At 40.7% G+C, this 576,716-nt stretch overlaps 5 protein-coding genes, 2 long non-coding RNA genes, 1 other non-coding gene and 1 pseudogene across 10 annotated transcripts; 5 read left to right on the top strand and 4 right to left on the bottom strand.

Annotated features, from left to right (window-relative positions):
• Positions 1-9,018, top strand: part of LOC125097269 (proteasome subunit beta type-2-like) — a 19,876-nt pseudogene extending 10,858 nt beyond the window's left edge.
• A 28,023-nt stretch (positions 9,019-37,041) lies between these two features.
• Positions 37,042-37,561, top strand: LOC125099109 (40S ribosomal protein S24-like). The gene has a single exon (XM_047728484.1). The coding sequence runs from the start codon at positions 37,054-37,056 to the stop codon at positions 37,444-37,446; it is 393 nt and encodes a 130-aa protein (XP_047584440.1). The 5' UTR covers positions 37,042-37,053; the 3' UTR covers positions 37,447-37,561.
• A 40,453-nt stretch (positions 37,562-78,014) lies between these two features.
• LOC125097780 (PRELI domain-containing protein 1, mitochondrial) lies at positions 78,015-78,928 on the bottom strand. Its single transcript, XM_047725789.1, has one exon. The coding sequence runs from the start codon at positions 78,768-78,770 to the stop codon at positions 78,111-78,113; it is 660 nt and encodes a 219-aa protein (XP_047581745.1). The 5' UTR covers positions 78,771-78,928; the 3' UTR covers positions 78,015-78,110.
• A 7,518-nt stretch (positions 78,929-86,446) lies between these two features.
• Positions 86,447-87,978, bottom strand: LOC125097779 (kinesin-like protein KIF16B). Its single transcript, XM_047725788.1, is given in 2 exon segments — positions 86,447-87,301; positions 87,304-87,978. Coding segments are annotated over 2 exon segments (1,326 nt in total). The 5' UTR covers positions 87,878-87,978; the 3' UTR covers positions 86,447-86,549.
• Positions 87,979-141,863: 53,885 nt separating this feature from the next.
• On the top strand, positions 141,864-315,253 carry SULF1 (sulfatase 1). Its single transcript, XM_047725787.1, has 22 exons — positions 141,864-142,149; positions 175,664-175,758; positions 235,379-235,451; positions 235,759-235,990; positions 249,032-249,271; positions 259,624-259,775; positions 262,119-262,288; positions 272,267-272,417; positions 273,351-273,526; positions 274,856-274,984; positions 275,256-275,312; positions 276,033-276,162; positions 287,565-287,781; positions 289,976-290,222; positions 292,241-292,337; positions 292,869-292,963; positions 293,509-293,574; positions 294,462-294,634; positions 297,378-297,520; positions 297,615-297,738; positions 299,525-299,558; positions 315,078-315,253. The coding sequence occupies exons 4-22, from the start codon at positions 235,819-235,821 to the stop codon at positions 315,106-315,108; spliced, it is 2,604 nt and encodes an 867-aa protein (XP_047581743.1). The 5' UTR covers positions 141,864-142,149; positions 175,664-175,758; positions 235,379-235,451; positions 235,759-235,818; the 3' UTR covers positions 315,109-315,253.
• On the bottom strand, positions 143,468-144,645 carry LOC125097781 (uncharacterized). Its single transcript, XR_007126615.1, has 2 exons — positions 144,480-144,645; positions 143,468-143,876 (listed from the first exon to the last, which is right to left on the bottom strand). It is a non-coding gene; the product is annotated as an uncharacterized LOC125097781 (long non-coding RNA).
• Positions 315,254-324,334: 9,081 nt separating the features above from the next.
• SLCO5A1 (solute carrier organic anion transporter family member 5A1) lies at positions 324,335-455,982 on the bottom strand. Of its 2 annotated transcripts, XM_047727118.1 has the most exons (10): positions 455,782-455,982; positions 452,748-454,131; positions 403,392-403,524; positions 397,896-398,113; positions 380,193-380,357; positions 352,864-353,062; positions 335,402-335,561; positions 333,168-333,409; positions 330,889-330,953; positions 324,335-328,247 (listed from the first exon to the last, which is right to left on the bottom strand). In XM_047727118.1, exons 2-10 carry the CDS (start codon positions 453,661-453,663, stop codon positions 327,790-327,792), a joined length of 2,556 nt encoding a protein of 851 aa, XP_047583074.1. In that variant the 5' UTR covers positions 453,664-454,131; positions 455,782-455,982; the 3' UTR covers positions 324,335-327,789. The 2 variants fall into 2 exon arrangements, with proteins under 2 accessions (XP_047583074.1, XP_047583075.1); XM_047727119.1 differs by lacking the exon at positions 380,193-380,357.
• On the top strand, positions 353,404-353,507 carry LOC125099581 (small nucleolar RNA U13). Its single transcript, XR_007127289.1, has one exon. It is a non-coding gene; the product is annotated as a small nucleolar RNA U13 (small nucleolar RNA).
• A 5,364-nt stretch (positions 455,983-461,346) lies between the features above and the next one.
• LOC125096731 (uncharacterized) lies at positions 461,347-466,936 on the top strand. Of its 2 annotated transcripts, none has more exons than XR_007126367.1 (3): positions 461,347-461,487; positions 462,097-462,250; positions 466,762-466,936. It is a non-coding gene; the product is annotated as an uncharacterized LOC125096731 (long non-coding RNA). The 2 variants fall into 2 exon arrangements; XR_007126368.1 differs by lacking the exon at positions 466,762-466,936 and adding an exon at positions 463,503-464,171.
• Positions 466,937-576,716: the final 109,780 nt, after the last annotated feature.

Below are 576,716 nucleotides of genomic sequence, written 5' to 3'. Positions count from 1 at the left end.
TTCTTTTTGGAGTTTCATGGTTTCAGGTCTTAATTTAACTATTTAATACATTTTGAGTTAGCTTTTCTGAATGCTATAAGATATGGAACTACTTTCCTTCCTTTACATGTTAATATCCAATTATCCCAGCAACATTTATGGAAGAAATTGTCTTTTGTCTCCTGAGTATTCTTGGATCCCTTATCAAATATTAGTTGACTGTACATACTTGGTTTTATTTCTGGTCTTTTAATTCTGTTTCATTGGTTTCTATGTTGTTGTTGTTGTTAATGTCAATAACATACTATTTTGATGACTATAACTTTATTTTTTTTTTTTTTTAGATTTTATTTATTTGACAGACAGAGATCACAAGTAGGCAGAGAGGCAGGTGAAGTGGGGGGAGGGAAGCACGCTCCCTGCTGAGAAGAGAGCCTAGTGCGGGGCTTGATCCCAGGACCCTGGGATCATGACCTGAGCCAAAGGCAGAGCCTTTAACCCACTGAGCCATCCACGCGCCCCTGATGAATATAACTTTAGAGTATAGCTTAAATCAGAAAGCATGAGGTCTTCCTCTTATGTTCTTCTATCTCAGCATTTCTAATTGGAATCATGCAGTTTTATGTAAATTTTAGGAGTGTTTGTTCTACTACTATAAAAGATGTCATTGGAACCTTGATAGGAATTGCATCAAATCTATAATGGCTTTGGTATTAATGACACTTTAACAATATTAATTATTCTAATCCATGAACAAAGGATACCATTCCAATCATTTGGAAATGGAAAACTTCTTCAATTTCTTTCATCAATGTCTCATAGTTTTCAGAGTAGAGATCTTTCACTTTCTTAATTAAATTTATTCCTAAGTATTTTCTTGTTTTTGATGCTATTGTAAATTGAGTCAATTTATTTCTTTTTCAGAAAATCCATTTTTAGGGTATAGCAATGCTACTGATTATTGCATGTTAATTTTGTATCCTGCAACTTTAGTGAATTCATGGTTAAATCTTACAGGTTTTTGAGTGTAGGGTTTTCTATATATGAAATGATGTCATCTGCAAATTTTGGACAATTTTACCTCTTACTCTTCAATTCTGATGGGTTTTGTTTCTTTTTCTTGCCTGATTGCTCTAGTTAGGACTTCTAGTTCTGTGTTGAATAGTAGTGATGAGAGTGGGCACTCTTGTCTTATTCTTGGTGCTGATACTGCGTGTCCATAGGCCCCCACTATAAATCACATTGTTAGCATAAACAGCCTAGCATAACCCAAGGCCTCAGCTAAACAAAGACACTCTTAATGGGCAAGAGCCTTAGAGGTTATCTTTCAGAAGATGGACAAGAGCTGAACTTTTCTTTGAAATATGCTGGGTTTGGGCAAGTCAGATCTGCTGAGTTAATCCTTTACTGCACACTACTCTAGGCAAAAACTTACTGATTATAGTAAATTCCTCTCTGTCTTCAGCACACATATCCAATTGGTATCTAAGTTCTTATTCTACCTCTGTGTATCCATACATTCATCATCATCCCCAGTACTCCCTTCCCCCACTCCAAGTTAATCTATTACCAAAACTTACTCATTTTTTTGTGTAAAGATCACCCAATGTAATCCTTTTTTCTTCCCCATTTCTACTCCCTCAGTTTTTCATGTCATCATATTTTATATTACCTCTTCTCTATATCTTAGCAATCATCTTCCATATTGCCTTTGAAATAATTTTTATAAAGATAAAATTGGCTCTGTCATTCTGCTACTTAAAGTCTGTGAAGTAAGTATTAATATCTCTACTTTATTCACATTCCTTAGCATAACCCTGAATATGGTTAACCCTGAATATGGCTGCCAATTACCTCTTTAGCCTTGTTACTCATTGCATTCCAAACCAACCAAAACGCTTCTGTGTCTCTATGACTTTGCATATCCTGTTTCCTCTGTCCAAATCTGTTATTCCTTCCACAATCTACTCAAGATCTAGTCAAAAAATTTTTTTTGGATTTTATTTATTTATTTGACAGACAGAGATCACAAGTAGGCAGAGAGTCAGGAAGAGAGAGAGGAGGAAGCCGGCTCTCTGCTGAGGAGAGAGCCCGATGCGGGCTCTATCCCAGTACCCTGCGATCATGACCTGAGCCAAAAGTAGAGGCTTTAAGCCACTGAGCCACCCAGGTGCCCCCTAGTCAACAAATTTCCAAGCTAAATTCCACTCCTGTATATGAATCAACTCAGGCTCCAGTTGCTTTAGGATGACTTACCTGCCTTTAAAGCTAAGTCAGGTATCCTTTCTCTGTACTTTGGAAACAGTCTGCATGTGCCTCAGTCATTTCATATTTTACCTTATCAGGTCATTTATGTACTTCTCCATCTCCCTCACTAGACTGAGAAACCCTCATTGGGCATAACTGTGTTTCAAATAGGCATCCTCCAAACACAATGGATAGCAGTCACAATGCCTGAAAGAGATATATTCCTGAAGACTTGGCATAACTCAAATTTGTTGTAGGAACAAACTTAATCTTAACAAAGGATGGCTTATGTTTTTGTTTCCAGACAGCATGTCAATAGCAAAAACATATTTTATCAACCCCTTAACCTTTGTAGATATATAATATTTTGAGTAATTTTTAATTTGGGAAGATTTATACCATTTCAATTTGCATAAAATGAAAATTTAATATGCATGTCATATCATTTCAAATCTACATAATTTAACTTCACAATAAATGCAGTGTCTAGTACCTCATTCATAATAATGGTTAAAGCTTATTTCCTCCCCAACCAGTCCTCCTCCTGTCATTACATTTTGTTTACTTACTTAATCATTTTCTTATTCATCACTGTAGTCATCATCAGCATTATTTCCTGAGATCTCAAGAAAAATAAAAGATAAATCTTTTCTCTCTTCTCTTCCAAGCTATTACAGTTTAAAAAAATATATATATATATATATATATTTATATGGGGGCGCCTGGGTGGCTCAGTGGGTTAGGCTGCTGCCTTAGGCTCAGGTCATGATCTCAGAGTCCTGGGATCGAGCCCCACGTCAGGCTCTCTGCTCAGCGGGGAGCCTGCTTCCTCCTCTCTCTCTGCCTGCCTCTCTGCCTGCTTGTGATCTCTCTGTCAAATAAATAAATAAAAAATCTTTAAAAAATAAATAAATAAATAAATAAAAAATATATATATATGAATGTGGAAATGCAAACAAAAACATGCAGTATTTCACATTTTTGAGATACAAGTTATTTTTCTCCCATTTATTCTGTGTGGCTTAGTTTAGAATAATCATCAGAGACCATGCTTTTAAATTCCATAATAGGCCTGAGATATCTGATGCAAGATAGCATATGAAATATAATCCATTAGTGTGATCACATGATTAATTAATCTAATCCAGATAAAGCCATATCTAAAAAGAGTATTTAAAGAGACTTTGGATTCCTGCTACTATTTGCATTATTTTTATTAGTTGTTGGGTCTAGAGTTGTTGCAATGTATTGTACAAACATTAGTAATTTAAAATATAATAACAGGCACCTGGGTGGCTCAGTTGGTTAAGTGTCTGACTTCAGCTCAGGTCAAGATCTCCATGCTCAGCAGGGAGTCAGCTTGTCCCTCTCTCTACACCCCTTCCCCAACTCGTACTTTTTCTCTCTCTCAAATGAATAAATAAAATTTTTTTAAAAATAACAAATTTTTATCAAAACCTTAAAAATGTATAGATCTCTTTAACACAAGCATGAAATTTTTCATTTGCGTTATAGCCTCATAAAGAAAAACACAAAGGATTCTGTTTTAGGTTTATTGGCTGTCTGGCAGAACAGCAGTATAAAAATTGGGACAAAGAAAAAAGGTTATTTTTTTTACTCTTTTAGCATATAGATTAGGATTAATTACCATGTAATGAGCTGAAAATTCCTGCCAAAAAGCTGAGGTTTGTGGTTCTATTAATGAGTATTTTCTTTCCACTGGGTGAAGTAAAATTTTTAAAGTGTTAGGGATTTGCACTTGGAAAACATCTCTAAGCTATTTATACAAGCAAGTCAATAGGAAAAGCACATTTTCCATTTATAGTCTTTGTAGTGCATTCATGGATCTGACGTTTTTGGCAGTGTGTTGCTTTTAATGGTAGCTCTGAATTGTAGCCTTGGGCAGACTTCGATGTAGCAGGAGTGAGACCAGCATTCTCCACCATCCAGCCTTGGACTGGCTGTGGCTGAATCTATGTTAAGAGTTCCCATTTACTTTCCAAACTGGGACAAACCACAGAAGAATGCTTTCTTACTCCAAAATGGATTTAGCCTACAACAGGTACCCCAACCGTTGACGAACACTTGTAACAAGATGCACCAAGACACAGTTTCTGAGTTGTCCCAATTAAAATATTTTGGGGCAGTTTGTCACTACTCCCATCTCTAAGAATATTTTTTGAGTAAGAGGAGTCTACACATAAACAGACATCATCAAAACTGAACCATTCTGGTGGCTATGAAAATGCACCTCAACCAGTTCTTCTTTGGAAAGTGTGACGCAAATGACTAGTTTCTGTGTTCTGAACCCATCACTGCACTCACTGCTCCAAGCCAAATACTGGGATCCACCACAGGCCTGTGCCTGGGAGGGATAGTTGGGAAGGCCCGTACTTGAGGGAAGCAGGGCTTCCGAGATGGACAGTTTTGGTCTGGTCAAAACATTTGTAGAACTACCCTGCAGAGGGGACTCTTTATCCAGGGCTTCCTTCCCCACCCCCTTTTTTTTTTTTCTCTCCACAGACCTTGACTTTTACCACCATAAATTTCTTACATGTCCAATTCTATCTGCTTTTATGAGGACTCTCATTCATGCAGCTATTGTCTTCGGTTGTGATATTATCTTGACTTTTTTAGAAAACCCAAAGTAACACTCCCAGTGATCATCAAATCAATTTCTCTCAAGTCCAGGGTAGAAAGCCCAGTACTGATGTAACCTAGGAGTCCCCTAGACTTTTGCTCCAGAATCTGAATTCTGACTCTCATCCTCGAGGTCACCTCATGGTACAAAATGGCTGCTGGAGCTCCAGTTATCATGCCTGCTCCAGGCAGCAGGAAAAAGTAATGGCAAAAGGACCAACATGGTATTCCTTCCAATATTCTAGCACCCACTAAGAACCTTCTTAGAAGTTCCACACAACTGCCCTCTTTATTTCATTGTCTCAAGTATAATCACATAAATCAAATAAACCTAGCAGCAGAAAGAGCTACAAAGCTAAAATGCTATGAACATTGACATCCAGATTAACTTTGGATGTTCTATTGCTAAAGACAAATGAAAGAATGGATATTTGTGGCAACTCTCTGTCTCCTCTATCCTTCTTTTCTCTCCATTTTATGCAGACATTGAAAAACATGATGTCTGGATTTCCAAGAGAAATCTGAGAGAAGGCGTCAGACTATGAGCCTTATTTATCTGTGTCCAGGATAGTAAGAACATGACCCTAAGCTCTCTTTCTTCTTCAGTACTTCATGGGCCTAGACTCAGGATTTCAGGACATAAATGAAAGTCTTTAATCATCCTGACCAGACACAAGTATACATTCTACATGTGTTCAAAATTGTGGTGTAGCAGTTAAAAACAAATGGATATCAGGAAGAATTAAAACCAGATCCCAGCTCTTTTGTTTACTAACGGTATCAACTAATGGTCAGACAATTAAACTTTCTGGTAGTGAATGCTCAATAAATTTAGCTGTTGGCTTGATAATTTTGCATGAAGGACTAAATGCTTTAAAAATGGGGTAGGGCACAAAAGAACTACCCTAAAATCTCTTTGGTTTTAACTTAACTCATCCTAACCTCTATACCCTAAAACACTAAACTTCTTTTAAAAAATTTTTTTAAGTTACAGGTATCTTTCCTGACACCTCTATTTTAAAAAGTCTTTTTTCTAGATCTGTTTTACCAGTCTCTCTCTCTCTCTCTCTCTCTCTCTCTCTCTGTGTGTGTGTGTGTGTGTGTGTGTGTGTGTGTGTGTGTTTCTATGAGTCTTTTTTCTATCTTTTGTTTTTTCCTTCTAACACTCACCCTGATTTCTAGGATGTTCACCAGGTCCCATTTCAAAACTCCACTAAAACCGCCTACATCTTGGATTCCAACTGGCCCTCGCACTGGGTGCCCTAACGTGGTAACCCAGACTCACGCAGCCTCCAGGCCTTCCTGCAATCTACAGATTTAGAACTTCAGGGGCGCCTGGGTGGCTCAGTGGGTTAAAGCCTCTGCCTTCAGCTCAGGTCATGATTCCAGGGTCCTGGGATCAAGCCCCGCATCGGGCTCTCTGCTCGGCAGGTAGCCCGCTTCCTCCTCTCTCTCTGCCTGCCTCGCTGCCTACCTGTGATCTCTATCTGTCAAATTAAAAAAAAAAAAAAAAAAAAGAACTTCAGCAAATGGTGTTTGGTAAGCACCTAGTCCCTGCATATTCTTAACTGTTTCAACACTCTAAGACCAGAATGCATATTTTCAGCCAATTAATTCAGGTGATGTAAACACAACAGTGCTTAGCTAATTTGAACTTAATACTAGATCAGTTAATGAAGAGATCAGAAAATCTCTGCATCTAAGCAGTAAAAGATTCTTGCAAAATCACAAAACCACAAAAGTTAATCTTAATAATCTCTTGTAGATGGAATGTTTACTACATTGTATCCTCTAATGCCATACGATTGTTCAAAATACTACGTTCATTTAGATATCTATGACTAAAACATGTTTTAAGTTTCTTGTCTATAAACACATACTTTATTTTACTCTACTGTTAAACCCTGCTGACAATCACTTACCTCAGCATGACTTTATCAATTTAAAAGGGGTTTTTTTCGTCTTTATCCCTCATAAGGAAATTATAGCAGAAGTAAATAATATAGTATTTTCACTTTTGCCCACCTATGAAGTTGAAATAATGTCTCATCCAGAGCTGGTTCTCTAGAACCCTATACTTCTTATCTTTGTGACCTAGGACAAATTGCTTGATTCGGTCAACTCATTTCATAATGTCTACCTGCTAGGATTGTTGTAAAGATCAGAGACAATGAATTTGAAGCACTAAGCTCAGAACCTCCTATTTAAGGGGCAATCAACAAAAGGGGGCAAGAGTGATAATGATGACAATTGATAATGGTAATGATGGTTATAAGGAGATTGTGGAAATGTAGAAGATGAACGGAATGGGGAAGAACATATTATTTTTCTATAACTATTGTAACAAATTGCCGCAAAGTTGGTGGCCAGAAATTTGTGGGCGTGGTTGATTCCCTTGTTTCATGTTTCACAAGGTTGGAAGATGTTAGCAGGGCTGTGTTCTTTCTGGAGGCTTATAGGAGAATCTGTTTTCTTGCCTTTACAAACTTCTAGAGACTATCTGTATACCTTAGCTCATGGCTTTCTCCCTTCATCTTCAAAGCCAGCAATGGTACCCTTCTGGGGTTTCAAACGTCTCTTTTCTCTTCTTCTATCTCATCTCTCTTACTATTCTACCCTCCTACTACATTTTTAAAGGCCCATGTGATAACATTGGATCCACCCAACAAGCTCTGTATCTTAAAGTCTATAACTTTAATTCCATCTGCAAAGACCCCCAGGCCTTCTAAGGTAATAACTGCAGATTCTAAGGATTAGCGTATAGACATCTTCAGGTGGCATTGTCCTGCCCTCATAGGGGGAAAGTAAAATGTTGACCATAATAGGAATAATTAAATTCAGACACTAGCTTTTGAAGAATATAGACTTTCTTGATGTTTAAAGGGAAATAAAACTTACCTGATAAAGTCAAGTTCGTATAGTGGAAAGAGCACTGATCTTGCTTCCATTTCTATAATCCTGTGTAAGTCATTAAATGGTTTTAGATTTCTGGTTATTCACTTATCAAATAAGAAAGTCAGTTTAATGATATAAACATTGTTTCCAGTTATAAAATTCTATCATTCAGTTAGAATAAATTTAACAGCTAAGCAAGAGCTCCTGAATCTTGCCATGAAACACATGACACTGTCTCATCAAGCTAAAGAGGGATGTAGGATTGCACCTTGTGGCCCATGGCTCATGTAGAGAATTATTGTAAGGATGAAACCCAGGTTTATTTTTTAAGGGATTGGAATCCCATTGGAAGACAAGCATGTGTTTTCAGTTTCTTAGCTTCTAATTCCCCTGCTGCAATCCATCCTCCCTTTGAAAGAGCAGGAAAACCATGGTACATAGCTAAGCCTGAGGATTCAAAAGCCATGATATGCACAAATCCACTATTTCCTAGGTACAGGAATGCATTAACATCTGTAAAAATATAAATACAATTCCTCTTAGGGAATTCCTGAGCATGAAGGTGTCCCTTGTTGTGTCTCACTGGTGAGTCTGAGAAGCCGGCCAGTCCCACACTCCGTCCTCTTGGCCTCTCACCACTAGGGCGTACCTCATCCAGAACCCTGACTAAGGCCTTCTCACCTCCAACCAAGTGCCACTAGCAGTGTTGTCCAGATGAAGGACGATCAAGACAAGATGTTTTTAGAGGATTGACGAAATCTTACTCCCATCTGTTAGAGAGGCTGGGGACACAGTACAGTTTGCAGAATATATTCAGCAAAATGAGCCCACTTTATAAGCTGCAAAATCATTAAGAATGGTCTCCCATAGCAGCACTTAATTTCACACGCTGAAACGTGACTGGCTGTCTTCAGAGTCGGACCCCATATCATGTCAATCTCCTGCTTGCTGGCTATGATGAGCATGAGGGTCCAGCACTCTGTTACAGGGACTGCCTGGCAGTATAGGTCAAGACTCCTTTTACAGCCTGCCCATGGCTGTGATGCCTTCCTGACTTTCAGTATTCTGGACCTATATCACACACCAACTATCTCTTGTGAGAGAGCAGTGGAACTTCTTGGGAAATATCTAGAGGAGCTCCAGAAACGTTTCATCCTGAAACTACCAACCTTCAGTGTCCCACCCACTTGCCAGGGAACTTGTTTTAATAGGCTCCTTTCCTTTCCTATTCTTTTGACGCTCATCCTTGCCAGATGATTAATTCACAATAAAGTTGAATCTCGATAAATTGGAAGAAAAAAAATGTCCCACATAGGGGATGGGTTTTTAGATTTTATCCCTTCAGCAATTTACCATTTTTCTTTTAGTAGCCTTTCCAAAATTAATGTTTTCTGTAGATGGATTTTTGGGTAGGGTTTTGCAACAATAAATGCAGCACAAAGATGTTGGTTTATTAATAACAGTGCAACTGTTATTTTTCAATTAGCTGGATAATTCTTAGTGTTTTTAAAATAAAAATATTTATCATCAACTAACTCAGAATGACTTCTTCTCATTTATGTGCTCTTTGTTATCATGAGAATATAACCCATCTTGAAAAATTGCAAAGTAATAGGAAATAGACTCTCACCATTGTAATCAGACTTTTATCCAAGTGTTCAACACCATTCACTGAACATCTTATTTATACTCTGCCCTGGGCTACGCACTGGAAATACACAGGTAACTAGTACATAGATTTTTATTTCAAGAACCCCAGAGTCAAGTAAAATCCCAAAGACAAGTAAAAATAAGTAATGTAAGAGGTAGCTGTGATCATAATAACATCTACATAATGCTGAGATGGTTCATAAAGAAAGCCAAGGAAATACAGGCTGTGAGGAAAGCCCCAAAAAAGTAGTCAAATATAAGCAGGTTTTTATTTTTGCCAGGTGGATGGAACAAGAAAGAGTATTTCACACAAAATTAACAATATGCACATGAAGCAGAGAAAGAACATGTGTTTAAATGTATGTGTTTAAAAATTCCTTCTTTGTGAAATACCAGTGAATTTACAGACTTCATAATTGGGGAAGGGAATTAGACAAATCTTAATAACACCCAAAGAACACTCCAGAAGAAAAAGGTTAAGACCTGGAACACCTATTCTTTGGTGGTTCCATATTACTTACCCTAGACCTTCCCCCACAGCGGATTTTCATGGTGTGATCTAAGGTTTGCTGGCAAGAAAGAAAATCAAAAGCTCCAAAGTGAAATTCACCATAATGTTGGGTAAATACAGTTCGATATACATACCTAAAGATTGAAGAAGAGCTAGCTTTGCCACAGCCTGTGAAAGCCCCTCTCATATAACAATCACACTTTGGGAGCAGTGGTTATATAAAAGTGTATATTTTTTAAAAAAGCTGTGATGTAAGAAGCTCATGGATTGAGCCCCATTGGAGCCATACAGGTGACTAGACCAATAAGGTCAGCCCCAGTGAGCAGGAACACATCAAACCGTGTAAGATCAAATTTTCACCTGACGTACATAAAGAGAATCAGACCAAATCAGAGATTTGGTCTTCTGACCAAAAGGTTCTGACCAACCTAGAGGTTTGAGTGGTTTCCTAGGATTGCAATGTACTGGAGCATTGAAAAAAATGAAATCAGACAGAGAAGGAAAGTGAAATGTGATGGAATCTCAACAAGGGCTGGACCAAATCCACATGGAGCTCTGGAGCTGTGGCCATGTTGTCATGTGTCAATGTTGTCCCATGGAGTCAAAGAGACCGGACCTTCACTGGGAGGAGTGCAAGGAGTTGACATGAGCCCTCCAGTGAGGCACCTCTTATTGGGCTGGGGCCATTCCCACAGAATGACTTAGGTGACAACCATCAGGCTCCCATGCTCCCCACAGCTGGGAGAATTAAGTGTCAGTCAGGAAGAGCTGATCTGGACAGTACCCTTACAACAGCCACTATAAACAGCTACAAAGACCTGGACCATCGTGAGCAGATGATCCAGTCCTGTCTTATCTGAAAGATGTCAGGGGATAAAATCAAAAATGGTATAATCAGGATAGATTATATAAAATAACGTAAAATAAAATAAAAAATATAAATATAAATAAGATAAAATAAAAACAAAAATAAAATAAAAAATTATTTTATTATTGACAAACATCAGATATATAAGAAGTAATATTCTATGAGATGACCCCCCAATTTGTTTTCTGTAGTTCTAACAATACCTAAAAATTAAAAGAACTTTTGTTATTTTGTTTCCTTATTTTAAAGATTTTATTTATTTATTTATTTATTTAAGAGAGAAAATGAGAGCACACTCAGGTGGAAGTAGGAGCAGAGGGAGAGGGACAAGCAGACTCCACACTAAGTACAGAGTCCGGAGCCCAACGCTATGTCTCAGTCTCAAGACCCTGAGATCATGACCTGAGCCAAAATCAAGAGTTGGATGCTCAACCGACTAAACCTCCCAGCCATCCCAAATTTCTGTAATCTGAAATGATACCTCTTCATTCATGAAAAATTGACTATAAACCATGATTTTTTGTGTGAAATTCTATTTTCATTATTATTTTCTCTGTTCACTGGCCCTATGCCTCCTCTCCACTACCTCTTTTCTTTTTATTTCACTTAAGGCAGCTACACCTTGTCCCTTTTCTATCTCAGTCCAATCATACATTTAGGGCTATAGGATAGGCTTGCAATAACATTTTATAAATCATCGCTCATTTCCCATGTCACTCTTTACTCAAGTGCCTCCTTTTTGAAAAAGCTGAAGGTACGAGCCCTGCACAATGATCATCTCCAAGTGTCTGGTAGAGATTTACACGAGGCCACGTGACACTGGACAAAGAACTAAGCAGGTAGACAAATGGAAATAGTGCTTGTGACTAGAAGGGATGCCATATGGGAAACTCTGATTGGAACTGGATGTCATGAAGCCCGTGGGAAAGTCCTTCCTGAAGTCCCTAGTCACTAGACCAAGTAATTCACCACAAAAATGACCGAGATGATAGAAATTTGAGTAAATAGATGTTGCAAAGTAAGATTAGGTAAATAGGCTTTATAAACTTTTGTAAACTTACAACTACATAGCTCCTTTCATTCTCCTACACTGGAAACCAAGGAACAAATGCATATTCTGTTCTATTTCCTAGCATCTCTACTCCTTCTAAGTTGCCCTGCTTCTTATAGAATGATAATAGCTTCCTGCTCAACTGTGAAAACAAATCTCCAATTCAAAACTGAGAACACACTCCCTTCATATCCAACGTTTAAACACAGAGCATCATTTTATTCAAGCTTATTTTTAAAAACAAACATATGCACAGAAAGGCATTTTGAACTAAATTAATTTATACTGTAAACTCTACAGTATATTTAGCACACTTAATCAACTGAGCTGAATTCATTCTGGAAGGAAAAGATACAGTACCTAGCTCTGATAGTCAACATATGTCAGGACATTTTTTATGATCGTATTTTCATAAAGCCCAAGTATGAATTACTAATCTATTTGCCTTGGAGGGAAATGTATGAATAGTTGAGAATGTTACAAGAGTTGACAGGGCTCTGGTCTAAGCATATACTTATCATATAAAGAACAAGATGGAAATAATTCTACATTGGAAGATCTGTTTTGTGTTAGGTAGTTACACAGATTCCTTCTATGCTTTATGTATCAGTCCTTAATTACCATGCTGGATTCCTGGCAACCAAGCTACTTTGTCTTTTTTATATTATCTAAAACAAGAGTTACACGGTTAACTTTTTCATTTTTTAGCATACTACGTAAGTGTAACTTAACAGAGCTAATCTGACCAGTCCTATTTTTCCTATAATGTTCTATCTTTTTATCAGTATCTTTCTTTCTACTAATCAAGAATCTTTTCAAGTTTAAAATCCATCTTTCTAAGAGCTAAACAATTAATACCATTTTCGTAACACACACACACATACACACACACACACACACACACACTCACTTCCTTAGGTACTTTTATCCAATTTATTTTGTTTTCTAATTGCATCAATATTCAGTAATGCAAAATTTCTCGAGTAACCATGAAAAAGAAGAAACAGATTTAAGAACATTATATCAATTTAGACTAAGAAAGGATATTTATTTCATAGTGTGGTGCCCAACATAACTTTTTTTGTTATAGGATGAATATGGGTAAAATGTATAGTCTCTCTGGAGGGGAAAACTCATAATCTCTCTGAAATTATTTTTTGGCTTAGAGAACTACAGGAAATGACAGCTTTAAAGAGAAGAACAACCTAATGAAATCAGAGTTGCCCTTAGACCCAGGCAAGAGGGGCAAGAGTGCTTCGGAGGCCTCTGAATATCACAAACCCAAGCATAAAATAAAGTTCTCAAACAATTTTTTTAAAGATTTTATTTATTTCTTTGGCAGAGACAGATCACAAGTAGGCAGAGAGGCAGGCAGAGAGAAGAGGAAGCAGGCTCCCTGCTGAGCAGAGAGCCCCATGCAGGGCTCGATCCCAGGATCCTGAGATCATGACCTGAACCAAAGGTAGAGGCTTTAACCCACTGAGCCACCCAGGCGCCCCTAAAATAAAGTTCTTAAAGGGCACATGCTCACCTGTGTCACTTACAAACCAATGCTCAGAGCAACCCATAACCAGCACTATTCAAATGTTTAACAACCAGTTCAAAGGTATAGTGGGAACCTGGTTTGTATAATGTGCTGATTCCCAAGGTATAAAAATACTCCCACCAATGGCAGGTTTCAGACTCCCAAAGTGATGTCACAGACCACAGAATTGGGGAAGTTGCCATGAACGGATTTTCTCAAGCCCCTATGAGCTGGTTCCAGTACACCACTGACTACAACTCTGATGTGTTAGAGAGAGACCTTGATTGGGAGTGTGGGCAAGATTTAAAAGGCCAAAATTTCAGGTGTGAGAAAGGGCAAATTAATTAGCTTGTCAAATCTTTCCTCTCTGATGGCTTGAATCCAATAGATTCTTGCATAAGAAAATTTCAGAATTTGAGTAAAACTAACATAATTTCAAAATATTCCAGTAAAAAAATATAAATTAACGATTTTGCTAAAAGAAAAAAATAAATCTTATGTATTAAGTTTATAAGAACTTATAATTGTGTATGTTTTAATGTGATCACTCATCCAAATATTACTAGCCCATCATCAGAACATTTAAGCAAGCACAAGAATAAAACAGTCATCTTTGATATTTGCCAATTTTAAGTTATATTAATAATGCAACTTCACACATATATTTATTTGTTATATTAAGTCCTATTTGTCAAGATAGAAGGCTAGAATATGTTTTATTTAACAGTTTAATAGTCTGATTTATAGCTTTAAATATTTGGACATTACTAATTAATTTACTGTTACTTAGGAAATTGCTTTTAAGTACTATCACATTCAATATTATATTTGCTATGCAAAAGGACCACAAGTTAATCCTTTCGGAGAAATAATTTTTTTTAATTTCTCACGTATTATGGAAATATGGATGGAATATTTTTATGAACAATATGTTCATATTGTTATGAATATGGAATATTTTTTGAAATTCAGAATTTGTATTTTTAAAGCAAGTCTTCTTTTTCCCCACAATAATTAAGCATGGTTTTTTACTATAAATGCAGCCATTTAAGCTTTTATGTACAGAACATTTTGATATCTGGAAATAGATTAAAGACTTTGAAGACCACAGCAATATTTTCACTTCATTCAAAGATTTTTTGAAAACCCAACTCTACTCTTCTGAAAAAGATTTTTGTTCAAATAATATGGATTTCCTTAATTAAACCTAAGTCATTCACCATTGTGCTATAAAATTTAAAACAAATAATTGAACCTCCCCAAGTCTTAAATACCTTATCTGAACACAGGAATTAAGGATAGCACATATGTATCATACCTACAATATGATTTTCTGTTTTGTGAGAGGACACATTGCAGAACCCAGCACAAGCTGGACCTTCACTAAATGTCGTCTTCCTCTCTCTGGTTACTATTCAATTAGATCCCGATCCATGAAAGACAAAGACTATGCCTCATTCATTTTTAAATCTCTAACTCCAACCTTGGAACCTGATACATTTCCCAGTGTTGGACAACGTCAACACCTTAAACATAAATGTGTTATGTTACATTTGAATTGTGGAACCTGAGACATCAGCCTACCTGTAGGCAGAGTGTTTATCTAAGTGATGGGAAGTGGTTTGAAGCAATCCAGTTATTTAAAAATCCCCATGCCACAACGGCTCATATTCTATCATTAGAATTTAATTACTTTGAGGGGCACCTGGGTGGCTCAGTCTTTTAAGCATTCAGTTCTTGATTTTGGCACAGGTCGTGAACTCAGGGTTGTGAGAACAAGCCCCCCCACCCCAAATCAGGCTCCCTGCTCAGCAAGGAGTCTGCTTCTCTCCCTCTCCCTCTGCCTCCCCCCATCCCTGTCACTCAGGCACTCATGCGTGTTCTTTCTCTCCCTCACTAAAATAAATAAATAAACCTTTTAAGAGAAAGAATTTAATTATTTTGAGATTTCCTTGTTTCGGTCTTCTTTGAATATACAAATAATCCTGAGAACTTAAAAAGAAATTCATTGTCTGTAGGGATATGGGGCAGTACCCTGAGGCTAGTAGGAAACTAAAGCTGAGGTAAAAAAGAGTTTTTCTAACCTTCTGCAAGAACTAGCTCTAGGTAGTTAACAGGATGATTGAAAAGTCTATCATTCAGAATTTTCACGGGCGGTAACAATGACACTTATAAAAAAGAAAACAGACATTACACTTTGGAAGTCTCAGTATTTACCAGCATCTCAAACCAAAACTATTCTTTTGTGCCCTTTATTTTTGTTCCCACGCTGCAACCACTATATGCTGTTCCCTCCTTCCAGAGTCATGAAAAGAGTTCAAGGAACTAACTCTCCATTTTCAGTCATCACTCACTCTCATCCTGGATAGAAATACAAAATCAAACCGGAAGGTGAAAAATACAAAATATAGAATATCCACCAGGATCTGGAAAATCGCAAAAGTGAAGTGGAAAATGATGGAATAAATGAAGTAAGTGCAAAGTTTCTTTGTCTTGGTGAGGAAGAGGTGGGCGGAGTGGAGAGCAAGGAAGTGGCGGAGTGGGAGAGTTATGTCCTTTAGATGCATATGGTACAGAAAAGGGAAAACATGTTTAAGATCGGTTCATTTAAACTCTAAGTGTCCTAGCTTCTTTGTTTTTTAAGTTATTGGAGATGTTATCAGGCTGTTTAAAGCAAAGTCATTAAAGAGAGTCCTTGGTTTACTCTGAACAACAAGCAACAAAGTTTTGGCAAGGAATGAGGTTATTAATGTTGTCTGAAGGGTAAGTGTCTTGAAATGGGACCATGCTGAGTCCTCTGAATGGAGCCACCCTCTAGTATGAAAGCACGGCGTCAGCCCTCTAACTTGTGACTGTTGCGGACACACAGCCCATTTATCAGTTTAGTGTCTGCCGGGGGAACTATTCTCTTTGTTTTGCTTCCCTGTTACAGCCTAGTTTAAAGAAATTATTTCATGCCCCCAGATACAGAAAACTTCTAAAAAATCTCTTTCTGGGGGTGCCTAGGAACAGAAATGTAGAACTTGGTGAGATACTTAGCCTGGATTTCCTTGTTGCCTCATAAAAGCAAAAAATCTAGAAGGGCAGTTAGGAAACTTTCGGAGGTGCTGTTGTAATTACTTAGAGTAAAACATTAGATAAAATTACAAGATTGCGTAGCGCCGTTAGGATTCTCAATGCATTTCCATACACACTGCCCCATTCAATCCTCACTCCACCCTGTGAGGTATCATGAAATGTTTTATTTTGCAAAGAAGACAGAGATTTAAAGAAATGATTTGTCTAAAGCTGCACAACTAATAGGATTCAAACCCAAGTTCTAAGTTCATCGGTCTGTCCTCATGATCCCTCATGAGCAAAACCCAAGTAATCCTGTAACTTGGCAGCTTTGGAGAACTTTGTTTCCCGGCTTTCTTTTCCATTTCAGTTATCTATTTATCTATCTAGAGAGAGAGAGACAGAGAGACAGAGACAGAGAGAGAGTGCTCACACAGGAGATGGCGGGGGAGGCGGAGAGAGAGTCCTAAGCAGGCTACACGAGCAGCATGGGGCTCAATCTCACGGCCCTGAGATTATCAACTGAGCTAAAATCCAGAGTCTAAAGGCTTAACCTCTGGAGCCACCCAGGTGTCCCTTTCTTTTCCTTTTAAAAAGGTCACTTAAGGGGCGCCTGGGTGGCTCAGTGGGTTAAGCCTCTGCCTTGGCTCAGGTTATGATCCCAGGGTCCTGGGATCGAGCCCCACATCAGGCTTTCTGCTCAGCGGGAGCCTGCTTCCTCCTCTCTCTCTGCCTGCTGCTCTGCCTACTTGTGATGTCTGTCTGTCAAATAAATAAAATCTTAAAAAAAAAAAAGTTCACTTAAAAACCTCTATTATTCCATGAGTCATTCATCTTTACACTTCCCTGTTTTCTTGCCTCATGATATCTTCCACTTCAATAGTTGTCACCATGATGAAGGAATTTTCTGGAGAAACTGTAAACTAGTCAACTGAGAAGGGCATGCAGCTGCAAATGCTCTTTTCAGTTTAGTCTTTGATTTTTTTTCATTACTAAATTTATGGAATTAAACAAATGGCTCACTTTTGACCCTCTTAATCGCCTAAGTGGGTCAGGAAACAGTGGTCTGTAGAGAGAAGAAGGTGGCCACGCTTGCATAGGGCAGCCCTGGGTCTCTGTAATTAGTAATGGTGCCCTCCACCCTCAAAACTGTCCTAATTTGAATAGTAAATTACTCTCTTAGGAGCAAGCCAAACAAACCACGTTCTGCATAAGCAGAAGATAAGAGAAGGCAATCTTCCTCCTTTACAAAATCCTCAAAGAACTTGCCTTTACAGGGTTCTGACAACCTCCCGGTAACACGGATACCATTCAATATGCTTGCTTTATTTTGATCAATTATAATCATGAAAGGAGTGAAGGCCTATATTATAGGATGGCATGTGTTCCAAAGGTCCTTTATATTTGACCTTGGGGTTCAGCAACAGTTATTCTCACACTGCTTTTATTTGGCAAGAGTGTCCAGATTGTATCCCACAAAAGTCCAGAGTCCAATAACATGTTCATAGCTGTTCTTTGAAAGCTGTTTCATTATTAAGCCTGGGAAACCCCTAGTTAAACAAGTTTTTTAAATAAATATTTATAAAAGCATTTAATATTCTAAGGCATATTTTGCATCACTGGGGGCTAGAGTGATAGTTGATATGGAATGTTTACTGATGGACTTGATCACTGATGACAGTTTGGAAAACAGTGGTGTAGGCTTAGATTTCGGACAGTATTAAAATGGTTTTAACAGGGCTTGCTATATCACAGTAATTAATTGATATTTTAACTGATCTAAACTTCCCAATCACACATCAGCTTACTGATGAGGCATAACAACAAATTGGGTCGAGGAATAGTATTTTCAACCAAAGCAGGAAATCTGTATGAAATCCATGTAGAAAATCTTAAGAAATCTTACCAGGAGGAGATGCTATCTTCAGTCACCACACAAAGAATTAATTGCTTAGCTTTGTATTTCAAAAGATGTTCCTCACAAATTATTCTACTAACATTAACTGCTGTATGTAGGACAATAATTGGCCGGAAGTATGGAGAGGTGAAATCCCACTGCCTTACTTTCTTTTTTTTTTTTTTTTTAAAGATTTTATTTATTTATTTGACAGAGAGAGATCACAAGTAGATGGAGAGGCAGGCAGAGAGAGAGAGAGGGGGAAGCAGGCACCCTGCTGAGCAGAGAGCCTGATGCGGGACTCGATCCCAGGACCCTGAGATCATGACCTGAGCCGAAGGCAGCGGCTTAATCCACTGAGCCACCCAGGTGCCCATGCCTTACTTTCTAATTCACAAAGGAAACAAGTTCAGAACCAATATAATTCATCTATACATATATACACCTTTGTGTGTATGTGTGTGTGTGACAACATTCTACACCTACTTCTGTTTTGTAGCACTAACCACACTTTTCTAATTGCTTGTTGCTATTTTGTTGTTTCCAACAAGTCTGGAATGGATTATAATTTTTTTCTCTTGGCATTCCCCCAAACCTACAAACAGTGTGTTCCACCAAAGCACATACATTATGTGGCTATGCCAAGAATCTAACAAGCATTTTTAGGGCAAATAAGATTGCTAATTCTTGTTTGTTTCTCTTTTTAAAAATAGTACACTCTACTGTTGAAGATGACATGAATCTTTATTCAGTGTAAAACTAAGTTCTCCTGATTAGATTCTGTTTTTATTAATTTGGTAAAGAAAGCTCGTCTTTCACAAGTGTTTATCACATTGATACCTCACCTATCTGAGGGTCTTTGCTGTCGTATATTTTATAGTGAGGCATTTTGGTGCAATGCTGAATTTCCTGGGTGCCTAGGAAAATTGTGTCTTGTTTCTTACTACAAAGCTAAGAGAACTTTGTTAAGATGGATACCTCTTCAGTTTATGCTAAGTTTTATTTTTCCATAGAGTAATTCAATATATCTTATCCTAAGTGAATTAGAACTCTTCATATTTATATTTTGGATATATTTTCCCTATCTCATTCTTTTTCTTTTTTTTTTTTTAATTTTATTTATCTGACAGAGAGAGATCACAAGTGGGCAGACAGGCAAGCAGAGAGAGAGAGAGAGGAGGAAGCAGGCTCCCTGCAGAGCAGAGAGCCCGATGTGGGACTCGATCCCAGGACCCTGAGATCATGACCTGAGCTGAAGGCAGAGGCTTAACCACTGAGCCACCCAGGTGCCCCTCTCATTCTTTTTCTTATCCAACATCTTATTTCTATTTCCATCAGTTATTAAGTTTAACTAGTCAAATTTTAATCTCCTAATTACTACCACACACTATTTTTAGAATGAGGCTAGACATAAATAGATATATAAATAAATGGGAGAACAGGTAAATATTCTTAAATATTTTCCTTATTAAAACATTTTTCCAGGGGCGCCTGGGTGGCTCAGTGGATTAAGCCACTGCCTTCGGCTCAGGTCATGATCTCAGTGTCTTGGGATCGAGCCCCGCATGGGGCTCTCTGCTCAGCAGGGAGCCTGCTTCCTCCTCTCTCTCTGCCTGCCTCTCTGCCTACTTGTGATCTCTCTCCCTCTGTCAAAAAAATAAATAAAATCTTTAAAAAAAAAAAACATTTTCCCATGCTCTCTCTTCCAGATACATGATAACATCTTTTGAAATTTCCTCTAGAAATTCACAAAAGTATAATGACAAATATAATAAGAAATCTAAATGCTAAACATTTGTGACCATCCCAAATATTTGATCAGGAAAAGAAAAACTTGTTCGTCCAGTGTGTGTTCAGTTTAGCTGGAAGAGGTTATTTTGAGCTTCATTTGGGGGGTTTTGTAATTTTCTTAATTAAGTTTCTGCTTACTTAAGATAATAACAATAGTCACAAGGGGTGCCTGGGTGGCTCAGTGGGTTAAGCCTCTGCCTTCGGCTCAGGTCATGATCCCACATCAGGCTCTCTGCTCTGCAGGGAGTCTGCTTGCCCCTCTCTCTCTGCCTGCCTCTCTGTCTACTTGTGATCTCTCTCTGTCAAATAAATAAATAAAATCTTTTTTAAAAAATAACAACAGTCATGAGAATAGCATTAGGCTTGTGGTGCTTTTTATGTGTCAGTTTCATAGTTGTATCCTTTCACTTAATTCTCCAAATAAGATGATGAGATAGATGCTGTTATTGTCTTTATTTTATATACAAGGAAAATGAGGCCAGGAGAATTTAAGTGACTTTCCCAATGTTACCTGACTTGAAAGTTATGGGGCGAGGATTTGACTCTCTGACCCCAAGGCATATATTCATAATCACCGTAGCAAGTAATATTTTCATACAGATTCCAGTACCTATACCTATACTTTTAAAATAAGGTTTTAAAGAAGGAGTTGTTGGGTTTAATTTTTAAACTATCTCAAAAAAAAAAAAAAAAAAGATTCTGTCTCTTAAAAAAATCAATAAAACCATTTAATATCTATACATTTGAGGGAAATGTTTGTTTTGATCAGCAAGACTCTTTTACTAAACAGAGAAACCGAAGTCAAACTTTTTATTTGCCAATAAAAAAGCAATTAAATTGAAAAAATTATCCTTCCACAAAATATTAAGAAAAAATAACTTGTGAAAACTATATTAATACATTGTTAAACTGGTTGCTAACAAGATTTTTTTTTCATTCAGCTGAGAAAAACTGTATTTTTCCATCAAACACTAATGCTGGCTAGGTTTGAGTTTCTTTCCTTTGGTGAAGGAATTGAATTAATGTGTTTGTGCCCTAGGGTTTGGCAGTAGGCAGATTCAATATCATGTTTACACACTGAGCCCTTCAATTTCATTTTGAAAAGGTGGGGACTGACAGGGTGGATCCAAGGTGCCAAGATCTAGCAAACTCTGCAAATAGAGATAGCCCAGCAAAATCAAATCCATTCATATGAAAACAAAATCCTCTATAATCAAAAGATATTATTTTAAGACCTCAAAGTACTATTTTATCAAAGTGTCTCACACCTATGACCTTCTGCTACAACCCCCAGGGACAGTCGCCTGTGTATAAGAAGTATGGTTTCCCTATTTATTTTTGCATTTGGAATACTGTGTCTGCCAATCTGTGACTTACGTGTTTTAAACTTGGGAAGGAAATGACAGAAATAAAAGTTGTCAGACCATAAAACTTAACAATGCTTTCATTAAATTCTGATGGGACATCAGAATTTATTATGATTATGATTTATTATTTATTATGCAATTACTTTTTTTTTTAATTTTTTTTTTATTTTTTCAGCATAACAGTATTCATTATTTTTGCACCACACCCAGTGCTCCATGCAATCTGTGCCCTCTACAATACCCACCACCTGGTGCCCCCAACCTCCCACCCCCCACCCCTTCAAAATTCTCAAATCGTTTTTCAGAGTCCATAGTCTCTCATGGTTCACCTCCCCTTCCAATTTCCCTCAACTCCCTTCTCCTCTCCATCTCCCCTTGTCCTCCATGCTATTTGTTATGCTCCACAAATAAGTGAAACCATATGATAATTGACTCTCTCTGCTTGACTTATTTCACTCAGCATAATCTCTTCCAGTCCCGTCCATGTTGCTACAAAACTTGGGTATTCATCCTTTCTTTCTTTCTTTCTTTCTTTTTTTTTTTTTTTTTACAGCTTTATAAACATATATTTTTATCCCCAGGGGTACAGGTCTGCGAATCGCCAGGTTTACACACTTCACAACACTCACCATAGCACATACCCTCCCCAATATCCATAACCCCACCCCCTCTCCCAACCCCCTCCCCCCATCAACCCTCAGTTTGTTTTGTGAGATTAAGAGTCACTTATGGTTTGTCTCCCTCCCAATCCCATCTTGTTTCATTTACTCTTCTCCTACCCCCTCAACCCCCCATGTTGCATCTCCTCTCCCTCATATCAGGGAGATCATATGATAGTTGTCTTTCTCCGATTGACTTATTTCACTAAGCATGATACCCTCTAGTTCCATCCACGTCGTCGCAAATGGCAAGATTTCATTTCTTTTGATGGCTGTATTATGCAATTACTTATACTGACATGCTCATCAGTGTTTCTTCTGTGGTACTAGAATTTTGAAATGGGGTGGCAAAGGCGCACATGGGACCAAGGGATGGGTAGAATGTCACCACATTTGACAGTTTTAACCAACATTCTACTCTTGTAACTTACCCATACTTTCTAACTGGGAACATCAAATCTTTACCCTCTGAAAGATCTTAAGAGTTCAGTGTCCAACCCCCTTGTACTTGGAAGGAGACTTCCTACTGATAGCCTAAAGGAGCTGCGCAAAGTCAGTTAGGAAACTGCAGAATCCGGATTAACTCAAAATCCAATCTTCTTTCAGTAGGCTGTCTTTCTCTGCCTCTTTTCCCATTACTGGCTTCTCTTCATCTGTGTATCACCTAACTGAGGCTGGCCTGGATATTCAGTTTCCAAATCATTTCTTCAAAGATGATTAGATAGGTTTGGGTGTCTGTGTTTACTCTGAATCTATGCTCTGCATGTCTTTTTGTACCCAAGTCACACTTGAACTGAGTGCTCTGTACCAATATATGGAACCTAGCGTGCGGAAAACACAAAATATAAATTTTATCCTCCCAAATCAGCATTCCTTCCCAATACTTTTTACTACTAATTTTACTACTATTTCCATAGTCTCTTAAATTTTTATCATGGAGATCTTAAAAAGTGATGCTCTTGGGGAGCCTGGGTGACTCAGTCGGTTAAGTGTTCAACTCTTGATTTTGGCTCAGGTCATTATCTAAGGGTCATGAGATCGAGTCCCTCTTCCTCTGTCCCCCCCCTCCTGAGTTCCATGCTCAGAGTGGAGTCAGCTTGCAATTCTCTCTCTCAGACTTCTTCTACCCCTCTCCCCCAACTCACACCTTCTCTCTATCTCAATAAATACTTTTTTTTTTTAAGTGATGCTTTTTGGAGAATTACAGAATGAGTTAAGTTTTCAAAGAGTAGTAAGAATTTAGTCTTCAAAAAGTTATGTTACAGATAATTGTGTTGCAATAAAATTGAAAATGGTTTCCCACAAAAATGATTCCATAATAAAGTCTTCCCAGATATCTTTCATAATGTCTCTCGGGTACAACCAAAAGGTTGACATCCTTCTTCCATTCTCACAGTCATTAATCTTGACTTTTCATGCCTCGCTCATGACAAGTTAGCTATTCTAACTCTCCTTTGTACCAAAGATACTGGTGAGATACTTATCCTTAAAATCTCTTTCATTTCATCACTTCTTCATTCAAGAACTTCCCTGAGCTACATTTTGCCCATCAGATAAAAGCTAAACTTTCAAGCTTCTAACTTAACAATTGCTTCTTCCTTGCTTTTCCAATTGCTTCTCTCATTTATCTCTAATGTTGACCTCTCTCAGATAGAAATAATTAGAAAGGATGGACTTCTAGGTGGGAATTAGCAGAGAGAGTGAAATTAAGGACAGAAGGAAGACAAAGTGTCCTGCTCAAAAGTGCATATGATATACAGCCTGACAGAGCTGGATTTGAATGTGTGTGTGTGAGAGACAGAGAGAAAGAGAGAGACAGAGAGAGAAACCTCTATAAAATCAGGATAATAGGGCGCCTGGGTGGCTCAGTGGGTTAAGCCGCTGCCTTGGGCTCAGGTCATGATCTCAGGGTCCTGGGATCGAGGCCCGCATAGGGCTCTCTGCTCAGCAGGGAGCCTGCTTCCCTCTCTCTCTCTCTCTCTGCCTGCCTCTCCGTCTACTTGTGATCTCTCTCCGTCAAATAAATAAATAAAATCTTTAAAAAAAAAATCAGGATAATAATAACAGCAACAAAGTTGTTCTGAGCATTTAGATAAATGCTAGGCACATAATAGTCAGGGGTACAGGTCTGTGAATTGCCAGGTTTACACACTTCACAGCACTCACCATAGCACATACCCTCCCCATTGTCCATAACCCAACCCCCCTCTCCCAACCCCCATCCCCCCATTAACCCTCAGTTTGTTTTGTGAGATTAAAGAGTCACTTATGGTTTGTCTCCCTCCCAATCCCATCTTGTTTCATTTACTCTTCTCCTACCCCCTTAGCCCCCCATTAAGTACTTTAAATATAGTTGCTCAATTAATCTTTAAAACAACCTTCTAAATTAACATAAGAAATACTGCTTATTGTTCTCTAGTAGCCACTCTTCCCCTCTTTCACTGAATAAGAACCGCCCTACCCCAAGTATGATCTAGGCATATGGATGTCCAGCTTCAAAACATATTTTCCAGCCTCCCTTACTGCTAGGTCTGGCCATGAGACTAAATTTCGGCCAATGGGCTATTCGAGGAAATACTATGAGCAAATTTCTGGTCACGTCCTTCATAAAGGATGCTCACTATTTCTTCTACTACCAGTCTCCAGTGGGCTGACTCATGACATAGTTATAGTTGATCAAATGAGGACAACATTCATGATGATGGTAAGGCAGCAAGCCCCCAGAAACGTGCTTCCCTGGAATGATCTTGTGGAGCACAGCTCCTATGTAACCTGGACTGCTTGCTACTCTAACCTGCTAAATGACAAAGGAGGAAACATTATCATTTTAAAGTCACTGTGTTTTAGGATGTCTAGGTCTTAGCAGCTTAGCCCATGACTCACTAATAAAAGTACATACTGGGTGGAGGAGTCAAGATGGCGGAGAAGTAGCAGGCTGAGACTACTTCGGGTAGCGGGAGATCAGCTAAATAGCTTATCTAAAGATTGCAAACACCTACAAATCCAACGGGAGATTGAAGAGAAGAAGAACAGCAATTCTAGAAACAGAAAATCAACCACTATCTGAAAGGTAGGACTGGCGGAGAAGTGAATCCAAAGCGACGGGAAGACAGACCGCGGGGGGAGGGGCCGGCTCCCGGCAAGCGGCAGAGCAACGGAGCAAAATCAGGACTTTTAAAAGTCTGTTCTGCTGAGGGACATCGCTCCAGAGGCTTAACTGGGGTGAAGCCCAGGCGGGGTCAGCGCAGCCTCAGGTCCCGCAGGGTCGCAGAAGGATCAGGGGTGTCTGAGTGTCGCAGAGCTTACCGGTATTGGAACGGGGAAGCCGGCTACAGAGACAGAGCCGAGGAGTGACTCTCAGCTCAGGGTTGCCTTGAACCGGTCGCAGGCTCGGTCAGCTCGGAGCACTGCCGGAGGCCAGGGTGATGGGAGTCATTGGGCGCTGTTCTCTGAGGGCGCACTGAGGAGTGGGGCCCCAGGCTCTCGGCTCCTCCGGGCCGGAGACCAGGAGGCCGCCATCTTCATTCCCATCTTCCAGAACTCTACGGAAAGCGCTCAGGGAACAAAGGCTCCCGAAAGCAAACCCGAGCGGATTACTCAGACCCGCCCCAGGTAAGGGCGGTGTAACTCCGCCTCGGGCAAAGACGCTTGAGAATCACTACAACAGGCCACTCCCCCAGAAGATCAACGGGAAACCCAGCCAGGACCAAGTTCACCAACCAAGGAGTGCAGTTTCAATACCAAGGAGAGCGGCGGAATTCCAGAGGAGAAGAAAGCAAAGCACGGAACTCATGGCTTTCTCCCCATGATTTTTTAGCCTTGCAGTTAATTTAATTTCTTTTTTCTTTTTCAATATTTGTTTTCTTTTTCTCTTCTTCTGCTAAATTTTTTTAACTTTTACCGTTTTATTTTTTAACGTTTTTTAAATAGTTTATCTAATATATATATTTTTTTTCCTCTTTTTATATTTTTTCTTTATCGGCTTTCTTTTTTTTTTAATAGTTTCTTTTTTTTTTTCTTTCTGAACCCCTTTTTATCCCCTTTCTCGCCCCTCACAATTTGGGATCTCTTCTGATTTGGCTAAAGCATATTTTCCTGGGGTTGTTGCCACCCTTTTAGTATTTTACTTGCTCCTTCATAAACTCTTATCTGGACAAAATGACAAGGCGGAAAATTTCACAACAAAAAAAAGAACAAGAGGCAGTACCAAAGGCTAGGGACCTAATCAATACAGACATTGGTAATATGTCAGATATAGAGTTCAGAATGACGATTCTCAAGGTTCTAGCTGGGCTTGAAAAAAGCATGGAAGATATTAAAGCAACCCTCTCGGGAGATATAAAAGCCCTTTCTGGAGAAATAAAAGACCTAAAATCTAACCAAGTTGAAATCAAAAAAGCTATTAATGAGGTGCAATCAAAAATGGAGGCTCTCACTGCTAGGATAAATGAGGCAGAAGAAAGAATTAGCGATATAGAAGACCAAATGACAGAGAATAAAGAAGCTGAGCAAAAGAGGGACAAACAGCTACTGGACCACAAGGGGAGAATTCGAGAGATAAGTGACACCATAAGACGAAACAACATTAGAATAATTGGGATTCCAGAAGAAGAGGAAACAGAGAGGGGAGTAGAAGGTATATTGGAGAGAATTATTGGAGAGAATTTCCCCAATATGGCAAAGGGAACAAGCATCAAAATTCAGGAGGTTCAGAGAACCCCCCTCAAAATCAATAAGAATAGGTCCATACCCCGTCATCTAATAGTAAAATTTACAAGTCTTAGTGACAAAGAAAAGATCCTGAAAGCAGCCCGGGAAAAGAAGTCTGTAACGTACAATGGTAAAAATATTAGATTGGCAGCAGACTTATCCACAGAGACCTGGCAGGCCAGAAAGAGCTGGCATGATATATTTAGAGTACTAAATGAGAAAAACATGCAGCCAAGAATACTATATCCAGCTAGGCTATCATTGAAAATAGAAGGAGAGATTAAAAGCTTCCAGGACAAACAAAAACTGAAAGAATTTGCAAATACCAAACCAGCTCTACAGGAAATATTGAAAGGGGTCCTCTAAGCAAAGAGAGACCCTAAAAGTAGTAGATCAGAAAGAAACAGAGACAATATACAATAACAGTCACCTTACAGGCAATACAATGGCACTAAATTCATATCTCTCAATACTTACCCTGAATGTTAATGGGCTAAATGCCCCAATCAAAAGACACAGGGTATCAGAATGGATAAAAAAACAAAACCCATCTATATGTTGCCTACAAGAAACTCATCTTAAACCCGAAGACACCTCCAGGTTTAAAGTGAGGGGGTGGAAAAGAATTTACCATGCTAATGGACATCAGAAGAAAGCAGGAGTGGCAATCCTTATATCAGATCAATTAGATTTTAAGCCAAAGACTATAATAAGAGATGAGGAAGGACACTATATCATACTCAAAGGAACTGTCCAACAAGAAGATCTAACAATTTTAAATATCTATGCCCCTAACGTGAGAGCAGCCAACTATATAAACCAATTAATAACAAAATCAAAGAAATACATCAACAGTAATACAATAATAGTAGGGGACTTTAACACTCCCCTCACTGAAATGGACAGATCATCCAAGCAAAAGATCAACAAGGAAATCAAGGCCTTAAATGACACACTGGACCAGATGGACATCACAGATATATTCAGAACATTTCATCCCAAAGCAACAGAATACACATTCTTCTCTAGTGCACATGGAACATTCTCCAGAATAGATCACATTCTTGGTCCTAAATCAAGTCTCAACCGGTATCAAAAGATTGGGATCATTCCCTGCATATTTTCAGACCACAATGCTCTAAAACTAGAACTCAATAACAAGAGGAAATTTGGAAAAAACCCAAATACATGGAGACTAAACAGCATCCTTCTAAAGAATGAATGGGTCAACCAGGAAATTAAAGAAGAATTGAAAAAATGTATGGAAACAAATGATAATGAAAACACAATGGTTCAGAATCTGTGGGACACAACAAAGGCAGTCCTGAGAGGAAAATACATAGCGGTACAAGCCTTTCTCAAGAAACAAGAAAGGTCTCAGGTACACAACCTAACCCTACACCTAAAGGAGCTGGAGAAAGAACAAGAAAGAAACCCTAAACCCAGCAGGAGAAGAGAAATCATAAAGATTAGAGCAGAAATCAATGAAATAGAAACCAAAAAAAACAATAGAACAAATCAATGAAACTAGGAGCTGGTTCTTTGAAAGAATTAATAAGATTGATAAACCCCTGGCCAGACTTATCAAAAAGAAAAGAGAAAGGACCCAAATAAATAAAATCATGAATGAAAGAGGAGAGATCACAACGAACACCAAAGAAATACAGACAATTATAAGAACATACTATGAGCAACTCTACACCAACAAATTTGACAATCTGGAAGAAATGGATGCATTCCTAGAGACATATAAACTACCACAACTGAACCAGGAAGAAATAGAAAGCCTGAACAGACCCATAACCAGTAAGGAGATTGAAACAGTCATCAAAAATCTCCAAACAAACAAAAACCCAGGGCCAGACGGCTTCCCGGGGGAATTCTACCAAACATTTAAAGAAGAACTAATTCCTATTCTCCTGAAACTGTTCCAAAAAATAGAAATAGAAGGAAAACTTCCAAACTCATTTTATGAGGCCAGCATCACCTTGATCCCAAAACCAGACAAGGATCCCAACAAAAAAGAGAACTACAGACCAATATCCTTGATGAACACAGATGCAAAAATTCTCGCCAAAATACTAGCCAATAGGATTCAACAGTACATTAAAAGGATTACTCACCACGACCAAGTGGGATTTATTCCAGGGCTGCAAGGCTGGTTCAACATCCGCAAATCAATCAATGTGATACAACACATTAATAAAAGAAAGAACAAGAACCATATGATACTCTCCATAGATGCTGAAAAAGCATTTGACAAAGTACAGCATCCCTTCCTGATCAAAACTCTTCAAAGTGTAGGGATAGACAGCACATACCTCAATATTATCAAAGCCATCTATGAAAAACCCACCGCAAATATCATTCTCAATGGAGAAAAACTGAAAGCTTTTCCGCTAAGGTCAGGAACACGGCAGGGATGTCCATTATCACCACTGCTATTCAACATAGTACTAGAAGTCCTAGCCTCAGCAATCAGACAACAAAAGGAAATTAAAGGCATCCAAATCGGCAAAGAAGAAGTCAAACTATCACTCTTTGCAGATGATATGATACTATATGTGGAAAACCCAAAAGAATCCACTCCAAAACTGCTAGAACTTGTACAGGAATTCAGTAAAGTGTCAGGATATAAAATCAATGCACAGAAATCAGTTGCATTTCTCTACACTAACAACAAGACAGAAGAAAGAGAAATTAAGGAGTCCATCCCATTTACAATTGCACCCAAAACTATAAAATACCTAGGAATAAACCTAACCAAAGAGACTAAGAATCTATACTCAGAAAACTATAAAGTACTCATGAAAGAAATTGAGGAAGACACAAAGAAATGGAAAAATGTTCCATGCTCCTGGATTGGAAGAATAAATATAGTGAAAATGTCTATGCTACCTAAAGCAATCTACACATTTAATGCAATTCCTATCAAAGTCCCATCCATTTTTTTCAAAGAAATGGAACAAATAATCCTAAAATTTATATGGAACCAGAAAAGACCTCGAATAGCCAAAGGAATATTGAAAAAGAAAGCCAAAGTTGGTGGCATCACAATTCCGGACTTCAAGCTCTATTACAAAGCTGTCATCATCAAGACAGCATGGTACTGGCACAAAAACAGACATATAGATCAATGGAACAGAATAGAGAGCCCAGAAATGGACCCTCAACTCTATGGTCAACTGATCTTTGACAAAGCAGGAAAGAATGTCCAATGGAACAAAGACAGCCTCTTCAATAAATGGTGTTGGGAAAATTGGACACATGCAGAAAAATGAAATTGGATCATTTCCTTATACCACACACGAAAATAGACTCAAAATGGATGAAGGATCTCAATGTGAGAAAGGAATCCATCAAAATCCTCGAGGAGAACACAGGCAGCAACCTCTTCGACCTCAGGCGCAGCAACATCTTCCTAGGAACATCCCCAAAGGCAAGGGAAGCAAGGGCAAAAATGAACTGTTGGGATTTTATCAAGATCAAAAGCTTTTGCACAGCAAAGGAAACAGTGAACAAAACCAAAAGACAACTGACAGAATGGGAGAAGATATTTGCAAATGACATATCAGATAAAGGGATAGTGTCCAAAATCTATAAAGAACTTAGCAAACTCAACACCCAAAGAACAAAGAATCCAATCAAGAAATGGGCAGAGGACATGAACAGATATTTTTGCAAAGAAGACATCCAGATGGCCAACAGACACATGAAAAAGTGCTCCATATCACTCGGCATCAGGGAAATACAAATCAAAACCACCATGAGATATCACCTCACACCAGTCAGAATGGCTAAAATTAACAAGTCAGGAAATGACAGATGCTGGCGAGGATGCGGAGAAAGGGGAACCCTCCTACACTGTTGGTGGGAATGCAAGCTGGTGCAACCACTCTGGAAAACAGCATGGAGGTTCCTCAAAATGTTGAAAATAGAACTACCCTATGACCCTGCAATTGCACTGCTGGGTATTTACCCTAAAGATACAAACGTAGTGATCCGAAGGGGCACGTGCACCTGAATGTTATAGCAGCAATGTCTACAATAGCCAAACTATGGAAAGAACCTAGATGTCCATCTACAGACGAATGGATAAAGAAGAGGTGGTATATATACACAATGGAATACTATGCAGCCATCAAAAGAAATGAAATCTTGCCATTTGCGACGACGTGGATGGAACTAGAGGGTATCATGCTTAGCGAAATAAGTCAATCAGAGAAAGACAACTATCATATGATCTCCCTGATATGAGGGAGAGGAGATGCGGCATTGGGGGTTGAGGGGGTTAGAGAAGAGTAAATGAAACAAGATGGGATTGGGAGGGAGACAAACCATAAGTGACTCTTAATCTCACAAAACAAACTGAGGGTTGGTGGGGGGAGGGGGTTGGGAGAGGGGGGTGGGGTTATGGATATTGGGGAGGGTATGTGCTATGGTGAGTGCTGTGAAGTGTGTAAACCTGGCGATTCGCAGACCTGTACCCCTGGGGATAAAAATATATGTTTATAAAGCTGTAAAAAAAAAAAAAAAAAAAAAAAAAAACAAAGAAAAAAGAAAGGATGAATACCCAAGTTTTGTAGCAACATGGACAGGACTGGAAGAGATTATGCTGAGTGAAATAAGTCAAGCAGAGAGAGTCAATTATCATATGGTTTCACTTATTTGTGGTGCATAACAAATAGCATGGAGGACAAGGGGAGATGGAGAGGAGAAGGGAGTTGAGGGAAGTTGGAAGGGGAGGTGAACCATGAGAGACTTTGGACTCTGAAAAACGATCTGAGAATTTTGAAGGGGTGGGGGGTGGGAGGTTGGGGGCACCAGGTGGTGGGTATTGTAGAGGGCACGGATTGCATGGAGCACTGGGTGTGGTGCAAAAATAATGAATACTGTTATGCTGAAAAAAAATAAAAAATTAAGTAGGTAGTGTATTTAAAAAAAGTACATACTGTTCTTTATTATTATTTTACAAATAAGAAATCTGAAACCAATACCAAAAAAAAAAAAAAAAAAAAAAAAAAAACTTTGGGAAAGGAAAAGGTAAAGCAGAGTAAATCTGGGTTTCAGAAGAGCACTCCTGAGTCTGTAAGCAGGGAGAATACTGGCTGCGACTTACCCAAACAGGGGAGACTGAGTCCAGCCTGGGTGTTCAGATACTGAGAAGCTACCGCATGAAGTTAGTACATAACAGCTCGGTAGGGAAGAATGGAGAACCACCCCTGAGCTCCCCTCAGTACATTGCTCACTGAGTGGAGTGACAAGCATTTTGACACGTTCATGGTTAGCTTCCAGGTTATTTGGAGGATCTGCTGCTGCCACAGTGAGATTCAGTAGGAGGATTTAACATTACTCTACATCTGGTAGCCAAATTCGGTCCTTACCTATACTTTATTTTTGGCAATTTCTCTTATGTCCCTTGTCTTCCCTCTGCCAACATGAGTCCATCAGTTCTCCAGACCCACCTTTCTCAACCAGCCTGATTTGCTTATAGTCAATCCACCGGCAGGAGATTTAGTCCTTTGGTGCATGCATCAACAAGGACTATAATAGAATTCTAGAAGATTCTCACTCACAGCTGTCTGATACAAAATGGACTTCATTCAGCCCAAGCAGGCCTGCAGGGACTCTGCAGTAACACTGTGTTCTTTAGTTCTATTATCTGGGACAATTAATTGTTATTCTGTGACTTGGTTTCCCTATTTGTAAAATTGAGGAGTTCAATAGATTATATAGATTCACATGGGGACTTTGTGAAGAACAAATGAATTAATTTAAAAACTTAAAACAGTATAAGCACACATGAAGTTCTCAGTAAATTTTAACTACTGCTGTGATTTATTTTTTGGGCCAAAAGCTAAAGAAATACGGGCATATCTTGTATGAAGTGCATAGTCTAATCAGAAGAGAAAGATACATGCACAATTGTATGCAGTAATGTGCTATGAGTTTGAGGAGTCCATAAAAAGCCCAAGGCATTATGCATGGCAAGGCCGGTTTTCTTACAAAGGTCATGAAGGACATCATGGAAGACATGCGTTCCATCCTTCCAAGTAGACATCACTGTGCCCTTGGGGTTTTCTCCCCTGTCTTATCTATACACGTATAGGGATGTATTAAATAGAATACTCAAGTCAGAGTTTATAATACTGGTTTCTACTCCAAATTGTGAAGCAGACTAACAACCGACTTGAAAAAGTCACTCTTTCTGGGTCTGGGTGGCTCAGTTGGTTAAGCATCTACCTTTGCCTCAGGTCATGATCCCAGGGTCCCACAATCGAGCCCCACATTGGGTTCCTTGCTCAGTGGGGAGCCTGCTTTTCCCTCTGTTTGCCACTCCCCCTGCTTGCGCTTTCTCTCTCTGACAAATAAATAAATAAAATATTTTAAAAAAGAAAAAAGTCACTCTTTGAGCTTCTCTTTCCACCAGTAAAATAGAGATAGTAATGACTATTCTGCTAGTTCACAGTTTTCGTGACATCCACATAAAGTAAACATGAAAACAGCTGCTAAGCTGTAAGGTACTATTCCAGTAAAAGATGTTAATTATTACTTTTTAAAGTCCATTATACTTTCTGTTCCAAGGAGTGCCAATGCCAACTGTGCAGCAATGGCTGCTCACAGTGCTGGCTGATAGGAAGCTACAACAGCACCCTACTGGGAGGGGACCCTGATCAAGGGCAATGGCCCCATTGGTACAGGCTGGACACGAGGACCATATGTTGTCTCATATTTACAGAATTTGCTTCATGCAATATCAAGGTCAAGGCAGATAAATGCTTCTGCATGAAAGTAACCTAGAAAGGGAGCATAGAAGGGAGTCACTATAGCATTTAGTAGCTAACGCTGCATGCTTGTGAAAAATAACTGTTCTCGAATTGTGGTTTGCTAGAAGCCAGTCCAAATTTCCAGGACCCAAGTAAATTTTATTGGTTTCAGGAGGCTGAAGCTTTTCAAAATCTTTCACGATGTGGCCAAGTACTGAGCACCCTGGTACTAATGATAAACTAGAGGAACGTAAGACATTCTGTACCAGGGCATTCTTCAGTTGGGGCTTTGTTGTTCCAGTACATGAGTGGCTGTGGAGGGGGGCAACCAGGCAGGAATCAGTACCACAAGACCCAGGCAACAGTCAAGGCTGCAAAAGATAGGGCACATGGATCTCTCCAGAAGGTCGGAAGAAGACAGCGTTATCCCTAATGGTCAGGAAACAGGGATTTGTCAGCAGGCCCAAGCAGTGAGAGTAGGGCCAGGCGTAGGGGGACATGGACCCTGTATGAGGGAGCCAAAGCTCCATCCAGAGTGATGGGAACCTGGAGCTATGGCACACGCTGTTTCACACAGTCCACTCTGCTGACTGTCTGGGCACAAACAGGTATATAGGAGGAAAGAGGAACCTGAGTACTGGGTGAACTTGGGGAGCGTGACCATGACCAACAGAGAGATAGGTTCTAATGGTTAATTTGCAATTCTGAAATTAGAGACAGTGTCATTATATACATAACATATTGCTTGTTTTTAAAAAAAGAAATTGCAGGTGAATTATCTCATCTCTTTTTTTTTCCAGCGGACCATGACTCATAACAAGTCTGCCACTGTAATTAAGCATGAGTTTTTATCGATAAAAGGCCCTTAGGGGGCACATAATGGTACGTAGGAGCAAGTTGAACATAATTATTCACACACCTTGAGACAGGAAAGACACTTTAGGATAGAATCCCCTCAGTTACCACGAGGATCTAGGCGACCTGCTTCTGTGGAGTTCTTCAAATATGGTTACATCTGGTCCACCGCGCAGGCGCGGTCCCATGAGGTGTGGGTTTTCCAGTGTCCTTTCCTGCTCCTAAAATAATATGCATATAATATGCTTTGTTGAAACAATTTGCATAATATCTGTTCCCTCCGTTTTTTTCCCATCCTTCGGGAGACTAGCTACTGAGAAAGAATAAGATAAAGAATTAGAGTGATAGTGTTTGTGCTGCCTGCAAACCCCTGCGCCCCGGAAATAATCTTTTTGTCAATTTTCAAGAGACTCCAGCTGAAAATGGAAACCTCTAGATAACTACCTCCAATTAACACTTCTGCTGTACATATTATCAGAGCATAAGAAATCAAAAGGTGCAAAAGGAAGCATTCCAAAGAATCATGTTTCCTTACAGGAAGGTAGCCATCGGTCCTTGGAAAACGACTGCATATTTATTAAACGCCTGTGAAAACGAAATAGTCCTTTCTATTACGAAAAGTTAAGCATTGAGTCTGGAAATGTTTCCTAATGAAAATGGGCATTCTCATTGTCTCATTCTAGGTTGTATCTGTTTCCTGTTACTACAGTGACAAATTACTACACCCTTAGTAGCTTGAAACAACATAAATTATTATTTATCAGTTCTGTAGGTGAAAGGTCAAGCACCGCTTGCACTGAGCTAAAATCCATGTGTTAGCTGGGCTGCGATCCTTTCTGAAGGCTCTATTGGTGAACCCTTTTGCTTACCTTTTCCAGATTCTGAAGTCTCTATGGCCCCTTCCTCCATCTTCAAAGCCAGCAAGTACGGGTTCAGTTCTGATATGGCACCACTCGGACCTTCTATTGTCACTTCTCCAGACTCTGTTTCCATTTTTCCCTCCATCTTCTGCTTATTGGGCTCACCCAGATAATCCAAGATCATCTCCTTACAAAGCAAGCTAATAAGATAGAGCAAGAAGAGTCAGTGAGGGCTCCAGAGTGACTCAGTCAGTTAACCGACTGACTCTTGATGTCAGCTCAGCTTATGATCTCAGAGTTGTGGGATGGAACCCCCAGTCAGGCTCCATGCTCAGTGGGGAGTCTGCTTGAGATTCTGTCTCTCCCTCTCCCTCTGCCCCTCCCCTCATGCTCCCAATCGTGTTCTCCCTCTCTAAAATAATAAATAAATGCTTTTGAGTAAAAGGGGGAGCTACTGATAATGACACTGAGATGACAATCATAAACCAGGATTAAATTAGGCGACGGGGATACAAGGTCAGCCTACTCACATGTGTGTAGTTTGGACCATCCTGTGTAATAGAAAGACACCAAAGTGCTTTAAATAAAAATGACATGACATAATTTACATTCCAAAAGGTTATTGTTTGCTGGTCTGGAATAAGGAGAAGCAAGAGTGAAAGGAGAACTCAATCTGAGATGGACTTTATCAGTCGAGTGGTGATATTGGCTTTAATTGAAATGGTCACAGTGGAAATGCAAAGAAAGGGAAGGATTTTCTTTATTTTCTTTTTTTGTTTTTGTTTTTGTTTTTTTGGAGAGAGAGGGAGAGCCTGTGCATGTGTGTGCAAATGGGGCGAGAAGTGGAGGGGCAGAGGGAGACAAAGAAAAAGAATCTTAAGCAGACTCCATGCCCAGCCTGAACCCCACGAAGGGCTCAATCTCACCACCCTGAGATCATGACCTGAGCCAAAGCCAAGAGTCAGCCATTTAATGGACTGAGCCACCCAGGCCCCCTGTGGGAAGGATTTTCAACATGATGGATGAGAGAGAAAAGGCAGAGAGATGAAACATAGGTTTGTGGCCTGCATAATGGATGAATGATGGTGTCATAATTACCGGCACCACTGGGGGAGAAAGAGATACAAGTGGGGATGAAATTTAGAGCTCTGCATTGAACATACCATTCTGGATGTTCCCTTTGGAACGTTCAAGTGGAATTACCCACTATTAGTCAGGTATCAGGCCTGTAGCTCAGGAGAGAAGCCCACACTGTGAGATACAGAGCTTGGAAAGCATCAACTTTTTCATGCCATTTAGAGTCCTTACCACCTGAAGTCATCTACAGAGAGGACACAGAAAGGAGAAGAAAGAAGAGAGGAGGAGAAAAAAGGGAAAGGAGAGAAGAGGCGTAGGACCAGGCATCGAGGTATCTCAAACTTTAAAGGTTGATAGAGGTGCAGGAGCCATCAAAAGAAATTGAAAAGAATGTTGGGTCAAGAGAGGGCTTGCTTTGTTTGTTGTGGATTTGTGTCTGTTTTTTAGGATGGGGCATTAGAATGCACACACATGCTGATGGAAATGATTCCATAGAGAGAGCACAGAAGATGACAGAGGAGAGAGGGAAAGAAAGGAACATTTAGAAAGTCAAGAGGGTATGGATCCAGAGCAAAAGAGATCAAATTCTCTCTGTATCTGAGTCAAGTCTGCAAAAGTATCTTTGATTGGGAAGCTCGGGAGCCATCATGAACGACACAGTAACTATCCGGACCAGGAAGTTCATGACCAACCGACTACTTCAGCGCAAACAAATGGTTATTGATGTCCTTCATCCTGGAAAGGCAACAGTACCTAAGACAGAAATTCGGGAAAAACTAGCCAAAATGTACAAGACCACACCAGATGTCATATTTGTATTTGGATTCAGAACCCATTTTGGTGGTGGCAAGACAACTGGCTTTGGCATGATTTATGATTCCTTGGATTATGCAAAGAAAAATGAACCCAAACATAGACTTGCAAGACATGGTCTGTATGAGAAGAAAAAGACCTCAAGAAAACAGCGAAAAGAACGCAAGAACAGAATGAAGAAAGTCAGGGGGACTGCGAAAGCCAATGTTGGTGCTGGCAAAAAGTGAGCTGGAGATTGGACAACAGAAGGAGTAAAGATGCTGCAGTGGCTTTATCTGCGGTGATTGTGCAGATTTTTCATGAGAGGATTAATAAACTAAGAATGTTAATGTGAAAAAAAAAGTATCTTTGATTGTCCTAATGCAGGAATAGAAATGTTAGACCCTTTCCTTATGCTACCACTTTCTTTAACTGCCAAATCTTTTTTAACATGAAATATGACTTTAAACCTAATATTGCATGACTTAACAATATATGTGCTGGCCTTTAAAGGAGAATTTTTCTATTTTCACTCATTTTTATTATTTAGACCCAACCCTAAATGAAAGTAGTTTCAGTCATCATCAATTTTATTTGGACACCGGAGGAAGTATTTTACATATATTGCATCATTGAATGCTTAATATTAACAGAACAAAACAGGCATATGTATTCTGTTCTTAGCAGATCAATGGAAATGCTGCCAAAAAAAAAAAAAAATTAACTCAGATGTTTCTCTTCCACTATTTGATTCATCCACATGTAACCAATCCCCTCGACCTTCAGCTTCTTCATGAGGAAAAAGAACATGGAGGAAAAGAAACTGTGGGCTGCCCTACCTTTTCCCTTTCTCTATGTCATTTTCAGCGTAAGTGACTAGCTAATACACAAGGGGTGTCTTAGTTTGCTGGGGCTGCAAAGTTCCATAGACTGGGTGGCTTCAGCAATAGATAACTAGGGCGGCAGAATTCTAAGACCAAGACACCATCCAAAATGATGTCTTCTCAGCCCTTTCTCCTTTCTCCTTGGCTAGTTGGTGGCTGTTTTCTCCATATGTCTTCAGATGGTCTTTCATATGTGTGTGTGTCTGTGTCCATATTTTCTCTTCTTACATGGTTATTAAATTAGGGCCCACACTAATGACCTCATTTTACCTAATTTACTAATGACCAATCTCCAGTACTGGGGGGCAGGAGTTCAACATATGAATTTGGTGGGTAGGGGGTGGCAGTATACCAACTCAGTCCACAGTATTAAGAAAGGATATGATAGTGTTCTCTGATTGTCCTTGCTTCTTAGAATAGCATTGGCTTCTTTCTGCATCAAAGCAAGCTCTGGTTCTATCAGGAAGCATGGCTTCTTGAAGCTGTCATCCTCTCCACTTATGCAACAGGACACACTTACTTGTCTTCTTTCTGAGTCTCGTTGAGTCTCTGTCTTGCACACTGTGGGCACACTGGAGTTCTGTGTTCCTGGAGCACTGAAAAGGCTGTAGAGAATGGGGTGGCCATGAATAGCAGACACCTTGCATGTATCTCCTCCATTCATACACGCTCTGTTGTTCTTTTAAAAATACAAATCATGGAGAATTTCAAGATGGCAACCACAGAGCGCCAAGCCAAGTGCTTCTAAGCATGAAGTCGCAAGTAATTGCACAGGTTCCATGCCCATGAAGTTGGCCTTGAAAACAGATGTGGACACCAAAGGAAAGTGTGGACATGTGGTACAGTGAAGGCTCCTCTGCTTAGCCTCACCCCTGAATTGGCTCAAGACAAGGTATGCTTAGAAACCTTTTCTCATCTTTCTTAGGGTTGCCATGTGGTTTCAGCGAAAATACCAGACACACCTGATAAAAATGTGTAGACTGAAATGCAGCCATAAAATGTACAGATCAAAAATACACAGTCTACAAACTATGTTCCTAGCAGCCCACATTAGAGTTTCTGCATAAAATACTAAATATTACATATTATGTAAATATCTTATATGCTTATAAATGCTAACTAAAATAAAACAATACGCTGATGGTGCTGAACGTATGTCATGTTATAATAAAGTGCTCTTAATTTTTTAAATGGGCATTTCCACATCTCGTCTTTATTTCATCAGCAGAAAGTACATACAGACTGTCAGCTTCTAAGCTGGACACCTGGGTGCCCTAACCTTTTCCTGTCTGACCCTGCTGTTCCATTTCAGCAATTTCAAAGTATGTGTCAGCCACTAATGATTCGTCAATCCAGCCCCATCTGTGTTGTGGTTACTGAAATTCTTCCCAGGGTCTGGCAATCTATTATGTGATATTCCTGATTTCTAGTGTTGTTGGAACCTGGCATCTCTTTCTGTGCTTCCAAGATTATTCAATGGGAGCGGCAGGAAGGGTCAATCAGCTGGTTGTCTTCAGAGCCAATAAATCCACCTGCTATATTGTCACTTAAAAACAAAGAGCCTTGAGTTTTCTGGGATCAAAAAAAGCACAAGCTGTATACCACCTGATAATATTGGTTTGGAACACACAGACACACAGACACACACACACACACATGCACACACACACACACACAGTAGATGATACTCATGTGGGAGACACTCGCTCAAGAATACAACCAGGATTATACTCAGTTCACCACCCTCACTCACCCGCCACTACTGTGTAGTGAATTCTGTTGTAGGAGCTAGAATCCCTGTTCTTATGGGACAAGACAGAAATGAATAAAAATGTAACATGTCAAGAGTTGGAAGTTAAACAAGGTGGGGGCGCGTGGGTAGCTCCGTCAGTTAAGCGCCTGCCTTCCTCTCAGGAAATGATCCCAGGGTCCTGAAATCGAGCTCCATGTCTGGCTCCCTGCTCAGTGGGAGCCTGCTTCTCCCTCTCCCTACCACTCTCCCTGCTTGTATATTCTCTCTCTCTCTCTCTCTCTCTCTCTCTCTCTGTGTCAAATAAATAAAATCTTTCAAAAAAAATTTAAAAGGTTTTTGTGCCTGGCTGGCGTAGTTGGTAGAGCATGGAATTTTTGATATCAGGATCATGAGTTCAAGCTCCACAATGGGCAGAGAACTTACTTAAAAAAAAACTAAACATCTTTGGGGGTTACAGGAAGAGGGCATGGGAAGTGGGGTGCTATTTTAGGTGGAGTCACTATAAACGTCCTTTCTGACAAGGTGACATTTGAGAAGAGACCAGAAAGAGGCAGCCACACAGATATCTGGGGGAAGGAGTTCAGAAGGAGCAAGAGCAAAGACCTTGAGGTAAGTTCATCATTTGTTTGATCAAGGAAGCTAGTGTCCCTGGAAGACAGTAGGAGGAGAAGATATTTGAGATTTCTTTTCATTGTAAGATGAGAATCCATTGGCATGTTTGCAACAAGGAGTGGTGTGCTCTATCTACTCGGGAGGAAGAGATGTACAAGGCCAAAGGATGAGGCAGGGAGGCCCCTGGAAGGGAAAAGTAATAGTGCAGGAGAAAGATGGCGGCCGCTCGAACCAGAGCAGCAGCAGTGGCGACAGGGAGGGGTGCTCAGATTTGGGAAGAATCTGATAGCTTTTCTAATGAATTAGATGTGAGGTATGAGTGGAAGAAAACTATCCAAGTTTTTAGCTCAAAGAGCTGAAGAACAATCACCAACTGTAATTTCACACTTTTTCTTCCTTTCTCAGAGGAGTACATTGTAATGTAAGCATTTGATATGATGATAATGGACAACCTGTAATTTATTCTAATTTAGAAAATAAAATAACATTTTTAAATTTGGGTTTTCTTGACTATTAAATAATAAATTACATGTAGCACACCTCAAAATTGGTAGTTGTAATCCCCGTGTACGCTTAGATGTTTCTGCACATCCTTTATTTGGAGACCTAAAGAATAAACGAGTGCTCCATGTTTCCCAGTCGGAAGCTTATTTTAGGCTACTGTCTGAACTGGAAACTACTTTGGAGAACACTGAGTATTTCTTTGTAAAGAGGCATTAATCAGATAATGGCTTATAAACAGACTAATCAAATAATTCATCATCCGGAGATATGTTTAAGTGTGAAAGGGAGTAATAATAATTATGCTGTAAAATGAACATAAAAAAGGATGTTTGGCTAGAGGATATGATAAGGATAGACACAGGAACTAACAGGGTGATATAGGTTCCAAAAGGCTGATCTACTGCATAGAGCTGAGATGTGTGACACACCAGCCTTGACTTTGGCCATTTTGCATTAGGAGCTGGTCTACCTTAATGGTGGGGTGTGTCAATGGTGGGGTGTGTCAAGAGTTTCTAGGCAGGGTGTGTCAAGAGTTTCTAGGCAGAGGCGGTTTTGAAGACGGGATGTAGGAGAGCCATGTGGTTTGGTTCAGTACAGTGTGGAGTACAGAAATCAGAAATTGGAATATCAGAATCTGGTCAAGAAATCTAAGCTTGGAACAAGGCTGTCATCCCAGCATTAGTCAGGGGACCAGAGTGTGTACAGTCCCAACCAGTGTATACCCAAATGTCACAGTCCCACAAAGAGCTGTCATGCATCCTAAGACAGTTCAGTTGTCCCAATCCTCAACTAGTTATGGGGCGGGGTGGGGGCCGGTGCTGCTGAGATTCTTTGTGCTCTAAGTCCCATAGCTAAATGAGCCTTGAGAAAGTAGGAGGCTCAAAAAGGAATAATGCCTGAAAGACACAATCTACATCATTTTAAACAAATAGGAAAAAAAAAACAAGATATAGGATACATACTATAAAACACATCAAAGGGGGCACCTAGGTGGTTCAGTTGTTCAGCGTCTGCCTTCAGTTCAGGTCATGATCCCAGACTCCAGGAATCAAGCCCCCGCCCTGGGCTCCCTGCTCAGGAGGAAGCCTGCTTCTCCCTCTCCCACTCCCCCTGCTTGTGTTCCCTCTCTCACTGTGTCTCTCTCTGTCAAATAAATAAATAAAATCATTTTTTAAAGTAAATAAATAAAATAAAATGTAAATAAAATACATCAAAGGCTATTGTCAGAAGGCAGTCAAAATTGGTATTATGAAATATTTTTAAACAAAAGATAGTGGAGGAAAAATAACACCCATTTACTTGTCAATCAGTTTTGCTGAATATATCAAAATACACTTGGCAATATTTGCTTCACATATTTTGTTTTTAAGGAGTAAAACATTACGGGGGCACCTGGGTGGTTCAGCCTGTTATGTATCTGCCTTTGGCTCAGGTCATGATCCCAGGGTGTTGGGATCGAGCCCCATATCGGATTCTCTGCTCAGCCAGGAGCCTGCTTCTACTTCTACCTCTCTCTAACTCTGCTAGTCCCCCTGCTTGTGTTCTCTCATGTGCTATCTCTCTGTCTCTCTCAAATAAATAAGATCTTAAAAAAAAAAAAAGAAGTAAAACATTACAGAATGCAACTAAATTCAGCTGTTGACCCTCTCCTAACCCATCACATTTTTTTTCTCCCTTCCCAGATGTCGCCACTATCCAGAATTGGATGCTTCCCATTCCCATGCACATTTTTTATGTTTTTTGCTAAATATGGATTATGCATTAAAATATCCTACTGTTATGAATGTTTTAAAATTCTATTTAAATGGTGTCATACTATTTGTAGAACTCCGCAACTTGTTTTTTTCTTACCACATAATTTTCAGTTATATCCATTTTGATAATGTAACTCTAATTTATTATTTCAGAACCTAAAATTTCAAAACTACACATACACACACACACACACGAAAAATCATAGATAGAGGATAGTCAGATTTAGAAAAAAACTGTTGTTCTGTTATTAGATATTTAGATCATTTCCAATTATTCGCTATTACAAGAACTGTAGCAATGAAAACACTTTCACATTTCTCTCTATGCCCACTTAAGAGTTATTCTTCAGCTGTGGCTCCCAAGAGGGCAGGATAACCCCGTAGGAAACAGTCTGGCATTTTGTGGGGGGAGATTTTGTTTTGTCACAATGATTGAATAACACTTCTAACATTTCCTCCATCGAAGCCGAGGGAACACAAAGAATTTTCCTTTAACCTACAGTAAGACGTTCATGTAAATTAACGTACACTGATGTCCAAGGAATATACCTTCTATGAAAATTGAAGATTGTATTTTATTTACAACTTCATTAATAGTTGCCTGCCATTTTGAAAAATCCCATCTTCAACAGTAACATCACCTTTGAGATGCCAAAACAAGAGTCTGCATTTTTCTTCTTTTTTTTTTCATTTTATTTAAATTCAATTAACTGACATATAGTACATCATTAGTTTTTGGTGTCATGTTCAATGATTCATTAGTTGTGTATAATGCCCAGTGCTCATCGCAAATGGTGACTTTCACAGAAATCTTGCTTATCCTTCATATTATCTTCCTGAAGTTTGTCAGGTCCCATTCGCCTGATATAAGCAAGCACATTTGCTCGTTATTTCTTCTAATTCATCATACACAAGCATGTACCTATTGAGAAACATGATTCATGATGTTGCTTTATTTCTCCTTTATATTTATGTAATGACATTTTACTGATTTCTGCTTGATATCGAAAGGGAGGCTATGTTGGGAATGCCACAAAATACTTGTTATAAAAAGGGACCATTGGATCTGATAGGCAAAGAGCTGCTACCATAGCGAATGTTCCTTACAGTGACTACCACGTACATCCTTAAATTTACTGTATTTTACCAAGTTTCCTTCTAGTTTGTAATCCCACCAGCTGTGGTTGAGAACTTTAATTGTTCCACATACGTGCCCACTCCTGAATTGTCACTTCTTAAAAATGACTATCTAATGGGTATGACATAAAATATGATTGTTGTTTAATTTCCATTTCCTGATACTAGTGAGGCTGAGAATCAGTTTCACATGTTTGTGGGCCTCTCTGAGTTCTTCTAAGAATTTCTGGTTCACATCATTCACCCACTTTTCTGCAATTGTTTTTATATATTCCAGACCTAACCATTTTTTCATTATATGCTTTGCTAATGTCCACCACTCCCTGAATGTCTTTTCACTTTGACTTTGATGTCTTTTATTCTATGGAAGTTTTTCATTTTAATGAAAACATATTCATCAAAATGTGTGTGTGTGTGTGTGTGTGTGTGTGTGTGTGTATACACACATATATATAGCTTATGCTTTTTGTGCCTTTTAAAAAGTCTTTTCCTATTTCAAGTTTAAAATTCTATGGAAAGTATTAACATTTTGCTTTTTATAAGCATGCCTTTAACTCACTGGGGTTTATTTTTGTGATTTAGAGGAGATAGGAATCTAATTTTTTCCAATGAAATAACTTTTTTTTTCCCCCCGGCATTATGTGTTGAATCATTCATCCTTACCTCATTTGAAATACCTCCTCTGTCCAGTGTTCCTGAATCTTCTCCTGTTAATTAGTTGATTTTTCTGGTCCAGGAAAAGAAATCACTATCTTAATTAGTTCAGCTTTATAACAAGTATCAATATTTAGTAGGACAAATTCCCCTACTATTTCTAACTACTATTCCTCTACTATTATCCACTTTCAAAACTGTCTAGGTTACTCTTAATCCTTAGTTTTTCCACATGACTTTTAAGGTCAGCTGCTCATATTCCATGAAAAATGTACAGGAATTTTTATTGAACATGAAATGAAATTGCATGAAATTGATGTGTAAATCTAGAGAAAAGTGATGTCTTCACAATAAAATGTCATTTCTCATGTGCATTTACATCTCTTGTTTTTTAATCAAGACTTTGTTTATATTGTGTGAGATTCTGTTACTTGCCTTCCCAACAAACTGCTTTATTTCTTCCTTAATAATAAAATACTAATATTTTTAGAGATGGCAACCAGCCTCTGGCGTTGAACACAGAGTAGGCATTTCATAAATGGCAACTGCTTCCTATCATTACCCCATGGCCCATCATTTAGTAACCAAAGCAAAATAAAGTTCTATGCAGGGGTCCATGAAACTATGGCCCACAGGCCAGATCTGTCCCACTTCCTAATTTTGTAAAGAAACATTTACTGAAACATGCTATGCTCATTTATTTACACATCTATATTTTCTTTCACACTACAGTGGCATAGTTGACTAGTTGCAACGGAGTCTGACTATACGACCATGGAAGCTTACCTACCTGGTCTTCTACAGAAAATGTTTGCCTACCCCCTAGTTTAGACTCTATTCTTAGCCAGCTATGGGCTTAAATGATTCTATTCTACTTTCCAGATGCTTACTGTTCCATTCTTTTTGCCATTGAAAATGTCCATGGGGCTCAGAGATAGGTGAATGCCTCTGGAAAGATTTTTAAATTCCTGATAAAGGCAATGACTATGAAAAAAGACCTTGCTGTCACCAGCTCCTCCGCCTTTTTTCCTGGCTCAAGCATGCGCTGACGGCCGGAGCTTGGAGAGCAATGATGCGATTGTGAGGTAACTACTATGGGGACAGTGGAAGAAGGCAGGCAAGAAGCTGAGGATGGCAGGCAGAGCCAACTATGGAATTTGCAGGAACTAATACAAAAATAAAAATACAGGACCACTTGTTCAAAATACAGGCAGAAAAAAAAAAAGTTCTGTTAAAGGTAATTAAAATATAAAGCTTTTTCCTTTCTTCCATGGTTGCCTCCTTAATCTGCCATGGTGACCCTTATTTGCTATTTAATGGTGTTCTCAGTAAAGAAAAACTAAAATCACAAATTACGAGCATGAATTTTCTCATGTTCTTTATACTTATATATAAATATATACAAGTAACAAATATCTATAAATTCTCATATTCTTTATATTTTTAAGAAGATTTTACTTGTCAGAGAAAGAGAAATCGCAAGCAGGGGGAGCGCCAGACAGAAGGAGAAACAGGCTTCCCACTGAGCAAGGAGCCCAATGTGGGGCTCGAAACCAAGACCTTCAGATCATGACCTGAGCCAAAGGCAGACACTTAACGGACTGAGCCACCCAGGCATCCCTGTTTATATTTATATAAATATCTTTATAATGGACAACGCCAGTTTTAAATACAGACATAAGAGCATTTGACTCATGTACAGAATCCCCAAAACACACAATTTATATTTCACACTTACACATGTTTTTGTATTTCATTCCTACCAGAAGAGTGGAAAGGCTGCGCCAGACTAACTCAACAGTTTGTTTGTTTTTTTCATGTCTTGATTTGCACACATTCTACCAATACACTCTACCTTGGACTTACTGATAAGTAAGGACTGAAAGGAAAAGATATAATGGGATGCCTTATCTTTCTCTTTCCTTATATTTCATCATTTTTAGTATAAACAAACTGGCCCAGTAGAGGGAAGTGACAAAAGTAAGAAAGGATGTAATAGGGTTCCTTAGTTGTTCATGTTTCTTAAAAAGTCATTGCCTCCTCTCTGTACTTGAAGCAAGTTCTGATTAGAATGGAAAATGTTGCCATTCTTTCTGGGCTGTCCTTGGGCCAACTTAGTCATAGATGTAATATGCCTAACTAGGATTTCGAGTCTCTCTGAACTCGCACACACTGTGGGTCAACCAGAGTCCCATACTCGTGGGCTATCACCAAGGCTATATGTAAATGAGATGACAAGGAATGACAGACGTGTTTATTTCACATATCTCCTCTGCTCACACATGTGTCCCATTGTCCTGTTGGATGTCATTCACTAAACACAATTTCCAAGATAAAATTACCAAGACTTTCAGAAGAGCAACACAGAACACTGACCCAGGCGTAGAGCCCTTCCACATGTGGAGCCTCGTGTGATCTTACAGATCAGACTCCCATGAAGCCGGCCCTGACGAGGCTCCTAGAGGAGCCAGCCCAATGAACCTAGCTCCTTGCTCACCTGGTCGAGCTGCCAAATCAAACCAGCTTGAGGCATTTTCTTAACTAAACAATAAGTGTTCTTAGATTGAAGTCTGTTTTTCATCTTCTGACAGGTGAAACCACTCCATGTCTTTCATCTCTCCCAGGCACTTTAGAATGTTTATCACGATTGTCATATATAACCTCTTCAGTTATATTTTCTAATTATTCATTACTGTGGTATCTTCACACAATTGATTTTTGTATGTTGTTATTTTATTCAGAATCTTTGTTGACTTCTCTTACTAGTTCTTAGATTCTCTTGGGTTTTAGCCACAAAACGTAGCATATAAATATTAAAAGTGTTGCTTGGCTTTTGTCCATCTCGATGCCTTTTTTTCCAATCTGGCTACAGCTAGCTTGTACCTCCAGCACAATGATGAGCAAGGCTCCTGCTCTTGTTCCAGACTTCAAAGGAATTCTCTGTTCATCATTAAGTACACTATTTGCTATAGAATTTTGATGAATTCTTTCTATCAAGTAAAAGAAATTCACTGCTATTTTTATTTTTTGTTGGGAATTTTTATAATGAAAGAAAGCAGTTTTATCAGATGATTTTTTTGCACCTATTGGAATAGCCAAATGTTTTGTCCTTTAATACTTAATGTCAAGAATTATATTAAAAATGATTAATTTTAAGTGTTCTTTATATTCCAGAGCTAAACCCAATTTGACCATGATGCATTATAATGTTATATACACATGTTTGCATAAACACTCATACACAAATATACATGTGAATTTAATATAAACATCTATTTCATAAATGTTCTTAGATCATAATTTACCTTTCTTATACTGTTCTTATCTGGTTTTATTGTCAAAGTTATATTAGCCTCAAGAAACTGGATGGGAAACTTTCCCTCTTTGCTTATTCTCCTGATTTACTCAGTAATGCATATATTTAACAAATATTTGTTTAGGACATCCTAGAAAATACAAGAATTGTCTGTTCCTTAAATGTTTGAGAGAATGGACCTATAAATGACCTGTATCTTGAGTGAGCTTTTTTATTGAGAGTTGTTTTTTGTTTTTGTTATATTTTTAACTGCTGACACAATATCTTTACTGGTTTATTTCTTCTAGCTTCAATATTAGTAAGTTATATTTTTCCTGGAAATTTTCCATTTCACTTAATTTTTTAACTGTCCTTCACAACTTTATCATATCAATGATTATATTTCAAGTTTAAGTTTTTATTATATTTTTATAAGTATTTTTAAAGTATTTATTATATTTTAGGTTTATAAATATATATCTGCACTAGATTATAAACTCCTTCAGGCCAAGCATTATTTCTACTCTTCTGTATATTCCTGGAATCTAGTAACAGCAGGTGTTTATTACTATATGTTGAGTGAGCAGAAGAATGAATGAATGAATGTTAAAAGAACACTTTCTGGATCTCCATTTCATACACTGTTTTGTGTACTTGTCTATTTCTATTATTTACTATCTTTTATTACAATGTAAAAATTAATGCATCTAATTTGAGTAGCCGATTTAGGAAGGTTTTGCTGCATTTAAAGAATAATTCAAACTCATTTAAAGCAACCATGTTATTACTTTATGTAACAGTTAATATTTCTAATAACTTAACTCAATACTCTAAAACCAAATTTTACTGCAACATGTTCAGAAAGTGTTTTTTTTTTTCTTCCATGAAAATTGAACCTTTCTAACCAAGTAACAGTTGCTAAGGGATTTGGAATGGAGATTAGCATAGATTTGGGTAGCACAAATGATCCTTTGTGCATGGTAAACAGTCTACTTTTCATTTAAAAAATTAATATCCGTGTCTGTGATGCTCACTAAGACTAGTTTGAAAATATGCTAAATATAATCCTCTTCTCTTTAATTTCCATGAGAGCAACACCACTTGATTTGATTATGTAATGTCAAAAAATTCAAGTTTACTGTCTAAATGCATAAGCGCCTCTATGTCCCAATGCTGACAGTCTGAGGCAAAATTAAACTTCTATCTCATTAAGGAGGTTCTGAAAATACACTCAGGGGCAGGCAGTCAGAGGAATCTTAACGGAGAAACATTTTAATTTTGTTGCCTCAGAATTTTGGAAATTATTCAGATTTTTTTCGTTTTTTAAATAGACTCCCACGCATGCTACCAATTTCCTTCACTTTAGATCCTGTCACCTCTTCCAAGGGACGCAGCTTCACTATCCTTATTCTCACTGGCTAAAAATCTACTGAACGGACTCCAGGCCCAGCTGCAGCAGGACTGAGTTCAACCTTGCTGCTTCCATCCCAGGACGTCAAACAAAGAAGCCCACTTTGGGACAAAGTCACCTGTGGCGCACAGCCCATGACTTCTCTCTCGGACAACATTCCTAGCGTTCACTGTATACCTCTGGCTTTTCCTCGTGTTCAGATTTCCAAACTCATCCCAAATCTTCAGATAAACAATTCAATTTTAGAATTAGTCCCTGAAGAATGCTTTACCATAGCCAAAAAGGACAATTGTATGAGCCATGAAAATTTTCATGCCAACCAAGAGATATTCCAGGGGTGCCTGGGTAGCTCAGTGGGTTAAAGACTCTGCCTTCGGATCAGGTCCTGATCCCAGGGTCCTGGGACTGAGCCCCACATCAGCTTCTCTGCTCCGAGGGGAGCCTGCTTCCTCCTCTCTCTCTCTCTCTCTGCCTGCCTCTCTGCCTACTTGTGATCTCCCAAATAAATAAACAAAATCTTAAAAAAAAAAAAAAAACCTATTCCAAGAGGCAGAATAGGAACTAAGAACTCACAGGAAAATCACTAGTCAAGATGAATCGTTAGGCAGTGGCCAATGCATCCCTTGAATACATCTGTGAGTGAGACGACTAAACTCAAATGTTCATATACTGTATCTTTGAAAATGTTGTGATTCTCAAATTCAACATTATTTATGGAGAAGCTGCTGTGTGGTCACTATTATAGTGGTTCTTGGGAGGCACAAAAGAATCATGCCTCTGTGGATTCATAATCCTTTGAGAGTGATGCATCATCCCCTATAATTATATTAAAAATTATCTGAATTACTTTGAATTCCAAAATGTATCTTTGTATCAGAATAGCAATCAAACACATATGCCTCTATGTTTTTCACGATTTTGTCATTTTCTTTATATGGTATAATGCTGGTAGTAAATACAAATTTAAAAGCATTTAACTCATACACAGAATCACTAAAATTATATAATTTGTATTTTGTAGCTCTATAAACATGCATTTTGCTTGTACTACAATGGTGGAAATGTGATACAAAACTAACTCAGTCAAGATGCCTGGGTGGCTCACTCAGGTCTGCCTTTGGCTCAGGTCATGATCCCAGGGTCCTAGATCGAGTCCCACATTAAGCTCTTTGCTCAGTGGGAGCCTGCTTCTCCCTCTGCCTGCTTGTGTTCTCTTTTTCTCTGTCAAACAAATAAAATTTAAAAAAAAACTCAATCGTCTTTATTTCACTTATTTGATTTAAACACATTCTACTAACACTATCTTTGGCTAACTGATGAATAAGGAAGTTCTAAAAAGTCAAAGCTTTGTCCTATATTTCCTTTTTCTTCCATGTAAGAGAAAGTCTAAGTGTAATTGAAATGACTGATACTAGGGAAGTGACATAAGTAAGAAAGGATATGACAGGGTCCCTTGGTCATCCGTAGTGCTCAAAAAAATCATTGTTTTCTGTGGTTCAAAGCAAGTGCTGGTTTGAATGAAAAGTGTAGTTTCTCTGGGCTATAATCCCTACCACCACCATTTAAGTCATAGTGTAATATGCATAACTTACACTCACTTGGAGTCCCACTGAACTCTCGTGCAACATGGGTTCACTGTAATTCAAAGCTAATCGGGCACCCCAGAGGCCATACATGAATGACATACTCCATTGTCCCATCAAATTTCACATTAGAGCAGATTCCAAGACAAAAGTAGTATACATTTTAAGATGGTGACAGCAAAGCTTTAAACCAAACATTGAGTCCTTCTGAGCACAGGTCCATGAAGCCACCATGCACATTGGACTCATCTGAGGAGCTCTAATAAGTATTGATGCCTAGGGGCACCTGGGTGGCTCAACCAGTTGGGTGGTAGACTCTTGGTTTGGCTCAGGTCATGAGCTTGGATTGAGCCCCTGCATCAGGCTCTGTGCTCATCAGGGAATCTGCTTCAGGATTCTCTCTCTCCCTTTGCCCTCCCCATGCTCATATGCCATCTCTCTCTCTCTCTCTCTCTCTCTCAAATAAATAAATCTTTAAAAAAAAAAAAAGTGTTCATGCCTGGGTGTTGCCTTCAGAGGTTGTAATTTATTTGTAGCCTTGACCTGAGTATTAGAATGTTTACAAATCCTCTAAGAAATTCTATGTGCAAGCAAGGTTAAGAACCACTGCGATTTAAAGGTTTTTGCATTATTGTTCAAGGTGAATGGAAAAAGTACTACTATTCAAAGAAGTATATATGGGGACCATGGGTTACCACTTCTCACTATACTTTTAGAAGGATTACTTCTATTTTTATTATTAAAAACCATTCTGTGTCCCTTACCACGTTGAGAATGTTTCTCAGAAGTTTTGTTTCAATGACAAGTAGTTCCTATTTAGAGGTGATACTGATGGCACTTACCCAACTTCTAAATGGTAAATAAAGCAACACTGTTTGTAATAAGTAAATATATAAATAAAAATAAAATGGAGGAAGACAGGAAGGAGGAGGAGAAAAGACAAGAAGAAGAAGAAGAGGAGGGAGGAGAAGAAATAGCAGAAGGCAAACAAACAAAGAGAAAACAATTGAAATGCCCAAAATAAGGAAATGATTAAATGAACTATGATACCTTCATGTAATTGATTACCATGCAACCATGTAAAAAAATGACATAGATCTAGACATGCTACCTAGGGAAGAAAATATTTTCAGAGCTATATAACTTATAGGAGTTCATTTATATAAAATATAAGTGGATAAGTTATCCATATACAGCTCTGTGTGTATGTGTAGGTTGAGAAAAAAGTTCTGGAAGGATATCAATTAAAGAGATAACAGTTTTCAGCTCTGGGTGGTGGAATCTGTGTAATTTCACTGCTTTATCCATTTCTATGTAATTCAACTGTGTTACACTCATGTGTTAGCAAAGAATAAGAAAAGAAAAGATATTGGAAATACAAAAAGAAAAGTCATTAAACTCAAATTCCAAGAACATCGTATGCATTCACACTTTTGTTTTCCACACGTGATGAAAACCAGCACTTCAGTTGTTTATGCTTTGCTTTCTCCCTCTGAAAACTGTGAATGCTCCTTCTTACTTCTCAGACATCAGTGAAAGTTTCTATATGGTTCAGAGACTATGAATTCAAGCTATCATTTTTACAAATACTTAGTATACATTGTAACTTTAAAATAGCGTAATTATGGGGCGCCTGGGTGGCTCAGTGGGTTAAGCCGCTGCCTTCGGCTCAGGTCATGATCTCAGGGTCCTGGGATCGAGTCCCGCATCGGGCTCTCTGCTCAGCAGGGAGCCTGCTTCCCTCTCTCTCTCTCTCTCTGCCTGCCTTTCTGTCTACTTGTGATCTCTCTCTGTCAAATAAATAAATAAAATCTTTAAAAAAAAATCTCTTAAAAAAATAAAATAAATAAAATAAAATAAAATAGCGTAATTATATGTGAAATATTACGAACAGAAAGTAATATGGGTTTCCTGATTTTGTTCTCTCTGACAAAAATCAAAGTCATCCCTCTTAGGCCAAGGCCACCATCAAAGACCTTATGATTTACATTGAAAGAAGCAGAGGTAGGGAGTGATATTCTAGGATATTTAACAAGGAACAGTCTCACTCAAGTCCTTGTTATTGTTCCCAAAGATGTCCTTATTCTTTCAGGGAAAGATAAATGGTTGCAATTGTCCCTATTAGGATGGAGGATAATCAAAAGGAAAGCACTTCCTCACTAATTCCCATCTCCATAGAAACCATTCGCTCCTCTCCTCAAGCCTCTTGTCTACAGGCATCAGTCCACAGTTTCTGATATTAGGCAGTTTGAGCCCAGAGCCTGCGTTCTCTCACATTGTGATACCTTGAAGGGTGAGTTGAAAGAACGCAAAGACTCGTGCCAAATTTTTAAAGACCCCACTGCATCAAATTTAAATCCCTTCCTGTATTTTTTTCAAGTTTCTAAGAAACTGTCCCAAACACAAGTTAAACAGACCCACGTAAAATGTGCTTGTTATCAGAGCACCTTAATCCTGCAGATCCCTTTCTGTGATTTACGCTCAAATGGTGCATTGATAAGAATTTCCTCTCTCCCTTAACTCTTTTTTAAATATGTATATCCTCAGAAAAGTGAGACAGGGCTGTGGGAATTTCTACCTGCTGTGTGAATAAGTCGCTTTAATGTGGAAGTGATAAATGAATATTATTCAAGTCCCCACGTCCCTTTGTTCCCATTCAGATCACAGGTTGGGGGATGTTCTAGTAAATAGCCTAAGGTTGACTGGAAATAATTTAACTCAGTGGCTAATTGGATTTAATAATTACACCAGAGCCTTAAGTGCATTGAAGTCCGTTGACCTGAAAAAGAATGATCAAACTAGAATTCTGGGCTTAGTTGGGTTGATAGAATTTTAGAGCTAGAATTTTAGAGATAATTTTAAGTCAGGATTCTAACCCTTGCTTGGGTCAGCCGAAGAACTTAAAAAATAAACAAACAAACCAGACCCTTCCCCTACCCACTGAGTCAGAATCCCCAGGAGTGGGGCTCCCCAAATTTGCATTTTTGTGGCTATGCCAAATTATTTCTATGATCAACTAAATTTGGAAACTGCTTTTCTAGTATCACCTGTCATTCTCCCCCTTGTCTATTTTACAGTTAATAATATTGGTACACCATGTCTAGCTCAAAGATTCCAAACTCAGTGCCTTTAAGATGCGGATGTTGGAGAGGGTGGACCTTTTTTTTTTTTTTTTTTCCAAGAGAAACTGGACATCTAGGTTTTTAGATGGAATTTTCTAATTTTCTAAATGCTGTAAGAAAAACAAAACAGATGTTTGAACTGAATCATGGCCTTTAGCTACCAGTTTGTCACTTCCTTATAAAAATTTAAAAAAAAAAAAAGTGACTCCTCAGACTTCATGCAAATGGGAATGCAACACTGGGAGAGAATAATTGAGGTTTTTTTGGATCCCAATCCAAAACTCTTTCCTCTATCCTGTGCTCCCATTTCTTCAAGTGATAGCAACTTGTAAAAGTCAGAGGCAGGATGACCTTTACATTTCCTCCCAACATGAAATTCTATGATTTTATCCTAGGCAACAGCTAGAGGTCTTTTTTTGTAGCAATTTTATATCCTTCTTTTAAGAGACTCTCTGGGCACTTAAAAAAGCCTAGTTTGCACACTGGTTAAAATAAAAGCTAATGGCTTAATGAATACACATTGGACAATTCCTCTAATGATGTCCTCGGCTCCAGACCTACAATCAGAAGCTGACTGCTTGGTAACTTTGTTTTCATTATACCTGTCCCGAAAATTAGCGAATTTTCAAAGTTCAGATTAACAGCCTTGAAAATGGGCTCCAGGGAATATTCACAATAACTCTAGGGGAAAAGCTTAGCCGAGGACCCTTGAACCGCTTCAGCTCAGCAGCCCTCACTCGTCTGCTTCTGCTGGATATAACCTTTGGCGACCAGCTCCTGTCCCACCAGCCCCAGAAGCAATCTTTCCTCCAGCCCCCTCCGCTTCCCTGAGCGACAGTAAACCCAACAGACAACCATCCTTGGCTGCAAAGTGCCTGAGTCCCGAGGTACTTAGAAGACTCCCAGTGCTACAACTGTCTTCCTCCAAAGGCATGAAATTCCACACTTCGCTTTCTCACACGCCTTGATATGCTATCCCTTAGAAATGCATTTTGCTTAAATGGATGACCTCTTTTCAAATGAGAACCACCCCCTGGGAGGGCTGTACCCTAGGGTAGATTTGTTTAGCAGTTGGCTATAGTTGAGAGCTACTGAAAAGCCACCGGGTTGGAATGCAGAGGAAAGAGAACTCAGGGGTCCCGCTCACTTCAGAGGGTCACAGACCAGTGGAGACCTGGTGGGGAGAGCAAACAATGAAAAGATCTCCCCACTCCGCTATGGAGGAAAAGATAAGAAAAAGAACTGGAAACCAAACGGAATCTTGCCTCAAAACTTGGGGATATCTGGGGAAGGCGTGAGGAATTCAGGCCTGGCTGGCCTGAATTGTTGTCAGCCATGCTGAGGAAACTTCAAAGGCCTCAAATCTTGTTTTTTTCTCACCATACCTACCTCTTTTCCTTCCCTCCCAACAGTTTTTTTTTTCCCCATATCTTGAATTAGTAATTACTTTTTAGTCATTTATGTTGAAATTTTATGACAACTGACCAGGATTGGTTTTTAATTCATACAAAGACAAGTTATGATTTTTCTGTTAAGACCCAAACCAAGAAAAAAAAAGTCCTTATATTGATTACACAGGCACATTTCATTCATTTTTTAATTAGTTAATGATTTTTTCCTTTGGAATATCTCTGCATTATTGATATGCACTAGAAGAAAAAAAGTTCACCATTTTTTTGCTTTAAATTCAACAAATGTTGCAATTATAGTTGTTAAAAGTAGCTGACTTTAGAGAGCTTCTTCTTGCCTGGGATGCCCACTGAGCTCAGAACGACTCTGGAGCAATGTGTTCCAAGTGTCTGTAAACTTTTCTGTTTGTTTTTTTTTTTAACTTAAAAACTATGGGTTTGTCAGATACAATAAAAATGAATTCAGCAATAGTAATAACTTCCTTCCTTTCTTTCCTTCCTTCCTACCTTCATTCCTTCCTTCCAACCTTTCTCTCTCTTTCTTCTGTTCAAAAACAACTTGTTGAATGCCAAAGAATTACTCTGGCCTCTTGGGTTGCAAAGATGAATAAAATACAATACCTGTGTTTAAGGAAATACCATATATGTTTGCAAAATTCACTAGGTCATTCGTTCATTCCAGAATGAGGACTCAACAAATTGCTACATTGGAGGAGAGGAGAGAGTGATGAGCTCACTCTCCAAGGAAGTAGTCTGGAAGGTCTGCAGAGAATGCACAGGAGCCGTGCTAAATGACAAGAGGGGTTGCTTAAGTACAAAAGAAAGGGACATTTTAAGCAGGAAGAATTGGCCTTGCAAAGGCAAAGTGTGATCAGGGAAATGTGTGTCGATTCCATGTGACCGGCAGTTGGACAGAGACAATGGAAAGGTGGATTGAAATAGTAGTCATAGCCTCAGAAAGAGATTGGAGCATAAGCGCAGTATGACATGCTAATAGATTTGGACTTAATTCTGGAGAAAATGGAGATTTGTTGACAAATGTTAGGTGAGACCAAAATTGTATCTTAACAACATTCTTTCTAGATCCTTGGGGTGGAGGAGGGGGTGCAGATAAACAAAAGGTGATGTTTTCACCCGTCTATTTTCATCCACTAAAGAACCGAAGGAAGGCAAGATTTCCTGATCTTCTCTGTACAGAAGTAGATTTAGGCTGAAAAACGTTCAGTTACCTGCCCAAGGGCAAGTGGTAGACTGAGGACTCCTAACAGATCTGTTTCTCATCCCAGTGAGAATTCGTTGGCCCCTGCTGTCTTCTTCTCTACGTGGTAACAATAGCTACGAGTTAGAGGACACTAGCAGTTGGCCCCGCGCGTTGTTCTACGCACATTCCCTTCATTGTCTCTTCTAAATCACAATGCAACCTATGAAGTCTAGATGACTGCATAGTATAAATAAGGAACTGAGGTCTGGAGAGAGTAAACAAGTGCACAAGGACACATTTGTCACAAAGCTGAGACTCCAAACAGCTCAATCCGAATCTGGAGACCAGCTCTCAGTTACTATGCTATTGTTCTTCCCAATATTTCAGAAGAAAAACAAAACCAGACCATGTCTACCATGCAAGAGGCATTTACAGAGGTTGGATAAATGTTGAATGAAAGCTTGAGTCGTGTAGCCAATTAGGGGCAGAGCTAGACCGAGAGAGAAACCAGGTCTCTGCACCAACATTCTTCCCACAGCCACACTTGACAGCAATCTACTTGGGACCTAATTTAGACAGAAGAAGTTGTCAAGCCCACATGGAGAAAAGTTACAGAATGTCTGATGTTGGCTTGAAATCTCTGGCCTCCAAGATAAATCTTTCAAAACCTCATCTCCTTTCCGGTATGCTGCCAGCCCAGTGGGGTGGCTGAGGCAGGAACAGACCCTTAACAATGACCTAATAATCAGAACTTGAGAAGTTCAGCCGTAGCCTCAAAAAGATAGAGGAGACAGAAATCGAGATTTGTGAGGTTAAAATACAGAGCCTTAACCAATTTTTAAATTTTTAATTTATACACAATAATTTACCCACAATAATGGGCAATGAAAAACACTTCCCAAAGAGAGCTCTCACTTCATACCATACTTCAAACATTACCTAAAACATAAGTTCTCATCAAAACGTCTAGGAAAATGTGATTACACCAGAAAGAAAATGAAGGTATATACTAAGGAGACATTTGTCTTCTGGAATTTAACTACAAAATAATTAAATTCAATGGAGTGTGTAATTATACAAAAACGAAACCTAATCTCCCTAGAAATTTCCCTCCCACTACCTCAGGGGAATGAGCCAGATCCTGGGTTTTTTCTTGTTTGCATTTTCTGTATTAATCTTGTCATGATTTGTAGAACAGAATCCCAGTATACATTTCAGATGGGTTTCACATCTTCTGGAGTCTCACACAGGGCAAGAGTCTGTTTTGCCATTCTCCATGGTGCTTTCGGGTCCCTCCTGGCAAGCAGATGTGTCCGAAGGCACAGTGGCCCTTGGCTGTGGCCCATCTGTGTGCCCGAGACTGTGGCTCTTTGTGGAACAGAAGCCTTTCTCATTACAGGTGCAGAGCTGAGATGAATGACTTTTTTTTTAACTACAAAATTCAGGTATATCTCTTCATGGGCTAAACTCTGACAGAATATGTCTTCTGAAAAGTACATTTTGAGGTAACCTCATTTTATTAACATTTAGTGGCTTATTAAAACTGTAAGGAGATAAGAAGGGAATGCATTTTTCAGATTCCAGTCGGACTTTTTTAAAACTGTTAACTATGTGATTCACAAAAATGTAAAACTTCTTTTCACAGTATAACTTGACCAGCCTCTTCCTTTGAGAGAGCATCTTGGTCAGTATATGGTATCTGAAAATCGCTAACGATGTTCCTGGATCCGGTGACTATGAGTCAGTTTATCGTTCAGAATTTAATAGGTTCTTTTTTCTTCAGCTAAGTTTTCAGTCTTCATGTGAGGATGCTTAGAACCACCAGGAAATAAGCATTTCCTTTCAAGCCATCCTTGGTTATGTGACGGCAGCAGGTTTAAAAAGCAGAGACCTATTCTCTTTTCTCTGCCAGTTTCTCTCCTTATCCCTTTTCCGTGCCCTTTAAGGGGGCTTTGCGGGAAAGGAAGTCTGAATTACACCCTTAGCTGCAGCAAGAGAAAATCTCAGACTCCATTACTCTTGCCTGGCGTCCACATGTATGTCTTCTGTAAGATTAAAGGATTAGTGAGAGAGTAAAAGAGGCATCATAATAAATTGTTGTTTCTATCTTCCTGGTTCTCTTGCTGAAAGCATGACTGCAATTTTGGGATTCTAGAAGGCTCTTTAATGTCAGGTCCTCACAGTTCCTTCCCCTCCCCTCCAGAACTTGCCACTGCTGTCACTGCCCTTTAGGACCCCCGCTTGGCCATGAGGAGCCTGAATCAGAGGTTATAAATTTGGAAAAGCCTGACAGACTTCCCATCTTCTCTCTTTTGCTAAGATAAAGCACAACTTGGAGCAAGACTAGAGTCCCCAGGCTAGCTGCTTCCAGGGTTTATCAGTTCCAGAAGAAACTGATTTTTTTTTCTCTCAAGTCCTTTGATATATACTCTATGGGGAGAATTGGGAGTTCTCTGCAGTGAGTTTTCACATGACTGTTTTAAACCCAATACCAACATTATTGACCTAGAGCATTTGCCAATATGCTACTACTGTCAAATGCCCAAATCAAATCACTGTCTCTCTCCAGGAATCCCGTGGAGTTTACAGATGAATTCAATTGCAGAATTGGGATCTTTACTGTGATCCTCTTCAGGGCCAGCGGTAAAAAAGAGCAGAGGGCTTTGGGGATAGACTGTGGGAGTAGGAACAATAGGTCTTAATGAAGTTTTGCTTTGTTTTGTTTTGTTTTTTGAATGACTCCCTTTTACTTTGAGGCGGGAGGGTTTCACGAGAGATAAGGGAGAAAAGATTCCTTGTTCTGTTTGTGTACAAGCACGTGGATTTAATGATTGCGGGTCAAAATATATCACAAAAGCCTGGTCTTTGAGGAAAGGGCTGAATTTGCATCTAAAGAGGGTAGCTGAGGGATGGAGAGGTGGCCCAACTGTATCACGTTACTTGGTTTTCTGTCTTTGTTTGACCCTTTCCCTCTTCTGAAGAGAAGACACACCAACCGTCCTCACAGGCTGGGAGTGTGGACTGTTCTTTGAGCTGGCCACAAGAAAAGAAGCCTGGCTTGTTTTCTTCTTTCTTTTTTCACTTTTCTTTTATATATATGTAATCAGTATATATCAAAATATATTCAATATATTATTGAAAATATATATCATATATATAACATATATTATACATAAATACACATATAAGTATATATATAAATAAAATATATAAATATTATGTATATATATGTAGTGAAAATAAGTGAAGTTTCAAGTATACAGTAGTGGCTGCACAGATTATCAACTGACTTTTTTCTGACTACAGAACGTCTGTGGGCTCCAAGCAATTTCATTTTCAGTGACCCACTGAATTCTCCCTGCATTACAACGTCTACATTTACCAGACCCAAACAGAGAACTCCTTATGCTGGTTTACGGTTTTCATACCTATAAATGTATCTATTAACTATTTTCCATGCATAAGCGACTCTGGCCAGAAACAAATTTTTCATATAGAGTCTGATGAAGCTAAACTTTAAATTTAAGCGATTATAAGCTAGATGACTAAAATCAGTCATAAAATAACTTGAAAATATTTCAATCCTGCACATACTAATTTCTTCTACACGTAAAAATTTTGCATCTCAATGTTTTCAGTCTTTAACGACTCCGTTTTATTTTCTTTTTTCATAATTACATTTATAAATGGTAAAACTTAGAAAATGAGCATCTGATTCATTTCACCTTGAAAAAAATCAGTTGTAGATTAATAAGAAGGATCACATAATCTCCATAATATAGCATATGATATCACGCAATAACTGTATCTTTGTTTTTTTCACTTGTTTGATTGAAACCACTAAGAACAGGAATTTTGTATGGGTGACTTAAGCCTCACATGTTTGGTTTAACTTTTAAATTTTTGCTGATTTTGATTAAACTGAAGAGAGAAATATAGAGAAGACACTGATTTTAGGAACTGAGAGTGTGCCTTACAGATCATGACATCTGGTTGCCATCACAGTGAAGCTACTATTGTCCCTCACAGAGCCCCATGGGATGTCTACCTACTTCTCTCCCTTTTTCCTCCACGCATTCTTGCCTTCCCCTCTCTAAGCTTCTGCTCATATCAAAAGACAGAAATAAAACACTTTCCAAGTCCTGTGCATCCCTTATGCTGCTGTATGAGTTAGCCTGTACACACCATCCTATTTAACTTCCAAAACAATCCTCTGAGGTATGAGTCTTTACCTTACAAGTGAAGAAAATGAGGTATGCTGACTTGACTAAGGTCACAAATCAAGTAAGTGCCAGAATGACAAGTTTTTAAAAATGCTATGAAGTGTTGTTGTTAATGTATATAGAGTAAATGGTAGAAATGCCATGGGAGTGGCCCATTCTGCCAGGTGGAAGAAGAAGGGAGTGAGGTGTTAGTAGAGACTTCAGAGAAGAGATGCCTGGAGCTAAGCTGTAAAGATGAGGAAAAACCCAGAGTTTTCTGATTCCAAAGTCAAAGCTCTTCACACATTCACTTTCATTATCTCCTCTTCCTCTTTGTCTGTCCAAATAGACAAAACCTGCCCGTCAAAACCAAGTTCAGATTCCACTACTTTCATAAAAACTTGCTGATCGGGACGCCTGGGTGGCTCAGTTGGTTAAGCAGCTGCCTTCGGCTCAGGTCATGATCCCAGCGTCCTGGGATCAAGTCCCACATCGGGGTCCTTGCTCATCAGGGAGCCTGCTTCTCCCTCTGCCTCTGCCTGCCATTCTGTCTGCCTGTGCTTGCTCTCTCTCCCTCTCTCTCTCTGACAAATAAATTAATTAATTAATTAATTAATTAAATAAATAAATAGGAAAAAAAAAAACTTGCTGATCAGGGTGCCTGGGTGGCCCAGTTGGTTAAGCATCCAACACTTGGTTTTGGCTCAGGTCATGGTCTCAGGGCCCTGGGATGGAGCCCCATGTCGGGCTCCATGCTTAGCCAGGAGTCGGCTTATTCCTCTCCTTCAGCTCCTAGCCCTGCTCGCTCTCTCTCTTTTAGCTCTAAAATAAATAAATAAACAAATCTTAAAAAAAAAAAAAAGACTTGTTGACCACCTTCATTCTCTGAAATCCTTGAACAATTATTTATTAGACAATTTAATTGGTGACTAAGAATATGTTGCCTAATGAGATCCCTTCGTCATTGAAATGTTTGTGTTATAAATTCTTTATGTGTTTGTCCTTATTAAGGCTTATCTCATCAAGTATACAGCTAATTTTCTTTATCAGACTTTTTACTGTTTTTCTTCTAGTGCCTTGAAAATTACCTCAAAATCATTACGTGCTTAATAGGTCTTTCATATAATTTTAAGACATGTTCTATGGCCTTAATTAAAACTGAGTTACTGAAGTTCTAACCATGTACTTCACACTGCTATACAAGTATGGTAAAAAAAAAATTAAAATTAAAAATATGAAGGAAGAAGAGGCAGGCAATCTAACTTTTATCTATTTATTTGTTTGAAGGTTTTTTTAAATTTTTTTATCTATTTTCTTTTTTTAAGTAAACTTTACCCCCAACATGGGGCTCAAACGCAAAGAGAGCAAAGTCGCATGCTCTACCAACTGAGCCAAACAGGTGCCCCAGTATTTTATTTGATTGCTTTTAATTTTTTAATTTGAGCAGAGTTGACACACAACATTACCTTACTTTCAGGTGTACAACATAGTGATTCAACAAGTTTTTACATTATATTATGCTCACTGCCAATGTAGCTACCATCTGTCACCATACAGCACTCCCATAATTGACTATCTCACACTGACTATATTCCTTATGCTATGTCTTTTATTACCTTGATCTATTCATTCCAAAACTGGAAGCCTATATCTCCCACTTTCCTTCAACCATTTTTCTCTGCCACGCACTCCCCCTTCCCTCTGACAGTTATCAATTTGTTCTCTGTAGTTGTGGGTCTGGTTCTGCTTAAATTTTAAAATCTTTTAAATAAACAAAATCTTATACAGTGATCCAATTAAGCAAATATAAAGGCCCATCCACTTGGTAAAAAGTTCTTTCAGAAGTCAGCGTGTGTCTTCCTTCCCATCCTTTCCTTGTTTTACCAGGATTGTACCCTAGAGCTTCGATCTGTAATCCTTTATTGCAAAGGCATATTTGTCTCCACGGCAGTTTCCCTCTATCAGACACCACTGTCCTGGAAGAACAGATTGTGACCTATTCATTTTTATGTTACCAACATCCACACAGGGCCTGACAGGTATATAGTAGGTGCTTATATTGTTGAGTGAGTAATGGAGGAATGGGCACATCCGTTTAAATATAATCCCAGAACTGAGCTGCTCTATGAAGGAGCTCCACTGAGAGCTGTGGGGGCTCCTGGAAAGTCATCTGGGACAGGAGAGAAGATTCAATTTAGAATGAAGCTTGAATTTAGTCATGAAAGATCAGTAGGAGTTTAACAACTAGGTATGGAGGAGAAGACATTCTAAGAAGAAAGCCCATGTGCAAAGGCATAGAATATGGGAGAGTCAATACAGTCAGGAAATGTGAGTCAGAGTGGCCCCTGGAGCTCTTCAGGAAAGATCCGCCCCACCCCCCACAGAGACCTTGGTACTTGGACACAAACAATAAGTTTTCCTTCCCAGAAAGAGTGATAGGATTTCAACAGATTGTAGCTCTTCTGAAATAATTTATTGCAAGATCTCTGCCCCCTTTTCAGAAATAACCTGCTTATCTATTAGAGGAAGTATCAACTATCTATAGATGCCCTGCATAAAAGTCCCTCTTAATTTATAAAGTATGTTCTTATTTATGTTTTTTAATAAAGATCTTATTTATTTATATGATAGAGAAAGAAAGAAAACAAACCAGGAGAGTGGCAGAGGGAGAAGGAGAAGCAGGTCCCCACTGAGCGGGCAGCCCGATGACATGGGGCTCCATCCCAGGACTCTAGGACCATGACCTTAGCTGAAGGAAACACTTAACTGACTGAGACATCCAAGTGCCCCATCTTATTTATGTTTTATTTAAAAAATAAAAATAAAAAAATAAAGCCTAAAAATAGCCCAAACAAGTTTTTAAAAAGTTGAAGAGTTTAGAATACCTGATTTCCAAGATTTACTATATAACTACAATAATCAAGACAATATAGTAATGGCAAAATGAGCAAACAAAAGAAATATAAATTAATGGAACAAAATGGAATATCAATACAAAGCCACATGTATATGGTCAATTGAGGTTTTAACAAAAGCCATGATAATTCACTGAAGAAAATCTTGCCATGCCAACAAATAGTGCTAGAATCACTAGACACACACATTAAAAACAAACAAACTGGGGGTGCCTGAGTGGCTCAGTGGGTTAAACCTCTGCCTTCGGCTCAGGTCATGATCCCAGCGTCCTGGGATTGAGCCCCGCATCGGGCTCTCTGCTCTGCGGAGAGCCTGCTTCCTCCTCTCTCTGCCTGCCTCCCTGCCTGCTTGTGATCTCTCTCTCTGTCAAATAAATAAATAAAATCTTTAAAAATATATATATATTATTAAAAAAACAAACAAACTGGGGCACCCACCTGATTCAGTCAGTGTAGCGTGCGGCTCCTGACTATGAGATTGTGAGTTTGAGTCCCGTGTTGGGAGTAGAGATGACTTAAAAACAAAATCCTTAAAAAAAGAAAAAACAGGGGCGCCTGGGTGGCTCAGTGGGTTAAAGCCTCTGCCTTCGGCTCAGGTCATGATCCCAGAGTCCTGGGATCAAGCCCCACATCGGGCTCTCTGCTCAGTGGGGAGCCTGCTTCCTCCTCTCTCTCTCTGCCTGCCTCTCTGCCTACTTGTGATCTCTGTCTGTCAAATAAATAAATAAAAATCTTAAAAAAAAAAACACAATTTTACCTATCATCACATGCAATAATTAATTCAAAATTAATCATGGACCTAACAGTTAAACCTAAAAACTATAATATTTCTACAGAAAGACATAGGAGAACATAATTTTGACTAAGTGAGATAGGACATGAAAAGCATAACTCACAAAATCATGAAAGAAAAAAACTGACAAATTAGAGCTCATCAAAATGGATAACTTCTGTCCACTAAAATACACTGTTAAGAAAATGAAAAGACAGTCAATTCAGAGACTGAATAAAATATTTGCAACACATCTACATAACAAAGGATGTGTGCTCAGAAAAAGGAACTCTCAAAACCTAAAAGAAGAAAACAAACAACCCAGTTACTAAATAAATAAACAAGGTATGAATTGAAAATATGAAATATTTTGAAAATATGCAAATGGAAACAAAACAAGCGAAAATGCTTGACATTATTAATTTAGATAAATGCAAATCAAAGTGACAATGAGATACTATTAAAAACCTATTGTAATGGCTAGATTTTTTTTTAACTCTCTTATTTTTTAACTCTCATTATCAAGCGCTGATAAGGAAACAGAACAGTTTCTGGTGAAAATGTGAAATGGTTATAGTCACTTTGGAAAAGCTCGGGAGTTTCTTTTAACGTTAAACATGTACTCACTATACAACTCAACAATCTCATTTCCTTTTTTTTATAATTTTTTAAATGATTTTTATTTATTTATTTGACAGAGAGAGAGATCACAAGTAGGCAGAGAGACAGGCAGAGAGAAAGAGAGAAGCAGTCTCCCTGCCGAACAGAGAGCCCAATGCAGGGCTCGATCCCAGGACCCCAAGACCATGACCGGAGCTAAAGGCAGAGGCTTAACCCACTGAGTCACCCAGGTACCCCAACAATCTCATTTCTTGATATTTACCCAAGAGAGAGAAAAACATATGTCCAGATAAAGATCCGCATACAAATGTTTATAGCAGCTTTATTCAGAACTTCCAAAAACTGAGAACAATCCAAATGTGCATCAACCAGTGAAGGAATAAGCAAACTGTTAGACATCCATACAGTGGAGTACTACTCAGCAATGAAAAGGAGCAGAATACTGATACATGCGACATGAACAAATCTCAGAAGCATTATGCTAAGTGAAAGAAGGCAGACACAAAGACTTTATATTGTATGATTCCATTGATATGGCATTCTGGAAAAGGCAGTACAGAAGGGACAGAAATCAAATTTGTGGTTGCCAGGAATGGAGGTAGGGTGAAGAAAATCACTAAAGGGGGTTGAAGGAGATTTTTAGAGTCATGGAATTTTCTATATCTTGCTTATGAGGCTGGTTATACAGCTGTACATGTTTGGCAGAACTCATCAAACTACATTTAAAACAGGTGAACTGTACTATATGTAAATTGTATCTTACATAAAACATGTGACAGAAATCAATCTTAGCATCCCAAAATAAGATGAAAATGTAGAAATTAAACTGTACTATATTTGAATACTTAATTGCTGTCCTGATGAAAATACAAAAGGGATCTGAGACCCTTCCTTCATTCTAGTCCCTTGGTCATGTTGGACTAACAATGACCTCCTGTTTTTCCCCATCATCTCTGAGCCCAAAACAGCTCAAATGACTGAACACAGCACTTCAAGCAGAGGGCGTGGTTTTACATACACAAACTCTAAAAGAACATAATGACAACCCCATATCTTTGATTCAGCCCCCGAATCTTCTGGATGCATATTCTAGAGTTTTATTTACAGTATATGGACTTAAGACTGTGAAACATGTAGGGGCGCCTGGATGGCTCAGTCGGTTAAGCATCTGCCTTCTGCTCAGATCATGATCCCAGGATCCAGAATCCCAAGAATCGAGCCCCACATTGAGCTCCCTGCTCAACGGGGAACCTGCTTCTCCCTCTCCCTCTGCTGCTCCCCACTGCTGGTGCTCTCTTGCTCTGTCAAATAAATAAATAAAATCTTTTTTAAAAAAGACCGTGAAATATGTAGTATACACACAAAATTGCAATTCCGGACATTGGAGTGTTACCAGACTAAATCATTACTACTTGTGTGTGTTTCCAGTGGGACTGCCTTTTTGTCCCCATGATTGTCATTTATTATCGGCACCACTTGTCTATACTCTGTTAGCAAAGCAAAAGTGTCATTACCAGAAATCTACTTGCAGCCATGCCAATCAAATCACATCATCACCACATTGTCAAGTGTCCTTTGTTCATTAAAAACGTGTGATCAGGGGCGCCTGGGTGGCTCAGTGGGTTAAAGCCTCTGCCTTCGGCTCAGGTCATGATCTCAGAGTCCTGGGATCGAGCCCCACATCGGACTCTCTGCTCAGCAGGGAGCCTGCTTCCTCCTCTCTCTCTGCCTGCCTCTCTGCCTACTTGTGATCTCTGTCTGTCAAATAAATAAATAAAATCTTAAAAAAAATTAAAAAAAAAAAAAACGTGTGATCAAAAAGTGAAAATCATTAAACAATTCTGTTAAGACAGTGCCCCTCTTTAGGTGCCTCCGGTGTTTAGATTCTAGAATATATCATGTTTTTAAACATTTTATTTATTTGCGAGAAGGAGACAGAGAGATAGAGATAGCGAGAGAGCACATGTGGGGAGGAGAGGGAGAAGCAGGCCTCCCGCTGAGCAGGGAGCCCGATGTGGAGCTTGATCCCAGGACGCAGGGATCATGATCTGAGCCAAAGACAGATGCTTCACTGACTGAGCCACCCAGGCGCCCCTGCAATAAATCATTTTGTACCATGAATAGCATGATGAGAGTGAATCAGAATGTCCAAAAAGAGTATGTGGAGAAGCAAGAGCAGCAGCCCCAGCACAAAATCCTCAGAAGCATCCATAAATGCAGGTCTGCAAAAGCCCAAAAATGAATGATAGGAGAGGCGATTAAAAAAGCCAGATCTGGTCACTAAAGCCAGTGGAATAGAGATTCAAGAGCTCATTGGTCCACTGTGTCAAAATCTATCAGTAAAGATTGGAAAGTGTCCTATTAAATTTGGCAATGTCATGGTCAAGGTAATATGCACTGAAGCCATAATTTGTTGCATGATAGAATCAGAAGCAGGATTTCTGGTTAAAAAAAAAAAAGAGAGAGAGAGAGAGAAAAGAAAGAAAGAAAAAAAAGGGGGGGGTGGAATTGAAGATGGTTCTTGAAAGAAATATGCCTAGAAAGGAGAAGAAGGAAGATTAGACTTTAGCTTGAGTGAATGCAGAAAAGAGAGTCTATTTTTAGGTGGTTAAGACTTGAGCAAGATGACAGACTTGGAGTAAAGTGCTTAAGTAGGGAGTGAGAGGTTAAGGACAGAAAGCAGGAGGCTAGGTCCTTGGAGGAGAGAGATGAATTATTAGTATTGGATCCAAAGCAGAGGTTCTATGTTTTCATATGTATTCCCTCCATCCTCATTAGATTTTAAACTCCTTTATCTCAGATTCTTACATAAACTATATTTTTGCAGTTCCTCAGAACTTAACCGTAGTAGAAATATAATGAACAAATGGTGAGTCATTAAACAAATCCTCCTTACCTAACCAAGATGGTAACATCTTCTTTCTTTTGGCTCAAAGTCAACAAGTTTAAAATGAATTCAAGCCTTAATGACCTTTATTTCTATCATCTTTTATAATGTTGGTTATAAATACTATCCATTTGGACTTGATGTTCACTTTAATGATAAGCTAAAATCAAACATGGATTAGTGCACACAAAGTCTTATCTTCCAGTGAAGCCTTCAAATGGGCCATGTATGGGGAGGATGTTTTATTTATTATGGAAATTTACATACTTGCTTGGATTTCCACAGGTCTTGATAAAAACCAAGACTGTTTTCTAAAACTTGAAGCAACAATAAAACATGCCTGAAATAAGAACAGTGTTTGGAAAATTAATAGCTCAAAGGGTTATTTATTATGAGTGCTTCATTTTAGAGCAACATGTTGAAGAGTAGCACATCTGTGCCCCCTCAACCCAGAGCTGCTTCTGACTGCATGTTGTAATCTGTAGGGAGCCTTCTAGCCATTGTGGTCTGTGCCTGCACTGGCTTCATTTCATTGAAACTTCACTTTTTCATTTTTTAAACAGGGCTCTCCCAAAGCAGATGGATCTTCTTCCCATTAAACTTCTCCTACTCTATTTTCTTCTTAGAAAAATATCACGAATCATCAAAATAATGAAAATAAATCTTCTGACAAGAAATAATAAGTGTTGGTGAGGATGTGGAGAAAAAACCCTTGTGTACTCTGGGTGGGAATGTACACTTGTATAGCCATCATAACAAACAGTATGGCGGTTCCTCAAAGAATTAAAAATAGAACTACCATTGGATTCAGTAATTCCACTTCTGGGTATTTAAGGAAAATGAAAACACTAAAACTCAAAAAGATATCTGCACCCCTATGTTCATTGCAACCTTATTTATGATAGCCAAGATATGGAAACAACCTAAATGTTCATCAATGGATGAATGGATTTTTAAAAAGTATAGATTAAGAAATTGCATACATGTATATAATATTTATTTAATTATTCACTCCTTCATTTGTGGAATAGAATATTATTCAGCCATAAAACAGAATGAAATCTTAAAAGAAAATGAAATTTTGCTCTTTGCCACAACATGAATGGACATGGGAGACATTTTATTAAGCGAAATAAATCAGACAGAGAAAGACAAATATGGTATGATCTCACTTATATGTGGAATCTAAAGCAGAGTTAAACAAAACAAAAGAACTGAGCATTGGAGGAATGTTTCCGTACTGTGATGTTGAGACCAACAATGAGATATCTAAGAATATGTAAAAAGAATATGAGAAAAGACATGCAAAGAATAAAAAGTGTTGAGGCTTTTGAGTAAAACAGTTCAAAATAAAATTTTAAACAGACATTTTAAAACATAGAAGAAAAAGTGAGGGACAAAGGGCCATAAAAGGGCACACTAATATGAATCACAACACTTAACTAAAAATGTGTGCAGTGAAACTAATTTGAGTTCCAGCACAAAGAGTTTAACCAAGTGGGTTGTAGCCAATCTTTGCTCTTCTGTGGGCCTGCACTGATCATTTTGGCCAGATTATGAATAAGGTGGGTGATGGGTCTCGTGCTAGTTGAAGCCCAAAGTTCCCTTATGCAAGGATTGGCTCTCCTTCCATCCACTCTTCTCCCTGATTCAGCTGCTTTTCTCCAGCTCTCAGTTTAGCCACCAGTTACACTTGTTCTGCAATCCCTATACTGCCACATAGTTGCACTTGAATGTTTGCTGGATTGATTAGTTAATGATTAAGTATAACAGTCTCTTCAGCCTCCCATTTCCTTGCAATGACCCAAATTAGACACACTAGCCTTTAAAAGATAAGTGCCTCTTATCCTTGTAACAAGAAGAGAAGTGATGTTTGCTCCGTCATGGTCCCTATTCCCTAATTACTAAAACTTCACTTGTTAGCCAATACCCAGTAACTCTTCTCAGCCAGAAACTTCTTTTTAAAGATTTTTTTCTTTTAATTTTTAAAAAATCTCTACACCAAACGTGGGGTTCAAACTCACAACTCCAAGATCTAGAATCACATGCTCCATGGACTGAGCCAGCCAGGCTCCCCAGAGACTTTCTTCTTCTTGATCCTGGATTTGAGGCTGAGCCGCTGAAACTCATCGTCAAGTTAAGACTGACAATGATCACCTGGGTAAAGAAGTTACTCATTTTCTTCTTCACTCCAGAGACTTTTTTTTTTTTTTAACCCTGTGCTTTGGACTGCTCCAAACCAAGTTTAGAGATTCCTGTCTAACGCCTCCCTAGCACCTGGACCTAGTACCATATGGCAGATGAGTTTACAACAATGGCTGCAACAGTACTTACCAGTCTGTGTGCTTTTCTTAATGACATGATTCTGATTCTTCTCCCAGGGGGAGTCTATGTTCCCTCCCCCTTGAATCTGTGATTATGGTGGAAGTGATGTCATGTGCACCTTCTGGGGCTGGATCACAAAGGCAATAAAGCTTCTGCTGGGGTCTCCTGGGTGTGGCTTGCTCTTGGAAGCCATACTATGTATGAGACTGTCCAGAGTGGTCCCATATAGAGGTCAGGGAGAATGTTCTAGTGGACAGCCCCAAGTGAAGTCACCAAGTGGACAGGTCATTTCTAGATATTTAAGTGAAGCCACTACCAGCTGATTACAGGCTCTAATGTTGGAGTCATCCAGACTTTGACAAGCCATTCCCACTGTGGCCTCTGCAAATTCCTCATCCTCACAATCCATGAACATAATAAAATGATTGTTTTATGCTACTAAGTCTTAGGAGCATTTATAATGTAGCAATAGCTACTAGAACAATGATTCATCTAAAAGATGTTATTGGGTTCCTAATATCTGTTAAATGTGCATTTTCAGTCCCTCCCCAGGACTCCTGGTCTTTTCCTATGGCAATGTGAAAGACTTTTTCTGGTCTTCAGATGACTTGCAGCTGCCTCTTCCACTTCTATAAGACTGTTTGACTTCCATCTTCAGGAAGTCTCTCCCTTAGCCCAGTTCTCTCTGTGTTATGTGTTTTTGTCTGAAACACAATAGCTGTGTGGTTACTAAGGCTAGAATGTCCTTTGGAGACATTAAGACTCTTCGCCTATTATTATAAATCAGTTCTAAGTCAATGTCTAAGCCAAAGCTTCCCGGTTACCACTTGGTTCAGATGGGGAACCTCCCAAGAGTTTATTTGTCCAGTATGTTGCCTCTGCAGCAGATCCCATCTCACTGACCTTTCTGGCTACATTTGGGGCACAAATACCACCACATTAGAGAATGACTTTGGAGGGTCATTAGGACACATACATCAACTATCACATTGCCCAGCACACTGCAGGACTCAATGTATAATAATATTTTGATCTCTTCCTCTCTCATTCAGAAGATCTTAAATTCCCACAGGATGTCCCAGCATATTCTTGTTTATAATGGGAGAAATATTCTAAGGTCAAAGTCCATTTTCAAAACCAAAATGATTATCATGCTCTGTGATTAGTCTTCCGTCTGAATTTTTTTTAACCTGACAAAATGTTTATCAAAATTTTAAATATTGTGTTTTCAGCAGCATGACAATTTCACAAATAAAATTCTTCTGCAGTGTTGATGCAAATTTTAGAGAAATTTTCATACAGTTCATCTTAACTTCTTCAGTTGATTTTAATTTACTGCTATTTCTCCTGTAGAAGTCCAGAGGTTTATAGACATGTTCCCAGAGCCCTGAAGGAAATATTGTTGTTGTGTTGTTGTAAAATGGGTCATGTCTATTTAAATATAATTTTTAAACAATGGTTTCAAATCTATGTTCACTGACTCTTGACAGGGCCAAGTTAAGGGAGTTCTTGAATCTGTATAGATCCATCATATTTTTAGACTGAATAAATGATATCCAGCACACAGCTTTTCTTTTATCCATCACATGTATATAGATACTATTATAATTATTAAAGTGCTACTGAAAATTCATTCCTATTAGTTTTAGCAAAATTTATCTTTTCAAGCAATGGTTAATGGAAGCATAATAACTATGATAGAGGAAAACAGAAAATACTTTCCATGTGAAAAGGGTCCTTCTGCTCAAGAAAGATCAAGTGTCATTTCTACTCATCTCCTGATTCTATTGTTGAAGATGATGGATTCAGGTGACCACCCTGGGGAACTGAGGGATATTTCAGAATTATAGCTTCTCATATGAAGATTACTTAACCATACATAATATTCGTAATTTTCACCAAGGGAAAACAAGGGTTATTTCATAACAGAGGCCACATTATAATGCCAGGATCCAGCCGGAGTGTGAGCACGTACATGCGTGTGTGTTTCATAGAGGGCGATGGCTGTGGTTTTGTACAGATCTCTGATGTAACAATACATAATGTGATGGAAAATGGCTGGCAAATTAGTCTGTAAAGACCCCATCCCAACCCTGAATTGATTAAGATATCTTCATAGAAAATATTCATTTCGAAAAAAAAAAAAGGATTACTGTTTGAATAAGCCCTTGTTTCAGATAGGTTTTATTTTCCCACACTTACATGACAAAGAATAACTTAGCTAATCTCTTTCTATGGTATTTCTGGCTTATTTCTTAAACAGAAGGATTCCTGTTTTGAGAAAATTCATAAATGTCCACTTTTCTTTCAAAAACCTGGGTGACCTCTAATATGATTTCAATTTTACAGGAGGTGGGGGGAGGAATGGCCAATGGGAATCACGTAAAAGTTATTGGTTCACTGCCATTATAATGAAAACCATGTGTATGGGGAAATTTACAGCCATAAATCTCTCAGTGCACATAACTTCTAATTAAAACCTCATAACAATCTTTTCCAAATAATGAACACAATTTTGAGATCGAGTTTAATTTCATTATTTCAGAAATGGACCTGAGATCTGAGTGTCTGGGAACGTGTTGCTCCAGGACAGTGACGAGGATACCAGGAGAAAACATCATAGTCCCTGTATCTCAAGAAAAAAAAAAATGCATTAGGAGGGAGGCTGATGGCTTTAAAAAAAAAAAAAAAAAAAAAAGCCAGCATTTATTGCACAGAATTAACATCCAGTGGGTTTCAGATATATGATTTGGTTAGGAAGTACTGACTTTAGATAACTAGTCTCTCCAGGAAGTGTGTCATCCTCTAGACAGAATTCATACTATATTGCATAAAAATTATCTGAGCTATGCCGAGAACACAGTTCATACTATACACTGTTTTGTTGATCGAAGGGATGGAGTGTGTGCACTGTTGAACCCTGACAGCTACTTTGCCTCTTGGCAACTCCTTCTGGCCAATCCAAATAGTGTTAACAAATTCCAGAGAGGACAAGTGTCTTTCCAGAGGAAGACAGATTGCATAGAGGGCATACAATAAAGTCTCAACGATTCCAGTGTAAGCCAAATTTCAAAAACATTCCATGAACAATGAAGAAAATATTTCCTTTCGGTTAGAATCGTAAAGGGAGAACAGTAATTTGGCCCTTAAAAGGGTATGTTAACTGCCTTCTTTATTGACGATGGTTTCTTATCTCAGTTGGACAATATTGATAATGGTAACAAACATGTTTAATCTATTAGTTTAAATGGAGCACTTATTCTGCCCAAAGGAGCCCTCTTTGAACTCCTTTTCCTTCTCCCGAAAGTCATGGTTAATCAACACGCATAAATCACTGTTAAAATACAGTAAATCTAACGGGTGTATTACTTGCCTCTTAACATCAAGTTAGTTCATCAGCTATGAATATACTCGGATAGTTGATAGAAATGACAAACAGTACATTTACTGAAGCAAAACAACATTTAAACACAGGTAATACAGGTGATAAACTTCCAGCACTGGTTCAGCGAGACCACATATGCAACCGCCTCTGCGCCAATGCAAATAGAGTTTTATTGAATGCACCTGATTTTAAGCCCCTTCCAGTATTCCCTTTTAATAGCTTCATAAGGACCAGTTACAATCCAGCCGGCTTGTGCACACGTGCTTAAAATTCAGAAGCTACATCAGACAAGTTTATCAACGTACAGAAACTCATCAGAAGCAGCCTAACATGGATTTAATGTTTGAAGGGGGGAACTATTTTTAAATTAACCTGGCCCTTTGTTGTAAATTATTTTCACAATCTGCTTAGAACATCTAAGGCCCGGCCTATCAAAGGGTTCCCAAGACGCTTAATGCAGTCCTGGCCTTTTTTGTGAAAGAGCTCAAGCTGCTGGCTGCAACAAGGACTCTGGGATTACGACTACAGGAGGGTACCCAAGAGTGATCATTCTTCGCAGACATCTGCAGCCATTGAGAGGCGACCTGCTCTGAGGGCCGGGAAGCAGGCCATTATGGTCTGGCCCTCTGTGTCCTCTCTCAGCTGCAAGCACACACAAGTGCCAGGTGCAGAAGCCTTCCTCAAGAGGAGACTATAGACCAGGGTAATGGTCACGGCGATTACGAACTGATAATTATTCCCTCCCTGTTTCCTTGTTTCAACCAATCGGTTGCTCCACCGATTATTTTCTCTTTATTGCTGAAAATGGTATCCTATGGCTCGGGGCTGATTATATCTTTCTTTCTGGCAAGACTTTTATTTCAAAATTATGTAGCACGTAGTCTGATTGGACCGATTAGCCACAAATCTTAAGAAATCACCCTATTGAATATTTCACAGTGGAAAGTTGGAGGATTAATGCAAAATATTATACCCTTTTTTATTCCAACTATAGCTCCATATGTGGTCCACCTGACTTTTTTTTCTTTTTCTTTCTTTCTTTTTTTTTTTTTTTTTTAGTCTGTACTGGTTGAGCAGGCTCTCAGGTTATCTTTATCTGCATTTCACTGAAATAGACAGAAGAAGTTGTATTTTATTTCTGCCATACCTACTAAAACATACCACTCTGCTCGCATTCACAAATGTGGCACAAATTTTATCCAATATGATAAAATAAGCATTCTTATGGTCGTGTACTCTATGGCCAAACACTAATTAAAAACAGGATGGAGCTTTTATTTCCCCCATTAGAGATATGAGAGCCAAAGCGTTTCAGGAGAACAATGGTTTTCAGTGCTGTGCAACATAGTTGATAAAGACTGTCGGAACACAAGTTTCAAATAAAGATTGTACAAGTAAAGCGGGGCGAGGTCCTCTCAGTGATGCTACCTTCAGTGGCTATCTGCCAAAACTGAGTGCTGGGAAAGAAAGAAATTTGGAATGCGGTGTTTAAAAATTGAATAACTGGAATAATGGTAAAATGGGCACAGTGTGCTCACACAAGTGAATATATTCTTTCATCCAGAATCTCAAAACCACCAGTTTGCCAAGTTTTCATTAGTATAAGAACATTTCAAGTTCTATAGATAATTTCAACCAACATCAGTGACATCTTAAGAAGAGATTTAACATTTCTGGAAATTTTGAAGCCACGAGAGGAAAAATGGCTTTCCATCTTTTTGTTCTTTTCCTCAAAGGGGGAAGTAAAAAAGAGAGAGAGAGAAAGAAACCTAGTTTGGGAATATTAAGATCATGAAATAGTGAAACATGTTTCCAAGATCTAAAAAAACTCTACTACCTTATGAATATTACCTATATTATATAGAAATGAGTTTGCTCACCAAATTATTATATGTATATTAAATTTTAAAATAAAGTTCATCAGGCAGTGTAAAAGTTACTATTTGTATTCCCATTTTTCAGAAAGCAAATAAATAGAAGCTCATGCTTTTGAACTTCATGGAATCCAACACTTCTTTCTTAACATTTTCTAGAATATGAGAAGCAAACTAAGACCATGAAGAAAAATAATATTTTTAAAAGTGCTCTACTATGTCAAATGGATTCAGAAAGCACCCCCCCCCCCAAGGAAGTGGATTTGAGAAGAAAAGAGAAAAAACTTCATTGACCATTACTTTTGCTCTATGAAATATTATCTAGTACTCTCCCTTGGAATTGCATGTTCCAAATGACATTAGCTTCTTTTTCTCCTGGGGTCTGGAAATGTTTCCATAGGTTAGAAGTTGGTCTCACCATTTCGCTGAGGGAAATAAATAAAACAAACAGAATTCTGTGGCCAGCTTGAACATAAACACCAAGTCACAAACGTCAGGTACAGATCTAGCACTCACAGTCCTTCAGAGCTAGCTGTCCCCAGCTCTTCAATCCCTTGGGGTTCAATCTTGGCTAAGACTGGCTAGTAAATTTTCCATACAACACCAGATTGTTAGGGATTCCACTAGGATTTATATGTGAGTTGTAAAAATATTTATTATTGAGCCTAATATATATATTGAGCTTAATATATATATTGAACCTAATCTAGATAGATAGATATAGATATAGATAGCTAGTGTCTAATTCATATAATGTATCTACTGTGATTCAGATACTTGGATGTTTTCACACACCTATTAATCTAAGGTAGAGAGTGATTAAAAAATTTACCAAAGACAATTTTTCCTTCCAGTTTTTCAAATTAAAAACACAGTACATTTTGGAAATATGATATATATCACTGGGCCAGAAGTAGCAACTTCCAGGTTTTTTAAATATTTCCTCATTTTCTTCTGCCCTGGTCATTTTCAGCAAACAAAGCAATATGGTTTTTAAATTCTGATTTCTACGAGAATATATAAGATTGCCATATTTCTGGTGTAGATCCAAGATCATAGGGTACATAAGTCCATTGAATTCTCCCAGCTTCTTCTCTGCAGAGCAATGTGAGTGTCACCTCTAGGCAGAAATTCTTTGGCTCTGACCTCTAGGCCTCAGCTCCAGTGTCGATATCCATTGCGTTAGAATATTTAATAATCCAAAACCATTAATCATTTTATGAAAGTGGCTTCCTAATGTAAGCCTTTTGGGCAATTTCCACCACCCCCCCTCAATTTTTTACCCCTTTATTATCTCACTGTGAACCGATCTGGAGATAATAACATTGAATTCACTTGAGGGTTATTTAAAACAGCGCAAAAGTCACCCAAGTGCACCCAAGTGCCTGGCCTGAAACTCTGTTATTGGACAAACGGAAGCACACCATGCCAACTAGATCTTATGCTCAACATCATCTGCTAGGAGCAAATTGGGCTCCTTTTGCTACCCAGAGTTCTACTTCCTCGTAATCGGTAATGAGCCTTAACTACTTTTTGAAAGCAGTATCTGCCAATTGGCACATTATGACACATGGTTTTGTTTCTTGCTATTGTCAGGGGGATGCCGGGGTGGGGGATGCTAAACATTTTAAAGTATGGAAAAACTTCACAGGGAAGCTCGCTTTTCCCTTATTTGTTGTGAATGCGTTCACTGGTTAAGAAAGCTAATGATAGGGGCGCCTGGGTGGCTCAGTGGGTTAAGCCGCTGCCTTCGGCTCAGGTCATGATCTCAGGGTCCTGGGATCGAGTCCCACATCGGGCTCTCTGCTCAGCGAGAAGCCTGCTTCCCTCTCTCTCTCTCTCTGCCTTCCTCTCCGTCTACTTGTGATCTCTCTCTGTCAAATAAATAAATAAAATCTTTAAAAAAAAAAAAAAAAGAAAGCTAATGATACGGAAAGAATTCCCAGAACTTTTGGGGAAAATTCCACATATATAGGAGTTAAAAAGATTCCTTTATAGGACTCGAGTACAGTCCAAAAACAAACATTGTGGCTGTGGACTTGACTTAGCTAGTCTTTAAAGCAACAGTGTGAAGCATTAAGTCTTCAGTGTAACCCGTCTTCACCTCTTTGCTACGTGTGACTTGTAGTTTTCTCAGTCATGATGATGTCACTGTGTACTTTCATGATAAATTTTCAAACCAAGATGCATAATTTTCAAACCCAGACTACCTTCACTCCACCCTAGAAGTATCTATACAGTATCTTGCTTATGAAAAACAAATAATTATTTTGGTTCCTTTTTTTTTTTTTTAAGATTTTATTTATTTATTTGACAGAGAGATCAAAAGCAGGCAGAGAGGCAGGCAGAGAGAGAGGAGGAAGCAGGCTCCCTGCTGAGCAGAGAGCCCGATTCGGGGCTCGATCCCAGGACTCTGAGATCATGACCTGAGCCGAAGGCAGCGGCTTAACCCACTGAGCCACCCAGGCGCCCCTTTGGTTCCTTTTTTTTTTTTTTTTTTTTTTTTTTTTTTTAAGGGCTGGAAGTTGACTTTAATAATAAAGTACAAGGGGGACAGGCAGAGGGACTTGAGCCGGGTGGTCAGGTGTCCTACCACACCGGGCCTGGGCTAGCTACACGAAGTGCTGCTGCTGCTGCTGCTGCTTGGTGGCTGCCTTGCTGGCAAGGTCCTTGGCCTTCTCTGTAGCTGCCAGTGCCGTCTCCTTTGCCTTCTCCTTGGCTTCCTTGGCTGTCTCAACGAGGGTTTTGGAAGGGGCCTCACCCTGCAGCTTGGCCAAGATGTACTCAAAGCCCTTCATAGTCTTGGTCACATTGCTTTTGAACCGGGCAAGACCAAACTCCTGGACAGCTCTGGAGACACCAAATAAGCTAGAGGAGACCCAGGCTTCCCGGCGGATTTCGGTCCAGCCGCTGTTATCAGAGTTCACACAGTAAACACATCGTTCCTCCACCACCATCAGCCGGGCGTGGTTGATGTTCCAGGTGAAGGTGGTCATGGTCTGGTTCTGCGGGTCCACAACAGAATCCTCCAGGATGTACACCGAGTGAGCGACATTGGCAGGAAACAGTCGCTCGGCCCAGCGGGGCATCCTGTTGGTCTTGGTCAGGAGACGCCGGGACAGGAGTTTCTGGTCAGGGGTCACCTCCCGGTGCACTATGTCTTCCGTCAAGACATGTTTGCTATAGGGATTCGGGTACCGCTGCCAGAAGGCAGCGAACACTTGGTCCCAGGAACTCCGGAGCACGCTCTGGCCCAGGAAATACTTCACCATCGTCCCGGCCGGGGCGGGCTCAGCACCCGCGCAGCATCAGGGGTGCGAAGCCCGGGGTGGGGCACGCGGAGACCGGACCGGGGCTCGGCACACGCCCGCCAGGTTCGCAGCTCAGTCACCACCACGCCTTGCCCAAGGAGCCGCCGCCGCCATGAGGAGTTGTCGAGCCGCGCGCAACTTCCGGCGCCTGGTTCCTTTTTTTATGTTAACTTGGGTTCCTAGGGTTTTACATTTTTCTCTAGAAAGTCAATGAGTTCTTCAGATGCCCAAGATTTTCACTTTCCTGAAAAAAGATGCATGAATGATGTACCGATTTTATAAAAATTTCAGTTTTATCCTGTACTTCTTAATGATCACAGTTAGAATAAATTTACAACTTGAGATTTTGGTGTTGTGAACAACTACACCACTGTCTGGCCAGCACTCAACTTCTAGAACCACTCCTTCCCCAGCTCCAACCGCGTGGGCCCAAGAAAGAGCAGTGGTGATTTTTTTAGGCCTCTGTCACCCACCCTCAAACACAGGACTACAGCTGATTGGTCCAGAGATGGGCACCTGACTCAAAAGGACCAGACAGATTCCTTCTTCAGGCCTTTCCAACTGAATCCAGTGTAGGGAATTGGCCTTTCTCCCGCGGAAACGACACAATGAGAAACTCAGTTGTTTTTCATGATCATGTTCCCTGTCCCATGGTACGGAGGGAGGAGGAGGAGATGAAACTAACAGCAGCAGCAGTCATGTCCCCAGAGCCAGCTCTTCCAATGCCCCAATCATGTCTTTACTCTTCTTGTGATTTAGCTCTTCACTCCTTCCCTTCAGTTAATGCATCTGCCCATCTCAGCTACTGCAATTAATACCCTTGTGCTAAAACCTAAGGAATATAGATTTTGAAAATAAGAGATCTATGATTAAATTGGAAGCCGAAACTTCTTGACATTGGTGTTTATTTTCATTTACTCCTTTGCACAATAACAAAGGAAAAGGCTGTGAACAAATCAGAATCTCCAAGGTGTCCAGCCCATTTTGCCCTTGCCTCCAAAATCCTGTATTGCCCATAGTGAGAATCAATAAGGCAGCAATTATCTGGTATTTTCTATTTTCCCAGCACCGGCAGGGATATAAGAGGAAAAACAAAAAATGTGCCAGTTGATTACATCTGCCTTATATTACTCACTTAGTAAGGAGTTACTGCCTTCCTAATTTCACTAGAGTCACAAGGGTAGTAAATTTAAAATTAGGCCAAGATTTAAATACAGGAATTATTTCAGAGTCTAGTTTTTGTGTATTTTTAACCACCGACTATGAGTTATTCTTTTCTTTTTTTTTTAATTTTTTATTTTTTTATTAACATATAATGTATTATTAGCCCCAGCGGTACAGGTCTGTGAATTGCCAGGTTTACACACTTCACAGCACTCACTATAGCACATACCCTCCCCAATGTCCATAACCCAACCACCCTCTCCCTAGAGTTATTCTTTTTTAATAAAGAATATATCTTTCAAAGTACTCATGAAAGAAATTGAGGAAGACACAAAGAAATGGAAAAATGTTCCATGCTCATGGACTGGAAGAACAAATATTGCGAAAGTCTACGCTACCTAAAGCAATCTACACATTTAATGCACTCCCTATCAAAATACCATCCTTTTTTTTTTTTTTTTCAAAGAAATGGGAGAAATAATCCTAAAATTTATATGGAACCAGAAAAGACCTCGAATAGCAAGAATAATGTTGAAAAAGAAAGCCAAAGTTGGTGGCATCACAATTCCAGACTTCAAGCTCTATTACAAAGCTGTCATCATCAAGATAGTATGGTACTGGTTTCAAAAACAGACACATAGACCAATGGAACAGAATAGGGAGCCCAGAAATGGATCCTCAACTCTATGGTCAACTACTCTTCAACAAAGCAGGAATGAATGTCCAATGGAAAAAAGACAGCCTCTTCAACAAATGGTGTTGGGAAAATTGGACAGCCACATGCAGAAAAATGAAAATGAACCATTTCCTTATACCATACACAAAAATAGACTCAAAATGGATAAAGGACCTCAATGTGAGAAAGGAATCCATCAAAATCCTTAAGGAGAACACAGGCAGCAACTTCTTCAACCTCAGCCGCAGCAACTTCTTCCTAGGAACATCACCAAAGGCAAGGGAAGCAAGGGCAAACGTGAACTATTGGGACTTCATCAAGATCAAAAGCTTTTGCCCAGCAAAGGAAACAGTTAACAAAACCAAAAGACAACTGACAGAATGGGAGAAGATATTTGTAAATGACACATCAGACAAAGGGCTATTAACCAAAATCTATAAAGAGCTTAGCAAACTCAACATCCAAAGAACAAATAATCCAATCAAGAAATGGGCAGAAGACATGAACAGACATTTCTGCAAAGACGACATCCAGATGGCCAACAGACACATGAAAAATTGCTCCACATCACTCGGCATCAGGGAAATACAGATCAAAACCACAATGAGATACCACCTCACACCAGTCAGAATGGCTAAAATTAACAAGTCAGGAAATGACAGATGCTGGTAAGGATGTGGAGAAAGGGGAACCCTCCTACACTGTTGGTGGGAATGCAAGCTGGTGCAGCCATTCTGGAAAACAGCATGGAGCTTCCTCAAAAAGTTGAAAATAGAGCTACCCTATGACCCAGCAATCACACTACTGGGTGTTTACCCTAAAGATACAAATGTAGTGATCCAAAGGGCCACGTGCACCCGAATGTTTATAGTAGCAATGTCCACAATAGCCAAACTATGGAAAGAACCTAGATATCCATCAACAGATGAATGGATAAAGAAGAGGTGGTGTATATATACAATGGAATACTATGCAGTCATCAAAAGAAATGAAATCTTTCCATTTGTGATGACGTGGATGGAACTAGAGGGTATTATGCTTAGCGAAATAAGTCAATCAGAGAAAGACAACTATCATATGATCTCCCTGATATGAGGAAGTGGAGATGCAACGTGAGGGGTTTAGGGGGTAGGAAAAGAATAAATGAAACAAGATGGGATTGGGAAGGAGAGAAACCATAAGAGACTCTTAATCTCACAAAACAAACCGAGGGTTGTCAGGGGGTGGGGGGTAGGGAGAGAGTGATGGGGTTATGGACATTGGGAAGGGTATGGTTATGGTGCATGCTGTGAAGTGTGTAAACCTGGTGATTGACAGACCTGTACCCCTGGGGCTAATAATACATTATATGTTTATAAAAAACTAAAAAAAATAAATATTCAAAAAAACCTCAAGTTATAAAACAAAAAGAATATATCTTTCCCCTCCACCTCAATATTTATTTTGACAAAAACCCAACCTAAAGAAAAACTGAAAGAATGGGACAATGAAAAATCCATATACTCTTTATCTAGATTCACCAATTGTGGTTCATTTGATCATTCTTGTGGTAATTAAGTAGGTAGGTGGACAGATAGATGCCAAGCCATTTGAAAGTAACTTCCAGCTATCATGACACTTCACCCCTAAATAATTCAGTGTGTATCTCTGAAGAATCTAAGCTGAACAGAGTTCCTCCACCTGTTTCACCTTTCTTAGCATTAATATTTTTGAAAGGTCCAGAGCAGTTGTCTTATAAAGTGTCCTACAATCTGGATTTGTCTGATCATTTCCTCATGGTTAGACTGAGATTAAACATTTTTGTCAATAATAGAGCATCCCATCAGGAGGCATATAAATCCATCTGTTTGATAGTGATGCTGCTAAATTTGACCACTTGGTTAATACAGTTTCTATCCGCTCTCCCATTTAAAGGTGCACTTATTTCTTTGTAATTGTTTAATAACTTAACCATCAATTATTAATCTTTGCCTCAATCAACTATTACACTGATGATTAAAGAATAATTTCCTAGTTGCTTTCCACATTTTATTAGGGTATTTCTGCAAGAAGAGCTTTCTGTCATTGACTCTTCACTTGTTTTTTTAATATCATGATAAAGTCGTGGCTTAATTTTTATTGAGTGTGTTATGACCCCTTACTACTATTATTCATTTTGATCCTTGAATTGTTCCAAATGCAGACAGTGGAAGCCCCCAGTAAGCTAGCTTCTGTGTCCTTCTGACATGTTCCCATTACTCATTGAGCATTTGCTTTCTTTGTTAGAATAAAATGTTCTAGGCTCATCTTGTACTTCCCTATTCCACACCTGAAGTCAGCCATTTTTCCTTGGAGCCTTGGACCTTCTACTAGGTAATGGTATTACAGACTGAGATATGGATGCTGGAGATGCTCGTTACTTCTAGAGTGGTGTTATTTTAGGCTCTCTCAATGGACTGAGCTGCGAGCTGAATTTTTAAAAATGACTTGATCCTTATGCCTCCAATTCAAATCTCATACCATGGATTTTTGCTCTTTCATGGTATATTTCTATATCCTCCCAGAACCCTAATTACCAGTGATATCAACATTATTTAAACATTTGTTCTATTCTGCAATACATATAAAATCAGTTAACATCAATGCCATCAACAAATCCTCCAAGTTCAAGTTTTCCTTACAGTTCTTGTCTCAGTATGTGCTATTGACAGTACAGAACCAAAAGACTGGTATCCTGGATGGTCACAGGCTCATTTTGAGATATAATTGAGTTCACGTGTCTGTCACGGTCCTTTCACATCGTGGCCCCCTCATTTCTGAATTCTGAACTGTTGTCTATCTTTATTTTAGCTCAGTTATGTTTCTAAGTAACTTTTTTTTTTAATTTTATTTTTTATAAACATATATTTTTATCCCCAGGGGTACAGGTCTGCGAATCGCCAGGTTTACACACTTCACAGCACTCACCATAGCACATACCCTCCCCAATATCCATAACCCCACCCCCCCCCTCTCCCAACCCCCCTCCCCCCATCAACCCTCAGTTTGTTTTGTGAGATTAAGAGTCATCTAAGTAACTTTTTCAGGGTGATGTATATTTTCTGAGATCTTGCCGTATCTCTGAATTCTTTCTGCTGTCTTTATACATGAGTGGAAATTTGTTTCGCTTTATCCATTTATTAAGTTTATTCCAAATATGTTATAAATCTGATGCTATTACTGGAACTTTATTTAAAAGTGGAATTTTAGGGCGCCTGGGTGGCTCAGTGGTTAAAGCCTCTGCCTTCGGCTCAGGTCATGATCTCAGGGTCCTGGGATCGAGTCCCGCATCGGGCTCTCTGCTCAGCAGGGAGCCTGCCTCCTCCTCCTGTCTCTCTCTGTCTGCCTCTCTGCCTACTTGTGATCTGTCAAATAAAAAAAAAAAAAAAAGAAAAAAAAAAGTGGAATTTTAGGGGCACCTGGGTGGCTCAGTGGGTTAAGCCTCTGCCTTCGGCTCAGGTCATGATCTCAGGATCCTGGGATCGAGCCCCGAATCGGGCTCTCTGCTCAGCAGGGAGCCTGCTTCCTCCTCTCTCTCTCTGCCTGCCTCTCTGCCACTTGTGATCTCTGTCAAATAAATAAAATCTTAAAAATAAATAAATAAATAAATAAATAAAGTGGACTTTTGTCCTGTTGTTTTTCTGATTATAATAATAGATTTGGTATCTTTGTTTTGAACAAGGCCACATTATTAAAATCATCTTATAGTTCAAATGGTTTTAATTGATTTTTGTGGCTTTTCTGAAAGATAAATATATTATTTGAAAATACAGAAGCTCTTCTACTTAAATGGTGTAGGTAAGTGAATCAAAAAGTGTTTACTCACCCCAATATTTGTTAGTACAAAATGACAGCATATGAATAATTGTTAACAACATCCAATGTGATGTGGTGTACTTTTGCTCAGGTGCATTAAAATCAGTGAACATACATAGCACTAAGTTTATTTTTTAAATTAATTTATTTATTTTGAGAGTGAGAACATGAGCAGGAGAGGCAGAGGGAGAGGAAATCTCAATCAAACTCCCCACTGAGTGCAAAGCCCAACACAGTGCTCCATGCGGGACTCGATCCCATGACCCTGAGATCACAACCTGAGCCAAAACCAAGAGTCAGATGTTTAACCACTGCAACACCCAGGTACCCCTAAGTACACATTATACCTGCAGAAACAAAATTAAATGCAAGTGCTAGTCATAAACCTTGAACATAAAATAAAATTAGACTAAGTAAATTATTTAGTAGCAATTGCCAATGTCAGTAAATTAGACAACTGATAAACTACCACAGTTAGGGAGAAGGATACCAGAGCAAAAGCAAGCTCAATAATTTTTTTTTAAGATTTATTCATTTATTTGAAAGAGAGAGAGAGAGAACACACATGGACGTGGGCAGCAGGAAGGGCAGAGAGAAATGGAGAGAGAAAATCTCAAGCAGACTTCTCACTGAGCATAGAGCCCAATGTGGGGCTTGATCTCAGGACCCTGAGATCATAACCTGAGCCAAATCAAGAGCAAGACACTTAACTGAATGAGCCACCCAGGCATTCCACATGTTATTTTAAAACATGTAACTGCATTCATATGCATTCCTATATGTAAACATATATGCATACACAAAGTCTCTACATCAATTATTCTAAACGGTTCAACAACTAAAGGTGAAAAAAAAATCATTCTTAAGACTTCCAACAAGAACCCAACACACACATTATACAGGTACATAACATTTACATAATCCTATCACATATAAAGTTCTACATAACAAAGGCTCAACAAAGCAGATTTATCTTCTTCCTCACTTAAAAAGAAAAAATTCTAAATGAAATTCTTAGTGAATAGAGAAAATCATTCTTCTTACACTTCTTCTTTCCTCAAACTTAATGAAATTTGTGAGAAAATCAGCATGATGGAAGTCTGATGAAAGCAGAGACCTGGTCTAAGGGATCTCATATGCCCAGTATCTAGGACCCTGCCTGGAGCATAGTAGGCACGTGGTAATTACTTTGTAGAATAGATGCACAGAAACAGGGCTCCAAAGAGAAAGGATGAGTCTCAACCACCACACATTTTAGATATGCAGGGCAGGTAAGTAATGCAACAGTTTTAAGTGAAGCCTGTTTGGCTTACTTATATTGAAATATAAATTATTTGCCCAGCTGAGATATTACTGACATATAACATATCTAAGTTTAAGGTGTACAATGTGATAATTTGATACCCATATATGTTGCAAAACAATTATAATTAATAAGGTTAGTTAACACCTCCATTCCCTACATTCAAGTTCTATTCTCTTAACAACCTCTGTTTCCTCTACTTCCATGTGTTCACCTTTTATAGATTCTAACATACAAGTGAGATCATACAGTATTTGCCTTTCTCTGACTTAACTGACTTAGTGTAATGTCTCCAAAATCCATCCACATTGCTGTAAAAGGCAGGATCTCCTTCCTTTTAATGGCCGAATATTCCACACAACATACCACATCTTCTTTATCCATTCAGTTATCCATAAGTGAATTCTCAGATTCATACCATGTCTTGGTTACTGCAAATAACACTGCAATGAAGATGGGAGTGCAGATATCTCTTCAAGATAATTATTTTATTTCCTTCATATACACACACATACACACACACAGAGAGAGAGAGAGAAGTGGAGAGAAGTGTGATTTCTGGATCATATAGTAGTTCTATTATTTTTTGAGAAACCTCCATACTGTTTTCCAGAGTGGCTGTATCAGTTGGCATTCCCACCAGCAGTGAACAAAGGTTTCTTTTTCTCCACATCCTCCCCAACACTGGTTATCTCTTGTCTTTTTGATGACAGCCATTCTGACAGGTGTGAGGTGATACCTCATTGTGGTTCTGACTTGCGTTTCACTGAGATAGGTGATGTTGAGCATCTTTGCATGTGCTTGTTGGCCATTTGTATGTCTTTTTCAAAATATTTTGGGTTTCATTCCACTTATTTGTCCATTCCTTGGTCAATTCTTGAACTCTTGCTTCATTCTGCTGAAGTTTTTCCTCCATACTTAAGGCTGTGGGGGAGTCTAAGAGGGCAATCTGATTCCCTTGAGCAAGCAGCGTTTTCAGTCTGGCTATTTCGGCACGCAGCTCACGGATGAGCTTGACGTTGGCGTCCTCATTAATAGTAGGCATGTTGATGATGTTTTTGGCTCTATTTGCATAGCGAAGAGTACTTGGGATTTCTCCGTAATTGACATCAGCAGGTGAAATGGTGGCGATCATGATGGTTTTAGAGTTCCCACCAAGGCTATCTTTCAACAACCAAGTCGAAACAGAATCCCTGTAAGGGACAAAAACTTGCTTCTTCTTCACGAGAGGGTTTGCCGCGTCCTGAGATAAGTCAGCTAAGGCAGAAATGACATTTCCCAGAGTCACGAGGGATTTGTTAATATTCCCCCCTTCCTTCAGTCTGACCCCAGGAGCACCAGTGGCGTCTGCGCGCTCACTTCCAGCAAGATCAACTAGGTGGATCTTACTCACGGTTTCATAGGGCATTTCAGAATCAAATTTTGCCTGAGTGAACTTGATGGTGAAGATGGCATGAGATCTGCTACTGACATCATTCATCCCAGTCGCTGCTGTGGTTCGATTGATATTTCCACATCCATTAGTTCTTCGACATCACCGTAATTCTGTACTAAATGTTTGGATAAATCCTCAACATACAGTCCTTCTTTTGGATGCTCTCGGACTCTTAGATTGAAGGTTTTGGATGACTTCCGCCTAAGTAGATCTCTCACACATTCATTATAAATTTCCAAGTAACTGACTTCCTTTGGAAAAGACGCTTCATCCCATCTGGTGGTTTCATTTATCTGACTGAAGAGCCCTTCACAGATCCAAGGTATTAAGCCAGAATCACCAGAATTTCCCATCATAGTGTATGACTTTCCCGATCCAGTTTGCCCATATGCAAAGACACAAGCATTATAACCTTCAAATGCAGACTTCACGACATCTGTGCCGAGGGTTTTGAAAATCATCTCCTGTGAGACATAATTTGGACTTTTCAGATCAGCAGAATAAAAAGAGAAGTCATAGGTGAAGGTCTTGGTCCATTCTCTTCCTGAGTCCCCAGTCCCTCCTTCTGGTATCTTTTTTAAGTTTGTGATTGTCGTTTTGCTTTTCTCCATTTGAATAATGAATTTGGCTTCCAAGTCCTTTTCCCTGCGATTCATGGTACCAGACCCTCACGGCCACCTTGACTGATGCCATAGCTCATCCCGGCCTGGCCCACACGGGCTCCCACCTGCCCAACGCCCCGCGGCCACCCGAGACTCTTGCGACTCTGCCCTCAGCTCCCGCCCCACAAGCTCAATAATTTACCCAACATTACAGTATATTCTTTCTTTTTTATGTTGATTGATTGATTGATTGATTGATTTGAGAGAGAGAAAATGAAAGAGAGAGAGCATGAGAGTGGAAAGGTCAAGTGGAGAAACAGACTACCCACAGAGCAGAGAGCCCGATGTGGGGCTCAATCCCAGGACCCTGGGATCATGACCTGAACCGAAGGCAGAGGCTTTAACCCACTGAGCTACCCAGGTGCCCCTTACAGTGTGTTTTTAAATGATTTAAATTTATTTATTAATTTTTATTAATTTGTTAATTTAATAAATTAATTAAATTTATTAATTAAATACAATTAGTGCATTTTAATTTGATCTGTGAGCTTCTCTGTACTGTGTCTGCTGGGATCATTTGTCCAGCTAATATATTTGGAAGTTTTGTTGCCCAAAGGTTATTTCCCATGTGACAGCAAAATTAAGGACAAATATATTAATTCCTACAATTTTTTAAATGTTTTATTTCTTTGTCAGAGAGATAGAGCACAAACAGAGGGGAGCAGCAGGCAGAGGGAGAAGTAGGCTCCTTGCTGAGCAGGGACACCCCCCCCATACAAGATTCCATCCCTTGGGATCATGACCTGAGCCGAAGGCCAACACTTAACCAATTGAGCAATCCAGGCTTCCCAATTCCTACAATTATTTGAAATCATTTAAAAGGCAAAATCTCCACTAAGTTGTATTTCAAAAATCTAATCATTCCCTTTATAAGATAAACAAATTACCATAGCAAATTAAAAGTAAATGCTTGGCCAAACATAAATCAAGAAAATATCTATCAAATGTCCACATTTGTAACATGGATATACTAACAAGTTGACTTGAAGAGTTCCCCAGTTCTCAAATACTGCATTGTGTGTCCCAAAACTGAGGGGAAAGGAATGGAGTTGCACAGAATGTGTCAGGGATCACAAGTCATCTGTTACCCAAACTAGCCAGGTAGTGGCCAGTAGCATCCAACTCTTTCCAATGGAAGGAACGCCTGCCTTCAAAATGTCATCTCTTCTGCACTGGAAAAACACATAAGCATGATCCAACTGAATGTCGAAATAACTTGGAAATGTAAGAATTGATTAATGTCAGAAAACTTAATCACATTATAAATCATCTGTCAAAACAAATAATAAATAGGCGCACCTGGGTGGTGTAGTCCACTGAGCGACCAACTCTTTATTTTGGCTCAGGTCGTGAGATCAAGCCCCAAGCCAGGGTCCACGGTCAACTTGGAATCTGCTTGAGATTCTTTCTCACTCTCCCTCTGCCCTTCCCACTTGTGCTCTCTCTCTCTCAATAAAATAAATAAACAAATAAATCCTTAAAACATAGATTAACTAGATGAAAAGTTTAATAGAAACAACAAAAAGTTACTTGCTAAAAGTATAGCACATGTACCTGATTTAAAAAAAAAAAAAAAACTCTTTAAAGATGTAAGATCAAAACTTCTGCCAAGTGTATCGCATAGAACTTTTCTCATCGTTCCAGGATTAGCGACGATCATAGTCTCCGATGAAAATACACAACATCAAGTACCCACATCTGAATGTGCACCATCGTAGCTGGGTCCAGTCAAGCCCCCCGCCACAGCCTTTACTAAGTGGAGAAATCAAACGCACAACACTACCTTGCCCTACCCACACTACTTGGTCTAGAGAAAGAACTAGGACACAGAGAAGAATCCTGTGGGTCGTCAGCCTTACAGAGTTGCAGGGTTCATGAAATGAGATTGTCTTTCCCCAGAGGGAAGCAGGGCACTGAGGGGAACCACCAGTACAGACTGAAGAGCCTCTAAAAAGGGAGGCTGGTATCTCCTGCTGCCTGGATGCTCCGTAAGCCATAGAACCAGACCTTTGGTCTGCTTCCCATCTTGACATTTTTGGAAACAAGAGGTTTGCTGGACAACTCACTGCTGCCCAGCAAGAAAAAATTGTGTAGGGTGTCTGGGAAGGATACCATCCAACGACCGGCCTCCTTTGTGCTTTGGGTGTTAGTGCTCTTAGTGGGTGCCCCGGCTCCATAAAGGGGAGCACAGGTGGAGAGATGCCACACCTTAGCAGGGTGTGCTCTCTAGCAATAGAGAGACCTGACTCAGCCATACTGAGGCTTTGGAATTCTCCCGACCGTGGACAGAGTACCCTGCTCAGAGCCAGTGCTCTATATTTCTGAAATAATAAATGATGAAACTATCAAATCTCTTTTTGATATATTTTAATAGGATTTATATTTCAAGATGTATTTTAATTTTAATTTCATATTTCTCCTCCTGCTTTTTCTCACTTTTTGAGACCAAAGACCAGGTTCTAACCTATTATTGTATTCCTGATAAGCATCTTAATTAGTGCTTTGGACAGAGATATTAAAGAAGTGTTTCTGAAGGGGTAAATAGATGAATAAATTAATGTTGTATCAAATAGCCAATACACTGACCTGAATCAGCTTCTACTAATCACTGGCTCCATGTTCCAAGCTCAGAACTTGGTACTGCAATTACTGCTTTTGACTTTATCTAATAATCTTAGTATAAAATACTGCTATTTCCAAGTGGTAATAATGCTCACCTAAAAACTTCCTCGGTCCCATATTTCCATTAAGATACTGCCTTATCTCTCACTATCCTTGCACTGGAATTTTTTTTCCCCCTTTTAACATTTATTTATTTATTTTAGAGAGAAAGAGAACATGAGCTGGGGGAGGGGCAGAGGGAGAGAATCTCAAGCAGACTCCACCCTGATCATGGAGCCCTCGTAGGGACTTGATCTCACCACCCAGAGATCATGACCTGAGCCAAAACCAAGAGTTGGATGCTTAACCAACTGCACCATCCTGGAGCCCCTTGTACTTGAGATTTCTTAAAGAAGCGCAGTCTATGCTTAGATGAAGTGGTGATATTTACTGTGAGATTAAAAAAAAAAAAAAAAAGCACACAAACGGAAAAATAAGTGTAATGGGAGCATAGGGTCCAGGGATCAGATCATCAGCTCATTATGAGCAATGCTGGGTTCGAGATACGTGTGAGACATCCAAGTGGCAATGCCAAGTGCAGTGTCTTGTGTGGTCAGCTTATTCACTCCTTCACTTATTCTTCTTGCTAGGCCCACAGATGTGGGCCCACCCCTAGCCAATCCCCATTTCCACCTGTACTTTTACCTAATAGACGTCAAATACATGTTTGCAGAATCAGATAAATCCATTCAACATTTGTCTTATCACCCCCTTTTCTGATAGCTCATGATTTTCTTCCCTTTGTTATTTTCTCCTTTCTTTCCTTATTTTTCCCCTTTCCTCCTGCTACAACATATATTTATTTGAGCACCTATTATGTGCCAGAGACCATGCTGAGCCCCAAGAAGATAGTTTTTAGCATAAAAAGGTAATTTCCCTCTCAGAATTTACAATCCAGGGTAGAAAATTGTGCTGATATAAATAAACCCATGAATAGGGCACCTGGGTGGCTCAGTCAACCGACTGAGCATCTGCCTTCAGCTCAGGTCGTGATCCCAAAGTCCTGGGATTGCGTCCCAGATTGGGCTCCCTGTTTAGGGGGAGCCTGCTTCTCCCTCACCCTCTGTCTGCCACTCCCCCTGCTTGAGCTCTCTTTCTCTTTGTCAAATGAATAAATAAAATCTTTTAAATAAATAAATAAGCCCATGAATAAAATTAGTAGTGAGCAATGCTTGTGTGTTCTGTGGAGCAAAAAGCCCATGGCATGTTGTATGGAGTGTAACTGCTGCAGCCTAGCCTGGGTCAGGGTGGAAAGGGGAAGTTCCCTAAAGACAGCAGCTGAGAACTGGAGGAATACTGATATGAACTCAGGTCATACGGGCAAGAGCCTGGAGGGGTCTGGGCAAAGGACGAGTGTTTGCAGGGGGACCACATGGACTTCAAGGTTCTGAAATGTGGGTGGCTGGCTGAGAACAGAGGGTAAGAGAAGCCTCCTGCAAAATGAGCTTAACTTTTTGGCCTTTTCTTCTTTTTCTCTTTTGGTTTTTTGTTTTCTTGCATATTCTTTTGCCTTTGTTATTTTATTTTATTTTTATTTTGAAATAGCCTAGATATTAGATAACCAAGATAAGATCCATGCATTTAATTGCCTTCCCGACATCTAGATGTCTACTCTAAGTGCAGGATTTGGAAAACATTCGAACTTGGAAACAAGTTCAAGGGGATTTATATTCTTAAAAGCTGAAATAACATTTTAAAATATTTAAATTATACCTTGAAAAGGGAGAATTTAAGAGTACCCAGTACATATTGAGTGAGGATGTGTGACACATTAATGCAAGGAAATGTTAAAACCTGCTTATGTCTGTCTCTCTCTTTTGATTTACTGCCCACCTGTATGCTTGGTTAGTTCCCATGGACCGTTTAATGATTAGGCAGGTATTCATTGTTTTGAGTCATGGCATATATTGTTCAATGTATACCCATAATGGACTACTGAATAAATACAAAAGCTGTAAAGAACACATGTTCAAAAATAGAACACTAATGAAGACCATAAAAATAACAAAAATTCTGCACAATCACCACAATATGTGCAATGCATTCATCTAATCAAATTTGTTACACCATATTACCCCTGGTACTTTAGAACTAGAATTAAAAAGAGTAAATGTGGTGATTAGTATATCTAAATTGACTTTACATTTATTACAAATAAAAATGATAAATATACACAATGTATTATTTGTGGATAAGTGCTTGCAAATACCAGAGTCATATATATTAACCTTTTTAAAGCTTTTGAAAGTGTTTTAAAGGCACCTGGATGGCTCAGATGGTTAAGCAACAGCCTGGGGCATGGGTCATGATCCCGGGGTCCTGGGATGGAGTCCTGGATCCCACTCCCTGCTCAACAGGGAGAATGCTTCTCCCTCTATCTATGCCCCTCCCCCTGTTAATTTTCTCTCTCTCTCTCTCTCTCTCTGTCTCTATTTCTCTCAAATAAATAGATAAAATCTCTTTTTAAGTGTTTTAAATGTACAAAAATGATAATTTTAGGGGCACTTGAGTGGCTCAGTCGGTTGAATGGCCAACTCTTGATTTGGACACCAGTGTTTTCTGTGTCCTGAGATTGAGCACAGGGCAATGGGCTCTACATTCAGGGCTTACAATTCTCTGTCTCCCTTTTCCTCTGTGTCACCCCACAACCCCACTCACATTCTCTCTCTCAAAAAAAATTTTTTTTTTAATTTCTATACTTTATTTTTAAAGACTGTATTTCTTTATTTGACAGAGAGAGATCACAAGTAGGCAGAGAGGCAGGCAGAGAGAGAGGGGGAAGCAGGCTCCCTGCTGAGCAGAGAGCCCAATGCGGGGCTCGATCCCAGGACCCTGAGATCATGACCTGAACTGAAGACAGAGGCTTAACCCACTGAGCCACCCAGGTGCCCCTCTATAAATTTTTTAATGTATGAAAATAAATCAATTGATAATTAAACTTTACAACAGAAATTTCAAAAATGTCTTCAGGAGTTTTTCGTCAATTCTGAATGCTAGAATACGTCGATTATATTCCAGTGTACTTTTTAATATGTGTTAAATCACTAAGTTTAAATTTTTATCATATTATGTTTGTTGATACCTCATTTTTCCTTCATACTTCAATTAAATTAAACAGCATAGGTCTCTTGATAAGTGGAGAAATTTTGAAACTCATCTCTACCTATTTAATATTATTTAATATTATATTAAATAAACTTCATAAATATAATTATTAATTATATTCATAATTATATAATATAATTAATAATATAATTAATAATATAATTATCAATTATATTCATAAATATAATATATTAATATTATGACATGATTTTTTATCTAAAGTAATTTCTTTATAAATCAGTTCCTAAATGATTATAAAAATTATAGAAATGATTATAAAAATCATAAGGGAGGTCTGTGAGATTATATATTCCAGTAAAAAAAAAAGTTGAGGAACCTTTCTAACACATTGTAATTATTTTCCAAAGAGTTCAAATACACACGGTAGATATATCACTGAAAAAAAAGCACACCTGTTGGACACATAACATTTTCCTTTTGTTTCTTAGCACAATTTGTTTTATCTTGTATAACATTTTACATTTAAAGTTTTAATATATGCATGTATATACAGTGAAAATGAATTTTCAAGTCTTCCCAATGAACTGCATAGTCCCCTGAGTAAATGAGACTAAACTCTTTGATTTTTTTTCAACTCTTCAATTTTTTTAAGGGAAGAAGCATCCAAAAGATCGTCAAAAACCTAAAACAATAACCATCAAATGAATTTCTGCTCCAAGTATTCAAGCCAGCATTTAGAATTTCATGTTTTTCAAAATGTGTATAATTTTAATTAAGTCTTAAACCACTTTAGATGAAAGTATGCAAAGAAAACTATTTTCCAACTACAAAATCACAGGGATTTAGCTTGGCTCCCTGAGGTCTGTACAAATCACTTAATCCCTTTTCTTCAGTTTCTGATTGGGAGTTAGATCCCTACCATATAGACGCAGGATGACCAAATACTCTAACATCTATAACGAGCTTTGAAGTTTGGTAATACAGAGGTCCTGGTTGGGGAGCAGCACTACTGTTTTCATTGTGTTTCATTACTTTCCTGACCCAGGGTCTCTGTTGATGTGAGACCACAACAAAGGATTCATAGTGTGTGTGCCTCAAACTCCCACATTAACCTCTGCTCATGTTTACACACAAAACATCTACTTACTGGTAAATTGGTATGAGGTATTATTATTTGGTATTTTTCAAGTTTTCCATTTTCCAGGCTTAAGTTACCTTCAGAGTCACCAAAATTATTTCATGAATACTACTTGGTCAGAGATGTTCTTAATGTACACACTCTACATTGGATAACAATAGCTATTTCACAAATATAATTTAGACCTAAAAAGACAGTGTGTTTTACAGACTGTCAGATGAAGAAGTCATCAAAAGAGGCTGATATTTAAAAACATGTATGTATGTATGATGAGATCAAATACTGCCAAATCAATGTGACTTTCTGAAATCCCAGTAAAAGGGAGAGCAGAAACACTAATTCATTGACATCCATTAGAAGTACCTTAATAAAATATGACATATTTCTCTTCTCCTTTCTTTATCAATTTCCTTTTCAGAATGATATGAAGGTTTATATTCCAAACTGGAGCCAAAAATCACATATTACTACTGTTGAGGTTTTAAAGAATTTTGCCAGACTTTCCATAGAACTCATGCAGTGCTTTCATTGGCAAAAATAATAAATAAATAAATAGGTAGATAGATATATAGATAGTAAACTTCATAAAATGAGTTTGTCACACAAATAAAGCCTCATTTAAAATATTAATCTATTTAAACTAACACTACTTTATTTTCCTACATTACATTTATTCTGAAAATTTTAAACTAACAATAATTAAAATAGTTTTTAGTTTGAATACGATACAATACATTAATATGAATGATATAGAATGCATTCTATATAAAGAAAAAAATAAATCCAGTCACAGAAGTGTAATCTTATTAGGAAACTACACATGTATTCAAGTGGTATAGTTTGAAATAGGTTTGTAGCTCCTCCTTTGTGCATATTAGGTATTCATTATTTGCTAAAGGCCTAATATATGAATGAATGAATAAATGAACAAATGAACTAATTGCCATCAGAGATTATGTAATTTTTGATATAAAAATGATAATAAATACTGATTCTTCAAGAGTAGTTTCAGAAAAGACAAGACCATTAGACGCACTGTCTGGTGAGTAATAAGGATATGGTGAACAATGGAGAAAGTGAGGGATACCTGTGTGGCTCAGTCAGTTAAGTGTCTGCCTTCAGCTCAGGTCATGATCCTGGGGTCCTGGGATCAAGTCCCACATCAGGCTCCTTGCTCAGCAGGGAGTCTGCTTATCCCTCTGCTTGCCACTCCTCCTGCTTGTGCCCTCTGACAAGTAAATAAAATATTTTTTTTTTTAATGGAGAAAGTGTGACTGTTTACTGAGCACCTACTGTGAGCCTACCCCAGAGTAAAACTGCAGATTTCCATGAGTCTTTTTCTGCCTCTATCTCCCATTTTTGTTCTTTTATGTCTCTTTTTTTTTTTTTTCTTTTTCCCGCACTGATGAAAATAAAATCCCTTTCCCAGATTCCGGGGCTGATCTTCATGAATCTAAGGTAGTTCATGTGTATGGAATTACCAAGTAACCAGTAGTGGGTGGAGGGTAGACATATGATTCTAGCCTGGTTAGACTAACAAAAAGGATTTACACACAGTGATCAGGAAAGTTTTTTTCTTCCTCTCTCTGAATGTAAATGAAAAGGAAGCCTGTTTTTGCCTGTGCTCCCAGCAGCTCTGAAGTCTCCAAGGAAAGCCAGCCTGAGGTTGAAGGAATAAACACTGGTAAAAAGCGTGATCAAGAGAATAGTAAGAGGAGTAGCAGTAGAGTCCTGACACACAGAGATTGGTGTCCACCTAATCTCAGGAATTCTTGATGTGAAGGATAATACCTTCCCTATTTGTAACCTAGCCCGAATAGGGGTTTTCTCTTATTTTAAGCAAAAAGCATCCTAACTAAAAGAATAATAACACTACTAATTACAATAATAATTTCAAGGGTTTAACATTTGTGAAAGAAATCAGCAATGTTGGTCATTACATTTGAGAACCTCAAATTCATTACCATTCATGTGTCCCTTATCATTCACAACTGATAATAAATACAATTTACCATCAATTTGTTAAACACTTAGTATATGCAGTGCACTTTCTAATCACTAAGTTAATGCTTATAAAACGAGAATAACTGTCTGAGGGCAAAATACAAATAGAGACTTTCCAAAATTAGCAAGTGGTGAGAACAAAACACAAAATACTCCCTATAAATACTATGCTGTCTATGCCTCAAATACAGACCCAGAACTATTTGGCAGTCTGGGTAGACCTAAGGTTTCAGACATTTAGCAAAACCAACAAAAACTATGGTTTAAATGGCTAGAGATTGTGAGGACCATTGTTCTTCAATTTCCCTTGATTGTGGCCATCTGAAACACACCATTGGTCAGGCCCTTGGGCAATAAATTCCTCCAAAGGAAGATATGGAAAAACAAGCAAAACACACACCAAAAAAAGAATAAATTTTATACCTGACCTCAAGGCACACTTTCATTGTGAGCTAGGATTCATATTCCAATTCAATGAAAATACAACTTCACAAATACTCATTGTCTACCAACAAGCATCGACTTGAAATTGATTTAAAAAAAAACAAAAACCAACATAGGAGTATACAGAAAATGTCTAGTCACACAATTGTCCATAGAATGTATCTAAAAAAGATATATGAACTATTCACATTTTGCTTCCATGAATTGAAATGCTTAATTTATCTTGTTCAGCTTTATGAGAGAACAAATTGTTCTTTAAAGAAAATTTTAAAAGATTAAAGCTGAACATAGAAAAAAAGACCTTTCTTCCAAATCTCCACTCACTTCCATTTTATTCCTGTCATTCTATCTTATCTTGATGCCCTGGAAACTGTAATTACCAAGTAAACTAGCTCACATTCACCCCACATAATGTAGAAAGGAAAATGAGAAACACACACTCACACAAAAAGATACCAAATCAATGAAGAAAATGTGACACCGTACTTTCTTCAAATAGTCATGAGGACATAGCAGATATTTTTTTTAAATATTTTATTTATTTATTTGACAGAGAGAGATCACAAGTAGGTAGATTAGGCAGGCAGAGAGAGGGAGGAGAAAGCAGGCTCCCTGCCAAGCAGAGAGCCTGATGCGGGACTCAATCCCAGGACCCTGAGATCATGACCTGAGCTGAAGTCAGAGGCTCAACCCACTTAGCCATCCAGGCGCCCCCATAGCAGATATTTTATAGTTTTATAAATCTCTTTCTCCACTACTCATCCCGTGTTCTTTTTCCATAAAATATATGTTAAGTGATTCATCAGTGTGTCTTTCTTTATTTATTGATTTACTTGCCGTGTTACTCACCAAGAAAATGTAGAAGACAACCCATGATTTTAAAGTTCAGCAAGCAGGGAAAACAAGTGCATGTAAAATATAAGTATTTATTCCAGTGAATACAATTCCTCCAAACAATCGGTCTTCTATCTTCTTCTACCAGAATAGGATGCTCAGCTAGGAAGGGCTCAACTTTGATTATTTGCAACTGACAGACTGTGCATTCATTAATGACAGTAGCCTCACTAGCCTTCACAAGGAGGAAGCCAGAGTCTTAAGTCTAGAGACTTAAGATAGTATAGATCCCTGCTAGGAGCCCTGAGGTAACTGGAAGAGAGGTTAGGACCCACAGAGCTGGTCATTTTGTGCACCAGACTATTGAAAATGTCTTCTACGGGGAACCCTTATGAGGAATATTCATTTGGGACACAAATATCTGACTCTTCAAACTTTCTTTTCACTAGTCTTCCAATTGTGTGCCCCCCACCCAAGTCCCTGGTCATCTGATCAAATCATTAATCACTACCCAAGAATCATTGAGTTTCAAACCAAAAGCAAAATCCTCTTCCAGATAAGTGGAGAAGCAGAAGAAACTCTCTGTTTTTTACTTGGAGAATTTTGCTTCCCCAATATCCCTCAGAGCCATTAGGTACTCTAATATATAATACATGGGATACGATATGTCATACATGGTATGAAATATCATATAATATAAACATAATGTTTCCACAGTCTTTTCCTCGCTAGTGCCAGCACACCATGACCTACTCATCAGCTGACCTTAGAGAATGCCGCATGAGGAATGACATGGGCTGAAAGATGGCAAAAGAGGGGATGCCCGGGCACTGTGAGCCACCTGTTCTTAGCATCTGTGTCCTGAGGACCAGCATTAGCCACCTGATGATGGGATGCTACCATGCAGACCCTCGTAACAGCAAGTTCACAATGTATTTTCTACCCCAATCAAAAGACTTCATACACTTTTCTGTCACTTTTAACCAGATGATTCATATGAGTACCTAAAAATGACTGGACTTCAGATAACTCACGTAGCTTTGCAGACTATGTAGTCAGAACTTAGTATTGCACTAAAATTAATAGTTTTTCACATAATAAGATAATCTAAAGTTTAGTCTACTAGTTGTAATTGCCTTTATTTAATTATAATATCACCATCAAATACATTATCCTTCTAAGATAGTTCTCAGATCTAGATTTTTTATTGTTTATCTAAACAGATTATTTTCTGTCATATATTACACCTTCATTTAAATTTAGTTGAAAGAAAAAGAGGGAAAGAAAGAAAGAAAGAAAGAAAGAAAGAAAGAAAGAAAGAAAGAAAGAAAGAGAGGGAAAGAAAAGGAAGGGAGGGAGGGAATGAAGGAAGGAGGGAGAGAGAGAAAGAGAGAGCAAGAGAAAGAGGGGGGGCAGGAGGGAGGAAAGGAAAGGAAAGGAAGGGAAGGGAAGGGAAGGGAAGGGAAGGGAAGGGAAAGAAAGGAAAGGAAAGGAAAGAGGAACGGAGAGAGAGAGGAAGGAAGGAATGAAGAAAGAAATTTGTGTATTTCTATTCCAGCCATTGCATTCTCCTTTTTACCATTTTTGTATTCTGATCAGACGCTATTAAGCGCCTTCCAAGAGTTGTTTTTTGTATTAAGTATTCTTATCAATATTGATTTGATTTTGGCAATTCAGCTGCTTAACCAGCACAGTGAGATTGTGTGAAATAGCACTTTATCTTTCATGGAGTACTTCACAGGCATGATCTCAGTTTAGATTCACAATAGATTTAGGAGGCAAGGTAAGCAGAGAAGGTATTCATTCTTTCTTTCATTCACTAATTTTATTTCTTGACTTCTTTTATTAGTGGACTTTTTCAAGCAATTTTAGGTTTACAGAAAAAGTAAGCAAATAGTTCACAGTCCTCACCAAAGCCTCACTCTTTCATGTACAGTGTCCCCTATTACTAACATCTTGCATTAATGTGGTAAACTTGTTATAATTAATGAATCAATATTAATAGATTATTATTTGCTTTTGTGTCTCAGTCTGCTTGGGTTGCCATGCATAGACTCTGTGGCTTAAACAAAAGAAATAAATTATCTCCCAATCTGAAAGGTGGAAGTCTGAGATCAGGATTTTAGCATGGTCAGTTCCTAGTAAAGTTCTCTTCCAGGCTGCAGATGGATGACTTCTCACTGTGTCCTCATGTGGTAGAGAGAAAGAAAGAGAGCTCTCAGAGTTCTCTGGTGTCTCTTCTTCTAGGGGCACTAATCCTATCACATTAAAGTCCCACCTTTATGGCCTCATTTAACCTTAATTATTTCCTTATAAACCCTATCTCCAAACACAGTCAGATTGGGCATTAACACTTTAACCTAAAATTTTGGACATGGACTTTCAGTCCATAACATCAAGTAACCATCATTACAGAATCCTACAGAATAGTTTCATCACCAGAAAAGTCCTCTGTGCTCTGCCTTTGCATCCCTTCCCCTCTACTAACCCTTGGAAACCACTGATATTACTGCCTCCATAGTTTTTCTTTTCCAGTATGTCCTATAGTTGGAATCATACAATATGCAGCCTTCTCAGACTTCTTTCATTTAGAAATATATATTCAAGCTTCCTCCATGTCTTTTGGTGGCTTGGTCGCTCATTTCTTTTCAGCATGGAATAATATGGCATTGCTTGGGTGTTATCTTGTGGTTGACCAGGAGTCCTAGAAAGATGAACTTGTTATACAGAGGAGTAATACGGTTGGGTTCGTGATCATGCAAAAAATAAGACTGTCAAAACTGAAGTAACAGAGGGGGCCATTTAAGCCTTAGGGATGGTGAGGGGGAGTACACTTTTAAAATAAGTATGAGATAAAATTGATAATACTTCAGTCTATTGAATGTAAAGGTAAAGAAGAATGAACATTTGAACCTGTATTCAAGCTTTTAAGTTGGAATGACTAATCTGGAGATTAGTGATCTGGAGAGCCAGAGATCTGGAAAATATCCTACAAAGAGACTATTCCAGAATATTCTAGATGGAAGATATAGCCAATCTAGAGATTACATTTAGGGATTTATCACCATGTAGGTAGCAATTGAAATAATAAATCAGAAATGAGGCCCATTTCACAGATTAGAAAACTTAATTCATAAATAATTAGCTCATAAAATTATTAATTATAATTATAGTACATAATATGTTATAATTTATAAATATAATTTATATTATATAAATTATGCATATAATTTATAGAGTTATTTGCCTAAAGCCTTTTAACTAGTAAGCACTCTGATCTTCTGGATCCTAGACCACTTTCTCTCTTCCCTTCTTTACACTAGTTAACTGACCCTAGCAATGATAATAAGCAAAGACCATCAAACTTAGTGATGCAATCTTTTGTATTATGGATCAGAATTTTTTTTCTCCTCTATCTCAGTCTTTAGGGTTCAGATAGAGCAGAGCCTCTGTCCTGGCTTCAGAGTAGAGCACATATCCCAGACGTGACTAATTAGAATATTCCATTTCTCTGGACATGATGATTGATTCAGGGATTGATTGCCATATGTCCCAAATTATCCCAATCAGAATAAATAGCTGGAAATGTTGGCAAAGAGGCTTTCTCCTGAGATTGCTAAGGTTTTAAGACATGAGCCAAGTGTTGCTGATGGCCTTTTCTGCCACCACTGGGAAAAGTCCAAGATTAGAACGAATATGCACATCAAAAAAGAAGAAAAAAGTGGAGGAAAGTTTCTACAGCCTGCAATCCACAAAGCCAATTTAACCTCTGGACTTCACAGTTATGAAAAGATAAAAATATTAACGTCAGTTAATATTTCATGCTAATGTCAGTTTGCATTGCTTCTGTCACTTGCAACTAAAAGAATGCAGGCTAATATATTAATGTTGACTTTCATATATATGTAGAATTGATTTAAAAATTTAATTTGAACTGGACCATTGAAGATCTTCTGTGAACCCAAAAATATGTGAGTTACTAATTTTTAAGCACTTGATGTTAATGAGTGAGTACTATAATTATGATGTCAAGGAGATTATGATCTCCTTGGATTATTATGATCTCAAGAAGAGATCCACATAGAAGTCTGAACCTAAATGAGCTATTCCTAAACTTCTGGGCCCCTTATTCAGGCCTAGTTCATAATAAAAGAGAAAACAGAGGAAAATAAAAATACCTCTATAGAAAATATACATTTAAAATTTGATTAACTCTCTCCATTTTATTTTCATGCTTTTATTTTGGCAAGTCATGACTAGGAACCTCAAAATCTAAGTAACATAAAGCAAAAAAATGGGGAAATAAAAATTCTATATCATTAAATATTACTTACAGATTATTTAAAAATTCAAACACACTAATGGCTCTCAGTTTTCCATTTACTCTTAAGTTTATCAAAATGCAAATGGGGCTGAATTGTTGATACATCATATTGTATGATTTATTTATTTATATATAGAAATAATTCAGGATATTTGAAATTGTAATAGAAGGCCTGATATAGCTATTTCTCATGACAGCAAAATTACTCCAGGTTATAGAAATGTCTTTTCAATTTGCAGTGTAAGGTAATTTTAACATTATAAAAATAGAATTTAATTGAATTTGGGTAGAATTATTTCCAATAAATGTAGAGGTGGTTTCAAGATTTGGGGGAAAGGGGACAAAGCAAGTATTTCTTCCAAGATGTTTTCCTTCCAGCCCTAACAGTGACAACACGAGTCTGCCCTCTGCAAATTGTGTCATCTGGTCCTCACCAGAAGCAGCCCCTTACTATGTGGCTGCCATTGGTCCAAGACAGGGCTGGCCTCCTCCCTTTCACACCAATTTTCTGGTTTGAGTGCACGTGCTCTGAGGCGTATAAACCTCTTTACCTCCCTTATTAAGACATTGACATAAGTGTCCCTGGAGGAGTGAAGAAAGACTTCAAAATTGAAATGAACCACCCTCGGGGTTTAATGTTCTTGTCGTGTAGGGTTTCTTCTTTTCTTTCTTGTGTTCTTTTCTCCTTTCTTTTTATTTTGATAAAGACTATAACAGCAGGGAATATACAGACCCTGAAATCGCTAGAAAATGAAATGTTTCCGCAGCACTGAGACGCATTTAGTGCTAAGACAGAAATTTAGGTCCTTCTATTGTTCTTTTGTAAGAAGGAGTTTAAAAAAAAAAAAAACAAAAAAAACACAGATGAAATAGAAATAATTTCAGAGTGATGGGAGAGCCCCATGCTTCGGGACACGCTGCTCTCTTATCATTTTCAGGGTGTTTGGTGATAAAAGAAAGTGAAGAAAAAGGGAAAATTCCCTAATCAGAGTTCCAACAGCCAAATGGATCAACCAGAGAAAATGAAGGTCGGTCTTTTACTCATTAAAGTGACTTTTCAAAAGGGGAGATTTCAGAATCAGCAACACGGAGTGCCTGTTGCTAAATTCATTGTTGAATGTTCTTGCAACTTCTTGTTTTATGTACTCTTCTCTATTTTCTTTTTCTGTGGCATAGCTGCATAATATGCACATACATGTACATACATATAGGTACATGCCCATAACTGTGTCTTTCTTTTTACTTTGATGTCTAAATTTAGATTGCTGGTATTTCATTGTTCTGGAAAATCACATTCAAAAGAAATTTAGAGGTTTTTTTAATTCAAAAAAAAAATGCGATGAATAGTTCAATGTACATATATTTTTAATCCAAAAAATAAGAAAGAATAAACTATACTTTTTATACATGTGTTCTTTTTATTCTTAAAAAGTTATTTCATTTTTTCAGATGATAGCAGTATTATGTGACTATTGTAAACAAGTGAAATTAATATAATATAATATAATATAATATAATACAATATAAATATATAGAAATGTATACACTCCCACCTCCCACCATCTTACCCCACTGAGTTATCCATGCAATGCCTTTGGATAAACCCTTTCATGCTGCTAAATTCATTGATCCTAGATGGGCATATATATGGAGATTCAATGGTGATTTTAATGAAAAATATTCATTACATTTTTTGTTAATTTCTCTTTTCATTTTGAAGATAGAAATGAATGTAAGATTTAAGTTACATATTTTTAAACTTTTTAAATATAAAATTGCAAAGATCTACAAAAGCAGACATGTTAGTGCAATGAACACCCATGAACCCATCAATTATACTGAAGCAAATTTAAACATCATATGACTTCATCCACAGATATTTAAGATGTAACTCTAGATGATGATTTTTTAACATGAACATAATATTTCTAAACAATCTAAAAAAATATGCAGTTTCCAAATTTCCAATTTTCTTAAAACATATTTTTCTTATTCATTAGTTTCTTTGTTTGAACTGGGATCCAAATAAGGCCTGATTATTGCAATAGGTAAATATGTTCCTTATGTCTTCCTTAATCTATATGAGACCTTTCTCTCTCTCTCTCCCTCTCTTTCTCTGCAGTTAATGGGGTGGGGGGTGGAGAGGCAGGTTGTTAGTCTTACAGAGTTTCTCACAATCTGTATTTTTTGTCAAGGATAACTCATAGGTAAGATTGTGTATTTCCCCCAAGAGGCACACATCTGGGGATCTCTTTTTATGATATTAGCAGCCATTAATGACTATTGCCCACTTCCATTGATCCATTAATGGTTACTAAATTGTTACAGTCTGATGATATCATTTCTTCTTGATTTATGAACTGAAATATTTCTATAGAAAAAGAAAAAGCCTCTCATCAATAACTTGGTCCCTCAGAGGAATAAATTGTACAGGAAAGAGAGGACAAAATGTTAACACTTATCCTTTATTTACCTTCTTTCAAAATAATAAGTAAGATCTCTATAGCCTCCAGAGATGACCAATGATTTCTAAATATCAATATGAATTTATGGATTCAAGCATATCTGGTATGTCTTAGTCCATCCTGTGCTTACTGTCCTTCATGATGTTTAAACTGACACATCTCTTGCCACATCATAGCTCTTTGGACCCAACTCTAGTAGTCTTTGATAACTATCTTACCCTCAAATGACAAGATACATCAGGTTTGGATTATGCATTACCTACCACAGATCAGGAATTACCCATTTTGCCAAGAATCCCTGGTTCCCTTCATGAGAAATGGTAGTTAAAATGACATATTTCTAGGGAATAGATTACTACCTGTGCATTACTGGGTCAAATGACCTGTATGTCTTTATTTTTAATGGATAATCAGAACACCATTAAAAATAGTAATAGTTATTCATTGCCACTATTTTGTCACTGCCCCAAGCTTTCTTCTAGCCTAGTGTAATACATCTAAGAAATATAATTTTGCACATGAATAATCTTATATATGGAAAACCCTAAACACTTTACCAAAAACTGTATGATTCTGATGTCAATTCTATTGTGTTTTTTTCCACATCACCAAGCAATTTACTCAATTCTGACACTATCTGGAGATAGCATCAGATCGTATAATTTATGATCTACAAGATGCCCCACTTCAGAGACCAAAAACTAATTGACTTTAGACCAAACTGGCTCACTTCTTGGATTCAATTAACTTGGTAGAATCACTCGCTGAATTCAGAGAAACATTTTACTTACTAGATTATGTTATAAAAAGAAAAAATGAACAAGTTGTCAGATGGAGGAGAAACATAGAGCAAGGTATGTGGGAAGGGGCCCAGAACTTCCCTGCTTTCTGAGCATACCAAACTCCCCAAATCTCCATGTATTCACCAACTCAGAGACTCTCTGTACCCTGCCGTATTGGGTTTTAATGGAGTCTTCCATGCATGGGCATGATTGATTAAATCATTGGCCTTTGGCAATTGATTCAACCTCCAGCCACTCTCCCCTCTCTGGAGACAGAGGGAAGGAAAAACTGAAAGTTCTAACTCTGCAGTTACATAGTTGGTTCCCCTGGCAATCTGCCCCCTTGCTGAGAAACTTCAATAAGTCACCTCATTAACATTAACTCAGGTGTGGTTGAAATGGGTTTGTTATGAATATCAAAACACACCTTTACTTCTCTCATAACTTCAGATATTCCAAAGATTTTAGGAGCTCTGTGACAGGCAAGAAGATAAAGGCCAAATATGTATTTCTTACTATAAATAAAAATATCATAACTGTTAAAACTAATAAATGAATTCAGGAGAGTTGTAAGATGCAAAATCAATATACAAAAGCCAGTTATATTTTTGTACATTAATGAAAAACTCTCATAAAGAGAAATTAAGAAAATATCATTTACAATAGCATCAAAAACAATAAAATACCTAGGAATAAATTTAACCATGGAGATGAAAACTGTGTACACTGAAAAGTATAAAATTTAATTAAAGAAATTGAAGAAGGCACAAATAAATGGAAAGATGTTCCATGTTCACAGGTTAATATTACAACAATGTTAATACTATACAAAACGATCTATAGATTCAATGTAATGTATTCCAATTGAATTCCAATGTCATTTTTCACAGAAATAGAAAAAAAAAATCCTAAAATGTTTACAGAACCACAAAAGATTCCAAATGCCCAAAGCAATTTTGAGAAAGGAGAACAAAGCTGGAAACATCACACTTCCTGATTTCAAAGCTATAGTAAACAGAACAATATGGTTTTGGCATAAAAACATACACATATTTCAATGGGACAGAACAGAGAGCCCAGAAATAAATCCATGCATGTATGGTCAAATCATTTTTGACACAGGAGCCAAGGATATACAATAAAGGGTAAAGGATCATCTCTTCAATAAATGGTATTGAGAAAACTGGATATCGATGTGAAAATAATGAAACTGGACCCCTTTTTTACACCACACATAAAAGTCAACTCAAAATAGATTAAAGAGGGGTTCCTAGGTGACTCAGTCAGTTAAGTATCCAACTCTTGATTTCAACGCAGGTCATGATCTCAGGGTCATGAGATCAAGCCCTGCATTGGGGTCTATGCTCAACAGAGAGTCTGTTTGAGATTATTTCCCACTGTCCCTTCCTCTGCTTGGGAGTACATGCGCACACTTGCTCCCTCTCTCTCTGTTTAAAATAAATAAATAAACTTTTAAAAAACAGTTAAAACTAGAACAACCATATAATCCAGCAATGCCACTTCTGAGCATATATCCAAAGGAAACAAAATCACTCTCTCAAAGAGGTATCTGTACTTTCATGTTCAACACAACATTATTTATAATAGCCAAATTACAGAAACAACTTGTGTCCATCAGCAGATAAATGAATAAAGAAAACATGGTATATATACACACAAGGGAATATTATTCAGTTTTTAAAAGGAAGGAAGTCCTGCTACTTGCAACAACATAGATGAAACTGAAGGACATTATGCTAAGCAATATAAGCCAGACAAAGACAATTACTGCATTGTATCACTTACATGTAGAATCTTTTAAAAAAAACAAAAAACAAAAAAATGATCTCATAAAAACAGAGAGTAGAATGGTGGTTAGAATTTTTTAGTTAGAATTTTTAGTTAGAATTTTTTCCTTGTAATGAGAAATTTGACATCTACTCTCAGCAAAATTCCAAACATACAATATAGTCTTATTAACTATAATCACCATGCTGTATACTACATCCTCAGAACATACTTAAAATTGGAATTTTTTTCTTTTTACCCCCCCATCTGGCAACCCCCAATCTATTCTCTGTATCTACAAGTTCAGATTTTGTAGATTCCACATATGAGGGATATCATGTAGCATTTGTCTTTCTCAGATAATACTCTATTCTATAATAGAAATTTGTTAAAATATTAAAACTTCAGTGTTACCACACACACAGAAAGATATATATGTGAGGTGACAAATGTGTTAACTAACTGGATGATGGGAGCCCTTTCGCAATGTATACATATATCAAGTCATCACATCGTGTACTTTATTATAATTTTTATTTGTCAATTATATATCAATAAAGCTGAAAAATAAAGTAGAATGCAGTTCTTTGGGCAGGAAAAAAAAAAGGAAAAATTTCTTCAAACTTCTAAAGAAAAAAGTTTCCTAACTAGAATACCACCCCCAGCCAAACTCAGATCAAGACAGAGAACTAATAAAGACAAATGAGGTCTCAAAAATTTTGCCTTGTTTGTACCCTTTCTCTGAAATCTACTGGAGGATACACTCCAAAAAAATGAGGGTATAAACTAAGAAAAAGGAAGAAATGGAATATAGGAAAAAGAAAACCCCACACTGAAGAGAGGGGCAAGAATCCCAAGAGGGATACTCAGGATGGAAGCTCTGACTTGCACACAAGTCAAGCAGGCCTATATTCAGCTCAGAAGGTTCTGGCAGGGATCTCCTCAAGAAGATAAAAATGAGAAAACTGTTGATCAGCTCAAAGATCTTAGAACAAGCTTCAAACTCTCATGCCTTTCCTGTGTCACTGAGTTGTCTAGATATTCAGGTTATTAATTTCATGTATCATGAAATTTGGACAAATGATGACAAATTTAGATAAATTTGATGTAAAATTATTGACAAGGACCAAAAAAAAAAAAAAATGAAGCAAATAAGAACAAGATTATTATCTGCAGAGAAAACAAAAAATGCTGACAGGAAAAGTAAGAATTACTTAGTACATGGTTCATCTGTGATTAGCATTTACCTTGATATCACCACGATACTATGAACACCAAATATTGATGTAGTCAAAATTGTGATCCCACCAGGTTGGGAGGATGAAGCAATGTGAAAAATATATGAGCGTGGGGACAGCATAGGTCGATAAAGGAGAGCTACATCTTCATCTTCTATAGGGAGAGGCAGATAACACCTAAGCTGAAAGTCAGAACTAGCAAGAAAATCATGGAATTTAGAGATTCCATGGTTTAAAATTGATTTAAATTTTATGATTTAAAATTATTTAAAATGATTTAAAATTTAAGCGATTAAAATTTAAAATTGATTTTAAATTTTAAAATCGGCTAAAAGAAAGGGAAGAGAAATCTGGGAAGAAAATCTGGGGGAGGACAGAGAATATTGCTAACTCATAACTCACAACTATCTAGGTCTTTAAACTAAGTGTATACACCATAGTGATAAAAGAAAAAGAAAAGAAATATCGCTTTTATGAAAATGGGCTTAGTAAACTGCATTTTAAAATTGGGATTTCCCAAATGAGATAAAGAACACTTCTTCAGAGCTTATTTCCATTATTTATTTCATCATGAAATCTTATCATTGATGGAGGATCTCCTACTTTCATTAAAGGAAGATTTTCTTCATTAAAGAAAATTTATTAAAGAATTAGTACAATTCACCCATTTATTTATTCAATCAATATCTATTTAGGGGTTCCTAGGTGGCTCAGTTGTTAAGCATCTGCCTTCAGCCAAGGTCATGATCCCAGAGTCCTGGGATAGAGCCCTGCACTGGGATCCTTGCTCAGCAGGGAGCCTGCTTCCCCTCTCCCACTGCCCTGTTTGTGTTCCCTCTCTTGCTGTCTCTTTCTTTCTGTCAATTAAATAAATAAAATCTTTAAAAATAAGTAAATAGATAAATAAATAAATAGATATCTATTGAGGCATATTTGTCTTAAAGTTCTTCACAATACCTCAGGGGAACACTAAACTTAAAATCTTTGGCGTCTATAGAAAAAGAACATAGAAAATGCTATTACAGTAGGACATAGTTTGACCTGCCTGCGAACATCTCAGAAAGCTTCACTGGGATATTTTATCTAAGTCTGAAGGAGAGAGGAGATAGGGTTTTATTTAAATTAAATGTAAATTTAAATCTACAAGATATGTAGATTTGTATCGTAATTCGGTATACTGTGTGTTACAGAGTGCGTCTTTGTTTGGATCACTCTAACAAGTGTTTAGGAAATGTGAACATGAATAAGGATAAGGTCGTTACACTCACGAGGTACAAAATGTAAGGAGGAGTAAGGTAAGCACTGACATAAAAATTCAGAGTCATCGCAGCTGAGGAATCTGGAGTTTGGAGAAAGAGAAAGTGATTTTTAGATGGTGAGACCTGCTTCGATGAATGTCTGTCCTGCTGAATTATAGGAGAAGGACACTTGTTTTACCCATGTACTCAGTGTTTCATTCATTCAACTGGAATTATTGAGCACAAACTAGACTGACACTGGTTAGGCATTTGGTACACAAGATGAACCCATGAGTGAGGGAACAGATCACAAAACAAGTTCAGACAAATGAGAAGAGCCCGGAAGGTGGGTTTATAAGAGGGAACAGGGTGAGGAAGGGGCAGGAGGAGAGGAGAGGTAGAACAGGAAAGTGAGTCATAAAAATGAAGGAAGAAAGGGTAGGCCGTTTGATAATCCTACCCTTCTTGACTTATTTTTCCCAATGCCCTCTATCTCTAAATTATTCACTGTCTGCTTTTAGGCATCTTTAAAGCATTTTGTGTTTTTTTGTTTGTTTGTTTGTTTTTGTGTTTCCCCCCCCCAGTGGGCAGCAAAGCAAGGTTTATAGAGCAATAGCAAAGCGATAGGACAAAACTCCCAAGGAGGGAAGGGACCCAAGGAGGTTGCCTAAGGCCTTTTTTTTTTTTTAATATTTTTATTTCTTTATTTGACAGAGAGAGAGAGACAGAGAGGGAACACAAAATGAGGGGTGGGGAAGGGAGGGAGAAGTAGGCTTCCCGCCGAGCAGGGAGCCCAACACAGGGCTGGATCCCAAAACCCCAGGATCATGACCTGAGCTGAAGGCAGATAGTTAACCAACTGAGTCACCCAGGTGCCCCTCTTTAAAGTGTTTTTAAAGAACAATTCAAATTCTTAAACTGAAGCCCTGCAGAAGTAAGATTTTACAACTGGAGCATTTGCTGTTCTGTGTGGTGTTAGATGGATTAGTTCACTGTGCCCTAGAGTGGAGAAGAAACCCTTCCCAGCCCCCAGGACTGTGAATCATTGGGTGCTATTCTGCCACTCCTCTGCTGGTGCCTTCATTCCCTCAAAGGATGGAAATGGACAGTTCAATGTTTCAAGGTTCATCTATTTTGTAACATATCTCAGCACCCTGTTCCTTTCTATGGCCAAATAATATTCCGTTGTGTGGATATACTACATATTGTCTATCCATTCATCTGTAGATGGACATTTAGGCTGCTTTTAGCTTTTTGTTGTTGTGAACAGTGCTCCGAATGTTCATGTGCAAGCTTCCCTAGAGCTAGAAATCAGATAGATGATGCCAGGGACTGGGGGAAGGGGTGGGGAGTGACGCCTGAATGCACCCAGGCTTTCCTTTTGGGGTGACAAAATTTTTCTAAGATTGACAATGGGATTGCGTAACATTATGAATACACTTCATGCCACTGAATTGTGCACATAGTCAATGTTACATTAAGTGTAATTTACAATGAAAAATGAAGGAGCAGCTCACTTCTTCATCTCTATCAGAAGTGCCATTTCCCTTCTCACTTCTACCACCTGTCACTTGCCCGGCAACTTCCTCCTCCCCACCATTATGAAAGTAAAGCTTGGGCTCCAATCAGCACTGGAGCTGTGTTTAAAACCACAGGCAGAAAATGTGCAAACCAACAAACTCGACAGCAGGGCTTACCTGGCCTGGATAGTCCACAGAAAATCACCTTGGAAAACCCACTCAATCCCATTTCCACATCTGTTCTTGTTCATCTTTCTTCACTTTGCTGAAATCTTCCACAATTTCTGTTAAAACTGTTCTTCAGGGTGCCTGGGTGACTCAGCCGGCTAAACGTCTCCCTCTTGATTTCACCCAGGTTATGGGATTAAGCCCCGCCACAGGCTTCCTCCTCAGCAGGAGTCTGCTTCTCTGCCCTCCCTCTGCCCTTTCCCCCACTCATGCTCTCTCTCTCTCTTCCTCTCTCAAATAAATAAGTAAATCTTTAAAAAAAAAAAAAAAAGAAAGAAAGAAAGAAAAGAAAAGAACTATTCCTCAAATACAGGTAACTGTAATCTTGTTCCAGCTCATTCTCTACCTTTGACATCAGGCACACACACATCCCACACTTGAAGCCCTTCATGCTTCCTTCCTCCATGCTTTGGGAATAGGAAATTATCTACGCAGCTCTGTGAGCTACGACACGCACAGATCTTCATCCAGGGGAGAAGCTAGGCAGAAAGTCCAGCAGCAAGATTCTTAAGGCTGAGTGATTTCACACATGTTGTCAGCAGAAGAAGACAGAGATCCGCTTTCCTAGGTTATCAGGAGTTAATAGTACATCAGACGTGGCAACTAGGTGTGGATCTCCTCCCCACCTTACCCTCACCTCTAGTTTCCTTGAGAAAAATGACAGTAAAACCTTACCTTTCTGTTAGCTCTGTGTTTCTCAATGTTTGCTCTTATCTGCTGATTGGATGAAACTTATTTTGTTTCTGAGGATGTGTGATTTTTTGTTTTTTGTGTTTTGTTATTTAACCGTCATGAGTAAGACTTCTCACTGTGCCTAATAATTAGAACAAAGCTAGTAAAAAGAATTATAAAGGACAGGTGCCTGGGTGGTTCAGTGGGTTAAGCCTCTGCCTTCAGCTCAGGTCATGATCCCAGGGTCCTGGGATCAACCCCTGCATCAGGCTCTCTGCTCAGCAGGGAGCCTGCTTCCTCTTCTCTCTCTCTGCCTGCCTCTCTGCCTATTTGGAAATTCATATTGATGAATAGGTAGATGATTTATAGTTATCTGCTACACACATATAGATAAAATCAGGTAAAAATGAATATCAAGGGTACATTTACAAGACACATGATATATTCTAAAACAGAAGTGGATAGCCCCAACATTAGGTTTTATTAGGCATTTGTGTGTCTGCAAGGGAAAGGAGAGGTGACCATTGCTTTATAAACTCACAAATTACTTAGGTTGGTCCTTTTGGTAAAAAATTCTGTCATTAGGAATTACAATAAAGTATGTAGAAAATTTTTAAGTTGAGTGAAGCACAAATGTAAATGGTCAGAATCCTCAAACAAGGTATAATTCCAAATATCACTAGGGAAAACCTAAGAACACTTGGTACAGTTTGGTTTAGCTATCCCTTCCCGCCCTTTTTAAAATTTTTAACTTTTTATTAACATATAATGTATTATTAGCCCCAGGGGTACAAGTCTATGAATTTCCAGGTTCACATAGTTCACAGCACTCACCATAGCACATACCCTCCCCAGTGTTCATAACCCAACCACCCTTTCCCTACCCCCCTCCCCTCAGCAACCCTCTGTTTGTTTTGTGAGATTAAAAGTCTCTCATAGTTTCTCTCCCTCCCAATCCCATCTTGTTTCATTTTTCCATCCCTACCCCCTAAACTCCTCATGTTGCCTCTCAAATTCTTTATATCAGGGATCATATGATAATTGTCTTTCTCTGATTGACTTATTTCGCTAAGCATAATACCCTCTAGTTCCATCTATGTCATTGCAAAAGGCAAGGTTTCATTTCTTTTGATGGCTGCATAGTATTCCATTGTATATATATACTACCTCTTCTTTATCCATTCATCTGTTGATGGATATCTAGGTTCTTTCCATAGTTTGGCTATTGTAGACATTGCTACTATAAACATTTGGGTGCACGTGCCCCTTCGGATCACTACGTTTGTTATCTTTAGGGTAAATACCAAGTAGTGCAATTGCTGGGTCATAGGGTAGCTCTATTTTCAACTTTTTGAGGAAGCTCCATGCTGTTTTCCACAATGGCTGCACCAGCTTGCATTCCCACCAACAGTGTAGGAGGGTTCCCCTTTCTCTGCATCCTCACCAACATCTGTCATTCCCTGACTTGTTAATTTTAGCCATTCTGACTGGTGTGAGGTGGTATCTCATTGTGGTTTTGATTTGTATTTCCCTAATGCCGAGAGATGTGGAGCACTTTTTCATGTGTCTATTTGCCATTTGGATGTCTTCTTTGCAGAAATGTCTGTTCATGTCCTCTGCCCATTTCTTGATTGGATTCTTTGTTCTTTGGGTGTTGAGTTTGATAAGCTCTTTATACATTTTGGACACTAGCCCTTTATCTGATATGTCTTTTACAAATATCTTCTCCCATTCTGTCAGTTGTCTTTTGGTTTTGTTAACTGTTTCCTTTGCTGGGCAAAAGCTTTTGATCTTGATGAAGTCCCAATAGTTCATGTTTGCCCTTGCTTCCCTTGCCTTTGGTGATGTTTCCTAGGAAGAAGTTGCTGCAGTTGAGGTCGAAGAGGTTGCTGCCTGTGTTCTCCTCAAGGATTTTGATGGATTCCTTTCTCACATTGAGGTCCTTTATCCATTTTGAGTCTATTTTTGTGTATGGTGTAAGGAAATGGTCCAGTTACATTTTTCTGCATGTGGCTGTCCAATTTTCCCAACACCATTTGTTGAAGAGGCTGTCTTTTTTCCATTGGACATTCATTCCTGCTTTGTCGAAGATTAGTTGACTATAGAGTGGAGGGTCTATTTCTGGGCTTTCTATTTTGTTCCATTGGTCTATGTGTCTGTTTTTGTGCCAGTACCATACTGTCTTGATGATGACACTTTGTAATAGAGATTGAAGTCTGGAATTGTGATGCCACCAACTTTGGCTTTCTTTTTCAACATTATTCTTGCTATTCGAGGTCTTTTCTGGTTCCATATAAATTTTAGGATTATTTGTTCCATTTCTTTGAAAAAAAAAAATGGATGGTATTTTGATAGGGATTGCATTAAATGTGTAGGTTGCTTTAGGTAGCATAGACATTTTCATAATATTTGTTCTTCTAATCCATGAGCATGGAACATTTTTCCATTTCTTTGTGTCTTCCTCAATTTCTTTCATGAATACTTCATAGTTTTCTGAGTATAGATTCTTTGCCTCTTTGGTTAGGTTTATTCCTAGGTATCTTATGGTTTTGGGTGAAATTGTAAATGGGATAGACTCCTTAATTTCTCTTTCTTCTGTCTTATTGTTGGTGTATAGAAATGCAACTGATTTCTGTGCATTGATTTTTATATCCTGACCCTTTACTGAATTCCTGTACAAGTTCTAGCAGATTTGGAGTAGATTCTTTTGGGTTTTCCACATAAAGTATCATATTATCTGCAAAGAGTGATAGTTTGACTTCTTTGCCGATTTAATTTCTTTTTGTTGTCTGATTGCTGAGGCTAGGACTTCTACTACTATGTTGAATGGCTGTGATGATAATGGACATCCCTGCTGTGTTCCAGACCTTAGCAGAAAAGCTCTTAGTTTTTCTCCATTGAGAATGATATTTGCAGTGGGTTTTTCATAGATGGCTTTGATGATATTGAGGTCTGTACCCTCTATCCCTACACTTTGAAGAGTTGTGATCAAGAATGGATGCTGTACTTTGTCACATGCTTTTTCAGCATCTATTGAGAGTATAATATGGTTCTTGTTCTTTCTTTTATTAATGTATTGTATCACATTGATTGATTTATGGATGTTGAACCAACATTGCAGCCCAGGAATAAATCCCACTTGGTTGTGGTGAATAATCCATTTAATGTACTGTTGGATCCTATTGGCTAGTATTTTGGTGAGAATTTTCACATCTGTGTTCACCAAGGATACGGGTCTGTAATTCTCTTCTTTGATGGAATCTTTGGTTTTGGGATCAAGGTAATGGTAGCCTCATAAAATGAGTTTGGAAGTTTTTCTTCCATTTCTATTTTTTTGGAACAGTTTCAGGAGAATATGAATTAATTCTTTAAATGTTTGGTAAATTCCCCTGGGAAGCTGTCTGGCCCTGGGCTCTTGTTTGTTGGGAGATTTTTGATGACTGTTTCAATCTCCTTACTGGTTATGGGTCTTTCAGGTTTTCTCTTTCTTCTTGGTTCAGTTGTGGTAGTTTATACATCTCTGGAAATGCATCCATTTCTTCCAGATTGTCAAATTTGCTGGCATATAGTTGCTCGTAATATGTTCTTATAATTCTTTGTATTTCTTTGGTGTTGGTTGTGATCTCTCCCTTTCATTCATGATTTTATTTATTTGGGTCCTTTCTCTTTTCTTTTTGATAAGCCTGGCCAGGGGTTTATCAATCTTATTAATTCTTCCAAAAAACCAGCTCCTAGTTTTGTTGATTTGTTCTATTGTTTTTTTGGTTTCTATTTCACTGATTTCTGTTCTGATCTTTATTATTTCTCTTCTCCTACTGGGTTTAGGCTTTCTTTGCTGTTCTTTCTCCAGCTCCTTTAAGTTAGGGTTAGGTTGTCTATTTGAGACCTTTCTTGTTTCTTGAGAAAGGCTTGTATCGCTATATACTTTCCTCTCAGGACTGCCTTTGCCGTGTCCCACAGATTTGGAACAGTTGTGTTTTCATTATCATTTGTTTCCATGAATTTTTTCAATTCTTCTTTAACTTCCTGCTTGACCTATTCATTCTTTAGTAGGATGCTCTTTAGGCTCCATGTATTTGGGTTCTTTCCAAATTTCCTCTTGTGATTGAGTTTTAGCTTCAGAGCATTGTGGTCTGAAAAATATGCAGGGAATGATCTCAGTCTTTTGGTACTGGTTGAGACATGATTTGTGACCCAGGATGTGATCTATTCTGGAGAATGTTCCATGTGCACTAGAGAAGAATGTGTATTCTCTTGCTTTGGGATGAAATGTTCTGGATATATTTGTGAGGTCCATCTTGTCCAGTGTGTCATTCAAGACCTTTATTTCCTTGTTGATCTTTTGCTTGGATGATCTGTCCATTTCAGTGAGTGGGGTGTTAAAATCCCCTATTATTATTGTATTATTGTTGATGTATGTTTCTGATTTTGTTATTAATTGGTTTATATAGTTGGCTGCTCCCATTTTAGGGGCATAGATATCTAAAATTTTTAGATCTTCTTGTTGGACAGATCCTTTGAGTATGATATAGTGTCCTTCCTCATCTCTTACTATAATCTTTGGCTTAAAATCTAAATAGTCTGATATAAGAATTGCTACCTCAGCTTTCTTTAATGTCCATTAGCATGGTAAATTGTTTTCCACCCCCTCACTTTAAATCTGGAGGTGTCTTTGGGTCTAAAATGAGTTTCTTATAGACAGCACATTGATGGGTTTTGTTTTTTTATCCATTCGGATACCCTGTGTCTTTTGATTGGGGCATTTAGCCCATTTACATTCAGGGTAACTATGGAAAGATATGAATTTAGTGCCATTGTATTGCCAGTAAGGTGACTGTTACTGTATATTGTCTCTATTCCTTTCTGATCTACTACTTTTCAGCTTTCCCTTTGCTTAGAGAACACCTTTCAATATTTCCTGCAGGGCTGGTTTGGTGTTTACAAATTCTTTCAGTTTGTGTTTGTCCTGGAAGCTTTTTATTTCTCCTTCTAATTCAATGACAGCCTAGCTGGATATAGTATTCTTGGCTGCATGTTTTTCTCATTTAGTGCTCTGAATATATCATGCTAGTTCTTTCTGGCCTGCCAGGTCTCTGTGAATAAGTCTGCTGACAATCTAATATTTTACCATTGTATGTTACAGACTTCTTGTCCCAGGCTGCTTTCAGGATTTTCTCTTTATCGCTAAGACTTGCAAATTTTACCATTAGATGATGGGGTGTGGATCTATTCTTATTGATTTTGAGGGGGCTTCTCTGTGTCTCCTGGATTTTAATGCTTGTTCCCTTTGCCATATTAGGGAAATTCTCTATAATAATTCTCTCCAATATACCTTCTGCCCCCCTCTCTCTTTCTTCTTCTGGAATCCCAATTATTCTAATATTGTTTCATCTTATGATATCGCTTATCTTTCAAATTCTCCCCTTGTGGTGCAGTAGCTGTTTGTTTCTTTTTTGCTCAGCTTCTTTATTCTCCATCATTTGGTCTTCTATATCACTAATTCTCTCTTCTGCCTCATTTATCCTATCAGTAAGAGCCTCCATTTTTTATTGCACCTCATTAATAGCTTTTTTTATTTCACCTTGGTTAGATTTTAGTTCTTTTATTTCTCCAGAAAGGGCTTTTATTTCTCCAGACAGTGTTCCCCTAATATCTTCTATGCCTTTTTCAAGCCCAGCTAGCACCTTGAGAATCGTCATTCTGAACTCTAGATCTGACATATTACCAATGTCCATACTGATTATGTCTCTAGCCTTCGGTATTACCTCTTGTTCTTTTTTTTTTTTTTTTTTGTGGTGAGTCTTTCCACCTTGTCATTTTATCCAGATAAGAATATATGAACAAGAGAATAAAATACTAAAAGGGTGGCAAATACCCCAGAAAAATGTGCTTTAACCAAATCAAAAGAGACCCCAAATCATGGGAAGAAGAGAGGGGGTAAAAAGAAGTTAAAAAAAATGTTTAAAAAAAAAAATATATATATATAGGGACGCCTGGGTGGCTCAGTCAGTTAAATGGCTACCTTCGACTCAGGTCATGATCCCAGTGTCCTGGGATTGAGTCCCACATCAGGCTCCTCGCTCGGCAGGGAGCCTGCTTCTCTCTCTGCCTCTGCTGCCACTCTGCCTGCCTGTACTCTCTCTCTCTCTCTCTGACAAATAAATAAATAAATAAAATCTTAAATATATATATATATTTAAGATTTTATATATATATGTATATTATATATATGTATATATACAGATATATATTACATACATCTGTATATATAATATATATACATATATGTATATTATATATACATATTATATATACACATAATATACATATATGTGTGTATGTGTATATATAATATGTATATATAATATACATATATATATACATATATGTATATATATTAGATTGGTGAATAGAACAGAGCCACCCACTTGATTTTGGGTGTATTTTGGTCTCTTAGAAGACCCTACCTCCCAAATTTTTAAAGAAAGAAAAACTTATTTATATATACAAAAATAAGGGTAAACATGATGAAGTGAAGGAATATGACTGTAATGATGAAAATTTTAAAAATAATCCTAGAAAAGGAGTTGATAAGGTAAGTTGGTTGGGGAAAAAGAAAGTGGAGAGAATTTACTCAGGCTGGAGACTAGAACAAAGTCCTGTGCTACATTTAGGGTATATTTTGATCTATTAGAAGAAGTTGTATCCCAAAATTTTTAGAAGAAAGAAAAACCCTTTGTGTATATAAAAAATAAAGTTAGATACAATGAAGGATAAAATATGACTATAATAATGAAGGTTCAATGGAACTAGAGGGTATTATGCTTAGTGAAATAAGTCAATCAGAGAAAGACAATTATCATATGATCTCCCTGATATTAGGAAGTAGAGATGCAATGTGGGGGGCTTGGGGGGTAGGAAAAGAATAAATGAAACAAGATGGGATCGGGACAGAGACAAAACATAAGAAACTCTTAATCTCACAAAACAAACAGAGGGTTGCCAGGGGGAGGGGGTTAGGGAGAGGGTGGTGGGGTTATGGACATTGGGGAAGGTATATGCTATGGTGAGTGCTGTGAAGTGTGTAAACATAGCAATTCACAGACCTGTACCCCTGGGGCAAATAATACATTCTATGTTAATAAAAAAATTAAAGAATTTAAAAAATAATGAGGGTTCAAAAAGATTTTTTTAAAGAAAGGTATTCTTAAGTAAAACTAGAAAAGAAGAAGAAAAGAAAAATAAATAAAATTTTAAAAATTTAATTAACTTTGCAAGACTAAATAATCATGGGGAGAAAGCCATAAATTCCATGCTTTGCTTACCCCTCCTCTGGAATTCTGCTGTTCTCCTTGATCAATGAGCTTGGTCTTGGCTGGATGTTCTTGCTGATCTTGTGGGGGAGGGGTCTGTTGTAGTGAGTCTCAGGTGTCTTTGGCTGAGGTGAAATTGCACCACCTTTGCCAGGGGCTGGTCTAAGTAATCTGCTCGGGTTTGCTCTCGGGAGCTTTTGTTCCCAGAATGCTTTCCATAGAGCTCTGGAGGATGGGAATGAAAATGGCAACCCCCCAATCTCTGGCCTTGGGGAGCTGAGAACTCGGGACCCCACTCCTCAGTGCACCCTCAGAGAAAAGCGCTCAATCATTCCCATCTCCCTGGTCTCTGGCTGCACTCCAAGCTCACCCAGCCTGTGACAGAGCGTTTCTGTCTCTGGCATACAGCCCCATTTGGAGTCTCCAAACCCAGCATATTCCTGCCTCAAGAGAAGGAAGGTGAGTTTCCTCAGATCTCCACTTTGGGTGTGCCTGCTCAAAAAGCAGTGGTCTAACTGTGCCACAGATCACAGTTTAAGGTAACCCCGAGCTGAGAGCTCACTCCTCAGCTCCGTCTCTGTAGCTGGCTTCCCCACTCTAATATCTGCAAGCTCTGCAACACTCAAACACCCCCGATCCTTCTGTGACACCGAGGGACCTGAGACCAAGCTGTCCCCACGAGGGCTCGACCCCCGCTTAGCCTCTGGAGCAATGTCCCTCAGTGGAGCAGACTTTTAAATGTTCTGATTTTGTGCTCCATTGCTCCACCACTTGCCGGGAGCCAGCGCTCCCCTCGTGGCTTCGGATTCATTTCTCCACACGTCCTACCTTTCAGAAAGTGGTCAATTTTCTGTTTCGAGAATTGCTTTTCTTCTTCTCTTCAATCTCCTGTTGGATTTGTAGGTGTTTGGAATGGTATAATATCTAAGTGAACTCTTGCAACCTGATGTCATGTCATCTCCACCATCTTGACCTCCCTCCCCTCCCCCCCATTTTGAACTCAGGATCCTGAGATCAAGACCTGAGCTGAGATCAAGAGTGAGACGCTAAACCTACTGAGCCACACAGGTGCCCCTCCCTGTAATTTTTAGAGTGAAAGTTTTGATTTGCCACCTCCTACCCTATTACAAAATTCAGTTGTTGATACTCTTTCCTTGTCTCTATTCCCTCTGAAATGACTTTTTTTGGTTCTTACAGAAGACAGCAAAGATATATTCTTAACTGACGTTGACTTACAGACGATTTTAGACAAGCTTGTTTTTAATCATAGAAAGCTCCTTAGAAACTTACCTAGTTGAGGGGTGCCTGGGTGGCTCAGTGGGTTAAGCCTCTGCCTCTGGCTCAGGTCATGATCTCAGGGTCCCTCATTGGGCTCTCCACTCAGCGGGGAGCTTGCTTCCTCCTCTCTCTCTGTCTGCCTCTCTGCCTACTTGTGCTCTCTTTCTTTCTCTGTCAAATAAATAAAATATTTAAAAAAAAAAAAAGAAAAAGAAACTCACCTAGTTGAATGAGTCACCATTTTGCTCTCTGCATCTTTTTTCAAACAGAATTTTTTAAATTATGACTTTATTGAAATATAATCCACATACTATACACTTCACCCACTTTCATCACCCACAAAGGAAACCTTATACCCATTAGCAGTCACCCCCACCCCTCCTTCCCCAGCTCCTGGCAACCAGTAATCTCCTTTCTATCTCTATGGTTTTCAGAGTTTCAGATATTTTTTTTTTTAATGGAATAATGCAATATGTGGTCTTTTGGGACTGGCTTATTCCACTTGGCATAATGTTTTCAGGGTTCAATATATTGCAGCACATGTCAGTACTCCATTCCTTTTTGGAGCCAATTAATACTGCCCTGTATGGATATACCACATTTTATTTGTTCATTTATTGGTTGATGGACATTTGGATCATTTCCACCTTGGGCTCTTATGCATAATGCTGCTCTGAACATTTTTATACAAGTTTCTGTACAGACATATGTTTTCATTTCTCTTTGATTCATATATAAATGTTAACTTAATATAGAGTGGATTTAATTCTGAATTACCTGGGTAGATAGATACTCTAAGTGCATGAGTAGTTAATAAAACATATTCTCCCTACTTTCCTTCTTCCCTTGTCTTCCATCACCCAACTATTGTTTTCATGGGTTATGATTTTTAACAACCTACAAATGGAACATTTGTAAATTAAGAATGTATTCTTTGTACGTTTTTAATTGCACTTAAATAAAAATACGAACTCATTCCATTTCTAAGTAAAATCCCACCAGCACTTGGGTGGCTTAGTTGATGAAGCATGGGAATCTGGATTTCAGCTCAGGTCATGATCTCAGGGTCCTGGGATCGAGCATCCCATTGGGCTCCATGCTTAGCAGGGAGTCTGCTTGAGATTCTTTCTCCCTCTGCCTCTGCCCACCCCTCCAAAAATAAATAAATACACCTTCAATAAAATCACATAAATTCTTCCCCAAAGTTCAACAGAAGTGAAAAGTTCTTCATCTAAAACCAGATGGGTAAATACTTTTTTCATTCAAGTACAAACTCCAATCAGTTGTTAGTGGCTCCTGGAATATTACATTAAGAAGGATTCTGAAGCCTTGATCACATTCAAAAGAAAATCACAGTGATCTTATGAACTTTTGTTGGTGTAGGAATGTAGCACCTAAGACATTTATTTGTCTTTTCTGAGTGTTTAAAATATTATCCCATTAAATTAAAGGCAGTAGAATGCATTTTTATAGATGTTCCTTCTAAACAGTTTTTCCATAGGTATGACCATTTGTATTTTTACTTAAAAAGACAAGATTCAGGATGCCTGGGTGGCTCAGTCGGTTAAGCCACTGCCTTCAGCTCCAGTCACAATCTCAGGGATCTAGGATCAAGTCCCACATCGGGCTCCTTGCTCAGCAGGGAGCCTACTTCCCTCTCTGCCTCTGCCTGACACTTTGCCTCTCCCCCTTCTTGTGCTCCCTCTCTCTGACAAATAAATAAGTAAAATCTTAAAAAAAAAAAAAAAAAGACAAGATTCTATTGGTGCTTTACGTGGAGCATACTATAGTTAATAAGGAAGAAAAAGAAAATCAAGAGTTGGAAATAAATATATTAGATAAGAATGCCTTCAGTATAATACTTGAATAACTTCTATGGTGAAAAGAGTAACAACAACCAATTTAGAGGAAAATCTCTTTGGGCAAAGCTTGGTAGCCAAAGGAAGTTTAAAAACTAGTATAGTGGCCATATTTTCCAAGCCTAAATTGGAACATAAAATCCCATCAATGATTTTTTTTTTAGGAATGACTAAATTTATTGATTTAAGATATTTTGCAAAGATAGTAAATAGATATTAAAATTAAATAGCATTCAAGGATGTTTTAAGTGAATCACCTTTGTGTTCAATGTGATATTAAAAAGATATACAAATACAGTGTATTGGGGAATGGACCTGGAAAATACAGGACTGATTATTTAAATAGCAGAAAAAGAATTATACAGCTGCTGCTCTCTGATTTCTCTAAAGAAAAGTCCTTACATCCCATCCTGCCAAACCCATCACCTCCCTGACATTCATTACCTCCTTTAGCTTCTGACTGAAACCTGTACATAGGAGATCAACTGCTTTGGTCAGCTAGAAACATACATTTCTCTCCAGAATGAGCTAGTATTCTTAAAAGCAAACTGTCACTCTGGTTCTGGGAGCTCAGTTTCTAGACACTTCCTAGGTTAGCAGTAATTTCAGGGTCATTCACGTTCAATTCTAGATTCTCACCCTTTTAGACTCCTGAAATCTCCCCTTCTGATTATTTGCTTACTCACCAGGGCTGGCTTCATTTTAGTTTTAGTTTTATTTTCTCTGGTGACCGGTCAATCTGTTATATTCTTGAGCAGTCTAGGAATTCTTCAGTAGAGTACGAATTTCTCCAAATTCCAGGTCTATTGTCCTTGCTTATGACCTTTAGCCCCAGTTTAAGATTTTTCTGTAGTTGTCTGAAGTTAGCTTCAGGACACTTTGTCAAGCTCAAGCCTACAAAGTCTTTTTAATGTAGCATCACTTGTCAGACTTACTCCGGATTATTGTTTTTTTCTCTTTTGGCCACAATAAATATAAAAAGGAGTGCCAGTATATTAATAAGGTTGAAGCTCAGGTAAATCAATTACCTTTACTTTAATGCCCATCAATAACCCTTTCATTTTATCATGTTTTCTTGCCACTTTCTACCCTGTTAGATATTTGTGCTTGAAGGTTAAATCAAGCTTGCCCATTCCTCAATTTTTTTTCTTCCTATTCTTTGATCCTATATTGAAATCATAATGCTGGATTTGTGACGTCACTCTCAATTGTTTCCAGATGGTTTCTCAGGCTGATCAAAAAGAAGGTGAAGCCAATATATGTTAGTTAAAAAGAAGATCTTCAAACAGGGAGATGGTTCAGAAAAAAAAAAAAAAGTATAATAATAATGTTGAGAATACAAAACAACTATAGGTAAATTGTCTTTTCTCTCTGTCTTAAAGTCTTTGATCAATTGTGCCAATGTATGAAAATTTGAACTCTAAAGAGGCTGGGCAGCTTTCTAAACCCAAACATCAAAAGCTTTGCTTCCATTAGAAAAATTTAAGCCCATGATACTTTGAATGGATTTGAAATTCTCTAAAATAAGCTCTAATAATAACCTTTACAAACAGAAAGGAAAAGAACAGTAGGTTATGTGGCTTCGTGCTACCATTTTCTCTGGTACATTAGTTTTCCAAAGATGGCATTTTGGCTTGTACCAAATAAAAGGGCAAAGGTTACCAAATGCAAGCCTGAGGAAGCTAGAAGAGAGAACAGCTATTACAATGGAGGGGAAAATCTAAGCTGTCAGCTCTGAATGGATAGAAGTAGCATGTGTGAAATTGACAACCAGCAACAGCATGACACCTCAAGAAGGACTAGGAAATTAATTCTTCCAGCATTCCTATTTACTGTATGAGAGCTGTAGCGCTGTAGAGGTTGGTTCAAGATTCATGGAGAGAAATGTTCTAGTCTTTGAAAACTTGAATAATATCCAGTTGTTGTTTAGAAAGCAATTTAACAAATAAAATATCATAGTGAGAATGGTAGAAAATGATACAGAGAAAAACATAAACAAAGAATAAAAATTACCCATCATCCAACCTCCAGAGAGGCAATGTTAACAACTGGGTACGTTTGTCTCCTCTAACACATGTTGAAACCAACTTGCATATATAATTTTGATTTCTCCCTTTTTTATTTAGTATTTTGTTACACTTTCCCACATCAGGAAAATATCTTCATAAACATTGTTGCTAATATTTATAGAACATTCTGTCATTGTTGCTAATATTTATAGAATATTCTGTCAATATAGAACATTCTGTCATATGAATATACAAACCTTATTTACCTTACCATGATTAATTCAACTATTATCTCTTGCCCCATTCTAATAGATATTCCACTGAACAACTAGAGTGATCTTTAAAACACTCACAGTGTATCTCACTACTTTCCTTTTTTTAAACAATTCAATAACTTACCAGGCTCTTTGGGGCTTTATGCCCTTGCTGCTCCATCAGGATCATCTGGGAACGTAGAAATACCAAATCTCTCTACCTCCTCCGAGACCTACTGAATCAGAATCTGCATTTGCACAAGATCCCCTAGGCACGTTAGGGTTGAAAAGTGTTGGTCTTCATGATCTGGCCCTCTAGCTGCTGCACCAGCCTCACAGGCCCAGCCTCTTCAGGGCTTACTGGAATTCCACAGCAGACATGTACCCTCAGTGCCTCACTTACTGCCCCTTTCCCCAACAGAGCCTTCACAGGTGTTAGGAATGAAATGTTTGTGTCCCCCAAATTCATGTGTTGAAATTCTAACTTCCTATGTGATGATATTTGGAGATGGGGCCTTCAGGAGATAATTAGGTATAGGTTAAGTTTTTGAGATTATAACCCTCATGACAGGATTAGCACCCTTATAAGAAGAGGATACCAGAGCTCTCTTGCTTTGCCTGCTCATGCTCTCTTTCCCTCTCCCAAGGGAGGACACAGAGAGAAGGTGGCCACCTGGAAACCAGGAAGAGAGATCTCATCAGAACTTGACCATATTGGCACTGTGCTCAAACTACCAGTCCCCAAAACCATGAGAAAATAAATTTCTGTTATTTAGTCTCCTCGGTGTACAGTATTTTGTTGTGGTGGCCTGAGCAGACTAAAATAGCAGGTCTGTGCCCTGTACTCTTTGCCCAGAAAGATCTTCTCTGACTTTTTTTTTTAAGACTTTATTTATTTATTTGACAAAGAGAAAGAGATCACAAGGAGGCAGAGAGGCAGGCAGGGTGGGGGGGTAAGCAGGCTCCCTGATAAGCAGAGAACCCAATGTGGGGCTCCATGCCAGGACCCTGAGATCATGACCTGAGACAAAGGCAGAGGCTTAACCCACTGAGCCACCCAGGTGCCCCTCCTCTGACTCTTTACCAAATGAAATTTCACTTTTCTTTCAGGTCCTAGTTTGAGGTGCAAGTGGGGAAGATTCTAGTATCCTGACAATATAAAGAACTCTTAAAATTCAACAACAAAAAAAATCAAACAACCCTATTAGAAATGGGCAAAGGACATGAATAGACATTTCTCCAAAGAAGATATCTAATTGTCCAACACAAATATGAAAAGATGCCCAATGTCATTAGTTATTCCAGAAATGCAAATGAAAACCACAGTGATAGCCCTTCACACCCACTAGAGTAGCTAGGATCAAAAAACAAAACAAAACAGAAAGAAATAACAAGTATTGGTGAGGATATAGAAAAACTGGAACCCTCACACACTGCAGGTAAGAATATCAAGTGGTGCAGCTGCTACAGAATACAGTCTGGTAGTTCTTTAATAAGTTACACATAGGAGTAGCATCCAACCCAGCAATTCCACTCCTAGGTATACACCAAGAGACATAGGTACAAAAACTTGTATACAGATATTCAGAGCAGCATTATGCATAACAGCCAAAGTGGGAAGCCACACAAGAGTCTACCAATTTATTGAATGGACAAATGAAATATGATATATCCATAAAATATTAATTGGCCCTAAGAAGGAATAAGGTATTAATATGTACTGCATCATGGACGAATCTTGAAAACATTATGCTAAGTAAAATAAGCCAGGAAAGACCACATAGTGATTCCAAGGACATAAAATATCCAGAATAGGCAAATTCATTGAGACAGAAAGCAGAGTAGTCATTGCAAGGGGTTGTGCTGACGGCTGGAATGGAAAGTGACTGCTTCTGATTTCTGCTTCACAAAGTCGGGATTACTTTTTGGGGTGAAAAAATGTAACACATTCATAACAGGCAACACATTCATAACAGGCAACTATGATGATGATAGTGGCCTGTTATCAATGTAGCTACTACCACTAAGTTGCACAATTTAGAATAGTGAAAATGGTGAATTTTGTTATGTCTATTACACCAAAATGAAAAACATTTTAGAGAAGAGGGGGGGAAAGTAGAAATGGAAAATTAAAAAAAATAAAAAATAAATTAAAAAGAACAGGCTGGGAGACGAATGGAGACAGATTAAGACAAAGAAACCAAGATAAAAGATGATTCTAGGGGCACCTGTGTGACTCAGTCTGTTAAGTGTCTCCCTTCAGCTCAGATCATGATCCTGGAGTTCCAGGATCTAGTCCCACATTAGGCTTTCCTCTCAGCAGGGAGTCTGCTTCTCCCTCTGATCCTCCCCCCGCACCTTGCTTGTGCTCTCTCTCTCTCTCAAAAATAAAATAAAACTTAAAAAAAAAGACAATTCTAAAAATATTACTTATTTCCCATCCATCCCAACCCAAACATCCTCATTTTTTTAAACAATTCTTCATAGTTGATGCTACTGGTAATCATATCTTCTTAAAACTGCTCTGGATTTTCCCAGATCAAAAAGAAGTGCTTTTCCCACACTTCACCACTGGGCACAGACCTCTTGTTTCGGTCCTTCTTTTCTTGGAAGCTGGCAATTATCTAGCTTGTGTTTGTAGTCTTCACTCTTCTGACCTCAGAGATGGGTGTTTCCAACTCTCCCACCATCCATACTCTCAACATATTCATAACTTCTCTCTGAAAATATCCCTCATCTTCCACTTTTGTCTCAGATTCTGTTGGCCAGTCATCGGAGCATAGGGAATCCTGAACCTGGGGGACAGGAGTGAGCGGCAAAGTCACCTGGTTGGCCAACGCAACTCTGAAAGATGGCAGTCATCTTATACTCAGCATTTCCCTTCATTCAGCCTCTCCTGTGAGTTAATAAATGTCTTGGTCTTTCCTTCAAAAGGCCCCTGTATCCACATGCATGCTTCCAACCCCATTGCCAACCCCTAGATTTAGGTTTTCAACACCTCCTGTTCACGGCCTGTAGAGGCTTCCAGGCAGGTCTCCATGGATCCCCCCTGAGTCGTGTGGCTAGGTAGGTAGCATGCCTAAAACCACATCAGGCTTGCCGAGAAAGGATTTAGGAGATCATCGAGTCAGTTGAGAGAAAATGTGAGAGCCAGCATGAACCTCTACATCCTGTCTAGCTTTTGCTGATTCCCAGACTATTAAGAGACAGGGAAAGAAGCACTGAAAGATGAATTTAAAGATAACCATGCCCCTGCCTCCCGTAACAGATGGTCAGCAGGGCCAGTCTCATGCTTGAAGGGACCAAATGGTAGAGTTTCATAGAATCCCATGACCAGGAGCTCACGCACGACCCTATGTGCCATTTGAAAAGCTCCACGGTCCAGGTATTATCCCTCCTCCTCCCACACGTGTGTCTGTAAAGTCAAAACAAAGGAATAAGGGATTTGACTCAAAGGGAAGGTTCCTGGGACTATTTCTGGGGGACTTGGTACCTGTACTTTGATAGTAATTGGCTGTCTAGTGGAGGGTCCTTGAGGGCCACAGGGGTAGCAGAAGACTTTTTTTTTTTTTAAGATTTTATGTATTTATTTGACACAGAGAGAGAGAGAGAGAGAACATGCAAGCCTGGGGAGCAGCAGGCAAAGGGAGAAGCAGACTCCCCACTCAGCAGGGAGCCCCATACAGGACTCAATCCTAGGACCCTGGGATCATGACCTGAGCTGAAGACAGAAGCTTAACCTAATTACCCACCCAAGCATCCTACAGAAGACTTTAAAGTGTACCCCAAAGCCTTGAAACAGTCTCATTTCATGAACAGCAAAACCAAATCCCAGGCATGTGCAGTAACCCACCCAACGTAACTCAAACTACAGGTAGCAGAGCCGAAATAGAAGTGCGATTGCTTACTTCCCGTACTAGTGCTCACTTTCCTTTTCATTATGCCTGACATCAATCTCTCCTGAATAGCATAGTCCTCCTAGCAGGGGAACATTTGAAAGATATCAAAACAGTAACATTGGGGCACCTGGGTGGTTCAGATGGTTGGGCATCTGCCTTTGGCTCAGGACCTGATCTCCAGGTCCTGGAATCAAGCCCCACATCAGGATCCCAGCTCACAAAGGAGCCTGCTTCTCCCTCTCTCCCTGCCTCTCCCCCTGCTCCTGCTCTCTCTCTCTCTCTCTCTCTGTCTCAAATGAATAAATAGAGTCGTTAAAAAAAAAAAAAAGTAACATCATTCTCAGTGATCTTCCTTCAGAGAAATCCATCCCTCCCAATCCCAGGAATGAGCTAACAGTCAAGGGGCTGTCACATTTTTAATATCAAGACCCTCAGGGGGGCGCCTGGATGGCTCAGTGGGTTAAAGCCTCTGTCTTCGGCTCAGGTCATGATCCCAGGGTCCTGGGATCGAGCCCCACATCAGGCTCTCTGCTCAGCGGGGAGCCTGCTTCCGCCTCTCTCTCTCTGCCTGCCTCTCTGCCTACTTGTGATCTCTGTCTGTCAAATGAATAAATAAAATTTAAAAAAAAAAATATCAAGACCCTCAGAGAGCCCGCAGGCAGTAGGTATTATGGATATTCATTGCCATGCACAATAGAGAGTGGGGAAATGTTAGATATGTCCTGAGCTTACTGGCTTTTTTTTTTTTTTAAGATTTTATTTATTTATTTGAGAGAAAGAGAGAGCAGGAGCAGGAGGAGAGGCAGAGGGAAAGAAAGAAGCAGACTCCCCTCTGAGCGCAGAACTAGACTCGGGATTCAATCCCAGGACCCTGAGATCATGGCCTGGGCCAAAGGCAGATGCTCAACCCACTGAGTCACCCAGGTGCCCCCAAGCTTACTGTGTTAATAAAGGAGGCAGCAATGCCCACAGATCTTTATGTTGCTGCCTCATTAAGTACGATGACAGAGGTATGAATGAAGTGAGTAAGTAATGAAGAAAAAGCCATGATTATCTCTGTCTATGAGGTCAGAAAATATTCTCAGAAGGGGTACCTGAGCAGGACTTTGCAGGGTAAAAGTTCTATAGGACAACAGGAGAGGGTATGTTCCGGATATTTGCCTGTATTTTAACGTTGAGACCTCACTCCCAGCTCTTGCAGTCATGCTCATTGGAGAACAGTGTTTGCCTGCTCTCATGACAAGCTCCTGTTCAGAAACTTTGTTTCAGTCCATGCAAAAATTCCTGGTCCCCTTAGTCCTTATCTGCTATTTCCAGGAAAGTATTTAATATCAGGCCAGAATGAAGAAAGCCTCTGGCTTGGCAACCATCTACTAATTAGGTGAACACACACCTTCCAGATTCTGCAATGATTTTCTGCTTTCCTGGCCTGAAGTGTTTTTTTCTCTCTGATCATCAAGAACCCCCAAATAGGATCCAAGCTTCTATACTACAACTGCATTCCGTCCCGCCTAGCTTAGACCACTAAATCGCCGTGACACTTGACCTCTTGCCAATCCACTTGAATTCTGAACCTTCTCCAATTAGTGAGACTTCCAATTATGATCTCTCTCTCTCTCTGACTCTCTGTTTCCCTTTTCCCTGCCAGCTCCTGCCTCGTGAACCTACTTCATAAGCCTTCCTCCCATCTTGATTCTTACTTTTGCCATACATCCTTTTCCTTGACTTGCATAAGGCTCTGTTCTGCATTGGGCGTCCACAGAGCGACTGAAAATCACATTTTTTATGGTATCTCCAAATTGGACTACACTTACAGACCCAGAAATCCTCCAAAAGAATGGGGGGGGGAAGGTTGTCGTGCAACTTAAATGTGTGTCCTATTTCTAGCCTCTTGCTCGCTTTTGTGTACTAGGAATTACGACTTTTGATAAGTCTTATAGTCATTGTATGAGTGGCACAATTGTGGCACCTTTTATATTTGTGGGTGACAGGTATGAAGTTTCCAATGTCAGTATTTATCACGCTTAGTGTATACCACGTGGACGTATGAAGACACTGTCCTCTCATTCTTTCCTCATATGCTGGAAACATCCCTTCCACTTTACATTCCTCTTCACAATATCAACACCAACAGGGGTTTGCAGAATTTGGTCCCCAAAAGCCAAAGCAGAGGTGAGGGAGAAAGAAAGAAGGAAAGATGGGAGAAAGTATTTTTTCCTAATGATACAATGTTATAAATGTGGTTAACGTTGGGACAAGTATCAGAAGCCTAATTCATGTGTCGTGTAACTAAATTACGCGGTACTGTGGAATGTCGCTCCCTAGTTTAGCGAAAGGTCAGTTCTAGGCACAGTTTAGGAATAGGCAGAGATTTTATCTGATGTCTTTCCTGCCACCCCTCCCACATCAGCCTCCCTGCAGCACCCTCCCATGCAAACTCCAATATCCTGACCGTGAGTTGGCAAATTTCTTCTCTGAAGATTAAAGGACAGGAGGTTTTTATTTTTAAAACTACACCTATTAAACTAGATAAGCCTCCATCAGAGGAATTTCAGATATGAGAGAGGTCAACAGGGAGAACAGTTTCTGTTAGGATCGGTTCCTCTACATTTGCACTTCATAATTCTCGGGTTAAAAAACCTAAAATTCCAAGGTTTTGCAGTGATTCTCAGGGCTATTCAAGGTAGGAGATTTGCAGTGCATGGTACTGGGCAAGGGGAGGTATCAGGTCAATTTTAGACACCAAATGTCGTTAGGCTGAAGATTCTCCAAAGAATCATCTTCCCCTCTCTTGAAAGACTGGGCTTCTATTTTTAGTTTGATATTATACTGAGTTCATTTTAATAGACTCAAACAGTACAGATAGAGCCCTGATGAGTTTTTAAATTTTTTTCCAGATTCATTGCCTGCCTTGCGGCCATGGTAGACTTTATATTTAGTGTCTGATATTTATGATTATGATAATACCATAAATATCAGATAACAGTAGCATTTAAAGCAACAATAAAACACTTTAAGTAGTCCCTTTTAAAGACTACTGCTTTCCAGAGTAACAAAATGCAAATGCTTGGTTGACACTTCTGTTCTAAAAGATGATCAGGAGACAGGGATTTGGAACCCTACCCTTTGTTAGCTCTGAGTGTGACCTGTGGAACTTCCTCCCAGTGAATGCTTTGTAGGGGGCATTTCTCTAAAAACAAATTACCCCTGAATTAAGGTCTTACAAATTTATTTAACTTCTGGATTACCATTTCAAAAAAGTATGCTAAATTTATTCAAGTGACTCTAGAAAATATTTTATTAATGACTTCAGAGTCAAATGCTGAAATATACAGTGCCATCCCCATTGAAGTTCTTTGAAAATCAAGGTCTGGTATATTTTCTCTTAGAAAAACTTAATTTTTTTTTTTTTGTCAATAAAAGAGTCTATGATAAATGAAGTATTTCACTTAGGAGATTTTTAAAACAAATAAGCAAGTTTAGTCAATTTCCTGGGTGACTTAGACAGCCAGGTAATCAAAGTAAAGGATCCCAAATTATACCAAGTTTTCCTTTTTAACATCTTAACAAACCACTTAAAAAACATTTCTGGGGGGAAAAAAAATGAAAACCTTAGGTAGTCTTTTCGAAAAATGCTGGAACCCTTTAACATTTACCCTTTGGCTACTTTTGAATCTAATTTCTAATCCCATAATTGAGTTCACAGTGATTTAAACTATTTTCAAACATCTTTTGGGGATTAGAACTCACTTCTGGTTCATATCAGAAAAATCAGAAGTATCAGAAAATCATGTGTGTTGTTATCCTGAGAAAGTAGTACATACCAATTAAAATTCCCCTGGGATTAATTAAAAGAATTGGAAAAAAATGGTATTTAATAACTGCCATGGGGATTATGTATCATATATATATATATGTATATATATGTATATATACATATATATATATATTTTTTTTTTAAGATCAAATGTATATGGTTATTAGGCCCTGCAAAAGATACAGAGGCTTAGAACCATGAAAGCTGACCAACAATCAGCTATTGGGAACATAGTTGTAAACAGGTGGATGGAATGGCCTCAGCACTATTTAACACAACCTGAGCACTTTCAGGGCCCTAAGTACTCCTGCATCCTCAAGTTGGAGAAGTGGGGCAATGAGACCCCTTCCCAGTAAATCTAAGAACATTCATTGCAGGAAGATTCGTCTTCATGGTTCACTTGTGTCTCTCATTCCAGAGCAAAAATGGGGAGTTCTTTCTATAATGTACAGAAAACCTCTCCTTGTGGAAGGCATCCTTAGACTTCATGGACACACAGAGAGATGTGAGGTTGAGGAGACTCTAGCAAAGTACTAGGACACGTCTGATGGAGCACTTACCACCTTAAAATGCTCATTATTAAATACGGGCGCCTAGGTGGCTTAGTCATTGAGCGTCTGCCTTCAGCTCAGGTCACAGTTCAGGAGTCCTAGAATTTGGCCCTGCATCGGGCTCCCTGCTCAGAAGTAGGTCTGCTTCTCCCTCTCCCACTCCCCCTGGCTGTGTTCCCTCTCTCATTGTGTCTCTCTCTGTCAAATAAATAAATTAAATCTTTTTTAAAAAAAATTCTCATAAATAGCAAATAGAGAGTTAAAACAAGAACAACTTCATTAGTGATATAAATTCTGAAGGTGGGAGTTCGAATCCCAGGAATCTGCTTCCTGCTAGATGTTTGACCTTCAACAGAGCAGTATATATTTCTAAACTAAGGTCTTCTTGTCTGTAAAATATGGATAATAGTAGCTACTTTACTGCAGTCTTGTGATGGTTAATGAAATTAGTCTGGACGACTATGTTAAAAAGCCTCCCTAACAGTGAGTGTTCTAACACTATTAGCTATTATTATTTTTATGATGTTAAGAATTTAGAAGAAATAAGAGTCTTGTTGAGAGGATAGTTTGGGGGTGACAGGGAAGGCAAGACTAAAGAACGTTATCTTTAAATTAAAAGATGTGTCTCTGCTTGCAAGGTTTTGCCTTTCCAGGAGAAAACTAAATGAATTTTTTTTAAGATTACTTATTTATTTATTTGACCGCGAGAGAGAGAAAGAGAGAGAGAGCACGAGTGGGGAGAGGGGCAGAAGTAGAGGGAAAAGCCAGCTCCCCACTGAGAAGGGAGCCCAATGCAAGACTCAATCCCAGGACCCTGAGGTCATGACCTAATCCGAAGTCAGACGCTTAACCAATTGAGCCACCCAGGCACCCCTGAATGAATTTTTTAAATAAAATACACACACAAAAAAAAAAAAAATCCTCTCAGAGAATAGATTTTTTTAATTAATTGCATTTGTCTTCAAAATAAATAAGAACTGCGGTAATAAACGTCTAAAACGTTAGAGGTAATTAAACCATTAATTAGAAATCTGCATGGACGTGGAGAAGAAATAAAAAACTTCAACTTTAGGGCATACATACATTCAAAATCAAAGCTTTCATTCCATTAAAGCCGAAAGAGCTATTTAGCCTGAAAGAGAGTTAACACTGATATCGAGGTGTCCTGTTTTTTTTTTTTTTAAGAAATTTGTTGGAAGATGCTTAACAAAACTGCCTCTAAAAATCAAGTGCAAAAATATTGTGACTGCACTCTTGACAGTTTTCCTAGGAAACTTAGCTGATGTGAAAGAAATCGTGGTTGTCAAAATAATAAGCAAACCACATTTTCCAGCCATCAAGAGAAAAAGCAGCAGAGTTTTCTATTTTATACAGTTGTGTTGCTTGCATATCCTAGTGTGTGATGGCTAAGAAAGATTAGCATAAGTCTAGGTTAATAACGTCGATTTGTTGACTGTCTTGCTAAAATAACATGAAAAAATCCAAGCTTTTATTTAGCCGGCAGAAATTACATCGGCCCGTTGAGTAAGCAACTGACAAGGGCTGCTCATTAAAAGAACTATATATTCATGGAAATGAACATTTTTTTTATTAACATCTGCAAGCCCTGGTTTCTTGGTAAAGACTATAATAGTAATGAGTGTGCAGCTGTTTTCCATCTGTTCCTCAAAAACTTTTACCCGAGTACTTACTTCCCAGTAGTGTTAAGTGAATACTAGAACTGTACTACTTCCAAGGAAAAAAGAAAGTATGGCAAGGGACTATATTCTGCTTTTGAACAACTATGGACTCAGCAGTTCGGCTATGTAGTCAGAAGTAAGGGCCTTCAAGCTAACTAACTACCTAATCTCCTCAGACAAGCTGAGCGCTGCTGTTCAAGAGGCTGCACTTGTCAATTCTAGCAAGACAAGCAACCCACTAGCGTTAGAAATAGAGTGGAGGATCTATTATGTAAACACGCTGTGCCAAGTTCTAGAAAGAAAGGATGCAAAGATGAGTATGACACTTTTTGTCCCCAAAGAGTTGGTGATTTTAAAATGGATTAAGCTTGGGGGCCTGAAAGAAGGAAACACTCCCGTGGTTTTTTGTGGTGGTGGTGGTGGTGGTTTTGGTAATCACATTTTTTAACAAAATTACTTTTGAGCTATGTATCCCTTTTTCTATTGTCTTCTGTGACTACTGTTTTGCCCGTTCTTTTTTTTCTTCTTTTAACTTATTTAAGACTTAGCTTTACATTTTAAATTTTCAGGTAGATGCCAGGAAAACAGTGAACTCTGCTTTCCCAATATATCTTCATTAATTTCCCAGGCATTAGGCAAATAATAGGGACACATTCCTCCCCTATGTCCCAACTGTTGGATGGCCCTAATACGGAAAATTTTCAGTTCAGGGTCTGGTGTCCATTTCTTTCAAAACTAATATAACATTAATCTCACTGAGATTTTTTTTTTTAAGATTTATTTGACAGAGAGAGATCACAGGTAGGCAGAGAGGCAGACACAGAGAGAGGGGGAAGTAGGCTCCCCACTGAGCAGACAGCCCGATGCGGGGCTCGATCCCAAGACCCTGAGATCATGACCTGAGCCTAAGGCAGAGGCTTAACCCACTGAGCCAGCCAGGGTGCCCCTCACTGAGATATTCTTTTTTTTTTTTTTTTTTAAAGATTTTTATTTATTTGACAGAGAGAAATCACAAGTAAGCAGAGAGGCAGGCAGAGAGAGAGGAGGAAGCAGGCTCCCTGCTGAGCAGAAAGCCCGATGTGGGGCTCGAACCCAGGACCTGGGATCATGACCTGAGCCGAAGGCAGCGGCTTAACCCACTGAGCCACCCAGGCGCCCCCCCTCACTGAGATATTCTTAAACTTCTGATCCTGTATATTGAAAAAATATATATATGTGGATGTAAGAAAGGGAGATGACGTGTCTCCTGGATCTAGCTGACTTTTTACAATAAAGCATGGCCACAAGGAAAATCTTATTATCCAATAATTATTAAGTAAAGCTGTGTTGCATTTATGATTACATTTACCTGATATTGCCAAGCCACTCTGGTGGCTTACAGAAGAAATACTGCATGACCAAAGGTATTTTGTGCATCTGAATTACAGCAACTTCCCAAATTATATAATGTAACACTAATAAAACATAATTACTCCAGTTTAAGAGAATCTTTGCAGTTCTTAATGTTGTTCCTAATAAAAGTGCATGTTGCCATTAAGAGAAAAATCTGCAAGCTAATAGATTGAATCCTGGAGTTCATTCCCCATTCCAGCGATGACTTAGACATTAGCCTGATCCTCCCTGAGCTTCACTATTCCCATCTCTTTTAAAATAAGAGGATTAGGTTTTGTCTATTATTCCTCCCCAAAGCAAAATTCTGTGGTTTCTCTCAACACAAGTGATGCTCATCCCTGCTTCTAGTTTTCTACCTTCTTTCACACTATTTACCTTAACTGGGGAATGTATATATTACAAATAAAAGATGATTATTTGACTTATTAGGTTTAGGACACACTCCATCTCAAATATCCTCAACCCTTACTTCCAGACTTTTATTGCTGAAATTCTCATTTTCCTCTCACTTGATATCCATACTTCCTAATATTCTGCTTCCTAAACTTATTTATCTGTTCAAACGAGGACTAATACCCAATACCCAAACACTGGTTTCTACAAATATGGGTTTAAAATAGATTTTAGGAAAAAAAAATTTTTTGCATGTGATTTGCATTTTCTCTTCAATCCAGTACCTTTTATTAAATTATCCCATTTGAGGGGCGCCTGGGTGGCTCAGTGGGTTAAAGCCTCTGTCTTCGGCTCAGGTCATGATCCCAGGGTCCTGGGATCGAGCCCTGCATCGGGCTCTCTGCTCAGCAGGGAGCCTGCTTCCTCCTCTCTCTCTCTCTGCCTGCCTCTCTGCCTACTTGTGATCTCTGTCTGTCAAATAAATTAAAAATAAAATATTTTTTAAATAAATAAATAAATAAATAAATAAATTATCCCATTTGAGAGTCATTGTTTTGTCCTAAATGGTTTAGCACCTCATTTCACCCTCCCAAAATTATTTACAGTGTAGCTACAAACCCCCTTTCATCATACTTAGGCTTATGCTTCCTGGAGAGAACTTTGCTTCGGTGATCAAACCATGTGTCTGGTAGGAAAGCTACCACTGGTTCCAGTGTCACCTCCCATCTAGCTGGGCACTCATTGAAAACATGAGCAAGTCTGATGCTTGTTGCATCGCATGTGAGGTGACTTCATTGAACAAGCCATAAATTCTTCTCTCTTGGGACACCTGGGTGGCTCAGTTGGTTGGACGACTGCCTTCGGCTCAGGTCATGATCCTGGAGTCCCGGGATCGAGTCCCGCGTCGGGCTCCCAGCTCCACGGGGAGTCTGCTTCTCTCTCTGACCTTCTCCTAGCTCATGCTCTCTCTCACTGTCTCTCTCTCAAATAAATAAATAAAATCTTTAAAAAAAAAAATTCTTCTCTCTTTCTGAGAATAGTTGAGCTCGATGTGAATCGAGGCAGTGAAGTTTAGTTGAAGAAGAATAAGTAGACGTCTGAAGCTGGGTAGCTCTGAGTAATTTAGAAGTGCAAGATGTTCCAAATTATAAGATTTATTGTGCATCTATAGAGACTTTATATGATATGAATAGTAATGGGCTAATCCTTACACATATTGCTAGCATTGCGGGATTTCAGACGACATTTGTCAATTGCTTTAAAGGAACAAGCCTGAGGTAATGTTACCACCAAAAGAAAGGGGCTTCACAGATTCCCATATCCCATCAGATTACACTGGTGATCAGAACTTTTTGCTTTTAACACTAGGGTTATGGAGGGCCTGAGAAGCCAACCTCAGAAACCATATTAAGCATAAAACATGTCACCAGCATTGGGGAATCTTATTCCTTCGGTCATCATTCATACACCAAAACAGGTGCTGGAAAGAAGGCGGTCGCAGAGGTAACCTGAAACGGAGAAATCTAATGCTACCATTTTGACTTACCCTTACAAAGATTACACATGGCTGTTGAAGAAGATGAGCTTCTTAGCTGGCTTAGAAGTAAGGGATGGTTTGCCTCACAATAACACTGAATTCGAGTTGAGTTACATCCAAAGAAGTAAAATGAGCACATATGAGGAGAGCTTATGGCTTTATGAGTTCTCACAATTTCAAGCACTTGCTGAAGGCCCTGCCCTCCCCCACTCTCTTATCAGATTCCCCTGGGGACTTCAGGGGCATCGCCTATCCCAGCCCAGTGGCATGGAGCAACCTGGGGCAGCCAGGATCTGCGGTCCCGGTGACCTCTCTTCCCACCAAGTTTCTGAAGGAGCCGGCCCCCTCGGCCTCACTGATCATTTATTTATTGTGCTTATGTGGGGATTCTTGGCCAGCTGGCGGCACAAGGAGGGGGGTGGGGGGGGCGGGGGAGAACCACGGTGTCTTAAGTGTGTTAAATCTTCATATTAGCCCCCTGGCTTGGTAAACCTTTATGTTGGTTTTGTTTTCTTTTTTTCAAGCATGACAAACAAGTGGTTTTTCTTTTTCACTTTAATGATTCTTTAAACAAAAAAGGGTATTTTAGGGCTTTCTCTGAGGCTGATAGGTGTTTCTGTTTAATGAGGTTTTTATTATACTGTATTGGCTTCCCTGAAAAGAAATTACAAGCAGCAAACAGCTGATAATAGAACAAGTCTGGAAGAAACAATAACCAAGAGGGGGGAAAATTAGTGTGGCGGTAGGTGCACACTTTGTAGCTCGGGGACCAAATGCCCCTCCCACCCTCCCTTGGCCACCATTGCCCCGGTAATAAAGGATGTGGGCGCTCATGTGCGGGTCCTGTGTGCCCGAGAGATATGGACATAGATCTAGACCCAGCTAAACTGCCCTCTGTGGAGGAAGAAGGGTGGTGAGCTCAGTCTAGACAAAGATGAGTGTGGCTCAGAGTGCGGGTTTACAAGGGCTGGCCGGTTACCATGGAAACTAATTGGAGCTAATAAGTAAAGGGACATTTTAACTGTGGGAACAGAATAGGAGAGGTTCTTTTTCAATATCACCGTTACCTACAATTAATCTTTCGTTTTAGGAGTGTCCTTACTTAATTCTTATGATGGAGCCATTCCCTCCGCGCACGACCTCACCCTGAGCCACATGACGTTCAAATGCCGAATGTCATCTTTCAGAATGTGCCGTGTTTTAGGTTTAGATCTCTCAAGACAGAATCAATTTCACTTTTTTTTTTTCCCCTAAAAAATAAACTGTTTGCAGATGGCAAGGAGAAAGGAAGAGAGGTAATGGAAAATTCTTAACTTCTAAACGGACACTCTGCTGAGCAGTGAAACCGTGGCTACAGGGAGAGGGAAAGCTGGGACCTTACCCTGCAGCACCAGCTTGAGGTTTTTGTTTGAGTTGATTTTCCTTAACAAAAGCATTTCAGAACATCAGCAACAACAACAAAAAAGAAATGTGTCACTGTGGACTCCTTTTACAATACTTTTGAAAGGTAATGTTTGCGGACACCGCACAGAGCAAAAATGAAGTTCATGGCAAATGAGGAGGATCTATTGCTCAACTTATATATATATTTTTTAAATTTTAACACAAGTTTTAAGCAGTATAAATAGCTGAAGTTATCAATAAAAGGAAAATGGTAACCGGGATTTAATGAAAAGATTTACAATCAAGAATAGAATAAAAATGTTTGTGTTAAAAAGTACTTTCAACAATATATGTCAGAGCCAGGATCACTTGGGAAAAGTCTTATGGAAGGTATGTTACAAGTACAGGGTTGATAAAACACGATTCAACACCTTTATAGTTTCTGAGGTTTTACTTTTGTAACTCAATTTATAGTTTAAGAGAATGCAAACCACCTTAATAATGTCTCGAGGGCCTTCAAAATCTATGCAGTTGAGGTAGTCCAGATTTTCAGACATGAGTCTGGTTGGATTGACAAAAAAAAAAAAAATTAATGAAAAAATTGCCTCACAATAATTGGCACTATTAAAATTTTTATGGTGCCCAAGGGAAGTTTCAGCCCTGTCGTGCCACTTGCCATTGTTGAAGCTTTCTGTGTTGATTATGTATCTGGATTTAGCTGATTAGGAGTAATGGTTTAGTACATAGAGTATATATTGTGAAACACACACCTCATAATCACTTCTGGGAAGAAATTAAGCAAATGAATCAGAACTCCAACCTTTAATCCTTTTTTTCCCCCCTTTTCTTCCCTGCAGCCCAGTTGTAGGGGGAAAAAAAAAAATCACTGTCTGAAAATTATAGTTCTTAATTCTGTACTTCAAAAAATTGCACCAGGAGTAATTTTCAAGTATCTTAATATAATAACACATAAAAATGCCTTAGAAAACAAGCTGGTCAAGTCAATTATGCTACTTATCGAAATAATTCTCTTTGTGATACTGGTGCTCCAAATGTGAGCTATCGATTTGCAATCTAGATTTTAACACTTTGAGCAAATTTTAAGTTTTCTTGGTTTTTACGCCTGCACTCCCCATCCCAGTTCAAAGAAATTCAGAAGATGTAATATTTAAAATGTTGGCTCAGCACAGACACTGTCAGGGAGTTGATAATATTTCAAATTCCTGTTTTCCTTTTCAGATTATCGAAATTCCTTAGACGTCTGATGGCATTTTTGGTGAAGTGATGAGATTTGTAGCAATTAATTTTTTTCCAGATATCTCCTTAAAGCATTGTAACAAGTATAGCCATTTTCTGGTTCAGACTGCTATCAACGTAATTAGTTCTGTAAAAACAGTTCAGAGAACTCAAAAAAAAAGGAAAGAAAGAAATGCACGTAAGAAGGAGGTATCGAAATGACCAAAAATTGAAAACATTTCAAAGCAAAATTGTTAATGAGCTGTTTGAGCTATATGGACATTATAAGTGCAATTAACTAGAAGCCAATAAAAATAATCAATGACAGAGTGCAGCCCTCTGGTACCCAGGGCTTTTACAAAGAGATGTCTGTGAAAGCAGCAAGTGATTAAAAAAGCCACCTTTATCTATGGGAGTGTGTGCTATTTTACATGAGTAGAAACTAAAATGATTTTCATTGACCATTTCTGAAGTTCAGCCTGTGGCCAAGAGCGAAAAGCTGTATGTGGAAATAGACAAGTTTCTGCTCTCCCCCCGTCCCTGGAATGTTGGAGGCAGCCATGATCTAATCAAAGGAAGGTAGGAGTTTAGATCTCAAACTGTAGATGTCACATTTCAGTGCAAACTACTCCTACATTAACACGTTATCAGTATGTCAGGATGAATCTTTTATCTCCTGGGGGTGGTGATGGTGTATGTGTATGTGGGGGTGGGGGGAGCGGAGGTGCCTCGCTGGGAAGATTGCCTTCACCAGGTTGGCAGGGAAAGATTTTTGGTGTTTCCGTGCATCCCTCAGAGGGTCCCAGTGGTCCCCGGGGAGTACAAGGAGTTGTGAAAAGTAACGCACAACTGGCCACCAGAATAATTCATTCCCTCCACCTTCTGTTTAGCACCTCCCACTCCTCCTCTCTTTGGAGCCGTCCTTTCTCTCTGAAATCTCAGGTTACTTGACTGGGAGTTCTCAGACCTCCAGTTTCAGTCCTGCCCTCAGCCTCCAGTCGGTGAGAGACACCCAGCCCCAGCAATTGGATTGGGCAGCCTGTCTTGACACACCACTGTGCTGAGTGCTTGAGGACGTGCTGCACCAGATGGTTGGGGTTAGTGTGTGTCATCACATTCGAGTGGGGATTAGGAGCAGGAAGGCTGCCTTGCTGGAGCTGTGTGGTCTTCTCCAAGGGAGAGTTGCGGGCAAGGAAACTACTTTGCTTTTGGGAGAAGAGGAGGAATTCATTTTCTGCAGCCACAAGAAAGGCAGTTTTTTCAGGTAAAGTAAAAGACATTGAATGCTTCTCTCTCTCTCTCTCTCTCTCTTTCTCTCTCTCTCTCTCTCAACATAGTTTTGAATGGAATGCTAGCACAGCACACTTGTCAAAGCCCGTTGTGGCTACCCTATCAATGCTGCTATTGTACGGCGGACAGATAACAGTGAACATAGCTTGGTGCTTGGCTGTCTTTATAGAACTAACACTCTTCCTGCCTTGCTCTTGAAGGTGTAGCTAAGAAAATGTCTTTTGGAGCAGTGTTTGTACGCTTGAATAGCCTCGTTGCCTCCCCCAGACAGGAGCTGTAAATTGTTCCGGGAAGGACGGATCGGGCCAAGAGAGCATTTATTTCAGCCTTCCAAATTAAAATGTACTTTCAAACTGTTGCATTTTACCGCTCTGTTTGTAAAGATCCTTTCGGGAGTCTATTTCTGAGTTTGCTGGCAGAGACGGAAATGCTTTCTTAACCGATTTTTAAAAGGTACATTGTGTCTGATTTATGACGGACTCAAGGGTTTCTAGCAAAATTTGGAGGTTGGAAACTCCTGAAGAGAAGAGGCTGCCCTTTGAGCAGCTGAGAGTGGCTTTAAAGTAAAAATGCTTAGAGCTAGAGGAAAAGCAGAAAAGGAGGAAGTAGGAAAATGCCCTTTAACAGAGTTTAGCCTCCTGCAGCTGCAGGGGAGCAGATGGAGTAATTCATTTGCAGATCTGTTTGTGAAAGTTTTACAAGTCATTGAAAACTAAAGTAGCATCTCTGTAATGGATCGTTAAAGTCACTACGTTTATGGGTTTTAAACAGGCTATCTGAAGTGTTAATTAAATGGAAATAGATTTTCTGGCTGGGTTATAAACAAACATTTAAAAGAAAAGGTTTTAATTATAAATTAGTCATTGGAAATTAATGGTCATCTGGTCCCTGAGCAACATAAAATGAGTTTTCATCACATATGTGAGTAGCTGGTAAGATAACCCATCTGCTAAAAGCACCCACCCAAATTAAATCGACCTGAAATGTACCAATGGGACATATATACTACATTTAACATGTGATGTGAAGAAGGCCTCTCAAGCCGATGCCTTGTTTTTACAGGGATCAAAAAGTAAAATCTTCACTTTTCCAAATTTTTGGTGGAGCTAGGTGAGTCAATGAATCCCTTCTTTTGCCCCCTGACAGACTTGCCCTCCTACACCCACGTTCATATACCCGCGGTGCTCAAGATTTCTTGCTCTTACTGGACTCTCACATTTGGTAGAGAAACCCAACACTGTCCTTACCCTTTGCAGGTGAGAAATTCGATGAATAAAACTGTATAGCAGCTATTCTGAAATAGGAGCTGTTTAATAGGCTGAACAACAGGATTTATGGCTAGAGCTTTGTGATTTTTCTATTCAACGGCATAAAGATGCCTGTAAAATTATGTTTCCACTTGTAGTATGCATTTTTTTTTCTTGCATCCTGCCAGTTGATATTTTTTTCATCATGTCTTTAAAAAGTTACGATTGAAACAATATTTCAGCATGGTGCTCAGTTGCGATTCAATTCACGGTGTTCTCTGGTTCTGGTCTCAAAGCCTTCAATGAGAAAGTCTCCTCATAAATAAGCAGGCAGTTATAATGACCGAGTATTATCCGATTCCTAATATTACATAACCGAAATAGGACTAAGTTCATAAACTGAAGTCTTCTGGAATTCCAGTCATTCCATTATGGCTCTACAATGGAACCGGGGCTTAAAAAAAGAAAGACAGAAAGGCAAACTCGTATCTCGTATCTCGGGTGCCCTTAGGATTAGGACTCCAAGCTCAGCAGGTAACAGGTATGGGGCTGACCACCCATGGCACGTTTCACTAGCACGGAAGTATTTTCTAAGAAAGTAAAGTTTCTCCTTGCAGGACGGAGGTGTGGTGTGGGCAGCTAACAAAGGCAAGTTCCGTTTAGCCGTGGGAGCCCCACAGCAGATGTCATTCTTGTTCCAGACTGACCACCAGGCTCCCTGCCCAGGATTTTGACAATCTGGGAGCATTCCACACCTCCCACCCCCGCAAAAGTCCATCGCATGCAGGATCAGGCAGGATGGAGACAAAACAAGAAGAGTTGAGAAATAATAAATTCACACCTTGAGAAGGCAGAACGGTGTGTTATCCCGCCCCCCACCACCACCGCCGCCCCCGCCCCGGCCAGGCTAAAGTAACACGAAGTTAACTTAGCCCAACTAAAAGGCTCTGCTTAAAAGGCGGTGCCCACAGGGCAATCCCAGTTGCTTGTCAAAATCGAAATCTACGGTTCCAGATGGTAAACATTCAGAGACATATTTATGGTGACTTCTACATACCTCCGTTTGACATTTGGTTTCTTCCTGAGAGCACTTGTGCTGGTAACACACATGAAGTTCCCATCAGTATCACAACAGCTGGAAAAGTGTTTGAGCACTAAGGTTGACCCTCCCAGGGAAGGGAAAAATAACCGGGAGGGCAGATCTCCATTTGCACTGTGGATGGGTCCTGCTATCTAGGCATGCAGTAAGCTAGCTCAGAGGCTAACAGTCTGAAAAGCTCTATCCAGTTAAGTTGCAAAATCCACTTTTAGGGCGGAGTGGAAAACAAAAATACAGGAATTCAAATACTCACTGACCTGCTAGCTTATGAGTGGGAATCTTCATCAAATAATTAAAAGGGCTCTTCTCTCTTTCCTTCTAAGAAAATTTATGTGACTTCAGGCAGATTGTTGTGGTCCTTTCCATTGTGATAGTCAATAGTAGAGACAAGTGTCAAGGGTGACACTTTGCATTTTCTTTCCTGACTGTATATCCATGCAGGAACGCACTGGGGCTTGGGGGTCTTTTGTATTTTAGATTCAAAATGGTTTACTCTTGACAAATCCATAAAGCAAGGTTCGGGATACTCAGCACTGAGCTTTCACCAACCATTGCCCTGTGGATGAGGCCAACCAGTGGGTCAGGTCAGGACATCTGGTTCTTTTTTTCCCCTGTACAATATTTTTGTGTAGAGAGCGCAGAGTACATTTCAGGAGATTAAAATGTTTAAGGCGCTGACTCTAAATAGATTATTATTTTTATCATCATTATTGACTTTGAGGGAAAAGAAGCTCATGTATGAAATTAATTCTATGGCCATATGGTAAATTTACCTTTCCTTTAGGTTAGATCCTTGGGCAGGAGTGGGGGAGGCATTTGAAAGGAGATATTTTTGGGAAAAGTTTGTCCTGAAATATGTTTCCTATTTAAAGTATTTTCAATTCTATCTCAGTATGCTGAGAAGGAGGGGAATTAGCCTGTTAGCTTCCCCCCTCCCTCTCTAATATCCCCCTCACCCCCATAGCTAATCTGTCGTCAAATTCTGTGAGTCCTTCCTTTAGAACATCTCTCACATCTGGCCTGCAGCCACCACTCCAGAATGATCGTGTCACACGTGGACCATTACAACAGCCTCCTTGCAGGTCTATTTCCCTCTTCTGTCCATCCCTGCAAACTGAGCTTCCTAGAAGTCTGCTTCAGTCAAAGCATTTCTGAGCTGAGAAGTCCTCCTACGTGGGCCTCATTACCCACAGAATGCACTTCACATGACATGCTGGCCATCCATTATTTGGTCCTAACTTTCCGACCATGTCTTCCACTAAATCAATGCAGCAGCCCAAGTCTCCTGTTCCCTGTAGCCCAGGTGGCCTGTTGGGCTCCTAACCCCTCCTGGTCTCTTCTCTTAACCCAACCACTCTAGTTTTCTAGCTTGTCTTCAAAATGAGAATCTGTCCTCATGGGCACCCTTCCTTCAGGTTCAACGTTTATAATACTGTGTGTGAAACATTCATCACCTCTCTAAACTCATCCTTCTCACGCTTAAGTCCCATCTCCTCCGAGAAGCCTCCCCTGACTACCACATCTCACGGTGATGTTTTCCTTCCCTCGAACCTGACCATTAGTGATCCATGGGTTGCACTCAGCACATTCACCTTCTTCTTATCTTGTTTTCTACTTTGCCATCTTCTCCCCTGACTCATCAGGTAGGGTGAAGTCTCCTAAGACAGGAACTGGTTTGGTCCACTTCCGTTTCCCATGGGAGATACTAATAAGTGTGTGTTGACTAGGTCACAGAGACTTTCAAACGTGCAAGGCACTTTTCTCTTTGGTTACCCCCACTTTAGAGCTATTTGCCAGCTCTAATAACTATCTCCACACATGAGAGAAAAGAAAAAAAAACAAAAGATAAGACCTGATTGGTTGTATTTTGTGGTAGCTTAGAAAAAGTTCCATTTAAACAGAATGTGGAATTATTGCCCCAAATTAAGTTTGAGTATTATAATGACAGATCTCCATCTATTTCAGCTTTCTGTAACTATCACAGAAATTAAGTCTACTAGCTGCCCCTTATGGTATAAAATTTCAACCATGATTTTGGAAGCAAGAGAGTACGGTCTTTGGGTTTAGATAGCCTTGTGCTCTAACCCAGGGACCACCTCTCAGTAGCTGAGTGGCCTTGGACAGGTGACTTACCGTTCAGCACCCCGACAGAAACAGAGACACTTACCTTGAGGACATTGTGAAGAAAACACATAAAGAAACTAGCTTGACGCATGTGCAATAAATGGGAGAGAAAGATGGTTGGTAGGTACAGATAGAGACCCAGGATGCATGACTGTGTTCATCTCAGTTATATGTCATCAATTTCATGTATTTATGGTGTGTCTTTCCTTTTCTGTCACCAAAGGCAGGGGGAAGGGGAAGGGAACTCAAGAGAGTGAGATTGGTGGATGTGGGGAGAGCTGCAGAAGGCAGGAAAAGGGAGGGAGAGGGAGGACAGAGGGAGAGGGAGATGGAGGGGGTGGCCGCTTTTGGCCTTAGGAGTTTGGAGCCACTGAGTTAATGGATCTGTGGGGACAATGGTGACAGTTGAATACACTTCACAGGGAGGAGCAGAGTCCTGGGTCCTGCATTAAAGGAAAATAAAGAACAGGCACTGGGCTGCAGCGCTGGGGGGAAACAAAGGGTCGGAGCAGTGGACCCCAGCGGGGAGCTGAATTCAGGGAAGGGTCATGTGCTCCTCTTCCTTCCTTTGGGCCCACTATTTAGAAAGAAATAATAACTTGGCAAAACATTGTAGGAGTCAGGTCAAGCTTCCAGAAGTAATTGGTAAAGCAAGATACCATTTAGACAAAACATGGGGCTTGGACCTTTGCTGTCCTTCACCTCCAAACCAGATTCCACGAAAAAGATGAAAGCAATCAGCCTGAGCTCTGTTCTGTTCCCAAACTCTGCACCCACCATCACACTGAATCTTCTCCCTGTGCCCTTGCCCCAGAAGGGCAGCTGACTGAGAAATTAGCTCACGTAGCACTGTAGGCAACCTCACAAACATGTCTGTGGACGCTGGTCATTCAATTGCAGTTTTCAAGCTCTTGGGACAGATCAAAGGATATTCTTTCCAATCCTGATCATCTGGTCTGCACCTGCCCCAGGCCAGGGAGAGGAAAAAACACTGGAACTCCTCTAAGATAAAGGGCAAGGCAGTATTTCTGGAGATCCTTCCTTCTCCCGGCAAACACATTCTAGAGAACCTTCATTAACAGTTATGGTACCTCACCCCCCCTTAGTGGCAGCAACCGACTTGCATTCTCTTTGTCCTCAAAATATGTGATTCTTGTCCTACTCCACGATCATCTGCTAAACCTCATTAATTAAAAATAAATAAATAAAATGTGGGTCTCTACTTCACCTTCAAAAGGTAAAACTTTTCCTTATACTCTGATTTTCTTTTTAACCATAGAGCTACAAATCTGTGAGACACTACTTCTACATTTTTTGAAAATGTGAATCCAAGGGACTCTGACATGCTACCATTTACCTAGTGGGGGAGATGGATATTAAAATGTTATGCTGAATAAATGAACAGACACACCATGTTTCTGGATTTAAAAAAAAAAAAAGCTCATTGTAAAAGGTAAAGTGTCCCCAAATTAATCTCCACATTTTGAGTAATGCTAATGCCATTTTCACACAAGGTGAGATAGGACTGGTGGTGGGAGCAGAGTTGGGGAACTGGCAAGGGCCCAGGGCACTCTTGCTTGGATGTAAAATGAGGATTCTAAAGTTCATCTGGGTAGTAAATACAGGAACAAGCCACGACATTTTTGTAAGAAAAGAGGGCCATAGTAAGACAGGGACGTGTTTTATCACACATCCCAGCATGTTATAAAACCGCAATAATGGGGCGCCTGGGTGGCTCAGTGGGTTAAGCCGCTGCCTTCGGCTCAGGTCATGATCTCAGGGTCCTGGGATCGAGCCCCGCATCGGGCTCTCTGCTCAGCAAGGAGCCTGCTTCCTCCTCTATCTCTGCCTGCCTCTCTGCCTGCTTGTGATCTCTGTCTGTCAAATAAATAAACAAAAATCTTTAAAAAAAAAAACCGCAATAATTGAATTTTTCTGTTCTTAAGCCATTGGCTCTGACGTAGATTTTTATTGACCTTCACGTATTTCTGTTTCTGTTGTGTTCTCCTCAGTTTTTATTCATTTATTTATTTGGGGTTTGGGGGGGGGGTTTGTTTGTTTTGCTGGCCTCCACAAATTGCTCTTCCTAGATACTAGTTCTGCTGCCACAACTAATGGAAACCTGGCACTAGTATGACTTTGCATTAGTTTTCCCATCTGCCTATAGAGCTAATACTCTATGAACCTTTTCACTTCATAAAAACCCTAAAGTCAGTTTGTCTCAAGAACTGAGGAGAATCCCGTGGAATCCATTCACTTGACAAAAGAAGCCCAAAACATACCAGCCTAAGAGTTGTCCCACTTTTCTGAGCAATAATAGAACGCTCCTAATGAACCAAATAGAAATCTGAGTTGCGGAGAGCTTTGTCTGTTGTCCAATTTCGTGGTGTGTTGTTATGGCTCAGGCATGTTGTGGAAACACCTGCTATATTAATTTAAAATAAAACTGAAAGTCAGACTCTTATAAGATATTAGCAATGCCCAAGTCGTGGTGAGAAAAGATTAACTGCATGCCGAGTGTGCATTTATTAAATTAATTTAGAAGTGTGCACCTGTGAGTATTATCTTCAAACTCGTATCACTAATATGGCTTAGCACCCAAGTCACCTTTCTATAATACAACATGTCCTCTGAATAGACTTCCTGCCAGTTTAAAGCCTCCCCCTTAACCTTCACCTGCCCATAATCAATCTTCCCCTGAATAGAAGCTTCGAGTAAACAGATGTGCTTGGCATTGCATCCAGATATCCTCGAAACTTCAACTTTCAGCTTTCATGTATAAGAAGTGCATTCCGGCAAAGAGGCCCCTGCAAGGCGTGTGCTTCTTTTTCCCTCTTGAGAGCTTCATGCTGCTAAGAAAAAGAAAACTGTTCTGAATGTAACCGATGAATAAAAGCATAAATGATGTAATATTTGTTATTTGAGACACCTGGAGGCTTCACATGTGTTGTCACCATCGTTTTCATATATGATATCTATATTTAGTAAAAGAGATATGGGAGATATACTCAATACCGAAGAGATTAAATGACATTTTAGCAGTTGAGCTGATGCCCTAAGGAATAGCCATTATGTGCCTTCTATATAGAATTGGAGCCAAAAGGAAAAAGCTTAAGAAAGCTCCATCGATTGGTTAATCCGTTTATTCCTTATGTATTTGAGAGCTTCCTGTGTATTTCTATCCCAGTGTGGAGAGGAATACAAAATTATACACGACACCATCCGTGCTCTGAAGGAATATCTAGCTTAGCTGCGAGGAGAAGACAGACACACAGACAATTGTTTAGTAGTATGCAAAGAATGTGGTGGCTAAGTATCAATTATTTGTCCTAATTAAATATAAAGGACATCCACAGAGCCCCCTATTGGAGGAACGGGAACCTGGGCTGGCCAAGACTTGGTCATCTCCATCTTTACAAACTTTGTGCAGACAATTTATTTACCCTCGTTCATTCAGCTTCCTTCTCTATAAAATGGAGATATGGTTACCAAAAAGAGTTGTTATAAAGGTTAAATGGCATAGTAAAAGTAAGGTGCTTAACACAGGACATAGATCACAGTAAGCGCTCCCACAGCTGTATCTTTTTCCAAGGTGTCAGAAAGCTCCACTTGAGTGAGGACTTGAACTTGAGCCAGGCTTGTCAATTTCACATTAAGACACAGTGCTTTTGAATCAGCACATTTGCATAGATGCACTTTGGAAATACAGTGAAGGCAGGCATTAGGCAAAGACGAGAAGGAAGAAAGGGAGAAAAGAGGAGCAATAGAAGAAAAGAAGAGCTAGGAAGGAGGAGAAAGAGTGTGGTCCACTGATGCCTCTACTCTGCACCCTTTTCTGTCTTAAGCATGTCATGTGAGAGCTACAGTAGGCTAGATTCTAGAGTGTTCTTTTTTTTTTTTTTTTGCTAGTTAATGTTTTGCTTGGTTTTTTTTTTTTTTGATTCTAGAGTGTTCTGACACAACAAACAGACAGGTTACACTTTAGAGTTAAACAGATGTTTTAGGCAGTTTAAGCAGTAGGTTTTCGGGGATGAAAGGAGATTGAGAGAGGAGAGAGAGAACAAGACAGTTGGAATGGTACCAAAAGTTCAAAAAAAGTAAGACTGCCCAGTCCCAATGACAATGTTGAGAATGAGGAAAGGATGAGTGTAAGAAGTGTTATAAAGAAATAAATAACAGTATCAACAACTTGATCATTGATCAAATAGAGGACAAAAGAAAGACAAGTGACAAAAATGACGCTGATGTATCAGACCCAGTGAACAGAGATGGTGACACCGCCTAAGGAAAATGGGGTGCTGGAAGTAACATTTCATTTTGTAGCATCAAAAATTTCCAACGTGAAAATGGTCATTATGGAACAAATGTTTATCTGGTATCTGTAAATTAATAAGTATGCCTGGGATAATTTTATAATACAAATATAGCAAATATATGTGTGTATCGAAATCCTCAATAATATAAACATGAAATCGAATTTTCTGATCATCGATGATAATAAGATAGAATGCATAATTATCAATTTTTAAAAGATTTTATTTATTTATTTATTTAAGAGGGAGAGAGAGACTGAGCATGAGAAGGGGGAGCGGCAGAGGGAGAAGCAGGCTCCCCACTAAGCAGGGATCCCGATGTGGGACTTACTCCCAGGACCCTGAGATTATGACCTGAGCTGAACTCAGACACTTAATTGAATGAGCCACCCAGGAACCCCTTAACTGTTTTCTTGTTTAATGACATTTTCCCTAGATAAAAAAGATCTCTCAGATTAAGAAAATGGCTGGCCGAATAACTACCTTAGTGTTTTTGAACTCTGGGGGAAATAATGAATTTCCAACTCAGCATAATAAATTACCTCTGCAGAATACCTATAGTTCTCTTCTTTTTACCAAGAAAATGCTGGTAGAGAGGGACATATCATTTAAAGAGTCTCGCAGCAAAACAAAATGAAATATTTAAGTTGCTTCTGTTCATAAAACTTCAGATTCTACCTTAGAAGAGTTGAGTTGGACATCATTTTTGCAGAACGTATGAATGATTTGTTTTACAAATGATATAGACACTCCCTTCTGTATTCACTCTAAAGAGAAATCATTCTTAATTTTAAGGTTTGGGAAAGGTTTCCCCACCCCCACTATTCTTTCTATCCCCTCTCATTTTGCCCTTTTATTTTCTTTGTTTCAGCCACATTTCATGTTAAGATCCTCTTCAAAATAGGAGAGTCATGCTTTAGTCACTTCCTTATACGATATCAATGAATAGTTTTCAGAATTAGGTGTAATTTTATTACAAGCAGATTGTATTTGCCATTTCAACCCCTGGCCCTTGATGTTGGGGGCAGCACGACTGAAAGGATGCACTACTTGAGTCAGCAAGATTTGGAATTAAAATGTAGTCTTATTACTAGAAATTGGTGGAAATAGCATTGACCTGTGGAGACCTGACAGCATTTTGGTTCCTCAAAAGAGACTTGGGTGCTATTCAAGTTTTTAATGAAGACTTTGGCCTGTTTCATTTTACTCAACTGAGTTTTCTGAACCATGTTCCCTGGTTCCTATGGGAGAAATGCCAGCCAAAGGAACAGCACCTGTAATCCATTTCTCATTCAGGGCTGCCATGCATGATGGTCTAATTGGCATGAACCAGTTTACATTTGAAAGCTATTAATAGCTAATGGTTTAATTGGTACTCCGTGAGACATCCAGTTTAATGAACCAAGGGGAAAAGATGTAATACACAAGTGCCGCAGTTAGATCAATAAACATGGTCTGAAGCAAACACAAAAGTTGGGCTTTGCTTCCAAGCTTAAGACCAGGTCAGATCTCTTCACCTCGTACCCCCCTTAGGTCAAGGGGCTAGCGTGCTTGCATGGAGATTGGGGTATGGAACATGAGCTGATATTCTTAAATTTCTTAATTTCAGACCATCTAAATTCTGATTAATTCAGGATTCTACTCCTCCATGTTCAACTTCTGGACCTGCCTCAGTGGGACAAAGATGTCTTGAGTAGAAGTGTGGTCATTAGGGAAAAAGAAACAAAACAAAAACAAAGATTAAGAGGCGAGAAAGAGGAAAGAATATTAATGTAGTCAAAATGTGTTCTGTTAGAGTCACTTTTTTGACACCAAGATAAAGACAAAAAAAAAAAAAAAAACAAAAAAAACAAAAAACAAAACAGACCAAAAACCCGGAAAGAAAATATGCTATCATTTGATATTTAGCATTTGTTATTTTCATTAGCCATTTTGCTCCAAAAATAATTATCCATTGTTGATCTACCCCTCTGATCAACCATTATAGTAGTCTCGGAAGTGGAATTGGAAATGTTCCTACAATCGCTTCTGCCACTGTCATACGCCCTATGGGAGCTTAGAATATCCCATGGACTGCCTCACTGGCTTCAGGTAAATCATATTTCATGGTGGGCAAGTAATAAGTTTAAATGTTACTAGCAATAAAATAAAATTCGCCGAATGATGCAGTAGTATCACGGTTAGTGGGGGTACAGTGGAACAAGCATAGAAAACCTGGATTCTAGAACTTGGCTACCATTGTATTGTGATGCACAACACTTCAGCTAAACCTTCAGGAGCATGCCACCCACCACCTCTTTGCCTTCATTTTGCTTCCACACCCCACCTCACAACCCCTACTCCCCCCAACCTGGATTACATTATTCTTTACTGGCAAATTCTGCTCTTCCCTTAAGACAAGCCTGAATAAAGAAAACTTTCTCCTTGAAACTAAAAAGCATGGTGGTGGGGGAAAGAGGAAGGACTTGAATCCAGTTTTGCATCACCTCATGCTAAATTGAACTCTGTTCTTTATCTTTTTCCTATTCCCACTCATCTTACACACCACTGTTAAGCTGACCTTCCTTTAGCTCTCTTTCTCCATTGTCCTGCTGTTACACTAAAACAGTCATCTCTCCATTTTCTACAGCATCCAGTCTAAAAAAAATTTCAGCATTAAGGGACCTGCATAATCTTCTCCACTATGAACCACCCCACTTTATGTCTACGCTTTCTGCTCTTCACTAAAGCTGGAGCAGCAGCTCTAGAATTCACCCCCACTTACTTCTACTACTAAGCATTTGCTCATACTGTTTTCTGGGTGGGGGCCGTCCTCCCAACATGCTTCTGAGTGTCCAAATTTCACCCCCATTCCCTCCATGGAACTTTCTTTTCTGAACTATTCCAGTAATAGAACTATTCCTTCTCATAAGTGCTCACCATTAAAATCTTGTCATATAATTGTTGCTCTTAGTTAGGTATGATTTTCATTAATTATTATTCTTCATATATTTTTAAGGACAATTGGGGTAGAAAATGGCATTTTGGTTATTGAGAAATTTTAGCAAACTAATCAGCTACAAACCCACAGCTATACCAGGCAATTCTTTGGATAATGTGGAAGACACTACCTTATGTGCTGGTTCTCTGGCTTAATTTTTTTTTTTTTCCATCTTCTGCCCACATCACTTTCCAGGGCTGCATTTTGAGCCAGCTGGATTCCATCCAGAAACAGATTCAAATAGACAATAGGCCAACTAGAATTCCCATCTTCCCTGATTAGATGTGAAATATACAAGCTGGGTGTCATTCACATGACAGCCACTCAGAATTCTATGTTATCAATTAATTTCTGTTGAGAGCTGAACTGAAGAGTTTGTGACAATTCTGTTTCCAAGGACCTGTAAAATTATGGCTAGACAAGAATTTCAGAGATAGTGACAGATATGTAGACTTGTGCCATCTGAAAGAATGTATTCACTACCTGCTGCATGACATAAAATAAAATGCCCTATAAACTCCATAGCGAGTCATCCTGCCCCCCCCCTTTTTATTTTGTAGTAGGATTTGACTGTAAAAATTCTTTGGCTAGGACTTGAATTCTCAGTTGTATGACAATTAGCCAGTCAGATGACAGGCTTTAAATTACTCAAAAGAAAAAGGAAGTTAACACACATTCTGTCAAAGCTACTGGATATTTTTTTTAAGGGTTTTGTTTTATTTTATTTTGACAGAGAGAGAGAGAGATCACAAGGAGGCGGAGAGGCAGACAGAGGGGGAGGGGGAAGCAGGCTCCCTGCCAAGCAGAGAGCCTGATCCAGGGTCTCGATCCCAGGACCTTGAGATCATGACCTGAGCCAAGGCAGAGGCTTAACCCACTGAGCCACCCAGGCATCCCTGGATCTTTTTTCTGGTAGCTGTTAAAAATACTTTAGAATAGGGATAGATTTTCCAGGAAGGATATATAAATTACTATAGAAACATGGAATGGGAGAGGTATACCTTAGAGATCATCGAAGTAAAATCTGGGAAACTGAGGCCTGGAGACTATTCAGAGACCCACCTAAAATCACAAAACTCATTCTTACCAGAGAAACTTCTACAGGCTAGGCTTCACCGAGAAATGCAAGTCAGAGAAATTCTACGAGGACCAAAGGGAGTTCATGTGTCCGTTGTACATTAAGACCTAACAGAATGTGAAGGTAGGAGTCCAGCTCTGTTTGTGACCATGGACCATCTAGCTGAGTGCCAGGATGAATAATCAGGTACTGTAGAGAATCCTTGAGACAGGAACAAATACCGGAAAAGGCATTTATTGTTCAGGTATACTCCTTGCAGAAAATCCATTCTCACATAAATACCCAGGCACTGTTGCTACAGATGAAAGTTATGTAGCTTTAATATAGAGAACCTTCTTTGTGGAGGCATGTTCTAACCTAAGTGGAAAGGATCCTACCGAGATGATGATGACAATAGTATTCATTATTCCTTCAAAACATTGGAGGAAAAGGTTACTTGAACTAAATCGTTGGAATTTGCAATATTTGGGTAAGCACCGCAGAAAACTGAATCTGAGAGAGGACAAGCCCGACTCCAAAGAGGTAGTGTGTGGAATAATCAACATCAGAATTCATGTGTTCTAACTTCTATTTCATTGCTCTGTGCTTCAAGAGATTCAAAATACATCACATTTTCTCAATATTAGGGAAAACTTGTTGCATTAGAACCATTGAGCTGGGGACGCCTGGGTGGCTCAGTTGGTTAAGCAGCTGCCTTCGGCTCAGGTCATGATCCCAGCGTCCTGGGATCGAGTCCCGCATCAGGCTCCTTGCTCGGCAGGGAGCCTGCTTCTCCCTCTGCCTCTGCCTGCCACTCTGTCTGCCTGTGCTTGCTCTCTCTCTCTCTGACAAATAAATAAACAAAATCTTTAATTAAAAAAAAAAAAGAACCGTTGAGCTGTTCCTCAGAAACATCACCTCATTGAGAAATAAATATTTGAAATTCTTACTCAGGTACTGGAATTTTCCCAAGAGAAGTTTAAGAGCAATATTCTTCATAGCTTAATAAATTACATGAGTGTATATACCGTTATATATCTGTATAATTTATGTTTAAAACTGATTTATTTACAAGGGAAGTAAAATCAATCATTATTGGATTATAAATGTATTTCTTAGTCATTAATTTAAATTTTTTCATGTTGTATTATAAAGAATAACAATTTAATAATTAAAAATAAAAGATTAATTTAGAATACTTAAGTGTGGTTTTGACTTTTTGAAAAACAGTTCTGTTTCTGAAACGTGCTTTAGATTTCCTTTTTTTGTTGTTGTTGTAAGTATCTAAAGGAACCCATTATGATTTTTAGGGCAGTGAAAGAAATATGTGTACGGAAAAGCAGTATTTTTACAAATATTTTTAAGTTATTGGTCATATTTCACTCCACTGGAGAATGTGATCTCAAATCTGGTTGGAATTATAAAGAAATCAAACTTACCAGTATTACAACTTCTGATGAAAGGGAGAATTCTGCTGAGACTGTAAAGATAATGTGGCAGAATAATTACCTGTTTGTCACCGAGCTAAAGCTTATGACAGCGAACGTCGAAAAGGGTTTCTGTGAAAATGGTTTCTTTGGTTCATGAGAATACTTAGTTCATACTATCTTCGATTAAGCCTGCACATTGAACACTTCTGTAACACACGCTTTCCTTTTTCCTATTTGTATTTCAAGCTGTTGTCTATGATGAAAATAAAGCAGGTCACATTCACTACTTAAAGGGAGGACCCAAAAAAGTAAAGCTGAGCTCTAACTAAACTCCTTACAGCGCTCTAGTTCTTCTGCCTTCTTGAACATGCTCTCATAATCTCCACCAAGAAACACCAACCCAGAATGGCAAAGAGTTAAAGTAAAAAAAAGGGGGGGGGGGCATAAAGATTCAAGTCCTTGCAGGAGGAATATAACTCAATAGATTTGTCACCAAGTGTGAGAGCAGCTTTGATGCTTCTCTAACTCACCACAGAGACTCGAAAGTTCACTCTCACCTCCAGCTGGTTGCAGACATACGCAATGCACTTTCTCAGTCTGTCCTCCACCACAACTTGTAAGTCCTCTGAAGTTCTGTGTCATTGGATTTCTCCCAGTTTAGGAGATACACATCCTTTGATTTTATATAGCAATTTATGCTTTCCACAGTGCTGTCCAACACTGAGCTGATCTTGACAACCATGTGGAGCACATCACATGACTAAGCATGGGTGCTCCTTTTAAAGAATTAGAAACAGAGCAACGTGCTTAGGCAATATACACTGAGAAACACGTAGGGGTATAAGACCATGATGTATGTAACTTACTCTCAAGTTCAAGGGGGAAAAAAAAATATATATATATATACATATATATATATGTAAATACATATATATTTCAGTGAGCAGGGGAAGAGAGAGCAAGTGAGCAACTGAGAAAGGAATTGGGGCAAATTGTTAACAACAGAGGAACCCGAGTAAATTATTCTTGCAACTTTTCTATGAGTTAGCTCAACTCCCCAAACCCTAGTGGGGTTTTTTGGTAATTATTCTCAAATACAATCTTTTTTAGGGAGACACAGGGGTTAAATAATTCACATACACAAGTTGAGCTGATCGGAGGTGCCATGAAGAACTAGAATCCAGGTCCTCTGTTTCTCCACACTTCCTCCAAACTTAACATTTATTTCTGTATACACTGAAAAGCAATTAACACTTCAAGTACTTATAAACCACAATCACATCTTTCTCCAATCAGTCACCAATAATCAGTACCCTCGCCCAGGAAAATTCATTATTTAACTGAAACTTATCTATTATATCACCCACCACAAATCACTTTTACAATCCTACTTTATCTGATCCTCATGACTCCTTGAAAGAGGTAGGTAACACAGGCAAAATGGAACCCATTTTACAGATTAAGAAACAGGCTACGAACGGAGTATATCATTATTCATAGCCACTAAGTGGCAGTCATATTCTATACATAGATAATCAAGTCCTAAAATTACAGAACCAGTACTCTTTCCAATACCTCCTCCTGATGTTCCAATGCCTTTTTATACACTGAATGATTATATCTAAATCTTCTTGGGCTCATGTTGTATTTAGCAATAGAAAAAAAGAACATTCTTGTAAAGAACAAAATGACTGAGAAAGATGCTTATGCTTTATTTACTGATATTACATTTAATGACAGTTAAGATTTATTAAGTACCTACCTGCCATGTACAAGTAAGTGCTTTATATACGTCATCTAATTTAAATTTTTTCAACAATTCTATGACCTGGAGTCCCCATCAGGCAAATAAGGAAACAGGATCTGAGAACTTGACTCATGTGACCGATGTGGTTGACCTACAAGGACCAACTCAGCACCTGGACCTCTCCACATGCCCTGTCATTAATCAAATCATCCTTATTCCACATTTCTATTTTTTTCTTTAAGCTTGGTTGATAGTTTAATCAATTCCTGTACCATATGTCCGGTAATTTTTAAATTCTGTGAGTGACAGCATATTCTCCAAGAATACAATTTGTATGGAAAAGCATATGGATGAAAAAGCAGGACCACATTTTACATCAACAGCGGCCCCCTCACACTTGTAGCATTCAATAAATGTTTGCTAGGTGAACTAATGATGTTCAGAGTTTTCTAAAAAGCTTTTAAGATGTCGTGATCTAAATACTTAAACACAAAACCTAAAAATTAAATAGTTTCAAGTCACCAAACCTCAGGTCTATAGCAAAACACACATTTTCAAAGCCAGAAAAAAGAAATAATTTAAAAATATTTTTCACATTTTTTTAAAAAGACTTTTCCTTGGAAGATTGAACTACTCTGTAATTAATTGGACAGATCTGGCTTTAGACTAGTCTGGATAACCTCTTAAATGATCCCGTCTTGTCTATATGACAAAAAGAGATGCTCAGTCTTACTGCTAATTGGACTTTGTGATTTTTCTCTTTGCTCTGAATAATTGGGATAAAAAGTGAAGACAGCTGACATTCTAAGGTACTCTCACATGGGGCTGCGGGGTGGCTCAGTAGGTTAGGCGTCTGCCTTCGGCTCAGGTAATGATCCCACAGTCCTATGGCAGAGCCCCGCATTGGCTCCCAGCTCAGCGGCAGTCTGCTTTCCCCTCTCCACCTGCCTGATGCTCCCCTTGCTTGTGTTCTCTTTCTCTCTCTCTCATATAAATAAATAAAAATAAAATAAATAAGGTGCCCTCACTGGCACACTGAGCAATAATGTAGTAAGGGACCAGTCAGGAAAGAGGTGAGGTCAGGATAAGTGGTAGGATATACAATATACATTTTTCCCTCTCTTCTTCCAAACCACACTTTCAGCCCTCCTTTTTGTGGTTTCTTCCCACTCCAAAGTTTTCAATAATACTCATCTGTATACATTTTTCCTCAAATAAGAATGGTTAGGTGAGCTGAGAAGTGAGACCACATTCACTTTCTTCCTTCCTCCATAAGTAATATGACCCCCATCCTGGCCCCTTCATACGGGCACAGCACACAACCTTAAGTGCACAACTTAACCTTTCTGTAATGTAAGGAAATTTCAGGGTAAAAACTGCATTCATAGAAGTCAGTCACATATCAGGTCTCAGGTTACTCAGCTTGGCACTGGTTTAAAGCATAAAGCAGTTCCTTTTAGAAAAGCCCATTATCACTCCCTTTGCTGTCCATCATCCTTGCCTCAGGCTCTGGCTCTTAGCCTCTCATTCTTCTTACTAATGCACCTGCCAGCCCCAGACCAGGGTACTTGCAGATTCTGCAGAAGGAGGCTTTTTCCTGTCTTGGTCTCCACATATCCTCCACCATCCCTTCCAGAGGGCATGTCCTGCTGTTGGCTGTGTCCAGGTCTCTGTCCCACATAGCTCCTGCTTTCTCTTCACCCTCTCAGCCCAATCTGCTCTCCTGTGCTTTGCACCAGCTACTCTCTCTCTGGCATATATGACTTTGTATGTGCAGTTTATTCCTCCCCTGTCCCCTGTCCCCTGGAGGGGACAATCTGAATTTGGCACATACTGAATTTTCTGGATGTTCATGTTTTCTACGTCTCTTTAACCCATTGTTTTCTAGCAAAAGCTTTGTTGGGTTTTTTAACACAAACCCCAACACCCTGAGTTTACCTGATCCCCTGAAAAACTGTGCCCCAGGCTGAAGTCACAACAGTAACACTCATGTTACTGCTAGTGATTATCAATTACTGCCTTTTTATTTTTTTAAAAAAACATTTTATTTATTTGACAGACAGAATACGAGAGAGAGAGGAAGGGAAGCAGGCTCCCTACTGAGCAGAGAGCCTGATACGGGGCTCGATCCCAGGACCTTGGGATCATGACCTGAGCTGAAGGCAGAGGCTTTAACCCACTGAGCCACCCAGGCGCCCCAATTACTGCCTTTTTAAAGAGATCCCTGTTGTTTTCCTTTATATAATTAAATATTCATATTTAAACATAGAAACCGGCGATTCACAGATCTGTACCCCTGGGGCTAATAATATATTATATATTAATAAAAAATTAAAAATTAAAAAAAAAAAACACAAAAACCTGGGCAGCTGCTGATAGGATTACCCTTGGCTAATGCTTACTGAAAAAAGGAATATATTTTTTACTCAGCTAGCGCAAATAATACCAAACTCATGCCCTAAAAGACCCTCAGAAAAGGGAGGAAAAACCGAGGGATACTGAGTACTTAGCTCATGATAGACACTGCTATTCACATTAAAGCTTTATTAGTCATTCTAGTTATAAGTAAAAGAACTAGATGAGAACACTACACACCTGTAGAGCAAGGAATTGGACCCAAGTCAGTTTGTCTCCCCAAATCAATGCTGTCTCTCCCAAAGAAAGTTCTATATAAATGCTGAACAGTAAAACCCCATCACTAATTATGTGAAAGCAGTTTACATTTTCCTGCAATTTACACCTTTTTTTTTTTCCCAGACGAATTAAATCTCCAACACTGGTAAAGTGCTTCTTCCCACAATTTACTAGGTTTTTTGGTAAAAAGCTAAATGAAGTTTGGCTGTGAAGCTGGTGAGGAAGAGAAGACTGAGCTTCCAATAAAAACTTGTTAACTGGTGTGCAACACTGTGCCCATTAAGGGTGGAAACTTCCTACAGAATACAGACTGGTCTGTACATTGTATGTTAAGGGCCGGCCTGAGGGCTCATCTCTCAGACCTGTCTGGTGGGCTTAAGCCCAAGCCACCCTCGAAAGAGGGGGAAACAACTCCTACCTCCCCCCGCCCCAGGGAAAACACTATTGGTGATTTCGAATCTAGGACATCACAATGCCCATGCTGCTCCATGTTTTCTGTAAGGCATTAACACTGTTCCAAATAAGCAAGACATACACATACTTACTTAATGTGTTTTCCTTTGATTTACATGCCCTTGCTTCTTAAATCATTTCCAGAAATCCTTAGGAAATGTGAAATAAATGTGTTATCTTTTCCTCCAACGGAATGTCAGATCACTTCTTGAAAGATCCTTTCCAAATGCTTTAGTTCAAACCAATTTTAACAAACTTGAATATATACACCATAATTAGGAAGCCAATTTATTCAGTTAATTTGCATCAGTCTAAATAATTTTTCCTGACAGAAGACTTCCGTTCTAAGTACCAAGTACTTTTTAATCCTAGTCAGGTTATTGCTAAGGATAAATGATTTCACATTTCTCATAAAGATGCCGGTCATTAAGAATATTAACGCAAATTCCTTCCCCTTGAATAGAAATGAGCTGTTATGTTAGCCATGTTGCTGCGTCAGCTTTTCTATTGTCGAATACAACAAATGATGAGAAAATCAATTTACTCTTTAGAATTAGTCAAGTGAGGAATCCTTTGAAGTGGGGGTGCAAAGTTTTGCCTGGGTTCTATAATCACATAAAAGTGGGTACTGTATATACGTTGGTAAAATGTTGTGAAATTTAATGAGGACTATTTGCTGCCATCGACCTTCCAGACAGAATCTATCTCTGAAATAGAATTCCCCACTCCTAAAATAGAGGTCTGATGAGCAGCAGATGTGGTTTAAATGAACCCTTGTTCAACTGAACTAAGAATATATTTTGATCTGTATGAGGCACAGGCCAGAAAAAGGGGTGTTGGGGGTGGGGGGGGGATTATATCACAGCCTTGGCCTTGGGCTTGGTGGTGGAGTTTGAATATATTTATTTGCCCCATAAAGTTTCTCTTGTAAGGCCGAATGCAAATGAGCTTTTAGTGAATAGTTTCTAATAGTCAGAGGATGCCATACATGCTCTGCTTACGAAACAATTTACAGTTTTACTTTGTCGTCTCAGAATGTGTGGAGGAAGGAAATTCAATGGGCAGGCATAACCTTTAGAGTGATCTGTGCCCTGACAATGATTTGCAAGTTCCACAACTTTTTGTCTCTCCACCCATAAAGGGAAGATTAGATCGTTGTTCAAGAATGACAAGCATTTAATATTTGGAAATGACTAAATAATGAAGGGCCTGGAGTCTATAGAAATGCTGAGGAGAAAAGAAGATTAATTTCCAGCCCAAATCTAGTACAAACATGACCTTCCTATTGTAAATCTCATGAATAGGAAAAGAAATTACATCTAAAGCTTTGTTTCTAGGGCTCAGAATTTGGAAATATATTAATACTGGAATGCTTCCGATGGGGGGGGGGAGATCTATTTATTATAATCTCTTGTCCGTGGAGATGAGAAAAATTCTTTCTCCTACATTTTACAGAAAGAATGCAGTTGGTGAAGATTTAAATGACAGGAATGGAAGGGTCATCTTTTCATTCTTTTGCCTTCAGGCAGGGCTCAACCTAAGTCATCTCAGGAAAGAGAACAGTGCTGTTGCTCCCAAAAATCTCCAGGTGAGAAGGATAAAAATTAAAACAGGCAGATGGGAAAGCTCTAAGGCCTTGAAATTAATAAAGGTCAGTTCTGGCTGACATTCATTTCAGTTAAAAATCGTTCCTATTTGCAAATAGCCTGACACTTAGCAACACTCCAAAGGAAGTGATGTTTGGCACCAGTTCTCTGAAAATTCCATTTAGTATTAGTATTCATGTCTGGTCATTGTTTTGTTCACCTCCTCTTCACCCTGACGGTGAGGAAAGTCCTGACTGAAGATTCTAGAATGACCAAACACAGGACATCCCTGCACACATCGGATCAACAGCAGATTGTTAGTCTCATATACTCACAGCCCAGGGGAGGAAGACACAACACACCCATAGAGCCACACAGAGGTTGCACTGAGGAACAAGAAAATGCTGTGGGGGGTGGGCTTTGTAGTAACAAGAGGATGAGGTGTACCTTGATTCCCAGGGTGGGATACAGTTGGCTTGATTCAGTGACTGTGTGGTCTGGCAGGGAAGTGAAACTTATTAGGCTGAAGACCAGGTGGAGTGCAGCTGGTCCAGCTGCAAGGAAGCTAGCCAGGTGGGAAGCCTTTCCCACTCGGGAGGGAAGGGAGTTCGCTTTCCCTTGGCTATATTTGGCCCCTCTCAGAGTAATATCTATGCCACACTTAGTGTGTCTCATGTGAGGAGAGTTGCTTCTGACTAGATTAATAAATATGAAGACATAAACAGTTTCCTAGCGAGAGTATTCTCATGCCAAGCCTATATAATTAGCTAGATGATTCATGCAGAAGTATCCTTTGCTACTCACTTTGATTTGAATGAAAAGAGGAAGAGAGCTCGAAATCATCCAGACAAATTACATATTTAATTCCTCACTTGATTTCGATTTGTCACAAGGTGAATATTAACTAACTTGAGACTTAGAGCCAAAAGGCTGAAAATGGTCTAGCTCATGGAAGTGAAGGGGTTTCTGTCTTCCATTTGTCATGAAGAATTCTGTCAGGAAATGCGGTCAAGTCAAAACTCTCTCTCCCTTTCCCTGCCAGTTAACAAGTGAAAAAATAAAGGATATGGGGAGACCAATCGTTTCAGGTGGAGCTTGGAATCTGATGTTAATGCTGGGCCTGTTTATAATATTTTGGGCAAGGCATTTAATCCCTCTGGCCCCCAAGTTCTGTACTTTCTCATGAGGAAGTCAAACTAGGCCAAGAGTTTTAATATACTTCTTTAGTGGCAAAACCCTCATTTCAAACAAAATTATAAAAGAGGAATGAAGTTTTTTGTTTGAGTCCAATGAGTGGACCCCAAGCCCAATTGACCTGGCCTCTACCTCACATTTCCTTCTTTCCAGTTCTTCCCCAAAGATTCCTAAAACACTTCCTCGAGAGCCTAGGGTTCCTTAGAACCCAGTTTGAAAACCAGCAAATGAGCTATTATCTCAAGTTCCTGTCAGCTTTCAGCAGAATGGAAAAATCGTAGGCTGGGTGGTCAGATAGATGTGGGTTCAAATCCTCGACCTGTCGTTTCCTTCGCTGTGTTACCAGTTTCTCCATCTGAAAAGTGAAGATAAAAATCTGTTTTAGGACAAATGCTACATTAAGAATGCATGTAAAGCATCCAGCCAGTGCCTGGAGCCTCACAGAGCCTCATGAATGGTAGCTATTATAAATATTATGGCTCTGACCTGAGCAGGACCAAGCGAGGAGAGATCTTATCCATGAACTACTAAATTGCAATGAGACCTCTGTCATTCCTGCAGCCAAAACCCCACGAACTTGAGGCTAACATTTCTCTTTCGAACCTGAATTGGTTCTTATTGTTCCGAATTAGTGGAGGCGGGGACATTCTTCTAATTGACTGAACATTTTGTATGTATTGGCGAGCATGTACTGTGTAGACACACCCCAGTTCTCTTAAATGACACCAAGGTCGATGCAACCACCACAGATGGAATTTAAAGCACGTTGCTTTCACCAAAGAATAACAGGAGAAATGTCATTAAGAACACTTTAGTACGAAGCCACAAGAAATGCGGTACCTGACAGCTCATGGTCTGTGTTTCACCCCGTATCATAAAACAATTCACCAGAGAGCGTTGTTCGTTCGTGGACCTGCTGTTGTGATAGCCTGCTTTCTTTCGGTAGTGGAGGAGTTCCCCCATAAAATGCATCCCAGAAGTCTGATTTCTGAAAAATCTCACCTTTGGGGAATTTCCCTGGCATTCTACTACGTTAGCTCCACTTTATAGGTCCTCTAAATGTACAGTAGCGGAGACTCAAGTACAAGCCAACCATCCTGTTACCCTCACGAACTTACATCCGAGAGGAAGCTGATTCAAGTAAAGTTTGGACGCTCCCCTCCCTGTTTTATGAAGCTTTCCTTTTCTTTTTAAAATTTATGAACATTTCCAAACATATGCAAAAGTGCAGGATATCACACACCCCCATAAGCCTAAGGTCCAACTCCACGATCAGTACTCCACCACTAGGTGGCAGTTCACCTGAGCCTGGGGAGTTAAGCCGGGCCCCTTCCACTCCAAGGGTCCCCTTGCACTCCAAGAATGGCGGCCCAGGTAAGATTAGGTCTAACCGCCTCTCCCCCTGCCCCCGCAGTTAAATCCAGTCCACACCCATTAAGCTCCCTGTGCGGTAGGCCATCCTGGAGAGCCACATAGCGCCCCCAACCTAGGAAGGCACATAGCACAGTAGGAATGATAGCAGAGAAGCTGAACACAGCAGAGAGAAAAGGGGGAACTTTGGGAAGGACTTTGTGGAAAGTTGGGATTTAACTGAGCTTTGAAGGAAACGGGAGTGCAGACGTTCCAGACTGAGGAGGAGGATGTAAGGCTAGGAAGCGAAGGAGCTGAAAGGCCATCTTTACAGTATGATTCATATTATTTTTTAACTCATTTTTTAAAAAAGATTTTATTTAGTTATTTGAGATAGAGAGAGAGAGAGATCACAAGTAGGCAGAGAAGCAGGCAGAGAGAGAGGAAGGGAAGCAGGCTCCCTGCCAAGCAAGGAGCCTGATGCATGGATCATCCCAGGACCCTGAGATCATGACCTCAGCCGAAGGCAGAGGCCTTAACCCACTGCACCCCTGATCCATGTTCTAATGTGCTGGGGTAGGTGAGGCCGAGGAAGGTCTGGGAAGTTGCTAATGGGTGTGGAGACACGTGGAAGTTTTTAATCCCAGGATGAGACAGTTCCTTAGGAGTTGGGGAAGTTGGGGAGCTGTGCCCGGAACCGGGCAGAGTAACAACCATCTGAGCTGAGGAGGTAGCAAAGCTGGGGAGAGAGGGAAGCAGGAAGGACTGATGCTGAGAGGGAATCAGAACTTTCTCACCCCGAGCTCTGGAGAGGGGAGGTGAAGCCCGGAGGTCGGGGTGGGGGGCGGGGGAAGAACCCTCTGGCTCGGTCTCTCGCTCCCACAGAGAAAAGCGTGAGCCCCGTGGAGACCACAACTCGAGGATGAAAACGGGAGCTTCAGCCCGGGCTCTGGGAGCTCCCTGCAAACACCATCGCCGGGAAAACACGAGCCCGGGAATGAAGAGAAGCGTCCGAAGCACCTGGTCGGAGTCTCCGAAACACCAGTGTTTACTAAGCACTTGGGCTCCGGACCGCCCTCCTTTCCAAACCCCACATCTTCCAGGCACTCCATCCCGCCACAGGCGGCTACTGTGCCGGCACGCGGGGAGTGGGGAGCCGGAACCGCACGCCGGGCAGCCCGGGCCGCCCGCCCTCCGAGGAGCCGGCCCCCGCGGCCGGCCGGCCAGCTGCAGCTCGCTGTTTGTTTGCCGCGGTTTGCATACACATATTGGGTTGCCCTTTTCTTTCCTTTCTTTATTTTTTTTTTCTTTTTTTTTCCAGTCAGTTCAGCAGTGTCCCGAAATTCACCCCCAGTGTAACTTCTGCCTCTGCTCCTCCTCTTCTTGGAACTGCCTTTTGTTTGTCTGGCAGCCTTGGTTCTATGGGGGTGTGTGATGATAATAATACGCGGGCTTATATAACCCTCTTCATCTCGCAAGCACTTCGCAGACAGTCCCTAATGAATCTTCGGTCCGCTGTCAGGCCGGGTGGCTGGAGCGGGCCGAGAGCAAACCCCCAGCCCGGGCGCGCGGAGGCCAGAGGGGAGGGCGGTGCGGGTCAGAGGCCAGGCCTCCCTGGCTCTCCGCGCCTCGGAGGTCAGGGCAGATAAGGAACAATGACTCTCGGCCTGGGGAGGAGGAAGGAAGTCCCGCTGCCACCTTATCTCTGCTCCTGTGTACGCTCCGGGCTCCCAGAGCTTGTTCTCTAGAGAAGACTTGGAAGGCGGCTTTTGTAAGTATGATGCTCTGCTTTTGCTTTAAAAAGGAAGGAAACAAACTTTCCTTACTGCCTTTGTCCAGGTCACAGTATCTGTTGGTTAAAAGCATTTCCCTAGCTCGGATTCTTAGGTGATGGAAAGTGTGTTTCTGGCCCAAGTCCTCCGCCCATTTAGGTCCCTCCTAAAAGTGATAGGACGGGAAAGAGGCTGGGGTGGGTATTCATTTAACAAAAGAACCCCCAGGCCAGGGGCTGCAGTTGGGCCACTGTGACCTGATCCCGGTTGTGTCTGACTGGTCTACACACATCTCCTCACCCTAGAGAGGAATCCTGGTTATTCACCTGGCGTGTCAGGCAACCAGAAAGGATGGCAGGACTTTAATCTTAAGTTTTTCTGCTTTCCGTGCTTGCCGTTTCAGACAAATTGAATTGCTGGAAGTTTCTTTTCACACTATGAAAGAAATCCCATCTTTCCGTGGAGGCTTGAAACTTGCACAGGCCTGTGTAAACTCTACAAAACCCTGTTAACAGCAGTGGACGTGTGATTTGTAACTATGTTTTTCACTGCCGCTGAAGGGTCTAAATATTAAAGGAACATAGACACTAACTTCTCAAGCCCTGGCAAAAACCAAAGCTCTGTCATTCGACTGCGGTCTTTGTAAAGAATGCTGAACGCAGGGTCATTTTCTCAGGGGAGATGCTCATTGCATTGAGAAATTGTCTTTCAACAAAATGAATTTAAAACCCGAGACTAACACTAAGATACAATCTCTGAACTTATTTCAGTTCTATTTTGGGTCGTTGTACAATTTGTATTTATAAAACAATCATAAGTTGGTGCACAGTGGCATATAGAAAACTACTGGGTGTCTTTGCTCAGGTAAGAAAACTAAGAAATACAGATTGACAAGACCTCTCACTTTTAGTGCTAGAAGCACTCTGATGAGTGCCCTGAGCTTGACCGTCTTTATCTTTAGATAAGCAGATCTGAAAACCACATATAATGGGTATGTATAAATGTGTTTATACGTACAAAGTATGTGTGTGTTTATACATACAAATGTATGTAAGAGTTTAGGATAATTAAATATATATTTACACATACACATACTCTTACATTTCTTATATCTATCTGGTACTCAGAATTTTGCATGATATTATATCCAAAATGGGCCAAGTGGAAAGATTTCATATCAAAGTTCAGAATGCTGTAGAGCTATTTATTTGGCAAACATAGGAAACGTTACAAAATTATGTCTATTTTAAAGAATCCCTTTAAATGACATTTCCACTTAGAATTCTCTGAGGATTCCAAGAAATTCTAAGGCATAATTAAAGTTGAAAATGAGACTGGATTGTAGTTGCTTTTACCCCTGAATTTAAAAGTGATCTGTCAACACTAAATTCTATATGCTAGCTAATTTAATTACAAAGATCAGCCACATAATCTCAACATTAGCTTCAAAGGCATACTCAGTCATAGTAGAAGGAATACAAACCATGATGGGGTCCAGATTTGAGGCTTGCTTTTGCCATTACCTGGTTATATGACCAGCAACAAGATCTTTAAGATTTGCAGCCTCAGGTTTCCCATTTATGAGATATGACCAATACCACTTACCCCAAAGACAGGATTGTTGAAAAGACTGAAAGGAGATAATAATATATGTGAACTACCTAGCATGGTGTCTGAAAATGGCGGTCTGTTTTAGGGCTTTTCCATTTCCATTTTCATCTTTGATTCAATTCATTCATTTATTGAGCATCTACTATGTATTATATGCTACACTAAGGAACAATGCTGCAAAGGTGAATGAGATTAATATCCTGCCTGGAAGAGTTTATAATCTAAGGGGACAGTTGGAAATAACAGATAATTTTCTTAACAGTGCACTACCTGCAAAAACAGAAGAGATTAAGATGATTAAGTGACAGAATTGAAACCAGAGTGATTAGTTCTGCCTTATGTCAGTCAAAGGAACTTGCGCAAAGATGACAGTGATCGCGTGAGTCTTATTAAAGGATCAGCAAGAGATGTGGAAGGACCTTACAGAAGAGGAGAGCTGGAGAGAAGAAAGTGTGAGAAAGCCTGGGGTTGAAAGCTGATTTCAGTTGGTGCTAGACTGTTGAACAGACAAGGGGCTGGAGATTTTGTCAGGGACCCAATCATGAATATTCTGGTGCCTCATGTTGAGGTGTTTAGACCTATTACTCTAATAAAATTCAAACTCATGCGTGGATCAGCTCGTGATCTTCAAAAGGTCTGTTTTATAGGTTCATATCGATTAAAAAAAATGGGCAAAAATGTAAACCAACTGCATCATTAAGACAGTATTGGATTTAATAGATGATGTATTTGTTTGTAGCAAAGCCATCCCAACGATGGAAGCATGGAGGCCCCAGCTCCTTAACTTACCACACTGACACTGTCAGGATCACTCTTTAATTAATGGGAATCAATTTGCATGGATTGAAGAAGGCAGAGAGCAGCTATGATTTTTGTTTTAGGAAGGTTTTACATAGAACATCTAGCATTCAGTACAGAGTGGGGGGTGGGCAAGGCCAAGGGGGTTGGCAATGCTATAAACTAGGAGAGCGGTTCAAAGACTACTGTAGTGTACGGGGAAAAATTCCTAAGCAATGTAGGTGGACAAGTAGGACACAGATTCCAGAAATATTTAGAAGGTAGGACATTCTCCACTTGGGGGCTGAATGAGGGAATGAAAGGAAAAGGAAAGGTCTGTATTAGTTTTGGGCTCAAGGGGAATGCCACAAAAACAGAAGGAGATACAACTTTGTAACAAAAAATTGGGTTATGGGGGGTTGAAGTGTCAGTAAGAAGGTAGACTGCAACACTGAGTAAAAAAAATCAAAAAAGTGTTTTAGAAAGTATAAAATTACCCCATTTTGGGGGGGGATTTTAAGCTCACCCTATTATGCTTGATGCCCCCAAGAAATGTCAATATCTGGGCTTACTAGGCTCTGAGCTTTCATCTTGCATCCCTGCTGTTGAGCGGATTGTTTTTCCATTAACTTTTCAACAGGAAGGCCATGTCTAGGGCAGCCTTGCCAATAGCCATGCATACCCTTAAAAAGACTAATTTGTACTTCCTCTGAGCCTTCAGCAATTAGGAGAGACTAGGAAAAAAGATCTGAGGGCTAGTAGAATACTTATTGAGGAAGAACACTTATTCACAAAGAATATTTAGTCATAAAGAAGCAGCTCTTCCTTACCAGACTTTTCCATTCATTGCCCACGAATTAGGGGATGCACTTGGAGACTGGAGAAAAGGAGGTCATTTCTAAGACATTTCTAAGCAAATCCCATTGCTTAGCCTACAACCATCTCCTCCTTCCGTGTGATGGGCAAGTTCTTCCCCTGTGCTTGAACCGGGCATCATTGGAAGGTTGGGGGGTAGGTAGCATTTGTAAATTTTTTAAAGATGACAACTGGAAGAATTTTAACAGAATGAGTAGAAAACAATCTGATTAGCAGACAGGAAGCTGTGACTTTTTAAATCTCTGAGGTCTGATTACTTGATAACCTTAGTTTTCTTACACCTTTCACCCTTTCTGCACTCGGTACTTAATCCCCATGTCAAAGCCTCCACTGGATTTCCTGCATTTCAGAGAACCTTCCCCACCTGAACACTTCAGAGCAAATACCATTTATTATGAAAGGGGCTTAGCCCTGGACTTCATGACTCGTCTCACAAAGTCATATAATATTTCTTTCTGGTAGGCAAACTGTATCAACATATTTTAAAACAGATTCAAGAAGCTATTTCCACTTGTAAATAGAAAGAAGTCTCTCGCTCATCAGAAAGATAATATTTGGTTATAAGCTGAATTCTATCCGGCTTCTGATGGTTCACTTCAAAATTCCCCACACTTCAGAAATTATTTTGGGCTTTTGAAATCATGAAAAAGGTTTCTATTTTTACCAAAATGTTTCCGCCAAAAAGAAAAAAAAAGAAGAAGAAAAAAGAAAAGTTCCAAAAAGGAACGGTTACTATATCTGTTCTACAAAATAATCACCATATATATATTTTAGAAGATGGCCTGGCATCATGGGAAAGTTTATTATTTAAAGAAGAAGCGAGATCTATTTGGGAGAATTCCCATTAGTACAATAGAAAGTATGAAGAATATACTGAGCTTCCATATATGGTGTGGGCCATTCCGCATGTAGGTTACTCAAGCCATTTAAAGTCTTGGCTCCATAAGCGAGTGCTACACTCTGCAGAGTCTTTCTGGGTTTGCTGACATAATGATTTACTCCTGGCTGGGTGAGCTGCCTGAGCCACTGTGCTCTCCTGCACAGTGTTTGAAGAGTGGGACAGGGTGCAGCTGTGCGGGCCCCCAGACACCTGAGTCCAGAAGATTGCTGAATTGTGCTCCGTTTCTGTGCTGTTCGGAAAGCTGGACACTCCCCAACTCTCTCTTGGGTTTGGCTTCCTGTTCACATGTTTTCTGGTCTCATGTCATTGTGCATGAAGTAATAGTCCCCCATGCGAGCACCATGCACAATGGCAAGATTTGTGTGGTTCAGTGCAAGTTTTCTAATGAGGACATTTTGGACCTTCCAACAACTCCTTAGGGAAGGCAGTTTGGAACTGTTCTTACTTTCCAAGGCAGAAAGCAAGCACAGACAGAATGCACTTCTGCAACAAGACCAAGAGTCACTTTTAGGAGAAATTAAAGGGCAACTGCTCAAGAAAACTACGCACTTACCCTACACATCTCTCTCCATGTGTATGTGTATACAGTGTAGAAAAATGCCTCAAACTCACAGTTTGAAAACATCAGTTACTGTTTCAGCATTTCACTATGAATGGTGCTAGTGTTTTCCACTGAGGACTGTTATTTTAATGACATTTCTCTGCAGCAAAATCGGATGAGTTTATGAAGTTTGAGAGCCAGGAAATGCAGCTCAGTTTCTGAACAACTGAAAGCCATGAGAGTCAAGTTCAATCACCTACTAGCTTTATAGCATGGATTCGTAAGTGCTAAGTACAGAAGCACTCATACAAGAGAAGCCAAACCAAACTTTTAAAGTACGGCTGTTAAACTATCAAACTCAGCTTCCCAGTATATTATCAGCAGGTGAAATTCTGGCGCATAGCCGCATTTATTTGTGGGATGTTAATGTCAAATTAATAGGCATAATTGCCAATGTTTTATAGAATTTTAGAGCAGAAAGGGATTTTGGATGTCTCCCAATCTTATCTGTGTATTTTACAAACAGAGAAACTAAGATTCATGTGAGCGCTTGCTTTCTTGCTCTCTCTTTCTCTCCCCCCACCCCCAACACGTGTTTGCACAAGACACATCTGAGTCTTGGGCTGAGTCGTTGCTTACAGAAAATATCGTAAATCTGGCTTAAGAAAAAGAAAGGGCAAGATGACCCAGAGCCAGACCAGTGTGTGGCCCAGCTTCAGCGCCGTGTGGACCCAGTTTATCCTTGATTCAGGAACCATTTAAGGTCTTAGATTAGGTGTTTTTGACCAAAACTTGAATAAACTCCAAAACAAATCCGGATCAAGAGGACTCAGATCAGGACGATGAAGGGATCCTCCATCAGTGCATCGTACTTATCGGCGACCACAGTGTGATTAGAGTGTGAGACGGAGACGAAGCCCCAGGTATAACCCTCATGCTTTAGCAATCCTAAAACCTGGTTGAGAGATGAGCCCTTCACCCATGTAGGCAGCAGTGACAACAGAGTGGACGGTATAACTGCTACATTGCATGGCATGGATTTTTAAGTGATGGAGTGCTGGTGAGAGAAATGAGAATGGACATTGTTAGGAAATGTCAGGATTTCAGCCCATCCCAGAGGGGTGCTTAGAATTTGAATAGGTGGAGGGAATAAGGGCGGATTTTTCTAGATAAAGAACAGCAGAAATGAAAGTGTAAAGAAAGTCTTACAGGGGGTGGTGGGGAAGGGGGGGAACCCTGGGGAAGCCAGGCTGGTGGGTACTCTCCTATGCATTTCCCAACCTTATCAATGGACCCTGGAGCCCCCAGTCTCTCCTTATATTACTATCTGCTAAAAGGTTAATGAAATACGTACCCTGAAAAACATGTGTTAATTATTTGAATTATATTTGTATAACTATACATCTGCAATAGTAACATTGTATTTATAGCTTTGAAAATCCAAGAGAAATTGTTGATTAAATATGAACAAAACCATAAACCAATAATACTCTCTTTAATGTTAATTTTCTTTGCCAGATGATGCCGTTTTGCTGAAACTAAAGAATGAATATTTTAACCGTGTTCATTCATGAAATTGTAAAAAAAAATAGAGACATTTTAATAAAAAGTTTCTATTGCACATTTATACTATGCCTATTTATAATGAATTGTTCAAAGAGGGGCACCTGAAGGAGGACAGGATCCAGGCAGAACCTCTGTTGGGGTCCAGGTTATGGAGCAGAGAGCCGTGCTGGCTAAGCCGTCCTATCACCTTGCTGTAATCTGGCCAATACGAGTCTATCAAGCACTGCCGGAAGCATTTCCCTCTTATGGGTACATACTTAGCCAGGGATTCGGGCTGCCGACGTTCTCCTTCTAATAGCCTACAGCAACTAAATTGTTACATTATTCTCCCACACATTAACATTTTAATGATGACAAATCAGAGCCCTCATTTATAAAATTTATGAAAACTCTGCTCTCATTCCATGAAAATACCTTTTGATTGCAAATTACCACTGCAAGGGCAGTGCTATCTTTGTTATAAGCTAAGAAAAATAAATAAATAAATAAAAACCCAAGGAATAACGATGGCCAGTGTTTATTGTGTGCTTTCCATGGGCCACAAATTTTGGGCCTTCTAAATTTTTTACATGGATGTTAGTGTGTCATCTTCACATCAACCCTATGATCTTCAGTCCCCATTTTTCAGAGAACTCTGAGCCATAGAGAAATTCAGTAATTCGCTCAAGTTCACTAGGAAAGTGAATGCTGTAGCCTGGAATTCAGGCATCAAATTCCAGGGTCTGCTACCCCCAGCAGGATATTCAGAATGATCGCAAAAAGGGCGTTCTTTGGCCTTAGGCTATGCCAACATGACCACAGCCAGAAACTTAGAGCTTCATGCTCCCGTGTAAACATTCACTTCAGGAGATCACAAGGTGTCCTGCGTCGTTGTAACAAACACATTTCCCTGTCCTCCAGGAACATGTTTAAAAAGTGGACATCTGTGTGATGCTTATAGTAATTTGTAATATTATCAGAGACATGGGAACAAAGAATGGAAAAGTTGTCTGAGAGCTAAGCACCTCCCAGGATGGGAGGCACAGGGGAGCAGCCAAAAGGAACCGGGTTGGGCGTGCCCGATGACAGAGGGTGGCATAGATGGGTGGAGGAGCTGAACCTCTGTCAGGAATGGAAAGAGACATGATAAGGGTGGTGTGGGAGGAAGGGTCCTGCAGTGACAGGCCAGCCCCACGGAAGCCTGGCTCTGGCAGTCTTGCTATAAGAACGAAGCTTCCAGAACAGAGAAAAAGGACTTGGTGCTGCCCACGTTTAGCCTGAATCTGCAGGGCCAGTTCAGATCTGGAAAACATTCCAGGTCTGTTGTATCAAGGGAAATAATCTATACCTACTACCTCTGAGATTCCCCTCCGTGCGTACGAATAGACAATCGTTTTCACTAGTGAAGAGGTAAGGAAGCTCCAAATGCAATGTTCTAATATTTACATGGGCAAGAGAAGCACTTTTTAAAGGTCAAGGAAATTTGGGGTGTTAAAGTGTGTTATTGTTTTAAAAAGTGTGTTATTCTTTTATACTTCTGATAGCTTATATTTCCTTAAAAGATATATATATATGTATATATATACATATATATATATATATATAGCTTCTATTTCCTCTTCTATACTATATACCATATGATATATACATGTTAAAATGTGCTATTTGTGGCAGCAAGATTGCATCATCAGATGCTGCATTAATCTGGGTGTTTCCTCTTATTCGAAGTATCTAAGTTGATTTTAGTTATTTATATTTTTCAACTGCCATAAATGCAGAATAGAAACAAACTCAACCACTTGTAAAAGCTTACTTTGAGGCTCATCAAATAATAGCTTAGAGCAGGTTTAGGAGATTTTATGAATCAGCACGTTCTCCTTCCAAACTGGTCTCATAACCTGAAATTCTATGTCACTCCGCTTTTAAACTTGGAATGCTTAGTAAACTTTTAAAAAATTCTTTATTAGTTTTAGGAAATCCAGTCAAAGAATAATATGAAATGAATCTAGGGGAAAGTCTTTCCCTTGATGAAGAGAGAGATGAATGGAGCCTCCTACAAGAGCCCTGAATTACCCACCGTATTTCAAAGTCTCTCGCAAGTGATTGTAAGAAAAGCAGTGTGGATATAATTTAGAGACTATTATTCCTAATGATGTTCCCCTTTGAAGTTTGTGAAAGGGCGCCATCTGAGAGATGAGAGAAGCCACTGGTAAAATGCAACTGAGGGCACATTTGCTCTCCTCCATTGTAGGTGCTGACGGCCACCCACCACCCTCTGAAGAAGGCGATATTGGCGGATGACATGCAGGTTCTCCAAGACAGAATAATTGCAGAAAATCTTCAAAGGTACTCGTATCAAACATTTAGCTCTTGCTTAATTAAACCAAGGTGCTAATTAAACCCCATGAGCACCCCATGTCATTTGAAGAGAGACTGTTCCATGGATGGGGAATTGTAAGAAACTGAGAACGGCACCTTCCTGTAGCCTTTTCATCCTTCCTGGCTGAGAGAGCTAAAAGGAGCCTTAACTGTGGTAAAGCCGTTGCATGAAATTAGTCTTCAGGAATGGCAAAAGGAACACCTGAGTAATGAGTATCTAAAGAATCAGGGGTGCCCAGCTGGCTCTGTGGGTGGAGCCTGTGACTCTTGATTGTGGGGTTGTGGGTTTGAGCCCCACATTGGATGTAAAGATTACAAGAAGGAAGGAAGGAAGGAAGGAAGACAGACAAAGAATCAGGACTTTATTAACATGTTATGAGCTGTTCGGGAAGCTTAGGGGAATTAGAGCCACAGTGAATGGCAGGCCAACTCCACCCAGCCCATCCACAGTCTCTGGCAAAAACTACAGATGTTACCAGTCCTGTTCATAGCTTTGCCTTCACAGTTTCTTGCCTTGGCTAAGTAAATATTAGTGCCAGGGTGTTGTGGCGCCAGAAAGAGTTACAGAGACCCACCTAAGCAATACGACCTTAGTTGCAAAAACATTCTTAGGGGTGTTGATTCGCCCCTAAGTTTAGTTGTAAACGTAGGGGAGTTTATTGCCCCATGTGTCTCTTCCCAAAGGTCAACACTGAAATTTGTTCCCTTCTACCCCAACCAAATGAATGCAATGGAAACTATTGAATTCCTGTTGGTTTCAAATTGCAGCTCTTCAAAATCATTACCTTTCGCTTGCTTTTCATTCTAAGCCTTGTGTTGGCCCAGGTTGTCTTGGAAAGAGTCCTCTAATCACCAAAAAGTTTATGAACCTCACACAAACAAAAAAAATACGAAGTCTTCAACAGGTCTGGCCTGAATTTCAGGTTTGTGTTTTGAGGATTGATTTATTCGGCTTCTCTTTCTAATACTTAATGGGATTGAGCATTTTGTGTCCACACCACAAATGGCAAGTTTAGCAGGGAAATATTTGGAAGTGTACAGAAGTCTGGGATTAGTTCCTTGACAGAAAATCGTGAGTGTTGCCAATTTTTTTTCTGTAATTCTCAGTGCTTTGTGTGCAGATGATCTGGGGTCTCACCAGGAATGTATTAGAAGCTGGTTATCCACAAGATAAATCAAAAATAAGAGAAAACAAGTGTAAGTTTAGGTCTCCTTCCTTCAGAACTCCAAACAGGAGAGAAAATATTCTAAAACAGAAACTAAAAAAGGTATCTGTTTAGAAATGAGATAAACAGAATTGTGACTTCTTGAGAATTCTTCATCTTCTTGAGTCAGTTCTCAATTTAATGGGTAATTTTACTTTAAGCATTATATCCTTTTCATTTTTCAGCATATTCTTATTATGTGAAGACAGAAATGTGTTTGATATTGGTTCAAGTTAGAATCACCTGCTCACATGTAACACACAAAACACTTACTTCTTAAAAATCTGTAGGCCCCCTCCGAGAGATGTCTCCAGTCTGCTTTTTCTGTCTTTGGACTGGAAAATTGAGATTCAAAGTCCCACCAAGTGCCAGCTTCAAACTCTCCACCCTTCCTCATCCATCATTTGAGCTGGATTAGATAGGCAGCTGAGTCACTTTTCACCACCACATCTGTGTTCACAGATCCACAGTCCTCCCATCTGGTAAATTTTGTAGAGGGAAATGAATCCTTTCTCTGTGTGCTCAGACAGTCAGGTTTATAAAATAAGGACTATGTTAATGAGCCTTAGAGCTTCAAAATGCTGCCTTGTGCAATTTTGATTGCCTCTCTGCTCCTGTCATCTGAATATAAAGCTCATTCATTTAATATTTTTCCAGCTTTAAAAACTGCTTGCTTGCCATTCACTGAACTTGGCATCACCTCCAAAATACATAACAAGAGAAATAGAACCAGGAGATGTTATAAGCACAACTCAGAAGCTGCCTAAGCATCTCCTGACTGTCCGATCGCCAGAAGATTCTCTCTCGGTCCAAGGAAAGATAGATGGTGTGCACATACAATAAGACAACAAAAGGACAATTAAATTTCACAGCTTGGGGGAGATCGTGAGGGTTCTTGTCAAAAATGTTCACACCTGGGGAACAGACTGTTATTTTTTGTAGAGCCTGGTTTTCAGCTTGAAATACACCTGCCAAAATCTGAATGGCCACTATTGTACGTTCTGGACTCAAAAACTGCACTGTCAGACAAGGTTTGGGGCACACAGATGGGATAAGTTAGAACAGCAGCTATGTTGTTTGTAAGGAAATTAAGACCTTTCCTAGCCCTCTTGATGCCTACACAGGATGGGAAATTTTATCATAAGCATGTCTTGGCTGTGCCTCCCTGGCACTTGATTATTTTTTTATATTACCAATAATTTAAGTGATACTCAATACCTTAATTTACATTTAAGAGGTTTTTTTTTTAATTGTCCATGGACTGTAATAGTAAACTACATCTTTTCAAGGGACCACCTCCAGACTTAGACACTGAAAACTGCTCAAATGATCTTTGTCTGGGTATCCACCAAGCATTTAAACTTGCTGTGGAATATAAAGAGCTGAATTTGGGGGTGCTAAGAAGCTAACTCTTTCCCTTGTGATCATTCTTGCCCTTAACATTTCTCATTGCACATCCTAGTGTCAGTTAAAATAATGCATGTGCTGTAAAACAATGTAATAGCGATCCAATATGATTTTTGTGTATGTGTGGCAAAGCACACACACACTTAACTCCAGCCCCTTAAGTTTTTTGTATATGAATATATGCCCTGAGGAATCATAGAAAATTGCCACTATTTGAGTATTCTTGACTTACAAAATTAGCAGTTTCATAAGGTACCACTTAATATCTTCTGTAATTGGAAACTCGGAGAATATACAATTTTATTCTGATTCTTTTCACTATTGTATCGAAACGATCTACATTTCCTGCAGTGTCTTCATAGTTCATTAGTTTGAATTGGGGCATCATTCTCTATTACACGGATGTGGGGCTAACGTCTTCTCCTGCATCGTCCTTTCATCCCTCCGAAACTAAATACTTTCCCCTGTGAGTCATCATGCAAATCTAAGTGATAAAGCAAGAGCTAGTGTGCGCGTGGGTACCAACGTGCACACAGGCATACCCGCCGTTAAATGGAGCTGTTTAGACAGTAGCTCCTCGACACCAACAAATTTGTGCTGAAAGAAAACATCAACTTTAAGAGGGTGAGAAACACTGCACCCATCAGCCTGTGCCACCTTTCGCTAGCTTTTCTCTATTTCCATCTGACTCAGTGAGACCTGTCCCAGCAGATGGTCCTCTCAGTACGCTCTGGCTGCCAAGAGAATAGAGCTTTGTCTGATATGGCCAGGAAACAAACTCCGGGGATATTAACCAACCAGAGGAAAACTCTTTGCTCTTGCCATAATGATACATTCAGGCAGGAAGTTAAGAGGAAAATAGCTTCTCCCCTGGGGATGAGGAGTGCAGAGGGGGAGGGAGAGGAGCAGTTTAATTATGATGAGGGTGGGGGCGGGGAGATGGGGACAGTCACAAGTGGAGATAAAAAAAAAAAAGAATGGGATGATGTCATTCTTTACTGGGACAGTCACTGAAATGAAATCAGGTCACACACAATGGTCTTGTTCTGTGCCTGCAACCATAAGTGTTACAAGAGATTACTTTGTGGCGATGCTTGTTAGGAAGTGTCTAAGGGCCCTGCTCACATTAAGACATCTTCAGGATGGATGAGAAAGGTAGAATCATTCCATCCAGTGCCAAAATGACCCGCACAGATTACACAACATTTGTTTTAAGATCACTTAGCCACAGTTTAGGAGAGAAGAAGTCTGGATTCTTATAACAGTGAATTTTAAGAAGCAGAATGCAACTCTACAGCTTGGTTTCAGACCAGATGTTTTAAACTGATGCCCTTTCTCATAGGATAATTTTGAATGGCATTTTAAAGTTAAGGCGGAATATATTTCTCAGTAAAAAAATTGCATTTTCTGAAAAGAAATACTGCCTTGTTCTATGTTAGGGCATTTTTAGGCCTGATTAACTCTGCTTACATAGGAAGTATTTCATTTGTGTCGATGTTGAATCCCTAGAGCCACTGGTGGCAGATATATTCAAATTTAGATTCTTTCTCTCAGTGATGTCCTAATTTGACCTCATTCATCTCTTCAGGTTCACAAGAGGGCATCACAATTACCAGTGAAGGTTAGATTTTTTTAAGAAGTCATCCCTGGAATAATTAGGTGATAGGGTCAAATCCTGATATTAAGATTCTGTTGTAATTGTATTATAGGGCTTAAAACAAATAAGTCATTGACTAAGGCTTTTTTTTTTTTTTTAGGACATTTTTGCTGTGCAGGTATTTACAATAATAGAACTAGAACACTGTAGGCTTTTTACATTCATATCTGCAGGGCACAGAATTTACAAAATTTAGTGTTCAATGTTGGTAAACCACTGGTCTTGAGGTGCATGTGTATTTTCAGGGACAAAGTCCTTCTCTCTTTTGTAGACTTTACAAAAGTGTACAAGCAAAATTAGATTGCAGTAAGAATTCATATTTGCTTTTTGATTTTACTTTCAAATTACTAGGGAATCTTGCGTGGTCATCACGGGTATAGGGGACATGGAGATATATATATCTATAAATATATGACAAATGTCCTTGAAAGTTGCTGCGGACTGTGGCTAGTACAGGGCAAAGAGGCACGTTTTGAAGGAATCCTTTTGCGGGGGCAGATTCTAACACAAATTTCAGTGGTTTCTGCTGCCTTTATTTTTAAATGAAAGGTGATGAGGCTACAGGAGCTTTGAGAGAGGATAATTATTTAAAAATAAAAAGTAACCAAAATATTTCCAAACAAGTGATCAGCATCATGAGAAACCCTCAGGTTCTCAAGACAGTGTTTAATTTTCTTTTCCGTTTATTTTCTAGCAGGCTTTAAAGAGATCTAAGTCCATTAACCAGAGCCATTTGATAATAGCATGTAAAAGGCAGGTGTTACTTTAAGCAAATCCATTCTTAACAAAGCAGGTAAATCAAGCATGGCTTCTTACAATGGGATTCACCATAAAATTAATTTAAAAATTACTTACTTTTATAGTTTTACCAAAAAAAATGATACGTTCTCTGTGTTGAAATGTATTTATGTAGTACATAAAGTAAGAATGCCCCAGCAGATTAAATCTATTCTCTAATATTCAAAGGAGCCAGGACGCCTGGGTGGCTCAGTTGGTTAAGCATCTGCCTTCAGCTCAGATCAGAATCGAGTCCTGCATCAGGTTCCTTGCTCAGCGGGGAGCCTGCTTCTCCTTCTGCCTGCTGCTCCCTCCGCTTGTGCTCTCTCTCTCTCTCTCTTTATCTCTGACAAATAAATAACTAAAATCTTTAAAACAAATATTCATGGGAGGGCTAGCCAGATTAGCCAGACATGATGTTGCTCAGTAATGCACAGTGGCCACAGGGGAGGGACTAGCAACCATTCAGAGCTATCAGTTTCCCGTGCTGTAAGGGATGTCGATATACTGAGTATCTCTGATGATGATAAGTTTGCCAGAATATTGCTAGTCACAAAATTCTGCTGTTCAAAGAACATTGCGCTAAGAGTTGGTGCCAACTTTAGGCATTTTGTCGACTGTGTAACTTTCTACAAAATGAGAATATACTTGTCCCACTTCTGTCACTAGGCTGTTGTAAACATAAGATAAAGACTGGGAAAGTCTGGGGAGCAGCAGACGTATGGAACCCTTCAAGCCCAATCCCGTGCTCCTGCTGTAATATTAAAAGGCTAAGGTATGGCACGGCAATCATCAATTCCCGTTATACTGTTCTATTCCCAGCACCTTTCTTCTCTCTCATTATTCTTTTAGTTCTATGTCTCTGCCAGTAAACTAATCCCAATGTGTATTTTTGATGGTTGGCAATAATTCAAAAATGCTCGGCGAAGAAGGAAGGCTATAGAATCACTTGGATTCTAACTATGCATTCAGTGCACTTTTCAGAAAAGCTTCTGAATGAAATATCTTTAATGGTGGAGGCATTAAAAATAGGAGTGGAATAAAGCAGCTTGTATTACACACACTTATAGTTGTTGGAATTCAACTAGGGATTGACTCCCGATAATCTTTACGATTAGGGGGGAAAAAGATGTGTAAGATTAACTTCCCGGGGATGGATGCTAGTGCTTTTCATATCTTGCTGATTGGCTCCCATCGAGCACTAAAGTGGATCGAGAAATTGCCATCATCTGCATTCCCTCAGAGAGAGGCCAGAGACAAAAGTGACATCCCTCTGCTCTCTGTCATAAGACTGCCTTTCTCTTAGGTAAATACTTCATTTTCTGGTTGCTTTTTCCACCAGGAGTTTCTTTTATTTTTATTATTTTTTTAAAGATTTTATTTATTTATTTGACACACACACACAGAGAACACAAGCAGGGGAACTGACAGGCCGAGGGAGAGGGAGAAGCAGCGAGCAGGGAGCCTGACATGGGACTCGACCCCAGGACCATGGGATCATGACATAAGCCGAAGACAGACGTTTAGCTGACTGAGCCACCCAGGCACCCCAGGAATTTCTTTTAAATGACTGATACAATATCAGCTTAGTATTCTGCACGTACTGAAATGTCCCTTCTGAGTGCAGGGATAGGAATGTAATTTACGTTTCACATTTGGAAGTCCATCTTAGTGTGAAGAACTTTCTCTCTGGTTGTAGAAATATTAAGATGGAGTTTGTATGGTAGGACTGGGGTATATGTGTATGAGGCGTTGTTCCAGTGACAGCCAACTACTAAACACAACAGATGATGATTCTATCAAAACGTTGGGTTTTTTTTTCCCTCTCGGACTCATGTAGGCAGTAAGAACATGTATGTACCCATTAATAACTAGGCTGAGATATTGGCCTTCATGGATGTCTGAAAACATACACAGTCTTGTGTTGAAGGAATGTAAAAAGAGGCTTTCCTGCCTTGGAGAGCCTTGGGGAATTCAAAGTTATCACCAGCCAAGGTGATCCTTTCCCTCTCGGTTTCTAATTTACAGTGATACATGGAAGAATCATAGCATACTGGTTAGGAGCACAGATTTGGGAGACAGACTGCCTGGGTTTGAATGGTTTGTCATATCTTGGTTAACCGTGTAACTTCATTTCTTTGTGTCTTAATGTCCTCATCTGAAATATGGGGGTCAGTAATAATACTTTGTCTTGCTGTTCAAAGGATTAGATGTTTCCATATGTATAAAGGGCTCAGGACAATGCCTAGCACTTAATATAGTGCTTTATGCATGTTAAGAATTATTATTATTTGTGGCAATGTTAAAAATCTAGAAAAGGACCGGGTAGACAATAAGTTCCCATGGTATTCGTTTGCCCATAATTCCACACACTTACATACACACACACACACACACACACACACACACACTTACACTACAGAGAGAGCAGTCACCAGCCCCAGCACTGCCCTGTGGGAACTGGTGTCAGACAGGAGTAGGGCGAGGGCCTCACAAATAATAGCAATCATAACACCTTCTGTGTACACACTTGTGATGTACATCTGTGCACTTCCAACAGTTGTGGAAACCCAAATAACGTGATACGTGGAGAAGTACTTTGGAAGTATATTATCAGTATAGTGATAAAATCAGCTTTTAACTTCCCAATTTCTCTTTAGATCTGCTGAGACCTGGGTTCAGTTTTTTCCCTCATCCAGCTGTGATTTAGCAGATCCTAACCGGTAAAATCTGATAGTCACTAAAAGACAAAGATCCTCCCTGTAGAGACCCGGATGACTCAGCAGGCCCAGATTCTGTCTGACCCCAAAGAGCTGGATATTTATTCGGTAGTCTATATTCTGAGACCCACAGAAGTGTAAAATGGGTTTGTCTCAGGGAAACTTTTTTAAATCCTTTGTTGATAAATAACATACACTTGATGGAGTTTTTTGGGGTTTTTGTTGTTGTTGTTGTTTGCTTTTTGTTTTTTTTGTTTTTTTACAACTCTCAGTTTAAATGTTTTAAACTGAGATGTTTAAATGTCTAATGTTTAAATGTTTTAAATGTTTAAAGATGTTTAAATGTTTTAAAGAGTTTTACAACTCTTCAGTTTAAATGAAATCATTTCAGAGCTCCAGGCTGACAGCTGTGAGGCACCTGTTTTTCTAATTGTACCATTATTAGGATGCCCTTGTTGAAAGGAGAGGAAAAAATGTCTATGTCTTCAGGGAATGATAAAAGAGGTTTCTTGAAGAGAGCGCTCCTAAGTATTGGCAATTTTTCACCCAGTGGAGTGCACTAATTCTGCCTATATTTAATACTTCTGAAAATGACATTTCATATATAAAATTCAAAACTCTACGTATCCAGTGTTGCCACAGGATCTTAAAATAGAAACTTGGGGTTTGGTTTTCCACTTCTCTTTCTTTATGGTTAGGTATGTAGTTGTGCCCGGAGCTGGCATGTCCCTACTGTACCAGAAAAACTATAGAAAAAGTGAGTGTTGTTCTCCCCATCGTCCCCCTCAGCAACTCATGGTACGGTATTTACTGAACAACAGAGCCATGGCCATCCCACCCTGTGAAGAATCAAGTACAAACCTTTCAGGCCATCCAAGGACCGCCAGTATGATAGATGATACAGTGAAAAGAGAGTAAAGATTTTCCACCATTTACTAGTTGTGGAATCGGGCAAGGTGCATGGCCTTTTGGTAAAATATAGGTAAGAGCATTTACCTCATAATATTGCTGTGAGGGGTTCAGAGAGAAGGTGTGTGCAAAGCAGAGGCGAGCCGATAGCATGCATCCAGGAACATTCATCTCTCTCCTCAACTTGTCTTAGCACAGAACTTTCCTCCTCCTCTTCCTTCCCTCTCATGTGGCCCTATCTAACTTCCCAGCCTGTGCCTGCGAAGATCCCCATGTCCCCGACACTCCGAGCCAGACTGCTCATGCTCCGTTACACACCCTTCCTGGGTAGAGCTCTGGAAAGTCCTAGAGCCAGAATATTCCTTTACCACTTTTTAGCAAAAGCTATACTTTAATTATGGTTCACATTTCTTTGTCTCGTTTGTACCACACTGTCATTTACATTCCTGTGCCTCACGTTAGGCCGTGTGCTTTTTGAAACGAGTATCGTCCTTTCATTTCTTTCTACATTTGGCACAGTACTTGAGAGTAGTTAAGTGCACAAGAAATGCTTGTTTTTAATTTAAAAAACAAAGTTGCAACTTATGCTTTAAAAATATTGAACTTTGAAAAATAAATAAGATAAAATAAAATAAAAATAAATAAATAAAATAAAATAAAATAAAAATAAATAAGATAAAATAAAATAAAATAAAAATAAAAATATTGAACTTTGTGAACTGCCAGAAAGAGACATCCATGCTTCAGAGGTCCCTAGTGGCAAATTTTATTTTGTTTTGTTTTATTTTATTTTATTTTATTTTTAAAGATCTCCTTTGTTTATTTGAGACAGAGAGAGAGAGAAAGAGAGCAGGAGCAGGGGGATGGGCAGGGGGAGAAGCAGGCTCCCCGCTGAGCATGAAGCTCCGAAGCAGGGCTCAACCCAGAAGCAGGGCTCCATCTCAGGACCCAACTCAGGGCTCCATCCTGAGACTCCGGGATCATGACCTGACCGACAGAGCCACCCAGGCGCTCCCCAGTTACAAATTTTAAAACTCACGTAATCTTTCTTCTCTCTGCCTAAGTATTTGAATGTTTAAAAGCGCTATTGTGCAAAAAGACCCAGAATTAAATACCAAGGAGGAGCCCATGGCCTGGCATCTGGCTTGTAGAGTTGGCTGAGAGATACCCAGTGCCTACAGAGCTGTTAGAAAAGATAAGGATCCTATGGAACAAGGAATGAATGATCCCCAAAGCTCTTCGCTAGATATCAATGTCTCTTAAAAGTAGCTTGTTACGAGAGATCACTCTGCAAGGCCATAATGCTCTGGACACGGGAGCTGCAGAGACAACAGCAAGCCTCATGGTGTGACCATTCAGGACCAAGAAATAGCAGGATGGAGGCAGCAAGAAAGCCCCCTTGGTGGCTGGGGGCCTGAAATGAGGTAATTCGGTATGAACAAAGCCTTTGTGAGACCCATGAGACAAAAAGCAGAGCCACCACACCTCAGGGCGTTCTGTCATCCCCAGTGGCTGGACCAGAGGACAGCCTACCCATGTGCTTGGTGTGGGCAGGGCTTCCTGGCCAACTTTCAGTACGTCAGCCAGAGGCACAAAAAGAGACCAAAAGGATTCCAACAGACGCTAACATCTGAAAGACGAGTGGGAATACATGCCCCTAGTGAGTTTTCTAGGAAGGGCGTCAAGACTATATTTTTGTTGTTGTCTATAAAGATAATAAGAGGGTGGTGGTATAAGGGAAAGTTTCAGGAAAGCTGAGCTTTGTCCCAGCTGTATATTTAAGTGGCTGTGTGACCTTGGGCAAGCTACTTAACCCTTCTGGCCCTCCATTGTCTTACCTGTAATATAAGTGTTCATTTACTTCCAGCTCAAAGATCGCACAACCAGATTCTACCAGTTATGCCTACTATGTCCTCCCAAGAATCGAATCGCTCCTCAGATGAGGATTATACTTCTCACCTGAGTTTGGTCAGAAAAAAATGCAATGAGAATAAAGAATGAAAACATAAGTGATTTTCATTTTATTTTCCCTTACTCAAACTGACTCAAGATTTTCTCAACAACTGAAATGAAATGTTTTTGTTGAAATAGATATTTATAAATATGGGCAGATTCCTAGTTACAAATGGATAATGTTAAAAATGATCACTTATAAACTAGATTACCAGTGGTTCAATCTATATTATCTAGTAATATTATTATTGATGTTATTATATTTTTACAGGTCCATTAAGGGTCAGATACACTTAGTGGGCCTGCTTAGAAATCTAAGCTTGATGTTTAAAGTTTTGGTGGGAGGGGCACCTGGGTAGCTCAGTAGGTTAAGCATCTGCCTTTGGCTCAGGTCATGATCCCAGGGTCCTGGGATGGAGCACCACGTTGGGCTTTCTGCTGAGTGGGGAGCCTGCTTCTTCCTCTACCTGCTGCTCCCCCTACTTGTGCTCTCTCTCCCTCTCTCTGTCAAATAAATAAAATCTTTAAAATATATAACGTTTTGGTGGGAAACAAAGCACTTCATGAGACAGTCTGTAAAGCCAAAAACCAATCTTCACGTCCATGCTTCTCATCCCCTCACCTACTTCCCCAGCCCTTGTAAGAAAACTTGGGGTTCCTCCTTCGTCCTAAGCCAATGCTGATGATCTACTCAGGTCTGAAATTCTAATAAGAAATAAATTGCAGAACCAGAAAGTAGGGGTTTTAGGAGAGATGAAAAGAATTTTGGTTGGAAAAGGAAGTGGGGGTTTACCTCAAGGCACTAAAAAGGCAGGGGAGAGATGCAGCAAAATGAACATAAGTTTCATTGGACCCAAGGGCCTTAAATAGCAAGTATGGGGTAACTTAATTGTAAAACATGAATGAAAAGTAAGAGGAAACATGTCTCATATATAAGAAACCAGTGGACAACAAGGAAGGAATAAGAAAGAGTTTCTGTTTCCTCGTTCTGAATTTTCATCATCTGCTTCTGCCTCCTTCTACTCCTCCTCACCACGGTCATCCTGTGATTTTTTCTTTTCTTTCTATGACCAGTGTTTCTCCCTGTTAGGAGTCACGTTTTCTGTTTTGTTTTGTTTTGTTTTCACATATCCAGTAATAATTGACTGGCTGCTGGATATTGTGAATATTATGTGCCTCCATGGTAAAACCCCACCTCCTTTCCCAAGCAAAATTCTTGACACTCCCTCGGTAAGACAGGAAGCTGGGAGTGGGAGGGTGTTGATGATGGCTCCAAGTGGATGTGCAGAAAGAAGGAGAAATTAATGCACACACTGATCAAGGAAAGTGACATATTTTATTTCAGTTTGTCATAGGCTTACATTTGTGTGTGTTCTGGTATAGCAGTCATCGCGTTGTATTTGTCATGCTCGCAGTTGGTTGAGCTTTTTGGAATCTGAGGGCTTACATTTTTTTAAGCACTTTTGGAATTTTTTTTCAGTCATTATTTCTTCACATATTTTCCCATTACCACTCTCCCTCCTAGGACTCCAATTACATGCATGTTAGACTACTTGATATTAAAATTGTTCCACAGGCCCTGGGGAGTACATTCACTTTTGAAAAGCCTTTCCTTTCAGATATTGTACTTTTCAGCTCTAGAAATTCCAATGGGTTCTTTTTAATCGTTTCCATGTAGCTCGTCATTATGTTCACGTTTTCCTTCAAATCCTTGAGCATACTTGGAATAGCTGTTTAAATTCCTCATCTGCTCATTCATTCATCTCTGTCATTTCTGAGTCTTTGTCTCTCTTTTTCATTAAAGTATAATTAACATAACATTATATTAGTTTTGGATGTATAATGTAATGATCGTAAATTGTATATATTTTAAAATGATCACCATAGTAAGTCCAGTTAATATCCGTCACCAATCTATATTTTTTCTTGTGATTTCTTTTTTCTTTCTTTCTATAACCAGTGTTTCTCCACGTTTTCTGGTTTTTCACATATCCAGTAATAATTGACTGGCTGCTGGATATTGTGAATATTACGTTGTTGAATGCCCGATTTGGGTGTCTTCTTTTAATGAACACTGGATTTTGTTCAGGCAAGACAATTAACTTAGTTGAGGATCAGCTAGGAATCCTTTAAAGTTTGTTTGTAAGTTGCTTTAGGTTAAATCTAGGGTGATCTACACTCTAGGGCTAGTGAGCCCTACTCTTAGGTCTTGAGCTTTCTCAGGTCTCTACTGGGTGCCCCATGTGTGTTCAGTGAGTTCTTCCCACCATGGCTGGTCTGAATTTAAGTATTCCATCCATATGTATTCTAAGTTGTTAATCTTACAGCTCCCCAGTAGTTATTTTACCTGGTGGTTATCCTTTACCCAGCTTTGTGGATTCTCACCCCACACATCTGTAGCTTAGTACTCAGTCAACCACTCAGGAGAACCCATACAGATTTCTAGAGCTGTTTCTCTTTGCTCCTCCCTCCTCTCATATTCTATCCCACAAATTCCACTTCCCTCCCCAAATTACACTCTCTTGTCAGCTCTGCTTGGGTATCCCTCTTGGTGCCACTTCCAGAAAGTGTCTAGTGTGACATACCTCCCTTACGTTCCCTCTCTCAGGGATCACAGCTTATTGTCCAGCATCTGAGATAGTTGTTCCATATACACTGTCCAGTTTTCTGACTATTTATAGCAAGAGGACTAGTCTAATACCAGTTACTCCATCTTGATTAGAAATAGGAGACCCACCACATTTGTAGTCAAACCTTGTTTCTTTTTCTTTTCTCCCCACTAATCACTAAGACCTTTCAAGGCAATGACAAGATCTCATTCATCTCTGTATTCCTAATGCCTAACATAGAGTTTAGCACATAGCAGGCATAATAAATATTGTTGAATGAAAGAATGAATGACAATTGTTACACTGATCGACGATATTTAAGGTATCTATATTCAGTTGAGACATTGATGTAAATATCTAAGCACTTTTTTAATATGTGCTTTTTTAAGCAATAGAGAAAAATCTATTCAACAGCTGACTTCACATTAGCCAGAGATCAATGCTAGGGTAGACAAATTCTATGTTAAGCTTACTTAACATTCCTAATAGCTGTAACATGCCAGTGTCCAGAAACAGAGATCACATGTTTTCAAGTACCTACAGAACAGTAAGGACAAATTATAGTAGAATCAAAAGTAATAGTGGCTGTTTTTAACATTCAGTCCATGAAGTTGGCAAATGCAATATTTACCTTCAGGGATTTCTACCTGTAAGCATATGCCAGGATTATAGATGTCCAGACTGTAGTTCCATTAACCTTCATCTTTTGAGGGACTGTGATGGCTTTTTATTTAAATTACAAAATGCATTGAGTTGGTCTTTCAGAAGTCTATCTAGCTTTCTTTCTATGATCAAAAAGTCGACTTTTAAACTGAGAATGATAGTCAAACTTTTGTGAACTACACAAATTGAGTGGGAAAGGAGTCCTGCATTTTCATGTTAAAGGTTTCTCTCTGCAGTCTTAATACAGTATCTATACAAATTTCATAGAAGAAACATCTATATTTGGAGGACTGTAAGATTTGTGGAAATACCTTCAAAATCTCTGATGCTTAAAAAATCTCTGGATATGGGTACATTTCCTATAATTAGAATATCTCTACTTAATTGTTTAAAGGGTTCCTAAAATTCAGATGTTTTCTTGTCCTACACACACACATGCAGACACACACACACACTCAAACCACACGCCTGATAAATTATTCCTTCTCCATAGATCAAATCGGGGTTCACACAATACTTTCATTATTAAAAGCATGGTCTTTTAATACTCACTCTCATTTGATCCACAGGGTTCTTAAAATTTCCTTTTGTTTCTTTTGACTCTATTTCTGGTTTCCTTCAATGGGAGGCAGCAGTTCTTTAAGTTAAGGGACTGAGCTGTGAATGAGATGTCAGCTCCTTTGGCTCATTCTCCCAGGTACCTTTGGCAAGTCACCTCTTCATCTCTGTTCTTTGATGACATACCCTGCCAGACGGAAAAATAATTTGGTCTCCACATGAGTGTGAAGGACCCCTGAAATTCTAATATAGGTTAACAAAACAAAAACATTTTTTTTTATAATTTCAAAATCATGATTGTACTTGTTTAAAGCCTGAGTGAGATGACCTTTGAGAGCAATGATTTGAGTTTGTGGTTCCAGAACTATTCAAAACTACAGGTTTTATTTCACTTTGTTTTTCTCCAATGCTTACTCCCTCTGTTTCTATTTCCCAGTTAAGAATTTAAAGTAAACCTCGGCCAAAGCCTCAGGTTCCGCCTGGTTTGGGGTTGAAGCCACATGAAGCCACTGAATTTTGCATAGTTTCCATTTGAAAAGATATATCAGCTTGGGTTCTCTTTCAGTGTGAGTCCGGTTTACATAAAATTTGGCCAAGCTTTAGATGAACCTGCCCTGAATTGTGATTTCATATCAGACCCTAAAATGAGGTCACTTACCGAGTTCCATCTTTTAAAAAGCTTATATGTGGGCGCCTGGGTGGCTCAGTGGGTTAAGCCGCTGCCTTCGGCTCAGGTCATGATCTCAGGGTCCTGGGATCGAGGCCCGCATCAGGCTCTCTGCTCAGCAGGGAGCCTGCTTCCCTCTCTCTCTCTCTCTGCCTGCCTCTCTGTCTACTTGTGATCTCTCTCTGTCAAATAAATAAATAATAAAAATCTTTTAAAAAATAAATAAATAAATAAAAAATAAAAAGCTTATATGTAATGTCCCCAGAGGGTGCGTAATAGTTAACTAGTGGCTGAGGTGCAGTAGCACCTTGTTTTAGTATAATGTGGGGGAGAATTTCTCAGAGACTTGGAACTCCTCCTAATTGAGAAACCAAACAGACCCAGTAATAGAGGCTCTAGTGTCAGGAATAACATTTTGAGAAAATTTCTTTTGAAGTCTAACAAAAAGGTTTCCAAGTACATAGCTCAGAGACACCAGGTTAATTCACCTTTTCTTTGTTCCATCCTTTATCTTCTGCTTTCATTAATTCAACAAATCCTCATTGAGCACCTGTCACATGATGACTAAGCCCTGTTCTAGGTATTCAAGATGTATTTGTGCATAAAATATTTACAGATCCTAACTTTTGTGGTTCTTACATTCTAGAAGCAGAAGACAGAAAATAAAACTAAATATACCATATGAATAAAATATATATAGTACATTCGAAAGTGATATGTACTATGAATAAGAGAAGTAAAGCAGAATTAGAAAATGGGGTGGGTTGCCGTGTTGAAGAGGTTTCACAAGGAAATCACGGAGATGGTAAGATTTTAACAAAGACTTGAAAGCAATGAGGAAAGAGTGACCAGGTATCTTGAGGAAGAGCTTTCCAGAAAGAGAGAACTTTTAGAGCAGAAGCCCCAAGATACCTACATATTAGAGGAACCACAGTGACACCATTTTGACAAATATGAAGTGAGCAAACACAACAGTGTTGGAAAATTAGGTCAAACAAGTAATAGTAGGTGAGCACATGACCTGTAGGCATAAGAAGGACTTTGTCTATTTCTCCAGATGAAAAAGAAGCCATCACAGGGTTTCGTACAAAGGAGGAAATTCTGATTTATATTGGCAAAGGCTCTCTCTATGGTATCGTGGAGGGCAGACTGTAGATAGCCAAAGGTAAGAAAAGAAGCATTATTACAAGGCTACTGAAAGACATACGCATGGCAAAAGCAGTGGAAGTAGCAAAAAGTGATCAGATGCTAGCTAATTTGGAAGATAGAGCCAACGGTATTGCCTCACTGATTGAAAGTGTATGGGGGCTGAGGGAGAAAAGAACCAAAGATGCTTTGAATGTTTTGGCCCAAGCAACTGGAAAGATAGAGTCACCATCAATTGAGCTTGGAAAGGTTGCAGTAGGAAGCATTCTAGGAAGGAAGATCAAGAGTTCAGTTTTGGGAAGCAAGTTTGAGATGTCTTTTAGACCTCTAAGGAGAGGAGTTATCATTGCATTGGCAGTTGGATTTATTTGAAGACTGTGTAGAGATTTGCATTTGGAAGTCATAAGCATGATGTCAACAAGGATGTGAGTATACACAGAGAAAAGAAGTGAAGACTAGCCTCTTGGTTACTCCGATATTAAGAGGTCAAAGAGAAGAGGCAAAGTCAACACAAGATACTGAGAAGGAACCCAGCAAAGTAGGGGGAATCCGAGGGGGCGAGGGAGATCCTGGTCTCCTGGAAGCTGAATGTTTCAGGAAGGAAAGAATGATCAACTACATCTGGCAGGTCCAGTATGATAAGGATTGAGAACAGACCATTGAATTTATCTCCTTAGAAGTTACTGGTTTTGTGCATGAGAGCAACTTTGGTTGAAATAGGGGGAGAGAAAGCAGATCGAAGAGAGAATGAAGGAGAGAGACTCAGATAGCAATATAGCAACTCTTCCAAGGAGCCTGTTGCCAGGGGAGCAGAGAAAAGGGGTGGTAGCTGGTGAGAGAAGTAAGGTCATGAATGTTTTTTACAAGATGGAAGAAATGACAGCATGTTTACACCCTGGTGGGAATGATGTAACTGTGGGAGGAAAAATGATCTGAGCAAGAGAGGGGAGCATTGCTGGAGCTCTGATTTTTTGAATAGGTGTGAAGAAATAGAACCTAGTACAGAGGTGGAAGAATTGGCTCCATACTGAAAGAACGTGGCGAATTCATAGGCTCAAGTAGATGAGAAGGCAGAACATAGGGGAGTAGATGCTGGTGGGTGAGCAGACAGAGATTGATGGGGGAACCCTGTGGAAGATCTCTTCCAATTGCTCTTGTGTCTTCAGTGAAGGATGAACTGAGGTCATTGACTCAGAACGAGGGTGAAGAAGAGTGCTGTGTGAGTAGGGAGGAAAGGATGAGAAACAGACCTCTCAGGGAATGGAAGAGTAGCTGGACTGAGGAAATCAAGTGTGGTTGCCTGGCAGGATTTGGGGCCTCCTTGAGGTTCATGGCAGGGGTAAAGCATGAGTCCCTGCGGGGTGACGTCTTTCTCCAGGCATGGGGCAGTGGTATAGGCAGGGAGTTGGATTTAACTAGGGCTGTGGTGTCCTAGACAAAGGTGGTGGACAGGCGGGGGATGTAGGGATTCCAGCATATACCAAAGGACTAATTACAATGACTTTAACTGATAAGGAGGGGAATGAGGACGCCAAAGGAGTGAGGGCAGGCAAGAGCGGTAGGATCAAAGCACGGAAGAGCTCTGCCATGTCAAGGACTTGCTGGGATTGGCCAGCTGGAGGACTGAGTAATGGCAGAGGGCAAGATGCAGGAAACAGAGATGACAGGACAAGAGGCAATTTCCAGTACTGTTCAGGGGTATGGATTGACTAGCTGGCCTTGGGAATAACTAGAGTGAAAGAGAGGTGACCAGAAAGTAATAAGCAATGGTGCTGGGGAGCTCACATCTGTGAACCTGGAAATCTCCAAGAATTAAGGCAGGCATAATGGAGAGATTGAGAATAAAGAAAAAGCTAAAATCACTTTGAAATGCAGAGGAATGTTCTGGGGTCAGTTGATAACTATGGAAGTAGTAGGCTATGTAATCTAATAACATGACTAATTTTTTTTAATAAGGTGAGAAATAAAAAAGCATATGGATTTAAGGAGGAAAGTAGAAGGAGAAAAAGATGGAGGGAGGGAGGATGGGAGGAAGGAAATAAGAGAAAGAAAGAAGGCAGGCAGGCAAGAAGACAGGATAGAGGGCATTAAGAAAGAGTTGAGCATAACACTGGATCAGTGGATTTACCCAAATTTATATTCAACTTTCTAGAACTATAGTACTCAAGGATAACATATTTATATACAAACCTGGATAAATCATTACATTTCATATGAAGTAACATTTTGCCAAAATGAGATTTTTCCCCCATATCCCCACCAGAAGCTATCAGATGCACAACAACTTGCTGCTTCTTATTTTACAGTGAAATAAATTCAAGAAAGTCCTTAGAGGTGTCAACAACAACCCAGAAGAAAGAATCCAATTTAAGCATAGATGGACTAGGCTTGCTTTATGGCAATGATAAACCAAGTATCTTCTCTGGGAAAAAGAACCAGAATATCGGAAGGATGGTGGATAGTGCTTTATATGTAGAATGGTGGCTCTATTACCCCCTTTTTATGGCTTTGCATCTTCTCCTTACTGCGACAAAAGATCATTCTGATGTGAATATATCTTAATGATACCTATACAGGCTTTATGGCTGCAAAAGTAATTCATGGTATTTGTCCTAGTGACGGCTCAGAGGATATGATCAGATTTTAATACTTTCATAGTTAAGCCATATTCCATCCTTGATCCCATAAGAACATTTGGGAAAAAGAAAAATTCCTGGAAGTCAGGAACAGCACCTTGGTCAGATTCTGTACGGTGTGAGCCCACAGATACTCAGAAAGTGCTCGATGGGACTAAGTTACTTGACTGTTAATCCTGTTGTAAATTCAGTTTTGTGGTGGAAAGGAATCCTATTTTCCTTGGAATGAAATTGAGGATGGCCAGGTAAAATTTCCCTGGTATAATTCCCCCCTTTCATGTTTGTGAGTCATGTCTTTTGCCTTGATGAGCAGTAACAAGGATGACACCAGGTGACTTGTTTGAAAACTCAGGAATCCAGAAAAAAACTTTCTTTGTTCCTTTTTAAGGAAATTGGGTAGGGAGAATGAAATAGTCCAATGGGAAAAAAACCATTAAGTCAAAGGGTTTTTGATAAATTAGGATCTTGTTTATACTTTACCATAAATGATAATAATGTTATAAATTACTATATGCTTTCCAGGCAGCCGATACTTTGTGAAGTGGATTTTGTGGACTTTATCTGAAAGGGCAAAGCTCAGGCATCCTTTCAACAAATGTCAACGCATGCCTTGCACGTGCAGGATATTAGTCTCGGGACTGAGGCTCTAATGTGGGATGTGACCCACAGACTCTGCTCTCAGAGAGCTTATATTCTTTTCTTTTCTTCTTATCTATCTTTTTAACTTAAAATAATTATTTAGGGGTGCCTGGGTGGCTCAGTCGTTAAGCATCTGCCTTCGGCTTAGGTCATGATCCCAGGGTCCTAGGGTAAGCCCTGCATCAGGGTCCCTGCTCAGCAGGAAGCCTGCTTCTCCCTCTTCCACTCCCCCTGCTTGTGTTCCCTCTCTGGCTGTCTCTCTGTCAAATAAATAAATAAATAAAATCTTTAAAAAATTTATTTAAACTCAATTACCAGAGCGCTTACATTCTAAAATGACCACACATGTGAGCTGAAGTAACACTCACTGAAGCTTTCTGTCAGCATGATTGCTAGAAACAGTCTTTATAGGGGTAGCAACAGTCTTTAGCACTGACTCCAGTCTGAGGTAGAGGTCGGAAAGGACCCAGCGCTCAGCAGAGAGGACAGAAGACATCATTCCAGATGCTCCAAGACAGAGGGTGTATTTCTTCAAGCTCTTCCGTGATAATTCACACTCTACTGTTCATTAGAATGTATTTCAGAAAAATGTGGTCAGAAGTTAACAATGTAAATTCACTAGAACCTCCCCAGAACTGTAAAGTTTGTAAGTACAAATTGCTGTATGACCAAATGACAGGCTTCTGTCCACTCTTGCCAGCTTAAGGATGCTTAGGACGATGGCAGAAAGTACTTCCCTGTAACCTTCTCGCCAGCCAGCAACAAAATCCCTTTCCTTGTGGGGCCATATTAGAAGTGCAATTAATATCCAAGCAGAGAAACACTGAAAAAAATTTAAAAATTTTTAAAAATATCCAGAGAGCTCTCCTGGATACTCTCAACATAAACCACATCTTCAAAGGCTATTCTTCAGTGCAAAGGAGAATTTAAGTTTCTTGACTTTTATTCCCCAAGATCAACCTATCTTTTTTTAGTTTTATTTTATTAGTTCTATTAAAATGATTGATTTTTATTATTAGCCAATTTTTTTTTAAATGCTATTTCAGGGGCATCTGGGTGGCTCAGTCTGTAAAGCATCCAACTCTTGATTTTAGCTCAGGCTGTGATCTCAGGGTTGTGAGATCAAGCCCCACGTTGGGCTCCAAGCTCGGCGGGGAGTCTGCTGGAGATTCTCTCTCTCCCTCTACCCCTACCCCCCGCTCACACACACCCACACTCACTCTTTCTCTATCTAAATAAATAAAATCTTCTTTAAAAAATTAAAAAACACTTCTGTTTCAAAATACTCATTTCCTGAAGTTTATAGTGAGAGGCTACTTTAGTTCCACTCAAATTAGAGAATTTGCTTCATGAGAAAGAGAGCTATAATAATAATGATACTAGTAATGTTTTCTTGCATCTGAAAGCTAGAACTAATCCAAAAGTAATTTAGACACTTCAGCAATAAAAATAATAAAATGTCAGTGTGCATGATTCTCATCTGGCTTCAGCTGGTAATTTGTTGACATTCTGGAGAACTCCCCTCCAGTTTGCTGACAACCTTCTGCCTCCCCGGGGCTGACATCACAGGCAGACAGAGATTATGAGCACTCTTCTTTCTTTTTAAAGATTTTATTTATTTATTTGATAGAGCACAAGCCGGCAGAGTGGCAGGCAGAGGGAGATACAAAAGCAGGCTCCCTGCCGAGCAAGGAGCCCGATGCGGGTATTGATCCCAGGACCTAACTTGATCCCAGGAGCCTGGGATCATGACCTGAGCCGAAGACAATCACTTAACCAACAGAGCCACCCAGGCATCCTGATTATGAGCACCCTTTAGGACAGACCCTGCGAATGCAGAAGTAACTTGTATTCAGAGCCTCGTTTCTAACAGTTTGTGACCATATTCTCAATCTGTACATTGTCAATGCCCAGAAAAGATGAAAAGAGAAAATAACAGGGGGAAAAACCCTCTAGCTAGCAGATTGTCACATAGAAGGCCTTGTAGTAGAAGCCAAAATAATACAAACACCTTACAATAGCCATGTCATTGGGGGCAAGTGAAAAGACAAGGCAAATGACCAGTAGAGCAAGAGGAAAGAGCCAGAGGTCAGAAAGGACAAAGGGTTCAGCAGAGGGGACGAAAGACTTCATTCCAGATGCTCCAAGATGGAATGGCTGGTGTCAGTGGGGGATTCCTGGGCAGCTTAGGGGCTCAGTAAGCACAGAGTTTTGGTGTACTGAAAATACCAGTTACGCAAAAAACTGGATTGCAGGTGTCTTGAAAGGATGTATTTTACCACACGTTCCTAAGTAAGTAGAGAATAGTCAGAAGGATAGATAGATAGATTAAATGAGAAACAAACAACCATTGTCCACACAGATGTGAAGGTTTAAAAATGAATGAGATTCTCATCCTGTTGGTTCCCACCCACATAGCACGTCCACACATCTGCGTTTCCTTCCCTTAAAATTGCGGGAAAAACGCAGGATGAAAAATGTTGCTTGAATAGCAGAATCTGTGTGTGTTTCTCTGGGGTGGGCAGAGAGAGATGAGGATGAGGGAAATGAGAAAAAGGGAATTTCTAAATAGTTTGATTTAACACCCTCCCCCTTCTAGTATAATGAGGTAAACTAAAGGGAGGCTAGTTTTGCTTATTTCAGCGAAATAATGTAAATGAGTAAAGCCAAGTAATAAAAATGTGGTATACCGAGCCAGTTTTCTGCTTTCCAGGAACTCTTTTATGTCCAACTGCTTGGTCTTTATCTTCCTCTAATCCTTTTCAGTCTTCTTGCCCTTTGCCCCCACATGACCCTTGGCACATTGCCTCCTAACCTTAAAAATGAGGAGTTTAGAGTTTCAGGGAGATTTTGATGAAACCACCTGCTGTTCAAGTCTGCTCTGCACCCCCTCGCTGCACTGAATTCAAATAGAATGGCTGAGTGCATAAATATGCTAATATTCTGAACCACACTAAATCCCCAGCTCAACAATCCCTGTAAGATAGGACAGTTGTGATTGGCTGGAGTTTACAATTCACCATGACACAAATAAACATGGGAATTAAAGATCTCACAAACAGAAGTGGATTCTGATTTCTCCCATCATACAGAAAAACACAGTGGAAAAAGACCAAATTCTCAATAGATTGGTCAATTTAGTATTGGGCTTTGAAACTGAGGCAACTCTTGATTTTTTTTTTTCTAACAATACTTGGCTTTCCTTAATTTTATCCTGGTAAACTCGACTGGAACCCTGGAAAGCTTCCCTTCTAAAGCTTTCTTTTAAAAATCCAACTTTCAAAAATAAATAAATAAAATAAAATAAAAATAAAAATCCAACTTTCAGATCTATCACTCTTAGAAGACAGTGTTATATCCACGTACCCTGAGACGGGGTGTCTTTTAGGTCCGGGAGTGGGGAGGGAATAAGACAACATGGCCTGGTCTTTGAGTGACCAGTATTAGTGGTGGCAGCAGAAGAGGCCAGGGAGGAAGCCCGGGCAGAACAGTCCGGGCAGAACAGTCGACGAGCCACAGTGGCTCTCTCCAATCATCCTTCCTTATTTGTTTCAGGTTCCAGATTCAATTTGGAAAACATCTTAACTGACTGAATGAATTCATGGATCATGGAAAATGAAGAAACTATGACATGGTTAAAATATTTAGGTTGTAAAAATAAATTGGTGATAAAAATGGTAATATGGGGAACTTTCTATGTGTCAGCTGTTCTCCAAAAAACTTCACATATATTGGGTTATTTAACCTTCACAATATCCATGAGGTGTGTTCTACAGCATTAGTTTATTACTGGGGAAACTGAGGTCCAGAAAGCCTAACTTGTACAAGTTCTAAGAGCTAGCACACTAGCTCCATATTGAAGCCCAATTTGTCAGAGTCCCCAAAGCCATGCTTATTATAAGCCACTGTGCTAGGTCTAAAAGTGTGCTTATATATATGAAATGGAGAAAGAAATGAGTATCTTCTGAAAAAATCGTTAGAAAATGCCTTTTTGTCATTGGTATAGCTACTAAACTTTAGGACCCTTCTACTCTATATTCTCATAAATGATTAGCAGTTAGCACCATCACTCTTGGGATCAATCTTTTAGAAGCCTCTTGTATAGTTATCTATCATTGCATTAAAAATGACTCTAAATCTAAGTGGCTCAAAACAATAGTGAATGTCTATTATCTCGTACAGTTTCTGTGGGTCGGTAATTTGGAGCGGTTTACCTGGGAAGTTCTGGTTCAGGTCGGTCATGACATTGCAGTGCAAGACCTTGACCAGGCCTGCAGTCATCTGAGGGACTGACTGGGGTTGGAGGGTCCTCTTCCAAGATGGCTCACTCGCACGGCTGGCACACTGGTCCTGGCTGTTAATGAGAAGCTTCCATTCCTTGCCATGGGGTCCTCACCCAGGAGCTACTCCAGTGTCCTCACAACATGGCAGCCACTCTCTCCAGAGCAGGTGATCCAAGACATCGAGACAGAGCAGCAATGATTGATAGGGCCTAGCCTCAGAAGTGACACCATCATTTCCACCATATACCATAGGTTACATGGGTCTGCCCTATTAAGTGTGGGAGGGAATGATATGAAGATGTAAATATCAGGAGCTGAGAATTGTGGGACTGTTTTGGGGGTTGGTTACTATGCATTATCAGTTCATTAACAGTACTGTCTGGTGACTTGGGTTCATTTTTCTACTTCAGAGAAAGACCAAAAGAGAGATGAAATAAGGGCAATAGATACATTTAAACAGTTTATGATTGCAGCAGGCAATCTGTTTTTCCATCCATCCCAGGAGAGCTAGAGTTTGAGGAGTTTTACTGGACTCTCAACCCCATTCATTTTGCCCTACTGCTGACACCAAGTGCAGGAGTTGTGTCTCAGGATAAGGCTCATCTAGACACTCAAACATCAAGCACTTTGAGCAGACAGAAAAAGCAGGCAAGTCTAGGACTTACTCTCCATACACATTCATATTATTTGACACATATTTACTGGCTACCTGCGGGGGGTCAGAACCATAGTCTATATGGAATCTGAGACATAATGGACCATTGGGAAGGCTTAGTCTGCTACTCTTAGAGACTCATTGCTAAAATGAATCTTAGAGACAGTTAAATATAACTACCACCTTTTACTGCAAATGAGAAAATTAAAATCTCCAGAAAACTAAAATTTGGTTACTATTACATGGCTATGCCTATTCTGCCTTAATTTCTTATTGATGAAATCACATGGCCTAATGCCTAAAACTCTTTTTAGATGTTCTCTATAGATTTCATTGTTTGTCTCCTACTCACGTAATCATCTGGACCCTTTGAATGGATTTTACCTCTTTCTAGAGTTCAGCTGAGTCATAGGTTGCTTATGGACAGCTGTTCTGGTTCCTTTGTCTTAGAAAAAGAAAAATCTAGCTAAACCTCAATAGTGGCATTAACCCAATTCTAAATTAATACCTTCTATCCCCTTGGACCAACATATCAGATTAGACAATTGTATTTTCCAAAGAGGTTGAAGTCGTCGGTATCCTACCTAAGTAGGTGCTCAGAAGGAGTGGAACAAAGTGAGAAAAGGACAAGGCATTTGTTGAGGGTCTCCTGGGTGCCAGGCAGAATGTGGGCACTTTAACACTTTTACCAGTTCTGGAATCCCCACAAGAACGGTATGAGGCGATCAGCACGATTGTTATCCCATTTTGCAGAAGAGAAAACTGACAAGGGAATGCACATGCCCAAGAACACTCAGGACTCAAGAGAGAGATTTGAAAAATTAAATCCAGGTCTTCCTGAGCTTGTGTTCTTACCCACCAAGCTGCCCAAATACCACTCAAAACTGACTTTCTCAATGACAGGCCTAGCTTGTGTCTGTGCTGTCTCCTCAGGTTGTCCCATGGGGACTTGTGTTGATCTTTAAAAAGCTATTTTATCTTTCTATGTGTGTAAATGAAGAGATTCCAAATATATTAGTACCTCCTTAATAACAGTATTCCGTTTTAACTTCCCTTGCCCCACCAATAGTGCACTCTGCCCATAGTGAGCTCAGAACACAGGTTTTGTCCTCATGACAAATGTTTGCCCAAGCCACCACCCGCCTCTCCTCCCTTTCCATCCCAACCCATTGAACGTTGGCTCCTACTGATGGGGGAAAAAAAAAATGATTTCTCATTTTTTTAGTATCCTGTTATTTACCCCCAACACTTGTTCATATTATATTCTCCAAAAAAGCCCTTCTTAGTCAATATGTGTGTTTGCCTCAGAGTTGTGATTACAGTAATTAATATGGAAGCTGAAAAGTCCATTGCACTGGGACTAAGAGAGATCCCTATGGAGACCCTACATCTCAATGTCATCTTAGAAGTATTTTTTACTCTGGAATCAATTTTTAAATGGAGACACATTTTATAATCCATGCCTTTTCTCTCTTTCTCTCTAATTACCAAGAAGACCTTTTCTTTTGTTTCTGCTGCATGGTGGTTCCGCAGCTCAGTGTCACCGCAAGAAAAAGAGGCAGTTCTAAACTGATTAAACACACCACCACTTCTCTACGGAGGGAACGCTTTGCTATCAAGCACAGGAATTCACATCCTTAATGGCAGTGGCACTCTTTAGCTAAAGATTTGAGAACCACTTGCCAGCAAATAACCTACGACAGGATAATTTCTAGCTTGCCGGCCTTCCAAGGCAAACAAGTTAGGGGTTAGGAAGCAAGAGTATTTGCAAAGTCACTCTTGCTCAGGAACACTGAGAAACAAGCCTTTAGACAAAGTATTGTATCCATTCTGATTACAGAATTGTTCTTCATATAACCTCAAACTTTATATCTTTTTATTAAAAAGCATTTTTTTTTTTGCCTCAGGGTCTTTTAAGGAAACAAGTCACTCTGTCTTAAAATAATTGTTTCAAAATAGACACATGAGAAAGCTTTAAGCTTCATTGAACCTTAAAAGAATTTTCAATATTTAGGGGGGGAAAAACCACAACATTCATTTCTTTGAGAAAAGGAAAAACGGACAGCCATATGAATAGAATAGATTCATTATCATTGTGAAAAACAGGTCACTAGCTCCTTTTTTTTCCCCCAAAACAACAACAAATACTTTGTTGCTATTAATAACTGTTAGAAAAGCCTGCTCATAAACAGAAAGAAGCTTGTGCTTTGGCTACCCTCGGAAAAAGAGAGTACATTGTGTGATCTTTAAATGCATTCTACAGTAGGAAAATGAAAAAAAAAATACGCAAGAAGAAAGGGGGTGACTAGATAGCATAGATTTACTACTGATTTGAATATTTGTGAGTACAACCAAGATTTAGATATGGAAACGGACTAATCTGGATGTACTAATACTAAGAAAATCACAGATTAGAATCCCGACTGGTCAAGTGATTAAGAATACTCATCTGGCTCCTACTGTTTCTACCACAGTCTTCTCTATGCTTGGTTTGGTGCAGAAGCTGCTGAAAAACCTGGTCACTGATACCCGTAATCCCACTGAGTTCAAGGTTGTTGCAGGCTGTGGAGAGTGATGAAACCTAACTTGGGCGATTTGTTCAAAAACCAAACCGATTTGAAAAGAATGTGGTTCTTTTCACCCCCAGTCTGGTGCTAGTATGATGTTAAAAATCAAAGGCTGGTGGTGAATAGCTTAAAACTCCAAAATCAAAGTTAAAAGGCAAAAAAAAGACCAGAAGAAAATATTCGCAAGGTTGGTTGTGAAGTTGGCTATTTTTCCCCGCTTACGAGAGTTTTATGCTCAGCAGTTATGATGACGGGAAAAATGATGACATGGAATGGGAATGAGAAGGAAGCTATTGATGGGTTAGGAAAATCTTCTATTAATAACTTTAGTGAGAGTTGCGTGATCAAAGTTCATCCTGAGGCTGAGTATACTTGATAATGTACGTTTCCCATTATCGAACACAGGTTTGCTTACTTCCAGTTCTTACAGGAAGTAGCTCCTAATTAAATAGGCAATCTCCAAGGACCAGATGAAAATTGAAAAATTCAGGAAACATTTACAAATGATTTGTTTAAATGTCTGTAATACAATATTACATCTTTAGAGCCAAATGGCTCTTTGAGAAACTCCTTGATTAAGAGATACTCAATAGCTATTTTCACTAAATCATGCACGGTCAACTTCTGGGTGACTTACTATTAATTTGGCTTTTATGGGAATTAGTTATATGCCGTAAGAAACAAGAATCTAGTGGACTTGACGATGCCAATTCTGAAGAAGAGGAATATATTTCTAGAAGCATCACCAGTCACTTAGGTTTTCTAATACATGGAAACAATCGCCAGAAAAACAGGAATATTACATTCCTTTTGCTCATATCTATTTTATGACCGATTCAAACTTCAACCTTGGTGAGCTCGGCTTGGTCTTCCATCTGTCATGAACTGCATTTCCTCGACAAATGAGTGAATTAAAAGGATTTTATTTCACTACTCTTTTGAGACTTAAGAGAAATGAGACAGGATAACAGTAGCCAAAGGCAGTTTGACAAGGTTGGCAAGATTACAGACTTCACAGGCCTATGAAATGAATGTGTTATATTGATACAATTGATGTCATACATATTTAAAAGGAACCGTATTTTTAAATTGTCCTAAACACAAAGTCACCATTCATAATTAATTAAGACTTAAGTGAAAAATTTTTAAATAATTCAGATAGAAATGGGCTGATTGGAAGTGAAATAATAGTAGACTTCGTAAGGATCATTTTAAACAAAAGCAAGCTGTTTTTTAAATTAAGGTTTGACCTATACATATATGTGATATATAATATATGACAACATACATATGTATTATTATATGTCCTATGTATCCATTAAAAGCTTTGGGCTGAAATAAGAAAAAAAAAATCACCCCAAACTGCATTAGGTAACAAGGGAATGATTGGTCTTACAAATAATACTTTCAGGTTATACTGCTCGCTGCAATGAGGGCTTATCCTGGAACTCACTTAGTATCACCTGCTGTGTTTCTTCACCCCTTCTCTTGGCTCTGCCTGCTATAGAGAGCACTATGTTTAGGCATGTTTATGCTCTCATGTTTGCAATGTGGCTGCTAGAGCGCCAGCATCTCATCCTCACAGTATTAAGTCAATGGATGACAGAGCACTGGCTTCCTCCAAGTTCTAACAACAAAACCTCTGAAGGAAGTCTCATGATTCTGAATGATCTGGCTTCTGTCAATGGTCAATCTTCAAAACGATCCCTCTTGCTGAGGAGAAGGGAAAAAGAATGCCCCCCAGACAAAGCATTCTACGGGGGAGGTGAGGGAAGTATGAATATCCCTGGAAGTTCAAGGCATATACCAAAGGGAGAGAAATGACTCCTCCAGGGCCAAAAATCAGAGTCACTGCCAAAAATAGGGAACAATTCCTGGATCAGAAAAAGGCAAACACCACAATACATGAAGTAAGGCTCTAGCCTTATGTATCTATTCATTTAAAATCCATGAACCTGGCTTAGCTAGGACGAAGGTTCCAACTAAATAGAGCCAATTGGAAAAACACATGCAACCTATCAGTGAAGAACACAATCGCCCTTGTCCAAGAAGAACCCGTGAGAGCCCTGTACCCTCTGGCTCACACCTCACTCCTCTTGATGGGGAAAACCACTTCATTCATAGAAACCTCCATCAATTTGATTCCATCATGATTTTTTATAGTATTTATGCCCAGGTGTTTTATATATATATATATATATATATATATATATATATATATAAAATCTCCCTAGACCTCCTGGTTTTCTGGCTGGCACTGCACTCATTTTCTGTTTGGTTTTAAGACTATATCTTGGGGCACCTGGGTGGCTCAGTGAGTTAAAGCCGCTGCCTTCGGCTCAGGTCATGATCCCAGGGTCCTGGGATCGAGCCCCACATCGGGCTCTCTGCTCAGCGGGGAGCCTGCTTCCCTTCCTTTCTCTCTGCCTGCCTCTCTGCCTACTTGTGATCTGTCTGTCAAATAAATAAATAAAATCTTAAAAAAAAAAAAAAAAGACTATATCCAACTGGCCATGTGGGTGGCAAGGAAGGCTCCCACATAAATTTGTCCTGTAGCTCATAAAGAAGGCATCATCTAGGACTTATTCAAACAGTGTTCAGAGGATCAGAAAGGAAATGTTTCTACCTTTCATCAGACATGCTACAGAAACTCATTTTGTTTATACTTTATATAAACTCCATGATCCTGAGTATCATTCGCAATTAATTAAATTAAAAATAGCTGATGTCCTACCATTAATACATCAAAGGACATTCCAACTCTCTTTGCAGTCTGCTCTTCATGTTTATTAATAGCCGTGATAAGCAGGACACCCTGCTACTAAGTACATTTGGCCAAGGAAAGTGACAGGATAATAATATAATTAGATATTATTAATATTATTATTATTATGTTATAATGATATAATCCATTAGCCACATTCTCCAGGCTAAAGAGGTTGCATTTTAAGGTAATCCTTTGACAAACATAAAATTACTGAGGTTGAAGCCCCGGAGTGCGGGTGCTTGAGGATATGTCCTTTTTCTAGGGATGTTTGGAAGTTGATGCACTAGTGTTCACTAGTTCCTATTCATTTAGAGCAGGGTGGCGGAGGCATTTTCCAATTTTTATACCAGCGTCTCAGAAGAATCAACCACAGACGCAAGACATAGAGTGGTAACTGCCAGGAAGTCTGGTGAGATGGTAGAAAACCTACTCAACATGGCCCTCCCAGGGAGGCATCATGCTGTCCTAGTTCATGGTAACCCAGGTTAACCTTGCAGTGACAGGTCATGTGACCTCGGAAAAGCCATCTGACCTCTCCTCCTCAGTTCCTCAGCTGAGAATGAGGAAAATAGGGTCCTACTTCCTTTGTTGTGTAGGGAGTTCCTGTACTGTTCCTGGTGCATACTGTGGGCTCAATAAATGTGAGTTTTTATTATCAGCCTCTCTGACCTGTATTGTGCACCTCCTTAAGAGCACCTGTGCCCTTGGGAGAGAACGAAGCTCCGAGTTGAGCCTTTCCAGGCATTCTCTCAGTTTCTGTCTGCAGGTGGAAAGAGATCAGTTAGCAAACCAGGTAGGAATACCTGGATTTCTGGGCATTCCTGACAGCTCGTGGTACACAGTGGGGCTCCTTAGAGGTTTGTTGGGTGACTGTTGGTACCCTAGCTGAAAACTGTTTCTCATCCCCTAAGGTAGCTTGGAAGTTTCATCCATTTCTTCTTAATAACCTCCTCATGTCCTATGAATGGATTTCTGCTGCCAGAAACTATCATTAAATATGCATAATTCTGTTAAAAGATGTTCTTGATCCGCCTCTGGTCTCCAAGAGCACATTATATTAAATAGATAGAAATGTCTCAGCTCTGCTCTCAGCACGGGGATGGGCATCTTAGGAGTACTTCAGGAATGTGAACGATTCAAGAAGACTCTCCCTCATGACTAAGCCATTCCCTGATATTATAGTTCCATGCTTCCCATTTTTACCACAAAGGACAGGGTGGCCTGCAGAAATGCTTAATACCCTGCCAGAATGTCAGGGACATCAAGGCAAATTCGGTACCTTTGAAATGAGAATCCTTTACCTGTAGTGCTTTGGGCAATATAAGACAGCAACTTTGACTCTCAGCTTCTCGCTTCCTGTGCTCATTTTCAGATTCCTCTGAGGCTATGTCATCCCAGAACTCTTATTTCATTCCAGATGCATGGAATTAAAATATTATACAACCCTAGAGAACGATTTTGGGGGGAGAAGCAATCAGCCTGCTTTTGTTTTGTTTTGCCTGTTTATGAGCTTGTTGGCTTGCCTTGACTTTTTTGAGCCATTGAGTTCTTTTGTTTCAGTCCTGCGTCTCCTCCCCCAGTCTGCTGCGCAACGCCACAGAAGCTAAACCCTAAACGCCATGGCCATTTGCCTGCCATCCATGACTAGAAATTTGGTTGGAGATTTCTAGGTTAAGTTTGCCAGTGCACAAGGGCCAGAAACCCTTTCTAGACTACGTCAATATTCAGGAGTCCACCCCACAGAGTCAGAAAGTTCAGTGAGTTTTGAAAGCACTTGTCTAGAAGGTGAGGGAGGGAGGTTTAGTGTTGGTTTCTGCAGAGCAAGGCTTGGAAACAAAGTCCTGAGCAACAACAGGGCAATGAGAGAAAACAGAAAATCCTGTCAGGTCTGAACCTTCCCACACTCCAGTCTTCTTTCTTTTTGCAAGCTTTCATTTATTTCATTATATTATATAGTATATATTATATATTTATATATTATATATTATATATTATATATTATATATTATATATTATAAACACAGTGAGGTTTATAAAACATTATATATTATAAACACAGTGAGGTAAGTCAGGATCGAGCCCTGCAGCTGGATACCTGTCGGTGTCCGGGTCTGGCTTTGAAGAGCACGGGGCACATCTGTCGGGGAATTTTCCCCACGCTGCAAGGCTGAGGGGCCGCTTCTGAATCCAAATACCTGAGCCTCTGTACTCAGAAAGGCCAACTTGGGAGCTACAAAACAGCTTTCAAATAACTGGGAATAAAGTCAGACGGTCACAACTTTCATTCCCTGTTTGTTTGGTTTGTTTGTTTTTTTTTTAACCTACTGAATGAAAATGACCTCTTGGACACATTGAGGCTCATTGAAAAAGGAAAGGCTTTTAAAGATGAAAAATCACATGTTAGTCGACAGAGGCATTTAAATGTCCTAACTTTTCTCATATACTATGACATGCAAATATGAAAACATTTTGCCCTAAGCAATTACTAACTGGATGTTTAGATATGGCTGAAAAGACCAGAGTGTAACGTAGCCTATATATTTTTTAAAATATTTTACATCTGGGTTCCGGAAATACCCATAAGGGAATAAGTGCATTTCCATGTCGACATCCGTTCTTTTATTCCACAAACATTTCCCAAGCCCCTATGCTGTGCCAGATTCCAGTGGGATCTAGAGGGGGAAATGATAGTTCAAAGGTGGAGATAATGCACAAGATATTACTAGAGTCCAGAGGAGGAACACAGAATTTCTGGCGATGGAAAATAAGTTCGAGTGGCAGGGGGAGATTAAGAAAAGCTTTTCTGATGTCTGTATTTCTCAGCAAATAAAAAAGGGGCTGCCATTTTTGTGGGAGTGGAGTTGGTTGGGCAAATAATACATTGGACAATCTGCAAGTGCTTGAATCTAGAAGGTGTTTTTAATACTAGGGCCGTGACTAGGAAAGCATTAATTTTGAGGGGAGAAGAGACATGGTTAGGCAGGCTAGCATCTAAGAAGATTGTTATGGTGCCTGAGTGAATTGAAAATGAATTTAAGAGGAAGCAGACAGGAGACAGAAAGACCATTAGAAGCTGTTATAATGATCTGGAAAAGAGATGAAGGTATGATCGATGGTAGTGAAGAAAGAAATAGAGAAAAGGAAACAGAATGATAAACATTTAGATGTCAAAAGTAGCACGAAAAGTAATTGATCAGATCTGATAGGTGGGGAAGATGCCACAATAGAAGGAGAAAAGAGATACAACCTCCAGATCCTTCTGTCATTCTTGGAATGATTGCTGTACCGCCAATAGAGACAGTGATAAGAAATAGAGACAGTGGAAAGTCCCTAAGCCACTTTTCCCCCTGACACAATGACACGGATGATTTTCTGCAGATAGAGACCAAGATATTAGAGTGCCTCATTTGTATAAGACATTTTCGTGTTTATCAAGCAGTGCCCCAATTTTAAATCATGTGATAGTAAAAACAGTCTGGAAGACAGGCAAGGATGTTACTTGGTAGAGATGAGGAACCACTGATTCGGAAAGGGTGTCGACTTCAAAATCACACAAGTTAGTGGGAGAGCAGATACTCGAGTTCAGAACTTCTTTCCAAACCCATCGCCCCCTCCTACCCCAGAAGCAGGTGCTGTCTCTTTGCCAGAGGAAAGGCACAAGCTGTTTCTCTCGAGGTGATGGCGTTTCTTGACTTCTTGCCCACATTTCCATGCCTGGTCCCATGCAGAGCCAACCACAGTGAGGAGTGTGTACATTCTTTTTTTTCCCCCCAGTTGCTATGTAACAGACATATAGCATTGTATCAGCTTTAGGTGTACAATATAATAATTTGATATTTGATAATAATTTGATAGGTGTACAATATAATAATTTGATATTTGTGTATACTACAGAATGCTCACCACAGTGAACACCCATCACCACACATAGTTACACGTTTCTCTCTTTGGGGGCCCCTGGAAGCTCAGTCTGTTGAGCGTTGAACTCTTAGTTTCAGTTCAGCTCATGATCTCGGGGTCATGGGATCAAACCCCGTATCAGGCTCTGTGCTCTGTAGATAGTCTGCTTAAAGATTCTGTCCCTCTGCCCCTCCCACCACTGGTGCTCTCTCTCTCTCAAATAAATATAAATAAATCTTTAAACCAAAACAGTTTTTTTTCTCGGGATGAGAACTCTCAAACGTACAATATGGTATTATTAACTAGAGCCACCATCCTATGCATTAAGTCCCCATGATTTATTTATTCTATAAGTGGAAGTTTGTTCCTTTTGACCTTCTTCACCCATTTCTCCCACCATTATGCATCTCCCCTCTGGCAACCACCAATTTATTATCTGTATTTGTGAGCTTGTTTTATTTTTTCAGGGGAGGGAGTGTTTTGTCTGTTTTGTTTTGCTTTTTTAGATTCCACACATAAGTGAGGATATAATAGTATTTGTCTTTCTGTCTGACTTATTTCACTTAGCATAATGCCCTCAAGTTCCATCCATGTTGTCACAAATGGCAAGATTTCGTTCTTTTTTGTGTCTGAATAGTATGTCATTGTGTATGCCATTGTGTGTGTGTGTATCTATCTATCCATCCATCTATCTATATATATATATATACATATATATATATGTATATATATATATATATATAACATTTTCTTTATCCATTCATCCATTAATGAACACTTAGGTTGTTTTCATATCTTGGCTATTATCAATAATGCTGCAATAAACATGGGGATGCATATGTCTTTTCAAATTAGTGTTTCCAGGTTTTTTAAATAAATATCCAGAAGTGGAGTTGCTGGGTCACATGGTAGTTCTATTTATAATTTTTTAAGGAACTTCCATGCTGTTTTCCATAGTGGCTGCACCAGTCTACATTCCCAGCAATGGTGCACAATGGTTCCCTTTTCTTCACATCCTCACCAACACTTACTTCTTGTCTTTCTGATACTAGCAATTCTGACTGGTGTGAGGTGATATCTCATTGTGGTTTTGATTTGCATTTCCTTGATTATTAATGTTACTGAGCATCTTTTCGTGGGTGTGTTGACCATCAGTATGTCTTCTTTTTTTTTTTTTTATAAACATATAATGTATTATTAGCCCCAGGGGTACAGGTCTGTGAATCACCAGGTTTACACACTTCACAGCACTCACCATATCACATACCGTCCCCAATGTCCATAACCCCCCACCCTCTTCCTACCCCCCTCCCCCCATTTTGTGACAGTAAGAGTCTCTTATGCTTTGTCTCCCTCCCGATCCCATCTTGTTTCATTTATTCTTTTCCTATCCCCAAACCCCCCACGTTGCATCTCCACTTCCTCATATCAGGGAGATCACATGATAGTTGTCTTTCTCTGATTGACTTATTTCGCTGAGCATAATACCGTCTAGTTCCATTCACGTCATTGCAAATGGCAAGATTTTATTTCTTTTGATGGCTGCATAGTATTCCATTGTATATATATACCACATCTTCTTTATCCATTCATCTGTTGATGGACATCTAGGTTCTTTCCATAGTTTGGCTATTGTGGACATTGCTGCTATAAACATTCGGATGCACGTGCCCCTTTGGATCACTACATTTGTGTCTTTAGGTAAAAACCCAGTAGTGCAATTGCTGGGTCGTAGGGTAGCTCTATTTTCAACTTTTTGAGGAAGCTCCATGCTGTTTTCCAGAGTGGCTGCACCAGCTTGCATTCCCACCAACAGTGTAGGAGGGTTCCCCTTTCTCCGCATGGTATGTCTTCTTCTTTTTTTTTTTTAAAGATTTTATTTATTTGACAGAGAGAGAGAGATCACAAGTAGGTAGAAAAGCAGGAAGAGAGAGAGAGGGAGAAGCAGGCTTCCTGCTGAGCAGAGAGCCCGATGCGGGGCTCGATCCCAGAACCCTGAGATCATGACCTGAGCTGAAGGCAGAGGCTTAACCCACTGAGCCACCCAGGTGCCCCGGTATGTCTTCTTTTCAAAAATGTCTACTCAGATCCTCTGCCAATTTTTTAATTGAATTATGTGTTGTTTTCCTATTGACTTGTATGAGTTCCTTATATTTTTTTGGATATTAGCCCCTTATCAGATATATGATTTGCAAACATTTTCTCCCATTCAGTAGGTTGACTTCTCATTTTATTGGTGATTTCCTTAGGAGTGTACATTCCTGCTGTAGGAAGCCATTTGAGAGCTCCTCTCTAGAAACATATTTGTTATGCCTTCTTTCTCCTTTTGCCAGTTACGACCCAAATGAAAGACCAATCATAAGTTCCTGGGGGAAACTCTTTGTAACTCTTTGTCACAGGACCTGTCACATAGGTGATGGCAAACATTTCATTAATGAAATCAGTAGAGGCTTATTAATACCTCCTTTAGGATCACTCTAAACTAATCTGAATGAACCTGGACTAAAAAAACAATCCACCATTCAATACAAATCTATAACATAAAAAGCTCATACCCTTTCCTTTATGGTACAGCTAAATGATTCCTAAAAAGGAGAATTCAGGAAGAGATGAGGGAATAAACAGAATAGAAGTGTGTGTTTTGGGAAAGGGAGACAGAGAATGGTGGGTCAGGGGTGGGAAGGACAGGACAAGATTTACAGGGAAGATAGGATGATATCTCCAGGTCCATCTGTAATTTCCCACCAAACTCAATCCAATGTCAATAGAAACGGCATCTACATTTTACAGAAATATGATGGTAAAGCATATTAACTTGAAGTGGCTGCCATTTGTGAGACCAGAGCAGACCCCAAATAGCCTCAACCTAGGTAAGGACGACTTGACATTTCCTCTGAGGACACAATGCCAGGTACACTTGCCCAGTGTTGTCAGGGCAGTGTGAAAGATCACTGAACTTTATCTGTGTCTTTACTCAGAAAAACAGGCAGTGGAACTAAGGAAAATGCATTCACTTTTTCATACCATTTGTTTACCTTAACGTTATTTGAGAATTCGCTATTATATACTAACCTTAGAAGTATGGAGATAAGGCGATTTAGCTCTGAAAAGAGAATTATAGGACACTTTTCAATCAGATGAATGAGTAGAAGGAAGAGAAAGTAAAAAGAAAAGATAATCACTCAACATTTTTGAAGTAAAAATAGAGATCCTTGAACATGTATTTGAAACCCCAGATGTCTTATTTAATCAGGGTGTCACGATATCCCAAAGTTCTCAAGGGGGAAAGAACCTATGAAAAAAGTTCTTCCTTCCAAATATTTTTTGGGGAGGAGAGCAAGCCATTTTGATAAAACATGTGAATCCTGTGAGTAGTTGCATGTATGGCTCAATAGAGATGTTTGATTTCCAGAGCAGAGGATACAAGACTTACTTTTTAAAAAAAGAAGAAGAAGAAGAAAGATGGAAATGTTTGGAAGATTAAAGTTGGATCCACCAACTTGTAGATCACTGAAAACATTCACTTTTTCATTCTTCTTGAGTTACTTACATTTCTTGAGTTACTGCTCTCAAACCTAGGGAGTTCCACACACTCTAAAGAATGTTGGAAAGAGTTTCGCAAATTTTAAGTATGTGGGTGTGGTGGGTCAGAAGACATTTCTTCGTCACACAAATGCAGCTCATCATTTCAGCAAGTCCCTTAACCTGAGACAGAATTGATTTAGGCAAAAATACTTATGGAACTAGAAGGAAACTGGCTAAAGTTAGTTTTGCATCGGATACAATGTAAGCTCAAATGTGATCACGATGGAGTAGGAAGGTACAAGGTGCGGGTTTCCTTCTGCACTTTGAGAAAGAGCAGTTTGGAGTGAACCATTGAGCCTCTCGATTCTGGGTCCTCCTGTGAAAAAATACGGATAACAGCAGTGCCACCAGGAGCTACTGGAAGATTCGAATTAGAAAACGTATGTGAAATCTTCGTACAGTATAGTTTCATACAAATGGTGCTATCAATCACTCAAGGCCTCAGTTTCCTCAACTTTAAAAGAAGTCATGGGGTGCCTGGGTGGCTCAGTGGGTTAAAGCCTCTGCCTTCGGTTTAGGTCATGATCCCAGAGTCCTGGGATCAAGCCCCGCATCGGGCTCTCTGCTTGGCAGGGAGCCTGCGTCCCTTCCTCTCTCTCTGCCTGCTTCTCTGCCTACTTGTGATCTCTGTCTATCAAATAAATAAATAAAATCTTTAAAAAAAAAAAAAAAGAAGAAGAAGAAGTCACACAAGATGATTTCTAAAGTTGGGTCTCTGGGTGGCTCAGTCAGTTAAGCATCTGACTCTTGGTTTTGGTTCAGGTCATGATTTCAGGTCCCATCTGGCTCCACACTGGGCACGGGGTCTGCTAAAGATTCTCCCTCTCCCTCTTCCCCTACCCCATCTCTCTTCAAGGGAAAAAAAAAAAATGATTTCTGAAGTCTACTCCTGATTGATGAGTCTATGAGCTTGAGTTTATGACTTCTATGATTTTGTGGTTTTATGAGGTGGAGATTTAATTGATTATGTAATTCGTTTTACATATCGAATCAAATTACTTTCTTTTTAAAATTACTCTAAGAAACACTACTAAATACAGTATATACTTACAAGTATAGAAATTAAGCCTTTTTTTTTAATCTTCTGTTTTTAATATCTGTACATAACATTTTGGGGCAGAGAGCCACATCGATATTAAAATCCTGATAATCCAGTTTGTCTTTCTAGATCACAACATCCTAGCGGTCATTCTGCATTGGCAATGGATCACAAATCTATAATGGGGTGTCAAGGTGTTTACCTCATCGACCTCAGGATGACTGGGAGGTCTGGAACCATGAGAGCCCCTCTGAGCCATGAGCAGACTTGTGCACTATTCATAACCAGTATTACTATTTTCTTTGTGTGCCGTGACACGAAACAGTTTGGGGAAACATAAGCTAGACTAATTGAATTTACCAAATAATTTCCATTTCATGGTAGTTAAACATAAATCAAATTGAATAAGGTCTTTTGGTTTGTGGATTCATACTTTTTTCCCTTCTCAACTTTGCTAGTTATCAGTGATAACTTTGAATTAGCCTTTAGTAATTGTTATAGAATCAGTCTCACCATCCAAGTATAGATGTCATTTGCTACTAATCTGAGTTTACAAAATCCTAATTTGAGGTGTAATTGACACATAATTGACACCAGTTTTTTTTTTAAGTTTAAAAATTTTCTTTTAATACACAGGGACCTTTAGTTTTAGGAGTTTGAATTTTTCAGGAAAGCCTTGAAAACAAAATAAAGGCAGAATTCCTATTTTCAACTAAAAACAAAAGTCTTATTTGCAGGAGTAAAGATGGAAAAGGGAAAAGATCTGTAGGTGAAGAGAGATAATTAAGTTTTTCTTATAAATAAATATACCCAACATTCCTGCAGAGGAGTTGCTTTTGTTATCATCAAGTTTTGCACAGTCTGGTCTGGAAATACAGCCTAAGTATGTACCCAGGCGCGAAGGATACAGGCTGCATTACGTTGGACTGGATGAACTTCCTTGAACGGGTCACCAGCCACATCTACCTAACTGCAGAAATAACGCTAGCTCCTTTTATGTAAGAAAAAAATTTTTAAGACTTTATTTATTCATGAGAGAGAGAGGGAGAGAGCACAAGCAAGGGAAGGGCAGAGGAAAAGGGAGAAGCAGGCTCCCCACTGAGCAGGGAGCCCAATGCGGGACTTGATCCCAGGACCCTGAGTTCATGACCTGAACTGAAGGCAGATGCTTAACTGACTGAGCCACCCAGGCGCCCCTATGTAAAGAAAAACTCTTTTAAGATTTCAATTATCAGTGTTTCAATGTGATGGAATAGTTAATTGATTACAGAAATCTCCTTCTTAAAATTCACTATTCTCAATGGATTCATTTTCAAAATATGTGACTTAGTTTCCTTCAGTTTTAAGAAAGTATTCATACTAGAAAAAAAAAAAGAAAAGAAGATTCAGATGTAGTACTGGTATGTTGTCCACATAAAAAAACTTAATTTTTTTTTTTTTAAGAAGCTAAAGAGCAATTTGTACCACAATAAAATCCACTTGAATCCTGGGAAATTACCAAAAGATAGAGGAATCTATTTCTGTTTTTCATTTTCATAGCTAATGAGAGATTTCTAACATTCTTTAATTGACCCAGAAACCTTACACTGCCTTAAATATTAGTTTGGAGCTTAATGCCTGCTGAGAGAATATCATGTTCTCACTTGCCCCTATGGATTTCATAGCACTTACCATACTTTGTAATTACACATTTATTTGTGTAGTTCTTTGTGTCTTTAAATCGCTCATTAACCACAGGTTGTTGGGTTGTTGTTGTTGTTTTTTTTTTTAATCTATTCTGAATATAAACCAGATTCGTCTGGTTTGATTTAAAAGGCCATGTTTTCCTAACATTTCAAATCTAGGATGGTGATAGAATGAGAAAAACAATAGTGTTAGTTCGATGTCATTGGGAATTTGACTACACATAGTAGAAATCAAAGTAGTGCCTTAGCTACAAAAGGTTTTATTCCCTCAAGTAAAAGAAATTCAGAGTCAGGCTGGCAGGGCTGGGACAGTGGTCACTGGGGACCCAGGCCTCTATTCTCTCTCTGCTCCACTGTGGAGCATTCCATTAGCGAGAATCCTTGTGTCCAAGGATGACCAGTGAAGCGCCAGCCATGTTATGTGACAGATGGCCACTCCCACTCTTGTACGGAATCTTCTAGAAGACTCACACAACCCTTTCATTATGTCTCATTGGAAAAGATTCAGTCATGTGGGCACAGAGAACTGCAAGGGAAGCTAAGTGATGTCACCTAAAGCCAGGCATGTTGCCACTCAAATAAAATAAGGATCTTGTTATGAAAGAAAAAGCTCATGAATGATAAGATAGACAATGAGAAGTCCTTGCCAAATAAGTTAGGACTATTTACATCAGTCAAAAGTGAAAATGTATTTTTTTCCCTTTCAACACACAGTAACAGAATTTATAGGAGGTTGAGCATGGAGGAAACCAGGTCATTGCCATCAGAGACAAAATAAAGCAACGTTGTACCTTGTCATCATTCTACGGAATGTTTTTTTGGCTTCTTCCTTTATCCCCGGAGTCAGGCAAAGCAATGACTCAAGGCGAGGTGAACTTCCAGGAATAACTGTCCCACCCTGCTGTCCTCTCTCCCATGACTCCTACCTGGAAAACTACAGTTTTCCAGCAGCCATCTCCCGAGAAGGTGCTCACTCCCTACCACACAATCTTTTCTTATTTCATCAAGTTTCATGTCAACTACAAAAACATTTTCAGCAGTATAATCAATCCAGCTTCCTCCCATGTGTTTGTGAAAAGAGTGCTAAAATGTTAAAATGAACATATCTTTTAAGACTCACCTCAAGTTAATAATCCTTAAGGGGTGCCTGGGTGGCTCAGTTGGTCAAGCATCTGCCTTCGGCTCAGGTCATGATCTTGGGGTCCTGGGATCAAGTCCCGCATCGTCGGTCTCCCGCTCAGCGGGGAGGCTGCTTCTCCCTCTCTCTTTGCCTTCCCCCTTGCTTGTGCTCTCTCTCACTCTCAAATAAATAAATAAAATCTTGAAAAAAAAAATTCAATCCAAGTTATCTCATAGACATATTTTTACCAAAAAGTTGTTTTTCCCATATGTTTAAGCCTATGATTCTATTATGAATGTTCTGATCAACATAATAGTATTGCTAAAATTACTAGAAAGCAACACTAACACATTAGCTCACTCTATTCCTATTACTAGGGATGTTCTTACTTCTTTGTATTTTCATAGGTCAGTGGGTTTGTGCAGAACAATAAACAAAACTTAATACAAACACCCATTTGTCTGAGTTGTAGAAAAAAGTAGCAACAAGGAGTTTACAACTCATACAAATACATTTTTTTCCTTGCCTGTTTGCACATTACCTTGGTCCTTCTATTTTTAACATATTTGTCCGTGGATAATCAAGTTGGAAATCATTCACAAAATAACAAGGGAAAGAGAAAAAGAATTGATGTATTAGGGGAAAAAGCCACCAGCTGCGGAATCCAAAGCCTGAGTGTGGGATGAGTTTCAGCTTGAGCCTTATGAACCTCCTGTGGGGGGTAGCATTGCATTAGAGAAGAAGTAGCAATCCTGGCTCTTCCTTCCTATTGAGTTCTGGAGAAAGAACAAATTTGATGGTTTATGACAGTCTTTCCTGAACTGGGGTAGTGTGAACATAGGAGTTATTTTATTCCTGAAAGAACAAATGTATCTTCTAATGGGATTTGAGATATAAGAAGACACCTAAACATATGAAAAATCTTATTCCCAGTTCAATTATTATCAACATAAGGTCAGGCTTTCAGAGAATAACTGCATTTAGCTGAGAGATATTTATCTGTGAACCAGCTTGGAAACATTTGACTTTCACCTATATTGATGGGCAAATAATGGCTTTTAAGGGTTTGTTTTCATCCAAAAAGGTGATCTTCAGACTCCACTGTGATGTTCAAGGTAGCATAAACCCAAAGTGAATAGCATGCACATTCTAAGGAGTTCTGGAACCTTTTGAAGTGTTCTTTCCTACCTGTCTTTCCTACCTTTAGAAAGAGGGCAGGTGCCCACATTCTGGAACAGAATTATACCTAGCATTGTACGGAACTATCGATTTGATAGGGCTCCTTTCTCATTCATCCATTATCTCCAGTAAGGCATAACTAAGTCTCTTAATCAGCAGCTCTACAAAAGATTGCTGAGTATAATGTGGATGGCAATTAAAATAAATGATGGGGGGGCCTTGGTGGCTCAGTTGGTTGAGCTTCCAATGATTGGTTTTGGCTCAGGTCGTGATCTCATGGGTTATGGGATTGAGCCCTACATCGGGCTCCTCACTCAGCACAGAATCTGCTTGATATTCTCTCCCTCTGCCTCTCCCCCCTCATGCTCATGCTTTCTCTCTCTCTTTCTCTCAAATAAATAAATAAATCTTTTTAAAGAGTAAAATGAAATGGAATTGATCAAGAAGTGGCAGGTAGTTGTAATGCTTAGCCAACTATCTAGAAAAGAATTCTTGTTAAATATGGAAAATGGCAAAGCAGGGGTTCTCCTGTGGAACTTTATCCAAAGTCTGTTCTTCCCTAACTTCATTTATCCCACACTCTCAACCAAACAGACAAAAAAAAAGAGGAATCTAATAACTCCATGAAGGACCTACATCCAAACATTTGTCACAGCACCAATGCGCGAAATCCAATATACTGCCCTTGAGAGAGACGCCCATGTACTTTATTTACTCTTACTTTAAACGCAGATCAAACAAGGTCCAACAAGCCATCTTTCTGGCAGATGAGAGGAAAGAAAGTGGAGTTATGAGAGGCAGATACAGTCAGTAACTAGAAGTGATATGTGCAAAGGAGGCAAAAACCATACTGTGAAAAGCATCCATAAGGAATTCCAAGCAGTATCAGTCCTGTGTCATTTACGTATTGGTCAAACAGCTTTTCACATCCTCATATCCCTTAGGGAAAGTCTGAATTGTTAACACTGATGATCCAGAGCCATAAAAACAAAACAAAAGAGTGATCTCATTCCCGGTATTCTTTGAAAATATAATTAATTTTTGAAAGTGTCTGAGGTAGATTAACTCATAATCCCCAATTATCACCATCCATACCCCACCAGAGAAGTGACGAGAGTTCAACGTCCCTGCCCACTGTGTGGGACTTGTCCAGAGAACAGAACTTGTCCCCACCTAGCCTGGGCACCCTCATGTGGCTTGCATTGGCCAAGGGCGCATAAGCAGGTGTGCAGACACCAAGTCTGAGCAGATGCTTTGAGTGGCATTCCAAATTTCTACCAGCTCTCTGGCTCCTGGTGTGGGTCATGAGAATGGTGCATCTCACCCAGGAGCTGCTGCCTCAGCCTGAGTCCTGAAAAGAAAACTCAAGAAAGCCACACCGTAGAGCAGGGCTGAGACACTACCCTCTGCACTCGCCATGTAACTAACATGGGGAGAAATAGCCTGTTTTCCATGATAAGCCCCTGAGTTTTAGGAGTTCTTCTGGCAAAGACAGTATGCCTTAGAATGGTTCCATTGTGTTTGTTTGTTTTAAGTTTCTGCCTCGAAATAAAGTAAGGTATCATGAACATTCACGTATTTGGAGACCCGCCCTACCCCCACTGTGATAGATAATTGAGTTATTATTGTGAACAGTCTCAATCAAAATTACACTAGAGGAAACAGTCACCAGCAGCCACGAGCAGTATATGAACCAGACTGTGCTTCCTCCACCCAGCGAGCCAGGAAGCCGGGCCTCAGGGAGGGTTCCTGTGGCCTCCTTGGGGCTGGAGCACAAGGCTCGCTGGGCGTGTGGGATCTCAGTGGGTGGAATTTCCAGAGACTGGAGATATTGAGGATGATGTCATGAGAGTGTGGATTAAGGACAGCTGGCAGCCACCTGCCCTTCCTTTTAGAAAATTTCAGGGATGGAGGGGTGATGGGGGGTGTGGATCTCTTGGATCACAGGCACAAAAGCAGAAAGTCAAGTCCGATCTTCTTTCTGTCTCTGGAAAACATAGCACTCCAAGACTCACGCACCGCCTGAGAATGACCAACGGCGTGACTGTGCACAAATTATTTCACCTTCTGCCTCGGCACCCAGGATTAATTAATCATTGCAAGTTGTCTCACAACTACACAATACTAAATACAAATAGAGGAGACCCTCAAATTCACGGAGTTGGGACTCGTGGTCCTGAATATTCATGTTCAGCCACGCCAGTCCACTGTCTCACCCAGCAACGGCTCTTTGTTTTACTGAGCGCTGAGGGGTCCCCTTCTGTTTGTAAGGTGAAAGGGGGCCTGTACATAGTATGTGGCCGCAATGCTGATGCCCCGTTGTGTTCTCCTAGGATAGATACTGTACGTCTCAGTGGCAGGTGCCTGGAAACACGAGCATTTTTTTGCCCCAAAAAAGTCTCCCCGTTAATTTCACCAGTTCAAAATTCTTCAGGTACCTGGAAACACACCCATTTTTTGGCCCCAAAAAACTCTCCCCGTTAATTTCACCAGTTCAAAATTCTTCAGGCGTAAAAGATCTTTTAAAGTGAAAAGACACTTCAGAAAAAAAAAATCCACACACAGAACAGTTAACAAAGACTAGTGTGGGGTAGCTCCATTTCTGTCCCTCACTGAGCCACCTTGGAGAGATTCCTTAACTAGCCTGAATCTCAGTTTCCTTATTAAAAAAATAATAATAATATAATATTTAATATAACATAATATGTTATATTATATTATATAATAATAATAATGAGTAGGAGTTGTACCTACTTCATAGAGATGTGGTGGGGATAAAATGAAGCAAGGACTATGAAAGGTCTAATACACGGTCACTGTTCCACCGATATTAGTGAAAATTGTTACTTCTTGATAAAAGGGAAAGACTGATCCACTAGCAGGAAATGGAAGAAATTTGGAGACTTGGAGAGCAAAAGGAAAGAAGAAAGTGAAGAAATGGTCAGGGCTGGGCATGGGAGATCATGGGTCAGCAGTGTTTGAGGAATGAAGAAGCAGCAGATAATCACATGAACGGGGGAGGGGAGGAGGGAAGAAGGAGAAAAGGCCCCTAATTCAAGATGCACCACTTCTCAGTCATGCTCTGGTCCCCACAGCTGTGCATGTAGGGACGGAATATTCTTCCTGAAGTCAGACAATTGGAGGACTCAAACTCCAAAATTCTTGCCCCTTCTTGGCTGGGACTAGAATCCTTCTGAGTTTCCTTCTGAATCTCCTTGAGAAGTGCTGCTGTGAGAATGAAGCACTCAATGTTGTTTGGAAATTTGCTCCCTTGCCCTTGGCTCTGCTCTCCTGGTTAGTTCTGTCCTATCTTCCCAGTTCCCTTTTGTCGGGAGAATTCAGCTTAGGGTCCCCAGAACACCTGAGGTACCGTGCACATTACAGTGGGTGGGTCTACTTTGGGGTCATGGTGTAATTCAGAGTTCATTACTTTGCTGCATCTCTACCTGTCAGCCAGTACCTCAAAAAAGAGGAGATAGGTGGGGTGAGAGGCAAAGAGCTCTTTGGCAAAGAGCTGGACAGAATTGGAAAACTGGTTTGGGGTTGGGGGAGGTTCATTAAAACAAAAGCAAATAACTCACTCTGCCTCCTTAATAGCTAGTAATAACTATATAAAGATCTAAAATAAAATGGAGTGGTCATAAGCCTATCTTGGTATATAAAAATTGTTTAATAAACATAACAAACTTCAACATTGTGCCGTGTTACTGTCAGACTCCAGTAGTTCCCATATGCCAAGGATTTGTGGGACCTACCTTCTTCAGTTGAATAGGAATGTATAGAAAGGGACATCAGAAGGTGATTCAGGGGCGCCTGGGTGGCTCAGTTGGTTAAGCAGCTGCCTTCGGCTCAGGTCATGATCCCAGCGTCCTGGGATCGAGTCCCACATCGGGCTCCTTGCTTGGCGGGGAGCCTGCTTCTCCCTCTGCCTCTGCCTGCCATTCTGTCCGCCTGTGCTCGCTCTCTCTCCCTCTCTCTCTGACAAATTTAAAAAAAAAGAAGGTCATTCAAAAGCCACTTCTGGTAATTTGCTGAGGGAAGTTTCATTCTCTCCAGTGGAAAACTCTTTCTGTTGTCCACGCCTACTGAAGTCTGAATGTGTAGAACGTTTGCCTTCTCCAAAACTCCACAAAAGGCGATCTTACAAAAAAGTCCTATGGTGGGGTGGGTGGAGGGGAGCCTGGATGGCTCAGTTGATGGAGTGTCCAGCTCTGGGTTTCAGCTCAGGTCATGATCTCAGGGTTATGGGATCAAGCCCTGAGTTGGACTCTGCGCTGGGGCGGAGTCTGCTTGAGATTCTCCCCCTCTTCCTTCCAATTCTTCTCCCTCTTTATTCCCATCTATAATTAATTAATTAACTAATTACTTAATTACTTATTTTTTTGAAGAGTCCTATCAGCTATGAAATAATTGGCCATATCAGTAGCCCTGGCTGGTGAATGCTCAGCTGCCTTAGCCCATGCAAAACCTGAAGAGGACTTGAAAGACCTTCCCCAAACTTGGCTCCATGCACCTCTCTTTTTGCAAGTTGTAATGGGGTTGATTGCTTTACCCTGGACCAGTACTATCCATATCAGCATCACTAGGAACTTCTCAAAAATGCAATTTTATAGACCCCATCCCTGAATTGGGAATGCTGGAGCAATAAGCTTAGAAGCTGCCCTAAACCACACAGATGTTCTAGCGAGTTCTGTGTTACCCAGATGGGCATGTTTTCATTGATGCTCTAGGGAGGTTTTATTCATTAGTTAGAAGTTAATCTAGGTAAGCTTTAAGATCCCTTTGTCTTCGTCCATCTGAGCTGCTTTAACAAAAATAACATACTCTGGGGGGTTTAAATGACAAACGTTTATTTTTCAGAATTCTGGAAGCTAAAAGTTCACGATCAGGGTGCTTGGCAGATTTGGTGTCTGGTGAGAGCCTGCATTCTGGTTCACAGATAGTCATCTTCTCTGTCCTCACATGGAAGGGGGTGGGAGAACTCTCTGGGATTCCTTTTATGAGGATACCAAGCCCATGTGAGGGTTCTCTTATGACCTAAATAATTCCCAAAGGCCCCACCTCCTGATATCACCACATTAGGGGCTAGGATTTCAACATACGAATTTGAAGGGAGTACAAAAACATTCAGTCTATAACCTTCAAACTAAGAGATTTTTACGTGTCCTCTAGATTTTGTCCTGCACATTAACTCCGTTTAGCACTGCTGCTAACCTCCTCTCTCATATACGATCAGGTGTATGAAGCAGTGTTCCAATGAGGAATAGCACATTTTCTGTGTGTCAGGGTGTTGGGTTTTGCTAATTTCATAAACCAGTTCATGACATTTACATGTTTCATTTTATGTCCTTTGCAAGGATCTAGAGCTGTATGCAGAAGATCCTGAAATGGCTCAGTTGGTTGGGCAACTGCCTTTGGCTCAGGTCATGATCCTGGAGTCCCAGGATCGAGTCCCACATGAGGCTCCCTGCTCAGCACGGAGTCTGCTTCTCCCTCTGACCTTCCCCCTCTCATATTCGTTTTCTCTCTCTCTCTCTCTCATTCTCTGCCTCCCAAATACATAAATAAAATCTTTAAAAAAAATCTAATTCTTTATATTTTCATCCTTGATTGAAACTAAATACAGTTGACCCTTGAACAACACAGGAGTTGGAGCTGATGTCCTCCTGCATAGTCAAAAATCTGAGTATAACTTTTGACTCCTCAAAAGCTTAACTACCAATAGCCTACTGTTGACCAGAAGTCTTACTGATAATGTAGTCGATTAACACATATGTTTTAGGTTATATGTATTATACACTGTATTCTTGCAATAAAGTAGGCTAAAGAAAAGAAAATGGTATTAAGAAAATCATAAGGAAAAGAAAATACATTTATGGTGCTGTATTTATTTTTTTTAAATCCATGTATAAGTGGACCCATGAGGTTCATACCCATGTTGTCCAGGAGTCAACTGCACAATTAGAAAATAGAAAATGGATCAGGAAAAAACAAGTAAAATCCCCAGAGAGCCTTGAGTTCTGGAGGTGTTGTTAAACCATGGGCATTTACTCAGAAATTGTAAGAATCCAGTTCTACAAATGATGATCGCTAATATTTTTAAGTTGTCTAATGCTGTTCTAGGACCCATTTTGATCATGTTTCACCATGGTGAGCCAGAAGAATGATGTATTAGAGATTCACAACTTTGCAAAGAATTTTCTAAATAATCCAAGCTCCTCACTATGCATAGTTGCAAATATTTGCTGTGCTTTGCCTATCTGTCCATCAGTGAAAACTATTTTCTAGTTTCTCTTCCACTTTCATTTTAAATTTTATGTTATTTTATTTACATGCAATTAAGTAACATATAGTGTATTATTAGTTTCAGAGGTAGAGTTCAGTGATTCATTAGTTGTGTATAACACCCACTGCTCATCACATCACGTGCCCTTAATGCCCATCTCCCAGTGACCCCATACCCCCCTCCCCTCCAACAACCCTCAGTTCTTTTCCTATGATTAGGAGTCTCTTTTGGTTTGGCTCCCACTTTTATTTCACCTTGTTTTATTTTTCCTTCCCTTCCCCTCTGCTCCTCTGTCCTGTTTCTTAATTTCTATATTCTCCTCCACTTGCATATGCCAATTTTATATATAAGTATAAACCCCATTCAGTTAGCAGGGACCATTCTTTATTTTTTCTCTTAATTAATAAGTAAACACTGTCTACCTTTGCATGCAGAATGTTTTGAGTAAGCTTACACATATCATTGAAAATTGCTTTCTTTTTGAAGACTCAGATATGAAAATCAACCCAATCCTGTTGCATTATAATCTCTAATATCACATCAGGTTTTAATAAGCCTCCTTTTCGCAGCACACATGTGCTTAAAACTTCTTGGAAACCCAATCAGTAGAGAGAAGGGATTACTTTAGATTACTCTGAAATATGCATTGTTTGAAATGGCCTCTGGTGACCAGCTTTCATGAATGGCTGATTTTACTTGTGGGGCACATCATCTGGTTTAATTATATCAGCTTCTTTGTGTGACAAGTACTGTTCTTGTGTGTGCTGAGAAATGAAGGTTTAAAACAAAGTAGACTAGTTAGTGAGAAAGTAAATTCTGGAAGCAGCACTCCATCGAGTGTTTGTGATCTAGATGAAATCTAGGACTGGTCAAACTGTAAACATCTATTTATAGAGAACCTCTAGTGAAAATAACATAAATTTGCCTCAAACATCCACAGACAGAGATCTTAATTTTGGCCTTAGCAGGACAGTTACCTTACAAATATGACAAATAATAGTTTCAGATGATAATATGACTCAAAATTTTCATTCTAGAAATTCTTCAGCTTAAAAACATCATAAAGTTTACTCTTGTGTAACAAGAGAGCCAAACATGGGTTTTTATTAGCTACGATTTTTCTCAGCTTCTGTCCAGACAATAAGCTAAGACAGAAGGCCTATTTTAAGTTTCATGTTCCTACAGGGCTTTTGGTGCAAGCAGCATCATTTGAATCGGTAAATGTTAGTGAATTTATGGTCTTACAGTTCTCCCGCTGTGTCTCTTCATGTGCTGATCAATCTGAAGACCTTGATAAATATCTCTAGGTCCAGATAATGAGTTGAGGGTAGGTAGATGAATCTGAGTGGACAAGAATGCCATGTATCTGATGGACGTCAACAAGGGCAGACAATGTGCATTTATTATATGCTTTATGCATGCATTATGCTAAGGTTACTAAATTAATTTGCCAAGATAGACCTATTAGTTACTCAGTGTGTTCCCCTGTAATAGTATTTTCCATGATCGCAGGCCTGAGTTTCACTTGAAACTTAAGTGCAGTTGCTCTTTTTACTTGATAAATACACAGCTATGCTTGTTAGCGTTCGGAGGTAAGCGTACAACTAAAGGACAATCTAAGGCTCAGGTAAGGATTTAGGTACATATAAAGCACTTGTTGAAGATGATTTTGTCATTAAAAAACTTGGAATAAGGAATAACATGGAGGACACGGGGAAATGGAGAGGAGAAGTGAGTTGGGGGAAATCAGAGGGGGAGACAAACCATGAGAGACTGTGGAGTCTGAGAAACAAACGGAGGGTTTTGGAAGGGAGGGGGTGGGGAGCTGGGTGAGCCTGGTGGTGGGTATTATGGAGGGCACATATGGCATGGAGCACTGGGTGTGGTGCATAAACAATGAATTTTGGAACACTGAAAAAAAATAAAATTTTTAGAAAAAAAGAAAGAAAAATAAATAAAATGTACAAAAGAAGATATTTTGCAGATTAAAATATATTTGTTAATTTTAAAAAAAGACTTGGAATTATATCTTTAGCCAGTAATACAAAGAAAACTCAAAATAGTATTTCCCAGCACAAATTGTGAAGGAGCGCTTTTGAAATATCAATACATGAACTAATATGAATTTGTAGATTCATTGAAAATGTCTCTGAGCAAAGGAGTTGACTTAAATATGAATGTCTGGTTTTTAAGAGGTTGTCCTGTAAGTAATATATTTGGTGCATGGGGGAAGAGGGCTGAGGGGGAGGGAGAGTCACTCTCCAATTTGCCCCTAAGTCTTTAGGAACTAGCATTGTTTTGAAATGCACATTCATCTTTCACACTCTGTTTCGAAGACTCCCTTTCTTGGTCATCACTCTGTGTGAGGCCAGCAGAATCCCTCAGAAGGAACTTGTAACTCTAATCTGCTGTAGTGAAACTCTTAGCAAATGTTAACGAGCATTATATTTGTGGTGATCTTGATGGCATAGAAAGTAGGCCAGTGGAACTCTTTTGACTGTGGCTTAATTAATATTGTAAAGTCAGGTGTTCCTCTTTCCTCACACAGATTTTTTTTTTAAGATTTTATTTATTTATTTGATAAACAGAGATTACAAGTAGAGAGGCAGACAGAGAGAGAGGAGGAAGCAGGTTCCCCACTGAGCAGAGAGCCCGATGGGCTCGATCCCAGGACCCCGAGACCATGACCTGAGCCAAAGGCAGAGGCTTTAACCCACTGAGCCACACAGGCGCCCCTCGCACAGATTTTTTTAAAGATTTTACTTATTTATTTGTCAGAGAGAGAGAGCACACAAGCAGAGGGAGCAGCAGGCAGAGGGAGAAGCAGGCTAAGTAAGTAAGGAGGACCCCAATGCAGGACTTGATCCCAGGATCCTGGGATCATGACCTGAGCCAAAGGCAGACACTTCATCGACTGAGCCACCCAGGCATCCCTCCTCACATAGATTTTTTTTTTTTTAAAGATTTTATTTATTTATTTGACAGAGAGAGATCACAAGCAGACAGAGAGGCAGGCAGAGAGAGAGAGAGAGAGAGAGAGAGGGAAGCAGACTCCCTGCCAAGCAGAGAGCCCGATGCGGGACTCGATCCCAGGACCCTGAGATCATGACCTGAGCCGAAGGCAGCGGCTTAACCCACTGAGCCACCCAGGCGCCCCTCCTCACATAGATTTTAACTACAAGAAAATATTTGGAGAAACACTTTTGAATATAAATATAGCATCTAATTTTTTTTTTTTTAAGTATTTTCTTCAAGGGCACCTGGGTGGCTCAGTCTCTTAAGCGTCTGCCTTCAGCTCAGGTCATGATCCTGGGGTCCTGGGATCAAGCCCCACACTGGGCTCCCTGCTCAGCGGGGAGCCTGCTTCTCCCTCTCCCTCTCCCCGTCCCCTGCTTGTGCTCTCTCTGTCAAATAAACAAGTAAATAATATCTTTAAAATATATATTTTTGGGGGGACACCTGGTGGCACAGTCGGTTAAGCATTTGCCTTTGGTTCAGGTCATGATCCCAGAGTCCTGGGATCGAATCCTGAATCAGGCTCCTTGCTCAGAGGGGAGCCTGCTTCTCCTTCTGTCTCCTGCTCTCCCTGCTCGTGTGCTCTCTCTCTCTCTCCCTCTGACAAATAAATAAATATTTTCTTCAACTAAATGTATTGCAAGAATTGTGGAACTTTAAATTCATATTGTAGCAGATTCTGTACATCAGGGAAAGAAACTAAAATGAAACATGTTCCCCCCAGGAATCTATAAATCTGTTAAAAGTACATTTTTAGCATCTAGGAATGGTTGAACTTTAAGTTACCCAGACTATGTTTCTTCATTACTTGAAATACATGTCCAAATGTATTTATATACATATTTTCAGTACTTGAGTGTACACACCTGTGTGTGTATCTGGAGAGAGAAAACAAAGTAAATAAATAAGGTGCTGATGAAACCTGACGCTTCTGGCATAGACAGTAGTGCTCAGTAAACACTTCCTCTGCTCCCCGAGATTTTCAGCCATCTTGCAACTGGACAGAGTTGTGTGACAATGACAGCCAATGAAATGTTAGATATGATCCGGGTCACTTCCATGTTGGAGGCTCGAAAAACTTTATTGCAAGATTCTCCAAGTTTGTTTGGTTTTTTTTTTTCTTCCTCTCTTGGTCCACTGTTCTCACTGCCCCCCAAGCAATTAGTGACATTATTAGACCCTTCAGTCATTTCACAGTGTCTGCTTCAAGAACATCAGATCCTTGGAGCACCTGAGTGGCTTCAGTGGGTTGGGCCTCTGCCTTCGGCTCAGGTCATGATCTCAGGGTCCTGGAATCCAGCCCCACATCAAGGCCCACATTGGGCTTTCTGCTCAGCGAGGAGCCTGCTTACCGCTCCCTCTGCCTGCCTGTCTGCCTGCTTATGATCTCTCTCTCTCTGTCAAATAAATAAATAATCTTAAAAAAAAAAAAAAGAATATCAGATCCTTTTGGTTCCTTTCATAATTTTTAGACCACTTTGTTTTCCTTCATTTTGCTAATTCCTACTTGAAAGAAGCTGGACAAATCTTCGTCTTGGACTTCCGGCATTCTCGAAAATGCCCTTGGTGTAAAAATCACTTTTGTGTGATTTTAGTTCCTATCTCTGTGGGGCTGGTCTCCAAAGTACATTTCTTGCTATCGCCTCTCACTTCGTGCTTACCACTGCTCCTCCTATCTATCCTCTTCCTCCCTGAGAAGACAGAGGGCAAATGTAGAAATCCTGCATTTATTTATCTCTATCTTTATAATGCAACAGGCCATTGGGGGAAAAAACATCCAATATAGACACGAATGAATTAAAAACAAAATCTGTTCCTCTCCCTCACCAAACCCCGGGACAACCAATGCTAACAATTTGGTGAATAGATAAATTTTCAAGATTCCTTTCAATTTCAGGATTCATGTGTTGGCAGGAGAAACAGTAGAAAGGGAGAAAGGGAAGGAAAGCAAATATTGTTGGAGGAGGAGTTCTTCATTTAGCCCGGTATTTCCCCAAAGGTGCTCTAGGTCAGAGATGAACGCTTTCAGCTGTCTCTAGTTGTTGGAAGAGATTTATTATTACAGGGGTAAAAAATGTTACTGCACCAGAAGGAGACTGTTGTCTATCTCCTCTGCTTGGAGTTGTAATAAATTAGATCAGGAAATAGGCTTTCTGGGGATTAATGGTAGATGAACTTTGCCAGCTATGGGGTTTTTAAAAGAAGAAATTAGCTCCTTCTTGGTTTCCGTATATTATAAAGAAGATAGCATGTCCTGAAGACTTCTCCTAAAGAAAAAAAGTAATGTATGGGAAACTTGAAAGCCAAAGGTAAGGGAAAGGGGCCATGTAAACAGACCCTCAGAAGTGAGTATGTAGACTGGCCGTTGGCAAAGGGGGCCGGATGTTGGTACCAGCTTCTTGCTGGTATAATCCTATTTTACTTCACTCCTTGGATACACCAAGTGTGTTCTGGCTAAATTCAGCTTTGAAGAATTGTATAACGCTGGCCTAATCTCTCCTGCTGATTTGATTGCTTATGGTGTCCCTTTTTTTTTCTCTGCCTTAACTATGGGGTGGCATTGCTTTGTACTAGAAATAATTGCTTTGCCCCATCCCTGAGAGGTTTATTTCTGTGCTAAGTGGGTTGTTCTGATCCTGTCTCTAACATACTTTGTAGCGTGGGCATGCATTTGTAAAATTCTATGTCATCCTCAGATTAAAAAGAAAACAAACCAACAAATCACAAGGTGTCATCACTCATCAACAACCTCTTTGTACACTAGGCATTTATTTATTTATTTATTTGTTTGTTTTAAGATTTTATTTATTTATTTGACAGACAGAGATCACAAGTAGGCAGAGAGGCAGGCAGAGAGAGAGGAGGAAGCAGGCTCCCTACTGAGCAGAGACCCCGATGCGGGGTTCGATCCCAGGACCCTGGGATCATGACCTGAGCCAAAGGCAGAGGCTTAACCCACTGAGCCACGCAGGTGCCCCTATACTAGGCATTTAGAACTTAGGACAGTTTCAGGGCTTTAAGGGACAAAACAATGAATATGTTTGTGAATGGGGCCAGATCTGCAGCCTTAGAAGTAAAATTCTGGGCTTAACTATGGTGCTGGGTATATGCTAGGTCAGCAATTCTCAAAGCTTTGGGGCTCAAGATCCTTTTATATTATTAAAATTTATTGAAGATCCTCAAGAGCTTTTTATAATGTAGCTTATATCGACTGATAATTAGAAATTACAACAGAGCAGGGAGCCTGGGTAGCTCAAATGGTCAAGCGTCTGACTTCAGCTCAGGTCATGGTATTGGGCTGCTGGGACTGAGTCCTGCTTGGGGTTCCCTGCTCAATGGGGCATCTGCTTGTCCTTCTGCCTTTCTCCCCATTTGTATTCTCTCTCTCTCTCAAATAAATAAAATCTTTTTTTTAAGATTTTATTTATTTATTTGACAGAGAAAGAGAGATGGTGATAACAGGAGCACAAGCAGGGGAGTGGGAGAGGGAGAAGCAGGCTTTCCGGTGAGAAGGGAGCCTGATGTGAGGCTCGGTCCCAGGACCCTGGGATCATGACCTGAGCTGAAGGCAGACGCTTAACTGACTGAGCCATCCAGGCGCCTCAACACTATTTTACATTTTTACACATATTTATCTGAAGAGAAGAGAGCTGGATTCTTATATCTACTTCTGGATTTCATGTGTTGAAATATATTGTTTTGGTTGAAATAAAGTAATAAAATGCAGCCTCACATGGATAAGTAGTTGGAAAAGGAAAAGTATTTTAATGGCTTTTTCAGACACTTGTAGATCTCCTTTGATACTATGCCAAAACTTGACAAGTGGTGACTTCTTAAAGATTAGTTGTCATAAGTAATCTGAAACCCCATCAATGAGCTTTCATACTCCGTTACATTAAAATCCAATGGTCATCTTGCACTTTGAAGCTTTTTTGCTGATGTGTGATTCCGTAGCATTTTACTTGGTCATTTGAGAAATATTGGTTCACTGAATTATGCAAACATGCTAAATTTGACACATTTCATTTATTAATACCAAAAAATAACATTTGTTAATATCAACGTCAATGTCATTGAAAGGTTTTACATATTGAGAAGCTGTCAAGTTCATGGCAGCAGATCCAAGTTTTCCTAAATTCTGAGTTTAGCTTGGAAGCTAGATTTCTATCATTGGCAACAAATACAACAAATATTGTCAGCTGTTTTCCTTGAAATGACAGTCTCATTTCATTTATTCCTTAAGAGATGTCTGCCAGATACCCAAGTCCAAGTAATCCGTTCAAGTACAAATAGTGTTCCATGAGCCAAAAGCAGTGTCCCGAGGAACCTGTCACTCAGTCACACAAGTGCTGTTCCTCGACTATCCTCACACCTCCAGAGGCAACAAAGCTCTACATGTATCTCCGGGCTCATAAAACAAAATTAAAAAGAAAAGATGTGTGTTCAAGGGTCAGAATTTAATACAATTAGTCATTTTACGGTTTCACCTTGAAAGAAACTGGCTTTTTTTCTTTAACTGTATGTGACGCTCCCTTTATTCAGACAAAAACGATTTTACCTACCAGTCCACAAAGTGAAAAAAGGGAATGTGTCAGTATTCTTATCAAAACAGTGTTGACCTTGTGGACTCTCCCTAGAAAGAATCTCAGGGACTCCCCCAAAGTCCTAGGGGACACCTTGAGAACCACTGCAGTCGACAAAGCGTCTAGCTGCTAAGGCAACAAGGGTCTTGATTTCATGTGGGGTGTTGCTCACTGAGCATGTGTGAGCTAGACTTTTCCATCCCGTTGGCTTGAAGTCTCCCTGGCCTGTTGTTGTTGTTGTTGTTTTTCCTTTTATATGTGACTTGAAACTTTTAATGTCACATTTATAGTTTGGCATGACTGCCCTAAACAAAGCCCTACAAACTTTCCATATCAACTGGCTATAGCTACCATTGGTGTTTTCATTTTAGGGCTTGAAGAAAAGGCGACTTGTATTGTGATCCTGATTCATCAATACAACACCATTCCTCGAGCTCACTTGCCGCGTGTGAGAAAAGCCCCCTTTACCATTTCTCTCTTTTTTTCTGCTCTTTCTCAGGACAAATTGTTAGTCTCTAAGGACACTTGTTGTCCACCACAAAGTATCTGATTTAAACATTGCATCTTTGTCTCCTTAGTCAAGTTCTGTATTTGTCTGTCAATTTTTTTCTCCTTCTTCTTTACTTCTTTCCCTTCTGGAGCTGGAAACCAGGCAGTGAGAGGATGACAAGTTTTAAAAGGTCATTTTTTGAATAAGGAATTGTCTGCGGGCAGGTTTTCCAGAGTGGTGTGTTTTGTGTTTTAGTGAAGGGAGATGAGGTAAAGATAGCATGTTCCTGCTGGTCAGACCTGTCTGAAAGTCCAGGTTTCTGCACTACTTAATTTCTCCTCGTTTACATATGTACTCCCTGAATCGATAATAAACTATGGCAAAAAAAAAAAAAAAAAATCTGTAGGCTTCTTCTGAACCTTTAACTCTCCAAGGAAAGTCACATAGGAAAAAAGAAAAGTGTATCCACTTGGCTCTCCCCTTTCTTCATTAGGAAATCCTTTTCAATGTAGTTCAGTGTCGTTTACTCAAGGTACCATTAAGGCTAATTTTCTTTTTCCTAAAGGAAGAGACAAAGTAAATAAGATAAAATAAATAAGCAGTAATGTTGGTCGGGTTCCAGGGAATGTTATCAGCATCTTAATTGTGAAGACTTTTCAGTTTCGTGTGGGGTTGATTATTTAAACTCCCAGTGCTGCTGTTTGCACGACGCCGGGAGTCTGCCTGAACTTTCCTGGTCGCTACTGTCAGCAGAGGCTGGGTTATGACTAGAGTGGATCCAAGAGACTCCTGCTCGCTCTCTATTCACCCACCCTTGCAGGCTTTGAGAGGGGAGCAGACTCTTGCTACTTAGAGGACCGAGCTTCTAAGAAATTTCTGCACGTCACTGTTTAGCCTGATGCTGCTTTGCGGGAGACAGCCATTGTTTGACTTCCTTCTTTCCTTCTCCTGTCTTTCTTGCTCGTATCAGTTTTCTCACGATTTGAAACAAATGCACAGAAACCAGTCAGTGCAGAACAATTGCTGGCTTTCAGTGTTCACCACGTACACCAATCACTGAAATAACCCTGAGTTCTTACCAAAAAAAAAAAAAATCCTTGTGTATTGACTTTCTCAGAGCCACAAGATCCATGGGAGGTGGTGGGTTTGAAGTTCTGCCTTCCAAAAGCACTAGATTTTTGTTTAAAATCTATTTCCTATAGAGTGCATCTCCCTTCCTCTCCCTCTCCCTCTCTCTCTCTCTCAAAGTAATTACAGGCTGCAGAGTGAAAAGCATTAGAACTGTTTACAAAACAGCTCATAAAGTTTAAAATAATAGGGGTGTGTGTGTTTGTGTAAAACAAAATAATGTGTGTGGCTGGGGGTAAATAGTCCACAGGCTTTCTTCTTTCTTCTCCCACTGCCCCGCGTCACCCTCCAGAATTTAAGGCATGGAAATGAGCGGTGGAGTCCCTTTTCTTCTTCTGCCTGGCGATTCGCTACGCTTGTTTATCTGATGTCAGTTTATTGTTGCAATTCAAAATACAGACCCTCAGGTGTGTGGGGACAGAGTGGCTGACGAACCGGGCCACTATCTAATTAATTTTAGGGCGGCCTAAATTCCCATGCAGACATTCCCCTGTGACATCCAAAAGAAAGATTTTTTTTTTTTTTTTTTTAATGAGCCTTTTGCTATCAGAGGTCCAAGAGAAATGCTTTCAGCAGGTTAGTGCTCTAAAGTGAAAGGGGCATTCTTCCAATCCTTTCAGAAGTCTCGTCTTGGGCAGTTTTGCAAAGATTTCGCAGCACTCCCCTCCAGATCTGATTTATTTATTTATTTTAATGTGGAAGGGAAGACTGTACCCTCCGGCTTCAGAGCAATCAATCATTTTGCTTTGCAGGTTTAGATGTGCTGCGGCAAAACCCGTCTGCCGGCGGTGCAGCGCCAGGGCTCTGTGATAGCGAGGCTAGTGCTGACAGTTGAAGGAGGGCTCGGTCCCCTTAGGCGCTGGCACACTGAGGACACGGGCTGGACAGAGGGACAAGCCTCGCCCGGAGGAAGCACCCCTTCCCCTGGCGATTGATGGAGGACAGTTAGGAGCTTTTCAGGGGCTGGCAAGGTTGCCCTCCCAGTCACCTACTATGAAGTCTTTGTCAGCAGAAAGAACTCTCCTGGGTAGTGAGTGACATAATGCAGATGACAAATGACAGTCTTGCAGTTGATTCTGCTTCATAAGTACTCAGTGTCTATGCAGGTGAGTCAGCACGCCCTTAGCACACCCTCCTCGTGCCAGCCGCTCCCCAGATACAAACACTCCCCAAACCCCCCCTGGTTTTGCAGGTGCTGCGGGCACCGCCTGGTCCAGCCTGAGTTTTCTTGGGGATGTTTCAAGGACTGTCAGAGTGTGAGCAGGGATGGGACCCATGTCACCACTTTAAGGAGCTGATTATGAAATGAAGATATATTTTGAGTCATTTGTTAGCAGCTGTGAATAGTTTTCTCCTGTTCCTCCCTTTTGGAGTATGGATTTTGTGTATATATATACACATATATATGTATATGTATATGTGTGTATATGTGTATGTATATGTATACATGTATGTATATTTATACGTATATGTATGTATGTGTATATGTGTGTGCATATGTATATATGCATATATGTGTATGTGTATATGTGTGCATGTATATGCGTATGTATATGGGTGTATATGCGTGTGTATGTGTATGTATGTGTGTATATATGTGTGTGTATGTATATGTGTATGTTTATGTATATGTGCATATATGTGTATGTATATGTGTATGCTATTTCGAGAGACTACTTCACACCAAAATCTATATCAAAACCCTTGACTGACATCTCCACCTTGACTGACATCTCCTTTGTTTCTTCTCCCCCTCTAGGACCCCATCTGCAGAAGTTCTGAAAACCTCTGAGTACAGAAATTGATTATTCAGCCAGGATACCTAATTCAAGGTATTAGCTTTTGTCAGAAGACTTTTATATTTGAGCCCTGTGTTGGAAATTCTGTTTTGGCAATGCATTTTGAAATAGGAAAAGTTGGAAGGAGAAGAAAGGACAAAAGTGAATTTGCAAAATATTCAAGTGCTTACAAACCTCCCCAGCGCCTGGGAGGGTTTTGCCACGTCTGACTCATGTGCAGCCCTCTCTCTAACAGTTCATGTACCAGCTCTCACTTTGTTGTAGCCCTTTCTCTGCAACTGTGTTTGGGGTTTGGATGTCATTTTCATCTCTCCCTCTCGCTTTTGCTCTGACTGCCCAGACCTGCAGAAACCAGGAGGCTGAGACATTCTGTCGGTTTCGTGACATTGGACCAAACACAATGAAGTATACTTGCTGGGCTCTGGTTCTTGCTGTTCTGGGCACAGAGCTGCTGGGGAGCCTCTGTTCAACCGTCAGATCCCAGAGGTTCAGAGGACGGATACAGCAGGAGCGAAAGAACATCCGACCCAACATTATTCTTGTGCTCACTGATGATCAAGACGTGGAGCTGGGTGAGACACTGGGTTTTGCACTTGTTAGTCTTTTTTGTGCAAATGATGTGCTGACCTTTTGCCTGATTTCAGTAACACTGAGTGAACATTGCGGGGGGCGGGGGGTTGGTCCTTGACTGGAGGGTCTTAACCAGCAACCTGAGTTTATAAAATGAACTTGTATTGATTATAAGGCTTTGGGTTTTTGTTTCAACATGACTTCTCTGGTCTTAAGTGTTCGAAACTGGGGAGGGTCCTAGAGTAAACGGAGAGAGAGAAAAAGAGCAAGCACGGGTACTATAGAAGTCAAGGATTCGATTATGCACCTTGGGTTTTCTTGATCAAGAAGTGTCATATATTTGGGCAAAATTGTTTCCAAGAGCATGAGCTTATGGCTGTAATTCTATGCCATGTATGCGAACACAGATACTATTACTCTCTTCTGTTATTATTATTAAAGTGAATGATATGTTCAGAGCTTGTGATAATTGCTAGGTAATTAAAAGCTACAGTATTCTATGTGTCTCCTGGTGGTAATTCACTACTACCACCCTGGAGATGAGGCTTTTCTGAAGAATTAGCTATCGTGGGTTCATTCCAGAACGCTTGGAGAGCCTGCCAAATTCTGGCCGTTCCAGCAGAGCTGCTGAACCATCTGATTCCGTTTCTTATCTTCTCACTTTCTTTAATGGCCCAGCTCTATGGTCTTGTCTGTAAATCTAGGTATGACCTTTCACAGGACTTTAGGATGCATAAGAGGCTCGTCCTTACAGATTGTCACCAGCACCCATTTTCAGCCCTAGAACTGAACTTGGACTTAGTGCTAGCAGAGCAACTGGGCTTTCTTACAGAGCTCTGCAGGCCAGGGTTGTTGAGGAGCAACCCCCCCCCCCATACTGGAACATGGTCTCCATGGAGGAGGATTTCAATTTCCAGTTTGATACCAAGTCATGGAATCCCAACGGAGTTAACCCCTTGGGTTATGCTGGAAGCTTGTGCAGTAAAACCCAGCAGCAGGTAATGATTGTTGAAGTTGCTTTGCAGAGTCTGCTGTCTCTCACTTCACTTTTTAAAGAAGAGTATTGGGGCTCCTGTGTGGCTCAGTGGGTTCAAGCCTCTGCCTTCGGCTCAGGTCATGATCCCAGGGTCCTGGGATCGAACCCCGCATCGGGCTCTCTGCTCAGCAGGGAGCCTGCTTCCTCCTCTCTCTCTGCCTGCCTCTCTGCCTACTTGTGATCTCTGTCTGTCAATAAATAAATGAAATCTTTTAAAAATAAATAAATAAATAAAAATAAAGAAGAGTATTGATTTTATGGCAACATGCCCAGGTGAAGCCTCGGAGGTATGACTTTAGTATGAGTGTGGCTTGTACTTTAAGTTTTCGTTTACCTATAGAGCAAGTAAAATGAGGTGAACGCATTTGATTTCACCTTCCTTAACAGCCCTCAAATCCATCCCTTTCATTACAGCCAAGATCTCCAGACCATTCTCTTTTCTCTAGTGCTTCCCTAACTGATTAGTCAGTCCCCTGACCTACCGGTCTCCCGTAGTCTTGGTGCCTCTTGCCTATTCTTCACTCCATGATTGGAGTTATCATGCCAGTATCTGATCAGGTCTGTTCTGCTTAAAACTCGCCATGGTTTCCCATTGGCAAGAGGATTAAGCAACTCTCCTCCATAGCAAATGAGCTCTGGACCATCTGGCTGCTGCCCATTTTTATGAGGCTCTTCCTTTTCCCCCACTTTTGCTCAGTGCTTCATGGAAATAACTCATGCTTCCTTGAAGGTATCTGGTGGTTTCATCTCCCTCACCTACATTTCATTACTTTGTACGTCTTGTCTCCTCTGTCTTTCCCCTCCCTCTCTCTCCACCTGGAGAAGCCCTACCTATTCATGATCCAATTCAAATGCCTTGCCCTCGGGGGTCTTTCTTCACCAAAACCATTCTCCCCTCCAGCAGGGTAGATGGAACTTTCCTTTGTACCACTTTGGACATGCCTCCAGCGTGGCCCTTAATCCATCATGTGTTTCCATACTTGTCTCTTCCACTAGCCTGCGAGCAAGGTAGTGTTTTACTGGGACCATGCAGGAAATATAGTAAGTGCTGAATAGATTCCAAGTGGACCGATGGGGGCCTGAGAATGCTAAAAAAAAATTCTCAGAAGTGAATACAGGTATCTGTCGTAGTCTACCTCTTCAATATACAGTCCTCGTCTTTAAAATAAATTAAGGACTCATTTGACAATTTTTTTAACAGATTTCAAAATTTCAGCCTTTAGTTTCACCCTATAATTAGTTAATTTATCCAGCAAACATTTCCTGAGCAAATATTTCACTAAGTGGAAGCATGTGGATATAATAGACACAACTCGTAGCCCAGGTTATATCAACCCAGTTGTTTCCTATGTATTTGTCTCTACCTCCTTCTTGATTTTCTTTTTTTTTTTAAGATTTTTTATTTATTTATTTGACAGACAGAGATCACAAGTAGGCAGAGAGGCAAGCAGAGAGAGAGAGAGGAGGAAGCAGGCTTCCCGCTGAGCAGAGAGCCCAATGCGGCGCTCGATCCCAGGACCCTGGGATCACGACCTGAGCCGAAGGCAAAGGCTTTAACCCACTGAGCCACCCAGGCGCCCCTCCTTCTTGATTTTCTAGCCAGATACAATGCTAAGCATTCATTCATTTACTCTTCCCAATAACTCTGTGAAGTAGCTGCTCTTACTCTCTTTAATTAGCACATAAGTAAAATGAGGCTTAGAGAAGTCATGTAGGCTGTGATGAACTAGTCGATGGTGAAAGTAGGACCAAGTAATGTAGGACTAACATTTAACCATGATGCTTTCCATCAGTCCTTCAACAAATATTTATTGAGGACTTCCTAAAAGCAAGCCGTAAATGCATAGTGATATTCTAGGTTCTGAAAGAGAGATAACAGAAGGTCTTATTAGGTCTTACTATCTTAATAGGTCTTATTAGCTCATTGGCAGAACATAATGATGAACCACAGTGAACCGTGGGGTAGACTTTAGAAAGACCTCCTTTCTCTACCTTAACAACTATGCTCTTGGTAGTGGACACTGCCTGATGGAGACTTTCACCTAGACTTCTCTAATGTTCTCATAATCCTTCTTGAGCCAAACTGCTCTAGACTTGACTTGGGTTTTTTTGTTTCTTTATTTTGGCCATCCTTAGACCATTTTTAAGTGTGCAGGTAGTAGTATTAAGTACATTCACATTGTTTTGCAACCGTTTTCCAGAACTCTCCACCTTACAAAATTAAAATTCTGTATTCATTAAACAATAACTCTATGCCCTGGTAACCATCATTCTACTGGACAAATTCATAGAGATGAATTTGACTGCTGTAGGTACATCATATAAGTGGAATTAAACCACTTATGACAAAGACAAAGTATTTGTCTTTTTGTGACTGACTTGTTTCACTTAGCCTAATACCAGTCCTCAAGGCTCATTGCTGCTATAGCCTGTATCAGAATTTCCTTCTTTTAAAGGCTGGATAATAGCCATTGTATGTATATACCACATTTTGTTTATCCATTCATCTGTTAATAGAAGCTTGGGTTTCTTCTACTTTTTGATTATTGGAAATCTATGTAAATAATGCTACTATGACCATAGGTATTTAAATACTTCCTTAAGTACCTGTTTTCGATGCTTTGGAATAAATACCCAGAAATGGATCATTTAATAACTCGATTTCAACTTTTTGAGGAGCCTCCATCCCGTTTACCATAACAACCACACCATTTTACACTCCCCCCAACAGTGCACAAGGGCCCCAATTTCTCCACATCCTTGCCAACATGTGTTATTTTCTGGCGTTTTGTTTCTTGTTTTTGTAATACCCATCCTAATGGGTATGAGCTGGTATCTCATTGTGGTTTTCAGATGACTGGGTTTTGCTTTGTTTTTGTTTTATTTTATTTTATTTTTACTTACATGTTGCTATGCTTGCCAGATGCTTACATAGAATAGAATCACAAAACTATTTGCACCTGTCATACTGCAGGCAATTTTGGCTACTATACCTCAAGAAAGATATAACCGACTTAGGAAAGGCTTAGAAGAACAATGACAAAAATTGTAATAGAATGCTTTTCTTTGGGGGAAAGAAGGAAACTATTCTACTTCTTTGTCTGGGAAGACAAAGGCTGAGAAGGCTTATAATGGGAGTTTATGAAATCAAGCTCGGAAAGAAAGCTCTTACTCAGTAGGAATGGGGGCCACTCCCTCAACTTTGTCTGAGGACAAACAAAATAAACTAGTACTTTGTGAAGGGAGTAAGACACATAAGGAATTCATTAATAAAAGTGCTAGAACCTTGTATGTTATCTTTTTCCAAAGAACACTCGTTCTCATTACGCTTGTTTTCATCCCACCCAAGTTGGGTGGATAGGACAAAGATCATTATCCCAGGAGAAAAGTTAATCTGTGAAAAGATGACATGACTTAACCACTGGTCCCCTAATGTCTGGATTTACTTTTTGCACAATTTATGCAGTAACTTAGGTCGTGTCTGTACCTGTAAGTAGTTCAGGTTTTTAGACTATATTAATAGGTGAAAGATTTACACTTTCTTTTAAGCTAGAAAAACACACATGGACATGATCAACATGAAGTTGGGATGATGGTTTCTTCTGGAGAAGGAGGAGTAACCAAGAATATCAGTGATAATTCCACGTTTTGCCTTAAAACTTGAAAACAATAACTGAAGCAATTATCATCAAATATTAAACTTTTTTAAAAGCTTAAGTTTAAGAGCTTGACATTTAAAAATATTAAAGCTAGGAACGCCTTGCTGCATCCCAAAGGTTTTGAAGAGTTGTGTTTTCATTTTCATTTGTTTCCATGAATTTTTTAAATTCTTTAATTTCCTTGTTGAGCCATTCATTCTTTAGTAGGATGCTCTTTAGCCTCCATGTATTTGAGTTCTTTCCAAATTTTCTCTTGCAATTGAGTTCAAATTTCAAAGCACTGTGGTCTGAAAATTTGCAGGGAATGATCCCAATCTTTTGATACTGGTTGAGACCTGATTTTTGACCTAGTATGTGATATATGTGTGTGTACATATATGTGTGTGTACACACACACGCACAATGGAATATTACTCAACCCTCAAAAAATGAAATCTTACCATTTCCAATGACGTGGATGGAACTAGAGAGTATTATGCTAAAAAAGAAATAAGTTAATCAGAGAAATTATCATATGATATCACTCATATGTAGAATTTAAGGAACAAAACAGAAGATCATAGAGGAAGAGAGGGAAAGATAAAACAAGACAAAATCAGAGAGGGAGAGAAACCACAAGAGACTCTTCATCATAGAAAACAAACTGAGGGTTGCTGGAGGGGATGGGGTGGGGGGATGGGGAACTGGGTGATAGACATTAAGGAGGGCATGGGATGAAATGAGCACTGGGTATTATATGTAAGACTGATGAATCACTGCCCTCTACGTCTGAAACTAATAATACATTATATGTTAATTAATTGAATTTAAATTTTTAAAAAGAAAAAAAAAGGAGAGAAAGATCCAGTAAAAATAAATAAATAAATAAACCTTTTTAAAGAGAAAGAAATAAAAAATAAAAATATTAAAGCTTAGAGACACATTATTCTAGTATTTTCCTGCACTTAGGTATTTTATAAATCAAAAAGAACAAAATCAAAATGCTCGTGGAACTCGGTGGACTTCCTAAGACTAGAGTCAAAGAAATTAAACTCTAAATCTTTCCAAAAGTATCCCTTGGTGCCCCTCTGACCTCAGTGAACTGTGGAGCTGATCTGACTCAATGTGGCATTTATTAAATTCTTAGGAAACTGAGTTGATGCCAACGTCTCAGTAATGCTGGCCCATTGCTTCTTTCAGATCACATGTGGATTTAAGAACTCACAAATACGTGAAAATACTGTCTTTAAATCAGAGGTCACAATTGGGATCTATAGTCCTGAGCTAGCCCACAGATGTGTTTTGCTTGACCAGTGTATTGTTTTTAATTAAGACATTTTAAAAATCAGATGATTTCTTGTTAAAAAAAAAATTTCAGATTATGACTTTTCTTGAAAAATCCAGAAACAGGAGAGCAGAGCTCGCATTCCCATGAGACAGCAATCAGGTATATGCTTGAAGAGTAATCAAACTGCCCCACTAGGTGGAGCTTGTCCTCAGGTCATCATGGTCCCCACCACTCTCCATTGCTCCCCAAGATTTCGGCCAAGGAGCCATTTACCATCTGCCCATACTGCTGTTTTTCTCATGGTCGGGGAAATCTCTATACACCCACATCTCTACCAAATGTCAAAAACAGAAAAGATGAAAGTTCCCTGATTTTTCTTACACCTGGCTGTCTTCACTTGCCTACCTCTCTATCCAACCCTGTAGACATTTTCAGTCCATTTCCCTGAGAAACTAGTCTCCTCTTTTGCTCTTTGGGGGAAAAAAAGTAATGAGTCTTAGTTACCTGGAGACATTCCAGATGGACTTATTATCGCTTTTTGGTCCCTTCTTCCCCAGTCTCGTTTCTTCCCTTGGGCTTTTGCTGAAATTTCTAGGTTTTTTTTCCACCCACCCCATGGTTTTGGTAAAAAACGTGTACTCTTCTATCATGTTACTTTTTTCTTATGCTTTCAGAATTAAAATATTCAACAGATCAATATAGCTATTTTTAATATTGGCAATATCACCGTTTAGGGTTTCATATTTTACTGTAAAGATAACTATTGGTGTGAGAAGTTAGCAATAGAATATAGAGGACTTAGTACAGACCATTTACATACTTAAAGCATTAACTGTAGCTCATAATAAAATGATGACATCTAGAAACAACCCCACACAATTAATAAAAGTTGTGCTTGTTTGTCATTATTGTTCATCAAACTATGAACCATTGCAGGGACGCCTGGGTGGCTCAGTCAGTTAAGGGGCTGCCTTTGGCTCAGGTCATGGTCCCAGGGTCTTGGGATCGAGTTCTTATTGGGCTCGTTGCCCGGCAGGGAGGAGTCCTGTATTGGGCTCCTTGCTTCTCCCTCTGCCTCTGCCTGCCACTCTGCCTGCTTGTGATCTCTCTCTCTCTGATAAATAAAGAAATAAAATCTTAAACAAACAAACAAACAAACAAAACCATGAACCACTGCAGTCTGCAAGGAGGTGTGTCTCTCTAGAAAGCCAGGTGCATTTGAACCCCACATGCCTGGAATTCCCTTAAGAGATGATAATGGCAATACTTATTATTGAATTTCTGGTTTTGTGAGTTTTTCCAGACCATGATAAACAGACTTGATGAAAACGTCAATCTTTCATAGTACAAACCATTGAATAACCAAACACTAAGACACTGGAATCAAGAAAGATGAAGTTTTGTTGTAAAGTTTGACATGTAAAGGGAATTCAAGCTCTCTGTAATTTTGGAAAAGTCATTCAGAGAAGTTGGACATTTTCTCTCTGCTGACCTTTTTCACACAGATGATGTGAGAATAAATGAGTCGGAGTATGTAGAATGATTTAAATTCCTGGCCCTGGTCCCAACCAGTCCCAATAAGCTATCCCCATACTCCATCCAAAGTACTGTTCCTCGAGCCTTGATTCTTTAAAAAAATTCCACTGAAATTGCAAACGTGCTAGAACTTGCAGGATTCCTGAAAAGTGCCATCTCTCCCCTCCCAGTCACTGCTGACCCAGCAGTAGCTTCCTTTCTAGCTGATTGCTGTTACAGCACCCCTACCCCTGCAGGGGCACTGCAGACACCCCCGGTCCCCACCTGGAACTCTGGCACTGGGACAGCTTTTCTTGGCAGATCTAGGACTCAGCTGTGGCCTGGATCTTCTCTGTCCTCAAGCCAGACCAGTCAGCAGTGCCCCCACACCAGCTACTGGACCCAATGACAGTCACCTCATAGCAACCTTGTCGGGCTTCCACCTCCAAGAACAATTTTAAATGATTATGAAGTCAGGCTTCTTGCGCAAGGGGAGTGTGTGTGTGGCGTGGGAGAGAACTGATATTTTTAACTATAAGCCAGCATTAACATGTTAAGTCTTAAAACATAGAAATGATAGCTGACCTCTGTCTTAGTCGTGAACAGACAACCACAAAATGGATGGATGGTTTTATGGCTTATTTCTCACAGTTCTGAAGGCTGGGAAGTACAAGATCAAGGTGCCAGCCAATTCAGTATCTGGTGTGAGCCCGCTTTCTGGCTTACAGATGGCTGTCTTATTAGGTATCCTCACATGGCAGAAGGGACAAGGGAGCCTAGTGGGGTCTCCTAGATGAGGGTGTTAATCTCATTCATGAGGGCCCACCTTCATGATCTAATCCCGACTCCCAAAGGTCCCACCTCCTGATACCACCATCCTGGTCATTAGGTTTCAACATATGCATTTTGTGGGGGACACGAATATTCAGTCTGTGGCAACCTGTTTAGTCTCATCCCCACTTTCAGAACTCAGATGTAGATTACAGACAGGGGAATTGAAAAGTCAGGAGAAAATTAACACGGTGAGTTAAGGCATATGCAGAGTCTAGCCCCAGCCCCCTGATAATACGTGTTTGCGTAAAGCGCTCTAACAGCGAGCGTTGTCCTGCCATTTGCTCCTGAACGGCCCTGTGAACTAGTTGGAGAATGATTCTTAGCTCCATTTTACAGATGAGACATTTGGACCAAAAGAGAGTAGGTGACTTGCTCAGCCTGATCTGTGGCCAAATCCAGATGTTTCCCCACAAGCTCAAGTTCAGAGCTCTTAGCTGTCTCTTTCTTACCCTCCTAAGTCCTGCCTTGTGAATCATTTTTATTTTTTTAAGATTTTATTTATTTGACAGAGAGATCACAAGCAGGCAGAGAGGCAGGCAGAGAGAGAAGGGGAAGCAGGCTCTCCGCTGAGCAGAGAGCCCGATGTGGGGCTTGATCCCAGGACCCCGAGACCACGACCAGAGCCAAAGGCAGAGGCTTAACCCACTGAGCCACCCAGGTGCCCCCCTGCCCTGTGAATCTTGTTAGAGTTTTCGGCCTTAAGCGTCTTCTCATTCCTACAAAATAATAGTTCTAATAACTGAGAATCAGCACGATTGGCGTTGTAGGCCCCAAAGGCCTGAAATTCAGGGAGGTGAGTAGCTGCAGCTTAAAACAAAACTGAGCCCTTCCAACAGCGAGGCAGGACATCGTCCCATTCATTCATCCCTACAGCTGTACCTGCGGAATGACGAGTTTTATCACAGAGTAGCTTTCGGGAGAGTTTCCCAAGGAAACTGAGGGTCTCCACAGTGCGGTCTCAGTGGTGAGAGAGGCCGTGCAAGACAATGTTACTGCCCAACATCAATCATCACACAGTGGTGAAAAAGAAGTTTCCTCGTGCTTTCCTTCCCAGTGCCCACTCACTCAGAGGAAAGAGCGTTCCTGTGTTCCATCCTCTGCAGAGAACCCAGCAAGATCAGAGGCAGCATTTCACGCCAGGACAGACATGTGGGCAGCCCACTCAGCCCTCACTGGGCCTAAGCTCCTGAGATCACTTCAGCCCCTGGGGGCAGGGTGGGCGGGAGGCGGGCATTCGTGTGCGTCAGTGTCTCCCCTAAGAGGCCAGATGAAGCAGAAAATATCAGGCTGTGGAAAGTGAGACGTATCTTGACTCTGAGCAGACACCTCTGTTTCTCGGTCTTGACAACGTCAGTGTCACAGCCCGTACTCAGCCGAGATGGAGCTTCAGAGCGCGGTGTCTGGAGCGGATCGCCTGTCTTTGCTTCCGGGCTTTGCTCCCTAGGGTATGTGTGTCCCTCGAATGTTATTTAGCGCTTCTGCCCCTCAGTTTCAACATCTGTGGTATTTATATGGGAATAATAGGTAAGAGCACCTGCTACGAAGGCTCACCGTCAGGACTGAACAAGTAGATGGGTATGAAGGCCTCTGAAGAGAACCTGGCTGACAGGAAGTCCGAGTTGGGATGTTTCCGGTTCCTGTCTGCAGAACCTTACAGCCTCGGGATGGGCTGAGCCGCTGAGGGGCACCTGCCGAAGTCTCTCCCAGCTCTAGGCTTCCCTGCTTCTGTGTCCAACCTGGACTACTTCTGTGAGCGCGAGTGTGGTCCGTGGGCAGGGAGCAGCGGCCTCGCCAGGGCCTCACCAGAGGGGTTGTTAGACGTGCAAATTCTCCATCCAGTGCCTCCAGAAGTCTTCCAAAATCAGCATCTCAGGGCGGGCCCAGAATCCTGATGGAACATACGCTCCAAGTGATGTTTAAAGTTGGAAGAACATTGTGTCAGAATCTTCTCTTTACTGAGAAAATTCAGGCCAGATACCCACTTTTATGAATCGTAATTGCAGGGCTGCAGTGGTTACGGTGACTCTGGGGACCAGATGGCCTCAACAAGCCCTTTGACTTGGGGACTGATTGGAATTTGGACAGCTCGTTTAGGACCTCAACATAATCTGCCTAGTTCATTAAAGGAGTGACATTTGGAATGGGAGGGGAGCCCTTGCTGGGGTAAATCCAGATTATGAATTGGGCTAAGTTTTAGTACCAGTTTATATATTATTTACCTTAGATCCAATTCCCACCTACCATCCTATATGTGCAGTCTGAATGAGTCTGTAAACAGAAGATTGCTGGTGATTCAGGGGCATTGAGGATGGTTTCTGGTGCTTTTTTTAAATATGAGTGGAGCTAAAGCTCATAAAGGAAACTGAGAGCCCATTCTTTGTAATAAAGAGAGCAGTAGGCAGTGAAAATCCATCAGTAGTTTTTACTGAGTTTTCCCAAAATTCCAGATACTACACTAAATAAGCACTGCAGAGAGGTAAAGAGGCGAGAGGAATAAGTGAAGAGATGTGACCTGCTACCTTGAGCTCTCTCCCCACTCCCATGTCTCCATCCATCTACTTGTTTCCATCTGCAGGACGTTTCCCCCATCTGATCAATAAATATAAAACACATTTCTGAAATGGACTTCCTTGATCTTCTACAAGACAACTGTGTTTTTAGCTAATTCTTAAGCAACAGTGAAACCATTACTTTCCCAGTTTTCTTCCTATGCTGAAAGCATTGAGGTATGAGTCAACTCATTACCTTCTGATGCATGACAACGTCTCTGGGATCTGTTTCTTCGAACCTCCCTCCATTTTGGAGGCACAATCCAGTTCAGGTTTGCATCACCTCATTGCCGGATGGCTTTAGCGACCTCTCGGCTGTAACCTTGATGGACCAGCGTATTTCCTCTTCAGTGCACATACCTCCATCCCCCTTTGCCACAACAACTCCCCTTGAAGGTGTTTTCCATGCCGTGTCATTCATGCCTTTGACAGAGAAACAATTCTGCCCTCGTTTTGGCTCTTCTATCAAGACCAAGTATCTCTGCCCAGCCTCAAAGCCATTCGCTAACTCTACCTCCTATGTTTCATCAAGAGAATTCCCCATATTCCTTTTCATCCTAGGAATTCAATGTGCCGTACTCATCCCTCAACATCCTCCCACCTCCAGAGCACACACACTGTCCTCCCCACACTGCCACGAAAAACACTTCGCCCATCTTGTGTTTTTCTTCCTGCTCCCCTTCCATTTGTCCTCGTCTCTTGTTTCAGAACTCCCATCAGCCTTCCCCTTCGGTCCTCTCTAACCTTATTTGCACCACTACTGCTATCTCCATGCTCTTACGTGGCTTTGCAAATATCCCCAAGTGATTTCTATACGTCAGTTCTCATCTAGGTAGTTTACTGCTAAAGACCGAGGCAGCAGAGAATTTTCCATTTCTTTTGTTAATGCTACACTTGGGGGAGCAGCCCAGAGATGAAGTGGGCACTAGCTCCACGTTATTCACCAATTACAAAAATGTTGCTTGATCCCCCAAAGACAACCAGGGGGGGGAAAGCAGTTAGGAATCCTCCTCACTAAAGCCTGTTTTAGGGAGCTCTAATGAGACCCAATTAGAAACCTTCCTCCTGTTTTCATATGTTTCATGTGAACAGTAAGAGCTAATACGTGAAAAAATCAGGCTCACTGTGGCTTTTTGGACCATTGCACACTACTCTTCTGCTCTGAATGCTTGCCTGGTTTGCATTACGATTTCCTTCCTTGCTGGAAAACTACATAGACTTTCTCCCTTTCTTTGGAAGAAGTGGGACCTGTTGGAAATGTGAGGCTCCAGGATTCAAATGCAATAGGCTTGGCTGTGGCGCTCTGTAGTGCATTTCTTGACAAGTCCTGAAAAGACTATTGAATTCTAGCCTGTGCTTTTTTTTCTGCAGTATTTGGATGTGTTTCAGCGGCAGTATTTGGCTGGATAGAGTAATCGAAGTCGTTTTTTTTCTCCCCCAGCAATCTTAAGTTACAATTTCATCCTTTGCAGTCAAAGTGGAATATTTTACTCTATGCAAATACTTTGGAGTGCAATAGAATCATTGCTCTTTCATAAGCAAACAATCTCCCTTTTAATATTACATGTAAACAGGTGAAAGTATAAACTGGCAATGTTATCCGGATGGAAAAACTGGTAGGTATTTGGTGACTTCGCTAGAGGATACCAAGTTACAATGAAGATTTTTTTTTTTTTTTTTAAATTAAAGACAGGCATTTTGGAGGACCTTTTACTTAACAGGGGAAAAAAATGGTTTTCCTCTTTACTTTCCTACGATTAAAACATTGTAACTAGTAACCTCCTCAAGGTCACAAGCTTTGTGCCTATGTGGTGGGTTGGGGTTTTGATGCCCTGTGTAACAGGCTCTTGTTCTCTGGTAATCTTCAAAAGGCTGCTGGCCTTTGAATTTGTTCCATATCTAAAATTCTAGCTTTAATTATCAGATTAGCCTGCATTTTTTTTTCTTTGTGAGTAAGGCGAGGAGAAGCTGAAATGTGTTTTATTATTCTGCAAAATGCTTGAGATGGTCGGATCCCAAATGTTTAATTCTGTTCTGGAAATGGGAGCTGTCAAATTATCGACTCCTTCAAACCGATGGAGGGAAATTAATAAATCAGGGGAACAGAGTCACTGAGTGACATGACATCAATGGGTGTTCATGCGGTGTGCTCTGCTAAACAATGCTGGAATTGTGCCTTCCAGGGTCCCTGCAAGTCATGAACAAAACAAGAAAGATTATGGAGCATGGGGGAGCCACCTTCACCAACGCTTTTGTGACCACCCCCATGTGCTGCCCCTCCCGGTCCTCCATGCTCACCGGAAAGTATGTGCACAACCACAACGTCTACACCAACAATGAGAACTGCTCCTCACCTTCATGGCAGGCAATGCATGAACCTCGGACTTTTGCTGTATATCTTAACAACACCGGCTACAGAACAGGTAAACGTGGACTTGTTAGCCAAAGAACCTCTGCTGGTACTTCTTAGATACAGGAAAATGCCTCGTGTCATGAAATATATAAAGTTCCAACAATTGGAAGTAGTGTAGGTTTTTGGTTTTGTTTTTTGTTTTTTGTTTTTTCCCTCTGTCAGGAGCCTCCCCATCCATTTTTTTTTTCTCTGAAGAATGTACCAATGTGAGATCCCTTAGAAAAAAAGTGATGCTCAGGGGGGCACATTATGAAAATGTTATATTCATCAGAGCACACAATGGTTGGAATTTTCTAAGAGGATCTGCAACAGAACAGTTTTCACCCCCATTTACCTGCTTACCTCAAACTCCCAGATCTCAAGGGATAATGGTTCAGTTTGAGGCTTGGCTTAGGTGTCAGTAAATTCCTGCTGATTGTTTCAGTGAGAAATCAACAAAGGTTTTGAAACTGTTTAGCATCTACTTCAAGATCTGGGACACAATAGGTGATCATAATGATTTTTTGAATTAATAAATAACTAAATGAAGAAACCAGTGGGGTATACCTTATTGATTCATTTACTCATTCATTCCTAAAATCGAGAGAATTTGGAGTTTCTTTAGCCAATTTGTGGTTATTTTTAGGTCCCATGTGTTCATGCCCATCTTCCATGAAGGGAAGGCATCCTCAGTCCTGTGCAGGGCAAGGAGAGGTTTTTGGTTAGTTGGTCTTTTGAAAATTGGGGGTCTCTTTCAGGAGAAGTCATAAATGTCATGCCAGTCTTTCTAAGAAAGAAACAAGCTCCTTCTGGTAAGGTTAACCCCCAAAACCTTTGAATAAAACCTGAGAGAATTCTCAGCATGTCGATATTCTCTTGGGTTTTCTGAACGCTTCCTTTTGAAAGGCAACAAGGATGTTTATAGAAGAGTGGGAGAACAAAACTAGTTTTTTTTTTCAGAGCCACCTAGATTTATAAGATTTAAAGATATCATCATTAAATCTCGTTGGAAATGATTTTTAGGTCTACAGATTCTCTATTCTGAAGATGAAGAAGTAAAGGGTTTCAAACAAATGCATTCTCTTAAATACCTTTAAACAATGAAATGAATCTTTCCCACTGGACTTGAAAAATATGAGGCCATTTGCTTCTTTTGCAGAGCATTCTGTGGGCACTTAATCCTTGTTATTTATGGATAAAAATATTGATTTTGACTATGATAGTGTTGTCATTCACAAGCATCTCAAAATCTCCTCCCATGACTCTCAAGGGTGTTTGCTTATGCTTTGGAAAGAAACTAGGTTACTCAGAGTACCTTATCCTAAGTGTGTTTTCTCACGTAAGTGATTTAAATTTATGGCACCTTTCATCTGAGAGCTCTAAGGCACTTTGCAAATCCATCAAACATCCCTGTAGGGTTCAGAGACAGCAAATGTACTTGGCTTTGTTTCATAACTGAGGTGGGGATTTCAAATACCGTGTGACCAACGCAGAAGCAAAATCAGAAACGTTCCCCTAAAGCCTGGTTCCTGATTGTAACCACAAAATTGTGTTTTGTTCGTGAGAAGCATCATGTGAAATTGATGCCTTTCAAACTCCCAGGCCCCCTATCATTTAAAACCTAGAAGCAGATACATAGCTTGAAGGATGGGGACTCTCCCCATATCCAGAGTGATATGGACGAAGTCTGTCATAAGAAATAGAGATGCAGGATGACACAGGGAACCTGCCAGGACTTAGAGTGGCCCACTAGGTTTTGTTAACTTGTTTCAAGGCAAATCAAGAAAAAGCAAGAAGATAAATGAGTTCTGAAGAAACTGTGTACAGCAATGGGACCCTAGTTGACAATATTGTACTGTGCACTTGAAATTTGCTAAGAGGGTTGGTGTTGTCACCATATAAGAAATGAAAAGGGAACATAGTAGAGGTATGAGGTGATGGATATGTTGGTTGGCTTGGCAGTGGTGAATATCTCACGATGTTTAAGTATTTCGGGCCATCAGGTTGTACACCTTAAATATATTACAACTTTTTAGGATTTTGTTTATTTATTTGAGAGACAGACAGAGAGAGAGAGCACTCGCAAACGCAGGGTGAGAGAGGGACAAGTAGACTCCACACTGAGCGTGGAGCCCCACCCAGGGCTTGATCCTGCGACCCTGAGATCATGATCTGAGCAGAAACCAAGAGTCAGGTGCTTAACAGACTGAGTCACCAAGGGGCCCCAAATATATTACAATTTTCGATTGTCAGTAATACCTCAAAGAAACTAAGGAGAAAAAAGTAAGAGGGAAAAGAAGGAAATTAGTATTTGTTGCTGACCTACCATGCAGCAGGCACTTTCACGGAATTGTCTCACTGAATTCTTCTGGCTTTGTCTGTGTTACCAAAGATGAAAAGACTCAAGAGTTGTCTAGGGTCACAGGTTAACCAGTCTTGGGTTGGATTCAGCACATCTGACTCCAGAGTCTTTCCTTTTCCATCATCTTATTTCTTTATGTACGTTTCTGTCATGGCTCAAACCAGAGTTTCTTCAGGGACACGTAAAACACACCAGGATACAACACAGTAAGGACCCTGGAAAATGGAAATGAAGAGACATACCAGTAAAAGTCAAGGCAAAGCTAGACGTACAAAGTTCCCACTGTGGAGTTGTGGGGGGAGGGTGCCTATGTGGAACTAAGCTTCCAGATGGCAAAAGCAAAAATCAAAATGCCATCCACTGCAAAGTTTACCAGGTCACTAAGATAAAATAAATTGGTTTCTTCTAAGAAGCATAGCATATTCTGGTACTTGTTTCAATTAGAATATGCTGTATCTACCCTACCAAGGGATCATAAGACATAAGATAAAACAGAGAGAATTTAGTTCGAGTCCCTTATTTTCAGGTGAGCAAATTTAAGCCAAGATCAAAAGTGACACATCTGATTTTCTAATGCAGGGAGCAGGTGTCAGGACCTTGGTCTTCAGGGTTCTTGCCAGTGTGCTACCCTGCCCTATATGGGTGGGGTCTCAAATGACACTGCACACCATAAGGCTGTCCCAGTGACAATTGTCAGGTTCTTTGTGAAGCCCAGTTGTCTTCTCTCGGAGTAGAAGACTTGCTCCTGGAAACCTAGTCTGATTCTGAGGCCAACCTTCTTTCTGCCCAGGGGTCAGGACACTTAGGTAATAATTGGATTTATAGTGAGTCATTGTAGAGAGGAAAAGGAATTCTTTAAAGGAAACAAGGACTTTTCTGAATAGTTAGAAATAGAAAAAGGATGATCTTCACAGAAGAAAATTAATGTTGATGTGCCCCTTAATGAATCAGACAAAAGTACAAATTGGAAAACGAAAATGGCAGTGATAGAGATCTATACAATTTAAATTTATCTTTGATAGGAAAATAATGAAGAATCTCAGGTGATTAGGAAACAAAGATGCCTTCTTAACAACAGTTTATTGATCTAGCCAGGGATAGAGACCCATTCAAAAATACACAAATAAGAACATCAGGATGACAGGCATTTTAAGAAGTCAAGAGAATGAGTGAAGGGGTATTAAACAAACATAATCATTTATAATCTACTAACCTAGAGGGGGAAAAGCTGATATATAAAGATTTTATTGTTTTTCTAATAATGAATACATTATCTGGAATGTTTAGCTGAGAACCCAAGAAAAATAATGTAAGAAATTGAAATATGTATCATACATAAATATTCATCGAGAGAAAAGCACAACGCAGTAATCAGTTTTATGAAGAATAACTCCAAGAAGACAAATTACTAAGAGACAGATTTTGGGAGGCATCCAGAATACATGGATTTCAATGGATTGAATTGATCCAATATTATACTTACCATCATATGACATGATTTTTCTTTCTCAGAACTGAGGCATATTTTTGGACTGGCTATAGCCTGAATTTTTTCTAACTTTACTCATGGAAAATATGACTCTCCAACAGCTTAAATGTTCAAAAGGGGAAAATACAGCAACATGTCTATTGTATTTTATGTTCGGACAAGTGAAGTGGGAATGATACTGGATTATCTATCATAAAAATGAATATCCTACCTGACTGTCCACTCAAAAAAAAAAAAAAAAAAAACTTAGTGTGAATTTCTTGTGAGACTTGAATGTAAAACCTGGCATTAGTTTTAAGGTAAAAGTAACAATCCACATTTGCGAGATAACAACAAATGTCAGAAAAATCCCTGAATCAAGACTGAGGAGAGCTAGAGCCACATCGCATCTCTGCCTTTAATTTGTTTAGAGAACTTGCATAGGCTAGTTTTCCAACTCATATATGTAATACAGAGATTAAATTAGGATGATTCCTAGTGTTTTTTCCTGTCCAAAATTATACTGTAGTTTTATTATAATCCCTATAATTTTTATATTGATTCATTTAAAGATTGTAGTGTTCAAGTTACAGTCAGAACACATGATACATAAAATCACATGTGAATTAAATTTTAGTTTAATCACATGTGAATTAAATTTAAATTTAAATTTAAAAATTAAATTTAAATATTTGGGGCCCCTTGGTGACTCAGTCTGTTAAGCACCTGACTTATTTAATCATTTGGGGAGAAGGGGCTATATTTAATGAAGAACTGCAGTAAATTCTTTTGAAAAAAATCCCTTTGTAACAAAATAATTCGGACAAAGGAAGTTTCTGATTTCATGTCTTTTTAGTTTATGAAATTTATTTATGTTACTTGCAGCATATATATTTTATTTGTTGTCCAATGTGGGATTTTTTAAAAATGTAGAGATGACCTAAAGTAAGACACACAAATATTCTAATTTTAGTGAATAATGGCATTACAGATTTTTGATAGTAACATGAGGTCGAGCAAACATTTTTTTGAACTACTTATGCCTGGAATTACACTAAATGCTGGGATATAAAAAGATATAAAGTAAGATCCCTGTCTTCATTAGACTTACAGTCCAGTTGGGGAATTACAGTTTTAACTTGGTTCAAAATCATGTATGTTGTTAGTTTGTCAGTTACTACCAATAAAATCCTGTGACCCCAAGCCTATCAATGACATGGAGTAAAAGCTCAATTAGTGTATCGTTTGTTATATTACATAAGATTTAACTTCTCCACAGCATCAGAAGATTTTGTGTAGTTCCTATTGCTGACTGAAAGGTCTTTGCTTCAAAAAAGTTGAAGGGGAATTTTTAAAGTATTATGTAACAGATAGTCCTGGACAGAAGTAGCATGACATAAAGTCAACACTAATTATAATCAGTTTTTTGTGATCTTTCACCCTGTCACCTGACCCCCCTACCACCTTCTCAAATAGCCGTGAAGGGAAGTGTTTAATGGTGTCTCAGAGAAGAACACGATACAGGACGGGTAGATGGTGTGTTCGGGATATACTCCCATAGTAGTAAATTGACTGAATTGCCAATGCCAAAGGATAAGAAAAACTTCATACTATACGTAATGCAATAGCATTATGGGCAAGAAAACAAAATTCACCTTAGGGAGGGAGAAAGAGATTTAATACATCTGGAGGAAAATAATTAGAAGCCCAGATAATCAATTGCAGAGCGCTGCCAGGAAGCGTAATGTTGCAAGAGGCCAGGGGTGATTACAAATGAGTCTCAGTGTTACGAGGCAACAAGAAAAGCCAGAGTAACTTGAAGCCCAGGGCACCAGGGGTGCCGCGTGGTGACGCATGAGGTCCTGGTCTCTCTTGGAACGAGTGTGATGGGTGAGGGCACATCTGGAATCCTGAGTACATATTTTACACTCCATTAGCTCAAAGACAGCGAAAACCTGGAGGGAGTTCTGAAGCCGGTAACAGGGACTATAAAGAGACTTGAAGGGATAGTTTATAAGGGGAGGATTAAGGGAGGGGCGATAGCTGTGGCAATGGGTAGAAAGCAGCGGTAACTAACCCAACGAGGACAACCATGAGGGAAGGGCAGGAATGACCTGTCATGGCTGCCCCCAGTGGAAAAGACAACAGAGAACAAAATGAATGAAGCCAGAAAAAAAATCTACAAACTAATGAAGCAGGAAAATGTAAGCCACATGGGAATCTGTTGCCACAAAATAAGTCTGATTGGGCAGGAAAAAGATGTAGAAATATTTTCAAGCACACAAGTGCAGAACTCAGACAAGATTTCCTCATAGCACAGGGTGGTAAAGGACTTCGAGTCAGGACTCAGGGTTGGGAGGACCATAGTAATGGAGCTGCTAATAAGAATATGAGCAGAGGTGGCATTTAATATGCCCTTGTTAGGTGCCAGGCACTGTTTGAAGCGCTTTACATATGTTTTAATTCACCGGATTCTCACGACAACCCTACCGCTGTTCTTACTATGATCCTCATGGTCTTACAGATGGGAGAACTGGAGGTGAAGAGAGGCCAAGTGACTTGCCTGTGGACAGACAGCTGACGAATAGCATGGCCAGGATTTAAACCCAGGCAGGCCAGCTCCAGGGTTTATACTCTAAACCCCTGTACTCTTCTACGTCTTTTAAGATGAAAGGAGAGAAAAGGGGGAGGCGCTGGGGGGACCCTGGAGATGAGGAGCAGGCCAGAGGACAGAGACGGGCTTGAGCTTATTGAGTGAAAAGTGCCTGGAAATAGTCCCCTCTGAGGTCATGTTGGTGGGGTGTGGCCCTCGTCTGCTCCCTCTGACTAGAAGTCATTATTGCCTTTCGTCAGAAAGGAAAATCATCTCGTGGTTCTCTGTGAAAAGGTGGTTGGTCTCTGCAGACGAGAAACCTTCATTAGAATTCCTCTGCACGTAGTCAGCTCAGAGGGAAATCCTGAGTCCTATCTGACCTGAGATCCTGTATGCTTTGTCCCACACCCCTCGATCGGCTCCGGGGCCTGGCTGGGTAACCAGGCAGTGGGCATTAAGCCAACTGACTGCTTGATGGATATACTCATTTGCAGACTCAACATGTAAGCATTCATTCAACAAATAAACACTGCTATGTTTCTCGATTTGAGTTAGCTCTTCAAAGAAAATTAATCAGAAATGGCAGCTTCAGCCACTTTTGATTCCAGTGAAAACATCAGTCTAGAACTTGTGGAATCCCCAGAATACACAGAGGCCCATGAACCCCAGTGCGAGAAACAAAAGCTATGAAGTCCCCTATGCTATGTGAAAGGATGAGGAGCAGGGAGAGTACAGAGATGAGGCAAAGACAGTGTTCGCCCTCAAAGCCCTACAGGCTAAGGGGGATTACCTTACATACGAGCATGACTGTAGCACATGGAGGGAAGCGAAGATGGCCTTCTAGCCACAGAGACAAATCGCTGTGGGGATTGGGCAAAGACTGGGATTAGAATGTCACCTGGTCTAGCCCTGATACATGGCGGGGAGATGAGGGCACTAGCACCAGCAAAGGCAGAGAGGTGAAAACCAGAGCTAACAGAGAAAATGCCTTCTTCAGAGAGAGGGACAGATAACCAAGAAATGTGGGCTGGGGTTGGAAATGGAAAGAAAGGGATTTTGTATGGGGCACCTGAGTGGCTCAGTGGTTAAAGCCTCTGCCTTCGGCTCAGGTCATGATCCCAGGGTCCCGGGATCGAGCCCCGCATCGGGCTCTCTACTCGGTGGGGAGCCTGCTTCCTCCTCTCTCTCTGCCTGCCTCTCTGCCTACTTGTGATCTCTGTCTGTCAAATAAATAAGTAAAATCTTTAAAAAAAAAAAAAAAAGAAAGAAAGAAAAGAAAGAAAGAAAGGGATTTTGTCCTTGCATGGCATGCTATCAAATGAAACTTGATTCTATCAAGTGAAACTTGAGGAGGGGGGGGGGTCCATCCACGATTGAGACAATGGGTGATGTCCCCAGAGTCGGTCTTCAGGAAGGTGGTATTAAGAGTAGAAAGGTCCAGAAGGCTGGCTAGGGGAGCTGGCAGGAGACTGAGAGTATTCATGAGGGGTGTCAAGTCATTGGAGAAAGAGGGGCAGGTTCAAGAGCTATTATCCACATAGAACCTTCAGGTGGTGGCTTCTGCGTAGCAACAGGACCAAAGGAGCAGGTGAACCGGGGAAGGCCCTGGGGTGCCGTGTCTGGTCAACCAGGAAGACGATTATAACTCTCAGAGAAGAAAAGGGTATCTGAGGAGAGAAGTAAACTAGGAAGGGAAAAGAATTCATTCCATTCTGGACGATTCTATGAAGAGTAAGGAAAACATTCAGCTGCGGGTATCCTACAGGTAGCTGTGTATCAGGATGAAAGCGAGCTAGCTAGCCCATCAACACACAGATATGACGTGCCGTGGGCGAGACTGAGATTCAGAAAGGCGTGCTTGAAAAGCAATACCAGTAAACTGCCTGATTCAGGGATCTGTTTTCATCTTCCCAGGCTCGTCATCCAGGAACTACCTTACTTCATGTGTGTAAGTGGAGGCGCCTGAAGCCTGCTTAGTGAAGATGCACAGTGACTTTGACACGGAAGGCATCTAGCTAGCTAGAGTTTCTCCCTAAAACGAAAGATGGCGGCCTTGATTAAAAATCAGAAAAATTAAAGCTTGCCTGCATGTGTATATTACATATGCACGTATGCGCAGGTCTAAGCGTGTGTGTACACAACACACACACACACCCCTCTATATCCATATATAAAAATTTCTCTACTCCTTCTTACTTAAGGGGAAGGCTATGTTTATGGCTACTACAGTGACCAAACATGTAGGTTACCCAGAACAGGGCTTGTTTATGCCTGCCTTCCTGGTGGAATTACAACTATTCGGAATAGTACCCTCCTTGTCTTACGGACTGATTGGGTCCTGCAGTTTTGAGGGCTGGTTGGTTCTTAAAGAACCCTTTCAGAACAGCGTATGGGCTATAACAGTCTCTGCTTTCCCCACAAATGGAAATGTGTGTGTGTTTACACCAAACCTTATAAAACCGGTCACAGCTGCTTGGAAGTAGGCTTTATCTCAGGATCATTCATGTAAACATGAGAATACTTTAACAATGGATCCCAGTTTGGTTTTTCTGTAATTGCCGAGTTCGAGCTACACTGCTGCGGTATTAGAGTAATTTTTGAATGTCATCTTGAAATAGAAATGTGGATTTTAAGTACTAAGGCAAGGGTAAAGGAGAAATACTTCTTAAACGTATGCAGTGTATTTTCTCTGTAAGAATCCTAAATGTTGACACATTACCTATAATCGAAGTAGCTAATGACTTTTCAGCAAGGTGATTTGGTCAGACCTTACCCACAACCTTGGGTATACTCCAGAATGCTTTCCTGCACTTGTGAAGCTCTCTTGTCTAACCTGAATTTACGTTCCGTGGTGATAACGTGGTGTACGCAGTGTGATTAGAGTAAGTGAACATATTTAAAAAAAAAAAAAAAAAAGAAAGAAAGAAAGAAAAGAAAGGAAAAAAAGTAATGATACCCTCTTTCATTTTTGGCTCCCCTTCTGATAGTTATAAGGCATTTGACTTCAAGATCTAACACATTTTGTTCCCAAAACCCCAACCTGCCCTACTTATTCTCTCCTCTTTGCCCCTCTCCTTTCATCAACTGTGGCAGAGGACCACATCCAAATCCAAAGTTTCCCTCTAACAGGATCGTAAGTTCTGTTGCCCAGTGGCCTTCCTTGGGAGTGACATGCCAAAGTTAGAAATGTGAAGTCCACCCAGGGGCCTCCTCAATGAGCAGTAGAGTGTCAGTGTCCCACATACTTGTGTGCGACTATGATTCTATGAAAGTTAGTCATCTGTGCAGTAATTCTGTGTCAGCAGAATCCTTCATTATCAAGAATAGATATACACGTTCATAAAAGACACATAATGTGAACACCAATGCCATAAAATGTGTATGGCATAGAAACCCTCACCACGTGCCTAAGAAATGGAGTTTACCGTGGTTCCTTGACTTGGAAAATTTGTACTCTGGATATGCAAACCCAAAGACAAGCTTTTCTATACTGTTTTCATAATTTTTAACTCACAAATAGTAAGTTAGAAAACTTAATTTTCTCACCAAGACTGAATTTTCAGTCCCCCAGTATTTGCCCAGAGACAGCACTCCACATTGCCACTGGCTACTTCTCTGACTGTTACATCAACTTAACAAAAGGATACATTCTGCTTTCATCCCAGCAGACCCACAAGAAATGGATGCACCCTGAGTACCATGATCATTATGGTGATTTTATTGCACTATAATCTGTGTATGTGGGTGCTATGCTTTTTTATTCAAAAGGGAAATGTACGTCTGTCACTTTGCCAAAGAATCAGAGTATTACACTATTATTTCGGCATTCACTGTTAGCAAGGTTTACTTTGGTTTTACTCCCCTTTTTCAAATCCTAATTTCATACTTATGCATTTATGCATTTATTTGTGATTAATCATTTCATATGAGAAAATAATCCTTTTTTTTCCCCCTTTGCAGCCTTTTTTGGAAAATACCTCAATGAATATAATGGCAGCTACATCCCTCCTGGGTGGCGAGAATGGCTTGGATTAATCAAGAATTCTCGTTTCTATAATTACACTGTTTGTCGCAATGGCATCAAAGAAAAGCATGGATTTGATTATGCAAAGGTAATTTTCAGGCACTTTTACACTGCATCAATTTACTTTGTGCATAATGGGGAAAAGCCATTTTCAGTGAGTTAACTTATCCGCGAGATTGGCTTTCTATGTTCTCACAATGTTAGAATGAGAAATTTTAAGGTAATTTTAAACTCCAGGCAAGAAAAAGACTTTCAAGGAACACTGACTTTGAATAGTGATTCTTTTTTCCCTCATTAGGATGAAAGGCAATCAGCCTTTGATGAAGTATCATCAAGAAAATCATAGACGCCTCCACCTCGGTCTCGTGATATTGTTTTATTTTTCTGCTCCCTAGAGGATTTGTCCACATAATCCAGTGTTCTTCTTGTACCATTTTGCTTTTCACTGGCGTGAAAGTGCATTTCATCTGTGGCTTCAGGTTTAGAGCAGACAAGCACAATAATCGAAGGTCAGGAAACCACATTCTTTGCTTTTCCTCCTGTCTGACCAAGCATTGATATGTGACAAGGACACCTGCCCCATGGCAGCCAGAGTCCACAGCATTCTCTGGGGCCATCAACCCTCAGATTTCCAAATCTGTTCACAGAAACTGAAATCGACACGTCCCTCCGTGTCTCTGACAAATGCATCCCAGATTAGACTTTTTAAAATTCACAAAGGTTTTGTGATTGCCAACCAAAAATAAAACAATTTTCAGACGACAAGAGTGAAGGGGAAAATATCTTCGAATTTAGCCCACTAATTAGCCTAAAATATCCTCTTCTCTTCTAGCCATGCCCAGCTCTTCCTCACTTTTCTAAAAGAAGCCGGCAATCTGCTCTATGTAGCGTAGATCACTACGAAAGAGCCATTGGTGGAAATCGGAGAGAAGGAGCTTGATTTAATTTTGGCACAGTGCTGGCTTTATGCTTGGCCTGATTTGAGCTGGAGGAACTTGGTAGGAGATAAGGTGTAAGTCTGGCTCTTCCGTCCCCTTCAGAAAACAATGAATGCAAATGAATTCACAAACATTGCTAATAAGATTCCAGACTCATCAAAGTGGAGAGCTGGCGGGGACCTTGGAGGCAGATTTGAGCAATGTCCTACAAAGTGCGCTAATTGTCACTGCCATCATTTTTTATCTGTAGGGATGCTTTCATGCTCCTTGTTCAAGCTATTAACCTTTCTTTCCCTGTTGTCCTAAGGAGAGCAAAGTAATCAAGATTCCCTCCAAAGACTAAAATTAGCGTAACTTGCCCATTATCACAGCTGATTAAGTGTCAAAGACAACTGTGTCCAAAAAGAATATATGGCTTTTTTTTTTTAGTGAGAAAAAGGAATGAAACAGACACTCCCATGGAAGAAGGTGATGGCCTGTGGAGTTGTCCTCACAATGACATGTGACACAGATTTCCTCCCTTGGGCATGGCTTTGGCAGCTGTGCTGGTCCTTGAATCTACATGTGATTAGTCATGCCTGGGAGCCTCTGACACTGTGAATGCTGTCTGGGCACTTTCTGAATAAACTTTGTAGTGGAGCTCCAGGCCAGCAGTACCCACTTAGAGGAAGCAGGTGGTTTAAGTTTTCATCGTTCCTTTTCATTCCATTTCTTCCTTCCCCCTTACGGAGTTGCATCAGTCCCTCGGATGGCAGCTCAAGTCATTTTATTAGCCGGTCAGGCTCAAATCCCAGCAGCTGTATCATTTTAGTTGTGCAATTAACAGTATAGTCTGCAGGAAATCAAATGCTCCCCATATTTACTGGTTCAAGTGAATTAATTGATAAAATACTGCAGCTTTTCCCTGTGCACCCAGATTTGAGCTCTGGCTTTCATTTAGCAATTACTGTATAATTCCCACAGGTGCATTTTGAATTTAAAGAAAAGACCTTTCCTTTTGTTTGTGCATGTGCACGCGTGCACGTGTGTGTGGGGGTGGGCGTGTTCTGCAACTGTGACTTTGTAGTGGGCGTGGGTGTTTCCTGCCCTTGAAGTAATTAAATTTTTTGTCAAAGAATTACATCAATGAAATCTGAGAATGAAATATGTATCCGGTGTTTCATGGGCTCTAGTGTTTGGATTGCCAGATCTGATCATTATCTTGGGCAAACAGGACTGACTGGACTCTTTTTCTTTCCTAATTGCTAAGTCGTGCCCTTACTTAAAATAAAATTTTTGCGTGTTACTAAGCTAGTCACCCTAGAAAGTAACTGGCAACTGATTTCGTCCCTTTGGGAAGATGTTTTGCCGCTTTGGGAAGTTATCACCTTCCTTCCCGCTTCAGGCCTCATGCCTTCATTGAGTGAGACGCTTCTGAAGAAAGCAGTATGCAAATGCCGTCTGATGAATGTCACCTTTTGTAATTTTTGTTTTGTGTCAAATGTATGTTTCAGGACTACTTCACAGACTTAATCACTAACGAGAGCATTAATTACTTCAAAATGTCTAAGAGAATGTATCCCCATAGGCCCATTATGATGGTGATCAGCCACGCTGCGCCCCACGGCCCCGAGGACTCGGCCCCACAGTTTTCAAAACTGTACCCCAATGCTTCCCAACACATGTGAGTAATAACATCAGTTCTGGGACCTGCTGAACACGGGCCTTTTCTTTGCTCCCCACCCCCCACCTCCCATCTCTCCCTCACCCCATTTCCTTCCTTGCCCCGTCTCCCGAGGCAGGAACATCAACCAGTTCCTGCCAAGAGACCACGGGGCAGGCTGGCCACGGGGCCCAGCATAAGGACCAGGTCTCATGGCATGATTAGGAGTCACAGTATGTCCAATCTTTGTTAAGTAGCTAAATGGAAAGGAAGAGAAGCACTTACGGTGAATGGGGGAAATTGGTATCAGGCGTTCCCTTACGTTGTCTTAAATAATATCCCTGAGCATGATCTCATAAAAATAACCATCCAAGGGTATGCTCCTTGTAGCGGCAGAGTGGCGCCCCCTGGTCTCTGGTGGTAGAAACACGGGTCTGTCTTCCAGGAGAATACGGGGGTCGGCTTTGCTGCAGATGTGCAATTAGGACTCCTGCAGAAAGCAGCTTGCGCCGGCTTGCCCGAGAGGCCTTCTCAGGTCACGGCTTTAAAATAACCTGATGTTTCCTTTTGAGAAGCAGGAGCTCTGGTAAGGAGGGGAGGGGAGGCCCAGAAGAGGGGTTGGGGTGCGGAGGGAGCGAGGCAGAGAGCCCTGTTAGGCTGGTAACTCCCCCTAGCCAAGAATGAAAAAGTCCGGATGCTTTGGCAGCAAAGAACATGATTTTGTTTTTTACTCCCTTGACCCGCTTCCTTCCCGTCCGTTGCAATAACGTGCAGCCTTCCCGACAGAGCGCTTGGCTCTGTGTCTACGGAAGGATCCGCCATCAGGAAAGTAGGGACCAGGGAACTGGTATGTTTCCTTCAACACTCAACCTCCAAAATTGGTTCTTGCTCTGTTTATGCTGAAGTAGCATCTCTTCTCACCCATACTGATTTCCCAGCCGCAATCCTAGACAGAAAGAAAATTGAGTAAATGTATTTTTGGAAAGAGGGACATACCGAAGGCACTGTTATTGCTGGTCATTATATATCCCTGAAGAATCTTCCCTTATATGCTTATTTTTTTTTTATCTTATAACTAGTAAACTCATGGCTTTGGGCCAGTGGTATTCAGGTCGTCTCTGCCATATCAAGTGATTTAGAAAGAAGGAAGGAGGTCAGAGCTAACTGAGGACAGGAACTAACAGTAGATATAAAACCAGGACAGACCCCCTGCTGAACATGCCCAGTCAGGATGGAAGGATGGAAGCATCTCAACATGAACTATTGTCAACAAAGAAAGCAGGTTCCCCCAGCGCCTGGGGAATGCGGTCTGGGTGAGCCGCTGTGTTTCGGAAAAAATGCTGTAGATGGATATACAAACCTCTAGAAGGTCTACCTACATATAACCATGCAACAAAATTCATGAGCAAAGCCCACAATGGCGAGGGGCTCTCCATTCCAGATCACTTACAGATGGGCAACCTGCCGGTTCAGTGAAAGAGAAAGGTCTTTGTAGTTTTCTTCCCAGCGGGACCCACCTTTCTCTTTCCTTTTCGAATCAGAAAATCACTCTGTGTCGGTTTTCTTGTTACACTGTCAGATGCTCAGCCTAAGGAGGTTTGCTACAACTGTAACCCTTACCGGTGTTTTCGTGAGGTTGAGGAGAAGGCATTGACAAAATGTGGTGTTTTATGGCTCCTTAGAAGTCAGCCTGCTTTGAAGCTTCTGGGCAAGGTCTTGAGCCTACAGAAAAATCAGCCGCAGGTCAAGAGGTTCTGAGAGCCAATGGCATGCACAGACAATTGTAGGAGGAGAGGAATCTGCAGACTTCCCTGGGCCTTCATCATCACTGAACCACAGCATCTCCAAGCCCAGCAATTACAAATTCTATTTGATTCCACAAATATTTATGAGTGGTGCTCTCCAGTACAGCTGGGGTATAGGCACAAGGAAGACACAGTTGCTCACAACCAGAAACCAGGGAGCAAAGACAGGCATGGGCCCCCTGGGGCCAAATCCAGCTTGCCGCCAGCTTTTGTTAATAAAACTTTATTGACATACAGCCACATTCATTCGTTTTTGTCTTATCTGTGGCTGCTTTCACAATTCAACTGCAGAGTAGTTGTAGCAAATACATTATGGTCTTCAATGCCCCCAGTATTTGCTCTCTGACCCTTTACAGGATGAGTTTGCCCCAGCCTCTACCTTGGGGGGAGGATGGGCAAGTGTCCAAACAGCCATAGCACCAGTCAGAACAGAAGGCATAAGTACTAGGACAGGCCTTCAAGGGGCTATGGAAGTTTGGAGGAAGAGGCGTTCTTAACATGGAAAAGTCATGGACCAGCAGACGTTCAGAGCAGGTCTCAAAGGATGAGTACGATTTCTGCAGCTGATCCTACAGACTGGCTAGATGATTTCAGTTAGAAAATGCAGCGTGGACAAGTGGCTGCCACGTTATGTGAGACGATCTAAGATGTGACCTAGGAAAATGGAGCACAAGGAAAGCAAGAAGGGATAAAGCCAGAAAGGGAAACTAGCAGAATTTTGAGGACCTGACTGAATTTGTACGTGACCGTAAGCAGAGTCACCGGAGGTCATTTGGTGGGGTAGTGACAGAATAAGTGACTCAGTCATTTTCTCATGAAAATTGTTTCAGTTATTTCTTTTGAGTTCACGTGAACTACCTGGGTGGCTTACTAGTGACTATAAAAAAAATCTTCACTTGACAGAATGAAAGTATGTAGGCCTTTGAGACAAACAAACATGGGTTCCTTTTTCATGTCTTCCCACTACTAAACCTGTGGGCATTCTTTTTTTAACCTCTAGGAAACTCCATCATCTCATCTGTTAAATGGGGATAATACTAGCACTTTGACATAATATCATGAACAAAAACTGAGACAGGAAGCACAGGTCAAGTCCCCCCATAGGGCCTGGGACACAGAAGCCACTTCATGGACGCTGATCCTTATTGATCCTTTCCATTGAGATGAACCACATAAAGCTGCTCTTTCTTGAGGCCATCTTTCCTGACCCACAAAAAGTGAGATTTCATTTGGTTCAACTTCACGTTCAGGGGAAGCAGCTGAAGAAATGACAAGTTGATAGGTGTCCACTGTGATGTGACAAAGCTCTTGACAAGCTAAGACTCACACTGGGACGAGCCTCTCGCACCCGGCCGCTCTAAACACCCAGGCAGGATAAGCACCCATCTGGGCTGTGTTATCTTTTCCAGCTGCAAAATGGTGCTGCGAGCAAGTGCCAGTGAGGAGAACACCCTCAGCCCTAGAAAATGAAAATCCATGCAGTTGGCTAGGTGACTCAGCCTCTGTTTGCTGCTAAGCCTCGGGCTTTGGTGCCCCTGGCATGGAGAGAGCCGCTGCGGCTCCCTCAGGCCTTCAAAGGCCTGGGTTAGCCGAGTCTTTGTTGCCCAGGCCTCCCTGGCTGCCGCTCAGCGGAGGAGGGGGCCGGCGAGAGTCCGTGTGCGGCTCTTGTCACCGTGAGTGACTGCACAGGTCCACAGTTCAGTCTGTAGACAAAAGGAGTGAGACAGATGAAGACAGGCAGCTAATTGTGGAGCATGGAGCCCCTGAATGGCGGGTTTCCTTAGCAAAAACGTTCGCCACACACTCGAGCATGCTTTGCAGACATGTTTGGCAAGCCCTCTGCAAACAGGAGAAGCTGTAGACACTCCCCTGTTGGGAGAAGCAAGTAATGTGAACACGTTCCCTGCGGTGGCCTTCCCTGGTGGTCACGCGGTATCCAGGTGCCTTTCGTGTGGCCTCAGGCAGTCATCATCTGGCCCTCTCCAACCGGAGTGAATGCATCGTGTTTCCACGGTACTTTCCACTCCCAACAAAGGAAGGAAGCCGGGCCAACACTGGCTTGCTGGTTTTACACTTCAAGGCTGAAGGTTTTGCCAACCAACTAAGAACGAGGACAGACATGGACCCCTCGTGACAGGAGGCACTGTTTAATCAGAAACGATTCAGCTGTTCTAGGCCTCGGTGATACCTGAGGAAGTCTCCGTCATAACATCACACATGATAATCCTTATCCTAAAGCTCTTCCCTGTGGCGAAGACCCTACTGTCCTTTTCGGTAAATTACCTCCCAGGATCCTCCTAGGACTGCTAGACCCTCACTCTTTCTGTGACACAGCTTTTCTCTCCTGGCCGCCATGACATGATAATGTGCAGCAGTGACAGGAAAGGAGACTCCATTTACCTACCCTATGATTCTGGGGGAAGCTGAGAGACTCCCTCAGAACTTTCCTACCAACCATCCCCCTATCAACTGAAACTTTTTTATTATTCCATTTCACACCAGTTCTTTCCCCTGTCCCTGGAAATGTGTCTGATTGTGCGTATGAACACACAAACGCCGGTTCAAGAGAAATCTAAACTCTTGGTAGAACGATCCAGCTCCTCTAACTTGCAAGAATTGGTCTAAAAGCGCAGTTTGGGGGATGACAAAGTGTGCTAAAGGGACAACAACCTCTGCGTAAGCCTCAGAACAAAGTTTTTAAAACACCTCTGTTGTCCGAAATGGGAAAGAAATGTTTTCCCTTAGAGGAATTTGCACATCCTCACTTCATTGCTTCCACAGATCCGTAAAAGAAAATGCTTTTGAAGACGAGAGAATTTTAAATTCTCCGTAAGAATCTTTAGTCTGGGCAGAACTCATCACTCCCTCCCTGTGTTCCCACTTTGTTCTTCTCTTTGTCATTGACTGCATATCCCATGGCACTGGCTGTTTACCCAGACCCTTGAAGTCAAACTGCACACCTCCAGGGGGCAGCATTCACACAAGATACAGTTTGAATGAGGCCCTGGAGTTAGGCAAGATAGCTCTTTCCAGAAGGCAGGGCCAAGTGTTACCTCTCTGATTCTGGTGTCTGGGGAACATGGCTCCTTCCCCATCCCTTGCCAGATATTTTTTTGTTTAGCAGATGAATAAGCGTGTTAATCCCAGGTGACATTAAAACATATTTTGATAGCATAAAAATATTTAAGCAGTGGGTTTTATGAATTAAAGAAATTAGAAATCATTGAATGCCATAACTTTTTAGGTTAAAAAATGAAGGCCCAAACTCTATTTCAAAAAAATAAAAGACCCAAATGGCTCTGCCCAAGTCACGTAAGTAGACAGGGACAAAGCTGGAGCTATTCTCTTGGCCCCAGGTGATCTTTGTACTTCCCCTGCTTTGCTCAGCACTCGTCACAGTTACAGTTAATATTAGAAGTGGCTCCTATGTGTGGGTTTGCACAATTCTGTTGGAGTCTGCAGCATCTTAGAAGACTTGTTAAATTAGTTTCCTGCGGTATCTATAATCAAGATCATTTGATATTATTCTGCGTGCGTTCAAATGTTACCTACCTAAAGACATTTGAACTCAGGTGGGGAATATCTCTACAAAGTCAATTAAATAAGTTCAATTTGAGTGAAAGCTGAGATGGTGTGGCCTGGGAGATTAAGTATAGAATTTCCAATTTAATGCTTTGAGTGAGTGTCTTAAATCTATATAACTAGCTTATTCTGGGAATTGAAACCTATTTCATTTCTCACAGAATGACGGACCCACTACCAGTGCTCTTTAAGAGTTAGATCATTAGAGTTTTTGTTGTTGTCCGAGACTAAATAACAAATGAAGAAAACACACGTGCGGATATGAAATGCTAGAAATGTCTTTCTTTTCACTGGGTAAAGGCCATCAGCAGGAAAAATGAACTGCTAAGTTCTTTGCAATTCCCGGAATATGGATTTCATACACAACACATGCATTTCTTAAAACCATTTCTCGTCTAGTGAGAATTATTCTCCCCAAATACCCACCTATCAAAAAGAAAGGTGACATTACTGATTTTCAGGATTCGTGTTCTCGCTATGCCAATAAGCAGCAGAGGAGAGGGAATCAAAGCCCAGAGAGAATCGGCGTGGACGGCAAAGGTTGAAGTCACAAATGTGAGGTCAAAGGATCTAGTGCAGAGTAATAAATTCAAACACGAAGAAAAAGCGATGTGCAGAGAAGCCTCACAGGGGGAAGGTTAACATTTTTAACTATGAGAATAGTCTAGGTTTGGGGGAGAGTGTAAGGCCTGGAATGCAGAATTACTGGTTAAAATCCTTCTTGGAACAGACAAGAAGGAGCCTTACCAGGTCAGGCACATGCGACTGTGACCCCCAAAGTGGATTTTGTTTTCCTTAAAGCAACAGAAACTTAAAAACGACAACTTAGTCATCTCTCCTCTCAGTTTTTAAGCAAAGAGCCAGTGTTATGTCTTTTCGCTGATGCATCCAGTTTGCCTTGGAGGGTCCGACTTTATCTTGTATTGTCAGCAAAAGCAGATACTGGGCAGCTGGTGGGAGGTACTTGAATGGGGAGCAGAAAAGGCTAATGGATGAAGGCTAAGGATTTTAGGACTTAGTTTTGGCAGAAAGGAATGCATGTATCATCAGATCTTTGAATGACAGGGATTTTGAGGTGCTCCTTGGGGACTCTGGTGCAGGACTCTGGTTGTTGTGACATCATGGGAGGAACTCCAGCCCCGGGAAGGAATTTCTCATTTGTGAAATGGGAATAAAGTGTCCTGCCTGCTCCTCAGGGTTGCCACAGCAACCAAAAGAGCTATTAAATGATGAGATCTTTCCCAGCTACCCATGAGAACGAGTGTGATGTGGTCCCAGGATGTGTTCTCTGGAGTCACTGAAATCTCCTTAAACCCTCACAAAGCTCTGAAGTCGTTATGCCCATTACACAGATGGAGAAACAGAGTCTTAGAGGGGAAAAAAAAAAAAGTTGCCAAGATCACGTGGTTGTAAGTAACAGAGCTGGGATGAGATTTCAGGTCTGATCCCCAAACATTCTGGAACAATCGGAACTGTGATTTTTCACTTTTCCCCAAAACAGTTACCTGCTCCTTTCAGTGGCTGCTCTTCCAGCTGAGGGCTCCAGGCCCCGTTTGAGTCATTGTGAGTCAGTTCTTAGGGAAGCAAGCCTTAATTATCACTGGAGGACAGAAGGCTGCATCTTCCAGGAATTTGGAAGACCCCAGCAGGAGGCAACCACAGGTCTTTGGCAAAAGATCACTTTTCAGCAACATTGTCAATTCCAGCGACCCCCGACCTTCCACCTGCAGGTCCCCGGAACAGCTGCTGTTCAGTGGGTGGGAAGCAGGGGCGGGCTGTCTTCCTTTAAAAGGCAAATGCATCCCCCCCCCCCACTCCTTACCCCCTGCTGAGATCCCACCTGGGATTTCAGCTCCAGAGCTGGGGGTCAGCTCCCACTTGGAGAAATTAAAGGGGGAGGGGGAGAAAAAGGCAATTGGGGGTAGGGAAGGACATCTTTGACAACAGACCTGAACTCTCCTTTTTAATATAAGCCAGATTTAACATATGTCATTGTGTAAATCCGGGAGTCCAATTGGAGGCTTGTAATTTGCTGCGACCTTCCCCATTCCTCAAAGTGAGATGGAGTTGTGCCAAGCACATCAAGGTAGCTGGTAGAAGATATAATTTGCCTGCTGCGAGTCTTCGTTTCGGTTCCCTATTGTTAATTTTTATTTGTGTTGAGGTTTTGTGGCTTTAAAAAAGTCAACTCTGTTTATTTCAAAATTAAGGCAAACCAACATCAAAGGCAGTAAGAGGAAGATGTTTAGGTATTATAAAGAAACGTGTGATCTTTTATAGCCCTATTCTTTTTCGAGACACGTATCAGTAAATGGTTAGGGAACCTTTCACGACCCACTTGCTCTATTTTTCTGACCTCTAGCCACCCCTGAGGGTGAAAATCCCTCTCAGATGGGGCTTAAAAGCCCCCTCTGTCATCCTGCTCAGCCTCTCCATCTAATCCTGTTTGTACCACGACATGCTGCGTGAAGAATAAGAAACAGGGTTTACATCCTTTCCTACTGCATGAGCCCCTGAGATTGAAGAGGCTGATTCCACCCGTGTTCACTTTTAGATATCAGGAACCCTTTCAGGCCAAAAACACGGGACAAGTGGTTCATGAGTCATTTCCCGGGTAAACATAAGAAAATTTATGTTGAAAGTTTCTCTTAAAAAAAATAGCAGGTGATACCTGGAGACCTTGTTTGGTTTTTAATGCAACAGGATTTTTCCACCCAGACACTTACATAGAATGTTTATTGGCTCATGTAGGAAATGCATGTGCCTCTGTACTAGCACTTTTAAGTGATATAGAGATAGATAGATAGATAATAAATAGGTGATAGATGGATAGAGAGATGATTGATAATGATTAGATAGATAGAGATAGACAAATAGATCTGTTGTTCCTCAAAAGAGCTTTTTAAGAAAGGTACTATTATCCCCATTTACAGATGAGCAAAGTGAACCACACTTGCTTTTCCTACTCTGCAAATCTGCCCCTTTAAAAAGGAGTTGACTTACACTACTGAGCACAATTTATACAATTTTAGAGATAGTGTCTTCTGTGCTCACTGTTATGCTGGTATTTGTGCTGTTGTACTTCTGCTAGTTAACTAGCATCCAAGAAGCTCAGTGGTACCAAAACAGCATTTAAAAAAAAAAAAAAGATTTTATTTATTTATTTGAGAGAGAGAGACAGAGAGGGAGAACAGAGAGGGAGAGTAAGAGGCAGAAGCAGACTCCCCACTGAGCAAAAAGCCTGATGTGGGACTCGATCCCAGGACCCCAAGATCATGACCTGAGCCAAAGGCAGACACTTAACTGACTGAGCCACCCAGACACCCCAAAACAGCATTTTCAACTATCAAAAGTGAGATTTTGAAAATGTATAACAACAGGCAGCATTTATATTGTTCAGCATGCATAGGAGTAGCCCAGTAAACAATTGTGTAGCTCAGAAATTCCAGGTTCACCCCAAGGGAAATTTGCGCTAGAGCAAACCAGCAGAGTTCACGGTAAATGCTCCTGAATTCACTCGGCTCACAGTGATTATTTCTCTAGGGTTTTTCGGTTTGGGGTTTGGGTTTTTTTTTTTTTTTTTGAGATTTTATTTATTTATTTTAAATTTATTTTTATTTTAGAGAGAGAGCAAGAAGGGAGAGGAGCAGTGGGGGGAGGGTACGGGAGGGGGAAAGAATCCCAAACAAAAGGACACTGAGACCATGACCTGAGCCTAAATCAAGAGTTGGATGCTTAACTGACTGAGCCACCCAGGCGCCCCTATTTCTCCAGTTTTGTAATATAAAAGATGGCACAGGAGGATGAGGTAGCAGCATCTAATAGTCAAGGGATTTGGGTTAGATCTCAAAAAGAAGGCAACATATTTTGTGGGTCTCCAATAAAATGTATGAGACACCACTTGGATTTCTGCAATAAATTAAATATAGGCTTGAACCCGCATGTTCGAGAGGAATAAGACCCACCTCCCTGTAGTTGACAAAAATTGTGTCTGCACGTGTATTGAATTGTCTATAAAAAGAATGGCTTTATGGATAAGCATGTATATGGCAGAAATAGATTGGCTTTAATTCCAGCACAGCCCATTAAATTAATGGTATCTATATATAAGGTTAGGAATGAGAAAAACTCATAGACTACATATGTAAGTAATCAATATAATAGCCCAGTAAAATCAAGAGGGAAAAAATACATTATTCCACATCTTTGTGACTATATCTAATAGCCTAATTAACTACAACATTTATAGAGTTAACATCACCATGAAAACATCCCCTTGTGTGTTATAGAATTTTATCTTTAGATCTTACATGATCATCCTGATGTCTTTTTACACATTTTATTCAATGAATCAAATGAACTTGCACTAATTACCTTTTTAGCTGCCCATCTAGGTTTTATAAATTTGAATCCATATGCCTTTTGGGGATGTGTGATATTTGGTGTAGTGAAGTTTTGAGCTCTTCTTATAAATATAGAAGACCCGTGGGAGACAAAAATAGCAATGTCTAAATTACCTTTCCTAAATGATTATTTCACAACCTTCAACTTGAGATTTTTCTCTACCTGACTAAAATTATACATAATAAGAATCCTTTCTGGGTATTTTCAGAACCCCTAGTTATAACTATGCACCAAACATGGATAAGCACTGGATTATGCAGTACACGGGACCCATGCTGCCCATCCATATGGAATTTACAAACATTCTACATCGCAAAAGGCTTCAGACTTTGATGTCGGTGGATGATTCTGTGGAAAGGGTAAGTACACAAACTTGCCTCAGTGACAGGTTTTGGTCCAGCTTCCTTGGTGTAGATCCATTCTTCCTAATTCCATCTTCGTCTCGTAGGTGTTTTCAAGAGAGGGAGAGAGCCTGTGTGCGTGAATATGTGTACGTGTGTGTTGAGTGACTTTATCTTCCCTCCCGTATCTTGACCCCTTCTACTAGCTCTCCAGGCTTGGTTCTTTGGAGCCAGCAGCAAAGAAAGGACAAAATCAAAACACCTTAAGTCAAGAGCTACACTCAAAAATACCTTCAAGAATTAGGCAAATAATGTAAATACCTAAAGCTGGTCTTGTATAAAGTGATAGGGCATGGCCGGGACTATGCAGCACTTTAAATGCCCACATCTGTAACAAGAAGCAACTACTCAGCTCCAGCTTATTTTTCCTGCGTAGGAAAATAGATCCAGTATCATGAGTTCTTTTGACTTTTCAAAGGAAACCAGAAATACAAACATTTTATTTGAAATTTCCTGAATTTAAAAAAATAACAGAAGCCAAACAAAACATGCCCAGAGGCTGGATTTAGTTGGCTCAAGCTCCAAAGCAGCCTCTCCGTAATCCTTGAGAAAGAGTGATGATAAAATTTGCTTTAACAGTGGATTTTCGAAGTAAAACCTGTAAGTTAGGTGGCAGGGACTGGTTTGTAGAGTTTGTTGTTTGGTTTTTGTTGTTATTTTTTTTTAATAGGTGCACAAAAGCTTGAAGAACAATGTGCCAGATTCAAAAAAGTTACATTACTCTATTATTAGACATTTTCCAGGATTGTAAGCAACTGGAACATGTAGTCATCATGTTTCTCAGCCTTGTTGAAGTGACACTTGCCTTTAACAAATAATGGGGAAGACTTTCGGGGAAAATCACGACAACACTCTTGTCATCTTGCCCATCTTGTCTCCGTTGTATTTCAGCTGTATAATATGCTCGTGGAGACAGGGGAGCTGGAGAACACTTACATCATTTACACCGCTGACCACGGTTACCATATCGGCCAGTTTGGACTGGTCAAGGGGAAATCCATGCCATACGACTTTGATATCCGTGTGCCTTTCTTTATTCGTGGTCCAAGTGTAGAACCAGGATCCATGTACGTATTTCTCTGCTTGCAACATTTGGCTATCATGGCTTATGTGTATCTGAGATGATTCGATTATCAATCTCAGGGTCTGGTTTCTTTTCATCCAAAACAGAAAAGGGGGTAGGTAGGGGGAGGTTGGTAATTTAGAAAATGAAAATCTTAGTTTTTTTCCCCATGCAAAATGTTAAATTAACTGAAGTATGCTATTTAAAGAGAAAGGAAAATTAACTATTAATGACTAATTCTGCCAAATGGACCAAAGTCCACATCTCACGGCCTGTGCTCACAGACATAGAATGGGATCGTTAGGGACATATCTGTACTTTCTTTGAATCAGACATACACTGTCTTTAAAAACAGAAACAAAAACTGAAACAGTGCCTGCTTCTAGTTGTTTTTTTTTAATTATTACTAAAGAAAAATTTTTAAAGAAAATAAAATTTTTAAAAAGCATGATTTTCTTTTAGAAGAAAAAAGGGTCTGAAAGACTAGCGTTCTATTTCTGCTACTTGGGAAAAGTAGACAAGTATTATTTGGGAAAAATTAGACATGTCACTGCCTCCCTCTGCATCTCTCTTTTCCTGTTACAAAATGGGTTTTATATTCCCTGCCATCTATATCACAATGTTCAGTGTAAAACAAGATTGCATACATGAAACAAGTTATGGAAAGAGTTAAAGAAAAGAATCCAAGTGGAATTTCAAATCCAGAATGGTCCTTAAGGAGCATCCAGCCAGGACTACTACTTCTTTTTCTTCTCCTTCTCCTTCTTCTTCTTCTTCTTTTAAGATTTTACTAATTTGTTTGAAGGGGGGCATGCCAGCATGAAGAAAGAGGAGGGCAGAGGGTCAAGCAGACTCCCCACTGAGGGAGGAGCCCCATGCGGAGCTCAATCCCAGGACCCTGAGGTCACAACCTGAGCTAAAGGCAGACGCTTAACCTACTGAGCCACCCAGGCACTCCCCAGCCTAGACTCCTGATCTAACACAGAAGAAGCTTGGCACAGCACCAGTGCCTCTCTCAGAGTCCCTGATTCTGGAAGTGGCTGCATTGGGGCTCAGAACCCGGATATTCTGAATCTCCTCCATGTGCCTCCTCTGCCACTACATCTGGGAGAAGACGATGGTAGTAAAAGGATTCTTTGAAAGTTATTGTATCTCTTCAGGTCATTGGAAACACTTTGAGAATTGTCTGATCTAGGTGAAACAGTTTTATGTGTGAAAGACTAAGGTAGGGGGAAGAAGGTTGTAGGCCAAGAAGTATCGGTGTGGAGAAAGTGGCCCTCCATGCCACCCACACAGACATTAGTTCCGGGAGTGACCACTTGTCCCTTTGCAGAGTCCCACAGATCGTTCTCAACATTGACCTGGCCCCGACGATCTTGGACATCGCTGGGCTCGACACTCCTTCCGATGTGGACGGCAAGTCCGTCCTCAAACTTCTGGATCTGGAAAAGCCAGGTAACAGGTGTGTCCATTCGCTTTCCCTCAGTCAGCCCCAAGCGCCTCAGCCCCCCCAGAGCCAGCCGGCCACTGAAAGGAGTGAAGGCCAAGTATGTCTTGCCCATGAGAATCACCCTAAGCTGAGAATGTCTTGGCTGTTTGTGAACAGCATACTGATGGAGGGGCAGTCGCGGTCTGCGGGAAGTGAGAGATGTTTCTTTAAATAAACTGTGAGCACAGATGCATGTGGAAAAACGTCCAGATACCAACAGTAAATATTATTATTTTGCTTTCAGGTTTCGAACAAACAAGAAAGCCAGAATTTGGCGTGATACGTTCCTCGTGGAAAGAGGGTAATTACTGGTTCCTGGGGTGCTTCTGGGAACCAGGCCTAGTGGGCAGCTCTCCCTGCTGAGTATTTTTCCCCCTTATTCCAGTTTACTAAGCATGCAGATTTCGTAAGCTTGGTCACAAGATTGAATGGTTTGCTACTCATTCTCCACTGGCTAGCACAGTAATGATTGTTGCATCAGAATTGTAAAGCATAAGTTCTCATACAACGGGACCAAAGCGTTGACTGTTGCATTTTTCGACCTCGGTTCTGAATCGGACCAGTCCATTCCTTCCTTCCCAAGTCTTGCCTCACCCTCTCCTTTCTCCTTCCTTTCCTTAAGTGCCTTTCCTAGTTTTAAGTACACATATGAGACTGTCATTTCCAGAGTCCCTTCTGGGTTTCCCCTTTTGATTCATAATCCTCATTGTCTCTCTTTTTTTTTCTGTACATATATTGAGAGAAAAGCATTCATATGAATCTAAAGCTAGACACTTATGCCCAAAATTTTGAAATTAATGTTTTAGGGAGATAACAATTCTTCCTAGTACCTGGCTTATAATTTTCACAAAGGAGTCAGCAAATGTTGAGCTCCTATGGACAAGGTCTTATCAATTATTTCACGCCATTTGAAGAACATGGAGGAGTCATGCTGCAGGGGAGAAAAAGAGAAAAGGAAAATACACTGGGTGGGTAAATCAGATCATTTCTCACATCAGAAACTTCTTCTTTTCTGTCAAAGGAAGTTTTTACGTAAGAAAGAAGAATCCAGCAAGAATATCCAACAGTCAAATCACTTGCCCAAATATGAGAGAGTCAAAGAATTGTGCCAGCAGGCCAGGTACCAGACAGCCTGTGAACAGCCTGGGCAGGTGAGTGACACAGCTTGTCTTCACCATAGGTCACATGCTTCTTCATTTCTAATTTTAACAATTTCAACATATAAAATAATGTACATTTATATATAAATACGTTTTTCATAGTGGTCATGCAGCGCTCGCTGTGACAGCTCTCCTCTGACTGAGAATTCTCTAACTGGTCTAAACTGGGCCTCCTCATCACTGCTTGGGCTCCCTTCAGTGAAAAAAAGATGGTGCCCTCAGAGAGAACTAGATATCCACCCAACTAGCCAACACCAGTTCAATATATCACACATGTGAAATGGGTAGTCTGGTTAGAAAGATCAGCAACTTGGTTCCACCTGAGGAGTAGCCATCACCCTTTGGAGTCCTGATAACTGGTTATCAAGAAGGGTCAAGAAACTACTTAGTCAAGATCCAGGGGAAGATGCTAAGCCCCTGGGCACTGAACCACCCAAGAGACATGATCGGGTCTTCCCATCCTGTACTAAAGTCAGATGTCATCGAACCCACAGAGGAGGAGAGAATCATGACCAAGACTGGGAAGTGAAAAGGGAAGCCATATTGTGTTTGTTTATTATTTCTACTTCTGCTCACAAAATTTCTGACATCAACTATTTCCTTAGAATGAATTATTTTTATTAATGGAAATATTATTACAAATGGGGTGCCTGGGTATCTCAGTGGGTTGAGTGTCCAATTCCTGATTCTGGGGGAGGTCATGATCTTGGGGTTGTGAGATCGTGTCAGACTTCACACTCAATAGGGAGTTTGCTTGAGTTTCTCTCTCGTCCTCCTGCCCCTACCCACCCCTCTATCAAGTAAATAAACAAATCTTTAAAAAAAAATTACTATAGAATTAAGGACTACCCAGAACACCAACTATTATCAATAAGAACTAAAGAAATACCATATGATGAATTAACACAGGCCTGTTTCTAAGGAAAGTGAGAACATATGAATGCTAACTATTTAAAACACTCTTGATTGACATCTACACTAGCTAAAAGAAGTACTGTATCATGATGAGAGAGGAATTACCTAAGTCATTGAGACAAAATTGAAGGAAAGTGAAAAATAATAGTTATTACATTTGTCTTACATAAAGCACTATACATGGAGTTTAGTATGTATTAGCTCAGTTTAATCCTCATATCCGTCCAATGAGGTAGGCATTGTTGTTCCCATTTATAAATGGGCAGCTGGTGAGTGCAGAGCTGGGATCGAAATGAGTTGTAGGATTCAAAAACTCGGGCCACTTGCCGCCTTCCAAGGTCAGTTACATTAACGAGGCAAAGAGAAGTTCACATCTGTTCTGAGTCTTTTCTTCTCTTTAACTTATCTGACCTCTAGATAGCCACACAATTAGCCAATACCAGTTCAGGATACCAGGTACACGAAATGGATACACAGTCATTATTAAAATGACCTCATAAATGTAGGGCATCACAGTTGTACTGGTGATATGGTATCTAGCTTACTGAAGAGACATTCACAATAAACAACTTGAGCCTCATACTTTCTGCATTTCCTCATGACTTTTTGTCCTCGGGGATTCCTTTGAAATAGAAAAAGGTGGGGAGGGAGGTTGATGAAGGAAGGGATAAAACCAGGCCTTCATGGCGTTCTCGTAAGTCTTAATTTTCAAGTGTTTAGTGGAGAAGCTTAGACTTATTCATTATATTTTAATATGATGTCTTCAGATCCTTCTCAAGGAAGCGCTAAGTGTTATTATGACTAAAACCTCAGAATTGTTTTGTAGCTCTAAAATGATTTTTATGAGCCAGCCTCAATAGACTAATTTGCTTTTATTCAGGAGTTGGAAATGTTTGGTGTTAAATATATTTCACACGAATTGGTGATTCTGTTACTATTTTAGCCTTCCAAGTGGCAAGCATTACACCCTTTTGAGAATAAGGTACACTGCCTACCTTTCAGTATACAATTTTGCAAACCTCTCTCATATGGCTTGCCCTGGAATTTTAATACATGTCCTAAAGGGCAAATGTAGTCTCAACTAGATTACGGTATGTTGGCACAAACTCTTCCCTCTTGTGAAATGCTAACTGTGTTAAGAATGTCACTTCATTTTTTCACAGTTTTCTAAACTTGTTTTGCCCGCCATGAAATGCTTTAATGCCTGGTTCCCTGAGATTCTCCTCTGCTGCTTTATTTCAATGTGAATCAGTCTGAATTTAGATTATATCACATGAATATATGTAAATGTCCGCAATAATTTCTTTTAGAAGTGCCTGAATTATTAGAACAGAGAATTACACTCTATCCCGGATGGCGATTTCTTTCTTTCTATAGGTGATGCTCAAATTATAGCTTAAAAATCTGAGAACTTCTGGAAATTTTTGAGCCTCTTCAAGTCAGTTACGGAAACTGTGGGTCAAACCTGATAGCTCGGTTGTATTCTACAGAATCTTTATGTTTTGGGACATGTGCGTTTTCTATCTGGTTACTTTGAAGATTATCTTTTTAGTTACAGTATCAGTGACTTTTAAAAAGGAAAAGTCCAGAAGAATGAGATTGTTTTGCTCTGGATCAAGGCATCAGTTAAGGCTAGAATGAACTCTAATCTAATCTCTTCTCTTGACACTGCACACCTGGCCGGTGGCCTGCGTCTCTTCCTCTGACCAAGGTTAACCAGCTCCATTCAAAGACAACACAATCTTCTCTTTGGTTTGACTCTGTACGGATAGAGAGGAAAAACCCACAATACCAACCCCATTCTCTTCACTTCAACCCCCAAAGAAACAGTGTATTTCACCCATGCAACCATACCCCCCTGCTTGGTCCCCTAAGGACTGCTTGGCAAGGTCAATGTGGATGCACAAAGGAGGTAAATGAAGGAAAGAAAATAGGACATCACAAAGTTTGGGTTAGAATATTGGCATCCGCTACTTTTTACCTGTGTATTTGGGGACTGGATTAAGAGTCTTGGGTTTTCTATCCCTAAAGTTAAGAAAATTACTCTCAGTCTCATAAGGATTCTGTGATATCATATATGTAAAGTGCTAGATGAGTTACAAGGCTACGTGGGAATGTTGGGCATTATTTCTGTTCTGGACCATCTTACCTGCTTTTTCATTCCTGTGAAGCCAACAGGGAATTCAAATGGGCTGGAATCCCAGACATTTGGCAATACTTCTTCCACTTTGTGAACAGAGCAAGCAGCAGGGACTAATTAAGACGGCATGGACATATGTGTTTGCATTACTTCTGTGTTCCTGAATTAATATGAGGCTGAGTATGAATTCCCGCCACTCTCTCAGCTGGCATCACACCCCCAAGCACATTATGTACAGATTTATGTATGACACACACTACACACACACACACACACACACACACACACACACACGTGCAGATCTCAGCTTCTATCTGAAAAGACTTTGGCTCAACAAAGAACTCACATCAGTGATGCTCAATTCTGGCCGCACCTAGAATCACCTGGGCAGCTTTGGAAAATATCGATGTAAGGGCGCCAGGGTGGCTCAGTCAGTTAAGCGTCCAACTCTTGGTTTTGGCTCAGGTCATGATCTCAGGGTTGTGAGATTGAGCCCAGCCTTGGGCTCCACACTGGGCAGTGGGGGTAGGAGGGTTGGGCGGGGGTTGCTGGTTAAGATTCTCCCCCTCTCCCTGTGCCCCTCTCGAAAGAAAGAAAGAAGGAAAAGAAATATCAATGTATATATAGCCTCCCCCCAAAACCGATCAGATTAATGGGACAGAGGTGAGGTCAAGGTATCTGTATTTGTTAACATAGTTAAGAACCAGAGGTCTAGAGTCAGAGAATATTGAAGTTGGAAGGAGTCTTAGAAATCTCCTAGTTGAAAGGTATCCTTTTTCTAATAAGGACATTTAGATCCAGAAATCTTAAGCCACAAACTCAAAGTCAGAACCTGCAACTCTTCACTCTCAGCTTCATCCTTTCTTCCCCAGAACATGCTGCCTCTTCAAAAATGTAAGAGTAGATTTTCTCTTTGAAATTATAGATGGCATTTGCCTGGTGGAAGCCACACGAGCTTAGGACCCACTTAGAGCATCTAGGGAAGTGGTTCCCAAGCCCTGCACATTAGAATCACAGAAGCAGCTTTACAAATGCTGATGTTCAAGCTTCACTCCAGACAAAGGAACACAGAACCTCTGGGGATGAGACCCAGACACCCCGTGATTGTTTTCCAGCTCCTGGGTGATTTCTTTGAGCGGCCAGGACTGAGAATCATTCATGCCAGGAAAAAGTTATTCTATGTTTCTCCTTCTAGGTATAGAGATTGACTCCTTAAATAGGAGTTACATAAAAGAGAAATTCCCGAGGCCTTCAGTTTTTGAGTACATTTCATCTATTCTCTGTTGTTTGAAAAAAGCTTGTTTTTCTCTTTGATAAAGAAAATTACATGTCCTTTGTGAGTTGTTAAATTCCAGCAACCTGGCAATTTCATTTGCCTTTCTACTATTGTGTCAATATGAAATCAAAGATTTGTTGACCATTACGGAAGAACCCCAGATCAAGCAAGCGGGTACTACTTGGGAAATTAGAATGTGGCTTGTTGAATGTCCTGGTTTAGCTCCAGGATTTATGTTCTCATCCCAAAATTATCCCTCTGACCACAGATCCTCAACCTTTTGTGACCAGCTGCAGAGGAAGAATAAAAGGCAGTTACCAGTAAGATCGGGCAAGTTTGCCAGGAACTGACAGCCTGTTTCCAGAAACTCACTGAGCCCTGGCTAAAATTTCAGCATGGCTCACAGACCCTTGCCCACGGCCCTCCTTATTCCAGAGGGACGGCCCCAAGGACCAAGCCCCAGTGCCACCCTCTGGCTGAACGCTTGTCTGCATGGAGCTCAGCACCGCCCACCCGGCCGCAAAACCTTGTCTCCTCCCCTCTTCAACCTGCACTGAAGGACATTTCTGAATAGTTATGCCTCTCGATGTTTTGAATTCTGTGCATTTTTTAAAACACAAACCACAGGCTTAAATGTCAAACCATACTTAACGATGCCCCAAACGAGTCAGAAAAAAGACAAACATAAGGCCATTTTACTTATAAACTAACTAATGCGGCCACACCCGATTTAATTTACACTCTTGCTTCCCACTACTCCAGAACACAGCCCGCTCTGGGCAGGATCCCCTTCTCCCTGCTTGTAAACAGAGCATTCTCGTCAGCGGCAGCTGTAAGCTGTTGCCTCTGCTTCCCAAATGCTATTCCCTCCACCAAGGCTGTTGAGAAGCCTCACATTCTACCACTCTTTTTTTATTGGGGTCCTAATCAATTGGGATTGCATCCTGGGTCCACTGCTTTTTTGCTATGTGACCAGGGGCAAGTTACTCAATTTAACTCTGCCTCAGTTTCTTCATTTGAAGATGGGCATAATAATAAGTACCTGCCTCAGAGGGTCGCAGTAAAGGTTATAAGAGATAAGTGTATTAAACATCTAAACCAGTACCTGACACATAATAAGCACTCGACAAATACGGGCTATCACTTGATGGCCAAGGTCAGTGTACCAGTTGTGCTTTCCCCAGACTGTAAGAACAACACTCCTTTCGACCTTTCATTATTGAGTTTTACAAAGGATTATCCAGATGAAAATCTGAAGGAAGAAATATTTTCTCCTGCTTCTCTTTCCTTTCCATTTCTTCTCCCCTCTCCCGTCTCACCCTATTTCAAAGAAGACAGGAAATAAATCTTAGCACAAGTAACTCTACTTAGACTGGTAAGAAAATCTGACAATGGCTCCGGCTAAGTAGCAATATGAACGAGGATGTTTATATGGTACTTTTATAGTCCCAGTGTTAAGATGAAAATCTAAATGCATGTCCACAGGCAGGTAACTGTGTTTTACGATATTGGTACCGGCCTGAAGGTTAATCAGGTTATCCCAAAATTACTGTATGGTTGTTTTATTTTGGAGAACATGATTTGACCTGCATTATGACCAAATCCACATAATAAGACATATAATGATGACAAATAATCCACGTGTGTTTGTGTGTATGTGTGTGTAAAATTAAGCTTTCATTGCAGTGTACTTTTGAAAAAGCTGTAGTCAAATTTTTTTGTTTCTTGTTCATGAATAAGTAGGCATAAATAAGAATATAGAACATTCTTAATCAATCTGAAAAATATCTGCAATTAAAAATGTAGAAACTAAAAAAAAAAAAATGTAGAAACTATAATGATTATCTGGTAGGTACTTCAGGAAAGGGAAGTAACCAGAGCTCTATCTTCAACTAATATTATGCTAGGCACTTTACACAGAACATTTTATACCTGAAAATTATTCTGTAGAAGAGATCTTATGCTCATTTTAAGTATAAGGAGACTAAAGCTCAGATGGGAAAGTCACTTGCCCGAAGTCACAGAGCTGGAGGTGTGACAAGTCTGAGTTCAAACCAAGATCTGTGTGATTCAAACCCACAGTCTCCCCACTAAATAGTAATTATTGTATTATATACAATTTGCAAGCATGAAACATGAACTTGCGCAAGGATTGGATAACCGTTGTTAAAGGTCAATTATAATAGTATTGCTCTGGATTTATATAGTGCATCGTTTTCTCAGAACTCAAAAATATTCAACGACTTATTCTCATGGCATATCCTTGAGGCCAGGAGAAGCAAGTATTATTTTACTAGATGTGGAATCTGGAAGAACAAAAAGATTCTGTAATTTGCTTAAGGCCGTAGAGTTAGCAGGAAAACAAAATGAAAATGGAGGTCTTCACATCCCAAACCCAATACTTACCTTCATATCCCTAATCCAATACTTGCCTCCATTAAAAATGACTACCTCTCATTAAGTTTGCATAAGACCAGGTTAAGTAATAAACTTAACTTGTGTGTGCAGAGGGAGATAGTCTATGAAATAATAACAATAATAATAACAATAACTGCCTTTGTTGGGTGTCTACCGAGTACTGAGTTCTTCCTGCTCCTGAATGAGTTCTAATACTCACGAAGCTTGATGGTAGAGCTGACTTGCTCAAGGACACATAGTGATGTGAGAAAGCTGATAGTTGAAATCAGACTTTTCTAGGTTTGAAAGTCCAGACTTCTGCCACCGAGCCACATCGACATGGATATGAAATGCCATTCTCAAGTCCCAGGAGGAATATGGGTGATATTCACCACTACAAAATCCTACTCCATCAAATGAGTTATGGTAGCACTGTAGGTTATAGTGGTGATTATGTGGATAAATTTATATAAAGTGCTCTAGACCAGTACCTGGCATCAAGAGTTCCACAGGTGATGATAATGATGTTGAAGGGAATTGATTGAAGGGCATTTGTCTCATTTCCAGTAAGTTTGATTCCACCAAACAAGCTACACACATGAATCCTTGTATCAAAAGGGCCAGCCATCTCTTCTTCATCACATGTTATTTACATATAAGTGTAGACAGTCAATCAAGGCCACCAAGACACGATTACTAAACAGAGTGGTTTGATGCTGAGCTAACGTCAGAGAACAATTCAGGAGTGTGACACATGGTCCTTGCCTTTAATTTGAAATTCCAGTGTGGTTGGAAAGGCTAAAATGAAATCCTAATATAAACTTACAAAATTATTTCAATAGTGTAATTGAGCCCCTCTCTTGCCGAATGCATGCAGAAATCACTGTGGAATGAATGTACATGAAGTGATTGGTACAGACGGAGTCAGAGATGCAGGAGAAAAACCGAGAGGATGTCCCACGAAGTGGCAGAGGAATTTACGGAAGGGGAGAGTGGTTCAGGGAAGATGGACAGTGGATCTGGCAGTTCACTGATTCACTGATAAACTTCCAGAGAGTAGATAAGAGGGAGCAAGTACGCTATCTGTACCTCAGCGCAGGTGCGTGTTCAACAAAGCACATCCGGGAGGCTGAGCCGCGTCCCCTGGGAGGTTGCCTCCTCTGAGTCCCCGCTCCCATCTGGTTGCTGCAGCTCTAAGGCAATGCCAAGTCATTGCCTCTCTTTCTTTTGAGCATTTAAGGGGATTGTGGCATGAGTTTCAGAGCAATTCCCTGAGATTTTTAAAGCCGCTCGCTAATGACTCTATTAATAGGGTCTACAGCTTGTTCAAAGGGCCCACGGTAGAGAAAATCATTGGCATTTTTCTCTGTAGCTCTTGTTTTATACAAGAATGTGTATAGGTGTATACATGTGAGTATATATGTGGGTATATGTGTGTGTACATATGCATCCATATACGTATGCCTATAGTATATGCGGATATATGCATGTATGTACGTATACATTAATATATGTTGCATATAATATATGTGGGTATATGCATGTATGTATGTATGCATCCATATACATATACCTATAGTATAAGCGGGTATATGCGTGTGTATGTACGCATCCATATATACATGCATATTTGATTTGTGAGATATATGATCCGTACCCGGGATGGTGCCAGATCTCAGGTTTGGTTAAATTCATCTCTTCAGAAAAGAAACACCCCCCCTCCCTTCACCTCTGCCCTGTAGGACATTAGCGAGGAATTTGGCTAATGGGGAAAAGCAGTTTGGATTCCAGATAGACCAAATCATTAAAAATTCTGCCTAGACTTTCTGTTCTAGAGGAATCTACTTGTACCCTCAGCTCTTCAGGTCACACAAAAAAAGTAGAATTTTTTAATGCATCGTGACTATAAAACTAGGAGGGTTTTCACTGTAGTTATGTGTTTTAAAATTCAATGTTTATACTGAAATTGAAAAAAATTCGAGCCACAAAAGACACAAGACCATTATTTTTCAAGAATAAAGTTAACCATATTTTTCTGTCTGGTAGAAAATAGAGCATTTCTTAAGCCTTTACGAGGCTGAATTGTGGATCCCCCGGCCACTGTTTCTGCTAGCATATGCATCAAGTAGCAAACTCTTAGCTTTGGGATGCTTGAGTTAGAGATTACCCAGATTGATGGACAAGTCCTCAACCATCTGGATTTAAGACAAATACAGATCTAGAATGACACTCAAGCACCACCGATTCCCAATTTTTCTGGAGCTTTAAAAAGCTTACGGATTATTCTGCTGACACTTCCTGTCAGCAGAAATTCTATTCTATTCTATAGGGTATATAGAATGATACACAGAATGATAGTTTCTGAGAACTATTTTTTTTTCCTGAGAACTATTTTTGAAAATTTCACGGTACCTCCTCCCAGCTCATGGGATGTGTCTAGAAGGGCTACAAACCCAGGCTTGAAAACCACTGGTCTCCACGTTGAATGACAGAACCCTGCCACAGGCCACACACAGCTTTGTGCTCAACCTTTATAAACACTAAGTTCCCTCACTTGTCAGCTAACTGTGGAGAAAAAGTAAGGAAAACTGGTTACTCTTACAGAAAGCACATAGTCCTGCCTGTAGAGACAAGTCGGTAGTATTCCTCTGTTGCAGCTGGAGTCGTCTTCTGATCCAATTACATCAGTACCTTTCTAGACACAATTTCCTTTGCATACCCAGGCCGCAACATGCATATGCCCCTCTCAAAGACTCATCCTTCTAAGCTGCTTAGACCCACAAATACCTCTTTTGCCCCTGCCATGGGTCCCAGCTGCAGAAAGTTCCAGGGACCAGATGCAAATTGAAGTTATTTGTTCTTAACCCCAACTGCACATTGGATTCACCAGGAGAGCTTTGGAAACTCCCAGTGCCCAGCCATGTGTGAGAACCACTGAGCTCACATAACTCCCCGGTGCCTAATCAACTTGACTTGGCTTTTTTTTGTCAGTTAAATCATCTCTAACTTAGTGGGTCCTCGACTATTCTTGTCTGTGTTGCCTTTTCATGGCTTTGTGAATAGAGTTAGTCACCTTGTCTCTTGAGCCTGCTTCTCTGGATGGAGGGGATAGACATTGAGGAGGATATACTGGTCAAGCCACAAAGAAGATTGTCATCTGATGTCACTGGAAATGACCAAAATCAGTAGCACCAAGAGGGTGTGGGGGTAAAGCAAGATCACAGCCCAAGCCCTATAAACCAGGGATTTGGGAACTCTGAGGTAGAGACAGAAGGCGGCTCTGATAATTCAACACTTACAGAGGGCACCTGGCTCCAGTAAGAGAAAGTAAGCCAAGACTGTACCTCGCTCCACGGTGAGTGGTTGAACCCCATTTTGTACACAAGGGTCGTTTGCTCACCAGGACCTCTGGGACCTTTGACTAAACTTTACCTTGCATTAGGTCACTTGGAGATTAAAATATAATCCAAAGTATGGTACAGGTTCCAAGCCGGGATGGGGGGAGGGCGCATCTGAGATCCACGGTGGTGCAGGGAAAACCATCTTTTACTGGATGATTTTTTTATTTACTGAAAATATTTAACTCATGCAACAAATGCATAATTTGACAGGTACTGTTGCTTTGGCCACTGATTAGAAATGTATCCACTTAAGGAAAGGTATCAGTAATTGTATACAGGTGATACTCTTCTCTGGAACAAAAACCAGAGACAGAAGTTGGCTCACACTACGTGCTAGCATGGTCAACTTCAATTCAGGGTCAGTGTTCTTCCCAAACTACCATTTGAGGGAGCGAGTGGGGGGGAAAGAAAAAGAAAGGGGAAGGTTATTCAGTCTTTAAGTAAGATATGGAGGAGCTCATGAAATGCCCCCAAGGTGAAATGCTCTTCTTTCGGCCAGATGGCTATTCAAGAAGCATGGGCGGGAGGTGAATGGGACCTGAAGCCCGATGCTGGGTCCTGTTGATCTAGAGTTGAGTCCGCAGTGTCTGCAGTGGGCTTGGTAGAAGGCTCAAAGAAGAAAACCCTGGGCCAGCTCCCCCATGCCCATCTCTTGGGAAGGTGAACGATGTGTCCTCCCGAGCAGCTTGCTCTGCCGGGCGTGCAGGGTCTGTAGAAGGCTAAGAAGAGGCCCAGAGAAGACCTGACACTCTGGCTCATGCCGTGTGAAAGCTGGTCTGCTTGCTCCACGTAGACTCTGATTAAACTCATCTCTGTCTTCCACGGTTCGAGGCAGAAACTCGGGGGCCCGAGAACAAAGCCGCCATGTGTGTTTCTCCAGAGAAAGAGGGGTCTGGCGAAAACAGCCCTGACAGCTGGGTTCTGTGGCTTGGCGAATTAAGGGCTTTTACATGTTTCATTCAAGACTCTGTTTAGTCTGGATACCGGGGATTTATATATCAATTTTTGGCTCTAGTGTCACGGAGGTGGTTCTGATTTCCAGTGATTTCGTTGTCATCCGCAGTTGCCTACAGTGAGAGAAAAAGCTAAGAGAACCGGGGTTAGGGGGGTCTGGACTGAATGGCAGGCTCAGTTAGAAGCTTGCCTTTCTTGCTTGGCTCTCCTTAAGGGGGTTTCTCATGCTGCCCCAAACCTAAGGCAGCCGTCCTTAATCAGAAACACCTGGAGCGGGATGGGTAACCTGCTTTCACATTGGCTTTTGCAGAAGTGGCAGTGCATTGAGGACACATCTGGCAAGCTTCGAATTCACAAGTGTAAAGGATCCGGGGACCTGCTCACGGTCCAGCACAGCACGCGGAACCTCTACGCTCGCGGCTTCCCGGACAAGGACAAAGAATGCAGCTGCGGAGAGCCCGGCTATCGTGGAGGCAGAAGCCAGAGAAAGAATCAAAGGCAGTTCCTGAGAAACCAGGGGACCCCCAGTAAGCTTTGCGCGGGGGGCCTCTCAGGGGAAGGCAGAATGCTCTGCCGATGGACAACAGGGAGACAAGAAAGGCTTGCTCCGTCTACGTTTGAGATCTTATCCATGCAGAGGTTTAGCGCCAAAAGCAAAGAATTGTTCTGTTTAGAAGAGCGAAGCTAAGTTGAAATCTGGGGTTTGTGGACATTTTAACTTAAGCATAGAATGAAAATATATTCAGTAAAAGTACTAGACACAAACTATACACACACCTAAAAGAGCTAAAAAGGGGTAACAGGTGTGGGGAGGAGCAGAGGGTATAGTTTAGGTCAGTTTTAGTTTACATGAATACTAATGTCCTGATTTGTCTGCTTGAGCTGCTCTTTAAAAAAAAAGGAGGAAAATAAAAATTCGAGGTTTCATTGCTTATAGATTTAATAAGAAAAATATACTTTTTTAAAGGTACATCTGTTGTAGGAGAGTATTTTTTTTTTTTAGTTCTGGTTGACTGGCAGGGTCAAACTAGTCAAATTCAGCATGAAAAGCACTGCCTAGCATTTTCTTTATAAAAATTCTATCAGGCAACTATGAAATTCCTGTGATTATACAGATGTGAAAACCCAGTCTGGCACCTTCCCTAAAAGAATGAGAGTCTAGTACCATCTAGTGGCAGGTTAGGAAAAGTGACTCATTTCTGTGGCAATTCTTTTCTATACTGATTTGGAAATGAGTAAAATACATTTTCTGTGTTGTTGTTTTAAGTAGGCTGTACACACAACGTGGGGTTTGAACTCACGACCCCAAGATCAAGAGTCGTGTGCTCTACCACTGAGACAGCCAGGTGTACCCTCATTGTAAATTAGGAAATCAATCACTAGAACAATAAAGGCTCTTAGCGCTGGCTTTTTTATCCTAGACCTCACAGATGGATTTTAAGGGATCGTGAGCCTTCTAACATTTTATCCAAAATGATAAGTCTATTCTGTATATATGTGCACATTTTTCTGGATGTCCCTAACTTTCAACACATTCTTAAACGAATCCCTAACCCAAAGGCTAAGAATGATTGATTTAAGAGATTTTTCCTCCCTAAGAGAAAATGCCAGGTTTAATCATTTACACAAAGATATCAAACGGAAAGCCGGAAGGGGCAGCCTCCCCAGCAGTGACCACGAACACTGATTTTGTCCGACATTGAACACAAATGGAGATGCCTGGGGCCGTGCTTTCAAACCATGTAGAACCTCACCTATTTGAGGGCAGGAGTTGCTCATGAGCACACTCAGTGCCCTGCTAACTGTCACAGAGGCGTTTCCTCCTCTGGGAACTGCCATAATGGCGGGATCCTGTGGCAAGTGCCATTCTGAGTCCATGGCCTGGGTGTTCTCTTCTTCCTATTTTAGCAGCAGGCTGGAGAAAGAGGGCCGCATGAGTATGTCCCCTCAGAGCCAAAGTGCATCTGGTAAGGAGGGGCCAAGGTTTATGCATTAAAGCCCGTGTCTAGCACACTATGAGCCTTGACCACGTCTACAGACCAGAAACCATGCTGGCCTCCCCCTGGCATTGCCCTCCATCTGCCAGGTATTAGAAGTCAGCTGCCTGATAAAGGCATTTGCAAAATTTAATTTTTCTCTATTTTTTTGTACAAATAGAAGGTGTCAAGAACATGTACCCTTTTGTAAAAGCAGCCCAGCGTTGTAGAAAGACTGTGGCCTTTAGAATCTGGTAGATTAGAGCCTTGGCTCCCACAGCTGTTGGCTCCATAACCTTGCAAAATGTAAGCAGCATTCAGAGCTTCAGTTTTCCCGTCCGCAAGAATCATCACACCAAATTTATGAGTCTGTTCTGGCAATCTAATAAGTTTTTTCTTAATATAAGGATTTATTATAATAATACAGGTCTTCCAAGATTGTGGATTAGAGATAAATATGAACTGAATAATATATAGCAAAGGCCCAGTCAATGAGAGTCAGTATTATGATTAATACCATAATTGGGAATATAGATTTATGCAAACAAACTGCCTTAGCAGTTCACGTTGAAAACGCAGTACGGAAGTTCACAGCTTGCTGTGAGTGGAAAGGAACTTAGATGCACCCCCCCCTCCACTGGAGGGACGAAGGGCTAAGGCCAGGGGAGTGTGCCATCCATCCACTGCTATGCAGCGCCCAAGCCCAGACAAGAGCCCATGTTAATGCGTATTTCCTTATTTCCAGAGTACAAGCCCAGATTTGTCCATACCCGGCAAACACGTTCCTTATCCGTCGAATTTGAAGGCGAAATATATGACATAAACCTGGAAGAAGAGGAATTGCAAGTGTTGCGACCCAGAAACATTGCCAAGCGCCACGATGAAGGCCACAGGGGGCCCAGAGGTCCCCAGGCTGCCGGCGACAGGGACGCAATGCTGGCAGACAGAGACAATGCCCTGGGCCTGCCCACCACCGTCCGAGTGACTCACAAGTAGGAATGCTTTAGGTGTTCTCGGGGGCTGAGTTCCCAGTCATCCTCCCCTCTCCATTATCACTGTCTTGCTTCTTTTTTATTATTATTATTAAAGATTTTTATTTATTTGACAGAAAGAGAAATCACAAATAGGCAGAGAGGTAGGCAGAGAGAGAGAGAGAGGGGGGAAGCAGGCTCCCCACTGAGCAGAGACCCCAATGTGGGACTCGATCCCAGGACCCTGAGACCATGACCTGAGTCGAAGGCAGAGGCTTAACCCACTGAGCCACCCAGGCACCCCACTCTTTTGCTTCTTCATAAAAAGTGATATTGCTTGGCTCTACAGGGTCCAGAGGTTGGCCCACAGAACAACTGGAGTTTAAGAAGCAAGGGGGTGTCCAAACAGTCATACATTTGGACACATGCTTTGGGTTCACATCTTAGTTCTATCACATCTTAATTTAGTAGGCATGGAGCTCTGCCCTTGAACAGTTACCTTTATGGGAGTCTAAGAAACAGATGGAAACCAAGACTGGCACTGTAGAGGCTCAGAGGAGCGTTACACTCATACCCCAAAGGAGGACTGAGAGTCCAAGAGAAGCTTCTGGAGAGGTGGGATGTGGTGGGAATGGAGGTAAGATGCAGAAACACCTAATTAACCAGGGAAGATCCCAGAGGGCAGGGAGGGCCTCAGGAATCATAGAGACAGGGAAGGAGACGATTATCCCACAGCTGTAATGCACCACCTCGGTTCTCCATTTCTTTCCAGAATCGTTACTCTCATGAGAGAGAAAAATTTTCTTTCTGAATTTAGTAGCCAGGGTTTTTTTCTTTCTCATTCTATCACTTTGGGGAGGCCCGGTATTACGAGCTCTGGCAGGATTTTTATCTTTGGGACTGGTCTTCCCGTGCCTGTGCAGTTGACCTTGAACAAGACAGGGATTGGGGACACAGACCCTCCCCCTATTCCACAGTTGAAAATCCACTTATAACTTTTGACTCCCCAGAAACTTAACTGCTAGTGGCTTAAGGTTGACCAGAAGCCTTAACAATGATATAAACAGTCAATTAACACTTATTTCATATGTATCATATACTATATTCTTACCATTGTATAAGTTAGAGAAAACAGTGTTGTTAAGAAAATCATAAGGAAGAGGGAGGAGAAAATATGTTTATAGCTCTGGACTGTGTTCATAAAAAAAAAAAACAAAAAAACTACTTATAAGTGAACCTGTGCTGTTCCAGCCTGTGTCATTCCAAGGTCAACTATAGTTGTTTAGAATTACATGCTAGGAGATTCAGACCAGGATTTGTTTCTCTTTCAGTACCGATCAACCCCTTATCCCAATATTTCTCTGCCATAGGGGTATTTCTTTGCTTCAAACTGAATGAGGTACTTGAGGCAGGGTCTTTGTAACAAAATGAATAGGATAATAACCCCTTCTAACTCTGCATTTCTTCAGTCAGACAACTTGCTTCCATTATAACTGTGGAAACCTCCAAGTTTCCTACATAGTTGACAAGGTTTTCAAATCCGGAGTTTTCTGGTGGTGGCTGTTCTTGCAGACATGAATACTGAACGTTGCTATAAAAGGGGACCTCGGGGGGCGCCTGGGTGGCTCAGTGGGTTAAGCCGCTGCCTTCGGCTCAGGTCATGATCCCAGGTCCTGGGTTCGAGCCCCGCATCGGGCTTTCTGCTCAGCAGGGAGCCTGCTTCCTCCTCTCTGTCTGCCTCTCTGTTTACTTGTGATTTCTCTCTGTCAAATAAATAAATAAAATCTTTAAAAAAAAAAAAAAAGGGGGATCTCAGTAAGAGTCTCTCTCTGACACCATCCTTTCCCCACCCGGGTGTCCAGGAGACATTCCCACGTATCCTTGTCTATGGCTCAGCTTCAAACTATTGCTTGCCTCCAAATTAAGAGTTTAGAAGACAATGTTGTTCCCTTTGCTATTTCTAATGGGTTTTTTTTTTTTTAAATGCAGATTAGCTTATAAACCTATTTCTAATGTTCTGGGTTGGTTTGTTTTTGCAGGTGCTTTATTCTCCCAAATGATACAATTCACTGTGAGAGAGAACTGTATCAATCAGCCAGAGCTTGGAAGGACCACAAGGCGTACATTGATAAAGAGGTTAGCCATGGCTGTGTGATTGGAAGGTGTAGTCCAAAGGCAAACCCGGCTCGCCAGCTCCATGGCGGCCGATGGGGCTCAATGTGTGTCCATTTCATTTATTTTATTTATTATTTTTTTTTTACAATGACAACTACGTGAAAAATAGCATAGCAAAGTATTTATCTTTCCCTGGGGATATAGTGATCATCCTGTCTGAAAACAAAATAGGGTGTGAGGAAACCGTGGGGGTTGGCTCGAGGACCTGTTGAAATCTCTTCGAGGAAATGATCCAGTCGTAAGCAAGGCACCTGCTCACGTTTGTCTCAGTGGGAACATCAGCGGGAGGACCCGAAGATCATCTGGTCGTGATCATCATGACCAGTGGGAACATCGTGGTAGACATACTCTGTGCCCAGTTTGTTTCTAAGTTAATTACCATCTCAGGGGATAGCCGGAATTATGGAACACAAAAAACGAGGTGAAAAGAGGGGCACTCGGCGCAGGAAATCCTGATCTTCAGATGTCATTGTTCAAATACGTGTCTTCCAGATTGAAGCCTTGCAAGACAAAATTAAGAATTTAAGAGAAGTGAGAGGACACCTAAAAAGGAGAAAACCAGAGGAATGTGCCTGTGGTAAACAGAGGTGAGTGCAGCCCCCTGGCAGTCTTGCTTCCAAACTTGTGTTTCCACAAGCTCCAGGGATAAGAACTGGGCTTTTTTCTCTCTTATGCCAATAGAAAGCTTAATAAATTGAATTTGTTACCATATACTATAATGACCTAAACTCCTTAGGTTAAATGAAATATGTCATAAATCTAAGCCGAAGGTTAAAAAAGCCCTATTAAGCTAAGATCGTTAAAGTAACCACTTTCTTTCACTTCTGCTTTTTGTTGTTGTTGTTGTTGTTGTTTTCTTTTTTTTAAGGGACCCCTGGGTGGCTCAGTTGATTGAGCAACTGTCTTCAGCTCCAGTCATGATCCCAGGGTCTCAGGATCAAGCCCCATGCTGGGCTCCTTGCTCAGCAGGGAGCCTGCCTCTCTCTCTCTGCCCCTCCCTCCTGCTCAGCTTTCCCTCTCTCTCTCTCTTTCAAGTAAATAAGTAAATAAAATCTTTAAAAATAAAATAAAATGAACTGTCTGATCGAATGTGAGACTACGAAGACTCACTCTTCAATCTTCTTGCCCGTAGCTACTATAATAAAGAGAAAGGTGTAAAAAAGCACGAGAAGGTGAAGAGTCATCTCCACCCATTCAAGTAAGTGAGTCTCTGTTTTCCGCATTTGCTGGGAGTGGAGGACTGTCCACTGGGCACTTCTGAAACATAGTCGGGGCCCCTATGTTCCATGTAGTCCTGCTTGCTAGCAAGCAGATTTAATCAGGAGGGCCCAGAGCCCAAGAAGTTGAAAACAAAGCCCGTACCTTGCCAAGAGACCACAGGGATGCTTTTGGAATCCTTTGAGGGGGAACCACAAGGAGTTCTATTCTAATTCTGAGTGTGTTTTCCATCCGTCTGTGGGGTGGTACCTGGATTTTATTCTATGCACTGCTTTCTCTGGACAGTGATTGGGAAATGGAACCATCTTGAACAGGATGGTGCGTTCCACAGAGTGGTCTGCAGTTGTGCTGAATTCTGAAAGTTGGGAGAGATACACATTTTTTTAAATAACAGTAAAATTTGCACGTGAAGGGGATTTAGGATTGAGCCTCAACAAAAGTTGAGTGCTTTATGGAAAAAAAAAAAAAAAGGCAAAATAATAGCAAAAGGAAATTCTTTCCAAGCCATCTAATCCCACTAGCCATGGACTTTATGGCCAATGAGTCCCGAGTCCCCACGGAGTTAAGCCATTTGTCCAAATGCTGTGGCCAGCCGGGTCCATGGATTCACGCTGACATTCCTTTCCACCAGTGTTATGTAAATAAGAAAGAAAATGTTGATCCTTTCAAGCTCAGTAAAATTCTAAGAGAGTTGTCACTTACGAGTTTGTCTTCACTCTTGCCTATTATAGTTCGAGGTCCTCTGTGAAAAAGAAAAGTCATCCATTATTGTGTGTCTGCCTCTTTGTGTGAGGTTCATAAGGACGATAATATTTTTAGTCAGGAAAGTGCTTTCTGATCCCAAACGCATCCCTTCTACTGCAACAGGGAAGCTGCTCAGGAAGTAGACAGCAAACTGCAGCTTTTCAAGGAGAACCGCAGGAGGAAGAAAGAGAGGAAGGAGAAGAAACGCCAGAGGAAGGGGGAGGAATGCAGCCTGCCTGGCCTCACCTGCTTTACCCACGACAACAACCACTGGCAGACGGCCCCATTCTGGAACTGTAAGTGTTGCATGGTTTTGGTTTCAGGTTTTTTTGGTTTTTGGTTTTTAGAAATATATTCCCCAGTTTTGTGGCACCTGGGCGGCTTCATTGGTTAAGTTTTGACTCTTGGTTTGGGCTCAGGTCATGATCTCAGGGTCGTGAGATCCAGCCCCACTTGGAGCTCCTTGCTCAGCATGGAGTCTGCTCATGACTCTCCCTCTCCCTCTGCCCCTCCCCCCCACTCACGCTCTCTAAAAAAATACATAAAATCTTTAAAAAAGTCATTCTTGGGGGCTCCTGGGTGGCTCAGTGGGTTAAAGCCTCTGCCTTCGGCTCAGATCATGGTCCCAGAGCCCTGGGATCAAGCCCCGAGTTGGGCTCTCTGCTCAGCGGGGAGCCTGCTTCCCCCTCTCTCTCTGCCTGCCTCTCTGCCTACTTGTGGTCTCTGTCTGTCAAATAAATAAATAAATAAAATCTTTAAAAAAAAAAAAATAGAAATAGTGCCCTCAATTTTTGTGACACATCATCTGATTGAAGGCTTACCATCCCAGGAAGTAGCTAACACTGCAGACCTTCTCCTTGAAAAGAGCCCAGGAGACCACCTGAATCAATGTTTCTCAAAGTAGGATTTGGAGACCCCAGGAACCCCAGATGACTCTTGTGGATTTCGGTCCTATCTCTGAGGATTTTTGTTTTATCTTTCCATTTTGATGCTTTTTTATTTCAGTGTCTAAGTTTGCATTTTCATTTCCAGCCACATTGAGGCCAAGTGAAGTCTTAGACTCATAGCATTTAATGTTTAATCTCGTTCCCTAAACTGGGGCGTGAGGATCTCTGAGGGTCATCCAGGTTGCAGGGGTCCGTCCTCCACCAAGATCCAGGCTGGGGCACCAGAGGCACAGCAGCCTGAAAAATCGTTTCTTGTGGGGCGAGGATGAATAGATGGAGCAATGGGGACATTTAGGGCAGGGAAACTGCTTTGTGTGACACTAGACTAGTGGGTACACGGCGTTATACATTTGTCAAAGCCCATAGAACACACAACACCAAGAGCGAACCCTAATGCAGACTATGGACCTTGGGTGATGACATGTCAATGTCGGTTCATCAGTTGTCACAGATGCGCCACTGTCGTGAGGGATGTTGCCGGTGGGGAAGGTTGGACATCATGGGGATGGGGTTCTCTCCAGAAATTTTCTGTGCCTTCTGCTCAGTTTTGTTGTGAACCTTTTTATGCCCTAAAAAGTCTATTAAAATAAAATTGGGGAAAAAAATCATTTCTCATTCGTTGTTTAAAACCTCTTTTTCAGCTTGAGGGGATAGTGTGTTTAATATTGGATGCTGGAGGGGGGGGTGGAGGGAGGTGCCTGAGTGGCTCAATTGGTTAAGCATCTGCCTTCAGTTCAGGTTGTGATCCCAGAGTCCTGGGATAGAGCCCCAGGTCGGGCTCTCTGCTCAGCAGGAAGTCTGCTTCTCCCTCTCTCTTTCTCAAATAAATAGAATTAAAAAAAAAAAAAGATACTAGATGGGGGTTAAGTAGTATGTAGTCGTAGGAGTATCCCCTCTAGGGACACCTGCATGGCTCAGTCAGTTAAGCATCTGCCTTTAACTCAGGTCATGATCCCAGTGTCATGGGATCGAGTCCCTCATCGGTCTCCTTGCTCATCAAGGAGTCTGCTTCTCCCTCTGACCCTCCCCCTTCTCATGCTCACTCTCGCCCTCAAATAAATAAATAAATCTTAAAAAAAAAAGATTAAATGAGTTAATACATGCAAAATACATAATGGACAGTGAATGCTCATTAAGTGTACCTATCCCAATTGTTTTAAAAAAAATATTTGCTGGACGGCAGATTTTTAAAATGCAATTATCATTGTAAGAAAGGTCAACAAATTTGGAAACTGCCTTTCTATAAAAGAAGACCAGGTAGTTTGTTTTGTTTTGTTTTAATTTGACATCTGTTTTGTATACTTTCCACCAGTTAACCAGTGAACCTCTGCGTGGTATGAAACGTGTTCATAGTCATAGCCCGTTTCATGTTAAAAATTGTTGGGGCACCTGGGTGGTGCAGTTAGTTAAGCACGCCACTCTTGGTTTCAGCTCAGGTCGTGATCTCGGGTCGTGAGACTGAACCCCGAATTGGGGTCTGCACTGAGCTGGGAGTCTGCTTGAGATTCTCTCTCTCTCCCTCTACCCCTCCACCCATGCATGCGTGAGTGCATGCTCTCTCTCTCTCAAATAAATAAATCTTAAAAAAAAAAAAAGTTGTCTACAATGATCAAAATAATCCCCTTTCTGCCTACCATTTGTGAGTGTGACCATGACGCAGAGAACAAGCAAGGGCACAACGTCCTTCTCTGTACTATGTAATTATTTTTTTCCTTTTTTAAGAGAAGATCTTAAATAACCAGTAAAAGATCAAAATAACCCCATTCTCCACTCTCTCACCCTTATTTCAGAAACCACTGCCTAATGGTGGAGGGCAAATGAACGTGCCGAAAACTTCACGTTGGCCTGAAGTCTGTATTCATGATCATAGATGGCCACTGCTTTCCCCATTTTCCACCTGTTCCCACGGCAAATTGTTTAGGGAGGGGGAAAGTATAATTTTTTTTTAACATCCAACCACATAGTAGTTACAAGACAGAAAAGGTGCCCCTTGCAGTATAAAGATAAGGAAATGTTAGAATGACTAGCCTGCCTCCATTTTCATTGTTGTTTTTTCATTCTTTTCATTTCACTGTTCTGTGTTTACCAACAGTGGGATCGTTCTGCGCCTGCACGAGTTCTAACAACAACACCTACTGGTGTTTGCGGACTGTCAACGAGACGCATAATTTTCTTTTCTGTGAGTTCGCCACTGGCTTTTTGGAGTATTTTGATATGAATACAGATCCTTATCAGGTAAGTCAGTATGTTTTCATGGGATGACAGCTGTTGACAGTAAACTAGCCAGAACCTGAGCTTACCCCTCCCGTCCTGGCCTCTTCGTCCGCAGCTCACCAACACCGTGCACACGGTGGAGCGGGGTATTTTGAATCAGCTGCACGTACAACTCATGGAGCTCAGGAGCTGTCAAGGGTACAAGCAGTGCAACCCAAGACCGAAGGGCCCGGAAGTTGGTAAGCGGGGAATAAGGGTTTTTTTTTTTTTTTTCCTGTATTTTCTGGGAAATTCTTTGTGTTGTTGGGTTTTCTGCCTGTGAAGTGTCTCCAGGCATAGATGCAGAGAGTTTGGGATACTTATATGGGAGGCTTGCCAGGCAATTCCAAATATAATGTGTTCTCTAAGTTTACCTCTGAGAGCATTAATGAAACAGCTAATGCGCCCAAAGATTGGGTGAGCGTTTCATTCTAGTTTCTCACACACATCGGTTCACCTAGTGAATCCTCCTGAATGAAGCATCCGCTGGGGCAGGTAGGATGAAAGCCTGGGAGATTTATCTGTTCTTGCTGTCAACAGACATAATACAGACTCAAGGCAAACTGGGATATCCTCAATTTTTTAGGTGAATTTGGACGGAAACACCCAGTGCCCTGTTTCTGCTTATCCCACAGCTGGGAGCTGCCCCAGGGGAATCCCTGCCTGGAACACGGGGAATTAGATTTCTTTTCCCAGGATTTTCCCTCTGAAACTAGAGATACTTGAGTAATGCACTCTCTGGGGCTCTAACAGCGTTGGAGGGCCCATACGGAATCAGCCAGATGTCCCCTCTCTGGGCTGCTGTGTTAAACTTACTTATCGCTTTGTTTCATAGAGCTGCAGATCTTTTCAGTCTGTCCCTGCCCTTTCCTAGTTGATGGTAATACTGATTTCCTCTTAATTCTGGTAGAACTAAAAATTCCAGCGGTCCACAGAAGGAAGGAGAAGGAGCTGGCATTGGCAAGGACATGCGTGTCAGTAGAGCCCGCCAACCCCGAAAGGGCAAAGTGCAGGGTGCCCAGGCAGGGGGAACACTTTGCAGGAACCCCTTGTATGCAACAGCCAGTCCTGGGTCATGTGACCGGAAAGCGGGGAGTGCCCATCCCCAGAGGATCAATGTCCACAACCGGTCATTTCCACCATTGTAGGGTCCTGAGGCTTTCAAGCTTTGAAGGTCCCTTAGGAAATTATAAATCCTGTGAGGGGGTCACCTCATAGCCATCAGCCAATCCTTCTTCATTAACACCTTACTCAGATGAATGTCCAGCAAAAAAGTCCAATCCTGATTTGCAAAAGAGGTCTTTTGGTCACAACCCCACTGAGCTCAAATCTTTCCAGATATCCTTACTTCTCTGTTTGAGCTTTTCCTTACACCATAGCCCTCCATACACCAAGAAGAGGAGAGGGGGGAAAAAAGCCCAGTAAGGCCTAGAAATTAAAGCAGTTATTAGAAACATTAGAAATATGACACCCAGACATTTCTCCCCCAAAAGACCTAGCTCTCTTACAGGTGGTGACGTAACTGCCAGAGAAGTCTGACAGTCCCTTGATGGGATGACACACCCGGGAGGGGGGAGCCCATGATTGCTGTTCGGCCCAAAGTAGTCCTCTCTACCTTCTAGACAATTCCTCAGGGAGATGACCATTGGCCCTTTTTTTTTTTCCCCAAGTGTTTTGTCTCAAAATAACCAGCATTGTACTGAGACTGGAAGGACTTCTCTTCCTGCTCTTAAATGGGCTCTCCTCCCTTCCCATTTCACTCATGTCTCAAATGAACTCCTCTGCATTTTTATCTCAGACCTTTTTATTTATAACTTCATTTTGAACCCGTCTACTAGAAAAGTCCTGTGGGACTCCAGCCCTGTCTGCATTTAACACAATCTGTTTCTCTCTAGGATTTAGATGTTGTGCATGGAAAACTACGTAGTGAATGGTATTATGAGTTATAAAGCTAACGTAAATTACTCTTGTATTTTCCTATGTCAGGAAATAAAGATGGAGGAAGCTATGACCTGCACAGGTATTCACCCTTTTTTATTCTCCCCCGCAGCTTCTTTTCCCAATAATTGCATGATCCAGCCATTTCAACTAATTTCTGTTTCTAGCCGTGTTGCACAGAGCATAGTGTGGGGTGCGTGCACGTGCTAATAACATTCGGCACCAGATTGTGTCATTGGTTGCAGATCTGTCATTTTGCTTTTAATCAGCTGACTGTCACCGCGGGGTGTCTCTCAGAGCATTGCCTCCATATGCATTTACTCATTAGATGATGCTTTTAAGCATGGAATGATGTGAAAGGGGGAAAAAAAAAACCAGAATGATCTTTGGGAACTCTGGGGAGAAGTTGGGAGAATGATTTCCCTTGTGGGGCTCACATGTGGATTTGCTGGAGAGGCTTCATGGAAACTAGTTTGAGATTTTTATGAAATATGTCAAAGACCCAGAAGGAGTGATGGGAATTTCTAGAGCATTCTGAAGCTGAAGTTGGAGGAAATAGAAAGAGCTTCCTTGCTAAGAAGCCTTAATTAACTTGGGTGGTGAAAAGCATCAGTGTTACCATCAGAAGGCTCTGCTGGTGGTGAGTGAGGAGAAGGCACTAGGGTCGGGGACCGAGAGGTCTCCGCATTAGCACAGAGACAGTACCGCCTGACGCACCCAAACTTCATAAATGGGCCTCAGCCCAGCCATCTTGTTCCCTCTGACCCCCACACCCATCCTTCTTATCTCATCATGTTCTGGAGGGGGCTCCCACACACCTGGCACCATCAGCTCTTGATAATTTTCCACTCTGAGCGTAGACCTCAGGTGGGTTTGTCAGAAACGTGCCGTGTGGGGCAGGAGGGGACTGACCTTACCACCTCTAGGATGGGGAAACTGAGGCACGGTGAATCTGTCAAAGGAACTTGAACCTCCTTGGACCCATGCCAGGGCACCCTATCTGCCCCACCGCCTACCCTCCAGCCTCCCGAGCTACAGTCTCAGATTCCCCTTTTTCCAGGGTAGCTCACTGGCCTCACCAGAAACTAAACAACAGGGAAAGATGGGGGGGGTGAGGGGAAGGGAGATGTAAACAACTAACAAAACAAAGGAAGTTGGGCTTTCAAGGATCCTTAATAACCGTATGTATCTCTTCTTTTTCTCTTCTCTCCTGTCTTCTTTCCTTTCCTGGCTCTGTACACCCCCCGACCCCCCCAGCACCCCCAGCACACATAGGACAGAGCAAAAAAGCCCGCTCTTAAGCTGGTCTCAGCCAAGATACGGGCTGACGAGGTAATAGCCCGCACCCCGGCACTCTTCCGCCTGCTTCCCAAGGGCCACCTTAAGACATTTCCAAAGTGTGACATTTTAAACGGACCTACCACTAAATATTGACTTTACAGTTATTTGACGATGCCCTCAATTTTACAGCGAAAGGATTTTCAGTAGAGCTTTCTTTGACTCCTTGTCATGAAGGAGATAAAAAGATATGAGCAGGCGATTGCAGACACAGGCCGGGTCAGAGCTGACTCAGAGAGCTCTTCTCCATCTAGTCAACCCCAGACAACTTTGAGGGGAGGGATGTGGAAATGAGCTCCAGTCATAATTAAGTGGCCAACATCTGAGACTCCTCCCTCACCTTTCCCTGCTGCCACCACTAAGTCCATCATCTCTCAGGTCCTTTGTCACAGCCGTGGTGACTCATTGTTGATGGGGTCACCTGTCTGAGAAGGTGGCTGTGTGTGCAAGGTGACAGAGTGTTACCTATCGCCTCGCCACCGCCCCACGCCGAAATTCCCTACCAAAGGACAAATCTAAGGAAACTCTGTAACTCAGAATGCCTGGCATTTTTGGATCCCACCGTTCTGTAAGGCAGGGGGCGAGCTGGATGTCAGCAGATAGCCACGTTGCAGGCGGGAGGGAAATCATGAATCAGGGTTCCTGAGAGAGCGTCTGCCGGTCACACCTGGGGACTCTCTGGATACCCAAAAGCAGTGTCTGATGCGACCTCTCCTGCTTGCGGTGTCCTGATGGACTGAAAGGGAACAGATGCCAAACAAGCCACCTCCTGTGTGGAACTGCCGAAAATCCTGTCTCCAGATGGTGTCTGCGGGTATGCCGCCCTCCGGTGACGGCACTCCTGACAGGCTTCTTCAGAAGCCAGGACTCTTCAAGAAGATTCTGATTTTTTTTTTTAAGAAAACTAATTAAATGCATTTTTTAATCATAAAATCTCATTATAAAAGACTTGGAGAAAACCGGTTAACTACCAAACCTGAAGAATATGAAATTTGAGAATTCAGCAGACCAGTATTTCAGAAACATTCACCTTGCACAAGATTGACTACATAATAGTTTTAACTGCCTTCAATTTTGTGGATTTTGAAAATTTCATCTTTAGATTCATTTCAAAATGGCCTTTTGAAAAGCAAGTCTGTTCCTTGTTCAGCTTCATTATTTATTTTATTTCTTGATGGCTGTAGCACGTGCCTGGGGCTAGGCCCCCCGAGAGGCTGGCTGACTCTCCCTGGGTCATTTTTCCTGTTAGGACAAGCACAGAGTAAGGGCACCGCTCAGAAAGTAGCCCCCATGACTCAGGAGATCATTTTTGGCTCAAGTTGAAAGCAGTCATTTCTGTGTTGCAAAATAGAATGGGAGCAACAGGTTGAGGAGGTGTTTATTTTTCCCATTGCTTAGGAAAGCTAATGCCACTGCCTTTTGATGTCCCGGAAATACTCCTGGCAGGTACGGTGGGCACCCACAGCTGTGTGGGGCAGCCCCGGGCAGGGGGCGGTTCTGGGCGGCCTCATGTTGGTGGGGCTACTCCCTGACCCCCAGGGTGCCGCCCTTTGGAGACCAGCAGGCCACACGGCGCTTCACTCTCCACAGCCAGGCTTCTACACACCTCGCTGTTGCGTGTTTTGACTCATCTGCCCTGGAGCAGCTGCTATCGCCTTGCAGATGGATGTAGATGAGCGAGCTGGGTGTTAGGGCCTGGTTAGCATGGAGGAGCCAGTCTGCCTTGGGTTCAAGTCCTGCCTTGCTTAGTAAGAAGATGAGAATGGAGCCTGGCATGTATCAGCCCCAGGAACGATGAGTGTTATTAGTAAGGTGTATATGCTATATGAAACATTAACACAAAGGAGACAGTACTTGAAAGGGAATAGTGACATCAAAATTCCGAAGAATGCTCCTGTGTCTTATAAGAGATAGTCACACAAATAGAGATAGTCATCACCATCACTGCCATCTCGTTCATCACTCTTTGGTAATCCAGAGTTCTCTCTTTTCTGAACTGCATGGACTTCTTGAAGGACAGAACCCAACCTCCACTACCCTGCTCTGTGTTGCTTTAATGAAGTTTTACCTGGTTCTCTTCTCTCTGTCACATTTCAGGACTCCATTTTCCTTTTTCTCTCCATATTTCTTTCCAGTTCTACTGAAAAATAATTGGCATGTGTCACGTCTAAGTGCATTTTATTTGTAAGCTGCCTTGCTAACCCCGTTGGACTTTTCTGTTTAAGAGGCTTGACCAAGAGTTGGATCAAGGTCAAGGTTTGGGGTTAAAGGAACCAGCCTCCTCAGGTAACAGAGGGCTGAGGGTCAGAGTTGTTAGGACGTGGGTCAGAGGCAGGGCTGCTGTGTGGGACGCAGGCACTGAAATCTAGCCAAAGTTCTGCTAGACAGGCCATGCCCACTGGTGGGTTAATTTTTCTTCACACAACAGTGGCCACCCTGGTCAGGATCAGGGGCAGGGACAAGTCAGGATCATCTAAGCTCCCAAAGAATTCTCAGAATTTGGTCTTACTTTTCCACTAGTGATTCTACTCCCAGTGCCTTGTTTCTTATATCATAGAAGAAGAAACGAAAATATTGCAGGATTCGAAGACCCTTCCTCCAAACGGAGGAGCGAAATTTACCTGTAATTGGCTTCAAAATTGAGAGAAAGGTGGGGGAATTAATCCTCTCTCATCATTCAATAGTTAAAGAAGGAAAGAATCTACATGGCCACCTCTATGCATGCCACTGCTTTCTAGGAGAACATAGTCAAGTATTATGATTACAACATAGAAAACAAAGCGCTCTGACAGGAAAAACATGACACTATAAGAGCCATGTGGGGCCCCTAACCCAACCCCAGGGAATCCTGGGAAGCTTCCCAGGGAGGCAGCATTTAGGGCTGCATGTGGAAGGCAAGGCTGGCATGATCTAGAATAGGATATTGAAGAAAGAAAACCATTCCAAGTAGAAGGGAGTGTTTTTTCAAAGTCAAGATTCATTTGGGGGGATTGTGGTCAATTCAAAGTTAGGATAAGGAAAGGATGTGAGGGGTGAGCAGAAGACGTAAACAGAGCTGTTTCATGAAGAGTGCGGTATGTAGTGTCACCACAGAATTTGTCTTCCAAACAGCGATGTTTTGACCATAGAGGGAGTACTAAAAATAATTAAAATGATCTAAATGTGATATGTGTCTTTGCTGACCAATGACTTCACCAGTGGATGTATCAAATAATTGTATTGAAAAATGATTTTCTAAACTAAAATTCCAAAAATTCTGGACAAATGCTTAACGGAAGAGGATGCCAGTCCAACACACATAAACAGGGACCCTCCCGGACAATCTAGACAATTTGGTTACCCTGGTTGCATACTGCATCCCAGGATTGGATCTTTATCCTGAATGCAATAGGGAGATATTCAAGAGTGTTATAACCTATAAGAAATAATAGGATAGGGGGCACCTGGGTGACTCAGTGGGTTGAAGCCTCTTCCTTCGGCTCGGGTCATGATCCCAGGGCCCTGGGATCAAGGCCCACATCGGGCTCTCTGCTCAGCAGGGAGCCTGTTCCCCCCTGCAACCCCTGCCTGCCTCTCTGCCTACTTGTGATCTCTGTCAAATAAATAAAAATAAAATCTTAAAAGAAAAAAAAAAAGAAAGAAAGATATGATAGTATTTGGGTCAATCAGATTAGGTAACATACATAGTTGCAAGGACAGTTCTGTGGGTCAGCTTAGTCCCAAGGTCTGGCTCCATTGTTTTCTAATTTGGGGACAATTTCTAGCTGTGTTACCTAACTTACCTTGTTCCCACACTCTCCTAAGTTCTTTACATACGTTAAATCACTTAACTGTCACAATAATTTTATGAAGGCAGCACTGTTACTGCCATTTTATTGATGAGAAAATTGAGTCAGAGAGACACCAAGTAACTTTCCCAAGATTATATAGCTGATAAATGATAGAGTACCTACCCAAGGAGTCTGGAACTAGCATGTGCTTTTAATCTCCATACCATGCTGTTTTGCTCAAACAATTTATTTAACCTTTTAACTTCGTTTTCTCATCTGTAAAGAGGTGATCATACACAGATACATAACACATAAGGATTACATGAACTGATATCTGTAAAGGGCTTAGCCCTGAATGTACATTATTCATTTTTAATTATTTATTTATTTTTTTATTAACATATGTATTAGTTGTTTCAGGGGTACAGGTCTGTGATTCATCAGTCTTACACAATTCATTCTATGAACAATGTTTGATAATAAAGTTGAATAGTGAGAGAAATAGCAAAGAGCCCCAGAATTTTGAAGGACATTTACCATCCCATTAATGGGTAATGAAATTAGAGGCTTTTTAAAATAATGAAATGTTAAGAAAGAAGGAAAATTATGTGCATTTGCCCCAATAGGCAGGTATGTGCTTTTAATCAGCCATTGACTATGCAAAGTTATTCATCTATAGATAAATCACATAACTTACAATTTGTAGTTCTATACTGCCTTAGTGGAACGTTCATAGTCTTGTATCTGTAAAATAAATAGGTGTTCTTGCAATTCATCAATAAAATTAGTGCCCTAGAAATCTTCTATGCATAACAAATAAAAAGGTACATATGATTGATTGGCTTTTAGTTATGTGCAGGACACTGAATTCAGAGTCTCTGGAATTTCTAAACCCAAAGTGAATTCCATTTCAGCCTAAAATGTGCTGTGTTTCAAGCAGCACGAATGTCACACACAAGGCACACTGCTTTGGTCCCAAATATGGAAACTCCGTGCCTTCAGAAAAATATTCAAAGAGAACACAAAAAAACAGTGAAGGGCTTTGGAGAAAGGAATGGATATGTTAGCGCAGATACTCTGCTTGTGCTCTCTCAATTTTGGAAAATCAAATGAATGCCTTCAGAACTGAAACCTGGGAGGGGACTAGCCGTATCAGCGAAAACATCCCTCTAGTTAGCAACCATCAACAGAATTCCAGTGCTTATGAATTTCTGGTTGACCTAGTACTTGCCCTTGAAATTATGGACATCTATCCTGGTGAAAGTCAAAGTGAACTTCTGAACACAAGTCACCAGGACCATCTAGAGGTGGGTGCGTAATGGAGGGGTTCCCACCATGCTGAGGAAACCCGATGGGGGGAATAAGAGGGTCACGAAATTGTAGAGGGAGTTGATGCTCAAATTTCATTTTGAAGGCTGAGAGCCAACTCAGATGATGAGGCAGGGAAGCAAATTCTAGGAATAAATGCCAGGGCTGAGAAGGGAGAGAGCCTGGTGTTTTCAGGAAACTACATTGTTTTGTCGAGGCTATGGCAGAGGCCACGTGAGGAGCAGGAACAGAGCAGGCTGAAGAAGTCGGTAGGCGTCAGGCAGTCTCTGTAGAAACTACTCTTTCTGCTTCCTAGGACACCAGGAGTCCTTGTGGATTATACCACTGCTCCAAAAGAGGGACAACTCTACCCTTATGTGATCTCTGCTACCCATGCGTAGACAGGGACATAATTATTGGTCATGTTTTTAAAGATGTATTTATTTTTTTCAAAGAGAGGGAGCAGGGGGAGAGACAGAGGGAAAGAGAGAATCTCAAGTGGACTCCCTGCTCAGCGCAGAGCCTGACTCGAGGCTTGATCTCATGACTCTGAGATCACAACCTGAGCCCAAAGCAAGAGCCGGAAGCTTAACTGGCTTAGCTCCCTTAGAGCCCCGCATTATGTGGTCATGCTCTTAAAAGTAAGTGCCATCCAGGAAGAAATGAGACTCAGTATGAGACCTGCATGTGCTTTTGCATTTCTCTTAGGGGTTTTACAACCTTTCTATTTCCCAGATTGGATGAGAATTACCTGGAACTTGAAATCATTTACATTTATTCAAAAATTCACTTTTCAGAACAAGCCTACTCATATGCTTACTCCCCGATAAAGAACTTCAGAATGGCCCGAGAAAGAGGGTTCCTTTTGTGAGATGAGGACTGGCAGAAACCAGGACGGAAATGTGGACAATTTAGTTCTAATATCTAAAAGGATTTTGACTAATATTTTGATACAATGTTACAGAAAACTTGCAAGAACACTTCCAAGAAATTTTACCCCATTTGTCTTACTGTTTTTTCTTGTTCTCTGGCTCTTTCTCCACATACACTACATATACTTCTTTTTTTTTTTCCCTGAATCATTTATAATTTGCAGATATCATGTATCTTTTTATATAAGAGCTTTAGTATGCATTTCCCAAGAACAAAAACATTCTTACATAACTGTTGTACATTTATCAAAATCAGGCAATTTAACGCTGATACAAGTCTATTTTCTGGTCCACAGTCCATATTCAAATGTTACCAATTGTCTCAGTAATGTCATATTTATGGTTTGGGGAGGATTTTGTTTTTCTGGTCGGGGATCCAATCCAGAATCACACACTGTAGTAAAGTGTCATGTCTTTTAAGTCTCTTTCCATCTGGAATAGTTCCTCAACTTTTCATTGCCATTCATGACATTTTCGTTGTTGTTGTTAACATATAATATATTATTTGTTTCAGGGGGACAGGTCTGTGAATCATCAGTCTTACACAATTCACAGCACTCACCATAGCACATACCCTCCCCAATGTCCATCACCCAGCTGCCGTATCCTTCCTTCCCCTCCCCCCAGCAATGCATTGATGACATTCTTAAGTGTACAGGCCAGTTATTCTGTAAAATGTCCCTCAATTGGGGTTTTTCTGATGTTTCTTTGTGATTGGACTAAAATTGTGCATTTCTGGCAGGAATACCACAAACATAGAAGTGTACACTCCGGATATCTTTTTTTTTTTTAAGATTGATTTATTTATTTGAGAGAGTGGGGGCAGGAGAAGGAACAGAAGGAAAGAGAGAGAGAGAATCTCAAGCAGACTCCCCACCAAGTGTGGAGCCAGACGTGGGGCTCAGCCTCACAACCCTGAGATCATGACCTGAGCCAAAATCAAGACTAGGATGCCCAACCCACTGAGCCACTCAGGCTCTCCCCAGGATATCTTATAAGGAAATCCATGACATCTGTTGGGTGGTCTTACCTTTGATTACTTGGTTCAGGTGTGGTTTGCTCAGTTAATCTACTATAAAATCATATTTTTTCCTTCTTTAATTAATAATTTATTCACTAGCTTTGGATGATTTTATCATTCTTAATCATTTTGATGACTGCAAAATGATGATTTTTGTTGCTACATATAAATATATATACATATACATACAAATAATGATGATTATTGTTGCTACATTTCTTAAGTGGTACTCTACCACAAAGAAGAAATTGCCCTTTTCTCATATATATGTAGACATGTATGTATAGCAATAAGGATTCATAGACCCTTATTTCATCCCACGGATATCCCTTTGCTACCATTCTTTATTTTGATCAAACTATCCCAGTTTTGGCCAACGGTGTCCCTTCAGATGTCCCTTCAGAACTTTTGGGGTGTCCCCATTATCTTTTGAGCACTCCCTTGCTTTGGGGCCTGTGTTGCAGGTTCCCTTTGTAGTTTCACTCCCCTACAACTGGAATCAGCCGTTTCTCCAAAGAACCCCAGTTCCTTTTAAGTGCGGACTGGCATTTGGACCCAAGATCTGGGTTTGAGGTGCGTAAAATTGCTATGGAGGCATCTTTGTATGTAGACCCTTTGGGTAGACAGAGCTAAAATACACACGCACGGATATTGACAGCCATTCCTAGATATATTACAAACCATATGTTCATAATGATACCTCTAATTCTAACTCAAAGGATCAAGGTTCATTCTAGTCTTCCTAGTTTCTATACAGTAACTTCATTTTCCAGCTTTGAGAAGTCTAGTTCCCATTATCCTCAAAGGATTAACTCATCTGTTAAATGCTACAGCACACAGAAAGCAATTTTAGAATTGCTAGATCCCGCAACAGTAAACACAACCCTGCTAACTAGAGTTCAGTATATTTTTCAGGTCTTTCTGTCTTCAGAAGGAGCAAAAATAGCACTGTGTTTGAAATTACTGGGGCTAGCTCCCTGCTACCTCCCCCTTTATTGTGGTTATGTTACTCATTTGAAATAGACCAAAGTTTGTTTATTTCTGTCTGTATTTCCATTTTTGGTTCTGTTTTTTCCTCATCACTGCTAGTGTAATTTTCTTTCTCAGTGTGTAATACTTTAACATAGTTCCAAAAGTCAGAAGAGCCAAAAGCATATAGAGAGAAATGTTAGTCCTTCCCACCACCTCTTCCCACACGTGCGCTGTAGGTAACCAGACTCCTCAGTTTTTCCTTTACCTTCTTGTGTTTTTGTTGCGGTAGTAAGCAGATGGTGATACCTGATTTCTCTTATTTTCTTACACCGAGGATAGCATACAATATAAACAGGATTGCACTTGGTTTCTTTCTCACTTAAAATATTTTCATTTTAAAATCTATCCTCTCCCTCAGTTCATAGAGATCTTCCCATTCTCTTTTCACTTCTTCATAGTAATCTACTGTGTGGCTGTTCCATAATTTATTCAGCCACTCTTTTATGTATGAGCATTTTGGTTCTTCTCATATTTTGCAATTCCAAATGGTGCTGCAGTAAAGAGCCTTGCGCAAATATGTTTCATGTTCTTGAGGTTATCTTCAGAATAAATTCTTAGTTGGAGGATTACTGGGTCAAAGTTAAATGCCTATATGGACCTATTAAATACTGCCAGATTTCCCTCCATGTGGTTTGTACCATTTTGCATTCCCACCATCACTGTATGACTATCTGCTTTCAACAGCTGTCCAGGTTCTAAATTTTTTTTCCAATTGAATGAGAAAGAAAGGGTATCTCAGTATGGTTTGAATTTGTATTGCTCTTCTTATGAGTAAAGTTGAACATGTTTTTGAAAGTTTAAAGGCCACGTTACTTACTTTTGTAGATTATCTGGTTATGTCGTATGCCCACTTTTTTATCTGGTTTTTGAAAGAATTATCAGGAAGAACTTGTATCTCTATGATGCTGAGTCTTCTATCCAGGAACGAAGGCTATATTTCCACCTGGTTAAGTAAATTTCCAGGTCTTCCAGGAGCTTTCTGAACAATCTTCTCATAGGTTTTGCACAATTCTTGGTACGTTTATTCATAAGTATTTTATCTTCTCTGTTATTCTTGTGAATAGGGTTTTCCTCCATAATTAAACCCTCTTTGGGGTTCTCATTCGTGTATATGAGGGCTACTGATTTCTGTATATTAATTTTATATCTTGCTACTTTAAAAAGTATTTCTATTTTTCAGTTAATTTTGTCATTGATTCCCTTGGGTTTTCCAGATATACTTGTCATACATTTGTGAATAGAAATAGATTTGCTTCTTTTTTTTTTTGTTTAAGATTTTATTTATTTATTTGACAGAATGAAAGAGAGGGAGAGCATGAGAGGAGAGAGGGTCAGGGGGAGAAGCGGACTCCCTGCTAAGCAGGGATCCTGATGTTGGGACTCCATCCTGGAGCTCCAGGATCATGACCTGAGCTGAAGGTAGTCGCTTAACCAAATGAGCTACCCAGGCGCCCCAGCTTTGCTTCTTTTCCAGTTTGTTGGTTCTGACTGATCCCTCCTGTCGACTTGAATGAACTAATACTTCTAGTATAGTGTTATCTTGTTGCTGATCTTAGTGAAAATGCTTCTCAGATTTCCCTGTTAAGTGAGAAGGCATGTTTCAGAACTAAGTTGTATACATCTTTACATGTTAAGGAACTAACCATTGAATTTTTTTTTTTTTAGTGTTTTTATTACTAATGAATGTTGAATTTGTCAAAGGCCTTTTTCAGCATCTATGGAGATGCTCAAATAATTTTTCAATCTTCCAATATGATATATTATATTCTAATATGATATATTTTATTCCAAAGTTATTCTATTCTAGTCTGTTCTATTCTATTCTATAGATCTTCAAATATGATATATTATATTAATGGATTTGCTAAGAATGAGCCAACCTTTCATTCCTAGAATACATTCCATTAAGTCATTGTGTGTTATTTTCTAAATTTAATATTGAGTTCTCTCCAGTAATATTTTACTTAGGATTTTTGTATTATATTAATAAATAATACCAGTCTGTAATTTTCTTTTTGTTTGCACTAGTGTTACCTTTTTAGGTATCATATTAGTTTTCTATTGCTGCTGTAACAAATCACCTCACTGTCTTAAGCAACACATATTTATTCTTTCATTTTTAGCAGTCAGAAGTCCAAAATGGGTGTAACTGGTCTAAAATCATGGGGTAAGCAGGTCTGTGTTCCTTCCAAGAGCTCTAGAAAAGGATCCCTTTCTTTGTCTTTTCCAGCTTCTGGAGGCTCCCTACATTCCTTGTCCAGGGCTCTCCCCGACATCTCCAGAGTTCATAGTGTAGGTCTTCAGATCTCAATCTGTATGTGTCTGTGTGGGCATGTGCAAGCACGTGTCTAAGACCCAGGCTTCCGAGCTCGCATCTTCTCACTCCCCTGCCTCTTTCCCTACTAAGGACCTTCGTGGTTACATTGGCCCCATCTAAATCCTTCAAAATTATCTCCCCCATATCAACATAATTGAAATCACATCTGAAAAGTACCTTGTGCCATGGAAGGTAATAGATCTACAGTCTCTAAGATCAGGATGTGGCTATCTTTCTTCCTACCACAACTAAAAATGTTATAGTTGCTTTATAAAAAGAGTTTGGAAACTTTCTTTCATTTTTCTATGCTTTGAAACAGTTTATCTAGTGTTCAGATTCTCTTCTCCTTGAAGTCTTGGTAAAATTCTCCTGTGAAACCATAGGGACCTGGTGCATCTTCGTAGTTTCTTAATAACCTTTCTTTTCCTTCTTTGGAAATTGCTTTATCTAAACTTTCAATTTCTATTGAGTCAATTTCAATAAACTACTTTTCTGGGCAATTATCTCTCTTATCTAGGTTTTCTAATTCATTTGCTTTGAGGTCTACAAAATGGCCTCTTGTGTTTTAAGTTCTGCATATCTCAATGATTATTTCTCCCTTGCCATTTTTTTTTTTTTGTCATTCAACAAATTTATTAAATACCTACTAACTGGTTTACAATTCCATTTTTTTAAATCTTTTTAATTAACATATAATGTATTATTAGCCCCAGGGGTACAGGTCTGTGAATCGCCAGGTTTACACACTTCACAGCACTCACCATAGTACACACACCATCCCCAATGTCCATAACCCCACCAACCTCTCCCTCCCCCCTCCCCCTGGCAACCCTCAGTTTGTTTTGTGAGATTAAGAGTCTCTTATGGTTTGTCTCCCTCCCAATCCCATCCTTTTTCATTTATTCTTTTCCTACCCCCAAACCACCCAACGTTGCATCTCCCCTTCCTCATATCGGAGAGATCATATGATAGTTGTCTTTCTCCAATTGACTTATTTTGCTAAGCATAATACCCTCTAATCCCATCCACGTCGTCGCAAATTCCCTTGCCATTTCTTATTTCGTGTATATGAACTTTCTCCCTTTTTTCTCAAATAGCTGAACTAGTGATTGTCTGTTTTGATACTTTTGTAAAGAACCAGAATTTTGATTTACTAGTTAGGTATGTCATTCTTCTGTTCTCTACCTCATTAATTTTTGCTTTCACCTTTCTCATTTCCTTCCTGGTGCTTTCTTTTGATTTACATTGTTCTTTCTGCAGAAAGAAAGAAAGAACATCTTCTTTCTTTTTGAGTTTGGTGTTTAATTCATTTGTTTTTCATGATAAAAGTGTTTAAGGCTAAGAATGCTTTAAACGATGCATAAATATAATGCCTTATGCATCATAGGTTCTAATAAACAGCGTTTTCATTATCATTTTTTAAAATTCTGCACTTTTAGGTTTCTATTTCCTTCCAGATGACCTCAGCTTCCAGGTCAAAGGGCTTTCTTGTTGTTTTAATGTTATTAATTTCTAGTTTTATTGTATTGTGTCAGAGTGTTTGTGATATTTCGGTTTTATGCAATTTACCGATTCTTTTTTTGTGACCGAACACATAATCAAGTAATGTGACTTTCTATGTGTGTTTGAGAAGGTGTGTCTTCTACCCTTGAAATATACTATTGGACACATTTAAATGAGAACTACCTGACTGATTATATACCCAGGTCTTCTAGATTCATACTTACTTTTAGTCCACTTGACATGTCTTAGATTGAGTATCACTTATTATTATGTTTCCACATATTTCACTTTGCATCTTTTACAGGTAGTTTCTTCTTTGTAAAGATGGTTGTCTTCCCCTCCCGCTTTGGAACTTTGTAGGATTTGCATTTTTGTCCTATTGGTTGCCTTTGAACTTAAACGTTTTTAATGTCCCTAGTCCCTGTTTCTTATTTAACCTTTTATTATCTCATTGGTCAGTTTTCAATGGAGTTCTTTGACTCCCAACTATTATTTCAACTCAATGAGCTTCTCTTTCAACTTCTCTATCTTTCCTCCCATTTCTAGTTACATTATTTTTACTTTGTCATATAAAATGTATACATTATCTCTTGAACCTTCTCCTATCTTTATCAGACTCCTAAATCTGATAAGTACATTAAACGCTCACTATCAATCCTTTTGCTCCAGTGATTTCTTGGTTGGATAAAGACTGTTCAAGAAGAGCTGATGTGGACAGTTCTCTGCATCCTTACATTTTAATTTTTAGGCCTGTTTTTCTGTAGCCTTGATACTTGAAGAAGGGCTTAGATCCTTGGTTTGTACTTTAATTTCTGATTTAAGATGGTTTTCATATCCTGGGGTGCTTGACTGAAAATATTTAATTTACTTGGCAGTGTTGTATTGTGATTTTCTTCACTTTATGGTTTATTTCGTAAGGGGATTTGGCATTTTCATAAGATGATAGATTTTGTTGTTCTTATTTTCTATTTTCTTTTATAACAATTTTGTATAGATTTAAGCTGTTTTTCTTAATTTCATAGATTTCAAGTATTTACAAGATTTCTACTTTAAGAGGATTCTTTCTAGTGGGTGTATCCAAGATACTTTCTTTCTACTATTTTGTTTTATTATTATTTGGGGATGATGATAGGGGAGGTGGTGTGTTTCCAATTTCTTTCTCTTTTTTCCTCACAGGATCTGACGTTTCCCCTCCTTTGCTGTCCTTTTCCCTTATCACCCAGTTTCCAAAGGATGTTGCTTCTTGCTTTGTGTCCTTTCCTCCCTGCCTTTCCGACTGCCACCTCGATTCATACCCACTTCTGAGTCTCTTCTTCGTTGTCGCCACTGCGGTTTACCAGGATTCTTACAGTCTTTTCTACATCAGGTCGACATTCTTTCCAGTGATGGCTTCAACTCAGCTCTTGGCTGCTACCTCATTTCCTGCTTCTCTCGTCTGTCCTGTTTTCCCAAGGCTCGTGCCCAAAGTGTGACAGACAGCTCTGTCGAGACTCAGTTTTAACTTTCTATTTTTTAACTTACAGGTGATTTGAAGATTACATCATTTTCTATCTTCTTGTTTACCGAGAGTGTGGGTTTTGTGTAGTTTTATGTATTCTTCCTGTTGGTCCGTATTGCTTGTGGGTAGTTGATCACATTAATCTAGGCTGCCTCTTTCTAAATGGTACTTAGACATAACAAAAGAAAAGATGCTATTTTCCACAGGACTGGAGCCACCTTGGTGTTGTAGAAAGATCTGAGAGAGAGAAAGCTGGTGTGTTCTTTGTACACTGTGGAAACCATTCAAAGATTGACTTATCTAGAGCATAGAACTTTTAGGGCAAAAACAAAATCAGAGAGGCAGAGTCAAGCATCGGATTTGAAGAGTTCGATTGCGGTCACGTTTGTTTTTATACGCAGCCCAGGGAGCATAAAAATGTCTGACTAAGCATCGCCTGTTCATTAAAACCCTTTCAGATTCATCATTCACCCAGTGACCCGGTAGGTAGTAAAGTTTCCATCACACAACTATTCCCGCATCTGACAGATGAGGGGTCGAAACTCAGAGAGCCTCACTCACATGACGTCCTGGTCGCAAAGTTGACTTGAGGAGAGCCAGGAGTAGGACAGCAGCCCCCTGACTGATGATGCCATGCATTTCCAGCACCAGCTTCGCCTCATCACAGAACTTTGCCCTTGTTTGAACCTCTTTGCAATTCTGTGTTACTGTTCAGTCGCTTCTGTAACCTAAGTCCACTCCCTGACAACAAATGACTAGGGGAAAATAGTCTTTAGCGTTGTATTTCAAATTGATTTGCCCTGTTAAAAACAATGTAAGTTGCTTGTCGAATGAGTAGGAAATACTTTCTCCACTAATCTACCTCCGTCTCTCTTTTCACAGAGGACAGTTATGGGATGGATGGGAAGGTTAATCTGCCCAGCCTCGCAGCCGATGTCAACTGGCAAGGTCTGGAGGATTTATACAGTGTGAACGAAAGTGTCTATGAGTACAGACAAAACTATACACTTAGTCTGGTTGACTGGACTAATTACTTGAAGGATGTAGATAGAGTATTTGCACTGCTGAACGGCCACCATGAGCAAAATACAACAAATAAGACTAGGACTGCTCAAAGCGATGCGTTCCCGGCTGGATCTGCTGAACTCTCGGTGCCAGGGGAGGGGGCTTCCGCGGAGTCCGACGAAGACCCGAGTCCTAGCGTTGGGGAAGCGCCTCATTGGACCCTGCCCGCTGACCTTCCAACCCTGCATTGGAACCAACCAACATTCAGACCAGACACGAAACTTGAATGGAATAACGACATTCCAGAAGCGAGTCATTTGAATTCTGAACACTGGAGAAATCATAAAACTGAAACGTGGACGGAGCACGAAGAGGGAAATCATCCTGAAACCGACTTCAGCGGCAATGGCCTCCCGGAGCTGGTCCTCCCGCCCGGCCCCCGTCTGCTGCCCGGGAGCTGGCCGCCGCGCGAACTGCCCCGGGCTGGCGGTCCAGGCGAAGACGGTTTTTGAAGGTCAGCAGCATCTTTCGGGGCCCGTTGATGTGGATGCCATTCATCAGACGATCGATGCGTCTGCCAGGCAGCGACCCGCTAACCCCCGTGGCGAGAAGCGAATGTTGAACAAGGCGAAGAATGGCAAGACCGGAGCTTACAGAGTCTAGAAAGCGGTGCCTCCTTTCCACTCTCCTCCAATTAGCGGACATTGTGACCTTACCCTAAACACAGTATTTTTGTAACTTTTTATTAGGAAACTAACAACGATGATCAGGACAGCCAACATTGTACGCTACCCCAGGCACACAGGCGCAGAAGTCAGCGCCCGCGCGAGCAGGAGGCCCGCGGGGACTCGGCGTTGTGATTCACCATGTGTCAAGAATAGAAAGAAAGGTTGACTTGTGTGTGTGCGTTTGTCTGTTTGGGGAGGACTCAAACAGTGGTGTCTTTTGAAAGTGATAGGGATATGTCTATACAAATATTATCCAATCAAGATGGCTAGAATTGTACCTTTCTGAGTTTCTAAAACTCGACGCCCTCCATGAATTTGTCAGCACACTTTCCACTGCCTGCATAATGTGGTTTTGATTCCGTTTTTAACCACTGGACCTTTTCAGTGCCATCATGTTCAATGATTTTGCACTTTGAGATCAGAATGCCATGTCTGTTTGGTTAGTCTTTTTTTTTTTTCCCTTCCCATAGGCATTTTCATAGTCTCACTGGCTTTCAGTGTGACCACTGGAAAGCAGACCCCAGGAATGACACCCAGTACGGATGACATATTGTTCAGTGTACGCTTTTGCCAGAAAACATTGCATGCGTTTTCCTTGACTTGCTAAAATTGATTAGCAGAAAGGCATGGCTAACGATGTTGGCAGTAAAAATAAATCAACAAAACCAAGATTGCCTGCTCTCTCTGTGCCTAGCCTCAAAGTGTTCATCATACGCTTCAGATTGCTGAATTTTTATTATTTTATTAACAGGATAAAAGGACAGACGACTTTTTTTTTTCCTTTCTATCTTTGTTTTCTTGACCTGGCAAGTCAGGTCAAGTGTAGAGAAAATATGCTTAGTCTTGAATTTATATAAGAAATCTTTTTCAATAAAACAAACTCATGAATGTTTCATCTTTTAAACACACCATATGTGTTATATGATTATTTTTAAGGACTTCACCAAGTTCTGATTTTTTTAAAGGCATAATTCAAGACTGCTTTTGAAATTCTGTATTCTTGAAAATATTCTTGTTATGTATTAGATTTTTAAATACCAGCAAAAGGATTACCTCATTGAGAGTTACCAGTACCCTAGCCAACTTCCCAAGAAGGTTTTTTTTTTAGCTTAACAGTGATTTTTTTCTATTTTTAGATCATTCAAATGCATAGGTAAATTATGTTTTCTTTAAGTGTTTAAGGTAAACTCTTTTAAAGAAAATTTAATATGTTATAGTTGAACCTTTGACAACTTTAAGTCTTTATCATAGACTTTGTACATATGTTAAAATTAACTAGCTCTTTATCAGATGTGTGTGTCACCAGCTGAATGACAGAAGAAACATATTTATGGTCATGAATGATGTACTTTGTAAAAAGGTTTCAAGTTATTAGGAAGCATACTGTGTTTTTTAATCTTGTGTAATATTCTGTGACACTTTTATAGAACAACTCTGGCTTCGGGAAAGTCTAGAAGCAATATTTCTTGAAATAAAAGGTGTTTAAACTTTACCTGTTTCAGAGAAATGAGCTTATTACCAAGTTTTTGTGTGACACCCATTCTTTGTAGGTAAAATTGAGTCCTGATCTCAATGGACATGGTTGAATATTGGCCACATTTGTAAAACTGCCCCAAAGTCCATGTGTTCTAGAACATGCTCCAATTAACAATTTCAGTGTGGATTTGCCTCCTCACTTCGGGGAGACAATGGCAGAGGCAGCACAAACTGGCTCCCCATAACGCCCCCCTTGGTTACATAGACCCAGAGTTTGGTTGAATGGTCTCCGGTCACCATGTTGACATCTTTAATGATCTTTGAACAAGGAATCCCACCTTTCCTCATTTTACCAGACCAACAAACTATATACCTGGCTCTGGGCAACACAGATAGAGTTTCCCAAAAGCAAGAGGACAGATCCACTGAAGGAAGGCTCAGTTCACTAGGGACAGGACCATAGACTTTGATCAAGACCCAACCACCCTCCAATACTTCAGGTTTTTCCCAACTGACAAATGCCATATACTTCTTTCTGCTCCAGATTTCCTGAGGAGCTGCTTTTTCTGCAGGTCCAAGGGCTGACAATCTGTGAAATGTCCAGAGACCAGAAGGTTAATAGGAAAGGGAGAAGAAACTAAAGCAAAGGACTTCTTTGAGATCTGTTAACCCAGTCCTGAGATAACTGAGGAAACCATCTGTATTAGTTTGTGAGGGCTGCCATGACAAAATAGCATAGGGGGGCTTAAACAACAGACATCTATTTGCTCACTGTTCTGGAGGCTGAAAGTCTAAGACCAAAAGGCTTTGGTTTCTCCTGAGGCCTCTCTTCTTGGCTTTCAGATGGCCACCTTCTGTGTCCTCACATGCCTTTTCTCTGTGCGTGTGCAGCCCCGGCCTCTGTTCTTACAAAGGAAGAACACAAAAAATGCCAGTCATATCAGATGGCGGCCCACCCATATGACCTCATTTAACTGTAATTACCTCTTTAAAGGCCCTCTCTTCAAATACAGTCACGCTGGGGGCATAGGGATTCAACACCTGAATTTTGAAGGGCATAATTCAGTCCATAACACCACAGATTCATCAAGAGAAGAGTTTGAGATAGTAGTGTTGACCAAAGGCACGTCGTTTTGCCTCCCTCCTTGATCCTTTCCCACAAAAAGTGACTAAGCCAATGCTGCTATCCTGGAGAAAATTCCGTTTTAGTTCAATTCAGTAACTATTTATGCAGTACCTACTATGTGCAAGGGCATGAAAGAGACATTCAGATTTTGAAGAGTGCTTCGAAATTCGCTAGCTGACTGACCTTGTTTGATTTCTGAGGAGCTGATGCCCAGAGGGTTAAGCTGATTCCCCAACAGCCCATTTCCTACAGATTTAAGAGGAAGAGGTTTACAGAGGCAGGGCCCGCCCCTCTCCACTTTCTCCATTTACACACACACACACAAACACACACACACACACACACCCCAGATCAGGGAAGGGAGAAGCCATAGTGAAACTCCATGTAGGAAAGAGTAGTGGAAAGAACAATGGACATGAATTCTAAATTTTACTACCTATGAGCTGGGGAAAGTCGCATAACCTCTCCTTGACTGTAAAATAAGAGATGTGAAATGAGGATGGCAATTACATCACCTCTGGGCTTTCTTTTCCTAGAACATGCCCAGGGAAGACATTGCTCATGCATGAGGACACCCCCGCATGAAGCCAGAGCACTTGTACCCTTAGAATCCTGCCCAACACAGCCGGCTACACCATCGAGTCGGTAGTGAAGTGTGAGACACAAACCTACTGACCATATCCAAAATAGGTAATATCTGAGGCTCCTCCCAGCCTTCTTTAGAAAAATAAAATAACCCTCTCTATGGGGTTTTTGGTTAAGAGAGAAGGAATGAAGCTGTAACACTCCTACCCCATGCCAAATGTCCCTAAACACTTTGCCCTTCTGAAAAGAGATTTTTAAATGCCTGTTGTTCAGAACTTGCTTTAGAGCTACCCTGATCTCAGATATAAGAAGGTCTTCAAAGTCCCCCAGTTCATCTAATTCTGCTTGATATTTTCAAATTTTATTTGCTTGATATTTCAAAATCTAGTTGGAAACTATTTTCAAACTTTTCAAAATTTATTTTAGCAGAAAACAAAGACCTTAGAGTAAATAATACCTCCATGTGGTCCACCACCCTGGTTCATTTAAGCCCTCATGGTCTCTCCTTGAAGCTGCTGAGAAAGCCCCTTCCCCTCCCCCTCCAACTCCACCCCACCCTGCACTTGCTGTCTCTCACCACCTGCCTCAGATCTCAGCCTCCTGCTCAGAAATGTTCGGTGATTTTTGACACACACACTCTTCCCTCGGGAAGCTATAGCCTTCCATCCACCCATCCGCTCCCCCTCCACCTCGCCTGTCACGACCAGCTTCCCCCAAATTAGCTCCACCTTCCCAGTTCTGAATTCCCCACTTTAACCGGTAAAAATCTTATCCACTCTTCAATTCCCATATTTTGTTTTCCCTTTTATCCTAGCAAACTTTATCTTCTCTTTCCTCAACGCCCCCACCCCTTGGACACACAGTATCTCGACCATTTTTTGCTTTACTTTTCCCCAAGTAAGAGAACACGGATATTGTACCAACTCTGAGGCCGATGGAGTAAAAATGACCAGCCACATTCATGACCTTGCCGTTTGCCCCTAAGAAACCTGCCTGAGGCAACTGTTGTTCATACTGGTCTAATTGACTCACCTTCCTCCAAGTTGTGTCGTTGATACTGAGGACTTCACCAGCACAGTACCTAGGTCCTCAGAGCGAGCCCACTATGGTGTAAAATAAGCAGAGAAAATAACTTTCAAAAAGCAGATACTTCCTGTTGAGACTAGGGAGTCCCTGCTCCCCGATGTCAGGGAAAGCACTGCAGAGGGTTGGGAGACAAAGGGAGCTACAAATGTTGAGGTCTTTTGTGCTGAGCATTGCCTCACTTTTCTGATAGCAAATGCATTTAAGTGGTGGACAAAGGTATCTACCCTCTATTCTGAATTTCTAGCCCCTACACCAGTGTGCCTCCCAGGACCCAGGAATTCCGAATCTGTGTCTTCTACCCCCGGTCCTCTTCCTCATTATCCAAACTCCAGCCCCAACGGCACAGGTGACCCAGAGCCAGAGTAGAACCAATCCAATTACTAATGGGTTTCAGCAGAAGAGGACATGTCATTGCCACCCTAAAATGAAGATGGTCACAAAAATCCCCATACAACTCAAGCCCAAGAACTGGAAGGGATGAGAGGTTAGTAAAGCATGTAATTTCCATAATAACCATTAGGTGTCACTCTAGTGCAACTCATGACAGGCTTCCTTCCAGCCAGGATCCGCCCCTGGCAAAGCTGCCATTTGATTGATTTCTGAAGTAGCAGCAGTACATTTAGACAAGAACGCAGCTAGAACAACTTGATCCATGGCAAGCTTGCTCTTTCTTTGGTACCTAGGATCTTGGCCATTTACCTAGGATCTCAGCCATTCCAGAAAACCAAAGAAGGGTTTTAGCTTTCTACTGATGTATATTGGTATTATGAGTTGGAACTGCATCAGACTTTGACGTTTAAATACAAAAGTCAACACCAAATATCGATCTCCTTGCTTTCCAATGACTTTGCACAATTAAAAATGGGGTTTTTGTTCCCCGCCCCTCCCCCCCCACCGGCCCCTATGCCAAAGCTACAGAGGCTGTCTTCACTCAGCTGGCAAATTTTTAAAAGAAGAAAAGAACTGGATGCTTTTTAACAGCTCTTAAGATGCTGAGGTTGTACCAAGTCTGGAGCTAATGCAAGATGAGTGGCCACATTCATAACCTTTCCTCTCTCCTCATTTCTTAAAAAGAAACTGTCTGGTGTGTCTCTTTCAGAAAGCCCAATATCTGGAATGATTCTGCTGTTCCCTTGAATGTGTGAGATATTTAAGAGAGTCGAGTGAAATCTCAAAATTGCCTTAATGGCACACATTGAGGAAGAGAAGAACGTAGACTGGGGAAGAGGGTACTATCTTCCCTTTGCATAAATGGCCTCCACAATGAATGCACAAGGCCACGGAGGAAAATGTTTATCCAGAAACCAGCACAGACACACACGTCCCCCCCAGACACTCCTGTATCTTGGGCCACTGTGACCCTTTAGTTGAGCGGAGCAGGAGGGGTGACTGAGTGAGAAATGGAAATCAATTGCCCTGCTTTACACCTATGGAGGGCTCCAGGCAAGGTTCTAAAAATAACAACTTTGTGCTCCAGTCCCTGACTCATGCTGTTATTTCCAGAGCTCCTCTCCCTCCCTCCTCCTCTCACCCAAAAAGTTTTGGATGCCTTAGAAAACTCTGCTGTCCAACAGGAGAGAGCTCAGAGACAAACTAATTTCGATCCAACACACTTTATTCTTTTTTTTTTTTTACTTTTTTTTCTTAATTTTCAGTGGTCAAGTATTCAAGATGTTGTAAACCAAGGTTTATTAGTACATTGACAAGAGATTTCATTAAATACAAGGAAATTATACATCTTTTAAATTACCCCTAAGCAATCTCCAAATAAATATTCATTGTAAAAATCACAAAGTCAAATTCCTTTATGCAACAACTCAAAACGGCCTTTCATCACCAACACACTTTCACACAAAACACGCACACTGAACACACACTCCACCAGGATCCTAATGCCAGTTTATTTGACACAGTATTACATCTCCTTTAACTGAAAAGTTAGAGGCGGATCTGCCTATTAAGTGCTTCTAAATTAACATTTGGGGTTTGGGGTAGAGGTATGTATTTTAAGAAAAATGCCCACTATAAAGTTTTATCGATTATTCTTATTTTTCATTTCTAAATACAAAGTTTAAACTGTTCACCCCCTTTGGTTTAACATGTCCCTGCAATTACTTTAGTTTTGGATAGTTTTTCCTCTGATTTTAACATGGAATAGAATACCAGAAAAAGACAACACCGTCCAAACCCCAATTCTTAAAAACACCTCACAAGGGTGTCCGTTTTTTGGGAAAAGAAATAAGAAAAGATTATGTGAAATCATTTTCCCCTCTCTCTGAAATTATTTGTAGCATCTGATTATTCTTGCTAAAAGAAATACGAAAAGCGCTGAGTTTTCCATAAAAAAAGGTATGCCCCCTTAGTCTTCATGTTTGCAGCGTCAAGTTCATTGACTAACTGTAGTAATGAGAATAACGAGTGTTTGTTTTCTGGGACGTTCTCTAGATTTCCAAAAGCAAAGCACATGCGGTCCCTTACCAGGGAGACTGTAAATTCAGTGGTGCATTTTTGTGGTGAGCATGCATCATTAAATACTTGTAGCACCGAGGCTTTTTTTTTTATGTTGCAAAAGCCATACCCAAGGAGGGTTTTCATCCTATTTGACCTTTCTTAGGCTGAGTAAAAATGAAGTGCTTGAAAGGACCTGTTCAAACATATACAGATCTGTTTCCAATGTAGCAAGAAGCCTGAGACAGACACAGCCAGCAGCAACCTGGAAGATGAAGAAAGGAGAGAAAACAGAAAAGATAAAGTGCACAAGGCTACCACCTTCTCCTGTCCGCCACGGCACGCCATTCCACACCAGGAAACAGGAACTACAAATAACGTGCAGAGGCTACGTACTGGTCTGGAGAACAGAACTAGCAAACCTGCAGTCTAGGCAATTCTGGGATTATACAGTATTTTGATATCCATCTGCTACTTAGAATACTCCATATGCCCCTCTAATGCAATAGTTAGACTCATGTTTCTGTGACATAGAGGATGTCTGAAGTCCACACACACTTAAAGTATAATAGGCTAAAAAAAAAAAAAAAAAAAAAGTATAATAGGCTACCCGCCTAGACTTGGGATCTCCTACCGCTCCTGGGCATACTACAGAATTTCCATGAATGCTTCAGGTCCATTCAAAAACCATGCAGCTGCTCTTTGGTTGATGCAAAACAGGCTCCAAAAAGAAATTTTCTGGCTCCAAGTCCACCAAAGAATGCAAGCTAGAATTGCAGACTGAGGAAGAATCTTCTTTGTAGTTCGTGAAAATGCAGGATGGCCATTATGACTTCCTCCTTCTCTGATGGCTGCGTTTCCAAGTACATGCTCCCATCTGTGACCACAACTACTAATAGTGACAATCTATGTTCATTTAACATGTAACACTTTGCTTCTGTTCATTTAAAACTTTTATTTAGGAAACTTAAAACCCATATTCACTAAAAATTAATGGAAATGTTAACAATGTGAAAGAGGAAGAAACAAACAGGAAAGCATACACTTCAAATCCCCAGAGCTCAGATTCAATAAATCTGAACCGTATTTCCTCATGATTCATTCCAGAAATTCTACCGAGACCCAATGCTAACATCAAAATTGGTTTGTTCTATATTAAATATGAACTATAAATACTTGAGGTATGTTATGACAATGTTGAATATAACACTTAGCTAAATAAGTGTAAATTTACCTTGAAAATCTAAACATTAAATTTTGATGTTTCCTACAAATTTTTTTTCTATTCTACACAAAGGAATAATAATTTCTCTACTCCTCAGGAACAGTAACACATCAAAAAATGAAATGCATTACCTCACTAACTTATAGTCACACTTGCCTTTGTTAACCAAAACCACTGTAGGCATTTGATAGTGTGAGAAGCAAGCCATGGCGATAGAAACCTGCTTCTGAACACTAACTTGGCCACTCTGTACAATCCTAAACAAATATCTTTGCCTCTCTGAGCCTGTTTTCATGATCTGTTTAAGAAAAAAAATAAAAATAAAAATAGTTATCTTGCAAAGTTATTAACAGTATTAAAATAAATGATGTAGGGGCGCCTGGGTGGCTCAGTGGATTAAGCCGCTGCCTTCGGCTCAGGTCATGATCTCAGGGTCTTGGGATCGAGTCCCGCATCGGGCTCTCTGCTCAGCAGGGTACCTGGTTCCCTCTCTCTCTCTCTGCCTGCCTCTCCATCTACTTGTGATCTCTCTCTGTCAAATAAATAAATAAAAATCTTTAAAAAAAAAATAAATAAATGATGTATATTAAATACTTAACAAAATTCTCTGAAATACTCAACACTCCACAAAAGCTAATTTGTTTCTTCTCTGCTCCTCCTTTCTCCTCCGACCTTAGTTCTGAATGACTTTTGAAAGTTTTCAAGAATTAAACCTATCTAAAAGAGGACTTCATACTAATGAAGATAACAAAAATGTGCTTCAACCACCCACCCTCCCCCTGGGAGTTTCTAAATTAATAGGCTAGACTCAAGGATATTATATATGCCTATGAAGCCAAATAATACATTAATCTACAGGGCTAAAAAAAGAACAAGATGACCTTTTTCCAAAACAAGTATTTAGAAGCCTAAGTTCATGGAAAATGGGAGTTAAATTTAAAATAGGAGTTGTGACTGTAAAGTTACCAACATGTGAGAACCTCATATCTACAGTTAAATGGTGCCATTTATAAGATAGTCACTTTAGTTGACTATGCAATATTCCAAGGATGCCACCAGGACCCAAAGCAGTTGGGGGACAATTCTTGATCGGTACGTATTCTAAAACTTCAGTCTTCTGTGATTTTTACTACTTATTCTACATTAACCAACAACACATGAATGATACACCCTCTATTTATAAGTATCACATACTTGAGGAAGTACAATATTAACAATTGTGGTATACAATTTAGGCTAATTTCTTTGAGTTTTGGCCAGTCGACCTGAAGAATTTCACAGAGCAGCAGATGGTAATTGGCTGAAATAGTGCCTGATAGAGAATTGGTCACTGGTTGCTGAACTGGATGGATGACTGTTCAGTGTAGAGAAAGGGGACTGTCTAATTATACGTGAAGAATCTGTCACTTCCTACCCTGGAGTTCTGAGAGCAGCTCCTTTTCAAAATACACTACCAGCGGGCGCCTGGGTGGCTCAGTGGGTTAAAACCTCTGTCTTCAGCTCAGGTCATGATTCCAGGGTCCTGGGATCAAGCCCCACATCGGGCTCTCTGCTCAGCAGGGAGCCTGCTTCCACCTCTCTCTCTGTCTGCCTCTCTGCCTACTTGTGATCTCTGTCTGTCAAATAAATAAATAAAATCTTAAAAAAAAAATACACTACCAGGAAGAGACAGATCCTAAGAGTGTTGGAACAGAACAATCTTAGCTTTAAAAAAAAAAAAAAAAGGTGCTAATTCCATCCAAATTCTCTCGATGCAATTCTTTTGCAAATACCACCTCTCCCCAACCTGTTTATCTTCAGCTCTAACACAAAAGGAAACTTTCTAACAGACCTAAAAGATCAAAGATCTTTTAGAGAGTAAAGGGGAACCCTGAGGCACCAGAGTAGACACTAAGTGAATCAACAATGTTCTCTGTATATACCATGTGGAGACAAGTTGGACAGACACCAGTGTAATTACAGGCAACAGCAGACTTACGACTCAGCCAAATGAGACCATTTCGAGGGCAGTCCTTGTCACCTGAGACCACTGGCTCCACCCCTTCCAGACATTATTCGGTCTAATAGTAATAACCCTCGCCACAAACCACATGCCACCAAAAGAACCATTTGACAACACCGTTCTTAGGTGGAGAGGAAAATGACCTTGAACCCAGGAATGTTCATGCAACTCCACCAGCTCCTCCAAGGATGAAGGGCAGAAAGCTTGAATCACGGGACAGTTCTGTCACTCACTTCCCCTCTACGGAAGAGTGTAAGCCAGCCAAGGAAATCAGTTCCTAAATTAGCCCCTACATAATCATAGCCTCCTTGGCAGAAACTGTTCACAATTATACTGGTATTTGGACCTTCGGCGTCCCTCCGACATCCGGGTTGTCAGGATTCTTTTTCTGAGCAACCAAGACCCCATGAGTTAACTTGCTGTCAGTCCAGAGTGCTGTCAGGAAGCATCTACCTTAAGAATCATGTAGAAAGCATTCTGTGTGGCACCTAAGTCAAAGCGATGTGCTGGGAGGAACTCAAAAGGATGATGGATAATGAGCACAAAGTGCATTTAGGAACAGAGAAATCCTCTCGAAGAATCACTTCGGGACGGTTAACAGGAGGAAAGAATCAAAGAGAGATGTAAAATCGTTCTAGCTCTGATAAAGGGAATTCAGTATGACAGAGAGTTGATTTTAAGTAATTTTCAGTCCTGACTTAGGATCAGACTCTCACAGCTCACAGATCCGCCTCCTCCTGTATTCAGAGTGATTTTCTTATCACAGGTATGAGCTTTCCTGATTTAATTACTCAACTTCAGGGGGCAACCACAGCAATTTTCTGTACACAAGAAAGAAAATGATTTGCTAGGGTTTCTAGGCGTATAACTAAAACGATCAGATGGGACTCGGTCTTACCTCTGTGGAATTTCTTTTTCCAACTATTCTGAGTGTCAAGGTTACGATTCTTAGCTACCCTTGTGCGGGCCCACAAGAGCTAAAAGAATTTCTGCTTTCATCTTTGAAATGAATGAATGAATGAATGAATGAATTTCATCTTTGGATGAGAAAGCCATCAGTTTCTCTCCTTATGATGCATCTTAAGTCAGGTTCCAGCCATACTGTTTAGCACATTAGTTTTAAAGCCTCTGGCAGGAGAATACCGGGGTTTACACTCAAGCTATCAGATTGACGATTCAGCAGACTCTTTACCTTATGATGGGGCAGACAGACTAAAAAAGAAAGTGTCTTATGAAATAAAGTAGCTGTTCCTTTTATCACACTATGCATATGATTCCTTTGAAGCATTTGAAAAATTCTACCTGATTTATAATTCTGCTATGGCTTAAAATGCTAATAACAGTACTTTAGGAAAGGTTTATTGTCCTCTTTTCAAAAATGTATCTGCTTTAGTCTCTTAAAAGAAAAAGTAACATGCTGCACTTACATTTTCCCAATCAAAATTGCATAGTTGAGGCAAATCCGTTTGTGCTTTGTAGCGGAACTCACAGTAGGTGTTCATATTTAAAAACTGATTTGTAAATGCAAAGTCATGGTCAAGCTCACCTTTGTCTGGAGTGTATGCTAATGATATGTACTACCAATACACTTCCCAAGATTTCATTAACCAGGCGCCTCTCAGCCTTATGCCACCCTGGAGCACGAGCATGAAATTCACATAGCAGAAATGGTAACAAATCTGTCTGAACTCCTCCTTCTTGGAGAGAAGGGGGTAAAGGCTCTCAGTCTAGTTGAGGTATCCAGCCCTCACTCAATAGTGGCTGTGTATACTGAGTTTTGTTGGTTTGAGGATTGCATCTTTAGAGGTTAAAAAAAGAAAGAAAGAAAAGAAGGCACGGGTGTTTCTCAAGTTGCCATATTCAACTCAACCAACAAAACTAAAGTCTTCCGTTTTCAAGCTTCAGGAGGGAGGCTACATGGCAGTAGGGCTCTCTTCCAGCCCCGGGTCTGGGGAGGAGCTTATTGCTTCCGGGAAGGGCCCCGGATAGGTCTGTGCTGTGTACTGGATCCCTTTCTGCAGACCAGTCTCTTCACGGAAATCCCCCTGGCTGCTGAAAGCCGGGCACGATCTAGTCCGGGCATACTTATCGGCCTTGTCGGTGTGACCCACCACCTCGCTCACAGTGCTCAAAGGGAATTCTCTCCACTGTCGCCTCTGCAGCTCATCCTCCTTGTACTTAATGGAGTACCAGGCCAGGAAAATGAAAATAAAGCCGACAAATTTGAGGCCAGCCGCCAAACCGAAATAGACAAAACGGAACGATGTCACGTTGTACTCCCAGCAAGAGCCTTGCACTCCACATTCCTGTTGCCAGAGCATGCACGTGGTGTCGATGACGGCGCCAAAGTAAATTGGCGTAGGAATGTATGCTAGAGCGGGAGAGAAGAAGACAAGAACGTTATTTAGCCCATCTTATCAGAGAAAACAGATCTGTAGATGAGCAAGGTGCTTGTTTGCTCTCGGACCTGTTGAGGACAGTGGTTTTCTTGTATTAAGTGCCTGTTTTAACTATGGCACATCTTATTATACTATAATATTATAATATCTTATTATAATATAATAAGATATAATAAGATATCTTATTATAAGATATAGAATTATAATATAATACCTATATCATAATATAGGTATTATAAAAACGTTCACGGAATTATAAATACTTTAAATCTTCCAATTTGCCACTCAGTTAGAATACGTTATTGTTCTATGTTATATGTAAAAATGTCGATTGCTAAAAAATTCAATCAGGCGATCCTTTTAAACTTAAAAATCAGATTTTGTCATTAAATACTCAAGAGGCTATACTAAGACCCTTTATGAACCACTAAAATGCAGTACACTTAGTTCTTACGGGGTTGGGTTCTAGTCCTCGGGTGCGGGAAGAGTACGAGGAAAACACTGTCCCCTATAAGCCAGAAACCACATCAAATGGCAAACTGTATAAAGATATTTGGGGCATGGAAATAACTAAGGCATAAAATTCATCTTTGAAGCTTAGGAAACGTCTGTGATGAATAGTAGCTTCGTTGTTTGGGCAATGAGATAGACATTTCTTCACTCCCATAAGAAAGAAAGTCTACCCAAGTAGACTTCCTTCACCATATGTTACTCCCTTTGCTGAAATGTGCTCCATCCCCAAATTGTTCACCTTACAATCATCTAACCCTCCTTTAAACTCCTCACTCACTCAGATGCCACTGTATTCCCACTGCATTTTGTATACACCTTCATTGCACCAACTATCACTTAGCAATGAAAGTGTTTGCAGATTTGTCTCCCATAATTTCCTAGATGGCAGAGGCCAAGTCTTTTATTCCTTGCGTCCCGAGGACCCCTCAGGACAGCCCATGGATCCTCGATTAGTTTATACAAGGAAGTGATCAGAAGGAGCAGGGGAGAAAAGGGGGAAGAAAAGAGAAAAGTGAGGAAGGAAGGGAAGTCGGTGGACTAAGTGATGTATTTTTAAATATATTGTATTCATTTCAAATGACGTATGTTCATTACAATTAAAATATAACATTACTAAAATACTTAAAATTCCCTTTTTGTTTGGAATTTTGGGGAATGGAAATTGGTTTGTTGGCCCAACTATAGCTTTTTCATAATCAATAGAACTTAAGTCAAGTCTGACTTAAATAGATGACTGAAATGTCCTCCTTTCACTTATTCCTGACACTGCGACAACCCTCTATTGACTTACCTTTACCTCCAATTCCATATGAAACTACCCCAGCTCCATGACATCAAAGACAAGCAGAGCAAAAAGGAGGACCTATTTTTTTCTTTTCCTATTCAACTACCTCTTCGCTAAACAAATTTCCTTCTTTGAAAACAACTTTTAGTTTTCAACAGGAAGTATAAGGCAAGCTTCTTAAGTAAATCAAAGCATGCCAGAATTTCCTTTCGCCAGCTGGCTTTGAAAAATGGGACCTTCAGAGTTTTATCGGTACCAAAAAAATAAGCCACCCACTCAATGCAACCAGAAACCTCTGAGGGTGACCGGAGAAAACTCCCTACTCCCAGACTGGGCCACCAACCACAGCGTAATGATAAATTGAGAATTCCAGAGAAGATTAATGTTTCAGAGGGTCAAATGATACCATTTTAAAGTGTTTCGCCCTTCAAAATGGAAATTAAAAATTTAAATCAAAAAACCTATTTCTTTTTCTTTCATTTTTTTTTTTTTTTTTGTCTTGTGGACAATGATACTGATTACTGGGAGAAACAACAGCTGAAGAAAATGACAGACTGCCACTAGTCAAAGAAAAAATATGCTTGATGATGGGGAAGTCAATAAAAAATACGTTGAAATTGATCAAGGCAATGGACTACTTCACAAGATATTTCCCATGCATTGTCCCAAAACACGACAGAGTGAGACAGTGTTTGTCAAAATCAGAATGATGTTCTTCACGCCTTAATGAATTCTGCCATATACAGACCGTGCTAATGACCTTCTCTTGTTAATAAGTAAAGGGGACTCCTGATGTATCAATTTGGGGATATTTCTTTTTTCTTTTCAGAATTTTTAATTTCTTTTCTCAGAAAACTCAATAGGTATCCTTTTTGCCTGGCCCAATAAAATTCTTATAAAGAAGTAAGAAATTAAAATCTTTGCAAATAATACGAGTGCCAATTTCCATCACTTTCATGTGAAAAAAGTCATAAAGGGACAAAAATGCCAGGATCATAATAAGCCTACTATAATAGCTTGGTTCAATATTTCTTATGGTACCAAAAACGCTCTAGGGCATTTAGCCCACATTTATGCTTATGGTGAAAAAGAAACTGTTCTAAAGTCCGTTGTATTCTGTTTCCTCAAACGACAGGACTGGGTAGCTTCTAGTTCAAATCAGAAAATAAGAAAGTTGTGCCCTCGCCGCTAACCCATAAAGTCCTAGCTACTACTAAGGGTAACAAATGATCGACTTGCCATTTTTTAAAAGACCATGAGAATTTGCCATCTGTAAAGAGGAACTAAGAGGCCCATGCGGAAATTCAGGAACATACCAAGTGTTCGCAGTAAAACAAACTGCATTCCCAGCGCGAAAGGTCTCTCCTCATCTTCTACTGACCTATGGTGAAGGGAAAGAAAGAAATGTTTTATAACATTGGCCTCAAGAAAACAAACATCAAATCAAGCCTGCTTAGTACAGAGCCAGAGAGCAAGAGTGGCTGTGCCAAAATATTTATTTCCTAGAATTTATTAACAACAGCCAAACAAGACTGCTGAGGTAGCTAAATCAGTGAATGAGTTCTCCTCATTGAAGACTCAAAGAAGTCCTGATTAACTCTGTTTCTGGGTAAATATTGGTGGAGGGCCAAAGGTTCATGGTTGAAGGGGCAAAATCAGCTCTGAGCTTCTAAAATCAGTTCTGTGAGGGATGCCTGGGTGGTTCAGTGGGTTAAGCCTCTGCCTTTGGCTCAGGTCATGATCTCAGGGTCCTGGAATCGAGCCCTGCATCAGGTTCTCTGCTCAGTGGGGAGCCTGCTCCCCCCGCCCCGCCTCTCTTCTGACTGCCTCTCTGCCTCCTTGTTACCTCTGTCTGTCAAATAAATAAATGAAATATTTTTTAAAATAAATAATAAATAAATAAATAAAATCAGTTCCGTCAAAAAATAGATATGATAATTTATCCTAACTACTGCATTCTTTTTTTTTTTCTATTTGCCTACACTTTCCAGAGGGCAGGTGTGTCGACTGAAAGTTATTCCTGTAATTTCTCAAGGGAAAGTACAGAGGAAAGAACTTAAAGAAAGAAGTAGAGTCCCAAGAAAGGATGCAAAACAAGTCAAACGTTAGAAAAAGAGTGAATCCCTCCCACCACCTCATGTTTTTCTTCTTTTCCCAAAACATATGCTCCAAGTAATTCCTATATGGCAGGAAGACTGGAGTCTATTGATCTGTAATTAGCAAAGATTAAAGGGCTCTTTTTCTGAAGTTTTGGGTTAGAAGCCAGCTGGTGATTTGCCATGACATGGGCAGCCCTGATCTGGGTTATTTAATATCTCTTGCAAAATTAAAGTTTCAAGAATGAGATTATTAAGGATTCATTTTTTAAAATGATGAAGTGCCTGATCTTTTCTGTGCTATACACGTTGAGTTCTAGGTAAAGCATGTCCACTTCCCCAGGACCCACGCACCTGCCATCTTCTCCCCATCTTCCTTATCTTTTCCTAGCAATTTGCCCCATGCTGCACACACCATTGTGACTCTGTAAGTATCCGTTGTCGGAGGAATTGAGAGATTCAACCAACGGGTCTTCCCACCCGGTGCTGTTATCATACATCTAACTCAGTATCCCATAAAGAAAGGAAGCCAAAATGTGCAGAAGCAGCAGCAAACAGCCCAACTGTCCTGCTAAGAATGACATCCCAGCAAGTATGACCACCAGGTGCCCAGCACTGGGGGGTGCTGAGAAGCCAGGGAAGAGGTAAAGGGAGAATGAGGACTGATTCCCTTTCCTCCTCACTTTGTTGCACTGCCTCCACTGGTCCCCTGAAGCTGCTTCTGGGGGCATGTGTTTCCGTCACCATGCTGTCCCCTTCCCTCCTTTGCCCACTGCAGCTTTTACGGCAAATGCCAACACACTGATCTGAATGGGTCAGTGTCAACATTTTTAACAGGACTTCCATTAAAGCAACGCCTGTGTTCTCTTATAAGCAAAAAACCATAAACGGGATACCTAATAAAACACAGCATGAACAGCTGGAAAATGACATCTCCCAGTCTGTCCTTTCCTTGTTTCAACTCCAAAACTTTATATGATCGTAAAATTCATGAAATCTGCATTTTGAACTGCAGGCCCAGCATGAAACGTCCACTGATCCTGGGGGCACTACCTACCTACCAGGTTGGAGATAATACTCGTCACTGTATGTGAGACTTAGAGACTTCACCAAATGACTTCCTGCCCCATCTGGAGTCAGGGTCCTTGTGGCTAACATGGTGACAGCTTTCAGCCCCTGAACTTGAACCATTTAGGGCACAGACTTCAGGAGCCAAAGGCACCCCAAAGAAGTTTCACTAAACTGCAAACCTAGAACCCATCTGAATAAAGAACGTTCTGGGGTATGAAACGTTACAACCTTCCATTCCCTTCCTGATCTGGGAAAACACTTCTCTTAATAAATTCAACAGGCAAAGGTCTGCGTGCTTCCCCATACACTCTAACTCTGCTTTCCTCTCCACCTTACCACACCAGTCCCAGCTTGGAACAGTGTTCTCTGGCCATTCTCAGTGTACACCCCTGCCCCCCGCCACCAGGCAAGCAGAGTGCTGTTCTCACCTGAGTGTCACTATGATGGCTGACGGTTGGGCGCATGCTGTGATGAAGGTGACAATGAAGAGAAAAATTAAGAATGGGATAAGGGTATTGCAGGCTCGTTTGCACTTCCCGGACACAGCATAGCCGTTCTCGTTGAGATAGGTTTTGACAATAACCACACGGAGCTGACCGCGCTGTCCCACCGTGGGTGGAGTGATCACTTGCCGGCTTTGGACACAGGTGCATTCTGTGTAATTCCTTATCTAAGGGATAGCAAAGATGGGTTGTGAGCCAACCTAAAGCATAGGAAAATTAGGACGAAGTCAAATGCTCTAAAATAGCTCTAGTATTTAAGGATGGGTAATGTTTGCTGAGCGAAATAAGTCAAACAGAGAGAGACAATTATCATACGGCCTCACTCATATGTGGAACATGAGAAACACAACAGAGGCTCATAGGAGAAGGGAGGGAAAGCTGAATGGGAAGAAATCAGAGAGGGAGACAATCCATGAGAGACTCTTAACTCTAGGAAGCAAACCGAGGGTTGCTGGAAGGGAGGTAGGTAGGGGCAGATGGGGTAATTGGGAGGTGGGCAAGTGATATGATGAGCACTGGGTATCACACCCAACTGCTGGGTCACTGAACTCTGTATCAGAAACTAATGATGTACTATATGTTGGCTAACTGAATTTAAATTTTAAAAAATATGCATAATATTTAACTGAAAATACAGCCTCCTTGCTAACAGTAATGATCTAAAGTGTGCATCCAACAGTGTCTGCGGGCCAAATCGTTTAAACCTAACTTTTATAAGGAGCTTTCAGCACTCTGTTCCACAGCGTTCACATTCCATATGCTCATTTTGGTCACAACTATATCCTGCTCCCACTGCTGTGCAATTCTTGGGCTGTCTGATTAAAGAAGCCCCTCGAAAACAGGAACCAAGCTTTCTGTTTACTTGTGCCCACCAGAGCCCCTGGCATCAGCCTGGACACAGCATAGGACCTAACATAAATATTTGTTAAATAAATGCAGAGAACACGTGATGCAGCCGTTGATGACTCCAAGGCCAAGACCAGGGAACATATCATTGACTGTTTCGTTTGAAATAAGCTAATTCAAGGACCTAAAAAGGTATTTCAAATAAAAGCAACCAATGAATCTTTCTGCCTCTTACATTGTTTTTACTGAACGGACATCAGGCTTGAACTCCCTGTCACTGTGAGCTCTCAGCCACTTAGAGAAGCAGTAGCAACAAATATGAGAATGGGATCCGTTTGGCCATCTGTGCTTCAGGGACTGCTGGCCTCTTTTTAAGAATGAGGACTGTGCCTTAGAGGACTCCCTCGCTCACTCCCAAGAAAGGACTTAGCCACTGAGAACAGATCTTGTTGTCTCTTCCAACTTGGCACTCACCAATTATATAATGGGGAGCCAGCAACAGGATTTCTCCATTTATCAGTATAGCTTAAAACTCAGAAATCAAATATGACAAACCCAAAACATACCGTCAATGGTCTAATCCCTTAACACCTACACAATACAAGCCAATGCACCTTAACTTTTTAATTAAAGCAGCCTCCTACAATCTGTCCTTATGCAAAGAATGAAATCAGGCTCAGTAAAGAACTGAGTAGAATATGAAAACCTCCCACAATATTACAGCTTATTTATAATTCACAGGGAAGGGAATTCTCAAAATAGCCTATTCTTGAACTGACAGAAATATCTTTACTCTGAAAGTGAAAGAAAGAAAGAGAGAGAAAGAGAAAGAAAGAAAGAGAGAGAGAAAGAAAGAAAGAAAAAGAAAGTTTGAACTCATATTCTATGAAAAATGGCCATTGCCCATCTTCGCAGACTCTGATCAAAGAAGGTGCTCGCCTATTCTCTTCTGCCAGCACCAAATGTGGTCATCTTGACCTTCAAATGCATCACAAGGGCCCTGGCAGAGTAAGAAATGAGAGGCCTAGCATTCAACCTTCTCACGTTTCACTGAGTTGGCACAGAATGTGAAGTGGGAGAGGGCTGATGTGGAAATAAGTCACTGCACCCACATGCTCCCTTCGTCCCTGAAGAAAATGATAGCATTGCATAATTTTCTTTCCTCTGGCTTTTTGTCAAGATGTATTTTGTAGGTTATTTGAAATTTCTTGAAAAGAGGAATGGAAGCCACGTGTTAGCCTGTGAATCCTAACATGTCCTTGTCACAGGATGTTGGATCAACAACAGTACAGGAACTTGAGAAAAATACTCACCCCAGTACTAAGATTACCACTGTTAACACAGCCAGCCAGACAAGGGTTAAAGTATGTAATTCCATCTGATCCGCAGACTGGCTCGTACTCGTGTATCTTACAACCACAATTAACATTGCAGCTTCCTGTCAGGTTCCTGTGAGGCATGGTGAGAGAAGGTCTAGAGAGGAAAAAGCAGGTCATGAGCAACATTTACTAAAATAAAACTCTAAAGAAAGTTCTCGACATTCGACGTTACGTAGTTTGTCCATTTTAGAGAAGCTAGTCCCATTAAATCAAAGCTGTGGTATTGTCAAGTAACCACCTTGGATAATTATCATTTAGTATCATTTTAAACAAAGCACCAAAAAAAGTTTCAATCTTCTGGTACCATAAAATTAAGACTTCTGTATCAAATTACGTATCATGCGTCAATTCTGTCTTCCATCTTGGTGCCACAGATCTGGGCTCAGCTGTTCTAACCCCTGTATAACTACTCGCTTATTGTAGACATTAAGCTTTCTGTCTGAACAAACCCAGGCCTCGATTTCTTTAACTATAAAAGAGAGGAAACACTTTCCTTTGCCAGATCAATAACACCATTAGGAGGGCACCAGCAAAATCCATCCATCACAGTTGTCGACACAGGTTCCTCTGACCAAAAACTTGAATTGTTCTGGAAGAAATTATCAAAGAAAGACATGGGACTCTAGAAATTGAGTCATAAGTGATTTTCAAAGAAGAACGGGAATCACATCACTAGTTTTGATTCAAACAACCAGAGAGGAATGAATGATTCAGTCCTTACTTCAGAATGCCCAGATGTGGGTTCCCAGTCAAAGTGGTAGGTTTTGTTTTCTCATAGGATCATGATGTCTGATACAAAGAAATGATACAATATGAAAAGTTCCAATACAATCGATCTAGGCAACAAATATAAAGGACAGGGGGAGCAAGTAAGGATATAGGGCTGGGGAGAGAAGTAGAAGAAAATGCTGTGGAAGAGCAGACACAGGCAGGGACCCAGGAGGGACCCATGGAAGAATGAAAGGGGTTCTCCAGTGACCTCTTTCCTTGGCTTCTATGACCACTATTTTTGTCACTGATGAAATACTGTTCCCAAAACCACATGAGTAATAGCAGATCCATCATCCGTCCACCATCCAACAATATTCTAGAATGTCTCTTACATACCAGAACTTATCTTTAATGCCTGTGTTGAGTAACCACTCCTCGTCCCAACTCTGTGTGTTAGTCTACACACATAAAGCATTATTTGTTCAAAGGTGTCTCTCCTGTGTTCTCTTTTACACGTTGATAACTGAGTCCTCAAATTTTAATTAAAGGAAAAAATTCATAGCTGTATTCAAACCTTATCAAGAGGGTCACCTGGATGACTCAGTTGGTTAAGTGTCTGCCTTTGGCTCAGGTCATGATCCCAGGGTCCTGGGACTGAGTCCCACATAGGGCTCTCTGCTCACAGAGAGCCTGCTTCCTGCAATCCTTCTCCCTCTGCTCCCCTGCTCCTGCTCTCTCTCTCTCTATCATAAATAAATAAATAAATAAATAAATAAATAAATAAATAAAATCTTTTTAAAAACTTATGAAGAAAGGCTTCTAAGGAGGCAAAGTGAAATAACCTGTTCTTCATTCATGTGACTCTCAGAAGAAATTTTGTCATAAAACTTTGATGATTATGCCCACAAACTCTTGGATTCATATTATTTTGTTCTATGTTTTTAAAAATATGTGATTCTAGGCCAGTAATTCTCCACAGAGGCAATCTTGTTCCCTAGGGGACATTTTGGTTGTCACAACTAAGGGAGTGCTACTCACTGGGTAGGGGCCACAGATGCTTCTAGACGTGCTCCAATACACAGAACCACCCCACACCACCCCCACATACAACAACCCTGATGACTACATTTGTGCCCTCATGCACAATTTAAACCCCCACACAACCCCCGCACGACTCCCATTGCCCGAGTCTTAGTGGTCTTGAGGATGAGGTGAGAAAGCCTATTCCAGACCTACTACTATATCCCACAAATGACTAAATGGAGGTCCAGAGAGGCCAAATGATTTATTTTAATGCTGATTAGTGCTGTCTTAACAGGTACCATATAAAAAGTGTTCTGTGTCCATTACTGTTCTCTTTGCTAGTTCTTCAAGAGCCACATTGCAAGCCATGACCAAATAAAAGGGGTTTTATATGTCTGCGTGCTTCGTCACTAAAAATGACAGGCTCCAAATCCATACACTATAGTTCTTACTATTGCTATTAAGAAGTTATAAGGAATTTCTTATTAAGAGCATGATTCATATTCATTTATGACCTCCACAAGCTCCCAAACACCTCTCTTTCATGGGTTGTCCACTCAGAAAGGAATCTAGGAGAATATAAACAGATGCTCAAAACCCACTGATGACAGGAAGCAAAAGCTTTCCTGAGTTCCAGAAACAGAGCCAGTCCCAGGTCACGTTGGGTATGTTTGCTTTTCTCATGAGAACATGATGTCTGAAACAAAGAAACGATCCAGTAAGGCTCTAAGAAAATCAAAACAGGCAACAAACATAAATAGCAGTGAAAAGAAGTGGGCATTCATGAGAAAGTCATTAGGGGAAAAGGCCAGAGTGGCACCAAAAAAGGAAAGATACCAACATGGTTAAGATGCTACATGGTGCAGATTTTACAAAAGAAATACATTTTAAAGAGTAATAATGTCTTGTTTGACTATGACTCACTTTCCAGAAAACAGGCTGGGTTATAATAAGGGTATAAGTGTGTAAACATGAATAACACTAAGCAACCGTTCATTAGCCTGAAGGGAACCCACCATGGGAGGACAAATGCACAAGGGCCGTGGGACACCACACCTCCACTGTGCAAAGGGACTGTGCATCACGTTTCCAATAACTAAAGCATTTCTGACAAGTTAGCTTTACAAGTAAAAGGCTCCTGGCAGCTCAGAGGCAAGGTAAGTGTTCATTTCCAAGTGAAGAAAAAGGCCTCAAGGGGACGCCTAGGTGGCTCAGTTAGTTAGATGTCTGCCTTCAGCTCAGGCCATGATCCCAGGACCCTGGGATCAAGTCCCGCATCAGGCTCCCTGCTCAGGCAGGATTCTGCTTCTCCTGCTGCCTGCCGCTGCCCCTGCTTGTGCGTCCTCTCTCCCTCTTTGACAAATAAATAAATAAAATCTCAAAAGAGAGTGAGAGAGAGAGAGAAAATAGAAAAAGGCTTCACTAACAAGTGGACCAACAACCACCCACAGAGTCCAAGATGCAAGCCTGTGAGAGTCACACATGAGATCTTACCTAGAATTGCAGAATTACAGAACTAGACAGATGGGAGCAGTCTCTGAGACCATCGAGTACCACTTGCTGGTTTTAAAGAAACTATGAGAGATGTAATGACATGCCCGCCATCATTAAGACTTCAAGAAAACCAGCCACAGGGAGACCAAGTGAACAAAAAAGGGAAAATGAGCAAGTTTGTCGCCCAGTCTTTATCAAATCAATTGCTTGAGGATCAACGTTTATTTAAAGTAATATAGTAATATATAAAAATCAAACATATCATGGTTTAACATAAGTCATAACGTCTACCATGGGGCCATTACAGCTGGGTAAGTAAGGACACAGTTGCTCTCAAATTTATCTCTCTGTCTCTGTCTCAATCCCTCTCTTTCTCACTAGTGTGAGCACAAGCGCGCGCGCGCGCACACACACACACACACACACACACACACACACACAAAGTATGTCAAATCACTCCACCAAAAGACCTAAAGATTACTTGGACCTCCCCATCTGACATATTTCTACAGGTCACTGCAAATCAAAGAGGAGCCCTCTAACCATCTTTCTGCCTCCCCTTAAGTGTCTCCCTATTAAGAAACTTGACAAGTGGGCATCCATGCATCTTATGCTCAAGTCACATGGATTAGAAGAATATGATTCATGTAGCAAATACTCTTTTATCACAATATACTAATCACCAAGAAAAACTTGATATCTTTCTCATAATATCTTAATTGCTATCAATTTATCTCAACCTTCAAGAAGATTTCAATTAGAATGTTTCCTTTTGATTCCACTTAATTTTTGGCTTCATATTAAAATGCTTCCCTGGCTATATATAGCTGTTCAATTTCAGGTTTATAATTATTATTATTATCATCATAATCAAAGTTATCATTTAAAACTAACATTTACATAGCCCTATTTTTACTCCAGGAATTGTGTACCAAGATCTCTATATAAATTATCTCATTTATTCCTCATGAGAATTAAAATTATTATGACTGTGCCTTCATCTTTTAGATGAGGAAATTGAATACTGGAGAGGATAGATACTGTCAAAGTTCAGTTCAAAGTTCAAAGCTAGAAAGAGCCAAAAACAGATTGAATCATATACATATAACCTGCAGCTTTTTGTTCATTTATTGTGTTTTTCCTTTTCTTTCTTCTCTTTTTTTGGCGGGGGGGATGGTGCCTGGAGGGGAGAGGGAGAGAGAGAATCTCTAGAAGGCTCCACACCCAGCAGAGTCTGATGCAGGGCTCGATCTCACAACCCTGAGATCATGGCCTGAGCCATATCAAGAGGCAGACGCTTAACCCACTAAGCCACCCAGTGCCCCTTCCTGCAGTTGGAATTAGGAAGTATGTTTGGCTTCACCTGTGTGTCTGTATTTCACACAAGCATGTCAGAATCATCTCAGAGCTGTAAGAGTCAGGATTTACTGTGAACACTGTGACTTAAGTAAGACTTTATATAAACACATTGCATAATGTGAATTCCTTGCTCTTTACCTTTTCTTCAAGTAATTTTTTTTTAAAAATGGAGTTAAATCTGTTTTCCATGTACAGAATTGTTCAACAGTACCGAGTCTTGATAAATCATTTAATAATGCTAGCTTTATTATCTTTCATTTATCAAGTGTCATCTCTTTGAACTTAAAACTAAGATCTATTATATCATCTTCTGGTTGAAATTACTTCAGACTTGAATGATTGGGCCAGAACTTTTCCAAGGATGATTTCTTGAGCTGTGAAATGACAAGGAAGCATTTTCTCAGTTTCCTGTGTTTGGCAGTAACTGTTGGATGGAGAGATCCACCAAGTTCAACCAAGTCCAAAATCTCAGAGGTAGGGACTTTTCCCTGAAGTTACTTCTCTCAATATAGTTTTATTGAGCCAAAATGCTAAGACTACAGAAATTCAATAGAGCCTGCTAATTCAGACCTTTGTTGCAACTTTTCCAAAATGCATTTCATCCTCTTTGTCATCACTCCTGCTCCTGTAATATGGTGTATGTAGGTAGTACTCTACTACCAGCTCTCCAGATACCTAACATGTCTGGCCAATCACTTCTAAATTCTCTAACAAAACCATTCATCTCCTGTGTCTGTGTCAAACTGTGTCTCACAGACAGTTTAACCCACTGAAGTTTTCTCCTGTTATTTAAAGCTTTGGGTGCCACTCAAGACCTCTTATTTATTATAGAATATTTAGAATATAGAATTCTAATATATGTATTCAAAATAAGAATTAGAATTAAAAAAATAGAATGTATTTAGAATATAGGCTGTTTAGAATATAGAATATAGAACTATTATAGAATATATATTATATATAATAATATATTTATTATTATAGACATTATTAATTTTAAAAGAAATTCCTGAAAAGTAGAGGACAGTTTACAAGAGATGTTAAGTAGGTGTGTCTCTGGATTATCCTAGCTACTTTTATTAGTAAGTTTATAGTTCATTTATATATATATAGAGAGAGAGAGAATATATACACACTCACACACATACATACATACATATATACATAAATTTATCTGACATACTTCTACAGTTCACTGTAAACCAAAGAGGAGCCCCTTAACCATCTTTCTGCCTCCCCTTAAGTGTCTCCCTATTGAGAAACATGACAAGCAGGCATCCATGCATCTTATGCTCAAGTGGGTGCTGGGAATGTAACTGAGTTGGGAATGGGCCAGGATATTAACCAGAGTGCCTAAGATCTTTCATTATGAAAAATCATCAAATTCTCAAATCTGAATTTCTTTCTTTTAATTTTATTTTATTGTGATTAGAACACTGACCATGAGCTCTACCCTCTTGCAAATTTTAAGTGTACAATACAGTGGTGTACAGCCGATTCCCTAGGGCTTATTCCTCTTAATCGACTGAAACTTGATGTCCATTGCCTGGTAACTGCCCGTGTTCCACTTCCCCAAGCGACTGTTCTGCCTTAACTATTTTAGATGCCTCATAGAATCAGAATCCTTCTTCATCTGTCATTCTGTGATTGGCTTATTTCACGTAGCATGATGTCCTCAGGGTTCATCCATTTTGCCACGTATTACAAAATTCTTTCTTTTTTAAGCCTGAATCGTATTCCATTGGATGTATACACCACATTCTCTTTATCCATTCACCCATCGATGGACGCTTAGGTTGTTTCTACATCTTGGTTGTCAAATCTGAATTTTCTAGGGGAACCACTAACAACATGTCAGGTTCGTTCCACAAAAAGGCTGTGATTCCATTTTGGCACAACAGGAAAATTTCATTTTTCTAAAACATCTCAACCCCACAGCTGGTATTCAGGTGCCTCTTGAGCATTTGATACTAATTGAAAGATGGATCATCATGAAGATTTACCCTGCTGGTGAACCCGGAGCTTCTCATACAAGCTTTAATAAATGGAGGCGGCCTATACACTGTGCTTGCTTCTTTGCGTTGCTTTTCCTTCTCTCAGAACATTTGAATAATGAAAAGCACTGCATTCGGGATCAGAGAAACCTGGCTTCAAATTCTAGTTCTCCCATTTTCTGACTGTGTGACTTAACAAGTTATTTAATCCTTCTGAGTTTCTTTCTCTTATTCCAAATGAGAAAAAAAAAAATACCATTTTAAATAGTTATTTATTGGGCCCCTGGGTGGCTCGGTTGGTTAAGCAACTTCTTCGGCTCAGGCTATGATCCTGGAGTCCGAGGATCAAGTCCCGTATCAGGCTCGAGTCTGCTTCTCCATCTGACCCTCCCCCCACCATGCTCTCTCTCATTCTCTCTCTCTCTCTCAAACAAATAAAATCTTTAAATCCTTATTTATCAATTGCTTATTATGTATGGATTTTATCCTTTCTCTATTTCTGAGAGATTGGTACTGTTATTAACCCATCTTCATGATGAGGGAATAGAGGCAGACAGGGTAAGGAATGAACCAACCACTTTATTCAGTCCCCGCGGCAGTTCAATAAGATCATATCTGTCAGTATTTTCACCTTAAAAATGTGGAAACCAAGCACAGAAAATTAACGAATGCGCCCATCCTCACACAGCTGGGTTTCATTCAGCCCTCCTCCTTATTAACTGAGGACTGTGGGCCAATCACTTCATCTCTAAGCCCAGTTTCTTTAATTAAAACATGGATAATCATGCACACAGTAATGTTGTAAGCATTATATTAAAAAGATACACATAAACAGGTGCCAATTACCACACCTGAGCCAAACAGATGCCTAACAAAGACTCCCCTTTTCACTGCCACTCCCTCCATCTCTCTCTTTGTTGGCTTTAAAGGAGAAAAAAAAAAATCCCATATGAAGCCTCAAAATCATACAGAACAGAAAACAGTTTTTACTTAATAGGCCAACTCATACTAATGAGCAGGTTGTACACTGCATAAAAGGACCCAGCCATAGGAACAAGTAGAGACTGAAATGTAGCCCACACCCTCCTTGGGTCCCCTTATTCCTCACACAAACAGAACTGCTACTCTAAAAGTGTCAAGCCTGTTCACCTACACCATCTACCAAGTGTTTATACTAATTCAATTTTACTATACTATCAGTATTAGTATACTATCTTCCTAGAAGTATTTGGGAACCCAGAGGAATTTTCCAAGGAAATTGGGTTTTTATTTTGCTGATTTATAAACTTTGCTTGAAGTCAGGCTACAAATACTGGAATGAGTGGATCCTTGAAGCAGCCTTCAGAACACCTACTCAAGTTTTTCTTCATTAAATACAATTAAATGAGAAGAAGTATACCATAAATCATGGATTTAGATGTGGATGTAGACGTTTATTCTCATCAAGTTCTTACAAGTTTAGCATCACTAGATGAATAACATCCCTGCATAGAGGGAGATGACAGACATTCATTCATCTTTTAAAGAAGAAAAGGGAGTTTAAAGAAGAAAAGCATCGTATGATCTAGAAGAAAAGGGAGAAGAGACAAGAAACTAACGTTTTTGGGGCACCTGGGTGGCTCAGTAGGTTAAGCCTCTGCCTTCAGCTCAGATAATGATCTCAGGGTCCTGGGATAGAGCCCCACACCAGGCTCTCTGCTCAGCAGGGAGCCTGTTTCCCACTCCCCCTCTGCCTGCCTCTCCGCCTACTTGTGCTCTATCTCTCTCTCTGTCAAATAAATAAATAAAATCTTAAATTAAAAAAAAAACTAACATTTTCAGCACATACTATGTGCTGGATACTGCACTAGGAAATATCAGAAAACCTCCTTAATACAATCCTCAAAACCAAAACTACAAACATTTGTCTGGAATACTGGAATGCTTCAAACTGGAAATTGAGGATGGAGAAAAGAGACGCTGACTTCTCATTTTTTACCCTTCGAAGTATTTTAACTTTTCAACTACATATGTTTTACTTTAATTATGCTTGCAACCCAGTGGCACTGACATTATCACCAATTTAATAATGAGGAAGCCAATACTCAACAATATATGGCAGTTTTCTTGCAAGGCCACGCAGCTAGAAAATTGATGGCTCTGGTCCTTTTCTTTGAAAACAAACCTACCTTTGACCAAAGAGTTTGTGGGGGGCGGGAGTGGAGATGAGGTCAAGAAGTTCTTTACTGGTGCCTCTGTTTTCTCACTAACACAGAATCTGGGATGCCCAAGAAGAAAATCAAGACTAAGATAGAACACTTCAAGAAAAGAATTTTTAAAAGTGCAGCCATCCTGGGGCATAGGAAAGGAAGCTGAGTAGGGCCAAGAAATGGATTGCTCAGCAAAGATGAGGGCCTGCTAAGATTGGAACTCATAAATTTGTAATGGCGCCAATCAGCACAATTATATAATTTTTGCCCATGGTGCTGGAGAGCCCAGAGTCAGTTGATTCAGGATTGGCAAGACAGATACGGTGCGAAGCAAGGGCTCCAAAGTCTTGAGGGGACTTGCAGTTTAAAAGCAGGTAAGACAGTGAGTTTGCCTTCCCTCCCTGCTGAGAATGCATTGAAAATTAAAGCAAGAAAGATTAAAAGGAATAAAACTAGCAATGAGGAATGAAAAGTGACACCAAATTTCACGAAAATAGCAAGTGGATAGGCATAAATTTATGTGATGAGCAGATCCCCCGCCTTGGAGGAGAGCCAGCCTGCCCCAGAACCCTCCACAAGGCTGCAGAAAGTTCTGAGCTTAAAGTCACCAGATGTGGCAGAAGCCAAAGGTAAGGATGAAGCTGAGGCTTGAGGGAGAGAAAACTGTATTGTTGGGCCCTTCCTTTCTCATATTCACTCACCTCCACCAGAGCCCAACATTCTCCACAAAGCTCTTCTCTGAAGATATCGAAAGAAATTTAAAAAGCTAAAATTCCCTAATTTTTGTAGGGGGGCTGAGGGTGGGGCACATAACCTGAAGGGTGACAGACTGAGTCTTGTTGACCTGTAAAGTCCAGAATAAACAAACAGAAAAAACTCACCCTTAACATTAAATGGCAAAATGTGAGGCATAAAAACAAAGTTAAGAGAAAAATCTAATTATATATACAGATCTGAGAAGATAATTACTCCTTAAAAGGACAGAAAATGTTATGAAAAGGGCATACTCAGAATATAAGAAAGAAAAAAGTTCTCGAAATAAAGAAAATTTACATAAAGAATAGACGACAGAGTATGGTAGAATCTCTCATAGCGAAGGACAGAGGAAACATGAGAGAGCAAACCACAATTCCAGGCAACAAGGCTGTAAGTCCCAGTGTTGGATTAGCAGGAGTCCTGGTGAGTGCACAGAAAATGGAGAGAATAAAGCTATAGCAGAAGAAAACTTCTCTGGGGTAAAGAAGACAGACGTGTTAGCATAAGATGGCTCAGAGGGTGCCTAGCGTAATGAACAAAGTCCTGGGCCAAAACATTCATTTGTTCATTCCTTCCCTCATGCAACAAAGGTCCTGCATTGCTTCAGATGGTGAGGCTGCAACTATTATGGAGGCCACTATAGTAATTGTTCTCGAGGAGCTCATAGTTTAGAAACAGGAGGCATGAGCAGAGCAAATAATTAAATGAGGGAATTTCAGCTAGTAGTAAGTGCTATAAGGAGACTAAGGAGGAATGATGGGATAAAGAATGAGGGGAGAGGGCACCTGGGTGGCTCAGTCGGTTAAGTGTCTGTCCTCCGGTCAGGGTCCTAAGATCAAGTCCCACATTGGGCTCCCTGCTCAGTGGGGAGTCTGCTTCCTCCTCTGCCCCTCTCCCCAACTTGTGCACCTTCTCTCCCACTAAATCAATCAATCAATCAATCAATCAATAAAATCTTAAAGGGAAACAAAAAAAAGAATGAGAGGAGAGTGGGCTCCCTTAGATTGGGCAGGGAGGGGTAGCCTCTCTGAAAAAGTGACACTGGAAGGGCCCAGCCAAGAATCAGAATGAGAAGCATTCCTTATGAAGTTTCAGAATACCCTGAATAAAATATTTCCTAAAAACTTTCAAATAAAGTTGGCCACAGACAAATGAGAGCTAGGACTGGAGTTAAATTTCTTATCTGCAACATTAGATGCTAAAAGACAAAGCAATGGCTTCGAAGTTCCCAGAAAAGCAATTTTTAACCTATAATTTTATACCCACTCAAACCATCACTAAATGTGAGAGAAGACTAAAGACACTAATACACTGACGGGCTCAGAAAGTTTTACTCCCACATACTCTTTCCTCCAACAGCATCTGGGTATTTTTCTTCAGCAAAACAAGGAGTCGACAAATAAACAAACAAATAGCGGATACAATTGAGATCTATGAAAGGAAATCCCAGGATATAATTTATGTCCAGAGAGCAATTAGTCCAATTGAAGCAAGATCATGGAAAAAGAAAAATTCAATAAAACAAAGGATATGTTGAAAACTTAAAAAAAAAAAAATACATGAGCATGGGAAAGGCCAGTAATCAGGGAAAGAAAGGGTCTTTAGAACTCAAGGACAGACAACACAAGAAAGAGGGTGGTCCAAATATGATACAACTTTAAGCAGATTCCCATCCCCACCCTAGATAGTAGATGACTACTCTTTCCTCAACCTCTTTATTTTCTGAAGAAAATGAACCAAAGTCTATGGACTTAAGAGCCTCATACATAAAGGAGACCTTTGGTGAGGTACTAGAATGGTAGCAGGGGAATTAAGTAAAAGTCTGCAGAGTGAACAGAAGGACCCAGGCACTTTCCCATCACCACCCCACACTCCCAGCTCTAGAATGACAGCAGGTAGGCTTACAACCCTGAACCCACCCCAACAAAGCTGCAGCCAGAGACAGGAGAATCCTGTTCCTGAGGAGCCAAAGCAACCCAGAGCTAAGACCTTGGGTTCTGACACCCAGCACCCCAGCAAAAATGCCACCTCCTGCCCTCCTGTTACCTGACAGTGAGATTCACCAAATGGCAAGCTCTGCTATCAGACACAGAGCACCTACCCAGCTTTTTAAATGCGTGTTCTTCCATACTAAGAGAAAGCTAAGGGTCACCAGAAATGTAAGGGAAACTTCCAACATAATTGAGGCAGCAAAGTAAATAGACAGCAGGTATTCAAAGGACATAGACAATCCAGGAAGGAAAAGAAACGCTCAATCATGTTGGAGAAGTAACAGAACATATTCCACCCCTAAAGCAAGAAACAATCAAAAATCAGGAAAGAAACTTGGAAGCTCAAAGTACAATATCCAAAATAAAGATTTAGCAGAAGACTGAAAAAATAAAGCATAAGAAACCTTTCCAAAAAGTAGGACAAAAGAATGAGATAAAATAGGTGATAAAGAATAAGTAGAGGACCAAAGAAGGAGAGAGAAGAGAAAAAGTGGTGAGAAAAGAGTAACAGAATTTAAATTTTAAAAAAAGAAAGAAAGAAAAGAAACTGAACTGAAGGACACAGTTTCCAGACAATAAAGACAAGTGCTCAGGAGGGAGTAGAAAAAAAACCCATTCCAAAGTATATCATGGTGAAATTCAGAAATACCAGGAGTAAATTGGAAGCTCCTAGAAGGGAAAAATAGGGCACATATGAAAGACTGACAAAAACAAAGGCCAGATTTCCCATAATAGCATGAAAAATCAGATGATAAGGGAATAATAACCTCAAAATTCTGAGTGAAAATGATTCATCCAATCAAAAATTCTTTACCTAGCCAACTTGACAATCAAATATAATAGGTTTTTGGTTTTTGTTTTTTTTTTAGCTATTTCATGAAAAACCTTCAAAAACAAAAAAGTGACAGCCTACCTAGCCTTCCTGTAGCTCCTGGAGGAATGTGTTCTCACGAAATGAGGAGGGAGCCAAAAAACAGACATCCACAGAGCCCAAGGAACAAAGGATCAATACAGACAGAAGCCAATGGGATTCCCAGGGTTATAGCTGAGCAGCAGGCCCAGAGATCCTTGTGTCCAGACTGGAGCATGGGCACTAGGGCTCTAATTTAGATGACTCCAAGGGGTGGGAAGTGGAATCAGGAGTTCATCAGACAGGTGAAAAATCACAGCAGGGTATTTTGAGCCCTCAGAGAGTATGGGGAGACAGACACACATTCAGAGAAAACAAAGATAATGAAAATAAGACAATTACAAATTCCAGGAAAATCAATGCTCTACAAAAGAGGAAAGCTCATCATGACACACCACTTGTGCCTCAGCAGTTAATAATACTGTCATAATCAAACATGAGAAATATCAAAGGAGGATTTGACCACAGTATATGAAGGGAAAACAGCACTCCTCATTTACTAAGATAGGAAGTCATAAATAATGTCCCAATTTGGTTAATTTATACATTGTGTCTAAAAAATATAGAGGTGAATACCGGAAGAGACAGCTAAAAAGAATTTTAAAATTACTGCCCTAGGAAGCAGGGTTAGTCAGGAGACTCTTGATTTTTTTGCTTCTAACTTCTTAATTCTATTTATTTTCCAGTTGTAATAAAAATAATTCAATAGAAGTAGAAATTATTCTTGATTTATTAGTGATGACTGATAACAAGAGCTAACTTTCAGGGAGCACTTGCTGTGGGCCAGGCTTCGAGCTGAGCTTTACACATGTTATCCATACTATCCTTGCCTGTAGCCTTGAAAGTGAGTCCCATTGCTAGAGACTAAATATTTAGGTCCCTGCAACATTCATAGGTTGAAAACGAACTTCCAGTGTGATGGTATTTGGAGGTTGGGGCTTTGGGAAGTATTTAGATCATGAGGGTGCAGCCTTCATGAATGGGATTGGTACCCTTATAAGAGAGACTCTAGAGAGATGCCTCACCCCTTCCACCACGTGAGGACACAGAAAAAATGACAGCTACTTATGAACCAGAAAGTGGAGCCTCCCAAGACACCAAATCTACAGGTACCTTGATCCTAAACTACAGAACTGTGAGTAATAAGCTTCTGTTGTTTCCAAGCCACCCAGTCGACACTATTCTATTTCAGTAGCCCAATGGGACGAAGACACTATTATCATCACCCTATTTCACAGATGAGGATACTGAGGCTTACAGTTAAGCAACTGGCCAAGCAGAGTGAAGATACAAATTCAGATTTAACTCAGGAACCGGGACTCCTATTCTATACCACCCTTAAATTTTTAAACACTTTATTTCCTATTCCATTCTAATAGGCACTAAAAGAAGCTATGTGTCGGGGCGCCTGGGTGGCTCGGTGGGTTAAGCCTCTGCCTTCGGCTCAGGTCATGATCTCAGGGTCCTGGGATCGAGCCCTGCATTGGGCTCTCTGCTCAGCAGGGAGCCCGCTTCCCCCTCTCTCTCTGCCTGCCTCTCTGCCTACTTGTGATCTCTGCCTGTCAAATAAATAAATAAAATCTTAAAAAAAAAAAGAAGCTATGTGTCAGTAAATGCATTACCCATACACATATCTCCTGATGAAAAAAAGATTCTTGAGACAAGTGAACATATTCTGTCATCTACATAAGCTCTGATTGGTAGTTCCTCTTTTTCCCCCCTTTCCTAATGCTCTAGGTTAACTAAGTGAAATTAAAGCTTTTCTTATTCAAATTTCAAATGGAACATTTTAGCAGACAAAACTCCACTAAAAATCAAAAGGAAATGGGGTTTGTTGGCAGCAAGCACCAAAATCTAGGCACTAGAGTTCTGTCCAATGAGCAGATCCTAACAAACCCAAATGGAAATAAAAGTTACAGTTTTCATAACTCCCCAAGAAAAATTTTGCACCCTTTTTTAGAAAGGGTATAGGAAATCGATCCTCAGATCCACCGCTGGTGAAGGGGCAAATTGATAAAACACCTGGGGAGTAAATTTGGTAATATTCATTGCAATCTCATTTCTGGGAATTTATCCTACAAACACATGGCACACAGAAGAAGTGATTATGCATGAAGTTATTTATTGCAGCATGATTTTTAATGACAAATGATAGGAAGCTGCCTTTCAAATGGGGACTGGTTAAATTACAAAACAGAACTAAATGGAATATTACATGGCAATTAAAAGGAGTGTTTAAAGCAATGTCCATAACAGCCAAACAATGGAAAGAGCCCAGATGTCCATCAACAGATGAATGGATAAAGAAGATGTATGATGACTAACGTAACATAAAAAATAAATAAATAAATAAAAATAAATTGCTCACAAAATTTAAAAAAAGAAGATAGGGTGTATATATATATATATACAATGGGATATTACTCAGCCATCAAAAAATGAATTCTTACCATTTGCAATGACATGGATGGAACTAGAAAATATTATACTAAGCAAAACAATTCAATCAGAGAAAGACAATTATCATACAGTTTCACTCCTATGTGGAATTTAAGAAACAAAACAGGATCACAGGGGAAGGAAGGGAAAAATAAAACAAGACAAAATCAGAGAGGGAGACAAACCACGAGAGGCTCTTAATCATAGGAAACAAACTGAGGGGGGCGCCTGGGTGGCTCAGAGGGTTAAAGTCTCTGCCTTCAGCTCAGGTCATGATCCCAGGGTCCTGGGATCGAGCCCCGCATTGGGCTCTCTCCTTGGTGGGGAGCCTGCTTCCTCCTCTCTCTCTCTGCCTGCCTCTCTGCCTACTTGTGATCTCTCTCTGTCGAATAAATAAATAAAATCTTAAAAAAAAAAAAAAAAGGAAACAAACTGAGGGTTGCCGGAGGGGAGGGGGGTGGGGGATGGGGTATCTGGGTGATAGACATTAAGGAAGGCATGTGATGTAATGAGCACTGGGTGTTATACGAAACTGATGAATACTGAACTCTACCTCTGAAACTAATATTATACTATATGTTAATTAATTGTATTTAAGTAAAATAATTTTAAAAAAATAAAAAAGGAGTGTTTAGGGCACTTGGTGGCTCAGTTGGTTGAATGACTGCCTTCAGCTCAGGTCATGATCCCAGAGTTCCAGGACTGAGTCCCACATTAAGCACCCTGCTCATCAGGGAGTTTTCTTCTCCCTTTGACCTGAACCTCCCCCTTCCCATGCTCCCTCTCTCACTTTCTCAAATAAATAAATAAAATCTTTTTTTTTTTTTTTAAGAGTGCTTAAAGGTATGGACTCTGAATTGTTTGGGGTTAAGTCTGGATTAAGTCTTATGTAACATGAAGCACAGCCACCTTAGGTCACAAAATCCTCAGTTTTCAAGGATTTTGTCAACTGTTTAGCACAGCCATTATTAAAAATTAAATTATGTAAACTTACAATTAAATAAATGTTACAAACAAAGATAGTAAATAATCAATTCATCACCTCCTAGCTTTTTTTACCATACTGTTATCTATGTCTTGACTAGGTTATTTAGGTCTAACGACCTGTATGAGAGAAATATCATATAATGGTATGTGACTGGGCATCTCCTAGTGTAGTGTTCATCATCTTCACATTGTTAGCTTGAAATCAGCCATGGTGGGGATATTTACACCTCTGAAATTGTCAAATGCTACAGATGGGAACTTTTTTCTTAGCCATGTGTTACATATTATCAGCATACCACCGATATGTGTGTTTTTTTTTTAAATAAAGATTATATTTATTTATTTGACAGACAGAGATCACAAGTAGACAGAGAGGCAGGCGGGGGTGGGGTGGGGGGAGGGGGAGCAGGCTCTCTGCTGAGCAGAGAGCCCGATGCGGGGCCCAAACCCTGGACCCTGAAATCATAACCTGAGCCAAAGGCAGAGGCTTTAACCCACTGAGCCACCCAGGCGTCCCTGGTATGTGTGTTCTGTACCTCAATTTTGCCATCTGTAAAATCAAGATAATGATAGAACCTTCCTGATAGGGTTGTTGTGAGGATTAATGAGTTAATATATGTAAAGCATTAGAAGAGTGTCAATATAAGGGTTAACTATACATTGTATTATTATTGTTGTTGTTGTTGTTATTGTTACTGGCACAGAAAGATGTCCGAGCTATGTTGTTATATTTTTTTATGCTGGGAAAAGTGTGTATGAGTTACCTTTTGGATATTAAATAGGGAAAATTTTATTTTATTTTTTTTTTATTTTTTTTTAAATAGGGAAAATTTTAAATACATAGTCATAGGTTCTTATAGAAAGAAGCCTTGGCGGAAGGCACAAGAAATGAATCCAAGTGGTTACCTGGTTTGTCCTTGATTGGAGAAATGAGTTTGAGGACTTTAGTAAGAGCACGATTTTTCAGTGTACATTGTATTTTCATTGACTTTTATGTTCTTCAACTATGCAAATGTATCGTCTATTTAAAATGTTGCCTTTTAAAAAAAAAAAAAAAGAACAAGTTTGGGGCGCCTGGGTGACTCAGTGGGCTAAAGCCTCTGCCTTCGGCTCAGGTCATGATCCCAGGGTCCTGGGATGGAGCCCCACATTGGGATCTCTGCTCTGTGGGGAGCCTGCTTCCTCCTCTCTCTCTCTGCCTGCCTCTCTGCCTACTTGTGATCTCTGTCAAATAAATAAAATCTTTAAAAAAAAAAAGAACAATTTTCATTGACCCAATAAGTATTTCCTCCTCATCTGCTTAACCAAAAAAAAAACCATGGGAAATACTCTGTGAGTCTCGAAAGGGGACATGGACAAAGGAGAGACCATGGTCCCTGCCCTCCACGCGCGCATGCTCCACCTGGGGGTGATGACATGTGCACAGGAGACCCCCCCCACCGGCAGAGGGGAACACTCATCTGACCCTGGGGTACAAACACTACAGGGCTTTACACTACTTTCACAATTAGAATGACATGAAATGGCTCTTGAAGCTACTTACCCTGTTGTATACGGGATGTTTATGCCTCCTAGATTAATACTTTCACACCCAACAATAAATAGGGTTGAAAAACACAGTAAAGACACACCACTGCAGATCATGGCAAGTTTAGCAGATTCTCTTGCACCAAGTTTCAATTTCTTTATAATGTAGCCTCCCAGGACAATGCCAACACCAGCACTGGGGACAATAATTACACCTAGAGAGAAGAAGGGAAGGACAGGATTAAGTGAAGTCCCATATGCTATAATTTGATTTCTAATTACTCTGTTTCTACTTACTTATTAGTATTAAAGTACAAAATAAAAAATACTGTAATCAACAAATCTTCAATGTGTATGATTTTATAGTATAATTTCTTTTCAAAGGACTCATAGCCAAAAAGTAAAATAACTTTTACAAAGCAATAAAATAAAGACAAGCCACCCACTAAGAAAGTGAACAGAACTTGAATGGGCCCCTTACTGGAGAGGAAATCCAGCTGGCCAATAAACACCAGAAGATGTTCACTCTCTTTGCTAAGAGGGAAATACAGATTAAAACATAGTAAAATACTAAGCGTGATGATTGGGTGTTCAAGCGTTTGTGTGATATGTGCCACCCTTTAAACCTTGTTACGACCTCGGCACATTACGCATCTGACGTGAACTTAAAAAAAAAAAAAAACATAGTAAAATACTACTCTATACCATCTGTGTTCATAAAAATTTAGAAGTCCGATATTACCACATGCTGGCGAAGATACCAAGCAATGGACATTCTCCACGGCCGGTGGGATGTAAATCGTGAGACCTACTTTGAGAAACAGTTTGCCCTTTATCTGGTAGAGTTGAAGATATACATATCCTGTGACAGGTAATTCTACTTCTGGATCTATACCTTGAAGAAGCCCAAGCACATGGGGACCAAAAGAAGTGTACAAGAGGGGCGCCTGGGTGGCTCAGTGGGTTAAGCCTCTGCCTTCGGCTCAGGTCATGATCTCAGGGTCCTGGGATCGAGCCCCGCATCGGGCTCTCTGCTCAGCAGTGAGCCTGCTTCCTCCTCTCTCTGCCTGCCTCTCTGCCTACTTGTGATCTCTCTCTCTCTGTCAAATAAATAAATAAAATCTTTAAAAAAAAAAAAAAAGAAGTGTACAAGATATTTGAAGCCTCATAATAGCCAAAAACTGGAAATAAACCAAAAATTCATCACTAGATATATTGCCTGTTGGAAGTTCATGTAGCAAAATTCCACTACACAGCAATAAACAGAAGGGAATATAATAACATACAACCATGAGCATGGATCATACAAATACAATGTTCAATGAAAGAAGCAAAACAGAACAGAAGACGTGATGGCATTTGTAAAAAGTTCAAGTGCAGGTACCACTAAATGATCTGTTTAGGAATGCATATCCAGGCAGTGCAACTATGAAGGAAACCCAGGAAGTTAAGTGTCATAAACCCAAGATAGTAGGGGAATAGGTGGGGTCAGGAAAGGATATAGGGAGCTCCTTGACTACTGAAAACACTCCATGCCATGACCTGGATAACAGTTACACAAATGTTCACTTCATGATTACTCATTAGTTCTGAATTTTGATTAATGTATTTTTGTGTGCATTGTATTTCACAGTTTTAAAAAACTAAAAAAGCCTGCCCCAAGAACCTTATAATCTAAAACAGAAACATACAAATTAGAGTACAATAAAACAATTATACAAAAGACAGGGAGAATACGGGGATAAAAAGCATTCTGAGCCTTACCTGGGAGAAATCAAGGAGGGCTTCACAGAAGTAGCAGTATTTGTACTGAACGAAGTATGAAGAGAAAAATAAGGTGAAGACTGAAATGATACAACTACATCACTAGAGATCTTGGCAAGAGCAATGTTAAGGATAGATATTGTGAAGAAAGAACCCGGATTCCAATAGGTTGAGATGAGGATTTAGAGATTAGAATTCAGACTCTTTCTAGAACTTAGGCTATAAGAGGAAAAATGGGTATGGGTCTAGAGTAAGAGTGGTCAAGGTAGAGTTGGAGCTTGGGGAGTTCATTTGTTAAGACAGGAGGGGACTAAGTGTATTTATATGGGGACAAAAATAGACTAAAAAGGAATGGGAGCTTGAATGTGGAGAGAAAAGGTTATCTAATACCAATGCAAGATCCTTGAGGAGTCAAGAGAATATGGAATTAACAGCACAGATAATCAGATTAGCACTGGATGGGGAGAGAGAGAGAGAGACCCCTTCATTCAGGCTGGGAACAGGAGAGGGGAGAATATGGTGGGGCATAAGTCAGCAAGTGGGTGGTAGCTCCTCAAATTAGAGTTTTTCTGTTTCATTTTTTCCCCATTATTTTGCAAACATCATGTAATACATGTTGTAAGAGAACACTGGAAAAGCACAGAGAAGTATGAAGGAACAAAAATCCACTGCTTTCATTCTGGCCTATTTCACTCCAGTCTTTTTTCCGTGCTTCTTTCCTTCGAGATTTGATAACATGCAGGGCACCTGGGTGGCTCAGTAGGTTAAGCCTCTGCCTTCGGCTGGCATCATCGTCTCAGGGTCCTGGGAGCAAGCCCCACCTCAGGGTCTCTGCTCATTGGGGAGCCTGCTTCCTCCTCTCTCTCTGCCTGCCTCTCTGCCTACTTGTGATCTCTGTCTGTCCAATAAATAAATAAAATCTTAAAAAAAAAAAAGAATTGATAACATGCTATAAATTCTTTTTTTATATAGCTTTGGTTTTTATTTCTGGGTGGTTTTTTTTTTCTGTATAATTGAAAACAAAACTAACTCTTAGAGGAAAGGGATATGGAGAACTTTAAATATAGCCAAGGGTTAGAATAATCATCATAGGAAAGCAAAGTGAGTGCTAAATAAGAATATGTAATAGGCTTTGCAAATGGAGAGTCCACTGGGTCCAGATGATACTAGATTTCAGAAGTCCGCAGCTGCCCAGGGAGCATGGTTGAATGGTTCACTTCAGCATGTTCAGCAACCCACGTAAAGGAGCAGAGAAGGATTAGATTAATCTAAAATCTGAGCTTTGCCTGGCAATGAGTGTTCATTTTATAATCCTCACCAGAGTCCTGATTTTATAAAATCAGTAATGGCCTTTTTACAGATGAGGAAATTGATAGCTCAGAAAAGTGACTGGTCCAGCAGTGCACACAAGGGAGAGTGAGTCTAAGGGAAACCGAGATCTCGGATTCCCAGCCCAGCACTCTGTCCACATCGCCACAGATGTCTCCTGGAACCAACAGGTCCCTGGAATCTTTTAGGTAAATTGACCAGAGCTCTGGGCTCAAATGAGCTGGTTAATAAAGTATCATCATCATTAAGGAAAAGTACACATGTTATCTATATGAATAAATAGGCAAAGTTTTCCTCTAAGGTGAAAGTGATACATCTATGAAATTCTTATTTCAACTGAAAAACTTATACAGTTCTAGACCCCTACAGTAACAAACAAAACAAATCTCCGTGCTCATAGCTCAAGTCTTCATTTAAAAGCAATATAATTTACTTGACTATGCATCCTAATTGGTATTCAACTCTTAAAAACAGGAAAATTCGGGGTGCCTGGGTGGCTCAGTGGGTTAAAGCCTCTTCCTTCGGCTCAGGTCATGATCCCAAGGTCCTGGGATCGAGCCCCACATCGGGCTCTCTGCTCACTGGGGAGTCCGCTTCCTCCTCTCTTGTCTCTCTTTCTGCCTACTTGTGATCTCTGTCAAATAAATAAATAAAATCTTAAAAAAAAAAAAAACAGGGAATTTGTCATCAGTAAATATGAGGTTATATCAAACAGAGTGAAGATCCCCTTAAAATTTTCTCCTAATGTCCCCTGCCATCTAAATCTCACTGCACCACCCAAGCAGAATTTCTGACCATTCAGATCTCCAGCTTAAGTAAGAGACCCAAATGTTCCATTGTTAGAATATTAGGCATATGGGATGGTGCTGGGGAAGGGCACAGGGGACAGAGTAGAGCCTTCTCACTCTCCCTTCTGAAAGCCCCCAGCTCTGGGGAAGCCAGACTGTACAGAGCATGGAGGGGCTAGAAGTTGGTTTCCCGGCCCACAATCACGCTGTTCTCTAGCTCTCCCCAGTTCCCCACCCCCTTGGGGGGAGAGGGAAATACAGGCATCCCCTGCTTTTCCAAGTTCACATCACACCACTTCGCATTTATGGAAGACCTAAGTACCTGCGTTTGCTAACTAAAAGAAACCCAAAGAGGATTTTCATTTTTATGGGGGGGGGGGGGGCACAAAGGTGAGCACTGAAAATAGTACTCAGCATTTGCTTCGCAGAAAGGGTTACAGAGCCAGTGAGAGTGGCCCCGCCAAGCTCCTTCCCTGGCAACTACCCTCAGTGTCTTAGCATCAGGCCCCGCAGCTCTGAACTTGATTTAGTCTGCACATCGTTAGGAAGATGTTCCAGAGGTATCCGGAACACCTAAAAGAGGTTGTTTCTTGAGTCTGGGAATGCTCAAAAATTTTTTCCATATAAATTAACTGTAATTGCGTCTCCACTTTATGCCATTTCAGCTTAGGAAAGGTTTCACTGGAACACTCGACTCAGATAGCAAGGGAAACCTGTAAATATCTAAGATGGGCTCTCCCAGCAGAAGCTGCCCGCCTGCCACTCACCACGTCTGAGTTCAAACTCGCCTCAGTGGCTTGTGCACACCCCTTCCCTCAGTCCCCAGAAAACACCCGCTCCTAATGCCTCCACTCCTCTGAGCTTCTGCTCCCTCTCCAGCCCCTTTCCCAGCCCAGGCAGGATGGTTCCGCAGTCCCTGAGATTCTATTCCTCGCGCCCTCTAGTGGCCAAGACATGAATGGGACCCGCGGCGTACAAAGGATGGGTGGGAAAGAAGCATCAGGGACTTGAGTACGAGGGGAGAGGGAGAAGGGCTGAATGCGGAAAGACAGAAATACCTGGACCAAGCCCAGGGGCCCAGCCTAAGGTACAGTTGGTAGAGGATAGAAGCCAAAGCAGTTACAGATGTCTAAGAGACAAATGCAGGTGAGATTGCAGGCCACGTGGACAAATTACCTGAGTTCAAATCTCAGCTCTGGCCACCTACAAACTGTGTGTCCTTGGACAAATTTCTGAATATTCCCAGGCCTTGGATTTTCTCCTCTTTAAAACATGGGTAAGAATAGTATCTTCCTGGAGTGTCTGGGTGGCTCAGTCAGTTAAGCATCTGCCTTCAGTTCCAGTCATGACCCCAGGGTCCTGGGATCCAGCCGCACATCAGGCTCCCTGCTCAGCGGAGAGTCTGCTTCTCCCTCTCCCTCTGCCCTTCATTCTTGCTTGCCCAGTCTCTCCAGTGCTTGCTGTCTTTCAAATAAATAAATAAAATCTTTAAAAATAGTATCTTCCTCACAGGTTGTCAGGTGTAAATGCGTTAAGACATATGAAGTGCTTAAAACAGAGGCACCTGCCTGGCTCAGTCAGAGGAACTATGACTCTTGATTTTGGGGATCATGAGTTCAAGCCCCATTTTGGGTATAGAAATTACTTTAAATAATAATAAATAAATAAATAACTTAAAAAAAATGAAATGCTTAAAACAGTGTCTGACCCCTGGTATACACTTAATAAATGTTGGTGATCAGCATCATTGGAAGTATGAACATCATTATTATCTGTCTAATATGAATGAGCTTAACATTTGCACAAATAAATATATTGGAATTAGGCAAAATTTCTATATGCTATTTTATCTATAGGAGTGAATTTAAACTACTCCTAATGGTCCAACTAAACCTCTACGTGTTCTTTTTATATAGACCTTTACTTGATATTTAGCTACAATGTGTTTAAGCACATAAACCTCTGTTAGCTGTTTAGTTACTGTGTGTATATATCTGAATCTAAAGAACTCAGGGATGCATGGATTAACTGCTCACAAAGCAGAGGATCCTGCTTTACTTCCAAAAAGGTCTGTGAACAACCTACTGGTTTCCAGTTGGAATTTATATTGGATAAATATTTTTCCAACTGGATCCAATTTATCTAGTTGGATAAATATCTACTTATTTATCCAAGCAAATGGACATGTTAATTGTCCTACTTCCTTTCTTTCTCTTCTATCAAACACTATTCCATAACATTCAGTTTTGAAGTTTTTACTCTGAATTGCAATACGGCTTGCCCTTATAATGTATAGTTTGTGAAGCCAAAAAGTCTTTACGAAAAATGATATTCACTGAGTTATCAAATATTAAAGCTACTGTAGGAATTTTTCCTCTTTACTGTAGTTTTTGTCAATACATAGAAATGATCTGTATTGAAAATAGACATATAGGGGTGGGCGCCTGGGTAGTTCAGTCATTAAGCCTCTGCCTTCGGCTCAGGGCATGATCCCAGGGTCCTGGGATGGAGCCCCACATCAGGCTCCCTGCTCTGCAGGAAGCCCACTTCTCCCTCTCTCACTCCCCTTGCTTGTGTTCCCTCTCTCGTTGTGTCTCTCTCTGTCAAATAAATAAATAAAATCTTTTTTAAAAAATAGACATATAAAATATACCTCTGCTTAATGCATGATTTGGGACACCAAAAAAACTTGAAAAAGGGCAGGATGAGATTAGGTGATCCGCTCATCATCAACAATGTTCTAGGCTCAGGGAAGGGAACTTCTATTGTGCAACTATCGCTATTGTTAAGAACAATAATTTACTTTCACGGTACCCAGGGCTGACCCCTGTCATAGGCCTGCCACTGTCTGTTGTGTTTACCTCTTTCTTTCCTGCTTGACTGTAAAGTTTTTGTGCATGGTGGGGACTATATTTTTATTATCTTCATACCTTTCTAGCACTTACTAGGACCTGGAAATGTATGGATGAAAGAGCAAACTTTGTTATTTAGAATTTATTATATAAAATTATATAACTAATGTTAAAATTTGTATTAAAATTATATAAATTATATAAAATTATATTTTAAAAATTATATAAAAACTTCAAATGACAGTCTTCAATTATTCCTAAACTAGGTTATATCTGGGCGCCTGGGTGGCTCAGTGGGTTAAGCCTCTGCCTTCGGCTCAGGTCATGATCTCAGGGTCCTGGGATCGAGGCCCGCATCGGGCTCTCTGCTCAGCGGGGAGCCTGCTTCCCTCTCTCTCTCTCTGCCTGCCTCTCTGTCTACTTGTGATCTCTCTCTGTCAAATAAATAAATAAAATCTTTTAAAAAATAATAATAACTAGGTTATATATTATTTTACAAAGAGGAAATCTAAAATCTAACTTGGGACCAAAATAAGTTGCTAATATCAGTTTAAAACTGGCAGGCACTAAATGACGTCTGGAAAATTTCACTGTTATCAAAATTCTGAATTGAACATTATTAGCAAAAGTTTAACTCCCAGGCCACTAACGGTGACAAAGCACATAATGTCAGCAGCCCTCTGAGAACTCTTCTCTCTGTGAAATCACTGTGAAGTCACAATGGTGCAGAATGTGGTGAACTAAGAACTCAAAATCTTAGATGTCCTCAATGCTCTGTTCTCTCAGTTCACTGATCCCTTTTATGTATTTCACATCCAAAGTTCTCTTTACTTAAATTGAAAAAGAAACGGCTCATAAACGTAAGACTATGAATCAGTCAGTAAAAATATAATTGTAAGCTATTATGACTTGGAGGTTCTCCGGCTACCTTGGGGAAAGGCAGCTGGGCACGGGGGAGGGGAAGAGAAAGCAGCATGGATATCCAGAAAAGAAGGAAGTCCAGTCGGGTTCATTTTCATTCATTCATTTTCTCTTTCTCCCTCTCTCCCTCTCTTTTTACACACACACACACACACACACACACACACACAGGTATAGACTATATGCCACACACTGACATAAAGTATGCCATCTCATTCTCAGAATTGCATGTATTTCAAATTGCTTTGAAACAGAACTGTCTCACAATCAAAAGTATCTTACTCTTATGTCATAATCTAATTAAAAGCATTTTCCTTTCATAATAACTCAAAATCACGGAGCATCTCACAATTAATGGTGTCTTGGATTGGAAGGAATGCAGCTTCTTCCCACATCACAGAAATATCTAATGAGTGATAGAGCAGGGAAACAAACTCAAATTCATTTAGCTTTTCCAAAGACTATGCTTGTAATTGTATACAAAATAAAGGTTTTTCCAATCACCCAGGGTAGATTATTTTACCCTTTTAAGCTTCTATTTTTCCTTGCAAACATTTTCTTATGGGAAATAAATATCAAGGAATAAAAGAACAAAAGGGGACTAAAAGAAGAGAATATTTTAAAAGTGCAAACCTTTAAAATGATAGCAAATTTTAAATGCCCTGAGAATATAAGCAGACATTTTCACAAACTATACATAAGTCCACAAAGTTTCACAAAAGCACAATACATCTCTCTCTCTTTAGTATCTCAATGCCACTCTTGTGAAAAATGTCAGAAATCTCTTCACAAACCATGATTAGGTGTATCATTATATATATTATATACATATTATATATATTATCATTATATATTATATTATTACATATATTATAATGAATATATATCATTATATATTATAACGATATATATATATATATATATATATATATATATATATTACAGTTCAGTGGCTGTTTTAAGGCAGAGAACAGTTTTTCATTAAATCCATAATATTTCATAGCCTAACATCTAGTCAAATTAAAAAGTAGGGGTACCATGCCCCGTTTGGCTGGATTAGGAAAAGCTGCCCACGTGTATGAAACTGAACAGCCACCAGTTCCTCAAGAGAAGCCTATGGGCCGGAAGGAAGAAGTTCTTTTAAGAATTCTCCGGAGGCACTATGGTGAGTGCTGTGAAGTGTGTAAACCTGGCGATTCACAGACCTGTACCCCTGGGGATTAAAATACATTATATGTTTATTAAAAAAAATTAAATTAAAAAAAATTTAAATTAAAAAAAAAAAAAAAGAAAAAGAATTCTCCGGAGGCAGATAAGCTGGCAGTGTAGCTAGCCTTACACGAGGCTGCTGCTGACAGCCTGTCTTGTGTTTTGCCCATCTGTAGCTTCAATTATGGGACAAGGTGCCAGAAGCAGACCTCTCCGACCACAGCTTCCTCTTCAAGTACCTGGTGACAGCCACAGTGTGGCTCAGATGGGACCACCTGCAGTCAACCAATAGAGAATGTTCTGAAATTTCTAGCCCAGCCTTGCTGGAATTACCAATAAAGGCTTTCCATGGGATACATGCTTCCAAAGGCCTCCGCTTCCATGACTTCCCCATGGAGACACCAATATAAAGTCGTATTTAATTCCCACTAAGGCGAAGAGGGTTCATTCACCCAGAATAACACTTTCTTCAATTCTGCCAACACAGGGACACTGTGTATGGTAACTGGAGGGAAATACAAGATTCCCAATCTCGGGGATTCAAGGTCTCGAGAGCACTGACCGAAGGAAAGGTAGAAAAAAGGTACATTCAGGAGCGAAAACAACCACACTTTTCATTTCAGGTTTTTGCAAAGCTCTGGCTACAATCATACATAAAAGCCAATGCCAAGCGGCATCATGAAAGGGATTCGAAAATCAAATCAAATTAATATTTCATCTTTTATGGCTTAGAAACCTAAGTGTTTTCTGCATCTAGGCAATAAAACCACAGAGGGCAAAAACAACTTGAAATGATGAAATGCAAAAATCAGATGTTTACTTCCATTTTTCACCGGCTCTGGGCAACTTAACGGCAAAATAGCGAAAGTTTGAACCAAATTACTGCAAAAGAGGAAAAAGCCTCTTGCAGAGGAAATTTCACAGGAGAATAATAAAGTCTTGGTGACTTTTTCAGTTATCAAAATAAGCCTCAAGCAAAGACCCTGGTGTTGAGTTACTGCACTTCGTTTCCGTTCACAGAGGCAAAGCCTACAGATGTGGGCTGGTGCCAAACGCAAAGCCTCTTCAGAGGCCCTGTGGGCAAGATCCATTTTCTGTCAGCAGTTTTCAACTTCTCTCCTTTCCATTGTTGTCCAAACCCAGCAGCTCTCGGAGTTTTCCCATCGAGGATGGTTGACCGTCATTTCACCCACTAATAGCTGAGCCACAAAAGCCTGACAAAGCTATCCCTCCCCTGGGAGAAGCAAGAAGATTTTTAAAAACTCTATTTATATGACATTTTGAGACAAACTTCTAAACACCTAACCGTACTTGTTAGAACGCCCTTACCCCCAGGGGGCCGAGTGGAGATTTGCTCCTTAGAAACTGTTTTAATCTTACCAATTTCTTGAGGAGGACCAGAACAGCCATTTGATAAACACAGTCAACTCACTAATCTGAATATTCTGTTCCTCTTTTTTTTTTAATGTACAGCTTCCTTGAGCTATAATTAACATACCATGCAATTCATCTATTTAAGTGTACAATTCAATAATTTGGGATATACAACCAATCTCACAATCATTGTGAGAACATTTTCATCACCCCCCAAAAGAAATTCTGTATGCATTAGCTATCACATCCATTTCCTCCCTCAGCCCTAGACAATCACTAGTCTACTTTCAGTCTCCATGGATTTGCCTATCCTAGCCATTTCATATAAATGGAATCATACAATACTTCTGTCTGGCTTCTGTCACTTAGCCTAATGTTTTCAAGGTTCACCCGTATTATAGCATGTATCAGTACTTCATTCCTATTTATGGCCAAATAATCCATTGCACTGATATATCACATTTGATTTACCCATTCATTAATCGATGGTCATTTGGGTTGTTCCTATTTTGGGCTATTATAAATAATATTGCTATGAATATTCATGTTCAAGTTTTAATGCAAACATATGTTTCATTTCTCCTGGATATATGCCTAGAAATGGAATTTCTAAATCATATGGTGACGCTAGCTTGAGGAAGTGCCAAACTGTTTTCCAAAGTGGGTACACCATTTGACATTTCTACCAGCAGTTTGTGAGAATGTCAATTTCTCCCAATCTTCAATTGTTAATATCACAGATAATATTGAGAATAGTCATCTGAGTGGGTTTAAAGCTATATCTCATTGTGCTTTCGACTTGCCTTTCTCTGATAACTAATGAGGTAGAGCATCTTTTCATGTGACCATTTGTATATCTTTTTTGGAGAAATGTCTATTCAGATCCTTTGCCCAATTTTCAATTAGTTTATTTTTCTTTTATTATTGAGTTCTATGAATTCTTTTTTTTTTTTTTAAGATTTTGTTTATTTGACAGACAGAGATCACAAGTAGGCAGAGAGGCAGGCAGAGAGAGAGGGAAGCAGGCTCCCTGCCAAGCAGAGAGCCCAATGTGGGGCTCAATCCCAGGACCCTGAGATCATGACCTAGGCTGAAGGCAGAGGCTTTAACCCACTGAGCCACTCAGGCGCCCCGAGTTGTATGAATTCTTTATATATTCTAGATATCGGTCCGTTATCAGATATATATTTTGCAAATATTTCCCCCATTTTGTGGATCATTTTTTACTTTTTTGATAGTGTCCTTGGATGTACAGAAGTTTTAAATTTTGATGAAATCCAGTTTACCTATTTTTTCCTTTGGTTGTATTGTCTAATCCAAGGTTACAAAGATTTATGCCTATGTTTATTTCTAAGAGTATTATAATTTTATCTTCTACCTTAAGGCCTTTGATCCATTTTGAGTTTATTTTTTATATATGGTGTGAGGTAGGGGTCCAACCTCATTCTTCTGCATGTGACCAGTTATCCCAGCATCATTTTTTGAAAAGACTCTTCTTTCCTCATTGAATGGTCTTGGCATCATTGTCAAAAAATCAGTTGATCATAGATGTATGGGTTTGCTTCTGGACTCTCAAATCTATTCAACTGATATTTATGTTTGCTTTAACTCAGTACCATACTGTCTTGGTTATTATTGCTTTTTATTGAGTTTTGGAATCAAGAAGTCTAGGTCCTCCAACCTGTCTTTATCAAGATTGTTTTGGCTATTCTGTGTTGTTTGCATTTCAGGGGTGCCTGGGTGGCTCAGAGGGTTAAGCCTCTGCCTTCAGCTCAGGTCATGATCTCAGGGTCCTGGGAACGAGCCCCACATCGGGCTCTCTGCTCAGCAGGGAGCCTGTTTCCCCCCTCTCTCTCTGCCTGCCTCTCTGCCTACTTGTGATCTCTCTCTCTGTGTCAAATAAATAAATAAAATCTTTTAAAAAAAAAAGAGGGAAGAAAAACAATCAGTATAATATATTCTGTACTTTTCACTGAAAGATGTTTTGTTTCAAAAGACATGCATAATTCCACCAGGTAATAATACCCACAAAATAAGTTTTATAAATAGAAACATACTCTCATAATCTAATGGTCTGAGCAGCTTTGGAGGACACAAAACCTACTGTCTATTAGAACTCAGCCTCCAGAAATCCATAAATAAATCAACTTCTTTAAAGGAGGCATTGGGTAGAAAGCACAGAAAACAAACAGATGACATGGTTCTCATGTGCCTTCCTAATGTAACGACAAGCACCACCAACTGATCCATCTTTAAATCTCTCAGCAAAACACCAATAGTCTCTTTCCCTTATTGTTCAGACCTTATCTACTCTTAGTTTTGAATAATAAAATCACACACTTGCAAATAAAATTTCTTTTAGGAAGACACTAATGTATCTTGAAAAGCCAAAAGAGGGGCCCCTGGGTAGCTCTATTGGTTAAGCATCCAACTCTTGGTTCCGACTCGGGTCATGATCTCAAGGTCATGAGATCAAGCCCTGACGCCAGTTCCAGGCTCACTCAGTACAGAGTCTGCCTAAGATTCTTGCCCTCTCCTTCTCCCTCTGCCCCTCCCTCCACTCACACTCTCTCTCTCAAATAAATAAATAAACTCTTCTAAAAGAAAAAAGAAAAAAAGCTAAAAGAATAAGAAAATGCAATAAATATTTTAAGTTTCACCCCAAATGACATGTGAACCAACAAAAGAAAAAATGACAGTGTAGCAACAGTCAATGCAACGTACCTCCCAACTAATTGCTATGGACCCCTCTCACAGTGAGGGTCACTCCACTATCAGATCCAGATATTACACTGGGAGGTGGGGGGGTTTCACCAGGATCAAAAGTAGCCCTTTATCTTTTCATATTTTTATTTTCACCAAGATGAAGGCTATGCAAGGTACCTGCCTAATAAAGTAAATTTTTACTCAAAGCTGGAAAGGAGTACCCAACATCTTAGACAACTGGGCTAGAAATGAAAGCAACCACTATAAGATGTGGAAGTGAACAGAATAAAAAAGAAGACAATTTAACAGCTTTAACTCAAGTTTCAACCTGTTATAGCAAAAAAGAACTTTGTGTTTCAATATTTACTTATATGTTTTAGCAACTAATGTGTTTATTAACATTTTCAAAATTATTCCTATATTATATGAAATTAATTGTTTGGGTTTCCTATTTGTTTATCATAGAATCACAGAATTTGTGAGCTATGACAGAGATTCCTACTTATTCCTCCATGACTACCTTTTCTTCTTCTAGAAACACTAGTAGTCCCCTATTGGTGGCAAGTTTTATTTATTTATCTATTTTTATAAAAGACCAGATCATAAATATTTTCCACTCTATGGGTCAGACAGTGCCTGTGACAATTAATGTTGGGGTGCTAAAGTAGTCACAGTCTTGTATAAACAAATAAGCACTGCTATGTTTCAATAAAATGTTATTCACAAGCAAACAAACAAAAAAACAGCAGGCTGCATGTGACCCAAGACTTTTATTCTAAAGTAATAGCATGGGCTATGGCTATCTGGAATACAGACTACATTTCCCAGACTCCCTTGCCACTGGATATGGCCATGTGATAAGTTCTGGCCACTGTGAGGAAAACAAAAGTAGTACCTTTCTTCCCCTCTCCTATCACCCTGCTGTTATGAATATAGAGTTGATAGCTAGAGCTCTCCTTTGGACCAGGAGGACAAGAATCCAGATGGAGCAGAAATTGGAAACGGTCTCAGTGACTGCAGTCACTGCACCAACCCTGAGCTGCCTATGTCCAGATTTTTGTGTGAGAGTGAAATAAAAATCTATTTTGCTTAAACTTCTGTTATTTTGAGTCTCTGATATTCTCTGAAAAGTTTAATCCTAACTTAATACAGGAGCTCAGAGATCATCTCTTTCTTCAACTCCCTCATTTTATGGATGACAAAAGAGAGAGAAAGAGAGAAAGAAGAGAAGATACATGATTTGGGTCAATGGCTTGTTAATGCCGAAGCAACGCCTAAGCTTGTTTGATTCTAAATCCAATGCCTTTTCTAAATTTATATGAGGCTAACACTCCCATAAATTCACATTTAAATTACAGAGGCTTGGGCACCTGGGTGGCTCTGTCAGTTAAGCATCTGCCTTCAGCTCAGGTCATGATCCCAGGGTCCTGGGATGAAATCCCACAATGGGCTCCTTGCTTAGCAGAGAACCTGCTTCTCCCTCTGCCTGCCACTCCCGGGCTTGTGCTCGCGCTCTCTCTCTCTCTCTCTCTCTGACAAATAATTTTTTTTTAAAAAGTAGTTCCCATATTTTCTAATTACCTATTGCTCTAAAAATTCCTCTACCAGAGACTCAAAGGTCTCTATAATATGAAACCATTAATACTATTTCTTCTATTTTATTTCCACTATTAACTATATTATTTCCTTTTATTCATCTCCATATGCATCATAATGCCCATCAGAGTAGTTTACTAAATGGTAGGCACTCAGAACTACTCAGTGACTTCACAGTGACTACTCTCCCCAGGTCATGATCCTAAGACAGGCTGGGAGCATATACCATGAAGCAAAATCCTCCCCAGGCAGATATTTTATCTGAACACAAAATTTCCACTGGCACCTTTTTCTGAGATTCTTGGAAATCCAATCTAAAGACAAACAAGATTTATCTTTTTTACTAGTTGTCAGCACTAAAAATGCACTTGATGCTTCTGTGGTACTTGGGAAAACTTGTAAAGTTGTCTTTCTTTAATATTTTAAACATTCTCCCGAATATTCTTCAATTAACATGCAGAATGTTTTGCTTAGCAAAGTTAAGGCTGATGACTCTGTTCAATATATACACTGAATGTCAATTTTTGTGTGTGTGTGTGTGGTGTGTGTGTGTCTGTGTGTGTGTGTGTGTGTGTAAAATCTTGTAACTATAACCACCAACACATTGATTACATGAGTAACTATATCGGAGAGCAAGGCTGCAGTAGGAACAAAGAACTTGTAATGTCATACAGATGTTCTATTGGAAAATCTATGGATATTTATTTATATAGCTGTCCTACTCTACCTACTTCATTACTGGATAATTCCACCAAGCTCAATTGCATTTCCACAAGAGGTTTATTTATATAGAATATATTTCAAACAAATTGAAGGAAGATGTTACAAAACAATACTAAACTACTCAATATAAAACGATAATACATAAATTATTCCTTGCATAGGTAAGAGAAACATGCACCTATAATGTTTCTAAATATCCACTTTAGTCAAAACACCAACACAGGGGCGCCTGGGTGGCTCAGTGGGTTAAGCCGCTGCCTTCGGCTCAGGTCATGATCTCAGGGTCCTGGGATCGAGTCCCGCATCGGGCTCTCTGCTCAGCAGGGAGCCTGCTTCCCTCTCTCTCTCTCTCTCTGCCTGCCTCTCCGTCTACTTGTGATCTCTCTCTGTCAAATAAATAAATAAAATCTTAAAAAAAAAAAAAAAAAAAAAAAAAAAAAAAAAAAAAAAAAAAAAAACACCAACACAAATTACACTCATCTTTATTGTAAATAGAGATATAAAAAAATGTTCAATACAATGACTTGAAAACATTAATTCTTGGTAACAAACCCAAATAACCCCATGTTTTACCTTCTAACCAATGAACAGATGCCACAAGGGGAAGCTGAGCCTAAGAGTGAAGTAAATTTTCTATGGAACATCATGAGATGGTTCAGGTTACTAAAGGACATTACTTCAACTTTTAATAATGTTTAAGCTCCCATTTTACTGTTTAGTTGAAAAAGGCAAGGTATTTCCTTATCTGTGTGGTAATAACCATATCCTGGCCATCCTCAAGGGCTAAGATCTTCTATCACTCTGGGTGTGATTTTTATGACAGACAGCATCTCTGAGGAAATGAGAAATGGTGGTATGAGCTGGGAGTCAGAATGGTTCATCTCTAGCCCCAGGATGTCACTACCTGTGGGCCAAGAATCCTTCAGTTAGAGTTTCTACCTCTACTTATCTATCTATAAAACTGGAATAATATTATACTCTGTGCCCTCTCTTCCTCATCTCTTTCCATAATAGTCCTGATTCTTCTGTCCTATTATAGAGGATGGAATATTTGATGAGGAGAGAGAGGAAAGCCAAGGTCATTCCATTAATATTGATGTTGTTCTTTACACTTAAGTATTTTTTAAAATTTTTACTTAAGCATAGTTGACACACAATGAGACATTAGTTTTAAGTGTACAACTTAGTGTTTTGGAAAGTTTATACACTCTGCTACGTTTACCACAAGTGTGGCTACCATCTGCCCGTTACAATGCTATTACAATATCATTAACTGAATTCCTTAGGCTGTGCCTTTTATATAATAAGTAATTTTTGAACTTTTTAAAACTTCAACAGCCTTACAAAATGGATATGATTATATCATTTCACAACTAGTAAAACTGAGGCCAAAGAAAGTACCTAACTCACGCAAAGTTACACAGCTAATAAGTGGCAGAGGCAGATCTTGAACCCAGACCCTCTAACTCCAAAATCCATATCCTTTCCCTTATAACAATTGGCCCACTACAAAGCATTTGGGGATGACCTCACTTTAGCAAGGTATGGACCTGCCAAAATGGGATCATGCCTGGTAAAAAGTTCCTGAGTTCTCAAAAGGAGAATAATTTATCTTCAAGCTACCTTACTCCTTGATAGTCCTCCCCCCAAAAAGCAAAAAGTGTATCAATTCAACCTCAGTTCCATCACACACAACAAAGGAGAAAAAGAAAAATATAATATTATATGATTTTAACTTTAACTGCTAGGAAATACATCTTACAACACTTTACATATACCAAAGCAAAACAGTAAAACATTGACGAACTTGAATGTCTAGAAAAAGAAGTTGTTTACAAAAATCAGAGGATTTTACAGGGTTTGCTAGGGGGGGTGGATGCAGAGAGATGGTGGGATGTTTGCTAGTTGATCTTTGAAGAAAGGTTGTCCAATTCAATCCTTCACTCAAGAAAAGGACTGAGGGCCAGAGAAATTAATATTTACAGTCATTCATTCATCAAATCTATTGGGTGTAGCAGCAGAAAGGCACTTACATCTGCTCCAGACATTTCACTCTCTCCCATGGGTTTTCAGTCCTTTTCAAAAGCTCCCTAATCTTTCCCTACTTTTGTACATAAATAAATCCTGCTCTGTGAATGAAATATATTATTTTTGATGGCTAAGGCTCTCAAGGGGCTTCTGGGCCATTCTGAACATCAGTGATCATCAAGGGGCAATGAATGTAGACACAAAAATGTGGAGAAAACTGGACTGAATGTCCTCTGAGCCTAGAAAAGCCCTTGTAAGTGATGTCTGTCCTCATTTTTCTCCGTGTATAAACACACAGGTGGGTATGCATGGGAAACAAATCCCAGACATAAGGACCAGTAATCATCAAAAATAAGTGAAATAAACAGTTCATTTAATTGAGAGATTTGGTCATCTGACATTTCCCTGCACTGTGTTCAAATATATGACATTAAAACACTTAAAATGTCTTTTCCCTCAGTAAGAGTTGTGAAAAATAGACATATTTGAGGTTGAACAATAAGTGGAGACTAAATCACAGATATCAAGATTTACTGCTAGCTCAACACTGACTCAGCTGAAATCAGTTTCCTGTTCCATGTGTTACACTTGGAAAGCAACTGTACTTTAAGAATTACATTGTGTCTCTAAGCTTCCCTCCGTTCAGATGAAATAATCCCTTAGCCGATCACTTTAGTATCAAATCTCTTGCCTTCTCTTTCATCTTCCAGCTATCTGTTATTTTTTGTTAAGATTTTATTTATTTATTTATTTATTTATCAGAGAAAGAGAGAAGTTGAGAGAGAGAGACACAAGCTGGGGGAGCAGCAGGCAGAGGGAGAAGCAGGCTTCCTGTGAGCAAGGAGCCTGATGTGGGACTCAATCCCAGAAGCGTGGGATCATGACCTGAGCTGGAGGCAGACACTTAACCGACTGAGCCACCCAGGCGTCTCTTCCAGTTACCTGTTAGTTACCCTTCGTACCTCTATTTTTACTCTTTGAATCCATTGCCCCCAGATAACCTCTGCTATTAATGTTTCCTCCTGCCCTAAGTCCTGCCTTCACTCTTGTGCCTTAGATATCCCTCCTGAGAGTATGTCATAAATGGAGTATTCAGTTATCCCTACTGGCTAATTCCCAAACACTGCACCAAGCACACAATCTACATTTCTTCACTTAATCCTCACAATCTCTAACACTCACAGGACTTAATGAACTTGTCCGGGGACATGGGCAGCCTAATAGGGTCACTACACTGCAAGATCCTTGAGGGCAGAATACCTCTGTGTTCTCCTCATGGCTTTTCTAGACCTTGCACAGTGCCAAGCCCATAGCAGAAGCTTTATAAATATTTGTGGATGGATGGATGGATGGATGGATGGATGAAAAGGATAAGCAAGAATTTCAACAAGATCTGTCTCCCTCTAAAACTGATCCTCTTAATCACTATACTATATGTCTTACCCAATGCATTAAAAAGTTGGAAGAGGGGGACGCCTGGGTGGCTCAGTGGGTTAAAGCCTCTGCCTTCGGCTCAGGTCATGATCTCAGGGTCCTGGGATCAGGCCCTGCATCGGGCTCTCTGCTCAGCAAGGGGCCTGCTTCCTCCTCTCTCCCTGCCTCTCTGACTACTTGTAATCTCTATCAAATGAATAAATAAAATCTTTTTTTAAAGAAGTTGGAAGAGAGAGAATTTGTACAATAAAAATTCTAAAATGTGAGCAGCTTCTCTGAGGGCCAGCTCAGTCTCTGTATTATGGACCTGTATTATGGCCTGCTGGGTGTACAGCTTACAAAAACTGTTCGATCCACCTGTTTCATCCACTGCAAACTGCACAAAGTAGTATTGCAGCAAGAGCAGCCAACAATGCACCGAAGGGCCCCTTTGTATCGCTGCATCCAGCGAAGAGGGGAAACCCGACAAAAGCCCTGCTTTCACCCTCATAGCAAAGACGCACACTGAAGGAAACACTCCAATTTCATTTGGAGTCCCAAAAGCTACATGGATTTTTCAAAGAACTTTCAGCAAAATTCTCTCTTTAGATCATTGTAGCAACCTGAGGGAAAATTCTAAGCCTTTTGGGGGGAAGCGGGGATGGGGGGGCGGGGGGTGCGGTGATGAAGACTGACAAATTCACTAGCTCTCTGTTTCCCTCTCCTGTCTAGAATCGGCTTCTCCGCCGGGATAAAGGCTAACTGAAAGATGGACAATTACATTAAATCGTCAAAAAAAAAATAAGTATATGGGACGAATGGGTTATTAGTATGAAATTACTTATATAGATCATGATACGTGTCATTATAGCAAAAAAATGGGAAAAAAAACCAATGTCCTCAAATAAGGGACCAAATAGACTATGATACTTCCATACAGTGGGATTCATGCCGCTACACTACAGGATACCTACGCCGGGGGAAGAAAGGGGAGATACTCATACAAAATACTGATGTATGTATTGTGTATATTGCATTATTTAATTAATTACCTAATTTTATTTATTTATTTATTTATTTTCAAAGATTTTATTTATTTATCTGAAAGAGAGAGAGAGACACAGCACAAGGTTGGGGGGGGGGCAGACGGAGAGGGAGAGGGACAAGCAGACTTCCGCCGAGCGTGGAGCCAGACACAGGGCTGGATTCTACAATCCAGAGATCACAACCTCACAGCTGGAGCCAACGTCAGACACTTAACAGACTGAGCCACCCTCTCACCTCCACATGCTTACCTACCTATTGAAAAAGAAGCAAGAAGTATGAGCTAAGAAAATGTTGCCTATGGAAGGAGAGAGAGAACCGGATGGAAGCAGGTCCTCTTTGAATGTTCTTTGTTTTAGGATTCTGACTTTCAAATCATAAAAATGCATTACACGATTTTTTTAATTAACTGAAAAATATAAAAATAAAATAATCCCTAAAAACTGAAAACAAATTAAAGCAAATAAATTCCACTGCTTGTCTGGTGGCTGGCATAACCAGAGAAGAATCATTTCAAATAACTTTAGGTCACAGGATTTAGCATAGCCACACGAGAAAGCCTGCAGACAAAAGAACCACTTAGTCTAAAAGTGCATTTCATATTTCATGGTTGGTAATAATACTGATACTTGGTTTGAAACTCTAATACACATACTCATACATACACACTTGGATAAATTATTTTATAGTCATTAGGAAAAAAAATTTACAGAATTAGAGCAAAGAGATACAGTATAATATCAAAGAAGTTAATTAATAACCTGCAATCTTAAGTTTGAAGCAAAAATATCAGTATAACCTCATAATCTGTTTTTCTCTTTTTATTTAAAAAAAAAAAAAAAAAGGTCTAGCATCCATGACAACCTTGTAGCCATGAGAGACCCTACTATCTGGATGGTGATCTCCAAACACCATTTTCCTCTGAAAGGAAACACAGTTGCTTGCAGAAATGACTGATCCCAAGTCTAGGGCAGGAAACATAAGATAAGTGAGTCATCTTTTGTCCTGTGGGAAACCAAAGACTACCAAGGTGGGTGCCAAAGGACACAGGTGCTGACTTGAAAGGGCTCCCAGTGACCAGACAGTGGACAACTGCAGCATCAAACAGAATAATGACTGCTAAAGAGGAAAGCACATCAAACATAAGTAGCCACGAGTTCGTGGTAATATATCTTTAAATTTATTGGTGACTCTATAGATTTCATAGAATATAAATTTTTATTCTGAAAATTAGTAAACAAAGGCAAAGAATTAAAAGAAATAATGGGCATTTGGAGAACTGGCCAAACAGAGGCTGATCACTTGGTGAGTTGATTTAGAGCAACTGAGAGAGAGATTCAGCGAGAGAGACAGAGGTCCATGATGCATTGTGATATGAACATCCTTTCCAGCACCTTCTGCCTTTCTCTAGCTCCAGAAAGTTGACGCTATTTTACTCTTATGATCAAGACTAAAAAAGTCCCTCCTTATAATTTCATTTGAACATGTTACTTTTTTTAACAGGTGGAACGTAACAAAACGCCTTTGAGTTACCACTCTAAATTAGACTAATACAAAATCTGTTTTAAATCAGAAAACCTAACGAAACTATTTAACATGAATTCAAATTTAACACTGTTTCACAACAGATACATTTTTATTGAGCATCTACCAGATACCAATTTCTTTAAAATAGAATTATCTCATTTCTTTTTTTTTTTTTTTTTTTTTTTTTTTTTCAGAAGCCCTGGGATATGATCACTTACACTTCACAGATGAGAAACAGAGTGGTGAAATGACTTGGCTAAAATCACACATTTAGTTAAATGACAGATCTGGGATTGAAAGAGAGGTCCGTCTGTGGGTTACATCAGGACGCCCACAGAAAGAAAAACAGATCATGCTGACGCCAGACATGGCCAAAGTTCGTGGTGATGTAACATTACCAAAAATATCATAGAAAATTAATTGGTTAATAACTCATCCTCTTCTAAGAAAATAATACAACTCTATGGGGAATGTAAGAATAAGTTTATTTGGTGCATGTGGCTTTAGATTAAAAAATGACATAATCTAAGATTTTAGAAAAGGAAGAAATCATAGAGTTCCTTCTAGTCCAAATTATTGTTTTCTAGGGAGCCTGGATGGCTCAGTCGGTTAAGTGTCTGCCTTCGGCTCAGATCATGACCCCAGGGTTCTGGAATCAAGTCCATATCGGGCTTCCTGCTCAGCAGGGAGTCTGCTTCTCCCCCTACCCCTCCCCTCTGCTTGTGATTTCTCTTTCCTCGGGGGGCGGGAGGGATATATATATATATGTTTGGGCTCTTTGCTCAGCAGGAAACTTGATTCTCCCTCTGCCTCTCCCCCTGCTCCTGCTCTCACTCTCTTTCTCTCTCAGATAAATAAAATCTTGAAAAATATATTTTAAAATATAAAAAGTATTACAAAAGTACTTTGTAACACCCACTGAGACTCCGCTTTGAGCTCTGCTTCCTGGGTATTCCCAATACCTGTCAGTGGTCCCGGATATAAGAGAGGACATGGGTCCTGCCATGCCCTTCAGAGATGGTGTGTGACTGGAAGTACATTTTCCCTTGAGTGCTGTTGTCATAGAGTACTCATGTGTCAGCATTGTCACTCTGGGCCTCTGAGCCTTCTTAAGCAATTAAACCCCGTTTAACCATCACCATCAGTGCACTGGCTTAGAACCTGCCACAAGGTAGGCACTCAAACATGCCTTAAATTAGCTAGCTAATCAACAAATACAAAGAATCTGAGTATCTTGACTTAATGTCCACTATAACCTTCTACAAAAGTTCTAATTAGCACCAAAGGAAAACACATGTAATTTAGTGTAATAAATACCTTTCTGCCCAAAAGACAAAGAACCTATAATTGTCACTCTTAGGTCCTAATAGCCTCTATTTATCTCAAGATTGTTTAAAAGTATAGAAGTGAGAAGATGCTAGCAGCTGCTGCAGGATGTTGGTTTGTAAGGACCTTCCTCTCCTCTCCCGAAGCACATCATGTTCAGTGCCCGCCCAGGCCTTGTGGAGTCCAAGGTCACTGCCTGACCTTGGAAGTGGGCAGTGATGCCAAGTGTAGCCATACTTAATATGGTCTATTTGCACTTAAAAGTTTAATGTTAATGTTTTAAAAAATCTATGTATACATTTACAAAATTAGTACAAAAATGTATTTTTAAAAACTATTCTTATAAAATTAAAGAACTGGTATAGAAAAGCAGAAGAATGGAGCAAATCAAAGCATGTGCATGTCTCTCTGGCTTCCAAGTATGCAGTGACTCCCAGAGGCTGCAGTCTGAGTTCAGGGGTACTGCTTTGAACCTCATTAAAAACAACCCCCAAATCAGCAGCTGAAGACAGATGGCAAATATTTGGTTAATTAGACAACATTAAAAATGATAGTCATTTTTTAAAATCACACCCCAACCTAATCCCCTTACCAAAGAAATAAGTATTTTGATTATTCTCCAATGAAAAGCAAAATAGAATTCTCCAAGACAAACTCCAAAGACAAACTATCGTCCAACCCTTTATAATTCCGCACACACAAGGGCAGGACCCCAAGAAAGCAAAGGTGATGTTGAAAGATGCTGGTGCTCTGAAAATGAGTGTTCTTGACCATGGTTCAGTGGTGTGTGTGTGTGTGTGTGTGTGTGTATGATGGAGGTTGAAACTTAGAATACTGTTTCTCTGAAATAGTAAAAAAAAAAAAAAATTTAACTGCCTGGAAATGATAAAATAGCACAGACCTATAATAATATTTCAATAAAAATCACATATGGATTTTTATATACTCCAAGATACTAGCCTCCAGGCTCTAACTATTTGCATGTACCTAGACTTTTGTTTCCTCATCTGGAAAATGGGCATAATCAAGAACACCTACTGCATAGCCATTGGTTCATGGATTAAGTCATGTCCATATGAAAGAGCATGGGTAGGGTCTTCTACTTAGTAAACACTCAGTAAAGTCAGCAGCTATTTTGTTATCACCATTATTATCATAGAGGTTTCATTCTCAGACCTGTTCAAGCACCATGACTTCAAATGTAAGCGGCTACCAGCAATATCTTCAATAATTCCCTTTCCTATAATATATGATCAAGCTGTGTTTTTCAATTTATATTGTGCCCATTTGAAGTTAGGGAAGATTCAAAACAAATCACTACTCACTACTTCACTGGATCCTCACAACGACACTGACACATAAAGACAGGGGAGCTATTGTCCTCATGACACAAGTAAGCTTCAGTTTTAGCTGAAGTGTAAGACGTAAAAGGACTTGCCAAAAGTCACACAGCTAGTAATCAGCAGTGGCAGGATTCAAGGCTGTTCGGCCTCCTCCTTCAGGGCTCTTGATATCATTTCAGCCTTTTCCAAAACATCAACCTTCAAATAGTTCATTTCGGTCAACAAATGTGACCCTAAGTGGGTTAGCAGAAATACCACAAATGGGAAGGTGTAACGTGAACTTGGATTTACGGTTACATAGATACAAACATGGGCAGATCTGTAAACAACTTATGGTTCTGGTTTGAGTCTAACACACACACACATGCACACACAAACACACACACACACAGGGCACAGCTCTGTGAGAGCTGGTGCTCAAGGCTATGGGAGAGAAAGTGAGCAAAGGCCTGTGTTCTGATACGTTTGGAGCTTCCTCCCTATCATATGACACAGTACAAGCAAATGGCTATGGAGGGTCAAAGTATTTATTCAAACAATCCTTTTAAATTTAAAAAAAAGAACTTTAACTCAAAAATTTTGTCAGATGAGAAATTTAAACTATGTTAAAATTCTAGGGCACCTGGGTGGCTCAGTAGGTTAACTGTCTGACTCTTAATTTCTTTTCGGCTCAGGTCATGATCTCAGGATCATGGGATCCTGGGATCCAGCCAGTGTCAGCAGGGAGTCTGCTTGTCTCCCTCTCCCTTTGCCCCTCCCCCTGCTTGTGCTCACTCTCTTAAATAAATAAATCTTTTTAAAAAAAACTTTGTTAAAATCCTTGTTCAGATAAATTTCTTAATTTTCCAAGTCACTTACATGCATAGAAAGAGAACCAAAGACTCAATCAAACTAAGTAAGTCCTTTAAAAACACAAATCTCTGCTCACGGGGTAAGAAGGATTCAATTAATAAAAATTTAAAAAATCAAGGCGAACTTTCAAAGAGATTATCATCCTTGTTCATTTTACTGTAATATGACAGGCAACCTTCTACTCTTAATCAATCTGAATATATTTGACGATTATTATTTATCTATTTGGAAAGAAAGGAAAAGGTATGAGCTGGAAATAAAAAAGCATTTTATCAGAACACAGGAGACTATCAAACATAGTATAAAAATTGCACTGACAGGGCACCTAGGTGGCTCAGTTGGTTAAGCCACTGTCTTCAGCTCAGGTCATGATCCTAGAGTCCTGGGATCGAGTCCCACATCAGGCTCCCTGCAGAGCAGGGAGCCTGCTTCTCTCTCTCCCTCTGCCTCTCCCCATGCTTATGCTCTCTCTCTCTCTCCATCAAATAAATAAATAAAATCTTTTTTTAAAAAAATTGCACTGACAATGTTAAAAAAAAAAAAAAAAAACTACAATGACAAAACCAGAATGGAATTGGCACTGTGTGATGCTGTTTTTTTTTTAATCCTGATGTTGGAACATAGAATGAACAAATTCCATGAGCTAGTTTTATTCAAACCTGTATCCCCCTGAGCCAAGGGGGCCATATTCAGTGACGACTGCCTTGACCACACCACTGTGGAACTCTGTGGCCAAACACCCCAGTCCAGCTGAACATTTTGCTCTATTTTTCCACAAGGAGTCTATGTCTAGCTGCTGCCTCTACCATAATTAAATGATGGCCTTAGTCAATATGATTCAATATGCATCAAGTCCTACCTAGCTCAGTTCTGTACCACAGCCTCAGTACTGTTGCTTAGTCCAAATGGCGCCTTTGGGTGTGGCGGGGGGCGGAAGGGGGCGGGGGGCGATGGGATGATCCAGACAGCTCTGCTCCCTAGTCTGGCTGGAACAGGGACACACAGGATGGAACAACAGTGTTTCTTGATGTGTGTCCTGAAGAAAATCTCTCCTGAGGAGAGATGCCATTCAAAAGCTGGATTTCACAGTCAAGTCAATTTGGGAAAGACAGTACCTTGAGCCTGTGTCTGGGAACTTCACAATGCACACTGGCATGGTAAGGGTTGTGAAGAGTCCTACAGCAAACACCTCTGTAACATTTCAACTCAGCAAGTCCCAGATTTATCTGACTATGACTCTTCTTGACAATAACACTTACTAATACTGAAACTTAGTTAGGGAAATGCTTGAGACTACTCTACATTTACCAGCTGTGTGTCTTCATATCTAGCTACACGACAACTCTTGGTTTCCCTGACCAAGAATAGTCACTCAAACAAAGGGTTAGTGTAAGAATTAAACTAGAAATGTGTCGTTCAGATTTTCTGGCAACCAAACTGTTAAGTAATTTGTAAATTTCACCTTAATATAAGGAAAACATATATTTTTGAAAAACAAATAGAGAAAAACATATATTTGGGTGACCATTACAATGATCCAAAGCAGTATACTCTTTATGAAAATATTTGCGATCATGGGCCCACAACCCCAATGTATGTCTTTTTATGTGCAGAGTGAATTGAGAGAACAAAATGATTACTCAAATATTTCAACTCAACTTCTCTTTTTATAATAATAATATAACTTTGCCTGTTAATTTTCAGATAATTCAAGCTTCCTAAATTTGAATGTGAATGTAGAAGATAAAGTAGGAGCCAGAGTCATCAGAAAAGTTATCATCAATCTCCACTTAACTATTTAAGTAATATTTTATTAATAAATTAAGCCTTGGGCAGATACAGGCATTTGACCATCTTTGAAACCACTAAGGATATATCCAAAATATAATGATATAATGCACTGGAAATTCCCCCAATATCTGAGAATTAAGGGTCCCGCATTTCAAAACACCCAATTTACTATGAAAAAAGATTTGAGTACTACATACAATGGGTACCCGTATCATAGTCTCCAAAAATCATTTTCCCAGACATAAAACACTTTCTAAAACAAAATTCATAGATTTCCTTTATAAGGTCAAGCGTCTTCTCTAATTCAATCAAAAATCTGTTTACATTCATGAAAGGGAAATCCTGATACCATGCACCTGATCTATAGTTCAGATTATCCATTTAAAAATTTGTAAATCTTTTTTAACTTAACTCACGCCGCCCATAAAAAGATGTATTCAGATCTAAATTTGAATGCCATTGCCTATTTCCTTCTTCTTAACTGAGTACCATAAAAACATAATTATGCAAAGTTCTTCCTTTCCAAAAGACAGTTGGTAAAAATGTCACACAGTAAAACAATCCAAGTCAACAAGAAAACATTCAAAGACCTTCTCCTCCTAAAATGGGGGCCGGGGAGGGGTGAGGGGAAGCAGGTAGCTGTTAATGAATTTATTTAACACTTTGATGTTAGAAGGAACTTTCTCTTCACTCATTGCATTTTAGTTTAGTGGTCAAAAATGATCATGTTTTCAAGGAGCTCTAACGGCAGTGCCTTACCAGTGTAGATGCTGGCATTGGAAGCTGGGATACCAAACTGTGACTCGATGAACTTGGGAATGAAGGTAATGAAAGCAGTTACAATGGCACTCTCAGCTGTGTATGACAAACTCACAAAAAGGAATGTCATGTTGCTTAAGATCCTGACAGCTGCTCTTGGTAGGTCTACAAAATGACAAAAATGACAAATGAATGTTATAAATAAGGGATGGAAAATAAAATAAAATTGAATTGTTTTTGAAATGAACTGGAAATAGCCATTCAGCAATATTCAAGACTATTGAACAGAGAATAAAACCAGAACAACCTGATGACTGATTAGAAATCATCCCCTTTATTAAACAGATTTGGGGTTGTTAAAAATTTTTTAACTAGGAGGAGGAAATTTTAAAAAGTAGTAAAAAAAACATATCCATACACAAATAACCTTACAAAAATAATCCAATCTATGATTCCTGTTCTAAAAACTGCTTAAGATAAATTATTCACATTTTTTATTGATTAAAACAATGTTATTCTTTGTTAAAACCCAAGAGTCTACTAAATGGGCAAAGAACTTGCAGTACAGTCCTACATCATAGTTCCCACGTCGTTCAACTAGCATTTCTCTAGGAAAATGCACTTCTGAAGTGTCATACCCCTGACCCCGCATTGAAGACAGCCACAGCAGGGGAACTGGTACATGATTCTGATCATTTGATCTTCCAGCCTCAGTACGAGACAGGAAATGATGCAGCTAAAAGGGCTTAAGGGTCAGGTCACCAGCTCAGATACTCCCAGGGACTTTGGACTGGGGAAGGAAGAGAATGCTCTCCAAAAGGAGGAGACCCCAGAGGTGGGGGCTCAGGACCGTCCCAGCTACCTCTCAAGGAACAGAGAATAGTCTCATCCTCAAGTCTTTGCATTTATTTTACAGAACTTGCCATATAGATAGGTTTCAAGATGTATGCCTAGGTATCTTTTTTTTAGCATTATTTACAATGGCAAAAATTTAAGGAAAAAGACTAGATGTCCATCACTGGAAGATGTTTAAATAAATTATGGCACAGCCCCATAATGAAATACTATGCAGTAGCTAAAAACAATACAGAGCTCTATGTGCTGGCATAAAAGGAACTCTAAGAAATATTTTTATAAATGAACAAAGCAAGCTGCTGCAGAAATATACATATACATGAGTATGTAAATATATATACATATACATATATGTAATATCAAAGTAAAAATCAAACCAAAACAACATATTTATATGTGGTTGAATATATACTTCCCAATATATACAACACCAAGAAATTCTGTAAGTGGAAATAAGATTGGGAAAGAGGAATAAAAGAAGATTCTTGTGCATTTTTACATGTTTATAATGTGAATTAACTCACATTGATGAAGTTTTGGAATATAGGTGAAGTTCAGTGGGATGAAGTCCAGAACCAATGACCAAGAAAGGATTCTTGAGATGTCTTTGGTGCAAAATGGTGGTTTATTAAAGCACGGGGACAGGACCCGTGGGCAGAAAGAGCTGCTGTCCCAGGATTGTGAGGGGTGGCTGATTATATACTATGGGGCTGGGGGAGATAAGGAAAAGGGAGAGTTTGAAAGAACTTTCATGTATTAAAGAAGACACACAGGATACCAGAGGCTTTGCTATTTCTCAGGTTAAGGTTGTTTTTCCTTTTAGTAAGGCATTCACAGTAAGACAGTTGGGAGCTCCCTGGAGGAATGTCACACTCCTGCTATCACATGTCCTTGCCAATGAGCTTTATGGGTTTAAAAGAAATTCAACTTTATTTACATTTCTCTCTGCCTCAGCCTCCCTCAGTTTTATGGAGGGGAAGGTGATGTTAGTTCTTCAGGAACAGAGTTGTCTCTGGAAGTTAGGCTATTGGTAAGAAAGCTTCTTCCTTATAAATCACTAGGACATTTATAAACTGAGGGAGTCTCGGGTCTTGCAGGATTGTGATCTCTACAGGTTAACTGTTTTTCCTTTAGGGCAGCCAGGAGTGCCTGAGGAATGTCACATATATCCCACGGTTGGGGGTGTGGTTCGCGGGGTATCGGCTTCCACTTTACCCTCAGCTTGCCTTCTGTTCCCTCATCAACATTTATGTGATCTTTACATATCTTGGAATGTATCACGGAAAAAGATAAGCTGCATTATTTCTGTACAGTCATCGCAGTTATCAAAATGGTTACTCTCTAGGGTGTCTGCGTGGCTCAGTCAATCAAGCATTCCCCTCTTGATTTTTGACTTAGGTCATGACCTAGGGATCGTGAGATTGAGCCCCACGTTGAGCTCCAGGCTCAGCGGGGACTCTGCTTAAGATTCTCCTTCTCCCAGGGCGCCTGGGTGGCTCAGTGGGTTAAAGCCTATGCCTTTGGCTCAGGTCATGATCTCAGGGTCCTGGGATCTGGCCCCATGTAGGGCTCTCTGCTTGGTGGGGAGCCTGCTTCCCCCTCTCTCTCTGCCTGCCTCTCTGCCTACTTGTGATTTCTGTCTGTAAAATAAATAAATAAAATCCTTTAAAAAAAATTTTTTTAAGATTCTCCTTCTCCCTCTCCCTTTGCCCCTCCCCCTGCTTGAGTGTGTACTCTTTCTCTCCCTCTCTAAAATAAATAAATCTTAAAAAAAAAAGAACAGCTATCACCTTATGCTACAACATAGTAAAATCAATTTATAAAAATTAAGCAAAACTTGTTACTAAAGCTATAATTTATAGCCTATTCACCAGAATTTAAAACTTAGGAAGTCAAGACTATTTGCTAATCATTTTAAAATGTAAATAAACGTTAATGTTCTATATCTTAATTTAATCATTAAAGCTTAAATGAACATTTAAAATAAAAATTAAGATTCATACTTCATTTTTTAACATGGAAAAACAAACCAGAAAAAAAATATATAATTCAAGTACTTCATAAAATTACCCAATATTCTCTTGTAAATATGCAAATCAGAAGGTCATATCTAAGATTTAAAAATGAGAGCAGTGCCTGGCTGGCTCAGTAGGTAGAGCATGGAACTCTTAATCTTACAGTCAAGAGTTCAAGCTCCACAGTGTGGAGCCTACTTAAAAAATAATAAAATAAAATATTAAATAAATAAATAAATAAGATTTAAAAATTAGAAAATTAGAAGATTTTTTATCAACATTTGGAGACTCAAATTAAGTCTATTTGGTATATTAAATCTAAATATTGTTGAATCTAAAACATCTGGTGAAATTACACAACAAATTTTTTTAATCCAAGAAGATAACATATGTATCAAATAAACGTTTTAAAAGATACTAGTTATGGGGCACCTGGATAGCTCAGTCAGAAGAGTGGAAAGGCATGTAACTTTTGACCTCAGGGTCATGAGTTCCAGTCCCAAATTGGGTAGAGATTACTTAAATAAATAAACTTAAAAAAAAAAAAATACTTGTTACAGAAAACTGATTTTTCTCTTATACCAATTTCGTGTGCTAAAATAGGCCTCTAATTTCAATGCTAACTAAAAATATATGTCATATTTGTTCTTCTCTTTCATAAATAAATAAAACCCAAAAAAACCCCTGGTGTTATTTAAGAAGAATTTAGCAAAAGTTGAAATTCAACTTTAAGTTAGCTTCCTCCTTTCTTCCACCTTCCTCCTTCCCTTTGTTGGAGCTAAATCTTCAGCATACATGCCCTGCAGGAACAAAGGGCCAGATACACAGACTTGGGTCTTTAGCTGGTGGGGCTGGGAGTTTGTTTAAATACAAGAAGAGTGGGACGCCTGGGTGGCTCTGTTGATTAAGCCGCTGCCTTTGGCTCAGGTCATGATCCCAGGGTCCTGGGATCGAGTCCTGCATCGGGCTCCTGGCTCAGTGGGGAGCCTGCTTCTCTCTCTGCCTCTGCCTGCTTGTGTTCTCCCGTGCACTCGCTCTCTCTCTCTCTCTCTCTCTCTGACAAATAAATAAGTAAATAAAATCTTAAAAAAAAAAAAGACTTTATTTTTTAAATAAATAAATAAATAAATACAAGAAGAGTGAGTAAGTAAGTCCATTAAGGTTAATGGCAGTCAGTCTTCTAATGGCCAGAGAAGGGAGTTTACAAACATGGACAAGGGATAGTTAGATATCAGATTGGAACTGAAGGTAATGGTATATGAAGTCATGGGATAGATGGACAGATAGACCAATGGGTAGACAGAAGATGATTGATAGATATAATGATAGACAATAGATAGATAAAGATGACAGATGATAGATACATGTGTGTGAATATGTGTACACACACATATTTCCTTATTCTGTCTACTACATGGCTTAGAAGTTGTAACACCCTAGGAGCAAAGAGTACACCTAACACCCAGTGTGTGGTTTCTAAGGGCCATTTTCCACTCAACGGAGAGCTCCTTGGAGAAATGTCTAACTTCAGAGCTGAGACAGAAAATACAAGACGAGCCTGGAAAATCTTGTTTAATAAGAAAGTAAAGTGCTCAGAGAATGACAGGGACATGTCAGAAGGACACCAAAGAGAGTTCGAAGGATCCCAAATATGAAGCAATTTAAGGTCAATGGATGCTAAAAGTGGTAAGTGAAAGTTTAACAGAAACAAGATACAGTCAATCTTCATTATTTACAGATCTAGTATTTTCAAATTTGCCCACTCACTACAATTTATGTGTAACCCCCAAATCAAAACTCTCGGGGGTGGCCATTCAAGGACATGCACCAGGTGGCAAAAAAAATTTGAGTTGTAGGACACACACTTTCTTGGCAAAGACTGCATGAGGCCTCTCCCTCTGTCTTCCTGGGTCAGCTCTCATGCTGCAAGCAAGTGTCCTTTTCATAAGATATTATCAAATTTTTAGCATTTTTGTGTTTCTGGTGATTTCCCTGTTTCAAATGCCCCCAGACATAGTGCTGAAATGCTGTCTAGCATTCCTAAGAGGCTGTGATGTGCCATGTAGAGAAAATGCATGTGTTAGATACACTCCCTTCAGGCATGAGTCATACTGCTGTTGGTGGTGGATTCAATGTTAATGAATCAACAATATATGTTGAGTAAGGTATCTTTGAAGAGAAACATACATGAAACAAGGTTATGTATTGATTGGTTGATGATTATATTGTGTCAGGAATCCAGTCCTGTGTTTCTCCTAGAGCAATGCCTCCGTGTTCCCCAACTCAATGTTCACATGACTTTATAGAACACAACTACCACGAATGAGAATCAACGGGACTTGGATAGCTTCAAAGTACTTCCCCACAGAATACCTACAAATTACTTATTGATTTAGAACTGCAAAATATTTATTAACTTTAGAGTACAGAAACCTGGTAGATACAATCTTCTCTAAGAGATAAAAGTTCACAGGGACGGTAGCGTTACATAGCTTCTGGTACAAGGCACTGGAGCAGAGCATGGCTTCAGTGGTATGCCCACCAAGGGCATCCATCAGGAGGTGACATTATCAAACCCAAACTGAGGGACATTCTATAATGTTATCAGCTTATACTTTTTAAAAAGATCAAGGTCATAAAAATAAGGAAATAATGAGAAACTAATTCGGATTGAAGAAGACTAAAATACACCCCAAAGAAACACAATATGTGATCTGTGAATTGAATTTGGACATAAAGGGCATTGTTGAAATCACTGATGAAGTTTGAATAGGGCTTGTGGTCTAGGTGGTAGCACTGGATCAATGTTAATTTCCGGGTTTTGATGGCTGCCCTGTGGTCACGTAGGACAATGTCCTTGTACTTATGAAACACACATTGAAGAAGACAGGGCAGTAGAGCACCACATCTGCAACTTCTCAGATGGGTCAGAAACGTTAACAACTGGAGAACTGAGTACAGGACACACATAGCTCTGTGTACTCTTTTTGTGGCTTTTATGTAAATTCAAAATAATTTCAAAAACACAAGAAAACTCACACACAAAAAAAATCTAAGCTGAATCCATACATTTGCAGTCCAATACCTAATGTTTATGCTGCAGAATATATTTTAGATAAATTTCTTCATGCCATTTATAACTGTCATTGTAAAATCAAAAATACAGGAAAAAGCTTCATGAAGGAGAGCTAAAATAATGGTACTAACGTCATTTTTTTCTCATTTAATGCTATGAAATCTTACAAATTCAATGAAAAGGGCAAATTGACATTAAAACCAGAAATGCCTTAAACATTAGTAAAGTGGGAATAGAATTCAATGCAAAGTACCAAAATTCAATAGAATGTAATATAAGAGATAGGCTACACATAGAAATCACTTTTAAAAGAGGTATTACTTAAGGAGTGCACTTGTGATGAGCAAGTTGTGTGTTGTACATATGTGTTGTATGTAAGTGGTGTACGTAAGTGTTGTATGTAAGTGTTGCATCACTGGGTTGTACACGTGAAACTAATAATGCACTGTATGTTGGCTAGCTGGAATGTAAAAGCTTTAAAAAGAAAAAAGTGTTGCTGTCACTGGCAGATCCCTTACTCTTTCCCACGTGCACAACTATGGCAGGGCTGGTGACCCAAAACAGCCAGCACTGCCACCAGACCAGATGGTGAGTTGCCCACACATCATAGCGGGGCTACGGTACAATAAATTTGATGTCATCCCCCTGCCTCCTCCACTTGGCCTTGCAAACCTTGAGTCAAAGTTTCAGAAAATCTGAGATGTGCGGTATGACTAGCTTCCCATGGAAGCTGATTAAGGACAGTCTCAGCAAGGGCAGAGACCAGAGTTTCTCATTCTCCAAAGCCTTGTAGCTGACAGCCTAAGAGGAGGCAGCAGGTATGGGTATGGGGTTAAGTTTCTGCCCATCAGGTAAGCGTGCTCCAGTATATGTGAGTGTTTTATGCTCATTCTTAAAAAAACTCTACAACTTGAAGGATCTATTTAGAATAAAGTTTCTGTTTGGAAGAGTAAAGCTTTAAGTAAGGCTGGGTCTCATAGAACCTGAAAGGCGGCAGTCATCTTTGAGAATAGGGCAAAGGGAGAAGCACATTGGTAATACATTTAGTCTGGCATATAATGGATCCCCTTCTGAAGAAAGGTCTGCGTGGTCCTGTCACACTGAAAGTCTCCTTTTCAGTGGCTCCTTATGCCGACGTAGTAAGGTTTAGAGCATATGACCTGATACCTCGAAACGAGCTGATTATAGCAGGAAAGGAGGCTGGACTCAAAGGTGCTTCCAGAAGGCAGCCCTGCAGCCCTAAGAGGCCTGGGACACCATGCTGAACACAGACTGGCCAAGCCCTTTACTTTGTGCCCTATACCATTGGCACCTGCCACACAGTGAATTAGGCTGTGCGTATGAAGATCTGAGTGAGAACATAAGTAAGGAAAAGGAACTGAGCATTGGCCTGAAGTTGAATAGCCAGAGTGGCTATGGGTCCAAAGCAAGGAATGCATTCCCAAAGCTGCTGGGGGCCCCGCAAGAGAGCCTTATGCTAGAACCCCAGTATCTCAGGGGGCTTCAACTTGCTTCTGTCCTTTACAAACTGAAAGGTCCTGTTATGCTTTTTTGTTGTCTTAAACTACTGAAACAGACTTTTTTACATAATGAAAAAGATATGCCAACAGACCGAATGAGCAAGAAAATGGGAAAGCCCAGCTGCCCAGAACTTGGCCTCACTCAGAAGGCTTTCCAGGCAGGGTTGCTGTCCACCCTTTCAGTTCTGAAGTCCTGTGATTCCCACCAGAAGCTCCCTGCATGGCCATGATCTTTCTTCTCTCTACTATTTACTATATTCCCCTGCAAGTCTGCTCAGCAAATGTCAAGCTCATCCATTGATTCTGTAAGAGACAGCTCCTTCAGACAGACAGGTGCTTCTCCTCTGTGCTCCCACAGCATGCTGTTCATACTGCTACTCATCAAGCCTTCAATAGCTTCATGTGTTTACCTGTTTGTTTCTTTCAAGAGAGTGTAAATGCTATGAAAGCAGGACTTGGTAAATCTGTGTAACTTCAGCTCCCAGCATACATCTGGCATTTTGCAGGCACTCAAAAAATATATCTGGGGGCACCTGGGTGGCTCAGTGGGTTAAGCCTCTGCCTTCAGGTCAGGTCATGATCTCAGGGTCCTGGGATCGAGCCCCACATTGGGCTTTCTGCTCAGTAGGGAGCCTGCTTCCCCCCCCTCTCTCTCTCTGCCTGCCTCTCTGCCTACTTGTGATCTCTCTCTGTGTCAAATAAATAAAAATATTTAAAAATATTTTAAAAATCTTTAAATATATATATATATCTGGAATGTGTTTATTAACATTCATTATAACATCAAAGCAACAATTCGTACTAAAACAATATCCATATACATGTGAGAAAATGAAATCTATTCCAAAGATGCCTAATTTCCTCCTGGGTAGTTAATTATTTATTAAGAAAGTGTAAGTCATAAGATAAAGGGCAGTGCATATAGTGGTGGGCTTAACAAGACCACAGAAAAATGTGAAGGACCAAATAGATAATCCTTTTTAAAATATGGCTTTCTGGAGCTAAAGAATCCTAAAAAGATTTAGATCAGATTATAAACCAAAAATTCCATTAAAGAAATAATAAAATACTAACCAGAGAAGGAGGAAATACACAATATTTCCAGCATATCTGGGGAAAAGAGGTGTTTGGAATGCTTGAATTTTTCAGATAACTGGGCAATTGCCTCTTAAAGCAACAAAACTTTAAGCATTTTGTTTGTATTAACTGGTATTACTAGAAAATCCATAGCATAATTTGACATTCTCTTCAAGATTCAAAGTCACAATTATGAATGATAATATATATCTATGGATTTTTTAGTATATTTTTAAGCCTTCTATTTATTTTCTGATCTTTTTTTTTAAGATTTTATTTATTTATTTGACAGAGAGAGATCACAAGTAGGCAGAGAGGCAGGCAGAGAGAGAGAGGGGGAAGCAGGCTCCCTGCTGAACAGAGAGCCCAATGCAGGGCTCGATCCCAGGACCCTGAGATCATGACCTGACCCGAAGACAGAGGCTTAACCCACTGAGCCATCCAGGTGCCCCTATTTTCTGATCTTTTTTGGCTGCAGGGACATTCCTTCTCTGTGATGTGTTGTGGTGTTTTTTTTTTTTTTTTTGCCTGCTGACATTCTACTTCTACACCAGCTTTTTTCTGTTATGTTCTTTTAAAGGGCCTCTATGAAGTAGACATAGATTTCAATTTTGTTCTTTTGGACATCAATTTTTTTAATTTAAATTGGGGGTGGGATGAGGAGTGGTGGTTTTATTATTATAAAAAATAGATGAATTATTCTTACTATTGAGTTGTTGACTAAATTTTATTACCTGGAAACTAACATTATTTCCAGATATATATGATAAAAATTAAATGCCAAATAAGGGGGTGCCTAGGTGGCTCAGTGGGTTAAAGTCTCTGCCTTCAGCTCAGGTCATGATCTCAGGGTCCTGGGATCAAGCCCCGCCTTGGGCTCTCTGCTCAGCAGGGAGCCTGCTTTCTCCTCTCTCTCTGCCTGCCTCTCTGCCTACTTGTGATCTCTGTCTGGCAAATAAATAAATAAAATCTTAAAAAAAAGTGCCAAATAAACATACTGACCGCTCTTAATACCTTTCATAATTTTTCTGATGTAGAAATTTTTGAACATAATATTTCTTCTTGTGGAAAAAAAAGATTTATCTGAAGATTATAGCCTATTCAGTTTATTTTCCTTATGTCTAAACTCAAGCAAAGTAGATATCTTTTCCCAAAAATAATTTGTTGAGGTCAAATATACACAACATAAAATTATTTTAAGATGAACAATTCAGGGGCATTCAGTACCTTCACAATGGTGTGCAATCACAATGGTGCACAACATCTATCTAGTTTCAAAACATACTTTCTGTTATAAAAATAATGTAAGCTTCTGTGTTCAGAAATGCTGTTGGAATGCACTTTTATTTTATTCTTTACATCCTTATGTACTTTCTAAATTTTCTACAACAAACACTTATTATTTTTATATTCTAAAAAAAAAAACCCGAAACACTCTGTAATTTTTAAAAGAATACAACAATATGTCATCTTCCAAGATAAGTCTCCCTGATTCAGTCAGCTAACGTAGGAATTCCTTCCTCCTCTTCCTTCAATCTTCCTTAGAATGTACATACCTCCATTTAAAGACATATTTTATTATGTCAGTTTTCCTTTCTACCTCCCAGTTCTTTGTCCCATAGGTGTTGCTCAATAAAGATATTTGTGAAAGAGAAAAACAAAGAAAGAGAGACATTTTCTTAAGATAGATACTGTCAGCCATCTATGAATAATTAGAAGGATTTGGGAGGGTAATTGGGAGGGGGGCACAGTCGGTTGAGCATCAGACTCTTGGTTTCTCTTCAGGTCATGATCTCAGGGTCGTGAGATCAAGCTCACATCTGGCTCCACACTTAGCATGGAGTCTGCTTAAGGACTCTCTGTCTCCCTTTCCCTCTACCCTCCTCCCTCTCTCATATAAATAAATAAATAAAGCTTTGAGGGTTAAAAAAAAAAAGGAAGGACTTGGGGAGAACAGTCTAATCCTTTCCCAAACATCTTAGATGACACAGATTTCCTAAATGAAAGTAAAATTTGAGGAAAGTATCAACTGAAGAAGCAGATCTAGACAGCTTAAACAGACTAAGTCAAACAAGACATAGAATTCACCCTAAGCACAAACAAAGTGACCAAGAGTAAAAATGGGAACACCAGAGTGGGGGGTCATTGTTATACAAAAGGTTGGGATTATAAAATAATAAGATATGTGCCAAAATACAGAGTGCTTTTCAAAGTACATGGGCGGGACCCAAAGCCTCAGCCTCGAGAGCTCCAAAAGGTCCCCGGAAGGTGGGGAGAAGGAACGTGGCATAAAGAAAGGTGGAGAAAACACTATATGATAATAGTAGTGGAGTCAGGCCAGGTGAGTGTATGCTTTGGCTGTAACATATAAGCTTTTATATTAATCATACTTTTTCATTTTTCAGTATTTTATAATGTTTTGACTCTTAAAAATCTTGCTGGCTGGGAAGAGACTAGACTACCAAGTTTTAGAGATAGCTTGGGTCAGCTGGGAGCTCATCTTTTACACATGGACTATCTGGTCCTGAGTATATAGTCCCAACCACCTCCTTACTGTGCTCTTACCCACCCACCAGTGTTGTCCCCATCCTACATCACCCAGGGCCAGGTACCACACAACCAGACCACCCCCACAGCCCACAGCCCACTGAAATGACACAGACAAGCCAGGTGTAAACTGTTGACTCTGCCCTGCCTTTTCTTTCCTATGGAAACCCCCACGGGGGTCTGGCCTTGGCTTTACCCTCACTCTTGTCTTTTGTTTCCTGATCAAAACCTGGTGTTTCCCTTGCAGCCCTGTGTGCCCCCTTTTCTTGGGAAATGCAGTAATAAATCCTCCTTTCATGTCATGATTCCATCATGATTCCATCACCCCCATAAATTAAAATGCTGTGGGTATAAATTACAGAGCCACTTCTTTTAACTCCTCTACATAAAACTCCTTGATTCCCTTCTTCTGGAACTACTTTCTAAAAGCATTTCATTTGTACTTCCACCCCTAATATTTTTTATCTTATTTGTACACAGCCCAAGTGTCCCCATTATCTGCTCATTCCCTTTGAAACTAATGACCACCCCCTGTACTCCCTACTTACAATTCTCCATAAAAGTGTTGCAATTTTCCTCTCCCCTCCAGGACACACTGGCAAATGGCCTTCCCTGCTTGCCAATAAAAGAACAAAAGGAGCCAGATGGTCTTGCACACCACAGTCACCTCTGCCCCTGCACATGAAGCCCCTGAGCCACTTACCTACAGGCAGGGGACAGAAACAGCAGCTGTCGAGGCCCCAAATACATCAGTTATAGTTGCTGGCCAAGTGCTATTTGCTTGCTGAAATCTAGCATGAGTGAATATTTTCATATATAACTTCCTAAGTAGATACTACTCTGATGAGTTGATGAGTAACCTCACAGTTTGCACTGAATATAAAGAAAATGCTTTCTTTTTCAGGAATTCTCTGCCAGGCATGGTAGCATTTCCCTCCTAAGCTGGAGGTCCAAATCTAAAGGTTCAGCTTCCCACAAGTAACATATGCACAACAAAATCAGTGTAATAGGAGAATGAAACAAAGAACCAGAGCCAGAGGAGATGTAAACACAGCACAACGTCAAAACCAGAAAAAAAGAATGAAGCACGTCTATAAGAATCCTTGCTGGGCTTCAGATTTGGCTCAGGTTCCTGGCCACCAAAGCAAAAAGTTGTATAATCATCATTAGCAGAAACAATCAAATTGCTTTTCCTCTCTATATTACAGAGCAACGGTTCTCACAGTGTGGTCCCTGACCTACCAGCATCAGTATCACCTGAGAAGCTGTTAAAGGTGCAATTACCAAAATAAATAAATAAATAAATAAAATTAAATGAATTTAAATTTAAATTTAAATTTAAAAAGGACACCTGGGGACTCCTGGGTGGCTCAGTGGGTTAAAGCCTCTGCCTTCGGCTCAGGTCATGATCCCAGGGTCCTGGGATCAAGCCCCACATCAGGCTCTCTGCTCAGTGGTGAGCCTGCTTCCTCCTCTCTCTCTCTCTGCCTGCCTCTCTGCCTACTTGTGATCTCTGTCTGTCAAAAAAATAAATTAATTAATTTTAAAAAAAAAAAGGGCATCTGGGTGGCTCAGTCAGTTAAACATCCAACTCTTGATTTCATCCTGGGCCTGGAGCCTGCTTAGGATTCTCTCTTGGCCTCTGTTCCTCCCCCTGTCCTCTCTAAAATTTAATTAATTAATTAATTTTTAAAATGCAAATACTCAGGCCACTCAAGGCCTTCTGACTTGAACACTGTGGGCCAGGACCCAGTGCTCTGGGTTTTGAGAAGCCCTTGTGGTGCTTCCTAGGTAGCCGAAGTTTGAGAACCACTGTTCTCACAAAATAGGGTTTTATATAAAGGGCAGTGAGCATGCTCCTATGGCAAATACGGGGAGTTCAAGCAAGAGGTCAACAAAAGCTGCAAACATAAAACTAAACTGTAGTTCAGCAAGGGAGCAAAGGCAATGTGCAGTGGAACTAAGACAGCACGGACCAAGCACCTGGCCTTGGCGATCCTTCTTTGCTGAGTCAAGGATTGACCCCAACACATTCCACACTATACCAGTTTTAAAATACCCAGCAAAGGGCCCCATGCAATAGTTCAGGATATTCCCGGGCAACTCAAATTTGGAATTTATTCCTTCTGTCCTTCTCAGCTAGCTCTTTCTGCATTACCTGAGGTTGAAATCCTGAAACCACCTTTGATACCTACCTCCCCATTATCCCATCAGTGGCCATATCCTACAGACACAACCTTTCCTTCCTCAATAATTCATGCATCAAATATTGACTATCTATAAGGTGGTATAAATTCATCAGGGAACACGGTGGACATGGGACACTTGCCTCCATGGGGTCTACTTTCTCACTGTGGAGACAACAATAAGATAAAGAAAATATATGGTATGTTAGATAACAATATACTAAGGAGAAAAATAGAGAAGGGCAGGAGATATGGTACTTTGGAGAGGGGACCCTGGGTGGTTCAGTGTCTGCCTTCAGCTCAGGTTATGATCCCAGGGTCCTGGGATCGAGCCCCCTGTTGGGCTCCCTGTTTAGCGGGGAGTCTGCTTCTCCCTCTCCCTCTGCCCTTCCCCCTGCTCGTATTCTCTCTCTCTCTGTCTCTCTGAAATCAATAAAATCTTAAAAAAAAAAAAAAAGCTTTGGAGGAAGTTGGAGATTTTTTAATAGGGCAGCCAAGCAAGGCCTCCCTGAGAAGGGACTCTGAGTAATATCCTGCAGGAAGTGAGGGGATCTGGGGAACCGCATTCCCAGCAGAGGAATAGCAAATGCCAAGGCCATGAGGTGAGAGTACGCCTGCAGGTTTGAGGACCAGCAATAAGCCCAATGTGGCTGAAGTGGAATAAACAGAAGGAGCTGCAAGAGGGAGATGGGGTTGAACAGATAAGCAGGGACCAGATGCTACCCCTAGGAGGTCATACAGGAAAGAGACTTTTCTCTGAGTGAGACAAGAGACCATAAAAGCTGTGAGCAGAGGAGTGGCATTTTAATAGGATCCTTCTGGCTGCAGAGTTGAAAACAACCCAGAGGGACACCGATAGAAGTAGGGAGCCTAGTTTCACAGACTACTGTCCTCTCCTTGTGGGCCAGTCAAAACCATCATTGCCTCTCAATGGGACTCTGCACAGCTTTCTACCTGGGCCCCCTCCTCCCTTCCTAGCCCCTCTCCAAAAGGAGTGTGACCAAATGCCTGCTCAAACCTCCCCACTGCCTTCTAGGCACAGAGTCAGTTAAAAGCTCCTAGAACTCAAGCTCTCTATGCACAATGTGGCCCTGCTTTAACTGTCCAACCTCATCTCCTAGGCCTCTCCACACCAACCACAATACACCTGCTCAGCGTTCTCAAATACATCTACACAGCCTGACCTTGCCTTTGCTCTCTACCTGGAACTGTCCCTCCTCCACCTACTGAAACTTTCCAAGTCTGCCAAGGTTCTCCACAAATCCCACCTCCTCCATGAAACCTCTTTTGACCCCTAAACTCGATGTGCCCCTGACTGCCATTGAACGTCACACTGTTGCATCTGTCCTTGTTTATGGTCTTTCCATCTGTGCTCGTCCTGTCTCCCTCCATGGACTACAAGCTCCCTGAGGGCAAACCATGGCTCACCCATCTTCATCTCCACCAGAGTATAAAGTAGCTCTTCTACAGAGTGACCAGTCATCAAATTAAATGATGACAACACAAACACAATCCAAAATTCCATAACTTCAAGTGGCCTATTTAAATCAGTTCATCCTCTCTGAGTAACTATTTTGTTCAGTTAGGATTATAAACATATTGCAGTCTAACACAGACAAAAGTCTAGCAGAGAAAAATCTGTTACATTTTATGCTAACTAGTCACGCTAAGCAGCTAAAAGATTAAAAGTGGACACAAAAATAAAATGTTTCTTATGATTAACTGCCACCAAAAGTTTTCTATTTAGGAAGATACCCAGCTAAATTTGTAAGACTTTAAAATGCTGGACCTCAAACCTCAGGAAAATTGATCCAGTTAAATATTTTAAAGGTTTATTTTTATTGGTAAGATTTGATGCAATCAATGCTAATCTCTTTATGGAAAGGTGATTCAGACCCACTAAAAATTCTACTTTCTCCTTTGTGGTGTTTTAAAACAGTCTTATTCCTGCATAATTTATAATAAGAATCTAGAAACACTGAGTCAGATTTTCCCAATGTCTATCATTAAAATGTGGAGGCAGAGAGTGGATTTGCATGGCCCAAATCATTTTTTCAAGGAAGTATGACTTATTAACTTAGATATTCTGCCACCTCCTCTCTGAAGAAGCTAATTTCAAATATGAAATAAAGACTTAGAAGAGCCCTCCTCCAGAAAGCAGGACAAGGGAAAAAAGGATCTGAGAATCAAACTCAGCTTTAATTCAAAATGAAATCTTAGGAACCATTCTTTAATTCAAGGCCTTACTGGTGAATCTCAATTTTGTAATAAAAAGTTATGTCAACAGTTGAATAACTCCCAGAGATTTAATTTATCCTTTTGAAAACCAGATTAAATACTAGACTGTCATTTCCTATAGGTGATAGGTATTATATATTCTGGAGGAAATCAATAAGTATAAGATAAATAAGAATTAATTTTAAATATTCTAACTGAATATTGTTTCTACATCATCAACATCATTTGAATCATTTCCAACAAAACATTTGCACTATATACTCCGATTAAAACAGGATTCCTTTCTAACAGGAGAAAGTGGTTCTTGAAATTCCAGACTAGATTCAATTAGAGAATTCAGTGCAAGTGAAAGTAAAAAATGAACCAGCTCTGTGTCCTAATCAGGAGATTTAGAGGCAGAAGTGAGATCAGTCATCACAATGAAGGCATAGGATGAAAAAGTTGAGAATATATCAGAAACACTGACAGGAAAATCAGAAAGGAAACCAACTACCAATCACTGCTAAAAGATTCCTCTTATTCTTTCCTTTAAAAGAAAACATCCTAATCTATTATAATGAGCATTAAAAAAAAGATGGAGAAGAGAAATCCCTAGCAGTACAAGATGATATACAATAAAATAGTATGTAGATTCAATTTGGAAAAGCAATCTTAAAATTCCATGATGGCTTTTGAACCCACGTGCCTAAGTGTGCTTCCTACCACAAGTAGGTCCTGAGTCAAAGATTCAAGTCAACACAGTTTATCAGGGAGTCTCAGCAAACACTGCTTAGGGCGTGCGATACAGGGAATGTAGAAATAGACCTCAGAACTGTCTCATCCATCAAGTGGGGAAGCTGGGGTGTTCATCAGCCAGTGGTTAAGACTGTTGTATGTTAGGGTGAGAGAGTGTTAATTCCTTGGCACTTGATGGCAGCCTCAAGCAGAAGCCAAGAGGTTTCCCAGCCCAGAAAGAAAACTGGACAAAACTGGACCTTCAGGCAAGGAAGACCTACAGACCCTCAGGCAGGTACCAGTGGTCAGCAGCCCTTCACCCCAAGACAGTAAGATCTCAGAGGTAGACAGGGCATCCATAATACATTAGTAACTTCCTTCTAGGCCTGAAAGATTCCTCTTTGGCTTCAGTGTTTATATAGTCAAAGTGAGATGATAATGTGCCTAGGTAAATTTTACTTAAAACAACCCTGACTGATGTAAGCAGTTGATAAATATTATGCTTCAGAATTTCAAAAAAAAAAAAATCAATTCAGGGAATTTAGGAAATAGGCTGAAATTAATGGGAGCATAGCATTATAGGTTTCTTGCATTAGACAGACTTACTGTCACTCAACAGATATATTGAACACAGAACAAATATTGCCTGGTTATAATTGAATTGCTTAGGTTTGAGATTGCCTAACCTAGTTTTAATAAAGTCCTTGTTTTTTGTTTGTTTGTTTTTCATTTTATTTTACTTTATTTCTTTTCAGTGTTCCAGAATTCATTGTTTATGAGACAAATAAAAATGAAAAAGTAGACAAGTACACATTACTGAAACTTTCTAGATGTTTAGAGGCCCATTCCTTGGCTACTCTTCTCTGTGGCCACTGACAAGCCTTGGGCAGAGCCACTGCTGGATGAGACTGCTGTCTAGTGGTAGGCTTTTTATTTAGGCAAGGATCTGGCCACACTACCAAACCCACCATGCCCCTGAAACAAATCATTCATCACCGAAGGCAGTATTTTAGAAATCAGACATCTCTCATTACAGTAAGTGATGTACATAAAAATCTGTATCTTTAGGGTCTCAATCAGTACTTCTCAAACAATCTGTAATGAAGAACCATTTTTAAATTAAGATTTCCAGGTTATCATGTACTGATATTTTTGTAAAATATATTAAAAGTGAATTGTAAGAAAACGAGTTTTTTTAAATACACAAAATGGAAGTCCAGTTTTTATTATTAATATTATTATTATTAGATTCAGTAGGCATAAAATTACTGTAAATTTCTTGAAAAGATTCTCAACGCTTACTCAAATTCTCAGTACTTATCCTGTCATACACAGGTCAGTAACATTTGGTGGGGTAGCACTGACCGGGGTCCACACTTTGAGTAGCTCTGATCTAAAATACTGTGCACAAGAAAAAATAAAAACAAAACAAAATAAAATACTGTGCACGTATTCACTCAAAAGATATACGTTACCTCTGACATTCTTTCCAAATCCCATAGAAGAAACTTTTTTGTCCACTTGTTCACTATTGTTTGATTTCTCCTTCATAACGTCATCGTCACTAACAACATCAGCAGAAAATTTTTTCTTTTTCTTTTTCTTGTGTCGAGGAGGAAGCTTTTTTGGAAAAGTAAACATTGGGAATATCACAAGAAACATTGCAATGGCGCAAAGGAGGAATCCACTCCACCTAAAAAATCGGGAAACGTGAGCAGCATTTATGGCTTTTGCATTAGGTATGAGAACAAATTTGCAAAGTAGAAGCTCATGGTAATAAAATTCTCCAGGGAAAACTTTTGTAAAGCAAAGCAATGGTAAAGCAGTAGGACGTTGGACAAACTAAGAAAACATAGGACTCCTCCCTATGTTATAAATGAGATACCCGCCCGAAAATTATACCAGTACCATAGTGAACATTGTAATTAGCCACCTGACTAGAATTTTACCGAAATGTGTTAGCTCTGCTGTAATGTGCATTTCATAATAAATCAAAAAATAAACAACTCATAACCATACAACAGAAAAATAATATAGACCCTATAGCATGCTTTGCAGACCAAAATAAACATATTTTTCTTAGAAGCAAACAATTCATATCTCATGTGAAATGTATTTTAAATTGTTAATGGCATTCAAATATTTTTCTGCAAGCACTTAAGAATATTTTGACCCTCTTAGCTAGCTAGTCCTTACAACACTTAACCATGAGGGCCACCAAAGATGTTTATATTTGATTGTTGCCTTCCAGAACTTACAACCTACTTGTAAGGGAGCTAAAAATACAAGAAACAATCCAAGAACCACAAGCATGTATACAATTAAGTGTCAAATCATGTGGTACAGACTGTGAATGCTATAAAAGTTCAGGTAAAGGAAAAGTGTGTCAGAAAACTTCCTGGGAGAAGCAGACCGTGAGCTCTGCTGAACTGAGAGTCTGTCTTTGAACCCATCTGTGGTTGCCAAGCTGCAGAGACTAAGAAGCAAATACAGAGAGTAGTACTCAAATTCTAGTCCTGCGTTAGAGCCATGTGTTAAGGCCTTGGGCTTCTTGCCTGTCTAATTCCTCAAGGGCAATCTCTCAGTCCCCTTTCAATCCTCTCTTAGCAAGGAGAGGCCCCTGATCCCACAGAACAGCATTGCCACTTTCTTCCTAGGACTCCTCAGCTCTCATCTCTGTCCTTCAAGCTTGCAAGTTCTTGATGCTCAGACTCTGTCCTCTGTCTCAGCACATTCCCATCAGTTGTAACCTGAACGCAAGCAGCATTCTAAGCATCAATGTCAAATTCAACCCATTAGGAATACAGATCAATTGCAAAGTGAAAATTCCTTTTTTAAAAAATAGTGATCCTATTAAAGTACCATTATCAGCTGTTAAAGGTCACAGTTTCACTGACAGAATAATTTCATGAACCAGTCATTAATAATCCAGTGTGCTATTTTCAAAGATACTTAGAGTTATATCAAATAAAGATTTTTAAACAACTGGAGGAAAAGGGCTTTATTTTGAGATTGCTAGGGGCAGACTGCTAGCAATTTTAATTATTCAGTATTATAACCAAGAACCCAGTGACTGAATAAATAAACTGAATGAGATAGATTTTAAAAAAAAAAAATTCTTTAAATGTCTGCAGAGAACATAGCTATGACCATATCTCGCCCCTGTAGTACTTGGCTGCTTATGGGGCCTTTACTAATAAACTACCCCTGCTAGTCTACCACCTTTGAATCCCTTTTTATAATTCTGCATTCAAGGCCCTTGGACTCTTTCAGTTCCCAAAGCAGAACAGGACAAACAGCACAATATAGGGGACAGTTCTTGAGCTGTGGCTTCAGACAAATGTGGGGTTTTTTTGTCTTGTCTTCATGACTTACTGGCTGTAAGATCCTGGGGAAATTATTATTTCACTTTCCCAAACCAATCTTCTCATCAGAAAGGGGAATAATGTGAACTGCTTTTTGGAGTCATCAAAATTAATAAGACAATGTATATAACAGACCTCAACAAATACCTGCCCCCAAATCAACAATCACTTCATGGTAGCTAGTTTTGGGTTTGTTTTTTTGTGGATCTGTACTCAGCCCCACCCCCGCACCTCCACTCAGAGCCATTGACTTAAAATTAGATGCAAACATTAAAGATACACTTATATAGGCCAGAATAAGAGTAAATAACAGAAGGAGGGGAGGAATTATAGAAAATAAACAAAAATAATATAAAAATAGTATAAAAGTTTGGGGGTTTTTCAAAGCCGAGCAAACTGGCCCACACTCTTCAATGGTCTTCAGCAGCATTGACAATGATAACAATGATGAGGCCAAAAAGACCGTGAGAGAAGCTGAGGAAGACAGGAAGAGCCTGGGTGGCTCAATGGGTTAAGTGTCTGCCTTCTGCCTAGGTCCTGGTCCTAGGGTCCCGGGATCAAGTCCTGAGTCAGGCTAGGCTCCCCACTCAGCAGGGAGTCTACTTCTCCCTCTGCCTCACCCCTCCCCACTCTTGTGCGTGCACTGTCTCTCTCAAATAAATAAATAAAAATCTTAAAAAAAAAAAAGAAAGAAAGAAAGAAAAGAAAGTGTGAATTATATGTTAGGAAAAGACCCGTCAGTAAGAGCTAAAATTGAAAAACCAGGGTCCCTAAGTCCCTTTTCCAAACCACCCCTCAGATTCTAAGCACAAAGTAGGGCCAGTTAAGTATACTGACTAAGAGCTTCGCCTGTACTTGGTTTCTTATCCCAGCTCTCACTGCCTCTGAGGCTTTGGGCAAGTTATTCAAATCACAGGGCATCAATTTCCTCATCTGTAAAATGGAACATTATTGAGTACATATCGTTGTTATATATGCAGGCTTAAGCATATGAAGCTGAAATAAAAATGTTTGTGAAGGGACGCCTGGGTGGCTCAGTTGGTTAAGCAGCTGCCTTCGGCTCAGGTCATGATCCCAGCATCCTGGGATCGAGTCCCACATCGGGCTCCTTGCTTGGCAGCGAGCCTGCTTCTCCCTCTGCCTCTGCCTGCCACTCTGTCTGCCTGTACTCACTCTCGCTTCTCTCTCTATGACAAATAAATAAATAAAATCTTTAAAAAAAAAAAAATGTTTGTGAAGCTCTTAGTAGAATGCTTGACACATAGTAAGTACCCAATAAACGTTAGCATTATTCATTCTTTCCTTCAATCTTTCAGCACATGTTTATGAAAAAATCCATCATTACTGCTAGGCATTGGATTAAATAGCATTGCATCAAATAACTCTGTGTTTGGTCAAGGTAGAAGTCTGTTACAAACAGACCTGCTCAATAAATAAAATTCAATTTTTAATATTAGAACATTAAAATAAATACAAGTTCCTGAACATGGATTAAATTCAAAGGACTTAATAATAGCTAGCACATACTAGGTAGCAAGAACTATTTAAAGCCCCACCTATATAGACTCATTTATTCCTCACAACAACCCTATGAAGTAGATACTGTAATTACTTCCATTTTATGGATTCTTTTCAAACCAACAACTGAGGCACAGAGAAGTTAAGTAACTTACCTCAGGGTCACACAGCTATTAGGTGGCAGACAGAGACTTAAACCCTGGACGGTATGGTTTTGGGGTCTGTACTCTTAACGCTACTTTGTTACCAATTAGATCGATGTCTAGAAAATTTTTAAAAGTCAGCATAAAATACTTGTAAGCCTAAAGCTCCTTTCTCCTTCCTTCTCCCTGCCCCCAATCTGGTCCTCCTCCCCTTTCTCCCTCCCTCTAGATGTTCCCTTATTGCCATGTTCTTTTCATGGACTCCTATATAGAACACAAAATGTACACCGAATGTTCATATACATACTGTCTTTTCTATTGTCTTGTCTAATCTCCTTTTTGAGAATTAAAAAAAATCCTTACTCTGATTTATTTCAGAACTGCAAAGAAAACAGTAGTTGAGGCCAAAAATTTCACTATTAGTCAAGAACTTAAAACTCCTGTGTTATTCCCCTAACGCTGACAAGGGAACTTCCTTCTGTACGATTGGAAAATTCTACAAGCCCAGGTTCATCTAGATCTCAGCACATCCATCCTCAAAGAGCATGACTTATAAAAATAAGGAGCATTATGTAATTTAATTAATATTTCTTAACTGCTTTGAAAACAGAGAGCCTTAAGCATTATTCCCACGTATTTCTGAGTTATAAGGCTATTTTATAATGAAATGCAGAGATAACACAAGTGCTCTAAGAAACTCCTTTGAGGGTGATCAGTTGACACCAATTTCTACTACTGAACTATTCTCTTTGCTATAAGACGAACATGTCTTATCAATGTATACCTATCACTAATCCGTGTTAAATGAATTCAGGAAGCCAATACTTGTCGGTTAGCGCTTGCTATCATGAAGAAATAATTCACGTTCAAGTCGAGGATTATGAGGAACTGAAACACAGCCCTGGCTATGAGGATAAATAACATAACATCCAAAGTTGGAGTTCTCATTCTAAGTCCCCAAAATTACTTGTTTAGCAAGACAATTAAGGGCTAGCAAGTGAGAGAACAGCTAAATCTCCAGCACTCTGTTGGAAAAACAATTACCAAGTGAAAAGATTCACTAAGAGTGTGACAGTGGGAAAGGGCGGGGGGGGGGGGGGGGGGGGGGGGGGGGTGTTTGCTGGAGCTTTGGGCCTTCGGAGAGGGCTGACAAAGTAGAAATGCAGATATAATAAGGAAGTGGGAGAAAATATTTTTTTAAAGGCACAGAAAAGATAACGAAAGCTAGGACTCAAGTTCACAGGAAAGCCCCAACACAGCCACCTTCTACTCCTGCACTCTGCTATTTATAGGAAAAAGTGCCTCAACCCTAAAGAAGGCTGGTTAAGCTGATGTTCCCAAGCCCTTGGCATTAGTTTTTCCGTTGCTGCTATAACAAACTACCCCACATTTAGTGGCTTCAAACGACACAAATGTGTTATCTTCCAGCGCTGGAGGTCAGAAGTCTCATGTGGGTTGGCAAGACCGCATTCCTTCTAGCCTATTTTTCTAGGGCTTCCTAGATCCTAGAGTCCCAAGTGTGTTTCTTGGTTCATGATACCTCCCCCCATATACAAAGAATGTCGCTTCAACCTCAGCTTCAATCACCGTATCTATTTCTTACTCTGACCCTCCTATCTCCCTGTTTCCCTAATAGGGACTCTTGTGATTATACAGGGCCCATTCCCCTCTGACATCAGGAAAACCTTCCTATCTCGAGATCCCTAGCTTAATCACATCTGCAAAGTCTCCTTTGCCATGTAAGCCAACACATTCATAGGTTCTGGGATTAGGACAGATAGATACCTCTGGAAGATTACTATTCTGCCCTCCACTCCCTTCTAGGCGACTTTTAGCTGGTTTTCATATTCCCATGGGGGAAATTTTTATTTTAACTATAGGGATACTATGACTTGAACTATCATTAATAACAAATGAAATGAAAAATTTAGTAAACAATTCTTACCAGTTTCCAATGAAACGAGGGTCATTCTGGTCAAGGTTAACGGGATTTCTGGGATCGACATAAAAACCAATAAGAAGTCCACCTAGTAAATATCCCAAGGCAGGACCAAGTGCTCCCATGACGTACATGATGGCTGAGAAGACAGAAGGGGAAGCATGAAATGCAGAAATGTTACTTAAGTCTCAAGAGTTGTCTAATTTCAGTCATACCACATACGTATGTCACAGTTAAACCCAGGTAACAGCATCCAAAACCAGAGCACTTCAGCGATGTGTTTATATTTATATTTGGGTTTCAAATCATGCCCTTTATTTAGCTGCTACCTGTTGTCCTTTTAGAACGTCAGAATTATCTTTGGACAGCTTTTCAGTTGCTTTTGGTTTTGTTTTTTAATGTAAGTGCTCAGACCCTACCCCAGACCCACGAAATTTGAATTTTTGAAATTTGAATAAATTTGAATAAATTTGAATTTTTGAAAGTGCCAGTCAATGCGCAGTCACTGGATAACCCAGAGAAGATAAAAGGCCATCTCAAAATTGAAAAATCAATAATTTGGCTCAGTGGGTGAAAGCCTCTCCCTTCGCCTCAGGTCATGATCTCAGGGTCCTGGGATCCAGCTGGCGGGCTCTCTGTTCAGCTGGGAGCCTGCTTCCCTTCCTCTCTCTGTACCTGCCTCTCTGCCTGCTTGTGATCTCTGTCAAATAAATAAAATCTTTAAAAAAAAAAAAAAGGTCATCTCAAGATAAGAAAAAGAGAAAAAGTAGATGTAACCTGTCACAGTTGGAAGATTCCAACAGCATGAAGGAACTCAAGGCCAGATTCTGCCATGAAGCTGGATTTAACTGAGTTGGCAAAGATGCTTAAGCACCTCAAATCATGAATATTTTTCAAATCACCACTTCAGTATCAAAGAAGAGCTTACAATGCATTTGGTGTATTGCTAATTGAGGAATCTTACTTAAAGATTAATAGATCTCCTTAAATGGCATCAATGAAAAGATCCGAATAGTTAGCACCAACCCACAGCTGAATTAGAAAATAATTTTTTTATGACCAAAGCAGGAGAGGAAGGGGTTGGTTGTGTCAGTAGATCAGAAAGTGTCATTCTACTGAAAAAAAAAAAAAAAAATGGGCCATCCAAAATGGGCATATGGCAAAAAATAACAATAAATTCACTGTCATTCCTTTATACTGTTTTCACTGCTGTGATTTCAAATGAAAGAATAATTTTGTCAAATTTTAAATTTTGAGGTAGGATATGAAATTCCTTGGAAGTCAGAGAAAAATCTGGAGTGTGGCTAACACTCCAAACTTACTTTTTTTTCCCCCTGTTAAAACTTACTTATTTGGAGAGAACTCTATAAACACTGTTAAGATGTTCCTGTGTTTAAGGCAGGCTGAACTCCCGTGTAACTTCTCATTTCTACTGCCATCATGCATTTAAACCACTGAACAAGTAACTGGTTTGCCATACCCTTTACAGTACTATATTTACCAAAAAGCAAAGTGAACTAGTCAGAATAGCTTCACCTTAATTTATCTTCTGCACCTCAATAAACTTTGAATAAACTTGTACCTCTTGTTACTTATAACTACAGACAGTAATTTAACACCTGCTCTCACTTTTCACACTATTTCAAAAGAGAAAGCACAGTGTTTATTTATCTTACAGAATCATCTGCTTGTGACAATAAGACATTAGGTGCTTCGACTTCTCCATCTGTGTTCGGAAATGGAGAATGGAAGGAAGCAGGGCCACAAGTAATCAGTATTCTTTCAGAAGCACGATTTCTGGCGTTCTTTTGGCAGCGTGCTCTCAATAAAATAAAAAGAGAATTTTGATAAACATCACGTTAACCTCTCTGTTTGTAGCCTGAAACAGAACTCAAGAAGAAAAAGTGCTTTTTCAGTCCCAGGTTTTCCATATGCATATGGAGATAAAATTTATGTTTACACCTCCAGGCAAACCAGCACCATTTACAACTTAAAACTGTAATGAGGCCAAAATGTGACATGAATCATCTTCCCAAAATACTTCTTCTGGCATGAAAGAGACTGTCTTACAAACACAGACAGGGAAAAGGGTATTTCCGCCATACTGTTTATGCCTGGGGCACTTGGGTGCAGCATCTTGAAACGCCGCCGAGCAGCAATGTGCGGGATGGGTGCTGGCAAGACCTCGCGATGACACAGTGCATGGAAAACCAATTAAGTAACATTCACCTGAAAACCTTAACTACTTTGTAAAGTACAGAGAAAGCTTTCTAAAATGCAGCTACATGATCAGAAGAAAAGTATTTGTAATGTGTAGCACAAACTGAGGCCAACTGAGTCATTCTCATAAATAAGTATATACATAGATCTATATAATTGTACTGTGTGTTATACTATATAGTGTGTCCTAACTATACTACATATGCTATATCTGTGAATCGGCAAATATGGAACACTACAGAGAGAGATAGAGAATAACTTGTTGACATAGTCCCATCTCTAAATAAATCATTCTGGCCACTGAGCTAACATTTATTAATTGATTAACCAATGGCACTCATTCAGAGCTTATTAGAGGAGCAAATTATTCATGCAGATTCGTATCACTCACTCTCCCCACTCTCCCAGGCCGAAATTCCCAATCTCTCTCTCTCTCTCTCTCTCTCTTTCACACTCACACACACATACACGCACTGCCTAAAGAAAGTCTAAACTCCTCCATCTGGAGTTCAAGCGTAGGCCAGGTTGGCCTCCTGCTTCCACTTCAATCTTAAAACCTACTGCCTGCACTCAGGGCTCCACACAGACTAACTCTCAAACAGGCCTGGACAGAGCCACCTCCTTTTCCTTGAGGACCCACAGTGCCCCCAGGTCTTCCTGTATGTCTGTGAATGCTGCCCCTTCTTCAAGGCCCAACCAAGTCCAGCACTGCCCATCCTACCCTGAGTGGTCTCTGTCTCCTCAGAATCCCTGATCATCTACTCCAGTGGCCTCCACCCCTTTTCATCATGCATCCCTATCAGAAAAAGGTTTTAAATATTTACCCACAGTGTCCTTTTCTATATGAATCATGTGTATTTACCACCAGCCTCATTCTCACAGCTCACACCTAATATATCAGTAAACCCTGCTGCTTCTACCATCAAATCATATCCAATATGCAGCTCCTTCTCCATGACTCTATCTTGACCCAAGCCACCAAGGTTGCTCATCTGGAAGACTGCTCCAGGCTTTCCAACCCATATCCCTGCTTCTGCCCTTCCTTCCCTACAACCCATTTTCTAACAGGGCAGCTCTAACAATCCTCTAGAAACTTGAGCCACGTTATGTCACTTCTTGGCTCACACCTTCCAGTGGCTTCCCACCTCACGCACAATAAAAGCCCAAATCCTTTTATGTGGCTACAAGGACCTGCCCTCAGACTGGCCTCACCCACTATCATCTCTCTGCTCCTCCTCCTATCCTTTTCCTTGTTCACTCAGCTCCAGTCAAACTGACCTTCTCCCTCTTCTTCACCCTGCCAGGCACCTTCCCACCTGAGGGTGTTAGCACTTGCTCGGTGTGGGTGTGAGCGTGTAAAGCTCTCCCCTCGGGTAGCCTCATGGTGCACTCCCTTACTTCCTCCAGGTAGTTATTCAAACTGTCCCTTCTCACTGCAGCCTTGTTGGCCATCCTACCTAAAAATTTGAAACTTTGCCCCCAACTCTTCCCACTCTTTCTCTGCTTTCTTTTTCTCCTTAGTGCATGTTGGCACCCAACACACTCTACATTTCCTTTGTTCCTCTTGTGTACCGTCTGTCCTCCTCAACAAGAACGTAAGCTCCAGGAGGACAGGGATCTTGCCAGTGGTGTTCACTGACAAAGTAGTGTAGGAGGCACTCGACCTGGTTTGCTCCCGTTATCATTACCTTCATCACTCCCAGTCAGTCTGTGAACATGCTGCCATTAGTAACAACAGACGTCAGTGACAAAGGTCGTCTTCAGTGTGTATCAGCTCTGGAGATATTAAATAATCACTATCAAGTGATAGTTTCATGTTTTTTTTTGACTATGTGCCATCAGATCTGAGTACAACTGTCACTGGTTTTCTCTCATGATGAGTAGCTTATACTGGGAGCCCAGGCTATGCAAAGCACTAGCAACAGAAACAGAACTAGAAGTTCCAACTTTCAAGAGCAGTCAAATTTCAGTCATATTACGTATATATGTCACAGATAAACCCAGTGAGCAGCGTCCAAAAACAAAGAACTTTAGAGATTGTGTCTGTGTTTATATTTGGGATTCAAACTGTGCCCTTTATTTAGCTGTGACTGTTGTCTTTTAGAACATCAGATAAATCTGGAGAATTTTCTCTTGTGCCCCAAAGGACTGTCCTACATCCCCCCTGGATTGTACACAATTCAGCTTCATACCCCTTTCAGAGAACCCTAGACCTTTCCATTCATTTGAAACTGAGTGTGCCCTGCTCTTCACTTCTACTTCTTTCTTCAAATGTTTATATCTTACCTTTTGAAGTAGCTCTTTACCTTCGACAGCAGGAGCCATTTTGTATACAGGTCTATGCAGTGGTTGAATCCCAGACTACAAACTCCCGGGTTTGAATCCCTGCTTCCATCACACATATAAAGTGCTTAGCATATAACAAACATGAAGAAATATTAAGTGGCGTTTTTATATGTTGAATGCTCACCTATTCATTCTCTAACAAGTATTATTAAATATTAACTTTATATAGGCCAAATACATGCATTATTTAACAGAAGACATACTTATCTTTATATTACCTTAATAAATTATCTTTTCTGGAGTCACTATTTTTGATCCAGAAATTAGTTTTGATAGAGGCCTGGGCAGATGGGAGTGGGAAAGAATATCCAGACCTTTTTTCTTCACACAAAGGCCAGTATAGACTCCTCCCAAAGCTAAGAATGTGCCTGTGGCTATTATTCCTTTTTTTTTTTTTTAAGATTTTATTTATTTATTTGACAGAGAGAGAGATCACAAGTAGACAGAGAGGCAGGCAGAGAGAGAGAGAGAGAGAGGGAAGCAGGTTCCCTGCTGAGCAGAGAGCCCGACGCGGGACTCGATCCCAGGATCCTGAGATCATGACCTGAGCCGAAGGCAGCAGCTTAACCCACTGAGCCACCCAGGCGCCCCTTATTCCTTTTTTTTAACCTTCAGGTTTTTTGCTAGTGATTACAAAATACAGTATGAATTATTTGTAGAGAAAACTCTCAAGAGCACAAAAACTAAAAAAAAAAATCACCAACAATCCTTACCATCCAGATAATGATGGTAATAATAGTAATAAATATTTTTTACTATTCATACACTGTGTAAGTTTTTTAAGTAGGTGGAATTATACAGTAATTATTGTTCTGTATTATGTTTCCCCATAATACCTCAAACATTTCTTCTGTCAATAAATTTTTCTGGAACATTTGTTATGGCTAAGTGATGTGTCATCATATGGCTATGACGTACTTCCTTTAATAATACCTTACTGGTACCAGCTGTCCTATCACCAATATCTGATCGGGCCTATTCTTCTGAAGATTACATCAACCCTTTGTTATTACACATGATGCACGGAACTAGACTCCAACCGGAGGATTATAACCTCCCACCCCAAACCAACCCTGGCTGGGTGAGCTTTTGTAGAGCTAAGAAGTCACTATTAAATGAAGGGGGCTGGGACGCCTGGGTGGCTCAGTTGGTTGGACGACTGCCTTCGGCTCAGGTCATGATCCCGGAGTCCCGGGATCGAGTCCCGCATCGGGCTCCCAGCTCCATGGGGAGTCTGCTTCTCCCTCTGACCTTCTCCTAGCTCATGCTCTCTCTCACTGTCTCTCTCTCAAATAAATAAATAAAATCTTTAAAAAAAAAAAAATGAAGGGGGCTGAGGGGCATGTGGGTGGTTCAGTCAGGTAAGTGACTGCCTTCGGCTCAGGTCATGATCCCAGGGTCCTGGGATGGAGCCCTCATTGGGCTCAGCAGGGAGTCTGCTCCTTTCACTCTGTCCTCCCCCCCACACCATACATACTCTCCCAGATAAATAAGTGAAATCTTTAAAAAATTAAAAATAAATAAATGAAGAGGGCCTACATGGCCCCTTCACCAGGACGGGGCCAGTTCTTGGCCTTCACCTTGGACATCGTGGCTGGTTTGACAAAGAAACAACCTCTGAGGAAGGCTGACCCACCAACAACTTTGTCACTGTCTCTACACCTGCTTCCAGCATCTAAATCTCCACCTTCCTTTCCCCAAGTCATTTTACCTTTAGACTTTCCATTTCAATTTTCTTCTTAAATTATTTTTCACCCTGTTTTGTGATCATTTATGCTTCTTTACATTAAAGCACACTAACTTCTATTTTTAATCCCATTTACCTTCACATTTTTAACTTTTCTCCTGTAGATTTAACCTTTATTCTAATCTAATACCTCTTTTTACTTTTATATCACGAACTCTTTTAGTCACTGCTCTCTTACTTTACTTTGTAATGCATTTTATCTTTTTAAAAATTACTTTTCAGGGGTGCCTGGGTGGCTCAGTCCTTAAGTATCTGCCTTCGGCTCAGGTCATGATCCCAGGGTCCTGGGATTGAGCCCCACCTTGGGCTCTCTGCTCCTCGGGAAGCCTGTTTCTCCTTCCCCCACTCCCTCTGCTTGTATTCCCTCTCTCGCTGTGTCTCTCTCTGTCAGATAAATAAATAAAATCTTTTAAAAGAATTAAAAATAAATAAATAAATAAATAAATAAAAATAAAAACCCTTTTCATAAGAATTTCGATCTAAAATTAACTATCAAGTTTTCTTTCAAATTATTTGTTACCTACTATTTCTCATAACTTAAGTAAGTTTGCTTACATTTTTAGCCCTAATTATATTATGTTAATTTTTTGAAGATTTTATTTATTTCAGAGAGAGAGAGTGAGAGAAGAGAGCAAACATGCACATGCACGTTCACATCCACTAGCAGGGGGAGGGGCAGAGGGAGTGGGAGAAACAGACTCCAGAGTGAGTAGGAAGCCCTGCTCAGGGCACAAACCCAAGGACCCTGGGATCATGACCTGAGGCGAAGGCAGACACTTACCTGACTGAGCTACCCAGGGGCCCCTAGGCTAATATTTATTTTTATAAACTCTCTTGATTTTAAACTTTGAATCTTTGTTATACTCCTGAATTTTTTGTAATTTTTCATATTCAGGGCTTTCTCTTTCCTTTCATATCCTTTGGACAACAGCTTCTTTTAACAGTCTTTATCTTAGTCTTCTCTTATATTTTGCTTGTTTTGTGATCGGTTTTGGTCCCAGCTCACTAGAAGCTGTGCCTGGCCCCGTAGCTCAGCCAGGCCCACCTCCTCCGCCATCTCTGCTGTCCTGCTCAGCTGCCCTGAGTGGCTTTTCCAGTCAGTTAAGGATGGTAGTTTGAGAAACTGAGGGTTAATTCTCCCCTGGGCTCAAGGCTCACATTGCACATAGCATATCTGATCAGCCGGATGCCTTGACGGCTGTCTCACATGAACCAATCATGAGAAAATGTGAGTTCTAAACCCCCGTCTCTGATGAGTAAGCACTGACTCTAAAACAAGCCAGGCCCACAGAGTGAAACAAACATGCCAGAGAGTTTTTCCTCATCCCAGCTGCAGCTTGGCCTGGGGAAGGTCCTAGAGGTTGACCTTCCCAATAGCTACCTGAGAGAGGAAGCATAACAGCACCCTGCAGAGCTCGCCTGCACCTGCTTCACCCCTTCTTGAAGCTGATACCTCCACTTCTGGCATAGTTAAAAGACACTCCTCTCCCCTTATCACAAAACCGCAACTTGACTCCACTGGTATTATCTCAAATAGGGTTGTTCTGTGGTTCAGCTGCAACCAGGGGGACAGCTCTCTGAACTCTACCGAGTCCATGTTGAGTAACTCAACCTGCTCCTGAACCATAACAAATGATTCCAGAGCTCCTAATAGGGACCAGCCTGCCACGAGCCTTGCTGAACTTGGGAAACCAGGGGCCCAATCAAAATCAGCCAAGAGCTTCATGTCACAGATCACTGGAGTCACCTCCTTCCTTGCCTCAACCCCAAATGGTGACTAGGGCTCCACATTCCCAGATCAGAGGTCACTCATTCATCCCAGGTGCTGTGTGACACCAGGCCCTGGGACAAGGAGGGCGCCTTGCAAAGATCCATAAAATGGATGCATAGTCGTCTAGAAGAGGAACAGGTGAAACCAACTATGATTCAAAACTCCATGAAGAAGTGCAACAAGCACAGCGATACGCCATGGACCATGGGAGAGGAATGACTCATAATAACTAGCTGAGGAGGTAGGACAGAGAAGCCTTCATGGAAAAGATGACTTCTGACATAAGCCTGCAAAAGTAGGGAATAGGGGCGCCTGGGTGGCTCAGTGGGTTAAGCCTCTGCCTTCGGTTCAGGTCATGATCTCGGGGTCCTGGGATTGAGCCCCGTATCGGGCTCTCTGCTTGGTAGGGAGCCTGCTTCCCCCGCTCTCTCTGCCTGCCTCTCTGCCTACTTGTAATCTCTCTCTGTCTGTCAAATAAATAAATAAATCTTTTAAAAAAAAAAAGTGTGGAATAAAGGGCACTAGAGGCTAAAGGGCCCATGTGGGCAAAAGTGTGCAAGTTTGGAAGAGCATGGCCTGTTCAGGGAACTGCAAGTGCCCCAGAGAAGAGTGACCACCACTGACTCTACCCTCGTCCGGTCCAGGGGTCTAGGGACCCAGCCTTGTGGAGGCTGCCCAGTTGTTCCTCTCTGAGAACAGTGAGGATGGACGGCAGCATTGCACCAGCCTCTCCTACCATTCAGTGGCATTTAGAAATGCTTTTGTTGTTGTTTTTCACATGGCACTAGAGGTACAAGTCACTTCCACTGTGCGATCGAGGGTAGGCCCTGACACTGAGAATAGGAAGTCAGAGCACTGGTACTTGGGCTCACCTGAGCACTTGATTGCCTCCCCCCACTCTCCTTTCCTCCCTCTCTCCTTCTGTATCAGTCCCTGGAATGTAGTCAGAAGTCCCAAACTACCATGTTACTGCCAAAGGCCTCTCCTTCCACCTCATTCCTGCTCTCCCTAGCTCCTGGGAGAATAATTCTTTCTCTTCATTTATGGGCAGAATTCAATTGGATGGACATTTTTTTCTTTCTATCTGTTCAGTTTCTATGTTCAATTTCTATGCCCCTTTCTCTTGGCAAAAGCAATTCCATTTTCTTTTCGGGACACCCACCCTTCACTGCACAGCCTCAATGGCCTGTCATCCATGGGCCCTGCCCTCCATGATTCATTGGCAGACATGTGGCCAAACTAGGCCAATCGGATGTTCTTCTCCCACATACCATTTGGCTCACTCCCTTACATCTTCAGATCTATATTCAAATATCATTCTTTTTTTTTTTAAGATTTTTTATTCATTTATTTGACAGACAGAAATCAGAAGTAGGCAGAGAGGCAGGCAGAGAGAGAGGAGGAAGCAGTCTCCCCGCTGAGCAGAGAGTCTGATGCGGGGCTCGATCCCAGGACCCTGGGATCATGACCTGAGCCGAAGGCAGAGGCTTTAACCCACTGAGCCTCCCAGGTGCCCCTCAAATATCATTCTTCAGAGAAGCCATAGCTCAGCACATATCTAAACAGGGCACCCCCTCCACCTCCCTCACCCCATCACTCTTTGTCACATTACCCTGCTGGGGTTTTCATTATGGCAAATACCACCAAATATCAACAATTACATTTGTTTGTTTGCTGATTCGCTGTCTCTCCCACTGGAATGTCAGTTCCATGAGAACAAGAGCCTTTTTTTCCACTAATGCCTTATCAATGCCTGAACAGTGCTGACCATAAACACTAATGAATCTTCTTGAACAGAGAAGGGAGGAAGGCATGGACTTCCAATTTGAGTGAAGTAACAAAAAGCAATCGAACGAAGTGGATTCGTCCTTGCCACATGACCTTGAAGAATCATCCATTGGTTCCTGTTCCCTAGACCCCTGGTACTGTGCTATGCTTCCAAGCCATTCCTACCCACCTTCCCCATAATGTCCTTGGTTTGACAGAGCTGCCTTCTGTCATTTACAGCCACAGAGCCCTGATTCTTGTTTGTAAAACACTTCCAGGCCTGACCCTTACTTCTGCCAGGCTTTCCAAGTTTAACACCCGCCCCAGCTGGGTTTCCCCAGTTCTCAGAGCCTTATTGCAATTGGCCTGGATTTGCTGTGCCCTCATTTGAACTTGGTGTCTAATTAATCAGTCTCAGCTCCATGTTGCTCCCCACTTCCTACTTTTCACCACTTGCTGTCCACCACTTCCCCCACATGCCCTCTAGCACAGGACCCACTCTCTCAGCTGCCTTACATGGCTAGTAAATGTTTATGAGAACTGATGATGACAGGGTTTTGGGTTACAAGCACAATTTAGGCTCAGTCCCAAGATCTGAGATTCACCCAGGATGGTCCCATGGAGAAACATATTGCATGTGTGCCCATTAAACCCAGTCTAGGACATAGTGATAGGAAGTCACCCTTTTGAATACAGTTTGGTGGCACAGCTGCTACAGATAAGAGAGGACATGAAAAGCAATCCACACTTTACTGTGGTATCACAGCAATGACACCAACTCCCATTCAACTTACACAATGTCTTGAAAATTAGCCCAAGTACTTCACAGCACCAGAGCACCCTATTTAAAGAGAGCATTCTCTCGCTGGTTCCTTCCACTCACAAGCACAGGCAGATAAGAGACCTCTGCTCTCGGGTATTTGGAACAGCAACTTTTTTTTTTCTTTTAAGTGATTCAGTTATTTTGACTCAGGCCTGATAGTCAAAAACAGGTGCCACAGCAGTCAGGGAATAGTCTATCACTTTGCTAGAATATCCAGAGAGCATCTTAGGTCACAAATGAGAAGGGAAATGGCTTCAGGTATGGTTTTTCCTCACTACCCTAGCAACCAATAGTTGGTTTAAATTCCCTGTCTTCCTTTAGAAATATTTTCAAAGTAGTTCATTTCTAAAAGGAAACGCACAAGAACATATAGAAGCAGGTGTTTACACTGAATTAATACCTGGGGCATGGGAGGGGGATTCATGAGCTATAGCTTTAAAACATCAAATTAGCCACCTGTGAGTGTCCACCATCTATCAATTCAATCCAGTCCTTAGAAAGGACCACAAGGACAGCTGCCTTGAAAAGCCAATTTTTTTAAGTTATAGTTTGGGGCAAAAAAAAAAAATTTATTATAAGTTAAGAATGGATTCCCTTACAACACAAGCAGATAATGTATACCAGAACAGTCAAAATATATATTCACGAACCCATGAGAAACTAATTTGACTAATTACCAAAGAAATAGAAGGTCCAAACAATGAAAGGCCATTCTACTAGAATAAACTAGCAAAGAGTACATTGTAAGAGGACTCAGTGCAGATATGAATCCGTGAATTCGCTCTTCTCACCCATTGCTGGTACAGAGTAACAACTAGTAGAAGCTTCTTGATAGCAATTCACCATATACTTCACAATGACATCTATCACTGCATATAGAAAAATAGAAATAACATTAAAAATAGTAACTAATTGGGGCACCTGGGTGGCTCAGTTGGTTAAGCCTCTGCTTCTTGATTTCAAGTGATCTCAGGGTTGTGAGATTGAGCCCCAAGTCAGGCTCTGTGCTGAGCATGGAGCCTCCTTAAGATTCTGTCTCTTCCTCTCCCTCTGCCCCTCCCCATCTCTCTCTCTAAAAAAATAAAAATAGTAACTAAGTACATTTTGATTCACAACCCAACTATTAATTTTAATGTTTACAGAGAGTTTTTATACCTTGAAGAAGTATGTATTTTTAAAGTTTAACTGAAAATGAAGAGTACAAAATTCTGTGGACAGTGTGATCGTGTCAAAAAACATACCCTTTATTTTTTAAAGATTATTTATTTAGTTATGTGAGAGAGAGAGAGTGAGTGAGAGAGAATACGAGCGAGATAAGGCACAGAAGGAGAAGCAGACTTCCTGCTCAGCCACCCAGGCGCCCCAAAAAACATACACTAAAAAAAAGACTGTCTACAGAAAAGCTACTAGAACCAATAAGTGGATTTAACAAACAATGTTGCATGATACAAAATCAATATTTTAAAATTTGTATTTCTATATGCAAGTAACAGAAATAAATACCATTTATAATAAAATCATAAAATGTAAAATACTTAGAAATAAATCTGACAAAATACAGGAAACACCTATACGCTTAAAATTACAAAACACTGCTAAAAGAAATTAAAGACAATCTAAATTAATGGAGAGATAAGCTTCGTTTGTGGGTCAAAGACCCAATATTGTTATGATATCAATTCTTCCGGGGAACCTGGGTGGCTCAGCTGGTTAAGTGACTGCCCTCGGCTTAGGTCATGGTTCTGGTGTCCCAGAATCCAGTCCCACATTGGGTTCCCTCCTGTCTGCTTCTCCCTCTGACTCTCCCGCCCTCACGCTCTCTCTCACTCTCTCATTCTCTCTCTGAAATAAATAAAAAAATAAAATCTTTTTTAAAAAAAGATATCAATTCTTCCAAAATGGATTGATAAATTCAACCCAATTCCAGTCAAAATGCCTGCAGACTTTTTTCTAGAATTAACAAACTGATTCTAAAACTCAAAGAACATATGGAAATGCAAACTAGATTAGTCAAACTAATTGTGAAAAAGAGCAAAGTTAGAATTCTACTAAAACTACCCAATTTCAAGAATTATAAAGATACTGTAATCAAGGGGTACCTAAGTGGCTCAGTCGTTAAGCGTCTGCCTTCAGCTCAGGTCATGATCCCAGGATCCAGGGATCAAGCCCTGCATTCAGCTCCCTGCTCCTTGGGAAGCCTACTCCCACTCCCCCTGCTTGTATTCCCTCTCTCACGCTCTCTGTCTAATAAATAAATAAAATCTTAAAAAAAAAAAAATACTGTAATCAAGACAACGTAGTACTGACTTAAAGATAGATAAGTAGATAAGTGAAATAAAGGAAGTCCAAAAACTAATTAGTTGATTAATTAATTGATTAATTTAGTAAAAATAAAAAGGAAAATCCAGAAACAAACCCACACAGGTATAAGGACAAGTGACTTATGACAAAGGTACAAAGATAATTCAGGGCAAAAAGTAATCTTTTCAGCAAATGGTGCTGAAATCCATTAGATACCCACGTAGAAATTAACTCAAAATGAAGCATAGACCTAAATGTAAAACCTAAACCTATAAAATTCCTATGGGGAACACAACTGAGAAAAATATTCTTCAACGGAGAGTTTACCAAGGAAGATATATGAATAGCAAATAAGCCCATGAAACATGGTTAGCATCATGAGTCACTGGGGAAGTGCAAATTAAAACCACAAGGAGATACCACTAAAACCCCTGTTCAGATGGTTAAAGTTACAAAGACAAATTATACCAGGTATTGGTAGGGTTGTAAAGCAGCTAGAACTCCCCTACACTGCTGATGTGGAAAGCACTGTGACAGTGTCTGAAGGAGATAAACGTATGCCTATCATACAACCATTTCACTCCAAGTACTTTCACAGGAGACATGGGAGTATATGTCCATACAAAGGGTTATGTACAAATATTCCTAGCGGCTTTATTTGTCATAGCAAAAAAAAAGACAAAAAACCTGGAGACAACCAAAATGTCCATCAAGAGGTGAATGTTAGAGAGAGAAAGTTGAGTGGATGAACAAATCGTGGTATAGTAGTACAAGGAATGCTATTTAGCATCACGAAGGAACAAACTATGGTCACATGCTAAAACAAGGATAAAGCTCAAAACAGTTAGGCCAAGTAAGAAAAGGCAAACATAAAACAGTATATACTGTGTGGTTCCATTTATAAAATTCCAAAAACTGCAAACTAATCAAAAACAATTAAAAAAGCAGTTGCGGTGACCTGGGGGTGGGAGGAGTCTCCGGAGAAGGGAGAGGTTACAAAGAGGCTCAAGGAAGATTTGGCAATGTTGGATATGTTCATAGTCTTGATTGTGATGATAATTTCTGGGTGTGTGTGTCTGTCAAACCTTATCAAATCATATACTTTAATTATGTGCAGGTTGTTTTCTGTCCATTTTACCTCAAGGTAAAAAAAAAGGACAATTGTTCTTAAAGTAGGTTCTGGGAACGTGTGGGTGGCTCTGTCAGTTAAGCATCTGCCTTCAGTTCAGGTCATAATCTCAGCACCCCAGGACCCAGTCCTGCATCTGGCTCCTTGCCTGCCGCTCGCCCTACTTGTGCTGGCTCTCTCTCTCTCTCTCTCTCTTTTTCTCTCTGACAAGTAAATAAATAAAATCTTTAAAAAAAAAAGTGGGTTCTGGTGATGGTTGCATAATACTGTAAAATTACTAAAAATCATTGAATTATACATTTTAAGTGGGTGAATTTTATGGCATGTTAATTATGCATCAAAGATCCACAAAAAAGACTAGACTGCAACATACCCTGTATTGAAAGTTGTTAACTTGGGGTAGTGAAATTACAATGGGTTTTTGGGTGTTTTCCTTATAACTTTCCAAAAGCGCTGTCAGCAAAAAAAAAAAAAAAAAAAAAAAAAAAAAAAAAATTAATGTATCTTCTGGAATTAGTACTCTTATCTCTTTCAGCTACTAATATTCAACCATCAAGTATATCATCTTTTTGTCAATTTAAGATGAATATATTTTTAAAACTTGGAGGAAGTCTTGCCAGAGTAAGGGGCTCGTTTTATTTGTTCTTATATCTACAGTACTTCCTGCGGAGGCAGCAAACACATCGTGGGCTCCCAGCAAACTTCCAGTGAGTGAGGACACAGTACTTGTACAGCAGTACTCCAATTTTTCTTAAGGTTGTTCTGCCCAAGTTGTTAAGCGTCTGTCTGCCTTCGGCTCAGGTCATGATCTCAGGGTCCTGGGATCGAGTTCCATATCGGGCTCCCTGCTCAGCGGGTAGTCTGCTTCTCCCTCTGCCCCCTCAACACTTGTTCTCCCAATATCTCTCTCTCTCTCACTCTTTCTCAAATAAGTAAATAAAATTGTTAAAAAAAAAAAAGATTGGTCTGCCCAATATTCCATGATGACTCTTCCCAGCCTAAATCTAAATTAGGGGTAGACAAACAGCTTGCCAAACTCCATAAAATTGTATTGAAACACAGCGACATGCCTTCGTGGACATATTTGTGTGACTACTTACATCACAGCACCAGAGCTGAGTAGTTTCACAGCACCAGAGCTGAGTAGTTGCTACAAAGACAGAATGGTCCTCAGACTAAAATATTTACCAAAGCAAGTCCTTTATGTAAGAACAAGTTTGCCAACCCTTGTAATAAATAATGACAGTTATTTACTGCATATTTACTGTTTCAAGTATCAGCTAAATGTTTGCACACATTGTTTTTTTAATTTTCACCTCTTTTATTTTAGGTAGTTATAATTACATAAGTTATGGCTAGAACTCACAGAGTTATGGCTGGGTTTTGTTTAAATGAATATCTGGAAAAGCCACTATTTCATAAATGTTTTATTTCTAACAACTTAGGTAGATTAAAAATGTTTAAGGTAGAAGTAAGAAACATTTGTATAAAAAATTCATTTGTGAAGTTAATTTTTCCAGAATCAGCAGTTTTTCAAAGATTCCATTTATAAGAGTGTATCTCCAAGTAATATTTCAGTTGAACTATAATCCACTGTGAAGTAAAATGACATCATAATTATTGTTTATTGACAATCTTCTGCAAACTACACTAGGTACTCTATAACTTTTGTAAATCTTGTTTGCTATTCAACACTAACAGCTTTCTGGGGAAAGAATATTGCCATTCCCAATTTACAGATGAGAAAGCTGAGTCCCTGAGAAGTTAAGAAGATCAGCCATTAGTAGTAAGTGGTAGAGCCAAAATTAGAATTTGGCTCTATGTAAAACCAAAGCCTATCCTTTTTCCATTTATGGACACGTGTCTCTGAAAAAAATTAATCCCTTAAGAACTGAAAATCCCGGGCGCCTGGGTGGCTCAGTGGGTTAAAGCCTCTGCCTTCGGCTCAGGTCATGGTCTCAGGGTCCTGGGATCGAGCCCCACATCGGGCTCTCTGCTCAGCGGAGAACCTGCTTCCTCCTCTCTCTCTGCTTGCCTCTCTGACTACTTGTAATCTCTGTCTATCAAATAAATAAATAAAATCTTAAAAAAAAAAAAAAAAGAACTGAAAATCCCAAAGTATTTTTGGAACTGTTGGTAGCAGGAGTCTTAAAAGCATTCTAAAGGAATGAGAAGTTCACTAGTTAAATTTCCATCTCTAGTCTCATTGGCTAATTGGCTGCCATAAGGATGGCAGAGAAATGTACATTATATGAAAAATACATTCCAAATATGTTGTATGACATTTACTTCAATAATTACAGTGAAGACTCAGAAGACGGTACCAGCTGTTAAGAGCAGATTGAATTTACCTCCTGGGAAGAGTAAATCTCTGCCAGGAAGCACTTTCCAGGTAAACAGACATAGGTATGACAGGCCTCCAGGTGGCTTTCCAGGCACTTGAAGAAGCAGGATTCCCACAGGAAAACCTAAAGTAATGCTCAGGCACAGGTGGAAAATGTCATGGGCAAATATTCTTCTAGTCACTGGTATCACCATGGCCATCGATTGGATTTTACAGGCATTCAAGTGGTATAAATGTTTTAGGACGCCTTTAATATTATCTCCCTTTCCCCTCATCAATACACAGGAATTAGTTCTAGTCGGTAAGACCGCTTCCACTAAGGCTCATTGCAAAGCTTATTCCTATATTTGAAGAAGTGTTAGCAGTCAAAGGCTACAGCCACTGACAGCAGAACTATTACTAAAAGGTAACCCTGAGCATTTATTACATGTGAGATACTGTGTTAAAAGCCTTTATACGTATCTTGTACTTCATATTCACAGCAATCTTATGAGGTAGCTACTAGTGTTGCCCTAATTTAGGGCATTTTCCTTTGTAGTCACCTCACTGATGAAATAATACAATCAATTCATCTGGATTAAAAATAGATAATCCCTGCTCTTTGTTATCTAACAATCACTGAAATAATCTATAAATACAAGCAGATTTACCAAGTTAATATGCTTAAACATTTTATGTGTCTTCTATCACACAATATTTAGAGTAGTAGAATAAATTCTCATTTGGAAAGCTAGTCCATAGTCTACTTTTATAGGAAAGAAATACGGCAGGGGCATCTGGGTGGTTCAGTCTATTAAATGCCCTATTCTTAACTTCAGCTCAGGTCATGATCTCAGGGTCACGAGATCAAGCCTCGCCTTCAGCTCTGAGCTGAGCATGGAGACTGTTTAAGATTCTTTCTCCATCTTCTTCTACCCCTCTCCCCCCACCCAACTCCCCACTCACTCTCGCTCTCTAAGAAAGAAAAAAAAAGGGAAGAAGGGAGAAAGGGAGGGAGGGAGGATGGAAGGAAGGAAGGAAGGAAGGAAGGTAGAAAATGACTGACCTAATATCAGGTGTTTTGTTTTAAAATAAACAGTATTGCTCAATGTCCTGGGGGCGATTATGATTCAACTCAATATTTGAGAATATAAGAATATAAGAGCACTAGGTTTAGGAACAGATGTTTGTGTAGGTCTCAACTGGGGACTGGCTCCATGAACTTAGACAAGATAGCTAATCGTGCTAGACATACTTCCTCATCTATAAATAGGGGATCATAATTTATCTACTTCTGAGAGTTATTGAGGGGATAAATGAGATAATGCACATAAAACCCTTAACACTTACTAAGTGCTCTGTCAATGTCAGCTATAACAATTATCATTATTACTTCTATTATTATATCTAACTTCATAGTTAAAATTATGATTCTGAGACAACACAGGATTTTAAAGTATCTTCAGAGCCACCAAAGGACGACGATGTTCTACTATTATTTTAGTGTTAAGTGTATTTTATTGTTTCCAAAGCCTTCCCATATAGAATTCACAAATCTAGTAATCAGATCATCAGAATATTCAATTACTCGAACACCTTACTCCCTAATCATTAATCAATAGTTACTAGGTGAAAAAAAAATAGTTACTAGGTGAAATTATATTGTATGAAATAACTGGTGCTAAAATTATGAGTGATAAAAGGGCCATGCCCCTTCCTTCAAGAGTATATGTGGAACTCTTTCTTGATGAACAAAACAAGAAAAGATAATTGCCAACATAAGACATTCTAGGACAATGCTAAATTGTGGTTCCAACAAGGATGATGAGAGAAATGGAAGAAGAAAACTAATACTTTTAAGTGCCTCCTCTGTGCTTTTTAAGCACAATAGCTAATTTTTCCCAAGAAAATACCTGAAAGATTAATTTATTTATTTATTTTAAAGATTTTATTTATTTATTTGACAGAGATCACAAGCAGGCAGAGAGGCAGGCAGAGAGAGAGGAGAGAGGAGGAAGCAGGCTCCCCGCCCAGCAGAGAGCCCCACGTGGGCCTCGATCCCAGGACCCTGGGATCATGACCTGAGCTGAAGGCAGAGGCTTTAACCCACTGAGCCACCCAGGCGCCCCTGAAAGATTAATTTAATTAGTTCCCACTTCACAGAAGGATTCTGACCTTGGGAATGTTAAGGAATATAACCAAGCCATGAAACTAGTAAAGAGAAGATTCAAGCCCAAGTCTGTCTGACTCTAGAATCCAAAACTTTACCCTCTAGCACGTGGCCTCCCATGTCATTTAAATGAGGCAAAAAATTAAATCTTACTCAAAACCCAACAAATATCAAAATCAAACCATTTTTTTAAAAATCAAATTGTCGGGGCACCTGGGTGGCTCAGTGGGTTAAGCCTCTGCCTTCGGCTCCGGTCGTGATCCCAGGGTCCTGGGATCGAGCCCCACATTGGGCTCTCTGCTCGGCAGGGAGCCTGCTTCCCTTCCTCTCTCTCTGCCTGCCTCTCTGCCTGCTTGTGATCTCTCTCTGTCAAATAAATAAATAAAAATCTTTAAAAAAAAAATCAAATTGTCATTAGTGTTCTCCCAGAAAAAAATATTTATACATCAGCCAAATAATACCTAAGAAATCTCAACAGTAAGTCCTAATCTCTAACAAGAAAATCCTGAATTGTCATTAGAGCAATTGTAATTTTCAGAGCAAAGTTACCTTAGAGATGCTTTCATGAATTTACTATGTTAAATTTTTAAATTTACTCTCACACTTTGTCAAGCTCTCAAGGACATTTCTAGAGTAATCTCATCACTTACAGAGCCTAAATCCTGAGACCTGACTAGAGATAATATAGCTATTATGCAATATTTAATAGTTCAAAATGAGAAGTTAATATACTTCTAAAAATACCAAAGAAACTAGTATATAAAAATGCCAACTGTGATCATTAAAAATTGCTTTGAGTTCTGTCTAATTCTCTCATACTCTTTTTAAAACTTCTGCATTTTTTACCAGGGATGGTCTGAATAAATAACATCATTTGATATGTGGCAACTCTTTTTTATATTTTAGTCCATTCTCAATGATACTCATTTATCACAATCTTTTAAACCCTATTAACCCATCCAATCTGTCGACTTTCAACTACCTTCAGGAAATTCCAATGATAGGTAAATATGGTGAAGGAAAAAACAGATACTTCCTAAAAGCATTTTTTAAAAATAAGATTTCTAAGTTGTACCTAGTTAGCTTCAGTGCTTAAAGTACATTTAATTAATATTATATACCAAGTTTTCATAAGTATCATGCATCTTTGCCGCTTAACTAATGGAGTTTTGGCAATGCTATTGATTAGTAAGGGAATTCAGAGACAATCGATTACTGATTCCCCTCAAGACAGTAAACTTTTCACAATTTAGCAAATGTACACACATGCATGCAAAACAAAGAAATGGAGAGCTAAGCCACATATCTGGCCATCTGGAATCTCTCGAAGAATCAACTTACCCAGAAGTATCTAGATAATTGAGGAAAAACGATGTTTATGTCAAATATGTGGGGAAAGTTAAGAATCCATTTCCTTGACTGTATATGATTTTGGAAATAAGAGTAAACATTCGTTTAAAAATGTTAGTGGAGGTGCGCCTGGGTGGCTCAGTGGGTTAAAGCCTCTGCCTTTCGCTCAGGTCATGATCTCAGGGTCCTGGGATCGAGTCCCACATTGGGCTCTCTGCTCAGCAGGGAGACTGCTTCCCCCCCATCTCTCTGCCTGCCTCTCTGCCTGCTTGTGATCTCTGTCAAATAAATAAATGAATTCTTTAAAAATAAAAATGTTAGTAGAGGGGTGCCTGGATGGCTTGGTAAGGTAACTATACGACCCATGACTTTGGCTCAGGTGGTGATCTCATCCTCATGAGACTGAACCCCACTTCAGGCTCTAAGCTCAGTGGAGAATCTGCATGAGATTCTCTCTCTCTCTCCCTCTCTGCTACCCTCGTTCTCATGTGCTCTTGCTCTCTCTCTCTAAAATATATAAATCTTGGGGCGCCTGGGTGGCTCAGTGGGTTAAAGCCTCTGCCTTCGGCTCGGGTCATGATCCCAGGGTCCTGGGATCGAGCCCCGCATTGGGCTCTCTGCTCAGCAGGGAGCCTGCTTCCTCCTCTCCTCTGCCTGCTTCTCTGCCTACTTGTGATCTCCGTCTGTCAAATAAACAAATAAAATCTTAAAATAAGGGGCGCCTGGGTGGCTCAGTGGGTTAAAGCCTCTGCCTACGGCTCAGGTCATGATTTCAGGGTCCTGGGATCGAGCCCCGCTCGGGCTCTCTGCTCTGCGAGGAGCCTGCTTCCCTCTCTCTCTGCCTGCCTCTCTGCCTACTTGTGATCTCTCTCTGTCAAATAAATAAATAAAATCTTAAAAAAAAAAAATCTTAAAATAAGTAAATAAATAAATAAATAAATAAATCTTTAAATTGTTAGCAGACTGGGGAGAGTCTGACTGGCTCAGTTGGTAGAACATGCAAATCCTAATCTCAGGGTAGTGAGTTCAAGCCCCACATCAATTGCAGAGCTTTAAAAATGTTAGTAGATCAAATTGGCAAAGCTGCCTCCATGGGAGGACGCATGGGAACTCCTTCATGACCCAGGGCTGAGCAGTTCTCCACTACAGACATGCCCTCATCTCTTCCCTACTAATATGGCCAACACCCACAAACAACACCCAAAGAATGAAATCGAAGAGCCTTATGTCATTTCAGTTTATGGCATCTAGCACTAGACACATCCACCTCTTCTATGAAAAGGAACTAATATTATCCTTTTAATTTCTAATACAATGCTGGGGTGCCTGGGTGGCTCAGTGAGTTAAAGCCTCTGCCTTCAGCTCAGGTCATGATCCCAGGGTCCTGGGATAGAGCTCAGCAGGGAGCCTGCTTCCCTCTCTCTCTCTGCCTGCCTCTCTGCCTCCTTGTGATCTCTCTCTCTCTGTCAAATAAATAAATAAAATCTTTTAAAAAAAAATTAAAAAAAAATTTTTTTAAAAGGAATCAAATTTCAGACCTATACATGCCCTAAACTGACTTATCATTTCCCCCACTGGAAGTTGCTATGATTAGTTTTATGTGTCAATTTAACTAGGCTAAGGGATGCCCAGAGAGCTGATAAAACATTATTTCTGGGTGTGTCTGTGGTGAAGGCGTTTTCACAATATTAACATTTGAGTCAGTAGACCGAGTAAATAGGTCTACCTCCACTGGAAGGGCAGGCATCATCCAATCCTATGAGGGCAAAAATAGAATGAAAAGGTGCAGGGAGGACAAAGTCTCTCTCTCTCTCTCTCTTCTTAAGCTGGACTATCTTTCCCTACCCTTACACATCAGAACTCCTGGATCTTAGGTCTAAGGCTTCAGGAGTTACACCAGCAGCCCCCAACATGCCAGGCTCTGAGACTTGAACTACATTATACCACGGCTTGCCTGGCTTCTAGCTTGCAGACAGCAGACTGCGGGACTTCTCGGCCCCCATAATCCTGTGCGCTAATTCCTATAATAAATCTATCCACCTGCCTACTAGGTACCTAGCTACCTACCTGTCTGTCTATCTATCTATCCCCTAATGGTTCTGTTTCTCTGAGGAGCACTAACACAGATTTGCTTTAAATCTCTCTTCCTTTGTCTCATGGTTACTGTGATTGAATCATATCCAGTCACTGACCTGAAAGCTTCTATTAACTTCACAGACAGCCCTCGTCATCGGCTTCTGCATCTGCTTATGCACCACCATAATTATTCAAGAGTGTCCGTGTCAGGTAATAACATCAGCTCAGGCCCACAATCCCTCAGCCAAACCCTTCAGGCTAGGTGCAATGTGGAATTAAGAATTTTTCCATGTTTCAAAAGTAAAAAGGTGAGCAATGCTATCTGTCAGGTAACGCCTCCCTGCAGAGTCCAGAATGGTGCTCCAAAATCAAACACACTGATGTTCTGGCAACAAAATGAATGAATAAGTGCAATTTATTTTTTTTTTAAGATTTTGTTTATTTATTTAACAGAGAGAGAGAGAGAGAGAGATCACAAGTAGGCAGAGAGGCAAGCAGAGGGGGAGGGGGAAGCAGGCTCCCTGCTGAACAGAGAGCCTGATGTGGGGCTCGATTCCAGGACCCCAAGATCATGACCTGAGCCAAAGGCAGAGGCTTAACCCACTGAGCCACCCAGGTGCCCTGAAAAAGTGTAATATAAAAACTGGTCCCTTGGGGCGCCTGGGTGGCTCAGTGGGTTAAAGCCTCTGCCTTCGGTCTCAGGTCATGATCCTGGGACCTTGGGACTGAGTCTCACATGGGGCTCTCTGCTCAGCAGGGAGCCTGCTTCCTCCTCTCTCTGCCTGCCTCTCTGCCTGCTTGTGATCTCTCTGTCAAATAAATAAATAAAATCTTCAAAAAAATAATAATAAAGTAAAATAAATTAAAAAAAATAAAAACTGGTCCCTGCTCGGGGACTTTTGCTTTTGCCATGAAATGGGTTGCAAAACTAACTTTTGGATTTCAATGTGTGTAACAGAATGAAGTAATGGTAGAGTAGTAGCAGCAATAGAATATGTTTGCAACTGTTGTTCAAAGAACTGGCGTATGAGAACAGACGTGAGGTAACAACTACACTTCCTCTCACCTAATCTCCCCAACAACTTCTATTATCTATTATCCGAACTATTATCAAGAGGGTGCTTTACACAAACTGATTCTCCTAAACCCTATATTAAGGCCAATAGAGTTATTAGCCCTTTATTTGACTGGCCTTTTCTCTTTGAACATTACTTCTACCTCTCTTTGATTATAGGATTTTAATATCAATAGAGGTGTACAAAGAAAGTCCAGAGGTAGTTTTTTTTTTTTTAATCACATAATTTCAAATCATTTCAGTGCCTTCAGAAAGCCACAGGACAAACCCTTAGGTTATTCACTAGTTCTGCTCCTTTGACCAGAATTACATGGTTAACCATCATCCCTTTAAGGCAGCTTCGCTTCCTTCAGTGAATTTCTGTATGCTCATCTCATAATTCTGAAATTTGTGTTTATTCTGACTACCCTACAAGGAAACACTTGATTTAAAAAATAATAATAATAGAAGGTTATGAAAGGGCTCCGAGTGTTCCTATTTAATTGGACAGTAATTTGCTGAGTCCAAAACTAGCATACAGGAATCTGTGCAAAACTCATTACCTGTCCTCAGCCATAGTCACCCCAAGCAGCTTAAATGATCCAGTCTTCCTCTCTGTTCACTCCATATTTACCCTAGTAATTTGGATTAGTTCTCATCCAGACCCCATCAGCTCAGCCTGAGAACTTCTGGCCTACATTACATCTTACGGGACCATCATAAAATGAGACTCCAAGAGTCAGAAACCTTGTAATATCTAAGACCAGAGTGACAGTGCTGATAATCCCTTATACCTCCGGCGAGCAGTTCATCTAATAAGCCTGGTATAAACTGATTACACATGTAATTATCATTTTTAATATTCATTTAGCTCAAACAATGAATCAGATACTACAACAATATAATGGATGATCATTTTATTCTTTAAATAAGATGCTTCTCTACCTTGCTTCTTAATTACAGAACAAGGAAGGCATTCTAACAAAAATCACAGTCTTTGTATAATCTAAAATTTACTCCTCATAAATATGAAAGTCTTGCTGTAGCAAGTGGCTTAGTTTGGGCTCCCCCAGAGGCAGACCTTAAAACAAGGATTTGAGTGCAAGTAGTTTAGTATGATTCTGGAATATATACATACAGTTTAGGGATCACATGCCGAGTGCTGACCCATCTAAATATTCTGAAATATTCTCAAATCTATGTATTTATTTGCACACATATAATAAGCTATTTCAGTTCTCTGTGTGTGTCCATCCCCCCAGAAATATGTTTTTTCAGCAGTAGAAATTGTTATGGGAAATAACACTGCCTCTTGCCCAATGGGCCTTAGGCACCATATAGCACAATCACCCTATCTGCACGGTTGTTGGCTTCTCTTCTGTCCATTTATTTTGCATTCTGTCCACAATTTTGACTCTTACTGTCCAAAAAAGAGTATGCAAGAACAAGTACTGGACAAGTGACCCCCCCAAAAAAAAATTCTAGAAGGAGAATCAGCCTAGATGTTATAAGGCAAGTAAGTTTCTCTCTCTCTATTTTAAGTTTTATGTCTCTTGAGGGTCATCAAGTAAATAGTCAAGGACAATGAGAGTGAAGTCAGCGGGCATGCAGGATGGGTGAAGGATGCCCTTTGATATTCTCAGGGTGTCACAGACATAACTGCGGCTCAGGAAGACTCATCAATGACTAGGAGAGTGGAACCAGAGAGAACTAAGGCCCAAGGCAGTCATGACTTTAGGGAATTTGAAGGGAACAGAAAGCCTTTGCCAAAACTGCCATTATATGACAGTGTGTTCTGTTCAGATGTCACTATCATTAAAAAAAAAAAAAAAAAAAAAAAAAAGGAAAAGAAAAAGAAAAAGAAAAAGAGCACAGGGCTGGATTTTCCTGCTCTGCAGGCCATCAAATGGTCCAGAGCTGAGGCTCCCTATCCCTGCTCCTCAACTCCCACTCCCCAGAGATTCTCCAATCACACCCATTTGCTCTTTCATTCCTTGCTTTCTGGGTCTCCATCACCACCGACCCCCTGGGAAGTTCAGGGGTGTTTAAGGGTAAGTTTCAAAGAGGCGGAAATTAGAGGTGAAGACATGCATTATCCAGCCAGCATTATCACTCTGTAGAAAGGGAGAAATGGAATTTCAAAATCTCTTGCAAAACCAGGACAGCAGCAGTCACAGTAAACTGAGAAGGTGCTATCAATCCAATACACGAACGCACTGAGTGAGGGGCATGTTAGCTCAGGCTGCCGTAACAGAATGCCACGGACTGGCCAACTTAAACAACACACATGCATTTTCCCACAGTTCTGTGGACTAGAAGTCCAAGATCAAGGTGCTAGCAGGACTGGATTCTGGTAAGACCTCTGTCTCTGGCCTTTTACTGTGTCTTCACGTGGCCTTTCCTCTATGCCCACGTGGGGAGAGAGAGAAACCTCTGGTGTCGCTTCCTCTTATAAGCTCACCAGTCCTATTGGATTAGGGCTTTACTCTTTTGACCTCCCTTAGCCCTAATTATATCCACTAAGGGCCTATCTCCAGATATAATCACATTGGAGGTTAGAGCTTCAACATAATGGGGAGGTGGGCAGCAGACCCAATTTAGTTCATAACAGAAAGTAACAGCTTTTTTTTTTTTTAATTTATTTTCAGCGTAAAAGTATTCATTGTTTTTGCACCACACCCAGTGCTCCATGCAATCCGTGCCCTCTCCAATACCCACCACCTGGTTCCCCCAACCTCCCACCCCCCACCCCTTCAAAACCCTCAGATTGTTTTTTCAGAGTCCATAGTCTCTCATGGTTCACCTCCCCTTCCAATTTCCCTCAACTCCCTTCTCCTCTCCATCTCCCCTTGTCCTCCATGCTATTTGTTATGCTCCACAAATAAGTGAAACCATGTGATACTTGACTCTCTCTGCTTGACTTATTTCACTCAGCATAATCTCTTCCAGTCCCTACATGTTGCTACAAAGGTTGGGTATTCATCCTTTCTGATGGAGGCATAATACTCTATAGCGTATATGGACCACATCTTCCTTATCCATTCGGAAAGTGACAGCTTTAATTTTTTTGTTGTTGTTTTTTTGTTTTTTTAAGATTTTATTTATTTATTTGTCAGAGATCAAGACAGCACAAGTAATGAGAGCAACAGGCAGAGGGAGAGGGAGATGCAGGCTCCCCATTAAGCATGGAGCCTTATACAGGGCTCTATGACAGGACCCCGGGATCATGACCTGAGTTGAAGGCAGATGTAACGACTAAGCCACCCAGAAATCCCCAGTGAGAGCTTTTTAAAAATCATTATATTACTAAGTTATGGTCACTAAAAATTGTACTTTGTTCATTTGGAGAAAAATAAACATTCATGATAAATATTCGGTATGTTTAAAAAAAAATACCTGAGATGGAGGTACCTGTGTGACTCAGTTGGCTGTGTCTACCTTTGGCTCAGGTCATGATCCCAGGGTCCTGGGATCGAGTCCTGCATCAGGCCCCCTGCTCAGTGGGGAGGCTGCTTCTCCCTCTCCCTCTGCCCCCTCCTTCTAGTGTTCACTTACTTTCTCTTGCTCTCTCTCTCTCACTCACTGTCTTTCTCTCAAATAAATAAATAAAATCTTAAAAAAAAAAAAATACCTGAAATGTAATTTTTCCCTCCTTGTAAACCTGCAGTGCTACTCTGTGGTTTCATCGCTTGACACACAGCACTTCCGTGGGGCCAGATACTGTGTCGGGTACTTCAGATCATGCTGATGACTGAAAAGTAGTAACTCCCCTCCAGGAGCTCGCCGTTCAGTGTAATAGCATCTAGGTCATAAACAACAGGGGAATTTGCTCCCTGTCCCTGAGATTTTACCAGCTGGACTTCACTGCATTTAAAAAAATCCTACACTCAACAGTGTAATGGCTTTCTCTAATAACTGAATTACAAAAGGCTTGCTTTGGGAAATATCCAAGCAAATATTGATCGGACCATTAAGAGAGGCTCAGACTCTCAGGATAAACAGTATAAACAGTAAAAATCAAAAACAAAGTTAATGAAGAAACGAAGCTGAAATTCTGTCTTTTCTTTCAAAAAAAAAAAGAAGCTTTTTATTCCAGCATCTATTTTTATCAAATATTAAAGATATATGAATTCATCAATCAATATCCCATATATTACCCATCTTCTGCAGAACACTGGGTGTTAGAAATGTAGGCACCCTCGGAAACATTTCAATTTAGTTGGAGAGAGGAGATAAGCACATGAAATGCTAAAAGACACAAAGATTAATACCATTTTCAATACAAGAAATTCACAAGCCAGTGTGTGATTCACGGACAAATGAACCGAGCAAAACTACCGCAACTTACAAAGGCAAAAATGTGAACATTTTGGGTAAAGACGTATTTAAGCAAGATCTTCCAGGATGAGTAGAATTTGGACACAAAGAGGGCAGGAGGGCAAAGGTACTCATATACAGAAATATGAAAGGAAACGACCATAAATAGGGGAAAGAAAAGAATAGATTTGGAGAGAACGAGTGAATGTGGAGATCCTTCAATGTCAGCCAAAGAAATTGGATTTTATCTTTAATCATGGAAGTGTTTGAGCAAAGGAATGATAATAAGAAAAGCGGAATTTTAAGACATTACTCTGGCATCACCATGTAAAAATTCAAAGAAACCAATGGAAAAGAAAACCCGATAATCCAGGTATGAAGCAATAAAGAACTAAAGTAGGTTGGGGCAATGAACAGTGGTGTGAGAAATTTAGGAGAAAGAATTTCTAAGACTTGGTAAATTATAAGAGACTAAGAGGTTCACTGGTCTCGACAACATGCGGCCAAGAAAAGGAAAGAATCACTAACAAAATTTAAAGGTCAAGGAGGAAAGCTGGCTTCAGCGCAGAAGGAAATTCAAAGGAAACAGGCTCAAAAAATGCTGAGGCAGAAACAGCAATCATAGGATTTGGTGTGGATACTGCCATATATTTTCTTGGAAAATAGTCACGTAAATATGTTATTTTTAAGTAGCTTTTTTCCCTAATTATAAAGCAATCAAGTTCAGGGGCAAACAAATTCGGAACCAAAAACAGAACCAAGAAAATGAAAAAGCACTCCAATTCCTGCTACCCAGAGATGACTACTTTAACACTGTGTCAATCCTTTCAGTATTTTTTCTATGTCAGTACTAATGAGGGGAAAGGGAGAGAAGGGTGCAGGGAGAATGACTAAGATTTGTTGACTGCCTAGTAACATTCCACACACATAGTCTAAGCTCTTGGTATGCCTTAACAGTTGAATATCCTTCACAACAGTATACATTCTTCACAACAGTTGTATGAGATAGATACTATATTATCGCTTCCTACAGATGAAGAAACTAGAGCCCAGAGAGCTTAAGAAACCTGTCCAAAGTAAACAGTTGGGCTCTGAACCCAGGCAATGCAGCCTGACCTGGGATCTTAACCATCATGTATATCGCCCCATTATATATGTTTATATAAGGTATATCAAGTTGAACACATATAATGGAACCTGTATTCATTCATTCATTCTTTAGCCAAGTCTGTAAGCTTTGCTGTTCATAAGAACACCAGAATTCCTTAGGAAAAGTCCATTAAAGGAGTGGTTGCTAACTGACATATGCTCTTTAAATTATTTTCCAAAAGAGGGGTGCCTGGGTGGCTCAGTCAGTTAAGCATTTGTTTTGGGCTCCTGTTATGATCCTGGAGTCCCGGGATCTGGGATTGAGCCCCCTTTTGGACTCCCTGCTCAGTGGGGAGTCTGCTTCTCCCTCTCCCTCTGCCTCTCCCCCTGCCCATGCTCTTTCTTACTCACTTTCAAATAAATAAATAAAATCTGAAAGAAGGAAGGAAGGAAAGGGAAGGGAAGAAAGGAAGAAGGAGGAGGAGGAAGGGAAGGAAGGAAGGAAGGAAGGAAGGAAGGAAAGAAAGTCATTTCTTGTTGAGACCAGTGTTTCCCAAAATGACTTGGTAACATTTCTGCCTGTGACTCTCATCAGCATCCTCCCCTGCTCTCAGATGGCTCTCCCCTTCTTTTGCTCCTTCTACTCCCAAAAGACCAGCTTCAAACACCCCAATACCTTATGGCCTCGGACCATTGGACCTGCTGTAGCCTTTGCCTGGAAGCCTCATCTCCCCAGTGAGATCTTCCCTGACACCAGTCTCCTACAGTGTCCTTCCTGGTGCTCTTTGCCTTCAAAGCCCTTATCCCTGACCAAAACGACATGATGTACCATAGACCTCTGACACCAGGACTCTGTGTCTCACTGTAACCCCAGCACCTGAAACACTGTGTGAGGAGAGAGGGCCGGCAGTACATAGTTCCTGAACGGATAAACTAGTGAACCAACTAACAAAGCCTATGAAACTGGTTCTAACAAATACAGGAAATTGTTGCCAGACTGGTGGCATCAGCAATCACCTGGACACTTGATAGAAATGCAATTTCTCAGCCCCCCTGCCCCCCTCCCCCTGCATTTACTGACCCCGATCCACTAAGGGGGGGACCAGCAATTCGGGTTTGAACAAGCCGTCCAGGCGATTCTGATGCTAGCTAAAGTTTGAGAACCAGAGGTCTAGATTATCTTTAAGATAAAATCATCCCGTGAAATTCTGGAACTCTTACCTGTAAGCAATTCTCTTAAGGTGCTTTGGCCGTTTTACGGGGGAATGGACTAAATTCTCAAGTATCCTTAGGGTCTTAGAATTAGTATACATATGGCAACATACTGTTTTTCCCTCCAATAGAACGAAAGCCCTAATTAACAGGAAATGTCCCACAGAGAATTAATTAATTAAGAGCTACCCCAGCACACTTGAGGGCAATTTTACTGTCTGTTATAACTTAGAAAAATAAGTTACCCCAGAACAATTAAAGTTCTCTACAATAAAGGTTAAGCTCCTCCAAAACACACACACACACACACACACACACACACACACACTTTCTCATCATGAATTAATCCTCAGTGATAATACAGAAAACCCAATTAATTTTAATATTGAGAAACATTCCAAAGGATAATTTATGTGCTCTCATTTTTATCTATTTCCACTTTCTGTTAAGTGAAAATGGACAATGGGGTAATTTTTAATAAAACTTTTTTCTAGAAGATGCCAAGTCAACCAAGCCTTATAAAATGCAAAAAACCTGGGGTAGAAATATCATTTACAAATCACAACATGTCGAGGCCATCCACAATCTGGCCCAAATACACTGTCATGCTCACCTAGGAAGACTCTCTATTCTGCCAGACTGAGGACTTGAAGCCTCCACATTGTGCTTTTCACACTTCTCCGTCTTCCCTGTTTCTATTATAACGCTCTTTGGTTATAAAATATATATTATAATAATATATGTAATAAATAAAAATGTTGCCTTATAATATATAAATGTATAATATAATACAATATATAATATAATATATAATGATATTTAATAATATATATAACATATAATATAAATAATATAACCTTGGCCCAGCCAGAACTTGTACCTCAGTCAAGCTGACTCCTGGGCAAACCGTGCCTACCATTCCAGGGCAAAAATCACCTCCCCTCTTGGGAGCTTGACGGCATCTAATGACTGGACAGGCCACCAGTTCCAGAACCACACGGACCGCACTATTGTCTTCTGATGCGTGTGAGCTTCATCTTCCCCTACGATTAGTTTCAGTGAAAGCCGAGAGTAGTACTAACACATTCTGCACCCTCCTTTACCAGTTCCCCTTCGGAACCCACCCTCTCAAAACTTTGGCTCATCCCTCAGTTTCAGCCACACCCAAAGCTCTAGCTAAAGACCTTCCCATGGGGCACCTGGAGGGCACAGTCGGTTAAGCATCTCACTCTTGGTTTCGGCTCAGGGCCTGGGATACAGCCCGCCCAGGGTGGAGTCTGCTTGGGATACTCTCTCCCAGCTCCCCTTACCCCTCCCCCCGCCCCGACTCTAAAATTAAATAAATAAATAAATAAATAGCCTTCCCCGTGGATCTCAAGAGATTCCATTGACAAGTGAGTCCTGCCCTCACCTCCCCATCTCCCTGTCAGTGAAAGAGATAAGAGAGGGAGAAATCTGAGTGATTAGCCAGGAAGAAATCCTGTCATCTAGGAATCTTATCTACAGGAAAAGGTGACAGCACCTTCCTTGTAAGGCTGGTCAGAGACCAGGAGAGATATTACATCTGACCAGGTGTATGTGAGTTTTTCACTGTCCTCTGGAAGTAAATATCAGAATTCCCAAGAGAATGTGTAGGATAAAACCAGGCCTGGCACTAAAGCATTTTTGTTAGGATCTAAAATCTGTAACTTAAAAACTCAATGAGACTTTAGGCTTCTTACAGTTTCTGACTTTATTTCCCTGTTGTTCTCAGTATTTGTGGATGCCTTTTTTGACCTGCTGTCTATTTCCAAAGCCCAAAGAAAACCAAAGGAAGGGGATCATCTGTTCTCTAGTTAGAACATCAAACTAGAGGCTACCCGCCCCACCCAGACACCTGAGGGTGAGTGTAGAAATGATGTAAAAACAGAGGCGTCTGGGTGGCTCAGTCGTTAAGCATCTGCCTTTGGCTCAGGTCATGATCTCAGGGTCCTGGGATAGAGCCTTGCATCAGGCTCCCTGCTTGGCGGGAAGCCTATTCTCCCACTCCCCCTGCTTGTGTTTCCTCTCTCGCTGTCTCTCTCTGTGTGTCAAATAAATAAACAAAATCTTTTTTAAAAATGATGTAAAAACAAAAGGGAGACAACCCCAGGGGAAGATGAGCAGGCGTGTCAGAGTTCTACTCTATCTGAAGGTACTCCTGCCAGAGAAGCCTGGAGGTTCTGTCTGTGCTCTCCTTCACTAAAGGAGAGGGTAAGCCCTCAATCACAGTCTGCTTTATAAAGATAAATCTGTTCAGAGATCACATGTTAACTCCTCACCAGAGAAGGACCTTCTGAATGACCATAATTCAGACCTTCATGGTCCTAAAGACAGCAATCACTGGCCATGAAAGATGACTTTGAGTTCATACCCTGAGACTACAGAGAATCACTCTTCACAATATTCTACACTTAAGGACAAGTTGTATTCCAAAAGATTGTCACTAGCCACATCCTACCAGCCATAGGACTTTACTGATCAGCTAGCAATCAATCTTTTTAAAAATATAGCTTGGAGCACAGGAAGATTTCTAAAATAAACAGTTTTTGGAAAAGCCTTTCACTGGTAAGTCCCAGTGGCTACTCTATGTTCTCAAATATACTGCTACTGGCTTCCCTGAAAACCCCTAGGAAGGAGAGAAAAAAGAGGAATAGGATCCTGTTTCCTTTGCCCCAAGACACAAATTGGGTTGTGTCTGTCCTTAGGATCCCAACATAAGAGCAATTCCTAGTTTCCTATTTAAAATCACTAGTTATATGAAATATATAGAGAGATATATTAAAGTTATACTCAAACTAGGCACAGGGATAAGTACAATGAATCCTGCTGTGAGGTATCTTCATGCTTACCTTCATAGAATTCCAAATATGTTTCCTATGTGCATAAAGTTGTGAAAACTTCAGATTTCCAAAACAATACACAGCCATCTATTTAACATACAATATTACACACCAGAATTCCAATATATGTACTAGAAACAGACCTCCCTCCCCCCACTTAAATAGCATCCAGAAGCTCCCCCATTAAACACACCTGCTGGAAATGAGGACTAGCTCCACAACAGATAGAAAGCAAGATACGAAAAGACTAAGCCACAGACATTCCTTTGAAAGGCAACTGTTGTTTCTGACTAGGATTCCTCTAGGACAAGTTTCCAAATCTGAGAGATCAATAGGATCATCCGGGAAGTTTTTCAGAAGTACAGACTCTAAGGTCTGACCACAGTCTGACTAAATTAGGCACCCTTGGAGACAGGTCCAGAGTTTGCATTTTTAAGGGAACTCCCTGGGTAATTGCGAGGTTCAGATATGTTTAAGAATTCCATCCTAGGGTTTTTGATGTCAGTCTTGTGGACTGAGATTACATTTTACATGTCACAGTTCTTAAATATCCTTTAAGCCCCAGCTTACACGTGGCTTCCTCTTAAAGATCTTACTGGCTGAGTACCTCCTCCCCAAATGTCATGCCATGCGATTTCTTGTGTTTATAACACTTGTCATGATTTATAATTACTCATCGTTTACTTCTTTGTTGTCTCCCTTACTAAACTAAATTCCACAAAAGCAGTCCTGCTCTGCGTCATACCCCAGCCTATGGCACAGAGTAGGTGTCTATAAACCTTTGATGAATGAAAGGACATTGTACTCATCTCATTTCATCTTATTGACACCTGTGGGACGCAGGTGCTGTCCAAGTTAATATTCCCAAGTTAATGAGATGAACCAGAACAGCTGGGTGGTTCAAGATTACCCGGTGATTAAGTGGTGAGGCCACATCTAACACCCAGGCTCAGTTTTCAGGTTTCCCCTCCACTCTTTCCATCCTCCCACGCTGCCTCCCTTCGGTGAATATCAAAATGTGGTTCTAATTTATTAATATCAAACTTATTAAAGAGGTGGGGCCTGTGTCTCAAAGTCTTTATTTTAGGGATGACAAGCCATTGTGCAACTCAGAAACCTTGAACACATTCTGTTCACTTAACAGAGAAACAGGTACATGAAGTAGTGGGAAAATGTAAGTTCCTTGGAAAACACTGGCATAATAAATTCTAGTTTTAGTCAAAAGAAAAATGCATGTTACGAAAGGAAAATTATTCAGCTATAAAAAAAAACTTCAAAAAACTGACAGTATCCTTGACCAGAAAAGAATCCTTTACCAGAAAGAAAGGAAAGCACATTTAATGGAAACTTAGAATATAGAGGAGAGGTTAATGAATTAAATATAATTAGTTTATTCTAACCCAAGTAATTTGCAGGAAACTAAAAGGAACATATAGAAAGACGAAATTCTGGAAATTAAGTGCATAAAAACATAATAATGTTCAAATGACTAAACTGGCCATTAAAAGTCTGATTTAACAATAATGAAATTAGAACCTGGTCCATTAGGGACTGGTAATATTTTGTTAAGACAGACTTTGGCATATTTGTACTATTCGTGGAGAACTGGTATTTAATCACAGCAGGTTTAGATTGTACAAAGTCACAAGGGGAATCAGTTACTCACTCTATTATCACACTGGCAATTAAAAAAAAAGAAAAACGAAACCAGTGAATTTGTCAAATTATGTTGACACAAAGTCTACCTAAAAAAAATCTCTAAGGAAAGAATAATACAAAAGAGAATGAATCATAACAAATTAGGTAATAAAATCAGCAATAAAATGTCTAGCCATTTTAGAAAAAAAACAGGGTTTTTACTGAGTAAGTAAATGAGCAGACACAGTAACCTTAGTAAGCATTTGACTGCAGTCCTCCTAGGGTCTTCTCGGAAACATTAATTCAAATTGACTCACATTAGAGCAGTCATAAGACTTTAAATCAGTAGGAGTAAATTAAAGCAAAGGGTAATAATCAACCAATGATGTTTTAAGAGTAAGGGAAGATCCCAGTAGGAACCCACAGGCTTGGTAGTAAGTTCGAATTATGACATCAATGAATGGATTAATAGCTCTCAAATTAAAATCCCAGATGATACCAAATAAAAAGGGAGAAGAAAACTCAAAAGGGAGAGAACCACTTATTAGCCAGATTCTGTGACCAGTGAGAAATAAATTTCTGGAATTAGAATCCACATGTGTGGGATTTTCATGGATGAATATGCTCCTAAGAGCTACAAAATACATTTTTGATCATCTTAGCTAAAGGATTCAAAAGAAAGTGAAAACTTTATTATAATATAAGAAATTCATCTTCCCACCTAGTAAAAAATATGTATTTTTACTTTTGCATAGCACTTTTTCTTAAAGCAAGACAAACTACAGGTTTAAAACTGAGCCAGCATTAAAAAAAAAAAAAAAATGAGCAGGATAGTATGAAATCAAGTCATTAAAGAAAATGTACAGGGGCGCCTGGGTGGCTCAGTGGGTTAAAGCCTCTGCCTTCAGCTCGGGTCATGATCCCAGGGTCCTGGGATTGAGCCCCGCATCGAGCTCTCTGCTCAGCAGGGAGCCTGCTTCCCCCTCTCTCTCTGCTTGCCTCTGCCTACTTGTGATTTCTGTCTGTCAAATTAAAAGAAAAAAAAAAAAGAAAACAAAATGTACAATAATCAACATGTGGGTTCCTGGGTGGCTCAGTTGGTTAAGCGACTGCCTTCGGCTCGGGTCATGATCCTGGAGTCCTGGGATCAAGTCCTGCATCGGGCTCCCAGCTCCATGGGGAGTCTGCTTCTCCCTCTGACCTTCTCCCCTCTTGTGCTCTCTCTCACTGTCTCTCTCTCTCAAACAAATAAATAAACTCTTTAAAAAAAAAAAAACAACATGTACTTTTTAACCAAAAAACTCAGCTAGAGTAACAATTTATCTTTTAAGCATCAAAAGGATATCAACACTAAAAAGGAAAGGGAATATTTCTTTTTTAACCTAAATACAGTTGCCAATGAAATGTGTAAATATTTTGTTTGGCATCTATGTTTTCTTAAAAAATTTACAACCAACCTATTAGAAACACAAATATGCCAAAAGAAAATTTGCAAAGACCTAAAAACCATTTGAGTCATTTAAAACCAGCTTGGTCAGAACATTTAAACACCCTGCCTCCCAGGCCTACTTATAAGATGATGATTATAATTACTATGTCATCATTATTATGCTGAGTTTAATCATTATTATTATTATACATTTTCCATGTATTGAAATACAGTACATGGGTTTTGTTTTTGTTTTTGTTCTCGCAATAAAGGTGGGTGAGCACTGCTCCTATTCCTTGTCCCCTGGAGGTCAATAAGTAATCTCATTTGCAAGTTGACAGGACAAGGGAAGAGCAGTGCATTACGGGACAGAGCAATAGCGACTGTCTCACAGTAACTCATGATCACAGGCCTCCTCAGCATTGGGCTCTTTCTAACCCAGTGAGTTCACAAGCTACAGACACAAAATAACCCCTACTGAGAATTATAGCTGTATACAGCAAAGCACCTGTGTGTGGTTTCAATGTTAGAATTCCAGGCCAGAACAGGCCATTGCCCCCAGAGACCCAAACGGAGGTTCTGAGAGCTTAAGTAGGCACTCTGTATACAGTGAAATGGGCCAAACCGCAGGAAAGAGCCCACAGAGATCAAAGCTCAGCATCCTGGAAAAGTCATAATTAAGATCCAAACAGACAGTCCACTAGAATCCACAGGGAGTGAGAAGGAAGAAGGTCCCTGCTGTGAGCATGAATGGGAGCTACTAGGGCAAAGGCAAATCGGTTGAGAATTTAGGGTAGAAAGTGGAGTCTGTGGAGATTTCCTAAGACACTTGACTGGTTATTTTAAGTAACCAAAGCCTTAAAAGGGGTTTGGGAGGGAGCCGGTACTGTCAAGACAAAAGAAAGCCAAATAATAACACTGATAACCCAACCATGATCTGTGATAGCATGGCCCAAATCACATGGTTCATTGATATGAATCCAAACTTTATTTTAGATATCACCTTTCCCCTTTTAAAGCAAAAAATGTTTATAAGAGTAATTAAGTATAGAACAAAAATCGATTAATTCAGCCTTTACTTCCTTTCTTTGCCCATGCAAACACTGAATGGAGCACAGACAGATAATAAACTCACTACAGGGGCGCCTGGGTGGCTTAGTGGGTTAAAGCCTCTGCCTTCGGCTCAGGTCATGATCCTGGGGTCCTGGGATCGAGCCCCACATCGGGCTCTCTGCTCTGCAGGGAGCCTGCTTCCTCCTCTCTCTCTGCCTGCCTCTCTGCCTAGTTGTGATCTCTGTCAAATAAATAAATAAAATATTTTTAAAAAATAAAATAAAATAAAATCACTACAGTCAGAGAGGGAAGGAAAAACAAAAGGCTTTGATAATAATCTATGAACTATCACTGACCCTGGAAAAATAAGAATTAGAAGAAATGTAAAAATTCCTACTCCAGCAATAGCAAGGTAAAGTCCTATTTCCAGGATACAGTATAAGCAACTTCTGAAAATGTACCCATTTCTTCCACTTGTTTTTTTTTTCTCCTACACCCCCAACTCTCTCCCCCTCTCTCTTTCTTCCTCTCTCTCTCTCTTTCTCTGACACACACACACACACACACACACACACACACACACATACATAGACTATGTGCCCTCTATAAAAGATGATAAGCAAGAAGGCCCATTTCTGTATTTCTGGGCACTGGCTTTCTTATATAATCCACCCAAACTTCCCATCCATAATAAACCCCATGAGCCATGATATCAGTAAGTGGGCCCAGGAAAGTGACAGGCCCACTCCAAGAACCACAAAAGGCTCTGGAGTTACACTCATACACAAGAACTTGCTGGTTGGAGAGCTGATCCGAGATTTTTAAGTCTAGAAAAGGACAGAAAAAACAACGATAGCCCATGAGCATATGTGTTTAGGGCTACCTCCCCATGCTTCTCAGCAATTAAACTTGATTATAGCCAACAGCTCTCATTATAATTATCACAAGCCCATAGCAAGAGCATCTCATCAGGAAGCTATTTATAACCTGGAAGCTTTGTCTTCTTTCTCCCCATGGTCGCTCTTCACTTTATAGGGCAGATAACAGACGCTTCAGACCCAAGGAAGCACAGAGTCCACATATCATTGTGGAGGGGAGGGAGATGAAGTGGATACCTCCAGAAAAGGTGCTGGCCAGTCAGGAACAGCAGTGGACTGATAGAACCCTCATGTCTCATCCCACCTGGCTCAGGGCTAGCCTAACACAGCATGCCCTGAGTAGGTGTGGGTCAATGCAGACACACTGAACATAGCTTGTGAGGCAGGCAACCTGTTCAGAAAAGCCACAAGAGGTCTGTACCCTGCCAGGAACAATGAAAGCTAACACCACTCTCTTCCCGAACAGGATTAATTCTTTAAAAAAATAATAACAGCCCCCCCCCTTTTTTTTTTTGAGTGTTTAACCGTGTACCAGGCCAGGTCCTGTATTAAGTGCATCCCGCACATTAATTCATAACTAGCCCACAATGATCTCAGTGTTAACAGAGTTGGGATCGGGCACAGAAAGGCCACAGAACCTGCCACAGGTTCTCTACTGGCCCTGGCAGAGCTGGGATTCAAACCCTGCTCCAGCAGCCACTCTCTTAACCAGAATGAACTGCCTTGAATATGCTAGCATCTGGACCTATGGCACAGTAGGTCCGGAAGAAATCATAGAGGACAGACACTCTCTGTATCAGACACACATCTCTATGTACCTCTAATCAGAGAGTATTTGAGACGCTCTAATTCCAACCCATCAATTGACAAACCTGAAAAATGAAAACGTTGAGATGTTGAGGGACTTGCCAGAGGTCACACAGCTCACAGATCATCTTAAACCACCCAGAACAGATGGTGATAAATAAATAGTCAAACTAGATTATAAGTTCTCAGGGGATCAGGACCCACTTCGTAGGATTAGCTTTAGAAATACGTTATACGGTATATGGCCGGTCCCCTATCCCACTGCTCCCATCCGTAATCAAGCTTTCGAAAATCACCACAGATTAGAAGTTTTCTGCTGTGATCACTACTAGATCATTTTACAAAGTGGGGAGCAGAGGTCTTGAAAGGTTACATGATTTCGTCAACATCATGTCAGTAATTACAGTGGAAGTTTGTGTCGAATTACAAATTAGCCATCTGTATATGATTTAGCATTCCTACAAAACAGGATGACCCAGAAGGTCCAAGTCCTACATTAGTCATCCCCAAAGTGGTATGAAATGTCACATAAGTGAATAAATAAATGTCCCATGAGACTCCAAATAAGGGTCTCTCCCTGACAACAATGGCTCTAGAATCTAAAAGGAAAGAAAGGGTGAATAAAAAAGAACAATGCACACCCAAAAACTTAAACTCAGAGATTAGAACTTCCCCATCGCTTTTCCATTCTTGCATTAGCCACCAATGCCCTCCACTAATCCTAATTAAAGAAACTAAAACTAATTTCTTTGAAAGCTTCATAAGACTGAAATACCTAGAGATACTTTTTTTTAATTAATTCTTTTTTTTAAAGATATTTATTTATTTATTTATTTATTTGACAGAAAGAGATCACAAGTAGACAGAGGGGCAGGCAGAGGAAGAGGGGGAAGCAGACTTCCTGCCGAGCAGAGAACCTGATGTGGGCTCGATCCCAGGACCCTGAGACCATGACCTGAGCTGAAGGCAAAGGCTTAACCCACTGAGCCACCCAGGCACCCCCCTAGAGATACTTTTAAGACCAGCAAAACAAAATTTCAGAATAACTATTCTAAGATTTATATTTGTATTTTTTTTAAAGATTTATTTATGTAGGGGCGCCTGGGTGGCTCAGTGGAAGCATCTGCCTTCGGCTCAGGTCATGATCCCAGGGTCCTGGGACCAAGGGCCACATCGGGCTCCCACTCACCCAGAAGCCTTCTTCTCCCTCTTCCTCTGCCTACCACTCCCCCTGCTTGTGCTCTCTCTCCCTCAAGTAAATATTATTTATAATAATAAGTAAACAAATAATATTTACTTGAGAGAGAGCATGCACACAAGTCAGGGAAGGGCAAAGGGAGAAAATCCTTAAGCAGACTGCCCACGAGCACAGAGTCCCACGTGGGGCTCGATCCCATAACCCATGAGATCATAACCTGAGCCAAAACCAAGAGTCAGATACCTAACCAACTGAGCCATCCCAGTGCCCCTAAGATTTATATTTGTATTTTTAAGTAAGTCTTTTCCATGGGAAATTTTTCAGATTTACCTCAGGAAAATGTTTGCATCTGTTAAAAGTTGCTGCTGCCCTTCATCTAAAAGGAAAGCCACAAAATTCAATTCAAATCAGGAAAGTTTCCCTTTCCAGTTGAACTCCAACAGCATATTTCTAGACAAAATACTGGCAAATAGCTTTCACCCAATAATACAAAGACACTTTGCAAATGAGGATTATTGGTCTATCTTTATACATTGATCAGGAGTAGATTTATTCAGATTTATATACATATGAAATCTATGGCCAGAAAACCTAAGGTCTCAAATTCACTACACAGAGTCTTGCTCACTTAAATTTCTCCCCCCTTTTTACAAAAAAAGAAAAGAAGAAGCGAAAAAGAAAGGGAAAAAAAACCTTAAAACTTCTATTTCCTTCATAAGAATTCGAAACCAAAAAAATAAAAAAACATCTGACAAAACCAAATCCCATTACTATTACTAGTAAAGTATTATAGCCAAGAATTCCCACATGCTAGACAGTCAGGAACTGTACAGTTCAATTTCGAACGGTTGCAAATTATGTAATTTCATCCTGCTGAAAATATTAATTACATAAATAAGCTCTTTTAAGCAAGAGTAACCTGCACCTGCCTTTCTAGGTTATATTAGGTAACAAGGATTAGCATTTTTGCAGGGTGACAGTTTCACAAGCAATCATAAATCCCAGGAGGGGAAGTAGACTCTGAATTTACCATCAGGTAATACATAGCTGTCTGAAAGGGAACAAAAGAAGTGTCTGACTCTGGCTCAGTCAGTGGAGCATGTGACTCTTGATCTCGGGGTTCTGAGTTCAAACCCCACGTTGTGGGTTGAGTTTGCTCTAAAAAAATTTTCTTTAGGGTTGCCTGGGTGGCTCAGTCAGTTGAGTGTCCAACTTTCGGTTTTGGCTGAGGTTGTGATCTCAGGTCCTGGATGGGGCTCCCTGCTCATCAGGAAGTCTGCTTCCCCTCTCTCTCCCCCTCTGCCCCTCTCCCGCGCTTGTATGCTCATGTGTGCTCTCCCTCCCTCTCCCTCTCTCTCTCTCTCAAATAAATTAATAAAATCTAAAAACTAAAAATAAGTAAATATTTTTTTTTTTAAAAATGCCTGGTTTCCCACAGGATAGCTGTCACATGAGATATCAGTCAAGCCACAGAGGGTAGATGAAGGGCTCAAGAGACTAGCTTCTAATGGCTCAAGGCAAAACAGAACAAACTACAACTTCTCTCCAGATCTAAGTACAAAGTTCCAGAACAAGACCATATGAAGACAGGCTGAGAAGAAACAGAACTAGAGAACTCTAGAGATGATAAGAATCTATGACACTGGGCACCTGAGTGGCTCAGTCAGTTAAGCATCTGCCTTAGGTCATGATCTCAGAGCCCTGGGATCTCAGAGTTGTGGGATCGAGTCCCACACTGCGCTCCCTACTCAGGCAGAATCTGCTTCTCCTTCTCCCTCTGTGTGCTCTCTCTTGAGTACATAAATAAAATCTTTAAAGAAAAAATAATCTAAGAAACCACTAGCCTTACCTCCTCACCTCCTTTATAGATAATAAAAATAAGAAACTCAGCCAAAATCACACCAGAAGTTTATAAACTTTTCTGTCCTCTCCTCTCTCCATAATGTTGATGCTTTAAGTTCAAGCTTTGGATGATGACCTTTGGTGCTAGTTTTGCCACTTTTGAGATGACCTTGAGTGTACTTTTTAATCTGGATTTCCTCATCTATAAAATGTATATAGGGCACCTGGGTGGCTCACTTGGTTAAGTGACTGCCTTCAGCTCAGGTCATGATCCTGGAGTCTTGGGATCAAGTCCCACATTGGGCTCCCTGCTTAGGGAGGGAATCTGCTTCTCCTGCCTACCTCTCTCCTCTCATTCTCTCTCCCTCTCAAATAAATAAATAAAATCCTTCTTTAAAATGTATGTAAATATACATAAAATATATAAATACATAAAATATAAAAGCATATAAAACATAAAAGTAGCTGCCGATTTTTGACAAGGGAACCAAGACTATGCAATAGGTAAAGGAGACCATGTTCAACAATGATACTGGGAGACTAGATGTCCACATGCAAAAGAAGGAAGATAGATCCTGACTTTACACCATATGCAAAATAACCCAAATCAAAGACCTACTCATAAGACCAAAAACTATTAAACACCTAAAAGAAAACATAAGCCCCAAAACTAATAATACACTATATATTAACTAAATTGAATTTAAATTAAAAATTTTTTAAAAGAGGGGAGCCTGGGTGGCTCAGTGGGTTAAGCCTCTGCCTTCGGCTCAGGTCATGATCTCAGGGTCCTGGGATCGAGCCCCGCATCAGGCTCTCTGCCCAGCAGGGAGCCTGCTTCCCCCTCTCTCTCTGTCTGCCTCTCTGACTACTTGTGATCTCTCTCTCTGTCAAATAAATAAATAAAATCTTTTTTTTAATTTTTTAAAGAAAAAAGAAGAAAATATAGGGAGAAAGATTCCAACACTGGATTTGGTAATGATTTCTTGGATATGACACCAAAAGCACAGGCAATAAAAAATAGACAAATGAAACTATACCAAACCTTAAAACTTTTGCACATGAAAGGAAGCAATCAACAGAGTGAAAAACTAACCCATAGAATGGTATAAAATAATTGTAGATCATATATCTGATAAGGGGTAATATCCAGAATATTTAATAAAATTCTACAAGTCAACAACAATACAAAATAATCCAATTAAAAATGGCAAAATAGGGGCTCCTGCGAGGCTCAGTGGGTTAAAGCCTCTGCCTTCGGCTCAGGTCATGATCCCAGGGTCCTGGGATCAAGCCCCACCTAGGGCTCTCTGGTCAGCAGGGAGCCTGCTTCCTCCTCTCTTTCTCTCTGCCTCCCTCTCTGCCTACTTGTGATCTCTGTCTGTCAAATAAATAAATAAAACCTTAAAAAAAAAAGTCTTAGAAGAGAATATATACTATACATGATGTTCTTTTCTTGGCTCCCCACCCCCATGCCCCAGGACTGTTCCTCCCCAGGAAAGCAGAGGAAGATTAATGTGATGGATGAATTTTACAATAAACTGTGACGTTCAGCTCAACTCCTCCTTTTTGTCTCTTAGGAGTGAGTATGCACACACGGGAGTAAAAATTCTGCCTTGCTCCCTCTTGGCATAAGTCTTAATCGGGGCTGCCTCCAGACCTGGCCCCATCTGACATGGGGAGACCCAGGGCTGCTACACTGTTGAGGTCCAGCATTGCCTGTGGCTGGACGAGTAGGTCTGTTCAGTGGTGGGACACTTACAATGTTTCTAAGGAGTGATTTCCTATACAATCCATCTGCACAAAGATATGAGCTTTCATTCCTCAATCTCCCTTCTATCAGTTTAAAAAAGTGATATTTTGGCCCCCACTTTATGTCTTTGACTAATTTCTCAAGGAACTCAGAGCTCAAGGGAGGGAAAGGGTACTATTTATTGGGCCCTTTCCAAATCCCAACCAAAAGGTCAGGCAAATTAATGCTATAAGCCACTGATGGTAGGTTATTAATACTGGTCAGGGGAAAAAAAAAAAAAAGTTCTGGATTTTCCGGCTACTGAGACAAAAAGAAAAACACAACTGGTGTGGCTGACTCCTACAGCCAGAAGTCACTCAGCACTCACACCACCTTCATCTTCCTTGCCTTCCTCTTCCATGTAGATGAGAAAACCTAACACTTGTCTTTCCCAAAATCATGTTAGCTAGAAGAGGCCAGGGGACTCCACCTGGCCAAGGGGACATCCTGGAGAGTAACAGGGGTTGCCTCCTCCACTTCCTCCCTGTAAGGTAAAGGATGCAGTGTTTCGGGTACAGGAGTCATCGCTAAGAAGAGCCCGGCATGAAGAGAGGAAGCTGGCTGGTTGCCGAAGATAAATGAACCCCTAACTTGTCATAACCACCTTGATATGTGGTTAAACAGTTTGGGGAATGCTGAACTGAAAGATTTGTGTATGTATCTTTCGTTGTTTTTATTACTATAAATATAGATACAAATGTAATTTGTTCTATAATTTACAAACGTAAATTGTTCTATAGAACGCTGCTAAAAACTGATCGAGATTTTTCTATACAACAAAAAAGGTATGTTGAGGGAGATAGGTACTCATGTCCATGTGGAAACAGAGGCTGGGAGACGTTAAGGGATTTGTCTAAAGTCTCACCCCCGGCCACTGGTAGAGTCAGACAAGATATTTTGAAGGGTTTTCATACCCAAAAATAGCAATATATCTCGAAAAGAGCACTATAGGTAGATAGATAGATAGATAGATAGATAGACAGATATTTGCACACATATATATGTTTATACTACGAAATCTTGATGAAATAGAACTCAACTGATTTCAACCTCACTGTACTTTCAAAAGACTGAGGAAATGTCAAAAAAAAAAAAAAAAAGAAGAAGAAGAAGAGGCCACCAGCTATTTATCTTAAGATAATAAAATTACTTCTGAGGATGTCCTTCAACCAGTCTTCGTTCACCAAACCCCCTGGCAGTCTATGTGGGCAAATGAAGACCCACAGTGGTTTAAGGTGGGACAACACAGAGCCCCCTCAAACTTCAAAAGAGCTCTTGCTATGTTACAGTAGGTACAAATATACATTGCATAAGCGTTCACACACTAAAGAAAGATAGCCATCAAAAGCTGATGCACAGAAAGCACCGGCTATGAAATCTTGGGTTCTCAGAAAACTCAATTAATCAAAATATAACATTGCTGAAACGCTGAGCCAATTTACCCGTACAATGTTTCTAAGGAGTGATTTCCTATACAATGTCTTCATTTCCCACACACTGTTTCTTTACTTTTTCCAACTATAAAAAGATCTGGCTAGGGCTTTTCATACGCAGAAAGAGTAAAATATCTCCCTCCTCACTCTGCCCACTCTGTAAGGAGGAGTCTGATTTCCACTTGAACAGAGCAGAGCGTTGCCTCTTACAGTTGGCAGAATGCTTGCACACATGTAATCCCATTTGGTCCTCAAAATATTACAGTGAGGGAAACAAATGTACTAATCTCCATGTGGAAACAGAGGCTGGGAGACGTGAAGGGATTTGTCTAAAGGCTCACCCCCAATCACTGGTAGAGCCAGACTAAAATACAGATCTTCTGCCTCTCAGGGAATGCTCTTTCTGAAGCACTGTGCCAATCCCGCCCCCTCTCTGTGGTGTGAAGTCGGGGCTCACACACTGGGGAGGTAGAAGGGCTGCACCCACACTGCTTGGCCCGTGGCCAGCGCATGGGCAATTATTACTTATCCTGAATATCCCTCAACCGGAGTTGTGGCTTTCTATTCTAGAAATGCATCCTTTTCTTCCCTTTTCCCACCTGCTTAGCCATTCTCTCTCATTTCACTGTTGGTTCATTAATTTCTTGCCCTCAAAGGACCACATTTGCTCTCTCTCCTTGAGGTACAATGACAAATCATGGTCTAGTTACTAACCTTGCTTCTCAATAGCTACAAGGCTTTCTCTACCCTCCAGGTCAACACTAAACCTCTCTCTTTGCGGAAGGAGTTAGGGCATTTTACAGCTAAAGCTGCCAGAATGTTAACATCAAACATTCAAAAGATCAAGACATACATTTGCATTCCATTTCAATGGTTTTAATGTTAATTCAGATTATTTGGTTGTGCCCACCATTACGAACCTGGTACCTGCTTTTGTCTTTTTTCTATGGTGATAATGTGAAGCTAGAAAGACTGACAGATTAAGAAAGGAGTGGATAGTGAAAAAAGTAACATAGAACACTTTTGTGGAAAACAATAAAGATATTAAACCCGTTATTTATTAGGAAGAAATCCCCCACCATAGTAGGTTAACATCTGTCATGTTCTAAGAATCACTTAGTAGTCTCTCACTTGAATTTATACAGAGGCTACCTATAAAACCCGCTTGAAAGGTTTAAGAAGGATCTTGTTTTGATCGTGTTTGATAACTGAAGGCCAGTTCTGCAACCTTCTGCAGCATTCTCAGAGCTCTGCTGAACACCGCACAGCCCCGGGGGTTTCGGTTGTCTCTCAGAGCCTCCTGGCAAAAAAACAGGCAGCGAGGTGGGAAGCTCCAGGGCTCTAGGGTCAGAGATGCATGGGTTTGAAGCCCTTAAGCAAGTCACTCAAACTCTCTAAGCTTCAGTTTCCTCATCCTTGAAATAGGGAAAACAATTCCAACTCATGAGGTCATTGAAAGCACATTAAATAAAATAGTACAAGTAAGATTCCTGGTACTCAAAGCATTGTGGCTTTTACTGAGTTCCATTTAATATGAAGGAGAATTCTCCTGAGTTTCCCAAAGAATGTGTCCTAAGGCATTCATCAAAGTTTTTTCAAAAAAAAAAAAAAGAGGAGGAGGAAGGGGGAGAAGAGGAATTGAAGAAGGAAAAAACAAATACCCTTTGTGTAAATTTCTTCCCCTTGCATGCGTTTCACTTCACACGCCTCCCTAAAATTGCCAATATTTCTTTATGACACTGAAAGCTCTTCAGGCGCTGGGACGATGTCTCCTTTTCGGTCTTCCCAAAAGTAGCACAGTGCCCAGCACTTGCTGTTTTTCTTCTCAGTGGGCAACACCGACTAGAAAAATTAATTCTCAAGGCTCTTACTAGTGGACGTTCTCCCTTTGTGTATGGCTCTACTCTGGTTTTGAGGAATCCGCAAATTTGCATGAATGGTTTCCAAGGAGTGGGGTGGGAGATCTAAGTTTTCAAAGTAAATGGAGGCAAAGATCAGCAAAAATAAGAATAACAATTAGGATATTTGCAGAGTCAAGTTACCATTCTAAAAATCACTTCGGATTTTCAAAGGGAGAAATGCATGTTTACAATGGGAAGACCTAGCAATCACCCACTCAACCAAGTGATTAAATTTTTTTAAGATTATTATTTATTTATTTATTTATTTGACAGAGAGAGGCTCAGTGAGAGAGGGAACACAAGCAGGGCAAGTGGGAGAGGGAGAAACAGGCTCCCTGAAGATCAGGAAGCAATATGCGGGTTCGATCCCAGGACCCTGGGATAGTGACCTGACCTGAGCCGAAGGCAGATGCTTAACAACTGAGCCACCCAGGTACCCCTGCCAAAGTGACCACCCAGGTACCCCTGTCGAAGTGACCACCCAGATACCCCCGCCGAAGTGATTAAATTTTTTTTTAAAGATTTTATTTATTTATTGACAGAGACAGAGATCACAAATAGGCAGAGAGGCAGTCAGAGAGAGAGGGGGAAGCAGGCTCCCTGATGAGCAGAGAGCCCGATGCAGGGCTCAATTCCAGGACCCTGGGCCGAAGGCAGAGGCTTAACCCACAGAGCCAGGTGTCCCCCAAGTGATTAAATTTAACATCACTAATGAATGGCCAGATACATGTAACATAAAACACACCACATTACCTTGAAGCAGTCTGACCAAAAATGTTTTGTCTGAATCTATTCAAACCTTTAGGCTGAACTGTCAGTACACAAGAAATAGGGGGGATGGAGGACAAGGTAAGGGACACCACAAGGAAATAATCAGATAAATCTAGAATGTAGGATCATTCTACATATTGACTAGACTTGTCCCTTCAAAAAGTCTATATCATGAGAAAAGAAAAAAGCTAAGGCACTTTTCTAGATGATAAAACCACTAAAAAGTTTAGGGACCAAATGCAATGTATGAGAATCTTGGTTGCCTCCTGGCTGGAAAAATATATAGTTATCAAAGACATTGAGGGGACCATTGAAGAAATTTGAATATGGACTGGATGTTTGATGATATTAAGGAATGATTATGAACTTAGCAAGTTAAAGTACCTGTTTGTATGTAAAAGAAAGTCCTTGTTCTTATAAGATACATGCTGGAAACTAGGGATGTCTATAATTACTTTCAAAGGGCTTAGCCCCCCAACCAAAACAAAATATTATGTACATACATACATACTCACAGGTTGATAAAGTAAATATGAGAAAATGAGCAATTACTGAGTCTAAGTGTGGAAATATTAGTGTTTATGGACTGTTTCAAATTTTCTAGATGTTTGAAATTTTTTGTAATAAATGTTAGAAAACAAGGAGGCAAAAGTAACAAGCAAGCTAGTGCTCTCTGCCCTGAATGAAATTTTCTTTCTCTTGTATTTAATAATAAAAATAAATTATAAAACTCTTGTCCTAATATATTTGGGCGAGTTACTGGGGACTACACATGGTTCAGACACCCTCTACAATGGATTCTGGGAATGGCAGTTGTGCTGAGGAAAGAGCAGAGCCCTCTTAAAGGGGTGTCATTTTCACTATCCTTTGAAACCTCATTAGTTTCACACCAAAGATCCTATCAGCACATGGCTAGTAAAATGATAAGTATAACTGGTATTTGCTTCTTTACCATTTTTTTTATAAAGTACAATCCTTTCTCTTCTTTTAGCTGGACTCCAGTATAGAAATATAGAAGAACAAAGATCTCATCTAGCATGACTGCTCTTCACCCTTTTCAAGGGTTCAAATCCATCCCTTTAAAAGCTCAATTTTGAAGGGGCAGCTAGTACAGGGAGATGCTGACAACCACACAGATTTCCAGAAACTACATTTTCCAACCTACCACAACAGCTGTCTGGCCTCATATCAGCACCTCTATTTAACCCAAACACCCCCTCACAGGAGCGGCTTCATGCAAGTCAAATCACCAAATCCAAGAGCCACTTGCTACCAAGTTCATGTACTTAAGGGCCTTCAACAAGCAATAGAAATAGCTTTGAATTAACTTTACAACTTGTGATCTTGCTTCTGAATAAAGATAACCTAGTCATCACTCAAGGGTTTTTGTTGTTGTTGTTGTTGTTGTTGTTGTTGTTTTTAAATGGTGAGGCAGGCGATTTGTAAGAAATACAGCTATGGAGGCAGCAAAGCATCTTTTACGTCGTCTAGGTACTCCATTAGACTTGTTGTGGGGGACAAGAATGAGGAGCAGCAGGGCATGAAAGCAGTAAATAATCCAAGACTTCACTCCGCACACCAGGTACTTCTATTCCTTCCTGAACTTTCTAGAAGAACAGCCATTTGAAGATAAACTTGATAAAGGAGAATTTTTACAAAAGCAGGCAGCAAGAGAAAGAAGCATGACCCCATAGTTAAAAGTTTGTATTACTTGGGAAAAGAGCGTGTAGTGTAGTCTGATGATTAGCCCACAGGGCTCTCTACTATTTTGATTCTCTTCCAAACTAAAACATACCACACTGAAGCTAAAACAGAAAAACATAAAATAAACTGAAGCTTAATGCTTAAAATATACATGCAATATATATGACATTTTATATATATATATATATATATAGTGAGATACATATGATGAGATCCTATGTATATGTACCTATTTTACATATATATGTATATACATATAATATATATATCACATATATATTACAATCTCCTGGGAAATGTGGAAGTGTTTCCTTTTCACTATTGAGTTTAAGCTTATTTGAGAAGACAGGAAAGTCTTACCTAGGTACAAGGATGCGTTTTCTTTCTTGACATTGTCATCTAAGTAGGTTGGTCCCAAGGTATAAATAGGTGTGGAACCCATCCCAATGAGAATCTGTGCACAAATGAATAAAGCCACATAGACCCAATGATTATTTCCTCCTGAGTCCTTCAGGCAGGCGGGAGGGTCCGAAGGCGCCGTGGCGTTGCCATTCTGACACAGACCATCGTTTGAAGCAGAGGCATTCAACTCTTGGATCTGGTAGGGAGGCGAGATGAAGTGAGGTAAAGCAAAGAGGGCAGCCCCCACTGCAATGAAAAGTCCACCCACGGCCAGCCACAGGGGCCTCCGACCCCGGCCGCCAAAGTAGCTGACGAACACCACCACCACCAGGCTCCCAATGTCAAAGCAGCTGACCAGCAGCCCCGACTCGGAACTCTTCAGACTGTAGCGCCTTTCGATGGTGGTGATGACACTGCTCAGGTACCCAGACACCATTAACGCCTGGATGAAGGTCAGAAAGCACATGCAAACCAGGAAGCAACGGGAATCAGTGAGGACCACATAGAGGCACCTTCTCCCCTGGAGCGTGGCCAAAGTGGAGGACACCGACACAGCTTTGCTGACTTCCACCCTGTGGTTACATTCCATGAGCCCTGCCATCTCTGCGGAAGTGGAAGGAGCAGAGGGACTGGGGGCCAGCCGTCTTGGGCCTTGCTTCAACACCTGATGGCCCAAAGAATCTGTACAGCCCATGGCTGGCTTGGCTCCTGCACTCGCAGGACTGAGGTCTGGCCGGCAGGAGGCGCTATTCAGGACCGGTAAACTCTTGGACCTAAAGGTCTCTGGGTCGCACTTCTCGTGGACAGCTCCTACTGTGGCTTGTGCTTCCAGCTGCTCTCCCGCCGGGGGCTGCAGCCCAGTGCCTTCGTCCATGGCTCTTAAAATTCAGGTTCGATCGCTGATCGTACTCAGGGACTCCGGCGCTTTTCATTCACCAGCACGAGGGGCCGAAGTCGGGCCCACTCAGTCGTGCCCACCAGGGACCGGGGCTGGGGATGCAGAGCCGCGCAGCAGGACATCCTCACCAGCAGAGAGGCACCCAGGACATCCTGACCGCAGATGCGGCCCCGAGGCTCCGCAGCCGCGTGCCCCGGGTGGCAGGGGTCCGCGCAGTCCTGCGATGAGCCCTGCTTGGGGTCCACCTCGGGGCGGTAGCTCGCGGCAGGAGCGTTGCCCGTCCCGGGCGCATGCCCTCCGCCGCCAGGAGCGAGTACGCCCTGTGCCCAGAGTGGGGGCGCTTAGCGCTGTTGCCTGCGCCGCATACCGCCCGGCAGGCTGGGTCAGAGGCGCCCTGTCCTCGCCGCCTCGGCTTGCGACACCCTCGGGCGCAAAGATGCCAACCTGCAAAGCAGAGAGAGGGCGGTCAGCGAAGGGCAGCTGCGGCTGGGGCTGGCGTCCCGGCGCCCCGGGGGCCAGCGCTGGGTGACTCCGACAGTCCCAGATGGGACCGAGGGGCGAGCGAGGAGAGAAGCCCGGGAGGAGGAGGCGGCAGCAGGCTTGCAGCCTCTAGTGCCGGAACAATAAGCAGCAGGCGGTCGGCAGAGACCCTCCCTCATTGTCTACCGTGGACCTGCCCCCGCCCCGCCCCTTTTGCCTTAAACAGAGCATCTGCTTTTATATGTTAATAATTATCAACCTGGCAGCCCTGACTCAGAAGCATTGTCTTTTATTCGAGTGAACTAATTGCAACCTTTTGCTACTCCTACTCCATTACTCAAAATAGAAAATACCCAAAAGAACAAAGGAAAGTTTTTTTGTTTTGGGTTTTCGGGGTGTTTTTGTGTTTTTTTTTTTACAAACACAGTACATTCCTAGTACCGATTTTTTAAAAAGAAAAGAAGGGGGTAACGCTACGTGTATAGAAATGTGTGTACACACTTGTGCGCAAGCACGTGTGCGCGACTGTATGCGAATCCGTCTGCTTCATCAATTAGAGACACGTATGCAAAGCCCAAAGCAGCCGCAAAAAGGTCAACGCGCCAGCCTCTTTATTCCCAACACTAAAAATAACCCCCCAGCCCGAAAGAACTATTCAGTTTCAAATACCAGGGGCATTTGAGGCTGCGGCCCACACCAAGTCCCAGCGCTCAGTGTCACGCGAAACCGAAAATCAGTTTGCTTTGCGGAGGGGTAGGGAAGCAACAACCAAACAAAGAGATGCCGGCACGTTGTCATAGAGCTCGCTAGGAGCCCACCGAGCAGTCTTGGCACGAGGGGGCCGCGAAAGAGCTGTGCTGTTTACAGCGAGCGCACCCCGCGAGTGGGGGCCCGGGGTGCGTGCGCGCGCGCGCGCGCGCACACACACACACACGCACGCACACACACACCGGCGAGTATGTGTCAGAACCCCTCGCGCGATCCTGCATCCGGATCGAATTCAGCAAGAGGCGAAAACAGGTGTGTCCCCGGGGTAAACCCCCGCCCCTAATCTTGGGGACTCCCACTCCCGTCCTGCGGCTTGGGGTGATGTGCACCAGGTGGGAGACAAGAGCCGGACTTCGCCGCACTGGGTTTCATTTCGCGCTTTTGTGATGATGCTGAGAAGAAAGGAGGAAGGGTAAGGGAGAAAGGCAGAGAGCCCGGGTGGCCAGGGCGGCCGCTCCAGCGGCTCCCTCGGCTCTGAGGGGCCAGACCTGCTCCCGGATTCCCGGCCTGCCAGCCGCTCACACCCCGGGCTTCCCCGCCGCCTCCTTGCCCAGGCGCCTTCCCGGGGAACCCCACCGGCGGCCGCGCGCCGAGCGGGGGAATCCCGGCAAACTCTCTCGGCGCTCCGCGGGCGACCGAACCGCTGCCTGCGCGGGCACCCACACCACAGCGCCGGCTCGGAGGGACACACGGTTCCTGGCAGGGAGCTCTCTGAGCCTGCGTGGAATCCCAGGGACACCCCTGCGCGCGCGCACACACACACACACGCACACGCACACACACACGCACAACACGCGGGAGGACACCTCGCCGCGCTGCCTGGGCGCACAAGCCGCCGCTACTCACTCGCGAGTCTGTCGGTTAGAACGTCTGGCTGAGAGTGGAGCGGCGCGAAGTGGGGACTGTGGAGGTGCTGGAGTAGTTGGGAGCTGTCTGGGGAGGCAGCTTCGGTCCAGCGGCGGCGAAATCCGTGAATGAGACTGTGAGTCAGGCTGAACTCTTACCCCCACCCCTCGCCTGTCACCCAAGCCTCTCCTCTCCAGACACGCGCGCACAGAGACGCGCCCGGAGCGGAGCAGCAGAGGGCGCAGGCGCGCGGGCGACCGCCCAGCCCGGCCCGAAGGGTGCCCTTCACCTGCGCGGTGAAAGAGACGGGGGAGCATTGAGCATTGAGGCTCCGAGGGAACAGGTCTCCCAAAAAGTCAGCTGCTGAGCCAGAGAGCCCACTTGGAATAAAGAAATTATTTCTGTTCGTTTTTCCGTGCCGTGGGCATCCACAATGTCTAGGGACCAGAGTAGGCTCTGGGGAGCAAAGATGAACAGCACAGGATCCCTGGACTGAGGAAACTTCTGTCCCCTGGAAGAAATACCCGCTAAGTAGCCTAAAACAACGAAGTAAGTTCTATACAGGATGCCACCGAAGAACCTAATATCCACTAGCCTCTTCCATATTCATTTCCAAGGCGGAAGGAAAGCCAAGCGCAAGAGCACGAGGTATGGTGCTCCAAGTGAGTAGGTAGAAGAGCCGCAGGGAGGTCGCAGGGATGCAGCAGAGGACTGAACGGCAAGGGTGGCAGAGTGGAAAAGGTCAGCAAGGGCTTCATAGGTTGTGTGCTGTCTGCACCGAAGGACCGTGACATTCTGCCTTGCTCCCCACACTTGCTCCCCGACTGTGCTGGCAGTTGTGGGTGAATGGAGGCCCCACTGTGGGCACCGAGGCGAGTTAGGAAGCATGGTCTTGGAAGAAAGATGGTTCTCCTCTCAGACGGCGTTGGTTTTGACAGCCAAGAATACATGTCCCATAAATCTTTTTTTTTTTAAGATTTTTATTTATGTATTTGACAGAGAGAGAGAAATCACAAGTAGGCAGAAAGGCAAGCAGAGGGGGAGGGGAAAGCAGGCTCCCTGCTGAGCAGAGAGCCCGATATGGGGCTCGATCCCAGGACCCTGAGGTCATGACCTGAGCCAAAGGCAGAGGCTTTAACCCACTGAGCCACCCAGGCGCCCCGCCATAAACCTTTTTTAAAAAGATTTTTATTTATTTATTTGAGAGAGAGAGAAAACACAGAGGGCGAGTGAGAAGGAGAAGCAGACTCCCTGCTGAGCAGAGAACCCGCTGTGGAGCTTGATCCTAAGACCCTGGGATCATGACCTGAGCCAAAAGCAGATGCTTAACTGACTGAGCCACCCAGGGTCCCCCAACTATTTTGATAGATGACACACAGGAAGTCTGGACAAGGGATATGAATTAAGAATTAGCAGCCGATGGGGCACCTGAGTGGCTCAGTGGATTAAGTCTCTGCCTTCAGCTCAGGTCACGGTCTCAGGGTCCTGGGGTTGAGCCCCGCATCAGGCTCCCTGCTCAGTGGGGAGCCTGCTTTCCCCCTCTCTCTGCCTGCCTCTCTGCCTACTTGATCTCTCTCTCTGTCAAATAAATAAATAAAATTAAAAAAAAAAAAAAAAGAATTAGCAGCCGAAAGGTGGCTTTAGGTGAGTAAGGAAAATCAGGCGGACTGAGCAGAGGAAGGACAGGACCAGGGGTCACCACAAAGAAAAGGAGAGGAGGAAAAGCTAAGGACAGCGATTAGAAGCAGTGGCCAGAGAGGTATGTGATCAGAGAAGTCACAGACACCATAGCGGCAGAAAACTTTAAGGAGTTATCAGAAGAGGGAAAGGCTGCAGAGAAGTAAGAAAGGATAACTGAAAAGAAACCATTAGCTGTAGCAGATGGGAGGACTCTGTTGAATTTGGAGACAAGGAAGAGGTGACCTAATGAAGGAAGGGAATTGCCTTCTACAACTGCCATGCCTATGCAGGCCACTGCCGTCATGACAAAGCCACTTCACTGACCCTTGGCCTTATCCAATGAGCGCACTGTCTCCACTTTACAGACACGATGAGTAGAGTGTAGAGAGATTACGCTGGGGAGGGCACACAGCTAGTCTATGGAACCCATGTGTTCCTAAAGCCCATTCTCTTGACTCTGACTCTATATTCTCTCTTATAATCATATAGCAGCTTGACTTTCCAGTACACCTTGTATCTGTTAATTATCCCACTTTGGTCCAACAACTACCATTCACAGTCAATCCTTAGACACCAAAGAAGGGTTAGGGTGTGTTTGACATTCATGTTGAGATAGCACTGATCTCCCAGCAGCTTCCAGACTGACCAAACAGGGTAAATATATTCCTTTCTTCATCCCCTACCACCATCCCCTCCTCCTGAGATCTCTATTAAACCCACTGTTAATTTTCCACAAACAGGCCAGATGACTCCAGCTGCCAGCCCTGCCCAGATTTTAGTCCCCTACTGTTGGGAAGGTGGGCAAAAATATGAGTCCTTCTTGAACCTAAATACTCCTCTGAGCTTATTCCGGATCCAAACAGATTCGATCTGCCTCCTATGACATCCTTCCAAGCTCTTTGGCCCATTCTCTCATTTCGGCCTCAGCCCCAAACATGCGTTGTTCTTCAGCAAATTCAGTCTGTTGCATTTGGTGTTAGCAGAGGGTTTCCCTGCTGGAAAGTCAAATAATCATGTCCCTGGAACATGCTGTGTTTCTTCCTGGTCAATTACCATAGTTAAACTAAAAACAACTCTAAGAACCTATAGATATTTTTTATTTCCCCTAAGAGAAAGATAATGATTCATAGAATTTAAAAGGTCCAATTAGCTCTCCATACAGGAAACAAGAAGAAAACATTCAGCAAGAGACATCTCTTTCGCTTTCCCTTCCATAGTTAAGTATGACTTCAGAAAAGGCCAGTTGTGTCTCCATCAGCCCTCATCTTCAGATTCATAATAGAAATGGATTCAGATCATGGGATTCTGCTATACCCATGGCTCTTTCACATAATATGAATGAGTACAATTGCCTGAACAGGGACGCCTATCTTGTTAGGTATATGTGGATAAACTCTCTTCACATTTCCAGTTTGCTAATGCTTCTTCTAAGTCATTAATCAGTCGAACTTACACCTAAGTTTCTCCTTTCCAAACCTTCACATATTGAAGTTAGTCTTTGGAATTACCTATGGCATTCCATGGGCTTAAAAATCTGGCTACTCTGGAGAATGGAACAGGGAAAGCAGAAGGAGCCAACTCTTGGTTCCCACTCAGGTTGCGGGCTCATGTTTTGATCTCTTGGCCATGGGATCAAGCCCTGAGTTGGCCTCAGCACTCAATGGGGAGTCTGCTTAAGATTCTTGCATTTTACCTCTGCCTCTCCCACTTGTGCACACGAACACTCTCTCTTTCTCTTTCTCTTTCTCTCTCACAAAAATAAATAAATAAAGCAGAAGTCTCTTTAGGACCTATATGAGGGATGACCTTGAATTATCAGTAAACTTCTCAAAGTCTAGATCCAGAGAGCAATGCCAAGAAAAAGCTTGAATTCCTCTCTCCTTCTCCCTTCTTGATTTTCATTCCCCATCTATGGACATTTTCCCCCCAGGATGATTGGAAAGATCCATATTTCAGGGTTGACCTGAAGGAGGTGACTTTATCCCAGAGCCCAGAAGAATAATTAACACAAGATAATAAAAGCCAGCATACTCACTGCAATGACACACCCAGGGTCCCCTTCAAAGCAGGTAGGATGGCAGCCAGGTTCTCATTTCTTTACATTTATCTAAAAGACCCGGAGATCTGTTGTACAACATTGTACCTGCAGTCAATAAAAATGTACTGTGCACTTAAATTTTTGTTGAGGGTAAAAAAAATTTTTTTTTTTGAGGGTAGGTCTCACTGTAAAAGTGTTCTTACCACAATAAAATAAAATCAAAGAAAAAGAAACGAAAGACCTGAAACACTGACAGTTATAAATTACCTGTGGTGTAGTTCTGTGGGTAGCAAAAGGCAAGCTAACCTCTGGACAGCAGCATCCTTCTCCCCCTCCCCCACCCTCCTTCAGAAGGTCTGTGTCATCGGTGGCAAATGAACACTGTTTCATCTTTGTGGTGAATGCACGGGTGTCACTTACCATGTTTCATCATGAGAAGATGCCCTAATTCTAAGAGGCACCATCATTTTATGTGCCACTAAGAAGAAAAAAATGCTTCCAATTAGACTATGACACATGCCTTCATGATGAAAGAGAGGAAAAGAGGGCTCTGTTGCCACACTGCCTAAATTTAATTGTGGCTCTGCCATTTAGGGAAGTCTGGCCTTGGACAATTTCCCAAGCCTCTCTACCTCAGTTTTCAAGCTGGGGTTCATCACAGTGTCTGTCTCACAGGGTTGTTGTAAGCCGTAAATTAGAGAACATCGGCAAAATGCTTACAAAGGGGCCGGGACCAAGGCTTGTGCTCTTAATGTCAGCCTTTGCTATAGATCTGCATTACTGTCTTTTCATTCATCTTATGCACAGTTTTTCCTCTCTGGTTGTCAGAAGGCAGGGGACCAAGAATCTTTGATTTCATGAGGGCCACATATTTCTCTAGAATTCATTAACATTCATTCCTATCTGGGAAATTATGGCCAGACTGATAAAACATCATATACCCTGTAGGATCCACTATTTGGTTGTTTCTGTTTGCTTTGTTTCATTTTTCATCTTTTAACCACTGGAATTCCTTCCATACTGGTACCCCCCATCATTACTCAAACATGTATGAAAACTAAACAGTAATGATGCCCTTCATTTATCATAGTAGGACTCACTACCTATTTTACATACATTGTTTCACCTTCACTCCTCAGTATATATTATCAATTCTGTTGATAGAACAGAGAGCTGAGGTTCAAAGTGATCATCAACTTGCCCTAAATCATTTGGCAGAGAAAGTGTGGAGATCCAAATCTAATCACCCACGTTCCAAGACCTGTGCTCCTGGCAACCTACCTGTATTTTCTTGCAATTATGCTTTACATAATTTTTAGGAAACCATCCACTGATTAAGATAAGCATGTCTCTATCGTGAAATATTTAAGTGAACTAAAGGATGAAGCAGTCTAAACAGAAACACTGCATTCCACCACTTTTAAGTAAAAACAGAAAACAAACTACCCAAAGAGCTGTGGTCTCTGTACTGACTAGGATTCACGCTTTTTACAGGGCTGCCCAATTGTCTCGTCACTAGCTGTGGTTTCATTCCCAGCTCATGACTCCTCCCAGCCTTCTCTGCATTCCTCCCCTTTGACTAGGGAGCATCAAGGAACCAGTTTACCATAAAGCCCTTCCCTCCCACCCCCACTATATTCTGTTTTAAGGCTGAAAAATAACTGGACAGTAGCCTTCTTCTCTCACAGCCAGTCTTGCAAAAGAGAGGTTAAATCAAACCTGGCTTCCTGGGATTCCCAAATCACAAACGCCCATAATAGAATTATTTTTTTTTTTATTTATTCATTTGACAGAGAGAGACACAACGAGACAGGGAACACAAGCAGGGGGAATGGGAGAGGGAGAAGCAGGCTTCCCACCGACCAGAGAACCGGATATGGGGCTCAATCCCAGGACACTAGGATCATGACCTGAGCCGAAAGCAGACGCTTAACTGACTGAGCCACCCAGGCGCCCCAATAGAATTCTTTTAATAGAAACACCAAAAGGTAGGTGCTATGTGTGGGATGATTGGTTGCTCAGAGCTCAAACATCCTTTCCTTAATGGAAAGACACTTTAGAAGAGCTTTTTGTAGAGTTCACTCAAATTGCCTTCTCCCTTCTCTACCTTTTTTTGTTGTTGTTGCTGTGAGTGACATTTTTGATAATTATCTGACTGCCAAAAAAACCTCCAAAGGTCCAGGTTGAAGTGCTATACTATTTTTAATTATTACCAGTATTGGCTTTGGCATGTGTTGCGGTGGAGCTCGGTTTTGGCCGACTTTAAGTCTCCGTTGTCTTTGGCTGTCTGTGATACACTGACAATTGCTCCATTTGTCCTGTTGTAACTAACGAATACAAAACGACCCAATACAAATATAACGTACCACTCGGGCCACCAGGAAAGTGACTTTGAAGGATTTAGTGTTCCATTTGGGGGCTACAAAACCTGCCATCAAGGAATTGGATTTAAATGAATTGTCTTCTAGCTTTCCCTTTGAGAAAATTAGAGCTATTAGAGTCTTAGTTTGCCTAAAGTGGGGAACGACCTGACAGATGCACATGTGTACAGGGGAAATATAACATCTAAACATGGCGATCCGTCTTCCTTCTTCCAGTTGCTTGTTTGTGAAATTTCACACCACAGGAAAATGTGATTTTTCAAGCAGAAAAGAATTATTGTAAGAGTTAGCTCATTTTGGACCCAGGATGGATTTTAACAACCAGGGAAGGAACTGGAACATGCTCTAAAGAGAAGTAAGAGAGTTATAGGTAAGTGAAAATACTCATTTTTCTCTCCATACTATGGCCATCTTTCTTCAGTCTTCCCTAAAGAAGAACAGTCTGGGAGTCGAGGAGAAGTCTAGGAAGAAAGTCTGAAGCCCAGAAACAACTTCTACTAGTCTTAGAAAATGTCTTTTTATTAATATCTTTCACACATAACAAAAAAGCAAAGCTGAGAATAAGCAAAGTAATCCAAGCTATCGAAAAACTAACAAAACGGGGCACCTGGGTGGTTCAGTCATTTAAGCATCCAACTCTTGAACTCAGCTGATCTCAGGGTTGTCAATTCAAGCCCCACATTGGGCTCCATACTCAGCACGGAGCCTATAAAAAAAAAAAAAAGAAAAATTTAACAGAATTAGTTCCCTTATATGCCACCAGGACAGGATCATATTCGTCTCCTGCAATTTAAAGACCAATCCTGGGGTTGCCTGTGTGGCTCGGTCAGTTAAGTGGATGACTCTGGATTTTGGTCAGGTCATGATCTCAGGGTGGTGGGATTGAGCTCCCTGTCAGTCTCAGCACTCATCACAGAATCTACTTGTCCCTTTCCCTCTGCTCCTCTCCCCCCACCCACGCTCTTGTTCTCCATCTCTGTCTAAACTAAATAAATAAAATCTTAAAAAAAAAAAAAAAAGGTGGGGGGTGGTGCCTGGGTGGCTCAGTGGGTTAAAGTCTCTGCCTTTGGCTCAGGTCATGATCCCAGGGTCCTGGGATCGAGCCCCGCATCGGGCTCTCTGCTTAGCAGGGAGCCTGCTTCCCCCTCTCTCTCTGCCTGCCTCTCTGCCTATTTGTGATCTCTGTCTGTCAAATAAGTAAATAAAATCTTAAAAAAAGAAAAAAGAAACAAAGAGGGAGATATGAAAAGAAACACTTTGGGGCAGGACATCTCAAGCTGGTGGAATTGTTGAGGAACCAGTGGAAGGTTTCTAAGCAAAGCAGGAATAGGATTAAGCCAAACTTCATGAAGATTAATTTCTCTGGAAGAGATGGGTGCGAGTGGAGTGGAGAGAGACCTAGAGGTAGAAAGACCACTCCCCAAACAATTAGGATAGTACAGACAAAACCATGACCTCAGGCTCTAATAAGTAAGGACTAGATCCTAAACCACTGTTATTTTATGACATGGAATTGATGATTTTAATCTGGAAGGATGTTAGAGATTTTGTAGCTAAAAATTTACAAACCTATGGCCACACTGGGCTGATGATAAAGTGTACTTATCTATACATATTTTTAGTTTTCAGATTTCACTTGAAAGATTTCCGATGAAAGATCCAGATTTCTGCATTCTTGATATTTGGTATTTGCCACATTGGGTTCCAGGCCCTCGGTTACCTGTCTGGCCCCTATAAGCCTCTTAGTTTAAGATCTCTTGATTTAGGCCAAATTTTGTCCTGCCGTCCCTATCCCAATCTTGAAGATGAAGGAACTGAAATGCAAGAAAGGTGATTTTCTTAAAGTTTCACTGGCAAAGTCAACAAGGAATGACATGGTACAAGGATAATTTTACTTTGTACAGCAGCTTGAAATATATTGTCTCTTCCTCACAGCTCTAAAAGATAAACATCACTACACCCAAAACTAATGTAACATTGCGTGTCAACTACACATCAATAAAAAAACAAACGTAGACATCTTTGTTCCCTTTTCATAGAGGAGGGAGAGGGTTGAGAGAGAAAGAAACTAGGTAACTTGACCAAAATCACACAGCTGATCAGCAGTGGAGACAATGTTCAATTAAACCCACATCCATCCTAGTCCTTTTATCACACAATAATATAAGATCCTGTAAGACAAACCCACAGAAAATTTCGGCTGGCCATCGACTGGCTATGTGATAGAGGGATGTTACTCCACCTATCTTGAGTTCAGCTTTTTGGTCTCTAAACTGAACCAGAGGTGGGGGAGGGGGGCGAGGGGGTAGGGACCCCTGGGTGGCTCAGTCAGTTAAGCATCTGCCTTCTACTCAGGTCATGATCTCAGGGTCCTGGGATCGAGTCCCACATGGGGCACCCTGCTCAGCAGGGAGTCTGCTTTTCCCTCACCCTCTGCCCCTCCTCACCCCCCACCTTTGCTCTTGTTCTCTCTCTCAAATAAGTAAATAATCTTTAAAAATAAATAAATAAAAATAAAAAATAATAAACTGACATGAACGTGTATCCAATAGCGGTTAACACACAGTAGGAATTACAGTTCCTCGGTATTGGATGCTCACTTGTGCCAGATGTTGTGCTAAGCTCCGCCCTCCATCATAAAATGGGTGCTGTTATCCATGTTTTGATGAGATTTACAAAAAATGCAACACCACCGAGTAGTGAAGAACAGTCTCAATTTGCCGCCTGGTCCAGTTTCTTCGTGTGTCTCAACCACAGCCTCCACTAATCTTCTGATGGGGCACAGCATATCCAGTAGGTGCTTTTCTCCTCTGATCTCAGTAATTTAGATTTTTTTTTTAACTTAGACATGTTCTTAGAATCAAAACTGTTACATAAGCCAACAAATACACAATGGTTCTTAGACATCTATCTAAATCCTATTATGGGCTGAATTATGTCCCCTTCAAAATTTATATGTTGAAGTCCTAACTCCCAGTACCTCAGACTGTGACTGTATTTGGTAATAGGATCTATAAAGTTAAAGTGGTAATTAAGCTGAATTGAGGTCTTTATGGTGGGCTCTCACCCAATATGACTGGTATCCTTATAAGAAGAAGAAATTTGAACACAGACATGTACCAAGGGAAAACATTGTGAGGACGTGAGGACTCAGGGAGAACATGGTTGGCCACCTACAAGCTGAGGAGAGAGGCCTCAGAAGAAACCAGCCCTCTGACTGACAACCTTGATCTCTGACTTCCAGCCTCCAGAATTATGAGAAAATAAATTCCTGTTGTTTAAGTCATACAGTCTGGCCTACTTTGTATGGTAGCCCTAGAAAATTAATACAAGTATTGATTTTTTTAAATCAAATATTTTTAAATTATAATAGCTAATAACTTCTTAAAAAGTTAATTCTTAAAGAAATTTCAGGATTTTAAATACTTCTGACAATAAGGAAAAGCAGTTAAAAACTTTCTTGTGATTCACTTCTTTGAATAAATTAGAAGGAAATGATTTGAGAGAAAATCCTATGACACATGTCAATCAGAGGATATGGTCTCATAGAGCATGGGTTTTTTGTTGTTGTTGTTTTTTAGATTTTGTCTATTTATTTAAGAGAGGAAGAGGGAGAGCACAGAGGGAGAGGGAGAAGTAGACTACCCACTGAGCATAGAGCTGGACATGTGGCTGCATCCCAGAACCCTAGGATCATGACCTGAGCTGAAGGCAGACACTCAACCAACTGAGCCATCCAGGCAGCCCTAGGGTGTATTTTAATATGTGATAAATGTTACAACGATTGGTAGGAAAAAAGTAGTGTTTGGGATATATTAAAAAATAAAAGCAATTTACATCAAAGTAATATAATCCATAAGTAAACAATTTAAAAGAAGAAAGAAAGTCAAACAGATGTGCCCAGTTGAAGAAGAAATGAAATACAGTATACCTGTGTCTAAAATAGAAATACTTATCACAAATCTTAGAACCTCCCTAGGAATGTCCACAATAGCCGAACTATGGAAAGAGCCTAGATGTCCATCAACAGATGAATGGATAAAGAAGTTATGGTGTATATATACAATGGAATACTATGCAGCCAGCAAAAAAATGAAATCTTGCCTTTTACAACACTGTAGATGGAACTAGAGGGTATTATGCTAAATGAAATAAGTCAATCAGAGAAAGACATACGCTCATATGATCTCTCTGATATGTGAAATTTAAGAAACAAGTTAGAGGGGGCGCCTGGGTGGCTCAGTGGGTTAAGCCGCTGCCTTCGGCTCAGGTCATGATCTCAGAGTCCTGGGATCGAGCCCCGCATCGGGCTCTCTGCTCAGCGGGGAGCCTGCTTCCTCCTCTCTCTGCCTGCCTCTCTGCCTGCTTGTGATCTCTCTGTCAAATAAATAAATAAAATCTTTAAAAAATAATAATAATAAAAAAATAAAAAATAATAATAAAAAAAAAAGAAACAAGTTAGAGGATCATAGGGAAAGAGGCAAAAAAATGAAACAAGAAACCAGAGAAGGAGACAAACCATAAGAGACTCTTAATCTGAAACAAACTGAGGGTTGCTGGAGGGAACTGGGGTGGAGGGAGGGTAACTGGGTGATGGACATTGAGGGGGGGCATGTGTGATAATGAACACTGGGTATTATATAAGACTGATGGATCACAGACCTGTACCCCTGAAACAAATAAAATATTATATGTTAATTAATTGAATTTAAATTTTAAAAATAAAATAAAATTATAATCATAACACAGATTAAAAAAAAAAAAAAAAGAACTTCCCAAAGATCTGAAAGTATTTAAGAAAATATAGATCTGGGGGAAAGTGACAAACCCCCAATAATCAAATGGTAACATTATCAATGTATCTGGGTTCTCCCACTTCAGGCTTCTCAAACTGGGGCTATGTGTCCCCAACAGCACTGGGCTGCCTGCCTATAATAAAGCCAAATGAAGGGAGCCTGGGTGGCTCAGATGGTTAAGTGACTGCCTTCAGCTCGGGTCATGATCTTGGAGTCCTGGATCCATGCTTGGAATCTGCTTCTCCCTCTGACCTGCCCCCTTCTCATGCTCTTTCTCTCCCAAATAAATAAATAAAATCTTTTAAAAATAAATAAACTTTAAAAATAAATAAAGCAAAATGAAAAACATGCATCTTCTTAGAAACTCATCTTTATTAAACTTTGGAAGTAATATGATAACCAGAGATATATTATGGTATAGAAAGAAGAACTCATGTTATTTAAATAAAACAGAACCTTTGTAATAAATGTGATGCTTGCTTAAGGTTACTTAGGGCTACTGGCATCCTAGACTCCCCAGGGTATGCGGCCGCCTCCCTTCAGCCAGGCCAGTTTTGTTGAAAAGTTTAAGAAGTACCTTTATCTGATGCCAGTTTTATCTTCAGGAGCTGTGCCTTTGATTTAGAGAGCTCCAGGAAAAAAAAAAAAAAAAAAAAAAACTTCACTTATACAGTTTGAAATTCTCTTAATTTTGTCTACACAACAATTATTTCAAACAAAATGCGCCAGAGGAATTTTCATACTTCAGAATGGCTTATATCATTCATATATTTTCTTGATACCTGAAACTAACTGCATTTAGAAATTGGAGGCAGAGAGGAAGACATCTAACAGTCAGGGTTCCTGGGGAAAAGAAGTTGCCAACTTCATGGTCTGGTTTTTTGTTTGTTTGTTTGTTGTTGTTTTTTAGAGAGAGAGAGCGTGAGGGGGAGAAGGTCAGAGGGAGAAGCAGACTGCCTGCTGAGCAGGGAGCCTGATATGGGACTCGATCCTGGGACTCCAAGATCATGACCTGAGCTGAAGGCAGTTGCTTAACCAACTGAGCCACCCAGGTGCCCCTATGGTCTGGTTTGATGGGACTATTTACCAAAATTTGGCAAAGTATGGGGAAACCATAAGGGAATCCCAGGGAGGTAATTACAGTGGAATGCCACACTATTCCCATACTAGGCCCAAAGGAGCGGGGAACAGAGCAGCTTTCAAAAATTGGGAGTATGGAGGTTCCTCAAAAAATTAAAAATATATAGTTACCCTATGATCCAATAACTCCACTACTGAGTATTTACCAAAAAAAAAAAAACAAAAACCACTAATTCAAAATTATATATATATATACATATATATATATATATATGTATATATATATATATATATATGTATATATATATATACACACACACATATATATTGTAAATAATGCTGCAATAAACATAGGGATACATATATGTGTCCCTATGTTTATTGCAGCATTATTTACAATAGCCAAGATATAAAAGCAGCCCAAATGTCCATCAGTAGAAGAGTGGATAAAGATGTAGTGTACAGGGGCGCCTGGGTGGCTCAGAGGGTTAAAGCCTCTGCCTTCTGCTCGGGTCATGATCCCAGGGTCCTGGGATCGAGCCCCACATCCGGCTCCCTGCTCAAGTGGGGAGCCTGCTTCCCCCTCTCTCTCTGTCTGCCTCTCTGCCTACTTGTGATCTCTGTCTGTCAAATAAATAAATAAATAAAATCTTTAAAAAAAAATATGTAGTGTACATATATATAATGGAACATTACTCAGTCATAAAAAAAAAAAAGAGATTGTACCATTTGTAACAACATAGATGGATCTAGAGGGTATAATGCTAAGTGAAATAAGTCAGTCATGGGACGCCTGGGTGGCTCAGTTGGTTAAGCAGCTGCCTTCAGCTCAGGTCATGATCCCAGCGTCCTGGGATCGAGTCCCGCATCGGGCTCCTTGCTTGGCGGGGAGCCTGCTTCTCCCTCTGCCTCTGCCTGTCATTCTGTCTGCCTGTGCTCACTCTCTCTCCCAATCTCTCTCTCACAAATAAATAAATAAAATCTTGAAGGAGTCCCCATCTCCTTATCTTTAAAAAAAAAAAGAAAGAAAGAAAGAAAGAAAGAAGTCAGTCAAACGGGCACCTGGGTGGCTCAGTTGGTTAACCTTCTGACTCTTGATTTCTATTTAGGTCATGAGCTTGATTTCTATTTAAGTTGTGAGATCAAGCCCTGCCCTGGGTTCTATGCTCAGCACAGAGTCTGCTTGGGATTCTCTCCCTCCCTCTGCCCCTCCACCCGCTTGCACTATAAATAAATACATAAATAATAAGATCTTTTTAAAAAGTCAGTCAGAGAAAGACAAATGCTATATTTCACTCATATGTGGAATTAAGGGAACAAAACAGGGGGGAAAAAGACTCTTAAATACAGAGAACAAGCTGGAGATTATCAGAGAGAAGGTGGCTGGGGGGATGAGTGAAATAGATAAAGGGGATTAAGAGTACACTTATCATGATGAGCACTGAATAATGTATAGAACTGCTGAATCATTACATTTTTTTAAAAGATTTTATTTATTTATTTGACAGACAGATCACAAGTAGGCAGAGAGGCAGGTAGAGAGAGAGAGGAAGGGAAGCAGGCTCCCCGCTGAGCAGAGAGCCCTATGCGGGGCTCGATCCCAGGACACTGGGATCATGACCTGAGCCGTAGGCAGAGGCTTTAACCCACTGAGCCACCCAGGCGCCCCTGAATCATTACATTTTCTATATACAATACACACACACACACATACACATATGACCTGAAACTAAATAACACAGTACTGGAAACTATTAATTATACTTCAAAAAAAAGAATATGTGTGTTCTTTTTTTATTTTTTTAAAGATTTTATTTGTTTATTTATTTAAGAGAGAGAGCGTGAGAGAGTGAGAGAGCACAAGCAGAGGGAGTGGGAGAGGCAGAGGGAGAAGCAGATGCCCCACTGAGCAGGGAGCCCAATGCAGGGCTCAATCCCAGAACCCCCCAACCATGACCTGAGCAGAAGGCAGATGCTTAACTGACTAACTGACTGAGCCACCCAGGTGCCCGCCTCTATATTCTTATTTGAAATTGAAATAAATAAATATATATATATATATGTGAATATATATATGAAGTATAAATATATTTTTGGTATAAATATTTGATATATATATTTGGTATATATATTTGATATATATATGTATATTTTTAAAAGGGTTAGAGGAAACAATACAAAGAAAGCCACAAGATGGGATCTATTGCCTTCAATAGAGGGAAAAGGTCAGTCCACAGGGACCCTGCAGAGAAAAACTGGGGGAATATACCCAGTCTCAGGTCCTCCCTCCCCTGCCAGTTTCTGATCCCCACCTGGTTGGAAGCTATTGGAAGCAGAAGGCCAAGGAGCTTGTGGAAGCTATGGGTACAAGTCAGCCTGCAGGGCACAGAGCAGACTGCAGGGAAGTGGAGAGTTGATCTGGAAGGAGAAACAGAAGGTGTCCAGTGTTCGAGGACTAAAGGGAGGAGGATTAAATGGGCCAGGAGGCGCTGGCAGCAGGGTGGAAGAGATAAATATTAAAAAGACTGAAAATGTTTAAACAATGAAAGAACTTGGATTCTGTTTTCAAAAACTTAAAGCTTTGGGGCACCTGGGTGGCTCAGTCAGTTGAGCACCTGACTTGTGATTTCAGCTCAGGTCATGATCTCAAGGTCGTAAGATGGAGCCCTGCGTCAGGCTCCATGCTCCCTGCAGAGTCTGCTTGAGATTCCATCTCTCCCTCTCCCCTCTGCCCCTCCCCCCTCTCATTCTCTCTCTCTCTTTCTCTCTCTCTCTCTCTCTCTCTCAAAATAAATCTTTTTTTAAAAACCTTAAAGCTTTAATATTAAGAAAAGATTTAGAAAATATGGATGTTAGGGTCCCTGGGTGGCTCAGTGGGTTAAGCCTCTCCCTTCAGCTCAGGTCATGATCTTGGGGTCCTGGGGTCGAGCCCCACATCAAGCTCTCTGCTCAGCAGGAAGCCTCTTTCCCCTCTCTCTGCCTACTTGTGATCTCTCTGTCTGTCAAATAAATAAATAAAATCTTAAAAAGAAAAAAAAGAAAGAAAATATGGATGGTAGGTCTCTGTGGAAAGTCCAAAAGAACGCTACAGATGCTAGAGGTGACTAAAATGGAAACATGCGGGATGACAAGGAACAGTCACATGTGATGAGTAATGAGTCTCCTGGATGCAGTGACTGCTCCAAGCACAGGCATGGGACCATCAGGGCAACAAGAATCCTTTCCTGGGCTTGTAAAAACTGAGGCTGAGGAGAAAACCATCTTTCCTTTTGCATCACCAAGATGGAATGCTGAAAGTCTGGCACTGCCTAAAGCCATGCCCCATGGCCCATGGAAAATTCCAACCTGCAGTGGCAGAGAATGAGGCCACGCACAGTGCAGGGTAATGAAGAAGGAGAAAAAGTCCCCATGGTAGAAACTGCATTATCTCTGAGGTTACTGCATTCTGTCCTTCCCTTTTGTATGAAGCAGTAAATTGTCCCCTTTACTAAACTGGTTTGAAGTAGGCTTCTGTTACTTGCCAAAAGAATCCTAATGTAGTCCCTATATTATGGGTTGCATTGTGCCTCCCCTCCAAAAAAGATATGTTGAAGTCCTAGCGCCCAGTATCCCCAAATATAACCTCATATGGATATAGGGTCTTTACAGAGGTAATCAAGTTAAAATGAGGTCATTAAGGTGGGCCCAATCCAATACGATTGTCATTCTTATAGAAAGGTGAAATCTGAAGACAGATTTATACAGAGAAAAAAACCATGTGAAAAATAGAATCAGGCTGCCATGAGCCAAGAACCACCAGAAGCAAGGAGAGGGGCCTCAAAAAAGACTTCCTTCCCAGCCCTCAGAAGGAAGGAACAGTGCCAAACTCTTAATTCAGACTTCTAGACAATATAATTCTGCTATTGGGTCGCCTGGGTGGCTCAGTCAGTTAAGCATCTGCCTTTGGCTCGGGTCATGATCTCAGGCTCCTGAGATCAAGCCCCGCATTGGGCTCCCTGCTCAGCAGGCTGTCTGTTCTCCCACTTCATCTCCCACTCACTCATGCTCACTCTCTCAAATAAATAAATCAAACCTTTTAAAAAAATTATGTGTGTGTGTGTGTATACGTATGTGTACACACATACACACATACGTATACACACACACACATACACACACATATAATTTCTACTGTTTAAGCCACTCAATTTGAGATACTTTGTTCACAATGGCCCTAGCAAAACTAAGACTCCCCATAACCAGGATGTAGCAGAAAGGCTTTGTATATAGAATTGAACAAGATGATTTCCAAAGTCTCCCAGCTCAGAGGTGTGATCCCTTCAGATGTGGGTAATTAGCCCACAGGAACTGAAAGTTGAGTCTCTTTCCCTGTGAATGGCATAGTTCGGAGATGGCCTCACAGCCCTCCACAAGGCCCTACATCTAACACTGTCCCCCAGCCACGTGGCCTTACTGAAGGTTTGTTATTCATATTCATTAAGTACAAACACTAAAGAAGAAAACAAAGATAGTAGAAAGCTTCAGGGGTCCTTGTGAATTATATGGAGAAAATATAATAGATAGGCATAAAGCAACTTAGACAAACCAATCTTATCAAAGGATACAAACTAATATCCATGATTCATCATTTCTAGTGAAGCATCATTAGAGACTCCCTCTGCCCTCACACACTCCAGGGCGCCTGGGTTGCTCAGTCATTAAGCCTCTGCCTTCGGCACAGGGCATGATCTCAGGGTCCTGGGATAGAGCCCCACGTTGGGCTCCCTGATCAGTGGGGAGCCTGCTTCTGCCTCTCTCCCTCTGCCTGCCACTCCCCCTACTTGTTGTCTCTCTTTATCAAATAAATAAAATCTTAAAAAAAAAAAAAAAAGAAGCCCCAGGCAAAATCTTTGTTTAAATTGTTCCTGAGACTTACATAGTTCCCCAAATATGGAATCTACCTATAAAAAAATGGGAAAAATAAAATCAATACTAAACTTATTTTTTCAAATGAGGTGGTTTTTTTTTTTTTTTAATTTTCAAGTTGCTGACCTGCGAGACTCCACACTTATTCCAATGATGCATTTACCACTCATCTGGAAATTGTATTAGTCCAACAACCAAATCCACTGTTGCTAGTTTAAGGAGTAAGGAATTTTTATTAGAGAGTATTAGCCACCTTATGGAATCTCTAGGAGAGTCAAGGAAGCAAACCTAGGCATTACGCAGCCAGAAACAATATCTGGAAGTAGGCTGCAGGAATGTTCTGGCCAGAATTCCAGGGGTGCCACCTCTAGTTACTTTGCACCTCAGACTTTGTGGATCAGAACCTTGAACCTCCACCAGAATAGGCCCAGAAGAACCAAATGCTTCCACTTGGATCCCTTGCAAGAAGAACTCACAGCTCTGCCTGACCACTGCCCCCAGTGGCTCTCTTTTCCTTCCGCAGCCCTTGTTCAGTGGCCCTGTTTGGCAAAACCAACCACATGTGGGCCCCCAAATCCAAAATGTCCAAGAAATGTATCTCATAGCTCCCCAGCCCTTTCCCTATGGGCAAGCATACATGAAGAGTGAACCAATCCATTCCATCTGCCACAAAATTACTTCAGAACTAGTTTGTCATCATAGGAGAAAACTATGTATCGTATTGTATAGTCAGATACAGCTTTCTCACACACACATACACACACACACACACTTTAGTGGCTTTGATTGGACACTTTATTTTCATTATTGGCTCTGAAAATCTTTCTCATCTCCGAAGAATATAATCCAATGCCAAAAAGGATTAGTTTCCACCACTGATGGCATTGAAAAATTGTGCCGTAAGAATGAAACTTTTGAGTCGCCTGGGTGGCTCAATCACTTAAGTATCTGCCTTTGGCTCAAGTCATGATCCCAGGGTCCTGGGATGGAGTCCCTCATCGGGCTCCCTGCTCAGTGCGGAGTCTGCTCCCTTTCCCTCTGCCCCTCCACCTGCTTGTGCTCTGTCTCTCTCTCTCTCTCAAATAAATAAGCAAAATCTTTAAAAAAAAAAAGGGGGGGGGGGACTAAACTTTTTTTCAAAAGATTCCACAAAAAGTTTGCACAATAGTGTCATTATTGGAAGCCATGTTTAGCATCCCAGAGCTCCTACTTTGCAAGGGATGGCACTCATCCAGAGACATTCTGAAATTTTGCTTTTTTAATCAACCATATTTAGTGATAGACACTCCTCATTAGAGCTACTCTCCAGCATCCTCCCAGGTCGACTGCCAGAACACCTGATGGTGAGCAAAGCCCATCGCCATCTGGCTTCCTGCCAGAATCCTTACAACTGTCAGCTTTGCAAAAGAAGCTTCTGGTTAATTGGTCTTCTGAGAAACAGCTCTGCAAGGACTCAGTACTTAGATGGAAGGTCTCTCCTAAAACAAGCATACATCAAAAAATCACATTGCTGTTTCCCCGTTCAGTTTGGTTTGGTTTGGCCTCTTTTTAAGATTCTAATGACCTGGGGCCCTGGGTGGCTCAGTTGTTATGTGGCTGCCTTCGCTCAGGTCAGGATCCCAGGTCAGGATCCCACGAGCCCCACCTTGGGCTCCCTGCTTGGTGGGAAGCCTGCTTCTCTCTCTCCCGCTCCCCCTGCTTGTGTTCCCTCTCTTGCTGTGTCTCTCTCTGTCAAATAAAAAAATAATATCTTTAAAAAAAAATTCTAATGAACTAAAATCAATTTCACTCACATATTTCACTGTATATTCTTAGACAGTATTTAGAGACTGGGCACTTTTGCTCTGCCAATACGAAATTCTGAGCCAGATCCAAAACCTTACTCAGAGTTCAGACTCTGTTCTCCTTTTAGGCAAGGGAACTCTCTTCACAGATGCATTAGTAAGTGTTATTAGTTTTATTTTTAGTGTGCACATTTTCATTTTTGTAGGTACCCCTAAGATTTATATTTGGGAGAAAATGAGAAGAAATTAAGATTATTTAAATCATACCAATTTAAATTATTTGCTGATGTGATTTTACTTGTAAATGACATTACATGACCACCACCAGGACCAAGATGGAGGCAAATCAAGGAGCTACAAGTCGAGACTACCTACTGTATAAACTCATCCCAGCCATTCCACTCACTTCCCAGTAACACAATGCCATTTCGTCTTATAAACTTTTCAGACTCTACTTAGCACATCATGGCAGTGTTACTTGGTACACACAATGCCCCAACCCACTGTAGATTCCCAGTAAGTACCAGCACATAAGAACGCTAAAGAAATGACAGGCCTCACGGTCAAGTGAACTATGAACCTAATGAAGGTAACCGTCAGAGGCCTCTCACCTGCATGACTCCTAATGATATCCTGGAGGGTGTCTAGACATGTGTCCACATGTTCATAGATTTTTATAAAATTTACAAAGGTAAGATGTTTTCACTGTAATCCATGAAGACCCTGGTCTCCTTCCAATCTAACTTCCTCTTTTATCTGTTGGCATTGGCATTTTTGGGATCCAAGTAAGGGGAAATAGGACTGGGGAATCATTTATTTTGCATAGTTTTCTGGTTCATAGTTGCATCCATGCACACTTACGATGTAAACAGCTACTGCAGAACAGGGATGGCATCCAGGAATACATATAGAGCACACTATACCTCTCACTCAAAATCAAGACCCAAAGGCTATAGTGCCGAAGTCATGTGATATCATGCCCACCAGCTTACAGGGAGTGGGTAAGAAATAAGGTCCGAAATATTCTATATTTGTTGGGGTTTTCCAGAAAAAAATAAAAGAATAGATAGGTAGATGGATGGATAGATGATAGATAGATAGATAGATAAATGCGGAGATATAAAGAGAAAGAGATTTATTAAACAGAATTGGCTCATGCAACTATGGAGACTGAGAGTTCCATAATCAGCAAGCTGGAGACCCAGGAGAGCCAAAATGGATAAATTCCAGTCTGAAAGCCAGCAGGCTCAAGGCCCAAGAAGAGACCATTTTTCAGTTCAGTCCAAAGGCAAAAAAAAAAAAAAAAAAAAAAAAAAAACAAAACAAACAAATCCATGTCTCAACTCAAACAGCCAAGTGGAAAGACATCCCTCAGGTCTTCAATTGATTAGGTAAAGCCCACCCACATTGAAGAAAGCAACCTGCATTACTCAGTCTATCGATACAAATCTTAATCTCACCCAGAAACACCCTCACAGATGCACCCAGAATAATGTTTGGCCAAATGTCTGGGTGCCCAACAGCCCAGTCAAGTTGACACATAAAATTAAACATCACATATACCAAGCCAGAAAATCCTGCCAAACCTTACAAACAGCTCAGATACGATGGAATCTTAGCAGAGATTTCCCCAAATTTGACAACAATCCTAAAACTTAAATAACATTACCCATAATGAATTTTGAAACTGAAACAAACTTTACAAACTATCCATAAGCAAAGAAAGTATCAAAGATGTATGTCTGGTAATTAATAAAAATATTATCTTATTTTTCTGGATTAACATTAGTCTATGATGTTTGTCAGCTTTTCAAAACTTAAAATTTGTTGTGATTTCTTTCTTCACCCTAAATAAATATCCTTTTTCATATCTAATTTTGTGTTTGTAATTTGGGGTTCTTTCTATTAACAATGGTCTCATTGCTTAAAACTCACAAAGCCTGGGGTGGCTGGGTGGCTCAGTAGGTTAAAGCCTCTGCCTTCAGCTCAGGTCATGATCCCAGGGTCCTGGGATCAAGCCCTGCATCAGGCAGGCACTCTGCTCAGCGGGAAGCCTGCTTCCCCCTCTCTCTGTCTCTGCCTGCCTCTCTGCCTACTTGTGATCTCTGTCAGTCAAATAAATAAATAAAATATTTTTTAAAAAAAAAAGGCTCACAAAGCCCATCACTGAGCAGGTCTATGTCATCGCACAGAATTGTGTCGACCCTGGCTACACATTATAATCAACTGGGCAGCTTTTCAAAAAATTAATATCTGGGCCCCAAAGAGACCATTAAATGGGGATCTCTGAAATAGGGCTGGCCATGATGTTTTCTAAAAGTTCCCAGTTGAGGGATGCCTGGGTGGCTCAATCATTGAGCATCTGTCTTCCGCTCAGATCATGATCTCGGGGTCCTGGGATTGAGCCCTGTGTCAGGCTCCTTGCTCAGCTGGGAGCCTGCTACTCCCTGTCCTTTTCCCCCTGCTTGTATTCCCTCTCTCACTGTATCTCTCTCTGTCAAATAAATAAATAAAATCTTTTTTTTAAAAAGTTCCCAGTTGACTCTATGGTATAGCCACATTGAAAACCACTATCCTACCATAATCTCTTCATGTTCCAGATAATGAAATAGAGGGCCAAGCTGAGGCTGAAGTCAGGAGTCACTCAGCTAGTAAGTGGTCATAAGCCCAGACCAGAACACAACACTGGCGCACCCCTTATTGAATCATGGGAATGATCACAAATACTATTATTGCAGATTACTGATAGTAATCTACACTCACAGAAGGCTGCTGGCCAGGGAGACCAAGAGATGAATGTTTTAAAATCCTTAGGTATAAACATACTGTTTACATTTGATTTTTATTCTGCTGTGGTGGAGCTCTCAAGCCCATTGAATGGTTTGGAGACAAAGGGGAGAGGATGGGGCTTATAATCAGCCTTCAAACTCCTGTGTTGACTTAAATGTCAAGGTCATGCCAGACTAAAAGCTCCTAAATATAGGTGTTCTATTTTAAGCAAAATAGTTCATTCTGTTCCCATAGCTTCATGTAAAGTTTGTCCTACATTTTTTTATTTTTTTAAGGCCTTATTTGGGCCTTATTATTTAGATAACAAAAGCCACTAACACATCCTAGGACTTTACTTTCCATTTAAATGCTTAGTGAGAAATTGTAACCACCTCTCCTTCCCTGGATTTCCATGGCTGGGAATCACTGGACCTGAATGATCTTTAATATCTTTTCCAGCATGAAAACTGTTTTTATTCTATAAAATAATATGAGCCCATCATTTCCTTGGTATTATTATTATGACTTAGAATTTACTAGGAGTTGGGGCGCCTGGGTGGCTCAGTGGGTTAAGCCTCTGCATTCAGCTCAGGTCATGATCCCAGGGTCCTGGGATCGAGCCCCGCATCAAGCCCTACATCGGGCTCTCTGCTCTGCAGGTCGGGCTCTCTCCTCGGCAGGGAGCCTGCTTCCCCCTCTCTCTCTGCCTGCCTCTCTCCCTACTTGTGATCTCTGTCTGTTAAATAAATAAATAAAATCTTTAAAAAAAAAAAAAAGAATCTACTAGGAGTTTATAATAGGCAGGCACCGTGTTTTATTGTTTTTTTTTAACAGTTGGTATTTTTTAAATGGTTTTAAACAGTTCCTTTACTGTACATGACAATAATTTTAAATATTTTAATATACATTGAATTTTAACGATTAATTTCATAGTGTCTCACTTTACTGTCTTTGAATCTTTTGTATGTCTGTCTTACCTCCACAATGAGACTGCAAACTTTCCACTTTGCCTCTACCTAAATAGCAAGCACCTGAAATAAAAGGTCTATATATATATATATGTATCTTGAATACATAAAAGCCCTAATTCTTAACAATTCCATTTTATATTTTTTAATTCTCTCTAAAGGCAACTTTTGAAGACATCTCTACAAAGTGAATGGTAGTCTACAATTAATGGAGACATCGTCACCATCTTAGTCCACTTCAGCTGCTGAAACTGAATCCCATAGACCCGAAGATGTATAAATAAGAGAAATGTGTTCCCCACTGAAAGCTAAAAAGTCTACGATCAAGGCACCTACAAATTCAGTATCTGGGGAGAGCTCAATTCCTGGTTCATAGAGGACTGTCTTCCCACTGTGTCCTCACAGGGTGGAAGGAGCAAGAGAGCCCTCTGGGACCTCTTGGATACAAAGGGAGCTGATCTCACTCATGAAGGCTCCACCCTCATGATCTAATCACCTCCCCAAAGCCCCACCTCCTAACATCATCACATGCAACATCCAGTTTCAAAGAATAAAATTGGGGGAGGGGGTGTACATTCTAGAGCACCACTGAACTAGTCACCTGGGAGGGTTGATTTTTACCTTTCCTCAACCCTCATCCTCACCCAAACATCATTACCCCCACACCATGCTGCGTCCTCACTATCACATATTTGTCACTAAATTTCCTTTCTGCCTCAGTCTGCCTCAGTCTGGGCTCTCATAGTGTCTCCCATGCTGTTGCAGTATCTACCTAAACCTTCCCTTCTCCTGCAGCTCCTTCCAATCTTCTTCTGTATGCTAGATACTTCTTTCCAAAATTAAAGCCCCTTCTTGGGGCACTGGCTGGCTCAGTCCGTGGTTCGAGCCCCACAGTGAGTAGAGAGATTATTTAAAAATAAAAATCTTAAAATAAAATAAAAGCCTCTTCTTGTCACACTGTCACCTCCAACCTCCTCCAAGGACTCCAGCAGGCTGACAGCGGGGAATAAAGTTGTCCACCACGTAGTCTGCTCCTTCTACTGTGACAGCAACTCTGAATATTCCACACACTAACATCTCCTATGTCACAGCCATAGTAAAGCTCTTGTGGTTCTTTAAACTCTAGTGTGAGTTTCGTCCTACCTAGACCTTCTGTCCTACCTTCCCCCTACTGTCTGCGTAACTAACCCATTAACATCCTTCAAGAAGCAGCTCAGCATCACTTCCTCCCTGAAACTTTTCTGACCACAGCTCTCCCAGCAACCACAAAGAGTTGTCCACACCATTCTTATTACACCAACATATATAATACATGCTTTGCATGATACCTTAATTGTCTCATGCATTTGAAATCCATTTCCTCTTCCTAAAATGAAAGCTCCTTGAGGACAAAGAGTGCCTTTAACTATCTTTATGCCCACAGTGCCTCACCCAAGAGCTGGCACATGGCAAATGTGTAATATTTATTTTTTTTATTTTTTATTAACATATAATGTATTATTAGCCCCAGGGGTACAGGTCTGTGAATCGTCAGGTTTACACTTCACAGCACTCACCATAGCACATACCCTCCCCAATGTCCATAACCCAACCACCCTCTCCGTACCAACCTCCCCCGGGCAACCCTCAGTTTATTCTGTGAGACTAAGAGTCTCTTATGGTTTGTCTCCCTCCCAGATGTGTAATATTTATTGAATGAATAAATAAAGCACAGTAGAGTGAGGTTAGATTCTAAAGACAGCATTAGACAAAAATCTCATGTAGTCAAGGGCACCAAGCTGGCTCAGTTGGAAGAGTATGTGATCCTTGATCTCGAGGTTGTGAGTTAGAGCCCCACACTGAGTGTAGAAATTACTTAAAAATAAAATCTTGGGGCACTTGGGTGGCTCAGTCAGTTAAGCATCTGCCTTCGGCTCAGGTCATGGTCTCCGGTTTCTGGGATGGAGTTCTGCATCAGGCTCCCTGCTCGGCTGTCCCTCCACCCCTGCTCATGCTGGCTCTTTCTCTCTCTCTTAAATAAATAAATAAAATCTTTATAAAAATAAAATCAAATCTTTCTTTTTGAAGTTTTATTTATTTATGTGTCAGAGAGAGAAAGCACACAAGCAGGGGGAGCATAAATCCCTTTACTTGCAAAAACTAGACACCAGGGTGCCTGGGTGGCTCAGTCGGTTAAGCAGCTGCCTTCGGCTCAGGTCATGATCCTAGGGTCCTGGGATTGAGTCCCGCATCGGGCTTCTTGCTCAGCGGGGAGCCTGCTTCTCCCTTGCCTGTACTTGCTCTCTCCCTCTCTCTCTATGTCAAATACATAAATAAAATCTTAAAAAAAAAAAAATAGACACCAGCCTAAACTGTAAACCCAATGTGGGACAAAGGCTGACAATAAAGTAGCATTGCTTAAATGAGGGGTCAGTTCTATCCACAGATAAACAAAATATCCAGATCCAGGAAGCCCAAGGAGTGACGAAAATGCTTTTGGCTCACAGTATCCTTGTAATCAACCTTCTAAAGCTCCCAAGGTTCCTACTTATACTGCCACCAATATCCCTGGGAGATAAGACTATAGAATCAGAGATATCCCATTTATTTCATCTCAACAGTATTCAATTTTTAGTGGCTGCCTTGAGCTCTGAGTTAGAACAACTCTAAGGCCAAGCATGGACTCAGAAGGGGAACAGTGTACATGTTGATGGACAACAGCTCCTGGGCCACCTTAACATAAGCCATGACACAATGACTCTTACACCTGAGCAGAGAAGAAGCTGGAGAGGAAGGGGAGAAGGAGGAGGATGGCCTGAATTAAGTTCTCAGATTAACATCAAAAACTTCCCAAATCAGGGGGTGCCTGCTGGTTCAGTCACTAGGGCATGCAACTCTTGATCTCAAGGTCATGAGTTCAAGCCCCATGTGGGGCATGGAGCTTACTTAAACACAAAACAAAACAAAAAACAAACAAACAGAACTTCCCAAGTCAGGACAGACTCAGCTAAGAATAGCAGTGAATAGGAAACAATGTCTACTAGAATCAGGATGGTTCCCCCTAATTAGTAGCCGAAGGAAGCTGGTTGATAAGGAAGTCATGGAGACCCAGGAGAGCCAAAATGAAATCAGTATACATAACCTGATGCTAGCTGAGTCTAAGTTAGCAAATAAGAGCTAAACTGGTTCTGGGAGAAGCAAAATGGGAGAAAGAGGCTAGGGACCAGGTGGACAGAGGAAGGACCAGGCACCGAACATCTAAGGTGCAGAGACCATGGCTACTGTAGAGGAACAGGCATACACAGCCTACCTATCTGCCAGCATGATAAGGAATTGCCTTGGCTCTTGACAGAGGAAGGCCCAGAGGAAATGAGGGTCAGTGATAGGAAAAACCCTAATTTGAGAAGAGAAAAGCTAAGTGCACAGAAGAGAACCAGGACAGATCTGGAAGGGGTTCCACAGTTTACAGTGTGGAGAACCAAGAGACAGCATGGAGGTCCTGGGTGAGACAAAGGCAAGCACTGGCCTAAAGCAGGGAGGCACATAAATGCAAACAAGCAGATGCTACTGTCAAAGATAGTCTAAAATCTATGGCAATTCCATTGTCCAAGCTCCTGCAGGACAGCAAGGCGATGAAGGGGTCCCTGAGATTTTCAGCCATTAGAAGTTATCGATGGAGATGGCATTGATAAAGCAGACGCTGTAGCAGCCAGAAGGATAAAATGGAAGTTAGTTCATTTACAAGTCCTAAAAGACCAGGGAAGGAAGGAGGAGGCTTTTGAAGAAAAGGGGGGGAAAAAAAACCTCACCATTTTTCGAACATGGCAGGAGGAGGGAATCATGAAAACACGGGAAGACGTCCTTTGAATTTGGTAGTTAGGAGTGAGAGCGGGGGAAATAAAAGAAATTGAACTCAACTCCATTCATTGTGCCCATTCTTTGTGAGCTGTGTTCATAGTAGAACTGATGAAGGGAAAGGCTGAAACTCGTGGCTAACATGATCCCCAGGGATTATCAGTTAACATTCATTAGCATGGGACAACGAGAGTTGGTTACACGACACAATGAGCAGGGGAGTCATGCACAGTCTCCAGATCATTTTTTCTGTGGCAGGAGGACTGCCCCGGCAGCTGGAAGGATCAGTTTTTGAATCATGTGAGGAGAAAATGTCACGATCCCATAGTAATGATAGAGCAACAAAGGAAAATGATCTCTCTCGGCTGTTTTTAAAGGGCTAATGGTGCCCTTTGGCTCTGTCTAGTTCCAGAAATTATACACTCATGATAACTACCAAGCAGCCCCAAACAAAGGAGCCCTATTTTCCATTCTTCATCTACTCTTACTCCAATCTGCAGGGGCAAAAATAGAACGCTGTTATAATACTGGTCATAACAGGGAACAGAATGCCTCAAGCAAGAACATCTATGGAAGAAATACATTATATTTAGATTACAAAAATCACACTCAGTGGTTTATACAGCACAGACAGAAATAAAGCCGTATTTTAACAAGGGCAAGTGGAACTAACCATTCTTAAAACAAAGCCTCTAATGATACAAATGAATGAATGTTCATTAAGAAAGACATACCCCCCATGATTCAGTCTTCATGATTCTTAATTAACAGCAGTGTCAGCTGGTTAAAAGAAAAGTTTTCACTCGTTTTTCAGAATAATGATTATGATGACCAGATTATCATAGTACTCTCCCAGTTATCACTTTAAATAGTGAAAAGTAAAATTGTGAAAAGATTTTACAAACTCTTAGGCCCCTGTGTAAGACGGTTCCTAGTCATTTAGACATATGGATAAATGGCAACAATTGCAAAACCTAACACACACTGTTATGCTATTATCTCTAGTACCTGTGACCATAGACGTAAGCCAAGATGACTTCAAGTTAAGGTTTAAATTTAAAGTTTTCATAGTGGTTGGGGCGCCTGGCTGACTCAGTCAGTAGAGCATGCGACACTTGATCTCAGGGTTGACAGTTCAAACCCCACATTGGGCAGGGAGCCCAAATAAATAAATAGATAAATACTTACATACATACATAAATGTTTTCATATTGGTCAACAAATATTTGATGAGAGAGCCAAGAATACACAATGGGGAAAAGACAGTCTCAATAAATGGTGATGGGAAAAATGGCTATTCGCATGCAAAAGAATGAAATTAAATTCTCATTTATACCATTCACAAAAATTAACTTAAAATGGATTACAGACTTAATTGTAAAACCTGAAGCCATAACACTCCTAAAAAAATAAAATAAAAATAAGAAAAAGCTCTTTGACATTGATCTTGGCAATAATATTTTGGATACGACACCAAAAGCAAAAATAAACAAGTGGGACTGCCACAAATGAAAAGAAACAATCAACAAAATCAAAAGGTAGCCTATGAAATGGGAGAAAATGTTTGCAAACCACATATCTGATAAGGGGATAATATCCAAAATATATAAGGAACTCACACAATTCAAATCTGACTTTAAAGTGGGCAAAAAAAAACTTGAGTAAACATTTTTGCAAAGAAGACGGGCAAACGGCCAACAAATACATGAAAGGGTGCCCAACATTACTATTCATCAGAAAATATGGATTAAAAATACAGGGAGACATCACCTTATACCTTTTAGAATGGCTATCCTTAAGGACATGAGATGTGGTGATGGATGTTAAACAAACTTATTGTGATGATCACTTCACAATATATACATATATCTAATCATTACATTGTACCCCTGAAATTAATATAATGTTATATATCAAGTAGATCTCAATTAAAAATTAAAAAATAAAAAAGATAAGAAATGAAAAGTGCTGGCGAGGATGGGGGGGAAAACGAATTTTGTGCACTTTGTGGGAATGTAAATTGGCACAGCCACTATGGAAAACGGTATGCAGATTCCTCAAAAAATCAAGAATAGAGGGGCGCTTCAGTGGCTCAGTCTTTAAGTGTTTGCCTTTGGCTCAGGTCATGAACCCAGGTCCTGGGATCAAGCCCTGCATCGGGCTCCCTGCTCTGCCAGAAGCCTGCTTCTCCCTCTCCCACTTCTGCTTGTGTTCCCTCTCTCACTGCCCCTCTCTCTCTCTCTCTCTCTCTCTGTCAAATAAATAAATAAATAAAAATCTTTTTTAAAAAATTAAGAATAGAACTGCAACATGATCCATCAATCCTGCTTCTGGGTCTATTTCGAAGGAAATGAAATCACTATCGTAAATAGATATCTGCCCTCCCTTGTTCATTGCAGTAGTATTTACAATAGCCAAGGCATAGAAACAACCTTAGTGTTCATTGACAGATGAATGGATAATATATATATCACATTTGCTACATATACATATACCAAAATGTATATGTTTATGTATACCAAAATGTATATGGAATATACATTGTTCAGCCACACAAATGAAGGAAATCCTGTCATTTGCAACAACATGAATGGACCCTGATGGTATGTTGCTAAGTGAAAAAAGTCAGAGTAAGGCAAATACCATATCGTCTCACTTCTATGTGGAATCTAAAACACCTGAGAGCAGACTGGTGGTTTCTAGGGGCAGGGGAATGAGGAAAATGGGTGAAAGTGGTCAAAGGGTATACACTTCCAGCTGTAAAACTTCTGAGGATCTAATGTACAGCACATACAGTTAACTATACAGTACGGTATACCTGAAAGTTGCTCAGAGTAGATCTTTAAAGTTCTCACCACACACAAACACACACACATGTAATTATGGGAGGTGACGGATGTGCTAACTAACCTTACTGTGGTCATCGTTTTGCAACATATGCATGTATCAGATCACCACACTGTACACCTTAAACAGACACAACGTTATATGTGAATTATATCTCAATAAAGCTGGAAAACATTTTTCAAACACCTTAGACAACTTCTTTAGGGTTCTAGAGAATTTAATACATCTGTTCACTAAATGACTGTCAGAGACATAACTGACCAGAGTCCAATGAGTGAATACATGCCAAAGGGTTGTGAGCAGTAGCGTGCTGTATGGATGGAAGGCCCCACTCTTGGTTGGTGGGTTGGTTGTTGTTTTTTAAGTTTTTAAAGTTTTTAAAATTTTTAAAGTTTTTTCCAGCTTTATTGAGTTATAATTAACAAATTAAAAATGTATATTTTGGGGCACCTTGGTGGCTCAATGGGTTAAAGCCTCTGCCTTCGGCTCAGGTCGAGATCCCTGGGTCCTGGGATCAGCAAGCCCCGCATCTGGCTCTCTGCTCGGCAAGGAGCCTGCTTCCACCTCTCTCTTTCTCTGCCTGCTCTCTGCCTACTTGTGATCTCTGTCTGCCAAATAAATTTTTTTTAAAAATCTTTAAAAAATGTTTACATTTAAGGTTTAAAAACATGATGGCTTGATACAAGGTTCCATGTTACTAGTATCACAGCTTTGAAAGTTCTCCTGGAATATAGGGGTTAAAGAAGAAACACAGATCCAAGGAAAAGAGATATAAACTATATTACCATCTTTAAGTAACTCCCCAGACATATAGACAATATACTATATTTAATGTATGATATTTATTGTATGATATACAATATACTATATGTATATCATTCTCCTATTTAACAAGGAGGAAAAATAGGACAATGAGAAATGCACTCAAACTAAGATGTGTCTAGACTCATTATGTAACTGGCTTTCTAAAAATAAAAAGTAAAAATAAGCTCAGTGTATTTTCTACAGATTATTTAGATGCCCAAGATGTTTATATCAAAAAGAGCTTTAAGCTTTAAAGACAACACACATACAAAATTTCACTTTTTATTTATTTAGAATTGTAAATCTAGTCACTTGTCACTTGCCAAGGAAAAAATATTTAAAGCAAGACTGGGGTTGCAGGAAAAAGGAAAACAAAGATTGTGGCAAGCACTAACCTCCTCCATCCCCAACAGAAAAATTCTATTAGATGCTTTTATTTTTTTTAAGATTTTTATTTATTTATTTGATAGAGAGAGACACAGTGAAAGAGGGAACACAGCAGGGTGGAGTAGGAAAGGGAGAAGCAGGCTTCCCTGCTGAACAGGGAGCCTGATGCCCCACTTGATCCCAGGACCCCAGGACCATGACCTGAGCCAAAGGTAGACCCTTAATGACTGAGCCACCCAGGCACCCTATTAGATGCTTTTAGACACTGAGTAAATCATCTCCACACTGCTAACTATAAATGTGATGTTGAGTATAAAAGTCCATGACTCAGGGGCGCCTGGGTGGCTCAGTGGGTTGGGCCGCTGCCTTCGGCTCAGGTCATGATCTCAGGGTCCTGGGATCGAGTCCCGCATCGGGCTCTCTGCTCAGCAGAGAGCCTGCTTCCCTCTCTCTCTCTCTCTCTCTGCCTGCCTTTCTGTCTACTTGTGATCTCTGTCTGTCAAATAAATAAATAAAATCTTTAAAAAAAAAAAAAAAAAGTCCATGACTCAGAGAGGAGAGGAGGTGGGGAGAAAGGGAGAGTAAGAGAGGGAGAGGGAGAGATCACCATGTGCTTATTTGAAGCACCAGCCACGTTGAAAGGAGAGGAGAGAAGAGGGCGGACAGTTTTCCTAGCGCTGGGACTGTGGGTGATGGCTGAGGACAGGCGTAAAAGCCAAGGAATTAACTAGTCTCAAGACTCCAAACGGAACTCAAGCGTACAGTTGTTGTTGGCCCGAGAACTGACTCAGTCTTCCAGGTGCAAGGCAGGATTTGATTCTCGCCTGCAAAAACTTCCAGTGACCTTGGGAGGTCCGGAAGTGAATCACAACTCCAGATGCCCAGCACGCTGACTCCTTTTTAAGAAATTACCATATGTCAACAAATTAATTGGTTAGAATGTGACCCATCCAAGCGGTTTATCCCCTAATTTTAAGTGACAAGAGCAGAATACAAAAGATGTGACCAGTAATTAGAATTGATTAAATCTGAACAGAGATATTTATGATTATCATGACTATGAACATATCTAGGAGGTAATTTTGTGAAATTAAAAGTTACACTGAAGCCATGGAATAACAGGATTTTTTTTCATTGACCTTGTTGTCATTTCATTTTTGCCATTTCAAAAATTGCAAGAAAAAGTCAAAGACAAATGATAACATAAGAGAAAATCCTTACAACTTACATCACAAAAGGCCCAATATATAAAAAACTTAAAATGTTGGAAGACCAAAATTCCTACAGAAAAAAGTTTAAAAAACAAAAAGTTCTCAGGAAAAAAAAAGGCCATTTGTCTGTTCACGTGTGAGAAAGATGCTTACCTTCAACTCATAATGAGAGATGCAAATTAAAACTGTACTGAGATGGGGCGCCTGGGTGACTCAGTGGGTTGAGGCCTTCAGCTCAGGTCATGATCCCAGGGTCCTGGGATCGAGAACCGCATAGCGCTCTCTGCTCAGTGGGGAGCCTGCTTCCCCATCTCTCTCTGCCTGCCTCTCTGTCGGCTCGTGATCTCTGTCTGTCAAATAAATAAATAAAATCTTAAAAAAAAAACAAAACTGTGCTGAGATATAATTTCTCACATACAAAATTGGCTAAAACCCAAAAGCTTGACAATACACTGGCCTGATGAAGCCGTGAGGAAACTGGTATTCTCAAACACAGCTAGTGGGAGTAAATGACAGAGGCATTTACGGTTAGCCCCAACAATCTCATTTCTAGAAACTTTACCCTAAAGATAAATAAGTACTGAACAATATATTCTCAAGGTGAAGCACTGCAGAATCATCTGTAAAAGCAAAACATTGGAAACAACCCAAATGTTCACCAATAAGGAACTTATTGGGTTTATTCAATGAAGTATATATAGTCTCCAAAAAGAAAAAGTAAGATATGGACTGATAAGGAGTGGTTCACCAAAACCTTTTAAAAAAAAGGTTTTATTTACTTGACAGAGAGAGCACACAAGCAGGGCAAGCAGGGGAGCAGCAGGCAGAGGGAGAAGCAGACTCCCCGCTGAGCAAGGAGCCCGATTCAGGACTCTATGCCAGGACCCTGTGATCGTGACCTGAGCTTAAAGCAGATGCGTAACCGACTGAGCCATGCAGTTGCCCCCTAAACAAGCCTTTTTAAATAGTTTTGATTTTTGACCCATAGAAATGTTCCAAATGTTCAAAAAATAGATTAAATTAAATCAAAAAGGGAAAGCAACCCTAAAATTGGGAAGAAACAAATTTAACTCTATATCAAATGAGTACCATACTGACATACAGCAGAAATTTATTTCAAGTGACCTTTAAAACACACATTTGAGGGCGCCTGGGTGGCTCAGTGGGTTAAGCCTCTGCCTTCGGCTCAGGTCATGATCTCAGGGTCTTGGGATCGAGCCCCACATCGGGCTCTCTGCTCAGCGGCGAGCCTGCTTCTCCCCTCTCACTCTGCCTGCACTTGTGATCTCTCTCTGTCAAATAAATAAAATCTTTAAAACACACACACACACACACATACACACACACACACATTTGAACTATACATTTCTCTCTTTTTTAAGATTTTATTTATTTATTTGACAGACAGAGATCACAAGTAGGCAGAGAGGCGGGCAGAGACAGAGAGAGAGAGGAGGAAGCAGGCTTCCCGCCGAGCAGAGAGCCCAATGCAGGGCTCGCTCCCAGGACCCCGGGATCATGACCTGAGCCGAAGGCAGAGGCTTTAACCCACTGAGCCACCCAGGCACCCCTGAACTATATATTTCTTAATGGCATATGGTCCAGGGACTAAAAGAATTACCAAAAAATCCTCAAAATTCACTTAGTGTTTTTTTTATGTAATGATGTGGCAATAAAGATATTATAATTATGAATCCTTTTTATGTATCTACTAAGATAAAGCAAATAAGTATGCTAATATTATTTGAAAAGAAATTTCCAGTGCAAGAGAAAAAATACAAAATCGGTAAGTTAAGAAAACTTCAAAATGTTAAATTTTTTACAACAGTTTTTTGAAATATAATTCACATACCATAAAATTAACCTTTTAAAATATAAAATTCAGGGCACCTGGGTGGCTCAGTGGGTTAAGCCGCTGCCTTCAGCTCAGGTCATGATCTCAGGGTCCTGGGATCGAGTCCCACATCGGGCTCTCTGCTCAGCAAGAAGCCTGCTTCCCTCTCTCTCTCTGCCTGCCTCTCCGTCTACTTGTGATCTCTCTCTGTCAAATAAATAAATAAAATCTTAAAAAAATATATATAAAATTCAGGGGCACTTGGGTGGCTCAGTCAGTTAAGCATCTGCCTTCAGCTGAGGTCATGATCTCAGGGTCCTGGGATCAGCCCTGTGTTAGGCTTCCTGCTCATGGGGGAGTCTGCTTCTCCCTCTGCCTAGGACCCTTACCCCACTCATGACTGCGTGCTCTCTCTCTCAAATAAACAAAATCTTTAAAAATAAATGAAGTGTAAAATTCAGTAGCTTTTAGTGTATTCACAGAACTGTACAACCATCACCACTGTCTAATTTCAGAACATTTCCAGCACCCCAAAAGGAAGCCACATATCCACGACCAGTCGCTACCATTTGCCCTCACCAAAAACCCTGGCAATCACTAATCTACTTTCAATCTCCATAGATTTTTCTATTCTGGACATGTTGCATAAATAGAATCATATAACATACTTATAACTGGCTACTTTGACTTAACAGAATGTACCATAATCTGTATTACTTCCCCATGGATGCTATTACAAACAACCACAACTTAAAACAACAGAAGTTCTCAAGACCAGGAATCCAAAAACAAGATGTCAGTAGGGACATGGTCCCTCCAAGGGTTCCTTTTCTCTTCCAACTTCTGGTGGCTCCAGGCATTCCTTGGCTGGTGGCCACTCCAATCTCTGCCACCATGGTCACATTGCCTGCCTTTGCTCTGTCCTCTTCATGTCTCTTATTAGAACATTTGTCATTGGCTTAGGTCCCACTTGGATAATCCAGGATGATCTCATTTCAAGATCCTAACTTAATTACATAGGCAAAAACCTTTTTACCAAATCAAGTAACATTCACAGGCTCCAGGGACTAGGAAATGGACATATATTTGCTAGGCTTATTCACACTACAGACTGTCTTCAGATCCCCTAAAATTCACATCCATCCTACATGCAAAATGCCCTTATCATTAAAATAATAATAAAATAATAAAATAAAATAAACTTATAAAATAATCTTATCATCCCCCAGGGTCTCAACCCATTATAGCATCAACTCTGTCCAGAATCTCATCTAAATGTCATCAAAAGTCCCAAATCTTACCATCTAAATCATCTAAACCAATATGGATGAAACTGTGAGTATGAGCAATCCCAAGGGAAAATTCTTTTCTATCTGTGGGCCTGTGAAATGAGAAAACAAAGTATACACTTCCAAAAAACAATGATGAGACAGATGTAGGATAACAAGAGAAAATGGAAGAAATGTAAGGGCCATTGGTTCCCAGCAAGTTTGAAATCCAGCAGGGTTAATATCATTGGGTTTCAAACCTGGGAGTTACTTTGAGTTTTCTTCGCTTTTCTCTCCCCCTCTGCTTTTAGTATCACTCTGGACTCTTGGATTCTATTTATCTAATATTTGTTATCATCTATAGTTATAATTCTTTTAAATGCTCATATCATCCCAAATTTAGCCAGTGGAGATTCCTCCCAGTTCCTGATCTTCTGGGAACAAGTCCCTAATTCCTACCCCATTAGTCTTTAATAGCTTCTAATATTATATGCTCATTTTGTTTATTCTGATTCAGACTTGGGATCACTAATCTCTTTCTTTCTTTCTTTCTTTCTTTCTTTCTTTCTTTCTTTCTTTCTTTCTTTCTTAAGATTTTATTTATTTATTTGACAGAGAGAGAGAGAGAGCACAAGCAAGGGGAGCAGCAGGCAGAGGGAGAGGGAGAAGCAGGCTTCCCACTGAGCAGGGAGCCCAGTGTGGGCAGCTCGATCCAGTACTCTGGGATCATGACCTGAGCTGAAGGCAGACGCTTAACTGACTGAATTATAACTATAGATGATTATAAATATTAGATAAGCAGAATCCAAGAGTCCAAAGTGATATTAAAAGCAGAGGGGGAGAGAAAAAGAAGAAAATTCATTCTTCATCACTGGAGGTAACTATTAAACAAACTTTCCTCACTAAGAAATTGACAATAAACAGGAAAAAATAAATATTGATCACTACTTTTTAAAGAGAAACAATACTTCATCTTCATTTGGTGAGGGAAAGCTCACTTTTATGGAAGTATGCCAGGTAAGAAGTGGAGGAAGAGAGATACAACTGAAAATTCACTATTTTCCCAACCCTAATAAAGAAATCCATTCAGGCAAGAATCACCAAAGCAGGCTAAAACCAAAACAAAAGCAAAAACAAAAACACAAACACCAGGTGAAGATGTTTGCACAACAGAAGAGTCACAAAATACAGAAATGTCAACCAACATAATCCTTGCTAATGGTGAAGGTGAAAGTACTGGTGATTGTTACCCTAAATGCTATGGACTGCATGTTTGTCCATATACTGAAGTCCTAACACGCACTGAGACTGTATTAGGAGATGGGACCCTTAAAGATTAAGAGGTCGTGAAGGTGGAGGCCCTGATCTGATAGGATAGTGTCCTTATAAGTAGAGATCCCAGAGAGCTCATTTTTTCATTTTCTCTACACACACACACACACACACACACACACACACACACACACACACACACCAAGGAAGGGCCATATGAGGACACAGTGAGAAGGCACCTACCTATAAGCCAGGATGAGTCTTCACCAAGAATCAACCCTGCTGGAGGTCCTTGATCACAGACTTCTAGCCTCCAGAACTGGGAGAAAGTAAATTTCTGTTGTTTAAGCATCTGTTCTGTGGTATTTTGTTATAGATGCCTGAGCAGATTAATACACCAACTAATCAAAGTTAGCATCGCTAAGAGCAGAATAATCAGCTATGACACAGTATGAGGTACATGGCATGACCTATAAAAGGAATTTTCTTGACAAAAATGTTTAACCTGAATCTAAATAAGCCATTCAACCTACCTGCCAGTTCACAGGAAATACAAGTGCCTCAGTCAGGGTTCTAGAAGATAACAGATGGTATGCTCAAATCACTACTCAGAATGCAGTAAAGGGGGCTACTTTTGCTTCTGGCCAAGAGAGAAGAGCAGAAACCAGATTTGCTCTTCTGTCTGAAACAACCAAACAATGAACAAAATATATGAAAAACAGTTTTCAAGATACTGGACACCAGGCAATAAAGAACAGTAATCCATGAAAGACAATAGGCCAATTATGAATTTATTACCAAACTCACCTTGAATTGCCTAATTTTCAAAAATGAAGACGGGCCCTTTAAATAGTTTCCCTTTGCCAGCTGGCACAATCATAGTGTTGTTAGTGAAGGATACAGGGGTAATATTGCAAGAGAAAGGAGTTTTGTTCCCTGGCTCAAGTGTGCTTGCTAGGCAGACCCCTGACACATAAGTCCCCAATACCAAGCTCCTGGAGCCCAGGCAATTGTATCTACAAGAAACCTACAGCTAACACTGTATTTCACAGTGAAAGACTGAGATCAGGAATACTGCAAGGATGTCTACTCTAACCATGGCTATTCTACATTGTACTAGAGATGCTAGCCTATGAAACTGGGCAAGAAAATAAATAAAAATGCATCCAGACTGTAAAGACAGAAGTACAACTGTCTTTTTTTTTTTTTAAGATTTTATTTATTCATTTGACAGAGAGAGAGCACAAACAGTGGGAGCAGCAGGGAGAGGGAGAAGTAGGCTCCCCACTGAGTAGGGAGCCCAGTGTGGGGCCTTATCCCAGGACCCTGGGATCCATGACCTGAGTCAAAGGTAGACCCTTAACCAACTGAGCCACCCAGGCATCTTATTTTCAGATACAATTATCATCTATATAAAAAATTCAAAGAAATTTACAAAAAAGGTATGAGGACTAATAAATGAGTTTAGCAAGGTTGCAGAATATAAGTTCAATTTATGAAAGTCAACTATATTTACACTAGCAATGAATAACTGAAAATTAAAATTTTTAAAATAATAGCATCTATTATAGCATCAAAACATATTAGATATTTAAGGATAAATTTGACAAAAGGTTTATCTGTACAGTGATAATGATAAAATATTGCAGAAAGAAATTAAAGAAGATCTAGGGGTGCCTGGCTGGCTCAGTCAGTAGAGAATATAAACACTTGATCTTGGGGTTGTAGGGCTCGAACTCACATTGCGGGTAAAGTTTACTTAAAAAAAAAAAAAAAGAAGAAGAAGAAGAAGAAGAAGCTCTAAAATAAATGGAGAGCTATAGTGTAGGGCCAAAGATGTTGACTCTTCCCAAATTGATCTATAGTTTCAGCGTAATCACAATCAAAATCCTAGTAGGATTTTGTGTAGAAACTGACAAACTGATTCTAAATTCATATAGACATGCAAAAGACATATAGAATATCCACATAACCTTGAAAAAGAACATATACTACATACTACTGTCTACTACCTAATTTTAAGACTAATCAAGACAGTTATTAGCATAACAAAGAGATCAATGAGACAGACTAGAGGGTCCAAAAATAGACTTACATTTATATGGAAAACTGATTTTCAGCAAAGATGCAAAAGTAATTCAGTAGAGAAAAGATGGTTTTCTATTTTACCAAAATATTTTTTAAATTTAAAGAATACTGAGTCACCTGGGAGGCTCAGTCAGTTAAGCATCTGCCTTTGACTCAGGTCATGAACCCTGGGGTCCCAGGATCAAGTCCTGCATTGGGTTCCCTGCTTAGTGTGGAATCTTCCTCTCCCTCTCCTTTTGCCCCTCCCCCTGCTTGTGCTCTCTCTCATTCCTCTCTCTCTCAAATAAATAAATAAAATCTTTCTTAAAAATTTAAAGAATACTTGAAAATAAAAAAAAAAACTTAGGGGCATCTGGGTGGCTCAGTCAGTTAAGCAGTCAAATCTTGATTTTGGATCAGGTCATGATCTCATGGTCCTGGGATCAAGAGCCCCCCATGGGGCTCCTTGCTCAGCAGGGAGTGTGTTGAACATTCTCCCTCTCCCTCTGCCCCTTTCCCAACTCATTCTCTCTTTCTCTCTCTCAAATAAATAAATAAATCTTTTTTTAAAATAAAATTTAAGGGGCGCCTGAGTGGCTCAGTGTCTCAGGGTCCTGGGATCGAGCCCCACATCGGGCTCTCTGCTCAGCAGGGAGTCTGCTTCCCTTCCCTCTCTCTGCCTGCCTCTCTGCCTACTTGTGATCTCTGTCTGTCAAATAAATAAACAAAAAAATCTAAAAAAAAAAAAGAATTTCCTTTAAAAAAATAAAATAAAATTTAATAAAATTTTAAAAGCTTAAAGTAGTAAATTTTACATTACACATGTTTTACCACAAATAAATTTCTAATTGAAATAGAGGAATATGGGGCGCCTGGGTGGCTCAGTGGGTTAAGCCACTGCCTTCGGCTCAGGTCATGATCTCAGGGTCCTGGGATCAAGTCCCACATCGGGCTCTCTGCTCAGCAGGGAGCCTGCTTCCCTTCCTCTCTCTCTGCCTGCCTCTCTGCCTGCTTGTGATCTCTGTCTGTCAAATAAATAAATAAAATCTTTAAAAATAAAAAGAAATAGAGGAATATAAAGCAAATATGATAAATGTTAACAATTATTAAAGATAGTTGATAGATGGCACGCCTGGGTGGCTCAGTTGGTTGAGCAGCTGCCTTCGGCTCAGGTCATGATCCCAGAGTCCTGGGATCGAGTCCCACATCGGGCTCCTTGCTCAGCAGGAAGCCTGCTTCTCCCTCTGCCTCTGCCTGCCACTCTATCTGCCTGTGCTCACTCTCTCTCTCTCTCTCTCTGACAAATTAATAATAATAAAAAAAGATAGTTGATAGATATATGAGTCCTAATTTATATTTTCAAATTTTGTATATTAGAAAATTCCCGTAACATCGGTTTTGAATTTTTTTTAAGTTTTATTTATTTATTTGACAGAGAGAAATCACAAGTAGGCAGAGAGGCAGGCGTGGGGAGGGGGAGCAGGCCCTGCTAAACAGAGACCCTGACACAGGGCTCTATTCCAGGATCCTGAGACCTTGACCCAAGCAGAAGGCAGAGGTTTAACCCACTGAGCCACCCAGGCACCCCGGGTTTTGAAATTTTAAGGAAAGCAACAATACTGACTATGAAGGAAGAAGAAAGGAGGAAAAACAGATAAAGCAAGAAAGAGGAGGAAAGGGGCACCTCAGTCAGTTAAGTGTCTGCCTTCGGCTCAGGTCATAAGCCCATGGTCCTGGGATCAAGCCCCACTTTGAGTCCCACATCGAGCCCCACATCAGGCTCCTTGCTCAGCAGAAGCCTGCTTCTCCCTCTCCCTCTCCTTCTGCCTTCTGCTCCCCCTGCTTGTACTTTCTCTCTTTTTCTCTCTCTGTGTCAAATAAATAAATAAAATCTTTTTAAAAAGAAGAAGGAGGGGGAGGAGGAAAAGAAAGGGGAGAAGAAGAGGGAGAAGAGAGAGGGGGAAAGAGAGAAAGAGAAGGGGAAAGAAAGTTCCTTCTGTCTACGACACTAATCACTGCAAGGCTGAGGTTCCCACTGCATAGATTCCTATACGCACTCGGGAGAGCAGATGTTCTTCAGCTCACGCCTGCAGAAGCTACACAAGCAACCAGGAAAGCACGTTTCTCGGTAGGACCACAGCAGGAGGGAGCCTGGGCAGGTTTTGCCCTGCGCCAAGGCACCACAAAGCAGACACTGTAGATCTACATATTTGTTATCACAACCTTCCAAAAGAGAGCATCTGTAAACTCAGGCAGGCCCTGTAAGCTAGGTTGACATTGAGAGGAAGGGGAAAGGAGAACAAATATTCAGGTCCTAAAGGGTTGAAGCTTGGGCTAGAACATTATATAGTACTGTTTTAGTTAATAAAACCACTGGGCTTAACCATAGTAAAATAATATTTCATATGGAAATATTCAAGGTAATTTCATATTACCTTTATTCTTATTCCTCAAAAAAGAAAATAAATAGCATTTCTAAAGGGCTGTGTTTAATAGCTACATGCAAAAAAATGAAACTGAACCACTTTCTTACACCACATATGGAAATAAACTCAAAATGGATTAAAGACCTGGGGCACCTGGGTAGCTCAGTGGGTTAAAGCCTCTGCCTTCGGCTCAGGTTATGATCCCAGGGTTCTGGGATCAAGCCCCGCATCGGGCTCTCTGTTCAGCAGGGAGCCTGCCTCCCCCTCTCTCTCTGCCTGTCTCTCTGCCTGCTAGTGATCTCTGTCTGTCAAATAAATAATTTTTTTAAACAATGGATTCAAGACCTAAATGTAACACTTGAAACCATAAATTTCCTAAAAAGAAAACAAAGGCAGTAAACTCTTAACATCAGTCAGCAAATTTTGGGGGGAATTTGTCTTCGCAGGGAAGGGCAACAAAAGCAAAAATAAACAATTGAGACTACATCAAACTAAAAAGCTTTTGTAGCAGGAAGGAAGCTATCAACAAAACAAAAAAGAAATCTACTGAATGGGAAAAGATATTTGCAAATGATATATCCAATGAGGGGTTAATAAGCAAAATACATAAGAACTCACACAGCTCAACCAAAACCAAACAATCTGATTAAAACATGGGCAGAGGACCAGAATAAACATTCTTCCAAAGAAGCCATAGAGATGGCCAAGAGACACATGAAAAGATGCTCAACCTCACTCAAGATCAGGCAAATGCAAATCAAAACCACAATGAGATTTTAAATCACACCTGTCAGAATGGCTAGTACCAAAAAGACAAGAAATATCAAGTACTTGTGAAGATGTTGAGAAAAGGGAATCCTCATGCACTGCTGGTGGAAAAGTAAATTGGTGCAGCCACTGTGAAAAAACAGTATGGAGGTTCTTCAAAAAATTAAAAGTAGATATACTATACAATCCAGCAATTCCACTTCTGGGTATTTCCCCAAAGAAAAGAAAAACACTTAATCCGAAAGAATATATACATCTCCTTGTTCATTGCAGCATTATTTATATTAGACAACAGGCACCCAGCTGGTTCAGTTTGTGGAGCATGTGACTCTTGATCTCAGGGTTGTGAATTCGAGCATAGAGTTGGGCATAGAGATTACTTTTAAAAAAGGGGGTGGGGAGGTGCCTGGGTGGCTCAGTGGGTAAGGCCTCTGATCTCTGGGTCCTGCTTCCTCCCCTCTCTCTGCCTGCCTCTCTGCTTACTTATGATCTCTGTCTGTCAAATAAATAAATAAAATCTTAAAAAAAAAAAAAAAAAAGATGGGCGCCTGGGTGGCAAAGTCGGTTGAGCATCCAGCTTTTGGTTTCCGCTCAGGTCACGATCTCAGGGTCATGGGATCAAGCCCCATGCACAGCTCCATGCTCAGCGCGGAGTCTGCTTGGGACTTTCTCTCTCCCTCTCCCTCTGCCCTTCCCCCTCTGCTCTCTCTCTTTCTCTCTCTCACTCTCTCAAAATAAATACGTAAATCTTAAAAAAAAAAAAAAAAGAATAGTACAATAGCCAAGATATGAAAGCCACCTAGGTGTCCATTGATAGATGAATGGATAAAGAAGATGTCAGAGATGTAAAAAAAAAAAAAAAAAAAAGTGAGAGATGTAGATTAAGGTATAGGTACATAATGGAATAGAATTCAGCCATTAAAAAAAAAAAGATTGATGGACCCAGATGCTCAGTGAAATAATTCAAAGACAAATACTACATGATTTCACTTACACATGGAGCCTAAACAAACAAAACAAAACAAACTCATTCATAAATACAGAAAACAAACTGGCGGTTGCCGAGGGGGAAGGGAGGTGGGGGGGATGGACGAAATAGGTGAAGGCGATCAAGACGTACAAACTTCCAGTTGTAAAATAAATAAGTACTAGGGATATAAAGTACAACATGGGGAATATAGTCAATATATTGTAATAACTTTGTATGAGGACAAATATTAACTAGAGTCATTGTGGTGATCACTTTTTTATATATATATATATGTCTAATCATTACGTCATACACTGAAACTAACATAATATTGTATGTCAACTATACGTGAAATTTACAAATAAATAAATAAATAGTTGTGTTTAATAAATAATTGATGTTCTTCAGATCACCACAAATATTTAAAATTATGGGTCTAGATTAATCATGTTTAATTTTTTTAATGTCCTGATACGCCTGCTTTCCAAAAAGCATTAGCCATTTTTAAGAACTCAGGATGTTTCTGGGATTAAATTTATTAGCTATAAAAGTGATACCCACTCAGCACTGATTTCCAGTAGTTGGTTACATTTTTATTCCTGACTCGCACATCTCTAATCTGGGAGCTGATCTGATGGATCACAGAAACACTTCAGAAGGCAATGTAAAACAAAAGCAAGAGGAAACAAAGCAACAGGAAAATCACGGAAAGCCCATGTTACTGGAAAAAAAAAAAAAAAAAACAGGAGTAGCCATAAAGTGATCTGGGAATACAAAGTGCCCGGAAGAACGATATGCATTTAATCAAAATAAGCCTCATAAACAAGAAATAATATCCCAAAATATTTCACTGGCTTAAGGGATTTTTAATGAGAGAAAACATCCTAGTTTGATTAAACCTATAAATAAACCATATATTAAACAAAAATTCTTGTTTGCTTTAAACAGCCTCCCCTCCAATACTCTTCACTCTTATCAGAGCTTAGAATCAACCTAGAAAAGGATAAAAGCCCCAACCCGCACATGATACATTTAAGGCAAAAGATTCCCAGAAAATTGTTCAGCTGACCCAGGGATTAACCTGTAAATGTATCTAGCAGTCACGGAGAATGCTGGGTTTATTCATTTAATGAAGGGATATTGGACTAATGCAAATCTGTATATAGTTAAAAATAAAGGACCCCATTTACTCCTACTCCAGACTTTTTGTTCACCTCTCAGTACAGGACTGCTGTGGCTATGTCAACACTACTTCTGGAATTACAGATTCCTACAGAATCATTCAAAGATACTAATGTTGAGGCAGCTCTTTCTGCCCACTAGTCCTGTTCCCATGCCATAATAAAACCACAACAAACAAACAAAGATACTAATGCTAACATCAGGAGGACAAAGAACTCCATGCACTTTGCTCACACACTATTCATTAGAACTCTAATGTATAGGGACGCCTGAGTGGCTCGGTCGGTTAAGCATCTGCCTTATGCTGGGGTCCTCTTTCCAGGGTCTTGAGATTGAGTCCCACATTTGCCTCCTGGCTCATTGGGGAGCCCACATTTCCCTCTGCCTGAAGCTCCCCCTACTTGTGCTCTCTCTCTCTCTCTGACAAATAAATAAATAAAATCTTTTTTTTTTTAATTTTAAGAATTCTTTTTTTTTTTAGATTTTTTTTTTTTTAAATTTAACAGAGAGAGACACAGAGAGAGAGGGAACACAAGCAGGGGGAGTTCGAGAGGAAGAAGCAGGCTTCCACCGAGCAGGGAGCCCAATGTGGGGCTCGATCCCAGGACCCTGGAATCATGATCCAAGCAGAAGGCAGACGCTCAACGACTGAGCCACCCAGGTGCCCCCAAAATTTTAAGAATTCTTAAGTGTAAAAAACAAAAAAGTGAATGATGCCTTCTACAAGCATGATTGACAGTGGTCAAAAACGTGGCTCTGTGCAAGACAAGAAAGAAAGAAACAGGAAAGGAAAGGAAAAGAAAAAAAGAGAAAAGAAAAGAAATAAGCTAACATTACATTGAATAAGTCAAAGACCGTAAGACTGGAAAAACCATTAGGAGCCATCAAAATAATAAGAAGATTCCAGACTATGAATTCTATCCAATTTATATTTTCAATGATTAGCAAGTTACCTGCCATATGGTAGGAGGCTGAACAAATAAAGAAATAAATGAGTCGATGGTCTCTGCTGTTATAGGGAACTCTAATATCTAGACTCTGCCTCTATATAGTAATAGAATACCAAATTTTCAGCTGGATACAGGACTGCCCAGAATCAAAACTACATTTCCCAGTCTCCATTGCAGCTAGATGTGCATATAATTAAATTCTAACCAATGAGATAAAAGTGGATGTGGAATGCTCCATTTTCTTTGATTTCCTCCTTCCTACTGGCTGGAATGCAAGTATAGAGGCCAGAGTTCCAACAATCATTTTGTAGACCAAGAGGTGACCCTGGGAATTAAAGTAACTCAAGGTGGAGCCATAAGACAGACATAGCCTGAGTTTCTGACCCAGGGAGTTTCTAAACATTCCAGCACTTCTCAAATGGGAAATAAACTTGTATCTTCCCTCAGTTCTGATATTTGGGGGTTTCCTCTACTTGCAGCTGAACCAAATCTTAAGTAATACATATGCTTTACTGAAGTATTTCCCAACAGTTTAGGAAGTATTTCCTAAACTGTGTTTAGCTAGTTTTCCATTTTTAGCCTCTTCAAATAGTGCCATCTCCACAAAAGGGGCCAAAAAAACGTTTCCTGTAAAGAGACAAACAGTAAATAATTTAGGGTTTGCAGAGTCCATATGGTCTCTCTCATATATTCTTCTTCCTCTTTTTTTTTTTTTTTAACATCTCCTTAAGAATGTAAAAGCCATCCCTGGCTCATAGGTTGTACAGAAACAAACCCTACAGCCCAGATTTGACCTGTGGGCTGCAGTTTGCAGACCCATGTTTTAAGGCAATCACTCCAGACATTTTTCTAGCCTCAGAACTGACTTTATGGACAAAACTTTATAGGTGTCCTAATATGTAAAAGAGAGTAAGAGCTGACCTGGTTGGGGTGCTGTTGCCTTTTCTCCTCTTTAGCCTCACCTGTGACCCCCAATGCCCTAACAGGGCTTTCCCAATCCACAAAAGGCTCCTGGGAAGGCACTTGGAAAACCACTGATCTCTGACTTAGCACTTTGTAGCTTCTGTCATCCGTTTGCTCAAGTGCTATAGTAAATCTAGGTCATTTTTTTTTTTTTTTTTTAAGGAAAATCTCTACCATATCAGCAGGTCATCCTTTAGAGTCTCTACTCTCTATGTAGAAATGTTGTAGGTACACAAAAATGCATGTGTAGATATACGCTTGCACACATATATATGTATTTATAAGAGGCTATTTTCAACATAAAATATGATAGCCAATAATTCTCCCTATAAAAGAAGGTAAGTGACACCACTATTAATATAAATAGGGACATAAATTGTATATTGCTCCCTCCTGTTTACAAAGACTGGCAAGGGAGGGAAGGCATACTTACAACTATGATTGCCTTAAAGAGATTGCAGAATATACTTTTAAACCTCAGCCATTCTTCAAAGGTAAAGGTGAAGGCCCAAAGATTATTGTTTATTCAATGGAACATCTTGGTTTTTAAAACATTCTGGACTTTTGAGGGTAGCAACGAAAGTCTAATGGATGAGTCCTAGAGGCCTAAAACTATGTGGAAAATGAACATAAATTTTAAGAGTATTGGGGGTTCTTTATGTAAAAGGAGAAAAAAAAAGAGACATGGGGGAAGTGAGACTGAGGATAAAACAGGCTAGGGAGAAGTTATCAGTAGCCAGGTACTAGAGATATATTACCTAATACATGTAATAGGCAGTAGAAATAATAGGCATAGAGATAGTACACAAAGTTTTTTACTGCTTACTGACTTCTGTTGATATACAGCCCCTCTTTAATAGTCCCAACTTTTAATAAAATCAGTCCATATAAGCCTATACTAAAGATAGAGTAAGGGGAACTATATGGAAAAGGAGATGCATTACACTCTTTTGGTATAATATTTAAGTAATATAGAAACAAAAAAGAGACAACACTTAAGGTTGCAAGATGAGAAGCAGAGAATAAGCATTTAATGAGAGCAAGACACTGGAGCTTGGCTGTCTTTGATTTCTTTAAAGATATTGTGGGTGGAGGGGACCACTGGGGTGGCTCAATCAATTAAGCCTCTGACTGTGGCTCAGGTCATAATCTTGAGGTCCTGGGATCGAGCCCCATGTCAGGCTCCCCACTCAATGAGAAGTTGGCTTCTACCTCTATCTCTCCTTTTTCCTCTCCCCCTGCTCGTGCTCTCTCTCTCAAATAAATAAATAAATAAAATCCTTTTTTTAAAAAATGTTGATGGGGGTGCCTGTGTGGCTCATTCATTAAGCATCTGCCTCCGGCTCAGGTCATGATCCCAGGGTCCTAGGAGTGAACCCCGCATCGGGCACCCTGCTCAGCGGGGAGCCTGCTTCTCCCTCTCCCACTCCCCCAGTTTGTGTTCCCTCTCTCGCTATCTCTCTCTCTGTCCAATAAATAAATAAATCTTTTAAAAAGCCCCACATAGGGTTCCTTGGTTAGTGGGGAGCCTGCTTCTCCCTCTCCCTCTCCCTCTGCTGCTCCCCCTGCTTGTGCTCTCTCTTCCTCTCTCTCCCGTTCTTTGTCAAATAAATAAATGAAATCTTTAAAAAAAAATTTTTAAGATATTCTTGGAAGATGTTGAGAAGATATTAAATATTAAAAGGAATCGTAACTCCAGAGCCCTAGGGCACTGGATGGCATCTGCACACACGTACACACTTAAGTTACATACATATACATTCTATTTATTTCACAAAAAAGGGAATCACAATTTTGTTGTTGTTATTGTTTAAAGATTTTATTTATTTATTTGACAGAGAGAGACACAGCGAGAGAAGAAACACAAGCAGAGGGAGTGGGAGAGGGAGAAGCAGGCTTTCCGCTGAGCAGGGAGCCAGATCCCAGGACTCTGAAATCATGACTCAAGCCAAACGCAGACACTTAATGACTGAGCCACCTGGGAACCACAGGAATCACAGTTTTATGGATTTCTCTGAGACATCTTTTTAAATCAATACATATTAATCTTAGACATTCTTTTTAATAGCTAATACAATATTTATTTATTTATTTATTTTTGAAGATTTTATTTATTTGAGAGAGAGGGAGAGAGCACATGAGTGGGGGAAGGGGCTGAAGGTGGGGGGAGAGGGAGAAAGAGAATCTCAAGCAGACTCTAAGCTGAGGGGGGGGGCCCAACTCGAGGCTCAATCTCACAACCCTGAAATCACGACCTGAACCAGAATCAACAGTCAGACACCCAATCAACTGAGCCACCCAGGCACATGAGCGGGGGAAAGAGGGGTTGTGGGGGAGTGGAGGGATGTCCCGAAGTAGAGGAAGAGAAGCAGACTCCCCACTGAGTGTGGAGCCCCACACCGGGCTTAATCTCACAACCCTGAGATCAGATGCTTAACCTACTGAGCCACCCAGGTGCCCCTAGCTAATACAATATTTTATAGTTTGGTATAATATTATATGAATGCACCAAAATTAATTTGACTATTTCCATGTTGATCACCAAAGGTAATTCTAATCATTACTATTTTGCATATTATAATGAATAAGTACTCATATATATACACACACATCCTCACACATGCTCCTGTATATAGAGCAAATACCTAGACATGCTTCCTCCAGCTCACACACCAAAACCAACAATTGGTTCTGCAAGACTAACTGAGCTCAGACTTCCAATATAAACTATCATTCAAGCCTTGATTCTCCGGTTTCCATTATGGTCAACAAAGGAGATAAAATCTATACAAGACATGAATCATATTTTTCCCCTCCAAGCCAATCAATAGCTAAATCTCATTTATGAAAGAATTGCTCCCTTTTCTATGATTTGTTTCCCATCATTTCCTACCTATGATCAACTCTATTCCTCAGCCTTCCTCTGTCCCATTAATAGTTATTTCTCTTGTGGCACCAGCCCAAGTTGTTATAATCATTATACTGAAAAACTTAGTAAGACTAGTTTCCTTTCAGTGGCTTTTTTCTACAACATTTCACCTTTGCTGTATCTGCTAACTTATTCTTTAAACTGAACGTTAAAATCATTTTTTCAAAATTTTTTTAGTTAGGGGGTTGCATTAAATCTGTTAATTAAACTTAAGAAAACTGGCTGGCTCAGTCAGTAGAGCATGTGAGCCCTGATCTCAGGGTTGTAAACTTAAGTCCCATGCAGGGTGTAGAGATTACCTAAAAATAAAATCTTCAGGGGCACCTGGTAGCTCCGTCAGTTAAGCATCCAACTCTTGATCTCAGCTCAGATCTTCATCTCAGGGTGATGAGTTCAAGCCCCTTGTTGGGCTCCATGCTGGGTGTGAACCCTACTTAAAAAAATAAATAAATAAAATCTTTAAAAATAAATTAAGAGAACTATCGTTTTACAGCTCACATTTGGCATAGAAAAAAATAAATGAATACTACACAGTCAACAATAATAAACACAGGGGTACCTGTGGGTACAGTCAGTAGAGCATATGACTCTTGATATCAGGGTTGTAAGTTAGAGCCCTACACTGGGTACAAAGATTACTTAAAAGTGAAAAAATGGGGGGCACTTGGTGGCTCAGTTGCCTATGCAACCTACTATTGGTTTCGCCTCAGGTCATGATCTCAGGGTCCTGGGATAGAGCCCCCTGTTTGGCTCCCTGCTCAGTGAAGAGTCTGCTCCCCTCCTTCTGCCCCCCCAAATAAATAAATAAATGAGTTTTTTTTTAAAATAACAAAATAAAATCTAAAAAATAAATAATAAAAATTAAAACTAAAAAATCTTTTTAAAAATTTCATAAATGACAAGCACGCAGGGAAACAAGGCATCAAGAGTGAGAATCAGCAGGAGAAAAATATTCAGCAGAAAGAGACTCACAAAGACTACAAATACTATTTACTAATTTACTGACAAGTTTTTTTTCAAACTATGCTTACTATGTGTGTCAGCTTTTTCTAAATGACAAGCCATCTGAAAGTCAATGATTAAAACAACATTTTTTTAAAGATGTTATTTATTTATTTGACACAGAGAGAGAGAGAGAGAGAGCACAAGAAGGAGTGGAGGCAGAGAGAGAGGGGCTCCATAAAACAAACATTTTTATTACTCATGAATTTGGGTTAGCTGGGAGCATTTTCTAGTCTGGGCGATTCAGCTGGGGCTGGATGGACTAGGATGGCCTCACCCATATCTGGAACCACTGGGATGCCTGGAATGGTTGGAATTGCTGGGGTTTCCTTCTACATGTCCCATCATCTTCCAACAGGCTAGCCCAGGTCTGTTCGCATACTAACAAAGCATTGCCAATAGGAGAAGACAAGCCCTAGTGCACTAGCCCTTTTGATGCCTTTTCTTATGAGTTTGCTACTTCCCCATTAACCAAAGTGTGTCACATAGCCAAACCGAGAGACGGCATGGATATCCCTACCCAAGAGTATGGTAATTCTGGTGGCCATTTTGAAAAATTGTCTCCCTTCCTGTATTTAAAGAAATGAAAGACAAGCTTGAAATGTGTGAAGAAAATAGGAAACAACAAAAAGAGATCTAGCAGAGAGCATCACTCTAAGATCCAGGCAAGAAGGCAAGCAGGGCCACATCCTTTAAAGAGTGCTTATTATCACAAACATACATAAAAATAAAAAACATACTAGGACCGCTGGTCACTCAGGATCATGCATGCTCCTTTCTTACTGCTAACACCCTTTGGAATCTTTTTTTTTTTTTTTTTGGTCATCAGAAATCACCTGCCTCTAAGCTGCAAAGCTGTCTGTGTTCATCTTCTGCCACCATCAGGGACAGAGTAAGGAAGGGATTTACAGGACAGAAACATGCTAACATCAGAATAAAGAGAACTTGTCAGATCCTTTCTCTCGGTTAACATAAATTCAATAAACCCTTGCAAAACTGTATTGTTTCCCAGAAGTGCCAAGCATCTGTTCATTTTTGTTAGGGATAAGCCTGTTAAATGATTTAAAACAAACAACGAAATAAAGAAAAAAATTGAATTTTTTAAAATAGAAGACATAATAACAGTATTTGAAATTCGCTGGACATGTTTCAAAGGAAATTAAAGACAGAACTAATAAACTAGAAAGCAGATCAGAAGCCAGAGAGAAACAAAAGATGCAAAATGTAACAGGGGAAAAGGTCTAACCTGCATTTAATCAGCCTTCCAGTAGGAGAGAAGATAAATGGAGCAGAAGTAATATGTGTAGAGAGAAGGACTGATAATTATCCAAAATAACGGAAAACACCAATACACAGATTCAAGGAACCTAATGTACTCCAAGAAGAATAGATTAAAACAACAAATACACAACTAAATTTATCATAATAATATAGAAGAACAGGGGTGCCCGGGTGGCTCAGTGGGTTAAGCCTCTGCCTTCAGCTCAGGTCATGGTCTCAGGGTTTTGCGATCAAGCCCCGCATTGGGCTCTCTGCTCTCAGCAGGGAGCCTGTTTCCCCCTCTCTTCTGCCTGCCTCTCTGCCTACTTGTGATCTCTCTCTGTGTGTCAAATAAATAAATAAAATCTTAAAAAAAATAGCAAAGACAAAAAATCTTAAAAACATCTAAGAATAGGGGCGCCTGGGTGGCTCAGTGGGTTAAGCCGCTGCCTTTGGCTCAGGTCATGATCTCAGGGTCCTGGGATCGAGCCCCGCGTTGGGCTCTCTGCTCAGCGGGGAGCCTGCTTCCTCCTCTCTCTCTACCTGCCTCTCTGCCTACTTGTGATTTCTCTCTGTCAGATAAATAAATAAAATCTTAAAAAAAAAAAAATCTAAGAATAGGGGTGCCTGGGCAGCTCAGTCAGTTAAACGACAGACTAGATTTTGGCTCAAGTCATGACCTCAGGGCTGAGATCCAGCCCTGCACTGGGCTCTGCACACAGCACGGAACCTACTTGGGATTCTTTCCCTAAGTCCCTCTCCCTGTTCATGTCCGCACGCATTCTCCCTCTCTCTCTCAAATAATTAAATCAATCTTTTTTTTAAAAAGCATCGGGACACCTGGGTGGCTCAATTGGTTAAGCAACTGCCTTTGACTCAGCTCATGATCCCAGGATCATGGGATCGAGTCCCACACCTAGCTCCTTGGTCAGCGGGGAGCCTGCTTCTCCTTCTCCCTCTGCCCCCGCTCATGTGTGCACTCTCTCTCTCTCCCTCTCTCTCTGTCAAAGAAATAAAATATTTAAAAAAATAAAATTAAAAAAGCATCTAAGAATAAAGACAAATTAACTTCAGAAGAGCTAGACTGACTGACAGTCAACAGCAACAAAGGAAATAAGAAAGCAGCAGAATGAGATCCTCAATGTTGTATAGAAAAGTAATGGCCAATGTAGAGTCCTATAGAAAAATAGCCTTAAGAAGAACAAATAGAGGGGCACCTGGGTGGCTCAGTTGTTAAGCATCTGCCTTCAGCTCAGGTCATGATCCCAGGGTTCTGGGATTGAGTTCTGCATGGGACTCCCTGCTCAGCGGGAAGCCTGCTTCTCCCTCTCCCACTCAACTGGCTTGTGTTCCTTCTCTCGCTGTGTCTTCTATTAAATAAATAAATTAAATCTTAAAAAAAAAAAGGACAAATAAAAGCCTTTACAGACAAACAAAAACAGAGTTGGTCACCAGCAAATCTTCACTAAGGAAATTCTCATAGTTATAATTTCAGGCATAAAGAATGTGACACCACAGAGTCTGACACGCAAAAAGGAAAGGAGAGCAAAGAACCAGATGAATACATCAACCTGTCTGAACAACTAGAAACTCAATAAAATGATCAAGGAATGCATCAAGGAATGAAAAACTGCATGTCTTCCCCCAGAGGCTGCAGCCCTCGCCCTAAAACTTTATATCCAAAAAAGGTGGCTACCTTTTAAGGGTCTAGAAAAATGATGGAATTGTTGATTATAGGACAAAGGCTCCCTTCAATCCCACCAACAGCAAGAAATAGTGAAAACACAAGACCAGAAAAGGAAGGGCCCCAGTGGACATAGAAGAGCTGCTGTGAACAGCCACATGTGAAGCAGCAAATTCTAAGCAGGACATCAACACACAAAGGGAATAGGGGAAAACACAGGAGGGGGCTTGGGGTTCTATACATCACTACAATTATTCCCCCCAGATTTGATAAATCCCAAGAATAATGCAACCTAAGGAAGTAAGGGCTTCAGTAACAGCTTCTTTATGTAGCTGTAAAGCTAACGAAAGGAAACCCCATTTAAAATGGGCAGGGAGGGGGGTGCCTGGGTGGCTCAGTAGGTTAAGCATCTGCCTTCAGCTCAGGTCATGATCCCAGTATCCTGGGATCAGAGTCCCCCATCGGTCTCCTTGATCAGCAGGGAGTCTGCTTCTCCCTCTGCCTGACGCTCCCCCTGCCTATGCTCCCTCTCTCTGACAAATAAATAAAATCTTTAAAAAAATAATAAAAATTTAGGGGCACCTGGGTGGCTCAGTGGGTTAGGCCTCTGCCTTTGGCTCAGGTCATGATCTCAGGGTCCTGGGATCGAGCCCCAAATAGGGCTCTCTGCACAGTAGGGAGCCTGCTTCCCCCTCTCTCTCTGCCTACTTGTGATATCTCTCTCTCTGTCAAATAAATAAAAATCTTTAATAAAAAAATTTTTTAAATAATTTAAAAATAATAAAAATTTAAAGAATAAAATAAAATGGGTGGGGAAGGGCGCCTGGGTGGCTCAGTTAAGCATTGACTGTGGTTTAGGCTCAGGTCATGATCTCAGGGTGGTGAGATCAAGCCGCTCAGCAGGGGATCTGCTTAAGATTCTCTCTCTCGGGACGCCTGGGTGGCTCAGTTGGTTAAGCAGCTGCCTTCCGCTCAGGTCATGATCCCAGCGTCCTGGGATCGAGTCCCACATCGGGCTCCTTGCTTGGCAGGGAGCCTGCTTCTCCCTCTGCCTCTGCCTGCCACTCTGTCTGCCTGTGCTCACTCTCGCTTCTCTCTCTATGACAAATAAATAAATAAAATCTTTAAAAAAAAAAATTAAAAAAAAAAAAAGATTCTCTCTCTCCCCCTCTCCCCCGACTCATAATTGATCGCATGCCCACTCTCTCCAAAATAAATAAATAAATCTTTAAAATAATAATTTAAAATTTTTTCAAAGGGGTAGGGAGACCAGAGGTCTGGTGTCCTACTACTTATTTTTTTTTTTTAGATTTTATTTATTTATTTGACAGATAGAGATCACAGGTAGGCAGAGAGGCAGGCAGAGAGAGGAGGAAGCAGGTTCCCTGCTGAGCAGAGAGCCCGATGTGGGGCTCGATCCCAGGACGATGGGATCATGACCTGAGCCGAAGGCAGAGGCTTTAACCCACTGAGCCACCCAGGCGCCCCATGTCCTACTACTTATTAATTGCAGACCCTAAAAGGAAGAGTCTTACCTCGATTCCAACAGGAAGAAACCTGCTCTACTACTCCAGGAGGAAGAATTTCTCCTTGCCCAACACCACGCTCAGCCAATAAGAAAATACCACAATTCACCTAATGAGGAGCTGTCATCACTCTGAACTCTCCATTTCCTCCAACCGACTTTCATACAAAGCAGCCCCTCCCAACTTCCTCCTTTTCTCTCTAAAGTAACATTCCTCCCCAGACTGCCTATGCTTTGCCATCGCTGGAATGTCCCTAATCGCAATTCCTCAGCTATTCCCAAATAAACCAATTTTGCTGGTAAAAAACAAAAACAAACAAAAAACCTGTTTTACTTTTAACCTTGCACAACTAAGAAAACAGGAAGCGGAATCAAAAGGGCACCTACCCAGTGTCCCCTCACCAGCTTAAAGCTCTAATCCCAGCTCTGTCATTTACTAACCCCTTATGAGAAAGTGGGGATAACCCTACTACTTGCCTCATAATATATGAGATTTAGTGGTAGTTATAGTAGTAGTTTTACATGACAGGCATTGTGCTAATGCCCTTGGAGCATTAGCTCATTTAACTGAGTAAAGAGTGGCAACGTGTTGCAGATTCCAGCCCTGGATTCTTCCCACAGTACCCCTATTGGAAAAAATCTGCACAGTATCGCACATACACTTTTCACTGGCTTCTCTTTAACGAAATGAATCCATGAGTTTTATGTAAATAAACATATATTTTTTTGCTATATAAGTATTCTTGGAAACAAAATATTGCTGAAAGCAAGATTTTCCAATAAATTGGATGAGTGGTTTCACAGAAGAAGGAAATCTCTTCCAGCTTAATTTCCTAGCTCCCATTGAACTAAATTTGCTGCAGTCCTTCTGTTTGAATAAAGGTTTTTGCATGTAAAATTTCAAGACTAAAGCAGTATGTAAAGACAAGGGCCCTCTTCTGTGGGACCATTTCCTCCACAGATGACAGATACACGCTCTGCGTGAACCCTTAGAGTAGCTTTGGCTAACATCATATTGCTTTTGCTATTTTCTTATTTATAGACACATTGTATGATGTCAGCAGTTTAAAATCGTATTTAGTTCTTTTCCCAGAATTCAATATACACAGAACATTTTATTTCCCAGGTCCTTACCTGCCTATTTAAACTTCGAAAATCTCGAAGCTTAGCCACAATAATGATTAAAAAGCTTGAAAAAAAAATGATGTAGAGAGATAATTAAAAGGATTAAGATTATCTAGACAAAGGTAAGGATAATTACAACCCTTTCCAATTGGATGAAGTGCTCTTTCCGGGAGGCCCCTTGTAAGCTGTTCTCCTAAAATGGGTACACTTATAACTCTGAGCCTTTGGACAAAAATTTTTTTTTCCAATTTTAATAAGAAATAATACACCACTGTGTATAAATTTAAGATGTAGAGCATGATGGTTTGATTTACATATATCGCAAAATGATAACCAAAATAGGTTTGGGTAACATCCATCATCTCACGGAGATATGATGAAAAGCAAAGAAAGACGAAAAGAAAAAACTTTCCCTGTGACAAGAACTCTTGGGATCTACCCTCTTTACAACTTTCTTACATACCACACAGCAGTGTTAGCTGTAGTCACCCTGTTATACATTATATCCTTAGCACTTATAACTGGAAATTTGTATCTTTGACCACCTTCTTCCAATTCCCTCTTCCTCCACCTTCTGGCTTTTTCAAAATATAAGTGGGATCATACAGCATTTGTCTGTCTCTGACTTATTTCATTTGGCATAATGTGCTCAAGATCCAGCCATGTTGTCACAAATAGCAGGATTTCCTCATTTTTTATTACTGAATATATTTCATGGCATATATATACACCACAACGTCACTATCCATTCATCCATTGATGGACACAGGTTTTTTCCATGTCTTGGCTGTTTGTTGTAAATTACACTGCTATGAACAGGAGGATGCAGATAGCTTTTCAAGTTAGCTATTTTGTTTCCTTGAATATATTCCCAGAAGTGGAATTGCAGGATCATATGGTATTTCTATTTTTAATTTTTTGAGGATCCTTCATACTGTTTTCCATGGTGGCTGTGCCAAATTACATTCCCACCAACAATGCACAAGAATTCCCTTTTCTCCTCATCTATGCCAACACTTACTTCTTGTCTTTTTGATCATGGCCATTCTAACAGACATGAGGTGATATCTCATTGTGGTTCTCATCTACATTTCCCTAATGACTAGAAATGTTGAGCATCTTTCCGTCTTTTCTGTTGGTCTTCTGTGTATCTTCTTTGGGAAAAATGTCTATTTATGTCCTTTGCCTGTTTTGTAATTGGGTTATGTTTTTTGCTATTGAGTTGTATGAGTTCTTTATGTATTTTGGATATTAACTTTTCATCAGATATATGGTTTGCAAATATTTTTCCCATTCCAGGGAAATGGGAAAATTCCAGGTTGTTTTTTCACTTTATTGATGCTTTCTTTGGCTGTACAGAAGACTTGATATAGTCTCACTTGTTCATTTTTTATTTTTTAGAGAGGGGAGGGGCAGAGAGAAGCAGGCTCCACAGCTAGTATGAGGCTTGATCTCAGAACCCTGAGATCATGACCTGAGCCAAAATCAAGAGTTGGTGGCTTAACTGACTGAGCCATCCAGGAACTCCATCACTTGTTTATTTTCCATTGTGTTGTTTGTGGGCAAACTTCTTAGAACCAGACCCTAGAGCAGCATGTAAAACATGCCCTAGTCAGACCCCCAGACAGTCACCGATGGTTGCCTATATTCACAATCATGCCTGTATCATCTTCCTAGCTAATGGAAGCTTGATTTTATTCAGATGGTACATGGTTATTGGTTTCAGAGAAGCCTAGACCCTTTCCCAATCAGGAACGACTTATTCACACTCTTATTTCCCTCACAATAATTAGTTTAGACATGAGCATGTTACATGATTATAACCAATGAGACATCAGAGGAAGACTGCCAAAAAAGAAAGGAGGATTTCTGGGAGATTTTCCAGTGGTAGAAAGAGACAGCCCCTCTTCATCCAGTTAGAGTTCACATCTGCTTATGAGGATGAGGATATAAAGCTAAAGCAGCCATCTTGGACCATGAAGAAAATAACCAAAGCCATACTCAGGCCAGTCAACTCAATGAGGATACAAGAAAATGAGTCTTTGCTATCACCTTTGACTCTGAGCCACTCAATTAACCAACCTCAGAACCATATTAGACTTATTTATGTTTGAGAGGATATACATTTCACATTGTATAAGTCAGTCGAGGCAGGAGTTCTTCTTAATATCCCGAAATACAGACCCAGTTTAAAAACCAGAATCATCATGGAGCGCCTGGGTGGCTCAGTGGGTTAAAGCCTCTGCCTTCAGCTCAGGTCATGATCCCAGGGTCCTGGGATCGAGCCCCACATCATCGAGCTGTCTGCTCAGCAGGGAGCCTGCTTCCTCCTCTCTCTCTGCCTGCTTCTTTGCCTACGTGGGAACTCTGTCTGTCAAATAAATAAATAAAATCTTTAAAAAAAAAAAAAAACAGAGTCATCAGATCGCTGAGTAGCTCAGTAGTTTAAGCATCTATCTACCTTTGGCTCAGGTCACAATCCCCGAGTCCTAGGATTGAGTGCCTTGTCAGGCTCTGATGCTATTTCTCCCTCTGCCTGCTCTTCCCCTGGTTGTGCACTCACTCTATCTCTCTCTGACAAATAAATAAATAAAGTCTTTTTTAAAATATTAAAAAAAAAAAACCCCGGAGTCATCAGTAACTCTTTCTTACGACCTAACCCATTACTATGTATCATCAAGCCTTTTTAGATTCTCTCACTCATCTCTCCCTCCCATTATACATCTCACTGCCAGTCTAGACTTGTAGAACATTTCACTTCTGGATTATTCACTAATGTAGATTCTTAGCATATCTCCAGTGTCCAGGCCCTGTGGTTTAATATTTCTCATATACAATGGCCTCCTACCGCAAATATTTAGAGGTTCCCAATTTTGCCCAGGGAATGTTGGCTAGATTCTTCACTTAGTTTTCAAAAGTCTTAGTTGGAATTTTTGAGAACGTGGTTAACTAGCCCAACTTCCTTTCAGGCAGACTCATGTCCTCCTGAGCAGCACATGGTGACACATTTCCAAATGCCACTGCTGGACATGGCCTCCGCACAGCTGGCCAGCCCTGCAGGGTGTTTTCAAAGGTCATGCACTGTAGGCAGTTCACCCCGGAAGAAGATGCCCAGCCCCCCTCCCATTTCAGCTGCTGTCAATGGTCTGTTTCCCTCTAGAATGTCTTCACCATTTAGACTTCTTGCAGTTACTTTCTCTCTCATTTCTTTCACTTTTTCTTCTTTTTTCCTTTTTTGAAGACTTCTTAAAGTTTTTTTTCCTTTACTTTGACACTTAAAAAAAAAAAACTATTTTCATTCTCAAATCCCTAACTTTATTTTTAACATATTTTATAGTCTTCTCACTTTCATACTTACCTTTTTATTTCAGTAGTTGAAGCTTTTTATTTATTTTTTAAACATTTTATTTATTACTTGAAAGAGAGAATGAGAGAGAAAGAAAGAGAGAGCATGAGAGAAGGGAGGGTCAGAGGGAGAAGCAGACACCCTGCTGAGCAGGAGCCCTACGTGGGACTCCAGGATCATGACCTGAGCCGAAGACAGTCACTTAACCAACTGAGCTACCCAAGCACCCTCACATCTTTTATTTTAAATTTTTATTTCACCTCTCACTTTCAATCTCACTCTTTTACCTGTTTTAAACTTTCAGCTTTCAGTTGTATGATTTTTTTCAATTTTTTCTTAGATGACTTTTTTTTTAAGATTTTTATTTATTTATTTGACAGACAGAGATCACAAGTAGGCAGAGAGGCAGAAAGAGAGGAAGGAAGCAGGCAGAGAGAGAGAGAGAGAGAGAGAGAGGAGGAAGCAGGCTTCCCGCTGAGCAGAGAACCCGATGCGGGGCTCGATCCCAAGACCCTCAGATCATGACCTGAGTCTAAGGCAGAGGCTTTAACCCATGGCGCCACCCAGGCGCCCCGATGACTTTTTTTTTTAATTACACTTTTCAATTCTCTCAATAGGCTATAAACATTTTTCAGTTCTCCACAGAGTCTTTTTACTTACAATCAATCTTCAGAAATAAGGTTACTCTTGGATGGATGCCACAATTTTTTTTGAGTGACTCTGTACCAAACATGGGGCTTGAATTCATGACCCCAAGATCAAGAGTTGCATGCTCTCCTGACTGAGCCGGCCAAGTGCCCCGAGATGGTTCTTCATTTAAATTCCCTTAAACTTTTACCTCTCCCTATTTTTCCTTTTTCCCCCTTTTCTTCCTTTCTTATTTTTCTTATTTATAGTTGGGTCTTCTTATGTCTACCCAGACTATGACTAGAGCAATGTGATAAGAAAAGCTCCACACCAGGGGCACCTGGGTGGCTCAGCTGGCTAAGTATCTAACTTCAGCTCAGGGCATGATCTCGGGGTCCTGGAATCAAGTCCTACATCGAGCCCCACATCAGGCTCCATGCTCTGTGGGGAGTCTGCTTCTCCCTCTCCCTCACCCTCTGCACCTCCCCCTGCCTGTGTTCTCTCTCAAATAAATAAATAAAATATTGAGAGAAAAAAAAAAGAAAGGAAGAAAAAGGAAAAGAAAAAGAAGGATGCCTGTGTAGCTCAGATGGTTCAGCATCTGCCTTCAGCTCAGGTCATGATCTCTGGGTCCTGGGATCAAGCCCCATGTTGGGCTCCCAGCTCAGCAGGGAGCCTGCTTCTCCGTCTCCCTCTCCCCCTGCTCATGCTTTCTCTGTCTGTCTCTCTTACTCTCTAAAATGAATAAGTAAAATCTAAAAAAAGAGAAAGAAAGAAAGAAAGAAAGAAAGAAAGAAAGAAAGAAAGAAAGAAAGAAAAAGAAAAGAAGAAGAAGGAAAGGAAAGAAAATGAAAAAGTACACACCACAAACAGGGGAGATGAGAGTCCTCACTCCTCTACCCATAGTTCCTATACATCTTGTGCACTAGCCTACCTCCCATTTCCCCATTGGTTCACCTTCCTTCCTAAGAGGCCCCAGTGTGATTTTCTTTTTTTTCTCTTTTTTTTAAGACTTTATTTATTTATTTGACAGAAAGAAAGAGCACAAGCAAGGGGAGCAGCAGAGGTAGAGGGAGAAGCAGGTCCCCGATGAGCAGGGAGCCCAACTCAGGGCTCATGGGACCCTAGGATCATGACCTGAGCTGAAGGCACTTAACTGACCTAGTCACCCAGGCAAACCTCTGGTGTGATTTTCTTACAATAAGATTCCCACCTATCCCCCTCTTCATCTCCTTTCTTTATTCATTAAGATTCTGATAAATCTGGGATGCCAGACACACACACACACACACACAGATACACACACACACACACACACACACACACACACACACACTGATTATCTCAAAATGGATTCACAAAGTAAGTCAGATGGATAGTTCTCCCAACGGGCAACCAGCTCACCTAAAGTATCGGGACTGCTAAGGAGAAAAGATGGTTGCTTTCCTCCACATCACAGAGAAGTCCTTTAGGCACTGGGAAGTGAAAGGTAGATTCTCTCCTGCCTCTCTTCCCAAAATGGACACTATCACCCAACTGTTCAACAAAATTTGTTGAGGATCTTTTATGTTCTAGGTACTGGGGATAGAGAATTAACAAGATAGATGTGGTTTCTGCTCTTCTGACATCTATATCTTGGCAGAGAAAGAGAAGCAGTAAAGAACACATGAATAAAATAAGTGCTTTGAAAAAAAGAAAACAAGACATTGTTCTTTTTTTTTTTTTTTTAAAGATTTTATTTATTTATTTGACAGAGAGAAATCACAAGTAGGCAGAGAGGCAGGCAGAAAGAGAGGAGGGAGCAGGCTCCCTGCTGAGCAGAAAGCCCGATGTGGGGCTTGAACCCAGGACCTGGGATCATGACCTGAGCCGAAGGCAGCGGCTTAACCCACTGAGCCACCCAGGCGCCCCCAAGACATTGTTCCTTTAAAGGGGACGATGAGAGAGGTCAAAGTAGATTCAGAAAGTGACATCGGAGATAACACATGAGTTAAATGACTCAAGCAAGCATGTGAATATCTCCAAGGGGGCAGAAAGTAAAAGCAAAAGCAAGTGCAAGGAGCCTAAGGTGGGAAGAAGCTTGACTGGTTGGAAGAACAAAAAGACCAGTAGGCCTTGAACCTAGCGAGCAAGGCGGAGAGTGGAGAAAGAGGAAGCTAGGCTCAGTCCTCCAGAACAAGACTCACAGGGTGATGAGATGGTCTCCATCAGAACAAGTCTAGGCCCCTTGCAGACCCCTACAAGGAGGAACTCTGTCCACAGAGCAAAACCTGCCCCATTTTGTACAGGCTGACATTATGCAGGGATTCTCACTCATGTAGATCACTAGTCCCACACATGGGCACAAACCGGCATTATCCTTAGATCTGGTCATTTAGCATGCCTGAAAGATAAATTCCTAAACCGGCCTTTTAAAGAAGCTGGATGTAAATGTTTAGTAACATTTAGGACGATACTAAATTTCAGGGAAATTTTTCTTTTTTTCTCAGAGCTCTTAACGTATCTGGAGAAGTAAAACCTGGAATATTGGAATAGATTGTTTTTCAATTTGAGGGTTTGATTAGTATATAATATTCAAACTGAATAATATTTGAATGCTGACATTGGCAGTTTTGTCTTTGGGGTCTTAACTGCCCTTGTCCCAGAAAAGGAACCTTAGTCATCGAGAAGCACATTGTACACAGTGAACAAACATAAACACATGCAGTCACTGGCCTAATTATGTACCTCAGGACAGAGAGAAGCCACTGTTCTCTGCCAGCGAGTGGCTTCCTCCAGACTGGGCAAGCCAAGCCCATCCCATCGCAGGGTGTGAAGTGGAGTGGGGTTTGCAGGCATTCATGGCCTGCACTGGAATGTACCCACCAGTAACTCAGCCAAAGAGAGGTTCCCAGCCTAGTGTTGGGAAGAGTAAGTTGGGCAAAGATGGGAGTAGCCTAAGGATCTCGTGCTTCCATTAGGAAATGGCTGGGTGACAGGATAAACATAGGAGAAAAGTTTTTTGACACAGGTCTAGGCAATGATTTTTTGAATTCGTTACTGAAAAGCACAAAAAACAAAATAAAAAATAAATGGGTGGGACTACATCAAACTAAAAACCTTCTGCACAGCAAAAGAAACAATCAACAAAATGAGAAGACCACCTACAGAATGGGAAAAAATACTTGCGAATCGCATATCTGGTAAGGGGTTCCTGCCATAAAACTCAACAGCAAAAGAACAATCCAATTAAAAATGGGCAAAGAACATGAACAGACATTTTTCCAAGGAAGATATGTGAATGGTTGATAGATACATGAAAAGGTGCTCAACATCACTAATTATTAGGAAAATGTAAATCTGAATCACAGTAAGAATTCACCTTACACCTGTTAGAATGGCCATCACCAGAAAGACAAGAGATAACAAGTGTTGGTGAGGATGTGGAGAAAAGGAAACCCTTATGCACTGTTGTTGGGATAGTAAATTGAAAGAAGCTCTCTGGAAATCAGTATGAAGGATCTTCAAAAAATTAAGTAGAACTACCTTATGATCCAGGATTTCCACTTTTCCATTTCCTTGTGTCAAAGAGACAGCTGCACTCCCATATCCACTGCAGCATTATTTACAATACCCAAGACATGGAAACAACCTCTTTCAACCGATGAATGGATAAAGAAAATGTGGTGTCTATATACAAGGGGATATTATTCAGCCGTACAAATGAGGGAAATCCTGCCATTTGTAACAACATCGATGGATGTTGAGGACACTATGCTAAGTGAAGTAAGTCAGACAGAGAAAGACAAATGCTATATGATCTTGCCTATATGTGGAATCTAAAAAAAATCAGATTAAATCAAATTCATAAAAAAAGAGACCAGATGTGTGGTTACCAGAGGGAGATGGGAGAGAGAGGGTAAGTTGCAGGAAGGTAGTCAAAGGGTAGTCTTTCAGTTATGAGAAAAATAAATACTGGGTATGGGGGCACCTGGGTGGCTCAGTTGATAAAGTGTCTGCCTTCAACTCAGGTCATGATTCCAGCATCCTGGGATCAAGCCCCACCTAGGGCTCCCCACCTAGGGCTCTCTGCCCACTGTCCCTACCTCCCTGCTGCTCATGCTCTCTCTCTCTTTCAAATAAATAAATAAAATCTTTTAAATAATAAATAAATAAATACTGGGCATTATTGTACAACATGATGACTATACTTAACATAGCCATACAGTATATTTGAAAGTTGTTAAGAGAGTAAATCTTAAGAATTCTCATCACAAGGAAAAAAAAAAAAACTTTTTCTTCCTTTTCGTTCTGTATCCATAGGAGATGATGGATATTAACAAAACTCACTGCAGTCATCACTTCACAATATATGGAAGTTGGGTCACTGTGACGTACCCCTGAAACTTACACAATCCTGAATGTCAATGCGACATCAATAAAACTGGAAAGATTAATTATATACAAGAAAAAAGAAGATGAGGAAAGAAGGAGGGAGGAAAGAAAGGAAAGAAGTCAGGAAGGGAAAAAAGGAAAGAAAAGAAACTAAATCTTTACCAAATAGCCAGCACTGTGCTAGGTGCTTTCACAAACATTAGTTCTAAGCTACCTGCCTGTAAAGTCAGGAGTAGCCTCCCTGACATTAATCAGAAGCAAGTCTGGATTTTTTAAGCCCTAAAGCTCTGAACATGAATTAATTTGTCCTCTGAATCCAGGTCTCTCTCAAATGATGCTAATGCCCAAGGGGGTTATGAAATCAAGATCTGTGTGTGCATTTAAATTCCTCATCCTGCCTCCATTTCAAAATAGATGTCCAGATATCTAGCCTAAATCTGCTTAAAGGGAGATAGACGCTTTTTCTCCAACTCTCCCCTGCCAGTGTGCAGGACTGGGCAGGAGGACAGACACCAAAGCCCCCACTGAATGCCTGCCGGGGGACATCAAGGGTGGCAATCTTGGGAGCCTCCATGCCTACGCTGTTTATGTACTCCACGTCTGCATCCAGTGAGACTTAGTTAAAGGAGCTAGACAGGTTTGCCTTTTGAGAAAGGTGGACATGACTGATGTCTTCAGATGTTTGAAAGATGAAGAGGTACCAAGAGATCAGCTTTATTCTGTGTATGTCAGGCGGACGGGGCTAGGATCTAGGGCTGGCAGGGAAGCCATCCATCAGTTAGAACTCCTCCACAGTGGGATGGGCTGCCTGCTGAGAGAATGTGTGCCCTCCACGGGAAGTATTCATGCAGAAGCTACAAGAACATCGGTCAGGGATGCCATAATTAGGATTTCCACCTAAACTAGAAAGATGAACTAAACCAGCGGTTCCCAAATATCTGTCCAGCTATGACAATTTCTACTGATCTGAAACAAAAGGATTTAAAAAAAAAAAAAAGCAAAGTCATGAATTTTTCCTAGAGCTCACTTTATTGAATTTAAAGGATTACCCTTCGGGATGCCTAGCTAGCTCAATCTTTGGAGCATGTGACTCTTAATCTCGGGGTTGTAAATTTGAGCCCCATGTTGGGTATAGAGATTATTTAAAAATAAAAAATCTTTTGAGGTGCCTGGATGGCTCAGTTGGTTGAATGTCTAACTCTTTTTTTTTTTTTAGATTTTTTTAAATTTATTTATTTGACAGACAGAGATCACAAGTAGGCAGAGAGGCAGGCAGAGAGAGAGAGAGAAGATGAAGCAGGCTCCCTGCGGAGCAGACAGCCCGATGTGGGGCTTGATCCCAGGACCCTGGGATCATGACCTGGGCCGAAGGCAGAGGCTTTAACCCACTGAGCCACCGAGGCGCCCCTGAATGTCTAACTCTTGATCTCGACTTGGGTCTTGATCCCAGAGTTGCCAGCGTGGAGCCCACTTAAAAAAAATAATAATAGGGGCGCCTGGGTGGCTCAGTGGGTTAAGCCGCTGCCTTCGGCTCAGGTCATGATCTCAGGGTCCTGGAATCGAGTTCCGCATCGGGCTCTCTGCTCAGCAGGGAGCCTGCTTCCCTCTCTCTCTCTCTCTGCATGCCTCTCCATCTACTTGTGATCTCTCTCTGTCAAATAAATAAATAAATAAAAATCTTTTTAAAATAAAATAAATAATAATAATAATAATAGAGATAATAAGAAAAATCTTTTAAAAGTAAAATAAAAATGAATAAAGGATTGCTTTTAGTTATGAGATTACACAAAACTAATCCTTCCTATCTTATCTTTTTTTTAAGCTTTTATTTATTTATTAGAGGGAGAGAATGAGGGAGAGAGAACATGATGGGGGGAAAGTCAGAGGAAGAAGCAGACTCACTGCTGAGCAGGGAGCCCAGCGCAGGACTCAATCCCATGACCCTGGGATCATGACCTAAGCCAAAGACAGACACTTAACCAACTGAGCCACCCAGGGGCCCTCCTTCCTACTGTTTCATCTTTAGTCTCCACTCTTCTTTAAATAGCAGTCATAGGAAATGATAGCTGCTGCTTTGTTTTTGACTTACATGGCAAAATTGAAAATAGCATCACTATTTCATCTACACCCAATCTTTCATCTGTGTTAACAGCTCATAGAATTCAAAAGTCAGAAGACTATTAGACTACATGAACCCAAAGGTCACTTAGTTGCTCAAACCAAAACCTTGGGGTAGGGTCATCTCAATACCTTGAGTCTTCTTCTCTCAACCTGCACATCCATGACATACGAGCCTGTCATATCACTTCTATGTTCACAACATGTCCCCACAGTGGCCCTTCTATCCTGCATAATGTCCCTAGCCCTAGCCCCCTGTCATGTCTCCCACCAGGACCACTGCAGTAGGGTCCTAACCAGCCTCCCTGATCCCACTCTTTGCCCATCACTTCCATTCATTCTCCACTCAGCAACCAAAGCAATTAAAAACGTCATAAGTCATGACCTTCCCCTTAAAGCCCTCAAGCGACTTCACATTCCACTGGAATAAAATCTGAATTCCTTACCATGAGAGAAGATCCTAAAAGATCTTGCCCTGCCTGCCTCTCCCAAACCTCAATATATCCTTTTGTCTATACACACAGCCTTTCACCCCTTCCAACAAACCCATCTGGCTTTGGCTTTAGAACTTGGCACATGTTGTTCCTTCTGGTTTGAACACTCTTCCCCAGGATCTTGCAGGGCTCGTTCCTCCTCCTCACCATCCAGACCTCAAATGTCACCTCCTTTAAAAATCTTCTCAGACCGCCCGATATAGCAACCCCTCACCTCATCAGGCACTTCTCTAGCAAATGCCTGTTTTGCTTTCTTGTGACACATATTTATGGTTTAATTGCTCTGTGCACTTATTCATAGGTTTATTGCCTATTTTCAATTCTAGAAGGAAAGCGTCCCTAGGGCAGTGGCCACTTCTGTTTCTTCATTTCTGCAGCCCCTGGCAGTGGAATGAATGAATGAAAACCTTCCAAGTTTAAGATTCCAGGACCCGTTTTCTCTTCTAAAATATCTTTCTATGAACAAATACACTTAAAGAAAACATCACTTATTTGGGGGGGCGGGGGGGGGGCAATGTGATCTCTAGCTATAATCCAAAACAAAATCTTAAATAACATTGTTTCTATTTTGTTCTGTTTTGTTTCACAGAGAAATAGGGATCGTGGCAGTTTTTGCCTCTTGACAGCAAGTCGAAGCAAATGCTCAACACAAGGCAAACCTAAAAGAGAGGTTCTCAGAAAGGCTGATGCCTCAGAACCCACTGAGAGATGGCCTGAGACACGAAGTGATGATGACAACACTTACCACACTAGCTAGCACCTGATTACTTGGTACAAAGCACTCATCTGAACGCTGTGTCTGTTAACTAACTTCATGTTCCCTGCAACCCTACAATGAAAATACTATTATTAGTCTTCCAGTCAGCTACAGGGCTGGAGGTTGGGGGATAAGAATCAAGGCTCTGATATGGTTTCTCACACTCACTAACTTGCATTGGTTGATTTGGTGCTCGTTCGGAATCCAGCTTCTCTCAACATGGTTTAGAAAGTGGAGAGGGGACCTCTTTCTTCCTTTCTCATGCAAAGATTAATTCCAGTCACAAAGACAATCCGTCACATCCTGTAATTTTCCATAACAGGAGGTGAATTTTTAACTTTTGGGAGACAAGCTGTGCAAATAAGTACACCAAAAAGGTCTAGAACAGGGCGCAATTGCCACCGGAAAATGGACCGACGAGGCCCCTTATGTCTTCGGTCATGGCAGCAATCAGCGGGCAAGCAGCCTCTTCAGCGTGCGGAGGCTCAGGGTTCTGTCAGGAAGAGCTGCACAGCTGCTCCTGATCCGGCTCCAAGAGCTGATGCGGCTGCCAGAGGCCAAGAGCTTCCTTTAATTGCCTCTCTCCTGCCCCCATTCATTAACATATGTCCCTCCACATGACAGAGGGGAAAAAAACACTCCCTTTGGAAATGGGCCACTCCACTCAGAAGGACAGTCTTTAGAATCCCGCCCGGATAACACTTCTTCTGTGGTAGTGAGCAACAATATGGCTGGCTAGCACCTTTCATTCACAGCACCACCAACATATGTCTAAATGAAGGGAAAAAAAAAAAGATATTCCCAGATTAAGTGGCTCATTTGATGGAAGCGACACCTAAAGCAAGATGAGAAGGGGGCAGGGGACACAAAAGAGGCCTTTCTTCACTTATCTAAGTAACATTAGGAGAACCTCATCCTCATCCAAAACCTAAAAGCTCCAGGTGGGCCTTGCACACTTCCACAAAGAAGGCCACAGCTACTGAGTGGAGGCTGCCGACACGTCCTGTTGTCCTATGAGTAACGAGGACAGAAGCCACAGCGTGGTCTCTGAGTCCAGGCTGAATAAGAGAGTTTAAGAACCAGGTTTCAGATCAATTTCTAAATGGCCAGATTTAATGTATTGGCACTTAGAGCCAAGAAACACATTCCTTTTTATAGAACGCATTTGTGTTCCAGAAAGACGCTACGCACATCAGTTTCAAATTACTGACTGGCTTTTGCTTCTCAGGAGTCAACATACCATTTTTAAGCTGATCTCTGTCTTTTTCATGGCAAGCTGTACATTTATTTTAAAAAGTAAATGTATTTATTTTAAAAAGTAAATGATTAATGGGGAGTGTTGCGCAACAATGCAAATGTACTTAATGCCGTTGAACTATATACACTTGGAAATGGGTCACAGGTCAGTTTTATGTTACCACAATTTTTAAAAATTTTTACTTGGAAGAAAATTAAGGGCAGACATATTTGAAAGTTTCATCTTAAAAAAAAAGAAAAGAAAGTTTCATCTTGAATGACAGAGTAAGGAGACAACAATGATACTGCCAACAGTGGTTTTCATATATTTCAATATTAATTTTAATATTGAATATTAATATTTTGTTCAATTTTGAACAAAACAACAAACAAAAAAGATTTAATAAAACTACTGTGAAATATTTTGTTTTCGTGCCTAATGTTTGTATGAGAACCCACAATTTTTTTTTTAAAGATTTTGTTTATTTATTTGACAGAGATCACAAGTAGGCAGAGAGGCAGGCAGAGAGAGAGAGGAAGGGAAGCAGGCTCCCTGCTGAGTGGAAAGCCTGATGCAGGGCTGGATCCCAGGACCCCGGAATCATGACCTGAGCTGAAGGCAGAGGCTTTAACCCACTGAGCCACCCAGGCACCCCGAGAACCCACAATTTTTAGTAGCAAAAAGTGGAGGCATTTTTGAGTGAAAGTGGGGCTTAAATATAGAATAAGTCTAAAGGTCTTTTAACAAATCAAAGATCAAATAAAAAATCAGACCTCTTAGGAGGCGCCTGGGTGGCTCCGTCATTACTGCCTTGGTCTCAGGTCATGATCCCAGTGTCTTGGGACCCGCCCCACATTGGTATCCCTGCTGGGCAGGAAGCCTGCTTCTCCCTCTCCCGCTCCCCCTGCTTGTGTTTCCTCTCTCGCTGTGTCTCTCTCTGTCAAATAAATAAATAAAATATTTAAAAAAATAAAATATCTTAGAATCATGGTGACTTTCATTGTCTAAAATGATAGGAAGGGCACCTGGGTGGCTCAGTGGGTTAAGCCTCTGCTTTCAGCTCAGGTCGTGGTCTCAGGATCCTAGGATCGAAGCCCCCATTGGGCTCTCTGCTCAGAGGGGAGTCTGCTTCCCCCTCTCTCTCTGCCTGCTTCTCTCTGCCTACTTGTGATCTCTCTCTCTCTGTGTCAAATAAATAAATAAAATCTTAAAATAAAATAAAATAAAATAAAATGATAGGAAATACTGTGTTTCAATTAAATTCTGAATCATTTTGCAAAACTCCCTTTAAAAGTTGTCAGATTTATTTGGTATCATCAATGGAACAAAACATAGTCTAGAAATAAAAACAAATTTACTCAGGAATTTAGTGCACAGTGAAAGTAGATTTCAAATAAACAAGGAAAAGATAGATTAATTAATAAATAATATTGTGTCAACCTATTAGCTATCTGAAAAAAATTAAAAATAAGAAATAAGACATCCCTTGGGGCACCTGGGTGGCTCAGTGGGTTAAAGCCTCTGCCTTCGACTCAGGTCATGATCCCAGGGTTCTGGCTTGGAGCCCCACGGGGCTCTCTGCTCAGCGGGGAGCCTGCTTCCCTTCCTCTCTCTGCCTGCCTCTCTGCCTACTTGCGATCTCTGTCAAGTAAATAAATAAAATCTTAAAAAAGAAGAAGAAGAAATAAGACATCCCTACCTTATTTACCACAAAAATGAATGCTAACCGAATCAAAGATTTCAGTATAAACACACAAACACACACACACACACACACACACACAAACATACACACACACGTACAAGAAGAAAACATAGAATTTTTAAAATAATCTCGGAATTGGGGAAGCTTTAGTAGGCTACAACATACAAAAGCCATAAACGAGGGGTGTCTAGGTGGTTCAGTCTTTAAGCAGCAGCCTTCGGCTCAGGCCACGATCCCAGGATCCTGGGATCAAGCCACACATCAAGCCCCGCATCAGGTTCCTTCTCTCTCTTCCTCTCCCACTCCCCCTGCTTGTGTTCCCTCTCTCACTGTGCCTCTGTCAAATAAATAAATAATCTTTATTTTTAAAAAAGGCATAAAAGAGGGGTGCCTGTGGGCTCAGTTGTTAAGCCTCTACCTTCAACTCGGGTCATGATCCCAGAGTCCTGGGATCGAGCCCCACATCAGGTTCCCTGCTTCTCCCTCTCCCGCTTCCCTTGCTTGTATTCCCTCTCTCACTGTCTCTCTCTCTGTCAAATAAATAAATAAAATCTTTTTTTTTTAAGCCATAAAAGAATATATTAGCAAAATTTAGAAATCACAAAATATGAGGAAAATATGTGCAACAAACATCACAGGACAATAATTCATTAATAATTTTAGGATATAGGGACGCCTGGGTGGCTCAGTGGGTTAAAGCCTCTGCCTTCGGCTCAGGTCATGATCTCAGGGTCCTGGGATTGAGTCCCACATTGGGCTCTTTGCTCACAGGAAGCCTGCTTCCTCCTCTCTCTCTGTCTGCCTCTCTGACTGCTTGTGATCTCTGTCTGTCAAATAAGTAAATAAAATCTTAAAAAAATAATAATAATAATTTTAGGATATATAGGTAGATAGATATACAAATCACCAAAAATAGATAAAAGGTTAGAGCACTTGGCTGGCTCATTCCAAGAAGCATGCAACTGTTTTTTTTTTTTTTTTTTTTTTTAAGAACATGCAACTCTTGGGGCACCTGGGTGGCTCAGTGGGTTAAGCCTCTGCCTCCGGCTCAGGTCATGATTTCAGGGTCCTAGGATCAAGCCCCACATCAGGCTCTCTGCTCAGCAGGGAGCCTGCTTCCCTTCCTCTCTCTGTGCCTGCCTCTGCCTACTTGTGATCTCTGTCAAAAATAAATAAATAAAATCTTAAAAAAAAAAATGCAACTCTTAATCTGAGAGTTGTTTGGGCCCCACGTTGTTTGTAGAGACTGCTTAGAAATAAATCTTTAAAAAAAAATAGGTAAAAGGATAAGCAGTTTATATAAAAGAAGTTCAAAGTTCTTTTAGGGGTGCCTGGGTAGCTCAGTGGGTTAAAACCTCAGCCTTTGGCTCAGGTCATGATCTCAGGGTCCTGGGATCGAGCCCCACATCGGGCTCTCTGTTCAGCAGGGAGCCTGCTTCCTCCTCTCTCTGCCTGCCTTTCTGCCTACTTGTGATCTCTGTCTGTCAAATAAATAAAATCTTTAATAAAAAAAAAAGTTCCTTTATACATATTTTTAAATGTTTGGTTTACTTACAATAATTAAAACTATAATGAGACAGCATTATCACTTTCATACTAGCACCAATAATCTGATGACACACTGTTTTGGTGAGAAAATGAGCCAACTAGCGTTTGCATATACTGTTGGTGTCAATAAAATTTATGTAGCGTTTTCGGAGGCGCTATTTGGAAATGTGTGTGAAAAACATTTAATGTATAGTCTGTTGGGCCTAGCAATTCCAAAGTTAGAAATTTATCTTACACTTACGCTCACACTTACAACAAGTGAGGCTTGTACAAGAATTTCCACTGGAACCAACAAAACATCTAGCTAAAGAACCGCTTGAGTAAATGGAATATTATGTAGCTACTGAAAGGAGTTACATGGTTCCATATGTAACATCCAGAACATATCCAGAATATATAATGCAAAAAGTAAGGTGCAAAACATATATGCGGACACTTGTGTGTGTGTGTGTGTGTGTGTGTGTATGCAAGTTTTTTAAAGAGATATACACAGAAGCTTAAATGTGCTGTAGAATTCTCTGAAATGATAAACAAGAAACAGTGGTTGCTTCTGTGAAGAGAAAATAAATAGGGGCGCCTGGATGGCTCAGTCGGTTAAGTGTCTGCCTTCAGCTCAGGTCATGATCCCAGGGTCCTGGGATCAAGCCCTACATTAGGCTCCCTGCTCAGTGAACAGCCCGCTTCCCCCTCTCCCTCTGCCAGCCACTCTGCCTACTTGTGCTCTCTATCTAAAAAAAAAAAAAAAAAAAAAAGAGGAAATAAGTAGCAAGGGAAATAAGAGAAAAACTTCCTTTTCAACATGAACTCTTAAGATCTTTTGAATTTCATACCATCAACATTACCCAGATGGAAGAAAAAAAAAATTTTTAAGAGACAAGGCAATCAATATAAATGTCTTATCTACCAACACTAATTAGCTCTAAGTTTAAATAGTTGAACTGGTATTTTTAGAAAGAAACCAAAACACAATCCCTACCCCAGCAACATAAGATAAAAGGAATGAAAACAGTTTCATTCGAAGTTATGAAAAGAGATTTTTAAGATGTATTTATTTATATTTTAGAGAGACAGAAAGAGTGACCGAGTAGAAAGAGGGGCAGAGGGAGAGGTGGGAGAGAAGACCTCAAGCCAACTCCGTGCTGAGCATAGAGTCAGAGGTGGGCTCGATCCCACCCTAAGATCATGACCTGAGTGGAAACCAAGAATCGGACGCTTAGCCGGCTGAGCCACCCAGGCTCCCCATGAAGAAAAATTTTAAAAGCAAAGACAAATGACTAGATTTTTTTTTTTTTTTGGCCAGTTGTCCAAATACTAGGATTTAAAATGTCTTTGAAGCAGGAGGGCAACACAGTAATAATCCGTTTGTAAGAAATGAAAAAACTTTTAAGTATTTTCACATATCAATGGGTTCTACTTAGATTTAAAACACAGTTCTCAGGTTCTTCCCCCAACATCGAGTCCTGAGCTGTCACCCCAATATGCATACGTACAAGTTGTATTCTAATCCCCGGCACACAGACTTATCAATAATCACAACTTAATCTGGATAGGCAGGCAGTGTAGGGAGTCGCTGACGACACTTTCAGTGTAGCCATTAAGGATATTAGTTTTCTCTTACTGTTTACAGGAAATGTGTCCTGCTAAGGCCAACCTGACGGCTCTAACTGAAGTATCATAAAGCTGGAGGCCAGACCTCTGTCTTATCTCCAAGGAAAGCAAGGGAGACCGGTGCAGACCCTCCCCCAACACTGCCAGGCAGGCCCATGTCCCCTTCATTTCTCTGCCACAGAAGAGCAGATGTGAGCATAAAAGACGTGGGAAGGCATGCTGTCCTTGAGAAAGCAACAGAAAACATTTGACACGGTTTGGACCCAAAGAGAAAAACTATCTGAGTAACAAATTTAATTCTCCAGAACCCTTTTGAGAGATTAGTTATAATTATTGATAAGTCACTGCTGTGAAGTCTATGCGGTTTGTTTGAATTACTTTTTATTGCTATACATGAGATACTGATATGCACACGTGGAAAGAAAGCAACAAATTGAGGCGCCTGGGTAGCTGAGTTGTTAAGTGTCTGTCTTCGGCTCAGGTCATGATCCTGGTGTCCTAGGATCAAGCCCCACATCGGCCCTGCTCCATGGGAAGCCTCTTTCTCCCTCTCCCTCTTCCCCTGCTTGTATTCCCTCTCTCTCACTCTCTCTCTGTCAAATAAATAAATAAATAATTTTTTTTAAAAGGCAACAAATTGGTTACAAGGCCTGTCCCCAACCTAAGTTTCCAATCTTATGTCTCATTCCTCCCCAGCATGAACTCACATTTCCCTACCGCCTCATCCTTGCTTATCCTGTCTGCCTCACAAGATACTATAAAATGCTTCCCATCCTTCAAGCCCCCTTTCAACTCCGGTCCCCTTCCCAAACTTCCTCCGAGCATCCAAGTCTAATGGGGTATCTTTGAATATTAAGATATTAATACTTTACATTAAATATATATGTACTCAGATGTACACATATAGACAACATATATATCTATGCTGTGTGTGTGTGTATGTGTGTGTACGTCACTTTATAGGCAATTAAAATCAATAATGAACCCTGACTGGCAATCAAACATAACAGTCCCAAAATAAATAAATAAATCTTAAAAGAAGAAGTAATACAAAAAGGAGAAACTGAACAGAATGTATACCCAAATCAAGATATCCTTAAAACTGTTTATTAACCTCTCTAAGCCCTCATTAGAAGACCCAAATTTAATAACTACTATTCATGAGTTCATTCACTTTGTTCATCAAGTATTTACCGAGAGTCAGTCACGTGCGGAGCCCTGGAGAATAAAATAAACAAGATCCCACCTCCGTAAGGATCTAATGTATGAACAGGATCCGTGAAATCTACATGTAGCCTAAGTAGAGTCTAAACCTTAAAAGAACCCACAATTAATGAATAAATAATTCCAGGGGCAGAAGACTTTAGTGGATGGTTTCCCAGAACATTTTTTATGATGATGTTTTCTAGCATATGGTAAAACTCCAATTATGAAGAATATTTTGTGAATGCAACTGTGTAAATTAAATCTTTGGTGACATGAGTACATATCCCAGATTCCTAGTTGTTGTTTTTTTTTTTTTTAATTTTTACTTTTTTAAGTAAAGCAAGCAATTTTTTAAAAGATTTTATTTATTTATTTGACAGACAGAGATTACAAATAGGCAGAGAGGCATGCAGAGAGAGAGGAAGGGAAGCAGGCTCCCCGCTGACCAGAGAGCCCGATGTGGGGCTCAATCCCAGGACCCTGGGATCATGATCTGAGTCGAAGGCAGAGGCTTTAACCCACTGAGCCACCCAGGCGCCCCAAAGCAAGCAATTTTAATACGGCCATATCCCCAGCCACTTGGGTGGCTCAGTTGGATAAGTGTCTGCCTTTGGCTCAGGTCATCATCCCAGGGTCCTAGGATTGAGCCCCGCATTGGGCTTCTTGCTCAGCGGGGAATCTCCTTCTCCCTCTGCCTGCCACTCCCCCTGTTTGTGCTCTCCCTAACAAATAAATAAGTAAAATGTTTAAAAAGTATATATATAGGGGCGCCTGGGTGGCTTAGTGGGTTAAAGCCTCTGCCTTTGGCTCAGGTCATGATCCCAGGGTCCTAGGATCGAGCCCCGCATCGGGCTCTCTGCTCCGAGGGGATCCTGCTTCCTCTCTCTCTGTGCCTGCCTCTCTGCCTACTTGTGATCTCTGTCAAATAAATAAAATCTTAAAAAATAATAATAATAAAGTATATATATAGGGGGGCACCTGGGTGGCTCAGTGGGTTAAAGCCTCTGCCTTCGGCTCGGGTCATGATCCCAGGGTCCTGGGATCGAGCCCCACATCGAGCTCTCTGCTCAGCGGGGAGCCTGCTTCCCCTTCTCTCTGTCTCTCTGCTTGTGATCTCTCTCTTTCTCTCTGTCAATTAAATAAAATATTTTTTTTTAAAAAAAGTATATATATAGGGGCGCCTAGGTGGCTCAGTGGGTTAAAGCCTCTGCCTTCAGGCTCAGGTCATGATCCCAGCGTCCTAGGATGGAGCCCCACATCAAGCTGTCTGCTCAGCAGTGAGCCTGCTTCCCCCACTCTCTCTGCCTGCCTCTCTGCCTACTTGTGATCTCTGTCAAATAAATAAACAAAATCTTTTTTAAAAGTATATATATAAATATTTCCCCTTGACTAAGTACCATATAGTGCTTTTATATATATTGTTTTTATATGTATAAACAATTTATATACAAATATAAATATTATATATATATAGCAATTCATCTTTTCTCAATGACTAAGGATTTTGCCAGGCCTCAACCACAGTTCTAGACAGAAGTCTCATTACACACTCTGCCCACAATGCTACATCTGAAATAAGAAATACAAAACTGGGGCACCTGGGTGGCTCAGTGGGTTGAGCCTCTGCTCTCGGCTCGGGTCATAGTGTCAGGGTCCTGGGATCGAGCCCCACATCGGGCTCTCTGCTCAGCAGGGAGCCTGCTTCCCCTTCTCTCTCTGCCTGCCTCTCTGCCTACTTGTGATCTCTCTCTCTCCGTGTCGAATAAATAAATAAAATCTTTTAAAAAAGAAAAAGAGAAATACAAAACTGAGAGGGGAATCTAAGTGGTTCAGTCAGTTAAGTGTGTCACTCTTGATATTGGATCAAGTCATAATCTCGGGGTGGTGACCTGAGCCTGCATGAGGCTCGTGCTCAGGGGGGAGTCTGCTTAAGATTCTCTCTCTTCCTGGGGCACCTGGGTGGCTCAGCGGTTAAGCCTCTGCCTTCCGCTCAGGTCGTGATCTCAGCGTCCTGGGATCGAGCTCCACATCGGGCTCTCTACTCGGTGGGGAGCCTGCTTCCCCCCCCCTCTCTCTGCCTGCCTCTCTGCCTACTTGTGATCTCTCTCTCTCTGTGTCAAATAAATAAATAAATCTAAAAAAAAAAAAGATTCTCTCTCTTCCTCCCTCTCTGCCCCTCCCCCTGCTCTCTCTCTAAAATAAATAAATAAATCTTAAAAAGAAGAAATACAAAAATGAGAAACTGAATGAATGTACACACAAATCATGATATCCTTAAAATTGTTTTAATGCATTTATTTATATTTTGTTTATTTCTTTTTTTTATTATTATTAATGTATAATATATTATTTGTTTCAGGGGTACCAGTCTGTGATTCATCAGTCTTACACAACACACAACACTCACCACAACACATACCCTCCCCAATGTCCATCACCCAGCCACCCCCTCCCCCTCACCCTCTCCCCTCCAGCAACCCTCAGTTTGTTTCCTGAGATTCAGAGTCTCATGGTTTGTCTCCCTCTCTGGTTTCATCTTTTTCATTTTTCCTCTCTTCCCCTACAATCCTCTGCCTTGATTCTTAAATCCCACATATCAGTGAGATCCTATGATATGATAGGATATGATATATGATTTTGTTTAGCATAATACCCTCTAGTTCCATCCACGTCGTTACAAATGGCAAGATTTCATTTCTTGATGGCTGCATAATATTCCATTGTGTATATATGTACTACCTCTTGCTGTCCATTCATGTGTTGATGGACACCTGGGCTTTTTCCAGTGTGGCTATTGTAGACATTGTTGCTATAAATATTGGTGTATTTATTTTTTTTAAAGATTTTATTTATTTATTTGGCAGACAGAGATCACAAGTAGGCAGAGAGGGAGGCAGAGAGAGAGAGAGGAGGAAGCAGGCTCCCCGCTGAGCAGAGAGCCCGATGCGGGGCTCGATCCCAGGACCCTGAGACCATGACCTGAGCTGAAAGCAGAGGCTTTAACCCACTGAGCCACCCAGGCACCCCGGTGTATTTATTTTATTTTATTATTTATTTTGTATTTTGTATTTATTTTATTAATAAACTTAAAATGTGAGGGGCACCTGGGTAGCTCAGTTGGTTATGTGAAGGCCTTTGGCTCAGGTCATGATCCTAGAGTCCCAGGATCAACTCCCATGTCAGGTTCCCTGCTCGGTGGAGAGTCTGCTTCTCCCTCTGCCTCTCCTTCCATCATGCTCTCTGTCTCTCTCATTCTCTCTCTCTCAAGTAAATAAACAAAATCTTAAAAAAAAAAAAAATCCAGGTGTTAAAAAATAAATTAATAAACTTAAAATGTGAAGTTTTCTTAAGGGTGACCTGTTTGACTAATTTAATACTCATCAAGTATTTGAGTATTTGTTCAACAATGCTCTAAGTGCAAAAAGGTAGACTTGGGGGTGGGGCAAATCTGAGGACCAATTGGTTCCTAATTAATAGAAATTTTGCTCTAATTAAGTTGCCAACAATATGAGCAATAAAAATGTGATTGCCTCTTCCATCTTTTACAGGAATGATATAAAAATGACCTTCTTATTCCTACAGCAGCTTTCTCTCACTCTGTGGAACCTGGAACTATGCCAGGTTGCAGCTATGCAAGATCCTTTTCTACCTAGCAACTGATAAACAAAAAAAAACACCCTTTGTCATTGGCCAGCTCTCCATTTGGAAACAGGCATAATTTCACTAGTCTTAATTTTAGCTACTAAAACTGCATCTTAGCAAAGAGAGGAGGAAAAGAATGTAACTTTTTAAAGCACAGTAGCCTTCAACTTGTGTGAACTCCACTGAAGAAGAGAGTCCCAGTCAATAAACAAAGAGGGAGAGAAAGCAGGACTTAATGACACATTTAACTACTTAACAGAAAAGTCTGCTGTTTTCCTCACTCCTGCAGCTCATGATGGGACAGGGGATGATAGACTAAAAAGCAACAGCGCCTTGGTGTGCTATTTTGTCAAAAAACAGGGTGGCTCTTGATTTTGGCTCAGGTTATGATCTCAGGGTCATGAGATCGAGCCCCATGTCAGGATCTGTGCTGAGTGTGGAGCCTGCTTAAGATTCGCTATCCCTCTCCCTCCGCCCCTCCCCCTCCCTCTCTCTCCCTCTCTCTAAACAAACAAATAAAAACAAGGATGTGATCCCACGATTGAAAAACCTGTACAGAAATCCCCTCCGGTGTCCCTCTCACCGTCCTGAGCTCACCAGGCTCCAGGGAAGAGAACCGCACCAATACTTCAACCTTCCTTTCTAGAGATGCTTGTAAGGTTTTCAAAGCAATTTTCCTCCTCTCATATCCAACCTCCCAACACTCCTATGTTGGGTCGGTATGATTCACACAACACATTTGGCCCTCAGAGGGATTTAGTGACTTACCCAAGGTCGTGGGGAGTTTTCAACAAGTCCAGGAATCCAGCCCAGGTTTCCGGCCTCTACCGGCTGATCCCTCTCACACGTTGAAGACATTCTTTCCCTCACCCCATCTCTCCCCTTGTTCTATTCTCAGAGGATGCTGATGCCCACACTGAAAATAGAACCTCTCTTCCACTGCCAAAAGCTCTTTCCTTCATCGCTGAGCACAGGGAGAGTCAAGAGAATATGGCAATGACCCATTCAGGCTTAGCTCCAGATGTCCCCCCAATTATGGCTGCCAGATTTAGCAAACTAATACAGAATACCCAGTGGAATTTAAATTTCAGATAAGCAATGAATAATAGTTTAGTATAAGTATGGTCCATACAATAATTGGGACATGCTTATACTTACACACTTACTTTTCTGAAATTCAAATGTCACTGGGCAGCCAGTACTGTATCTGGCCACCTTACCCCCAATTCGTCTCCACTTCCACCCTCGTGCCCACACACAGGAACACATCAAGGACAGGAAACTCAACCAAGACAAAGGGAACGACACACAGATACTTGGGAAGATGGTTCTCAACTGAATCATGCAAAATGCTTCTCCAGTCCAAACCTCACAGAATTAGGCTCTTGGGTATTTTATAATAAATCTTAATAAAAAATACAATGAAATTTATGGAGTTTATTTATTTATTAAGATTCTTTATTTATTTGACAGAGAGAGAGATAGCGAGAGAGGGAACACAAAGAGGGGGAGAAGAAGAGGGTGACCACTGTTCAGGGAGCACAACACAGGGCTCAATCCCAGGACCCTGAGATCATGACTTGAGCTGAAGGCAGAAGTTTAATGACTGACCCACCCAGATGCCCCCGAGTTTTTTTTTAAATTGCAAGAGTGGGGCGCCTGGGTGGCTCAGTGGGTTAAGCCACTGCCTTCAGCTCGGGTCGTGGTCTCGGAGTCCTGGGATCGAGCCCCGCATCGGGCTCTCTGCTCAGCGGGGAGCCTGCTTCCTCCTCTCTCTCTGCCTGCTTGTGATCTCTCTGTCAAATAAATAAATAAATAAAATCTTTTAAAAAAATAAATAAATAAAATAAAATTGCAAGAGTAATAGGTGTGTATTTTCCAAAGCGGCTGTAACAGTAACTCTCATCTCACTGTTCTTTTCTTTTTTTTTTTAATATTTTATTTATTTATTTGACAGAGATCACAAGTAGGCAGAGAGGCAGGCAGAGAGAGAGGAGATAATGACCTGAGGCGAAGGCAGAGGCTTTAACCCACTGAACCACCAAGGCGCCCCTCTCATCTCACTTTTCTACAGCGTGACCAAGAAGTGGTGTTTATGCCCCTTCTCCCTTGAATATGGATGAACCAGGAAATTGTACCCAACAGAAGCAGAAGTAATACCACACAACTTCCAAGGCCAACTCAGAGAAGCGACACAGTGTTTGGCTTGCTCACTGTACCACCTTATGCTTGAAGCCCTGAGCTTCAGGAGTCCAACTACACAGAGCCCACCAGACTGGGATGCAGCCACATCCCATGGAGCGTCCACAAGGGGACACCCCCGTGGGTAGAGCCATTCTTCAAATTCTCCCAGCCCAGGGATCTCACATGTGAGTGAAGCGGCCTTCAGATAATACCAGTCCCCAGCTGTTAAGTCACCCCCAGACTTCAGTTTCTTCCCAGCCAAGGTCAGACACATAACGAAGCAGATACAAGCTGTCCCTGCTCTGACCTTTCCAAATTCTAGAACTTGTACATAGGAAAATGACTGATGCTCTACACCACTAAATTTACAATTGTCTGTTATGCAGCAGTCAACTAAAGTATGATACATGCTCATCCCAGAACCGTTTTGGAAAGAGAAAATAATCACCTAAAAACCATTCTACAGGGGCGCCTGGTGGCTCAGTGGGTTGAGGCCTCTGCCTTCGGCTCAGGTCATGATCTCAGGGTCCTGAGATGGAGCCCCACATCGGGCTCTCTGCTCAGCAGGGAGCCTGCTTCCCCCTCTCTCTCTGCCTACTTGTGGCCTCTCTGCCTACTTGTGATCTCTCTCTCTATCAAATAAATAAATAAAATCTTAAAAAAAAAAGAAATAGTTTAAAAAAAAAAAACCATTCTACATGCAAAGGCAATTGCTTCAAAATTTGGAGGGGCACCTGGCTGGCTCAGTCAGTAGAACATGCAACTCTTAATACTGGGATTATAAATTTGAGCCCCATGTTAGGTGTAAAGATTACTTTTATTTTTTTTTTAAGATTTTATTTATTTATTTGTCAGAGAGAGAGAGAGCGAGTGAGCACGAGTGGGGGTGGGGGAACAGAGGGAGAGGCAGGCTCTCTGCTGAGCAAGGAGCCTGATGCAGGATTTGATCCCAGTACCCCAGGATCATGACCTGAGCCAAAGACGGGAGCTTAACCAACTGAGCCACCCAGGCGTCCCAGGATTACTTTTAAAAAATCCAAAATTTTGGGGCGCCTGGGTGGCTCAGTGGGTTAAGCCGCTGCCTTCGGCTCAGGTCATGATCTCAGGGTCCTGGGATCGAGTCCCGCATCGGGCTCTCTGCTCGGCGGGGAGCCTGCTTCCCTCTCTCTCTCTCTCTGCCTGCCTCTCCGTCTACTTGTAATCTCTCTCTGTCAAATAAATAAATAAATAATCTTTAAAAAAAAATAAAAAATCCAAAATTTTGGAATATGTGCTTCCAATATTTTTCTGTGGCTATATGCATATTTCTCCTTCTTAAACAAACATGGTATCATAGCATTGATCTGATTTTTTTTAAGATTTTATTTATTTATTTGACAAACAGAGATCACAAGTAGGCAGAGAGGCAGGCAGAGAGAGAGGAAGGGAAGCAGGCTCCCTGCTGAGCGGAGAGCCCGATTCGGGGCTCTATCCCAGGACCCTGAGACCATGACCTGAGCCGAAGGCAGAGGCTTAACCCACTGAGCCACCCAGGTGCCCCTTGATCTGATTTTTTACTTCAACCATATTACTTGAAAAAAAATCTTTCCATCTCACTGAACAATTTCGTCTTTGACAATAACAACCGTAACAGCTAATACTGAACACTTAGGTTGCTTCTAATTTTTTATTCTAACAAATAAACATGCACTAAATATCTCTAAATGTACATCTCTCCACTCATCTGAATTTACCTCAGTTAAATTCCTAGAATTGGAATTGTTAAGTTAAAGGTTTGCATACTTTTTAAGCCTTTGGATACATACAAACTTTGGTCTAGAAATAGCTGTTCTTTTTAATAATGGGCCAAATCATTTTATGCTGTCAACAATGGTGTATGATTGCTCACTTTTTTGTATTTTTACCAGCAAAAGGTACTCTGATTAAAGTTTTGCCAATTTTATGAGCAAAAATGATAACTCATTGCCATAATACTACAAAGTATATACTTTTTCATGCTTATCAGCCATCTGTATTTTGTTTTGGCATAAACTGCCCCATGTCCGGGGCTCCTGGCTGGCTCAGTCAGAACAGCATATGACTCTTGATCTTGGAACTGTGAGTTCAAACCCCACATTGGGTATAGAGATTACTAAAAAAAAATAAACTTTTTAAAAAATATAAATAACTAAATTGCCTCATATCCTTTGCCCATTTTTTCTACTGGAATATTTGTTGTCCTTTAATGATTTATAAAAGCTCTTGGGAAATTAATTATATTAATCCTCTGTCGTATATGTACAAAAAATGTTCTAGTTAGTCATTTGCCTTTTATTGACTATGCATCTCAAATATCAAATACATTTGAAAGATAAAATAGCATCTATGAAGTTGAATGTTGTTATATGCTTGGTTATACCCTGAAATGCCATCTTATTACCCCTAGAAGCATATTTAGGGATGTTTATCAAGTTCAGGGAAAGAAACTAAACCCAAGAAGCATACATAAGCAAAAAAAGCATTCTTACGGAAGCCGGTATGTAGCACTCCAGTTGAAACCAAAAGGGAAGTGACTGAGACTGAAGCTTTACTAATAAAAATTAGACCAAAGCTTTACTAATAAAAATAACCAAGATTTACTCATATACTTTGCTAAGCACTTAAGTGCATTTTCTCATATAATTCTTATAACAACCCTTTACAGAGGTACAGGTTATATTTCTAATTTATAATCGAGGAAACAATACATATGATCACAAACAAAATGCAAACAAATCATAGTATCTATAATTGCAAACACTATAATAGCAGGAATCAAATGACTAGTAAATGCAATCCTTTGACACCCGGCTGCACTAAACATTGCTGCCTCCCTGGGACAACTTGCCTAACCCTCTCCAAGCCTCAAGTTTCATAGTTGGTCTTCTGAAGACTAACTGACATCACACATACATGGTGCTTAGCGTGGTCCCTAGGTACACACTACATGCTTGCTAAATGGTATGTCACAAAAGACAAGTGTTGGCAAGGTTGTGCAGAAAGTGGAACCCTTTATTATGCTGAGTGAAATAAGTCAATCAGAGAAAGACAATTATCATATGATCTCCCTGATATGAGGAAGTTGAGAGGCAACGTGGGGGGTTTGGGGAGTGGAGAAGGGAAAAATGAAACAAGATGGGATCAGGAGGGAGACAAAACACAAGAAACTCTTAATCTCACAAAACAAACTGAGGGTTGCCGGGCCGAGGCGGGTAAGGAGAGGGCGGTGGGGTTACAGATATTGGGGAAGGTATGTGCTATGGTGAGTGCTGTGAAGTGTGTAAACCTGGCGATTCACAGACAGAAATAATACATTCTATGTTAATAAATAATTAATAAAATAAAATAAAATCTTTTAAAAAAAGAAAAGAATAAAGAAAGTGGAAGCCTTGTGCACTGTTTGGGGGAATGCACAATGGCGCAGTCATTATGGAAACAGTACAGAAAATCCTCAAAAAATAAAAGACAGAGTAACAATGTGATCCAGCAATCCTACTTTCAGATATTTATCTACAAGAACTGAAATCAGGATCTCAAAGACAGATAAGCACTCCCATCTTCACTGCAACGCTATTCCCAATAGCCAAGTTGTGGAAGCAACCTCAATGTCCATTAATGGATGGATGGATAAAGAAAATATGGTAGACGCATATGATGGAATATTATTCAGCCTCTAAAAAGGTAAATCCTGGTCTGCCTGGCTGACTCAGTTGGAAGAGCATGAGACTCTTGATCTCAGGGTCACAAGTTTGAGGCCCATGTTGGGTTGTAGAGGTTACTAAAAAAATAAATAAATAAACTCTGAAAAACAAATAAATAAAAAGATAAATCCTTCCTATGCAATAACACGGATGAACCTTAAGGACAGTGTGCTACATAATTCTGCTAAATATGCTAACATGTCACAGAAAAACAAATATTGCATGATTCCACCTACATGAGATTTCTTTTTTTTTTTAAGATTTTATTTATTTATTTGACACAGAGATAGAGAACACAAGTAGGCAGAGCGGCAGGCAGAGCGAGAGGGAGAAGCAGGCTATTCGCTGAGCAGGAAGCACGATGTGGGGCTCGATCCCAGGACCCTGGGATCATGACCCGAGCCAAAGGCAGCCGCTTAACCAACTGAGCCCCCTGGTGCCCTACAGGAGATTTCTAAAGTAGTCAGAGTCATAGACTAAAGAGTGGACTGGTAGTTGCCAAGGGCTGGGGGTAGGGACAAACAAGGTGGTACTAATAAACAAGCAGAGTTTCAGTTAAGCAAGACGAAGAAGTTTTAAAGATCTGCTGTACACTATTGTACCTGTAGTCAACTCTACAGTATTGTACACTTAAAATTTGGATAAGAGGTTAGATCTCATATAAGTGTTCTTACCACATTAAAATGATAAATAAATGGGCGCCTGGATGGCTCAGTCGTTAGGCATCCGCCTTTGGCTCAGGTCATGATCTCAGGGTCCTGGGATCGAGCCCCACATCGGCCTCTCTGCTCAGCAGGGAGCCTGCTTCTCCCTCTCCCTCTACCTGCCGCTCTGCCTACTTGTCTCTCTCTCTGTCAAATAAATAAGTAAAAACTTTAAAAAAAAAAAACAAAACAGGTGGGGGCGCCTAGCTGGCTCAGTCAGTAGAACATGGGATTCCTGATCTCAAGGTCTTGAATTCTAGCCTCACATTGGATATAAAGATGACTTAAAACAAAAAAGTGGGGGCGCTTGGGTGGCTCAGTGGGTTAAGCCTCTGCCTTCAGCTCAGGTCATGATCTCAGGGTCCGGGGATCGAGCCCCGCATCGGGCTCTCTGCTCTGCAGGCAGCCTACTTCCTCCTCTCTCTCTCTGCTTGCCTCTCTGCCCACTTGTGATCTCTCTCTGTCAAATAAATAAAATCTTAAAAAAAAAAAAGTGTATGCCATCATCCTCATCATCCCCATTTGACCTCTATCACACCAGCAGAGTTGCAGCGTCAGATAAATACAGCTTTCTATACCAAAAGACAGTTTTTTTCCCTAATCATGCCCACCATTACATTTTAACACTACAAGTAGGCTGTTTATGGACCCCATCCTTATGGCCCTTTGCAAGGCCACAAATCAATGTACTATTGAAATATCTGAGATATTTTTGTTCCCGCACTCCCTCTCCAAGAATCAGTTATCACTCCCGTGGGAGTCATATTGCCCCACCATACTCCCAAACCTCGCTCCTTGAGAATGCTTGATCTGTTTTGAAGAGAAAAACCTCTGATGGGCAGGCCCTATGGAACCTGCGATACCCACATCCATCTTAGCATGGTTCCTTGACACAATAGTGCCTCCACCAATCACAGCAGATGTGAGACAGTCCACTTAAAACCCAGCCCCAGGGCGCCTGGGTGGCTCAGTAGGTTAAAGCCTCTGCCTTCAGCTCAGGTCATGATCCCAGGGTCCTGGGATCGAGCCCCGCATCGGGCTCTCTGCTCAGCGGGGAGCCTGCTTCCCCCTCTCTCTCTCTGCCTGCCTCTCTGCCTACTTGTGATTTCTGTCAAATAAATAAATAAAATCTTTAAAAAAAAAAAAAAACAGCCCCAATTCTGACTTCTTTTTTTTTTTAGGTACACTCCTCATCCACCATGGAGCCCAACGCAGGGCTCAAACTCATCACCCTGAGATCAAGACCTGAGCTGAGATCAAGAGTCAGACACTTAACCAACTGAGCCACCCAGGTGCCCCCCAAGTTCTGACATTTAGAAGCTTTGTAAACAGAAACCTACAAATTAAGACAAAAATACTGGTCATCTATTTTTTTTTTCTTCTACTTTCAAAAAGGAAAGAATTACCACTGATCATTTTTTAAAAAGATGAAGCTGGAAAAATTATCTTGTCTGGGCTAAATCAATACAGCCTTCCATGTGTTTTACCCACTGTTATAGGATATATAATTAACCAAATGATGAAAACCGACAGAGAAGAAATACTACACACCTCTTTCTTAACAAGAGTGATGAAATCATTGGCTAACAAGCCTCCTGCGTTGCACCGCAAGATCACCAGTTCTCTGTCTTCCGCATTTCCGTTGAAATAACCTAATGTTCTGCTCAAGGTCAGAAAGAGCCTGTGTTCATTCATTGTGATGAGGTGAGGTTTTCACTGGGTATTAAGAAATAAAAATGAGGGACGCCTAGGTGGCTCAGTTGGTTAAGCGGCTGCCTTCGCCTGAGGTCATGATCCCAGCGTCCTGGGATCGAGTCCCACATCCGGCTCCTTGCTCAGCAGGGAGCCTGCTTGTCTCTCTGCCTCTGCCTGCCACCCTGTCTGCCTGTGCTCTCTCTCCCTCTCTCTCTCTGACTAATAAATAAATAAAACCTTTTAAAAAAATAAAAAATAAATAAATTTTAAAAAGTAATAAAAATGATCATTTAACAAGTAGGACAGAAGATAATCCACTGCTTAAAATAGCATCCACAACTAGCTTGGAAGGTTGACTATGGAAGAAAATGTACTCAGACAAATGCCAGTGACTCGATGCTTTGCCAGAATATTCTCCCTGGTGTGTGTTTTGGACCAAATTCTTCTTGCACACCAAACACAACTCCACCTCACCCTCAACTTATTTCTAGTGAATTGAGCTCTGGGAGCACATGTCCTCAGCCTACAATGAGGTAATATTAGCAAAAATATTAGCAATATTAGCAAAAATTAGCCTACCCATATGAAATTCATACTTACTATAAGAATTCTGTTGAGGATATTGTTCACTACATGACATGGTGTGCTCTACAAGTAGAAATTAATCTTTGCTTTCAGTCCCAGGAATAGTTGTACTTCTCCCAAGCAGCCTGTCTATTCTTAGCTACAAACCATGAACAGGAGACCTTGGCATTTTTGCAGATTTGGTATTTGCAATTTCAACGTTGAAAAGAGACAAGTCAGATGAGTCGCAAGTTTAACTCACAACTGCGGTCAGCTGGGATGTGGTCTGAAACTCCTGCTAATAAGCGTGTCTGATGCCCCAGTCTGCGCATGTCAGTTCGGCGTTGCTCATTACGTATCAGAGCGCCTCACGGTTCTTCACCACCCGTCACGTCTGATCACGCTTTGCTCCTCATGCTGGCTGCTAGAAAACCGGAGTCAATTTGATTATTTCCCTTCTGAAGTGAATAGATGTCACTGCATTGATTCCAGGCGCTAACCCCCTTCTTTTCGAGGATTCCATCTTAATGCGAATAAGCTCAGAGTTTCCCAGTGCCCTTTGGAAGGGCCCAGTGGTCTGCACAGTGTCGCCGCGCCCTGAACAAGGTCAGAGAGCTCAGTTCTGGGGTACCCCTGAGCTGGGCTCTGCAACAGGGTCAAATTGAGCAGAAGAGAATGGCTCCCCCTGGCTTAGTGCCACCCACAACCAGAAATGCTCACTTCAAGGAAAGCGTTCCATCTTGGCTGAAGAGGGGGAGGAAAAACAAAGAAGTAGAAATACTCGTCTTTCACCCACACTGAGAAAAAAAGGGCATCTTTCCCAGCAAATATGGCAGAAAGGGCCGATTCCAGCCTAACTGAGTTTTGAGAATAACTTCTGGGTATTTCCAGCAGAGACGTTCTGGTGTAAGCAGAAAGAACAGCAAAGTGATCTACCTCTTAGGGGAAAGTCCAGAGAAAGCATATATTAGTGGCTGACCCAGCTCCAGAATTTCGGAACACAAAGCTCTTAGTGTAACATTCTGGGTGGAAGCCATGGAGGGGAGGGGAGGCGGAATGGAAACGCCCAGGGAACCCTGTGCAACTGTAGCACCCTTACCAACGAGCCACCCTTCAGAACAGTCACCAAAAATAGGTCAAAGAGGTGTGCTCAGCTGACTCAGTCAGTAGAACACGCAACTCTTGATCCTGTAAGTTCAAACCCTGTGACGGGTGTAGATATTATTTAAAAATAAAATCTTTTTTGAAAAAAATAGGTCCAATATTTCCAGCAATTAAGACCTATGTATTAATAATTTCTCCCAATATGTCCCATTTATAGGTTCTGTCTATATTTCAGACATTCAGTCAATTAAGTTCGTTTTCAGTGCCTTTCCTGGGCAAGCAAGATGCCAGATGCTAGAGAGACTTGAAATGTGTAAATCTAGTTTCTGTCCACAGTGAATTTATAATCTAAAAGCATATTTAGACAAAGACACAAATTACCATATTCTGCAAGTCAGAACATTTCCAAGGCTATCAGAAAGGCACAAATAGGTTACAGCAGAAAAGGAAAGTTCACATGTTGCTGAGAATAATGAAGAAACTATTTGTAGTTAGGGGTTCGCCATACCACTCCCAGCTTGGCCAACCATTATACTAGGGCAGTCTCCAGAGACCTACAAAAATCCTACAAACATTGATATCAAAATGCCCTCTGAGTTGTGAACGGATAAAATTCACTACAATTAGCCTTGTAGAACTTCCAGACTTGAAGCTAGGACCTTGTGTATTTTTAATCCTCATGACAACCACACAAGGTAAACATTCTTATTCTCACAGGTGAAGAAACTGAGCACAGTGGTCACCCATTAAATGCCATCGTCGTCAGGATTTGAACCCAGGTCTGTCGGAGTCAAAAGCCTGTGTTGTTCTCATTACTCCATTCTGCCTCTCCCAAGTTTAACACTTCCTAGTAATTATATTTTACCAAAAGACAATGTTTTGAAGGGAAAAGTGTTTAAGAGCCAAAGGACCAAAGCCTTGGTAAACACTGGGCCATTCTGGGAGAAGGGAGGGATTTGTGTTACGATAGTCCTAATGATACATCCCGAAGGCACACAGACTTCTCCATTACTTCTAGGACTCTCATTTACCTGGCTACAATTTTTCCCTCAGCAAAACCACTAGTTTTGAATATTTTAAAAAAAAAGAAGAATTTTTAGATGGCCTTAAAAGAGTAGCTAGGACCTTTGTACTGAAAGCTAAGGGACCTAATAGGAAAATGCTGTCTCTTTTCCAAAAATCCTGTAGGTGGCGATCGTGCACTGGTTTTAACTGAAGGAACCGCATTGCCCATTCAGGAATCACTACAGGCACAGTGCGTACACAAATGCCGCATCTCCTGTTACTCTAAGTGAGAAAGAAAGCAATAAGTATAGCCTAGGTAAATTCATCTAAAGATTCTCTCTTTTAACAAGACTTACGTTCACCTGGAGAGGCTATAACCTGTGCATCGAAGGAAAAGTGCCAGATTCCAGATGGCTCAAAGCCTCAGCAGATCACCCTATGACCTTGAGCAGGCAACTCACCTCTGCGGGTTCCTATCTAGAAAACCATGAAGGTGATCTAGACAGCCTCTAATGGCCCTTCTGACTCATAAATTTTATTTTGTTCCCCCACAAAAAGAATCCTGAGTGATCCCTAAGGGCAGGGGGGGGGGGGGATTTGTAAAGTCAAAGTTGAAAGGTACTATGGAAATGATCCAGCTCAAAAAGACATTCCATTTGTGGAAGCCCTCTTCCGTCATTCCCCGGAGGTTGTTGACCTCCAGGCGTCCACAGTTCAGGAATTCACAGGAGAGCCCAAATGACTGCTGGAAAGTTCTTTTTTTTTTTTTTTTCTTTTTTTAAGATTTTATTTATTTATTTGACAGACAGATCACAAGTAGGCAGAGAGGCAGGCAGAGAGAGAAAGAGAGAGAGGAGGAAGCAGACTCCCCGAAGAGCAGAGAGCCCGACATGGGGCTCCATCCCAGGACCCTGGGATCACGACCCAAGCCGAAGGCAGAGGCTTTAAACCACTGAGCCACCCAGGTGCCCCTGCTGGAAAGTTCTTAATGCTGAGTTGCCATGCTGGCCTTAATCCTACGTTCTGTGGTAAGGCTCACCCCACAGGCCCACCCTCCATTTATCAGGAAGTGGAGATTATGCCCCCAAATTCACATACTCATTAACGTACACAAACCCCCAGAGCCTGTCTATATCCCTTTTTACTCTTTTATAAATTTTATTTTATTTATTATTTATTTTTATAATATTACTACTTATTAATTTATTATAATCTCTACGCCCAGCATGGGACCCAAACTCATGACTCAAGAGTGGCAGTCTCGGGGCACCTGGGTGCCTCAGCGGGTTAAAGCCTCTGCTTAGGCTCAGGTCATGATCCCAGAGTCCTGGGATGGAGCCCCATGTCGGGCTCTCTGCTCTTCGGGGAGTCTGCTTCCTCCTTTCTCTCTGTCCGCCTCTCTGCCTACTTGTGATCTGTCTGTCAAATAAATAAATAAAATCTTTAAAAAAAAAAAAAAAAGAGTGGTAGTCTCTACCAACTGAGTCAGTCAGGCACCCCTGTCTTTTCCCCTTTTAATCCTGCTATCTAGAAGTGAATGAAATATTCCAGATACATCTAACTAAAGCGAAGTAGAACAAAACTGTCAACTTCCTCATTCCAAATTCAGTACCTTTGTTATTTCACATCTCATGTTATTAATAGCACATTGTACTACAGATTCCTAAACAACTCTAGCTGATTAAAACTTCTAAAGCCACATGGTCCCGAGATGGCAGCCGCCAGCGACATGTGGCTTATTGAGCTCTTGATATGTGACCAGTACAACTGAGGAACAGAGTTATTTTAATTTTGTATAATTTATTTTTTTAAGATTGTATTTATCCATTTGAGAAACAGAAAGCAGAAAGAGAGAGAGAACACCAGCGGAGGTAGGGGGAGGAAGGGGCAGAGGGAGAGGGAGAAGAGGCTCCCCACTGAGCAGAGAGCCAGATACAGGACTTGATCCCAAGACTCTGGGATCATGACCTGAGCCAAAGTCAGACGCTTTACCCACTGAGCCACCCAGGTGCCCCTATATAATTTAACTTAAACTGAAAAACAGATATTCAGTTCAATTATTAGAAACCTTCTAAGCAAGTTGGAAGCAACTTGGATATATGAATCTACTCTTTCACTTGTAAATTTTATGAAATCTAAGTATAGATCAAGTATTTCCGGGCACCTGGGTGGCTCAGTGGATTAAGCCACTGCCCTTGGCTCAGGTCATGATCTCGGGGTCCTGGGATCGAGCCCCACATCGGGCTTTCTGCTTAGCGGGGAGCCTGCTTCCCCCTCTCTCTCTGCCTACTTGTGATCTCTCTCTCTCTGTCAAATATATAAATAAAATTTAAAAAAAAGTATTTCCAGTGAAAATTTAGCTCTAGATTGAGATGTGTTCTAAGTGTAAAATGCACACCAGATTTCAAAGATTTCATAGAAGTAGAAATTTCTCAATCATTTTTATATTCATTATATGTTGAAGTGATAATATTTTGGATAAGCTGAGTTGATAAAATATATTATTAAAACTGATTTTTTTCTAAGTTTTTACTTTTATTAACAGACCTACTCAAAATATAAAATTATACATATAGCTCATATTACTCTATTAGACCAAATTATTTGTTTCAAATTAGTCAAAGTAACTGTCAATCTTTATTTCCCCTAAAAATCTATCCTGTTGGATTTTTAGATTCTAATGCAGAACTTTATATTAATGCCCTTTACATTTCTATTTCTTGGGTCTGATTTATTATTTAACCGGGCAACATAGTCTTTTGGAATTCTGATCCAATATATTTGTAATCCCCTTCAACTTCATGTTATCCACAAATGTGATAAGCAAACTTCATTTATATTCATCTAGGCCTTTGATTAAAATATGGACAAAGTTGGGGTACCTGGGTGGCTCAGTTGGCTAGGCATCCAACTCTTGGTTTTGGCTTGGGTCGTGATCTTGGGGTTACAGGATTGAACCCCGAGTTGGGCTCCAAGCTCAGCATGGGGTCTGCTTGAGATTCTCTCTCTTCTCCTCTGCCTCTGCCCCTCCTGCATCTCTATCTCTCACTGTCTCCCTCAAATAAATAAATAAATCTTAAAAAAAAAAAAAGACCCATTAATTAAGCATCACCCTGGATGTGCTTTTTTTTTATCTTTTTTTTTTAAAGATTTTATTTATTTATTTGACAGAGAGAGAGATCACAAGTAGGCAGAGAGGCAGTCAGAGAGAGAGAGGAGGAAGCAGGCTCCCCGCTGAGCAGAGAGCCCGATGTGGGCCTCGATCCCAGGACCCTGGGATCATGACTTGAGCCGAAGGCAGAGGCTTTAACCCACTGAGCCACCCAGGCGCCCTTAATCTTTTTTTTAAAGATTGTATTTATTTATTTGACAGAGAGAGAGATCACAAGTAGGCAGAGAGGCAGGCGGACATTTGGGGGGGGGGTGTATGTTTCCTGCTGAGCAGAAAGCCTGCTGTGGGGTTCGATCCCAGGACCCTGAGACCACGACTTGAGCCAAAGGCAGAGGCTTAACCCACTGAGTCACCCAGGTGCCCCTTGGGCGTGCTTTTTTTTTTTTTTTTTTAAGATTTTATTTATTTATGTGACCGACAGAGATCAGAAGCAGGCAGAGAGGCAGGCAGAGAGGAAGGGAAGCAGGATCCTCACTGAGCAGAGAGCCCGATGCCGAGGCCAGGCTCCATCCCACCCTGGGATCGTGACTTGAGCTGAAGACAGAGGCTTTAACCTACTGAGCCACCCAGGCGCCCCGGATGTGCTTTTTTTAAGCAAAATAATACTTGAGGTAATTGTAAGAGCATACAGCCTGTACTTTCCCATGGTCTACTGTATTGCTTTGATCTGCCCATGTCCTGCCAAAGAGAGGATGGGTGGAAAGCTTGGGGCAATCAGCGAGGCTCCCGGTCAGGGTGAGGGTAGGCCTGGGGCTGGGAATGAGGTTCCTACATTGACAAAAAACCAGGCGGCGGCTGCAGTTAAGCCAGGCAGCAGCTTGAGAGAGCAGACCATCCCAAACTGGACTGGACTTTCAGATACTAGAGTGAAAAGCGAAGGGGCCTCTGGGGCCCCTTCAGAGACCTTGAAATAAGCTTGCCAGGTGAGAGGCAAGCACGGTGGGTAGAAGTCCAGGGTGAGCCAGCCTTTCCCTTTGGCTCTCAGTTCTCTTTGACTCCCTTATCTTAGGGTCAGGGAATCTTAGAGAAATCGGAGACCTCTTTTCCCTCAAACTTCTAATCTGTTCTGCATCATCCCTGCAGAATGGGCAATCTGCTCACTGCGGAACACCTCCACCAGCAGGGGGCTCAGGATTTCACCGGAAACGTTCCATTCGCAAAAAAAAAAAAAAAAAAGTCGGGGCTCCTGGGTGGCTCAGTGGGTTAAAGCCTCTGCCTTTGGCTCAAGTCATGATCCCAGGGTCCTGGGATCAAGCCCCGAGTTAGGCTCTCTGCTCACCGGAGAGCCTGCTTCCCCCTCCCCCACCTGCCTCTCTGCCTACTTGTGATCTCGGTCTGTAAAATGAAAAAATAAAATCTAAAAAGAAAAAAATGAGGGGCGCCTGGGTGGCTCAGTGGGTTAAGCCGCTGCCTTCGGCTCAGGTCATGATCTCAGGGTCCTGGGATCGAGCCCCACATCGGGCTCTCTGCTCAGCGGGGAGCCTGCTTTCCTCTCGCTCTCTCTCTGCCTGCCTCTCTACCTACTTGTGATCTCTGTCTGTCAAATAAATAAATAAAATCTTTAAAAAATAATAATAATAAGTAAATAAATAAAAAGAAAAAATGAAAAAAAATGAAGTTAAGAAATTAAGTAGAAATCTGACACCTTAAAACATCAACTCACGGTCTTATTTCTGCCTTTTGAGTAAACTTAATTCCTCTTCAACATAACCGGTACACTTAGATACCAAGGTAGTAAGCAACCCTCTTAATTCTGTTCATATCCAGGCGATCCCGGTACTTTTGATCATTCTTCATTTGAATGATATTTGAATTTCTTCACCATCCTGGGTCCCCTCCTCCAACCCACAATAAATTAAGCCTATCAACATCGCTCATAAAGCAGAGCACCCAGTACTGAACGCAGTCCTCCTGCAATGCATTAGCTCCCATCCTCCGGGCACTATCCTCCCTCTAAAATACTCTAATGATTTGAGGCCGTCACATTATACCGTTGACACACTGAGAACTTGCAGTCTTATTCAAGCACATAGATGATTTTACGCAATGCTATTTATTGCATGGGTACCCCGTGCAGCTATGTCAGACACTGCTATTCGATGTGGCATATAGGGGCACCTGGTGGCTCAGTTGGTTAAGCGTCTGCCTTCCATTCAGGTCATGATCCCGGGATCCTGATACTGAGCCCCGCATCAGGCTCCTTGCTCTGAGGGGAGCTGCTTCTCCCTCTCCCTCTGACACTCCCCCTACTTGTGCTCTCTCTCCCCCAACCCTCTCTCTCTTTGTCAAACAAATAAATAAAATCTTTAAGAAAAAAAAATGTGGCACACTGGTCCCTGGAATCCAGAAGTATCCCTCAGGTCCCTTCTCAACACAATCTCCAGTCAGCCACACACAGGTGACACACAGAGGCAGGCTCCTGACAGTTAGTTAGGTACCAAATTAAATCTTCCCCACCCTGACCTTTGCAGCTGATTTCCATCCAACAAATTAAGGCTTTTACATTAATCTTTGAATTTAGTGATAGTGGATTTAACCCAACAAGTCCAATTTTGCTCTCTGCATAACATAGCACTTAGCAGAACATCGATGACACCATCCAAATACTTCCCTTCGTCTTATTTTTCTTTTAGTATGACTCCTGGTGGTTCCTGGAAGTTATCTATTTTATTATCCAATGGTTTTATTGAATGGACTTTTGTGTTCTCTTTTTAGTCCAAAATATTTCCATTTCATATTCAACAAGATGCTTTTTAAAATTCCTTTTCACTATTTTTCTATGTCCATTTCAATTATAAAACTTTCATTAGGAGTCTATGGGCTACAAGCAGTAACCATCAATAGAATCCAAGGGTGCCTGGGTGGCTCAGTGGGTTAAGCCGCTGCCTTCGGCTCAGGTCATGATCTCAGGGTCCTGGGATTGAGTCCCGCATCGGGCTCTCTGCTCAGCAGGGAGCCTACTTCCCTCTCTCTCTCTCTCTCTCTCTCTCTGCCTGCCTCTCTGTCTATTTGTGATCTCTCTCTGTCAAATAAATAAATAAAATCTTTAAAAAGAAAAAAAAAATAGAATCCAAAATGCGCAGTGCTCACCACTCTTAAACTAGCCTGACCCTCAATTCATGTCAGTAATTTCTTATGGGGGTGAGAAGGCTCCAGAATCAACAACTAACTTTTCGTGTTTCATTTTCCTCGTCAAGGAAGCCGTTAGGGTCAGGGCAGAAGACCTGAGTCCTTTTTTTGTTTGTTGGTTTGCTTGCTTTAAGATTTTATTTATTTATTTGAGATGGGGAGAGCACAAGCAGGAAGAGCGACAGAGGGAGAGGGAGAAGCAGGATCCCCACTGAGCCGGGAGCTGCACGTGTGGTGAGATCCCAGGATCCTGTGATCACAACCAGAGCCGAAGGCCGCCGCCCAATGGACTAAGCCACCCACGCACCCCAAGATCCAAATCCTTTAAGAGCATAAACTGGTACCAAGTTTATGCTTTCGGCTGCTGGGTTTCCCATAGAACTGGGCAGCTAAGCTTGCAGAGCACAGAAATGGATTCTGATTTAGAACTTCTGCACATGCTCAGCAAGGGGGACAAAGAATCACAACATCTCACCCTCTGGTTCCCACAAAATTGACAACTGAGGTTCAATATTTAGTAATGTAAGTTCTTAGGAGTAAACCAAATCTTTTGGAAAGTTGTACCTCAGTTTCCTGGCAAGGGACAAGTCTTTGGTCCCTGAACCAGTATTTTAATCAAATGATGTCCTGATGGCTAAGAATGCAGATTTTTTACACGCTCAGCTTAATTCCACTATTACAGAATTCTGTGTCACAAAAGGTCAGAATACTTTAAATAAGATATTGAGCTGCTGACAAGCTTCCTTTACCCCTCCACATGCAAACCGGATATTCTAGTTAACAGAATATGATTCACATAATTTCTTCACCTCTTCCTATCCTTCACGCAGTCACCGTATTACTGGGGACGTGATACCCTGCTAGATAGTCCATACTCTAATTGAAATTACCCAAAGACAACAGTGTGATGAAGTGGTCTGAGCATAGAAGCTGCAAAGAGAGATCCATTTTCCAATCCAACTAGGAGGTTAATGATTATATGTCACTTTGGAAAATCATCACCTCTTTGTTGAAATGAAAACTAAGTCCAAATGCATGTTGCTTTGTGTTGGGTCAGACCCTCTAACCTTTCAAGGGGAGAGGTCAAGGCCTCATTCCTGCCTGGCACTTCTACCCCTATAAAGGAGCTCTGAGAAAGGACAAAATAGTGTCTTGCAAGATGCAAAATTTAGGAGCAGTACTAGAGAGCAGAACTTTCTGTGGGAGAAGAAACGGAACTTAAAAGGCCCCGAACCCAAAAGCAACTATAGGGAAGAGGGACTTTGGGACCCTCCAGCTGGTGAAGTATTTTCCCCCTAATGGGCCCAGCAGGACCCCCATGGCGCCCAGGTGAAAGGAAGCCTGCCCAGACAGGTCGATTCCAGCTGGGTCTTCCTTCTGCCTTAGGACAGAAGGAGGAAAGAAATCTAAGGTTCCCAGACTATCCTCCCTCAGCTTAGCAACAGGAAAGACATGATAGGGGCTTGGGGAAATCTTGCAGCAGGAATAAAAAAGAGTATTTGTGGGACATCTGGGTGGCTCAGTCTGTTAAACGTCTGCCTTCAGCTCAGGTCATGGTCCCGGGGTTGTGGGATCGAGTCCCACATGGGGCTCCTTGCTCAGCAGGGAGCCTGCTTCTCCCTCTGCCTGCTGCTCCCCATGCTTGTGCTTTCTGTCACTCTGATTGACTGGTATCTAGATAGATAGATAAAATCTTTTTAAAAAAGAGTATTTGCCTGCACTGTCCTCTGCCCTCTATGCTGGGAACCAGGCATCCTCTAGGGGCTGGGAAGGGACTTGGACTATGGTATATGGAAATGTGTCTTCCAAAATGACAGCCCTTCTGGAACCAGGCAACACGACATTACAGTGAGGAGTAGAATCTTAGTGAGGGGCTCTTCCATCTTGGCTTAGGCTTGTAGACTGTGTGACCTTGAGCCTCAGCAAACCCATCCGTAGAACAGAGATAATAATACTGTCCACCTCGGAGGAGTGAGCAGGAAAGATCTGAAGCTCTCATAAGATTATGGGGAAATGAATGCAAAAATCAGAGCTCCATAAATATGAGCCATTGTGATTATAATCGAGCTTTTCAAGCTGAGGTTAGAACACATCCATTTGGTGTCCGCATAATCAAGGCCCTTAATTCATATTATAAATACCCACATGGAGCCTTAGAAAGGTGACATTCTGTGACAAACACCCTGGGGCTGCCCCCAGAGAGAATATTTAATAACCAGAGGAAGCTTCTGGGTCAAGTCGCATGGACTTCTCGCTCCTACCCTCAGCAACAGCCAGAGACCCCGCAGTTCAGAACCTAAAACCATGCTCCGTGCTAGTGGTGGAAAAAACGGCATCAGAACCCCTGACCTTGGGACACCTGGGTGGCTCAGTCAGTTAAGTGTCTGCCTTCTGCTCGGGTCTTGATCCCAGGATCCTGGGATGGAGCCCCACATCAGGCTCCCTGCTCAGCGGGAAGCCTGCTTCTCCTTCTCCCTCTGCCTGCCACTCCCCCTGCTTCTGTGCGCTTCCTATCTCTCTGACAAATGGATAAATGAAATGAAATAAAGAACAAAGAAGGAAAGAAAGAAGGAATTCCTGATCTTGTAGTGCTTATGTTCTAGTGCGGGGAGAGAAACAACATATAAATAAATCAATACAAGTATTATGTACAATGGCACAAGTATCGTGAGGAAAAACAGCAAGGTAAGAGAATATAGGCTGCTGGGGTGCTTAGGTCAAGTGGGCTCAGCCGTCTCAGAGGAGACAGCATTTGAGCAATGAACAGACTGAAGCAGGGGAAAAATATGGGATATATGGGGGATAAGCGCCAGAGAAGTTGTAAGGGCGAAGGTCCTGAGGCAGAGCACTTGGTAGTCAGTGCATGGGGAAGCCCCCAGCACACGAGAGGGGCAATTAGGGGCTTGATGAAACAGGCATCTCACCACTGCACACACCTGCACTGTGTGCTTTTTCCTTCTTCATAGTGCTTGTCACCTTTTTAAAAAAATATTTTATTTATTTATTTGACAGAAAGAAAGAGAGCACAAGCAGGGGAGCCATAGGCAGAGGGAGAAGCAGGCTCCCTGCTGAGCAGGGAGCCCAATGCAGGACTAGATCCTGGACCCTGATATCATGACCTGAACCAAGGCACATGCTAAACTGACTGAGCCACCCATGCACCCCTGTTTGTCACCTTCTAACAAACTTTAGATTTTACTTATATAGCATGTTTATATTTTACTGTCTCCCCTTGCCAGAAGGCGAGCTCCCGCAGCAACAGGATTTCATCTGTGAGCTTCACAGATCTCTTCCAGTCATCAAAAACTGGTCCTATTCCGAGGCATTGAACACACAATAAATACTTGGTAAAAGTAAGAATGGCATGAGGGCCAAGATAAAGACTTGGGATTTGTTCTAAAGGCAGTGGGACTTTGGGGAGATTTTGACCAGCAAAATGACACACTCAAATTCATGGTTGTGATTGCTTTAGCTACTGTGAGAAAAAAAAAAAAGACCAAGATGGAAAGAAAGAATGGATAACTGAATGAATTTCAGAGTCCATAACTCCTGCTCTTGACGGGAAGGATCTTCCAGGTGTAATCTCATATTAGAGAGGAGAACAGTATCCTCACTACACCCCACCCTTAGCCGGTGGCTCAAAGTGACTGGAGAGGAAAGCTGAGAAAATAGCAGCCTTCCAGCCAGAGCCCCTCCCAGGAGAAGTTGGGAACTTCCCGATGCTAGTAGACCTCACTCTGTAGAGTTCTGAGCAAGCACAGAGACTGTTTCTGGGGTTGGTGTCCAGAACAGGTCCTGGGAAGCTGCAGAAAAGGAGCCAGAAAAGAACCAGGGTGGCCAAGGGGAACCGGGCTCAAGCAACAGAGACGTTTCCTCAGACATGCCCAGCTGAGGACCCACCGGCTTCCTCGTGAGGAAGTGAGGGTTAATGCCAGAGCCATTCTGTAAGGTATTTGTGGTAGAGAAACTCGTGTTTAAGGCAATGGTTTCAGAAAGCAGAGGTCGCCTTCGATCTTATGGTCCAGCCATGCTCCATCAAATTTGTTTTTCAAGTGAGCTCTAAGCCCAACATGGGGCTAGAACTCAGACCCCAAGATCAAGAGTCACATGCTCCACCAACTGAGCCAGCCAGGCACCCCTAAATTACACTGTTTTGTTTTGTTTTTCTTATGATTTTATTTTCAGGGGCAACTGAATGTCTCAGTCAGTTAAGTGTCCGCTTTCGCTCAGGGCATGAAGTCAGAGTCCTGAAGCCCTGCAACGGGCGGGCTCCCTGCTCAGCGGGGAGTCTGCTTCTCCCTCTCCCTCTGCCACCCCAGCTCGTGTCCGTGCTCTCTCTATTTCAAGTAAATAAATAAAATCTTTATATTTTTTTAAAGATTTTATTTATTTATTTGACAGAGAGAGATCACAAGTAGACGGAGAGGCAGGCAGAGAGAGAGAGAGAGGGAAGCAGGCTTCCTGCTGAGCAGAGAGCCCGACGCGGGACTCGATCCCAGGACCCTGAGATCATGACCTGAGCCGAAGGCAGCGGCTTAACCCACTGAGCCACCCAGGCGCCCCTAAATAAAATCTTTAAAAAAAAAAAAAAGGAGGGACGCCTGAGTGGCTCAGTTGGTTGAGCAGCTGCCTTCGGCTCGGGTCATGATCCCGGCGTCCTGGGATCGAGTCCCACATCGGGCTCCTTGCTTGGCAGGGAGACTGCTTCTCCCTCTGCCTCTGCCTGCCACTCTGTCTGCCTGTGCTCACTCTCGCTTCTCTCTCTATGACAAATAAATAAATAAAATCTTAAAAAAAAAAAAAAGGATTTTATTTTCAAGTAATCTCTACACCCAACACGGGGCTCGAATTTACAACCCTGAGATCGAGTCACATGCTCTCTCAACTGAGCCAGCCAGGTGCCCTTCAATTAACTTTCTGACATTATTATACAGAGTCCTGAATTAAAGAATCTCATCAGGTGTTGATAAAGTGAACAATCTCATGGAATGGAGACTAATGAAAATGTGAAAATTCTGGTGCCTGGAGTATAGCACCCCCTAGAGAACCGCACCTCAACAGCATCTGGGGGTGCCACCATGTTCCTCGCACTTTGTTTTCTCTGTCATATATTTTAATTAAACAATTTTACTGGCTTACAGTGTGTGTGATAAAGGGCAAATACGCTGTGTCTATTCCACGTGAGGCCATAGTCACTGTTTGTCTACATTTATTTTTTACGTACACGGAACGACTACTCACCTTGTTTCCTATCAACATTTGCTCCCATCAAGTGAGCAACTCATCTGCACAGTTGTTCACACACAGAAAGGAGACAGTAAAGTTCTTCCTCTTCAAAATGTACCCATAGGGGCACCCGAGTGGCTCACTGAGTTAAGCCTCTGCCTTTGGGTCAGGTCATGACCTCAGGGTTCTGGGATCGAGCCCCACATCAGGCTCCCTGCTCAGTGGGGAGCCTGCTCCCTCCCCCACCACCTGCCTCTCTGCCTACTTGTGATCTCTGTCAAATAAATAAATAAAAATCTTCAAAAAAAAAAAAATGTACCTATAGTCTTTCTTGGCCTCTCAGCTTCTGGTTTCCTCTTCTGGCTTCTATAATTCTAGGCAAGTGGTATTTTACATTTCCTAAAACCTTTTAAAAGATTGAAGTTTGGTAAATTAGACAGTATCGTCTTTCTCCTTTGGAAGAAGAAATTGCAGTCTTGTCTTTTCCCTAAATCATTTTATGGGCCATTAATTGAATAGATAATGTTTCTCAGCAAAGACTGAAGGGCCATTTACCATTTTCAACTTGACAACTAGCCGTGATCACAAGACAGCAATATGGAAAGAGGGGATACCAAGTTTTTATGAAGAACTTGGACCTGGTGGGATTAGAAGGCTACACGGTTTAGCCTCTTATTCTGCCCTTACACACAACATAAGTGAGATGAAAGTGAGATGATTACCAATCTTCTCACGAGAATGAATCTTTGTTTTTTGTTTTTTTTCTGGTGAAGATTTTACTTATTTATTTGACAGACAGAGAGAGATCACAAGTAGGCAGAGCAGCAAGCAGAGAGACCGGGGGAAGCATGCTCCCTGCTGACCAGAGAGCCTGATATGGGGCTCGATCCCAGGACCCTGAGATCACAACAACCTGAGCGGAAGGCAGAGGCTTAACCCATTGAGCCACCCAGGTGCCCCTGAATCTTTGTTTTAACTGGAAATTCTGAATACCAAGAAATCTACCGGTATGATAGTTTGGTTTTAGAAAAGGAGAGGTTATGTTTTGCTCTTCGAGATTCAAGAATTAGCAAGAAAGGCCAAAGATCTCATCCCAAATACCCACCCCCTTGTGCCCTTGACTGTGTCTATGTTTTTCAGCAAAGGCACCAGGGGCATTGAACTTCATTTCTAGCCAGGAATAGGGAACTCTGTTCTCTCAGAGAACAACTCTGCAAGTGACTGGATTAGTAGAATCAGAGAGAAAGCTACTCTCCTTTGAAAAGAGGTCAAACAAATAGAAAAAAAGAGTTTCACACCGCTCCGGGTGCTGAGCCCTTGGAATAAAATACGGCTCCCTATCAAATCACCCTGCAGCACCCCTTCCCTCACCGCCCCTTCAATAAATAACCTTTGATTGTCTGATGAGACTACGCTTCACTGCATCAAATGATGGGCAGGGAGGCTGCAACCACCACTGGAACCGTCAGTTTCTTCCATCACAGGGGACCTAGCATATCCTTTAAAAAAAAAAAAAAAAAAAAGCGGCAGCGGGGGTGGGGGGTGGGGGTGCCTGGGTGGCTCTTGGATCGAACCCCGCATCAAGCTCTCTGCTCAGCAGGGAGCCTGCTTCCCCTCCTTTCTCTGCCTGCCTCTCTGCCTACTTGTGATCTCTCTGTCAAATAAATAAAATCTTAAAAAAAAAAATCGTGGTAGGGGCACCTCGGTGGCTCAGTCAGTTGGGTGTATGCCTTCAGTTCATGTTATGATCCCAGGGTCCTGGGATCCTGGAACCCCCCATTGGGCTCCCTGCTCAGTGGGGAGTCTGCTTCTCCACCTCTCTGCCCCTCCCTTCATTTGTGCTTTGTTTCTCACTTGCCTATCCCTCAAATAAATAAAATCTTTTTTAAAAAATGGAAAAATCCACATAACATAAAATTTACCATTTTAATCATTTTTAGGTGTATATTTCAATGACGTTAAGTGCATTCACATTGGTGTGCAACCATCACGACCGTCCATCTCCAGAACTTTCTCATCATTCCGAACCCAAACCCTGTACCCATGAAACACGAACTCCCCAACCTCCTTTCCCCCAGCACCTGGTATCCACCATTCTATTTTCTGTCTCTAGAAATGTATCTACTCCAGAAACCTCATATAAGAAGAATCACAGAAGATTTTTCCTCTTGTGATTCGCTTATCTCCCAGGTTTGTCCATATCATAGTATGTGTCAGAACTGCCTGCCCTTTTAAAGTGAATGAAATTCTACTATATGTAGATAACACATTTGCTTATCTATTCTTTCATTGATAGAAACCTGGGTAGTTTCTGAAGCGCCTGGCTGGTTCAGTTGGTTAAGCGGCCAACTTTGGATTTCTGCTCAGGTCATGACCTTGGGGTGATGACATCGAGCCCCACATCAGCCTCTGTGCTCAGCTGGTAGTCAGAGCCTAACTGAGATTCTCTCCCTCTCCTTCTGCCCCTCTCCCTGCTTGTATGCACACTCACTCTAAAATAAATAATATATTTTTAAAAGACTTTATGTATATATTTTATGTATATAAAGGGGCAGAGGGGCAGAGGGGCAGAGGGAAAAGGAAAAGCAGACTCCCCCCGAGCAGGGAGTCTGATGCAAGGCTCCATCCCAAGACCCTGAGATCATGACCGGAGCCAAAGGCGGATGCTTAACAGACTGAGCCACCCAGGCGCCCCTAAAATAAACATTAAAAAAAAAAAAGAAAAGAAAGAAAAAGAAACTTGGGTAGTTTCTGCCTTCGGCTATTGTGAATAATTCTGCTAGAAACATGGTTGTACAAATACCTGTTTGAGTCCCTATGTTCATTTCTTTGGGCTGTATACCCAAAAGTGGAATTACTGGATCACTTGATAATTCTGGAGTTTAATTTTTTGAGGAGCCACCATACTGTTTTCCCCAGTGACTACACCATTGTACATTCCCACCAGCAAAAAGACATCCTCTCCACGCCTAACTCATCCATGTATTTATTAATAACGTCTTCGGCTCCAGATACCACCATTTTTTAATTCCACCTGTTATCTGTCAGGTTAGAGTGCAAGACACAGAGGCAAGCAATGGACTTCGGTGACAGCTTCGCTTTAGGAGGATAGTCAGCAATCAGCACATTGTTGGAAAAGAAGGTTTTTTTTTTAAGATTTTATTTATTTATTTGACAGACAGAGATCACAAGAGGCAGAGAGAGAGGCTCTCTAGATCACTAGAGAGGCAGGCGGGGGGTGGGGGGGAAAGCCTGCTTCCTCCCCTCTCTCTGCCTGCCTCTCTGCCTACTTGTGATCTTTGTCTGTCAAATAAATAAATAAAATATTTTTTTAAAAAAAAGAGAGAAAGAGGCGCCCCATTTCCCACATGTTGGGGGGAAAAAAAGTGTCATAGGTGCTATTGCCTATCTATCCCCTACGTGTTGTCTGTTTCTTGAATGCGGTGAAGACACCAATGCAAAAAGCATGAAATAGCCTCCTAATGAGGGTTCTGATGAGCTCATAGTTAGGAATAACTGAAATTAATTGACCAACAGTCTTTGTATTCCGTGAGGCTGGTGAGAAGGAAAAAGGAGTGGGAGCACAAAATCAAACAAAATCAGAGTAGAGAAGACAAAGGGACGTACAGCACCAAAAACACTGATTATTCTCTACCCCCTTGCACAGCACACACACACCCCAGGAGGAGGAAAAGTGGCATGCTTACCTGTGATGTTAACAAAGCATGGCCAGGCCATGAATAGACGGTTCACAGAAAAGGAAGCATCAAAGGCCTCAATCACGGAAAGAGATGCTCAACTACATAACGTGAGAAAGTGTAGGTGTGTTACACCACCACAGAGGCCATTTCTTATCAGTCGGATGGACACAAGTTCAAAACATGACAATATAGTCTGGGGGCGAGAATATAGGGAGAGTACACCCTCTTCGCAGATTAATTTGGCAATATATATATTTAAATGACAAATGAGGGGCACAAATGAATAAATAAAATATTTTTTTAAGATTTTATTTATTTGAGGGGCACCTGGGTGGCTCAGTGGGTTAAGCCTCTGCCTTCTGCTCAGGTCATGGTCTCAGGGTCCTGGGATGGAGCCCTGCATCTGGCTCTCTGCTCTCTGCTCAGTGGGGAACCTGCTTCCCCTTCTCTCTCTGCCTGCCTCTCTGCCTACTTGTGATCTCTCTCTTTGTCAAATAAATAAACAAAATCTTTAAAAAAATTGTTTTATTTATTTGAGAGAGTGAGTGAGAGAGTGAGTGAGTGAGAGGGAGTGAGAGAGCACAGGAACAGGGGAGCACAATTTAGTCCATAACAACAGAAGGTCAGAACTTTTGTTTATTTTTTAAGATTTTATTTATTTAATTGTCAGACAGGGAGAGAGAGAGCATGAGCAGGGGGAGGGGAGGGGCAAAGAAGAGGGAGATGAAGACTGCCTGCTGAGTAGGGAGCCTGCGCCGGACTCAATCCTGGGAACCCAGGATCATGACCTGAGCCAAAGGCAGATGCTTAACTGACTGAACCACCCAGGCACCCCAAATAAAATCTTTTTTAAAAAATAAATAAATGACAAATGAATTTACCCTTTGACTTGGTAATCCTACTTTTGGGGATTTCCCTCAAGACACACTTCCATAGGTTCTATTCATATCTGTATTATTATTATAATGATATTATTATATTACACTAAGACTATTTATATCTGCATTATTTATAATAGTAAAAGGTGAAAAAATTGCCGGTACTCATCTATAGGAAACTTTTATTTTTTTATTTTTTTATTTTTTTAAGATTTTATTTATTTATTTGACAGAGAGAGATCACAAGCAGGCAGAGAGGCAGGCAGAGAGACAGGAGGAAGCAGGCTCCCTGCTGAGCAGAGAGCCCGATGCGGGACTCGATCCCAGGACTCCGAGATCATGACCTGAGCCGAAGGCAGCGGCTTAACCCACTGAGCCACCCAGGCGCCCCAATATAGGAAATTTTTAAATTAACATCTTCACCCAATGAAGAAAAGAATGGGGAACCTTCACATACATGGGTGTAGGAAAATCTCGATGATACATATCGTTACTTTTTTTTTTAAGATTTTATTTATTTATTTGACAGACAGAGATCACAAGTAGGTGGAGAGGCAGACAGAGAGAGAGGAAGGGAAGCAGGCTCCCTGCTGAGCAGAGAGCCTGATTTGGGGCTTGATCCCAGGACCCTGGTTTCATAACCTGGTTTGAAAAGGCAGGGACTTTAACCCCCTGAGCCACCCAGGGGCCTCCATATCGTTACTTTTTTTAAGGAGCAAAACAATAACAATATGGTGGTATTAAACTATGTGCATAAATTCTGATACTTCTCTCTTCAAGAATCAGAGCCAGGAGCGCCTGGCCGGCTCCTTTAGTGGAGTGTGTGACTCTCTGTCTTGGGGTTATGAGTTTTAGCCCCATGTCGGGTGTAGAGATTACTTAAAAATAAAGTCTTTTCCTTTTTTAAGATTTTATTTATTTATTTGACAGACAGAGATCACAAGAAGGCAGAGAGACAGGCAGAGAGAGAGAGGGGAAAGCAGGCTCCCTGCTGAGCAGAGAGCCTGATGTGGGGCTTGATCACAGGACCCTGAGATCATGACCTGAGCTGAAGGCAGAGGCTTAACCCACTGAACCACCCAGGCACCCCTAAAAATAGAGTCTTTAAAAAAAAAAGAGTGGGGCCCATACCCTATCTCCCTGAGTGCAGGATGGGCTCAGTCAAGTGTCTCGTGAAAGGAAGAGCGGCAGAAGTAGTGGTGTGTGTCTGCAGGGACCAGGTCATAAAAGGCGCTATGGCTTCCTCCTTGCTCTTCCTCTCCAGTCCCACACTCAGGGGAACCCAGCTGCTATGCTGTGAGGATGCTCCAGTGGTCCCATGTGGCAAGGAACTCACGCCTTCTGCCAACAGCCATGGGAGTGAGCCATCTGCTTGAAGTGGATCCTCTGTCCACAATCACACTCGCAGATGACCGCGCGGCCCCGGCCAAGGCTTGACAGAGACCTCATGGGAGACCCTGAGCCAGAACTGCTCAGCCAAATCAGTCCTGGATTGAGAGCTCTCAGAAACTAGGAGATAATACATGTTTGCTGCTCTACAATGCTGGGTAAGTTTTCTTGTTGGGGGATGGGGGGTCAGGGGGAGTGGAATCTATCAGGCAGCAGGAGCTAAATAATGCAACAGTGTTTACAGCAGGCTATAGTTTGCATAACAAAGGAGAAAAATAATATATAATTGTATTTTCTTGTTTTGCAGTAAAGAAACACTGTGATGGGACCCAAGCATTAACAAAAGTGCTTACCTACAGGAAAGGTTAGTGGAACCTAGAATAAGATAGAGGGGAGTAAGAAGACAACACAATTTCTCAAGGTATACCTTTTGTTTTTCCTCTTCTATTTTTACATTAAGTTCACACATATCTACATATTTTTAAAATAATTGTTTTAAAAAACTAAAATCTTTTTTAAAAGACTACAATGGGAAAAAAAAAAAATCTCCTGCATTTAATGGTTGTCATAAGGGCTCATTCAGTGTCAGCCTGGCCTTGGACTGTCACTAGCAGAAGATAGGAACCCAGAAAGCATCATAAAAGAAAGGTTGGCAGATTGCTAGGGAAAAGATAAAAGATATGGCAAGAATGTTCTGAAATGTTCTTGTTTTTTTTTTTTTTTAAGTAATCTCCACACTCGACATGGGGCTCAAACTCACAACCCCAAGATCAAGAGCCACATGCTCTACCGATTGAGTCAGCCAGGAACCCCAAGAATGTTTCTGTTGTTAAGTGGTATTCAGCTAATGTATTTCTTTTGAATGAATATTAGAAAAAAATGTGAGCAAACAAGGCAGATATTTTAGGTCTTGGCTAATAACTTTTAAATATTCTTTTTTTTTTTAAAGATTTTATTTATTTATTTATTTGACAGACAGAGACCACAAGTAGGCAGAGAGGCAGGCAGAGAGAGAGAGAGAGAGAGAGGAGGAAGCAGGCTCCCTGCAGAGCAGAGAACCCGACGCGGGGCTCGATCCCAGGACCCTGGGATCACGACCCGAGCTGAAGGCAGAGGTTTTAACCCACTGAGCCACCCAGGCGCCCCACTTTTAAATATTCTTAATAGAAGTGCTATAATATTGCAGAGCAGACCCTTCTCCTATCTGCCAAGTGGCTCACTATTTTATGACAGTGGGACGAGCGCCCTCTGTCCATACTCTTGGTTGTAGGAAGGGCTCCCTCCAGGTCTAAAGGGGGACCCAACCTTAACCTGGTCATGGCTGATTAGTCCCATGGGGAGCCTGGCTCAGACTGTGGCAATCACCCTTTCTTCCTTGGGAACCCTTGTGCACTGCTGGTGGGATTGCAAATTGGTGCAGCTACTGTGGAAAACAGTACTGAGTCTCCTCAAAAATTAAAAATATCGGGGCGCCTGGGTGGCTCAGTGGGTTAAAGCCTCTGCCTTCGGCTCAGGTCATGATCCCAGAGTCCTGGGATCGAGTCCCGCATCGGGCTCTCTGCTCAGTGGGAAACCTGCTTCCCTTCTTCTCTCTCTCTCTCTGCCTGCCTCTCTGCCTACTTATGATCTCTATCTGTCAAATAAATAAATAAAATCTTTTTTAAAAAATTAAAAAATATCACTACCAGATGATCCAGCAATTTCACATCTGGGTACGTATCTGAAGGAAATGAAGTCATTACATTGAAGAGATGTCTGCATCACTATGTTTTCTGCAGCATTATTTACAACAGTCAAGACATGAAAACAACCCAAATGTCCATCAATAGAGAAATGGACAAAGAAAATGTCACACACACACACACACACACACACACACACACACGAAGGAAATCCTACCATTTGTGACAACATGGATGAGTCTTGAGGCCATTATGCTAAGTGAAATAAGAGAAAGATAAATACCGTATGATCTCACTTATATGTGGAATCAAAAAAACAACAACAACTCAAAGAATTCATAGAAAAAGAGATCAGATTTGCAGTTACCAGAGGCAGAGGGAGGGAAAGGGTAGACTGGATGAAGAAAGGTGAAAGGTACAACTTTCATTTACAAGACCAGTAAGTACTGGGATGTAATGTACAACATGAGGACCATAGCTAACACTGCTATGTGGTGTATTTGAAAGTTTCTAAGGGAATTAAACCTAAAGTTTTCATCACAAGGGAAAAAAAAAAACATTTTTATTTTAAATCAATAAAGAGAGGCACCTAGGTGGCTCCATCATTAAGCAACCTTCAGCTCAGGGTATGATCCTGGGGGGTCCTAGGATCAAAACCCACATCTGGGCTTCCTGCTCAGTGGGAAGCCAGCTTCTCCCTCTCCCACTCCCCCTGCTTGTGTTCCCTCTCTCGCTGTGTCTCTCTCTGTCAAATAAATAAATAACATCTTTAAAAAATAAAAAAATAAATCAATACAAGATAATGGATGTTAACTTATCGTGGTAATCACTTCACAATATATGTCAGTCAGGTCATTCATTTGCAGTGTATCTGAAATTTACACAGTGCTGTATGTTAACTACATCTCAAAAAAAAAACAGAATAAAAATAATTAAATTAAATTTAAAATAAAAGATTAAGCAAGGATTTTTTTTTTTTAAGCTAGGATCTTAAAAAGTAAAAGAATCTTTTCCTCCTTTGTACATCGTTGGAACCCAGAGGGAGACTTAACCTCTCCAGGTAGCTGGAACTATAACAACTAAATTCAGACCTGAGGCAGCCCTGTCACCCCCTTGCCATGTGGACAGAGTGTCAAGGAGAGAGACTGCAAAGAAAGACTGATCTGCAGGAATACGGATAAGCTCTAGTGTCCGGTCTAGGTTCCCATGAGGCTTACCTGTGTCTTTACAATTCTAGCTTGAGCCAGTTTCTACACTTGTCATCATAAGAAGTTGAGCCAATGCTCTGTGCAAATTCCTAAAGAGAACTAATAGAGCCACAAGCCATAGAAGCAGTTCTTTCTATCAATCCCTCCCTTCCTATGACTCATGCCTTTTATGAATTCAGGAACCTTATTTGAGAAATGTTTATTGAGTACCTATATGTACAAGGCCTCCATAGTGTGATTAGAAACTAATGATCTCGGGGTGCCTGGGTGGCTCAGTTGGTTAAGCATCTGCCTGTCTGCCTTGGGCTCAGGTCAGGATCCCAGGGTCATTGTATGGAGCCCCATCTCCGGCTCCCTGCTAAGCCTGCTTCTCCCTCTTCCCCTGCCCATCCCCACCACTCATTTTCTCTCTCTCTCTGTCTCCTATCTCTCAAACAAACAAACAAACAAACAAATAAATAAATAAATGAAAGAAACTAATGATGTCATTAATATTTGGCAGTAATAGGTGAGAATTTCAACAAAGCATTGCCACCCACTTGAAGGAAAAGAATTTCAAAGGTTTAAAAATCATAATATAGGGGCGCCTGGGTGGCTCAGTAGGTTAAATATCTACCTTTGGCTCAGGTCATGATCCCTGGGTCCTGGAATCAAGTCCTAAATTGGGCTCCTTGCTCAGCAGGGAGTCTACTTCTCCCTCCTCAGCTGCTCCCCCTGCTTGGGCTCTCTTTCTGACAAATCAATCAATAAAAATCTTTTTAAAAAATCATAATATATAATGTTAATTATACTGGAATTTAAATTTTTTAAAGATTTTTAACCCTTTTTTTTCTTAAGATTTTATTCTTCAGTAACTTCTATATCCAACATGGAGCTTCAAACTTACAAGCTCAGGATCAAAAGTTACATGTTCTACCACTGAGCCAGCCAGGTGCCCCTCAGAAACCCAATTTCTATAATGAAAAATACATATATATTCCGTAAAGCTACAGATTCAAAATGAGAATAATTGAGATGACAGCAGCTTTAGAATACATGGAGTTCAAATTTCCACTCAATATAGATTTTATTTTATTTTATTTTTAAGTAATCTCCACACCCAACATGGGGCTCAAACCCACAACCCCAAGATCAAGAGTTGCAGCTTCACTGACTGAGCAAGCCAGGTGCCCCTCAAAATAGATTTTTTTATTTTTACAAAAAAAAAAAAAAAAAAGGAAAAGAAATCATAGCATATAAATACACATTATATATTATTTACTATTATATACAAAATATGTTGTGAGTGTGTGTGGATGGATAGATAGACAGACAGATCATCTTCTTCAATTGCCTTTTGAAAAAACATATGAGTATGGTAAATCCAATGTTCCAGTCTGGAGCTGTTTCTGGTAATGGCTGCAAGGTAGAAGGAATCTAATCAATTTCATTCATATGCACCAGACCTCCCTGACTGACAGCCACAGGCAGAGTGAGTTACTACCTCCTCTCTGACCCTGATGGGAGGGTAACTCCCAAAGCTCGTTTCTCTATCTGTGTAAGAACTTTTCTCTAAATCTTGGTTAGACGTTTTCTTTTCTTTCTTTCTTTTTATGTTTTTTTAAGAAGTTTGGGTTTCTTTCTATTTTTTTTTTTTTAAGATCTTATTTATTTGACAGAGAGAGATACAGTGAGAGAGAGGGAACACAAGCAGGGGGAGTGGAAGAGGGAGAAGCAGGGTTTCCGCTGAGCAAAGAGAGCCCAATGTGGGGCTTAATCCCAGGATCCTGGGACCGTGATCTGAGCCAAAGGCAGACGCTCAACGACGGAGCCACGCAGGTGCACCTTGGGTTCTTTTTATAAAGATTTTTATTTTTGAGTAATCTCTACACCCAACATGGAGCTCGAAGTCACAACCTCAAGATCACATGCTCCACCGACTGAGCCAGCCAGGCATCCTCAGAAAGTGTTCTAATTCTAAATTCATATTTCTCCAAATTTTAAAAACCAAATTTAAAAAAAATAGTTTAGCACCAGGTGGTGGGTATTGTAGAGGGCACGGATTGCATGGAGCACTGGGTGTGGTGCAAAAATAATGAATACTGTTATGCTGAAAAAATAAAAAAATTAAATTACAAAAAAAAAAAATAGTTTAGAGGGGCGCCTGGGTGGCTCAGTGGATTGAGCCTCTTCCTTAGGCTCAGGTCATGATCTCAGGGTCGTGGGATGGAGCCCTGCATCAGGCTCTCTGCTCAGCAGGGAGCCTGCTTCCCCCACTCTCCCTGCCTGCCTCTCTGCCTACTTGTGATCTCTGTCTGCCAAATAAATAAATAAAATCTTTTAAAAATTAAAAAAAAAAGGTTAGAATCATTTTCTGTATGGTTCATTACATCGCATCAAACTAATTTCAAACATACCTTCTTAGAGAACGATGAACTGTTTCATCTAGAACCAACTACTCATAAAGATGTTCCTAACCATGGTTAGATGTCTTTGTCTTATAATTGCATACTATTGATCACCAGAAGAAAGGACAGAATATATTAATATTTACAGTATGATTAACAATAATTATATATGACTATAATTCTATATAATACATAATAATATATGTTATTATATATAATATTTATAGTATTAATAAACTGATTAATTTGTGTGACACTTGCTAGAACTTTCAATATGTTAATATGTTGGTTAAAGATATTTAATAATAATAATGCCATCAATATCTCATTTAATCTTCATAGCAATCCCATGAAGCAGATGTCATACATTTTACAGAAGAGGAAATGGAGCCAACTTTTGCTAAAGTCACAGAGTTAAAAAGCCCTGTGTGTCTCTGTCAAAGACCATGTGTTTTCTACTTAGCTCCAATGCCTTCTTGGTTTTCAAAAGTTCAAACTAATAGATAACTAAGAAAACTATGAATAAAATTACAATGGGGTAAGTATATAACAAAGGAGTTGCAGTGTTTGGGGTATTACATAGAAAAATCAAATTTTCCCCCCCAGGGAAGTGATAGTGAAGAGAAGCTAGGCAGGATATATGAGTTCAGACTTTAGGGAAAAGGAGGTCCCCTTATCAGTAGGGCCAGGAGCAAGAAATTTACATTTCAACCCACAAAAATGACTTGAGCCCATACACAGAGGCTTGGAAAGCCCAGATCATTCCATAAAACTCAAGTCAGTGGATTCATCTGGAATGATGGACATGTGCCATCGAAGATGGTCAGGGGTAGGGGCCAGATCATAAAGTGACCTGTAAGTCTCACTAAAGAGTGAGAAATGTGTTCTGAACGCAGTGGGGAGAATCCCAAAGGAAAACTGAAATCAAAGGAGAGACTTGATCTGGGTATGCTTTGGAAAGTCCTTCATGAGGCTCTGAACTAGAGATGATTTGAAGTTGGAACAGGGCAGGACCTGGTGACCAACTACATGTAGAAGACAAAGGAAAGAGGAGTCCAGGGTCCTGGGTAACTCCCACATTTCTAGTGATGCCATTGAGTGACAGTAGAGAATTCAGGAGGGAGGGTTAGTTGGGAAAGGAGTTCAACTTGAGATATATAGAGTATGCATTCGGAAATAATAGGTTTCAATCTCAGGAGAAAGATCTGGCCGGAACTACAGAATCACCAGTGATAGAGAAAACACAGAAGGATGAATTCACTCAAAAAATTAGAGAAAAAAAGGTTAAGGACTGAGCCAACAGTGACCTCACACAATGAGCATGTGCCCAGCACTAGATCCTGATACTCTGGGCACCCCATCCCAGCTCTGCCCCAAGACATATCTGTGACAATCAAATGAGAAACAACACGCCTGTCCCCAAGTCAATACTCAGTGAATGTCGGTTGTTATTCTCTCTACTGGGAAACACCTCAATGTTTTCACAAGTTCATGAATGTGTACCTGTAACTTTTATATCTAATAATATACACCCTATTATACTATATAATAATAATAATAAGCAGCTTGCTTCTATTAAGCACTTGCTAGATTTCAAAGACTGTGCTGGGCATTTTGCATTTGTCTCTTCGATTTGCATAGCATTTTTCTCAAATAGTATTATGTTTACTATTCCCACTTTACAGATGAAAAAACTGAAGCATTGAGAGGTTAATTTACTTGCTCAAGGTCATACACTCATTATAAGCACAAAGGAAGATGGGCGAAGGAAGAAGGCCTTGGCCCAGCACAAAAGCTAGGAAAGTAATAACAAAGCCTGCTCTGTGTGCTCCGCATCTACCACCCTCCCCTCACCCCATGACCATTAGGAAATTTCTATACTGGGTAAAATGTCATTGAGACCCGCCCTATATAGAATTACTAGGTAAAATCATGGCCCCATAGTTCTAACCATGAGGATAAAGGATCACCAAAAGTAACAAAGTAAAAAATACTCCTCTTGAAACTTTCTCTTAAGACATGATTTGATGTTTATCTTGCCCCTTTAAATACAGTTAACAAAAAATAAACTGTGAATGATTAGACTATATCTGGTACACTGTAATTATATTCAGGACATAGAACATGATTGGAATATATCAATATTATAAGAATAAATTCCTAAATGTTTCCCTTATTTCCATTTATCTGCTCCCCATAGATTTACAAATGGTACAATTCTGTGTTTCACAGCACTATCTTAACTACAGAATCTACTGCAACTCTTAATAAGTAAGCATTTACAACCCCACATCGTCTCTTCCTTTTTCCTCCATTGCTTTCTGACTTGAGTGACTACTGATGTAAGTTAAAGATTTTTTAATTACTTCTTTTTCTTGCATATTTATTTGCATTCCTAAATTTACTTAACAAAAGATTTTTTTATTTGCATAGATCAATCTTAAATGCAAAGCCTATAGAATATACTTGCAAGCAGACAATAGCTCCACGGGGTTAAGGTATTAGAGTGTGACTACCTTGCATTGTTTAAATGATGAGCTAAGTGCTTCGTTTTAACCTAAATAGAGACCCCACTAGCACAAAGAACCAAAGTCAGTCGTGGGTCCCTGCAACATCTTTACGTGATTACAATGAGATGAAAAACTGAAAAATCCCTAAAGGTTTTAAAAACTCTCCCTTTCCTCCACCCCCAAAAAGTCGTCGGTGTCACTCATTCCTAACTACACTGCAGCAACCGCAATTATTTTAACACATACTAATTAGACTTACTAAGTCATAGTGTTTGGGGCCGGGTCTTTCCTAAAGGAGCAGACAGGTCCACTCTGTAGATTATTAACTAGGTGGGTCTATATTGCCATAAAGTCCATTCTTACCTTTTTATTTTTTCATGAGACATTCATCAATGAATGGATTAATAGGACCACAAAGGGAAAGTGAAGCATTTATGTGCAATAATTTATCCTATAAAAGAATGATTAATGGACAGATTCTACTGAATGCCAAAATCTAACCCTAAATTTTATTCTTAAACGGAGGCAGCTTAGTAAAGACGTTATAAATATTTTTAGAAATCCACAGAGAGAAAGCCTAGAAAAGCATGCCTCGAACTTAAGATTCTATGGTTAGAATTTCCAATTCTTTTTTTTAAGGGTTTTATTATTTTATTATTTATTATTATTTTATTATTTGAGAGAAAGAGAGACAGAAATAGTGACAGAGATAGTGAGAGAGAGCTTAAGCAGGGTGGAGAGGGGAAAGCAGGCTCCCCACTGAGCAGAGAGCCCAACTCAGGGCTAGATCAGATCCCAGGACCCCAGGATCCTGACCTCAGATGAGGCAAACACTTAACCAACTGATCCACCCAAGTACCCCCTCCTTTTTCTTTTCGTTTTCTTTTTTATAGATTTTTTTTTTAAGATTTTATTTATTTGACAGAGATCACAAGTAGGCAGAGAGACAGGCAGAGAGAGAGAGAGAGGAAGCAGGCTCCCTGCTGAGCAGAGAGCCCAACATGGGGCTCAATCCCAAGACGCTGGGATCACAACCTGAGCCGCAGGCAGAGGCTTTAACCCACTGAGCCACCCAGGCGCCCCTAGATTTTATTTTTAAGTAATCTTTACACCCAATGAGTAGAAAGCTCAAACCCACCAGCCCAAGATTAAGAAGTCACATTGCTCTACTGCCTGAGCCGGTCAGACGCCCCTCCAATTAATTCTTTAAAATGCTTGGTGCACTCATTTATCATAATCTACCCTAGTTTTCTAATTCAAATGGAAATGCTAGTGCTAATCCTACTCAAAAAATATTGGGGTAAGTAGTTATGTCACACAGTACTTTGTAATCATACAAAACAATTAAAAAAAAAAAATCTTGATAGGCGCACCTGGCTGGCTCAGTCTTGATCTTGGGATCGTGAGTTCAAGCCCCACACTGGGTACAGACCTTACTTAAAAATAATAACAATAAAAAATATTTTGACAAAATCTAGACTCAGTTTTTCAAGAAAGAAAGAGGAATGTATGCAGGATGCAGACTATGTTCCAGTTCATCTGTTCAACGAAATGTGTGGTGACTACTCGCCTTACAAGATTTCTCTCCCAGAACCTGGTTTTTCATTGCATTACCTCACATCTTACCTCCATGCTCTTCCAAAATGTTGCACTAGACAGAAACATTGGGTCTGGGTTATTTTCCTGCACCGTGTACAAAACTGAACCTGAGTGTCTCCTCTCTCTTCAGCGGATAAAAACTAAGTTTGTAAATCTTGAAAGAAGGCATGAAGTAGTCTTGAAAACAGAACTTTGATTTGATTACATGTTTTTCTTTAACTCTGGCTGCCTTTGCCTAGTGACTTGTTCGTTTGATTTACCTCTAATTTCCTGTTTGACTATCCATTATATGTACCCAGTATTTACCCAGACTTTAGGAAGTATTGAAAACTTTGTGAAGCCAATTGTTGCCGTCAATTAAAACGAATCTCTATACTTATTTGTCTCCCTCTGTTATGAATTTGAACTTTCCTGCCTAAAGATCTTGCAAAGAACGTTTGTCCTTTCCCTTCTGTTAATTTTTTTTCACGTTACACGTGCACACTGTCCACCGTGAAACAAAAATTAACATTTCCATGCATGCTCCTTCTCTCCCCCGCCGACCTGAGTGGTGCATTCTACACTTTTTCCTAGGTCCGCGGCAATGAATGGAAATGTTTATCTTTAATGCATACCAGGTTACCATAAATTCTCTCGCTGTTTACGGTCCAAGAAGCCAGGCACAGAAAATAGAATCATGACAACACACCGAAGCTGTAGGTTTTCACAAATACATGGCGGATAAATGTCAGTAACCCAGTTTTCACACTTTGCCTCTCTTTCCACGAAAGTTACTTTAAATGCACGCGAACACACGCACAGGGCTGTGCCTAGAGTAAATTAGCTTTCTGTCCCTTGAAAGAAGGAAGCTAAAAAGCTAAGCGGTAATGAGTTTTATTAACTCTCATAATGTCTGCAAAGCAGCGCAGCATCAAAGTATTGGATCCCCTTTTAGTCTCTCCCCGAAGACCTACTTACAGAAGCAAGCGCATCGATGCCTCATTGATCTGCAGAATGCGGGCGGGTGCGCTCCGCTTCCAGGCTGAAGCTCGGGTCCCGCACCTTTTCCAGCGCCGGTAACGAACCCACGTGAACAGGCCAGGCGCCGCGCAGGAACCACCGGGACGCGTTTCCCACATGTGTTCCGCGCTGGTTTGGAACTGGAGCTCCTTTCCCTGTCGACACTACGTTACAGTTGTGAGGTTCTCTGGCTAGGACAGAAAAGCTTCCTAAATCCTTCTGATCTTTTGCAATGAAAAGAACGGAATGATAATGGAAAGCAAAAAATGAAATTAAAGCTTTGAGAACAAGGAGTACGAAATTGGGTTATCAGTAATTCCTATGCGTGAGAAAAGCACAGGTAACTTTTGCGGATTTGTTGAGGAGCTTCGGAGGCGGGCTTGTTTGTTTTAATGAGTTCTCAAGCTAGTGTATTTTAATCGAGAAGTAGGGCTTGCGTTTTCTTTGGCACAGATGTTAAGGTATCGGTCACCAAGAGCACGCACCTTCCCAGGTAGTTAACTAATTCAGTTTCAGAGGACTCTGAGGTTGTCAGGGTGGGGTTGCACGCCAGCAGCAGGTGCTGCTGGGATCTGACTAGAAATGCAAATATTGGGCCCCACCCCAACTGAAAATGGGACTCTGGGGGTGGGGTCCAGCAATCTTTTTTTTTTTTTAAGATTTTAAATTTTTACAACCCCTCTAAAGGATTCTGAGACAAGCTAAAGTTTGAGAAGCGCTGAAATAGTTGTTTCCTAAACTATTCCAGTGATTTAAAAAAAAAAAAAAAAAGAATGAATGAATGAATGAAAAACGTGGAGCCCTGATTAAAACGAAATATTTCCAGAATCCTCCCCTGGAAATGTTTCAATGGAGCTGCTGTGCCCCCAGAGAGAGAGTCTGTATCTTAACCAGCCGCCAGGGTGACTCTTCTTGGGCAAAGTTGGAAAGACCTTCATTGGTCTATCTCTGGAAGGTTTTTGTTGTTGTTGTTGTTTTCTAAGTCTGGCTTTTCCTTTGTTGCTAGAGTAGAACAGTATTTTAAAATGGGAAAGAGAACAAACACGAGGTTGAGGGGAAGAAGGTGAGGATTCCAGCATGAACTAGACCTATGAGGAAGCCTGAGGGAGATAAAGGGTCTGTTTCCACCACTTAAAGAAACCCTTGCCCTTGGAAGACAAAGGCAACAATAAAGATGTCCCTGTGTGCGGAGACAAAGGAAACAGGGAAAGTAGACTTTGGTTAGGTTTCCGTTACTTGCTGATAAATGTCTTCCAGGCAAGGAGGTTAGGAAAATAGTGTGTAACTTAATTTAGTGGGGTATTTTAAAATCAGTATCCGTAATTTAAGGGATTGGCTGAGTGCTGAGTTACCATTTCAGTTGTGCACACAACTCCAGCCCTCAACGGGACCTTACCTTCCGGGCTGACACTGAAAACAGTGCCCATAAGTAGGACCACCCCTGATGCCCAGGCAGAGGAGCACGCCCTGGGGAACTCCAAGCCTCTCACAGATGCCCTAAATGGTAACCCTCAGCTTTCTTTCAGTAGCTCTTTAGTCTTGGATCTCTTTTTTAAAATGCAAGTTTTAGGTCTTACTTATGTCAAGAAATCTGGTCCTGCCGCTGGTCCCACACAGATCAGTCACGTTTTGCAAATAGACCTAGCATCTATGTGCAATGGAAGAATGCTTATATTTTAGGTGGTGTAAGAGAGCCCTTAGGGCTGCTTTGTTTGTTTAAAATGGATAGAGATCTGGGTTAGAGGGTATGAAGATAAATAATAAATGAGAAACAGCTCCAGGCCACAGTGAGGCCAAGGCTAATAAGCCTCAATCCCAGGGGGTAATGAATCTCTCTTTGGAAGGAGATATTGTACAAATGTTATCTCAGGCATGTATCTGTTGGTACTTCTTTCATTAAAAAAAAATTTCTGGGGCAACTGGGTGGCTCAGTGGGTTAAGCCTCTGCCTTTGGCTCAGTTCATGATCCCAGGGTTCTCGGATCGAGTCCCGCATCAGGCGCTCTGCTCCGCAGAGAGCCGGCTTCCCCTCCTCTCTCTGACTGTCTCCCTGCCTACTTGTGATCTGTCAAATGAATAAACAAAATCTTTTTAAAAATAAATAAATAAATAAATAAATAAATAAATAAATAAAATTTTAAAATTTCTGGGGCACCTGGGTGGCTCAGTGTGTTAAGCCTCTGCCTTCAGCTCAGGTCATAGTCTCAGGGTCCTGGGATGGAGCCCCACATCGGGCTCTCTGCTCAGCGGGGAGTTTGCTTCCCCCTCTCTCTGCCTGCCTCTCTGCCTACTTGTGATTTTTCTCTCTGTCAAATAAATAAATAAAATCTTTAAAAAAATTTCTGGGGGTGCCTGGGTGGCTCAGTGGTTAGGCATCTGCTTTTGCTGAGGTCATGATCCCAGGGTCCTGAGTTTGAGCCCCACATCTGGCTCCCTGCTCAGCGGGAAGCCTGCTTCTCCCTCTTGCATTACCACTTCTTGTGTTCCCTCTCTTGCTGTCTCTCTGTCAAATAAATAAAATCTTTTTAAAAAATTCTGAATCAGAATAAATTAAAAAGAGTATAAATCTTGATGAAATTCAAGAGTCTGTTTGCTTCACGGTGATTGATTCGGTTGGGAAAGACAGGTGAGCTTTTTCGTCACCTCTATGACTGATGACCAGTGTTAGATGGACAGTTGCTTTAACATTTAAACTTACTCTCAGGGATGCCTGGGTGGCTCAGTGGGCTAAGCAGCTGCCTTTGGCTCAGGTTATGATCCCAAGGTCCTGGGATCCAGCCCCCTGTCAGGCTCCTTGCTCAGCGGGGAACCTGCTTCTCCCCTGCCTGCTGTTCCCCTGATTGTGCTTGCTCTCTGCCTTGCTGGTTCTCTCTGTGTCAAATGAAAAAATAAAATCTTAAAAAAAAAAAAAAGTTAAACTTACTCTCATTTATATTTCATACAACAAACCAGCCTAATATAAATTAGTATAACACTCTATGATTGATTGATTGATTGACTGATTGATTTTACCAGTTTTTTAATCCAAATTTGTCACACAGGTATTAGTGTGAAACATTCATCCTCAGGGTCCCTCACCTGTTCTCATCCATCACACTCTGACATAGAGTGGGAAAGGCGCACCTGGGTGGCCTACTGGGTTGGGTGTCTGACTTGGTTTCTGCTCAGGTCATGATCTTGGGGTCCTAGGATAGAGCCCAAGGTTTAGTCAGCTCTGTGCTCAGCAAGGCATCAGCTTGGGATTCTCTCTCTCCCTCTCCCTCACCCCCACTCTCTCTCTCTCTCAAATGAATAAATAAAATCTTTTTTAAAAATGGAGTGAGGGGCACCTGGGTGGCTCAGTGGGTTAAGCCTCTGCCTTCTGCTCAGGTCATAATTCCAGGGTCCTGGGATGGAGCCCTGCATCTTGTTCTCTGCTCAGCGGGGAGCCTGCTTCCCCTATCTCTCTGCCTGCCTCTCTGCCTACTTGTGATCTTTCTCTCTGTCAAATAAATAAATAAAATGTTAAAAAAAAATGGAGTGAGAAACACTATTTAGAAGCAGATGCTTTGGGACATCTCAGTTGGTGGCTCAGTTGGTGGAGAATGTGTCTCTTGATCTCGGGGTTGTGAGTTCAAGCCCCACATCAGGTGTAGAGATTACCTAAAGGTAAAAATTTTTTTTAAGATTTTTTTTTTTTTTTTTTTTTGGAGAGAGAGAGACCAGTTTATAGGGAGGGGAAGAAGGTGAGAGAGAAGTAGGCTCACCGCTGAGCATGGAGGTCAATGCTGGGCTCCATGCAGGGCTGGATCCCAGGACCCTGGGATCACGACCTGAACTGAAGGCAGTCCCTTGACCAACTGAGCTACCCAGGTGTGCTTAGAGGTAAAATCTTTAAAAGAAAAGGAGATGCAGAGAATATATATCTATAGAGGCGCCTCTCACTTCACCAAGTTGACTACGGAACAGTTTTCTGCTCCTTCCCTGAACGCAGGGGGAAAGGAGATCAATGGGAAATATCCATTTGCTATTCTCTTCTAAAGGATACAGAATATTAGTTTTTCTGCGTCGACAAATACCATATTCTCATCTATACAATTTAAGCATAGAAATCTAAACAGAACCTCCAGGAGTTTAAAATATAGCACAAAATAACTCTCCCATTGTACAGACCAAGAGCTCCAAAAAACCACAGATGTGTTCAGCCACATAATAAAGGAATGAAATATTTTTAAAAATTAAAAAAAAAAACAAGTATTCCATAAAATAGTAGACAGATCTAAAAGCACCATACGGCATCCTTCCAAAGCCCATTTTTACATAAAATAAAGGATTTTAGGACTGGCATTTCTTAGTCTAAAATGCAATAATTTCATGTCTGGTCATTTGGCTAAATTAAGGAACAGTGGCCTTTTTTTTTTTTTTAAGATTTTATTTATTTATTTGACAGACAGAGATCACAAGTAGGCAGAGAGGCAGACAGAGAGAGAAGGGGAAGCAGGCTCCCTGCTGAGTGGAGAACCCCATGTGGGGCATGATCCCAGGACCCTGAGATCATGACCTGAGCCGAAGGCAAAGGCTTAACCCACTTAGCCACCCAGGCACCCCCTTTTTTTTTTTAATATTTTATTTATTTATTTGACAGAGATCACAAGTAGGTGTAAGGACCTATTTAGCCAGAGGCTTCCATCAAGGTTAAAACAATAAGGTTGTTTAACCCTTAAATGATCC

Source organism: Lutra lutra, chromosome 4 (assembly GCF_902655055.1).
Source record: "Lutra lutra chromosome 4, mLutLut1.2, whole genome shotgun sequence".
In the NCBI taxonomy this organism is placed as follows: Eukaryota; Metazoa; Chordata; class Mammalia; order Carnivora; family Mustelidae; genus Lutra; species Lutra lutra.
Note: the sequence above shows the minus strand (reverse complement) of the source record. Positions and strands in the feature narration are given on the sequence as shown.

Excerpts from the sequence above, each read along its gene's own strand:
- LOC125097780 (XM_047725789.1), bottom strand. The coding sequence starts at position 78,770 with ATGGTGAAGTATTTCCTGGGCCAGAGCGTGCTCCGGAGTTCCTGGGAC.
- LOC125099109 (XM_047728484.1), top strand. The coding sequence starts at position 37,054 with ATGAACGACACAGTAACTATCCGGACCAGGAAGTTCATGACCAACCGA.
- SLCO5A1 (XM_047727118.1), bottom strand. The coding sequence starts at position 453,663 with ATGGACGAAGGCACTGGGCTGCAGCCCCCGGCGGGAGAGCAGCTGGAA. Across the intron at positions 380,358-397,895 it reads ATTTGGAAAGAATGTCAGAG|ACCTACCAAGAGCAGCTGTC; the intron begins GTAACGTATATC and ends GTCATTTTGTAG. Across the intron at positions 330,954-333,167 it reads GCCATCATAGTGACACTCAG|GTCAGTAGAAGATGAGGAGA; the intron begins GTGAGAACAGCA and ends CCTTCACCATAG.
- SULF1 (XM_047725787.1), top strand. The coding sequence starts at position 235,819 with ATGAAGTATACTTGCTGGGCTCTGGTTCTTGCTGTTCTGGGCACAGAG. Across the intron at positions 259,776-262,118 it reads ATGGATTTGATTATGCAAAG|GACTACTTCACAGACTTAAT; the intron begins GTAATTTTCAGG and ends TGTATGTTTCAG. Across the intron at positions 276,163-287,564 it reads CCTGTGAACAGCCTGGGCAG|AAGTGGCAGTGCATTGAGGA; the intron begins GTGAGTGACACA and ends TGGCTTTTGCAG.